The following is a 502,960-nucleotide window of genomic DNA, read 5'->3' on the forward strand; positions in this document are numbered from 1 at the left end:
GCGCCAGGAGGCGCTCGGTGAGTGGGGGGGTACTGTCATGTATTGTCATGTTGTGTCTTGTTTCTGTCCTTTCCCTTCACCCTGTCTCCCTCTGCTGGTCGTTATTAGGTTACCTTTTCTCCCCCTCTTTCCCCCAGCTGTTCCTTGTCTCCTCCTAACTACCTCGTCACCCCTTTTCCCACCTGTTCCCTTTTTCCCTCTGATTAGTCCTCTATATCTCTCTCTGTTTTTGCTCCTGTCTGTGTCGGATTCTTGTTTGTGTTATTCATGCCTGAACCAGACTATCGTCATGTTTGCTGCAACCTTGTCCTGTCCTGTCGGAATCTGCCGGTCCATCTGAGCCTACCTATGTTTTGTCATTAAAGAAGCTCTGTTTACGTTAATTCGCTTTTGGGTCCTCATTCACGCACCGTAACAGTTGTAAATATTATCATGGTGGCCACTAAAATCCATTGACGCAAATGCCAATTATACTGTAGTTTAAAAAGTGTATCATGTATGAAAAAGCTGGACATTAGGTCTATCATGAAGTTGATGTTCCTAGCTTCAACAGGGTAAAAACAGTGGGGTTCTAAGAATCGCAAAGAGCCTGTGGTATCAGTGGAGTTAGAGAGAAGTCTTCAATCTACAATAAGTAAATAAACCTTTACCCAACGTTAATCGTAATTTGTTGTTGTTAAATAAAGAAAAAGGTGACAAAAATATTTGTTTTTAAACTATATGATCAATTATTTTGGCACAGGCAGGATTTGAATCCTGGCATGTAGGGGTGAAAACCATTGTCACTAGCATTAAACCATGGAGTGTTGGCTGTTTAAAATGGCGGATTTAAACAGCACCAGGCGAAATGCTGTGTTACAATACAAATGTCACTTAAGTTAGACCTCTGCACGCTATACTGTAAAGTTGAAATGTTTTGTTTCGCATAAAAGCTGAAGGAGGAGTAGTGGTGGAAATAATAATAATAAGTAATTGAAGTATGACGAATAATAGTTACTTCGCAATCACACTAATTATTTATCCTGGGGACCTCATCAACATGGCTGTGTATGTCTGTCCTATCATAGGCAATACATAGTGATCCCTCTGTTGCACTGTTTTGCCAAGTAAAATCAGATCTATTGGAATAGTTTGGAGTAGTTATAGCTTACGTTATATTGTCTAATAATGTCTATTTCCCCAGGTTGCAATCTCAGAGAATGTGGGCCAGAACCGTGTGGATGGAAAATAAAAATGAAGTAGAGTGTTATTCCTGAGCACTGGATCCAAGACCAAACTAAATGGTGGTCCCCAAATAAATATGACAAAGCAATAAATGATATGTCCACACCCTCTCTGAAATGTAAGTAATTTCAGCGTCTGAGGTTTAACCTGATATCCGGTAAATAGTAGATACATTATACTTGAAAATACAATAACTAAGAACTGCTAGTTGATAAAAAAATGACTGTTAAATTGTTTGAACCTTCACCCCACCATTCAGAATCAAAACAGAAATGTGAAAATGTCGAAATCACCGAAGCCAGTGAAGTGGAGGAGATCTCCAAGATAAACTGAAAGAAAACTACATACAAAGAATGTACAGTATAACTGGTATGTTTAAACGCATATTTGTGTACATTCAATTTACTTGGGATGGTTTTTATTCTGTATATTGTTGTGTGTTTACAAATGCATGAAGAATGTCATCTCCCAAGTTCTGTAAGTATGGTAGCCTGCGATGCTGATTACCAATAGACCCCTTGACCCCAAACACTAGCCACTGAACAACCCCTTTGCCTTTTGATAGACTGTGAGGACCTTTAACCGTATTACTCTCACGGATCCTTTACATACCATGTACACGCGTGTGGCTAGTGGGAAGGTAGCCTCAACCCAGATGGAGTCATGTTGCACTACTATTCACTGAATGTATCTGGATTTCCTGGGTAGGGGCTTGGAAGGTTAACTTTTACAAATGTGTGCTGAAAAAGGGGAGGATGTTATTTTTATACTCACATGTTCATTTTCAGGCAAAGGTCTACCAAAACCCCCAACAAAATAGGCCCTCGAAGCACCAGAAAACCTGTGCTACTGTTACCAAGAAGCTAAAGGCCAAAACGCAGCACAAGCCACCAAGTAATGATGGTGAGAATGACCCATCACAATGTTATTGTTGTTGTTGTTGATCATCATATTTGACAAAGGTATTCTAATTGTAAAAAATAATGACATGATATTGTCCAATATTTTATTGCAGAGAATCCTTTTGGTCTCTCACATTGCTTAACCCTGGAACACGAGTGCTCGAGCTCTCCGTTTCCAGAATCTGCCGTTTCCAGCTATAATAGTAATTTACAACATAAACAATGTCTACACTGTTTTTCTGATCAATTTTATGTTATTTTAATCGACAAAAAATGTCCTTTCTTTCAAAAACAAGAACATTTCTAACTGACCCCAAACCTTTGAATATTACTGTATTTGGGAAAGTAATTCTACTTATACCAGGAATTGCCATGATGTTGTCTTATATTTTACTGCAGAGATAGGTCATGCTCTAGGGATAGGTCCTTTTTTCTCTTCAGATGAGAGATCCCCCTCACCAAAGCGCTGCAAAGTCTCAGACCCTTTTCCTATGCAAGTATGACACATTTATTGTTTTTAATGATATTGAAATTAGGCTATTATATTTGGAAGTGAACAAATATTAAACTACTTTGTTTCAGAATTTCAAATATTATCTATTTTGAAAGATCCGTGACCTTTTTTTTTGTCTCTTTGGTCCAAACAACTAACAAATCAGACCACGGTCATTCACTGCTACATCCCAAGCTTGGATAATTCCAAGGGTTTGCTCTGAGATCTAAAATGGGGAAATAGGTTGCATATCTGTGGTTGCCATGACGCCATGAGGAAGCCTAGGCAGATAGCTCCTGTACATTGCTAAATATTTTATTGCTTTTTTAAAATAAACTTTTGGTTTTTGATAACTTGTTAAGTGTTACTGAGCTAAAATATCTGGTCGTCTTGACCCACGGAGTTGCTGGACTAAAGGCAAGTCTGTTTGTTTGACTTGCTATCATTTGAATAATGCATCAATAGCCTACAGCACTGGAAGGCTTCTACGCCTGCTTTTTGTTCCATTTGCCCCAGTTTCTGGAAGGATGTGGACTGCTGTGTTTACTCCTCTGCAATGCAGAGGCTCACCTTGTAGGGGACTGTACCGGACATACCGCAAACATGCAGTGTTCTTTTTGGTGCTGAGCTCAGCCTTGAGGCCCTGAAGCACCACCAATGTGGGTGCTACACTTTTGGTAGGTGAGGATCCAGCCTACCTACGGAGGAGGATGATACGATAAGGTGCCCGATGAAGAGTTCTGGGGCTGTCTCTATCTGACTGACCCTTCTCACTCCCTCCCTCCCTGTACCTTCAACACTCTCTTTGATCAAGCTACTGCCTTTCTGAACTGCATCAACACCTGATCAGCTGTGATTGACAATCGACTACACCTGCCAGAACGCTATATTTGTTTTTGTTTTGTTTTAAAGTGACTTTGAGATGCTCATTCTAATGAAAAGCATTATATAAAATAAATGCATTATTATAATTATAATTATTATATCAAGCATGAGCATGACTATATTAAACAGGGAAGTTACAAACAGACCAGGGCAACTACAGCCTTAAAAACACCCTTCACTGCATACAGTGAGAAAGGGAACACCAATCTCAATAAGACAACATACTTAAAAGGCAAAAGGCAAAATCGATGGAACATACTGTAGATAAAATGCCTGAGGATAAGAGAATTGTGTGACAAAAATTGCAGTGGAATGGGTTGTACCACAGCATTGAAAGTTCTCAAATGGGAATCATTTGAGTTTGAAGAGGTCTGCCTGTGGGTTCATTAAGATATTCTCCAGAACTTCTTGAATTTACTTCCTGTGTAATTTACAACTCTGCCACTGCTCATTTCCCCCTCTGCCACAGTCGCCCTACTCTGACTGTTGCCAAGGCAGCCTGTCATAGTGACAATAAGCCTGAAAAAGCTCAATCAAACAGAAAAGGAAGGTTGCCTCAATTGCACACTTCTTAGACAGGTGTTCCCACTGTGGCTGCACACTGTGCTCAACACCAAATCAAGATCCCACACTTCTTAAAATATGCCTCTTGTTCATATGTGGTTGATTGGTTCAGTGTTGTGTAAGACATGTGTACATCCCTCTATGGTGCTATAACAGTACATCTCAAACATAGCCAGTCCTCAGGTATACCCTTTCACTCTTGCGCTCACTCAATGATGAATGGGGAATAAGTACGTTTAAGTGATTTATCTATTACCTAATGTGGAAGGTGTGACACATGTCGGCAATAGTCGACTGTGAGCTCCCAGTTGTGACCTGGCATAAATTCTGGGACACGTCATCAGTAAGTATCTGAGAGCATGATTCATCTCCCAATGAAACACCGCAAACATCCTCTGTGGGACTTTTCTCCTCACCTGGAGCGAAGCTCATTTCACTAGAAAATTGGCTCTACTTCTCAGCTCCTAGCTCCTCCGTTCTCTCGCTTCCTCTGTGTCTCTAAATTCAACGGTTATTGTAGTGCCTTGAGCAGTAATCCAATTAGCTAGGAAGCAAATGGAGCAATCTCTCATTTAGGCTCCAGTCATCTGCGATGGGGGACAAGAGACAGGGAGGCAAGGGGTGTTATGACGTATTGTGACTTAGGAGCAGTGTTTGTACCAAACAGTACGCTGGGGAATTTGTAATGGCCATCTAAAATGTGGTAGTGGTATATAATCTATGCCAATATACAATGTGGGGGAAAAAAGCAGGCACTTATATGAGCTACTGGAGTTATATGCACTTAAAATTTAAATCCTTGTAAATTGAAATCTGGAACATCACTCTCTTGTGGGATCTCATCCCTAACATGCAAAAAAGGCAAACTTGGTTTAAATGTGGATAGCTTGTGGTTTGCTTGTGGTCTGCTCAGCGATTACTGTACATGGTTGCCTGGTTGCCCTTGAACCTACCACTGGTCATCATGTAAATCTCAACATCTCACTCCTTCACACCTCATTTGACCCATGTTTGTAGCCTCAGGTGGTGTGTCAGGTCCTTGGCTCCACACCAATCCATTATATACTGCAAACATGTCTTGGACTGAGAAACATTTGCCCCCGGTTGCTCTTGGCAGTCTAAAATCTATGTGGCTGCCTTCTTTCTTGGAATGCACCAGTTCCTGCCAGATGGTACCAACAATATTGGCTATTGGCAGCCTCTAACAATAGTGAGAGAGTCGGTAAGGTCTACTTGCATTGGCATCCTGCTATGCAAACCAGTAGTTCACACTTTAAATTGACCAAAGGTCAAATTACTCCAACACACTTTAAAAGGAGTGCACTTGAGTTTCGAAAAGTTTGACCCATGTGTAAGCAGCACCCTCCTCATCCACCACCCACTGTCTTTCCCTGCAGGAACTATATATTTGTCACGGTGAAGTGCTGCATGATGAGGTAGACAGGGAAAACATACAGCTCTCAAGTACAGCAGCCCTCGGGTGTGTGTGTGTGTGTGTGTGTGTGTGTGTGTGTGTGTGTGTGTGTGTGTGTGTGTGTGAGAGAGGTTAAAGGGGCAATTGCTACATACATTTTCGGACTTATAAATTAATATATACCCATTGATTCTTGAAAAATAAAACCTAAAAGTGGTGGGAAGAACGCTTTGTTATTTTTTTCAACTCCGGATTGACCCTTCAAAACCTCTTGAATGACATGGCAAAATGTAGATTTCGGACAAAATAGACATACCGAAACGTAATTATTTTTCTTAAGATGGCCATAAACAATCATTTGTAATGTTGCATAGTTTTAGAAAGGTCTGGAACTCACATTTATGTTAAAAATAGTTATAAATTGCTGGATTGTATTCACTTTTGAGGTACATAGTACAAATATTATAAAATATGAAAAATCATAGATTATATTTATCTTATTCAACGAAAGTGGGGTAATTGGGCTTGAACTGACTGAAATGATTTCTAAATATAAGTAAGTTGGTAAATAAGTAAGTAAGTAGCCTTGTACAAGCCTTGGTTTGTACGAGCCGGGAATGGCTCATAGGGCAGGAGCCTATTTCCTGTTTCAGTTTTCGTGAGACAGCTTGATGTACAAGTACAAAACCTGGACAAGACACTAGTCTAGTCAAATTATAAATGACATACTATAAGATTTAACCCTAAAATAAATACATTCATACTTAGTAACATAACAATATTTGCAATATTTCATTTAACTGACTACAGAGAGTGTTCTCCTAAACGTTCACTGAGCGGTGCAGAGACACCATTCAAATGTGTGAAGACTCGTTACAATTTCAGCTTTAAGCACAACGTGATTCCGTCGGTCTGTGACCAAGACAAGGTGGTCTTGTTTCAATTCTATGAAATGATGTAGTATTTTTTCATGTTGAGAGCTCTAAATCTGTCTGAGAATATCACAGTGAGATGAAACTACTATTGTTGCATCTGTTAGACTCCCCCGTTTCATATGCACTATTGCAAGCACAGCTGTGACTTTCACAGGCACAGGAAATCCTTCCTTTGTCTGGATAGGCCAGATAATGTGACACGTCACTCCCTGTGAAAATGTCTGCTCTGAAACCTGACACTTCAAGTCAGCTCCACTGAGACAGTGGGAGTGGAGAGCATGCAAATGGGGCTTTCTGGTACTATAAGGCACTGGACCCTACGATGTTCACAGAGCGCTTTGTACAACAAATGTCAGTAGGAACCGGTCCAGAACCCCTCAAAATCCCCCATTCAGGGGACTTAACATCTAAAAGGTTAAGGCTCAAACTAGATTCTGCATTAATGGGGAAAAAAACTGGAAAAAAACGTTGATGACAAAAATAACAAATTATGTTGAATTACTTATCAAAAGCTGTCAGCTATCAACCTCTACGACCAAAAAGCCAACTTTCATGGGAGACTGCCAGATGTTTTCTGATTTTCCAAATCAAAAGGCTTCTATTCCTTTGCGCAACACACATCAAGAGTAACACTCTGTCATCGCTTCAAAGAGCATCTCTGACTTCAAAGACGACTGCTCTTTTCAGCTTTTTGTAATGACTTCCCTTCAGTGCTGTTTCAAGGACAGGACATACCCACCAGCTGTGTTTTGCTGGGACAGACTTCCTTCTCTGTGCCATTGAAGTGTGTTTGGAGTGAGGCTGATAAAACCGAGCATACTAATTGAGACTGCGTGCTTTGCCCTTCGATTGGCTGAAGACACTTTGGTAATTACAGCTGCCAGAGAGCGCCAATCATTCAAACTAATGTGCAATCACAGGTTGAAGCCTGACATTAAGGGGAATTCGAGGATATTTTGTTCACATTAGCAACCCTGTAAATATATCCCTCATGATTTAGCACACTTGTCATAGTGTCCTTGCTGCTACCTCTCTCGTTCTAATTATCACGTTGACCAGAAGGCTGTGTGATTGTTCAGGATCATCTTGAATCCCAGTTTCGCTAGGATATCAATTCAGCTGAAGGAAAGAGAAAAGATTCCTTGTTTCATGAGGGAATTTTTCGTGGCTTATGCAAAGTACCATTTGCATGTTCTGATCTAGACTTTGACCAATCTGAGCAATTATATTGGATGTTCACAGTGTTCAACCTTGTATACGTCACAAAATGTACATTGCATAGGCTCTATAACATGAAAAAAACTATTCTTTACTAGACCTAATCCTCATCACTCCCATCCATTGCATTTCCACAGTACACTCTTAGAAAAAAAGGTTCCAAAAGGGTTCTTCGGCTGCCCCCATAGGAGAACGCTTTTTAATTCCAGGTAGAACCCTTGTGGGTTCAATGTAGAACCCTCTGTGAAAATGGTTCTACATGGAACCCAAAAGGGTTCTACCTGAAACCAAAAAGAGCTCTCCAAAAGGTTTTCCTATAGGGACAGCCGAATGATCCGTTCAGGTTCTAGATAGCACCTTTTCTTTCTAAGAGTGTGGTGTTTGTAATGCACAAAACACAAATGAAGGCTCCTCAATATTTGATGGCTGCCCTACCGTGTATGAATCTTTCAGCAAAGGTATATTCACGTCTGCTGCCTGTTGCATAATTAAAGGCTATGGAAAAACTGTATGGTGAGAATGATGAGGATATGGCTAAATCAGACAGGGTTGATGTCATGCAAAATACATCATTCAAAACATATTTTTGTCCCACCTGTCACACAAAGTATGTCATTCAAAAACATTTCTCCGTCCTTTATTACTGTTTTCCCGCTCTCAGTTTAAAATCAAATATGCTGCAGTCGATGACTAGCCTAATTACCTGTTAATGTACAGTAGTGGACAGGTAGATTAATCAGCTGTGATTGGTGGACAGACAGACAGGACAGACAGGGACATTTGAGAAGGTTCTGGATGTTCCCAAGTAGAACCAAGAGGCAACCTCCATGGGTACCCAGAGCTCTTAAATTGCCATAGCTGGTTCATGGAGGGTAGTGGCCTGTTTTATTGCTCTGGAATTTTCTACCTTTAACTAGTGAATTTCACACTGTAATGCCTACTCACGTAAGAGGACTGGTTTAAAGTCTAAGAAATTCACTCACTTTAGATACAAATTGATTCTACTTATACACCATAAGGATAGGAAGCAGACAAACACATACAGACATATAATCACCTCTGACGTTAACCTAAGTGTGCCTGACATCCTATCAACAATTATGTCAATATTAAAGGACTTCACCGCTTCATAGGTTTGGAAAAAGCTCAAATCTGACATAGCAAATCAGCGTCTTTATTTTTCTTCACATGACTAATTATAATTTTCAACATGACTAATTTAATTGAACATAAATTGCTGTGCAGCTCCTCAGGCATAAAACCACCAAATCCTCCCATGTCTTCAGCTTCACATAGCAAGAGAGGAATGTTGTGGGATTAGGAGAAACTCAATGTGTGTAAACGGTACAAAATAATACAACATTTTTTACGCTAATTGAAATCAGAATACAGCAGCATACTGTCATTTTGTAGGAATTACACCTTCAAGTTATTGTATATACTTTAGGCAAAGTGAAGAAAACAATTATTGGCATTATAGGTATAGCCATTATGTCCACAGACCTGGTGGTGCAGGAACTTCAGGTATCTTGCAAAGAGGTTGTGAGTTCAAATCTCAAGTAAGGTTGACTTCCAAGTAATCCGGGGTACCATGGCACAATGTTAGTGGAATAAACCAGGAACTAGACACAACCTGCAGAGGTTCATGACTGTTTAAATTGAAGTAATATCAATGCAATTCTCAAAGACATTTGATCCTGGGATTTCAAACTTTGTCATGTGTAGTTTTAGGTTTTCACATTAACTTCACATAAAATCACATGTGATCACGTGAAATTCATGTGGTTTTTCCCTTAAGGGTATGATTGAGATAGAAATGTATGGTTATGTAAAAGGACAAGAGGAATCAGATTTGCACTTGAGTAACTACCATACACTTCCATATCCTAACAAGGCATCTACCACTGATATCACAACATCTTCAACACAGGGGCCCATCAGGAGTGCGTGCTTAGTCCCCTCATGTACTCCTTGTTCACTCATGACTACACGGCAAGGCACGACTCCAACACCATCATTAAGTTTGCCGATGACACAACAGTGGTAGGCCTCATCACCGACAACGTCGAGACAGCCTATAGGGAGGAGGTCAGAGTCCTGGCCGTGTGGTAGCAGGAAAACAAGCTCTCCCTTAACGTGATCAAGACAAAGGAGATGATTGTGGACTACAGGAAAAAGAGGACCAAGCACACCCCCATTCTCATCAAAGGGGCTGTAGTGGAGCAGGTTGAGAGCTTCAAGTTCCTTGGTGTCCACATAATCAACAAACTAACATGGTCCAAGCACACCAAGACAGTCGTGAAGAGGGCACGACAAAACCTATTCCCCCTCAGGAGACTTAAAAGATTTGGCATGGGTACTCAGAACCTCAAAAGGTTCTACAGCTTCACCACTGAGAGCATTCTGACTGGTTGCATCACTGTCTGTTATGGCAACTGCTCAGCCTCCGACAGCAAGGCACTACAGTGGAAGGCCCAGTACATCACTCCACGGCAAGTGGTACTGGAGTGTCAAGTCTAGGTCCAAGAGGATTCTAAACAGCTTCTACTCCCAAGCCATAAGACTCCTGAACAGCTAATCAAATGGCTAACCAGACTATTTGCATTGCCCCCCCCCCCCTCTTTTACACTGCTGCTACTGATGTTATCAAATTTGCATAGTCACTTTAATAACTCTACCTACATGTACATATTACCTCTACTAACCGGTGCCCCTCAAATTGACTCTGTACAGGTACCCCCCTGTATATAGTCTCGCTATTGTTACTTTACTACTGCTCTTTAATTACTTGTTACTTTTATTTCTCATTCTTATCTGTATTTTTTTAACTGCATTGTTGGTTAGGGGCTCATAAGTAAGCATTTCACTGTAAGGTTGTATTCGGTGCATGTGACTAATACAATTTGATTTGATTTGATCTCTGCCCCACAATAAAAACAGTGTTGAACACATTCAGGCACTAGCCGCGATTATTCAGCTACGTAACATTTTTTTCAAAAGGAGAGGTAGAAGAGGTGAAATAAATGTGAACCACAGTGTTATATCAGCAATCTCTGTCCAAATGTCAGCCTGGCTGTTTTGGAGCAGAAACTTGACAAAGCAACAGAGTTATCAAACCATTTCCTTTTCCTGCTGCTGCTGTTGCTTTAGTGACAGGAATGTCTTGGAGGGGTGAGTTAGAGCCAGGGGATAAAGCTTAACTTGAGGAGGAATGTTCCCACTTCTGCATTCACCCTTCAGCACAATAATCGTATTAACCTACTGCTCTACAGCTAACCATCTGTAATGCATACAAACCCTAAAATAATCGACATAAATACTATCTGCTTCCAAATGTGTTTATGAGTAGGTGGTTCATTTACCTGGAATTGGTCTGTGTTGCAGCAAGCAGACAAAAACAAATCAATGTTTAGACGACATTGTTTTACTCAAGAAATGTAAACAATGCATACTTTAGTCAATTAGAATTGAAATGAATGCAATAGAAACAGTTGGCACTTTAATGAACTCTACTAACCTTACAAATACAGAGGTTAAATGATAAACATTAGCCGTGTCCGAATACCCATATATACATCCTAAATAGTAGGCCATTTGAGTATGCAAAATAATTACGTTTAAAAGTATGTGAAAATGTAGTATACCTTAAATGCCCGGGTGTCAGACTCATTTCAGATTTGACAGCTGCTGTTCAATTAGATATGGTGATGTGCTATCGAAATCAACGAATAGTGGGAAACAACACAAGGATGACGCATTCTCAGTCATTCGAAAATAGAATGTTTTCTAGTACGTGAATTTTCACAAATCTAGTATACTTTAGGCTTTTCATCCAGTAGAATTTGCTGAACACTTTTGGAATTTCACAGCCACAATGCATTGGAAGAGGGGGGCTGTGTGTTTTGATAGCTAGCTAGATCTCTTCAGGTAAACAACAAAACACCTTGAAAGATGATGAATAACGAAGCTTCTGCGGAGGTTGATACCTTTATTTCTTATTTGTTTAGGTGATTTTCTTAAAACTGCATTGTTGGTTAATGGTTAATGGTTACAGCATTTCACTGTAAGGTCTACTACACCTGTTGTATTCAGCACATGTGACCAATGAAATTTGATTTGATTTGAAATGTAAGTAGTTTTGTTCTCCATAAAAGGACCTCTACGAGGCTAATGTTAAATATGATGTCACTCAACAGCAAGCAAGTAACCCTGTAGCTAATTTTACTGTTGGAACAGATATATTTTCTAGTCCTTCTAAACCACGCCTTTAGCATGGCCAGATTTCGGACATGGCCAGTGACACAATTTGAAATACGGAATCGGAGGGGTGGATGGTTACACTGTTCCAAAGAGACGGAATTACTACCAAAATCCGTACACTCATTCACACTGTGAATTTAAATAATGAAGTTTGTTTTGATCTGGAGTGGTGATCAACATTGGCAATATTTGAACAGTTGAATGTAATTAACTGTTTAACACTGCAACTGCGTAGAGCTTGTCCTAAGGTACACTGGTGTTGACATGTGTTTTTCAGTTCAAACACTCATAATAAAGATTTTTCTCCACTACCAAAACAAGATTAATTTGCTGCAGTGAATTGCTATGACATCTCCTCTAGTCAAAAAATATATTTGTGTTTCAAAGCCATATTATATTGCGGATGTCGACACACAATATCCTCTCAGTAATTGTATTTTCCTGCGTCTGGTTACCTAGGAGTAGATATTTTGTTCAGATCGGCAACCTAGATGCACTTACCTATGAGAACATTTAAAAGTGTTGTTCATTTGAAGAGATTCTTCTGCTGCTGTTTGTATGTTTGTTTCTATAGTTGTTTTTAATTATATGATTCATACTCCAGCATTAAGTAGGTACCCTATAATCAATCTTTACCGAAGGCTGAACTTGTGGATTTGCATCAAATTAATATGAGACAAACAAACGCACGCACGCGCACGCGCACACACACACCCACACCCACACCCACACACACACACACACACACACACACACACACACACACACACACACACACACACACACACACACACACACACACACACACACACACACACACCCCAACTCGCCTAACAGAGTGCAAGAGGATTATTTGGATGCTCTCATCATATCAAACCCAATGATATTTATGACAGGGCTGCAGGCAGCTTAGTGTTTACTATTCCCTATCTCTCTGTGGAACGTGGGGGAACTCTGGCCATGGCTGAGACTTTTCTCTTTCCATCTCTTTATTTATCTGTCTGTAAAATCCAGCTCACAATGCGATGGTAGAATAATAGAAATATTCCCACTGTGCTCAAATGCTAATGGACAGTTCAAGAATTTGGAGTTAATGCCAGTGCTTGACCCTAACCTTAAAAATTCGGAGCTAATGCCTAAACTTAACCTTAAAACTTTAAAATGTGACATTTGGAACAACTTCAAAATTTGCCATTTGAGAAACATGGATGAATGTATGATTCTGATGTGAGACTGAGAGCTGGTAGATGATATACTGTATATGGCTGTCATTGTTACACCATAGAAAACACTTTACAAGCCATGTTCATTTGTCAGGCTTTCAAACTGAGTTCTGACTCTCAAATTGAGCTTCACAGCTCCATATAGCTTTTATAAAGTTCCGTACACATTTGTTCAACATTTTGTAACAAGTCACCACCCACTGGGCACACTGGTTGAATCAACATTGTTTCCACATAATTTATATTAAATTACGTTGAACCAACGTGGAATAGACATTGGAATTTACTTCTGTGCCCAGTGGATATTCTGTCTCTTTCTTCCTCCTCTTCTTCAAAGGTGATATTTGATTCCAATGTGTGTTTCTCCTGGAGTAACAACGTGTCCTAAAGAGCACCAGGCCAATTAGGACCAGGCCAATTTATTTGTTTGTGTAGGTTGTGATGTGACAGAGCCAACACATTCATGAAAGAAGTCTTGCCACTGGGCATCAACAGGAGAGGACTGATTAGGCAGCTCTATCCTTGGTCTATCCTCTATCCTGATGAAGGCCAGATTGATGCCCGGTAATGAATGTATTAACAACTAACGCACAAGTCTCCACAGAACTCCATCATTCAGTATGCAGAAGACATGTAAAGACTTTCTCCTGTAATTAATGACTCTCTCTGGAGCTTATTTATGAAAGGAGATTGTCTGGAACAGACAGAGGAGATGAAGGAGAGGAAGCGAGGGATAAAGTTCAGCTTTGGTGTGAAATGAAATGGCCCTTTAGAACAATGAGGATAAAAGCAACACAAATAGAACATATTTTTAGGCTTCATGAATAATACTTAAAAGGCTCTATGGAAATTGATGTTAGATTTTAATTTGAATTCAAACTTTCATGTTCAGTTTCAATTCATTTTCAGTTTCAAGTTGTATTAGTCGTATCTATAGGATACACATGGTATACAACGTCCTACAAAATGCTTTCTAGCAGTTTCCTTCTCGACAATGCAATAAGAAATGAATAAAGATAAGAATATAAATATAAAGTAAATGGCTCAGTTGAATAGTATAAACATTTTATCATAAGTATAATACAGGAAGGCACAGTATAGTACAATATTTACACATGTACTATATCAGGGAAGGCGGGATTGAGGTGCAAGTCTTTAAAGGGATGTTAGCATGTTATACCTAATTTTCCACTTTTAGTATCAGACATTTGTTTTGGTCAAAGTTCTATTTCTGAGATTTCGTTGGCTGGCTTAGTTGACATATATTGGCAGTGGCCAGACTCACCCAAAATTGTGCTTCAAAACGTCTCCACATAAAATCCTAAAGATGATCATGTTTTCGTGGGGCCTGTAAAAAAAAGTACGTATATATTTTTTCTGCAAACAAAAAGTTGCGCTTTTGAAGAAAACGGACTAGCTACTTCAGCCGAAGTACGTTGCCAGTGTTGTTCTGCTCAAGTCTGCTGCTCTGGAGTAGGCATGTCATCTCTCTAGTCAACAGAGTGCGTGGCTACAAATAGGTAAAGACAGATAAGGAAAACAAGCAGCACTTCACTAGCTAGGACCGGGATCGGGATAAGCATACGGATAGCCTAGATGTGGAAGAAGAAGAAGCTATATAGGCAGTTGGATTGCTAAAAAAGTAGGGTAGAATATGTTTATGTGTTCATTTACTCATTCAAAGGGGAATTTTGTCAATGATTTGTACGAGTGTTTACTTTTAGAACCTTTAATACAAATTGATTGTCTACAACACATATTTGCAGAGGCTTGTCTTTATTCGGGAACATGTGCATGTGTCATAAAATCAAGCTTTCTTAATTCGGGAACATGTTGAAGAACAAGTAACTTTAATGTTGTTCACATACTCCTGGCCAGTTATACGCGGTTATACAGTCAAAGACATGTCATGTAATAAATAAAACCTGATGTCATTGCGTGTTCAGTCTTTATACATTCTTGAGAATCAACTGTTTCAGAGAAGCAGGTGTGCCTCCTCAGACTACTTGAATCCAACGTATACTCCTGAAGGTGAAGGAGACGTTCTACAGATGGCCTCAACGACGCAGGACGGGCGTTACCTGTCTGTTACCTTTTCCAAGCTTCTCCCTAAAGTTCCCATTCCATCACAATGTGAAACGCAACAAGACAATATTGACTATGGAACCGTGAAAAATTTCAAGAAGGGAACAGATAACGCATTCAAATTGATATGCATACATTATTAATAACTTAAATTCCAAGTGTTTACTTACTCTATGGACAGCTGCCCGTTCGTCCCCGCTAGACGTGGTCTCTTCTTGTCAGTTGATCTTAGGGACATGGAAAAACGTTTCAATTACTCCTGGGTTGATAAGGCCTGGGAAATTAGCATGATCTGTCACACAGAATGTTGTTGTGTGACCGACGTTATTACTGTCTTCGGCAGACAAATTTAGATCTTCAAGTGTTGGCATTTTCAAGTCCCATCGGAAACAGCACTGACACTCAATTTCAGTCAGCATTGCCTTGCATTTTTCTTTGATTTTTCACATTTACACCACCAGTTCCGTGACTCTCTCTCTGGGCCCTGCTGCTGGTCTGCTGGATCACCTGTTGCCATTTATCCCCGTGTTGTCTCGACTTCTATCTGTCGAACCATAAATATGGTTCTGCAAAGTATGCATCCTCTTCAGACTCGTAGCTGTCTGACTCAGACATGTTTTGATTTGGATGGAATAATTTTGGGCGGTGTAGCGCTTGAAAGCCGTAACCTCGAGAACCAGGCTCCGTGTAATTTGGAGGTGTGGCTACACGAGACTAGCAGTGCGCGGATGTAGTAGTGACGTAGAAGTTAGATCCAAGACAAGGGCAAGACAGGAAGTAAACACAATTTTGAGTTATACACATTTATGCTCGTAATACTGGAAATAGCCAAGTGTTTTGGTATTGACCTGCGTGTATAGCCTACAAAGACATGAGATGGCTGTAGAGTTTCTTGTGGGAACATTTTGAAGCAAGTATTTTTCGGTGAGTCTGGCCACTACCACTATATGGCCCATGCATGCAACTAAGCCAGCCAAAGAAATCTCAGGAATGGAACCCTGAACAAAACAACTGTCTGGATTTTTTCCCCTCCTTTATCTAACTAGGCAAGTCAGTTAAGAACACATTTTATGTACAATGACGGCCTGCTCCAGCCAAACCCAAACAACGCTGGGCCAATTGTGCGCCGCCCTATGGGACTCCCAATTACAGCCGGTTGTGATACAGCCTGGAATCAAATCAGGGTCTGTAGTGATGCCTCTAGCACTGAGATGCAGTGCTTTAGACCACTGCACCACTCAGGAGCCCGATGATGCTTTAACACTAAAATTAAGTGGAAAATGAGGTCTAACATGCTAAAAACTTCAATATCCCTTTAAATTGAGCAGTATTAGCAATAGTAAATAAGAGTCTGGTAGCAGAAATTGTAATGTGTAAGTGTGCGTGTGCGTGTGTGCGTGTGTGCGTGTGTGTGCGTGCTAAGGTGCGGCGAGTCAGTGCAGGTGGTCAGTCCACATCAAATGTTCAGCAGTCTGCTGTTCTTTGAGTAACAAATGAAATGCAGTGTTTGAGGATTGTCAGTTAGACAATACCGGTGTTGGACCGTTCTATGATCAAGTTTTAGAGCTGTCAGGTTGGGGTGTAAGAAATCTATTTTCAATTTCAGGTTGTGGTGTAGGAAATCTCTTCTCAAATTCAAGTTTTGTAACTAGTGTTTTAAATAAGAGAGGAGCTCTGTTCTCTCAGAATACCAACGTCTCTGGATCCCCCAATCTCTGAAGGATAGATGTATGTGTCCGTACTGCCAGCTTTTTTTACCTACACTATTGTCTTAGAATAGATGGAATAGATCTTATTTACATGCTGAAATCACAGGTTGGTACTGTGACAGTCTGATTGGTCATCGCCTGATTCACCAACTACTTCTCAGATAGAGTTCAGTGAGTCAAATCGGAGGGCATGTGGTCCGGAACTCTGGCAGTCTCTATGGGGATACCACAGGGTTCAATTCTCAGGCCAACTTTGTTCTCTGTATATATCAACGATGTCGCTCTTGCTGCGAGTGAATCCTTGTTCAACCTCTATGCACACGACACCATTCTGTATACATCTGTCCCTTCTTTGGACACTGTGTTAACAAACCTCCAAACGAGCTTTAATGCCATACAACACTCCTTCCGTGGCCTCCAACAGCTTTTCAACGCTAGTAAATCTAAATGCATGCTTTTCAACCGATTGCTGCTGGCACCCGCCCGCCCGACTAGCATCACTACTCTGGACGGTTCTGACTTGTGGACAACTACAAATAACTAGGTGTCTGGCTAGACTGTAAACTCTCCTCCAGACTCATATTAAATCTCTCCAATCCAAAATGAAATCTAGAATCGGCTTCCTATTTTGCAACGAAGCCTCCTTCACTCACTCCGCCAAACATACCCTCGTAAAACTGACTATCCTACCGATCCTCGACTTCAGCAATGTCATTTTACAAAATTGCATCCAACACTCTACTCAGCAAACTGGATGCAGTCTATCACAGTGCCATCCGTTTTGTCACCAAAGCCCCATATACCACCCACCACTACGACCTGTATGCTCTCACCGGCTGGCCCTCGCTAAATTTTCGACGCCAGACCCACTGGCTCCAGGTCATCTATAAGTCTTTGCTAGGTAAAGCTCCACCTTATCTCAGCTCACTGGTCACCATAACAACACCCACCCTTAGCACGTGCTCCAACAGGTATATCTCACTGGTCATCCCCAAATTCAACATTTCCTTTGGCCGCCTTTCCTTCCAGTTCTCTGCTGCCAATGACTGGTACGAATTGCAAAAATCGCTGAAGTTGGAGACTTATATCTCCCTCGCTAACTTTAAACATCAGCTATCTGAGGAGCTTACCGATCGCTGCTGCTGTACACAGCCGATCTGTAAATTGCCCATCCAATCTACCTACCTCATCCCCATATTGTTTTTATTTACTTTTTTTGCTTTTTTGCACACCAGTATTTCTACTTGCACATCATCATCTGCACATCTATCACTCCAGTGTTAATTTACTAAATTGTAATTACTTCACTACTGTGGCCAATATATTGCTTTACCTCCTCACGCCATTTACACGCACTGTATATAGACTTTTTTTGATTGTGTTATTGACTGTACTTTTGTTTATTCCATGTGTAACTCTGTGTTGTTGTTGTTTGTGTCGCACTGCTTTGCTTTGTAAATGAGAACGTGTTCTCAATTGGCCTACCTGGTTAAATAAAAAGTAAAACATTTAAATGATTTGGAAAGGTAAAAAATGTCAACCTGTGTGGTGAAGACATGGGCCCATAGCCTACCCTTTCTCTATATTCTAGTGTAGCAGTCTGTTGGATCAATAAGTGTTGAGGTGTATCACTGTTGGACATTTTGCAGTGCCTGCTGGGTAGTGGAGCACAGACAATATTGGAATTTCAGATTCACTCCATATGGCATGTCTCGATTGCCAGTGTTCCGCCTCCCACATGCCGGCATATGAATATCAATAGATCAGTCCCAAAGCCCTTACATACCAGTGTTGTAGGCGGAATGCCTTTATGTCAAGAAATTAAATAAAATTATATAGAACAACACAGACATGTTTTTATGAAATCCATTGAGATTGTCAGGTCATTTTGAGACTCTCCAGTCTCCACAGACTAGTTTTCATGACAGATCAATACTGATGCAAAGCTCGAGAAATTACACATTCACAGTCACTTCTACACAATCACACTGTCTCTCAAAAATGAAATATGGACCTGGGCAGAGTGCAGACTGTGTGATTATAATCCTACTCACACAGACACAGAAGAACACAATGGGTCCAATCAAACGATGAGAGGCCCTCACTTCAGCTGAGCCACCAGGTGACCACTTGTCTGTCAGACTACTCCACTAAAGTCTGCTTTATGGGGCTAACCTTTCCAGTGTGACGCCTCAAACCCAACAAAGTCAATCTGCCCCTGCTTATTTAATCAGCGCTCTGGAGTCTAAAAATAAACATGTTGTGAGTTTTGCCTCACACCCAGTACAGAGGCCGCTGAAGCAGAATCCTGTCAACAAGATTGTACTGGCTAGAGATAAACAACATGATACTTTGGTATGACCATAGAATTAGGAATTAGAATACTAGAATGGACATTAACCTTCTAATGATGGTCTAAAGGTCAGCTGAAGTATTGTACTGACTAGAGATAGCACATCTTGATACTGTACGTCTGGTATGACACCAGGGAACACAGATATTAACATCATGATGGTGCAAAACCCATTTAAAACATTTAATGGCCTGTTCTATTTTCAGGTGGTCTTCACTTGTCATTTGGGTGCTCTTCTTCTATTCAGCACTCTACTGTCTTGTTAAATAAGAGTCAGTCAGTCAGTATCACTATAGCCCTCAGAGATGTAATCCCCCAATCCAGCTGAACCTCAAAACATAATTCAATTAAAGGACCATTCCACCCACTTTATATCCACACATCTGGGGTAAACTGATCCCCACCTGGTCATTTTGAACCCTTTAGCCTACATTTTTCATGGCCACGCGGAAATCTAATTAAACATAACACAAAAAATCCCCATCAAAATCCATCTGTTTAAGCTAATCCTTTTTTTGCATGGTTTGCATCTCAAACCACCACATCCGTCGATATCGCCCTTCCGCATCTGTGGTGAAAGGTGGCAGAGCTAGTGCGGTGTTTGTCGGACCGTGAGACATCCAGACATCCATTCTCACGTCTGTAGCGTCCGAACGGTTTGGCCTAATATTATGACAACTCTATTATGACCACTCTTAGAGGAGACTTTCACGAACAAGATGGCGTTCTCCATTTAACTCTAGGACGCCCACAAGCCTCATCTGAAGGTCACCGGTACCAATTAAAAAATAATTATGGAAGTACAGTATATATAGAGATAGTTTAGTGAATAAGGGGATAAATACATGTAAAAAAAATGTAATTAAATTAGTTTCCTGATCTTTCTTATATGTCTCAGATATAGGACAGACACTTGGGTCCATACGTTGTTCCATGTAGTGATCTGTTACTCAATGCATTTCTAAGGCCAAATTCAATTTTTCATTCAATAATTTTATATATATATATATATATATATATATACAGTATATACTTGGGATATCTTGGGGGTCTTAAATTCTACATCAAATAGCTAAATGATCCTTGGTATGACCATCTTAAAAAATGCCATATGTTAGCTTAGAACTCCCCCTCCCCTGGCTAGGCTCTAGAGGGTTTTAAAGCAGGAAGCCAGTCATTTTCCTATCAAAGCTTTCTGTTCTCACTCTACTCCCACTATCCTGATAACTAAGAAGCATGCCTGAATAGTGACTATCGAACCAGTATGGAACCAATCCTCTCTCACACTCTTTTCAAGTAAAACACAAAAATCTCTACGGATGAAATAAAAATAGGCAATTCCTCCATGATATACTTTGAGAGTCTGTTTCAGTACAAATTGTATGGCAAGGCCGAACAAGAACATAGTGCAGTTGAAAAACAGTACAGACAATGTTCTATTTATTTTAAAATCAATTAATGGATTCAAGACTCCACTGCTGTTAATTAAGGACACTCTTCTATTATGAAGTGTATCCTTCAAGTTATGAAAATGGTTGAATCTCCGAAGGACAAAACACAGTCCAGGTGAGTTTAAATAAACCAATCAAAATATATTTGATCTGTGGAATTAAGATTTGTCTGTATTCCTGATTTGAAACATTATTTCACTGACAACTTTCAGTGGTGAAGAACTTCTGCCTGAGTGACTTTGAGACTATAAAAGACTTAAAATAAAGTTTGATGAATAACTTATGATTATCTGATTTTCACAATTATTTGTGGAAATTCTAATCATCTGATAACTTTGAACATTTTCAGGCATTCCATTAAATTAAATATATTCTCTGGATGACAACATTTCCACAAGAGCAATATCATTAACACTGATTACAAATGCACTACTTTAATATACATTGCAGAACTCCATTGTTGAGCTACATTAGCTACTGTGGAACTGGTCTCACGACAGTGCTCATCAAATGCACCAGAGACCTTAAAAACTGGCATTAGCAAATCCATTAGCAATTGTCCTTCGATGTTAAGGGGGGAAATGAAACTAAGTTTAAAAAAATGTTGTCTGTAATACACAGAGGATAAAGAAAATATAAAGCACGGCAATGGAAATGGTTTGTCCCTTTTTCTTATTGTTCAGGCATTCTCCCTCCTCCCTCTGTACCTCTAACCTCAGTTTACCCCACTAGCCCCTCTCCAATTCTCTCTCTCTGGGATGCCAGCACTTTCCAAGCTGACCAATGTCAGTATCATCTGTGGTATCATCTGCATTCTCTCAATCAACGAGCCTAAATATTTAACCAGAGCTCAAGTAGCTCAAGAAGTAATAGCTGTGACTTCCTGATTCTTCCCCCTCCCTCAGTTTCTGGGGTATGGTCTGGTGCCAGGTCACGTCTCAGTGCGACCCTATTGTGCTGATGTGGTATGACCCGTTCTACTTATCTGGGCACCCAAACATCATTCTTGGCCTCAATCTGTTTGTTTATTATAAACCTGTCCTCTCAACGGGCACTGGATACAGCTGTGAATCTCTTGGATGGGCAACGGGAGAAAAAAACTTGGCACAGAGCCAAGTCAGCTACGGAGCTAGTCAAGGCTGCAGTCACAGCTGAGCTACAGCTCTACGTGGACAAGAATATTTAAACTGGAGCTCTCCTACAGAGGCAGTTCATCACAAGGCCAGAGAGCTCCAGTGAAACCACTTGGGGCTAACTTACACTCTCCTGCCTGCATTTATTTCATTCTCACACACGAATGCTGGTACACATGAATACATGTTCACACAAGCGTATAGCTACTTTTTACACCTCTATGGCTATTTGGAATAAGGCCATTATTTCCCGTCCATTCAATATCAACGATGATTGCTACCTTTTGTATGATTGCAGTCTGTCATTATAGGCATTTGATTGATGACAGGTCCATCTTCACTAAGGTCTGCCAGTTGACACTTCGGATCTGAGAGATCAACCCGTTCAAACCACTAAGTCACTCCAATTCAACATAAATCCTTTTACACAAAGCAGCTGTTCTCAGAGGTTATTACTAAAATACCTTGTCCACTTCCATTTCCACAGAGAATACACAGAAGTCTGTTATATAAAACACCTGTGTCCAGATTACATCTGTAAACTAAGGCAGCCATGGCATCTGTGACAGAGAGGGAGAAGCGTCCATCCATGTATACAGGTAAGATAGTCTAGCTAGCTACATTTTCAGATATTACGTTTCTAATTTTGTCAAGAAAGTCCTTTTCATTTCAAGTTAAGTTAAAGCATACTGCTAGCTAGCTAGCTAATGTTAGCTGGCTGGCTTGCTAGCTAATGTTACGTGTATGATCTGTTTAGTAATAGTATTTGTATCTCAGAGCCATTTTCATTGCTAGTTACAGCCTGACCTCAGCGAGCTAGCTAACATTGAACCTGGTTGGTTAGCTACCTACAGATTCATGCGGGGTAGTAATGTCATGAGTTGGGATTATGGATCATTGTTTAGCTAGCTAGCTAGCTACATGTCTAAACAAAAGACTCCACTATGCAAGTAATACTTTCAATAGAAACTGTCGATAGACATAGCTAGTAAATTTGCTCTGGCAAATTAAATGAATAACTGACAAATTTACAAACGCTCAACACTCATTGAATATGGCCGGTGTCAGCAAATGTTTGCAGTAAAGGTAATACAATTCTTGTCAGCAGCACTCGTTGCAGTCACCAACGCTCTGGATAACATAAAAACAGCCTAAGAAGCTCTGCTAGGGCAAGTAAAATGGTGAGAGTGAGCTGTTCTCTCATTTGTGTCTGGAAGTAGCTAGCAAGCTAGCCAACATTAGCCAGTTAGCTTGGGTGCTAGACTGCAGTTGTTAGGTCAGAACACTCAGATCAACCTTGCTCCTCGGCCAGAGCATACAGTGTGCGCTCTGAACGCTCCCAGAGCGAAATGCTCTGAATTTATGAACGGCCAATCTGACAACGCTCTGAGTTTATGAACGCCCAGAGCACACTCTGAACACACTCTGGCACTCCAGGTGGAATTTACGAACACACCAGTAGTATAAACCTGCTTTTAGTCTTGAAATCTTTGGTTGTTTAGTACATGGCCTCATGGGAATCCTTAAAGAGCTGGGTGGGGTTAAAGCTTAACGATGCTGAATGGTTGTAGACAAAGAAGAGCTCTCCAGTAGATGTACCTTAACAGGGCCATTTTCTCAAAAGTGAGGTTACAAGTTTATCAACGTTCAAAGCAGAATTACTTTCCTATTGTTCCTCAACTCTAGTGTATGATATACCATTTTCTGTCTCTGAGTCTCTACATTTTTCCAATGTAAAAACATAACGGTCGGTCACATATTTTCTTTATTAAAGTCTCCAGCTACAATAAATGCAGCCTCCGGATATGTGGTTTCCAGTTTGCACAAAGTCCAGTGTAGTTACTTGAGGGCCTTCGTGGTATCGACTTGAGGGGTAATATACACGGCTGTGTATTTTTTTGGAGGTAATACAGTCGGCATTTGATTGTGAGGTATTCTAGGTCGGGTGAGCAAAAGGACTTGAGTTCCTGTAAGTTATAATAATCACACCACAAGTAGTTAATCATGAAACATACACCATCGCCTTTTTTCTTCCCGGAGAGTTATTTATTCCTGTCTTTGCAAAGTACAGAGAACCCAGCTGGCTGTATGGATGGGGACAGTATATACGGAGGGAGCCGTGATTCCGTGAAAGACTATTTTACAGTCTGATGTCTCTCTGGAACGAGATCGAAGTTATTGTCCAGGACTGAACATTAGCGAGTAATATACTTGGAAGAGGTGGATGGTGTGCGCATGCCTCCTGAGTCGGACTAGAAGTCTTCTCCACCGGTGGCATCTTGGAGCAGCCTCTGGGATCATTTCAATTGCATTAGAAACAAAGGATCCAATTCTGGAAAGCCATATTCTGGAAAGCCATATTTCTGTTCGGAATGCTGGTGCATGTAATAATACAAAAAAAGGTTCTGGGCTAATAATGTAAGAAATAACACACACAAAAAATAATACTGCAAAGTTGCTTAGGAGCTAGAAGCAGATCTGCCTTGTCTGTCGGCGCCATCTATCCAGATCTACCCAGCGGTTCAGATCAAATCAAATCAAATTTTATTTGTCACATACACATGGTTAGCAGATGTTAATGCTTGTGTTAATGAATTAATGTGTGTAGCGAAATGCTTGTGCTTCTAGTTCCGACAATGCAGTAATAACCAACGAGTAATCTAACCTAACAATTTCACAACAGCTACCTTATACACACAAGTGTAAAGGTATGAAGAATATGTACATAAAGATATAAGAATGAGTGATGATACAGAACTGCATAGGCAAGATGCAGTAGATGGTATCAAGTACAGTATATACATATGAGATGAGTAATGTATGGTATGTAAACATTATATTAAGTGGTATTGTTTAAAGTGGCTAGTGATACATTTTTTACATGTATGGCAGCAGGCACTCAATGGTGGCTGTTTAACAGTCTGATGGCATTGATGGCATTGCGATAGAAGCTGTTTTTCAGTCTCTCGGTCCTTGCTTTCATGCACCTGTACTGACCTCGCCTTCTGGATGATAGCGGGGTGAACAGGCAGTGGCTCGGGTTGTTGTTGTCATTGATGATCTTTATGGCCTTCCTGTGACATCAGATGGTGCAGGTGTCCTAGAGGGCAGGTAGTTTGCCCCCGGTGATGCGTTGTGCAGACCTCACTACCCTCTGGAGAGCCTTACGGTTGTGTGCGAAGCAGTTGCCGTACCAGGCGGTGATACAGCCTTGCTTTTGGTGACAAGCCAAATTTCTTCAGCCTCCTGAGGTTGAAGAGGCGCTGCTGCGCCTTCTTCACCATGCTGTCTGTGTGGGTGGGCCAATTCAGTTTGTCCGTGATGTGTACGCCGAGGAACTTAAAACTTTCTACCCTCTCCACTACTGTCCCGTCGATGTGGATAGGGGGGTGCTCCCTCTGCTGTTTCCTGAAGTCCACGATCATCTCCTTTGTTTTGTTGACGTTGAGTGTGAGGTTATTTTCCTGACACCACACTCCGAGGGCCCTCACTTCCTCCCTGTAAGCCGTCTCATCGTTTTTGGTAATCAAGCCTACCAGCCTACCGTCTGCAAACATCATGATTGAGTTGGAGGTGTGCATGGCCACGCGGTCGTGGGTGAACAGGGAGTACAGGAGAGGGCTCAGAACGCACCCTTGTGGGGCCCCAGTGTTGAGGATCAGCGGCGTGGAGATGTTGTTACCTACCCTCGCCACCTGGAGGTGGCCCGTCAGGAAGTCCAGTACCCAGTTGCACAAGATGGGGTCGAGACCCAGGGTCTCGAGCTTGATGACGGGTTTGGAGGGTACTATGGTTGTTAAATGCTGAGCTGTAGTCAATGAACAGCATTCTCACGTAGGTATTCCTCTTTTCCAGATGGGTTAGGGCAGTGTGCAGTGTGGTTGCGATTGCGTCGTCTGGACCTATTGGGGCGGTAAGCAAATTGGAGTGGGTCTAGGGTGTCAGGCAGGGTGGAGGTGATATGGTCCTTGACTAGTCTCTCAAAGCACTTCATGATGATGGAAGTGAGTGCTACGGGGAGGTAGTCGTTAAGCTCAGTTATCTTAGCTTTCTTGGGAACAGGAACAATGGTTGCCCTCTTGAAGCATATGGGAACAGCAGACTGGGATATAGATTGATTGAATATGTCCGTAAACACACCAGCCAGCTGTTCTGCGCATGCTCTGGGGACGTGGCTGGAGATGCCGTCTGGGCCTGTAGCCTTGCGAGTGTTAACACGTTTAAATGTTTGACTCACGTCGGCTGCAGTGAAGGAGAGTCCGCAGGTTTTGGTAGCGGGCCATGTCAGTGGCACTGTATTGTCCTGAAAGTGAGCAAAGAAGTTGTTTAGTCTGTCTGCGAGCAAGATATCCTGGTCCGCGACGGCGCTGGTTTTCTTTTTGTAATCCGTGATTGACTGTAGATCCTGCCACATACCTCTTGTGTCTGAGCCTTTGAATTGTGTCTCTACTTTGTCTCTATACTGACGCTTAGCTTGTTTGATTGCCTTGCGGAGGGAATAGCTACACTGTTTGTATTCGGTCATGTCTCCGGTCACCTTGCCCTGGTTAAAAGCAATGGTTCGCGCTTTCAGTTTCGCGCGAATGCTGCCATCAATCCACGGTTTCTGGTTGGGGAATGTTTTAATAGTTGCTGTGGGTACGACATTGCCAATGCACTTGCTAATGAACTTGCTCACCGAATCTGTGTATTCGTCAATGTTGTTGATTGACGCAATGCGGAACATATCCCAATCAACGTGATCGAAGCAATCTTGAAGCGTGGAATCAGATTGGTCGGACCTGAGAGTGGAAGCTTCCTGTTTTAGTTTCTGTCTATAGGCTGGAAGCAACAAATTGGAGTCGTGGTCTGCTTTTCCGAGGGCGGGGGAGGGCCTTATATGCATCACGGAAGTTAGAATAACAATGATCCAGGGTTTTACCAGCCCTGGTCGCACAATCGTTATGCCGATAGAATTTAGGGAGTCTTGTTTTCAGATTAGCCTTGTTAAAATCCCCATTTTTCAATGAATGCTGCCTCAGGATATGTAGTTTCCAGTTTACATAGAGTCAAATAAAGTTCGTTCAGGGCTGGGATCTGATCCATTGTCCCGGGTGGTGGGCAAAACACAGGATCCGCTTCGGGAAAGTCGTATTCCTGGTCGTAATGATGGTGAGTTGACGTTGCTCTTATATCCAGTAGTTCCGACTGTATGTAATGAAACCTAAAATGACCTGGGGTGACAGGTAATCTGCATAGTTTCCTAGGAACGCGAAGCGAGGCGGCCATCTCTGTCGGCGCCGGAAGTACAGAAGACTGGAGGCATAGTTTAGTAGGAGCGTGGCTTTAAGATAGTTAATTTTAGCCACTCGTGAGAGTAAATGTAATTTGTGTTCATCTGTTACGTTATCACATGTTATGGTTGAACATTGACATTTTTGTAGTTTCAATGAGTTCCCTAAAAGCCTATTCAAATACCATTGTTGGAATAGATACCACTTTATTATAGTACGTACTAAATAATTGTCATATTCTAGAAGGATGTGTAAAATACAAAACTTTTCAAAAAATAATATAATGCGTAGTATGTAAAAACGATTAACAGGAATGAAATTTACTCTCATGGGTGGCCAATAAGATCTAGCCGAAAGCCACACCCCTAATAAGCCAATCCTCTTGAAAAAACCCTGAACCCAACCGATAGTTTCATTAACCCATTTTTGGGTAATCCCAACAACCCAACATGTTGGGTTATTCAAGCAACTCAACTTGCTGTGTCAAAATAAAGTGTGTGTTCTGTGCAATATCTACCTAGGTTAGCAAAGAGTCCAAATTGGGTTGTTTTTAACCCAATTAACCCATTCTTTGTGTGTAATTGCCACCAAGCAGAGATTCTTATCTTTCCCTGAATATTTTCAGTCTGACTTTCCTTACACACAGAACAGCACTCCACTCTCCTGTGTGACACTTGATGTTATCACCATAGAAGGCTGATACTCATAAACACGTTTCGATAGAAGCCACCTTTGCTTTAATGCTCTGTACTTGTGGAACTAAAGGGTTGCATGCCACAGACGACAAGATTGGACCCTCGACAAGTCCCTTATTCTGTCCCTAACTCTGATTCCTCTGAGCCGCTATCCACCCATCAACTTAATCACACCTCAGGAACTCTGCATATTGTCTTAGTAAAACTTGTCACACTGTCAATCACTGTCACACATGCACTAACTCACGCACTCGCACGCACGCACCCTTATCGCCGTAATTACAAAAGGTTGCAATTCTCACATGGTTGGCCAAGCTGCTTCTATTTGTTTGTCTGCTTATGTAGGAATAGATAGTGCTATTAGAGTGGGCTCTGTTCCTGCTTAGCCCATCTGCAACAACAGCTGGTGTATGGCGGATCAAACCATAATTACAAATAAATTTATAAATAAATGCACACATAAATAAATAAATATATGAACAAATCAATGAATACACATATACATAAATTGTTGAATGAATGCATACATGAATAGATACATAATTGTTTCAATAATGAATCACACTTTCATTAATTAATATTATTTCTTCATTTGTTTATTTCTGTATATCTTCCTCCAGTATGATAATGAGGCAGTGTCAAGCAAATGTATGTGGGGGGTATCTAACCCAATCCTCTCTGTATACCTGTCGCAAGACCCACTGGTTGATGCTTATTTATAAAACCCTCTTAGGCCTCACTCCAATCTGTCTGAGATACCAACTGCAGCCCTACATCCTCCACATACAACACCCGTTCTGCCAGTCACATTCTATTAAAGGTCCCTAAAGCACACACATCCCTGGGTCGCTCCTCTTTTCAGTTCGCTGCAGCCTTCGACTGCAACGAGCTGCAAAAAACACACAAACTGGACAGTTTTATCTCCATCTCGTCATTCAAAGACTCAATCATGGAAACTCCTACTGACAGTTGTGGCTGCTTCGTGTGAAGTATTGTTGTCTCTACCTTCTTGTCTTTGTGCTGTTGTCTGTGCCCAATAATACTTGTACCATGTTTTGTGCTGCTACCATGTTGTGCTGCTGCCATGTTGTGTTGCTACCATGTTCTTGTCATGTTGTGTTGCTACCATGCTGTGTTGTCATATGTTGCTGCCTTGCTATGTTGTCGTCTTAGGTCTCTCGTCATGTAGTGTTGTGTTGTCTCTCTTGTCGTGATTTGTGTTTTGTCCTAAATATTTGTTTTAAATCACAGCCCCCGTCCCTGCAGGAGGTCTTTTGCCTTTTGGTAGGTCGTCATTGCAAATAAGAATTTGTTCTTAACTGACCTGCCTAGTTAAATAAAAATTGCCTAGTTAAATAAAATAAAATAACAGAATAAAAAAATATGTAGAGAAAAATGAATGATTTTTGGTCAGTATTTTTGTATTGCCCTGCTCATTTATTTATATATACTGTATGTCTATTAATGCATTTATTAATGTATTTATCTATTTATGTGTGTATTTACAGTGCCTTGCGAAAGTATTCGGCCCCCTTGAACTTTGCGACCTTTTGCCACATTTCAGGCTTCAAACATAAAGATATAAAACTGTATCTTTTTGTGAAGAATCAACAACAAGTGGGACACAATCATGAAGTGGAACGACATTTATTGGATATTTCAAACTTTTTTAACAAATCAAAAACTGAAAAATTGGGCGTGCAAAATTATTCAGCCCCCTTAAGTTAATACTTTGTAGCGCCACCTTTTGCTGCGATTACAGCTGTAAGTCGCTTGGGGTATGTCTCTATCAGTTTTGCACATCGAGAGACTGAACATTTTTCCCATTCCTCCTTGCAAAACAGCTCGAGCTCAGTGAGGTTGGATGGAGAGCATTTGTGAACAGCAGTTTTCAGTTCTTTCCACAGATTCTCGATTGGATTCAGGTCTGGACTCTGACTTGACCATTCTAACACCTGGATATGTTTATTTTTGAACCATTCCATTGTAGATTTTGCTTTATGTTTTGGATCATTGTCTTGTTGGAAGACAAATCTCCGTCCCAGTCTCAGGTCTTTTGCAGACTCCATCAGGTTTTCTTCCAGAATGGTCCTGTATTTGGCTCCATCCATCTTCCCATCAATTTTAACCATCTTCCCTGTCCCTGCTGAAGAAAAGCAGGCCCAAACCATGATGCTGCCACCACCATGTTTGACAGTGGGGATGGTGTGTTCAGCTGTGTTGCTTTTACGCCAAACATAACGTTTTGCATTGTTGCCAAAAAGTTCAATTTCGGTTTCATCTGACCAGAGCACCTTCTTCCACATGTTTGGTGTGTCTCCCAGGTGTCTTGTGGCAAACTTTAAACAACACTTTTTATGGATATCTTTAAGAAATGGCTTTCTTCTTGCCACTCTTCCATAAAGGCCAGATTTGTGCAATATACGACTGATTGTTGTCATATGGACAGAGTCTCCCACCTCAGCTGTAGATCTCTGCAGTTCATCCAGAGTGATCATGGGCCTCTTGGCTGCATCTCTGATCAGTCTTCTCCTTATATGAGCTGAAAGTTTAGAGGGACGGCCAGGTCTTGGTAGATTTGAAGTGGTCTGATACTCCTTCCATTTCAATATTATCGCTTGCTCAGTGCTCCTTGGGATGTTTAAAGCTTGGGAAATCTTTTTGTATCCAAATCCGGCTTTAAACTTCTTCACAACAGTATCTCGGACCTGCCTGGTGTGTTCCTTGTTCTTCATGATGCTCTCTGCGCTTTTAACGGACCTCTGAGACTATCACAGTGCAGGTGCATTTATACGGAGACTTGATTACACACAGGTGGATTGTATTTATCATCATTAGTCATTTAGGTCAACATTGGATCATTCAGAGATCCTCACTGAACTTCTGGAGAGAGTTTGCTGCACTGAAAGTAAAGGGGCTGAATAATTTTGCACGCTCAATTTTTCAGTTTTTGATTTGTTAAAAAAGTTTGAAATATCCAATAAATGTCGTTCCACTTCATGATTGTGTCCCACTTGTTGTTGATTCTTCACAAAAAAATACAGTTTTATATCTTTATGTTTGAAGCCTGAAATGTTGCAAAAGGTCGCAAAGTTCAAGGGGGCCGAATACTTTCGCAAGGCACTGTATATATTCATTTATTTCTAATTCTGGAAAGTTTGGTCCTCCATATTGGTGAGGCTCAAGGAGAAAATGAGCAAAGGAAAAGAAAGAGGGATGTCACAGCTGTATGGAGGAGGGTGTATTCTGTGATTACCACAGGGGCTTTTATTGAACATACCTTGGGACATACTTGGAGAGGAGCATGAGAGGGCTTATTATAATTTTTTTGATCTCCTCACTTCACCTCCTCTGTCCTCCCCTCTTCTCTACTCTCCCCCCTTTCCACTACATCTAACCCAAACCTGACAGGCTTGTCATATAGCTTTGGGAGTCTCATTCTAAGACACACTAATAGAATGGTAATTACAGGTATGGATGTAGGTATGGAAAGGTAAAGGGAATTCGCTACTTGGATATGTGAATATCAACCATTGTTTGTTTACTAGATCCAATTTCATGTGTAAGAAGTAAAAATGAAAGGGTGTTATTTACCCCACGCACGCACTCATTCACTGAACAGACAGTCCCCTCTAAAAGTATTTTAAACCATATTCATTCAATGTTCTTGGTGAGACGGTCTCATTCAGAGGATCCACTACTGTACAGGTTGTCTGAATTGTAGTCACATTTTGAGGGTTGGCTCTCAAAGACAGGAGAGAGGAGAGAGAACGCTAAATTACCAAAGCTGCACAGGCAACAGAGCAACAACAGAGCAATCAATTACAGATTGAATGGACAAGGCATCTGCGTTTTCAAGGGCCCAGAGTCACATATGGGGGAGAAAGGGACTGAAAGTACTGTAGCATGCCCCGCCACCCGAGGATCTGTCTTTTTCAGCCGTCTATGTTCTGGGTTTGAGGGTGCAAAATCCACTTGTCACAAACAGTTGAGGTCGGAAGATTACATACACTTAGGTTGGAGTAATTAAAACTAGTTTTTCAACCACTACACAAATTTCATGTTAACAAACTATAGTTTTGGCAAGTCAGTTAGGACATCTACCCTGTGCATGACACAGATACTTTTTCCAACAATTGTTTACAGACAGATCATTTCACTTATAATTCACTGTATCACAATTCCAGTGGGTCAGAAGTTTACATACACTAAGTTGACTGTCACTTTAAACAGCTTGGAAAATTCCAGAAAATGATGTAATGGCTTTAGAAGCTTCTGATAGGCTAATTGACATCATTTGAGTCAATTGAAGGTGTACCAGTGGATGTATTTCAAGGACTACCTTCAAACTCAGTGCCTCTTTGCTTGACATAATGGGAAAATCAAAAGAAATCAGCCAAGAACTCAGGAAAAATGTGTAGACATCCACAAGTCTGGTTCATCCTTGGGAGCAATTTCCAAATGCCTGAAGGTACCACGTTTATCTGTACAAACAATAGTACGCAAGTATAAACACCATGGGACCATGCACCCATCATACCGCTCAGGAAGGAGACGCGTTCTGGCTCCTAGAAATGAACGTACTTTGGTGTGAAAAGTGCAAATCAATCCCAGAACAACAGCAAAGGACTTTGTGAAGATGCTGGAGGAAACAAGTACAAAAATATCTATATGCACAGTTAAACACGTCCTATATCGAAATGACCTGAAAGGCCGCTCAGCAAGGAAGAAGCCAATGCTCCAAAACCATCATTAAAAAAAACAGACTACGGTTTGCAACTGCACATAGGGACAAAGATTGTACTTTTTGGAGAAATGTCCTCTGGTCTGATGAAACAAAAATAGAACTGTTTGGTCATAATGACCATCGTTGTGTTTGGAGGAAAAAGGGGGAGGCTTGCAAGCCGAAGAACACCATCCCAACCGTGAAGCACGGTGGTGGCAGCATCATGTTGTGGCGGTGCTTTGCTGCAGGAGGGACTGGTGCACTTCACAAAATTGATGGCATCATGAGGACGGAAAATTACGTGGATATATTGAAGCAATGTCTCAAGACATCAGTTAAACCTTGGTTGCTTATGAGTCTTCCAAATGGACAATGACCCCAAGCATACTTCCAATGTTGTGGCAAAATGGCTTAAGGACAACAAAGTCAAGGTATTGGAGTGGCCATCACAAAGCCCTGACCTCAATCCTTTAGAACATTTGTGGGCAGAACTGAAAAAGCTTGTGCGAGCAAGGAGGCATACAAACCTGACTCAGTTACACCAGCTCTGTCAGGAGGAATGGGCCAAAATTCACCCAACTTATTGTGGGATGTTTGTGGAAGGCTACTTGAAACATTTGACCCAAGTTTAACAATTTAAAGGCAATGGTACCAAATACTAATTGAGTGAATGTAAACTTCTGACCCACTGGGAATGTGATGAAAGAAACAAAAGCTGAAAGAAATATTTCTCTCTACTATTATTCTGGCATTTCACATTCTTAAAATAAAGTGGTGATCCTAACTGACCTAAGACAGGGAATGTTTACTCGGATTAAATGTCAGGAATTGTGAAAAACTGAGATTAATTGTGTTTGGCTAAGGTGTATGTAAACTTTCGACTTCAACTGTAATCTCTCTGGATTGATTGCTTTCATTTTACTCCTGTCACTTTTATACTCTTGCTTGTGCCTGTAGTTTTTTCCTGTTACGTTACGATCGCGGAAATGTTTGTAATGACATGTCAAACACAACCCAGTGATGTCTGAAAGGGGCTCGATGCAATACATTGTCTTTCCATTGCATCTATAAGAATGTTAAAGCTTCATCTGGGATTTAATGCCTCGTCTCGACACTAACATCAAAGGAAAGAGAAGAACGAGAACTTTATTTTAATGGGTGCTCATATTTTTGTGGAATTGAAAAAAGTAATCATTGAGTACAACGGACATTTTTTTAACATGAAAGCAACTTTAAAAAATGAACACTCGGTTTATAGTGATATTATGTCTGATCTTGCAAACAGTGTATAGTATGTATCGATATGTGTAATCTATAGCCAAGCGTGTTGGTTTTTTATCCAAGGGTATCCTGGTATTGACGTACTTGTTGAATTATGCAACAGAACATGACAACAGCAGTAATTAATGAGGCAGTCTAGACAGCTCAGATGAGTGCAGGTAGGCCTAGATAGTGCAGGTAGGCCTAGAGAGAGCAGGTGAGTGCAGGTAGGTCTAGATAGAGCAGGTGAGTGCAGGTAGGCCTAGCTAGAGCAGGTTTTCGGAAGTTGCAGACCTGTTCCACTCCTTTATGGTAATGTATTCATATATGCAAATACACCCAGTGTATTTATGCGAATAAGGCACATATAATTGTATTTATTTTAACACAAAATGTATTTTAAAAATATCTGTTACCATTACAAAATGTATACATAAGTGCATTCTAAGAAATAATTGTTCAATAAATTGAATACCAGAATTCCCACAAAAATCCCTGCACTTTTGAGTATCTTCATCCATTCTTCAAATGTTGCATTTATTAGAATTGTTTATAAAGTATTTTAACAATTTTGATGAACATTGCTACACTCTTAGAAAAACAGGGTTCCTTGGTTTGTACGGGAACCTTTTTTTGGTGCTGGGTAGAACCTTTTGCAGAGGGTTCTACCTAGAACCCTAAACAGTATGTAGTGTTCTTCAAATAACCCCCTGTACATGGTTTTGCCAAAAAACCTCCATGAACGGTTCCACCAGCCTTACTAGCTTTTAAAATTGTATTATTGATGACAATATGTTACATATGTTATAAGGCCTTTCTTTGAGGGCCTAGTTATACCCTACCACAGTGGCATTAGGAATATCCTGGTTTACAGGCCACATCAGGCCTGCAAGTCACATTATGCTAGCTTACAAAGTGATGTGTAATTCCTATTGGAATCCAGACAGAGTAGCATTGTTAATCACCCACAACTTTAATTCAGAATGACCGCCAGGGTAGGAATGACTGAGACTACCTCAATCATCTAAACTGGAACAACCATCTCAGTATTGGGTGCAGTAAATTAAATTCTAACAGAATGGATTTGTTTAGAAAACTCTGTTATTTATCTTTGTGTAGCATAAAATGTATCAACCAATCAATGTACATGCAAAAACACAACCGCATTCTCCCCAATTTCGCAGTATTCAATTGGTAGTTACAGTCTTGTCCCATCACTGCAACTCCCATAGAGACTCGTGAGAGGCGAAGGTCAAGAGCCGTGCATCCTCCGAAACACTACCCAGCCAAGCCGCACTGCTTCTTAACACAATGCCCGTTTAACCCGGAAGCCAGCAGCACCAATGTGTCGGAGAAAACAGCATTCATTTGGCGACCGTGTTAGCGTGCATGCGCCTGGCCCGCCACATTAGCTGCTAGAGCGCGATGAGACAAGGAAATCTCGGCCTGCCAAACCCTCTCCTAACCCAGACAACGCTGGGCCAATTGTGTGCCGCCTCATAGGTCTCCCAGTCACAGCCAGCTGTGACACAGCCTGGGATCGAACCCGGGTCTGTAGTGACGCCTCAAGCACTGCAGTGCAGTGCTACTCGGAAGGCCCCCGTAAATTGATTTTAACAAACAATTGGTCCTCCAAAAACTGCGTACATCCGTTGAATTTCAAAATCCTGATGTTGCCCATGAGCCAAAAAGTTTGCCCACCCCTGTTCTAGGTCGAACCCTTTGCCTTACAAATAACCCTTGTCTTCCAAAAAGGGTTATTCTGATCAAAACTGTTCTAGGTAGAACCCTATCCCTCCCCAAGAGCCCTTTTGGAAACCTTTTTCTAAGACAGCGAGAGTGGAGTTTTTGAGAGAAATGAGAGAAAGGATGAACGGTGTAGAGGGGCCCATATAAAAAAAGTGCAATGTCTTCCCATATCAGTTTCTTGTTAAAAATGTGACTTTTAAGCATCAAACTTCAGAGAAAAGCCTTGGAACTAGGAAGGTTTGCATTTCATTAGTGAGATGCTGTGTAGCTTTCATCTGACAATGTACTAGTACCCGGTTGCCCTTGAGATACTCCCAAAAACGGTTTCAGCGTAGATCTCAGAGCAAAAAAAAAGACTTAGTCATCAAATAAACTCTCAAGATTATTATTAATTTGTGTAAACTCAGTTGAAGGTGAAATACTTTCCATGACATTAAGCGCTCGGCAAGCTGTTGTCTCCGCAGATGTGCTAAGTGTGGATGTAGAGGAAACGGCCTCATTATATTAAATTCAACATTAATCCATGTTTTCTTATCTGTATTCAAATGTGAAAATAAAAGCTCTCTTTTAGGGGTAGTTACCCACACACCCATTGGAAAGTTGCCGGTCTAATGCATTTTTACTGCGTCACGTATGTTAGCTCCACATACTGTACATCAGAAGAGAACATACACAAGCACATGCACACACACAGCCTCACTGAATCACGCTAACACATCCCTTCCACCCACAAACCTCCCCAGAATGTGTCAGGGCAATGTGGGAGGCTGACTGACTAAGCGCTGATAGATGAACACCCCTGAAAGTACCTTCAGTCTGTCAATCACCCAGCCTGCTGTATTCAGACAGTCTTCTGTAATGAGATCTCTGGGCATACTGATTGAATTATTCTGTTGGAATTCAGGGGGCTAGTGCTTAGGGCACTGACACCCCTCAACGAAAAGCCCTGGAAATGGAATAGGCCTGCAAAGAGACTGCACGTACAGAACAATGTGAGGATGGTGTACTTGCTCAGGAGCTAACAGGTCCCGAAGATGATGGCTAGGTCCAGATTGGATTAAAGTGGGGAAAGGTTCTGTTTCAAGTCCAACACTTTGTTCCGTTACTCCAACTTTATCACACAGTTTGAATGCTGGTATCACAACGCTTAGTCTTTCTCCCATAATGCCATCACCAGTACTAGCATAACTAATACAGTTGAAGTTGGAAGTTTACATACATTTCAACTCAGTTTTTCACAATTCCTGACACTTAATCCTAGTAACAATTCCATGTCTTAGGTCAGTTAGGATCACCACTTTATTTTAAGAATGTGAAATGCCAGAATAACAGTAGAGCAAATTATTTATTTCAGCTTTTATTTCTTTCATCACATTCCCAGTGGGTCAGAAGTTTACATACACTCAATTCGTATTTGGTAGCATTGCCTTTAAACCGTTTAACTTGGGTCAAACATTTCGGGTAGCCTTCCATAAGCTTCCCACAATAAGTTGGGTGAATTTTGTCCCATTCCTCCTGACAGAGCTGGTGTAACTGAGTCAGGTTTGTAGTTTCTAGGCCTACCTGCACTCACCTGCTCTATCTAGGCCTACCTGCACTCACCTGCTCTATCTAGGCCTACCTGCACTCATCTGAGCTGTCTAGACTGCCTCGTTAATTACTGATGTTGTCATGTTCTGTTGCATAATTCAACAATTATGTCAATAGCAGGACACCCTTGGATTAAAAAAAACTACACGCTTGGCTCTAGATTACACATATCGATATTTACAGTACTTTACACTGTTTGCAAGATCAGACATAATATCACTGAGTGTTCATTTTTGAAAGTTGCTTTCATGTTAAAAAAAAGTGTCCGTTGTACTCAATGATGACTTTTTTCAATTCCACAAAAATATGAACACCGATTAAAATAAAGTTCTCGTTCTTCTCTTTCTTTTGATGTTAGTGTCGAGACGAGGCATTAAATCCCAGATGAAGCTTTAACATTCTTATAGATGCAATGGAAAGACAATGTATTGCATCGAGCCCCTTTCAGACATCACTGGGTTGTGTTTGACATGTCATTACAAACATTTCCGCGATCGTAAAGTAACAGGAAAAAACTACAGACACAAGCAAGAGTATAAAAGTGACAGGAGTAAAATGAAAGCAATCAATCCAGAGAGATTACAGTTGAAGTCGAAAGTTTACATATACCTTAGCCAAACACAATTAAACTCAGTTTTTCACAATTCCTGACATTTAATCCGAGTAAACATTCCCTGTCTTAGGTCAGTTAGGATCACCACTTTATTTTAAGAATGTGAAATGCCAGAATAATAGTAGAGCGAATTATTTATTTCAGGTTTTATTTCTTTCATCACATACCCAGTGGGTCAGAAGTTTACATACACTCAATTAGTGTTTGGTAGCATTGCCTTTAAATTGCTTAACTTGGGTCAAATGTTTCAAGTAGCCTTCCACAAACTTCCCACAATAAATTGGGTGAATTTTGGCCCATTCCTCCTGACAGAGCTGGTGTAACTAAGTCAGGTTTGTAGGCCTCCTTGCTTGCACACGCTTTTTCAGTTCTTCCCACAAATGTTCTAAAGGATTGAGGTCAGGGCTTTGTGATGGCCACTCCAATACCTTGACTTTGTTGTCCTTAAGCCATTTTGCCACAACTTTGGAAGTATGCTTGGGGTCATTGTCCATTTGGAAGGCCCATTTGCGACCAAGCTTTAACTTCCTGACTGATGTCTTGAGATGTTGCTTCAATATATCCACATCATTTTCCTTCCGAATGATGCCATCTATTTTGTGAAGTGCACCAGTCCTTCCTGCAGCAAAGCACCCCCACAACATGATGCTGCCACCCCCATGCTTCATGGTTGGGATGGTGTTCTTTGGCTTGCAAGCCTCCCCCTTTTTCCTCCAAGCATAACGATGGTCATTATGACCAAACAGTTCTATTCTTGTTTCATCAGACCAGAGGACATTTCTCCAAAAATTTCAATCTTTGTCCCCAAGTGCAGTTGCAAACCGTAGTCTGGCTTTTTTATGGAGGTTTTGGAGCAGTGGCTTCTTCCTTACTGAGCGGCCTATCAGGTCGATATTCAGGTCGATATGTTGATATAGGACTCGTTTTACTGTAGATATAGATAAGTTTGTACTTGTTTCCTCCAGCATCTTCACAAGGTCCTTTGCTGTTGTTCTGGGATTGATTTGCACTTTTCGCACCAAAGTACGATCATTTCTAGGAGCCAGAACGCGTCTCCTTCCTGAGTGGTATGACGGCTGCGTTGTCCCATGTTGTTTATACTTGTGTACTATTGTTTGTACAGATGAATGTGGTACCTTCAGGCATTTGGAAATTGTTTTCAAGGATGAACCAGACTTGTGGAGGTCTACAATTTCTTTTCTGAGACTGATTTCTTTTGATTTTCCAATGATGTCAAGCAAAGAGGCACTGAGTTTGAAGATAGGCCTTGAAATACATCCACAGGTACACCTCCAATTGACTCAAATGATGTCAATGATGTCAACTTAGTGTATGTAAACTTCTGACCCATTGGAATTGTTATACAGTGAATTATTAGTGATATAATCTGTCTGTAAACAATTGTTGGAAAAATCTATTGTGTCATGTACAAAGTAGATGTCCTATCCGACTTGCAAGAAATGTGTGGAGTGGTTGAAAAACGGGTTTTAATGACTCCAACCTAAGTGTATGTTAACTTCTGACTTGAACTGTAAGTCTTTGAAGAACAGAACAAAAGTCATAATTCAAGCTAATGATTTGGTGATGAACCTTGAATGAAAGTCATGCACTCAGACTCATTGGTGACACATAAGACTACATGTACATTGAAAAGTATGAGGACACTAGAAAATGCTAATTAATATCTGCTCACAGAGAGCATTAATCACGGACAAATAAACCAGCTGTCTCAGACACTAAGCAGCAGCACTAGAAATAGGGTTTGGTTCTTACATTTGAGTAAATGAATGATTTAAGCATAAGCTTACTCAAATCACCCACCACATCTAATCTTCATCAAGCCAAGCGCTGTTGGATGCAAAAATGAAAGCAAATTAATGAACTAATCTAAAACTTCAATGCGCATTTGGAGGTGGATGCATTTCTACATTTAGCTCTGGTCTATCTGATTGTTTCTAATCTGGCATGATTTACGACATTGCGTGTACAGCTTGCTGGGTACTGTACAATGGGGCTTTGGCCTAATTGAAAGAGTTATAAATCAGTATCTATATGCAGACACGGCAATGCTGGGAAAAGACACTCCTTCATGCAGAGAGGCACATAGTGATTCAAAAATGATTAATTCATTGGATTTACACATTCTGATATACACCAATATCATTCAAGAACTAAATAGAAAATGTAATTGCTTTTGAAATAGTCTCTTTGTGCACTGAGTGACCATATTACTTCTATGTATTCATCAGAGTATAAGTGTGTAATTGTTGTGACAAACTCATATGGAAATGTAAAAGTCACATTGGCAGTTAACACATTTGAATTTATAATAAATTCTTAAAATTCTTAAATTTTGTTTGTAATGTGAAATAATGACATTGTCAGGTTTCGTTCACTATATAGCACATTCAGTAGGATGGATAGTAGATAGTGACACTTTCTGTTTCAGTCTGCTGCTACACCGACAAAGCAATCAATTACTGACAAATAATGGCCTTCCTCTACCTTTGTTGGGCACAGTTTAAATCAATGGACACAGCTTGAGGGTTCGCTGAATGAAAACGGAAATGAAATTGCACTGAAGGCAAGGAATTGTGAATAGCCCATACACTCACGCACATTGGCCTCCAAAACATGTGCACGGGGGTGAATACACACACACACGCACATACACACACGCGCGCGTGCACGCACACACACACACACGCATTATTTTTCTGTTGCATTGGGTGAACATCCATTCACAGTAATACATTGTCCCAGTCATATTCATCATCATCATCATATAGAGACAAATCAATTTGCATATGAACCCATTTGAGTTTATGGCTTAGATATTCATTAGTGAACACGGAAAAAAAGAACAATAAAAGGCCAAAATGGTCACTTTCAACACACACCACTAGGCGTCTCAGCAAATCAATAAGGAGAGTGGAGTCTTGTATACACATGACACCTGATGGAATATGGCACACTGCAAGTGGTCAACAAGCTATCAATACCCCAGAGAATGACGGTTGTGGTAGCAAAATGGGAGAAAATAATGGCATTTTACAAATTGCCAGATCGAGACCACACATAGACCACTTGGATGCTGCACTCGAGGCTTCTTTCTCCGCACTCCACAGACCTCAGAAACACAGTTATCAACATCACTTGGTGTGAAATAAAATCACACCACCCCAGAGTGACCCTAGAAAGAAAAGGTTCATAGAGGAGTTGCTTTGTGGACATGAATTTGCCCTCAGGAGTAAAACAATACTAACTCACCACCTTCCTCTCTCTCCATGGAAGAACCTCTGTTTTCCCGCAAGTGGTAGACACTGGAAATTGAGGTCACGCTCCTCGTGAGTAGATAAATCAAGATTCACACATCTTACTCTGGGAACAGCACTCTTTTGTTTATGTGTCCAGAAACAGCTTGCATAGCTTGGTAGGGGAATGTAGTGGTAAAGTACATTGTTTTGGTTCAATGGAGATTGTATTTGGTAGTACTTCAGGTCAATGTGGGAACAGAGTAGTGTCTATTTTCCTGTGTACATACATTTTGTGAGTCTCCTCAATGGTATTGTGTAGATCTGTGAGTGATAGCACATCGTGTTTCAGCAGAAAGATTAAGTTAAGGGGTTATCCATGCATTGTGACTTATTTAGGAGTTAAAGTGACGCAGCAGTTTATGAGCAACACATGCAATCTGATAAAAATGGAGGCAGATAGTGAACATTGATACAGCTGGGCGACAACCTGCATGATCCACCATAATACTGTGTGACACCCACCCACCGTAGCACATTGTGTGGCAACATCCCCTAGACAGAAACACATGGATAAACCAGAACTGATGCACCATGAAAAATCTCTCTCACCCTCTTAACAGCTCTTTAACTCGCCTCCTTTCACTCAAATGCTAACAAACACATTTAGATGTAAAGTCAAAATGTGAAATTAAAAATGGATAAGTTATGAAATTGTGATAAACACTGAGGAAAACTCTTCAATAGTAGTGATGTTAAAGGTAATGGGGTGAGCTCTTGAAAAGGATGACAAATAGTCACTCAACACAACTCAAACCTACGCGAGAGTGAACTTTACTTCAGTATTGTATTTGTGGACACATGCCAATTATTAAAGTTTGTGTAACATGCTTTCCAGTCACTGAAAATAGTCGAGGGTAAATTAAAACTACATCGAAACTATGCAAATGTAGGGCCCCAAGGTCATCTACGGAGCCAGGCAGGGCATTATCTACTTCAGTGTATCTCTGCAGCATCTGTAGGCCTTCACCACCGGCTCTGCAGGGCCACAGACCGCTCATCTGCCTCCTTGTTGGTTTGTTTGTTGTTCTTTGTTGTCACTTAGCCATGTCAGGTACGGTATGTGCTTGAGGACATGGATCAAGTTCGTAATTCTGACAGGAATTATACTTCCTCTTGTCCTACAAGTTCCAATTCTGAAATATTGTGCTTGTTAAATCTCTAAATATAATCTCTGAATATGAAGAGCAAAAGTTCACCCAACAATTTCCCTCAAAGTTGCTTTCAATCATTGAATAAAGCTGATTGCACTACTGATTTACAGGAAATGCATCTGAAAGTTTGAGTGGTTTACAGGATGAGCACTAATAATCAATCACCTCTGACAGCATTTTAATCATGGTGAAGAAATATTGAGACTGAAAAGCTTCCAGAACAACCAGTCTAGTTTAGGTATGAAGGCACAAGATGGCCAAAAGGCCAGTATCAAAGTGACAGACAGAGAGGTAGAGAAAGGCAGAAAAAAATGAGGACAGCACATCTGCAACATACTGCGTCGCTATTATCGATGCTTAGAGCACTCACATGCGATAAACAATCTGCGTGAAGTGGCCATCTCATTTCACTACACTCTCAGAAAAAAAGGTTTCGAATTTTACTTAAGGGGCACCAACGCTTGTCATGTAGTCATACATTGTAAGGTACGTCCTTTGCACCTTTAGTTATAGGTAAATAATTTAAAGGAGACAATAATGTACATTAGGGGACAATATAGTACCATTTTCCACAGTGTCATAACTCTCCTGTGAAGATCTGAAGGATCAGGTTACAATAAGTCTGCTCTACAGCACCCTCTCTCTCCCACAGAGGTGGAGGGGGGGGGGGGGGGGGGGGGACTTTACTGCAGTCGTAAAAATACTCTGCTTCTGGGCTCTGTAGTATCGAGATTGGAATGTGACTGGAACACAGAGAGATACTTGGACATCAAAAGGTTGAATAATTTAACAGTAGTTCTGTATTCCAAGCAGTTGGAGTGGTCCGTGGACACTTAAGGAACAGTCATGTCGAGTTTGTTTCATTTGGTGACCTCATGAGGGACAGGAGAATCACATTACTGTTTCTTTGTTTGTATAGACTTCTCAATTATGGGGTTTGTATCTGAATGTTGTATAAAATAAATTATTGAGTATAGGAATACTTTTAGAAAGATAACAATGTGATCTTAGTCTTCTAAATGAGAATTGTTCATCATAGTAACTTAGGATCAGTCAGTGGCCATGCCCCCGTGAGCACAGATATTACACGGGGTCACGGAACGCCCCCCTTTTTTTACTAAAAGTATAAAAGCCATTTCTGACTAAATGTACATGCACAATGTACCAGAAAACATGGAAGCTGTCGCTACATGTTGAAATGGTTGGTAACTCTACCAAAGGACACGACCAGAGAACGTGGAGATCATTCCCATGTTGAAATGGCTAAGAAATCTACTAACTAATCTACAGATTATAACAAGCTACAACCACAAAAGAACTTGGGACTTCTGGGGAACGCAACCAGAGACTCTCTGATGAACTATTATCCAGCAGACGGACCGGAGCTGTCCCCACCCCTTTCCTTTGTCTACCAAGCCGTCATATCCGTTTCGTACACTAGGGACTTTTCTTTGTGTCATGTTAGTGACCAAAGTATGACATATTGTGTGTGTTTATGTAATTCTGTGATTGATTAGTTAGTTAGTAAATACAGAATTAAGCCAATTTGTATATCGCTGATTTATGATGCTATGGTTCATGTAGGTATCCAAGGGTTTGCGACATTCAGGAATGAGATTGATTAGGTAATAATACATTAATTGAAGACTGTAATCGATGTGATACTAAAATATCTGAAGAGTTATATTCGGGAAATTGCAACTCCATAAACAACATTTTCCCGTGGTGCCCTGACTTCCTAGTTAATTACTACTAATTACACATACAGAATTGATTTGATCATATAACAACAGATACACAAGCATACCTTTAGAAAAAGGGTACCACCACAGTGACAAAACAGTTTGTTCCCTTTTAAGTGGCAAAAATGTATTTATAAAATGTTATTTTAACACTGTGGGTGTAAAACCTTTCTCAGTTTGCCTTTCGAGTGAATTTTAAAGTTACCATTACCATTACCACTCACTCCTGTAACCTTCACCAAGTGGGTGCCTAAGTGAATATTTTAGCATTGAATTTAAACTCTTTATTACGTGACATATATCATAAGTAGGGTCCTGTGTTTTTGTTAATCATATCACAGGGCCTGTATTTTAACCTTTATTTAAAGCTTTTTCATCAAACTGTGTCCTTTTTTATTTTGTCAGACAATACCTTTCATTTTTGGTTTAATTCTCATTTCTGGAAAAGTCATAAAATAAAAGGTTAAAATCCAGGTTGTGACAAATTCACAAGGCCATTCTTTGACAACCTAGTTTGACTCTAACACAGTGGTCTGAAACTCCTGGTTTGCAGGAAACATCGGGCAAGTCACATTATGCTGGCGTACATATTGATATGTAATTCCTATTGGAATCCAGCCAGAGTTAGGATACATGATGGGACTTTGATAAATGGAGGAAATCACTAATAAAAATAAGCATTCTATCAAAACGACCATAGTATTTTTGGGAGGCTAATTTAATTCTGAGTTCAGACATTTGAAGTTTGTATGTGAAAATTATAAGATGCACACTTAAACATTTTCCGAACTCATTTCACTCTCTCAAAAGAGAGAAGCTGCTCATGCTAGCACATGCACAGATCAAATACACAACTGGAATTTCGATTAAGGTATTTGCATGTCCTAATAAGATTACTCAATAATCTAGTTTTTTTAACCAGTGTATGCTTACTCTGACTATGACCTTACATCAATTAACATAATCAGAGTAAGTTGTTTACATTACCCATGCCATACTCAGCCTATTCACCATAATCAGTTTAATATTTAATTATAAGTGTGCATTTAAACATACTCACTGTCTACTTTTTCTTGACACGTAAGTGTAAGTCTTTCATACTAATCAAGATGTTCTGCAAGCAGTTATGATGAATTGAGAAAGGTAGGCCTAAATACATTAGAAAAGCTTGTGCACCCGAAGCGAGACAAATCCTTCTCTAAAATGACATTCAGCCTGATCTTGGAGGGGATGCTGTAGAAATAGGCTGTGAAATTGATTCCATGAAGTGAATCACAATATTACCTGGCAGACAAGAAGGTAGAACTGTTCCAAGATAAAAAGATCCAAACACAAACAGATAAACACACATTTAAATATATGTCATCCAGTCATTCTTCTAAGTGGTATGCTAGCTTAAATTAGCTATGAGCTGCATATCATTATATAAAAACAGAATAACTGATTTATTTCCCAGGCACTACTACACTATCCAAAGGCAGCATATGAAGCACTCCATGGTTCTGAAACTACTGCAGCACTATCATCACGCCACTGTCAACGGTTCTGAAACTATCATTGCCACTGAACCACTGTCCAAGGTTTTTAAAACAATACACTACTTCTGTAAACAATGTGCTTGCTTACTCCACATGAAAACTCAAACAGAAAAAGGATGAAGTCGATAGTTGGCAAAAAAACCACAATTCCATCTGCAACTTTGCACACACATAATGAAGCCTCCCTTTATCATGGAGAAGGGCTCATATTTTTAAGTGGAAAAGCATAACTCAAATGGTTCCGCATAATTGGCACTGAAAAGTTGTTCAGACCAGTCCAATTCTTCATATTTAATTGTCTAGAACATGATTACTAAGTGAGAGATCCTTTCACTTATCAAATTAACAGCTCAGAAGTGGACCTCCAGGTACTTAAAAGTTATAAAAGCGGAATGGGTCATGCCAAAGGTAAGCTGTTTATCTCTTCAAAAGGGGAATGGAACGGAGAACGAAACTGAACACCTCATTAAGAGACAAAAGGTTAAAAAAAAATGTATTCCTGACATAATCCAACCAGTCATTAAGATATTAGAAAGGGGAAATAGAGTCCTATTAGAAAATAATACTGGAGTTTGATTCAGTCAGAATTCAAAATTGCATTATGAGAAATACATTTACATTCTGAGAAAACACAATTATCCAGAGCAACATTTCAATACTTTATTGCTCTGCTCCCCTGTAGGAATCAAACCCACAACCCTAGCATTGCAAGTGCAATGCTCTACGAACTGAGCCACACTGGACCAATGACAATGGTGACACATAGACAATGTAGCTCTAAGATAAATAAGAGTGACAGTGTGCGTGAGTGATGCAAACATGCGTATGAGCTTCCATATATCAAACACTCACAATGACAATCTCTGTGAATCTGAAGTGACATGGAACTAAATGAACTAGTATATATACAGTTGAAGTCGAAAGTTTACATACACCTTAGCCAAATACATTTAAATTTAGATTTCACAATTCCTGATATTTAATCAGAGTAAAAATTCCCTATCTTTCGCCAGTTAGGATCAACACTTTATTTTAAGAATGTGAAATGTCAGAATAATAGAAGAGAGAATGATTTATTTCAGCTTTTAGTTATTTCATCACATTCCGAAGTGGGTCAGAAGTTTACATACACTCAATTAGTATTTGGTAGCATTGCTTTTAAATTGTTTAACTTGGGTCAAACGTTTCGGGTAGCCTTCCACAAGCTTCACACAATAAGTTGGGTGAATTTTGGCCCATTTCTCCTGACAGAGCTGCTGTAACTGAGTCAGGTTTGTAGGTTTGTAGGTTTGTAGGCTCGCACACGCTTTTTCAGTTCTGCCCACACATTTTCTATGGGATTGAGGTCAGGGCTTGTGATGGCCACTCTAATACCTTCTGCAGCAAAGCACCCCCATAACATGGTGCTGCCACCCCCGTGCTTCTGCGTTGGGATGGTGTTCTTCGGCTTGCAAGCCTCCCCCTTTTTCCTCCAAAACACAACAATGGTCCTTATGGCCAAACAGTTCTATTTTTGTTTCATCAGACCAGAGGACATTTCACCAAAAAGTACGATATTTGTCCCCATGTGCAGTTGCAAACCGTAGTCTGGCTTTTTTTATGGAGGTTTTGGAGCATTGGCTTCTTCCTTGCTGAGCAGCCTTTCAGGTTATGTCAATATAGGACTCATTTTACTGTGGATATTGTACCTGTTTCCTCCAGCATCTTCACAAGGTCCTTTGCTGTTGTTCTGGAATTGATTTGCACTTTTCACACCAAAGTACGTTAATCTCTAGGAGACAGAAAGCGTCTCCTTCCTGAGCGGTATAACGGCTGCACGGTCCCAAGGTGTTTATACTTGCGTACCTTTGTTTGTACAGATGAACGTGGTACCTTCAGGCGTTTGGAAATTGCTCCCAAGGATGAACCAGATTTGTGGAGGTCTACACATTTTTCCCGAGGTCTTGGCTGATTTCCTTTGATTTTCCCATGATGTCAAGCAAAGAGGCACTGAGTTTGAAGGTAGGCCTTGAAATAAATGTACACCTCCAATTGACTCAAATGATGTCAATTAGCCTATCAGAAGCTTCTAAAGCCATTACATAATTTTCTGGAATTTTCCAAGCTGTTTGAAGTCACAGTCAACTTAGTGTATGTAAACTTCTGACCAACTGGAATTGTGATACAGTGAATTATGAGTGAAATAATCTGTCTGTAAACAATTGTTGGAAATATTACTTGTGTCATGCACAAAGTAGATGTCCTAACCGAATTGCCAAAACTATAGTTTATTAACAAGAAATTTGTGGAGTGGTTGAAAAACGGAGTGGTATGTAAACTTCCGACTTCAAATGTAGTAAAATAGTCAAATGGAATCTCATAGCCAATCCAAAAGGCAAGCAAAACATTGTGTCAATGACTCCAGTGCACTGAAATTCCTAAAGTATCAATCTTGCACTCAAACATTATGTTCATTCTGACATGAAAAAAAGATGCCCTAAGTTCCTTTTCATGGACTCCGATATTGGTTACTTGTGGCCAATCCTCTAAGAGATCAGACAGTTCTGTTGAAAGACTCTTTGATTCCTGTCCCACACACCCAGCAGCTTTGATGACATGGGGATCTGAGGAAGGAACATTGTCACAGGTCCACCATACAGTGACGGAATTTGATAAATATATTTTTTTATTATGTTGTAATCCAGTGATATATAGATGTACATGTGTACCTTATCCTACTAATATACACAATACTTGGCTTTAGTATTGCTGTGTGTGGACCTCATTAAATATGTATCCATCTTTATTTAGTTTTTGTTTAAAGGGGTAGGTTGAGATGTTGGCAATGAAGCCCTTTATCTACCAGTCATTGGGCTAACGCTAGTTGTCATTGGCTCACGAAACTACCCCCAACTTCCTTCATACTAGACACAGAGACATACAAATGTTATTTATGAGTTCATCTGACTTCATTGCCAAAATCTCAAACTATCCCTTTATCAAATCAAATTGTATTGGTCACATACACATACAGTATGTGTGACGGGGTGTATAGACATGAACAGTATGTGGATAGAATATTTAGTATATATAGAATACTTAGGATAGAATAGTATACAGTGTATTCGGAAAGTATTCACACCCCAGATTTTGTTACGTGACAGCTTTTCTCTAAAATGGATAAAATTAAAAATTTCCTCATCAATCTACACACAATACACTATAATGACAACATTTTCAAAATGTAAAATAAAAAATACTTTATTTACATAAGAATTCAGACCCTTTGCTATGAGACTTGAAATTGAGCTCAGCGGCATCCTGTTTCCATTGATCATCCTTGAGATGCTTCTACATCTTGATTGGAGTCCACCTGTGGTAAATTCAATTGATTCGACATGATTTGAGAATGCACACATCTGTCTACAGTACCGGTCAAAGTTTGAGAACATCTACTCATTCAAGGGTTTTTCTATATTTGTACTATTTTCTACGTTGCAGAATAATAGTGAAGACATCAAAACTATAAACACAAATGGAATCATGTAGTAACCAAAAAAGTGTTGGAATGCTTTTCTTGAAGGAGTTCCCACATATGTTGAGCACTTGTTGTCTGCTTTTCCTTCACTCTGCGGTCCAACTTATCCCAAACTGTCTCAATTTTGTTGAGGTTGGGGGATTTTGGAGGCCCGGTCATCTGTTCATTTAAATGCATTCCAGGTGACTACTCATGAAGCTGGTTGAGAGAATGCCAAGAGTGTGAAAAGCTGCCTTCAAGGCAAAGAGTGACTATTTGAAGAATCTCAAATATAAAATATATTTTGATTTGTTAAACACTTTTTTGGTTATTACATGATTCCATATGTGTTATTCATAGTTTTATTGTTTTCACTATTATTCTACAATGTAGAAAATAGTAAAAATAAAGAAAAACCCTTGAATGAGTAGGTGTTCTAAAACTTTTGACTGGTAGTGTATATAAGGTCCCACAGTTCAGTGTATGTCAGAGCAGAAAACAAGCCATGAGGTCGAAGGATTGTGTCGAGGCAAAGATCTGGGGAAGGGTACCAAAAAATGTCTGCAGCATTGAAAGTCCCCAAGAACACAGCGGTCTCCATCATTCTTAAATGGAAGAAGTTTGGAACCACCAAGAGTCTTCCTAGAGTTGGCCACCCGGCCAAACTGAGCAATCGGGGGAGAAGGGCCTTGGTCAGAGAGGTGATCAAGAACCCGATGGTCACTCTAACAGAGCTCAAGAGTTCCTCTGTGGAGATGGGAGAACCTTCCAGAATGACAACCATCTCTGCAGCAATCCACCAATCAGGCCATCATGGTAGAGTGGCCAGACCGAAACCACTCCTCGGGTAAAAGGCACATGACAGCCCGCTTGGAGTTTGCCAAAAGGCACCAGACCTACAGTGAAGCATGGTGATGGCAGCAGCATCATGCTGTGGGGATGTTTTTCAGCGGCAGGGACTGGGAGACTAGTCAGGATTGAGGTAAAGATGTAAAGGTAAAGATGAACGAGGTAAAGATGATCAAGAGATTCTTGATGAAAACCTGCTACAGAGCGCTCAGGACCTCAGACTGGGGCGAAGGTTCACCTTCCAACAGGACAACAACCCTAAGCACAAAGCCAAGACAATGCAGGAGTGGCTTTGGGACAAGTCTCTGAATGTCCTTGAGTTGCCCAACCAGACCCCGGACTTGAACCCAATTGAACATCTCTGGAGAGACATGAAAATAGCTGTGTAGCGAAGCTCCCCATCCAACCTAACAGAGCTTGAGAGCATATGAAAGAAAAATGTGAGAAACTCCCCAAATATAGGTGTGCCAAGCTTGTAGCGTTATACCCAAGAAGACTCAAGGCTGCTATTGCTGCCAAAGGTCCTTCAAAAAAGTACAGAGTAAAGGGTCTGAATAATCATGTAAATGTGATATTTCAGTTTTGTATTTTTTATACATTTGTTAAAATTTCCAAAAACTTGTTTTCGCTTTGTCATTATGGGGTATAATGTGTGTAGAAATATGAGGACATTTTTATAATGAATCCATTTTAGTATAATGCTGCAACGTAAAAAAATGTCGAAGGGAAGGCGTCTGAATAGTTTCCGAATGCACTGTAACGTATATAATAAACAAGACAGTGCGTTCAAACACATACGCTCACAGTCACATACACACACGCACAATTGCACAGAGGCACTGACTCTTAGAAAGGCCAACACATGCATTCTAAGTGTGAACAGAGTCTACCAGCTGCTGATGTTTTATTCATGTCATGAGAGCCAAGGTATCTTCACACATGAGCTATCATATTTCTGTGTTCATTTATAGCTCTCCTGTGTGAGGCTGGCTGGGCCCAGATAATAGGGGATCTGCCTAGAGGGCAGACACGACACCACAGGAAGTAATGCAGCCTATCATAACGCCCAGCAGGAGACGTGTCCGATAGGTAGACTTCTTCTATAAACAAAGTGCTCGGGAACACCATTCTACACAGAGACACCAGGTACATGGTTTTGTTTTGAGATAAAAATTAAATTGTCTTCAGAGCTATAGTGCCACCTTGAAGAACTTCCTAGTATCAACCAATTTTAATACATTCCCTATTATCCTACTCACATTTGTAAACATAAACAAATGTGGTTCTACCAATAGTTTTATTGGGCCACGTTTTTGGACCTGGGTCTTCTTTATTATAGCCTATAAATCCTTATAGTCACATAGAATAGAATGTGCACTTTTGCCAATGCTACAGTATAGAACATTTGCATATGCTGTCCATGGGCCTGAACAACATATCCTTCCCATGCTGGCACACACCAACTGTCATCAATACATTTTGAGGCAAACAACTTATATCCCCTGAGCGGAGGCCAGCTTTGCCAAGAAAACCCACACTCATGGTGTGTTGATTAATAAACAATATGGACTGAATTAATTTTCGGCCAGTGTTACAGCAAGTGATTTCCATTCTCTAAATGACCATTGTATGGTGGACACATCAGAAATGTGTAAAAAAAATAATAATATGGACATTTCACTAATTTAGAAGCATATGGTCTGCAGGACATTATGATTTATGACCCATTACTGGAAATTAATGTAGTGTTTGTTAGGAGAAAGGGAAATTCATTCCCCTCTTCACTTCACTCACTTCTCTCTTCACTCACATTTGTGTAATTTTTTTAGTAAGGTACCCGAATATTAAATAATTTATCACAAAAACTCAAGCATCTGTGCCATCCTGCCCACCTATGTCAAACCGTTAAAGCTATTGTGCACTGCTCTCACAAACAACATGGCATTGTGTGAATAACCCCAGGCGTGTCCCTGGATACTGCACACACTCAAAGCAGGAGTTGGCTAAGCTTCTGTTTATCCACACAGGACCATGCCAGAGACAGACGTAGGCAAACGGAGAGACAGGTTTGGGTAGGAGTCAGATAGAGAGAACCAACTGACATGGATGCGGTGTCGCGGGAATACCGTACCCCCTTTAACATGAACACTCTATCCTCTGAGCCATCTGTGGAGCTCACTAATCTATATTAAACACACGTCATGTTGGATCTTCACTGCAGCTGAACACACAGGAGAGATGTGCGTCAAGATGGAAACAGTGTGTCCAGCCATGCCTGCCTGGCCAAATGGGTTTATCTATGAAATATGAATATGATGCTAGGGTAGTCAGGCTAGAATGTCAGACTAGAATAGGCATGCATGTTTTTGGAGATCACTGAAGAAAGCATGGCCCCTCTCTAGTAGGAAGTCACTCCTGTGAATGGATGTAGTACTGTCTGCTGTCCTAAGTCCTGCTCCAATTTCACAGACCAAGCAACAAATGTTGAGTGTTTAATGAAGGTTTTACGGTAGGCCAATCTGTGTTGGTTGGATTCAACTTCCTTCCACAGGTTCCAGACTATTCCCTTGTAATATGCGTTACTACGAAAGCAATAATAACGTTGCCTCAAAAAGAAGAAATTAAGAATCTATAAAAAATAATGTGTTAATATATGTACTTGGCCAAGACTATGTCAACATACTGTATTGTGATAATAATGGCCTATTGGGCGGTAGACCTTTAAGGCTTCAGGTGTGGGTGTGGTTGAATGCGTATCCAATCCACACATTACATTTTGAAAAAGGGGAATCAGGCTAAAGGCGGGAGAGCCTATGGACACTCCTGGTCAACAAATCGATGACGTATGTCACCCAGCTGAGAGCCGAGTGAACGGAATCACACAGACCAACTCTCCAACAATAAAATAAAACCTTGCGCTCCTTTTTTAAATTTGTTTTGGCCTTTTTGCGGTAGGTGCACTTGATTCAGCAGTCCTAGCACCAGGAATGCAAAATGTGCCAATTTGAATCCCCTTCATGTGTCTGAAAGTAGAACTCCGCCTATCTGGCAGGCACAGAGAGCAAATCAAGTGCACCTATAGGCCTACCGCTGGCCAATCAGATAACTCAGATCACCGTGTCTGCACCATTTCCTTGCGCGGTAGACTGTAAAAAGAAACCTAGAGTGCACAGCAAAGTTGATACTGTGAGATTTAAAAACTTTTAATATTATGACTAGAGAGACTCAACGAATACAAAGAGCTGCTATTTTTTTGAGTACGCTCATGTTTAAGTTGTTCTTCTGTCAACACTTTGATAAGCCATAAAACATGCGTTCTCCGTACTTCAACTCATGCTACAACTAGCACTGCCGCTGCATTATGAGTAAATAATTAGTTTAAATTATTGTATCTATAATTTTGTGTAACCGATGTGAAATGGCTAGAGACCTTGAAGTAGTGGTTCCCCTTGCTCTGCAAGGGCCGCAGCTTTTGTGGAGCGATGGGTAACGATGCTTCGTGGGTGTCAGTTGTTGATGTGTGCAGAGGGTCCCTGGTTCGAGCCCGGGTGTGGGCGAGGGGATGGACTAAAGTTATACTGTTACACTTGCATTGTTATGAATAGCGGTTTGTGTCTTTTTTAATATCTAGTAATATTTCACTTTATCTGGTCATAGGAGTAACAACATGAATTGGTATATGAGGCAGAAGTAATGCAGTGCAACTTGAGTTTTGCCGTCAGTTGGAAGACTGTTTTCCTTTTTCTCAGTGGAGGGAAGGAGGGCGGATGGACGGTGAGTCGGGTGAGAGGCAGACTCACCGCTAGCTTTGATGCAACCAAAGAGTTTTTACACAGCACAATGTAAAAACTCTGTAAAAACTCTTGGTTGCATCGAAGCTAAACCCAGACATTTTTCCAGCCAAAGAGAGGAGTCACAAAAAGCGCAAATAGAGATAAAATTCATCACTAACCTTTGATGATCTTCATAGGACTTCATGTTACACAATACATGTATGTTTTGTTCGATAGTGTGCATATTTATATCCAAAAATCTAATTTTATATTGGTGTGTTATGTTCAGTTGTTCAAAAATGCTGTGATTTTGCAGAGAGCCACATGAATTCACAGAAATATTCATTATAAATGTTGAAAAATTTATGAAAATTCAAGTGTTATGCATGGAACTTTAGATACACTTCTCCTTAATGCAACCGCTGTGTCAGATTTAAAAAAAAACTTTACGGAAAAAACATACTGAGTACGACACTCAAAGCACAAACCAGCCAAAATAAATATCCGCCATGTTGCGCAATCAACATTAGTCATAAATAGCATTATAAATATTCACTTACCTTTGATGATCTTCATCAGAATGCACTCCCAGGAATCGCAGTTCCACAATAAATGTTTTTTTTTCAATAATGTCCATCATTTATGTCCAAATTGTTTCTTTTGTTAGGGCGTTTAGTAAACAAATCCAAACGCATGTTCAGGTCCAGCCGAACATTGGACGAAAAGTTCAAAAAGTTCTATTACAGGTCGAAGAAACTTGTCAAACTAAGTATAGTGCTTCTGTTTGGGGTTTTAGGCTGGGTTTCTGTACAGCACTTTGAGATATCATCTGATGTACGAAGGGCTATATAAATACATTTGATTTTATTTGATTTATAGAATCAATCTTTAGGATGTTTTTATTCCATTGTCTGTAGAAAAGCAAAGGAACGAGAGGTGTGAACGCGCGTGACTGAGAACGAGGCTGCTGCCAGACCCCTTAGTCAAACAGCTCTCATTCGCTCCCGCTATTCATCCAAAAGTGAAAATGCTGGGCCCTATCCCAAAGTAATGTTGCATAGCCTTAAGTTTTATAAGTCATGTTTGTAAAAAATCTTAGTGGTAGATCTTGGCTTGCAATTTGACTCAGAAAGTGATCTTGCCTCAGAAAAGGTTGGTGACCACTAATCTAGAAGGAGGAGACAGTACAGGTGCCTCAAAGCTGGGACCGAGAGTCTGATAAACAACTGGAAAGTTTACTGACAAATTTGCACTTTCCATCATCACCGACATGTACTTTACTTGCATAAAAAGGTTAGATGAAAACCTAGTTAGAGATATATCACCATTCATATTCATTTCATTAGAATTGAATAATACCTAGGGTCCTGTGGTGAAACGACTGCTGTGCAAGGTATTGGGCAACAGCTTTTGTCCAGGACGGGTCAGCAGCATGTTACTTTCTGTGATCCAACTCCCTCGCCACCTGAAATGCAACAACAATAAAAACATAAATACGAATTATGCCAGTCACTCAGTAAGTTAGCTAACTAATGAAACACTCAGGTAAATGTACACAAGCCTAATCGGCCAAATTATATCAAAACAACACAGCAGTGAAATCTCGAGGGGCATTTATACGCAGAATTTAGAACATGTACATGAAAATCTGCTCGCCAATTGGATGGAAACCCAGCCAATGACACTAAAAAAAGGGTTGGATTTTCAGCAACATGTGCAGTAAATTCGAACACAATGTATTTAATGTCATCTCTCTATCAGGCCACTGCATGGTCCTGGATGGTGACACACATATTTTATAAGCTTCCTGATTGAATACTAGGGCTTTCAGTGCTACCGGAAGCAAGTTACTTAGCGAAGGAGGTTTACAGTACACAGTGCATCAAGTACTGTATACTATTATGAGTGGAGCTTACTTTTCTGTGCTCTGGGGAGATTACAGGTAGATGGTCAGAAGGCTCTGGGAGCCATTGGACCATTCTGTCTCTGTAGCACTTGGACAGAGATGGATAGGGGAAGAATGGCGCTGGAGGGGATGGCTGCCGTTTTACGGGCTCCTAACCAACTGTGCTATGTTGTTAGTTTTTTTTATTTTTAACTTATTTTGTACATAATTTTGCTGCTATCGTCTCTTATGACTGAAAAGAGCTTCTGGACATCAGAACAGCTATGACTCACCTCAAACTGGACAAAGCTTTTTCTTTAACAAGTCCGACGCGAAGGATATACTGCTATCTCTAGAACAAGCCCAAATCCAGGTCATTTGCGTGAAGCCTTCTAAGAATTTGTAGGCAAGTGAGTAAACCGCCACTGCAATCCGTTTAATTGGCCAAAGTGCAATCATTGGAAAATAAAATGGATGATCAACTATTAAGACTATCCTACCAACGGGATTTTAAAAACTGTAATATATTATGTTTCCCCGAGTCATTGATGAACAACGACACAGATAATATAGAGTTGGCTGGGTTTACTGTGCATCGGCAGGACAGAGAAGCTACGTCTGGTAAGACGAAGGGCGGGGTTGTGTGTCTATTTGTCAATAACTGGTGCACAAATGTCTAATATTAAAGAAGTCTCAAGGTATTGCCCACCTGGTGTAGAGTAACTCATTATATGCTGTAGACCACAATATATACCAAGAGAGTTGTTATCTATATTATTTGTAGCTGTCTATATATCACCACAAGCGGATGCGGGCGCTAAGACCGCGCTCAACGAGCTGTATAAGGCCGTAAGCAAACAGGAAAATGCTCATCCAGAAGAGGCGCTCCTAGTGGCCGGGGACTTTAATGCAGGCAAACTTATTTTTTAAATGACCTTATTTCTACCAGCATGTCACATGTGCCACCAGAGGGGGAACAAATCTAGACCACCTTTACTCCACATACTGAGACGCATACAATGCACTCCCTCACACTCCATTTGGCAAATCTGACCATAATTCTATCCTCCTGATTCCAGCTTACAAGCAAAAACTAAAGCAGGGAGTACCAGTGACTCGCTCAATACAGCAGTGGTCAGATGACGCGGATGCTACGGTATAGGACCGTTTTGCTAGCAGAGACTGGAACATGTTCAGGGATTCATCCAATGTCATTGAGGAGTACACTACCTCAGTCACAGGCTTCATCAATAAGTGCATCGATGACATTGTCCCAACAGTGACCGTACGTACACATCCCAACCAGAAACCATGGATTACAGGCAACATCCGCATCGAGCTTTCATGGAGCGGGACACTAATCCGGACACTTACGAGAAATACCGCAACGCCCTAAAACGAACAATAAAACAGGCAAATTGTCAATACAGAATTCAAATGTAATCCTACTACACTGGCTCTGGAGCTCAGCAGATGTGGCAGGACTTGAAAACTATTACAGACTACAAAGGGAAACCCAGCTGCGAGCTGCCCGGTGGCGCGAGCCTACCAGATAAGCTAAATGCCTTTTATGCTCACTTTGAGGCAAGCACCACTGAGGCAAGCAACACTGAAGCATGCATGAGAGCACCAGCTGGACCGGACAACTGTGTGATCAAGCTCTCTGTAGCTGATGTGAGCAAGACCTTTAAGCAGGTCAACATTCACAAGGCAACGGGGCCAGATGGATTACCAGAACATGTACAAAAGGCATGCGCATGCGCATTTTCAACCTCTCCCTCACACAGTCTGTAATACCTTAATGTTTCAAGCAGACCACAATAGCCCCTGTGCCCAAGGAAGCGAAGGTAACCTGCTTAAATGATTACTGCCCCGTAGCACTCACTTCGGTAGCCATGAAGTACTTTGAAAGGCTCACATGAACACGATCATGCTGGAAACCCTAGACCCACTCCAATTCGCATAACAGGTAACAACACATCTGCCATGCTGATCCTCAACACTGGGGCCCCTCAGGGGTGCGTGCTCAGTCCCCTACTGTATTCCCTGTTCACTCATGACTGCCTGGCCAAACATGACTCCAACACCATCATTAAATCTACTGACGACACAACAGTGGTAGGCCTGATCACTGTCAACGATGAGACAGCCTATAGGGAGGTCAGAGACCTGGCAGTGTAGTGCCAGGACAACAACTACTCCCTCAATGTGAGCAAGACAAAGGAGCTGATTGTGGACTACAGGAAAAGGCGGGCCGAACAGGCTACCTTAACATCGACGGGGCTGTAGTGGAGCGGTTCGAGAGTTTCAAGTTCCTTGGTGTCGACATCACCAAGAAACTATCATGGTCCAAACATACCAGACAGTCGTGAAAAGGGCAGAACAACACATTTTCCCTCTCAGGAGACAGAAAAGATTTGGCATGGGTCCCCAGATCCTCAAAAAGTTCTACAGCTGCACCATCGTTTGCATTGTTGCCTGGTATGGAAACTGCTCAGCATCTGACCTTAAGGCATCACTAGGGCCAAGCTTCCTGCCATCCAGGACCTATATACTAGGAGGTGTCAGAGGAAGGCCCAAAAAATTGTCAAAGACTCCAGTCACCCAAGTCATAGAATGTTCTCTCTGCTACCGCACAGCAAGCGGCACCAGAGCGCCAGGTCTAGGACCAAAAGGCTCCTTACATCTTCTACCCCCAAGCCATAAGACTGCTGAGCAATTAATAAAATGGCCACTCTGACTATTTACATTGACACCCCTCCCCTCCATTTGTTTTTTAATTGCTGCTCCGCGATGTCTTATCTATGCATAGTCACTTTACCAATACCTACAAATTACCTTGACTAACCTGTACCACCGCACATTGACTCGGTACCGGTACCCCCTGCACATAGTCTCATTATTGTTATTTTGTGTTACTTCTTGAATCAAATGTTTTACTTTAGTTCAGTTAGTAAATATTTTCTTAACTCTATTTTATTAAAACTGCATTGTTGGTTATTGTTGTAAGTAAGCATTTCACGGTAAGGTCTATCCCAAGTGAGGTGACTCCTAAGTAATCAGAATTTTGCTGGTCTGCAAAACCATGCTCATCGTTATCATTCTCATCCCAGCATACTCTATTGCAGTTAGATTTTTAGAATAGCTTGTTTCAATATTTGTTTTTGCATGTACAGTGCCTTTAGAAATTGACTTATTCCACAATTTGTTGTGCCAGAATTCAAAATGGAGTACAGCTCAGCTTTCAACTCTGCTCTGACTGTATCGAGTGAAGCTGTATTTCTTGATTAATTTGCTCCATAATTTCACCAGATCATTTTTCCTCTCATATTTTCAGTCTGATCCTTTAAATGGCTTCTGTCTGCTACTATGATACATCACATGGTGAGGATGTTTGATTTCAAGCTATCAATGTGCATAATATCAAACAAGCTGCTCAAGTGTAGGGAAAAAAATATGAAACGTTGATGCGCATTTTGACTGAGTGATAGCAAACTTGGCTGCAAACGCTGCAACTTGAAGACACACACACACACCTCGCCGTGCACTGCTTCTAATCTGCAGCTTTTTTTTGCAGTGAGAACTTGCAAGGAGGTATTTTGGCAACATGTACTTAGGCATATTAAAACACTTGTTTTCTGATCACAAGTATCATCCGATCCGACTATCAATTTACGGATACGATTACGAATATGAATGTGGCCATGGCGGCACACCCCTAATATACAGGTGTATGGTGTATAGGGCCTCTTCACTCCCTATATGAGTGGTATGTAAGTACTCTTGATACTTTTGAAATAGTATCATGCAATGTCAAGGAAAACAATAATATCATGACTTACTGACACAGAGTGATCCATGTTTCTGCTTGGTAGGAAGCCTCAACCTGGATGCAGAGAAATGTCCTGCCTTGTAGTAAGTAATCTCCGCCAGACTCCAAGAAATCAGATGATTTCCGTAGTTAACCGTAGAGATTAACAAAAGATGTTTCCTGGATTTAGGATTCCTGTATCAGTTGACCTATTTCATGATTAATGTCTGTAAATGACAACAATAGAGCTGATTAAAATTATGAAATGCAATCCAATTGAATTCAATTATGGCACCATTATTCCACCATGCTCCTCCTTATTTGACTGTAGATGTGTTTTAATTGCTAAAATTGTATTTACTTCGCCACCATGGCCTATCTATTGCCTTTACCTCCCTTATCTCACCTCATTTGCTCACATTGTATATAGACTTATTTTCCTACTGTATTATTGACTGTATGTTTGTTTTACTCCATGTGTAACTCTGTGTTGTTATGTGTCGAACTGCTTTGCTTTATCTTGGCCAGGTCGCAGTTGTAAATGAGAACATGTTCTCAACTTGCCTACCTGGTTAAATGAATGTGAAATAAAAAAATAAAAAATAAAAATAAATAGTTTCTAGCTTAGATGCCTGTGATTGTTGAGAGCTAATTTTAAAGCCAAAATTCTTCAAAGATGGTGATGTCTAAAATTTTGCCTCGGCTGCTAGATAAATGACAATCCCCTTAATTCTAGAAGTATCGACTATATTGCTTAAGTAGGCTACACCTTTGAGTTACATCTGTAAGCTATAAATGAGATAGTTTGCTAATGTGATCTAGCTAACTTGAGGTAGCTAGTCAACATCACATGCGTCGAATACAACAAGTGTAGATCTTACCGTAAAATGTTTACTTACAAGCCCTTAACCAACAGTGCAGTTCAAGAAGAGTTTAGAAAATATTTAGCAAATAAACTAAAGTAAAAAATAATAAAAAGTAACACAACAGCAAGTAGCAGCAGTGTACAAAACCAATGTCATGTTTGGCCACGCAGTCGTGGATGAACAGGGAGTACAGGTGGGGACTACGTACACACCCCCGAGGGGCCCCAGTGTTGAGGATCACTGTGGCAGATGTGTTGTTGCCTACCCTTACCACCTGGGGGTGGCCCATCAGGAAGTCCAGGATCCAGTTGCAGAGGGAGGTGTTTAGTACCAGTGTCCTTAGCTTAGTGATAAGCTTTGTGAGCACTATGGTGTTGAAAGCTGAGCTGTACTCCATTTTGAATTCTGTCTGTAACAACAAATTGTGGAATACGTCCATTTCTAAAGGCACTGTACATGCAAAAACAAATATTGAAACAAGCTATTCTAAAAATCAAACTGCAATAGAGTATGCTGGGATGAGAATGATAATGATGAGCATGGTTTTGCAGACCAGCAAAATTCTGATTACTTGGGAGTCACCTCACTTGGGATTTGATCTCACAACCTCTATGTTGCCAGAATCCTGAATTTCCTGCTACACCACTGAATCTGTGGGTATCATTATGATTGTTAAAAGATTAGAACCAATAGACATTCTGTAATTTGTCCCTATAGGGGAACTATTTTGGGCGCCACGTAGAACCCTTTGATTTGTCCCTGTAGGGCTGCCCATCCCGGAGTTAGACCATACTGGTCAGACCAGCTTGACCAACTAGCTCAGGGTTCCCCAACTGGCGGTCCGAATTTGGCCCGCAGGTGATTTTATTTTGCCCACCAAGTTCTTTATTTTATTGTTGGACATAAAAGACTGTAAAAACACCAGAAAATCAGGTTGAAGTGAGTTTAATTTTGGAAATCTGTTCAAAATTATTTCCATGCGTAATAGAGATATAAATGTGATTGTATAAAAATGTAAGCAAGGTTGGAAATTATTGTGTTTTAGTCAAATATTTGTTTTGTCTTCTTCTGATCAATTTCCAGTCTACAAATGGTTTGTAATTATGTTCCGGCCCCCTGACCATCCGCTCAAGAAAAAAATCAGCCGGCGGCTGAATCTAGTTCATGATCCCTGAGCTAAACCCTGCTGGTCAGACCAGCTTGACCAGCATCCGACCGGCATAGACCATCATGGAGTAGCATAGACCAGCTTGAAATGTATGCTGTTTTTTTTACAGCAGGGTAAGGTTTTCATTTACATTGCAGATTTGCCCTTTGGTTTGTTGGCTCTGACAGGACTATTAATTTGTTGACGTTTGAAGCAATCCTTTGTTGTTTATGTTGAACCACTATGATTTCCCTATCAACAGGGTTGGGTAGGTTACTTTTAGATTACTTTCCCCTTAAGACGCATTAAAAGACAAAAATGTATTTTACCAATTCAACGACATCTATTGCAGGATAAATCAATGTTAAGGTTTACATACTGTAGCTGGTCATATATGGATGTTAAATTTTACTTTATGTGTTGGTTATGTAGGCTTCATCTAACCCATCGCTTTCTACTACATATAACAATATGATTAAATGATATCTTTACGTTAAGATTTATCATTTATAAGTCCAAAAATAGATGTAGCAACTACAGATTACCCCTTTAAGTCTATCAAATGAGGAGAGTTTAAACATGTTTCCATTAGTCCTATGGATTATTTTTTTTTATCGTAATGAATTAGCACCACTTTTATTCCATAGGCTATGATCCGCACTATGCAGCTGTTGCAAGAGCGCATTTTTCACTGGCTGTGAGCTGGTTTCAAAAACAATGACTTCCTATATAGGCAGTTTTAACTTCTTGAATTCAACCATTTTTGGGTTCAAATACACATTTAGATTTGTGAACAGCCATCCACAACAACCACAATCCGCAAAGCGCAAATAGCCAAATGAGAGAGCAGCAGTTTGATTCAGAACAATGCACTACGTAGATATCAATAATAAGTGATATCCGTATCTCCGTAGACTACACCACTGCTGTCATTCTTACCTCCACACTTTCAAGTTGGATAATCTTTGGCCGACAGCAGTCGCACCATTGGAAGACATAGCTTGGACTGTAGCCTACAAAAGCATATTCCTGCTCTTTTCCTGCTATCGATCAAACACATTTGGTGTGTCATCATAGTGGTCTCTGACTTGTGGTCAGACCTGCTCAGGTAGAACAAACAAACCTTTTTCCAATGCTGATTTTAATGTCATTGAGAAAACAGAGAAGTGTCAAATACTTTTTTTGTTGCAAAAATCCTTTCTGAACTTAAAAGTAATCCTCAAGTAATCATCTAGTTTTTAAAAGTATCTGTAATGAGATTACAATATTTTTGCTGGTGCCGTAACAGATTACAGTTACCGTTTTTTGCAATTACATGTAATCCGTTACTCCCCATCCCTGCCTATCAGTACACTATTATTGCACTGACAAAGTTCTCCAATGTTTTATTTCTGAAAAGTGTGTGGTTCATGCAATTTTCTAACACCTTTTATGTTAGAAATTTGAAACCATTGCTATATTTACATTGAGAACATGTAAGTATTTTTGTACCATACATTTTCTGAGCTGGGTTACATTGCCAGGTATGGATAGGCTGAACTTTAGATAGTGTAAAGCCCTGCAGAGATAGGATGACACAGGAGTGAGATATGAATAAGACAAAGGGGAGAGGTGGCGCGATTATCCAATCAGCAGCTTGGGAGTTCAGAAAATCTATTATCTGAGCAGACAGGGAAATGGACCCACACCAGTTTCTCTCTTTTTCTTTTCTCTCGCTGTTCAGGGTTGTGTATGGTCGGCTGATTCGGTAGTTATTCCTCTGCACTTTGTCAAACCGACGGCGCAAGGAAGCACGTTGTTAATTGAGTGAGTTGACGGCATATTGAGGAGAATAATTTGGCGGAATTAATCTTTCATGCTTCTGACCCGAGCTGAGTGAATGGCTGGATCCCAAATGGCACCCTATTCCCTATATAGTGCACTATTTTTGACTGGAGCTCTCTGGGTACTAGTAGTGTATTATGAAGGGAATAGGGTGACATTTGGCATGCAGGCATTGTGTGTGTGGAAGGTCTTACTCAGCAAGCCGGTCCTATCACACAGAGAGATAAACACACTGCAGTGCCAAAGATTAGTCTGACTTACATCTGCTTATATGAACAAGACATATATTGTAAGAAGGTATTTGACCTGCTTCAGGGACGGTGAGAATAAAAGAGATTACAAGTAATGTTTATTTGCGAGTAGTATCACAATTTCCACTACAGCTACTACATGCTTTTTATGTGCAGTATATCTATTAATACAGGCCTTTTATGGATTGTAGGAAAGTTATGTAAAGAGTGTACTGTGTGTGTGTTTGTTTATTGCTTAAATAGAAAGGTCACAGGAAGCCACTTTTGTACATTCACTGTAAAGCACATGGGCATGTCCATGTAAAAGGATCCATGATCACTAACACGTGAAGTTCATAGCAGCATGTGAATCTGGTGTCAAATGAAAGCTAAGAGTCTGGTTGAAAATTTTTATTAAGGCATATTTGCATTTTTAACCATTTTCTATCCTATTAAGAATCGGCAAAGGCTTTGATTTCTGGTTAAACAGATAGAAAAATGGTCTTAAAAAACATCTAACCAAAAAAGGTCACAATAATTAAGGTCCCGTCGTCCTATTTCCCAAGTCAACATAGCATGTAAATGACCAAAACATGACCAATAATATTTTTGTGCTTGACTATCAGGAAGCCTGAAGGAACAGGCTGGGTGGCTCGCCTTGACTGACAGCTCTTTGAAACGCCCTTGCGGTTGTTGCCAGGTAACAAGGTAAACAATGGGCCACTTCATTCCGAGCCTAAATATTATGCCTCAACCAATTTTCTCTGCAAAATGCTATCATGGTCAACAGAGCTGAACATGGACTGTTGTACGTCAGACAAACCGCAGCAATAAACAATTGCACTTCTAATGTTTTGTAAATAATTGCAGAATACAGTTCACTCATACACTTCTCCACCATAATTAGTAAAGCCTGAGTCACCTTAGAAGCTTAGACAATAGGAAATGTACAGCACACAGAATTGTCATTTATTTCATCATTTACAATAGGCCAGCGTAGACAAAATATTGATCAACATGAACACTCAAGAGAAATAAAGGTGAGAAATAATGGTGAGACATCATTTGACATAAAAACATAATTACCGCCTAATAGTATAATATAGGAACCCGGTTGCCCTACAGTGTGCTGGACCCATTAATTGGTGCAATTTGTAACACTCATCTCCTGTCCGAAGGCTTAAAAAATACAACACAAATTAATAAAATCTGATATTATATCACGTAAAAGTGAATTACTTGCAACCAACTACAGAGATTTATGTGTAGGGAAGTGGGAGAGGAGGGGGACCCATGTACCCCGCTTCAATCAAGCAGGCTTCTATCACCCACTTGGCTTCAGTCACCCCCAAGATTGAAGCAGGAGACAAATCCAGCTATGGCCTCCCTTGTCAGGTCTCTCACACTGGGCACACAGGAGTCCTGGGATAGACAGCTTGCACAGCTTCCCCACATATGGCACTGGATCAATGGTGACCTCATTGAACAGGAGATCCAGGAGCTTGTCTACATGTATTTTTTTTTTAAAAGGGAAATGTTTGTTAAATGGGTAGTAATTGTGATTTCATTTTATTTACTGTTCTGAGTTATGATGCTATCAATTTGTTAATGTGATGATCTACTCATTCTACCATGTGTTTTCTGGTGCTTTTGAAGTACTCAATTTGAAATATGCAATATTTGGTTGTGTGCCTGAAATGCTCAATTGATGCAGATTTGAAATGAATAAATATGACTTACAATATGTCGGGTCTGTCTTCACAGGCGTTCCAGCATATTCCCCCTTATTTGCCTTGGGAAATTGGGAAAATTCCTGCTGTGGTGTTTGCCTGGGAAGCTATGCAAACAGAGTAGATGCCTGCCCACGTGTAACATGATCATAAGTTTTGGTGAAGCCTGTCCACCCGAAATGAAAATAATATAATGTTAAATTTACGCTATGGCATCCATTCACAACACAGTGTACTTTTGCCGGCATGCTGGTAAGTAGCTTGCTAGCTAACAATCACAACACAGATGGAAGGTTACTGGTGTCTTTCGTCGCATCTTTGGTTGTACGCCATACTAGTAGCTAGCTCACGGTTTGTAAACCAAGACAATGCAATGCGTAGGCGCACCTGTGATGACGGTTTTAAGGCAGTACATATTTAAATTAGATAAGATAAGACGCTAACCTTGGTGTATTACATTTCCAACTTTATGTGAGGTTGCGTAAATCCTTGGTAATGCCTGCCTCCTAAATCCAGGTGTTTGATAACGGGGGAAAGGAACAAGTAACTTTATGATCAAGTTTAATCAATGTACCAGCTAAAGTCATTTTTCATAATTGGGTCACCCTACTTCCAATTTGTTGAAAAAGACGATTTTCACCGTTCGGAACCTTTAAGAGAAATCTGTTAAGATAGTTACGCTGGTGGCGCTGAGGAGGGCACGCATCAGTTCCTGGTCGACTTTTGTATTGCTATTTTTGCGTGAATTATTACATTTGTTTGCTCAGAATGTTCGTGCAATAATGTCCTATGACCGTCAAACACTTCTGGATCATGAATCAGAGGCTACACACTTCTCTCAGCCTCCCAGATCTGAAATAATACATTCACTCCTTTATTCCCCGAATAGCAGGCTGACCTGTTGCAATGCCAGTGACAAAGAAGAGGAAGGAGAGGGGGACTCCAAGCTAGACTGACTACACTGCCTCCTCTTCCTAGTATCCTGATGGCTATTGTCCAATCACTGGAAAATACACTTTGTGAACTGAGAGCAAGGTTACAATTGCAGAGGGACATCAGGGAATGCTGTGACTTTGTTTTTACAGAGACACGGTTTACGGACAATTCACTTGACTCTGCTATTCAACCAGACAGCTCAATTTTCCATGTGGATCATACGGTTGCTTCTGGTAAGAGTAGGGGGAAGGTGTATGCTTTCTCATCAACATTTCCTAGTCTACCGTAGAGGAAAGCACCTCAAGCTCCTATTCACCGGACGTGGAGTTTCTGATGCTAAAATGCCAACCTCACTATATGCCGAGGGAATTCACGTGTGTTATTATCACAGCTGTGTACATACAAAGCAAACACAAGCAAACATCAAGGTTGATATATACAAAAATCAATATCTATGTTTTTGCATCTACATTAATTGATTAATCTTATGCTACTCAAATATAAATAGCTTACATTTTTCTAAGTGAATCCAATCTGTTACTTGTACTTATTGCACCTATTACTGAAATGGCTGTTCCAGTTTGGATGGTTTAGGTAGTCTCCAATCTTTGTCTTCCCAACCTGACAGTCATTCTGAATGTAGGTTACGGGTGAATAAAAATGATGAGTGTTGGATATCCACACTCCAATAGGAATTTTACATCACTTTACAAGCCATCTTAATGTGACTTGATGGCCTGTTGTGGCCACTGTATTAGGTTTAAACTAGGCCCTCAAAATAAGGCCTTATAAAATGTGTTTTGTACTAAACCATTTAATGACAACGTATTTTCTCAGGATCTCACTTGGTGAAGGTGAAATGGATGAATGCAAAAACCATGTCTCTGTCACTAACAAATATGGTCATGGGTGGTAACTCAACAAGGCAAATAAGGTTTTACACTAAGTAGTGTGTAAATTTAACACTGAAAAGTGTGGACCTGTATAGACAATGGACCAGTGTTAAATGTAACACTCTGAGTGGTGATTTAACACTAGAGAAATGTATGTGTACTAATTAGTAATAGTGTTTTACTGATATCTATTTGGTTTATGAAGTACTAAGTGATTAAAACAAAAAATGATGTTACCAAATTGGTAACAGAATTTCAGACATCAGTAAAGGAATTACTGCAATTTAGTTGGCTACAATGGGAAATCATAGTAGTCACCAGCTAAAGTCCTCCCTTCCACTAGTTTACTCTTTCCGTCGTCTGGTGGTCAAAGCAAGTGTGAAAACAGTATGGACAATCCATCCCCTTCTCTCTCATTCTCCATCTCTCATTCTTCCTCTCTCTCTCGTTCTCCCGGCTCTTCCTGACACCTACCCATGAGCCTCCTCACTTACCATACTGTAACCAGCATCCTTACTCACTGAGCACCGACCTACACCAGACGTCCATGGATGAAAAGTAGGTCAGATCTGGTCAGTAGGTCAGTCCACCCTTGTCTTGATTTCAGTTTCTACAGATGTCGTTTCTTGGTCCAGTCTGGACCCGGTTTAATTTCAGTGTTCACAGATGACCGGGCCTTGATTTTGCCGAAACACAGACATCCATGAATAGATTGTGTTCTTAACTGGTTTGCCTAGTCTGGTCCCACCTGCTTTCCGGTCACAACTTGTTTACGTGTTGCTGTGCGTTTTGTGCGTTTTGCTGCCAACCTTACTTTGCTACCTGACAACTTTACGTTTTTTTTTTGTTGCTTTTTCCCTCACTCGACTTTCACTCTGGACGCTTTATCTGGACGTGGTTCGTCAGGACCTCCAACAGCCGAAGCTAAGTAGTAACATTAACATGATGCCTTCTAATTGCAGTCGCTGTACTCATAATATTCAAGAGAACGATCGCCTTACGGCGAAGATAGCTGTGTTGCAAGCTCAGCTTCAGACGCAATCGTTAGGCAAGTAGGAGTGTAGGAAAGGATGAAACGTCTGTGTCTGTGCCACCAGTAAGTACAGCTAGTAACATTAGTATAAATCCCCTCGCACGGTCCCCGCAGCCGGACAACTTTCTCATGGTTTCTGGAGGGAAATGCTGTAGGAATGCTCAACCGGTGTCGCTCATTCAGCCGAAACTTTCAACTGGTTTTCCCCATTAAGCAGCAAGTAGGAGTCTGACGCTGAGCCTTCTCTTGTCTCTACTCCTCCCGTTACGTTGTCTGAGACGCCGAAGCTTCCCACCATTAGCTCTGACAAACTGAAAACCCTAGTCATTGGCGACTCCATTACCCGCAGTATTAGACTTAAAACAAATCATCCAGCGATTATACACTGTTTACCAGGGGGCAGGGCTGCCGACGTTAAGGCTAATCTGAAGATGGTGCTGGCTAAAGCTAAAACTGGCGAGTGTAGAGAGTATAGAGATATTGTTATCCACGTCAGCACCAACGATGTTAGGATGAAACAGTCAAGAGGTCACCAAGTGCAACATAGCTTCAGTGTGTAAATCAGCTAGAAAGATGTGTCGGCATCGAGTCATTGTCTCTGGCCCCCTCCTAGTTAGGGGGAGTGATGAGCTCCCAGTGACCATATCCCCCGTGCATCCCGCAAAGGCTGAGGTGTTGCTAACATTTACGATAGCAAATTTACATTTACAAAGAAAAAAATGACGTTTTCATCTATTGAGCTTCTAGTCATGAAATCTATGCAGCCTACTCAATCACTTTTTATAGCTACTGTTTACAGGCCTCCTGGGCCATATACAGTGTTCCTCATTGAGTTCCCTGAATTCCTTTCGGACCTTGTAGCAGATAATATTCAAATTTTTGGTGACTTTAATATTCACATGGAAAAGTCCACAGACCTACTCCAAAAGGTTTTCGGAGCCATCATCGACTCAGTGGGTTTTCTACAACATGTCTCTGGACCTACTCACTGTCACAGTCATACTCTGGACCTAGTTTTGTCCCATGGAATAAATGTTGTGGATCTTAATGTTTTTCCTCATAATCCTGGACTATCGGACCACCATTTTATTACGTTTGCAATTGCAACAAATAATCCGCTCAGACCCCAACCAAGGAGCATCAAAAGTCGTGCTATAAATTCACAGACAACACAAAGATTCCTTGGTGCCCTTCCAGACTCCTTCTGCCTACCCAAGGACGTCAGAGGACAAAAATCAGTTAGCCACCTAACTGAGGAACTCAATTTAACCATGTGCAATACCTAGATGCAGTTGCACCCCTAAAAACTAAAAACATTTCTCATAAGAAACTAGCTCCCTGGTATACAGAAAATACCCGAGCTCTGAAGCAAGCTTCCAGAAAATTGGAACGGAAATGGCGCCACACCAAACTGGAAGTCTTCTGACTTGGAAAGACAGTACCGTGCAGTTCCGAAGAGCCCTTACTGCTGCTCGATCATCCTATTTTTCCAACTTAATTGAGGAAAATAAGAACAATCCGAAATGTCTTTTTGATACTGTCGCAAAGCTAACTAAAAAGCAGCATTCCCCAAGTGAGGATGGCTTTCACTTCAGCAGTAATAAATTCATGAACTTCTTTGAGGAAAAGATCATGATTGTTAGAAAGCAAATTACGGACTCCTCTTTACATCTGCGCATTCCTTCAAAGCTCAGGTGTCCTGAGTCTGCACGACTCTGCCAGGACCTGGGATCAAGAGAGACACTCAAGTGTTTTAGTACTATATTTCTTGACGCAATGATGAAAATAATCATGGCCACTAAACCTTCAAGCTGCATACTGGACCCTATTCCAACTAAACTACTGAAAAAGCTGCTTCCTGTGCTTGGCCCTCCTATGTTGAACATAATAAATGGCTCTCTATCCACCGGATGTGTACCAAACTCACTAAAAGTGGCAGTAATAAAGCCTCTCTTGAAAAAGACAAACCATGACCCAGAAAATATAAAAACTATCTGCCTATATCAAATCTTCCATTCCTCTCAAAATGTTTTGAAAAGGTTGTTGCGCAGCAACTCACTGCCTTCCTGAAGACAAACAATGTATACGAAATGCTTCAGTCTGGTTTTAGACCCCATCATAGCACTGAGCCTGCACTTGTGAATGTGGTAAATGACCTTTTAACCGTTTGCGTGTAGGGGGCAGTATTTTAGTTTTTGGCTAAAAAACTATGCATGCCTATCCTCCATTTAAAGGGATATCAACCAGATTCCTTTTTCTATGGCTTCCCTAAGGTGTCACCAGTCTTTAGACATAGTTTCAGGCTTTTATTTTGAAAAATTTGCGTGAAGGATCACATTGCGTGAGTGGATAGTTGGGGGCTCTCAGAGTTGGTTTTGCACAACTGAGTAAAGCCGCCATTGTTCCTCCCGCTGTTGTTGAAATACCTCCACACTCGGTTGATATATTATCAAATATATATTTTAAAAACAACATGAGGAATGATTATAAAAATCGTTTGACATGTTTCTGCGGACATCATGGATATTAACATAACGCTACAAACAAACGTCGGTATTTTGGGTATAAAAATTATCTTTATGGAACACAAGGAAACTTTGTTGCGTAACTGGGAGTCTCGTGAGTGAAAACATCCGAAGATCATCAAAGGTAAACCATTTTTTTGATTGCTTTACTGATTTTCATGACCTAGCTACTTAATGCTTAGTGTACATAATGTTATGTTATGCTATCGATAAATTTACACAAACGCTTGGATTGCTTTCGCTGTAAAGCATAATTTCTAAATCTGAGATGACAGGTGGATTAACAAAAGGCTAAACTGTGTTTACCTATATGGCACTTGTGATTTCATGAATGTGAACATTTTTATGTAATATTATTTGACTGTTGCGCTATGCTATTCAGCGGTTGCTGATGACAATTATCCCGCTACCGGGATGGGTAGCGTCAACAAGTTAATAGCATCAGACTGAGGCTCTGCATCTGTCCTCGTGCTCCTAGACCTTAGTGCTGCTTTTGATACCATTGATCACCACATTCTTTTGGAGAGATTGGAAACTCAAATTGGTCTACACGGACAAGTTCTGGCCTGGTTTAGATCTTATCTGTCGGAAAGATATCAGTTTGTCTCTGTGAATGTTTTGTCTTCTGACAAATCAACTGTAAATTTCGGTGTTCCTCAAGGTTCTGTTTTAGGACCACTATTGTTTTCACTATATATTTTACCTCTTGGGGATGTCATTCTAAGCATCCACTGGGATTCTCTTTCTAAGAATCCACTGGGATTCTCTTTCTCTAACCCGATTACAGGGGCTGAGTCACTGGCTTACTGGTGCTCTTTCATGCCGTCCCTAGGAGGGGTGCGTCACTTGAGTGGGTTGAGTTACTGATGTGATCTTCCTGTCTGGGTTGCCCCCCCCCCTCCCTTGAGTTGTGCCGTGGCAGAGATCTTTGTGGGCTATACTCGGCCTTGTCTCAGGATGGTAAGTTGGTGGTTGAAGATATCCCTCTAGTGGTGTGGGGGCTGTGCTTTGGCAAAGTGGGTGGGGTTATATCCTTCCTGTTTGGCCCTGTCCGGAGGTTTCATCAGATGGGGCCACAGTGTCTCCTGACCCCTCCTGTCTCAGCCTCCAGTATTTATGTTGCAGTAGTTTATGTGTCAGGGGGTTAGGGTCCTGTGTGAATTGAAGTATGCTCTCTCTAATTCTCTCTTTCTCTATATATTTCTCTCTCTCTGAGGACCTGAGCCCTAGGACCATGCCTCAGGACTACCTGGCATGATGACTCCTTGTTGTCCCCAGTCCACCTGGCCATGCTGCTGCTCCAGTTTCAACTGTTTTGCCTGCGGCTGTGGAATCCTGACCTGTTCACCAGACATGTTACCTGTCCCAGACCTATTATTTGACCATGCTGGTAATTTATGAACATTTGGACATCTTGGCCATATTCTGTTATAATATCCACCCGGCACAGCCAGAAGAGGACTGGCCACCCCTAATAGCCTGGTTCCTCTCTAGGTTTTGGCCCTTCTAGGGAGTTTTTCCTAGCCAACATGCTTCAATGCCTGCATTGCTTGCTGTTTAGGGTTTTAGGCTGGGTTTCTGTTCAGCACTTTGAGACATCAGCTGATGTACGAAGGGCTATATAAATACATTTGATTTGATTTTATTTGTTCAGATCTGGTCCATTCCGGACCAGACCAGATCTGAACCAATCAAAATAGTCTGTTTCACAAGTTTAGAGAGCACAGTACACTACAGTAGAACACAGTAGAGTTCAGTGCAGTAAAGTAAAACAAGTTCAGTATAGTTCAGTACAGTAAAGTACAGTCCTGTACTGTACAGTAAAGCACACTAGAGTTGAGTATATTATAATGTATTGTTTTCTACTACTCTACTGCACTTAACCCTTGTGTAGTCTTAACATTCTATATACGCAAACAGCGCAAACACAGGCCAAATCTCCTGGACTGATTTTTTTTATTGATTTAGGGTAAAAAATGACTCTCCTTCACTAAACCCCTAAAATAAAGCAGCTTAATTTAATTTTAAACCCCAAACATATTTTGCATAAAGAAACAACCTGCCATTCATCACAAACTTTGTGAATATCTGGATTTTCTCTCTTCACAATGCAGAAAGACTGCATTTAACCAATGGACCCAACGCGTTTTTATTACAACACACCTGTCATAACGGTTTTCTTTACTAAAGTAGTGGTTTGTTATTATTATTAGTAGTCGCAGTATTGCTAAAGGTACTGCATAAGTGTAAACATACATTTTTTAGCAAGAAATAGTACTAAAGCCTAAGAAAGTAGCAGAAATTTGCATTTTATTTTTGAATCCATTTTATTGAAAGGAAACAATAAGTCTTGAACTTTTTTGGCAACATAGTGATATATTCTTATATACTGTACAATGGCAAATTCAACTGCAAAATACTAGTCTTCTCCCATTTTTAACCATTGCCCGTCCCACAAGGTGTATAAACAACAACAATAAATAAGATTTGAATAAGATAATAGATACAAAACAAAAACGTGAAGAACATGAATCAATCAACTGTAATTAGCACATGTAGGATTATATGCAGGTGTGTGTGCATGGTCTTTGTAGATGTATTTCTCACATGTGCAGCACATAGTATTTTCTGCCCCAGCTGCAGCCTCTGGTGGATCAGGACAAGATTCAGCCCCCTGAACAGCTTTCACAAGCGCTGCAGAGGCTGCTGTGCGGGGGAGATGCTTCCTTCTTTGAATGTGTGGGGTTACAAGTGCCTTTCCCAGCTGCTCCAGGAACACCCTCCTCTTGTTCCGCTTCTCAGGCATCCAGGTAGGGCTGATCTTGTTCCATATCATGAAGGCATTGTATGAGGACACATCAATGATATTATGGAAGATGACCAGGGGTCAGCGGGCAGTCATCCTCCTCCAGCTGTAAGTTCCAATCACCTGGTCCAGGTTGTCCACACCTCCTTTGTTGTGGTTTTAGTTCAGGATGATGACTGGTTTCCTGTCCTCACAATCACTGGTCGCAGCCGTTTTGTGCAGTGTGCTCAGGAGGACCACATTCTTGTTCCTCTTTGGGAGGTAAGAAACTAGAGTGGTGGTGGGGGTGAAGGCAAACTTTGATGAGAAGACCTTGTTGTGAGGAGTGCAGGGTGGAGTTCAGGCTTGTACTTCCTAACTGTGCCAACTATGGTGATCTTTCTCTTCAGGAGCAGTTGGCTGAGTTCAATCAGTAGTACACATAATCTCAATTTCTCATTTTGTGTGTGTGTCTTTCTGTGTTTTTTTTGTGATGTGTAAATGATTTTATGACTGCCGGGTCAAAAATGACCCTAAGACAATGTTTGTACCCTGGGGGGTACAGCTTTCATGGAAATATGAACAAAGGATTTGTTTTAATTTTTTCTAATGTTGGGGTCACTCTAGGAAAAGTCATCAAATTTGGCTAAGGTGTACAGTATGTAAACTTCCGACTTCAACTGTATCACTTACCTACTGATAGAGTTAATTCAAGGGTCTCTATAATCAAACCCTTAAAACATCTTCAGGCTAGGGTCTATTTTTCTCAATTTCCACAAGACTGATGTGCCCAAAGTAAACTTCCTGTTGCTCAGTCCCTGAAGCCAGGATATGCATATAATCGGTACCATTAGAAAGAAAACACTTTGACGTTTGTAGAACTGTTAAAGTAATGTAGGAGACTATAACACAATAGATATGGTAGGTGAAAATCCAACGAAAAACCAACCAGAATATATATTTTTTTGAGCACGTTCCATGCTCTTCCAATGGAACCTATTAAATCTAGCTGTCACGGCCGTCGAAAGAAGTGGACCAAAGTGCAGCGTTGTGAGCATATATTACTTTATTTCTAATGTCACCAACAAAACAATAAACAATACAAACCGACCGTGAAGCTTAACCTCTTTGGGGTACCTCCTTCTTCTCAATTTCTTCCTAAAGACATACCCTAATCTAACTGCCTGTAGCTCAGGCCCAGAGGCAAGGATATGCATATTCTTTGTATCATTTGAAAGGAAACACTCTGCATTTTGTGGAAATGTGAATTGAATGTAGGAGAATATAACACAATCGATCTGGTAGAAGAAAATACAAGGAAATAAACATACGTTTTCTGTTTTTTATTGTTGCTGCATTATCTTTCAAATGACCAAGAACAGCCAGACATAACGATATGATGCTGGGGATGGTTTGAATGAAGATCATAAGATGGCAACAATAGCTGAGCAAAGTTTTAGACAGATAACTTCAAAAATGAGCGAGCTACATGACATTGAGCATGAAGTCACCCAGGTGTCCCACACAAATGTGCCTAAGTGGCCAAATTGGTACAGTGATACATTTTGAAGGAAATAACTATATACAAAATACATAAATGTTATTCTAACACACACACAAAAAAGTATATATATATATATATATATATATATATATATATATATATATATGAAAAAAATAATTTAATAAATAAATAATAATAATAAACAAACAAATAACAAGGGTAACTATTTACACATTTTCTACTTACAATATTGTGAAGACCCTCAGTCCTCTACACAATATTGTGCTGCTGGTGCCATGGCCCATAGCAGTCTCTTTCTGCTGTAAAGCAGAGGCTTACTGAACAGGTGGTGCAGGTGATGGGGCATTTCCTGTGACAAAGGGCACAACGACGTCTCCCTACTGTGCCCTTTTTGCCCTGTGGCACATACATGCCTGTAGAGATTAATCTGGGCAGGTGAACACCACTGGTTGGAGCAGAAGGTTCTGCAGTGGACTTGCTGTAGCTAGCAAGCTCCTGGATAAGCAGCTCCCTGAAGGCTAGCTGTGAGATGGGGGGCTGTCCACAGCTCTTGGCCATTTCCTTCTGGAGGATGAAGGAATTCACCACAGCAATGTCAATGAAATGATAGAAAACTGTTTTGTACCATTTCATGGTCTTGTGAAGAACATTGTAGTATCCTATCAGCACATCTGACAGGTCCACACCTCCCATGCTCTTGTTGTAGTCCTTCACAGCAGCTGGACTGGGGACATTTTTTTGTGGTCCATATCCCGGCACCATCCTTCACACGCCTGACAACGTGATCTCCACTGAAGGACTGGTGGATACTGGAGCACATGACCACCTCTCTCCATCCACTTCACAAACAGCAGGCCATCTTCACGGATCCATCGCATGGTACCCCGCTCAGCCCGCTTAGGCATGTCGTTCACCTTGGTCTTTGGAAATCCCACCCTGTTGGTACGAATGGTGCCACAAGCCGACACCTCCCGCTTCCTCAGCTCTGTAAACAGGGTAGGGTTTGTGTAGAAGTTGTCCACAAACAGTTTGTAGCCCTTCCACAGCAGTTGAAAATACAATAATTCCATAACGGAATCATAACTCAGTCCATTACCGGTAGCAAAACTGTTTTTCCCATCATAAACAAAAAAATGGCAAATGTAGGCACACACAGAATCAGCCAAAACAAACAGCTTGTAACCCCATTTGGTTGGTTTGTTACGCATGTATTGATTGAGGCTGATTCTGGCCTTTGAGGCTACCATCCTCTCATCGATTGACAGGTTCTGGGCGGGCTGAAAATAAGTCTTGCAGGCATCAAAGATGCTGGGGTAGAGAGGTTTTATTTTACAGAGCCTATCAAACCTTGGTGTGCCTCTCTTCTTGTCATTCTCCCCATCAACTTCTGGGTCATTGATGTGAAGCGCCCGTGAGATAGTCAGAAACCTTTTACAAGACATGACAGTCACGGGGAAAGGCAGTTGATAGAGAGCTGACGTTTTCCAGTAGTCCCTTAGAGTTTTCAACTTCACCAGCCCCATGTAAATGACCATTGAAAAGTAGCAGAAAAGGTCTTTCATGCCTCTTTCTTTCCTGCCTGCTTCTTAGCCCCGTACTTATTGGTGTTCGCCACCAGGGAATCAACAACTGACGAGGTGAAAAACAGTTGAAAAAGTTGAAGGGGGCTGTACTTTGCAGTCATGTCTAGTTGAGGTCCTGGCTGCCTTTTGGGTCTAAAAACTGGTGGATTTGGTTCTACATCATCTTCTAACACAGAGTGCCAACGACATTCTGGCCCTCTGTCTGCAGGTTTCTCTCTTCTTCACCTCCTCTTCTTTGTCACTGACTTCACAACTCAAGATGGCCGGGTAGGTGTGGAGCCGGAGACAGCGGGGGTCCGGCTGGATGAACCAGCTTCAGAGGGAGATGGACACCTAGACATTGGCGGCTCATAATCAGAATCACTGCCACTGTGAAATATTTAAATAATCAGTAACAATACTTTCACGTATGAGCCCTGTATCAACACGAAAAATAAACAGATATACATATAGAGTACAGAGAACGTAATCACTATGGTGAAGTGCTGTTCCTTTCCAAGTTTATGTAAAATGAATTTTAAAAATATATAACACACACACACTATTGCGGATGATATTTTTATGAATAATATTTCATATTAATTTCAAACAATGACATTAGCATTAGAATTTACCAATCCAGCATGGCATCCTCGCCATGCAGAAACATTACTTCCGCCTGGGAGTCAATATTCATCTTCCTGAAGAAACTCTGTCTCGCTGTCTCGATCAATTTCCTCTATAATTTGGGTTAAATCTGTATACCTAGACTTTGTTTTAGCTTTTCCTGATTTATTCGCCACAATTTAAATATATAAACTTGTTGAAAATGCTGTTGAATATGTACTGCTATGCGTAACCCTTGGCTCCGTCAAGTAGGATTTGCAATGGTGAATGAACCTCTTTTACACCAGCGTTTACGACAAAGGCTGGTCTTCGAACCTATAACCATTACATATTGCCGTTTACCTCAGCTCATTGGCTATCTTCCAAGCTAGATTTCAAGATGATCAGTGGTCATTGGGCCAAAATACAGTCAATCAACGATAGACCGGTCCTACCATTGGTGCTCAATGAGGTCATTGATTGGGGTCTTCAAATCGGTTTGTTTCGGTCAATACGTCCCGGGAAAAGAACCATCATATATGGTTGTGTTAGTAACAACCAGAGGATTGCAATGAAACCAACCATGACTGGATAAACGTTTGTTTAGTGTGTGTAATTACCACGAACGCTTCGTCCAAAGTTGAATGAGACGGAAATCACGACGCAACCGGTTAACAAATGTTTCATGTTAGGCTATAAAAAAACAAAACGAACATTCACTGTGTAGTTAGGACGCTTGGCATTGCCACCAGAGGAAGATCTTCAATGGTAAGCTATTTATTTTCTTGTTATTTCTGACTTTCGTGACGCCAAGGCTTGGTTGGAAAATGCTAGTAATACTTATGTGTGTGTGGGGCGCCGTCCTCAGAAAATCGCATGTTTGCTTTTGCAGTAAACCTTTTTGAAATCTGACACAGCGGCTGGATTAATAAGACATTCATCTTTTAAATGATGTAAGATACATGTATTTACAAGAATGTTTAATACAACGAATGGTGTACTTAAAATGTTAGCTCTCTGCAGTTTCACCGGATGTTGGCTTGGTGGGACGTGAGCGTCGCCCATACCATAGAGAGGTTAAGAGGGCTATAGTGCCACTAACAAAGTCAACTACCCACATTGAAAGGAGGGGAAAGGGCTACCTAAGTATGATTCCCAATCAGAGACAACGATAGACAGCTGTCCCTGATTGAGAACCATACCTGGCCAAAACTTAGAAATAAAGAAACGTATGAAACAAAACATAGAATGCCCACCCCACATCACACCCTGACCTAACCAAATAGAGAAATAAAACGGCTCTCTAAGGTCAGGGCATGACAGTAGCTCCCAGATTGCAATTCCTATGGCTTCCACTGGGTGTCAGTAGTCTTTGTTCAAGGTTTCAGGCTTGTTTCTTCCAAAAAGATGAAGAATAATGAGCTTTAGTACAGGGACACAGACTTGGAAATTTGTGTATGTGTGCGGGACGAAGAGGACACGCACCTGCTGATATCGTTTTCCTATTGAACATACTTCTTTCCGTATCAAATATTATAGTTTAGTTACATTTTAGGGTATCTGAGGATTAAACTTGACTTGTTGTAACAAAGTTTTATGAAACCTGTGCTGGTGGAAAAATAATCACATGGCATGCTTTCCCTGCAAAGCCTACTGTAAATCGGATAGTTTAGTTAGGTTAACAAGAATTCAAGCTTTTAACCTATATAAGACACTTGTATGTATCTAAATGTTTAATATCCAGAATTTTTATGATTAATTATTTGAATTGCGCGCCCTCCAGTTTCACCAGAAGTCCAGCGGGACACCAAGCCTTAAATTAATGTTGCCCCTCTTAGATAAATTTGGATAGCATAATTAATTATTCCAGTAATAAATCAGTAAATTATGTTAACCTTTTCATACGTGAGTTCCAAATATCTCTAACTGTAACCCCAGCGTGAGTTGTTTTATGCCAGAATGCACTCACTGTTTCAAAATGTGATTATTACGCAACAGGACAGTTGACACGCGCTGCCTGCTAATTATCAATAGGCTCAACTTGTCAATTTAAAAATATTTTCTAAAAAGGTGTATTTTCTAATAACAGTTTGAATTGTGGTATGTTCCGCCTCCTCATTAATTCACATAGAAGTAGCCCATTCCAGTTTATGTTTGAGGCTTTACTGAGCGGGACAAACTTCTCTCTTCGAAGAGAGCCCACGCACAATGTGCAGATCAAGTATTTGCACAGTCTTGCACAAATTGGTTAATTTTCTGTCTGGCGCTCACTTTACCTTGTTGTTTTCCTTACTTTGGACATGTGTGCATTCCTATCAAACTAAGTTCCTTATTTTCTGTACTGTATATCGTGTTGTCGTTTCTACTGTAGGCACGTATGTATGTACAGTATATAACAAAAGTGAGTACACCCCTCACATTTTTGTAAATATTTGAGTATATATTTTCATACGACAACGATTAATGTCTAAACCGCAGGCAACAAAAGTGAGTACACCCCTAAGTGAAAATGTCCAAATTGGGCCCAAAGTATCAATATTTTGTGTGGCCACCATCATTTTCCAGCACTGCCTTAACCCACTTGGGCATGGAGTTCACCAGGTTGCCACTGGAGTCCTCTTCCACTTCTCCATGACGACTTCACGGAGCTGGTGGATGTTAGAGACCTTGCATTCCTCCACCTTCTATTTGAGGATGCTCCACAGATGCTCAATAGGTTTTAGGTCTGGAGACATGCTTGGCCAGTCCATCGCCTTTACCCTCAGCTTCTTTAGCAAGGCAGTGGTCGTCTTAGAGGTGTGTTTGGGGTCGTCATCATGTTGGAATACTGCCCTGCGGCCCAGTCTCCGAAGTGAGGGGATCATGCTCTGCTTCAGTATTTCACAGTACATGTTGGCATTCATGGTTCCCTCAATGAACTGTAGCTCCCCAGTGCCGGCAGCACTCATGCAGCCCCAGACCATGACACTCCCACCACCATGCTTGACTGTAGGCAAGACACACTTGTCTTTGTACTCCTCACCTGGTTGCCGCCACACACGCTTGACACCATCTGAACCAAATAACTTTATCTTGGTCTCATCAGACCACAGGACATGGTTCCAGTAATCCATGTCCTTAGTCTGCTTGTCTTCAGCAAACTGTTTGCGGGCTTTCTTGTGTATCATCTTTAGAAGAGGCTTCCTTCTGGGACGACAGCCATGCATACCAATTTGATGCAGTGTACGGCGTATGGTCTGAGCACTGACAGGCTGACCCCCCACCCCTTCAACCTCTGCAGCAATGCTGGCAGCACTCATACGTCTATTTCCCAAAGACAACCTCTGGATATGACGCTGAGCACGTGCACTCAACTTCTTTGGTCGACCATGGCGAGGCCTGTTCTGAGTGGAACCTGTCCAGTTAAACCGCTGTATGGTCTTGGCCACCGTGCTGCAGCTCAGTTTCGGGGTCTTGGTAATCTTCTTATACCCCAGGCCATCTTTATGTAGAGCAACAATTATTTTGTTCAGATCCTCAGAGAGTTCTTTGCAATGAGGTGCCATGTTGAACTTCCAGTGACCAGTCAGCATGAGGGAGATGACACCAAATTTAACACACCTGCTCCCCATTCACACCTGAGACCTTGTAACACTAACGAGTCACATGACACCAGGGAGGGAAAATGGCTAATTGGGCCCAATTTGGACATTTGCACTCGGGGTGTACTCACTTTTTTTGCCAGCGGTTTAGACATTAAAGGCTGTGTGTTGAGTTATTTAGGGGGGACAGCAAATGTACACTGTTATACAAGCTGTACACTCACTACTTTACATTGTAGCAAAGTGTCATTTCTTCAGTGTTGCCACATGAAAAGAAACTACCCATCGTCAGATTACTTTCCTGCAGTCAGCATGCCAAAACTTGAGACATCTGTGGCATTGTGTTGTGTGACAAAACTGCACATTTTAGAATGGCCTTTTATTGTCCCACGCCAGAGTATGTGAGCGGAGCGAGTGAGGTTCCCAAAGGCTGGAGTGTTGGCCTTCTCACCTGCTCCAATTTTGGCTCCAGTAACTCTCCAGTGCTCATTTCATGAGCTCACGGCGTGCCCGGTCCAGCATGCATTTGTAGTCTACTTGTGTGTTGCTATAGCTCCTTGCTCTAGCTACTGTCATGGAGTTCGCTAAATATTTTCATAAAGAAACTGATAAAACACACAGGTGCAAAATCAAGGTGACTTACAAAGATGGACCAATAGCAAGAGAGGGAGTGCCGTGATGTAGTGTCCATAATAAAATAAAAACATTCTGATCAAATCAAACTTTATTTGTCACATGCACCGAGTACAACAAGCGTAGATCTTACCGTGAAATGCTAACTTACTCAATCATTGTGGAATCTGAAAAGATACTTATCCCGGAAGCATGATTGTGTATTTACTGCATGCACATGCTAAAAGAAAGGAAGGAGATGGGTAGATAACTAAGTGTGTCATTGTAGCAAAGTATTTATAAACAAAAAACCTGATCTCTTAAACATTTCCTTAATTTTTGTTATATTATCTATACAATAGGACTTCACTTATTTTGGCACAATGGGCCTGGCATATTACCATGTTCAAGAAGCTTTCTTTAGGCCTGAAATAATAGAAATAATATAGCCTCAATTATTTATTTTAGGCTCCATGTCTAGCTCCTGACCTATTTAGAGTATTTATATGCTGTTTAACATGACATGTTAATGTCATCTGCAATGATATGTGTTTCTTACATTCACTTTTTCATGTTAAAACTTTTCATTTGAATTATATGGTTTGGTTTCAATAATTCAAAGTCAAATGGTAGGTCCAGGTAGTCACAAAAATAGATGGGGGTTGTTTAAATTGTGATTTTAATGAATGGAGTGAATTTTGAGCTGCAGTTATTTTTCCTGTGAGCACTTGGTGGTTTTTGGGCAAAAGTGCGCAAGCGCCACTCCATGAGTGATGAGCGAGATTTCCAAACACTCTTCTCACATACTCAGTCTCCGGCACAAGGTGCACCTGTGTAATGATCACACTGTTTAATCAGCTTCTTGATATGCCACACCTGTCTGGTGGCTGGATTATCTTGGCAAAGGAGAAATGCTCACTAACAGGGATATAAACAAATTTGTTCACAAAATTTGAGGTATAAGCTTTTTGTGCATATGGAACATTTCTGTCATTTTTTATTTCAGCTCATGAAACATGGGACCAACACTTTACATGTTGCATTTATATTTTTGTTCAGAGTAGGTAGCTTGCCACACACACTCATGCATCTCAGGGCATGTATGTTTGGATACAGGGCTCGCGCAATCTCCATGGGCAGAATACGGGAAACAGGCTCAACTGATCATGTGCGAGCTCCAGGGCAGACCAACAGGCGCAACCTGACGAACTTAACGACGACTAGCGGGCAGTGAGTTCAGAACAACAAAATCTGTTTACAAAAATATATATTTTAACACCACACTTGGAAAGTGGAAGGGCAAAGGGGCCGTTGCTCAGGCACAGGTAGACCTCTATCTGTACACGTGTACAGCCCGGTTCTAAAACTAATGCAATCAACTCTAACTTTCCTCACCCAGGGGCATGCCCCGGGCCTTAATAGAACTGCCTCATACATTTAGATTTGGTCCAGTCCGCCCAAAATTGGTCTTGTTTGGGGGTGGAATTTATGAAAATAATAGTCAGTGTGTAGAATAATACCCAAGGAGGATATTGCATATTTCTACCTTTGTGAACCTATTTAGAATACATCACCATGAAGAGAATGACATTCCTATCCATAATCATTCATTTCTGTGTAGTACAGGGTTTAAATACAATTTACTTGCTGTAGTACAATAATCAAAATAGATTTTTATTCAGTCAAGGTGTCATGTCATAGCTGACACCGCAGTCTTTCTGCAGACATATTTTAATCTTAATTCAGAGCAGATATTAAACAGAGTTCTTGGAAAGTCTTTTAACAGACTTTGCCTATGCACAATTTTCTGTGTAAATTGTTAAAAGTAGTCATTGTGCATAGAGTTGTATGGATTGTTAACCTTTGAAATCACTGGTTTCTGTTTGCCATTCATTGCCATACAAATGGCTGCTATTCCATTACCGTGGAGTTACATACATGTCATGCCATAAGACTGCTGAACAATTAATCAAATGGCCACTGGACAATTTACATTGACACTTCCACCCGCATTTGTTTTGTACACTGCTGATACTTGCTGTTTATTATCTACGAATAGTCACTTCACCTCTACCTAAATGTACAAATGACCTTGACTAACCTGTACCCCCACACATTGACTCAGTACCGGTACCCCCTGTAAATATAGCTTCGTTATTGTTATTTTATTGTGTTATGTTTTATTATTCTTTACTTTAGTTTATTTGGTAAATATTTTCTTAACTCTTCTTGAACTGCACTGTTGGTTAAGGGCTTGTAAGTAGGCATTTCATGGTAAGCTCTACACTTGTTGTATTCGGCGCTTGTGACAAATAAAGTTTGATTTAATTTAAAAGGCAATTATCATTCACATATTTGTAAGGGTGTTTTTACCTGCGTCAAGGCTTCTTCTCAAGTTTAGAGAAAGAAAAGGCTTAGCTGTGAAGATTTCTCAAAGCACATCGCTCACAATTTCTGCAGTTTCGTAACTGTCTTACCTCATCTGTTATGTAAACGATACATACAGACAGACTTTATGACCTTTTCCTATATTCTCCTGACTTCAATAGAATGTTGAAAACTGCAATCATGGGTCATAACTCTCCTGTGACAATCTGAAGGATCAGGTTACAGTGGGTCCGCTCTAGAGCGTGCTTTCTCTGGTAGAGGGGGAGAGCGGGAAGCCGGCTGTTTTATGGTCGGTCATAAAATACGCTGCCCCTATGCTCTGTGGTGTTCAAGATTGGAATGTAAACTGTGGAACACAGAGAGACACTTGAACATCAAAAGTTTAAATAGTTAAACAATGTTTCTATCTTTTTTAATGTGGGAGTGGTCTGTGGACAATTAAGGGACAGTCATGACGAGTGTGTTTCATTTGGTGATATTATGAAGGACATGAAACACACGTATCTCTTAAAGTGTACAGTTTCCAGCTGTCAGGAAACTTATGTGATTAAACATGAAATTATTTGTAAAAAGATGTAATGTGATGTTAACCTTCTAAATGAGAAAATATGGGTTTTCATCTAAAGTTAACCAAATCAATGGCCATGCCCACGTGAGCATAGACATTACGTTGGCGTCATGGACCGCCCTTTCCTCAGAAGTGTATAAAACCCACTCCTGATGAAAATTACATTAGACCAGAAAATATGGAGCTGACGCTACATGTTGAAATACAGCTGTAGTTTTGGCTACACAGCTGGAAATGGTTCAACTCTGAGACTATCGATCACAACAGAATAAGAGCAAATCCTAGACGTATAATTACTAGTCTACAGCTGGAAATTACGTAAGTCTACTACAAGAATACCAACAACCGCGGAAGCATCTATTCTATGCAACGACCATCTGTAGGCCTGACGTATCCATTACAACAGACATTATCCAGAGCCGCGGAGAAAGCTACAACCACGAAGGACATTGTGACTTCTGGGGAAGTTAACCAGAGACTCTCTGATGAACTGACTCTCCAGCAAACGGACCGGCGATTCCAACAGAGAAGACAACAATGACATACGGTGTAAATATATGCATTGCAATTATTCGCGAATGAGCGGCCGTTCATGTGCAAAGGATTATCATTTCACTGAATATAATTATCAACTGTGTGTGGTGAATCCATTTTGTCTTTCCCGTTCTTTCTCAGTCCCCACCCCTTTCCTTTGTCTACTGAGCCGTCATATCGGCCTCATCCGCTACAGACCTTTTCTTTGTATCATGTAGTAACCCAAATATCTACTGATTGTTTGTTATGTATTTCTGTGATTATTTAGTTCTATAATTTAGCCAATTTTTATATTGCTGATTCATGATTTAGGCTAGGGTTTGTGCAGACATCCAAGGGTTTGCGACGTTCAGTAATGAGAACTGATGACGTAATAATAACTCATTAATAAGCGGCTGTTTTGATAAGATATTAAAATATCTTATCAATTTGGGAAATAGAGACTCAAACATTTTCCTGTGGTGCCCCATCTTCCTAGTTAATTCAAGTTTACAGGATTAGTTTAATTACATAATAATAATCACACATAGAGAATTGATTTGATAAAATAAGTCTTCACATTTAATGATAGTCCAGGCACGACACATGCAACCAATCTATAGTATGTTCCAACACAACAGCTTCATACTATCTCATCCAAAGTGAACAATAATGATGTTGTGAGATGTTGCATTACAGTAGGTACAGGGCCTGGGAAAACTAAGATATACAGGAAATGACAGTAATTGAGTGTGTTTATTGCTATGGAGAGGAAGTCCACAGTAACCTCTAGCGAGATATTGGTCTTTAATACATTCCAATGTACTCATCTATTTCAACCCCAGTAATTACTTGAGCACTACTCACGGTCTCTCCTCTACCCCTCTGACTGTGAGAAAGTAATGAGAACTGGGTATTTTTCTGGTGCGTACTATTTACTCTAGTTTCAGTAGGATGAATATGTTTCCTTTAGTAGTGGACTTCTCCCGTTATCACCAGGCTGAGTCTGTCCCCTCACTGAGCAGGTTGTCTGACCTCACGGATGCCCCGGTGCCCCATCATCTGAACTGCACTGAAGGGAAAGAGGAGTTTGGAAATTGAGCCTTGGGGATGGATAGGTGGGTGGGGAGACCAGAATTTGAGAGACAAACATTTTTGGGAGACGTTGTATGTGGAGACAAGGAGCCTGTCATAAAGTCTGAGGGTTTATTAACCCTTTCACTTCTGTACCGTACCCTCTGAAAGTGACAATTCATTGTCTTGTCAGCAATATGTTCTATCTAATATTATGAGAATGGGGAAATCTAAAACCTATGATAGCGTACATGCTCAACACAGTTTAATGGTCATTTAGAAATATATACCGAAGCCTTTTCAATCGACTTTCAGCATACATTCATTCGTATGTGGTAATTGGCTACATAGCTCTCATCCCTAACCTCATAGAGCAGGCTCTTTTTATAGATAGTCGTGGTTCTGAATAGAACATCTGGAACGTCTGCATTAGTGTCCTTTAATCTCCTGCCGACTGGCTCTGCTGGAAGCTGCAGCAAATAGGAGGACATGTCATTCTGCAGGAACCACTCTTCCCTTCAGAGGACAGACAGGTGAAAACACAGAACATGACAGCCAGTCATATGCTGCTGACAGGTCTAAATGAAGCTCTCCTGATGCTCTTCCCTAATGCTCATATTAATAACTGCTGTTGACCTATTAAATGAGAGAACTTTGAATCAGTCTTGGCAGTTTTGAGATGGCATAATCAGAGTCAGTTTACTTTTACTTTTCAAATGTCAGGGTTTTGAGTTAGTTCACCGTACCAGCAAAGTTATAGATCAACTCAGATGACTCTAAAGCCTTTTTCACACTGCAAGCCTTAATACTCAAATCAGTTTGTTATAACCATGTTTTAATATGTCATAACAGCTGATATAACTGGTCATAACCTGTCAAAATATGGTCATAACACTGTCATGACCAATATATTTACACCTGTTGAGACATATTTTGTTTTTGTTTTTATTTCATCTTTATTTAACCAGGTAGGCCAGTTGAGAACAAGTTCTCATTTACAACTGCGACCTGGCCAAGATTTTATTTTTTATTTATTTTATTTTACCTTTATTTAACCAGGTAGGCAAGTTGAGAACAAGTTATCATTTACAATTGCGACCTGGCCAAGATAAAGCAAAGCAGTTCGACAGATACAACGACACAGAGTTACATATGGAGTAAAACAAACATACAGTCAATAATACAGTATAAACAAGTCTATATACAATGTGAGCAAATGAGGTGAGAATGGAGGTAAAGGCAAAAAAAGGCCATGGTGGCAAGGTAAATACAATATAGCAAGTAAAACACTGGAATGGTAGTTTTGCAATGGAAGAATGTGCAAAGTAGAAATAAAAATAATGGGGTGCAAAGGAGCAAAATAAATTAATGAATTAAATACAGTTGGGAAAGAGGTAGTTGTTTGGGCTAAATTATAGGTGGGCTATGTACAGGTGCAGTAATCTGTGAGCGGCTCTGACAGTTGGTGCTTAAAGCTAGTGAGGGAGATAAGTGTTTCCAGTTTCAGAGATTTTTGTAGCTCGTTCCAGTCATTGGCAGCAGAGAACTGGAAAGAGAGGCGGCCAAAGAAAGAATTGGTAGATTCTAAAGCAAAGCAGTGCGACAAAAACAACAACACAGAGTTACACATGGGATAAACAAAAGTAGTCAATAACACAATAGAAAAATCTCAAATGTAGTAAGATTAGGGATGTAAATAGGCCATAGTGGCGAAATAATTACAATTTAGCATTAACACTGGAGTGATAGATGTGCAGATGATGATGTGCAAGTAGAGATACCTCATCCCCATATATAACAATATGGGGATGAGGTAGTTGGGTGTGCTATTTACAGATGGGCTGGGTACAGGTACAGTGATTGGTAAGCTGCTCTGACAGCTGATGCTTAAAGTTAGAGAGGGAGATATAAGTCTCCAGCTTCAGTGATTTTTGCAATTCTTTCCAGTCATTGGCAGCAGAGAACTGGAAGGAAAGGCGGCCAAAAGGGGTGTTGGCTTTGGGGGTGACGAGTGAAATATACCTGCTGGAGTGGTGTTGTTATGGTGACCAGTGAGTTGGGATGAGGCGGGGCTTTACCTAGCAAAGACTTATAGATAACCTGGAGCCAGTGGGTTTGGCGACGAATATGTAGCGATGGCCAGCCAACAAGAGCATACAGGTCGCAGTGATGGGTAGTATATGGGGCTTTGGTGACAAAATTGATGGCACTGTGATACACTACATCCAATTTGCTGAGTAGAATCTTGGAGGCTATTATGTAAATTACATCACCGAAGTCAAGGATCGGTAGAATAGCAGTTTTACGAGGTTATGTTTGGCAGCATGAGTGAAGGAGGCTTGTTGCGAAAAAGGAAGCCAATTCTAGATTTCATTTTGTATTGGAGACGCTTAATGTAAGTCAGAACCGTCCAGAGTAGTGATGCTAGTCGGGTGGGCGGGTGCGGACAGTAATCGGTTGAAGAGGATGCATTTAGTTTTACTAGCGTTTAAAGACAGTTGGAGGCCACAGAAGGAGTGTTGTATGGCATTGAAGCTTCTTTGGAGATTTTTTATAAGAAGAGCCAGATGTATACAGAATGGTGTCGTCTGCATAGAGGGAGTCACCAGCAGCAAGAGCGATATTTGATGTATACAGAGAAAATAGTCAAAAAATTGAACCCTGTGGCACCCCCAGAGACTGCCAGAAGTACGGATAACAGGCCCTCCGATTTGACACACTGAACTCTGAGAAGTAGTTGGTGTACCAGTCGAGGCAGTCATTTGAGAAACCAAGGCTATTGAGTCTGCCGATAAGAATACAGTGATTGACAGAGTCGAAAGCCTTGGCCAGGTCGATGAAAACGGCTGCACAGTACTGTCTTTTATCGATGGTGGTTATGATATCGTTTAGAACAGCGCAAACTGGCCCTAACCAGAATATAAAGAGGACTGGGAGGCCCCGGTGCACAACTGAGCAAGAGGACAAGTACATTAGAGTGTCTAGTTTGAGAAACAGACGTCTCACAAGTCCTCAACTGGCAGCTTCATTAAGGATCCACCCCTTTTTTTCAATTTTCGCCTAAAATAACATACCCAAATCTAACTGCCTGTTGCTCAGGCCCTGAAGCAAGGACATGCATATTATTGGTACCATTTGAAAGGAAACCCTTTGAAGTTTGTGGAAATGTGAAATGAATATAGGAGAATATAACAAAAGATCTGGTAAAAGATCATATTTTTTATTTTTTTTGTACCAACATCTTTGAAATGCAAGAGAAAGGCCATAATGTATTATTCCAGCCCACATGCAATTTATATTTTGTGCTCTAGATGGTAACAGTGTAGCTTTAGACTGATCCAATGAACCATTGCATTTATGTTCAGAATTTTGTATCAAGACTGCCCAATCTGACTAATTTGTTTATAAATGACTTTTCATGTTCAAAATTGTGCACTCTCCTCAAACAATAGCATGGTATTCTTTCACTGTAATAGCTACTGTACATTGGAAAGTGCAGTTAGATTAACAAGAGCTTTCAAGCTTTCTGCCAATACGTCCTGGGAAATTTTCTTCTTAATTACAACCTCATGCTAATCGAATTAGCCTATGTTAGCTCAACTGTCCAGTGGAACGGACACCGATTCCGAAGAAATTAGATAGTACCCGCAAAACCCCAGTCTCAACATCAGCAGTGAAGAGGTGACTCTCTGATGCTGGTCTTCTAGGCAGAGTTGCAAAGAAAAAGCCATATCTCAGACTGGCCAATAAAAAGAAAGGACTAAGATGGGCAAAATAACATAGACACTGGACAGAGGAAGATTGGAATAAAGTGTTATGGACAGACAAATCTAAGTTTGAGGTGTTCGGATCACAAAGAAGAACATTTGTGAGAGGCAGAAAAACACATTCACCTGTTTTGGGTATGGTACGTACAAAGTGTCCATCAAGCCAAACCAACTTGTGGGAGGTGCTTCAGGAAGCATGGCGTGAAATCTCTTCAAATTTCCTCTACAAATTGAAAACTAGAATGCCAAAGGTCTGCAAGGCTGTAATTGCTGCAAATGGAGGATTTTTTGACAAAAAACAAAGTTTGAAGGACACAATTATTATTTAAATGTCTTGACTATATTTCCTATTCATTTTGCAACTCATTTCCTGTATGGAAAACAAGGACATTTCTAAGTACCCCCAAACTTTTGAACGGTTATGTATGTCACAACAGGTCGAAATATGTCTCATGACAGTTATGTCAGCTGTTATGACATAATATGACATGGGCGTTCACCAGTTGCTTTGAATGTTCAAAATCATAATGTAAAAACACTTTTAAAGCCTCAAAGGATAAGATGATCCAACTTTCAAACAAATAATTTTTGTCTAGCGACAGCAGTCAACTAGCTAGCTAGGTAGCTGATTAGCATTCTAGCACATTCACAAGCAAGTTAGCTACCACATGTTCTTGTCAAACTGTCAACAGAGTAGTTAGCAAGCAACAAGATATGCCAAATAACAGTCTAAAACCATTGAGGGCAAATAAATCAGATTTAACTGTTCAGGTGGTTTAAAATGAGGTTTGAAACATCTGATTCCATGTGATTTTTGACTGTTCAGACCGCATGAAAAAATAACCGATTCGAATCGGATATGCAAAAACATAGGATTTCAGTCACCTCAAACTGCCAATGTGAACTAGGGTAAAGGGCATTGAAAAGTAAAAAATCTTGGATGTCTTGAAGTTGTAAGACCCCGTCAATTCGGTCTCTAAATTGAAAATTGTGTTTTTTACATTGGATAAAAGTAGAGACTCAGAGCTACAAGATTGTATGGTAAACTGCAGTTGAGGAACAATGGGAAAGTTATTATTCTTTGAAAGTTGATAAACTTTTGAGACAATGGACCTTTAATGTTTTGGTACACCTCCTGGAGAGCTCTTCTTTGTCTACACCCATTCAGCATCGTTCACACCCTCCTAAGCCTTAGCCCCACCCATCTCTTTAAGGATTCACATGTGAGGCCATGTGGTAAAAACATACTAAATCAAATTAAATCTAAGTTTATCTGTCACATGCACAGGATACAGAAGGTGTAAACGCTACAGTGAAGAGTTTACTTGCAATAGTAGCAATATCAAAAACAGAAAATGTCCAGATAAAAATATTTGATAAAAATTTGATCATTGTTTTGATTACGCTTACCCGACACACTTTTCTAAATTGATGGGTCATGTGATGGAAATGCTATAACCACACCGCAGCCACATCTAGCTAAGCGGAAATTGTCACCATTGTCTAGACATGTACACATGTTCTTGAAATACAATAGATGGCTGTAATCACCCCCAGACATACCTGGCTAATGTGATGGGTCATTGATATAATCCAGCCGAAGTGGAGTCTTTTGTTTAGACATGTAGTTAGCTAGCTAGCTTTCTAGATAGCTAAACAATGAACCGGGATAATCCAAACTCATACTACCACCAATACAAACATTTTCATAGCTGTAATATGAATCTGCAGGTAGCTAAAGCTAACAAACTAGGTGCAATGTTAGCTAGCTAACATTAGGCTATAACTGGCAATGCAAATGGATTTCTGATTCAAATAATATTACTACACAGATCATACACATAACGTTTGCTAGCTAACTAACAATACGCTTTAAAACTTCTTTGGGATAGGGGGCAGCATTTTCGCTTTTGGATGAATAGCGTGCCCAGAGTGAACTGCCTCCTACTCAGTCCCAGATGCTAATATATGCATATTATTATTAGTATTGGATAGAAAAAACTCTGAAGTATCTAAAACTGTTTGAATGATGTCTGTGAGTATAACATAACTCAAATGGCAGGTAAAAACTTGAGAAAAAATCCAAACATGAAGTGGGAAATCTGAGATTTGTAGTTTTTGAACTAAGCCCCTATCAAATTCACAGTGGGATATGGGTTATTTTGCACTTCCTAAGGCTTCCACTAGATGGCAACCATCTTTAGAACATTGTTTCAGGCTTCTCGTGTGAAGGGGGCCGGATGGGAGCTGTTTAACTGAGGGGTCTGCCAGCAGTCTCATTCTCAGTCACGCGCATTTCACATGAGCGGTATCTCTCGTTCCATTGCTTTTCTACAGACAATGGAATTCTCCGGTTGGAACATTATTGAACATTTATGATAAAAACAGCCTAAAGATTAATTCTATACTTAGGTTGACAAGTTTCTTCGACCTGTAATACAACTTTTTGAACTTTCCGTCCGACTGGACCTGAACGCGATTTTGGATTTGTTTACCAAACGCCCTAACAAAAGAAGCTATTTGGACATAAATGGACATAAATGATGGACATTATCAAACAAAACAAGGATTTATTGTTGAACTGCGATTCCTGGGAGTGCATTCTGATGAAGATCATCATCTGTAAGTGAATATTTATAATGCTATTTATGACAAATGTTGACTGCACAACATGGTGGATATTTATTTTGGCTGGTTTGGGCTCTGAGCGCAGTTCTCAGATTTAGCTTTTCCGTAAAGTGTTTTTGAAATCTGACACAGAGGTTGTATTAAGGAGAGGTGTATCTGAAGTTCCATGCATAACACTTGAATTTTCATCAACATTTATAATGAGTATTTCTGTGAATTCATGTGGCTCTCTGCAATATCACTGCATGTTTTGGAACTACTGAACATAACACGGCAATGTAAAATACGATTTTTGGATATAAATATGAACTTTACCGAACAAAACATACATGTATTGTGTAACATGAAGTCCTATGAGTGTCTTCTGATGAAGATCATCAAAGGTTAGTGATTAATTTTATCTCTATTTGTGCTTTTTGTGACTCCTGTCTTTGGCTGGAAAAATGGCTGCGTATTTCTGTGAGTTGGTGGTGACCTAACATAATCATTTGTGGAGCTTTTGCTGTAAATCATTTTTGAAATCAGATATTGTGGCTGGATTAACGAGAATTGTATCTTTAAAATGGTGCCTAATACTTGTTTGTTTGAGAATTTGATTTGTGAGATTTTTGTTGATTTGTATTTGTCGCCCTGCAATTTCATTGGCTGTTGGCGAGGGGTTCCTAGACAGGTTAACTTGCAACAAAATGTACTTTCTGACAAATTTGAAACTTATATCTGCAAGTGTATCTACACTCTTACCCGTAAACATGGATGAACGCTTCACGGCAGATTGGAACTATTTAACTCTGTTTTGTTTGTAGTTACATCTTGTTTGGCCAGTGTTGTGTCACGTCACTCTGGTTCACCCTGAGTGTGGCGTGTGCAGAAAGAAGCCCATCACTTTTTCCAGCTGATCTGTTGATAGCGCCTGCTACATTCATGGCTTCAATGTTTTGAGAAAAGTAGCAAAACTTTTGTTGTTCTCGATGGCTAATGTTATATATATCAAAAATGGCGAGGTAGAAAGAAATGTCTACACATACTGAACAGCTCACGTTATAGAGAGAAGCATGCTACATAGCAGACCAATCCAAACGTATCTCCTGGTATGTCCAGCCCAGCCATTATCTCAGCCAATCATGGCTATCGGTAAGGTTCCTTTCTTTTTCTATGGCTAAACCAACTAGGCTCGTAATTTAACCATTTTATTCTAATTTATTAATGCAATACAAGTTTGTTATTAAGGCATATGAAAGTTCACATGTTGATAAAAAAATACATGTTTACGTTCGAATGTGAAGTGGTGACATGCGACATAAGGCTAGTTTCCTGAAACGAGTCACATATATTTTAAAATGCTTATACAAGCAGTAAAACTGATTGCTACATACGACTGATGCATTGGGTAATAAATGTTGAATTGTTTTGCCACTAGAAAAGGTCAAGCTATTACAGGTATTCTTATGTGATGAAAACCACTATGTTTTCAAGCTTGCACTGTCATAAAACATGAAGTGAGTATTCAATCCCCAGGTTTCTCTCCTTTCTATCTGTTGGCTTGATGAATACACACACCACGCTGATTCCCACGCTCTAAGACTTTGAATTATTAGAGAAGGTGAATACACTCTAGGTCCTGTTGATTGGAATACATTCATACTAAATGTAAACAAAGTAAATCATAGGAGATACTGTTGAATATGTTATCATTGACGAAATCAGCTACACAGGTATAACATGCTGCCTAAATCCATACATTTTTCTACTTACTTCTGGGGATGAGGAGCTTGATGGTAGAAATAAACTGTTAGCTCTGCTGTTAAAATGTTTAATTCCCTTAGCAGTTATCAAGTAAACTGTGATGAAGGATGATGGGGTCCTTGTGTCTTTATCTTGATTGGAGTTGTATCATTATCTGGACACAGCAGCGTTTTTAACAGAAAACAAAATAAATCGTAGTTAGGGTTAAGGGTCTTCAATCCATAGAAACTCATGTACTCGTAAACAGCCATAATGTGGAGGATTTTTTTAACAGCCCAAAGAGTAATCTAACAAAACCTCCCAGCATCTGTATCCTCAAAAGCAAACCAAAGAGCCCACAAATAATTTATTTGTCACAGCTGCAAATTATTCTCCTTTCATATCAGGCACTCAACACCTGGTAGGGGTGGGTGTGTATAAACCCAGCCACTTAATCTGTGAAGACAGAGAGTGAGGAAATGAATAACGTATGGCAAAGTTGCTAAGGAACCATAGCATGCATTGAATCCAGGGTAATTAACACTGATTAACAATGCTGGATATTGATTAATATTTTAACGAAGAGCTGGGTTTAGAACAGGAAAGCCAAGATATTGTCTGACTAGGCTCTTCATCTTATTGACAACACCCTTCATGTTATTTAATTGAGAATGCTGAGAAGCCGGAGTTTGGAGGATACATTGGTACGGGTGTTTTTAGGCCCGAGATGATGCCGAGGATCCGGCAATCAGCACCAACATATCCTCCAAACACCGTCTTTGAGGGAATTATCACATACAACAGTTTACCAAAATATTAAAATAGTGATTGACATATTTTCATTTTTATTTTGAGAAATTTATCCATACTATTTCATCCTCCACGAGATATAGTCCCGACACAAATCTAGGGTTGCTACCCAAGCCGGCTGGTCGTTTGTTCTATTGGTTCTGTTGCCAAAGACGCGACCCTGTTGTCCAGTCGTTTGTTCTAAATGTTCCATTGCCATGATGGCTGGCAACTTTCTTATCCCTTGCTTGCTAGCTAGCCAACTTTGGCTAACACTGTCACATCAAACAATGCAGTCAGAATAACAGTAAAGTAGCTGTATTTGCATATGTTCAAGCTGTTTTCTAGTCATTTTTTGGGGATACATCCAGAACAATGAGCTAATGATGAGCGATTTCGCCTGGCATAGAACATTTGCTCTCTTGCCAGGCCACTGTTCAGAAAGGATAGCCAACTACACAGCTAACACAATCACTTCAAACTGAGGCTGGAATGACAGCAAACTAGCTGCATTTCGTTTTTCTATTGACATTTCTTTGTATATATCCATAAGAAATGCCGATTCATGATTTCGACTGGCTGAGAAAACCTGCCAGCCTGTCTGTCTCGTCCCGAGTCGTTCATTACCAAGGTTATGACATATCTCCGCTGTAAAATGTCTGTGGTATTTCCAACACATAAAAACAAGAAGTGATGCAGTCAGTGTTTCGTCAACTCTTAGCCAAGAGAGACTGGCATGCATAGTAATAACATTAGCACATCTATTACAATGAAGAGCAGGACGTGCCACTCTTTTCTGGGCCAGTTGCATCTTAACTAGGTCTCTCTTTGCAGCACTTGACCATATGACTGGACATTAATCAAGATAAGGTAAAACTATAGCCTGCAGGTCTTGCTTTGTGGAGTCTGGTGTCAAAAAAAGCAGAGAACCTCTTTATTACGGCGGACAGACCTCTCCCCAGCTTTACATCCATTGAATCTATATGTTTACAACCAAATCAAATTGTATTTGTCACATACACATGTTTAGCAGATATTATTGCGGTGTGGCAAAATGCTTGTGTTTCTAGCTCCAACAGTGCAAAAATATCTAACAATTCACAACAATACGCACAATACACACAACCAACAGGTAAAATAATAATTAAGGAATATATAAATATTAGAATGTGCAATGTCGGAGTGGCATAGACTAAAATACAGTAGAATAGAATACAGTAAAAACATATAAGATGAGTAAAGCTAAAATATGTAAATAATATTAAAGTGACTAGTTTTCCATTATTAGTGGGCAGTGATTTCAAGTCCACAGTATGTGTACAGGGCAGCAGCCTCTATTGGTGCAGGGTTATGTAACCGGGTGGAATCGCCTAGTAATGGCTATTTAATAGTCTGATGGCCTTGAGATAGAAGCTGTTTTTTCAGTCTCTCTGTCCCAGCTTTGATGCACCTGTACTGACCTCGCCTTTTGGATGATAGTAGGATGAACAGGCAGTGGCTCGTGTGGTTGTTGTCCTTGATTATCTTTTTGGCCTTCCTGTGACATCGGGTGCTGTAGGTGTCCTGGAGGCCGGGTAGTTTGCCCCCGGTGATGTATTGGGCAGACTGCACCACCCTCTGGAGATCCCTATGGTTGCGGGAGGTGCAGTAGCCGTACCAAGCGGTGATACAGCATGAAAGGATGCTCTCAATTGTGCATCTGTAAAAGTTTGTGAGGGTTTTAAGTACCAAGCAACATTTCTTCAGCCTCCTGAGGTTGAAGAGGCGCTGTTGTGCCTTCTTCACCACACTGTTTAGGTGGGGGCTGAGCACCCATCCTTGTGGAGCCCTTGTGTTGAGGATCGGTGAAGTGGAGGCGTTGTTTCCTACCTATATGTAATAACACATATATCCTGGCCTAATAATGTATTAAATAACACACTAAAAAAACAACATATTGCAAAGTTAGTAGCTAGAAGCAGAGCTGCCCTATCTGCCGGCGCCAATAATTTAGAATCCCTAACTTCTTCAAAGCCACTCTATTTATTACCAGATTCAGCTTAGGTATACAACTTAGGGAATGATTTGTACCAAATAGAATGCTCTCAGTTTTAGAGATGTTCAGGACCAGTTTATTACTGGCCACCAATTCTAAATTTGACTGCAACTTAAGGTTTTAGTGACTTCATTAGCTGTGGTTGCTGACACGTATATGGTTGAATCATCAGCATACATGGACACTACTTCTTTGTTTAATGCCACTGGCAGGTCATTTGAAAGAGTACAGGGCTTAGAGAGCTGCCCTGCGGTACACCACACGTTTCATGTTCGACATTAGAGAAGCTTCCATCAAAGAAGACACGCTGAGCTCTATTAGATAGAGAGCTCTTAACCTGTTAGAGCTCTAGGGGCGCTATTTCATTTTTGGATAAAAAACGTTCCCGTTTTAAGCGCGATATTTTGTCACGAAAAGATGCTCGACTATGCATATTCTATTCATATTCAAAGATTTTGTCTGTAAGTGCCCCAGAACTCATTCTACAGGCGAAACCAAGATGATGCATCACCCAGGAATTAGCAGAATTTCTGAAGCTCTGTTTTCCATTCTCTCCTTATATGGCTGTGATTGCGCAACGAATGAGCCTACACTTTCTGTCGTTCGCCCAAGGTCTTAGCAGCATTGTGACGTATTTGTAGGCATATCATTGGAAGATTGACCATAAGAGACTACATTTTCCAAGTGTCCGCCTGGTGTCCTGCGTCGAATTCGGTGCGCAATTGCCAGCTGCTTCTACTTTACCATTTGATTCAGGGGAGAAAGCATGTGTCCAAGAACGATGTATCAATGAAGAGATATGTGAAAAACACCTTGATGATTGATTCTAAACAACGTTTGCCATGTTTTCAGTCGATATTATGGAGTTAATTTGGAAAAAAGTTCGCGTTTTGAGGACTGAATTTTCGGATTTTTTTTGGTAGCCAAATGTGATGTATAAAACGGAGCTATTTCTAATACACAAGGAATCTTTTTGGAAAAACTGAGCATCTGCTATCTAACTGAGAGTATCCTCATTGAAAACATCAGAAGTTCTTCAAAGGTAAATGATTTTATTTGAAGGCTTTTATGTTTTTGTTAATGTTGCGTGCTGGATGCTAACGCTAATGCTAACGCTAAATGCTAACGCGAAATGCTAACGCTAGCTAGCTACTTTTACACAAATTATTGTTTTCCTATGGTTGAGAAGCATATTTTGAAAATCTGAGATGACAGTGTTGTTTACAAAAGGCTAAGCTTGAGAGATGGCATATTTATTTCATTTCATTTGCGATTTTCATAAATAGTTAACGTTGTGTTATGCTAATGAGCTTGCTGATAGATTTACACAATCCTGGATACAGGGGTTTTTTCATAGCTAAACGTGACGCAGAAAACGGAGCGATTTGTCCTAAACAAATAATCTTTCAGGAAAAACTGAACATTTGCTATCTGAGAGTCTCCTCATTGAAAACATCTGAAGTTCTTCAAAGGTAAATGATTTTATTTGAATGCTTTTCTGTTTTTTTGTGTAAATGTTGCCAGCTGAATGCTAATGCTAAATGCTACGTTAGCCATCAATACTGTTACACAAATGCTTGTTTTGCAATGGTTGAGAAGCATATTTTGAAAATCTGAGATGACAGTGTTGTTAACAAAAGGCTAAGCTTGAGAGCTAGCATATTTATTTCATTTCATTTGCGATTTTCATGAATAGTTAACGTTGCGTTATGGTAATGAGCTTGAGTCTGTATTCACGATCCCGGATCCGGGATGGGGAGATCAGAAAGGTTAATTCACCATATGGGAGAGGTTGAAAAGCCATAACAGATGCAGTACCAGTCAAAGGTTTGGACAACCCTAATCATTGAAGGATTTTTCTTTATTTTTACAATTTTCTACATTTCCAAAACAATGAAATAACACAAATGGAACCGTGAAGTAAAAAAAAAAGGGTTAAACATGTCTAAAAAATATGCGACATTTTAGATTCTCCACCCTTTGCCTTGATGACAGCTTTGCACAATCTTGGCATTCTCTCAAACAGCTTCATGAGGAAAGCCTTTCCAACAGTCTTGAAGGAGTTCCCACATATGCCAAGCACTTGTTGGCTGCTTTTCCTTCAATCTGCAGTCCAACTCATCCCAAACCATCTCAATTGGGTTGAGGTCGGGATCCAGGTGATCTGACGCAGTAGTCCATCAGTCTCCTCGGTCAAATAGCCATTACACAGCCTGGAGGTGTGTTTTGGGTCATTGTCCGGTTGAAAAACTATTTTTTGTCCCACTAAGCACTAACCAGATGGGATGGAGTATCACTGCAGAATGCTGTGGTAGCCATGCTGGTTCAGTGTGCCTTGAATTTAAATAAATCACCAGAAAAGCACCCCCATACCATCACACCTCCATGCTTCACAGTGGGAACCTCACATGCGGAGATCATCGGTTCACCTACTCTGCGTCTCAAAAGACACAGCAGTTGGAACCAAAAATCAGATTTGGACTCATCAGACCAAAGGACAGATTTCCACCGGTCTAATGTCCATTGCTCGTGTTTCTTGACCCAAGAAAGTCTTTCCTTCTTATTGGTGTCTTTTAGTAGTGGTTTCTTTGCAGCAATTCGGCCATGAAGGCCTGATTCACACAGTCTCCTCTGAACAGTTTATGTTGAGATGTGTCTGTTACTTCAACTCTGTGAGGCATTTATTTGGACTGCAATCTGAGGTGTAGTTAACTCTAATGAACTCATCCTCTGCAGCAGAGGTAACTCTGGGTCTTCCTTGCCTGTGGCCGTCCTCATGAGAGCCAGTTTCATCATAGCGATGATGGTGTTTGCGATTGCACTTTAAGAAACTTTAAAAGTTCTTGACATTTTCCGTATTGTCTTAAAGTAATGATGGACTGTCACTTCTCTTTTCTTATTTGAGCTGTTCTTGCCATAATATGGACTTGGTCTTTTACCAAATAGGGCCATCTTCTGTATACCACCCCTACCTTGTCACAACACAACTGATTGGCTCAAATGCATTAAGAAGGAAAGAAATTCCACAAATGAACTTTTAACTTCTTGTTAAAAGATCCCGGATCCGGGAGCGTAATCATAGCCTCAAACGAATTAGCATAACACAGCGGACATAAATACCCCTAGAAAATGTTCCTGTTCATGAAATTCACAAATTAAATATATTGAGACACAGCTTAGCCTTTGTTAATCACACTGTCATCTCAGATTTCCAAAATATGCGTTACAGCCAACGCTAGACAAGCATTTGTGTAAGTTTATCATGGCATAATGCTATGCTAGGCTCTGCTGGCAGCAGGCAACATTTTCACGAAAATAAGAAAAGCAATCAAATTAAATCCTTTACCTTTGAAGAACTTCGGATGTTTACACTCAGGAGACTCCCAGTTAGATAGCAAATGTTCCTTTTTTCCCAAAATATTATTTTTGTAGGCGAAATAGCTCCCGTTTGTTCATCATGCTTGGCTGAGAAATCAACCTTTTTTCCAAATTAGCTCCATAATATCGACAGAAACATGGCAAACGTTGTTTAGAATCAATCCTCAAGGTGTTTTTAACATATATATTCGATAATATATCCGTCGAGGCAATTGGTTCCTCATAAGAAGCGATTGGAAAAATGGCTACCTCAGTATTTTACGCAAGATTTTCTGCGGGAGACATCAGGTGACCACTTGCTAAGTGTGGTCCCTTACGGCTATTCTTCAACAGAAATGCGTAAAAAGACGTCACAATTCTGTAGACACCTTGGGGAATACGTAGAAATTGTAAGCTCATTCGTAGCTCATTCACAGCCATATAAGGAGTAATTGGCATGAGGCGGTTTCAAAAAATGCGGCACTTCCTGATTGGATTTTTATCTGGGTTTCGCCTGTAACATCAGTTCTGTGGCACTCACAGACAATATCTTTGCAGTTTTGGAAACGTCAGTGTTTTCTATCCAAAGCTGTCAATTATATGCATGGCATATAATGGCATATTATATGCATATGCATCGAGCATCTTTTCGTGACAAAATATCTTGTTTAAAATGGGAACGTTTTTCATCCAAAAGTGTAAATATCGCCCCCTAGTCGTAAAAGGTTTTAACAAGGCACAGGTGTTAATTGAAATGCATTCCAGGTGACTGCCTTATGAAGCGGGTTGAGGGAATGACAAGAGTGTGTAAAGCTGTTATCAAGGCAAAGGGTGGCTACTTTGAAGAATCTCAAATATAACACACATTTTGATTTGTTTAATACGTTTTTTTGGTTACTACATGATTCCATATGTGTTTTTTCATAGTTATGTCCTCACTATTATTCTACAATGTAGAAAATAGTAAAAAATAAACAAAAACCCTGGAATGAGTAGGTGTCTAAACTTTTGACTGGTACTGTACATTTTCTCAACAACAGATCATGGTTAATAATATCAAAGGCTGCACTGTACTAACAGTACATCTCCCACAATCTTCTTATTGTAAATTTCTTTCAACCAATCATCAGACATTTGTGTCAGTGAAGTACATATTGAGTGCCCTTCTCTATAAGCATGCTGAAAGTTTGTTGTTAATTTGTTTACTGAGAAATAGCATTGTATTTGGTCAAACACCATTTTTTCCAACAGTTTCCTAAGAGCTGGCAGCAAGCTGATAGGTCTGCTGTTAGAATCCGTAAAGGCCACTTTACCACTCTAGCGAAATGACTTTGGCTCCAATCCAGCGTTGACAAATACTTTCCTCTAGGCTCAGATTAAAGATATGACAGATAGGAGTGGCTGTAGAGTCAGATACCATCATCAGTAGCTTTCCATCTAAGTTGTCAATGCCAGGAGGTTTGTCCTATTTTTTCCACCTCTCCCACACTAACTTCAAAATTTGAATTTACAATGCTTTTCTTTCATTATTTTCTTCCGTATGCATGAATATGATGGCTTACTGTTTGTTGTCGGCATTTCTTGCCTAAGTTTGCCTAAATGATAACATCAAATGGTTTTGTGATGAATAAGCCATCTGATTCGATGAAAGATCAAGTTGAATTGTTCTTTCTGCTCATAAAAAAAGTACTCAAGTCTTTTTCATTCATTCTTTATATCATTGATCTTGGCTTCATAATACAGTTCATTACTTTTTTGTTGTTGAGTTTAGTCACATAATTTCTCAATTTGCAGTAAATCAGCCAGTCCAATGTGCAGTCAGATTTCTTAGCCACTCCTTTTGCCTGATCTCTTTCAACCATACAGTTTTTCAATTCCTCATCAGTTCATGGATTCTTAACAGTTCTTACAGTCAGTTTCTTAATAATTTAGCCACAGACATTACATGCATAGAAAGTCCGGCACACAGAGTATATAAAGGCCCATTGTTTTATGTGATTAATGATTAATAACAGTGGTGTGATGGGCTAGATCCTCATCAAGGACATCTGAGCGCAGAAGGCGACCTCTTGAAGAGTGATGTGATGGGTGAGATCTGCAGTGAAGACAATCAGCAAAAAAAAAGGACATTCTTGAATAAACTTTGTGGACTCAGCTGGCAAAAAGTATTTCCATGGCACAAGTTGAAGAATTTCGTGGCAGTTATTTAGATGTCTTCAAAAAAGAGCAACTTGCTCATATATGTACTGAACAAAAATATAAATGCAACATGCAAAAATGTATTAGAACCTAATTTATGGATTTCACATGACTGGGCGGGGGCGCAGCCATGGGTGGGCCTGGGAGCCACGCCCTGCCAATCAGAATGAATTTTTCATCACAAAAGGGCTTTATTACAGACAGAAATACTCTTCAGGACTTTCCAGAGGGCCCACAACACATCAACCTCCAATGTTTTCCAGATTTTTCATCCTACTGTAAGCATAAAAAGAGAAGAAACAGGGAAACAGGGGACAAAGGGCTGTGAGACATAAGTTTAACTCTAGACACATGAAAGTTAGGATGTATACGAAGGGTACGGGGCAACAGAAGACGTACAGCAGAGGGGCTAACAATTTTGGAGATGAGAAACGGGATTCCACCCGGAGTGGCAGATCCCAGATGGACAGCAATACCTTCTGCCTGAGATGATACCGGGGAGCCGGGGTCCAATGGCGATCCGCTTGTCATCGATACTTGAAGGTGGTCTTGAGGAGGGCCGACCGGGTTCTCCTTCAGGTACGATGACAATGGTGGACAAACATCCGGGCAGAAGGTATGCCGACCTCTTCTTCCTTCTCAGGGAAGAGCAAGGGCTGATACACCAGGGAACACTCAAAAAGAGATAGAATGTGGACATTATCGGGGACCATGGTAGGCCACCAAAAGCGCTGTAGCACAAAGGCCAGGGTTCGATGGGAGCCCGGGTGGCAGGCAAGCCCTAATGAGTGGGCCCACTCCAGGACCGAGGAGCGGACAAAGTCCGGAACGAACATCCGGTTATCAGGGCCCTCCCCCCCCCGGGGTGTGGCTCGGAACGCTGTGCCTCACGCACCTGCTGCCCTATGCCCCAGCTGAGTGCTGTCACCAGGCACGAAGTGGGAAGGATGGTCTCAGGTTCCTGGGTCATAGTCGTGGTACTATAGCGACGGGACAGTGCATCTGTCTTGACATTCTTGGATCCCGGCAGGTACGAGATGGAGAAGTTGAACCGTGTGAACAGCAGGGCCCATCTGGCTTTCCTGGAGTTGAGGCGCTTGGCAGTGCAGACATACACCAGGTTCTTCTGGTCGGTCCACACAATGAACGCATGTTCCGCCCCCTCCAGCTAGTGCCTCCATTCCTCCAATGCCATCTTTACCGTGAGAAGCTCACGATTCCCCATATCATAATTCTTCTCCGTGGCATTGAGGCAATGGGAGAAGAAGGCGTAGGGATGGAGCTTGAAGTCCAGGGCAGAACTCTGGGACAGGACAGTCCCCAATCCGACATCCCAAGTATCGGCCTCCACCACGAACTGATGGGATGGGTCAGGATTAACCAAGATGAGAGCTGTGCTGAAGTGATGTTTGAGGTCCCGGAATGTCCAGTCAGCAGCTGAAGACCACGTGAACGGAACCTTGGGCGAGGTGAGTGCTGACACGGGGGAAGCCAGGGTGCTGTAACCCCAGATATAGCAGCGATAGACGTTGGCAAACCCCAGGAAATGTTGCAGCTGCACCCTGTAGGCTGGGGCCAATCCACCACCGCTCTCACCTTTCCGGGATCCATTTTTACACTCCCTGCAGCGATGATGTAACCCAGAAAAGGAATGGTGGTGCGATGGAATTCGCACTTCTCTGCTTTTACAAACAGTTGGTTCTCTAGGAGGCTTTGGAGAACCTGTCGGGTGTGGAGCACATGTTCTTGGTTGGAGCGGGAGAAGATGAGGATGTCATTGAGGTAGACAAAGACGAACCGGTTCAACATGTCGCAGAGAACATCATTGACTGGAGCCTGGAACACAGCAGGGGCGTTGGTAATGCCAAATGGCACGACCAGATACTAGTCGTGACCACTGGCCGTGTTGAAGGCGGTCTTCCACTCATCCCCTTCCCGCATTCGCACCAGGTGGTAGGCGTTCCATAGATCCAGCTTGGAAAAGACGGTGGCCCCCTGGAACGGCTCAAAGGCCGAGGAGATGAGGGGTAGCGGGTAGCGGTTCTTCAATGTTATGTCATTGAGACCCTGGTAGTCGATGCACAGGTGCAGGGTCTTGTCCTTCTTCTCCACAAAGAAGAACCTGCGCCGGCGGGAGAAAAAGAAGGTTGGATATATCCTGAAGCTACCCCAATGTAGGTCTCTATCTCCTTGGTCTCTGGTACTGACAGAGAGTACAGTCGTCCCCGTGGCAGTGTCATGCTAGGGAGAAGGTCAATCCCGCAGTCATAAGGTCGGTGTGAGGGAAGCGAAGTTGTCCGGACCTTGGTGAACACCTCCCGGAAGTCCTGGTACTCTGTGGAAATGACGGCGAGGTCCAGGGCAACTTCTGAGCCCCCAGGAAGACATCCCAGTGCAGGTTGTGCTGACATACCTTAAGGGAACATTTCGGCATTTCGTGTATGATCAGTGAGAAAGTCCATATTGCAAATGTACGGTCCCTTACCCGACGTCCGAAATCGTTTGTAAAATTCGCGGTCGGCGTCGGGCCGTGCGGTAGGGCCGGACCTACCGGGAAGTCGTCGAATGAACTTTGTCGGACTTTCGGTTTCCGTTTAAAAAAAAAAACAAGTTTCGGACCGTTTTTCCGCCGTCCCGGACACTCCCACCAGATGGCATACGGAATCATATGGCAATTTGGCAAAACATCACGAATCGCGACGGGGCCTTATCTCAAAAACTGAAAATATTTCGAAGCCGAAACTTGGCGAGCGTAGGTTTGGCTCAAGGGGCAGTTGGCCCCGAACGGGATGGCGTCTAGGCCTCGACGGTTTTTGAGCTACGGCCATTTTTCTGGGATTAAAGGCTTAAAATGGAAGTAGAGAAATTATTTTTCCACTTCAGGTCAAAGCCAAGGAGCCTCCGGTGTCAATAAAAAAAGAACCAGCCATTTATCTATCGTCATTTAAGAGAAACGGAACAATGACAAATTGGTGATGGTCACAAATAGGCGTTTTTTTTTTTCAACGGTTACAGATCCAGTTGCAGGGTGTTCATACGAATCTTTTTAAAGTGTGCTGCGGAGCTCTGCGACATTTCTGTGATTTTCTATGATTTTCTGAAATAACACAATAACCGACCATTAGAATAGTAGGCCCAAAATGAAGCCTGCCCCACAATGTCATTTGCTTTTGAGTGACAGTGAGAGAACCGTTAGGGTGAGAAGAAAAATTCCACCACATGAATGTTCCTAAGGTCCTCCCGATCTCAACAAGCCTAACCTTGACCGTGTGGCATTAACCCTTCACAGTAAAACAGGTTTTTTTGATCTCACAGATTACAGTGTCATCTCTCCCCATAGGAATACATTGCCTGCACCCCTAATTTCAACCTGAGGCCTATGTGGGTTATGAATGCCGTATGAACCTGTCTTCGGTACCAGTCCATCAGGCCACTATGAGGTCTACCTGTGTCGATTCTAAGCTTCCTGGACCAACCGGAAGTGGTTCAAATGCCCCTAAAAGTGTTTACCCATACACTGCATGCAGTTTGATAGACATAGTGCATTCAACCCTGTGTAGATCAGTCAATTCTTAACGTAAGGACTTAAAACTCAGGATTCTGTAACAGCATACCCCAATGAGGATATGTGGTGACTTATAGCTTCCTGTGCCAACCGGAAGTGCCATAATTGGTGTCTCAGGGGCTGTTTCGAAGGGTTAAAAAATTCAGATCTGTCCAAAACTTCATATATGTGATTAGGCAACCCCCATGAACTGTAAATCAGTCATTTTTCCCAAAAAAAATCAAAGGAAAAAAAAATTGCACTAAAACACAACTTGGATGGAGGGACGTATTGGGGTGCGTAGAGACAGACAGTGGCCGCAATAGTTAGCTTTGTTCGAGCTAAAAAAGAACGGTCGGACCTAGAGTTCCGAAACTTTAGAAACCTGTTCTAGACCTCCGGGCCATGGTGCGTGGCGAGTTACGTGGCTCTAGATGGTTCTCGGACCGAGAAACAGCCTCGTACATTCGCAATAACTTCAATTCATTTTTGCATCACGAAAATGACGACGTTTAGAAAAGTCTCAGAGACGCAAGGCTAGGTGCGTTGAAACCGGCTCGGCCCATAGAGACGGACCCCAAAGTTTCTGTCCGATAGCTCGTTCAAGGACCCCGTAGCAAGTCATGGAAAATAGTGGATTTTCAGCACCAATTAGGGTTTTTCTCGGACACCAAATGACCTATCGAGCCGAAACTCGGGATTCGGGGTCGCCTCACATAGGACTTCACATAATGTCCGAACTGGACCCGCAGCTAGAACGTAACTATGTGTTTTACCTTTTTATTATGTTTTAAACTAGAGGCGCTGTGAATTATGGGACTGCTCTGACATATATGATAGTTGGCATCTAAATGAGTAGGAAACAGTGGGTTTGGTGTCATAATGACATCTAATTGACTGATGGACACTGACTTGCTAGTTGACTTTTGTACATTTGCAATATGTTTAAACAGAGAGGGACCATCACCAAAATGGCATTCTGAAATCAACACAAAAAATGGCATCACCATAGTCTCCAGACTGTGCTGAGTTCAACGAGCTATCCCGCTTGACCGTAGCTCGCTCGGTCTAGGCGCAGCAACCATTAGAATATTAGGCCCAAAATGAAGCCTGCCCCACAATGTCATTTGCTTTTGAGTGACAGTGAGAGAACCGTTAGGGTGAGAAGAAAAATTCCACCATAGGAATGTTCCTAAGGTCCTCCCGATCTGAACAAGCCTAACCTTGACCGTGTGGCATTAACCCTTCACAGTAAAACAGTGTTTTTTGATCTCACAGATTACAGTGTCATCTCTCCCCATAGGAATACATTGCCTGCACCACAAAATTCAACCTGAGGCCTATGTGGGTTATGAATGCCGTATGAACCTGTCTTCGGTACCAGTCCATCAGGCCACTATGAGGTCTACCTGTGTTGATTCTAAGCTTCCTGGACCAACCGGAAGTGGTTCAAATCACCCTAAAAGTGTTTACCCATACACTGCCTGCAGTTTGATAGACATGGTGCATTCAACCCTGTGTAGATCAGTCAATTCTTAACGTAAGGACTTAAAACTCAGGATTCTGTAAGTGGCCATGTCAATCAAGACATGTGGTGATTTATAGCTTCCTGTGCCAACCGGAAGTGCCATAATTGGTGTCTCAGTTGCTGTTTCGAAGGGTTAAAAAAGTCAGATCTGTCCAAAACTTCATATATGTGATTAGGCAACCCCCATGAACTGTAAATCAGTCATTTTTCCCAAAAAAAATCAAAGGAAAAAAAAATTGCACTAAAACACAACTTGGATGGAGGGACGTATTGGGGTGCGTAGAGACAGACATTGGCCCCAATAGTTAGCTTTGTTCGAGCTAAAAAAGAACGGTCGGACCTAGAGTTCCGAAACTTTAGAAACCTGTTCTAGACCTCCGGGCCATGGTGCGTGGCGAGTTACGTGGCTCTAGACGGTTCTCGGACCGAGAAACAGCCTCGTACATTTGAAATAACTTCAATTCATTTTTGCATCACGAAAATGACGACATTTAGAAATGTCCCAGAGTCGCAAGACTAGGTGCATTGCGAACGTCTCGGCCCATATAGACAGACCCCAACGTTTCTGTCCGATAGCTCATTCAAGGACCCCGTAGCAAGTCATGGAAAATAGTGGATTTTCAGCACCAATTAGGGTTTTTCTCGGACACCAAATGACCTATCGAGCCGAAACTCGGGATTCGGGGTCGCCTCACATAGGACTTCACATAATGTCCGAACTGGACCCGCAGCTAGAACGTAACTATGTGTTTTACCTTTTTATTATGTTTTCAACTAGAGGCGCTGTGAATTATGGGCCTGCTCTGACATATGTGATAGTTGGCTACTAAATGAGTAGGAAAAAGTGGGTTTGGTGTCAATTGATATCCATTTGGTGTCATAATGACATCTAATTGACTGATGGACACTGACTTGCTAGTTGACTTTTGTACATTTGCAATATGTTTAAACGGAGAGGGACCATCACCAAAATGGCATTCTGAAATCAACACAAAAAATGGCATCACCATAGTCTCCAGACTGTTCTGAGTTCAACGAGCTATCCCGCTTGACCGTAGCTCGCTCGGTCTAGGCGCAGCAACCATTAGAATAGAAGGCCCAAAATGAAGCCTGCACCACAATGTCATTTGCTTTTGAGTGACAGTGAGAGAACCGTTAGGGTGAGAAGAAAAATTCCACCACTTGAATGTTCCTAAGGTCCTCCCGATCTCAACAAGCCTAACCTTGACCGTGTGGCATTAACCCTTCACAGTAAAACAGTGTTTTTTGATCTCACAGATTACAGTGTCATCTCTCCCCATAGGAATACATTGCCTGCACCCCTAATTTCAACCTGAGGCCTATGTGGGTTATGAATGCCGTATGAACCTGTCTTCGGTACCAGTCCATCAGGCCACTATGAGGTCTACCTGTGTTGATTCTAAGCTTCCTGGACCAACCGGAAGTGGTTAAAATGCCCCTAAAAGTGTTTACCCATACAATGCATGCAGTTTGATAGACATAGTGCATTCAACCCTGTGTAGATCAGTCAATTCTTAACGTAAGGACTTAAAACTCAGGATTCTGTAACAGCATACCCCAATGAGGATATGTGTTGATTTATAACTTCCTGTGCCAACCGGAAGTGCCATAATTGGTGTCTCAGGGGCTGTTTCGAAGGGTTAAAAAAGTCTGATCTTTCCAAAACTTCATATGTGTGATTAGGCAACCCCCATGAACTGTAAATCAGTCATTTTTCCCCAAAAAAATCAAAGGAAAAAAAAATTGCACTAAAACACAACTTGGATGGAGGGACGTATTGGGGTGCGTAGAGACAGACAGTGGCTCCAATAGTTAGCTTTGTTGGAGCTAAAAAAGAACCGTCGGACCAAGAGTTCCGAAACTTTAGAAACCTGTTCTAGACCTCCCGTAGATGGTGCGTGGTGAGTTACGTGGCTCTAGAAGGTTCTCGGACCGAGAAACAGCCTCGTACATTTGAAATAACTTCAATTCATTTTTGCATCACGAAAATGACGACATTTAGAAATGTCCCAGAGTCGCAAGACTAGGTGCATTGCGAACGTCTCGGCCCATATAGACAGACCCCAACGTTTCTGTCCGATAGCTCATTCAAGGACCCCGTAGCAAGTCATGGAAAATAGTGGATTTTCAGCACCAATTAGGGTTTTTCTCGGACACCAAATGACCTATCGAGCCGAAACTTGGGATTCGGGGTCGCCTCAGCTAGGCCAACACATAACATAAGAAATGGACCCGCAGCTAGAACGTAACTACGTGTTTTATGGTTTTTTTATGGTTTGAACCGAAGGCGTTGTGAATTTTGGGCCAGCTCTGAAGTATGTAATAGTTGGCTACTAAACGAGTTGGAAAAAGTGGGTTTGGTGTCAGTTTGTATCAGTTTGGTGGTCAGAATGATATCTAATTGACTGATGGACTCTTGTCCACTTGACTCTTGTACATTTGCAATATGATCCTATAGTGAAAAAACATCACCAAAAGCGACATTCTGAAATCAACCCAAACGAGCGATTGAGATGACCCAGAATCACTGCAAAGCCATCCCGAGTTCATCGGGCCAGTCAATTTCACATTCCTGCAAGATTTTTATAGCATGACAAATTCGTGATGGTACCTGCCCATTGAAACATATTGCAAATGCACAGTGACTTTGAAAAAGTAAGGAAACATAAACAAATTCGATAAACAAATTCGTGATGGTACCTGCCCATTAAAACATATTCCAAATGCACAGTGACTTTGAAAAAGTAAGAAACAAAAAAAAATACATCTAAAAAATTTTGAGCATGACAAATTCGTGATGGTACCTGCCCATTGAAACATATTGCAAATGCACAGTGACTTTGAAAAAGTAAGGAAACATAAACAAATTCGATAAACAAATTCGTGATGGTACCTGCCCATTAAAACATATTACAAATGCACAGTGACTTTGAAAAAGTAAGGAAACATAAACAAATTCGATAAACAAATTCGTGATGGTACCTGCCCATTAAAACATATTCCAAATGCACAGTGACTTTGAAAAAGTAAGAAACAAAAAAAAATACATCTAAAATTTTTTGAGCATGACAAATTCGTGATGGTACCTGCCCATTGAAACATATTGCAAATGCACAGTGACTTTGAAAAAGTAAGGAAACATAAACAAATTCGTGATGGTACCTGCCCATTAAAACATATTCCAAATGCACAGTGACTTTGAAAAAGTAAGAAACAAAAAAAATACATCTAAAAAATTTTGAGCATGACAAATTCGTGATGGTACCTGCCCATTGAAACATATTGCAAATGCACAGTGACTTTGAAAAAGTAAGGAAACATAAACAAATTCGATAAACAAATTCGTGATGGTACCTGCCCATTGAAACATATTGCAAATGCACAGTGACTTTGAAAAAGTAAGGAAACATAAACAAATTCGATAAACAAATTCGTGATGGTACCTGCCCATTAAAACATATTCCAAATGCACAGTGACTTTGAAAAAGTAAGGAAACAAAAAAAAATACATCTAAAAAATTTTGAGCATGACAAATTCGTGATGGTACCTGCCCATTGAAACATATTGCAAATGCACAGTGACTTTGAAAAAGTAAGAAAACATAAACAAATTCGATAAACAAATTCGTGATGGTACCTGCCCATTAAAACATATTCCAAATGCACAGTGACTTTGAAAAAGTAAGAAACAAAAAAAAATACATCTAAAATTTTTTGAGCATGACAAATTCGTGATGGTACCTGCCCATTGAAACATATTGCAAATGCACAGTGACTTTGAAAAAGTAAGGAAACATAAACAAATTCGATAAACAAATTTGTGATGGTACCTGCCCATTAAAACATATTCCAAATGCACAGTGACTTTGAAAAAGTAAGGAAACAAAAAAAAATACATCTAAAAAATTTTGAGCATGACAAATTCGTGATGGTACCTGCCCATTGAAACATATTGCAAATGCACAGTGACTTTGAAAAAGTAAGGAAACATAAACAAATTCGATAAACAAATTCGTGATGGTACCTGCCCATTAAAACATATTCCAAATGCACAGTGACTTTGAAAAAGTAAGAAACAAAAAAAAATACATCTAAAATTTTTTGAGCATGACAAATTCGTGATGGTACCTGCCCATTGAAACATATTGCAAATGCACAGTGACTTTGAAAAAGTAAGGAAACATAAACAAAATCGATAAACAAATTCGTGATGGTACCTGCCCATTAAAACATATTCCAAATGCACAGTGACTTTGAAAAAGTAAGGAAACAAAAAAAAATACATCTAAAAAATTTTGAGCATGACAAATTCGTGATGGTACCTGCCCATTGAAACATATTGCAAATGCACAGTGACTTTGAAAAAGTAAGGAAACATAAACAAATTCGATAAACAAATTCGTGATGGTACCTGCCCATTAAAACATATTCCAAATGCACAGTGACTTTGAAAAAGTAAGAAACAAAAAAAAATACATCTAAAATTTTTTGAGCATGACAAATTCGTGATGGTACCTGCCCATTGAAACATATTGCAAATGCACAGTGACTTTGAAAAAGTAAGGAAACATAAACAAAATCGATAAACAAATTCGTGATGGTACCTGCCCATTAAAACATATTCCAAATGCACAGTGACTTTGAAAAAGTAAGAAACAAAAAAAAATACATCTAAAAAATTTTGAGCATAACAAATTCGTGATGGTACCTGCCCATTGAAACATATTGCAAATGCACAGTGACTTTGAAAAAGTAAGGAAACATAAACAAATTCGATAAACAAATTCGTGATGGTACCTGCCCATTAAAACATATTCCAAATGCACAGTGACTTTGAAAAAGTAAGGAAACAAAAAAAAATACATCTAAAAAATTTTGAGCATGACAAATTCGTGATGGTACCTGCCCATTGAAACATATTGCAAATGCACAGTGACTTTGAAAAAGTAAGGAAACATAAACAAAATCGATAAACAAATTCGTGATGGTACCTGCCCATTAAAACATATTCCAAATGCACAGTGACTTTGAAAAAGTAAGGAAACAAAAAAAAATACATCTAAAAAATTTTGAGCATGACAAATTCGTGATGGTACCTGCCCATTGAAACATATTGCAAATGCACAGTGACTTTGAAAAAGTAAGGAAACATAAACAAATTCGATAAACAAATTCGTGATGGTACCTGCCCATTAAAACATATTCCAAATGCACAGTGACTTTGAAAAAGTAAGAAACAAAAAAAAATACATCTAAAATTTTTTGAGCATGACAAATTCGTGATGGTACCTGCCCATTGAAACATATTGCAAATGCACAGTGACTTTGAAAAAGTAAGGAAACATAAACAAAATCGATAAACAAATTCGTGATGGTACCTGCCCATTAAAACATATTCCAAATGCACAGTGACTTTGAAAAAGTAAGAAACAAAAAAAAATACATCTAAAAAATTTTGAGCATGACAAATTCGTGATGGTACCTGCCCATTGAAACATATTGCAAATGCACAGTGACTTTGAAAAAGTAAGGAAACATAAACAAATTCGATAAACAAATTCGTGATGGTACCTGCCCATTGAAACATATTGCAAATGCACAGTGACTTTGAAAAAGTAAGGAAACATAAACAAATTCGATAAACAAATTCGTGATGGTACCTGCCCATTAAAACATATTCCAAATGCACAGTGACTTTGAAAAAGTAAGGAAACAAAAAAAAATACATCTAAAAAATTTTGAGCATGACAAATTCGTGATGGTACCTGCCCATTGAAACATATTGCAAATGCACAGTGACTTTGAAAAAGTAAGGAAACATAAACAAATTCGATAAACAAATTCGTGATGGTACCTGCCCATTAAAACATATTTCAAATGCACAGTGACTTTGAAAAAGTAAGAAACAAAAAAAAATACATCTAAAATTTTTTGAGCATGACAAATTCGTGATGGTACCTGCCCATTGAAACATATTGCAAATGCACAGTGACTTTGAAAAAGTAAGGAAACATAAACAAATTCGATAAACAAATTCGTGATGGTACCTGCCCATTGAAACATATTGCAAATGCACAGTGACTTTGAAAAAGTAAGGAAACATAAACAAATTCGATAAACAAATTCGTGATGGTACCTGCCCATTAAAACATATTCCAAATGCACAGTGACTTTGAAAAAGTAAGGAAACAAAAAAAAATACATCTAAAAAATTTTGAGCATGACAAATTCGTGATGGTACCTGCCCATTGAAACATATTGCAAATGCACAGTGACTTTGAAAAAGTAAGGAAACATAAACAAATTCGATAAACAAATTCGTGATGGTACCTGCCCATTAAAACATATTCCAAATGCACAGTGACTTTGAAAAAGTAAGAAACAAAAAAAAATACATCTAAAATTTTTTGAGCATGACAAATTCGTGATGGTACCTGCCCATTGAAACATATTGCAAATGCACAGTGACTTTGAAAAAGTAAGGAAACATAAACAAATTCGATAAACAAATTCGTGATGGTACCTGCCCATTAAAACATATTCCAAATGCACAGTGACTTTGAAAAAGTAAGAAACAAAAAAAAATACATCTAAAAAATTTTGAGCATGACAAATTCGTGATGGTACCTGCCCATTGAAACATATTGCAAATGCACAGTGACTTTGAAAAAGTAAGGAAACATAAACAAATTCGATAAACAAATTCGTGATGGTACCTGCCCATTGAAACATATTGCAAATGCACAGTGACTTTGAAAAAGTAAGGAAACATAAACAAATTCGATAAACAAATTCGTGATGGTACCTGCCCATTAAAACATATTCCAAATGCACAGTGACTTTGAAAAAGTAAGGAAACAAAAAAAAATACATCTAAAAAATTTTGAGCATGACAAATTCGTGATGGTACCTGCCCATTGAAACATATTGCAAATGCACAGTGACTTTGAAAAAGTAAGGAAACATAAACAAATTCGATAAACAAATTCGTGATGGTACCTGCCCATTAAAACATATTCCAAATGCACAGTGACTTTGAAAAAGTAAGAAACAAAAAAAAATACATCTAAAATTTTTTGAGCATGACAAATTCGTGATGGTACCTGCCCATTGAAACATATTGCAAATGCACAGTGACTTTGAAAAAGTAAGGAAACATAAACAAATTCGATAAACAAATTCGTGATGGTACCTGCCCATTAAAACATATTCCAAATGCACAGTGACTTTGAAAAAGTAAGAAACAAAAAAAAATACATCTAAAAAATTTTTTGAGCATGACAAATTCGTGATGGTACCTGCCCATTGAAACATATTGCAAATGCACAGTGACTTTGAAAAAGTAAGGAAACATAAACAAATTCGATAAACAAATTCGTGATGGTACCTGCCCATTGAAACATATTGCAAATGCACAGTGACTTTGAAAAAGTAAGGAAACATAAACAAATTCGATAAACAAATTCGTGATGGTACCTGCCCATTAAAACATATTCCAAATGCACAGTGACTTTGAAAAAGTAAGGAAACAAAAAAAAATACATCTAAAAAATTTTGAGCATGACAAATTCGTGATGGTACCTGCCCATTGAAACATATTGCAAATGCACAGTGACTTTGAAAAAGTAAGGAAACATAAACAAATTCGATAAACAAATTCGTGATGGTACCTGCCCATTAAAACATATTCCAAATGCACAGTGACTTTGAAAAAGTAAGAAACAAAAAAAAATACATCTAAAATGTTTTGAGCATGACAAATTCGTGATGGTACCTGCCCATTGAAACATATTGCAAATGCACAGTGACTTTGAAAAAGTAAGGAAACATAAACAAATTCGATAAACAAATTCGTGATGGTACCTGCCCATTAAAACATATTCCAAATGCACAGTGACTTTGAAAAAGTAAGAAACAAAAAAAAATACATCTAAAAAATTTTGAGCATGACAAATTCGTGATGGTACCTGCCCATTGAAACATATTGCAAATGCACAGTGACTTTGAAAAAGTAAGGAAACATAAACAAATTCGATAAACAAATTCGTGATGGTACCTGCCCATTGAAACATATTGCAAATGCACAGTGACTTTGAAAAAGTAAGGAAACATAAACAAATTCGATAAACAAATTCGTGATGGTACCTGCCCATTAAAACATATTCCAAATGCACAGTGACTTTGAAAAAGTAAGGAAACAAAAAAAAATACATCTAAAAAATTTTGAGCATGACAAATTCGTGATGGTACCTGCCCATTGAAACATATTGCAAATGCACAGTGACTTTGAAAAAGTAAGGAAACATAAACAAATTCGATAAACAAATTCGTGATGGTACCTGCCCATTAAAACATATTCCAAATGCACAGTGACTTTGAAAAAGTAAGAAACAAAAAAAAATACATCTAAAATTTTTTGAGCATGACAAATTCGTGATGGTACCTGCCCATTGAAACATATTGCAAATGCACAGTGACTTTGAAAAAGTAAGGAAACATAAACAAATTCGATAAACAAATTCGTGATGGTACCTGCCCATTAAAACATATTCCAAATGCACAGTGACTTTGAAAAAGTAAGAAACAAAAAAAAATACATCTAAAAAATTTTGAGCATGACAAATTCGTGATGGTACCTGCCCATTGAAACATATTGCAAATGCACAGTGACTTTGAAAAAGTAAGGAAACATAAACAAATTCGATAAACAAATTCGTGATGGTACCTGCCCATTGAAACATATTGCAAATGCACAGTGACTTTGAAAAAGTAAGGAAACATAAACAAATTCGATAAACAAATTCGTGATGGTACCTGCCCATTAAAACATATTCCAAATGCACAGTGACTTTGAAAAAGTAAGGAAACAAAAAAAAATACATCTAAAAAATTTTGAGCATGACAAATTCGTGATGGTACCTGCCCATTGAAACATATTGCAAATGCACAGTGACTTTGAAAAAGTAAGGAAACATAAACAAATTCGATAAACAAATTCGTGATGGTACCTACCTGCCCATTAAAACATATTCCAAATGCACAGTGACTTTGAAAAAGTAAGAAACAAAAAAAAATACATCTAAAATTTTTTGAGCATGACAAATTCGTGATGGTACCTGCCCATTGAAACATATTGCAAATGCACAGTGACTTTGAAAAAGTAAGGAAACATAAACAAATTCGATAAACAAATTCGTGATGGTACCTGCCCATTAAAACATATTCCAAATGCACAGTGACTTTGAAAAAGTAAGAAACAAAAAAAAATACATCTAAAAAATTTTGAGCATGACAAATTCGTGATGGTACCTGCCCATTGAAACATATTGCAAATGCACAGTGACTTTGAAAAAGTAAGGAAACATAAACAAATTCGATAAACAAATTCGTGATGGTACCTGCCCATTGAAACATATTGCAAATGCACAGTGACTTTGAAAAAGTAAGGAAACATAAACAAATTCGATAAACAAATTCGTGATGGTACCTGCCCATTAAAACATATTCCAAATGCACAGTGACTTTGAAAAAGTAAGGAAACAAAAAAAAATACATCTAAAAAATTTTGAGCATGACAAATTCGTGATGGTACCTGCCCATTGAAACATATTGCAAATGCACAGTGACTTTGAAAAAGTAAGGAAACATAAACAAATTCGATAAACAAATTCGTGATGGTACCTGCCCATTAAAACATATTCCAAATGCACAGTGACTTTGAAAAAGTAAGAAACAAAAAAAAATACATCTAAAATGTTTTGAGCATGACAAATTCGTGATGGTACCTGCCCATTGAAACATATTGCAAATGCACAGTGACTTTGAAAAAGTAAGGAAACATAAACAAATTCGATAAACAAATTCGTGATGGTACCTGCCCATTAAAACATATTCCAAATGCACAGTGACTTTGAAAAAGTAAGAAACAAAAAAAAATACATCTAAAAAATTTTGAGCATGACAAATTCGTGATGGTACCTGCCCATTGAAACATATTGCAAATGCACAGTGACTTTGAAAAAGTAAGGAAACATAAACAAATTCGATAAACAAATTCGTGATGGTACCTGCCCATTGAAACATATTGCAAATGCACAGTGACTTTGAAAAAGTAAGGAAACATAAACAAATTCGATAAACAAATTCGTGATGGTACCTGCCCATTAAAACATATTCCAAATGCACAGTGACTTTGAAAAAGTAAGGAAACAAAAAAAAATACATCTAAAAAATTTTGAGCATGACAAATTCGTGATGGTACCTGCCCATTGAAACATATTGCAAATGCACAGTGACTTTGAAAAAGTAAGGAAACATAAACAAATTCGATAAACAAATTCGTGATGGTACCTGCCCATTAAAACATATTCCAAATGCACAGTGACTTTGAAAAAGTAAGAAACAAAAAAAAATACATCTAAAATTTTTTGAGCATGACAAATTCGTGATGGTACCTGCCCATTGAAACATATTGCAAATGCACAGTGACTTTGAAAAAGTAAGAAACAAAAAAAAATACATCTAAAATTTTTTGAGCATGACAAATTCGTGATGGTACCTGCCCATTGAAACATATTGCAAATGCACAGTGACTTTGAAAAAGTAAGGAAACATAAACAAATTCGATAAACAAATTCGTGATGGTACCTGCCCATTGAAACATATTGCAAATGCACAGTGACTTTGAAAAAGTAAGGAAACATAAACAAATTCGATAAACAAATTCGTGATGGTACCTGCCCATTAAAACATATTCCAAATGCACAGTGACTTTGAAAAAGTAAGGAAACAAAAAAAAATACATCTAAAAAATTTTGAGCATGACAAATTCGTGATGGTACCTGCCCATTGAAACATATTGCAAATGCACAGTGACTTTGAAAAAGTAAGGAAACATAAACAAATTCGATAAACAAATTCGTGATGGTACCTGCCCATTAAAACATATTCCAAATGCACAGTGACTTTGAAAAAGTAAGAAACAAAAAAAAATACATCTAAAATTTTTTGAGCATGACAAATTCGTGATGGTACCTGCCCATTGAAACATATTGCAAATGCACAGTGACTTTGAAAAAGTAAGGAAACATAAACAAATTCGATAAACAAATTCGTGATGGTACCTGCCCATTAAAACATATTCCAAATGCACAGTGACTTTGAAAAAGTAAGAAACAAAAAAAAATACATCTAAAAAATTTTTTGAGCATGACAAATTCGTGATGGTACCTGCCCATTGAAACATATTGCAAATGCACAGTGACTTTGAAAAAGTAAGGAAACATAAACAAATTCGATAAACAAATTCGTGATGGTACCTGCCCATTGAAACATATTGCAAATGCACAGTGACTTTGAAAAAGTAAGGAAACATAAACAAATTCGATAAACAAATTCGTGATGGTACCTGCCCATTAAAACATATTCCAAATGCACAGTGACTTTGAAAAAGTAAGGAAACAAAAAAAAATACATCTAAAAAATTTTGAGCATGACAAATTCGTGATGGTACCTGCCCATTGAAACATATTGCAAATGCACAGTGACTTTGAAAAAGTAAGGAAACATAAACAAATTCGATAAACAAATTCGTGATGGTACCTGCCCATTAAAACATATTCCAAATGCACAGTGACTTTGAAAAAGTAAGAAACAAAAAAAAATACATCTAAAATGTTTTGAGCATGACAAATTCGTGATGGTACCTGCCCATTGAAACATATTGCAAATGCACAGTGACTTTGAAAAAGTAAGGAAACATAAACAAATTCGATAAACAAATTCGTGATGGTACCTGCCCATTAAAACATATTCCAAATGCACAGTGACTTTGAAAAAGTAAGAAACAAAAAAAAATACATCTAAAAAATTTTGAGCATGACAAATTCGTGATGGTACCTGCCCATTGAAACATATTGCAAATGCACAGTGACTTTGAAAAAGTAAGGAAACATAAACAAATTCGATAAACAAATTCGTGATGGTACCTGCCCATTGAAACATATTGCAAATGCACAGTGACTTTGAAAAAGTAAGGAAACATAAACAAATTCGATAAACAAATTCGTGATGGTACCTGCCCATTAAAACATATTCCAAATGCACAGTGACTTTGAAAAAGTAAGGAAACAAAAAAAAATACATCTAAAAAATTTTGAGCATGACAAATTCGTGATGGTACCTGCCCATTGAAACATATTGCAAATGCACAGTGACTTTGAAAAAGTAAGGAAACATAAACAAATTCGATAAACAAATTCGTGATGGTACCTGCCCATTAAAACATATTCCAAATGCACAGTGACTTTGAAAAAGTAAGAAACAAAAAAAAATACATCTAAAATTTTTTGAGCATGACAAATTCGTGATGGTACCTGCCCATTGAAACATATTGCAAATGCACAGTGACTTTGAAAAAGTAAGGAAACATAAACAAATTCGATAAACAAATTCGTGATGGTACCTGCCCATTAAAACATATTCCAAATGCACAGTGACTTTGAAAAAGTAAGAAACAAAAAAAAATACATCTAAAAAATTTTGAGCATGACAAATTCGTGATGGTACCTGCCCATTGAAACATATTGCAAATGCACAGTGACTTTGAAAAAGTAAGGAAACATAAACAAATTCGATAAACAAATTCGTGATGGTACCTGCCCATTGAAACATATTGCAAATGCACAGTGACTTTGAAAAAGTAAGGAAACATAAACAAATTCGATAAACAAATTCGTGATGGTACCTGCCCATTAAAACATATTCCAAATGCACAGTGACTTTGAAAAAGTAAGGAAACAAAAAAAAATACATCTAAAAAATTTTGAGCATGACAAATTCGTGATGGTACCTGCCCATTGAAACATATTGCAAATGCACAGTGACTTTGAAAAAGTAAGGAAACATAAACAAATTCGATAAACAAATTCGTGATGGTACCTACCTGCCCATTAAAACATATTCCAAATGCACAGTGACTTTGAAAAAGTAAGAAACAAAAAAAAATACATCTAAAATTTTTTGAGCATGACAAATTCGTGATGGTACCTGCCCATTGAAACATATTGCAAATGCACAGTGACTTTGAAAAAGTAAGGAAACATAAACAAATTCGATAAACAAATTCGTGATGGTACCTGCCCATTAAAACATATTCCAAATGCACAGTGACTTTGAAAAAGTAAGAAACAAAAAAAAATACATCTAAAAAATTTTGAGCATGACAAATTCGTGATGGTACCTGCCCATTGAAACATATTGCAAATGCACAGTGACTTTGAAAAAGTAAGGAAACATAAACAAATTCGATAAACAAATTCGTGATGGTACCTGCCCATTGAAACATATTGCAAATGCACAGTGACTTTGAAAAAGTAAGGAAACATAAACAAATTCGATAAACAAATTCGTGATGGTACCTGCCCATTAAAACATATTCCAAATGCACAGTGACTTTGAAAAAGTAAGGAAACAAAAAAAAATACATCTAAAAAATTTTGAGCATGACAAATTCGTGATGGTACCTGCCCATTGAAACATATTGCAAATGCACAGTGACTTTGAAAAAGTAAGGAAACATAAACAAATTCGATAAACAAATTCGTGATGGTACCTGCCCATTAAAACATATTCCAAATGCACAGTGACTTTGAAAAAGTAAGAAACAAAAAAAAATACATCTAAAATGTTTTGAGCATGACAAATTCGTGATGGTACCTGCCCATTGAAACATATTGCAAATGCACAGTGACTTTGAAAAAGTAAGGAAACATAAACAAATTCGATAAACAAATTCGTGATGGTACCTGCCCATTAAAACATATTCCAAATGCACAGTGACTTTGAAAAAGTAAGAAACAAAAAAAAATACATCTAAAAAATTTTGAGCATGACAAATTCGTGATGGTACCTGCCCATTGAAACATATTGCAAATGCACAGTGACTTTGAAAAAGTAAGGAAACATAAACAAATTCGATAAACAAATTCGTGATGGTACCTGCCCATTGAAACATATTGCAAATGCACAGTGACTTTGAAAAAGTAAGGAAACATAAACAAATTCGATAAACAAATTCGTGATGGTACCTGCCCATTAAAACATATTCCAAATGCACAGTGACTTTGAAAAAGTAAGGAAACAAAAAAAAATACATCTAAAAAATTTTGAGCATGACAAATTCGTGATGGTACCTGCCCATTGAAACATATTGCAAATGCACAGTGACTTTGAAAAAGTAAGGAAACATAAACAAATTCGATAAACAAATTCGTGATGGTACCTGCCCATTAAAACATATTCCAAATGCACAGTGACTTTGAAAAAGTAAGAAACAAAAAAAAATACATCTAAAATTTTTTGAGCATGACAAATTCGTGATGGTACCTGCCCATTGAAACATATTGCAAATGCACAGTGACTTTGAAAAAGTAAGGAAACATAAACAAATTCGATAAACAAATTCGTGATGGTACCTGCCCATTAAAACATATTCCAAATGCACAGTGACTTTGAAAAAGTAAGGAAACAAAAAAAAATACATCTAAAAAATTTTGAGCATGACAAATTCGTGATGGTACCTGCCCATTGAAACATATTGCAAATGCACAGTGACTTTGAAAAAGTAAGGAAACATAAACAAATTCGATAAACAAATTCGTGATGGTACCTGCCCATTAAAACATATTCCAAATGCACAGTGACTTTGAAAAAGTAAGAAACAAAAAAAAATACATCTAAAAAATTTTGAGCATGACAAATTCGTGATGGTACCTGCCCATTGAAACATATTGCAAATGCACAGAGACTTTGAAAAAGTAAGGAAACATAAACAAAAAAACATCCCAAAAAATGTTGGGTAACCAGCTGCATATTTTAGATCACAAGCTTGAATTTTGAGCATGACAAATTCGTGATGGTACCTGCCCATTAAAACATATTGCAAATGCACAGTGACTTTGAAAAAGTAAGGAAACATAAACAAAAAAACATCCCAAAAATTTTTTTTTGGGTTACCAGTTGCATATTTTAGATCACCAGGTGCACATTTCAGGTCACCAGGTGCACATTTCAGATCACCAGGTGCACGGAGGAAAATATTTACTTTTGACTTTGACTTTTGACTTCCTATGACATCATATTGCAAATGGAGAAAACATATGCCTTATGCACAAGTAAAACAAAAAGAAATATGTAATACAAGTTGACCAAGGTATAGTTTGAGCAAAGTAAAGTTTGAATTTTGAGCATGACAAATTCGTGATGGTACCTGCCCATTAAAACATATTGCAAATGCACAGTGACTTTGAAAAAGTAAGGAAACATAAACAAAAAAACATCCCAAAAATTTTTTTTTGGGTTACCAGTTGCATATTTTAGATCACCAGGTGCACATTTCAGGTCACCAGGTGCACATTTCAGATCACCAGGTGCACGGAGGAAAATATTTACTTTTGACTTTGACTTTTGACTTCCTATGACATCATATTGCAAATGGAGAAAACATATGCCTTATGCACAAGTAAAACAAAAAGAAATATGTAATACAAGTTGACCAAGGTATAGTTTGAGCAAAGTAAAGTTTGAATTTTGAGCATGACAAATTCGTGATGGTACCTGCCCATTAAAACATATTGCAAATGCACAGTGACTTTGAAAAAGTAAGGAAACATAAACAAAAAAAATCAAAAACATTTCGTTGCACATTTTAGATCATCAGTTGCACGGAGGAAAATCGTTTACTTTTGACTTTGACTTTTGACTTCCTATGACATCATATTGCAAATGGAGAAAACATATGCCTTATGCACAAGTAAAAAAAATATGATAATAAAGCATGACTAAAGTATGTTGATAAAGTTCTTATACATGTGTTATTGACACAAAAATCGAAAGAATTTTGAAAAAAGGTCCAGAAAGCACTTTTTTAAGGATGTATGAAGTTTTTTACCAAATTTTGACATTTTTGACTTTTGACTTTTGACTTCCTATGAAATCATATTCCAAATGGAGAAAACATATGCCTTATGCACAAGTTAAAAAAAATATATATATATGATAATAAAGTATGACTAAAGTATGTTGATAAAGTTCTTATACATGTGTAATTGACACAAAAATCGAAAGAATTTTGAAAAAAGGTCCAGAAAGCACTTTTTTAAGGATGTGTGAAGTTTTTTACCAAATTTTGACATTTTTGACTTTTGACTTTTGACTTCCTATGAAATCATATTGCAAATGGACAAAACATATGCCTTATGCGCATGTACTTAAAAATATATATATATATGATGACAAAAGTATACTCATACAGTTCTTACACATGTGTAATTGACAAAAAACTCGAAAGAATTTCGAAAAAAGGTCCAGAAAGCACTTTTTTAAGGGTTTTTAAGTTTTTTTTAAAAAATGTCATTTTTCAAAATTTGGCTTTTGGATGTTGACTTGGGTGCCATTTGCAATATGAAATGCCCCGGTGGAACGCACACGCCCCCTATTGGAATTTTGAAGTGTTACAATTGGCAATTGCCATATGGCATTTGCAATATACTTTGCATGAATCAACGCCAAATTGGGTGGTATTGACCATCGTGTATATGGTTTGTCCAATGCCAATATACTGCCATTTGTTTTTGTCCAAATCAGGGGGGTATTCCCTTACTTCAGGCAATGAGCGTGACAGAACAGGCTCCAGCCCATGATGGCACAGGTAGACTAGTTAATGAGGGGACGGTGTCACTGGAGCTAGGAGAATCCCAATACCACGGGAATCTGAGGAGACTTAATGAGCAGGAACTGGATAGTCTCGCTGTGGTTCCCTGACACACGTAAGTTGATGGGAGTGGTGTTGTGGTTGACCCAGCCTATAGAGCGCCCGTCCAGCGCTCTAACATCCATGGGAATGAAGAGGGGCTGAGTGGGGATGCCCAGCTCGGAAGCCAGGGTAGAGTCCAAAAGCTCTCATCGGCCCCAGAGGACATGGAGCGATCTCGACTGGTTCCCCCACAGGAAAATGGCATGAAAAGGGGTGTGAGTAAGGGAAGAAGAAATGTTCCCCATATGAGAGTACTCATCAAGGACAACAACCACGCTCCTGCCGGTGAGCCTGGTTTTGGTGGACAGGTGGACACAAAATGACCACGAATCCCGCAATATAGGCAACTCTTGGTTTGGAGCCTGTATAGCCTTTCAGCTGGAGACAACCCAGCTCTGCCTAGTTGCATAGGCGCGGGAAGAGGTGGATCAGCAGTCTTCGGCGACTCTCGGGGGAACTCGAGTAGCCTCTGGTTCTCTAGGCAATAGGGCTGTCGGGGACTTCCAGGATGCCTAGGAGGCGAGGTGGAATCCTTGGACAGGTGAGTGCAATCGAATCTCCTCTCCCTCCTTCGTTTCCGTAGTCGCCCATCGATCCTGATGGTCAAGACGATGAGGGAATCAAAATCCGTCGGTAGATTCCGGGCTGCAAGCTCGTCCTTTACTTCCTCCGAAACTACGGGCCGGAACATGCAAACAGCGCTTCCGTGTTCCAGACACTCTCTACTGCCAACGTGCGGAAATCCACCGCATAATCTGCAACACGACAAGCTTCCAGGCAGCCTCTCTCTCGGACAATGGGGCATCGAAACCCTTCTTGACCTCCACCACGAACTCCTCCAGACTGAAGCATACAGTGCCTTGCGAAAGTATTCGGCCCCCTTGAACTTTGCAACCTTTTGCCACATTTCAGGCTTCAAACATAAAGATATAAAACTGTATTTTTTTGTGAAGAATCAACAACAAGTGGGACACAATCATGAAGTGGAACGACATTTATTGGATATTTCAAACTTTTTTAACAAATCAAAAACTGAAAGATTGGGCGTGCAAAATTATTCAGCCCCCTTTGTAGCGCCACCTTTTGCTGCGATTACAGCTGTATGTCGCTTGGGGTATGTCTCTATCAGTTTTGCATATCGAGAGACTGACATTTTTTCCCATTCCTCCTTGCAAAACAGCTCGAGCTCAGTGAGGTTGGATGGAGAGCATTTGTGAAGAGCAGTTTTCAGTTCTTTCCACAGATTCTCGATTGGATTCAGGTCTGGACTTTGACTTGGCCATTCTAACACCTGGATATGTTTATTTTTGAACCATTCCATTGTAGATTTTGCTTTATGTTTTGGATCATTGTCTTGTTGGAAGACAAATCTCCGTCCCAGTCTCAGGTCTTTTGCAGACTCCATCAGGTTTTCTTCCAGAATGGTCCTGTATTTGGCTCCATTCATCTTCCCATCAATTTTAACCATCTTCCCTGTCCCTGCTGAAGAAAAGCAGGCCCAAACCATGATGCTGCCACCACCATGTTTGACAGTGGGGATGGTGTGTTCAGCTGTGTTGCTTTTACGCCAAACATAACGTTTTGCATTGTTGCCAAAAAGTTCAATTTTGGTTTCATCTGACCAGAGCACCTTCTTCCACATGTTTGGTGTGTCTCCTAGGTGGCTTGTGGCAAACTTTAAACGACACTTTTAATGGATATCTTTAAGAAATGGCTTTCTTCTTGCCACTCTTCCATAAAGGCCAGATTTGTGCAATATACGACTGATTGTTGTCCTATGGACAGAGTCTCCCACCTCAGCTGTAGATCTCTGCAGTTCATCCAGAGTGATCATGGGCCTCTTGGCTGCATCTCTGATCAGTCTTCTCCTTGTATGAGCTGAAAGTTTAGCGGGAAGGCCAGGTCTTGGTAGATTTGCAGTGGTCTGATACTCCTTCCATTTCAATATTATCGCTTGCACAGTGCTCCTTGGGATGTTTAAAGCTTGGGAAATATTTTTGTATCCAAATCCGGCTTTAAACTTCTTCACAACAGTATCTCGGACCTGCCTGGTGTGTTCCTTGTTCTTCATGATGCTCTCTGCGCTTTTGACGGATCTCTGCGACTATCACAGTGCAGGTGCATTTATACGGAGACTTGATTACACACAGGTGGATTGTATTTATCATCATTAGTCATTTAGGTCAACATTGGATCATTCAGAGATCCTCACTGAACTTCTGGAGAGAGTTTGCTGCACTGAAAGTAAAGGGGCTGTATAATTTTGCATTTTGAGATTACCGTCGTGGTAGGCTGCCTCCTAGACAACCTGCGGAATTGCTCCAGGAATGAGTTCAACGCTTGATCATGGTGTTCGGCCAAGGTCTGGACCCCTTCCACAATGCCACGAAGCAACTCCTCATGCCTACCAATGGTGGCTCCTTGGGAAGAGATGGCGTTGCGAAGCTGGTCCGAATCTGCGAATCTACTATTACGTTTAAGGTAAGACCCAGGTAAAGACAGTGTCGAAATTACAAAAGTTTATTATTCGAACAGGGGCAGTCAAAATGACAGTTCAAGGGCAGGCAGAGGTCAGTAATCCAGATAGGTTGGGCAAAGGTACAGGGTGGTAGGAAGGCTCAGGGTCAGGGCAGGCAGGAATAGTCAAAAAGGTGAGTTAAAATAGGATTTTATTTGCTTTACAAACTTATATTATTAGAAGCTGTGCTATTTCAATTGGATCTACTTACACTACACTCTTATAAAAAAGGGTTCCAAAGGGTTATTCGGATGTCCCCATAGGAGAACCCTTTTTGGTTGCAGGTAGAACCATTTTTGGTTCCATGTAGAACCCTCTCTGGAAAGGGTTCTACATGAAACCCAAAATAGTTCTACCCGGCCCCAAAAAAGGTTATTCAAAGGCTTCTCTTATGCTCCTATGGGGACAGCCAATTAACCCTTTTAGGTAGTAGAACCCACTTTTGTTTTTAAGAGTGTAAGATCAGGCAATCATGGGCAGCTGATTAGCATGTCTCTTGAGGAATCTAGTCTCAGTGAGACCTGATGCAGAGAAAAAAACATTAATGATCATCAGCAAAGCTAGTACAAACCTAGCTCTTACAAAACTGATTAGTAGGAATCAATACACATTGAAGATCAGAGTTTCAAACAGAAGAAAAAAACTGTCAATGACTATGGATTCAAGGAGGGGTGGTTCTGCTCCCTCCTTTCCCTGGAATGGCAGAATAGATCACTGGTAACTAAGTGGGTGGCGAATCACCCGATGTCACAGGAAGGACAACAACCACAAGAGCCACTGCCTGTTCACCCTGTTATCATCCAGAAGGTGAGGTCAGTACAGGTGCATCAAAGCTGGGACCGAAAGAATGAAAAACAGCTTCTATCTCAAAGCCGTCAGACTGTTAAACAGCCATCACTAACATAGCGAGGCTGCAGCCAGCATACAGACTTAAATCACTGGCCACTTTAATAAATTGATTTAATAAAAGGTATCAATAGTCACTTTAAATAATGCCACTTTAATAATGTTCACATATCCTACATTACTCATCTCATATCTATATACTGTATTTTATAACATATATTGCATCTTGCCTATGCCGCACAGCCATGGCGCATCCATGTATTTATATGTACATATTCTTATTCCATCACCTTACATTGTGTGTATAAGGTAGTCGTCGTTAATTTGATAGATTACAGTGGCTTGCATAGTATTCACCCCCTTTGGCATTTGGCAATTTTTTTTGTGGGTTTGTATCATTTGATTTACACAACATGCCTACCACTTTGAAGATGCAACATATTTTTTATTGTGAAACAAGCAAGAAATAAGACAAAAAAACGGAAAACTTGAGCATGCACTATTGAGATTGAACTATTCACCCCCCCCCCCCCCCCCCCCCAAAGTCAATACTTTGTAGAGCCACCTTTTGCAGCAATTACAGCTGCAAGTTTTTGGGGTATGTCTCTATAAGCTTGGCACATCTAGCCACTGGGATTTTTGCCCAATCTTCAGGGCAAAACTGCTCCAGCTCCTTCAAGTTGGATGGGTTCCACTGGTGTACAGTAATCTTTAAGTCATACCACAGATTCTCAATTGGATTGAGGTCTGGGCTTTGACCAGGCCATTCCAAGACATTTAAATGTTTCCTCTTAAACCACTTGAGTGTTGCTTTCGCAGTATGCTTAGGGTCATTGTCCTGCTGGAAGGTGAACCTCCGTCCCAATCTCAAATCTCTGGAAGACTGAAACAGGTTTCCCGCAAGAATTTCCCTGTATGTAGCGCCATCCATCATTCCTTCAATTCTGATGAGTTTCCCAGTTCCTGCCGATGAAAAACATCCCACAGCATGATGCTGCCACCACCATGCTTCACTGTGGGGATGGTATTCTTTGGGTGATGTGCGGTGTTGGGTTTGTGCCAGACATAGCGTTTCCCTTGATGGCCAAAAAACGACATTTTAGTCTCATCTGACCAGAGTACCTTCTTCCATATGTTTGGGGAGTCTCCCACATGCCTTTTGGCAAACACCAAACGTGTTTACTTATTTTTTTCTTTAACCTCTCTAGGGTATGTGGGACGCTAGGCCAACATCCAGTGAGATTGCAGAGCGCCAAATTCTAATACAGAAATACTCATTATAAAAATTCAGAAAAGATACAACTATTTTATATAGGTTTACAGATTAACTTCTTGTGAATCCAACCACGGTGTCAGATTTAAAAAATGCTTTACGGCGAAAGCATACCTTACAATTATTTGAGAACATAGCCCAGCAGACAAATCATTACAAACAGTAACCAGCCAAGTAGAAGAGTTACAAGTCAGAAATAGAGATAAAATGAATCACTTTGATGATCTTCATATGTTTGCACTTATTCAATAAATGTTCCTTTTGTTCGATAAAGTCTCTCTTTATATCCGAAAACCTCCGTTTTGTTTGCACATTTTCTTCAGTAATCCACAGGCTCAAATCCAAATTGTATCCGTAAAGTTCATAGAAACATGTTAAACGATGTTTATATTCAATCCTCAGGTTGTTTTTAGCCTAAATAATCGATAATATTTAAACCGGACAATAACGTTGTCAATATAAAAGGTAAACAAGAAAGCCCCTCTCTCTGGTCGCGCCTGAAACAAGCCTGAAACATTTTCTAAAGACTGATGACATCTAGTGGAAGGCATGGGAACTGCAAATTGAGTCCTAAGTCAATGGATACTGTAATGGCATTGAATAGAAAACGACAACAACAACAAAAATCCTACTTCCTGACTGGATTTTTCTCAGGTTTTCGCCTGACAAATCAGTTCTGTTATCTTTTTATGGCTGCAGGGGCAGTATTGAGTAGCTTGGATGAAAAGGTGCCCATTGTAAACGGCCAGCTCCTCAGTCTCAGTTGCTTGTATATGCATATTATTATTAGTATTGGATAGAAAACACTCTAAAGTTTCCAAAACTGTCAAAATATTGTCTGTGAGTATAACAGAACTAATATTGCAGGCGAAACCCTGAGGAAAATCCAAACAGGAAGTGGCTTCTATTTTGAAAACTCCATGTTCCATAGCCTCCCTTTGCTCCATTTAAAGGGATATGAACCAGATTCCTTTTCCTATCGCTTCCTCAAGGTGTCAACCGTCTTCAGACATGGTTTCAGGCTTTCATTTTGAAAAATTAGCCAGAACGATAACATTGCGTCAAGTGGTCACATGAGTTTTGCCCGCGCAACCAAGTTTGGATAGGTATTGCCTTTCCCTCTCCTACTGTGAAAGACATTTGCGGTTGATATATTATCGAAATATATATTTTAAAAACAACCTGGGGATTGATTATAAAAAACGTTAGACATGTTTCTGTGGACATTATGGAAACTATTTGGAATTTTCGTCTGCGTTCCTGTGGATTTCTGAACATAACGCGACAAACAAACAGAGGTATTTTGGATCTAAAAAATAATCTTTATGGAACAAAAGGAACATTTGTTGTGTAACTGGGAGTCTCGTGAGTGAAAACATCCGAAGATCATCAAAGGTAAATTATTAATTTGATTGCTTTTCTGATTTTCGTGACCGAGCTACCTGATGCTAAGTGTACTTAATGTTTTATTGTGCGATCGATAAACTTACACAAATGCTTGGATTGCTTTCACTGTAAAGCATAATTTCAAAATCTGACACGACAGTTGGATTAACAAAAGGCTAAACTGTGTTTTCCTATATTGTACTTGTGATTTCATGAATAGAAATATTTATAGTAATATTTATTGTATGTAGCGCTATGCTATTCAGTGGTTGTTGATGACACTTATCCCGATATCGGGATAGCAGCTATAACAAGTTATACTCACAGACATTATTTTAACAGTTTTGGAAACTTTAGAGTGTTTTCTTACTAATTATATGCATATCCTATATTCTGGGCCTAAGTAGAAGGCAGTTTAATTTGGGCATGCTTTTTATCCAAAATTCAAAAAGCTGCCCCATACCCTAGAGAAGTTAACAGAAGGGTATGGTTAGGGTGCAGTGTTGTTCCCTGGGGTACAATAAGATCAAATGTACACTTCACAGCTGTACATATAAACTCACTTGGTACACCTCGGTACCTTGTAGGTATGGGAGATTATTCTACCCAGTATTTTGAAAATAAGGTATGATCATCACTGCACTTTAAAATATAGGTGGGGCAATGTAGTGGTTGAAGCTCATTAGCATATTTGGGTGTGAGGTAAGAAATGTGTATTTGTGCCAACCGTCAGTGGAAGTGTTGGAGCAGTTTAAGCATTTAATGGTAATGCCTATGCAATTGGTGCAACTCCCTTGACAGTGTTCTGCAACTTCTGCAATAGAATGTGCTAGTAATGAGTTACACTTTAAGGAGGTTATTGTACATTTTCCAGAAACTTAATTACAACTTGTTGCCAGACGTTGCTGTGAATTTGTCATTTCTTACTAGAAAGTAATTGACAGTTGATACTGGATCTCTGAGGCATAAATTGAAATCAAGGAACAGCTAACTTCGAAGCAGTGTGCCGATGCGTGTATCACTTTATCAGAAGTACGCCATCAATGACGTCCAAAGCTTTGTTTGGTCACATGCTTTTTCAAACCATGTGTTGCAAAATGCGAGATCCCACTGATTTAGCTGTGGTTCCAGCGCTTTCTTCAATTAACCTCTCTGGGATATGTGGGATTGTAGCGTCCCACCTCACCAACAGCCAGTGAAATTGCAGGGCGCCAAATTCAAAACAACAGAAATCCCATATTCATCCAAGCTACTCAATACTGCCTCCAGCCATAACAAGTTTTAAGGGGACAAGGTGACAACTCTCATTTTAATACACCAATTGTAACATGATATTCTCTTACCTCATTTAAATAAGTACCGCCTTGTAACCAACATCCAAGAAGGCGTGTTTTAAGAGGGGCGTGGTTTATTTAGCTACTCTACTGATGCCAAAATTGGTGTCAGCAAATATAATAAAAAGTTAAGCCAATCCATATATGTCAAAGATTATTATACAGTATGTTTCCCATTTCATCTGTGTCTGGTTACTGGCGTGCTAGGTCTTCAGCCAGCATGGAACAAAAGGGGGAGGGTTGTTTAAAATCCAGACACAGTTGTCAAGTCTACATATCTGTCACTGCTGCTGTGCACTGTATCAAAAGAGATATGACAAACGGGTGATGTATAAAAAAAATAGAAATGCATATCACTGATGCAATTTTAGTGTTTGAGTTGCTTTGTGTATCACCAAATTTGTTAGCAGGTAGTTTATTCTGGGAACCTTATTCATCCAAGCTACTCAATAATGCCCCCCAGTCCCAAATAAGTTAAGCTGCTTTCAGAAACTGACCTCTACTGGATATCGTACTTATACATCTAGTTAGGATTTTGTACATGTAATTACACCTGAAAACTAGCTTAGAAGGTAGAGAAGGGAACTTTGGAACATTCAGAGACATGAGGTTGAAGGCACGCAGTCTTGAAAATAGTTTTACGTAAAACCACATTTTTGCAATGTTGTTACGATAATTTGTTGTATTTAGTATTTTGTATATTTAGTATATTATAAGCTTCGGTCTTCAGCTTCGGTATTTGAAATACAGTGCAGAAAATGTAGTTTCACATCAAACTATTTTCTAAATAGTTTGCCTTCAACAGAATTTGACCTCACGCCCATGAATGTTGCATAGCTCCCTACTCTATCTGCTAAGCTAGCTGTCAGGTGAATTTACGAGTATAAATCCTTACTATATTTGTAAGTACAGTGTCCAGTAGAGGTCAGCGTTTGAAAGCAGTTTGGCATCCAAAAGCACCCGAACCACAGCAAAATCAGTGAGATCTCGCATTTTGCAACAAAAAAAAAACGGTTTGAAAAAGCACATAATCAAACTAAGCTTCGGACTTCATTGATGACTTACTTCTGATAAAGTGATACACTTTTTTAAAGTTAGCTGCTTAGTGATTTTGACGCATGCCTCAGAGCTCCAGTATCAAACGTAACAATACTGGCTGCAGTAAGTTACTGTGAAATTTGACAAAAATCCACTTGCAACTACCGTAATTGCTGGACTATTAAGCTCACCTGAATATAAACCGCACCCACAGAATTATTAAAAAATATGTATTTTGTACATAAATAAGCCGCACATGTCTAAAAGCCGCAGGTGCCTACCGGTACATTGAAACAAATGAACTTTACACAGCCTTAAAACAAAACACGGCTTGTAACAAAAATAAATAGGCTTTAACGAAACACGGATTGTAACAAAAATAAATAGGCTTTAACGAAACACGGCTTGTAACAAAAATTAAACAGTAGCCTACCAAGAAAATCATTCATCACTATCTTCCTCCTCCTGTGCACTGAAACCACTGAAGTCATCTCCTTCGGTGTCGGAGTTGAATAGCCTCAGAATTGCTTCATCCGATGTTGGATCGCTGCCCTCTTCAACACGCAGCAGTCCAGCCTTTCGAAACCTGTTGATGATAGTGGATTTTTTGACAATGCTCCACACTGTCAGCAGCTCTATTTCATTTCCCAACAGCCAGATCGATTGCCTTCAACTTGAAAGCTGCATCATATGCATTTCTCCGTGTCTTTGCCATGATGAGGGTGACAAAATGACTACCGTAATCAGAATGATGGGAAGTTTGAGCGCGCTCGATTTACGTCACATTATGTGACGGTGCTCAGTTTTTTGGCGGCATGAATCTTGTGAAAGCGGGAAAAATCCATAAATTAGCCGTGTCATTGTATAAACCGCAAGGTTCAACGCGCGGGAAAAAAGTAGCGGCTTATAGTTCGGAAATTACGGTAGTTGATAGCAAGTTATTGAAAATTTAACATGAACTTCCTTTGAACCAGCTGACATTAAGCTTTTGGAAGAAACACAGTAACCTTCTAACAGTGCAGCTCTTGATTGTCACAAGTTCTTACAAAGATTTCAGAACTGACAATCCTCTACTTCTTTGGGATTTGGTTGGTGGATCGCATCCAACTTTTAGCACACACCTACTTTATTGGAATGTGAGGCCAGTCACAACCTACCAACATCAAATTATCTTAATTAGTCCTGTTCCTCTAAACAAGTGAAATATAGTCCTAGACATCACCACCTACACTCATTAAAAACCCACTAACCCTTTCCACTACTTTGACCCCATCTGTTCCTGCACCCTGTCAACGGCCTCGGAGGTCAGGACACCACCCCTCAACACACTCTGTAGCTCTGTAAGTCAAATCTCACAAACCCAAATACATCTCTGCAGCTGCCACCACTACATCTATTTTCTGTGATTTGCGTTCCATTTTGGCGGTACAGTTGATAACCATTGCTATAAACGTTAAGAAGCCAACGTTACTTATTTGTTGCCCTATTCCTCTGTGTTGGCACTAATCTACTCCTCACTGGAATCCTCTCAGGATCCCTCAACCTTGACCCATCCTCACCTACCTTCTTTACTGTCTCAGGATGACACCTTCTGCACTACTCTGACTCTGGCCACTTCAACCTGCCTCTCTCACACCGGATACTTCCGCTCACCAGCAACATGGGCACCCCTACAATTACCACACACAACTTTATCAACCGAAACTACACAATCCTCTGTCCCATGTCCCCCTGCACACGTTGCACATCTTGGAATCTCCTTCCTACACACTCCTGCGACATGAACATAAATGTTGCACCTGAAACGACACAGTGGATTCGGCACAAAAGCTCTAACAGGATAACTGATATATCCTAACATGACTTTGTTGGGTAGAGACTCAAAAGGACTGGGAGTGATTTCTCTGTTTCACCATGCTCCCCAGCGGGTCTGCGATGCACCAAATGACGGGGTCACAAATACCAGGAATCTTCAACTTCAATCTTCCACACTTATCGCTACCCCAGAAATCACTTCTTTCAATGGTTCCCTGTTTCTAAGAGCAAAGCAAGAAACAGATCTTGACCCAAATTGGGTGACATGGAGCACCTGCCCCCTTTGATCAGAAGAGACACAAACAAATATCACAAGTCCACTACAGGTTACCTTCACTGATTCAACTGCACCAAACTCCTTCCTTTCTCACCTACCCTGAAACTACAAATGGATCCCCCAAAAATCAAGGGTCTACTTTCTCCAAAAATGTCTCTCCTACTGGACCAGATTCTTCTTTATCATGTCCAAACTTGGCGGGCCTCATCGCACGTACTTCATCCTCACTCTCGTCAGGTTCCATCTCTGAGCTACTGGAGCATGTATCCCTCTTTTTGCACTTGACGCCAACCTTCCCTACCACACCACTTCCCCCTACACTCAGCTCCTTTTCAGCGGTCATCACTGCACCTGCCACCGCAGTTAATTCACCCTCACACTCTTTACGTTCAACTTCCTTCTGTAGCTCTTCCGAAAGTTCTGTGTTGTCCTTCATTCCATATTCACTCAAAACATATTCCACCTTGTTTGTTGTTGTCTGCCATCAGATATTCCAGAAGGCTTGTGCAATCCCGCACTCCATATTTTCACATAATATCTTCCACTTTCGTCCTGTCCTGTCCACCATCTTACCATCTGATAATACTCTTGGCAAAAGTTCCTTAGACCTTCATCAATATAATTATGAACCACTTTATCTGGTACAACATTTCGACTGCCAGTTGGCACAAATACAACATATTTTAGACCATGCCCCTAAATGTGCTAATGAAAATGCGATGGAGGCCCGTTTAACTCGGTACATGGGAATTAAACGTTAAATTAGCCTTTTATGCGCAAAAAGTTAGTTTGATAAAAACATTGCTAGTGGGAAAATGTGCATATAGTTTTATGCAGATCTTAGAATATTCACATAAAAATATGTTGCAAATTTAAAGAGTTATGGCCCCTGCAGGTATTGTCTAGTTCCAAGTTAATTTCAGGGACGTCCCCAACAAAAATGTTAGAACATTGTGTCATGGTCCCCTGGATTACTTAAAACTCAACCTCATTGAACTCACAACCTCTTGGTTGCTAGGTACCTGAATGTATTGCTGCACCACCAGGTCTGTGGACATAAGAGATTGGCTGTACATATAATACCAATAATACATTATTGCACTTTGCCTACACCAAAAAAAGAACGTTTCTCAAATGGTTATACCTAAACTCTTAAGGTTCCTTAACTCTTGCCCAATAAAGAATCTTTGAGTTAAGTGTGGGGTTCTTGACATGGCATCTACGGTTCTACAGAATTCTAAAAGTTTCTTGAAATGTATGGAAGCCTGCAGATGTGTCCCTTTCATAGCACACAGCAAATTGGCCAGTTTTAGTGTAGATCTTTCAGAGCAACATTTTAGTGTTGATTCAATAGTTACATTAGCACTGTAAAGAGTTAAATTAACACTCTGGTGTAAAAGAACCACCGTGTTGGTCAACACCAGAGTTGAACCAAAATAACACACATCATTATCATATTTACCAGCATGCTCTTTAGCAGGTTGTCAGCGCCGTGTGTATAGGTGGCAAGGAAGTCAGGCGCAGGAGAGTCGAAATAGAGTGTAAATGGAGTCTTTTAATAACTGTCCACAGAACATGCTCCATAACACTAAATAGTACAGACATGAAAAAACATGGGTACTAGGACCCGTCGCGCACCAATACAACAAATAAACAACACTGACAATAAAACAATCTCTGACAAAGACATGAGGGGAAACAGAGGGTTAAATACACAACAGTTAATGAATGGGATTGAAAACAGGTGTGTGGGAAGACAAGACAAAAATGAAAAATAGATCAATGATGGCTAGAAGACCGGTGACGTCGAACGCCGAGCACCGCCCGAACAAGGAGAGGCAACGACTTCGGCAGAAGTCGTGACACAGGTAGATTTTTTTAAATTGTTTGTTTCAATATCAATGTTTTTGAATGTACATTGATTTATTCATTAATCTCATGCTACTCAAATATAAATAAAATACATGTTTCTAAACTATTCCAATCTGTTACTTGGATTTATTTCACCCATTACTGAAATGGTTGTTCTAGTTTAGATGTTTAAGGTAGTCTCATATCTTTTGTATGCCTAACTCTGGTGTCCTTTTCAATGCAGGTTGTGGATGTATAAAAATTCCACGTTGCATATTCACACTCCAACAGGGATTATGCATCACTTTGCAAACCAGCAAACATGTGACTTAAAGGCCTGATGTCGCCTGTAAATTATAAGTTTCAGGCCACGGTATTCAGGTAAAACTAGACCCTCAATAGAAGGCTTTATGAAATATGTATTATATTGCCTTGCAAAATAAAAAATGTATGGCAACATATTCACTTAGGAGCTCACTTGATGAAGAAAATGAATGAGTGAAACAACCATTTCTATGTCACGTGCAAACAGTCATTGGTGGTATTGATAACTGTACAATTCACTCGCTAAGGCACCCTGAGAAATATGCAAATAAGGGTAAAATCCCCACAGCAGGGCTATTCAATTCCTGTCCTGGAGGGCCAAAACATGTCTGGCTTTGGATTTTTGTATGGTTCTTCAAAGAACCATCCCATTTAAGGTTCTTTAGAGACCCTAAAATGGTTCCGCTATGGCATCAGTCTCAAGAACCTTATTTGGTTCCAACTTGCAGCTGTATGTATAGTGTGTATAAACAACACATTGAAGAGAGTGTATAAACAAGTGTGTATAAACAACACATTGAAGGTCTTAGTTCTATAAAAGGGCAGTATGCTGCTGTATTCTGATTACAATGAGTAAAAAATCAAATGTACTGTGACCACACTTGGGACTGAGCCTTAGCTAGGTTTAGAACTTAAAACAACCTGACATTTCCTGCTTAGGGCTGTTATGGTGACCATATTACCGCCACACCGGTGGTCACAAGTCATGACTGCAGTCAAATTCCAAATATTCAAGGCCTATCTAAGCTCTGATACTGCTGATGGTCATTAGTAGTCTACCAAACTTTCTAACTGCCTGGTACTCAGCACTCAACTGTCCCTTTAATCATTTTGACATCACTGCAAATATTTTCTAAAATCTAATCAAACATTTCATGAGAGCCCATGAGCTCATGTTGTACAACATTTTTATAGGCTATGCAATTGCGTGAGAAAACAGAGTTTTGATGGCCTCTATTAAAAATAGGAGGATCCCATCAGCTTTCTATAGGCCTAGTATATTTATTTATCAACTTTCCTATTAAGCACATTGCTTTGCTTTACAACAGGAGTACAGCCTATCTGGCTTGCATGAAAATTAACCCACGGGAAAGTATCCTGCATTCGCTATTTAAGTGCATAGATTTTTTTTTAAATCCACGCGTCCCTGTTCTAAGACAGTTGCATGATAATAGTTAATTCTAAATCAAAACTAATTTCATACATATATTATTTAGTACACAGTGCATTTGGAAAGTATTCAAACCCCTTCACTTTTCAAAATGTTGTTACGTTACAGCCTTATTCTAAAATTGATTAAATAAATACAAATTCTCATCAATCTATACATAATACCCCATAATGACAAATGGAAAACAGGTTGTTTTTTTTGTGCAAATGTACAAAAACATAAGACTTGCTATGAGACTTCAAATTTAGCCTAGGCGCATCCTTTATCCATTGATCCTCCTTGAGATGTTTCTACAGCGTGATTAGAGTCCACCTGTGGTAAATTCAATTGATTGGACATTATTTGGAAAGGCACACACCTGTCTCTATAAGGTCCAACAGTTGACAGTACATGCCAGAGAAAAAACCAAGCAATGATGACGAAGGAATTGTCCGTAGAGCTTTGAGACATGATTGTGTCGAGGGACAGATCTGGGGAAGGGTACCACAAAACGGCCACCCGGCCAAACTGAGCAATCGGGGGAGAAGGGCATTGGTCGGAGAGGTGACCAAGACCCAGATGGTCACTCTGACTGAGCTCCAGAGTTCCTCTGTGGAGATGGGAGAACCATCCCGAAGGAAAACCATCTCTGCAGCACTCCACCAATCAGGCCTTTATGGTAGAGTGGCCAGACGGAAGTCAATCCTCAGTAAAAGGCACATGACAGCCCACTTGGAGATGGCCAAAAGGCATCTAAAGGACTCTCTGACAATGAGTAACAAGATTCTCTGGTCTAAATGACAAGTGTCACGTCTGGAAGAAACCTGGCACCATCCCTACAGTGAAGTATGGTGGTGGCAGCATCATGCTGTGGGAATGATGATTGAGGGAAAGATGAACGGAGCAAAGTACAGAGTGGTTCTTGATGAAAACCTGGTACAGAGCGCTCAGGACCTCAGACTGGGGAGAAGGTTCACCTTCCAACAGGACATCGACCTTGAGCACACAGCCAAGACAATGCAGGAGTGGCTTTGGGACATGTCTCTGAATGTCCTTGAGTGGCCCAGACAAGAGCCCAGACATGAACCCGATCTGACATCTTTGGAGAGACCTGAAAATAGCTGTGCCGCAATGTTCCCCATCCAACCTGAAAGAGCTTGAGAGGATCTGCAGAGAAGAATGTGAGAAACACCCCAAATACAGGTGTGTCAAGTTTGTAGCGTCACACCCAAGAAGACTCGAAGCTGTAGTCGATGCCAAAGGTGCTTCAACAAAGTACTGAGTAAAGGGTATGAATATTTATGTAAATGTGATACTTCAGTTTTTTATATTTAATACATTTTCAAAAATGTCTAAAAATATGTTTTTGCTTTGTCATTATGGGTTATTGTGTCTAGATTTTTGAGGTAAAAAAAAAGCAATTTAATACATTTTAGAATAAGGCTGTAACGTAACAAAATCTTTCCGAAAGCACTGTACATACCCCACCAGACTTGTCACCAGGGAACACTTCACAGTCCCCAAGTCCAAAGTTAAGGCAACACACTGTATTGTATAGAGACATAGTCACATTGAACACTCTTCCATCTCAAATTACCCAAGCAAACTGTAAAACCAGCTTTTAAAAAAACAAAACACTACTTCACAGCACATCGCCTATCCCATAGCTGACCTAAATAACGGTATATGTCTATGTAAAGTAATATGTTTCTCCTAAGTGTTTTGTCACCACAGGGACTTTTGTACTTCGATACGTATTTTTAATGTATGTAGCTGTCCTTGAGCTGTTCTTGTCTATTATTGTTCTGTATTATTTTGACCCCAGCAAGAGTAACTTCTCCTTTTGCAACAGCTAATGGGGATCCAAATAAGATCCTATGAAAGGGACACATCTGCAGGCTTCCATACATTTCAAGAACCTTTAAGAATTCTGAAGAACCGTAGATGCCACGTCAAGAACCCCACACTTAACTCAAAGGTCCTTTATCGGACAAGAATTCTCTAAGGAAGCTTAAGAGCTGTGGAATAACCGTTTAGAACCTTCATATTTTTCAGTATATAGAGAAGATGCTGCACTGAATCAAATGAGAAGATGAGCTGGCTGGCCTGAATTCCTGGTTCCAGCACACAGTATACTCTGGGCACATTGTGTCAATCTGTTAGGGAGCAGTGGTACCCCCCTGCCACCATCACCAGGTGTGTGGCACACCATTTTCTGAAGCAACATGTCATGCACATCATATTATATTGCATCACAAGGCACTAGACAGCTAAACCTTAAAATGTGTCATTTTTCACAAAAATATTTAACAAGGGTTGCCGTGTCATTGAAAAAGTAGATTGCAATCTTTTGATTTGGAATGGGCATCTCGCCTGGTGAAATTCGTATTTGTCCTTTTGAGCAAGGAGTGTCTGTCATCACCAATTTCAATCATTCCAAGAGAATGCATTTGACAGAGGGAGCAGGTTTGGAGAAATAGACTTAACGTTGACCTCTATACCTGACTGAAAATAATAAGGATATAGAACTTGTCTTGATTGACAGGGCTAGTGTTGAACAAAAAAAATATTGTATACAAAGGTCATGTTGGTTCAATTCAGATTTCAAATGACTGTCGCTATGTGTTTTGTGTTTTAAAGAGCTTTCATGGCTCAATACTGTCTGGTATAATATCTCACACTGGGTTGTCATGGTGCACTAGCTGGTTTCTCAGAAAATATCTCCTGTTTGCAATCTTGCTCAGTGGGCAATATTACATTGGCTGTCACATTGACTATACCTGATAAACAGACATGCAAAACACAATCTGAAGGGTTAGAGCAATTGTTTGTAACCATGGGTTACAATTTCATCAAAGCTGCAAGAATACAATTGAGAATACCATTTGTCTGTCATAAGTCCAGGTTGTTACCGTTTTCTGATAAAGTTTTTTTTAGAGTAAGTTGACGATTTAGTCATAACCATCTCTCACACAAATATGTGTGTATGACAAAGTCAGAAAATCAACATATACCAATTGTCTCTCTTGCATGAACTCTAACCCAAATCTGGTCTCTCAACTGTCATAGACTGCCATAAGAGGTTAAGACATGTCATGTCTTGTTCAAGCAGCATTATGTAGACTGTTTGACACATAGTTCCAGAGCTTAATTCCCCTCCCCCTTATGCTATGCTGTTGAACGATTCCTTCCCCTAGGCTCACAAATGACTGTGGAAGCTTCCCTGCTGGTGCCATAACGACAGCTGGCACCCGTGCACTCTGCCACAGCAACAGAGGTCATCTGAGCAGACAGTTCCCTTACCTCACACTTCATTGGGCTGCCATAGTTACATAAGGACGACGGCAGAGATGTTTGAGCAGATCACTTTTGTCAGCATTTCAAAGTGTGTTGCATTAGGGTTATTGTCCCACTTGCGACTACATGTCAACTGCATGAACTTTACACAAATCACGTGATCAAAGGTCATGCAGTTTTGATGCTTCTTACCAACTGCACCATGCTGGCATCACCTGCATCGTGGGAGGCACAATTTGTCAACCAATCATTAGGGTGTTTTTGTTTTACCAACGTGAATGTGGCCAAAGACATGACTGAAACAGGAAACAACGTTGCTGCATTTCTAAAGCTACAGGGGATGCAAATGAAAATTATATTTGAGACCTCTTTCTAACCAATTATTGTACACATTCCATTTTCAGTGTGTGATATGGGGGTATAGAATAGTTTATTTCAACATTTATATTGAAAAACGTTTATGTACAATAGAAGATGTGTTGACACTGCCATGTTGATCTGAGCCTTGCTACAGTGTTTGACTTTCGGCTGTTGCAGATGCACCTCCCCGACTTCACACGCCGACTTTGGTTTACAATCGGCTTCTTTAGGCTTACTGCTCGAACACACCCGGACTCCCATCCCTGAGCTGTCCCAGCATACACTGCACATCTCCGTGTGTTGGCCCAGCGCAGTGTTCAATGCACAACGAGAGGAACTCCAGGAGTCTCCTGGGGAGGAGCACAGCACACTATGTTTCACCTATCCAAGTCATCCAACCCCAATCTAGAAATTCTAATGCATTGACATACTAAGGACTCATTCTCATTCTAACAGAACAAAAAAAAATTGAGGAAGCGTACACATGTATTATTCATCAAACCTTGATCAAAGCCCTCATTTTGTATATCTATGGAGTTTGCATAATTTTATTTTAGGTCTTGTGATTTTCTTTCTCCATAAATACATCCATGAATCGACCAGTAGGATTCTCAGCTTATTATCTGGGTTTGTTTACCTCGTGTTGTTTTCTGAGCCACAGCCACTGTTGGATTAGCTCAGACCTCCAAATGGGTGTGTGTACTGTATTCCCTATGCTGGTCCAATGCAAAATGCATCGTAATAAACACATTGTCAGGCGAATGTGAAATGAGAACTGTGTGAGTCTGTTTAATTTTGCATGATATTGCTCCGGTTGCTGACTAGGTGAATTTGGCTGGTGTTTCCCTCTGGACTACAACACACACTGCATAACCAAAAGTGTGTGGACACCTGCTCGTCGAAGATCTCATTCCAAAATCACGGGCATTAATATGGTGTTGGTCCCCCCCTTTGCTGCTATAACAGTCTCCACTCATCTGGGAAGGCTTTCCACTAGACGTTCGAACATTGCTGCCGGGACTTGCTTCCATTCAGCCACAAGAACATTAGTGAGGACGGGCGCTGACGTTGGACGATTAGGCCTGGCTCGCAGTTGGTGTTCCAATTCATCCCAAAGGTGTTTGATGGGGTTGAGGTCAGGGCTATGTGCAGGCCAGTCAAGTTATTCCACACCGATCTCAACAAACCATTTCTTTATGGACCTCGATTTGTGCTTAGTGTGTTGCATTAGGGTTATTGTCCCACTTGCGACTTGCGACATGTCAACTGCATGAACTTTACACAAATCACGTGAGGGGAATTGTCATGCTGAATTAGGAAAGGGCCTTCCCCAAACTGTTGCCACAAAGTTGGAAGCACAGAATCATTTAAAATGTAATTGTATGCTGTAGCGTTAAGATTTCCCTTCACTAGAACTAAGGGGCCCAGCCCAAACCATGAAAAACAGCCCCAGACCTTTATTCCTCCTCCACCAAACTTTACAGTTGGCACTATGCATTGTGGCAGGTGGAGTTACCCTGGCTTCCGCCAAACCCAGATTTGTCTGTCGGACTGCCAGTTGGTGAAGTATTATTCATTGCTCAAGAGAATGCGTTTCCACTGCTCCAGAGTACAATGGTGCAAGCTTTACACAACTCCAGCCAATACTTGGCATTGTGTATGGTGATGTTAAGGTTGTGTCCGGCTGCTCGGTCATGGAAATCAATTTCATGAAACTCCCGACAAACAGTTATTGTGCTGACGTTGCTTACAGAGGCAGTTTGGAACTCTGTAGTGAGTTTTGCAACCAAGGACAGATGACTTCTATGCGCTACAGCACTCAGCTGTTCTGTTCTGTGAGCTTGTGTGGCCTACCACTTCGCGGCTGAGCCCATGTTGATCCTAGACTTTTCCAATTCACAATAACAGGCTGGCTATGCCGCTAGCGTCGCGTGCACGGGCATTGCAAAATAAATGTTGAAATCTATATTATTAAATTATTGCAATCACATTGCTCGCACGCACCAACGAGCGTCTGCGTTGCCAAGGGCTAAAATAGAAGTCAGTTCTATTTCTGATGCAGATCGTACTGTAAGTCCTGCCTCTCCCATCTCCTCATTGGTTTATAGAAGCAGATACCCACGTGCCATCTCCTCATTGGTTATACCCACATGGGTGACTGAAGACGAACGAGGTCAGTGGCAGTAATGCACCTAATTTCTGAAAGTTGCCAATCGCAATATAAAGTCAAGAGAAGAAAAAGCCTGGAAGGAAGAGAGATGACTAGAAACGATTCGGTTGACCGTTTTATGTGTGGATTAATTGGTTGAGTAGAGGACCTTGTGCATTTCAGGTAAAATAACAACTCAATGTTTATATCCCAGGACAAATTAGCTAGCAAGTGCAAGATAGCTAGCTAAATTGCCATAAATGTTTAATGCTTTTCGAAATTAATATAATTGGTTCAGAGTTTGTTATGATATCTTAACCTGCGTGTTGTGATCGCATTTGGTGTTGGCAGACAAAATGCATTTATGCACGATGGTGCACGCGCACAGCCGGTTTGGGTTCCGTGTAACTGACTTGTTGGAAAGGTGGCATCCTATGAAGGTGCCACGTTGAAAGTCACTGAGCTCTTTAGTAAGGCCATTATACTGCCAATGTTTGTCTATGGAGATTGCATGGCGGTGTGCTCGATTTTATACACCTGTCAGCAACGGGTGTAGCTGAAATAACCAAATCCACTAATTTGAATTGGTGTCCACATACACTATATATACAAAATTATCTCTGTCTCCTGCTCTCCCCCTATTTTCCCCTACTGGAAGGGTGAGATAATTGTATGCCTCAAATAGTGACATCCTGCATCTCCTGTTATATATAAAGCAACAGGAAGTCACATTTCTTAATACACTCTTAGAAAAGATGGTTTAAAAAGGATTCTTCAGCTTTCCGCTAAGTTCTAGATAAAACCTTTTTCGGTTCCATGTAGAACCCTCTGTGAAAAGGGTTCTACATGGAACCAAAAAGCATTCTTCAATGGGTTCTCTTTCTTCAATGGGAACCTTTTAGGTTCTAGATCGCAAAAAATGCCTAAGATTGTATAACTCAAAGTCCAAGAGAACACACAGGAAACTTGAGGTCATTCCACCTGGACTCTGTAATAGAAAGTACTTCCAAAACATTACATATATTAATGACCAATGTGAAGGATGAGAGATGGATCACTTATCACTGTGTCTCATAATGGCAGTCGGGGGAATAACAAAGTAATTTAGATGATCCTAAGCGGATTACAGTGGCAGCGACTGTGCAATTAATCGTAATTTTGGGACAACATATGGCATAGAAAGTACAAACAGAAAATAACCAATGAGAATAGAGGGAGGGAGGAAGCAAGAAAGAATTACTCTACAGCTCTCTTCTTCTCTCTCTCTGTCTTTCCTTCTTTTCTTTCTCATATCTCTCCCTCCCATTTATTTTTCTTACTAACAATCCCTCCCTTATGATCTCCGTCCCGCTCTCCCACCAGCCTGTGCAACATTATTACTTTAGACCACAAAGGAAAGGTCACAGCATTAATGCACAAAATGGCAGGGAATCCATCTCCTCAATTTCACTAGGGCCAGGACAATACTAGTATCACGATACTCGTTAGTATCACGATACTCGTTAGTATCGTAGCAAGGAAATCAAACATGAAGCGGATTTAACTTCTTTAGGAAAACAGCTGCAATGTTGGAAACAAACACCATTATGTTGTCATCCTGTCACATGTCTATATTTTCCAAGCTATAGCACAATATTTTACATACAGCAGGTTTATAAAGGACCAAAGAGTTTGGTCTGCTTCGTGTTTTCATTTATATATTGTGATTATGGCATCGTCACAGCCCTAAATTTCACTACTACAACTTTGGGAAAGTCTCACATGTTCTAAACATGACAACTATTTTGTTGAACAAGAAAAAACTTAAGCTAACACGAGGATTTTGAATGATTTGATATTAATCAGGATTTTACAACCCTTTCCCTCACTCACACACTCGCGCACACGCACACAAACACCAGCAAATAAGTAGGCTGTAGCCTGAATATGTCCTCATCAGAAGACTACCTATTTATAAAGTTGGTAATAATTTGAAATGCAGAACAATGTCTTTTCAGATGTTTTCTTACTCCATTGCAGGCTCATTAATAAAATATGTCTCTCCAGGCAATGTGTGCAAGCTTTACTTTGATCAGTTGTATATACACAGTCACGCACAAACACCTCAAAACAAACACATGCACACGCATATTTCACTGCAGGATTTACTTTGTTGACCAATTTGAATCCAGGCAATACCTCAAACGAGACATATTTGTGCCCAGCAGATGTTGTTTGGAAAGAGCACAGAGAGACAACACAACACCACGCTGACTAGAAGAGCACCGCATTAGTGTGGCATAACTTTGGTGATTTATGACAGGCAGAAGTGCTGACCACAGACTCTAAAGGGGGTGATAAAGCTAGAGCACAAGGTATGGATCATAAACAAGGTGTCTTATTGACTTATTGACCATCTGACACCTTCGAGTTATTTTGTCCCTGGACCTCAGATAAATGTTGATCATTGACCTGAAGTGAATTTGTATAGGGAAGCCCTTTTTAGATCAGAGGACAATTAGTATATCTCGAAAGCAGTACCTTTATCTGGATGATGCGATGACCTGACACCCAACACAAGTGAACATAACATTGGAGCATAGTATGTTTGGGTGTGATAACACAATTTCTCAGAAATCTAATTATTCCCTTAAGGAAAAACCACATGAATTTCACGTGATTTAATGTTAAGTTAATGTGATGATGTGAAAACATGTGAAGCAACATGTGATAATTTAAAACTACATGTGAGAAGATGTGAGAACATGATCTCATGTTCAATTAATGTGAAAACATGGGGATGCAAAATTTAAATGCGATAACATGAAACTACATGTGACATGAGCACGTGAAAACACAATCTCATGTGAAATAAATGTGACAACATAGGTATTGAACATTTCAACATGAGATACCATGACACTACACATGTGGCAACATTTGAGCATATGTGCAAATACAGGTGTCAAATGTCATTTAGAATATTTTACTTTGAAAGGCATAATTGGCATTACTTAAAATGTAACAGTAATGGTCCACTGCAGGTTTTTTCTAGTTCCCGGTTTGTTCGTCCCCAAGGATGTTTTTCCGACATTCTGTTTCATGGTCCCCTGGAGGTTTTTGTCTAGTTGCTGTGAAAATACGATAAATCTACAACTAGTTACTATATTTTTACAGCTACATGCAGGTGTTAACGTTAAAGGACAGTATTCTGATTATTCGGACTCAACCTCACTACCTCAAAGTTGCTAGCTACCTGAAGTTCCTGCTGCGCCACTAGGTCTGTGGACATAGCCAAATGGATATTCGCAAGAAAACATTTATGCACTTAGCCTAAAGTTGCAGTAATAATAAAGTAAATATACAGTTGAAGTCAGAAGTTTACATAAAGTCATTAAAACTCGTTTTTCAACCACTCCACAAATTTCTTGTTCACAAACTATAGTTTTGGAAAGTCGGTTAGGACATCTACTTTGTGCATGACACAAGTAATTTTTCCAACAATTGTTTACAGACAGATTATTTCACTCACAATTCACTGTATCACAATTCCAGTGTGTCAGAAGTTTACATACACTAAGTTGACTGTGCCTTCAAGCAACTTGGAAAATTCCAGAACATGATGTCATGGCTTCAGAAGCTTCTGATAGGCTAATTGACATCATTTGAGATAATTGGAGGTGTACCTGTGGATGTATTTCAAGGCCTACCTTCAAACTCAGTTCCTTTCGCTTGACATCATGAAAAAATCTAAAGAAATCAGCCAAGACCTCAGAAAAAAATTGGATATCTCCACAAGTCTGGTTCATCATTGGGAGCAATTTCCAAACACCTGAAGGTACCACGTTCATCTGTACAAACAATAGTACGTAAGTATAAACACCATGGGACCATACTGCCGTCATACCACTCAGGAAGGAGATGTCTCCTAGAAATGAACATACTTTGGTGCGAAAAGTGCAAATCAAATCCAAATCAAAATCAAATCAAATGTATTTATATAGCCCTTCGTACATCAGCTGATATCTCAAAGTGCTGTACAGAAACCCAGCCTAAAACCCCAAACAGCAAGCAATGCAGGTGTAGAAGCACGGTGGCTAGGAAAAACTCCCTAGAAAGGCCAAAACCTAGGAAGAAACCTAGAGAGGAACCAGGCTATGTGGGGTGGCCAGTCCTCTTCTGGCTGTGCCGGGTGGAGATTATAACAGAACATGGCCAAGATGTTCAAATGTTCATAAATGACCAGCATGGTCGAATAATAATAAGGCAGAACAGTTGAAACTGGAGCAGCAGCACAGTCAGGTGGACTGGGGACAGCAAGGAGTCATCATGTTAGGTATTCCTGGGGCGTGGTCCTAGGGCTCAGGTCCTCCGAGAGAGAGAAAGAAAGAGAGAATTAGAGAGAGCATATGAGGTATGGCCAGTACCCTTCTGGCTGTGCCGGGTGGAGATTATAACAGAACATGGCCAAGATGTTCAAATGTTCATAAATGACCAGCATGGTCGAATAATAATAAGGCAGAACAGTTGAAACTGGAGCAGCAGCACAGTCAGGTGGACTGGGGACAGCAAGGAGTCATCATGTTAGGTATTCCTGGGGCATGGTCCTAGGGCTCAGGTCCTCCGAGAGAGAGAAAGAAAGAGAGAATTAGAGAGAGCATATGAGGTATGGCCAGTACCCTTCTGGCTGTGCCGGGTGGAGATTATAACAGAACATGGCCAAGATGTTCAAATGTTCATAAATGACCAGCATGGTCGAATAATAATAAGGCAGAACAGTTGAAACTGGAGCAGCAGCACGGCCAGGTGGACTGGGGACAGCAAGGAGTCATCATGTCAGGTAGTCCTGGGGCATGGTCCTAGGGCTCAGGTCCTCCGAGAGAGAGAAAGAGAGAAGGAGAGAATTAGAGAACGCACACTTAGATTCACACAGGACACCGAATAGGACAGGAGAAGTACTCCAGATATAACAAACTGACCCTAGCCCCCCGACACATAAACTACTGCAGCATAAATACTGGAGGCTGAGACAGGAGGGGTCAGGAGACACTGTGGCCCCATCCGAGGACACCCCCGGACAGGGCCAAACAGGAAGGATATAACCCCACCCACTTTGCCAAAGCACAGCCCCCACACCACTAGAGGGATATCTTCAACGACCAACTTACCATCCTGAGACAAGGCTGAGTATAGCCCACAAAGACCTCCGCCACGGCACAACCCAAGGGGGGGGCAACCCAGACAGGATGACCACATCAGTGAATCAACCCACTCAGGTGACGCACCCCCTCCAGGGACGGCATGAGAGAGCCCCAGTAAGCCAGTGACTCAGCCCCTGTAATAGGGTTAGAGGCAGAGAATCCCAGTGGAAAGAGGGGAACCGGCCAGGCAGAGACAGCAAGTGCGGTTCGTTGCTCCAGAGCCTTTCCGTTCACCCTCCCACTCCTGGGCCAGACTACACTCAATCATATGACCCACTGAAGAGATGAGTCTTCAGTAGAGACTTAAAGGTTGAGACCGAGTTTGCGTCTCTGACATGGGTAGGCAGACCGTTCCATAAAAATGGAGCTCTATAGGAGAAAGCCCTGCCTCCAGCTGTTTGCTTAGAAATTCTAGGGACAATTAGGAGGCCTGCGTCTTGTGACCGTAGCGTATGTGTAGGTATGTACGGCAGGACCAAATCAGAGAGATAGGTAGGAGCAAGCCCATGTAATGCTTTGTAGGTTAGCAGTAAAACCTTGAAATCAGCCCTTGCTTTGACAGGAAGCCAGTGTAGAGAGGCTAGCACTGGAGTAATATGATCAAATTTTTTGGTTCTAGTCAGGATTCTAGCAGCCGTATTTAGCACTAACTGAAGTTTATTTAGTGCTTTATCCGGGTAGCCGGAAAGTAGAGCATTGCAGTAGTCTAACCTAGAAGTGACAAAAGCATGGATTAATTTTTCTGCATCATTTTTGGACAGAAAGTTTCTGATTTTTGCAATGTTACGTAGATGGAAAAAAGCTGTCCTTGAAATGGTCTTGATATGTTCTTCAAAAGAGAGATCAGGGTCCAGAGTAACGCCGAGGTCCTTCACAGTTTTATTTGAGACGACTGTACAACCATTAAGATTAATTGTCAGATTCAACAGAAGATCTCTTTGTTTCTTGGGACCTAGAACAAGCATCTCTGTTTTGTCCGAGTTTAAAAGTAGAAAGTTTGCAGCCATCCACTTCCTTATGTCTGAAACACATTCTTCTAGCAAGGGCAATTTTGGGGCTTCACCATGTTTCATTGAAGTGTACAGCTGTGTGTCATCCGCATAGCAGTGAAAGTTAACATTATGTTTTCGAATAACATCCCCAAGAGGTAAAATATATAGTGAAAACAATAGTGGTCCTAAAACGGAACCTTGAGGAACACCGAAATGTACAGTTGATTTGTCAGAGGACAAACCATTCACAGAGACAAACTGATATCTTACCCACAGATAAGATCTAAACCAGGCCAGAACTTGTCCGTGTAGACCAATTTGGGTTTCCAATCTCTCCAAAAGAATGTGGTGATCAATGGTATCAAAAGCAGCACTAAGGTCTAGGAGCACGAGGACAGATGCAGAGCCTCGGTCTGATACCATTAAAATGTCATTTACCACCTTCACAAGTGCCGTCTCAGTGCTATGATGGGGTCTAAAACCAGACTGAAGCATTTCGTATACATTGTTTGTCTTCAGGAAGGCAGTGAGTTGTTGCGCAACAGCCTTTTCTAAAATTTTTGAGAGGAATGGAAGATTCGATATAGGCCGATAGTTTTTATATTTTCTGGGTCAAGGTTTGGCTTTTTCAAGAGAGGCTTTATTACTGCCACTTTTAGTGAGTTTGGTACACATCCGGTGGATAGAGAGCCGTTTATTATGTTCAACATAGGAGGGCCAAGCTCGGGAAGCAGCTCTTTCAGTAGTTTAGTTGGAATAGGGCCCAGTATGCAGCTTGAAGGTTTAGAGGCCATGATTATTTTCATCATTGTGTCAAGAGATATAGTACTGAAACACAACAGCGTCTCTCTTGATCCTAGGTCCTGGCAGAGTTGTGCAGACTCAGCAGCACAACTCTGCAGCAAAGGACCTTGTGAAGATGATGGAGGAAACAGGTACAAAAGTATCTATATCCACAGTGAAACGAGTCCTATATCAACATAACGTGAAAGGCCGATCAGCAAAGATGAAGCCACTACTCCAAAACCACCATAAAAAAAAGCCAGACTACGGTTTGCAACTGCACATGGGGACAAAGTCCGTACTTTTTGGAGAAATGTCCTCGGGTCTGATGAAACAAAAATAGAAATGTTTGGCCAGAATGACCATTGTTATGTTTGGAGGAAAAGGGGGTAAGCTTGGAAGCCGAAGAACACCATCCCAACCGTGAAGCACAGGGGTGGCAGCATCATGTTGTGGGGGTGCTTTGCTGCAGGAGGGACGGGTGCACTTCACAAAATTGATGGCATCATAAGGGAGGACAATTATGTGGATATATTAAAGCAATGTCTCAAGACATCAGTCAGGAAGTTAAAGCTTGGCCGCAAATGGTTCTTCCAAATGGACAATGACCCCAAGCAAAGTTGTGGCAAAATAGCTTAAGGACAACAAAGTCAAGGTATTGGAGTGGCCATCACAAAGCCCTGACCTCAAACCCATGGAAAATGTGTGGGCAGAACTGAAAAAGCGTTTGCGAGCAAGGAGGCCTACAATCCTGACTCAGTTACACCAGCTCTGTCAGGAGGAATGGGACAAAATTCACTCAACTTATTGTGGGAAGTTTGTGGAAGGCTACCCGAAACGTTTGACCCAAGTTAGACAAGGCAAAGCTACCAAATACTAATTGAGTGTATGTAAACTTCTGACCCGATGGGAATTTGATGAAATAAATTCAAGCTGAAATAAATTGTTCTCTCTGCTATTATTCTGACATTTCACATTCTTAAAATAAAGTGGTGATCCTAATTGACCTAAAACAGGGAGTTTTTACTATGATTAAATGTCAGGAATTGTGATAAACTGAGTTTGATTGTATTTGGCTAAGGTGTATGTAAATTCCGACTTCAACTGTATACATCAACTTAACGGTGTTATTTCTATAAAATGACAGTATGCTACAGTATTCTGATTTTAATTCCTGTACAATCTTGCACTGTGGCCACAATTGTGACTTAGCCTGAAAAGGGATTTAAACTCATAACCTCTTTACAGCTAGCAACCTGAAATGTCCTGCTACAGTGCAGCTACACCACCAGATCGGCAAGTGTGAAAGAGATATGGCCACACACTTATTGGCAAGAATGCATTTCTGTACTTTGCTAAAAGCTGCCCAGAATCAAAGTACATCATTGTCCAATTATCACCACCAAGGTAACATCAACGTAAAACTAGAAGTGCTCAAGGACGCTTGACGTATAGCAGGGCTCTCCAACACTGTTCCTTGAGAGCTACCGTCCTTTAGGTTTTCAGTTCAACCCCAATCTAGCGCATTCTAATAAATAGCTGGTTGATGAACTGAATCAGGTTAGTTATAACTAGTGATGTTAAGTTTGATACTGGACCTCTGAGGCATGCGTCGAAATCGATTATTATTATTAAAATTAATTATTATTATTATTCTTCTGGGCTCTAAATTCTTTTGACCAGCAGGTTCCACTAGTGTACATTGTGTTGATCGAAGCCTCGAGTAATTAACCTATTGTCAACACAATTGGTAGGAAAGCATCAATGCTTCACAAAGCTTTGTTTCCCCATCACTAGTTATAACTGGGGTTGGAGTGAAAACCTACGGGAGGGTAGCTCCGCAGGAACTGGGTTGAAAAGCTCTAAAGTAGAGTATTCATGAATTCTTTGTGGATTTGAACTTGCAATTGTTTGGTTGATGTTTCTGAAGTGCCACCAGGTTCATACTAATTGCTTGGAACATATATTAACACACTCAAAAAACAAGGGTATGGTTAGGGTACACTACAGTGTTTTTATCTGGGGTACAACAACAAGGTCAAAGGTACATTTCACAGGTACACATATGAACTCACATGGTACAATTGGACATTTTTCTACCCAATATTTGGAATATAAAGTATGATCATGACTGCTCGTGGTGGCTCATTAGCATATGCGGGCGTGTTCAGATATATGTGTATTTGTGCCAACCGTCAGTTGAAGTGTTGTAGCTGTTTAAGTGTTTGATGGTTATGCATGCATAGGTAGAGCACCTCCTTTGACACAGCCTATTTTGTAGAGAAATTGTATGAGAATGTGTCAGTAATGTGTTCACTGGGAAGAGATTATTGTTCATTTCCTGTAACTTAATGGCAAGCTGTTGCTGTGAATTTCTTATTTCTTAACTGGAAACTAATTATCAGTAAGCTATACTAAGCTACATGGAATGGTTTTAAGAAGGTCATACTAAGAATAATTTTGTTATTTGAATTTTGACCACTTGAAGAATATAAAAGATATACATAAAAAAAAGATTTGATAAAAAAAATGTTTTGGCGTAATGCTATTAGCCCAAACAAAGGCATTAAATAACAGATTCACACTACATGGAACAGATAGTCCCCCCCAAAAAATATGCAGTGTCTGTTCTGTATCTGAGAGATACAAGAAATATCTATATTTTTTACATGTATTTAATCCCTTATTTTTGGCACTAAACTGTCTCCATATATACTTTCCATTAATTACCAGTTGGAAATGTTTCCGTCATCCCTGAGCTCTGACCTCTCGCACATGCTGACCTCTGACATCACCTACTAAGGACATTACCTCGCCAACAGCATTTTTCGACAGTTAAATGTAACATCAAAACATTTATTCATAAAAAGCAACCTATTAATATGTTTTTAAACTCTATAATTAGTTTACAAGCATGATAGCTGTACGTTTAGTTTATGGTTGAAGCAGCTTGTTGGGCATTAGTCAATTGGCATTTTTCCCAACAATTTCAAACCACGTGAATACATCCAACTGTTATTTACGAATCCACAACTGGTAAATTCCCACCTCATACATGGTTACGAATGTAGCTTTATATTTAATATATTGGGTAGAAAATTGTATCATTATACTAGATTATCTGCACATGTACCCTAACCGACCATTACCATGTGAGAACCTATGTGTACCTCTGAAGGTACCTTATGTTGACCTTTTTGTACGCCAGGGAATAATACTGTAATGTAACTGCAACTGACAGTGTGTGGCCATATGTTCTTGGTAACAAACAACCATCTGGTGGCACTACTGAGACATTAATGCACACCAGACCAAAAGGTTGCAAGTAAAAATCCCAAGATAATAGGGCTAGATTCAAGTCCTTAGGAAACTGTCCAGTTTTTTGTTTGTATTATTTCATACATTGTTTGCCCAGAAAACCTTAAATGTTATTACATACAGCCGGGATGAACTATTGGATATCATTGAGATGTCAACTTACCAGCACAACCAGCACTGCGACCAGGAATACAACTTTTCCAAAGCGGATCCTTTTTCTGCACCTCCCAGGGCATTTGATCTGATTCCAGAGGCCGACCCTAAACAACGCTGTCTGAGGAGAGGGTGCCGGAGCGGTCTTCTAGTGAGGCTTCGGATGCGCCCACACCACCCACCGCTTCCGAGTATACTACTCACTAATGTCCAGTCCCTAGTTAACAAAGTCGATGAAATTAGGGCAAGAATTGCTTTCCAAAAGATATATCTGGGATTGTAACATACTCTGTTTCACAGAGACATGGCTAGCTGGGGACATGCTGTTGGAGTCCATACAGCCAATGGGATTTTCAATGCATCGCGCCGACAGGAAGAAACATCTCTCTGGTAAGAAGAAGGGCGGGGTGTATGTTTCATGATTAACGACTCGTGTAATTGTAACAACATACAAGAACTCAAGTCCTTTTGTTCACCTGACCTAGAATTCCTCACAATCAAATGCCGACCGTATTATCACCCAAGAGAACTCTCCTCGGTTATCGTCACAGCCATGTATATCCCCCCGCAAGCAGATACCAAGACAGCCATCAAGGAACTTCACTGGAATTCATGCAAACTGGAAACCATATATCCTGAGGCTGCATTTATTGTAGCTGGGGATTTTAATAAAGCCAATCTGAGAAAAAGGTTACCTAAATTCTAGCAGCATATCGATTGCAGTACACAAGCGATTAACACACGCGACTACTGCTACTCTAACTTCCGCAATGCATACAAGGCCCTCCCCCGCCCTCCTTTTGACAAATCTGACCATGACTCCATCTTGTTGCTCCCTTCCTATAGGCAGAAACTAAAACAGGAATCGCCCATGCTTAGGTCTATCCAATGCTGGTCTGACCAATCGGATGCCACGCTTCAAGATTGCTTCAGTCACGGGGACTGGGATATGTTCCGGGCCTCACACAATAACATTGCTGTATACACTGACTCGGTGAGCGAGATTATAAGAAAGTGTATAGGAGATGTTATACCCACTGTGACTTTTAAAACCTTCCCTAACCAGAACCGTGGACTGATGGCAGCATTCGTGCAAAACTGAAAGCACATATCACCGCATTTAATCATGGCAAGGCGACTGGAAACTTGATCGAATACAAACAGTGTAGTTATTCCCTCCGTAAGGCAATCTAACAAGCAAAGCGTCAGTATAGAGACAAAGTGGAGTCGTAATTCAGCGGCTCAAACACGAGACGTATGTGGCAGGGTCTACAGACAATCACGGATGACAAAAATAAAACCATCCCCGTCGCGGACATCGACGTCTTGCTCCCAGACAAATGTAAAAACTAATTTGCACGTTTGAGGACAATACAGTGCCACCGACACAGCACGCTACCAAAGATTGTGGCCTCTCCTTCTCTGTGGCCGACATGAGTAAAGCATTTAAAAGTGTTAGCCCTCGCAAGGCTGCCACGTCCTCAGAGCATGCGCAGACCAGTTGGCTGGTGTGTTTACGGACATACTCAATCAATCCCTATCACAGTCTGCTGTCCCCACATGCTTCAAGATGGCCACCATTGTTCCTTTTCCCAAGAAAGCTAAGGTAACTGAACTAAATGACGATGGCCCCGTAGCACTCACTTCTGTCATCAGGAAGTGCTTGAGAGACGAGTCAAGGATCATATCACCTCCACCCAACCTGTTACCCTAGATCCACTCCAATTTGCTTACCGCCCCATTAGGTCCACAGACGACGCAATCTCCATCACACTGCACACTGCCCTATCCCATCTGGACAAGATGAATACCTATAGTAGTACCTATAGTACCCTCCAAACCATCATTAAGCTTGAGACCCTGGGTCTCGACCCCACACTGTGCAACTGGGTCCTGGACTTCCTGAAGGGCAGCCCCCAGGTGGTGAAGGTAGGAAACATCTCCACTCCGCTGATCCTCAACACTGGGGCCCCATGAGGGTGCGTTCTCAGCCTCCCCTGTACTCCCTGTTCACCCACCACTGCGTGGCCTTGCACGCCTCCAACTCAATCATCAAGTTTGCAGACGACACTACAGTGGTAGGCTTGATTACCAACAACGACGAGACAGCCTACAGAGAGGAGGTGAGGGCCCTCGGGGTGTGGTGTCAACAATTGAGAGCATCCTGTTGGGCTGTATCACAGCCTGGTACGACAACTGCTCCGCCCACAACCGCAGGGCTTTCCAGAGGGTGGAGAGCCCTACAATAACCACCCGAACCACTACCTGCTCACCCCGCTTCCAACCAGAAGGCGAGGTCAGTACAGGTGCATCAGAGAGATTGAAAAACAGCTTATATCTCAAGGCTATCAGATTGTTAAACAGCCACCACTAGCACAGACAGGTGGGTGCCTACCTACAGACTTGATATCATTAGCCACTTTAATAAATAGAACTCTAGTCACTTTAATAATGCCAATTTAAGATTGTTTACATATCTCGCATTACTCATCTCATATGTATATACTGTATACTGTATCCTTCACTATCTATTCTTTATGATCTTTTGCATCTTAGCCGCTCTGTCACTGCTCATCCATATATTTTATACTTATATATTCTCATCAAATTCCTTTACTAGATTGTGTGTATTAGTTTTGTTGGACAATTTGTTAGATATTAGGTTTTGTTGTGGAATTGTTAGATATTACCTGTTAGATACTGCTACACTGTCGTATCTAGAAGCATTTCGCTACACTAGCAACAACATGTGTATGTGACCAATACAATTTGATTTGATTTTGATCTAAATTATCCTATAAATATCCTATAAAATATATCCTATAAATTTAAATGCAATTGCAAGTGAGGCAAGCCAAGTTAATTTGCAGGACGTGCCAAAATGTACCCAAGTGCATTCGGACTGACAGTAAATACAAATCAAAACACTATTTTATTGTATTTTATTTAAACCTTATTTTACCAGGTAAGTTGACTGAGAACACATTCTCATTAATGTAGAATGTACCAAAAATGACTAACATTAATCAGCAATGGCTAACAGTGTAGTTTCATATCATCACATGTTTTCACATGGAAAATCCCATTATCTCACATGTGAAACAGGTTTTTGGAACACTTCACATGATCATGTTTTCAAATGTGCAATTCCATGTATAAATCACTATTCAGCTCAAATATGACCTCACATGGGATTTGAACTCGCAATCTCTGAATTTGAGGTGCGCTAATGTTTCTGCTGCACCACAAAGTCTGTAGCATTTTTTGAACATTCATTACCTATAATACATCTCTGCACTTAGCAAAAGAGTGCCATCTGCACTGCTATTTTAGTCATCAGTTATTCTGACTATTCTTTCATCATTGATTTAATTGACTTATTTCAGCAATTTGAGGGTTTTCTATATTAGATGTCTGTTGGTGTGCCATATTAAGCTGTTTTAATGTTACTCCTGAATCACTATGATAAGTATAATTGTATTTTTTAACAGGGCTGAGATTTACCTTGAAGTCCAAAGTATAGAAATATAGGTCAAATCAATTACTGACGCAGACATGGTGTGATTGCAGAATGATCGGAATGCTGTGAGCCAAGAGGTTGAGTTGAAAACACTATGTTAAAAGCACTGTGTGTGTGTGTATCATAACAACACATTTTTGTTTGCGGGTCATTATCTTGAATCCACATGTGAAAGGTTATGTGATCACAAGTGAAAGTCCACATGTGAAACTTCATGTAAAATAAAATAAAATGTCATTTATCACATACACATGTTTAGCAGATGCGAAATGCTTGTGTTTCTAGCTCCAACAGTTCAGTAATGTCTAACAATTCACAACAATACACACAATACACACAACCTAAAAGTAAAATCATGGAATTAAGGAATATATAAGTATTAGGATGAGCAATGTCAGAAAGGCATAGCCTAAATATAAAGTAGAATAGGCGACAGTATATACATATAAGATGAGTAAAGCAAAAATATGTAAACATTACTAAAGTGACTAGTGTTCCATTATTAAAGTGGCCAGTGATTTCAAGTCTATGTATTTGGGATAGCAGCCTCTAAGGTGCAGGGTATCGTAACCGGGTGGAAGCCAACTAGTGATAGCTATTTAACATTCTGATGAACTTTTCAGATCGTCAGTGATGTGTATGCCGAGGAACTTGAAGCTTTCCATCTGCTCCACTGCGGTCCTGTCGATGTGGATAGGGGTGTTCTCCCTCTGCTTTCCTGTTTCCTGAAGTCCACAATCAGCTCCTTTGTTTTGTCGACATTGAGTGAGAGGTTATTTTCCTGGCACCACAATCCCAGGGCCCTCACCTCCTCTCTGTAGGCTGTCTCGACCTTGTTGGTAATCAGGCCTACTACTGTTGTGTCGTCTACAAACTTTGATTGAGTTGGAGGCGTGACTGGCCACGCAGTTATGGGTGAACAGGGAGTACAGGAGGAAGCGGAGCATGCACCCTTTTGGGGCTCCAGTGTTGAGGATCAGCGAAGTGGAGGTGTTGTTTCCTACCTTCACCACCTGTGGGCGGCCCGTCAAGAAGTCCAGGACCCAGTTACACAGGGTGGGGTTCAGACCCAGGGCCCCAAGCTTAATGATGAACTTGTAGGATACTATGGTGTTGAATGCTGAGCTATAGTCAATGAACAGCTTTCTTACATAGGTAATCCTCTTGCCCAGATGGGATAGGGCAGTGTGCAGTATGATGGCGATTGCATCGTCTATGGATCTATTGGGGAGGTAAGCAAATTTAAGTGGGTCTAGGGTGTCAGGTAAGGTAGAGGTGATATGATCCTTAACTAGCCTCTCAAACCACATCACAATGACAGAAGTGAGTGCTACGGGGCGATAGAAATTTAGTTCAGTTACCTTTGCTTTCTTGGGTACAGGAACAATGGTAGCTATCTTGAAGCATGTGGGGACAGCAGACTGGGATAGGGAGAGATTGAATATGTCTGTAAACCCTCCAGCCAGCTGGTCGGTGCATACTCTGAGGACGCGGCTACTCACGTTGGCCACGGAGAAGGAAAGCCCACAGTCCTTGGTAGCAGTCCGCATCAGTAGTCCTGTGTTATCCTCAAAGCAAGCAAAGATGTTGTTTAGCTTGTCCGGAAGCAAGACGTCATTGTCCGCGACGTCGCTGGTTTTCCCTTAGAAGACCGTGATTGTCTATAGACCCTGCCACATACGTCTCGTGTCTGAGCTGTTGAATTGTGACTCCACGTTGTCTCTATACTGACGTTTTGCCTGTCACTGTGCCATGGTTAAATGCAGTGGTTTGCGCTTTCAGATTTTTGCGCGAATGCTGCCATCTATCCACGGTTTCTGGTTAGGGTAGGTTTTAATAGTCACAGTGGGTAAAACATCTCCTATACACTTTATGATAAACTCAGTCAGCGTGTCCGTGAATCCGTCTATGTTATTCTCAGAGGCTACCGGAACATATCCCAGTCCACATGATCAAAACAATCGTGAAGCGTGGATTCCGATTGGTCAGACCAGCATTTAATCATCCTTAGGTACTTCATGTTTGAGTTTCTGCCTATAGAAAGGGAGGAGCAAAATGGAGTCATGATCAGATTCGCCGAAGTGAGGGCGGGGGAGGGCCTTGTAGGAGTAGAGCAGTGTAGCAGTGGATGAGTGTTTTAGTAGTGCGAGTACTACATTCAATGTGTTGATAGAACTTCGGTAGCGTTTTCCTCAAATTTGCTTTGTTAAAATCCCCAGCTACAATAAATGCAGCCTCAGGATATGTGGTTTCCAGTTTGCATAAAGTCCAGTGAAGTTCTTTGAGGGCCGTTGTGATATCGACTTGAGGGGGAATATACACGGCTGTGACTATACATGTGAAAATTCACATCATCACATTTAAAGTGTTCCAAAAACACATGGTGCATAACATGTGGAAATGTTACATGAAATAATTTGGGTTTTCCATAAGGGTTGTGTACCATTACTGTAAATATAATACACAAAGTGTAATATAGAATAAAGAGCACAAGTGGAATGTGAGAGTTTAAATTTCACAAACATTCAGAGCTTTCATTTCATGTAAATGAAAATAATTTTGAACAGACACAAAAGGTCTGGTTATCTGTCAACAACAGGTGTTGCCTTTTAAGGAGACAGATGTGTGGGTTTTCTCAGTAAATATACAGTGCCTTGCGAAAGTATTCGGCCCCCTTGAATGTTGCAACCTTTTGCCACATTTCAGGCTTCAAACATAAAGATATAAAACTGTATTTTTTTGTGAAGAATCAACAACAAGTGGGACACAATCATGAAGTGGAACGACATTTATTGGATATTTCAAACTTTTTTAACAAATCAAAAACTGAAAAATTGGGCGTGCAAAATAATTCAGCCCCCTTAAGTTAATACTTTGTAGCGCCACCTTTTGCTGCGATTACAGCTGTAAGTCACTTGGGGTATGTCTCTATCAGTTTTGCACATCGAGAGACTGACATTTTTTCCCATTCCTCCTTGCAAAACAGCTCGAGCTCAGTGAGGTTGGATGGAGAGCATTTGTGAACAGCAGTTTTCAGTTCTTTCCACAGATTCTCGATTGGATTCAGGTCTGGACTTTGACTTGGCCATTCTAACACCTGGATATGTTTATTTTTGAACCATTCCATTGTAGATTTTGCTTTATGTTTTGGATCATTGTCTTGTTGGAAGACAAATCTCCGTCCCAGTCTCAGGTCTTTTGCAGACTTCATCAGGTTCATCAGGTTCATCAGATTCTTCCAGAATGGTCCTGTATTTGGCTCCATCCATCTTCCCATCAATTTTAACCATCAGGCCCAAACCATGATGCTGCCACCACCATGTTTGACAGTGGGGATGGTGTGTTCAGCTGTGTTGCTTTTACGCCAAACATAACGTTTTGCATTGTTGCCAAAAAGTTCAATTTTGGTTTCATTAAACAACACTTTTAATGGATATCTTTAAGAAATGGCTTTCTTCTTGCCACTCTTCCATAAAGGCCAGATTTGTGCAATATACGACTGATTGTTGTCCTATGGACAGAGTCTCCCACCTCAGCTGAAGATCTCTGCAGTTCATCCAGAGTGATCATGGGCCTCTTGGCTGCATCTCTGATCAGTCTTCTCCTTGTATGAGCTGAAAGTTTAGAGAGACAGCCAGGTCCTGGTAGATTTGCAGTGGTCTGATACTCCTTCCATTTCAATATTATCGCTTGTACAGTGCTCCTTGGGATGTTTAAAGCTTGGGAAATATTTTTGTATCCAAATCCGGCTTTAACTTCTTCACAACAGTATCTCGGACCTGCCTGGTGTGTTCCTTGTTCTTCATGATGCTCTCTGCGCTTTTAACGGACCTCTGAGACTATCACAGTGCAGGTGCTTTAATACAGAGACTTGATTACACACAGGTGGATTGTATTTATCCTCATTAGTCATTTAGGTCAACATTGGATCATTCAGAGATCCTCACTGAACTTCTGGAGAGAGTTTGATGTACTGAAAGTAAAGGGGCTGAATAATTTTGCACGCCCAATTTTTCTGTTTTTGATTTGTTAAAAAAGTTTGAAATATCCAATAAATGTCGTTCCACTTCATGATTGTGTCCCACTTGTTGTTGATTCTTCACAAAAAATACAGTTTTATATCTTTATGTTTGAAGCCTGAAATGTGGCAAAAGGTCGCAAAGTTCAAGGGGGCCGAATACTTTCGCAAGGCACTGTAGATACAATAACACACACACATACACACACACAATGTAGATCTACACAGCAATCTGCTTCCTTTTCCCCCATATCATTATACAGTATTTCGCAGTGAGTCTCTTGAATGCAATTCGTACATTTCACGGTTGATTTCATATTCCTATCTACATTTATAGATATGCTTTTGTTTTTTTGTTGTTGTTTTTTTTTCGCAATCAACTTTAATGGCCCTGAAGATTGTTTTGTTATGGCTTAAAACAGTTACAATGTGTGGTTAGACACAATATATTTGTATTAAAACACCATTGTGTAAGTTGTTATTGGTCTTGTGGCACATCCAACTAATCTTTCAACTTGAGTGTAATTTTTATGCATTGTCTAATAAAACAGAGGCTACAACCCACACCATATACTCAATTTGACATATTAATTGCAATTAGTAACTAAGATCACACTAAAGCTGTCAACAGTATCCATATCACAACATAATCATACTCCAATAGCTGCTCTTGTTTTGCAAAACCCTTCAAGCTTATTTCCTCATTTTTTTCTGCTTTTTGTTTTTACAGTATTTTTTATATCTACTTTTCACAATATGTTCTCAACATGTTCTCTTGTGGTGTATCTTTCAACTGACTGGTCTTTACAAGCCACCCAGGACGGCTGAGGTTAAAGTTATTCCCTTTAGGGCTCTATTTTAACAAACCTAACGCAATAGTAAATCTTAGCGCTGGTGGTAGTGCTATAATTCCAGGATGTGTCAGAAATATTTCTGCTATTTTCACAGCAAGAATTATGGGCGCCAAAGCTAGCGGTGGCGTGACTGGGCTGGGTTTTGATGAATAACTAAGTTGTAGGTGTGACGAGGGCTTGTCCACTTACTGGCCAATCAACCTTTGGAGCGTTGGCAGTCAACATTGTTTTAATTGTCTTCAACGAATATAGGCATATGTATGGTCCAATGCAGCCATTTTTTATCTCAATATCAGATCATTTCTGGGTAACAATTTAGTATCTTACAGTGATAGTTTAATTCAAATATTAAAAAAATAAACAAAAATAGCTTTTTAGTAAAGAGCCATTTCTCTAGCAAGAATGTTGGTAGGACTGTTTGGGAGTTGTCTGAGTGGCAAGGGGAAAACTAGCTGTTATGGGCTATTAACTAATTTACCGCCTGGTGATGTCAGCAGGCAGGCCAAAACTCCATCCCACCACAACAGGCTGAAATTTCAGGCAGTCTTTTCAAACAGCTCTTACACTAAAAGGGCATTATCATAATTTTCACAATTTCACAGTATTATTCCAACCTCATAGTGTGGAAATATATATAAAATACAGGAAATCACAGTTTTGACTGCACTGGGCCTTTAAAGCATCCCACTTCCCACTGAAATAAAAAATACTAAGCTCGAGTAAAATCTATTGTATATCTGAATCACTTCTCAATGAGCAAGATATAGGCCTATCTACTTTTGGTATGGCATTATAGGACTGAATCATTTAAAGGCCCAATAACAGCTCGTTTTCAGTTTTCCCCTCCCCACTCAGACCACACCCATACAGTCCTAGAAAAATCCTTCCTTGAGAAATAGTTTTTTGCTAAGAAGCTATTTTTGTTCATTTTTGACCATTTTAATTGAAAACAATCACAATAAGGTACTTAAAAATGACGGTATTGACGGTATTTGGAGGAGCTTCTCTTTGGTAACCGGGTGAGAGACACTCTTTGGAAATGGGGATGCATACAAGCAAAATTCATATGCAGGAAGGCCGATGTGAATTGTGAATCATGAAAAAGCATGACGGCAAAGTCATGATAAGGGCAAGGGTAAGGGTAGCCTATTGAGGGCTTGGTTTTTAATAGATTGAAATGGAAAACAAGCAAATGTTCCAGAAAAATAACTTAATGATGGGCATATGGACACATGTACATGGAGGGGGTTTTGTGCACATCCAAAATAACAACGGGAGCTGGATAAAATAATGTAGCCTACAATACATACATACACATGCATACATACATACATACATACATACATACATAAAAAGGGGATGTCCGCTCACTGTTTTGCAGCTCCCAAACTTGATCTTTTAATAAAGCTTTGGTGACTAAGATTTATTTCAAAGCGGTCTCACAAGCCAAACCATATATTTATAGGGTGGAAAATGTCAGCGCACCAGTTTTTACATGCCGACTAACGTGTGTTTGACACTTCCGACCGCCTTAGCGCCAGCCGAGAATAGAGCCCTTAGCGTTACATTATGCAGTAAACAGCACACAGAATATCTGTCCACTCTAAAACTGACTGGGAGAGTGTGACACGAAGGATCAGCTGATAGCCCAACAAGCAAAGCTCTCTTCCAGGGACACTCATTACAATTCTCCCCGGGCTGCATTGTAGAACACAAACAGCTCTGCTCTCCAATGCCAACATTGGCACAATGGAGTGGGTGCTGTGTGAAGACTGCAGACGTGCTGAGTGGGAGTTTCATCAGGTCAAATAAGGTCAGCAGTGCAGTTTTTTGGGGCGGTGTAAGTTTGATCAAATGTGCCCTAGTTCAAAAGGCCAGGAGTTTTTAAAAATTGTTGAATTCCAGTAGCTTTCCCAAAATTCCCAGGTTTTCCATAAATACTGGTTGGAATATTCTGTATGTCTTGCTTATTCGATCCTGATTCCAGAAATCTTCCAACCTGGATTCCTAGAGAATCTGGGAATTTTAGGAACGTTACCAGAATTTTACAACCGTAGTTTACCACATCTACAGTACAAGGCTGAAGACAGGGTTGATGCTCACAGAGGCTCTAGATCAAGACGTGTGTTTTCACAAAGTTGTTTGAGAACATACTAGAGACTCTAGGAACTCCAGGAACAGGTCCAGGACTCCAGGAACAGGTCCCTGGACACTGCATTTGATCAAGACTTCTAAGAGTACATTATGTAATGGATTGGATGACCATGGCCTGTCTTCATGGTTAAGGCTAGTAGAGGTGTGTGTGTGTGTGTATGTGTGTGTGTGTGTGTGTGTGTGTGTGTGTGTGTGTGTGTGTGTGTGTGTGTATTACAACTGGGGGGCAGACACCAGCGCTGCATGACCTTTAAACAGAGTGGCCCTTTATAGCAGAACAGACAGACCTTTAAGGGCCTGACATGGACACCTGAAATGAAAAAGTTGCCCCATCAGGATTGATAGGTATGCCATGCCTTGCTCCTTATTCATGCCATAATCATTGACTGGTTGTACCTGAGAGCTCATTAAACTGAGATTCTGACCTGTTCAGTTGTTAGTCTGTGTAATAATCCAAAGGAAAGTAGTCGACAGAAGAAAATCCCCAAATATATAAGTAGGCCTTAGGTTGTTAGAAGCAATCATCCTCCCTTTCGTATGATGTTACATCCTGAAAGAATAAAATAGAAATATAAAAAATCCTGCATTTCAAAATTGTACACAATGTTACAAATTTGTAAGTGCCTGAGATCCTGTTCAATCTCTATAAAAGCATTGGATTGGTGTTGGCATGGGCTAGAGGGAGTTTGCATATATGAGTCATGTCCTTTCAAATCCATAAAGGGAAGTGAACAAGTGCACACTTAGGGAGAAAGGAAAAGTAATTGGGACATACAGTGCATTCGGATAGTATTCAGACCCCTTGACTTTTTCCACATTTTGTTACGTTACAGCCTTATTCTAAAATTGATTAAATTTGATTTTTAGCCTGTACCCCCGCACACTGAATCGGTACCGGTGCCCCCTGTATATAGCCTCCTTATTGTTATTCTTATTGTGTTACTTTTATTCTTAGTTTTTATTTTAGTCTACTTGGTAAATATTTTCTTCTTCTTGAACTGCACTGTTGGTTAATGGCGTGTAAGTAAGCATTTCATGGTAAAGTCTACACTTGTTGTATTCGGCGCATGTGACAAATAACATTTTATTTTATTTGACCCCTTGAAAAGGTCAAGGGGTCTGAATACTTTCCGAATGCACTGGACCATGAGTGTGGCTAGTGCAGGGCTCTCCAACCCTGTTCCTGGACAGCTACCCTCTTATAGGTTTTCAATCCAACCCGTTGTAACTAATCTGATTCAGGTTATCCACCAGCTAATTACCTACAGGACGGTAGCTCTCCAGGAACAGGGTTGGAGAGCCATGGGCTAGGGAGTGACCACAGCCCACAGCCTATACACATCTCAAAGAACCATGGAACCTTTTGGGTTACAAAGCTAATGACTCATGTTTTCTACTATTACCATGACTATGTGTAGTAGATGGCGATCTGTGAAACTCTCCCTTCAGCCTGAAGTGTCGCCCAATGCACCATTAAAGAATGGTAGTGCAATGGGTTGAAACGCTTCAGGAGGGCGATCAAATGTGTTTGATAGGCAGAGGTCCCGAGTTTGAGCCTTGGTATGAGCTGGATCATGGGAAAGCTGTACTTGCTAAGCAAACAGCCTGATGTAATTTACATATGTGGTGTATTGATGTGGGGCTTTGTGTTAAATTATCAAATAGTCAATCAACCCATGTAGGTATTATTTCTGCTTATATACTGTGGAATTGCTGTACATTACCTATTTTAACAGAATCTCATGAGAAAAGTGCTCTGAAAGAAAAAAATACCAAACAAAAGATCATCCAAAAATTGTCACCTAAAGCACCCCTCGAAGCACAAGTAGGTGAGCATGAGCACACAACCAAACAATTTGTGGCTAAGCCATTAGTTGTTGCTGAGTCACTGGCCTTGAATGCTGACTCACATATTGAAGTAACACTGCAGATCCACAAAAGGTCACATCAAGCATACTTCACTTAACACTCCATCTCAAACACTTAATATCACCACTCGCATGTTTCATTTTTACCCTAAAGTTTATCAGTGGACACATTTTTGGGGTGAACAGAGCTGTCCTTGAATGCCATTCCTTGAGCACTACAAGCTATTTTTGCATGTGATAATGTCATGGGATGTTCTTGTTTATGTCTGTTACTTTGATGGTATTCACATCTTACAGAGTGTGGCTTTAAAGAGAGAGCACACACCTAGAACAGACACAGTCCCGTGAGCCCACTGAGTGTACTGCATGTGAGACCTCTAAAGTCCTCTTAAGTGTGTCATCTCTCCTGGACCTACCTGTGTGACAGCATCATTCATGGCCTGTAAGGGAGAGTGGGGTAAATTGAGCCACTCTTGTTTCTAGGAAAACATACACAAAATGTATAATTTCACCAAATATTTAGAAAGAGGCCATCATTTCATGGAGTCTGTGAAGGAAGTAAGCACATGGGAAAAAGTGGTAAGCAATTTATGTCCCAAAACAGATTTTCACCAAGTCAAATGAATCTATTGAGTTAGAGGTTTGATGATGCTTGTATCTAAACCAAAGTAGATGATCTAAAGATTGTTCTATGGATCAGTTGGGGTCTCTATAACCTTTAATATGAGGTCCTAAACCTAGCATGAAAGTGCATACTTGTAGCTGTGTGGGCTAATATAATCAAAATGTTTGCCTTGGGGTAATATGAGCCAACGGTTGAGCCAATGGTTGAACCAATGGCAAGTGGAGTAAACTGAAAGTGTTCTTTCCAGATATAATGCAAGGCATTATCGCTGGGATAGGAGGTAACAACAGGGCCTGACCTACGTTAAAATATTTTTTTTTAAGTACAAAGCGTTTGTTTGGTGTTAAGCCTGTGTTAAAAGGTGCTTAAAATTGTTAAAATACAAAAAAAGTGATTGTGAAAGTGTTGAATTGTGAGTGGGAAATCAAGATAGACATGGTTTGAAAACGGTAGTGGTAATATTTAATTCAGAACAGAAATGTGTAGGCGGCTCAATGTACAGTGGCTTGCGAAAGTATTCACCCCCATTGGCATTTTTCCTATTATGTTGCCTTACAACCTGGAATTTACATTTATTTTGGGGAGGTTTGTATCATTTGATGTACACAATATGCCTACCACCAAATATATTTTATTGTGAAACAAACAAGAAATAACTTGAGCGAGCATAACTACCCCCCCCCCCCCCCCCCCCCCCAAAGTCAATACTTTGTAGAGCAACATTTTGCAGCAATTACAGCTGCACATCTTTTAGGGTATGTGTCTATAAGCTTGGCACATCTAGCCACTGAGACTTTTGCCCATTCTTCAAGGAAAAACGGATCTAGCTCCAAGTTGGATGGGTTCGCTGGTATACAGCAATCTTTAAGTCAATTGGATTGAGGTCTGGGCTTTGATTAGGCCGTTCTAAGACATTTAAATGTTTCCGCTTAAACCACTTGAGTGTTGCTTTAGCAGTATGCTTAGGGTCATTGTCCTTCTGGAAGTTGAACCTCCGTCCCAGTCTCAAATCTCTGGAAGACAAACAGGTTTCCCTCAAGAATTTCCCTGTATTTAGCGCCATTCATCATCCCTTAAATTCTGACCAGTTTCCCAGTCCCTGCCGATGAAAAACATCCCATGGGATGGTGTCTCGGGGTGATGAGCGGTGTTGGGTTAGTGCCAGACAGCATTTTCCTTGATGGCCAAAAAGCTAAATTTTAATCTCATCCATATGTTTGGGGAGTCTCCCACATGCCTTTTGGCGAACACCAAATGTGTTTGCTTATTTCTTTCTTTAAGCAATGGCTTTTTTCTGGCCACTCTTCCGTAAAGCCCAGCTCTGTGGCGTGTACGGCTTAAAGTGGTCCTATGGACAGATACTCCAATCTCAGCTGTGGAGCTTTGCAGCTCCTTCAGGGTTATCTTTGATCTCTTTGTTGCCTCGTCTCTTGGCAAGTTTGTTGTGGTGCCATATTCTTTCCATTTTTTTATAATGGATTTAATGGTGCTCCGTGGGATGTTCAAAGTTTCTGATATTGTTTTATAACCAACACTGATCTGTACTTCTCCACAACTTTGTCACTGATCTGTTTGGAGAGCTCCTTGGTATTCATGGTGCTGCTTGCTTGGTGGTGCCCCTTGCTTAGTGGTGTTGCACACCCGGGGGCCTTTCAGAACAGGTGTACAAATACTGAGATCATGTAACAGATCATGTGACACATAGATTGCACACAGGTGGACTTTATTTAACTGATTATGTTACTTCTGAAGGTAATTGGTTGATCTTATTTAGGGGCTTTATAGCAAAGGGGGTGAATACATAAGTATGCACCACTTTTCAGTTTTTTATATTTTTTAAAAAAGTAACATTTTTTTATTTCACTTCACCAATTTGTACTATTTTGTGTATGTCCATTACATGAAATCCAAATAAAAATCTATTTAAATTACAGTTTGTAATTCAACAAAATAGGAAAAACGCCAAGGAATACTTTTGCAAGGCACTGTACCTCATACCCAGGGTAAGTTGTGCCAAGAGTTATGCTTTCCATACTGTAATGTTTACATTTATTCTGATTATTTTGAGGGATACACAACATCCTGAAATATATGTAGATATATTTGTTAGAAAGAATTCTATATTTCCCTTGATGGAGTGATGTGAATGTAAAAAAAAAAATGCTTAACTTACCCCACTCTTCCCTACCTGTTTTTATGTACCTCATATTCCTGGTAGAAGATGAGTGGAACTTTTAAGAACATTAATTAACTTTTTAATGCATGAACATGGCTGAGTTTCTGTACTGAGAAAGCAGAACAAATTCCAGGCATGTAGTCTAGCCAGATTGATAGGCATGCCTTTGAGTTTGGTAGCAAAGTGATTCTATTCCCCTGCCTTGCTGGTCTTTGGACGCCACACTGTGGCTGATAATGGTACTACATCAATAAGTGTTGTTTTAACCTTTAGCATGTTTATCACCCTCTTTCTGATAATCCTATTCTTCAACTTCTGAGAGAGAGAGAGATAATTCAACAACTTACTGATCACCAGGGTATAATGTGACAAAAGATTCCTCTTTATCACTCTATTCCTTTATGTCTTGAACATCCTAATTCAAGGCATCTTACTTCAGGACCATTTCCCATTCTCCTCCACACACTATTATGTACTCAGTTTGAATCCCATCCAAACTCCTTTATTGAGAAATATGAAGCTGCCAATCCAAGTGAAGCTCTAGCCACCCCCATCCATCATCCATGCTGTATTAATTTGAGACTGGCTGCCATTAAGCTGAGCAGCAGCTCTGACCAATAGGAGATAATATCATGTTCATTACTAGCCCATATTGGGTGATAAATGCATATTCTAGTGGGATGGATAAAATACGAGGGTGCGTGAAGACGATTTATTTCTGCAATACAGTGTGAAATAAGCCTGAAATGTATGCTTTTCTTTTCTCTCTCTCTCTCTGTCTAAATACAATTCCACGGGTGCTGCGGCTGCCATTAGAAGCTCCATTATTTTGAGGAGACATTATGTTGCGTGGGGCAGGTTTCTCTAACCCCGCTGGCCTGTGTGGTTTGAATTATCTCTGCTGGCTGGATGAGTGACTGTGAGAGTGATAGCGTCTGAGGCGTATTAGATTAGTCAGCTTCTAATGCCTGTCTGAATAGCAATCGACAACATTTGAATATTTCTTAATGTGATGCTTTGCACTCTGACGCCCCTGACAGGAACCAGAGGAAGGAAGAGAGAGGAGAAGAAGGAAGAAATACAGGAAGGACTGTTTGTTTTGACAGTTCCCTGGTATGTGAATAGGGGTTCAATTGAGAAAGTGACCCGACCAGTCTCAATAATTTGGACATGGTTTTGATCATTGTTGTGTTTGTAGATACCGTACATGCATAACTCTCAGGGTACATGGCAGAAATGATAATAGTACGTACAAGTCAGTCACTGTAACGAGGTAAAACAATTATCACAGTTTGAGTTCATCAGTAGTATCAGCCCCAGTGAAAGAACCTCATTAGAATCTGTTTTTATGATATAATAACTGCCCCAGGGGTAGCAACTTCAAAAGAATCTGCCCTTCTACTTTAGTAACCACCCCAGATACAGCAACATCAAAAGCATTTGCCCTGGGGGCAGCAACGTCGATAGAATCTGCCCCAAAGTCAGCAACAGCAATATTATCTGCCCTTATATCCTTATACTATAGTCAGGTCACTGCCCCAAGGGCAGCAATTACAATAGAATATACCCTTACACTCTCTGAGAAAAGGGTACGGATAGGGTGCAGTATTGTTCCCTGGGGTACAAACATGGTACTGTTCATGCAGATAATCTAGAATAATGGTACATTTCTGTACCCAATATTTTGAATAGCAATAATAATTTGGTGGGTGCTTCTATTTTTCCTATTTCACACATGTTCGAGGGTGTATTAATACACATGTCTATCTAAGGCCTAGATTCGATCAGATCAAGCATTAACCAACGATAGCTGACACCCGCATTGCTGATGTTTTGGCAGTGTCGTAAGTGTAAATGCATTGGATCTGTCAAATCGGGTAGAAGATGAGCTTGATTATTGTCATGAAGCCACACCTATCTCACTCCCATGAGAAGTTCAGAATGAGAAAGTGTAGGCTATATAGAAATAATTAGGCTCAAATGTAAATCATTTAAATAAATGAGGATTTCTATCAGCTTAATCGAAGTGTAGATTACATTCCAGTGTTCGAACTTGTAAAAACGCCTGCATGGCATTTCTCTTAATGAGACGACATGTAGTCAATGGAAATATCTGCTTTAGGTATAATTCCAGGAGTCGCTTGTGGATTTGACAGCTCTAACACAGTTCCACCTCCGACACCACTAAAAAAACAACTGCTATGCAGATGTAGGTTAAAGCGGATCTGACTGAATAGAGCCCTGAGTCCATGGGTATGGCACATCATCCCTGCATGTGTTGCAACTGCAATCCGGGAATTTTCCCAGAGGCGAGTGGCAGGTAGCATAGTGGTTAAGAGCGTTGGGCTACTAATTGAAAGGTTGATGGTTTGAATCCCTGAGCTGACTACATAAAAAATCTGTCGAAATGGTCTTGAGCAAGGCACTTAACACTAGTTGCTCTGGATAAGTGTCTGCTAAATGTAGCTACAATGGTTATTGTAGTGTAATTAGCGTTTTACAAATTGATGAATCTGTACATCATGTAGTCCATTGAAACAGCCCTACAAATATTTTTTCTCAATTTATGTAGCTATGCAACCTGGACTCAGGGGTAGATGTAACATTGACACTAAAATCAGTATATGTTACGTTTCATATGGTATGTATTAATTTGTGGATGTCCATCATCCCCTTTATATGATATATTACGAACTATGATATGTTACGAATTCTGACATACTGTATTGATATAACAGTACTAGTCAACAGTTAGGACACACCTACTCATTCAATATTTTTTTTACATTTATGCAATATTCTACATTGTAGAATTATAGTGAAGACAACAAAACTATGAAATAACACATAAAGAATTATGTAGTAACCAAAAAAGTGTTAAACAAATGTTTAAAAAAACACTCTTGGCATTCTCTCAACCAGCTTCATGAGGTAGTCAACTGGAATGCATTTCAATTAAGAGCTGTGCCTTGTTAAAGGTTAATTTGTTCTTAATGTGTTTGAGCCGGTCAGTTGTGTTGTGACAAGGTAGGGGTGGTATACAGAAGATAGCCCTATTTGGTAAAATACCAAGTCCATATTATGGCAAGAACAGTTCAAATAAGCAAAGAGAAACGACAGTAAATCATTACTTTAAGACATGAAGGTCAGTCAATATGGAACATTTCAAGATCTTGGAAAGTTTCTTCAAGTGCAGTCGCAAAAACCATCAAGCACTATGATGACACTGGCTCTCATGAGGACCGCCACAGGAAAGGAAGACCCAGCGCCACCTCTGCTGCAGAGGACAAGTTCACTAGAGTTACCAGCCTCAGAAATTACAGCCCAAATAAATGCTTCACAGAGTTCAAGTAACAGACACATCTCAACATCAACTGTTCAGTCGAGACTGCGTGAATCAGGCCTTCATGGTCGAATTGCTGCAAAGAAACCACTACTAAAGGACACCAATAAGAAGAAGAGACTTGTTTGGGCCAAGAAATACGAGCAATGGACATTAAGACCGTTGGAAATCTGTCCTTTGGTCTGATGAGTCCAAATTTTAGATTTTTGGTTCCAACCGACATGTCTTTGTGAGACGCAGAGTAGGTGAACGGATGATCTCCGCATGTGTCGTTCCCACCATGAAACATGGAGAAGGAGGTGTGATGGTGTGAGGGTGCTTTGCTGGTGATACAGCCGGTGATTGATTCCGAATTCAAGGCACACTTAACCAGCAAGGCTACCACAGCATTCTGCGGTGAAACACCATCCCATCTGGTTTACGTTTAGTGGGAATATCATTTTTTTTTTCAACAGGACAATCAAATCAAATGTATTTATATAGCCCTTCGTACATCAGCTGATATCTCAAAGTGTTGTACAGAAACCCAGCCTAAAACCCCAAACAGCAAGCAATGCAGGTGTAGAAGCACAATGGCTAGGAAAAACTCCCTAGAAAGGCCAAAACCTAGGAAGAAACCTAGAGAGGAACCAGGCTATGTGGGGTGGCCAGTCCTCTTCTGGCTGTGCCGGGTGGAGATTATAACAGAACATGGCCAAGATGTTCAAATGTTCATAAATGACCAGCATGGTCAAATACTAATAATCACAGGCAGAACAATGACCCAACAAACCAAGAAGGAGAGTTTTAAAGTCCTGCATCAGATGACCTGGCCTCCACAATCACCTGACCTCAAGCCAATTGAGATGGTTTGGGATAAGTTGGACCGCAGAGTGAAGGAAAAGCAGCCAACAAGTACTCAGCATGTGTGGGAACTCCTTCATGACAGTTGGAAAAGTATTCTAGGTGATGCTGGTTGAGAAAATGTCAAGAGTGTGCAAAGCTGTCATCAAGGCAAAGGGTAGCTACTTTGAAGAATCTATATTCTAAAGTCTATTTTGATTTGTTTAACAACTTTTTGTTTACTTCATGATTCCATGTATTTTTTCATAGTTTTGATTCATGTACTCATGTAGTTTTGATGTCTTCACTATTATTATTTTCTACAATGTAGAAAATAGTAAAAAAAAAAAAATAATAATAATTTGAAGGAGTAGGTGTGTCCAAACTTTTGACTGGTACTGTATATAATATACTGTATTACGAATTCTAACTTGTTGTGGCTATTGTTAGCTAGGTAGCTAGGTGGCTAACACCAGTTGGCAAATGTTAGCTAGGCTATGGGTTAAGGTAAGAGTTAGGTTAAAGGGTTAGGGCGAGGGGAATGGTTAGCTAACATGCTAAGTAGTTGCAAAGTTACTAATTAGCTAAAGTTGTCCATGATGAGAGTCAAACACTTTGGGTTGCTAGATATTTGCGTTATACGCCTGCCCATCCAGCCTGACCAGCCACCCTACTTTCATTGTTTCCCTTAATAAGTACCCTTCTGTCTTATGCAACCATATCAAATGTAACATATGACACTAATTTGAGTGTTACAGATTACGTTCACCATGTTAAAGATGCACTATGCAGAAATCGCTCTGCCATTTCCTGGTTGCGACAAAACAAGCAAATATAGTGTAGAGACTCATTGTACCATCTTAACTTCTGTGAAATATATTTTCCATAACCAAAATATTGTATTTTCAGCTGTTTGTAGCTGGTGTACCAAACAGAAGGTAAATGGTGCAAAAACTTAACTTTTGAACGGGAAGCATAGAAAAGCACACAAAGTGGCACAGTAGATCTGTTCTTATACTTGCATTCAATGAGAATGACAAATCTATAAGACATTTTTCTATGTGAATTTGGTCAGGTCGCCCAAAATGTTACAGTACATATGTCAGCTTTAAAGACGCACTATGCAGAAATTGCTCCACCATTTCCTGGTTGTTAAACTGAAATTATGTGAACAATTAGAATTTTATGTGACAAAACAAGCAAGTATAGTGTAGAGAATCATTGTACCATCTAAACCGCTGTGAAATATATTTTCCATAACCAAAAATATTGTATTTTCAGATGTTTGAAGCTGGTGTACAAAACTGAAAGTAAAAGACAGAACTCAGCTTAAATATGGGAGCTATTGCTATCAGCTTCATGTTATGATGCCAGGGATATCATTAATGCAAACAGTAGTGTCACGGATTCCCTGGTACTGCTGCTCATTCCATGCACCAGTTTCAGAGGTCTACGTCACCGGCCTCTAGGCTTCACTGAACTCTCATTGCGCACACCTGATTCCAATTCCCTTGATTAGTAATTGTATATATGTGCCCTCTGTTCACCATTGTCTTGTTATTGTTCCCATGTTCGTTGGTTTTGTGAGTGCCTGTGCTTTGTTGTGTTGGCGTTCATGCTGCGTGTATTGCGTACTCGTTACTACGGGTCTCGTCCCGTGTATTGTTATTATGGGTTTTGTCCCATGTATGTATTAGAGGTTTAACCTCGCTCTTTAGTTTGGGCTACATCCTTGTGTTTTTGTATACGTGTTTGTTTTGAGCTTTGTCCCCCTGCCTGCATGACATATTGTAATTTTGGGTGGAGTATTAAAACTCCCTATTATGTATTCCTGCGCCTGTCTCCAATAATTTATACAAAGTGATAAGTAGCTAAATGTTTTCCAACCGGGATATGTTTTATAACAAAAAACAATGTTTCTTATTGGACAAGTTAAATAAGAAATGTTCAATAAATCCCCTCCCAGTTTCAGCCCGTTTCCTGCTGTTTTGTTCTAGTGAATACCTCCCAGAGGTACAGGAATAAAGTGGATGTTTACATAACTTGTGGTAAACTAAAGCTAATGCTGACACTTATGGAGACACCGTGTTCATGTTGTGCACAGCATGTTCATGTTGTGCATATCATTACAACAATAACTACAAAAGTGCACACAAGCTACTGATACACAAGTAATACTGCCCATAAGTATTTTAAACCCCAGTTTGAGAAATGACAGTGATGAAACATGCATAAGTTGAGGCCCTGTCTTTATTTGGCATATGAATTCACAAGTATGTTGTACATTGTTAAATCTCTGAACACAAATTATCCCAAGATTTACATGTAAATTCACTCACGAGACAAAGAAGTAGAAGCATCATGTTCTCCCTTTGTGCGCCAACCACAGCGCACAAAAATAACACTACGGAGAGGCGGGACAGACATCAGACTGACAAAACAGCAATTTTCCTGTCATTGCTTGCTTTGTGATTGATTCTCTAGGCACCTGCCCTATCTATAAATCACTAGAAAGAAGATGCATATCATTCGTTCTAGCGGGAGAAAGCTTGACATAATTTTCTAACGAGAGAATTGAAACTTTTAAATGAAAAGAAGCTTAGATAATTTATGAAGTGGAAAAACACTGATTGCCTTTGGTACAGCTGTATACTATTCCAAACCGGTGTTGTGCCGAAAAGCTCCCCCCTGCCACAATCCCCCCCCCCCCCTTTCGCGTGAACGCGCACACACTCAATTCTTCATTGCTGCGACTTGCTTGCTTGTTGAGAATTCTGATCACATTAGGCTGCGTTTCATTTTATTTTACATGATGGTTTGATCACAGGGAGGCACTAGTAATGTCTGCAGTTTTCGGTTTCGCTATTTGTTTCAAGTGTATTAGTCTATTAAAAGTGTATTTTAGTTGCCTATCCTGATGTGAAGTTTGTTCTATAGAAAGTATTTGACTCTGATGTGGGCCACATAAATTATTTGACTCTAGCCACAAAATTAAGGAAATTAAAAGCAGGGGGAGTCTATTTTCTTGCCTGCCGAAATCCCCCCGAATCAGTTACACCAGCTTTCTGTTTTAGTTTTTAAGAATGTAGGTACAGTAGTAATAATAAAATGATAGTAACAATAATACATAAAAAAATTGTACTCTGGGCGAAAAATAAAGTTAACATGAGTGCAGAGGAAAGGGGGCAAACTAGATCCCAACTATCTAGGCCCATATATGATTTGAGGTCTCGAAGGGAAAAGTGCGGACTTGGAAGATGACAAGGGGGTTATCTTCTCTAAAATAAGCGTGGATCACCTGAGGCCTCGTCGGATCCCTCATAAAATAAATTCAGCAGCCTCCAGAACCACCACACCAGCAGCAGCAGCTGCTACTGATATAAACAAATGTATGTCTGTATGTAATCTTGCCAGGTTGATCCATCTTATATATCTCAGTACCCTTGCAGGTACATTTTTCAAGGTGTTGCAGAGGCTTGGGGAGGAAAATATAAATATGTGCTGTTGTCTAAAATCGGCTCATATAAAATATTTTATCAGGATCTCCACAGAACTGGTCCAAATATGGAGCTGGAAAGTGTGGTAAGACTTGTGTTGCACATACAGTATATGTAAACAGTGTATGTGTGTGATTAATCTGCGTATTTATAAGGAAAACTTAAATAGTTGTTTTTCCAAGTAACAGATTTACCTTCACTGTCTTTTCATTTTTTCTGTCAGACCATCATGTTCCATCTGGTGTGGAATTTTAATAGGCAGTCTACCGAGCAAGCTTTCTACATTAACACCTTTGAAATGACCGGCATTTGGAGGGGCAAGAAATCAAAACTTAAGGTTGGTTGGATTATTCTCATAATAGTATATGTTGCATTTGACAGATGTTAAACTCCAGCAAATGTATCCTTGCTCTTTTTTTTAATTTCAGATTGATCCAATGATGTACAAGTACAATGAACACAACCACTGGACTGTGACGGTAATAGCCGCTAAGGCAGTACTAAGAAATACATACATAATACAGAATATACATGTGAACACATACAGTCGTGGCCAAAAGTGTTGAGAATGACACAAATATTAATTTTCACAAAGTCTAATGCGTCGGTTTGTATGATGGCAATTTGCATATACTCTGTTATGTTATGAAGAGTGATCAGATGAATTGCAATTACTTGCAAAGTCCCTCTTTGCCATGCAAATGAACTGAATCCCCCCAAAAAATGTCCACTTAATTTCAGCCCTGCCACAAAAGGACCAGCTGACATCATGTCAGTGATTCTCTCGTTAACACAGGTGTGAGTGTTGACGAGGACAAGGCTGGAGATCACTCTATCAGGCTGATTGAGTTCGAATAACAGACTGGAATCTTCAAAAGGAGGGTGGTGCTTGGAATCATTTTTCTTCCCTCTGTCAATTATGGTTTCCTGCAAGGAAACACGTGCCGTCATCATTGCTTTGCACAAAAAGGGCTTCACGGGCAAGGATATTGCTGCCAGTAAGAGTGCACCTAAATCAACCATTTATCGGGTCATCAAGAATTTCAAGGAGAGCGGTTCAATTGTTGTGAAGAAGGCTTCAGGGCACCCAAGAAAGTCCAGCAAGCGCCAGGACCGTCTCCTAAAGTTGATTCAGCTGCGGGATCAGGGCACCACCAGTACAGAGCTTGCTCAGGCGAAGACTTTTGGAGGATGGCCTGGTGTCAAGAAGGGCAGCAAAGAAGCCACTTCTCTCCAGGAAAAACATCAGGGACAGACTAATATTCTGCTAAAGGTACAAGGATTGGACTGCTGAGGACTGGGGTAAAGTAATTTTCTCTGATGAATCCCCTTTCCGATTGGGGCATCCGGAAAAAAGCTTGTCCGGAGAAGACAAGGTGAGCGCTACCATCAGTCCTGTGTCATGCCAACAGTAAAGCATCCTGAGAGCATTCATGTGTGGGGTTGCTTCTCAGCCAAGGGAGTGGGCTCACTCACAATTTTGCCTAAGAACACAGCCATGAATAAAGAATAGTACCAACACATCCTCCGAGAGCAACTTCTCCCAACCATCCAGGAACAGTTTGTTGATGAACAATGTATTTTCCAGCATGATGGAGCACCTTGCAATAAGGCAAAAGTGATAACTAATTGGCTCGGGGAACAAAACATCGATATTTTGGGTCCATGGCCAGGAAACTCCCCAGACCTTAATCCCATTGAGAACTTGTGGACAAACAAAAACCCACAAATTCTGACTAACGCCAAGCATTGATTATGCAAGAATGGGCTGCCATCAGTCAGGATGTGGCCCAGAAGTTAATTGACAGCATGCCAGGGCGGATTCCAGAGATCTTGAAAAAAAGGGTCAACACTGCAAATATTGACTCTTTGCATCAACTTCATATAATTGGCACTTATGAAATGCTTGGAATTATACTTCAGTATTCCATAGTAACATCTGACAAACATATCTAAAGACACTGAAGCAGCAAACTTTGTGAAAATTAATATTTGTGTCATTCTCAACTTTTGGCCACAACTGTACACGTGTGTAACATGTGTGTGTGCCATATGTGTGTGTAATATGTGTGAATGTAATACAGTACATCCACAGTAAAAACGAGTCCTATATCGACATAACCTGAAAAGCTGCTCAGCAGGGAAGAAGCCACTGCTCCAAAACCGCCATAAAAAAAAGCCAGATTACGGTTTGCAACTGCACATGGGGACAAAGATCGTACTTTTTGTAGAAATGTCCTCTGGTCTGATGAAACAAAAATAGAAGTGTTTGGCCATAATGACCATCGTTATGTTTGGAGGAAAAAGGGGGAGGCTTACAAGCAGAAGAACACCATCCCAACCGTGAAGCACGGGGGTGGCTGCATCATGTTGTGGGGGTGCTTTGCTGCAGGAGGGACTGGTGCACTTCACAAAATTGATGGCATCATGAGGTAGGAAAATTATGTGGATATATTGAAGCAACGTCTCAAGACATCAGTCAGGAAGTTAAAGCTTGGTTGCAAATGGACAATTTTACCTTTATTTTACTAGGCAAGTCAGTTAAGAACAAATTCTTATTTTCAATGACGAACAGTGGGTTAACTGCCTGTTCAGGGGCAGAACGACAGATTTGTACGTTGTCAGCTCTGGGATTTGAACTTGCAACCTTTTGGTTACTAGTCCAACGCTCTAACCGCCCGGCTACCCTGCCGCTACCCTGACCGAAAGCATACTTCTAAAGTTGTGGCAAAAGGGCTTAAGGTCTACACCCAAATTGGTCTACACGGACAAGTTCTGGCCTGGTTTAGATCTTATCTGTCGGAAAGATATCAGTTTGTCTCTGTGAATGGTCTGTCCTCTGACAAATCAACTGTACATTTCGGTGTTCCTCAAGGTTCCGTTTTAGGACCACTATTGTTTTCACTATATATTTTACCTCTTGGGGATGTTATTCGAAAACATAATGTTAACTTTCACTGCTATGCAGATGACACACAGCTGTACATTTCAATTAAACATGGTGAAGCCCAAAATTGCCCTTGCTAGAAGAATGTGTTTCAGACATAAGGAAGTGGATGGCTGCAAACTTTCTACTTTTAAACTCGGACAAAACAGAGATGCTTGTTCTAGGTCCCAAGAAACAAAGAGATCTTCTGTTGAATCTGACAATTAATCTTAATGGTTGTACAGTCGTCTCAAATAAAACTGTGAAGGACCTCGGCGTTACTCTGGACCCTGATCTCTCTTTTGAAGAACATATCAAGACCATTTCAAGGACAGCTTTTTTCCATCTACGTAACATTGCAAAAATCAGGAACTTTCTGTCCAAAAATGATGCAGAAAAATTAATCCATGCTTTTGTCACTTCCAGGTTAGACTACTGCAATGCTCTACTTTCCGGCTACCCAGATAAAGCACTAAATAAACTTCAGTTAGTGCTAAATACGGCTGCTAGAATCCTGACTAGAACCAAAAAATTTGATCATATTACTCCAGTGCTAGCCTCTCTACACTGGCTTCCTGTCAAAGCAAGGGCTGATTTCAAGGTTTTACTGCTAACCTACAAAGCATTACATGGGCTTGCTCCTATCTATCTCTCTGATTTGGTCCTGCCGTACATACCTACACGTACGCTACGGTCACAAGACGCAGGCCTCCTAATTGTCCCTAGAATTTTTAAGCAAACAGCTGGAGGCAGGGCTTTCTCCTATAGAGCTCCATTTTTATGGAACGGTCTGCCTACCCATGTCAGAGACGCAAACTCGGTCTCAACCTTTAAGTCTCTACTGAAGACTCATCTCTTCAGTGGGTCATATGATTGAGTGTAGTCTGGCCCAGGAGTGGGAGGGTGAACGGAAAGGCTCTGGAGCAACGAACCACCCTTGCTGTCTCTGCCTGGCCGGTTCCCCTCTTTCCACTGGGATTCTCTGCCTCTAACCCTATTACAGGGGCTGAGTCACTGGCTTTACTGGGGCTCTCTCATGCCGTCCCTGGAGGAGGTGCGTCACCTGAGTGGGTTGAGTCACTGATGTGGTCATCCTGTCTGGGTTGGCGCCCCCCCCCCCCTTAAGTTGTGCCGTGGCGGAGGTCTTTGTGGGCTATACTCAGCCTTGTCTCAGGATGGTAAGTTGGTGGTTGAAGATATCCCTCTAGTGGTGTGGGGGCTGTGCTTTGGCAAAGTGGGTGGGGTTATATCCTTCCTGTTTGGCCCTGTCCGGGGGTGTCCTCGGAGTGGGCCACAGTGTCTCCTGACCCCTCCTGTCTCAGCCTCCAGTATTTATGCTGCAGTAGTTTATGTGTCGGGGGGCTAGGGTCAGTTTGTTATATCTGGAGTACTTCTCCTGTCCTATTCGGTGTCCTGTGTGAATCTAAGTGTGCGTTCTCTAATTCTCTCCTTCTCTCTTTCTCTTTCTCGGAGGACCTGAGCCCTAGGACCATGCCCCAGGACTACCTGACATGATGACTCCTTGCTGTCCCCAGTCCACCTGGCTGTGCTGCTGCTCCAGTTTCAACTGTTCTGCCTTATTATTATTCGACCATGCTGATCATTTATGAACATTTGAACATCTTGGCCATGTTCTGTTATAATCTCCACCCGGCACAGCCAGAAGAGGACTGGCCATCCCACATATGCTCTCTCTAATTCTCTCTTTCTTTCTCTCTCTCGGAGGACCTGAGCCCTAGGACCATGCCCCAGGAATACCTGACATGATGACTCCTTGCTGTCCCCAGTCCACCTGACTGTGCTGCTGCTCCAGTTTCAACTATTCTGCCTTATTATTATTCGACCATGCTGGTCATTTATGAACATTTGAACATCTTGACCATGTTTTGTTATAATCTCCACCCGGCACAGCCAGAAGAGGACTGGCCACCCCACATAGCCTGGTTCCTCTCTAGGTTTCTTCCTAGGTTTTGGCCTTTCTAGGGAGTTTTTCCTAGCCACCGTGCTTCTTCACCTGCATTGCTTGCTGTTTGGGGTTTTAGGCTGGGTTTCTGTACAGCACTTTGAGATATCAGCTGATGTACGAAGGGCTATATAAAATAAATTTGATTGATTAAGGACATCAAAGTCAAGATATTGGAGTGGCCATCACAAAGCCCTGACCTCAATCCTATAGAAAATGTGTGGGCAGAACTGAAAAAGCATGTGCGAGCAAGGAGGCCTACAAACCTGAATCAGTTACACCAGCTCTGTCAGGAGGAATGGGACAAAATTCACCCAACTTATTGTGGGAAGCTTGTGGATGGCTACCCGAAACATTTGACCCAAGTTAAACCATTTTAAAGGCAATGCTACCAAATACTAATTGAGTGTATGTAAACTTCTGACCCACTGGGAATGTGATGAAAGAAATAAAAGCTGAAATAAATCATCCTCTCTACTATTATTCTGACATTTCACATTCTGAAAATAAAGTGGTGATCCTAACTGACCAAAGACAGGGAATTTTGACTAGGGTTAAATGTCAGGAATTGTGGAAAAAAAATGAGTTTAAATGTATTTGGCTATGGTGTATGTAAACTTCCGACTTCAACTGTATAGTCTGTTACAAGTCATGTAGTGATGAACTGGCTATTGAATCATAATGTATAATAAATAATTTATTCATGCCTCCTCTCAGTCAGCAACAAGCTTCATGGAACATGGTCTCCTCAATTGACTCCACACTGAAATACTGAAATGAAAGTAACAATTATCTGTCAGGCTGGGTCTGTAGCTCTATTTGGCATATAATACAAAACAATGTTAATTTGAAAGAGTTAGCTGGCTAGCTTGTAAAGTGGCAAATTAAAGTACCCTAGCTTTTTCTGTTTTGCTAGCTAGCTTACAAAGGTGCTCAAATTAGTTTCAACTTTAATTATCTAACCTATTGTTAGTATAATTTAATTATGCCAATGTGCTTTCATCAATTGAAAGCCCTTCATCTATTTTATGAGAATTTGTAAGATTTCTTGTTTGCATAAAATAGACGCAGACCAGTCTTTAAATAATAGGTAATAGAATTTATTCTCGGAGCGCGCTACCACTCAAACACATGCATCGTTTAAATACAGATCATGACGTCATTTCACTGCCTTAACCGAACCCCCTCCTGTCGACCGGGACAAAGTAAGGTGAAAAGTTCATTCTAACTTACTAACACACTCCCAGATAACTTTTGACCCCTCAACATTATCGATCACCACTGAACTGACAGTTTTAATTAACAGAAACCCTAGGAATGCACTCACTGCCTAATCTAAAAACCCCAGAGCTAAGTTTCAGGTTGGGTCAACCATAGGCTAACGACCTTATGTGTTTACAGTCCACAACCCATTTGTTCCTGCCCAGTTGGAATGGTGTTCTTTAACATTTTATTACTCCTTTCTCCTGTCACACAATTTCTTCTTATGAACTCATATTGTCTATTAAACATAATATAACAGAGTATAAGTTTACTTACAGTTCCATTTAAAATGATTTGTTCAGTCATATTAATCATAATTTCCTAACACCTATAGTTTATCGTATGACTTTGGTTTCACATAGTTGAATATAAAAATATTATTTGCTTACCTTAATGCATTGAAAAATAACGTGCTTATTTGTAGGCTACTTGCAAGTTGGTTCAACCACCATCCTCTTGCATCATCATGCTGGAATGGCAGTTTTAAGAGTGTATGCATTTATTAAACACATGATTTCCTCTTGCTACCATTTAGTTTGCAACAGCACAGGTTTGTATGAACCTTACTGTTTTCCACTCAGACCTAGGCAACAATGTTGCAAAATCTGAATTTGATCTTTGCCCTGCCATAGAGAGCTAACATGTCAGACGTCATCTAGTCATTTTTCTGACCAGGTAAAATCATGCAGCAGCATCATTAATATGGATATACATGTCAATACAAAACAGCTGGAACACTTGTGTTTGATTTGACTGGGTTAGCGTTTGTTAGCTGTTGCTTTCTGAAATCCCCATTACACCCTGGGGTATGGATAGAACCCTCATGCTTCTTTACCTTCACTGGGTAAATACACTGAGTGCACAAAACATTAAACACCTTCCTAAATTTTGAGTTGCAACCCCTTTTGCCCTCAACAGCCTCAATTCATCGGGGAATGGACTACGAGGTGACAAAAGCGTTCAATAGGGATGCTGGCCCATGTTGATTCATGCTTCCCACAGTTGTGTCAAATTGGCTGAATGTCCTTTGGTGGACCATTCCTGATACACACAGGGAACTGTTGAGCGTGAAAAACCCTGCAGCGGTGCAGTTCTTGACACTCAAACCGGTGCGCCTGGCATCTAATCTCATACCCCGTTCAAAGGTACTAAAATCTTTTGTCTTGCCCATTCACCCTCTGAATGGCACACATACACAATCCATGTCTCAATTGTCTCAAGGCTTAAAAATCCATATTTAAACTGTATCCTTCCCTTCATCTACACTGAAGTGGAATTTAACAGGTGACATCAATAAGGGATCATAGCTTTCACTTGGATTCACCTGGTCACTCTATGTTTTGTACATTCATTGTATATAGACCCTTTTTTAGTAAAGGTTTCTTTAATCTCGCCAAAATAACCAAAATGTTGTATATGGAACCCCAAAGAAGCCTTTTGTGTATGGTATCTCACCTTATACTATGGTCAGGTTGCTGCCCTTGGGGCAGTAACATCAACAGAATCTGCCATTATGATATACCGTTGTGGCCAAATATATTGGCAGCCTTGCACTTTTCTTAAATAATTCCCTATTTCTTCCAAAACAAGTTCAAATTGGAAAAAAAAAATGTTGGTGTCCACACATTATTGGATGTTCAACATTGCAGAACCAATTTAGATTTTTGAAACGTAAGTTTAGAATTTTTATTTAGAAAAGAAAAACAAAATACCCAAGAGGTCATATTTGGTTGCGCAGCCTTTGGCCTAGATAACTGCTGACAAATTATTTTTTAGCCATCAATGAGCTTGATGCACCTTTCTACTGGAGGTTTGGCCCAATCTTAAACTACAAACCACTCCAATTCTGCAATGTTTGAGGGGTACCTTCTACCAACTGGTGTTTTTAGATATCTCCGTTTTTGATGGCATTCAGATCTGGACTCAATGCTGGCCACTCCAGAACAGTCTAACATTTCTTGTCAAATCCTGATCTATGTTTCCCAAGTGCTGGGTGTTTGAAAATGTCCTTGCTATAACAATTCATTAATCAAAATCACCCAACCTTCAAGAAAAATAAACAGGTGGTATTTATGCCTACTAGTTGAAGATCCTTTTCATCATCTTACTCTGCATTGACCGAATATGATGCGTTTATGACTTGTGAGTCCCCTCTACCATCTCTGCCTAGTATGTGCACAATACTAAAATGTAAAAAATGATATGTGAGGCCTGGAACATTTTAATATCCAATGCTTATTTGTATGACTTATTCAAATTCTGTCTGTGAATGACTGCAAAAATACATAGCCTCATATCATTCATTTTGAAAGACGCAAGTAGGCATATCAGATTTCAAATATGTGATTACACTGGCAAAATTGTGAAGAAGCCGAACAATAAAATAAGTGTGGGAATAATAGTGTTCTTGATGACAAGTACACTAATTACCCTATAATTGTTAGATTACATGTTAGATATTTCTGCCCTGCCGGGACTAGAAGCAAAAGCATTTCGCTACACTCGCAATAACATCTGCTAACCATGTGTACTGTATGTGAGCAATAACATTTGATTTGATATGATTTTATCCCATTGTTAAGAAAGAGAATTGTTCCAATGATCAGGTAATAGATAGATAATAAAATGTTGTGAAGACAAGACGACCCTACACCCTAACCAAATTATTTTTCTATTTATTTCTCCTCTAGAATCAGGTCATCCTACCTTCCCTGCTAAAACATAGTGTAGGTCTGTCTGCTGCCTTCTCCTTGTCACAGCCTAAATGTCAATCACCAAACAAGGGGACTAATGCAAGTGTGGATTAAATCGACTTTAGTACAAGCTGTCAAAAGGGACGGGAGTAACAGCTACATAATTGTGTTGACATTGTACATAAAACAGCACTACCTTGCTGCTCTTTTTTACAAGTTTTTAGAGAACGTTCTCTCTCTATTCAGCTCCACTCTAATCTAGAGGGGCTTTTCTTTAAAATGCCCATCCAATCACCTTGATCCCTTACATAACTAGACCTAACCTTGCATCTAAGGAGCATGAATGAATCCTATGATTTCTGATTAGTTCTTCAATGTGGCAGATAGTGTGGTCCAAAAGGGTTACTTCACTAGAATTCTTTAACATACTGTGAATAGTCAATGTCTACCTCGGAACTGCAGCTCAATTTCTTTCTCTCTCTCACACACACAGTACTGTCGTCACACTGGAGAGACTTGGGTCACTCTGTTTTCATGAATATATAATCTGGGTCTGTAAGTGTTGAACATCCAAAATATTTTCAGAAAATAAAGCTCAAGCACCAAGGAGATAAGATGCATTTGTGTGTTACATAAATTGCATAGTTTATTTACAAAAAAGTACATTTACAAAAAAACACTGCAATTTGACATACCAGGTATCAAGAAATTGACTTTTTGTCGCCCATCGATATTAAACTTACAGTATCATATTTATGCTAAAATATATTATGTTAACTAATAGCAAAGAAAAGTTTGGGAATTGGCCTAATCAATACCAAATTAAATCTGTGTGACATGATACCCCTTGGATGTATCATTTTAGAATGTCAGTATACTAGCTAGTACACACAGTGTAGGTTTTAATCCTGACCAGAGGGACTGCTGCTGTGGATACAGCTCTTTCTGAACTGCAAGCCACTTGAGATGAACGTACAAGCCAGATACAAAGGTAGAACTTTTTTGCTCTCCTGCAGAAGCTTTAACTGCCTCAGGCACTGATTTTACAGCATCCACAAGAACCAAATTCAAACAATTTATTTTTATTTATTTATTTTACCTTTATTTAACCAGGTAGGCAAGTTGAGAACAAGTTCTCATTTACAATTGCGACCTGGCCAAGATAAAGCAAAGCAGTTCGACAGATACAACGACACAGAGTTACACATGGAGTAAAACAAACATACAGTCAATAATACAGTATAAACAAGTCTATATACAATGTGAGCAAATGAGGTGAGAAGGGAGGTAAAGGCAAAAAAGGCCATGGTGGCAAGGTAAATACAATATAGCAAGTAAACACTGGAATGGTAGTTTTGCAATGGAAGAATGTGCAAAGTAGAAATAAAAATAATGGGGTGCAAAGGAGCAAAATAAATAAATACATTAAATACAGTTGGGAAAGAGGTAGTTGTTTGGGCTAAATTATAGGTGGGCTATGTACAGGTGCAGTAATCTGTGAGCTGCTCTGACAGTTGGTGCTTAAAGCTAGTGAAGGAGATAAGTGTTTCCAGTTTCAGAGATTTTTGTAGTGCCATTACAGTGCACATAAAATGCAAATCTTGCACTGTTTTTAATCCGTGCAGACACACCAGAATACTTTCCGCTCATGACGGATGCACCGTCGTAGCCTTGCCCCACAAGATTATTTCTGTAGTCCAGAACATGTTTTTCAAGCCAATCAATTATTATTTTTGTGAGACCTGCTGCATCTAAGCTTTCAGCTGACTGAAAGTGTAACAAGCTTTTGTGGATGGCCCCACTTGTAATAGTACATCACAACTAAAGACATTTGTGATTGTTTCTTTAAATCTTTGGTTTCATCTGCAATTACACTAAAAACTTCACTTTCTTTTAATTATCTTATTACTTCACTTTGTACCATCTCAGCTAAGCCCTCAAGAACTTTGTTCTGGATTTCGTGGCTTGTGTACTTAGCATTGCCACACGCATTCATCCTTTTCTCTGAGTGTCATGCTTTGCTATTTCTTCTAAGACTGTCAAAAAATGTCCCTTGTTGTGAGTCATTAGACTCTCGATGAACTCTGTGCCATATTTTGAGTGGCAGTTAATAGGAGCACATCTGCAATAGTTTTAATGTAAGTACAGTTTTTCTCCACTTTCTTTTACGGTCCTCATTTATGACATCTAACATTGATGATTTTCTGTCAATAGCCCTGTTATGCTGATTCCAAGCATACATAGCATTGATATGATGCTCTGCCTTCGAATGGAGCTTAAACCCAGAATCTTTAAACAGACCCTTTTTTTTCCCCAGTTACAACTGACTGTGATGTGAAGGCAGATTCAGGTGTATTGAGCAGAGAAAAATGTCTACAGGAGAAACAATAAGTCAAATCTTGATTTACAGAATATTCAAGCCATGAATTGTCCTTATACCAGGAGCTGTTGAAAGCCCTGTTCCTAGTACCATGCTGAGTACTGGGAAATGTTTTCAAACACAGCTGTACAGGACCTTCTCTGGATCTTGAAATATCTGAAATACACATTAAATAATGTGTCCTCTTTCTATGGAAATGTATAATTAAATACTAGATAATATTAGATACTAACAGCTGCTAACTAAAATGTGTAGTTTAAAGTTGGGTCATTTTGGAACAGCATATCTGGTGCTCGATGACATCTCCAGGCAGCTCTGGCTCACTGTCTTGCTCAGAGCCAGAGGTCTCTGTGTCAACCCTTGACACATCTATGACATTAAAATAACACAAGGACCATTATACACTAATCACAATAAAAATGCCACAGCCATCAACAAGAACACACATGAACCACAACCAACATTTTAAAGTGAGGCTTAATCTAACAAAATCATCCATTACAAGCTGAAGCTAAATTTAAATTCTGAACTGGGCATGTGACTGACTGCCTGGTAGATGCTCTGACCTGGTGGTGGTAGACTGGGTCCTTGTGAAGTCTGACCACACTGACTGGACTAGCCTCATCAAATTGCTGAACACTGACAGCTGTAGCCTACTAGTTACCCCATATTAGCTAAACATTCGTATACTGTAACTTACGACACTGCACTGTATATGCGTGTATTACTAGCACAGATGTAAACATAATGTTAGGCTAAATTGGGAACCGATCTCTCTTATATAATCGATTAACTGTCTGTTAATGGAACCAAAGGTCTAACGTTAACTTACATAGCAACTCAACTTTCGTAAAAAGTTTTCAGGAAATCTAAACCCGATGCTAAAACTTAAAATTTACTTCAAATAACATGCTTTTGCCAACCGCGAAAAGAGCTCGTGGAGCTGTAGAAATATTCTCTCTTCTTCTGTATGTTCTTATTCTTCTATATCTCGCAACCAACCAATATTCTCTCTTCCTTGATTTTAAAAAAATGCGCCGCCGAACGTCAAAATAAATGCTTATTTCAACTAGAGGTGAAATGAGATGGCAATCAGCATCAAACTGCCAGTAGAGAATAAAATGTTGGGGTGGCTCCCAGGGTGGCCAATCAGATGTCAGGAGTGTCCAGTGCCACCCCGGACACACCTCTGGCTCCGCCCCTAGGTGCAGATGCTCCGATTTCAAAACGAATTGAACACATGAAAAGTTAAAGCACTGAATATACACTAGATTAATCAGTCAAATAAAATCAGTGCTTTTAGATGCGTGAGATATAAGAGGTGTGGTGTGTGAGCGTGAGAACTGGATGCGTGTGTCTCACGGACAATGCGTGAGAGTTGGCCGCTGTATCCCACTTAAGGTCTTATCCCGAATAAACTGTTTACATGCACCTTTGATATCCCATTCAGGAGTATCCCTGTATCCGTGAATAAACAGAATATTCCTGATTGAAGTTCATATGGGTTAAATGGAATAGTAACTGAAATATGGACACTCGCTGTAGGCCTATAACCTCTCACATGTAATTTAATATTAACTCCGGCAGAATTATACATTTCTTGGAGTAAAATGATACAACAAATGTTCATTTTGTCTCAGGAACAGAAGTGGAGAAATATGATTTCTTTCTTTCAGCATCTCTTGAGAAAATGCGAAGGCGTGTGTAACGTGTTATCTTTGACACTGTTATGCAAGCGGACTAGTTCAAGCACATAAAATATGCGCCCAAGATGAACTGAAGTCTTATAAACGTGCTTAATCATTTTCTCAGCTTTTAATTACCTTAACACTGGTCAAACTGATGACATTGGACATTTTGCACATGACCAATCTTCCCACTGTTTTGGAGCTATTGCATTTTATCCCGGTCTCTAAACCAAACAGACAACTTTACCAGTGTTAACTATCGATGTAAGACATCATTCTGGTGAGCACTACTTTATTTAGTCTTCTAGGTCAACGATTTATGACAGAAGAGTAGTTGCATGTATTTAACTATAGTTGACAAATGGCCTACCAAATGTGCAAAATTATAATATGGCCTACCAAATGTTGGAACTTATAAGTAGAAACGTGTCTAAATTAGGAGTGAAAGTACCCACTATGTTATGTGGTTCAGTATGGAGTATCAGCCAAATAAATTGTTATTGAATTATTATGGTGGATTGAACTGCGCAGGTAGCCTACTTTTTGAAGTGATTTGTTTGACAACCAGATGAACACATAATTACAAAACACCACACTGCACAACACATATGATATGTGCAACTGAGCGCGTGCAGGTCGCAAAAAAAGAACAGTAAACAAGATAAGATGTTTACATGCCACAATATCCCATCTAAGATATGCATATCCCAGGCATATTATCCTGGTTTCACATACGTAGGATACAAGCTTAATCAGGTTATTGTAAACGGGATATGATGTTTATATGCGTCAACTCAAAAACAGAATACTTGTGTATCCCGAATAATAAAGGATATTGGTGTGCATGTACATGTAGTCAATGAAAGGGGGAAGCATTGAGCTAGCCTGCAACTTCACTTCCTGGAGTAGCTCAAACTGCGCATGTTATGTCTCCATTTGGCTTCAATGCTCTTCACGTAGGGAATGAATGGTGTCACGTGATCGATGGCTTTGATCATTCATATACAGTCATTGTGGTGAAAGCAGGTTTTTGACTGAAAGCAAAGACTATCTATTTATATTGAAGATAATGTTGAGTGACAGCTCTAACAACGGAAATATATGTCCTCAAAGATGGAAGGCAAGCGAGAGGAGGCAAGACAGGGGGGGGGGGGGGGGGCATTCTAGCCAATGAGAGGGCAGATACGCTTGGAAACAACAGGCACAACTCCGTTATAACGTTTTTTTTTTTAAGTTACCGAAATGCCAATGATCATGCTGATGATCATGCTGTTTAATCAGCTTCGTGATATGCCACACCTGTCAGGTGGATGGATTATCTTGGCAAAGGAGAAATGCTCACTAACAAGGATGTAAACAAATGTGTGAACAAAATTTGATACGTTTTTTGAGCGTATGGAACATTTCTGGGATCTTTTATTTCAGCTCATGAAACCAACACTTTACATGTTGCGTTTATATATATTTGTTTGTGTTTACTAGTGCATTCGTAACATTTGTTCAAATAAACCTCACATAGCAAATGAGCAATTACATTCTCGTCTTGTAAATAGAGCCGCGTCTATGTACTAGTGGCAACTAGGAATCTCTGAAATTTCCGACTGCTAAATCGTTGTAGAAAGATGACCCAGAGTTTCCCACTTGGGAAGTATCATAATTAGCCAATAGGAAACTCTACGCAAATAACTTGCGTTATTTTAAACTGAGGTTCCTAGTTCTGACGAGCACATGAACAAGTATAGGACAAGTATGAGTACATTTAAAATGGTAAGGGTTAGGGATGGTAAGAGTTATGGGCAAGGCTAAGGTTTAGGGTAGGGACTTCCCAAGGATCGTGCATAGCAATCCGTAACTGCATATGTGGTGTGTCTGAAAGTGGGCTTTGCGAAATAAATGGAAAGATCAACATAAGTGGGTGTATGGAAACGTACCAGCTAATTGGGCAGATTGGATGCCACTCAAGACAATTTTGCATGACTGCTTATTGCTTCCTTGTAGCATTTTAGCTAAACCGGTAAGGATAATTCACCAGGCAGGTTAGGATAACTAACCTAGAATGTTAGGATAATTAGGTTAAGGTTAGGGAAAGGGTTGGGCTTAGCTAAAAATACTACTAGAAACAGCAAGCTTCCGCGTAAAACGGTATTGCGTGTTAACCAACCTGCTCAAATAGCTATTAGGTTTCCATAACCCACTTATGTGGATCCTCCCACTTATTTCGCAACGCTCACTTTCAGAAACACTCCACGTATGCGAATAGGATGCTGAGCTGCCGAACAAGAAGCTCAGCCTAGCTGGCAATTTTTACATAGATATGATTTCAAATTAAATTTAGTCCAGATAGGTCTATTTCGACTCTTTTCAATTGAAATAAGCTCTTAGACTAATGCTCAAACAAAGCAGCATATAAAACACACATTTCACCACTAAATGGTGTTAACTAAATGTTCTCTATTATCACAAAATAGACTAGGCTCTATTGCTTCCTCCTTGATCTCAAAAGTAGAACATTATTCTGTCAAAGGCAAAGAGAAAATGGAAGTAGCCCATGCATCTGAAGTTAAAATTTCTAAGTTGTTTTGGAACGAGACACATAAAACAATGTTCACTGGTGGTGGGTACCAAAATCGATATGACCAAAGCTTATCATGATATCGGGTAAAAGAGCATACATGAATGTTCCTGCAGGCACAAAACTACCTCACAGCCTACTACGGGTTTCCCATTGTATTCAAACTTTTGGGGTAGGTTAGGCCCCAATAACATTCACACATGCCCTACTGGGTGGGACTCTGTTGAAGGTTGTGGTTCTTACAGACGGAAAACGACCACAAACACATATCAAAAAGTACTCAGGAATTTTCCAAGAAATGCTGGACTGGCCAGTGTCGAGTCCATATATGAATCCCATTGAAAACCTATGCCGAGATCTGAAAACAGCAGGCCAAACTTCCAGTAGAAAGGTGCAGCAAACACATTGACAGCTTCAAGAAGCATTTGTCAGCAGATATCTTGGCCAAAGCCTGTGCAACCAAGTATTACTCTTGGGTGTAGGCAGAAACATCAATTTAATCTACCCTTATGCTATAGTAACTACCCAGAAATAGATGTAGCAATATCAACAGCATCTGAAGAAATAGATTTCATCGTATTCATTTATTCAGTTTGAAATGTGTAGTTGTAGATTACTTTAGTGGAGTATGGCTGAAGTCAGCTGTGTTTTAATGCCTATTTATCCCTCACAGGCCATCAGCCTAGCATTTGTAGACATTTCTACCAGAGTAATGACTTACACAGCTCTTAGATGAGCAAAGGGCCTTAACGGTGCATCTCCAGCAAACTCTTATTCTGGGTGCTTTTCTTGACTTCCTTTCAGGTGGTTCCTGCCTTCGTCATCCATGTCTTCTTTTGGCAGCCAACCTTCCAACCAAAAATAGTATTGCATTGAAAAATAAAAACATTATGTCCTTCATTAGTTGATCTTCTCTAGTATGCTATCAATTTACAAATGTTTTACATCAGCAAATAGCAGTTCAGTAGTTTGTTGACTTGCACTGGTTAGTGTGTTCTACATGTTCAGGTATGATTCTTTGATGATCGACAGTCAAAGACACAAATAAAAACATTGTTGGCATTTCTTTAATAAACATATGACCCCCCCCCCCCCCCCCCCCAGAAAAGAAAAAAAAACATTTTAGTACAAAAATTATTTTTTGAAGTTGGGTTACATGTCTCCTTTTGTTTTACAATGGCTATTGGCAAAGGGCTTGTGGAAATTAAAGTGAACATGGCCTTCCTCCATCAAGTCAATCAGTAGCTATCAGTTTAACTGCAGTCACCCATGTGCCACCAGTCTTTCAGGAGCCAATCCTCTTCAAAAACAAACCACCTTCAAGTCAGGAGCCCGATCAACTGAGCCCTCCTGGTTTCAACATATGCTTGGCCCAAAATAAAAAAAAACTTAGGTCATTTTCTAAAAGTTGTGCAGATATAGCACTTAATTTCATACCTAAATCGTTCTCGCCTACTTTAGTCAGTAGTGCAAAACAGTTTGCTCGGTAGCAATTAAAAGAAAGGCTTGGGTACATATTTAAAAGCAATACCTAGCCTGGTAAATGTACACTCAAAAAAGGTAAAAGCTTAATTTAAAAGACAGTAGTAGAATACAAACAAAAAAACAATATGAAACAGTATGAGCAAAAAAAGACCCCCCTATACAACAACCCCCCTTCTGCAACATACCCCACATTCCAGATACAGGAGGAATAAAATGCTTTACACAGATTTTTGTATTTTTTATTACAAATCAAGTGTGCATTTCCAGATCCCTCTGGTCTAGCCTGAGAGGGTTTGGGCTCAGTTTCTTTTGAGTCCACAAGTCTGAGGTGTCCATCATACCCGCCCATTCACTATGCCACAGCCAATCAGAAGGGGAGGTGTCGTCCTCGCATGGCTGCTGAGTTCACATGTGGGTTGAAGCCAAGGGGCATAGGTGGGGCCACAGCCTGGGAAGGGGAGCTCCAGGACTGGCCCGGAGGAGGGATGGGCGGGGGAGGGGTAGCATGGTTATAGAGGTGGATGCTGGTGGGGTTGGGCTTCCCTTCCACAGGCAAGGAGGGGCTGTGATTGTACTCAAAGCGATGGTCTTTGTCACCGCTGAACACCATGCTGCTAACACCTCCACCTCTGCCTGAAGGGAAGGGCTCCTGGAGTGAGGTGGCCAGGGACCCGGTAGCCGAGGACTGCTGAGTGCTGCTGCTGAACACTTCCCTCAGGTTGTGGGGGGGAAGGCCACCCCCCAACATGTGGCCCATGTAGCAGTCGCCAAAACCTACAGGAGGGAAGGGTGGAGGGGGTGGGCGGCTGTAGTCACCGCCATAGCTGGGTCCTTCTGTGCCGGGGTGGGGTGGGTAGTCTGGCTCCGGGAGCCTTCCTCCCTCACCAGCTCCACCTGAGGTTGGCATAGGCAGCAGGTGGCCCATCTTACGCGCCATCTTCTGCCGGTAGTCCAAGTCCTCACAGCGGGGAGGGGGCTCGGGTGGTTCAGGGGGTCTCTGGTCGGGGGGGAGGATGGGTCTGGATGAAACTCCGCTCCCCTCGGACACTAAGGGGGAAAACACAAGACATGATGTTAGTTCAAAGCAAAGGGATAGTTCTCGTCCTACTTTGGAAGTTCGTATTCTACCATAGGGATTTCCAAAATGAAAACCATTGTGTACAGAATTTGAGACAGATAATCCTACTGGATAGTCACAGCAGTGGAATACAAGTCTACATACATTATTTCTGCTTGCAAAAAATTAGGTAAAAAATATGTCACAATATTCTCTATGAGTAGTTACCTGGCGAGACAGGGATAGGCTCTGGGGGCAGCTTTGGCTCAGAGGGTGGCGGAGGAGGTCCTCCCGCTGGTGCGTTTGTGCCGTCTGTATCGCCAGCTTCCTGCCTCTGCTGGGCCTGGAGTAGCTGGGCCAGTAGCATGGTGACTGCCGTCTGGGTGGCTGCCGACGCCTCCCCATCAGGCTTACCCTGCGATGCCGACGAGGGATGTGGCGATGGGGGCTTGGGCATGGGGGGCGTGCGGGGTGCTCCACCTGACTGAGGGAGCTTGTGGGGCTTGAGTGGAGGGTGTGGCTCTGGAGGCCGGTCGGAGTCAGAGTGTTCTGGTGGCAGGACCTTGGAGAGCTGCTGTAGAGTCTCGGGGTTGACCTTGGCAATCTGGGCCGGGTTGACAGCGCTCTTGGACTGGCCGAGCAGGTTGAGGAGAACCGCCAGCTGTTCCTGGGTCAGCTGGGAGTTGGGAGCTTTTGAGTCTACGGGAGACAAAAATATATATATTTAAGCAATTTACTAAAAAGTACCTCTTAATTCACTCCAAGTTGTTATTAGTCGTTGCAATATAAGCCATTAAAGTGAGTGTGTAACTGATAAGGTGTGAGGCCAGTAAGGAGGGGTGACTTTGCGGTACTAGACTAAAGGCCCATTCACTCACCCAGTAGGGCTGAGGCAGCCACAGATTGGCCTTTGAGTCCCCCAGGCGGAGGGAAGCCCTGGGGGGTGTTGCTACGACTGTCGTCTCCCAGCCCCAGCTCCTTACGGGGAGCCTTGGAGGCTGACAGCTCCTCTGGCATCTGCTTCTGCCTCCGCCGCTTCTTACTCCACAACTCATGGCAGTCCTGCCACAGGGGGAGACTGGAGGAGAAAGATGGGAAGAGGACAGGAGACAAAATGGAAATAGGGAGATCAAAGGGTGGGTCATCACAAAAATGATATTCTACAGTAATGAATCACAGACTATGAAGTAAAACGTCTTTGGCCAAACGTACTCTGGTGGGGGCATCTTGGTTGGGTCCACGTCTTTGAGGAACTCACTGCTTAGTGCCGCCTCGGCAGCGCAGCGCTTACTGGGGTCCAGCGCCAGCATGTGGTCAAACAGGTCCAGGGCAGAGGGTGGTATACTAACCAAAGAGAAAGATGAAGTGGTTAGTCAAACACAGCCAAAGGATAACAACATTCTTTTCATGCACCAATGATGAGCCCAATTACTGAATTCAAACAAGCAGATCGACTCACAAAGCAAACTCTTCTCGCAACCGCCGCCTGTACTGTTTCTTTGGTTTCATGGTGTTGAAGTAGGGCAGCTTGATGACATCTGGCCACACAGCGGGGCAGGGGCTGCCACAGATTCGACTGGAAGGGAGAAAAGCCAAAGGCCAGAGTAAAATATGCCCTAACAAGAAGACTGTCCAATGAGATAGCTGAAGGTCTTTCAGACCGTTAAAAGGGATGCTGATTATAAGAAATTGAGGGATTTATAGTACCCTTCTCCTCGGACCACAACGTACCTGATCAGCTCTAACTGGGCAAGCTCCTGATTGGCTTGGAAAATGGGCTTCTTTGTGAAAAGCTCCCCCAGAATGCACCTGATTTAAGACAAAAACAGGGTGAATGCATGATTCTCTTTATAGAACCATCTGTCCTCGGTTTAAGAATCATGAATATCAGCCAGTGAAACACCACACCTAATCAACTAAATGTAGGTGTCTCTCTTACCCGCAGCTCCACACATCAATGGCAGGTGTGTACCTCTCCTCCCCCAGTAAAAGCTCTGGGGGTCTGTACCACAGGGTGATCACCTTGTTGGTGTACGGTCGGCTACAAGACAGGGACAGAAAAATGCATAAGTATCAATAATATCATCATCATCCACAACAAAACACATTTGAGACCAATATGCTTGATGAAGCAAAACAGTCATAACTATTGGCAGCAATCAACTCTAAGCCATATCGGGACACTTACCTCTCCTCAGAGTTATAAAGTCGAGCTAGTCCAAAATCTGCCAGCTTTATTTGACCCCTGGCGTAGAGAACAGAACACAGCATTAACGTGACTTCCGACTCCTTTCTGTCAGACAATTCAACTGATTCCGCAGCGGATATAAATTGTTTTTCATTTTTGACTATCCTGGTCCCAGATCTGCTTGTGCTTTGGTGTGATAATGACCATAGGAGTTGACAAGACAGCACCGACAGACCTGGGACCAGCAGGCTAGCTATCCTGAGCAGCACTCACTTGTTGTTAAGCAAGATGTTGGAGCACTTGATGTCCCTGTGCAGGAAATTCTTCTTGTGGCAGTAGTCGAGGCCCTCCAGCAGCTGCCTCATGAAGGACTTGATGTGGCTCTCGTTGAAGTGGACCAGGCCAGACTCCAGCAGCCCCATCAGGTCGTGGTCCATGTATTCAAACACCAGGTAGAACGCACCTGTAAAAGGAGAACAAATGCATGGAGAAACAATGTAGACACATGGTCTGTATCCCAAATGGCACCCTATTCCCTACATAGGGCACTACTTTTGACCAGGGGTTCTCAAAGTGGGGTACCGCATCTAAAAAATATTAAAACAATTCAAAATGATATATCAATATATATTTTTGTACATTTTGGCCAAGAGATCCATGGGATAAGTTTAGGGGGTGTAATACAATGTAATATTATTAATCTACAATGTGTTCTTAATCCTGGGCAACATGGGCCTAGGAGGTTCACAGGGATATTTTCAATTTTTGTATATAAAATGTGCAACTCAAATCATAAAACTTCTATTCCCCCAAAATGTTATTTTAAAACACATTGCAATTTAAGCTTTAAAACTGAATTGGAGGATATTAGCTTGAACAACTGCAAAATTATCTCCCAATGCCAAGAGGTGGGCCGTTAAAATATTCCTTCCTAGGGGCCCGAGACTTTGTTAATTTCCCAGTGCACTGCCAAAGACATAAAACTCCTTGTATGCTATTTTTATCTCACTACCTTCTTGCCCTTTGTGCTGTTGTCTGTGCCCAATAATGTTTGTACCATGTTTTTTTACTGCTACCATGTTGCTGTCGTGTGTTGCTGCCATGCTATGTTGTTGTCTTAGGTCTCTATGTAGTGTTGTGTCGTCTCTTGTTGTGATGTGTGTTTTGTCCTAGATTATTTTATTTTTAATCCCAGGCCCCCACAGGAGGCCTTTTGCCTTTTAGTAGGCCGTCATTGTAAATAAGAATTTGTTCTTAACTGACTTGCCTAAATAAAGGTTAAAAAGATGATTCATCTGATTGCTATCACAAAAGGGGTCCCCGGCCCTAAAAAGTTATAGAACCTCTGCCATAGGGCTCTGGTCAAAAGTAGTGCACTATGTAGGGAATGGAGTGCCATTTAGGATGCAGAATGATAATTCAGTGGGTTTGTTATATGGACCTTTGTCGTTCTTGAAGTCCAGGGCGTCCTCCTTGTCAGTGACTATCTCCTTCATGTTGATGATGCTCTTGTGGTTGAGTTGGCGGAGGATCTTGATCTCCCTGATGGCGGTGATAGGGAAGCCCTCCTTCTCATTGTCGAGGCGCACCTTCTTCAAGGCCACCATCTCAGCTACACCACAGGGATATAGATATAAGTAAAGGGCAGAGGATATTAGAAGATAACTTTTCATACATAATAGTTACCTTGGGCATAGAAAGACTCAAATGTTAATTTAAGAGTTTGACAAACAGATTATTCTGTTTGGTTAAAACGTTGATGGTAAAATAATACAGCGTAAGCATTTAGTCGTCCTCACCTGTATCTTTGTCTTTTGCCTTGTACACCTGGCCGTAGGTGCCTTCTCCTGTGATGCCGATGATCTCAAACTTGTCCACGCACCGTTTCCCCCAATCGATCTCAGTCTCCTTGATCTCCCCAAAGCGTGGGCCGCAGATCCTGGGAGAAAGACAAACCAACCAACAAGAGATTAGGTCAAGCAGTGGTTCTCAACCCCAGGCAGTAGAGCTTATTGAGGAGCATAGGCCATTGACGTGGTAGGGTGAGACATGGAAAGTCAAGGGGTCCAGACATACTTGGGCCTGCGGCGAAGCGTGGTCTTCTTCTCGTCATATGGGCTGTGAGGGGAGGAGGCGCCTGTGGGTAGCTCGGGAGGAAGGGGCAGGTCGCTCAGGAGGTGGCGGGCCTTCTGACGCTCTGCTGGATTCTTCCCTGATAGCGATGGTAAGACGTCCTTCAAGCTGCACAGGGGAGGAAAATAAGATGAAAAGTTAGGCTATGGAAAGAGGGGGAGGCATGTATGAGTGTGAAAAAATGTATGAGTTCTCTTAATTATAAAAAAACTCTTTATTATGTTCGATTACCTGTCTGCTCCAGCTAAGTGCTCGAGGATGTTCGGGGGCAGGTGTAGAGATGTCAGTGTAGAGGCAGTTGGGGCAGTGACTCGTTCCTTCTCTTTGCCCTGTCCAGGTGCTGGTACTTTCCTCTTGTCTCGTTGCACCGAGGGGACATCCTTTCCCTTCACATCTCTATCCTTGCTGGGCTTGGGGGGCTCTGTGCTCCTCTTGGAGGTCCTGTCTGCGGGGGACTGGGGCTGGCTCGACACAGGGGTCCTGGGGCCCTTCTTAGTGGCATGGTTGGTCTTGGGGCTGGGTTGGTGGGAGCCTGCAGAGGGAACCTTGGTGGGAGTTGAGGTGCTACTGGAGCTCTTGGCCCGGGCAGCTGCCTCGGCAGCTTTGGCCTTCTTCTGCTTGCTGAGCTCGGCCGCCAGGCTGCTCTTGAAGGTCAGTGTGCTGGGGGAGAGGCTGGAGGGTCGGCTGCGGGAGCGAGAGTGGCGGTGGCGGCTGCGTGAGCGGGAGTGCCTCGAGGGGGAATACGGACTCCTGCTTCGAGACTTGCCAGATCGCCTGGAGAAAGGAGAGACATGAATCTCTCATAGAGGAAAAGTTCCCTTTAAAGAGTGACTGCCTTTAAAAAGCAACAAATCCCTTTGAAAATGGTCTGTGTGGCATCGATTAGTCAGAAACAGTTATTCTAGTGTCGAAATTGACTACAACGTGTAAGTAGGATTATTTGTCATAAAGTCAGTATCCTCAACAACAATAATAAAAAAGTTTGGAATATCCATGCATTACAACAGGTAAATGAAGGCTGGATTTAGATTGAACAATGTCCATTTCTCCTCCAACATGGGGTGAATAGCAGCTGTGATTGCTTTCTATCCAATAGCATAAACAGTGAGACAGACCTGCCCAGCAGCTCTGTCTTTTGTTTACATAAGATAACACGTCACACATTTTCTTTACTTGAGAAATACTGCAAACACCTTAGATGTCAAATTACACAACAAACATCCTCGGCAAAAACAACAAAATTACAGATTTCTTGAGTTCTTAGATTCATTATGGTTATTTTGAGGAAGTAAAATAGGCTTCCGCGTCTAGTGTCTCATGGTTGACAAATCTCATTAACCAAATGCAGAGTCAGTCAGGAAACACACCAAGGATGAAATCAAATGGTTCTAATAAGCAACAGAAAAACACGTGGCAATGTTCATACTGTCTAATAAGTGCTGTTTTAGCAGACTACTGGAATGGCAAATAAACACTTTCAGTGGCATTGAAGGCATCATTACAATCTGAATCACAATCTGGTAAAATAGTTGTACTAAATGAGTTTCACAAAGCTTTGCTCACTTGGGTGATCCAGATTCTGCCCTCAAATTTACATCAATGTCTCTCAGTATCACTAAATTCAACAAAAAAATATACATTCATACCATTATTTTCTCCAAGAGATGTCATAAGGTGGAGAGTAACACCTATTAATAATTCGCTTTCAGCCAGTACAGTAACCTCTGATAAATTGCTTACCTTACGTCTGGACTTGGGCTCAGTGACTTTCGGTATGGACTTCGTGATCGCCGACGGGTACCGTAGGGACTTGAAGCAAGTTCTCCCTGTTCGAATGGACTATGTCGGCCATAACTTGGAGACCTGCGCCAATTGAATGGGCTCGTTGGAGACCGCTTTCTTTTGTTGCTCGAGTATGAACTGGGCGACTTTGAAATGTTGTAGGCACCATAGACCTCAGAATCTCGGCTGTAGTATGTTGAAGTAGGGGACAGCCTTTTGTTCCCATAACTGGGACTTCTTCTAGATATAAACTGGTTATTATAACTACCACTGGGAGACTGATATCCATAGGAATACGATTTCCCATGTGGGCTGTCTGCCTTGAAACCAGGACTTCTTCTGTAGGCCCCGAGTTCTTCACGGTCATCTCGGTATGATTGTGGTGCATCCCTGTATGCAGACGGGGGCTCCTTTTCAGAACGTGTCTTACTTTTGTGCCGTTTAGATTCCTTTTTGTCCAAAGACATGGGGGCCAAGGTTGTAGACGTCTTCTTGCCGTTACTGTCAATGTTTCTCGCACCGTCTCGGTTGTTTTTGGTGGCGCTCAGGCTACTACCACGAGATTTCGAAGTATCCCTCTCACGGCTCTGGCGTTCCTTTCTTTTCGGTTCCTTCTCTTGTCTATTCCTCTCGGACGAACCACTGATTTGTTCATCCTTCCTGAGATGCAATACAGCCCTGTCTCTTCGAGACCTTCTCTCTGGGGATGTCGGTCCGTTCATGCCTGTGAACTCAACTTCGCTAAGTCGGTCGACCAAAATAGTAGCATGCGGTTCTGGTTTCGGCGAAGGGCTCCCAGAAAAGCGTTCTGACTGGGAACTCACATCGTCATATTCCACTAAAGTCCGAAGTTCACCTCTTTCAAGAGTGCCTCTCCGTTCACTGTCTGGTTCATCTGGCGTATGCCATTGTGTTTTCCCCCTAGCGTGACTGTGTTTCTTTCGGATAGATGACGACCGCCTCTTCTCCCGGTGTTTCTCTCGGTGCGGAGTAGCACCGCTTCCAGGTTTAACGTTACTGCGCCGCTCCTGTCTGGCACTTCTCTGTGTCGATGGGCTTCTTCCCCGACCCTCGCGAAACACCTCCGGGTTAGGCATTTATCAAAAATATGTGATATATACTTTTGGTAATATTAGTTGTCTTTAGTGTTATGTTGCCACACAAAACATTTGCTACAAATTAGCTAGCAAGCTAAAAGCTAACTAGCTAGTCACTAACTGGTAGTGAGCTATTCCAAGCGATAATCCATCGGAATCATCAACCAAGTCCATCCAATGTTTACCTCGATATTAATTTCTGATAATACGAGAAAAATAAATCATTAGAATCTTGGTCTGCAATTCCAAAGATTTGCTAGCTGGCTAGCCAGAGCTAACTAGCTAGCAACTGTAGCTAACTAGCTAGCAACTGTAGCTAGCTAGGCAGTGTCTCGTAATTGCATTCCATTCCATGCTTAGTGTAGCAGGCCCAATGTCTCCTGCTCGAAAGGAAATGTTTCTTTAGGAATATCGCAGCTCACATCGGCTTTAAAAATGTATTCCCAAAGTGCTGAAAATAAGGAAAAACCATTCGCTTTTTAGGACAAACTTCTTTACGCTTGCCATCACACTCCAGTTTGGACTAACAAGGAAGTAGGTAGCTAACTAGCACGCAAACCGTAGCTTTCAAACTGAAGGCCTACTATTCCGCTGTTACGTCCAATGATGTGCAGATCTGTGTTTACGTCACTACCAAAGGAAAACTCCTGACACACAAGTTTCTCCACATTGGGAATGAAAATAGTCAATCTAACATTAAGTAATTTTTCATTCCAAATATCATACTGCGTTACTTTGTATTACCTATAGCCAGGCCAAAATATACAACCCCTAGGATGCGCCAAGAAGTGGTCACAGAGCGAGAGCCAATAACACTGAATGTGTGATTTTGGTTGGAGGGAGGGGGGGGGGGGGGGTATAGCCTACATGTCATATGGGACAAACAACATAAACTATACTGAAAATATAAAACGCAAAATGCAACAATTAAATATTTTTCTGAGTTAAAGTTCATAAGGAAATCAGTCAATTTAAATGAAATAATTAGGCCCAGATTTATCCTTTCACATGACTGGGCATGGGTGCAGCCATGTGTGGGCATAGGCTCACCCACTTGGGAGCCAGGCCCAGCCAATCGGAATGAGTTTGGAACATTTCTAGGATTTCAGCTCATGAAACCAGCACATTACATGTTGCATTCATATTTTTGTTCAGTATAGGTATATTAAAGATTTTCGCCCCGCGTCACCTAGAAAGGCTAGAAAGGCTACAATTATTATTCCTCACTAGTCAAGATTATGCAACTAAACACTGCATGAGTTGACTTTGTAATTAAGCATTTCACTAGGTCTACACCTGTTGTATTCGGCACATGTGCCTAATACAATTTGATTCCGCCAAAACGAATGTTGGAAAGAGAACATATCCCATTAATGGGTCATTTTAGTTTGCAATGTCTACTATGAATATTACATTTAAACAAAATATTAAAGTAGTCAATTTACAGCTGTGTTGCACTGATTGTTCTGTTACTGCAATGTAAGTCTCAGAATAAAAAGGGGTGGATTTGTTTGTAAAAAAATTATAATCACTTTATTTGTCTATCCAATAGCTCACAAAACATGAACTGAAAGGTACACAGCATTTCAATTATCGTACCCAGTAACAGTAAGATACATTAGTGTTTTTGTTAAGGATGTGAGTAAACAGACAACATAATAACTACACAATACAGGTATAACCAACATCCATATTGAGATTGATCTTCAGTTTGATAAAGCAAATCAAAGATAAATATTACAAATTGAAAGTAAAAGGATATTAAAAACATAAGGCATGTGTACAGTAAAAAAATAAATAAATAAAAAAAACTCACATTAAAAGTTTCCTGTAGAGAAAATTGACCTGCATTCACATTAATGCAACAAAATGTAATACAAAGTCCTACATAAGTCTCACGAACCAGACCTGGCCTTGCTCAATTTGACCTGGCCCAGTCCATTGTGATTACGCCGAACAATAGGAAAATAAGTTAATAAAAACATTTGTCATTTGAGACAGAGTTACCAAGTAGGGACCAAGTAGTTGGACCCCCGCACGTGCATACACACAAACAAACAGAACTTGATCTAGGTCAGTCAGAAAGCAAGGTAGCACCATGGAAGTAGATAATGGTATGCTACAGAATTCTACAAGAGCGGGGGGGGGGGGGGTCTAAGATGACATGGAATTGTTTTAAGGTCATACAATGGATCATTTAGCTATTTGATTTGAAATTTTAGGAGCCTTTTAGGTATCCCCAAAAAATAAATAAAGCATGACAAAATATTACACTTGGCCTTTACTACTATAGCCCATATAAACACATAAATGCAATGAATTATACATTCATAAACGGCAAGACAGTACAAAAATAAATCATAAGGAATAAAGTTTTGAAGTGTCTGTCCTATATCAAGGAGATAAGAAAGCTCAGGAATTAAACACATTTAACCCCTTATTTTTGTTGGCACAAAACTACCTCCATTCATTTGTATGGGTTACCTTTAGGACTGGTCCAGCGACACTTCTGGATGTCTCCTGGTTTGACAAACAGCTCTGCAGCTCCGCCACTTTCCACTGCAGATGCGGAAGGGCGACATAGGCGGATAAAGTGGATTGAGACATAGCCCATGCTAGATCTCTCTAGCTCAAACTGACAGATTTTGATGGGATTTTTTAATTATGTTATTTAGATAACACACCGGTGCATCAATAGACTTTAGGGGGTTATAACATCAAGTTATGTAAGACTGAAAAGTTCAAACTATCATGGGGTGAGTTTCCCAAAAACAATCTCCAGTATTTCCAGATTTATATTAAAGTAGCATTCCAGTGTTTCCAGATAATTGATTACAAAACGAGTGAAGTTTTTCTACCAATTCTTAAAAAAATATGTTAAAAAACAGCTTTAAGCAGGAATGGAGTGGGCGAAAACCAACAAAAAAATAATGAGTAGACAGCTGATTGGCCAGCTCATCATCCTTTATGCGGAAATATATATATATATATATTTTTTAACTGTCAGAAACACAATTGTGGTGGTTTTGAAGCGTTTATTCTCCAATTCATGCTTTGGCCAAAAATACGAGTATAGGCTGAGTCACGACATTATACGGGTATGAGTTATCAGAATTTAACTTTTAAAATAGATCCACTGGACAATTACTTTAAGGCTGTGTTTACACAGGCAGCCCAATTCCGATCTTTTCCCACTAATTTGACCAATCAGATGAAGCTCTTTTGCCAAATCAGAATTGGACTGCCTGTCTAAGGCTGTCTTCACTTGACATTTACATGCGACTTCGCCCATCAGAATATGAATATCGCATTGAAAAAGACCGGTATAGATGCAAAAGTCGCATTGTGGTCGGATCCGTCTCACCACTTCAAGAGGTGGTCAGAAATGCATGCATGTGTGAATTTCTTCTCATTCTGGACCCAATCAGGCTACCGAAGGTGCAAGCAGTGGGCCACATCAGCACTCCGCCCACAAGTTTCCAGAAAACTTGTGTTTTGGGAGAGAAGCACCTTTTTTTTCATGAAATGTTGAAGGAAATACGTTCCTAGCGTGTAAGAAAGGCGTTTGCTAGCTTCAATTAGCTAGTTGGCCAGCGTTTATTAGAAAAACAATGTTTTGTTTGGCTAGAGTTAAGCTAACCTGTAAGAAATCCCTTTAGCATCGCTAGCTACAGTACCAGCCAAACGTTTGGACACCTACTCATTCAATGGTTTTTATTTTTACTATTTTCTACATTGTATAATAGTGAAGACTGTGGAATCTGTGGACTGTGGAAATAGTGAAAACTGTGGAATCATGTAGTATCTAAAAAAGTGCTAAATCAAAATGTATTTTAATATTTGACATTCTTCAAAGTAGCCATTCTTTGCCTTGACAGCTTTGCACACTTGGCATTCTCTCAACCAGCTTCACCTGGAATGTTTTTTCAACAGTCTTGAAGGAGTTCCCACATATGCGGAGCACTTATTGGCTGCTATTCCTTCACTCTGTGGTCCAACTCATCCCAAACCATCTCAATTGGGTTGAGGTCGGGTGATTATGGAGGCCAGGTCAGCACTCCATCACTCTCCAGCCTGGAGGTGTGTTGGGTCAGTGTCCTGTTGAAAAACAAATGATAGTGGGACTAAGTGCAAACCAGATGGGATGGCGTATCTCTGCAGAATACTGTGTTAGCTATGCTGGTTAAGTGTACCTTTAATTCTAAATAAATCACTGACAGTTTCACCAGCAAAGCATCCCCACACCATCACATCTCCTCCTCCATGCTTCACGGTGGGAACTACACATGCCGAGATCATCCGCTCACCTACTCTGCGTCTCACAAAGACATGGTAGTTGGAACCAAAAAACACAAATTTGGGCTCATCAGACCAAAGGAAAGAGTTCTACCTGTAATGTTCATTGCTTGTGTTTCTTGGCCCAAGCAAGTCTCTTATTGGTGTCCTTTAGTGGTTTATTTGCAGTAATTCGACCATGAAGGCCTGATTCATACAGTCTTCTCTGAACAGTTGATGTTTCATCATAGCGCGTGATGGTTTTTGTAACTGCACTTGAAGAAACGTTCAAAGTTCTTTGTTTCTCTTTGCTTATTTGAGCTGTTGTTGCCATAATATGGACTTCTGTATACCACCCCTACCTTGTCACAACACAACTGATTGGCTCAAACGCATTAAGGAATGAAATTCCACAAATGAACTTTTAACAAGGCACACCTGTCAATTGAAATGCATTCCAGGTGACTACCTCATTAAGGTGGTTGAGAGAATGCAAAGAGTGTGCAAAGCTGTCATCAATGCAAAGGGTGGCTACTTTGAAGAATCTCAAATATATGTTGATTTGTTTAACACTTTTTTGGTTAGTACATGATTCCATTTTATAGTTTTGATATCTTCACTATTATTCTACAATGTAGAAAATAGTAAAAATAAAGTAAAACCCTGGAATGAGGTGGTGTGTCCTGTAGCTTGCTGGCTAGTTAGAGGTTAGCTGGCTAATAGGCTACAGCCATCAAGTTGTGTCAGATTTATCCTGTTCCACCGTTTGCAGAATGCATACTGGCATTTGAATATAGCATGGGAAAAGGGAAACTGAACACAATGTGGACACATTTAAATGTAGTTTTAGATGCATGACGTTCTTAATTGCATGATCAGAACTCCATGGTCAAAATACAAAAGCTGAATGAACTGTCAAGTCTAGACATGGCGGGTAAGAGTTAAAAATTGAAGTAGTCCAATGTAATGTCTGAAATGTAATGTCTATGATGAAATTCCAATAACAAGGAATTCAGTCAAAAGGAAAACATAATTTGAGGCAAAAAAAAAGGAGGTACTCCAAACATTGCATATAACTGTTAATCTAGGTGTGGGGATAGTCTACTTCAGGGTTTTCCCAAACTCTGTCCCCGGGACCCAAAGGGGCACACGTTTTGGCTTTTGCCCTAGCACTGTAGCGTTAATGCAAAAACCAAAACGTACACCCCTTGGGGTACCGCAGAATGAGTTTTGGAAACGCTGGTCTACTTGTTCCCAATCACAATGGACATCAAGGCATCAATGTTAATGACAGTGTGATGACTAGAGAGGAAGAGGTGAAGTGAGAGGGTCCCCTCCCGTCAATTCCTCCATGCGGGAATACAGTGATAAGCAGTCTGCCTGCCTTCCCGCTTTTGGAACAACGGCTACCATTGTTAGGGGCGCAGACAAGACCATCTCGTCATTATGTACAGTACCTCCTTATATATTATGTACAGTACCTCGCAACATCACCTTGCCAACCAGGGAAGGTAGAGGAGAAGAGATCGAATCAAATGCTCGCTGTGGTAAACATGAACTTCTGGCGGTTACTGAAGCCAATGTGGCATGTTGAATACATTTTCTCCACACGAGTTTGGCTCTAACATTTGAACCGCTTTGGCTATAAGCTATTATTATTCCCCTCTATGATGATCACAAGCCAAGTTAGAAGGGAATGTCACAAAAAACAAAATTTGGCCCCATAAGAATATAGTTGAATAGCAATGTCATAGGAGTGGAAAGGCTGTCCTTATGGCTATGGAGTGGAAAGGCTATCCTTAGAAGGGCTCTGATAAGCCAGATGGTTCTGCTTCGGTTTGCCACAGTGTCGTGCAGTACGCCTGAATTAAAACCCAGACAGTTATATTGGTGCCATAATCTCAGAGTATGAGGTCTAAAGGGGATAAAATGCAACTGAGGTGGTTTGATGAACCATACTCTTCAAGTAACCTTGCTGGAGACTTGACTTGTGTTAGCTTCCTGAATTCATCCCAATGTGCCTTAGCTAAGTGGGCTAACAGTCTTCTGACATGCAGGAGACCTGGTTCGAACCAAGTCAGTCACAAGAGCAAGATTAAATAGGGAGTGGAAAGGCTCGACAGGGCTATTGAACTACACTGCTCAAAAAAATAAAGGGAATACTAAAATAACACATCCTAGATCTGAATGAATGAAATATTCTTATTAAATACTTTTTTCTTTACATAGTTGAATGTGCTGACAACAAAAATCACAAAAATGTATCAATGGAAATCAAATTTATCAACGCATGGAGGTCTGGATTTGGAGTCACACTCAAAATTAAAGTGGAAAACCACACTACAGGCTGATCCAACTTTGATGTAATGTCCTTAAAAAAAGTCAAAATGAGGCTCAGTAGTGTGTGTGGCCTCCACGTGCCTGTATGACCTCCCTACAACACCTGGGCATGCTCCTGATGAGGTGGCGGATGGTCTCCTGAGGGATCTCCTCCCAGACCTGGACTAAAGCATCCACCAACTCCTGGACAGTCTGTGGTGCAACGTGGTGTTGGTGGATGGAGCGAGATGTGCTCAGTTGGATTCAGGTCTGGGGAACGGACGGGCCAGTCCATAGCATCAATGCCTTCCTCTTGCAGGAACTGCTGACACACTCCAGCCACATGAGGTCTAGCATCGTCTTGCATTAGGAGGAACCCAGGGCCAACCCGCACCAGCATATGGTCTCATAAGGGGTCTGAGGATCTCATCTCGGTACCTAATGGCAGTCAGGCTACCTCTGGCGAGCACATGGAGGGGCTCTGCAGGGCTCTGCAGGGCTCTGGCAGTGCTGGGTTGTTGCCCTCCTACGGCCTCCTCCACGTCTCCTATGCTCTGGACACTACGCTGACAGACACAGAAAACCTTGTCGTCACAGCTCGCATTGATGGTCCATCCTGGATGAGCTGCACTACCTGAGCCACTTGTGTTGGTTGTAGACTCCGTCTCATGCTACCACTAGAGTGAAAGCACCGCCAGCATTCAAAAGTGACCAAAACATCAGCCAGGAAGCATAGGAACTGAGAAGTGGTCTGTGGTTATCACCTGCAGAACCACTCCTTTATTGGGGGTGTCTTGCTAATTGCCTATAATTTCCACCTGTTGCCTATTCCATTTGCACAACAGCATGTGAAATTTATTGTCAATCAGTGTTGCTTCAATCAGTGGACAGTTTGATTTCAAAGAAGTGTGATTGACTTGGAGTTACATTGTGTTGTTTAAGTGTTCCCTTTATTTCTTTGAGCAGTGGCAAAAAGAACGTTTTTTTTGTGACCTTCCCTTCTAACGTGGCGTATGAGCATCAGAGGGGAACAGAAAGCCAGAACCTTCTGTTTACTACTTTCCTGGCTGGGCAAAGAACCAGGATGTTGTCCCCGTTTTTGAATCAATTGAGAGAACTGAATCTGAGAAATTGAATACATGAAACATTGATTAACTACACCCACAAATGGAGCAAATGTACCTCTGTGTTCAATAATGTTTTTGGGAAACGTGTCGTTCAGTACAAACCGTCATGCAACGTAACAAAAGTTGAAACAAATTGAACACACGCCGTCAGTAAAAGATGCCTGGTTATTCTTTAAAAGTGCTTTCCTCGCAATATTAAATAAGCATGCCCCATTCAAAACAAATGTAGAACCAGGAACAGATATAGCCTGTGGTTCACTCCAGACCTGACTGTCCTTGACCAGCACAAAAACATCCTGTGGCGTACAGCATTCGCATCAAATAGCCCCCGCGATGCGCAAATATATAGGAACAAATATATACAGGCAGTTAGGAAAGCAAAGGCTAGCTTTTTCAAACAGAAATGTGCATCCTGCAGCACAAACTCCCCAAAATTCTGGGACACTAAAGTCCATGGGAAATAAGAGCACCTCCTCCCAGCTGCCCACTGCACTGAGGCTAGGAAACACTGTCACCACCGATAAATCAAGAATAATTGAGAATATCAATAAGCATTTTTCTACAGATGGCCATGCTTTCCACCCAGCCACCCCTACCCTGGTCAATAGCCCTGCACCCCCCACGGCAACTTGTCCAAGCCTCCCCCATTTCTCCGTTACACAAATCCAGATGGCTGATGTTCTAAGAGAGCTGCAAAATTTGGACCCCTACAAATTAGCAGGGCTAGACAGTCTGGACCCTTGCTTTCTAAAATGATCAACCGAAATTGTTGCAACCCCTATTACTAGCCTGTTCAACCTCTCTTTTGTATCGTCTGAGATCCCCAAAGATTAGAAAGGTGCCGCGGTCATCCCCCTCTTCAGAGGGGGAGACACTCTAGACAAAAACTGCTACAGACATATATATATATATATCCTACCCTGAATTCCACCGTACCTTCTCCGCTATGCAATCTGGTTTCCGAGCTGGTCATGGGTGCAGCTCAGTCACGCTCAAGGTCCAAAATGATATCATAACCGCCATCGATAAGAGACAATACTGTGCAGCTGTATTCATCGACCTGGCCAAGGCTTTCAACTGTCAATCACCACATTCTTATCAGCAGACTCAACAGCCCTGGTTTCTCAAATGACTGCCTCGCCTGGTTCACCAACTACTTCTCAGACAGAGTTCAGTGTGTCAAATCGGAGGGCTTGTTTTCCGGACCTCTGGCAGTCTCTATGGGACTGCCAAAGGGTTCAATTCTCAGGCTGACTCTTTTCTCTGTATACATCAATGATGTCGCTCTTGCTGCTCTCTGATCGCAGACGACACCATCCTGTATACATTTGGCCCTTCTTTGGACACAACCTCCAATGCCATACAACTCTCCTTCCGTGGCCTCCTATTGCTCTTAAATGCAGGTCAAACTAAATGCATGCTCCTCAACCGATCGCTGCCCGCACCTGCACGCCCATCCAGCATCACTAGCCTGGACGGTTCTGACTTAAAATATGTGGACAACTACAAATACCTAGGTGTCTGGTTAGACTGTAAGCTCTCCTTCCAGTCTCACATTAAGCATCTCCAATCCTACCAATCCTTGACTTTGGCAATGTTATTTACTAAATAGCCTCCAACACTCTACTCAGCAAATTGGATGCAGTCCACCACAGTGCCATCCGTTTTGTCACCAAAGCCCCATATACCACCCACCACTGCGACCTGTTGGCTCTCGTTGGCTGGCCCTCGCTTCAAACTCGTCGCCAAACCCACTGGCTCCAGGTCATCTATAAAAGTCTTTGCTAGGTAAAGCCCCGCCTCAGCTCACTGGTCACCATAGCAGCAACATAGCACGCGCTCCAGCAGGTATATTTCACTGGTCACCCCCAAAGCCAACACTTCCTTTGGCCGCCTTTCCTTACAGTTCTCTGCTGCCAATGACTGGAACGAATTGCAAAAATCAGTGAAGCTGGAGATCCATATCTGCCTCACTAACTTTAAGCACCAGCTGCCAGAGCAGCTCACAGATCACTGCACCTGTACATAGCCCATCCAACTACCTCATCCCCATACTGTTTCTTTTTGCTCCTTTGCGCCCCAGTATCTCTACTTGCACATTCATCTTCTGCACATCTATCACTCCAGTGTCTAATTGCTAAATTGTAATTATTTCACCACTATGGCCTATTTATTGCCTTACCTCCCTTATCTTACCTCATTTGCACACACTGTATATATACTTTTTTTTCTCTATTGTGTTATTGACTAGATTTATTCCATGTGTAACTCTGTTTTTTGTGTCGCACTACTTTGCTTGATCTTGGCCAGGTTGCAGTTGTGAATGAGAACTTGTTCTCAACTAGCCTACCTGATTAAATTAAGGTGAAATAAAAATACAATAAAACACCCTGGGTTGCATTAAAGTCACTCAATAGTTGCATGATAAGCCTTGCAGAGTAAACGGTCTATGGAAAATGTAGTTGCAGATGGTGTGCTCTAACTATGGTGGCAGAGATGGTCATCTTTGGTGCATAGCCACAAGTCACCACCCTGTTGTGACATGAATCAGAATCATGTTCAGAGAAACCTTTGGAGGTACTACACAAACTAAATATTCAGGTTTCAAAATGTTCTGTTTCCCTGCCTATTGAACACAACCTAGCTCGCCAAAAAACGTGCACTATTTAAGAAAAAAGTTAATGGAGGACCTTAAAGAGCGACTGACCCTAAAAGCAACTTCTTCTGGGAGTCCCATATGGCTGCGCACAATTGGCCCAGCGTCGTCTGGGTTAGAGGAGGCTTTAGTTGGCTCATCGCGCTCTAGCAACTTCTTGTGGCAGGCCAGGCGCCTGCAAGCTGACTTCGGTCGTCAGTTGAACAGTGTTTCCTCCGACACGGCTGGCTTCTGGGATAAGCGGGCAGGTGTTAAGGAGCGTGGTTTGGCGTTCCATGTTTTGGAGGACGCATGACTCGATCATCGCCTTTCCCCGAGCCTGTTGCAGCGATGAGACAAGATCGCAATTGGATATGACTGAATTGGGGAGAAATTGGGGGGTAAAAAAAAATATGGCCTAGGTAGCATCGATATGAGTCAAACATTTATTCTAGTGTCAAAATATACTTCTAAGTGTATTGGTCCAAAACTGATATTTGCAAGACGATAAAAAATAAATAAAAATGACATGTGTTAATCTTTATTCCGTGACAACAGTTTTCCGTGGGTTGGGTTTATTTTAATGCTGTCCACAAGCCAGCACCCAAGTAATCATCAATTCGGAGCACAGCTCCACACTACCTGATCATAATGCCTATGGGGCTAGTCAGGGACATTTACATTTATTTAACTAGGCAAGTCAGTTAAGAACAAATTCTTATTTACAATGACGGCCTACCCCGGCCAAACCCGGACGACGCTGGGCCAATTGTGTACCGCCCTATGGGACTCCCAATCACAGCCGTATGCGATACAGGATGTGTACATGGGACAATCTCTAATTTTCAATGATTTAAAAACTTCAACTTCTTTTAACTAGGCAAGTCAGTTAAGAATACATTATTTTCAATGACAGCCTAGGAACGGTGGGTTAACTGCCTTGTTCAGGGGCAGAACGACAGATTTTCACCGTGTCAGCTCTGGGGATCCAATTTTGCAACCTTACAGTTAACTAGTTCAACGCAATAACGATCTGCCTCTCTCGTTGCACTCCACAAGGAGACTGCCTGTTACGCGAATGCAGTAAGCCAAGGTAAGTTGCTAGCTAGCATTAAACTGATCTTATAAAAAACAAATCACTAGTTAACTACACATGGTTGATATTACTAAATATTATCTAGCGTGTCCTGCGTTGCATATAATCTGACTGAGCATACAAGTATCTGACTGAGCGGTGGTAGACAGAAGCAGGCGCGTAAACATTCATTCAAACAGCACTTTTGTGCGTTTTGCCAGCAACTCTTCGTTGTGCGTCAAGCATTACACTGTTTATGACTTCAAGCCTATCAACTCCCGAGATGAGGCTGGTGTAACCGAAGTGAATTGGCTAGCTAGTTAGCGCGCGCTAATAGCATTTCAAACGTCACTCGCTATGAGCCTTCTAGTAGTTGTTCCCCTTGCTCTGCATGGGTAACGATGCTTCGATGGTGGCTGTTGTCGTTGTGTTGCTGGTTCAAGCCCAGGGAGGAGCGAGGAGAGGGACGGAAGCTATACTGTTACACTGGCAATACTAAAGTGCCTATAAGAACATCTAATAGTCAAAGGTTAATGAAATACAAATGGTGGAGGGAAATAGTCCTATAATTCCTATAATAACTACAACCTAAAACGTCTTACCTGGGAATATTGAAGACTCATGTTAAAAGGAACCACCAGCTTTCATGTTCTCATGTTCTGAGCAAGGAACTGAAACGTTCGCTTTCTTACATAGCACATATTGCACTTTTATTTTCTTCTCCAACACTTTGTTTTTGCATTATTTAAACCAAATTGAACATGTTTCATTATTTACTTGAGGCTAAATTGATTGTATTTATTGATATTAAGTTAAAATAAGTGTTCGTTCAGTATTGTTGTAATTGTCATTATTACAAATTATTATTATTTTTTTTAAATTATTTTTTAAATGTTTTTATTTTTTTTATTATTATTATTTTTTAAATCGGCCGATTAAATCGGTATCGACTTTTTTGGTCCTCCAATAATCGGTATCGGCGTTGAAAAATCATAATCCGTCGATATCTAGTCCTTACTATTTCCAGTGATAGGCTATCCAAAGTCAAACCAACTTTGCCAAGGTAGCACACCAGCCGGCTGAAGCTAATTGGTGTAAATAATGAAACTGATTCCCCTCACAACAGAGGAGAACAAAGCTTGTTAGTGTGCTTATGTACACGATTTTGAAGTTTTGAAAACTTAAGAGTGTATGCATCAATAGTACACCTGGATTTTTGGTTTCTTTTTAAAATAATTCAGTGCCTAACTAGTCCTGGGCCTAGAAAGAAAATACAATAGTGATGAAGGACATGCTCCTACAGAAAGTATGATCAGCTTAGCCTATAATAATAGACTAAACGAGATTTGGCACATCTTACAGTAGCCTACAATTAGAAAAATATAACTCAATTGATTAAACAATTTCAATATGACTGAAATATGTATTCTAATATCTCTCTTACAATATAGTAATCTCGGTTTTCATTTGAAACCTGTTTTGTCATTGCTTCGCTTGTTTGTAGCATTGCACATTTTGTAGACTATTTTTATTCAACTATGAAGTTAACGGCAGTCAGAGAAACACTTTGTGTTTATCTGAGATGGTGTGTAACGTTATGCGGGAGGGCAAAAGATATTCTGACACTTTAGCTGTTCTACAAGTGGTCTGAAGCAGTAGTTAGATACAAGTGTTTTCAAATGGAAGTTAGTAATGATGGTTTTGTGAAACAGCTCTGAGATTTAACGATGCTCCTACGAAATTTCTAACGAACTTAGCCTTAAGATGCTTTTGGGAAACCCAACCCTGGAGGCATGCAGGCTTTTCCCCTCTCATTCAATCAGGTTAATTGGTGTCAAATCATTTCAATTGGAAATGGTCCCTCAGAAGTAGGAAAATGTTCTGGGTTTGGGGCTGTCCAAGATCTCAGTCATAAAATGACCATGGTCTTGTTGGGTATGCTTACATTTAAGTTCTATTCACGTTGAAAAAAAACATTTATAAAAAAAAAAAAAGAAATCAGCCTACAAAGAGCCAAGCCCAATGTTTTCACCACATTAAGTCTGTGCCATCTCTAACATGTGATCCAGAAGAACTAAAGAGGACGCAGGTTTGAGGAGTGTCAGAGCATAGAGAATCGATTGAGCAACAAGGATTATGGGACTGCCAAATCTGTCCATGAACCACTTGCCACAGTCAGTGCCACTCACCTTTTGTTAAACCAACCAGTTACTTCTGATCCAAGACTAGAATCCCTGGGTACCAGAACCAGGAGTAAGGGGCTTCTATGGGCACAAATAAAATGCAAAAATAGGTGAAATATTTATATACACAAAGCAGTCATCACTGACCCCCTTGTCACTATAAAATGCAGCATCTCTCTCTAATCCTCTTGGCCAAACTTTTCCTTTTCTTCTTGCCGTTTTTCTCTTTACTGTCCTCCATCTTCCTCGCTCGGATCTCTCTCATCAGGTCAAAGAATACCTGCAAAGACGAGAATAAACACAGTCCATCTACAGATATGACACCATGTTACTATGTAACATCCAAGACAACCTTCTCGGCAGTTTGTGACTGCAGAGGAGCTGAGCCCTGGTTGATAGGTGCAACCCATCTGGCTCACCTTGTCGACATTGGCACGGGTTTTGGCAGAGGTCTCCACGTAGCACACGCCCCACTGTTCAGCACGCGCCTTGGCCTCTTCTGCACTGACCTGCCTCCGGTCCTCCAAGTCAGACTTGTTCCCCACCAGGAGGAAGGGTGCACTCTCATCCTCCTTCACCCGCAAGATCTGCTCCCTGCAGAGCAGAGCCATTAGATGACAGTGGAGCTATGACATGTAACAACTATGGGACTATGATATGTAACTACATGGAGTTGTTATGCTGCTCAACCTGAAGTCTGCTGTAGCTGCAAACGACTCTGCCTCAGTGATGGAAAAGACACAGAGGAAGCCCTCCCCACTGCGGAAGTAGTTGTCCCGGATGGCAGCATAGTCCTCTTGTCCCGCAGTGTCCAGGATGTCTATCTGGACCTCCTCCCCATCCAGAACTACCTTTTTCCTATAGCTGTCCGCTTTGGTTGGTTCATAGTCCTCAACAAACTAAGGGGGTAGCATCAGACAATAAATTACTACCAAGTGAGGTCATGCACACAATTGCAAAATTGGGGATATGAGATCAGCCTAGATCAAGGCCGGCCAAAATTATGTTTGGTTTAGACCACCAGAAGGTTCCAGGAATGTATAGATTTTCTTGTCAACTGAATGTGCCGCTTAGTTCATGGAGGTTGCTCATGTAACTGGTTCTGATATCCACCAAAGAGGTTCGTACAAAGAGCGGTTCCTGTTCTTTTCATACAAATTTGGCTTTAACTTTTGAATGGTTGAGACGCTCAGGAACATGCATGTCTCTTTTGGAGGGGGGTCTCTACAGCACTCACCGATGGCGTAGGAGACATAAGGAACTTGAGTCCTGAACATCCCAAAACATTTCACTTACCAATGAAAATAGTTACAGCATTACCATATTCAAGTCATTTGCCATTTTCTAATTAGCCTTAAGAACGTAGAAATATGGCTGCAGTTTGTGCTAAAGTAGTTAAAGGCAATAAAAAGAAAAATGTAATTGTGCGTATATCAGCCTAGAATTTCCACATCGGTGCATCGCTAATGCAAACATTTATAAAATCAGAGAATGTAGAAATGATAATGGACCAATTAAGTCAAAAGTTTAGACAACTCTTTAGGGTTTGTATTTTTACTATTTTCTACATTGTAGAATAAACCTCTGACGAAGGCCGTGAGGCCGATACGTAAGCTTATTAAAGATCAGTGATACTATCAAGAGCAGTGTGCGGTTTCCCATTTCTTTCAGAATAATAGTAAAGACATCAAAATTATGAAATAAAGTGTTAAACAAATCTAAATATACAGTTTAGTTGGAAGTTTACCTTAGCCAAATACAGTTAAACTCAGTTCCACAATTCCTGACAATAGTAGTAAAAATTCCCTGTCTTAGGATCACCACTTTAATTTAAGAACGTGATGTCAGAATAAGATCAAAGATAATAATTTATTTCAGCTTTTATTTATTTCATCACATTCCCAGTGGGTCAGAAGTTTACATACTAATTGAGTCTATTTGGTAGCATTGCCTTTAAATTGTTTAACTTGGGTCAAACGTTTCGGGTAGCCTTCCACAAGCTTCCCACAATAAGTTGGGTGAATTTTGGCCCATTCCTCCTGACAGAGCTGGTGTAACTGAGTCAGGTTTGTAGGCCTCCTTGCTAACAAAAGCTTTTTCAGTTCTGCCCACAAATGTTCTATAGGATTGAGGTCAGGGCTTTGTGATGGCCACTCAAATACCTCAACTTTGTTGTCCTTAAGCCATTGTGCCACGACTTTGGAAGTATGCTTGGGGGTCATTGTCCATTTGGAAGACCCATTTGCAGCCAAGCTTTAACTTCCTGACTGATGTCTTGAGATGTTGCTTCAATATATCCACGTAATTTTCCGTCCTCATGATGCCATCAATTTTGTGAAGTGCACCAGTCCCTCCTGCAGCAAAGCACCCCCACAACATGATGCTGCCACCCCCGTGCTTCCCGGTTGGAATGGTGTTCTTCGGCTTGCAAGCATCCCCTTTTTCCTCCAAACATAACGATGGTCATTATGACCAAACAGTTCTATTTTTGTTTCATCAGACCAGAGGACATTTCTTCAAAAAGTACGATCTTTGTCCCCATGTGCAGTTGCAAACCGCAGCCTGGCTTTTTTATAATCGTTTTGGAGCAGTGGTTTCTTCCTTACTGAGCGGCCTTTCAGGTTATGTAGATTTACTCTGGATATAGATACATTTGTACCGGTTCCTCCAGAATCTTCAAAGTCCTTTGCTGTTCTGGGATTGATTTGCACATTTCGCACCAAAGTACGTTCATCTCTAGGAGACAGAACGTGAATTCTTCCTGAGTGGTATGACGGCTGCGTGGTCCCATGGTGTTTATACTTGCGTACTATTGTTTGTACAGATGAATGTGGTACCTTCAGGCGTTTGCAAATTGCTCCCAAGGATGAACCAGACTTGTAGAAGTCCACTTTTTTCCCCCTGAGGTCTTGGTTGATTTCTTTCGATTTTCCCATGATGGCAAGCAAAGAGGCACCGAGTTTGACGGTAGGCCTTGAAATACATCCACAGGTACACCTCAAATTGACTCAAATGATGTCAATTAGCTGATCAGAAGCTTCTAAAGTCATGACATTCTGGGATTTTCCGAGCTGTTTGAAAGGCAGTCAACTTAGTGAAACTTCTGACCCACTTGAATTGTGATAGTGAATTATAAGTGAAATAATCTGTTTACAATTGTTGGAAAAATTACTTGTGTCATGCACAAAGTAGAAGTCCTAACCGACTTGCCAAAACTATAGTTTGTTAACAAGAAATTTGTGGAGTGGTTGAAAATTGAATTAATGACTCCAACCTAAGTGTATGTAAACTTCCGACTTCAACTGTGTATTTGAGATTCTTCAAAGTAGCCACCCTTTGCCTTGATGACAGCTTTGCACACTCTTGGTATTCTCTCAACCAGCTTCACCTGAAATGCATTTCAGTTAACAGGTGTGCCTCGTTAAAAGTTAATATATTTGAGCCAATCAGTTGTGTTGGTAGGGTTGGTATACAGAAGATAACCCTATTTGGTAAAAGACCAAGTCCATATTATGGCAAGAACAGCTCAAATAAGCAAAGAGAAACGACAGTCCATTACTAAGACATGAAGGCCAGTCAATACGGAACATTAAGAACTTTGCCACTGTATTTGAAGACTTTCAAAAACCATTAAGCGCTATGATGAAACTAGCTCTCATGGGGACCACCACAGGAAAGGAAGAACGAGTTACTTCTAAAGCAGAGTATAACTTCAATAGAGTTACCAGCCTCAGAAAAAGCAGACCAACTCAAATGCTTCATAGGACCGGCCTCCTGGTTAGAATTTCGGAGGTGTGCACACCACCCACCGCTTCAAAGTATATTACTCGCCAATGTCCAGTCTCTAGACAACAAGGTAGACAAAATTAGGGCAAATGTTGCTTTCCAGAGACATCCTGGATTGTAACATACTGTTTCACGGAAACATGGTTCTCTCAGGAAATGTTGTCAGAGTTGGTACAGCCACCGGGATACTTTATGCATCACACCAATAGAAATAAACATCTTTGGGAAGGAGGGCGGGGGTGTATGCTTCATTATTAATGAGTCATGGTGTAATCGTAACATACAGAAACTTGAGTCCTTTTGTTCACATGACCTAGAACTCCTCAAATGCCTACCATATAATCTCCCAAGAGAATTCTCGTCGTTTGTCATAGCCATGTATATCCCCCCCCCCCCTCAAGCAGATACCACAACGGCCCTCAAGAAACTTCACTGGACTTTATGCAAACTGGAAACCATATCTCCTGAAGCTGCATTTATTGTAGCTGGGTATTTTAACAAAGCAAATTTGACAACAAGGCACTCGTGCAGGCAATAAACTAGATCATTGCTACTGTAACTACCGTGATGCATACAAGGCCCTTCGGCAAATCTGACCACTACTCCATTTTGATCCTCACATCCTATAAGCAGAAACTCAAAACAGGATGTACCCATGACGAGAACTATTCAACACTGGTCTGCCCAATAGGAATCCACACTTCAAGACTGTTTTTGATCACGCGGACTGGGAAATGTTCCGGGCAGCCTCAGAGACTAATATCGATTTATACGCTGATTTGGTGAGTGAGTTTAAGGAAATGCATTGGAGATGTTGTACCCACTGTCACTATTAAAACCTACCCTAACCTGAAACTGGATAGATGGCAGAATTCCAGCAAAACTGAAAGCACAAACCACCACATTTAAATCAGGGAAAGATGACTGTGAATATGGTTGAATACAAAGTGTAGTGTTCCCCTCTGCAAGGCAATCAAACAAGCGAAACATCAGTATAGAGACAACGTGGAGTTGCAATTAAAATGGCTCAAACATGAGACGTATGTGGCAGAGTCTACAGGCAATCACGGCCTACAAAACAAAAAAAAACAGCCAGGTCCTGGACACTGACATCTGGCTTCTAAACTAACACCTTCTTTGAGGATAACAGTGCCACCGACGAGGGCCGCCACCAAGGACTGCGGGCCCTCCCTCACCATGGCCCGAAGCGAGTAAGACATTAAACGCGTTAACCCTCACAAAGCTGCCGGCCCAGATGGCATCCCTAGCCGCGTCCTCAGAGTAAGCGCAGGCCAACTGGCTGATGTGTTTACGGACATATTCAATCTCCCTATCCCAGTGTGCTGTCCCCACATGATTCAACATGGCCACCATTGTTTCTGTACCCAAGAAGGCAAAGGTAATTGAACTAAATTACTATTGCCCCATAGCACTCGCTTCGGTCTTAATGAAGTGCTTTGAGAGACTAGTCAAGGATCATATAGCGCCACCTTACCTGCCACCCACTTCAAATTTCATACCGCCCCAATATGTCCACAGACGATGCAATCGCTATCACACTGCCCTATACCATCTGGACAAGAGGAATACCTATGTAAGAATGCGGTTCATTGACTACAGCTCAGCATTCAACACAATAGTACCCTCCAAGCTGATCATTAAGCTTGAAGTCCTGGGTCTCAACCCCGCCCTGTGCAATTGGGTCCTGGACTTAGGTAGGAAACATCTCCACTTCGCTGATCCTCAACACTGGGGCCACACAAGGGTGCGTGCTCAGCCCCCTATTGTACTCCCTGTTCACCCACGACTGCGTGGCAATGCACGCCTACAACTCAATCATCAAGTTTGCAGACGACACTACAGTGGTAATAACAACGAGAGCCTACAGGGAGGAGGTGAGGGCACTCGGAGTGTGGTGTCAGGAAAACAACCTCATCAACAAAACTAAAAAGGAGATGATCGTGGACTTCAGGAAAGAGTAGAGGGAGCACCCCCATTTCCACATCGATGGGACAGCAGTGGAAAAACGTGGAAAGTTCCTCGGTGTACACATCAGGGACGAACTGAAATGGTCCACCCACACAGACAGTGTGGTAGAGATGAAACAGTATGAAAATTTCTCATCACGATTATAGTGACCAAAATTATCACAGTTATTAGTATTTTTATTTTCACCTTTATTTAACCAGGTAGGCCAGTTGAGAACAAGTTCTCATTTACAACTGCGACCTGGCCAAGATTGAGCAAAGCAGTGCGACACAAACAGTTACATGGAATAAACAAACAGTCAATAACAATAGAAAAATAAGTTTATATACAACGTGTGCAAATGGCTTGAGGTAGTAAGGCAATAAATAGGCCATAGCAGCGAAGTAATTACAATTGAGCAAATTAACACTGGAGTGATAGATGTGCAGATGATGAAGTGCAAGTAGAAATACAAAAGAGCAAAAAAGTTAAAAACAATATAGGGATGAGGTAGGTAAATTGGATGGGCTTTTTACAGATGGGCTGTATACAGCCACAGCGATCAGTTAGCTAATGTTTAAGGTTAGTGAGGGAGATAGAAGTCTCCAACTTCAGTGATTTTTGCAATTCGTTCCAGTCATTGGCAGCAGAGAACTGGAAGGAAAAGGTGGCCAAAGTAGGTGTTGACTTTGGGGATGACCAGTGAGATATACCCGCTGGAGCACGTGCTACGGGTGGGTGTTGTGATCGTGACCAGTGAGCTGAGATAAGGCGGAGCTTTACCTAGCAAAGACTTATAGATGACCTGGAGCCAGTGGGTCTGGCGACGAATATGCAGCGAGGGCCAGCCGACGAGAGCATACAGGTCGCAATGGTGGGTAGTATATGGGGCTGTTAGGAATATTATGAATAAATAACTTAACAATATTCTCATTTTAAATGGAACTGTAACTAAGTAAACTTATACTCTGTTTTATTATATCTGATTAACAATATGAGTTCATAAGAAGGGATTGTGTGACACAGACAAGGAGTAATTAAATATAACGAACACCATTCCATACTAGTCTGGAGAGGAGTGGGTTAAGTAAGCAGATAGGGTCGTTAACCTATGGTTGAACCGACGAAACTGAACTCTGGGGTGTTTTAGATAAGGCAGTGAGTGCATTCCTGGGTTCTCTGTTAATTAGAACTGTCGTCTAAGTGGTGATCGATAATGGTGAGGGGTCAAAAGTTAATTCAGTTATGTTGTGTGACCTGTGAGTGTGTTAGTGAGTTGGAATGAACTTTTAAACTCACTTAATTCTAGGTCGGGAGGAGGAGATTCATTCTAGAAGCAATGAAATGTTATTGTATATAAACTGTTGCTCGTGGTAACGCGCTCCGAGAAGAAATTATGTTACCTATTATTGATAAGACTGGTCTCCGTCTATTTTATGCAAACAAGAATCTTACAAATTCTCATAAAATAGATTAAGGGAATTCAATTAATGAAAACATATTGGAATAATTAAATTACAGTAACAGGGGCTTTGGTGACAAAACGGATGGCACTGATACAGACTACATCCAATTTGCTGAGTAGAGTGTTGGAGGCTATTTTGTAAATGACATCGAAGTCGAAGATATGTTTGGCGGCTTGAGTGGAGGCGGCTTTGTTACGAAATAGGAAGCCGATTCTAGATTTCATTTTGGATGGAGATGTTTAATAGAGTCTGAAAGGAGAGTTTACACTAGCCAGACACCTAGGTATTTGTAGTTGTCCACATATTCTAAGTAAGAACCGTCCAGAGTAGCAATGCTAGTCGGGCGGGCGGGTGCGGGCAGCAATTGGTTGAAAAGCATGAATTGAGTTTTAGTAGCGTTTAAGAGCAGTTGGAGGCCACGGAAGGAGTGTTGTATGGCATTGAAGCTTGTTTGTTGGTTTGTTACAGTGTCCAAAGAAGGGCCAGATGTATACAGAATGGTGCCGTCTGCATAGAGGTGGATCAGGGAACCTCCCGCAGCAAGAGCGACATCATTGAGGCTGAAGAAATTTGGCTTGCCATCTAAAACCCACAAACTTTTACAGATGAACAATTGAGAGCATACTGTCGGGCTGTATCACCGCCTGGCACGGCAACTGCACCTCCCACAACCGCCAGGCTCTCCAGAGGGTGGTGCGGTCTGCATAACGCATCACCGGGGGCAAACTACCTGCCCTCCATGACACCTACAGCACCCAATTACAAGGAAGGCCAAAAAGATCAAGGAAAACAACCACCCAAGCCACTGCCTGTTCACCCCGCTACCATCCAGAAGGCGAGGTCAGTACGGGAGCATCAAAGCTGGGACTGAGAGACTAACAGCCATCACTAACAGAGAGGCTGCTGCCTACAGACTTGAAATCATGACCACTTTACTAAATGGATTTCTAGTCACTTTAATAATGCCGCTTTAATAATGTTTACACATCTTGTATTACTCATATCATATGTAAACTACCATTTTTTTAAAATGCTTCTTTAAAAAACAAGGACATTTAAATGACCCCAAACCTTCGCCCATTAAAATAACACCAAATTGATAATAAATACAGTGTAGTCATTGCTAAGGTTTAAATGACTACAGTAGCTGGAAATGGCAGATTTATGGAATATCTACATATGCGTACCGAGGCCCATTATCAGCTACCATCACTCCTGTGTCACAATGGCATGTTGTATTAGCTAATCCAAGTTTATCATTTTAAAAGGCTTATTGATCATTAGAAAGCCCTTTTGCAATTATGTTAGCACAGCTGAAAACTGTTGTTCTGATTAAAGAAGCAATAAAACTGGCCTTTAGACTAGTTGAGCATCTGGAGCATCAGCATTTGTGGGTTCGATGACAGGCTCAAAATGGCCAGAAACAAAGTCCTTTCTTCTGAAACTCGTCAGCCTATTCCAAGTGAGAAATTGCCAAGAAACTGAAGATCGGGTACAACGCTGTGTACTACTCCATTTCAGAGAACAGCGCAAACTGGCTCTAACCAGAATAGAAAGAGTGGAAGGCCCCTGAGCACAACTGAGCAAGAGGACAAGTACATGAGCGTGTCTAGTTTGAGAAACAAACACCTCACAAGTAATCAACTGACAGCTTTATTAAATAGTACCAGCAAAACCCCAGTCTCAAGGTCAACAGTGAAGAGACAACTCTGGGATGGATGCTGGCCTTCTAGGCAGAGTTGCAAAGAAAAAGCCATCTCTCAGACTGGCCAATAAAAAGAAAAGACTAAGATGGGCAAAAGAACAGACACTGGACAGAGGAAGATTGGAAAAAAGTGTTATGGACAGACTAATCTAAGTTTGAGATGTTCAGGTCAAAGAAAAAATAAAGATGCTGAAGTGCTTGACGCCATCTGTCAAGCATGGTGGAGGCAATGTGATGGTCTGGGGGTGCTTTGGTGGTGGTAAAGTGGGAGATTTGTACAGGGTAAAAGGGATCTTAAAGGAGGAAGACCATCACCCACTTTGCAATGCCATACACTACGGACGGCACATAATTGGAGCCAATTTCCTGCTACAACACGACAATTACCCAAAGCACAGCTCCAAACTATGCAAGAACTATTTAGGGAAGAAGCAGTCAGCTGGTATTCTGTCTATAATGTAAAGGCAAGCACAGTCACCTGATCTCAACCCTATTGAGCTGTTGTGGGAGCAGCTTGACCATATGGTCTGGAAGAAGTGCCCATCAAGCCAATCCAACTTGTGGGAGGCGATTCAGGATGCATGGGGTGAAATCTCTTCAGATTGCCTCATCAAATTGACAACTAGAATGCCAAAGGTCTGCAAAGCTGTAATTGCTGCAAATGGAGGATTCTTTGACAAAAGCAAAGTTTGGAGACAATTATTTCAATTAAAAATCATTATTTATAACCTTGTCAACATCTTGACTATATTCCCTACTCATTTCATCTGTTTTCATGGAAAACCAGGACATTGCTATGTGACCCCAAACTTTTGTACCATCTTAAGATAAAATACAGTATATACACTACCGTTCAAAACACTACCGTAAATATACACACACATACTTATTCAATCCCTTTACTTAGATGTGTATATTAGGTGGTTGGAATTGTTAGATATTACTGTACTGTCGGAACTAGAAGCACAAGCATTTCACTACACTCGTAATAACATCTGCTAACCATGTGTATGTGACCAATAACATTTGATTTGAAGTAACAAGCACATCAACTGTTCAGAGGAGACTGCATGAATCAGGCCTTCATGGAATGCTGTTGTAGCTAGCTGGTTGAGTCTACCTTGAATTTTGAATAAAATCACAGCGTGTCACCAGAAAAGCACCCCCACACCATCACAGCTCCATGTTTCACAGAGGGAAACACACATGCAGAGATCATCCGTTCACCTACTCTGCGCCTCACAAAGACACGGCGGTTGGAACCAAAAATCACAAATTTGTACTCATCAGACCCAAAACATTTCCACTGGTCTAAATGTCCATTGCTCGTGTTTCTTGGCCCAAGCAAGTCTCTTCTTATTGGTGTCCTTTAGTAGTGGTTTCTTTGCAGAAATCCAACCATAAAGGCCTAATTCATGCAGTCTCCTCTGAAAAGTTGATGTTGAGATGATGTCTGTTACTTGAACTCTGTGAAGCATTTATTTGAGCTGCAATCTGAGGTGCAGTTAATAAAATTTACTTAACCTCTGCAGCAGAGGTAACTCTGGGTCTTCGTTTCCTGTGGCAGTCCTCATAAGAGCCAGTTTCATCATGGAGCTTGATGGTTTTTGCGACTGCACTTGAAGAAACTTTAAGTGATTGAAATTTACCAGATTGACTGACCTTCATGTCTTAAAGTAATGATGGACTGTCATTTCTCTTTGCTTATTTGAGTTGTTCTTGTCATATTGGTATTTTACCAAATAGGGCTATCTTCTGTATACACCCCCTCTATATACATCTTGTCACAACAACTGATTGGCTCAAACGCATTAAGGAAAGAAAATCCACAAATGAACTAGGCACACCTGTTAATTGAAATACATTGAATGAAGGTGAATAACTCATGAAGCTGGTTGAGAGAATGCCAAGTGTGTGCAAAGATGTCATCAATGCAAAGGCTGGCTACTTTGAAGAAAAATATATTTTGATTTGTTTAACACGTTTTTGGTTACTACATGAATCCATATGTGTTATTTCATAGATTTGATGTCTTCATTAGTATTCTACAATGTAGAAAATAGAAAAATAAAAAACCCTTGAACGAGAAGGTGTGTCCAAACCTTTGACTGGTAGTGTGTATGTATTTTCAATTTTTTTGGCCCTCGAGCCAAAACGTTTAGCCATCTCTGGCCTCGAAAGTAGGATGTAGGCCATAAACATCTGGTACCCAGAAGAAAAGTAGGCCTTCCAAAACAGCCAACACAACTTCTGACAAATATTGTTTCTTACCTCGTCATACATGAACTGCAGAGTGAGGGCTGACTTCCCCACTCCACCACTGCCCACCATGATCACTTTGTGGAGGGCCAGAGAGTTCTGCCCTTTGGGCTTTGCTGTTGCCATGGTGGTTCACTTCAAGTAAAGAGGGTTTAAGGAGAGCAAGAGGTTCGGGAAGAAACCAGGAGGGGAAAAGGGAGGATCTGAGGGTAAGCCAGATAGATAGGACAGCAACCTCCAACTGCAACTTGAGGCAGATTGAGCTTGTCCCCTAAAATGACAAAATAAATAAAAACAAGACATAACATGATTTGCAGTACATCAAATACATTATTCACACTGCTGCATTGTACACTACCGCCACAAGGGAGTGCTCCCACAAGGAAGTGCTCCCTCACAGCAGTTTAAACAACTTGGCTGGATCAGTGAAACTGAGAATTTAGAAATGACTTAAGAGAAATACAGTGCATTCGATAAGTATTCAGACCGTTTTTCCACACGTTGTTACGTTACAGCCTTTCTAAAATTGCTTAAACATTTTTGTCCCTTCAATCTACACACAATACCCCATAATAACAATGCAAAACCAGGTTTTTATTATTTGCACATTTATAAAAATGAAACAGAAATACCTTATTTACATATGAATTCAGACCCGTTGCTATGAGACTAGAAATTGAGCAACGGTGCATCCTGTTTCCATTGATCATCCTTGAGATGTTTCTACAACTTCATTGGAGTCCACCTGTGGTAAATTCAATTGATTGGACATGATTTGGAAAGGCACACACCTGTCTATATAAAAAGGTCCCACAGTTGACAGTGCATGTCAGAGCAAAAACCAAGCCATGGGGTTTGAAGGAATTGTGCGTAGAGCTCTGAGACAGGATTGTGTCGAGGCACAGATCTGTGGAAGTGTACCAAAACATTTCTACAGTATTGAAGGTCCCAAACACAGTGGCCTCCATCATTCTTAAACAGAAGTTTGGAACCACCAAGACTCTTCCTAGAGCTGGCTGCCGGGTCAAACTGAGCAATTGAGGGAGAAGGGCCTTGGTCAGGGAGGTGACCAAGAACCTGATGGTCACTGACAGAACTCATGAGTTCCTCTGTGGAGATGAGAGCATTTCAGAAGGACAACCATCTCTGCACCAATCAAGCCTTTATGGTAGAGTGGCCAGAAGTTAGCCACTCCTCAGTAAAAAGGCACATGACAGCCCACTTGGAGTTTGTCAAAAAGGCACCTAAAGGACTCTCAGACCTTGAGAAACAACATTCTCTGGTCTGATGAAACCAAGATTGAACTCATTGGCCTCAATGCCAAGCATCACGTCTGGAGGAAACCTGGCACCATCCCTACGGTGAAGCATGGTTGTGGCAGCATCATGCTGTGGGGAAGTTTTTCGAGGGCTGGGAGACTAGTCCGGATTGAGGGAAAGATGAACGGAGCCAAGTAAAGAGAGTTCCTTGATGAAAACCTGCTCCAGAGCACTCAGGACCTCAGACTGGGGTGAAGGTTCTCCTTCCAACTGGACAATGCAGGAGTGACTTCAGGACAAGTCTCTGAATGTCCTTGAGTGGCCCAGCCTGAACCCGGACTTGAACCCGATTGAACATCTCTGGGAAGACCTGAAAATAGCTGTGCAGTGACACTCCCCATCCAACCTGAGCTTGAGTGGATCTGCAGAGACTTATGGGAGAAACTCCCCAAATACAGGTGTGCCAAGCTGGTAGCATCATACCCAAGACGAGTCGAGGCTGTAACCTCTGCTAAAGGTGCTTTAAAGTACTGAGTAAAGGGTCCAAATATTTATGTAAAATGTCCTACCTCGTACATTTTTGGTGCAAATGTATTAAAATTATCTAAAAACCTGTTTTTGCTTTGTCATTATGAGGTATTGTGTGTAGATTTGGGGGGGGGGGGGGGTACTATTTAATCAATTGTAAAATAACGCTGTAACGTAACAAAATGTGGTAAGTCAAGAGGTCTGAATACATCCCGAATTCACTGTATGTCCTAATTCCAAACAAGGATTGGTTAGCATTCAGTCCATTCAAAATAAGAAATCGGACGCTGTAAGGGAAGCGAGGGAGAGACAATGTGTCAGGGAAATAAGGGTATTAGCTAGGCTACAGTGGAATTGTAAGTGAAATGAAGTGCTGTATGGTGTTTTTGACTAGGAAACCATCGTAGCTAGCCAGTTCATGTTAGCTAGTTTTGCTGACGCTAAGCAAGCTAGCGTTACCTGGCTAAGCTAGTTACTGTAGTTAGCTACATAAAACTAGCTAGTTTCACATACTAAAACAACGAGGTGTACTGTAGCTAACTAGCTAACGTGATGTGCAAAACGACAAACTCAAGCTAGCTGGCTAGCTACTTAAGCCAGATGACTAACGTCAGTTAACTTGTTCTTCGAAGTGCGGTAGAAGGTTGGGCTTAGCTAGCATGTATTGGAAATAACCTTACCTTGGGACACTATGGGCGATACAGGCTACAAAAATGACAGCTGCAAGCTGGTTTGAAGAAATCGTTTACTTCCCCTCTTCTCGCGATCCTAGCAACAAGAGAAGAGCTTGTCAAGTCTTCTTTGTTACCTACTTCTTCTTCTATGATATCATGGCGGTCCGCAATCAATCGTTTAAGTCATGCCGCCACCTACTGTGCTGGAATGTAAGATTAATCATGAGCTGCCCAATTCTGTACAACCATGAAAATAAAAATAAAAACCAAATAATTCCTTAACTTCTACCACACCCTCCCACCTCCCATTAAACACTCCACCCGTAGGATTGTAAAGCATGTCAACAACCATTTCAACAGGAACATCTGTTACTCCCAATATTTATTTAGCTGTGTCTGCAATAACCTTCAACCTGGAATTTCTGCTTTCCAAAACCCAAATCGTATTGATAACCTTACCAATAAAAGCTATGAACTCAACTTTATTCATTATCAAAGTGTCCTTTGACACTGCACATTCATGAGCACAAGATTTCTGAACAAGCCTCGGAGCTCCATAAACCCACACTGTAGTTCTACCAATCTGTTTTACGGCCTCTGCATACGATACCTCATGACTGATCTTATATCTCTGAGCCTCTCTCTGTACCTGGCATCCACCAAATGCCAAGTGTTCTCCCCCACAATTACAGCACTGAACCTTCACATTGCTTCCACAGTCACCGTAATCATGTTCCCCTCCACACTTGGCACATCTGTTCCATCTGTTCCATCTGTTACATTGAGCAGCTACATGTCCCATTCTTTGGCATTTAAAACACTGCAGTGCATATGGGACAAATTCTCTAACATTGAAACCAAGGAGTCCTATCTGTACTTTTCTCAGCAAGACTTTCTCAAACCTCAGCATCACTGATAAGCTTTCACATCTTTGACCCTCTTTCCTACTGATCAACCTTTTGGCCTCAATCACTCTGCCGCAGTGATGGCTCCCCTCAATCTAGCATAAGCACCAGGGACATGGCTTTTAAACGTCGTCCAATTAAGTGTTTCCATCTCTAAAATATTCTCTTGCTGAGCTTGGCTACCAATGAACCAAGCTAATTTCACTTCACCTACCTCTTTCTCTACGGCATTAGTTAGATGGACAGAGTGTGAGCCCCTGTGGTCTCATCAAACACCATGACAACTTTCCACTCCGACACTTCATTAATCTTGCTTCCTACCTTGGCCCTCTTTATGCTTTTTTAACTAGACGCTCAACTGCTTTCTGTATCTTGATCCCTCTTCTTCCTGGCTTTCCACTTTGGACCATTCCGGTCCTTGACCCTCATCCTCCTGCTCCATACCATCCGTACTGACACCCATATTTTTCGCATTCCAGAACAGCTGTTGCTTCACCACCTTTTCCTCCATTCCATCCGTGCTACTCGCCACCATTTCCCATTCCCCGAACTATGGTTCAACTCTACACGCTTCACCAATCCGACCACCTCTTCTTTGGTATAATAGCGTACGCCACAATTATAGGTGCATTCCGCCACCTACTGTACAAGTGGATAATAAAGATCCCAAAAAGGAAACAATGCAGGGTAAAGATAAATATATAACAATTCCATACAATATGAATCTGCTTGCTTTTCTGTTATAATCAAGTCCATACACAGGCTCAGAAGGATCCTGTGAGGGCGGGACATTTTCTGGCGACAGTAGTCCTTGCAGTGCTTCTGCCGGGAAGTCTTGGAGGCCCAAAAACTTCTTAGCTGCAGCTATAATGATGTCCAGCTGCTCGGGCTTCTTGGACATTTGTGCAGTACGATTAATAACTGAGGCTATAAATGCTACAAAATCCACCTTCTTCACACTAAATGTATCCAGATAACTTGACTGAGGTATACCATTTGCAACTGGTTGCGGTGCATCCACTGCCATATCTTCTTCAGAATTGTGGCCTCTTGCCCCTTCGACTCTCTTCACCGCCTCCACATAGGAGATGTGCTTTACAGCCACGATCCTTGACATACCAACGTCTTTCACAGCACTCAGGGAATTCGGGAATATGATCCCCACCACAGTTGCAACATTTTACATTCACAGACCGTTCAATAACATATTCCTTCCTGCCTGCAAACATTTGACACGTGGCCAAACTTTGTACATTTCTTGTACTGCACAAACGCTCTTACGGCGTATCTTATATATCCCAGCTTTACATAGGATGGTAGATACTCTTCATCAAACATCAATAATAGAGATACACTTTGCTCCTTTTTAGAATTATCCATACGGCTCAATCAACGTGCATTAACTACTCCTGTAATTCTTTGCCTAAGATATCGATTGTCAATATCCAACGGGACACCAGAGATAACACCTTTTACCTGTGCCCTGCTCCGAAAATCAAAGCTGTTCACTTCATGCACCGATAACGTTGCGAGCCATAATGCACGTTACTTTTGCTCTTTAGATACACACAACATCAACACCACACCACTCTTGGTTACTTTGACTGCGTCCACGTTTCCCCAATGCCTTCTTCACCATCCTTGTGTCTTCAAAAGGGTTTCCTCAAATGAACAGTCTTATCCAAAATACATACTCCAACAAGCAACGATTCACCAGACTCATTTTCCACGACAATTGTATCCCTTTTTGTTCCATTCTTGGACTTCACTGTTGTCCACTCATCGTTCTCACTAACTGTCCTCAACGAATTAAATCTTCAAAAAAACACTTCTGCTTCCACCATCTCAACTCCAAACTCACTACACCAGTTTGAGCTTGGGACATTTTCGAATTGGCTCTACACACTAGACGCGTGGGTGTATTTGAACGTTGAGGAGGAACACTGTCAAAATAACAAATAGATTATCTAAATAGCCTATTCACTACACGCCTATAAGGACAGTGTCAATAATTCCTAACACAACTGAGTTTAGAGAGCCTTGGCACAACATGTCACTCCAGCATAATCTCTGCTGAAAATGAGCGACCAGGGCCACGTTCAGTAGCCAAACGTTGTCGAACATTACAGATAGAAATTACATGAATAGAGCCAACATTAGGGTCGGCTCCAGGAATAAGTGACAAAGCAGTTACTTATGTCCCCAGGCCGCTAGGAACTCATTCCGGGTTTCAACTTACTGTTGCGAGTTAGAGTAGTAGAATGCACAAGGTGCACCTTCGACATTTGGTTGTGCATCAGCAATTTTTATATTGGTATGTCGGTCACTGACATCACTCAATTAGCAATGTCAGCAAACAATTTCAAGATTGGTAAATTAGTCTAGCGGTACTGACAGCGGCACAGAGGTCACGCTCACTCATCAATCTTGAACATGGCATAAATCCTGGCAAAATGTGTAGAATTGCAGGAAATTAGATTTAAAATTGTTAAAATTATCTCTGCCCCATGGCAAAATGTCTAGAATTGCAGGAAATTAACTTTTAAACCTAAATGTCTCTCCAGCATCAAGAGGGAGGCCACTAAAAGACCAATTAGCTAAAAAAATAAAAAATAATTGGGCTGTCTGTGTCAACACAGCCTAAATGGTCTGTGAGGCATGTTTGTTCTAGCTTACATAACATATTTATATCTGGAAGTTACAAACCGTTGTTTCCTGCTGAACGCACCCAAAGTATCGACCAGAACAGGCTAGAGGGATACTTCGGGATTTTGGCATTGAGGCCTTTTCTCTACCTCCCCAGAGTCAGACGAACTAGTGGAGGACATTTTTATGTCTCTGTGTCCAGCATGAGGGAAGCTAGAGGTAGGTTCGCGAGCAAACGCTAACATACTGGACACAGAGACATAAAAATGGTATCCATGAGTTCGTCTGACTCTGGGGAAGTAGATAAAGGACATCTTTACAAAAATTCCAAAGTATTAAAGCCTAACACTGTGATAATCCAAAATGCACATAAACTGTAATCATCATTTAACATTAATATCTCACTAATTAATCAATACTTCTCAATAGTTGTGTCAATGCAAAGGCTATTACATTTCACAATATCAGGACATAATATCACATAAACATTTAATGCTGTAATATGTAACTTTCTGGGCAACCCACTAAATTCACATAGAAATCTGTGCTGTAGATCTGTCATTCACATTGAAAGCAAGTTTAGGAAGTGGTAGAACTGTTAAATTACATTTCATTTGCTTGTACAGCAGCTTCAAACAGCTGAAAATACAATATTTTTGGTTATGGAAAATATTTTTCACAGCGGTTTAGAAGGTACAATGATTTTGTAAACTATACTTGCTTGTTTTGTCACGTAAATTGAAATTAGGGAAACTATTACAATTTTAGCAACCAGGAAAAGGCGGAGCGATTTCTACCTAGCACATCTTTACGGGATATAGATATTAGGAAACACACCGCTCAACATAAAACAGGCCTAATGAAGATAACTTAATATGGGTAGGCCGTGACTAACCTCACCTAAAAGTTGGATGCGATCTGCCAATTCCAAAGAAAAGCATTATTAAGTGCCTGCACCTGCTGGATAACTATGTGGGTGTGACCAGTATGTGAGCAATCTGCAGCAAATCAGTCCAATCTACAAACAATCCACAGTGAGTGAGCTACAGTTTGGCGATATCAAATTTATACTCTAATTTAGAGTATAATTAATAATGACTAATCATTTAATTTAGAGTCTCTAAATAGTGTTACAATTGGAATGTGATTGAAATCGTTAGACAAATGAACAAACAGTCTGTGTTTGGCGCTAAAATAAGGAATGGGGTGATGCAATAATGTATATAAACCCTGGATGTGAATAATATGTATTGGCCAATGAGAGTCTGAAGCCACTGGTAGGCCATATTGGCACTCCCCAGATGAGGAAGTTCTCCACAGGTTTGAATGAATTATTTAAATGTTTCAAGGACAAAATTACATATACCGGGTATTTCATTTTTTTTTACTGGGGACAGTAACATTAAATATATATTTTTAAATGTACTTGTTTTAGATTTTTTTCCCCATTTTGGTTAAGCTCAAATTAAATATAATTGAAACATTAAGGTGTCTGTAAAATAATTACTGAACTTTTCTTCTTTTTTTTTTTACATTAATGCATTTCTATTTATCCAGTAGCATACCACCCTGCATACCACTGCTGGCTTGCTTCTGAAGCTAAGCAGGTTTGGTCCTGGTCAGTTCCTGGATGGGAGACCAGATGCTACTGGAAGTGGTGTTGGAGGGCCAGTTGGAGGCACTCTTTCCTCTGGTCTAAAAAAATATCCCAATGCCCCAGGGCAGTGACACTGCCCTGTGTAGGGTGCCGTCTTTCGGATGGGACGTTAAACGGGTGTCCTGACTCTGAGGTCATTAAAGATAAAATCACATGTATTTAGATATAGCCCTTCGTACATCAGCTGATATCTCAAAGTGCTGTACAGAAACCCAGCCTAAAACCCCAAACAGCAAGAAATGCAGGTGTAGAAGCACGGTGGCTAGGAAAAACTCCCTAGAAAGGCCAAAACCTAGGAAGAAACCTAGAGAGGAACCAGGCTATGTGAGGTGGCCAGTCCTCTTCTGGCTGTGCTGGGTGGAGATTATAACAGAACATGGCCAAGATGTTCAAAATGTTCATAAATGACCAGCATGGTCAAATAATAATAATCACAGGCAGAACAGTTGAAACTGGAGCAGCAGCAGGGCCAGGTGGACTGGGGACAGCAAGGAGTCATCATGTAAGGTAGTCCTGAGGCATGGTCCTAGGGCTCAGGTCCTCCGAGAGAGAGAACAAAAGAGAGAATTAGAGAGAGCATACTTAAATTCACACAGGACACCGGATAGGACAGGAGAAGTACTCCAGATATAACAAACTGACCCTAGCCCCCCGACACATAAACTACTGCAGCATAAATACTGGAGGATGAGACAGGAGGGGTCAGGACACTGTGGCCCCATCCGATGACATCCCCCGGACAGGGCCAAACAGGAAGGATATAACCCCACCCACTTTGCCAAAGCACAGCCCCCACACCACTAGAGGGATATCTTCAACCACCAATTTACCATCCTGAGACAAGGCCGAGTATAGCCCACAAAGATCTCCGCCACGGCACAACCCAAGGGGGGGCGCCAACCTAGATCCCATGGCACTTATCGTAAGAGTAGGGGTGTTAACCCCAGTGTCCTGGCTAAATACCCAATCTGGCCCTCAAACCATCACGGTCACCAAATAATCCCCAGTTTACGATTGGCTCATTAATCCCCCTCCTCTCCCCTGTAACTATTCCCCAGGTCGTTGCTGCAAATGAGAACGTGTTCTCAGTCAACTTACCTGATAAAATAACGGATAAATAAATAAAAATATAGTTTCCAAAATATATTTCACAACGTGGGGAAGTGCCAAGATGGAGGATCAGTGGCTTCAAAACAGCTCCCCCTGATCGTCACCTACTGTGGGTATTTAAATCATTAGTGTCATGTCCCACTTGGTGGAGCTCTTCCTGTGCGTATCATCACATACACTTTTTTTTTGTTTGTTGTTGACCTGTTTCAGAGTAGGCCTATTTTAGAGGAAACACAACAGTTTATTTCATTCCGAAACCGCATGGGCACCAACTTCTGGTTCAATATATAATTGAAGATGGCAGGTGAGAGATGTGCTTGGCTATTCTGGTAAATTAATTGATACAGCCTGAAACTAATGACTGCAACATCGTGTGAACGTTCCTCACGAGCCAGTGTTTAATTAAATTAAATTTGAACTTTTTCTACTGGTTGTCCGTGGTGGTGGACCTTCAGTTTTTAGAGCGCTGGTACTGAAGTAGAAATGTCTACGATCATCTGGCACATGCGTAAAAACCATGTCAACACCTGCAGACTTCAGTTAGTATGCGTGCATGTAGGCTACTTCCGTCTTTTGCACCTGCCTTTGGTCATGAGCAAACACGTGTGTACGTGTTGCATGCATACTAACGGAAATCGGCAGTTAATTACATGGTTTTACGCATGTGCCAAGTGATAGAAATGTAAACTTCAACACTGCACAAAAAAAATTGTAATCCATACTTTCCTGCGGATATGTCTCAAATTGGGAGCGGCTGAAGGACAAACTGTATAGCCAACTGCTAGAGTAAGCTCAAATATAATTTTATTCAACATTCTGGCTTTTAAAGAACAGTTTTTCAGTCATTAGTTTTGGGTGTATACCAACTAATTGTACATTACAGCCTGATTTAGTCAGACTAGTGCTTGGCGAACTAATGTAATTCAGAGAGGGCAATACCAAGGTAAATATTAAAAATATTGTAATTGAGGGAAGCAATTGAACGCAGATATATAGCCAATAGAGGCTCAGCCTTGTTTTTGACTCCATTCGCACAATGGCAATTGTTATTTCCAGTCTGCTCTCTTGTTTGATGTCGCCATCCAATGTATTTGTATCTTAAGTACTTAATCTTCTGCCCATCAGTGGTTGGGAGTAAGTCCATCATTTCTGACCTGCACTCAAAATATGCAGAAAAGACATGGAATGAGACCTTTAAACTGGTTCGTAGGTGTATGGTAAGTATTAGTGAAATATTTCTGAAACGTTCCTCCAATGTCATATGTTTCCCCTAGCCCAGGTTCAAGACTGAGTTTCTCAGTCTAGCAGTATAACACTAACTTATTTACCAATCTGTTTCTGTGCCTGTTTGGCAACACTTTTTCCCACGTCAGAGGGTATGTCAGTGAATTGGTAATGCATCATTTGCTGAGCAGTGCCCGTGTAAAAAATGATTGAATCCAATTGTTAGACGTCTTTGCCTGACAAGGTCAAGTTAGGATGTGTCAGTTATCCTGTTAAAGCTTTAGTTCTGAAAATATTTGTTTTGTTTTAGGTGCCAAGCTTAAGTTATGTTTCAGCCATTGTGTAGGAGGGAGATCCCTAGATGTGTGCAGGAGGGCATGAGACAAAGGGATGCGTAGTATCGGTGGAGGAAGCTGTGGGGGTGCCCATGGGGCTGGAGATCTGAGGTGTCCGGTGAGAGAAAAGCAGGTTGCGGGTTCCAGGGTCAGAGTAGCACAGAAAGTGTTGTATGCTGAAGCAGTGTAGCGCGTGTTAGAGGAAGATGGGTGAGAGTGAGGGATCCTGAGAGGGTTCCTCTTGAGTACGCAGAGAGGAATGGGAATAATGTGGGTTTCTTAGCATTCATTGCTGTTGTTGTCAACTGTACTGCAGAAATGGGACTGTAAGTCACAGAAAATGGAGGTTGTGGTGGCAGCTGCAAAGAAGTACTTGTTATTGTTAGGTTTTACTGCAAAATAGTTGCAAGGGGGGGGGGGGGGTTGAGTGGTAAAGTTCTGTCCTCCCAGACCATTGGCCTGGAGTAGGATTAGAAAGGATTAAATCGTGGAATGGGGTGTTTTTGGGCTAGTAGTTGGCAGGGAAATGATCCTTTTCCCCAATTTTGTATTACCGGAATTGAATGTAGGTAGGCCATGGCTGACCTCACACTCCAGTACAGTAGGTGGCAGCGTATGCACCTAAAAGTTGGATGTGAGCCACCAACCCAATCCTGAAGAAGGTGTGCTCCCAAGGCAATAACACAACATGGAATCCATGTTTGGCTTTGATTTGGTGGTGGGGTGTTAGCATCTAACAATTGGATTGAATTATTTCCTGGGCACAGCTTGTCGACGCATTCCCTACCGTCCACTGACCACAGATATACCCTCCGACATGGGAAAAGCGTCGCCAAACAGGGAGACGCAGGTAGATAAGTTAAACATTGGTTTATTGTTTTTCTGCTAGACCGAGATACAAACTCGATCCAGAACATGGACTAATCTTGGTTCTCAGTTGAAGCTCTTTTAATGGCACTGCCAATGTGTGTAACAGTCCTCACGCTCTGTCTACACGTTAATCAGTGTGAACAGAAGCTTCAGCATTGCTTGCTGTTTGGGGTTTTAGTCTGGGTTTCTGTATAGCATTTTGTGATATCGGCTGACGTAAAAAAGTCATTTAAATTTACACCACTCCCAATAGTATGGTAAATAAATCAATATGCACTACCGTTCAAAAGTTTGGGGTCACTTAGAAATGTCCTTGTTTTTGAAAGAAAAGCAATGTTTGTCCATTAAAATAACATTGATCAGAAATACAGTGTAGACCTTGTTAAAGTTGTAAATGACTATGGTAGCTAGAAATGTTCTTTATTAAAAAAAAATATTTAATGGAATATCTACATAGGTGTACAGAGGCCCATTATCAGCAGCCATCACTCGTGTTCCAATGGTACGTTGTGTGTGCTAATCCAAGTTGTATCATTTTAAAAGGCTAATTTATCATTATAAAAACATTTTGCTATTATGTTAAACTGTTGTGCTGATTTAAAGAAGCAATAAAACTGGCCTTTAGACTAGTTCAGTATTTGGAGCATCAACATTTGTGCATTTGATTACAGGCTGAACATGTCAAGGAACTTTCTTCTGAAACTCATCAGTCTATTCTTGTTCTGATAAATGAAGGCTATTCCATGCGAGAAATTTCCAAGAAACTGAAGATCTCATACAACGCTATGTACTACTCCATTTCACAGAACAGCACAAACTGGCTCTAACCAGAATAGAAAGAGGAGTTGGAGGTCCTGGTGCACAACTGAGCAAGAGGACAAGTACTTTAGTGTCTGGTTTGAGAAACGGACACCTCACAAGTCCTCAACTGGCAGCTTCATTAAATAGTACCCGCAAAACACCAGTCTCAACGTTTACAGTGAAGAGGTGACTCCGGGATGCTGGCCATCTTGGCGGCGTTCCTCTCTGTGTTCTTTTGGCCATCTTAATCTTTTCTTTTTATTGGCCAGTCTGAGATATGGCTTTTTCTTTGCAACTGCCTAGAAGGCCAACATCCCAGAGTAGTCTCTTCATTGTTGACGTTGAGACTAGTGTTTTGCGGGTACTATTTAATGAAGCTGCCAGTTGAGGACTTGCTCCAGATACTCAACTAGTCTAAAGAATGCCAGTTTTATTGCTTCTTTAATCAGAACAGTTTTTGTCTGTGCTAACATAATTGCAAAATAGTTTTCTAATGATCAATTAGCATTTTTAAAATAGTAAACTTGGATTAGCTAACACAATGTGCCTTTGGAACACAGGAGTGATGGTTGATGATAATGGGCCTATGTAGATATTCCATAAATCAGCCGTTTCAAGCTACAATAGTAATTTACAACATTAACAATGTCTACACTGTATGTCTGCTCAATTGTTATTTTAATGGGGGAAAAAATGATTTTCTTTCAAAAACAAGGACATTTCTAAGTGACCCCAAACTTTAGAATGTTATATAAACTCAGCAAAAAAAAAGTCCTCTCACTGTCAACTGCGTTTATTTTCAGCAAACTTATCATGTGTATATATTTGTATGTACATAACAAGATACAACAACTGAGACGAACTGAACACGTTTCACAGACATGATGATTAACATAAATGGAATAATGTGTCCCTGAACAAAGAGGGGGGGGCACAATCAAAAGTAACAGTCAGTATCTGGTGTATCTGGCCACCAGCTGCATGAAGTACTGCTGTGCATCTCCTCCTTATGGACTGCACCAGCTTTGCCAGTTCTTGCTGTGAAATGTTACCCCACTCTTCCACCAAGGTACCTGCAAGTTCCTGGACATTTCTGGGGGGAATGGCCCTAGCCCTCACCCTCTGATCCAACAGGTCCCAGATGTGCTAAATGGGATTGATATCCGGGCTCTTCACTGGCCATGGCGTAACACTGACATTCCTGTCTTGCAGGAAGTCACGCACAGAATGAGCAGTATGGCTGGAGGGTCATGTCAGGATGAGCCTGCAGGAAGGGTACCACATGAGGGAGGATGTCTTCCCTGTAACGCACAGCGTTGAGATTGCCTGCAATGACAACAAGCTCAGTCCGATGATGCTGTTACACACCGTCCCAGACCATGACGGACCCTCCACCTCCAAATTGATCCCCTTCCAGAGTACAGACCTCGGTGTAACTCTCATTACTTTGACGATAAACGCGAATCCGACCATTACCCCTGGTGAGACAAAACTGCAAATTGTCAGAGGAGCACTTTTTGCCAGTCCTGTATGGTCTAGCAACTGTGGGTTTGTGCCCATAGGCGACGTTGTTGCCGGTGGTGTCTGTTGAGGACCTGCCTTACAACAGGCCTACAAGCCCTCAGTCCAGCCTCTCTCAGCCGATTGCGGAAAGTCTGAGCACTGATGGCGGGATTGTGTGTTCCTGGTGTAACTTGGGAAGTTGTTGTTGCCATTCTGTACCTGTCCTGCAGGTGTGATGTTCGGATGTATCGATCCTGTGCAGGTGTTACACGTGGTCTGCCACTGTGAGGACGATCCTGTAGCTCTGTCTTAGGCATCTCACAGTATGGCCACGATCACACAGGCACCACTTGCTCCTCATCTCCCTGCAGTGGCTCTCATCAGTTATATCTTTGATATTGTCAACATAATTACATTTTCATACATTTTGGAGTAGAATGTCTGACCTCAGTCATTCTACCAAAAAAATATCCTGGGGGTTATGCCCCGGACACATTTTGCTGCGGGGGTTAAAGCGACCATATATTGGAGTTCTTTTTCATTTGAAAGTAGAGGGCCTTATGTTTCCAGAACCGTATTGCGATTAAGAATCGATTCACGTTTAGATGGCGTAGTTGGCTGCCAGAACCAGTTTACCTCTGAACATTACATATAAGGAAGGGTCTTGGATGTTAATGGAGTAGGCTAGCCTTCACTCCTTAACAGTACATCTTGGACTAATGTTTCACCAAACTTGTCTTGAGGGCAAACATCCGTGACCGTTCAGCCACAAGACTTGAAATTCCTTCCAGATGTTGGCATTCCAAGATGATTTTTAGCCAGATTAGTATAACTCTACATAAACGACTGGTCCCTTATTTGACTGAGTAACTGGTATGATCTGTCACCAAAAGGAATCATTTCCAGTATTAAGTGCCACCCCCTTCCCAACACATTACCCAGATCTATCATTGTTTAGATTCAACGTCAGTGGGGGTACAATTTAAAAGCTCTTGTTTGTCGTTTTAGAATGGGCTGAAAGGTTTTTGGAATTGTGTCAGTTGGACACTGCTTTCTGGACTCTGACGAATCTATCTTGATCCATCCATGGCCATTGTCCAGTTGCACTCCATGACTGGGGATGGTTGTGTGGCCTCTGAAATAAGTTCAGCTTGGCAGCAGTCAGTCTCCAGGGCCTGTTGGGCGTGGGGTTGAGTGGTTGTTGGGCGGACAGGGATGTGCGGTCCGAGGGGATAAGGCAGCTGGAGTTGGGCCGGGGCCATCTAGATGTCTGCCCTCAACAATGCTGCTCAGTCTTAAGCCCTAAGTTCATTCAGTTCCTAAAGACTCTCAATAGATGCACTTTCTAAAACTCTGTCATAGTATGTAGTAAGTGCTTTCTATCAGGATATTTGAGTTGCTCAAAAATGTCTTCATCTGTATTTTATAGGACAAATCGAGAGGCGACACCAAACCCTGTGAACCACTGATTAGGTGTCTGAAAATACTCCATGAAGCACTGAATGGTAAACAAAACATAAGCTATTTGTATTCACAACATCAGCTAAGTTCAATCTTCTGCATAGACTAGTGTCAGATGCAATGCACTCCATTCCAGTTGAAGGTCATCATGCAGAATTATGGTGTCTGCCATTTGTTGTATGGTCACTTCACTCAAATTAGAACTTTTTATGAAACATTTCCCAAACCGTTTTCTGTTCCAGTGTCGTCTTTGAGCGCCATGGTATCACGGTTGGAGATAATGGCCAAACAGAGAGGGTAATATGATAATTTTGTCATCTGTTTTCATTCTGTAATATAATGCCTAGACTTTGTGTCCCTCTACTGGATAATCCAGGGACCTCTACCCATTTTGAATGCTCCAAATCAGTGCAGCATCTTTTGAGTTTCCAGATTTTTGGATCGAAAGATTCTTAGGCCTGTACAGTATGGAATTAATTTGATGCTATACACTAAATTACCTCCATTGCACTCTTGGTGTTTTGCAATGGCGTTTCTCATTATTGAGCCTTGACCTCTGTTTTGTACAGGATGGGGTCCCACCTGAGCCCCACTGAGACAACCTGTTACCTCACAGCTGACATGTTCTACCTAGAGGTCCTACTGCTGCCTGGGGGAGAGGTGGAGGATGTGAAGTTGGCCCAACATGGAGAAGCCCCTGTGGTATTAGACTGATATTGTTTCATTCCTATATAGGTAAACATTTTGTAATGTTTCAAATTACTCATGTCACTCAAGCCAATGTTTTTTGTGTGTTACAGTCAAGCGAGTCACTTCTTCAACTGCTAAAGTAAGATGTAATACATATGGTCTGACTAATACAATTTGTCAACTGAGGTCACCTGACATTTATTTTACCAAGTTCTAACAAAGTATACATTGTTGGCACTTCAGATTACCCCCATCTGTTTATTACTGCACAGGTCAAAGAAGTTTGAAGAATTCTCAGTGAAACTGAAAGGCCTTTTTTCCCTGTACAGCATCCCTGGAGAGAAGTACTGCCTTTTTACCACTAGTTGATATTCAATGTCATTGGTTAAGCGGCATGATAACAGGACAGTCTAATATCTTTTAGTGAGACCAAGATCAAGGTCTACACAGCCCTTCAGTTCTTGGGGAAAGATCTACAGAAGATATCCCATTTGCCAAGGTTAGTGAAATGTAATAAGAATGGCCGAAGTTGAATAGAGGGAATTGTGACTCCTGCATTTTGCTGTGAGAATTAAATAACCTAGAGGTTGTCTTGAATGAAATCCTATATCATTGTGTTGAAATATTCACATGTTTTTTATCCTCTCAGAGCATTAAGGGAGTGCAATCTTCAAGTGGACATGATTCTCAATGGCAGGATTGGCTATCTTACGGCAGGGAGCGAAGGTAGGTTACTAATAAAGGGAGCAAGACCATTAGCCAGAAAGCCCCTAGTCGTTCCTTTAGCTGCTCGATCACCCTCAATGACTAACAGAAATATGCTTTTTTTTGTGTGTCTGTCCTATTCAGGTATCCCAATGACTATCCAATACTACATCAGCCCTTCTGACATTCTGTTGGAGATGTCCGATTCAGGTATGTTTTGGAACATTCGCAACTGCATTTGAATGCTGTTTCTTAAAGTGTATATATATATATAATTAAGTACTGTTGTGTTCTGCTATGGGGTTGCAGAAAGGGGCAGTGTTGGCCAGTTGGCCTTGGTGACAGTGGGGCCAACTGACTCTACACACAAGCTCCAGATGGCATCTGTCATCCCACAGCCACCTCAGCTTGACGTCCAGGGGTAACTATCTCAATGTCATTATATTACTATTTTCAAATGATGCATTGATATCTGAGGTTTTCTAAGTGCAGACATGGAATTCCCCATATTAGGATGAAATCCCACATTAAGACAGCTATGCTAATAAAGAGCTTGAGTTTGATGTGTTTTTTGTTGTTGCAGTCTACCATTGTTCAGTCCTCTCTGTGAGGTGCTCTCTGAAATGATGCCAGCCTGCTTCCAGCTCAAACTGCAGCCTCCCCTACCAATGCTCTCTTCCTTTGTTGAGAAGCTCAGCCAAATTACAGGTTTGTATGCTTTGATACTCCTTTTTAGCAAGATTAAATTGTGCTTATAGTCTTATCTGTGAATAAATGGGTCTTCTTGCACTGTAATTCACATTGGGATGATACCAGACACATTTCAATTGAACACATTGTTGTACAACTTCCTTTCTTGTGATCAAACTGCTACTGTTTCCTAGATGTTGCCATAGCTGATGCTGACCTGCAGTGGGCACCTTTTCCCCAGTTGATGATGACCTTATTAGGGGAGAATGGTGGCAATAAAACATGGGATGGCCAAGATGCCCACTTTCTAGTGGTTTGTGTGTATATATGCTTAAACCAAAACAGATTTTGAATGCTTACGGACTTATAATTTTGCTCTACAACGTATACTGGCACTACCGGTATATCATTGACAGCTGTGCACAGTGAGACCTACACCACTTTCTTCTACTCAGCATTCCATCAAAGGTAATCATTTTGACACACCATCCAGCCCCTCCCAGGTAAAGAGATACACAGCTATGTGCTGCCGGGGGCTGCATGGGAAGAAGCTGCTCTGAGGGGGGCGCTGGTGAGTACCATTCCCTTTACCCACCCCGCCCATGTCCCTGCCCTACTGGAGCTGCTCCGCCACCAGTGTGCAATTAACACTCTACTGGCCAGCTGCATTACCTCTCTCAGGCCTAGCCCAGGTAAGTGAGCAACTGAGCATACATCAGGGTTCTAATCCTACAATCCCCAAATGTCACAGAATAATATTTAGTTATTACATGGATGGTATCTAATGTGTCATAAGGATGCAACCATTCATCAGATTACTTATGTCAAACTGTTCATACGAGTGAACATTGTTGACTTGGCTATAACCAAACCCCCTTTTCTAGGTCCAGTGTGTGACCTATACTGCGAAGTCCTCCCTGAGTCAGGTTCCAGCCTCTCTGTGACCTTTCACCTATCTGACAGTGACTCTCTATCTGTTTGTGAGTATTTGTTATCTCTACTCTGCAGGGGTCAGTTTAGCGGAATCACAATACAGTATGTTACACTCCATTTCTCTACTCAGGGTTTAGTGTGGTGTATTGTTGTCTTGCAGTGCTGGTGAATGTGGCAGACTCCCGGAAGCTCACCTGCAGTCTGTTTGCAGTGGGGTCAGAGTCAGAATCCATGGATGAATACGTCTCCAGAGTCCTAAAGAGGTTTGAGTTTGTATTCTCCCACTAGGTCCATCATTTCTCAGTCATACTGCTTAATTTTGTCTCTAGGCAGAGACCACATTCTTACACTGAGAATTTACTCAATGAGTTGTTGGTTACATGTCTTCGATATTCATCGTCTTGCTCTTCTGATTCAGATGTATGTCTATTCCTGTGACCATGCGTGCCTTGAATCGGAGGCTGTCCAAGAGGACCTGTGGAGAAGCTCTACCTGCATGCTCCGCCACCATATCCACTGCAGATGTCAGCCCTGCTTCTCCTCTCCCCATGTCCTGTGAGGCTGACGGCTCTTCTGGCTCTGGCCTGGAGTCCATTGGCATCCCTACTACCTCCTCTACCGCTGCCGTGTTCTCCCAGGATGCAATGGGGCCGGATACCACCGCAACGGCGGCAGAGTCTGCCTTCTGTCTGTCTGTTGCTGAAGTCAATACAAACCCTACTGCCAACCCTTACCCCTGTGCCTCGGTGTGTGTGTGTATTCACATTGGATGCACAACAACCATCTCCCAGAACTTATCTAGTCAGTTTAATGCGTGACCCTCAAAGGGGCTAAATTTTTTAAGTGATATTTTTATTGAATGGTTCTAAAAAATAAAGTCTTTTGACCTATTGGTTGTTTTGAGGTAGCCTTCACATCAGCATAATAGGCTTTTAAGCGATAATTACTTGAATATAAAGTAATTGTACTGCTTATAACTGTCCCTGCCAAAAACATATTTTAGAAAATAAGCAAGCCCTTAGCACTGTTTCACTTTGTTAGTGGGCTTCAGACGTCAGCGTGTTAAACTTCACATATTACTCTAATTTATGACATGTAAACCTTAGACCGTAGCATACACTGTGCATGCATTTGTAATTGCTTTAAACCACAATATGAATAGTGTGTATTTCTAAAAACTCCTCTCTCTATCATTGTGTGCGGCGGTATCAATTCTCAGACCAGAGAACCGGTTAGTTACAACTGTTTTTATGGTCTTGGCTGCAGTTTCCTTTTATTTGTTTTATGTACCTCTCACGCTCGCCTGCACGTGTCAGTAAAACTCTCTTAAATGAAGGATGTAGAACACATTCTTGGTGTAGATTCCAGTGTGGCAGCAATGGTTTGCTGTAAAAGGTTTGGGGGCTTGGCATTTGATCCCTTCAGAGACAGACAAAAATCAAGTAGATTAAAAAGAAATCGCCATTAGCAAATGGCAACAGCTAATCTTCCTGTGGTCCGACACAAAACATTAGACCAAACAATTTAGTAACTTAGACATTACAGACTTGAATGCATACATTACTATACACACAAACTTACTAGACAGTTCATTAGGTACACAACCCCGTTCATGAAAATAGATCACGCCTACAGACGTGAGTCACGTGGCAGTGGCTTGCTATATAAAATAGGCATCGAGGCATTCAGTTACTGCTCGATTGAATGTAAGAATGGGCTAAAATTAGTTACCTAAGCGACTTTGAGCTTGGTATGATCGTTGTTGCCAGGCGTGCCGGATCCAGTACATCAGAAACGGCCGCCATCCTGGGCTTTTCATGCACAATAGTGGCTAGAGTTTACCGAGAATGGTGCGACAAAGCTAACAGGCGGACCACAAACAGCGCAGTACAACACTAGTGTGCAGAAAGGTGTCTTGGAACCTACAACTGGATGGACTATTGCAACAGATGAGCGCACTCCTCAGATGAGTTCCACTCCTATCAGGTAAAAACAAGAAGCAGCTCCAGTGAGCGAGCCCTATCGTGCATACATTTATTTTGTCCCAACACCTTACCGCTACACCTGGCTATCAGTGGAGCCTTGTCTGGCAGCGAAACAGTTTACTGCATTTAAAAAAACAGCTGATATGGCTGACTTGCTTAATAATCAAATTTGGTTTCTACTTACGATTGAAATGTACAAACCATGGCATAATGGGACGAAGAGTGGTTGAGGCAATCCGTAATTTTGATTAAGACACTGAGCGAGCTAGGACGAACGTAGTCAATATAACTATTTGTTCAGCACCTTTGAAATGTACAGCGACAGAATTCAGAACATGGGCCATTCTTACACTATTCTACCTGTCCACCAAGTCAGATTCGTAGGATAAATAAGGGGGGCATATAAGCAGACAAGTAAAGCTCTTACAATATTTGATGATGACATTTCTCTAAAACAGGCTATATGCTACAGGTGCACCACCAAGTCATAACAGTAGGCTAAGTTATAAGGGGAAAGGCACATGGGCTACTAACAGCTTACTACACAACATACAGTTAGTATTAGCTAATTAGCTAGTAATATCTCCCTTGCATATTAAATCATTTATGAAGCAGCATACAATACATTTTTGAACTCACCTTGTTGTGCTGTGCTCACTTTAACAGGCTTCATGAGCAAATTTCTGTCATCGAACTTTGTCATCAAAGTCTCGCATTCTCTGGATCTATGGTGCTCTCAAAACAACTGGGAAATAACAAGGTTGAATCATGATGACGTCAGGGATCTTCAGATCGAAGCTCTAGAAATAGGCATGAGTTCCTGACTTCCAATTCTGAGTTGGATGACCATTCAAAACATTTTTTCCCGGTCGGAGCTCTTTTTTTTTTAGAGTCCCCAGTTGTTTTGGATTCTGAGCACAGCAGACGTCATGCTGGATTGACAGCATGGCCCACTTTGAATGTTTATCCTTTTAAGCTTGGAAAAGAGATCCTTAGACCTAGACTTGGACAACACACCCACTCCACTGAATAGGCTAGTGATTGCAATGCTTACAGTTAGCCACTGATTCCATCCAAACCACTAATTGATGAATATGCGATTTCCAAATTGTTGTGTAATGTTTGTTGCGTAATGGCGGCAGGTAGCCTAGTGGTTAAAGTTGTAACTGAAAGGTTGCAAGATCGAATCCCCGAGCTGACAAGGTAAAAAGCTATCGTTCTGCACCTGAACAAGCATATGTGACAGACGTGACAGTCTGGAGACGCCGTGGAGAACGATCTGCTGCCTGCAACATCCTCCAGCATGACCGGTTTGGCAGTGGGTCAGTCATGGTGTGGGGTGGCATTTCTTTGGGGGGCTGCACAGCCCTCATGTGCTCGCCAGAGGTAGCCTGACTGCCATTAGGTACCGAGATTAGATCCTCAGACCCCTTGTGAGACCATATGCTGGTGTGGTTGGCCCTGGGTTCCTCCTAATGCAAGGCAATGCTAGACCTTATGTGGCTGGAGTGTGTCAGCAGTTCCTGCAAGAGGAAGGAATTGATGCTATGGACTGGCCCGCCCATTCCCCAGACCTGAATCCAAATGAGCACATCTGGGACATCATGTCTCGCTCCATCCACCAACGCCACGTTGCACCACAGACTGTCCAGGAGTTGGCGGATGCTTTAGTCCAGGTCTGGGAGGACATACCTCAGGAGACCATCCGCCACCTCATCAGGAGCATGCCCTGGTGTTGTAGGGAGGTCATACAGGCACGTGGAGGCCACACACACTACTGAGCCTCATTTTGACTTGTTTTAAGGACATTACATCAAAGTTGGATCAGCCTGTAGTGTGGTTTTCCACTTTAAGACCTCCATGGGTTGATAAATTTGATTTCCATTGATAATTTTTGTGTGATTTTGTTGTCAGCACATTCAACTATGTAAAGAAAAAAGTATTTAATAAGAATATTTAATTCATTCAGATCTAGGATGTGTTATTTTAGTGTTCCCTTTATTTTTTTGAGCAGTGTATATATGTTTATGTTCAATGGCCCATGAGCACCGATGCGTTTTATCCATTATTTCTATTCACATGACAAGGAGTGAAAAGGATTTTCCAGTAGATTGTCGACTTGATTCATGATGATGACTACTAGCTTGCTAGTTAAGATTTTGAAAGTGTAATGTTGACATGATCAGTCCAATCAAAGCTAAGGTAATGAATGACCTTGAGCCTTCTTGGATGGGCACTTCTAATGTAACTATTGCAGCACCCAAGGGGCTTGAATTTTCAAGCTCTACCTGTTAATTTTGCGGCGATGTAGTGTCCCTATGAGTGACAGAACACTGAGCCAATCACGGCGCAACTAGAGAACTTTACCAACCCTTACGCTCCGTATTTTCCCGTTGGCTGCCTCACCACCACAGCAAGCACTGAGCTAGGCTGAAACCATGTTCAGGTTTTATTCTAATGCAGGCGTCATAACAAGCCATACAATTACGCAATATATGTCACAACAGCTGTAAAAATGTGGGTCATGACAGTGTTATGACCCATATTATAACAGATTATGTCAGCTGTTAAGACATATTATGGCATGGTTATGACCGTGTCATAACGTGTAATGACGCTGGGTATCAAGTAAAGTGTTACCAATTATTTTCCTTATTTCCTTTAAATTATGTCTTGGGAACAATTGAACAGACACGCACTTCAGTATTTCCGTGATAAGTGTATAAACATGGATTGTGCAATTCAGCAAACTTTTTCCCATGGTCAGTACAACACAAAGGCCACAGGGTGTGATACCTAAAGGAAGTTCAATGAACGTTTTGGATGATAGAAATATCCTAGATATTTATATATCATTGATATTTCCTATTCCTGTTTAAACTTATTAACAATGGAACGTTTCCAATAATATATTTTTATCACTTGTTATCTGCTCAGGAAAGTCATTCCCATTAAATACTGACACTTGAATAGTGTCCATGTCCACGTATAGTAAAAGAGCCTGGTCATGCGGGAAATTGGTGGTAGTACTACCAGAGTAGTGAATTGTCACAAACGTAGACAGAGGTCGTGTCTGAATAGCCATACTAGCATACTACATACTTAAACTGCACACTAATTTCAGGGTTTGATCTACTAAAATTCACTAATCTTTTCCGACTCACGTGTTTGACAACAGCTGATAATAAGATAAATTGACCGGCTGTACAAAAATGAACGAATGGCGGAAATCAACGCAATTGCCCATTTATATAACGCATGTCACATACTATACATTTTTATTTTTTGCAAACTATTTAGAAGCTAGTATGAGTATTCAAACACAACCAGTTATAGATATGTACATATATAGCACGTCCTTCAAATCACATAGTGCATGTCCAAAAGCTAATATGTGCTCATCATAGCCTATCATGCTGTGCAATGCCAATGTTGTATCATTTGCTTCATGTAAAATTTTGCCTAGGTTATTGTATACTGAAGGGGTTCCCTCTGATTTATTTCATCATCTCCCTTTAATAAGGTGCACTGTCTCTTTAAATCTAGACTAGCGGAGTGCGTTTTCCCTTCATTGCCAAAAGTTATTGGGTATGGTTCTGGACGCCTCCATGACTGCACGCAACCCGCAACAGCTGGTTGCATTTAGGGGGTTTCATTTAAAACGTATATTTGATATTATTCTGATGCTGGATTTATTCGAACAATGCAGACCCAAAGTTATGGAGTTAAACAAACTATTTTGATAGAGAAGTTACGCTTCCCGTACCGTCTTGGAAACTCTAATCTGGATTGGCTTGCGTAAAAATCGAAACGTCTTCTATCCCCGTTATTCTGTCAACATCTGGATTAACCATTCGATGACAAATATTATTTTAGAATTTCCTTAGTTCTGTGTGATCATTTCCTTTTTCATATATGATAGTGTGTGGACGCTTATCCTGGATTTGTGCTTTTTTGGATACCAATGAGTTCTGCTTGTAGATTATGCATTCTTTAGGATGGGTGCGAACAATGGGAAACAGTATGGAAGTGAGGGTGAGTATTTGGAATGCCCAAACTTTGAAGGAAATATTCGCCAGGTTAACCAACTACTGAGAACGAACTTATCTTTTATGAATTCAACATTGATGGGTTTGTATTAGAATATAATGGAATCTTCTGTGCTGTTCCACAACTGAATTAATTAGTCTGATTTCAGAAGGCCTTTATCCATCCTTGCTTATTTAACAGCAAATATTTTGTTGCATAGAGCTTTCCTGTACCAAAAAGGCATGTCAGGGTGTTTACTCTTAAAGTGAAGTGGGTTATAACCAGTTATATGGCAGACATATTTTATGCACATGATCATTCCATCTAGTCTATAGCCCAATAGGCCTTCTGTACCAGGTGAGGGGACTTTACTGTATGGGAAGTAAACATCAGACCTCATTGCATAATAATGACAACCTATATAATGGGACATAAAAAAGATGAGATAGAAGGATTGTTAATTGTGATAATAGCCTATGTTGTCTTGAAAAGTTACAAGATACCAATTTTGTGGAAGGACCTATGGGCTCCTGAGTGGCACAGTGGTTTAAGGCACTGCATCTCAGTGCTAGCTAGAGGTGTCACGACAGACATCCTGGTTCAAATCCAGGCTGTATCACAGCTGGCTGTGATTGGGAGTCCCATAGGGCAGCGCACAATTGGCCGAGCATCGTCTGGGTTTGGCCAATGAAGGCCGTCATTGTAAATAAGAATTTGTTCTTAACTGACTTGCCTAGTAAAATAAAAGATGACCCTTACATCCAAATAGCCTAATTTCTGACTGAGACACATACCATACACAGCAGTTTAAAGTACTTAAGTTAAGTTGTTTTGGGGGTATCTGTACTTCACTATTTATATTTTTGACAACTTTTACTTCACTACATTCCTTTTACTTCCTACACTCCATACATTTTCCCTAATACCCAACAGTACTCATTACATTTTGAATGTTTAGTAGAACAAGGAAAATGGTCCAATTCACGCAGTCATCAAGAGAACATCCCTGGTCATTCATACTGCCTCTGATCTGGCGGACTCACTAAAGAAATGCTTTGTTTGTAAATGATGTCTGAGTGTTGGAGTGTGCCCCTGGCTATCTGTACATTTCAAAAAATGCAAGAACATTGTACCAACTGGTTTGCTAAATATAAGGAATTTGAAATGATTTAGACTTTTACTTTTGATACATAATTATATTTAAAACCCAATAGTTTAGACTTTTACTCAAGTAGTATTTTACTGGGTGACCTCATTTTCTATTAAGGTATCATTACTTTCACTCAAGTATGACAATTGGGTACTTTTTCCATCACTGACCATACACATACCATAATTTCTCTACCAAGGTCAAAATATAGAAATCTACAAAGTATGACTATTTGGGATATTAATTTACAGTACTTAATTACGTGTTCAATTGTTACTGTGTTCTAGATTGGCATATCTCATCAACTCTTGCCGAGTTCAGCACCTCAGACCTCAAGTCTTCTCCCTCAGATTTTAACAGACCCGTTTATTAGACCATTTGTGGTTCACTCCTTATGTAAATACATATTTTTGTGTTACAACAGAAATCATTTGGGAGAGAGAATCATCTTAAACACTACTTGGGTGGCTTAGGATTCATACCTGTTCATTTTGCTCCACAGGAGATGACTGAACTAGCCTATGTTTACCGAAGGGATGTAGCCTGTTGCACAATAAGTTGCATGCAGCTCCGCTGAAAACCTTCAAACAAGTTATGCAGTAAAGCATTAATATTAACATTAATATTAAGGCTGTCAAACAGAATTGTATTAATGTGTTTTATAGAGTGTATTTCGGTCCATTTACACATCTGTTTCCAAGTGTCCCCCACAATAAATCACACTTCAGTAACTAAAACTGAGCAATGCTCTCCCAACACATTATATAAGCACAAGACAGGAAAGGACGTTTTTTTCCCAGAAATGTCAACAAGCATTTCTCAGGTGCCTTTCACAGGTCCACTTCCTCTGAATGTGTCAACTACGTACTGATATTTCCCTCCAAGGACAGGAATCACGAGGTCGGCACAATTTGTAAAACTCTTATATTGCTCACCTTCTGCGTCCTCTCTCCTCCGACCTCTCTTGCCTCCTTTTGAAAAAGGTCAAAGTTAATCGAGGAGAGTCGACGAAGAGAGTGAACATGGATGGAAATGCACTTGCTTGAAATGAGACGTTCCTTCTCCACTCACGCGCCATTAGGCAAATTACGTTTACAGGGGTGGATCCCAAAACAAATGTGTAAAGTGATCAAAACTAATTAAGTTAGTTTTATAGATAAAACAATCCATAGAATATTGTTTTTAAACATCTGCATGTTTTTCTCCTTTGACAAAACAAAAGCTCATTCAAAGGGGGTGTGGCAGATTTCAAAACTCTTAAGCATTAGGATAAAAAAAAAAAACTCAAACTTGTATCTCAAACATGGTTGCTACATTACAGAACATGATGTTATGTTGGCTCATTGGTTGAGCTGACCAATCAGCTGTCTACTTAAATTAATATTTTTTTACGATTGGTGTATGCCGTCACCAACACAGAAAATATGATTTTAACATACTTTATTAAATAAAAAATTGGAAGGAAAACTATTTCACTCGTATTGTAATTAATTATAGGTCATATTTCATAGAAATCTGGAAACACTGGAGAGTTACTTTAACATCTATATGGTTCTCTATCATGATGATGTGACTCAATTTGGTGGAAACCATAGCAGATGTGCTGTCTCTATGATGTCACCACAATATGTTGCCGATATCATACAGCAGTTTGAACGTGAAAGACATATTAGTTGCATTGTGTGCGTGTGTGTGTGTGTGTGGGGGCATTCGTGTGTGTGTAGACTTTATGTGGGAGGGGGAAGTTGCACTTGAAAATTACTAGCCTGGTGAGGTAGGTTTTAGTATAGTCATTACAGATGAGGTGTTAAGACATCTTTGCCTTTTTCAACGGCTAAGCTGAACTGTGTCCTGGGGGCAGCTTTTTTTTTGTTGCACTTGCCATCTTCCAGCGCTCTTACTTTCCTCTCACAGCGTTCATGCATGTTAACCACATTTCTCTGGCGTTGTCTAGTCCATGTCCATGAGTGGCCTTGATGTGCGCATAAGTATGTGTACATAGGCGTGTGTTGTGTGGGTGTAACTGTTTGGGAAGACCTAGGAGGCTCTCACGCTGGGTGAAGGCACTGACCTCGCTTCAGCTCGGCAAAGCCACAAGGCTGCATTTATGATCTGACGGAGGTGCAGTAAAAAAAAATATGTCCACTAACAGCCTCTTGGCCCTCAGAGAGGAGTGAGAGGAGATCATGTCATCAGCAGCTTTTCATGGAGAAGAAAACAGCTAGAAACCAACCATCTAGACTAAACTCACAGCATATACAGTGCCTTGCGAAAGTATTCGGCCCCCTTGAACATTGCGACCTTTTGCCACATTTCAGGCTTCAAACATAAAGATATAAAACTGTTTTTTTGTGAAGAATCAACAACAAGTGGGACACAATCATGAAGTGGAACGACATTTATTGGATATTTCAAACTTTTTTAACAAATCAAAAACTGAAAAATTGGGCGTGCAAAATTATTCAGCCCCCTTAAGTTAATACTTTGTAGCGCCACCTTTTGCTGCGATTACAGCTGTAAGTCGCTTGGGGTATGTCTCTATCAGTTTTGCACATCGAGAGACTGAAATTTTTTCACATTCCTCCTTGCAAAACAGCTCGAGCTCAGTGAGGTTGGATGGAGAGCATTTGTGAACAGCAGTTTTCAGTTCTTTCCACAGATTCTCGATTGGATTCCGGTCTGGACTTTGACTTGGCCATTCTAACACCTGGATATGTTTATTTTTGAACCATTCCATTGTAGATTTTGCTTTATGTTTTGGATCATTGTCTTGTTGGAAGACAAATCTCCGTCCCAGTCTCAGGTCTTTTGCAGACTCCATCAGGTTTTCTTCCAGAATGGTCCTGTATTTGGCTCCATCCATCTTCCCATCAATTTTAACCATCTTCCCTGTCCCTGCTGAAGAAAAGCAGGCCCAAACCATGATGCTGCCACCACCATGTTTGACAGTGGGGATGGTGTGTTCAGCTGTGTTGCTTTTACGCCAAACATAACGTTTTGCATTGTTGCCAAAAAGTTCAATTTTGGTTTCATCTGACCAGAGCACCTTCTTCCACATGTTTGGTGTGTCTCCCAGGTGGCTTGTGGCAAACTTTAAACAACACTTTTTATGGATATCTTTAAGAAATGGCTTTCTTCTTGCCACTCTTCCATAAAGGCCAGATTTGTGCAATATACGACTGATTGTTGTCCTATGGACAGAGTCTCCCACCTCAGCTGTAGATATCTGCAGTTCATCCAGAGTGATCATGGGCCTCTTGGCTGCATCTCTGATCAGTCTTCTCCTTGTATGAGCTGAAAGTTCAGAGGGACGGCCAGGTCTTGGTAGATTTGCAGTGGTCTGATACTCCTTCCATTTCAATATTATCACTTGCACAGTGCTCCTTGAGATGTTTAAAGCTTGGGAAATCTTTTTGTATCCAAATCCGGCTTTAAACTTCTTCACAACAGTATCTCGGACCTGCCTGGTGTGTTCCTTGTTCTTCATGATGCTCTCTGCGCTTTTAACGGACCTCTGAGACTATCACAGTGCAGGTGCATTTATACGGAGACTTGATTACACACAGGTGGATTGTATTTATCATCATTAGTCATTTAGGTCAACATTGGATCATTCAGAGATCCTCACTGAACTTCTGGAGAGAGTTTGCTGCACTGAAAGTAAAGGGGCTGAATAATTTTGCACGCCCAATTTTTCAGTTTTAGATTTGTTAAAGAAGTTTGAAATATCCAATAAATGTCGTTCCACTTCATGATTGTGTCCCACTTGTTGTTGATTCTTCACAAAAAAATACAGTTTTATATCTTTATGTTTGAAGCCTGAAATGTGGCAAAAGGTCGCAAAGTTCAAGGGGGCCGAATACTTTCGCAAGGCACTGTAGTTAAGCTGTGGACTACTGAGTACGGACCATACATCTAGTTATTCTACATACAGAATACTGCTTACAGCTGGGACCACTACGCTGCATGCCCCAAGAGGACCCATGAAGCTGCAATCGCGGATCGTATGTGATTACTCATTTCCCTCTCTGACAGGACAGCCTTTCCCTTCTGTCTTTTCCGTTTTCATGGAAGCAGGGGTTAAAGGAGAAACGTGATTCCTATTCCAAATGGAAGAGGGGACACACTATCATAGGAAGCAACCAACAAAAATGTTGAACACATGCCAAGGTGAAATGTCCAACTGAAACTGAGGGAGGCAGAAGTCTTAAAGGACAGTAGAGATGGCTCTCCATGTTTCCATAGTATGCTATTCTTCTGTTGGTTAAACCCTTTCAGATATCTCACCCTATCAATATCAATTGACAATCTTTCATGAGTGTAACATCTATGTATGTTTTCTTTGTCCACAGGTAAAGGTAGCTCCAGCATCTCCTCTGACATTAGTTCGAGTACAGATCACACACCGACCAAAGCTCCAAAGAATGTGGCTACCACCGAAGGTAAGGCATCTGGTGCTCATTATTCAACCCCCCCTCCCCCATCCCCTTTCTGTAATACTGCCTATTTTTGGAGAAACTTGTGTGTTCCTGGGATAACCCTAAATTGAAAACAAACTCACGGCTCTCATCAGAGCTAAGGAGCCGGAGGCTTTTCTATTGCTTTGTTTCAAAACTCCTGCCCCCTCGAAGAGGAAGAATGCTTGTCCAAACTGGTAATATCAGGGTTGAGTGTTGTCAGTGAGCATGCTCTTTACCTCTGTGTGTGCGTGTGTGTGTGTGTGTGTGTGTGTGTGTGTGTGTGTGTGTGTGTGTGTGTGTGTGTGTGTGTGTGTGTGTGTGTGTCTGCCGGTGCGAGAGAGAAAAGGAGAGAGAGAGGAAGAGAGAAAGAAGACCAATGGGAAATGCTGAAGAGAACATATAATACTGTGATGTATTACATTGTCTAGCAATAGCAGGACTAGCTAAACGATGCCAATTTTCTGCTCTGTGTTTGGTCTGGAATGCATGGCCATCTAGCTGATCCATTAGGTTGTATCATCGGTGTAGTGGTTAGCTCTGTGCCTCTCACAAATAGACCATCTCCTTCCAAGCAGACATTGTTCCATGGTGGCTCTCCTTTTCCTTCCTCCAACCCCAGTTCCCAGTGAGTATGCCCAGGCAATGTGCCAACCTGGCTACATCAGGGGCCTGCTCTTCATTGTGCTAGTGTGTTTGTAACTCCTGTCGATTTTGTGGTTGTCAAACATCAAATAAAATCTCCAGGATATTAAGACAGTTGCATATATCCAAGCAACGCTCTGGCTTTGGTAAAAAAGTACTCTCCAATATGTGTAACATATGTCTTTCTTGAGGGTATGTCAATCTGTTTGACAGTTCGTCAATCAAAGGAGCTGACTGACTGCTTGCATTTATGGAATGAAACCCTAAATGTCTCCTTTTCTATCAGCTGTTTAGAATGTGTTTCATATAACTCTACTTAGCGCCTGCTGAGCTTCAATCTCCTCAAACCCATCATAGACAAAGGTCAGGCAGTTTTCCTTTTAAGAGAAAAAATGGCATAGGCTTCTTAATCATCTTTAGACAAACACACACACGCACGCACGCACGCACGCACACACACACACAGACACACACACACACACACACACACTCACACACACACACACACACACACACACACACACACACACACACACACACACACACACACACACACACACACACACACACACACACACACACACACACACTCCATTGTATGGACACCAATCTTTTTATATTTGCTTTGAAAGAGAGGAATGAGGTATTCTTGTGGAGCCTCCCACAAGAAAACAAACACATAGGCTACCCAGTACTTCTGGCTGTCAGTCATACATTTCAAGGTGTTGCTGAGAGAAGAGAATATAAATAAGACTATTATGCTGTGAAACTTCATATTATATCAGATGCAATTTTTGTTTCGTACAAAAATGTGCATGTATGTGCGTATTAGTGATGCGTGGGTCAGCTGTTTGTCGCTCGCCTGCAATTGCTAATAACACATCCTCCATTTCCTTGACTATATGTGATAAAGTGGAAATCTGATGCCCGCACTAACCGCAAATACAGAGAAAATGTGCTGTACAGTCAGAGACGGCAAAATACTTTTTTAGATAGGCTTATGTTTCTGCTTATATTTTCCAACAATTTGGTAGGCTATTTGTCAACTTGTCTATAATTAGATACATTCAGCTTCCCTTCTGTCATTACTTGTTGCCCTAGAAGACTACAGTAAATAAACCCTTGCTCACCAGAATGTCATAAATCGATAGAATGAATGCTTCAATGCAGTTGACATTGGTAAAGTTTGTTTTTGCTTTCCTCTTCCATCTCCACGTCTCTCTTGCAGCAAAGACATTTAGGGACCGGGTAGAAAATAAAATAATTCCAAAAATACAGGAAAGATTTTCCATGCAAAATTTCCAAATGAGATCAGTTTGGCCGGTTTTAAGGAAATTAAAAGCTGTTAAAACGACCCAACAGGTTTTTATAAGATTTCAGACAGCTTGAATTAATATTTTATGTGGTTGAAATACTATCAGCTTTTATGATATTGATAAAGATAGCACCTTTACAGACGTTCCCTAACCGCATCAACTGCTAGCAACTGTTCCAGCAAGATGAAAGGCGTTGGAATGAAGACATTGAAAAGACGGACAGTTGTCTTTACTCTACTGCAGGAACTGATTCACATCCCATTTAAATATATGAAGAAATCCAGAGATTTGGCATGGCCAAATTCTCTCAAGATGCTAAAATAAATAAAGAATATTTCAAAAAGAGTCAAAATGTATATTTGGTATATCATTTTACTGCAATAACTGCTTAATTCTGCAGGAGTAAATATTATATTTGGCTATGTGAGAGGTTATGGGCCTACAGTCAGTGTCCATATTTCATTTAGGGTACTATTCCATTTAACCCATCTGAACAGCACAATTCCCTTGAAGTCCCAATCTTGTGATTGTCGAATTTGTATCCCGCCTCACAATCATCACACATAACATAGCCATATAGCCGTCACTGCTATCATCCTCTTTTAACACTTCACCAAATCTTTCCCAAACATTAGACTGCTGTTCTGGCCCTCCCTTCTATATATTTTCAACTCTCCATTTCGCAGATTTTATGTTATTGAGTTATTCTTTTTGCCTCAGTGGATCGACGTTAACTTTTTCTTCCCAAGTTTCCAAAAGCATTTGGCATGTATTTGGCGCACTACGACTCTAAAGTTAAGGCCTAGGTTGCGCATTAACGCCAGATACAAATAATGAAAGCAAAACCTCAATGTAGCCTATAGAAATGAATTCCACAAAAATTATACATTTATGGACTTTTAATGGATAGTTTTCTCTTTTTTCATGACCCTAAACATGCCAACCCCGTGGATATAATCGCGGGACTGTGGGTTATGAGTCAACCCACGCATCACTAGTGCATATGTATTGGTCTTAAGGTCTTTCAATGACTGGTTCCATAATGAACCACTCAGTAGCTAATGTAATTAACATTAATGTTCATTAATGTTAATGAATAATCCAATTAACCATTTGTGAACTGTAACAAGTCAATTCAGGAGGTTTGGTCTACCACTCTCAGCTTGGGTTCAAACAAGGCAGAGTATTGTTCCTCTCCAGACTACATTAGGCTCAGAGGGAAACGTTGACTCACCAGTATCTCTCCATCGAGGAGCTGCTGGAACCTTCACTGGGGTATTATGGGAAATTACTAATTGTGCCTTGTGTGTCTGCTAGCTAGGAGAACAACCTGTACGGGAGAGTGGGCCGCGGTCGGTGGCTGCCCAACCATAATTCCGCTCCTGTGTTATGACAGAAATTGTTATTTTTTTTCTTCCTGCTAAGTGGGAGTAATTACATGGTCTGGAACCACCACAACCACAGCCAGTTTGCTTTCGTGACTCCAAAGCCCCCCCCCCCCCACACACACACACACTCCACCCAGCCCCACGGCCCTCTAAACTAATCAGGATGCAGGCTGCTCCTGCACAAAATCACACATTGGCTCAGAGCTCAGATCTGGAGGCATGGTCCATCACATTTCCTGGCCTTGTGAGCTTGGGAGTCACGAAAGCAAACTGGCTTTGCCAAACTTGCTGATTGGGAGAGGATCCTCTCTCTAGGCTATTTGAACTAGCTAAGGTTTGCATTCAGTAGCAGCACGGGTAATTTCATGATGACGCATCACTTGGATTATGTGAAGTCATCTGGGTGGCCTTATTTAATTGTGTACCTTCATAAGAAGAACAATAATATTGCATCAGTCTTGGCTTGGAAAGTTGTCAACCCTCACTGCACATATGGATGTGAAATCATGATTAAAGTGTTTGATGATACCAGACTTAGGACATACAGTGCCTTGCGAAAGTATTCGGCCCCCTTGGACTTTGCGACCTTTTGCCACATTTCAGGCTTCAAACATAAAGATATAAAACTGTATTTTTTTGTGAAGAATCAACAACAAGTGGGACACAATCATGAAGTGGAACGACATTTATTGGATATTTCAAACTTTTTTAACAAATCAAAAACTGAAAAATTGGGCGTGCAAAATGATTCAGCCCCCTTAAGTTAATACTTTGTAGCGCCACCTTTTGCTGCGATTACAGCTGTAAGTCGCTTGGGGTATGTCTCTATCAGTTTTGCACATCGAGAGACTGAAATTTTTCCCCATTCCTCCTTGCAAAACAGCTCGAGCTCAGTGAGGTTGGATGGAGAGCATTTGTGAACAGCAGTTTTCAGTTCTTTCCACAGATTCTCGATTGGATTCAGGTCTGGACTTTGACTTGACCATTCTAACACCTGGATATGTTTATTTTTGAACCATTCCATTGTAGATTTTGCTTTATGTTTTGGATCATTGTCTTGTTGGAAGACAAATCTCCGTCCCAGTCTCAGGTCTTTTGCAGACTCCATCAGGTTTTCTTCCAGAATGGTCCTGTATTTGGCTCCATCCATCTTCCCATCAATTTTAACCATCTTCCCTGTCCCTGCTGAAGAAAAGCAGGCCCAAACCATGATGCTGCCACCACCATGTTTGACAGTGGGGATGGTGTGTTCAGCTGTGTTGCTTTTACGCCAAACATAACGTTTTGTATTGTTGCCAAAAAGTTCAATTTTGGTTTCATCTGACCAGAGCACCTTCTTCCACATGTTTGGTGTGTCTCCCAGGTGGCTTGTGGCAAACTTTAAACAACACTTTTTATGGATATCTTTAAGAAATGGCTTTCTTCTTGCCACTCTTCCATAAAGGCCAGATTTGTGCAATATACGACTGATTGTTGTCCTATGGACAGAGTCTCCCACCTCAGCTGTAGATCTCTGCAGTTCATCCAGAGTGATAATGGGCCTCTTGGCTGCATCTCTGATCAGTCTTCTCCTTGTATGAGCTGAAAGTTTAGAGGGACGGCCAGGTCTTGGTAGATTTGCAGTGGTCTGATACTCCTTCCATTTCAATATTATCGCTTGCACAGTGCTCCTTGGGATGTTTAAAGCTTGGGAAATCCTTTTGTATCCAAATCCGGCTTTAAACTTCTTCACAACAGTATCTCGGACCTGCCTGGTGTGTTCCTTGTTCTTCATGATGCTCTCTGCGCTTTTGACGGACCTCTGAGACTATCACAGTGCAGGTGCATTTATACGGAGACTTGATTACACACAGGTGGATTGTATTTATCATCATTAGTCATTTAGGTCATTCAGAGATCCTCACTGAACTTCTGGAGAGAGTTTGCTGCACTGAAAGTAAATGGGGCTGAATAATTTTGCACGCCCAATTTTTCAGTTTTTGATTTGTTAAAAAAGTTTGAAATATCCAATAAATGTCGTTCCACTTCATGATTGTGTCCCACTTGTTGTTGATTCTTCACAAAAAAATACAGTTTTATATCTTTATGTTTGAAGCCTGAAATGTGGTAAAAGGTCGCAAAGTTCAAGGGGGCCTAAGACTTTCGCAAGGCACTGTATATTGCCATCATGCAGTAGACTATTGCAGAGCTTATTTGAGGGTTTGGGAATTTGTTCATTCCATTGGCTTGCCGTGCACCTGCATCAAGTCACTCTTTGGGATTTAGCTCCCTCGTGTTTTCCCAGAACCTTCTTGTGGTTCAGCAATACTTCTTCATGCCTTTTTTCCACATGAAGAAGATGAAGAGTTATACCCCTCGTCTCCATCACAGCGGATCTAAGCAAGTGGAAAATACCTTTTGATGAAGTCATCCAATATCATTCTGTGATATGTGTTTTTTATGGCTATTTAGGAGAGCTTGTGGGCTCAAACAGCTGACCTGCTTATTAGCTTCAGACTGTACATTCCTCCCCTGGGATGGATGAGGTTGAAGACTCCCAGCATGGGTTAAACCATTGCCCTGCAGTCTGGGCCTGCCTGGAGGGTTTTCTTTGGCACGGTTCTACTCTGGGGTGGAATGTGGTTCAGCCATAGAAATAGGATGTGTAGAACTCCTATAGTATTTAGTCATCTCATCACCCAGAACCTATAGTATGTAGCAACAGTGGCTGTTTTAGATATTGCATATGTAGTTGATAGTGAGCAATTATAATATGAAAAATCCCACTTGGCATAGTAGTATCAGGCTTCTTCAGTCACAGATAAGAGAGTGATTCATTGGAAAGTTGACCATGTCAAAGCCATGCACCTTCTGTGTTGACATCCCCCTCCCCAAACCAACCAGCAATTTGTTCTGGCACCAGGAAGGCAACTTAGAAACAGTGAATGGTGGGGAAAATACACATGCCCGCTTCCTTCCTGTCTGACCAGGAACAAAAGAAAAGTGAAACAGTGTGTAGGGAAAAGTAGCCATTAGTCTTCTACTCGTGAACATGATAAAATAATATGAGGTGGAATTTAGCCATTTTAATGTAAAAGTGTGATAAGGAATCAGGCTCTGTTGGCCATTGGAATCAAACTAATTATTCTTCCAGTTAATTTCATACCCAATATCAAATCCAATTTCCCCAGCCTAATACATTTCTTATTGGATTATCGCAAGATCCATAGTAGCCTCTCAATTAGCAATGGCATTGTCATTCATCAACCCACACAGGATATGGAGCCATATATTCAAATCCAATAATCCACATGTATTGTCCTCTGTACAATAATCAGCCTCTGGCCAGTCTGAAGTGTGTTTCCACTTGGCTACTCTGAAGTCAGTGAGGGTCAGCAGTGCAGTCTAAACAGTGCAAAGTAGAAAACTCTGCTGTCTCCAAAATGTTAACATTTTGATCCTCCAAAGGACGATAAATCCCTTGAATTCCAGCTGTTTGTAAACTACTCGCCCCATAGACCCATGATCCATTTATTTTGTATGCTCAAGTAAATACACTACACAGTCAAAAGTATGTGGACACCTGCTCATTGAACATCTCATTCCCAAATCATGGGCATTAATATGGAGTTTGCACTCTTATGGGAAGGCTTTCCACTAGCTGTTGGAACTTTGCTGCGGGGACTTGAACCACAAGAGCATTAGTGAGGTCGGGCGATTAGGCCTTGCTTGCAGTCGGTGTTCCAATTCATGCCAAAGGTGTTCGATGGGGTTGAGGTCAGGGCTCTGTGCAGGCCAGTCAAGTTCTTCCACATCAATCTCGACAAACCATTTCTGTATGGACCTCGCTTTGTGCACAGTTGCATCACTCCAGAGAACATGTTTTCACTGCTCCAGAGTCCAATGGCAGGGAACTTTACACCACTGCAGTCAACACTTGGCATCATGCGGCCGCTCAGCCATGGAAACCCATTTCATGAAGCTCTCGACAAACAGTTCTGGTGCCTACATTTACATTTTAGTCATTTAGCAGACACTCTTATCCAGAGTGACTTATAGTGGTGAGTGCTTACATTTTCATTCTTTTTTGCATACTGGTCCCCCATGGGACTCAAACCCACAGCACCATTCTCTACCAACTGAACTACACAGGACTGTGCAGATGTTTATTCTCGGCGGTCCCATTCTGTGAGCTTGTGTGGCCTATCACTTCGTTGCTAAGCCGTTGTTGCTCCTAGATGTATCCACGTCACAATAACAGCACTTACAGTTGACTAGGGCAGCTCTAGCGGGGCAGAAATTTGATGAACTGAATTGTTGGAAAGATGGCATCCTGTAACGGTGCCACAGTGAAAGTCCCTGAACTCTTCAGTAAGGCTGTTCTACTGCCAATGTTTGTCTATGGAGATTACATGGCTGTGTGCTCGATTTTATACACCTGTCAGCAACGGGTGTGGCTAAAATAGCTGAATCCACTAATTTGAAGGGGTGCCCACATACTTTTGTATATACAGTATAGTGCATATATGATGTATGTTCATGTAGATTTTTCATTGTCAGATATGAAATGGTCTGAGGAGATGTTGGTCTGTTATGATGAACAGCACGACACAGGATATTCCATAGTGTTACTATAAGCTACAAAACCTTACCAGTGGGTACTAGTAAGATTCCTCAAGACAGTATTTTTTATTTTTTTTAACAGCTATCATCAAAACCTTCTGTGTTTTCAGTGCACTGATCATAAATAACACAGTTAATTTATTAGTGATTGAGCGGGTTGTTCCCTAACCAAACAATAACACAGGCCCCTGGCAAACGTCACACTTTTGCGGCAGCGCTGTGTTTTCCGAGCATTAGCAGAACGTTTTTGCTACACCGAGAGAGGCGGTCTACCCATCATTTGTCCTCCAGCCTGACAGCTGTGTTGAAAGGTGCTCAAACAGGCATGGCGGTTTGTTTAGAGGAGGAAGCTGTTTCTATATGGAAATGTCTTGCAGGTGCTAGACTGCCAGCGTTGTAGACCCTGACCCCATGTTTGACTTCTAGTGGCAGACCAAGCAGAGCTGTGTTTGAGGTCTGCTTGAAATAAGTTACATGTAGGTCTACGCTATGACAACTCCTCTACAAGGGATAATATACATAATATACAGTAAAGAAATAGCAAGGATCTGTCAATGTAGGCCACACAGTGTTCCAATGTTAAATCATCGCAATATGGAGGGTAGATGGATTATTAAACTATAGTTGCCCTATTTTAGTTTGATTTAGATACTTTACTCCCTCCAACATGCTATTTACCGATAATCAAGCTCATGTTTCACAAAGAAAACATTGAAAAAAAATAGCTGTCTTGAGGTGGTTTGTATGCGAGTCTGAGATATATTTGTTGTAATTGCACCTCCTTTCTGTCTACTATCTCAGCCCCTCCCCCATTCTCTCCCTCACTTCCAGAGTGAGGAAATGTGAGCGTCAGGCACAGAAAATAACTGTTGAGATTGCAAGAGAAAAAGAAAAACAACAAGTAAAAGTCATTTCCTCAAGGAGGAGGGGAAGGGAGCACAGTTTGCCTCAGTCTTTCATCTTATAATTCTTCTCTGATTTACTGCTTAGTCTTTTCATGATCTATCTCTGGAAGGCAGGACATAGACCCACTTGTTTGAATGCAGTTGCAGTGTTGGTTTCTTTCACTCTGAATCCCACTTTTCAGTATTATAACTGGAGCATGTTCGACAGGAGTTGGGAAAGACGCCATGTGGTCCCGCTAGTCAGGTTTTGGCTATACAACACCTGGATCTGTGTGAGTCTGTGTGCCAATATGACATCAGATGTGGATATAGGGCTTTACCTTGCTCTGGTTTATCTCTTCCTTTTGCTCTGAGGGTTTGCTCTGAGGGTTGTGTCACTACTCAGTAGAGAAAGTGACAGCTGTGGTGGAAGCAACCATGCCATATGGATGAAAATTACAGCCCTATATCCAGGGGTTTTAAAGCCAGAGCAGAAGACATGTAGCAAAGCATCTGGGATGTTCTCTACATTTCCTCCAATCATAACGCAATGGTTTGGGGAATTCTTTCCTCACTGGCTGCGATCTACTGTGCATCTGTTGCAAATGGCTAAGGAACAGATCAACATTTACTGGGGGGAGGGATGGCCCAAAATAGGGGAGGGTTGCCAAACTTACATTTTTTGGGGAGGGTTCTGTTTTTTTTATCCAGCACCGGGGAAAGTTGTGTCTTTTTTCCCTGGTTTACATTCTCTATTCTAATCATATTTTCCCTATAAACAATAGCTTGACTTACTTTTGATATTACCTTAATACAGTTTAGAAATGTTTGTGAAGGTTTGGTGTGGCTATTATTAAGATTTAGCTACTGGAGGCCTATGATATGAAGGCAGTGTGCCCCGGCGCTCCAATTTACTCTGACAGTTTAACTTGAGTTGAGGAAGACTGTTTCAGTTACTCCTATAATCTAACAGTATCATGCTTATCTTTATACAACATCTTTGTATATTTGTATGAAAATGTATGAATTACCCTCCTCCTGTACGTCTATATCTCTCTGAACAGCAGACGCAGTAGCCATCTGACATAAAGAAATGTATATATCTATGGGGTTTGGCCTAAGCTTCTCTTCCATTATGCAGACGAATATATACAGTTGAAGTCAGAAGTTTACATACACCATAGCCAAATACATTTAAACTCAGTTTTTCACAATTCCTGACAATTAATCCTTGTAAAAATTACGTGTCTTAGGTCAGTTTGGATCACCACTTTATTTTAAGAATGTGAAATGTCAGAATAATAGTAGAGAGAACAATTTATTTCAGCTTTTATTTCTTTCATATTCCAAGTGGGTCAGAAGTTTACGTACGCTCAATTAGTATTTGGTAGCATTGCCTTTTAAATTGTTTAACTTGGGCCAAACGTTTCGGGTAGCCTTCCAAAAGCTTCCCACAATAAATTGGGTGAATGTTGGCCCATTCCTCCTGACAGAGCTGGAGTAACTGAGTCAGGTTTGTAGGCCTCCTTGCTCGCATACGCTTTTTCAGTTCTGCCCACAAATTTTCTATGGGATTGAGGTCAGGGCTTTGTGATGGCCACTCCAATACCTTGACTTTGTTGTCCTCAAGCCATTTTGCCACAACTTTGGAAGTATGCTTGGGGTCATTGTCTATTTGGAAGACCCATTTGCGACCAAGCTTTAACTTCCTGACTGATGTCTTGAGATGCTTCAATATATCCACATAATTTTCCTACCTCATGAGGCCATCAATTTTGTGAAGTGCACCAGTCCTTCCTGCAGCAAAGCACCCAACAACATGATGCTGCCACCCCTGTGCTTCATGGTTAGGAACTTGGGAGGGTGTTCTTCGGCTTGCAAGCATCCCCCTTTTTCGATGGTCATTATATGGCCAAGCAGTTATATTTCTGTTTCATCAGACCAGAGGACATTTGTTCAAAACGTATGATCTTTGTCCCCATGTGCAGTTGCAAACCGTAGTCTGGCTTTTTATGACGGTTTGGAGCAGTGGCTTCTTCCTTGCTGAGCGGCCTTTCAGGTTATGTCGATATAGGACTCGTTTTACTGTGGATATATAGATACTTTTGTACCTGTTTCCTCTAGCATCTTCACAAGGTCCTTTGCTGTTGTTCTGGGATTGATTTGCACTCTTCGCACCAAAATACATTCATCTCGAATGGTATGACGGCTGCGTGGTCCCATGGTGTTTATACTTGTTTGTACAGATGAACGTGGTACCTTCAGGATGAACCAGACTTGTGGAGGTCTACAATTTTTTTTTTCTGAGGTCTTGGCTGATTTCTTTTGATTTTCCCATGATGTCAAACAAAGAGGCACTTGAGATTGAAGGTAGGCCTTGAAATACATCCACAGCTACACCTCCAATTGACTCAAATTATGTCAATTAGCCTATCAGAGGCTTCCAAAGCCATGAAATCAGTTGTTTACAGGCACAGTCAACTTGGTGTCTGAATACTTAGATCTGAATGCATATGGGTGTCTGTAATTTTTTTTTTTTTTATATATATCTGTTAAATTCAAATCTTTCCTGTCATGTTGTCTGGTGCAAAACATTTTGTAAAGGAAAATGGCATATTGAAGATTTTTGAATATCCACATGAAATACTGTCAGCAATTGAATGGAAGCATAGCTATGGACACCCTAAAGACTCTGGCAAGTGCACTAGTCCAGTGTCACTTTGATTATGCCTGCACATCATGGGTCACCAGCAGCCCCAAACAATAAAGAATATTGCTACCAGCAAAACAAGCTTGTAAGAAGTGTACTTAAACTCCCCTCTCATACTCATCTGGAGGTTGAGCAATTTTTCTTCTCTATCTCTGTAATGTGTCTGTATCTATGTAATTGTATATGTATTTACATAAAATCTCGGGACCACAATGGAATACGTTTATTGTGCAATCCCCGCCCCAATCCCCGTCCCGTTCGGCCCCCTTGAACTTTGCAAACTTTTGCCACATTTCAGGCTTCAAACATAAAGATATAAAAGTCTCCGTATAAATGCACCTGCACTGTGATAGTCTCAGAGGTCCGTCAAAAGCGCAGAGAGCATCTTGAAGAACAAGGAACACACCAGGCAGGTCCGAGATACTGTTGTGAAGAAGTTTAAAGCCGGATTTGGATACAAAAAGATTTCCCAAGCTTTAAACATCCCAAGGAGCACTGTGCAAGCGATAATATTGAAATGGAAGGAGTATCAGACCACTGCAAATCTACCAAGACCTGGCCGTCCCTCTAAACTTTCAGCTCATACAAGGAGAAGACTGATCAGAGATGCAGCCAAGAGGCCCATGATCACTCTGTATGAACTGCAGAGATCTACAGCTGAGGTGGGAGACTCTGTCCATAGGACAACAATCAGTCGTATATTGCACAAATCTGGCCTTTATGGAAGAGTGGCAAGAAGAAAGCCATTTCTTAAAGATATCCATAAAAAGTGTCGTTTAAAGTTTGCCACAAGCCACCTGGGAGACACACCAAACATGTGGAAGAAGGTGCTCTGGTCAGATGAAACCAAAATTGAACTTTTTGGCAACAATGCAAAACGTTATGTTTGGCGTAAAAGCAACACAGCTCATCACCCTGAACACACCATGCCCACTGTCAAACATGGTGGTGGCAGCATCAAGGTTTGGGCCTGCTTTTGTTCAGCAGGGACAGGGAAGATGGTTAAAATTGATGGGAAGATGGATGGAGCCAAATACAGGACCATTCTGGAAGAAAACCTGATGGAGTCTGCAAAAGACCTGAGACTGGGACGGAGATTTGTCTTCCAACAAGACAATGATCCAAAACATACAGCAAAATCTACAATGGAATGGTTCAAAAATTAACATATCCAGGTGTTAGAAAGGCCAAGTCAAAGTCCAGACCTGAATCCAATCGAGAATCTGTGGAAAGAACTGAAAACTGCTGTTCACAAATGCTCTCCATCCAACCTCACTGAGCTCGAGCTGTTTTGCAAGGAGGAATGGGAAAAAAATTCAGTCTCTCGATGTGCAAAACTGATAGAGACATACCCCAAGCGACTTACAGCTATAATCGCAGCAAAAGGTGGCGCTACAAAGTATTAACTTAAGGGGGCTGAATAATTTTGCACGCCCAATTTTTCAGTTTTTGATTTGTTAAAAAAGTTTGAAATATCCAATAAATGTTGTTCTACTTCATGATTGTGTCACACTTGTTGTTTATTCTTCACAAAAAAATACAGTTTTATATCTTTATGTTTGAAGCCTGAAATGTGGCAAAAGGTCGCAAAGTTCAAGGGGGCCGAATACTTTCGCAAGGCACTGTATTTTCTGTTTTTTGTTGATATTGACATAGTCTATTTATTGGTGTTGAAAACGCAAACCATGATATTGAAGTGCCTGAAATCTGTGTGCTTTGTTTATTGGTTGTGTGGTGCATATTCGTTGCATATAATTAATTATATATATATAATTTCTCCCTAGCTGATCATTGCCTGCAGCCGGCTTTGATTGCAATGTACAGGCAGGGAGAGTGGTCAGTGCACTGTCAATCATCTGGCCAGGAGCCCTGCGTGGCATTAACTGTGCCACAAAAGCATGCCGAAGTGACAAAGACGATTTCCACGTTTATAAACACATGGTCGTTAACATTATTTTGAGTTAATTATATGAGGGGGGAGGGTGTTCCGTTTATTTTACAGTACAAGGGAAGGGTCATGTGAAAATATGTTTTACATTGGGAGGGTTGTCATTTTTTGAGTTGGACCAGCCCCCAGCTCTAGCTATGTATCGTGGCCATCATTCCACACCTGCTGTCCACACTGTCACTAAACTAAACATTGCTAAATCTACATGTATAGTACACTACCTCAAGCACGCTCTATGTCCAGGAGCAGCAGTTGGTTAGAAGACATTAAGCACTTCCTGCTTTTCCCTCTTGATACCCTGCTTTAGCAACCTGTAAATGTTGCATCAGCTTCTAATGTTTCTACAGTCAGCGCTTTGCAAGAGGCTGGATCAGTTCTACCCTGACGCCAAATTACTTTTAGAGCCTCAGAATGTCATCTCCGTTCAGGGAAATTAGTGCTGTGATACATAGACACACAATGGCCTCTCTCTGAGCTGAGAAAGTTGGAGCAGATCAGGCCTGGGTTTGGCTGTCGTATATCTGAGGGTCTGCAGTCCTCCTCAGCGAAGATTTACGAAGTGAGGAGAGGCGAGGGGGAGGGATTGTGTGTCCTTGGAGCAGACACTGAGGCCTTTTTTTTCGAGGCCCTGAGGATATTAGTGTTGTTTTGGGGGTATGTGTCAGAGGGGCCAGAGGACACGTGGTGCTGCTCATGCTCAGTGAGGAGCAGGCTGTTTGGGAGAGAAAAGTCATGCTGGTCGTTCTAAAACTCCCACAGTTTCCTGCCCTAGTATGCACATTGTAAGCGAAGCGCCAGGCTCCATTGTACTCGGGCTTGTCTGGTGACGTAGCTGCTTCCTGTAGTGAAGGCCTTGGTGACAGGCAAGCTTCTGCACTGCACTGAAATCTCAGCATCCACTTATTCAACTCAAGGTGGGAGAGACTTAGTATTCTCCCACAAATCCCATGAAACTTTCTCTGCCCTTATTAGGACTCAGTCTTCCAAAAATGAGATATAAAGGCCATATGGTTTTATAGAGCCATTGTAACCCAATACTGGCCTAGATTCTGACAGCAGGTTCTGTCTCTCTATTTTGGATCGTTTTACTGTCCTTATCAATTACGTTAGAGCCCCTACAGACAGTACACAAAAGCCTGGCCACTGGTTTCGACATCTGAAACCATGGAGCATTTCTTATTACAGTGCCTTCAGAAAGTATTCATATACCCTTGTCTTATTCCACATTTTGTTTTGCTACAGCTTGAATTCACCCATTTATACGCAATACCCAGTAATGACAAAGTGAAAACATGTTTTTAGAAATGTTTGCAAATTTATTGAAAATGAAATACAGAAATATCAAATTTACGTTAGTATTCACACCCCTGAGTCAATACATGTTAGAATCATCTTTGACAGCGATTACAGCTGTGAGTCTCTAAGTGCTTTGCACACTTGGATTGTACAATATTTGCACATTATTCATTTTTGAATTCTTCAAGCTCTGTCAAGTTGGTTCTTGATTCCATAGATTTTCAAGACGATTTAATTCAAAACTGCAACTAGTCCACTCAGGAACATTCAATGTCGTCTTGGTAATAGTGCTGAGCGGTTAAGCGAAAGTCAGGTTATTTTTTTGTTTTTTAAACAACTAAATCAGATCCAGCCTGAACTGTGCAATGTAGTAGGGAGTTGTAGTTTCCAACAGGCCAATATTCTACATAGTTTAGCACAGAAAACGTAGTACAGTAATTAACTTTAATTCCCATAATCCATTGCGCCGGTCTGCTTGTCCAGTATGTGTGGAGCACTGAGATATAATAAGAATGGTGTAGAATGGAGACAGAGAAGAGAGAAAGAGGGATCGAAAGAGGGATCGAAAGCAGTTGTTACGCGAGGTATCTCTACCTGAAAATACATGATCTAAGTGATTGATAGTTGGTATTCAGCAATCATAAAAGTTTGTCTTATTTACTTTGAAGAACTACTAAAATAATGACAGCATTTTAACACACTGAAAACAAACTTAAAGATTCCCCAAATAATTTAGCCAAATCAATGTTTGTAAATAACATGTGGCTTACCGTGTGTGTGTGTGTGTGTGTGTGTGTGTGTACGTGCATGCGTTTTTTACTCACCCTACGTGTAGACTAGTTGAATGCCAATGCCATCCTCCTCTCTTTCATGTTGGCTCTGTCATACAGTACACTTTTAGTTGTTGTCATAAGCTACCTAGCTAAAATGCTTGCTAGTCAAACTTCCTCGCATGGGCAACAATGAACAACAGAACCAACTGTTAGCTAGCTAATTAACGTGAGCCTACTTGGCTACATATTGGCCTCAGGCCAGTGGCACAACATATTCATTTATGGTTAGACCGTAATCATTGGCCTGTACAGAGTCCAAATCCCCATCTCCATCCATTGGAAATGGCCGATTTAGCAAGCTAGCTACTGAAGGACATCAACACAGACCAGAAACAGACACATTTATCCTGAAAGTTAAATTTTGCTTGATTTGATTGGTCTGAAGCCAAATCCAAACTGGCCTCCCTTGAGGGGTTTGTTTTGCTGCACCAGGACAACTCACAGTTGAGCTCAGCTCAACACTGATTGGCTAATGATGTTTAAAAAAAATTATGAAGGGAGGCCAAATGCTTGCTGGCATCAATCAGTCAAATGCTACAGCGGCAACAGGTTATACAATAAAAAATATATTAATACTAGTAGGAAAGGTTTTCATCTTTAGCTCACAACCTGTGGATACTATACGATCAGAAAGGTTCAAAATGTATGCAAAACATCACAGCACAATTGAAAAATATATGGCACATGGAAACCAAACGAGGTTGGTCTATGGTGATAGGTGGGATGGGCTGAGAGTGGCTGGGGGTTGGGATTAAAGAGCTTATGTTTGGTAATGTATTATTGTTATATGACTGCTTTATATAAAAGTACCATGTATGTAAAATGTGTATGCTAAATGTTTATGTAAAATGTATGTGTAAAATATATATGTAGCAGAAAAACTGTAAAAAACTAAATAAATATGTGTCCTCGGAAGAGGGGGGAGTGGTGGGTGGGCTAATAAATTATATTTTGGTCCAGACAGCATCAGATACATGGGCTACACATAATGAGACAGAGGGGACACTGTTTCCCTCATTCTGATGATTTCTCTGGTGAGATTCAGCCACTTGCAAATTGATGGGAAATTTTGAAAACACAAAGACAGATGAAAGATATATTCATTTTTTTATTGGTCAAATATTTGGGGAAGCCTGGCTTCCCTTGGCATCCATGGATACATGCCATTGCTCAGCATTACTTGCTAAGCAACTCCCGTGTATTTTTGGCCTTGTGTTTTAGGTTATTGTCCATTTTTTAAATTTTATTTTACCTTTATTTAACTAGGCAAGTCAGTTAAGAACAAATTCTTATTTTCAATGACGGCCTACTGAAAGGTGAATTTATCTTCGAGTGTCTGTTGGAAAGCAGACAACCAGGTTTAGGATTTTGCCTGTGCTTAGCTCTATTCTTTTTATTTTTATCCTAAAAAAAACTCCCATGTACTTGCAGATGACAACCATACCCATAACATGATGCAGCCATGCTGGAAAATATGAAAGGTGGTACTCATTGATGTATTGTGTTGGATTCGCCCCAAACATAACACATTATATTCAGGATATAAAGTACATTTCTTTGCCACATTTTTAGCAGTTTTAATTTAGTGCCAAATTGCATGTTTTGTAATATGTTTTATTCTGTACAGGTTTCCTTCTTTTCACTCTGTCATTTAGTTTAGTATTATGAAGTCACTACAATGTTGTTGATCCATCCTCAGTTTTCGCTTATCAAAGCCATTAAACTCTGTAACTGTTTTAAAGTCACCATTGGCCTCATGGTGAAATCCCTGAGCGGTTTCCTTACTCTCCGGCAACTGAGTTAGAAAGGACACCTGTATATTTGTAGTGACTACAGTAGGTGTATTGATATGCCATCCTAAGTGTAATTAATAACCTTACCATGCTCAAAGGGATATTCCATGTCTGCTTTTTAGTTTTTACCCATGTATCAATAGGGTAAAATTCCCTGGTCTTTGTGTTTGAATTCACTGCACGATCGAGGGACTTTACAGATAGTTGTATTTCCGTTTTTCATACAAATGTCTAAAAACGTCATTCCACTTTGTCATTATGGTGTATTGTATGTAGGCCAGTGAAACAAAGTCTCAATTCAATAAGTGTTTTACTCAGGCTGTAACACAACAAAATGTGGAAAAGGACAGCGTGTGAATTCTTTCTGAAGGCACTGTATGTGCTGGTTTCTTTGTGATACGGTTTTTCCTAGGTTGATTTGGAAAAGGGACTTGACGATGTCCTAGTCACTGTCAGTTGGGATTTAGAAATGAGTGTCACTGACTTTCTCACATACCCCACCCCCTTTTCTTGGCAAAACAACCACAGTGGAAAAGACCGATGGGAAAGAACTTGTCACAGGAGTAATGGCACTGAGGTAATGAATTGGACTGTCTTGCCAGACACTGTAGCATTAGCCCACTGGCAAGAGTCATGGAAGCCCTTTGCAGTGTTCTTGAAAGGAGCTCTTTGGTGTACTACTGGACTGCGTTGAGGTCTGGATTGACCCAGCCTGAACACTTCTCTCAGGCTTCGGTTAAATCTGTGACTTCTTTTGCCAATTTATCTTTCTCCCTCTCTCTTTTTTCTTCCTGTATCTCTGCTCTGACGTTTATTAGGATGAATCTTGACCGAGAGACAGAGCTGAGGGATTTCCACTAGATGGGCCAGCTGCAAAGTCAAAAACAAAAATGTGCTTTTCGGTCTTAATTTAAGATTAGAGTTAGGCATAAGAACATAAGTGGGGTTAAGGTTAGGGTTAGGTTTAAAATCAGATTGTATTTCTTTGTGGCTGTCCCAGCTAGTGACTACCCCGCAGAGCTGCTTCCAGTACATGAGTCATTCCAATAAATTCCCACCTGCTTCTCCTTGTTGTTGTCCTCGTAGTTGTCTTCTCTCCTCTCCCTCTCATTCTTCACTATACTTTTTTTCAACATCTGTTGAGTTTATAATGCACAAAACGACTATGTGATCATCTTTATTATTATGGCTGAGGACTACAGTGTATGGATCATTTTATATGGATCATCATTGGTTTGGGTATCAGTGGGGAATTATTTTAGCCCAAAATGCCTTGCTGTGGTTGCACACTTAAAATACATGAGTTTCTCTTTCATTTTTCCCCCCCGTCTGAAATTGTTTGTGCATGTTAGATACCAGATGTTTGACTACTTTCTCTCTGATGTCTCAAACTAAAGGAGTCTTGCACCATCTGTAACCCTTGTAAATTCATGTCTAGCGTAATCAGCTGGGTGAGATATGTCCTTTTAATGACAGGTTTGCAAGTAATACAGAGACATCAAATGTGATTACACTGTCGTGTTGAACTACCATGATTGATGAAACATATGGTAGGAAGGAGTTCATTCAAAAGGGGAGAAAGGATAGTTCTTTCGACCAATAGCACTTTCACACATCACACAAAAGAGTCATCAATACTTTTCCAGTTTGTTTATTTCTTTTACATTTTCTTTACCCGATGAACTTGGGTGTTTTATATTTCAGGTCATTTGTTTTGGCTGGATCTTTGTGTTATGTCTGTCTGTTGTTTGTCTGCATATTTGTGTATGTCTAAAATCTAACTTGTTTTATTAGCCCTAGCATGCTGGTTTCCATTAGAATGATACTGAACTTGGACTGGCAAAAGCAGTGTCTGCGTGTTTTTTAATGGCAGTACGTGTTTGTCTCACCATTGCGATGGAAGTGAAGGGCTTTGAAGACACTTCCAGGATCTATTCCTTCCGATGCATAGAACCGCCGATGAAAGTTCAACTTTTATGAGTCATGCTCTGGCTACCGAGGCTTGACTGATGCTGTGGTTGGACTCAACAGTTTCTCGTAAAACTCTTGTTTTCAATCGAAGTTACAAAATGATCAAGACGGCTAAGGTTTTTATTTCCTCAGCAAACAGTAAAAGTAGAGAGGGTTTCAAAACCGTTCAGTTTTGAAAAGAACAGATAGCAAAGATTGTTTTCCCACTGTACTTGCAGTTGGCTCAATCAACTAGTTGACATGAGCCTTAGTTGACACCTTTTGTCTCTTACAGAGAGCAAAGAGACTTAGCTGTGTATCCTCCAAAAGAAACCCAGGTGCTCAAACTCAAAATAGAGTGAATCAAAAGAAAAGAAAAGCTGTCTTCATTTAACTTTTCCCACCAGCTGCATGAAAGTGTGGATAGGAGCTATGGGGGAAATGTAGCCTAATTAGGAGCACTGTGATTCTCTGGGTTTGGAATGCTCTTATGATCAGTGAGTGACATGTAATTACGGAACTTGGATATTGCTCCTTGTCCAGTGGCAGCTGGCCATGTCTCCTGCATGCAAAATCCATAGTATCAGTTAGGATTTGGATGCTGAAACTAAGGCTTGTTCATTCATCAAAATGAATGGCATATGTACAGTTGAAGTCGAATGTTTACATACACTTAGGTTGGAGTCATTAAAACTTGTTTTTCAACCACTCCACAAATGTCTTGTTCACAAACTATAGTTTTGGCAAGTCGGTTAGGACTTTCTGCATGACACAAGTAATTTTTCCAACAATTGTTTACAGACAAATTATTTCACTTATAATTCACTGTATCACAATTCCAGTGGGTCAGAAGTTTACATACACTAAGTTGACTGTGCCTTTAAACAGCTTGGAAAACTCCAGAAAATTATGTAATGGCTTTAGAAGCCTCTTATAGGCTAATTGACATCATTTTAGTCAATTGGAGGTGTACCTGTGGATGTATTTGGAGGCCTACCTTCAAACTCAGTGCCTCTTTGCTTGACATCATGGGAAAATCAAAAGAAATCAGCCAAGACCTCAGAAAATTGTAGACCTCCATAAGTCTGGTTCATCCTTGGGAGCAATTTCCAAACGCCTGAAGATACCACATTCATCTGTACAAACAATAGTACGCAAATATAAACACCATGGGACCACGCAGCCATCATACCACTCAGGAAGGAGACGCCTTCTGTCTCCTAGAGATGAGCGTACTATGGGTGCCAAAAGTGCAAGTCAATCCAAGAACAACTGCAAAGGACCTTGTGAAGATGCTGGAGGAAACAGGTACAAAAGTGTCTATTTCCATAGTAAAACAAGTCCTATATAGACATAACCTGAAAGGCCGTTCAGCAAGGAAGAAGCCACTGCTCCAAAACCACTATAAGAAAGCCAGACTACGGTTTGCAACTGCACATGGGGACAAAGATTGTACTTTTTGGAGAAATGTCCTCTGGTCCGATGAAACAAAAATAGAACTGTTTTGCCATAATGACCATCATTATGTTTGGAGGAAAAAGGGGGATGCTTGCAAGCCAAATAACACCATTCCAACCGTGAAGCATGGTGGTGGCAGCATCATGTTGTGGGGGTGCTTTGCTGCAGGAGGGACTGGTGCACTTCACAAAATTGATGGCATCATGAGGCTGGAAAATTATGTGGATATATTGAAGCAACATCTCAAGACATCAGTCAAGAAGTTAAAGCTTGGTTGCAAATGGGTCTTCCAAATGGACAATGGACCCCAAGCATACTTCCAAAGTTGTGGCAAAATGGCTTGAGGACAACAAAGTCAAGGTATTGGAGTGGCCATCACAAAGCCCTGAACTTAATCCCATAAAAAAATTGTGGGCAGAACTGAAAGAACGTGTGTGAGCAAGGAGGCCTACAAACTTGATTCAGTTAATCCAGCCCTGTCAGGAGGAATGGGCCAAAATTCACCCAATTTATTGTGGGAAGCTTGTGGAAGGCTACCCAAAACGTTTGACCCAAGTTAAACAATTTAAAGGCAATGCTACCAAGTACTAATTGAGTGTATGTAAACTTCTGACCCACTGTGAATGTGATGAAAGAAATAAAAGCTGAAATAAATGATTCTTTCTATTATTATTGACATTTCACATTCTTAAAATAAAGTGGTGATCCTAACTGACCAAAGACAGGGAAATTCTACAAGGATTGAATGTCAGGAATTGTGAAAAACTGAGTTTCAATGTATTTGGCTAAGGTGTATATAAACGTCCGACTTCAACTCTACTTATATGTACATATTCTCATTCGCCCCTTTATATTTGTGTGTATTCGGTAGTTGTTGGGGAATTGTTAGATTATTTGTTAGATTTGTGTGTATTCGGTAGTTGTTTGGGAATTGTTAGATTACTTGTTAGATATTACTGCACTGTTGGAATGAGTGACCAATAAAGTTTGATTTGATTTGATTTGCTGTTTCAGCATGACAATGCCCCTGTGCACAAAGCGAGGTCTATACAAAAATGGTTTGTCGAGATCGGTGTGGAATAACTTGACTGGCCTGCACAGAGCCCTGACCTCAACCCCATCGAACACCTTTGGGATGAATTGGAACGCCGACTGCGAGCCAGACCTAATTGCCCAACATCAGTGCCCGACCTCACTAATGTTCTTGTTGTTGAATGGAAGCAAGTCCCTGCTGCAATGTTCCAATATCTCGTGGAAAGCCTTCCCAGAAGAGGGGAGGTTGTTATAGCAGCTAATGGGGGAACAACTCCATATTAATGCCCATGATATTAATGCCCACATACTTTTGGTCATGTAGTGTATCAAGTGGAACCCACTATGAATGGACCACCCAGTATGAGAATGGGCAAAGCATTTAAATGCAGACCAAGGCCAGCGCTAGTTCTTGAGAACCCCCAACCCGCAACCCGAAAGCTCCAACACTGAATGGGACCGCATGCATGATGTATTCGTACTAATCTAAAATAAATAATGGAATAAGACTAAGGATTTTTGTAAGCATTTCCACAACTAGTGTTCTCCCTAGTCCTCCAAGCCGTGTTATTTTCTATACACATTTTTACATTTTCTCTAAGCCATTCTATATGGCAGAGATTATGTTTTTTTAGTTGTTTTCTGAAGCCTCTGTGAGTGTTGAGTCAACATATTTTTTCACTTTGTGTTGTAGTCTTGTATCATGTTCCCCAGAGGGCCTGAGTCTGGGTATGTCATCACAACCTGGTCAGGAGGAGTCTGATCTCAGGTCAGGTCTGGAATACAAATCTACGGGACAAACTTTAGGAGGGTCGCTATCTGTCTGTCCGCCTGTCTGTGCTCTGCTCGCACACAAATCTAACTAACAGGCATTAGCGGGGTCAATGTTCGTTTGTCACGCAGCAACAGACATACATTATGTAGAAACAGTGTGCTCTGTCTCTGAAAATCTATAAATCTACATAAATAAATCTACATAACTGACAGACATTATCTGTCTACCTGTCTGTTCCCATTTTCTCTCTAAATCCCCTCCAATTTTGGACATACCCAATGCCTATAATCTATTTGTATACCTGCATGAAATATTACACTGTAGAGACTTTTCTTGAATGCAGTAGGCTGTAAACTTCATTTTAGACATCCCATTACATCGTGTAACGAGCCGCAGCTTTTTATCAGGGTTGTTCCCCCTCATAAAGAACCAAAGTCTAGCCATAACCCCTATATGCCCCATATAGGTGGATCATCCAAAACGCATCATTTGTTGGACTTTCGGGAAACCGTTTATAATCGTGGGGTATCAAATGGTTAAAATGTTTCCCACACTCTCCAGTTTTTTAAAATTATTTGTGTAGGAGATGAGATTTATACACTGTCGTATTTCCCCCTGCTCACTTGTATCACGCAATTGTGTCTGTGTCCCAGTCAGAGGATTCATATTAAGGGAATATCTCAATTGCATACTGCTCGCTTCATCTTTCCTCTCTCCTTGTCTCCCTCTCAAAACCCACTGGATGAGAAAGCCAGAGGTCCCTCCCCTCTGACCTTCTCCTCCATTGGATTTTTGAGAAGGAGGTGAGGAGAGAGGATGCAAGAAGTGTGCAATTTTGATTCTTTCTGTTTTTAGCCGATAACGATTCCACTCTCCCACACCGGGACGGCGAGGTGACTTCTTTCAATGATTACAACCACTCTGTACAAAACCTTTGAGAAGGGACGGGCCGCTTTGAGGGGTGATGAGATGGTGATCGCATCGGAGGAGAGCACTCCGTGTCCCAGTGTGATGGGTCGCTCTCAGGAATCAGATCCAGCTCCAGGGCCAAAAAAAGAGATGGGGGAATCCTACTCTCTCACGCCACGGTGATGGGATCCAGCTTGCAGCTTCTCACGACTCCCTCCTTCCCTCGCCACGGCGGCACTCAGCACACATCTGCAGTCTGGAGGGGCCTCAGTGTTTACATATGGCCAACCATACAACGCCGACCACAGCACCAAACTCCCTAACCGCCGCCTTTGAACAGAGCAAGTTTATCTGATGAAGAGGCCCTGTGACCATTGTACAAGTGCATGCAAGATAAACTTGACACTTCATCTTCACACAAACATCCCAAAACAAGATAATGAGATCCATGGTAACCCTATAGTTTGTGTTAGTCATTGATGATAGAACCCTGCATGGCACCATCTGTGCCGAAAGCTTTAATAAAAGCCAGTTGATAGGTACCACATTTGATGCCGTTCTCTCATGGCTGGAACTTTGAACAATATCAAATGGACTGCACCATTTTCAAAGTGTAAATATGGTAATACAAAGTGTTCGACAACAATGGACATATGTTTCTTGACAATGAGATTATGGGGAAGAGAGGAAAAATGGCTATTGACTTGTGTGTGGGATTTTTATCCATATTTAAAAAAATATATTTCTCAGGCTGCATTATGTCTCTGACGTGACATATCTCTATGGTAGTATGAACTATGCTTCTGATTGTTTTCTCTCTATTTATATATCTCTCTCTCTCTTTCTCTCAGACTCAGACCGCAGCACACGGACATTGAGCACCCCCAGCCCTGGCCTCATCCTGCCCACAAAGTCCCCTTCCCTCTCCTCCCCAGCCCTATCCATCAATGGCCATGAGTCCACCTCCCCCTCTGGCTCTGCAGAGACCGTCGCCATGGTACACCCCCAGCCAGGCACCCAGACCCGCTCCCGCCAATCTAAAGGTCAACACTACTCCCCCATCGACCTCCTCCCTGATCATGCTCTTCTGCAGATCTTCTCTCACCTTCCCACCAATCAGCTGTGCTGCTGTGCACGGGTGTGCCGTCGCTGGTACAACCTGGCATGGGACCCGCGCCTGTGGAGCACCGTGCGTCTGACAGGCGAGCTGCTCCATGCCGACCGTGCCCTGAGGGTGCTGACCCACCGGCTGTGTCAGGACACCCCCAACGTGTGTCTGACCCTGGAGACAGTAGTGGCCAGCGGCTGCCGGAGGCTCACTGACCGGGGGCTGCATGCAGTGGCTCAGTGTTGCCCGGAGCTGCGCCGCCTAGAGGTGACCGGCTGCTACAACATCTCCAATGAGGCCGTGTTCGAGGTGGTTTCCTGTTGCCCCAACCTGGAGCACCTCAATGTCTCAGGTAACCATGGGAGGTTGGGGACCAGTTCAGTTCAGAAGTGGTTGGAGACTCTGAATGAGTGAAGAATCAGCTTTTATGCAAATGCTTCACACATGTTCACATCGTATATCAGAGGAATGCCCAGTTTCCTGCGGTTATTATAGGGGTCGTTATTGATTTGCATTGGCATTTGTGTCCCTTGCCGTTGCAACCATGAAAAACACTTGAACATGACAAATAGTTACACATCATACATGTTGTTGTTTTATTGAACTGTTTATGAATGATAAAACATAATGCACGTCCTTTATACTGAAAAACTTTGTTTATGCATTGTTTAAAGTACTAAGGGTAAGCAAATTGCTCCAAAATGTCACTTGGTGTTACTCAATTTAAATGAAGGGAAATAACATTGTGAGCAAATTAATTCTCAATGAATGACCTTAGTTTTGAGCACATGTGGCCTGCGTTTCAGAAAATCCTGTTTTATCTAAAATGTCTCATTAGTGTTACTTCTTTTATTTAGTCAGTTATATATCAGTTAAGAACAAATTCTTATTTACAGTGACAGCCTATCAGGGAATAGTGGCTTGTTCTGCCTTGTTCAGGGGTAGAACAACAGATTTCTACCTTGTCAGCTCGGGGAATCGATCCAGCAACCTTTAGATTACTGGCCCAACGCTCTAACCACTAGGCTACCTGCTGCCCAAATTGAACTACTTCTACTGGGGTCACAATGTTATGATAATGCAATTTAAAAAAAAATAAAGTCATTGTCGGCCCGCAATGGAATTTTAGGAATGCCCATCCGTAAAACAGGCAGTTGCATTTGCTTTATTAGTCCTGATTCCTGTGACTGTTCAGTTTGGCTGATTAAGCTCTACATCAGCTACCAAACTTTATCAGGAGTCATCCTAAGCCTATTTGCAATGAGAATCCATGTGTTTACACAGCAGAAATGCAGAAGTATTTTTTTTTCTTCCCTATGACGCAGCTCGTCAAAAATGTACAAATACCACTGATTATCATGACAATTTAGCCCACGGTGTGAAACTCCCGGGCAGCAGTTCTGAGGAGCTTGATTTTCCATTGCATATTGTCCATTTTACTTTGACCTGTCTTGTTTTAGGACATATTGTCTGTTAACACGTCATATACAAATCAAAGCACATTTTTCATTTGATTGGGCACCAGGTTAAGCTGTTTTAGTGGTCACCAACCGGTCGATTGCGATCACACTGGGTAGGCCGTGTTCCCATTTTGAAGCATTTCATTTTTCTGTAAATACAAACTCCCCCTACCGGACGGACCAGGAGATCTGTGGCTAAATTGAATGTGCTTACTGCTCTGGCAATTCGAATAGGTCACATCACTGTGCCTCGAGCTTCAATGACCCCGGGCCACAGCAAAGTTTGATACTAGCCTATGTAAGATTTAATAACTTTTTAAACAATGACCAGAGAGAGACGGTCAAAGAGTACAGCAAAGAGCTGCTGTTTTGAGTGAGGTCATGCGCTTTTATTCAGCACTGTCAACACTGTTTTTATTCAGCACTATTACAAAACATAAAACGCGCTTCTCCAAACTTCCACTAGCGCTGCAGCTGCAGTGAATGAGTAGCTGTCGATAGCCCTGTGTTTTTATTTTTATTAGCATTTCGTTGTCTCTATTTTAATATCGAGGAATATTTCACCGTCTCTGGTCATATGCAGGTAGCATTAGTCCAGTAAAATAAAAACAAATGATTTCAATTAATGCTCAGCTGTGCCTCGTAAGTGCTACACCAACTGATCTATTTTGTTATCAAAGCTTGAGTTTTGAAAGATAATATGGTCTGAGAAGAACAACATTGGCAGGCCAGGCATATAGCAAATATGCTGTGATAATGTATTAGGCCTAATGCACAAACCGTATTCCTACATAACTGTTTTTATTAGGTTAATGTTACGTTTTTTAAGTCATGTTTTAATGAAGCGGTAGATCTCGGCTTGCTTTTTGACTGCGAAAGGGATCTTGTCTCAGAAAAGGTTGGTGACCACTTGGCTATTTGATCTGAGAAATGTGCATGATGTAAAAAGTGTCTGTCTCATGAGATTTTCATAAATGTAATTGCCAGACTGTAGGCTACAGAAAATGCCACATACTCTTTGTACCGTAGGCTTTAGGCTACATGCTTTGTTAGACCATTTCTTTTTTTTAAATATATTTTTTACAAAGCGGGCACTGCTTATCATGGGGCGGCATCAGCGCTCACCTAAATAGCCCATATGCCACTGGGTGAGATTAATGATCACTGTTTTTTAGCAGAATTATGGGATGTATTATGTTGTTGGAGGTGCATCTTGGTCAGTTTAGCTCGGAAAATGCCTCCCCTGTCAATCTGCAGCCCTAGGCTGCTGCCTAATCTTGCCTAATGTGCGGGCCGGCCCTGCATCACACACATCTGTGAACTTTCCTTAAAGAGAAATTCATTTCAGTCCTGGTTTTCTCCCAAAGCTGGGAAAAACATTAAAGGAGCATGGAAGCTCTTCCAGCCATTGGGTCCCTAGTGGGAGAGGAAAGACCTACTCAGCTTTGAAAGCAGGACTCCTTTACCTAACAGGAGTAAGAGGGCTAGTCTGTTGCTTTCATTAAGGAAGTGGCACAAAAAAAAAAACATTTACTTTGACTAGGCTTTGGTGACAAAGCAAAGTCAGTGCCATGAGGAAGTAAAGTCCTTTGTTGTAAAAAATAGACTTGAATGGTCGTGGTTGTAGAAATAATGAAATGAAGATGTATTTATTTTGCTGGAAAATGTTGGTCCCCTGATGTATTATTTGTATTCTGAATTTGGTCATGTCTTTCAAGAAGTATGGTTAGGCAATATAGCAGGTTCTACTTTGGCACCCTCAAGTGGTCTTTTCTCACATAGCTGCAACATTAGTACAAATTATAAGGAAATTGCGTATGCTATACTAAGAGAGAATGGTCAGACAACAAAATATGTAAATTGCTTGAAGTTATAGACCAAGACCAGTTACGATTACATGGCTGTCTTTGTAATAAGCCATACCCCTTCTGTTCCTCCAGGCTGTTCCAAGGTGACCTGCATCAGCCTCACCCAGGAGGCTTCAGTCCAGCTCTCTCCACTGCATGGCCAGCAGATCTCCATCCACTACCTGGACATGTCTGACTGTTTTTCCCTGGAGGACCAGGGCCTCCGCACCATTGCCTCCCACTGCCCCCGCCTCACACACCTCTACCTACGGCGCTGCACGCGCCTCACTGACGAAGCCCTGCGCCACCTGGCTCTGCACTGCCCCTCTGTCAGGGAGCTCAGCCTCAGTGACTGCCGCCTGGTGGGGGATTTCGGGCTGCGCGAGGTGGCCCGCCTGGAGGGCTGCCTTCGCTACCTGAGTGTGGCCCACTGCGGCCGCATCACAGACGTTGGGGTGCGCTACGTGGCTCGCTACTGCCCGCGGCTCCGGTACCTGAATGCGCGGGGCTGCGAGGGCCTCACGGACCACGGCCTGGGACACTTGGCCAGGAGCTGCCCCAAACTCAAGTCCCTGGATGTAGGCAAGTGCCCGTTGGTGTCAGACAGCGGGCTGGAGCAGCTGGCACTGTATTGCCAGGGCCTGAGGAGGCTGAGCCTGAGGGCGTGCGAGAGCGTGACGGGTCGAGGGCTACGGGCCATAGCCGCGAACTGCTGCGACCTGCAGCTGCTCAACGTACAGGACTGCGAGGTGTCGCCGGAGGCACTGCGATTCGTTAGGCGCCACTGCAGACGCTGCGTCATAGAGCACACGAACCCCGGGTTCTTCTGAGAGAGGGATCACTGGATTCACCTTCTGACAAATGGATATGTTTCAATTCCTGCTCTGGGGTTGACCAAGAAGAGGGCTGAGTTGTCAGGACTAGTTGGAAAGGGTGTGCAATATCCACTTGTGTCTTTTTTTAAGGTTATTTGCATGGTTAATAATGCTGTTCTTTGCGTACACTCACATGGAATGTATTTAACATATTTATCTGTATAAAGGGAGGCAAATGTTTCAATGTATTAGACCTTGTTTGGTATTCCTCTCACATGACACATTTCAGATGTGACGTTTGCTATGCAATAACATTGAGCACTGGGTACAGATTCATTTCGAATGCCTTCTCTTTACCTTTGTCCATCTTTTGTGCTTCATTTCATCAACATTAAGGAGACAGATATTCACCATTACATTGTACACATTCCTTTTTGCGCAGGAAGTTATTCCACACCAAACCACTATGAATGTATCACTAGTAAGCTAACCCAATAACCAGCATATCTGGTGACTTCTTAACCCTGTGTTCAAATCCAGTAGGAAGAAAGGTGTATCTTTGTCAGTCTTAAGTGCTTATAATGTTTCTTTTTTTTGTATTTTGTGTGCATATGTACTTTATCAAATCTAATAGACAATCACTTCAATTGAGCTCAATGGTGTCATGCGTCTTGACTATTTTATCTTGCAAAGTACAGTGTATAGAATTAATGTATGGACTCAATGTATGGACTCAGTGTACAACTACGTTTTTAAACACAATGATTGATGTTCTTTTGACCAGGAACACGTTGCTGCTACAATTATTCTAATAAACAGCTTTGTAATAAACAATTCTTCGACCATCAGGACATATTTTTCACACAAAATGAAGTGAATATAGCCACGAGACGTAACGCCCTTGTGGACATGAGTATGCATGAAGTTCATTTGTAGTAGCACTCGCTATTTAGGGCCATTCAGGTGCTTGAAAAAGCATATTGCCTAATAAATATATGGCTTGCTACCATATACGGTATTGTACACTATATACGGTAACTTAACTGACAGAGAGCTGCAGAGAGAGTGCTAGAGATAATCCGTTGAGTTGTTAACCAAAGGTCATTGTTCTGTGTGTGTCTGCGCATGTGTGACACAACACGCTTCCTGTTTATTCATTCCATTGCTGTACCATGTTACCTCATATGGTAAGGACTGTGTGTCACCGCAACTTTGGCCACCATCCTCTAGGGTTGTGTTCCTGTTAAACACACTGACAAAGAAGAGTAGAATAACATTTGAGTACCTGAGTGTTAAACAGTTGTCATTTTCACTGTCTTGTATTGTAGCTTACATGTCTTCTTCTCTGTTCTTCTGTTATGTTTAAGTAGAAATTGGAATTTCAAATCACTGACTGACAACCAATGACAGTTAACACTGATAGTCACTGGTTTGTGTGTATGTGAGTGTGTGCGTGTTTAGGATTGATTTGAATGCCTATGTAATGTATGTGTTTTCATCAGTCTGAATTACTCTTTCTCTCTGAAAGTAACAGCCATGATGAAACAGTTTCTGCTGAGTTTTTGCCTGGCCGTAGGCCTTTTCAGCACTTTGTTAGCTCAGACAGGTACATATTGCATTACATATTTTGTCCTTATTTAACCTACAACCTGATCCTACTCCCCTCCTTTTTACCTATTGGACAATATGACTTCAAGTCTTACTGACAGACACGTCTGTACTTGCACCAAACTACCCCTTACTCGGGTTATGGTTTGGATCCATGGGCAGGCTTAGCTGTGGGTGGAACCTTCCAATATGATGGATAGGCCCTGGTGGCCTATCAGAATGTGGTTGTGGTTGTCATTCAGTATCGCCTTAGCATCCTGGGTTTCTTAAGGTATGACCTTGACAACATTTCACCAATGTTACTCTACATTTACTCCAATTCGCATTAAGTGCCTTAAACTCTAACTGAACTATAGTATGTTTTACAATGGTGCCTTGAATGTTCATTTGATGTGCCAGGTGTGCCAAAACAATTGCAACCTTAGACATTACAACACCAGGTGTATTGTTTATTTGCTTCAAGTACAGGAGACAAACATGCAGGTGGTAACTAGGGCTTCTTGGACCAGATTGCCAGCCTTCAGTGGGTTCGTGATAATATCATGGATTTTGGGGGAGACCCAGACTCAGTCACCATCTTCGGACAATCTACATGGGGCATTAGTGCATCCATGCTGGTAGGTATGAGAAAGACAATGTGACACAGCAGTGAGATGGTCAGGTACAAAAGAAGAGGTGTGGTTGAATTTATACCTGACAGTGTAAACCATCAAAACCAAAGAGAGTAGCACTGTTTGACCCATTGGCTCTGTCTATCACCTGACAGGTGTTGTGTCCATTAGCTGAGGGCCTGTTTCCCAGAACCATCCCTATGAGTGGAGTGGCACCACTGGAGGCCCATTACTACCAACAACCCACTGGCCAATGCCAAGGTACTCATGAATACCTATGTAACACAGCATCCAGGTCCACACCCACCCTGCCCCCATTAATGCTGGTACAAAACAAACCATTGGTTACAATATGAATAACTTGATGGCCCTGACTATGACCTAAAATAGTAACCAGTCTTCTCTGAGAGGGTTTGTTAATGGCAGGTGAATTCCTCTCCCATTCCAGATGATGTCCAATCTGTCAGAGTGTGATGACAGCACTACTGAGAAGATTGTGCAGTGCGTCAGAGGGACATACTCACACCATCAAAAAAGTATGAGGTCATTCAGTTCTGTTTGATGTGGCTTATTGGCATGTTGGTCTATTATCATATGCATGGAAGCTGACAAAAATATCTGTATTTTAGGTTCAGGCATTCATGGGCCCTGCATTGATGGTGTGTTCCTGAAAGGGCCTCCTGAAGAGGTTTTGAAGAACAAGGAGTTCCTGAAGGTTCCTATGGTTATAGAGGTGGTCAACCATGAATTTGGATGGATTATGCCTCAGGCAAGCTCATTGGCTTTTATATCTTGTTGTGAGATGTTCTTTAAGACAACATTATTGTGATCATCGGATCAGATCAGATTACTGTACCTGTATCACATTTCAGATATCTTCACCTCTGTTGCAGTCTAACTGTTGTTTCTGATGCCATAGTTTTATGCATCTTTAGGTTGGGTTGATGGCATGGAGAAGCAGTCTGTGGAATCCGTGATGGACATTTTCTTCTTATGTAAGTTCTCCTTATTCATCCACTTATATACTTCTCTTGCTTAACCCTTTGAACTCACGAGAATTGGCCTACAGTGCATTTGGAAATTATTCAGACTCCTTGAATTTTTCCACATTTTGTTACGTTACAGACGTATTCTAAAATGAATGAATCGTTTTTTCTCTCATCAATCCACACACAATACCCCATAAAAACAGGTTTTTAGAAATGTTTCTAAAGTTATATAAAAAAAACTTAAATATTATATTTACATAAGTATTCAGACCCTTTACACAGTACTTTGTTGAAGCACCTTTGGCAGCGATTACAGTCTTGAGTCTTGTGTATGACGCTACATGCTTGACACACTTGTACTTGGGGAGTTTCTCCCATTCTTCACTGGAGATCCTCTCAAGTTCTGTCAGGTTGGATGGGGAGCATCGCTGTACAGCTATTTTCAGGTCTTTCCAGAGATGTTTGATCAGGTTTATGTCCGGGCTCTGGCTGGGCTACTCAAGGACATTCAGAGACTTGTCCCGTAGCCACTCCTGTGTTGTTTTGGCTGTGTGTTTAGGGTGGTTGTCCTCTTGGAAGGTGAACCTTCGCGCCAGTCTGAGGTCCTGAGCGCTCTGGAGCAGGTTTTCATCAAGGATCTCTCTGTACTTTGTTCCGTTCATCTTTCCCTCAATCCTGACTGGTCTCCTAGTCCTTGTCGCTCCAAAAAATTCCCACCGCATGATGCTGCCACCATCATGCTTCACCGTAGGGATGGTGCCAGGTTTCCTCCAGATGTGACGCTTGGCATTCAGGCCAAAGAGTTCAATCTTGGTTTCATCAGACCAGAGAATCTTGTTTCTCATGGTCTGAGAGTCTTTAGATGCCTTTTGGAAAACTTGAAGGGGGCTGTCATGTGCCTTTTACTGAGGAGTGGCTTCCGTCTGGCCTGATTGATGGAGTGCTGCAGAGATGGTTGTCCTGGAAGTGTCTCCCATCTCCACAGAGGAACTCTGGAGCTCTAACAGAGTGACCATCGGGTTCTTGGTCACCTCCCTGACCAAGGCCCTTCTCTCCCGATTGCTAAGTTTGGCCGGGCGTTCAGCCCTAGGCAGAGTCTTGATGATTCCAAACTTCTACCATTTAAGAATGATGGAGGCTACTGTGGTCTTGAGGACCTTCAATGCTGCAGAAATGTTTACGTACCCTTCCCCAGATCTGTGCCTTGATACAATCCTGTCTCGGCGCTCTACTGACAATCCCTTCGACCTCCTGGTTTGTTTTTTGCTCTGGCATGCACTGTCAACTGTGGGACCTTTTATAGACAGGTGTGTGCCTTTCTAAATCCTGTCCAATCAATTTAATTTACCACAGGTGTACTCTAATCAAGCTGTAGAAACATCTCAAGGATCAATGGAAACAGGATGCACCTGAGCTCAATTTTGAGTATCATAGAAAAGGTTCTGAATACTTATGTAAATAAGTATTCTGTTGTTTTTTTTTTATACATTTGCAAAACATTTTAAAAACCTGTTTTCGCTTTGTCATTATGGGCTACTGTGTGTAGATTGATGAGGAAAAACACTTAATTTAATCAATTTAGACTAAGGCTGTAACATAACAAAATGTGTAAAAAGTCAATGCACTGTATATTGGTAGGACTAAATTGAAATGTTTCTTACAGAATAAATATTAAATGCATAAGCATGGTAGCAATTGAAAGGGACTAGTTTGGAGTATTAGACAAAGGTTGAGGATACAACAGTTCACCTGACACAAGACTGAATCCAAACATTACACTGTTGATTTTACGTGCATTTTACATTTACTGTACTTTTCGCCGCATTTGTTGATAACGAAATCAGAAAATACTCTGGATGAATTCAGTAACATGATAAGAATTGTCCTGGAAAAGTGGGGTAGGTGCAACATAAGACAAGGGTTTGAGTGGTGTCGCCAAGTGACCAGACAAGTCATTTCAATGCACTTTTATGACTCAAAGAAGGGTTTTCAACTATAAAGTGCTTTTTTTGAGCTCTCCTAGCTGTGCAGTTGAGGAACTAGAGCAAGCACACTTGACGTTGTTTTGTTTGGAACACAACCCTGCAATCACACAATTATTGTTGTTTCCGCAATCCAAAAACTGACCATTCATGAATCGCATCCTGAGTCAGGTGGGCATCATTTGAAAGCTTGTTCTATTGCCGACATGAGCTAGCTAAGTTTTAAAATAAGATCCTATAGTGTTAGGCTTTCACAAGGCAATGCAGAGAAACAGATCATCATTTTGGTGCACATAGAAAGTGGTTCCGCAGCAAATTGTGTTACAATAGGCAAACGTCTCATTCTATTCAGAACAACCCACAGTATGACGCCATGTCATATTGTAACTGAACATCAAACATAGGGATCATAAACATTGACACCGTATATGACATGAGTTTTATGATATGGAAATGGGAAGTGCACATTTAGACTCAAGTGGGGTTTGGTTTGCTTGTTTGACATCAAAGCGAAATGTATTATAATCCTCATTGAATACATTGAGTCCTCTTAATTTACAGCATTTCCCTCATTTCCTTCACTCAGTCAACAAAAAAATAGCAAAAGTACCCCAATTAGAGGGAGCGACGGGGGCAACGTCTTGTCACGTACAGTGCTCAAGTTCAGAACAGCTGTCAGTCAAAACCCATACAGTGCTGTGAAGCGCAGAACCTGAGCTCCGATGTCGTTTATAGCATACCGTACAGCCACTGAGTTCCAATTTAGGTGCTTATCAGTCCCCAAATCTGTATACGGGTACAAGTGTAAAGGGATACACCAATAGTTCATTCCACTGGTTGTTAGATTGCAATAGGTGGACAAAAAGTCAACATTTTATAGCTAGAATCCTTCATTGCTACATACATTTTTGGAATTATAAATGAATGATATACTGCATACCCATTGATTCTTGAAGAACGTAGCCTATAAATTCCTATTGAGTTTAGTTTAACTGTTCCACCTCAGCTGTAGATCTCTGCAGTTCATCCAGAGTGATCATGGGCCTCTTGGCTGCATCTCTGATCAGTCTTCTCCTTGTATGAGCTGAAAGTTTAGAGGAACGGCCAGGTCTTGGTAGATTTGCAGTGGTCTGATACTCCTTCCATTTCAATATTATCGCTTGCACAGTGCTCCTTGGGATGTTTAAAGCTTGGGAAATCTTTTTGTATCCAAATCCGGCTTTAAACTTCTTCACAACAGTATCTCGGACCTGCCTGGTGTGTTCCTTGTTCTTCATGATGCTCTCTGCGCTTTTAACGGACCTCTGAGACTATCACAGTGCAGGTGCATTTATACGGAGACTTGATTACACACAGGTGGATTGTATTTATCATCATTAGTCATTTAGGTCAACATTGGATCATTCAGAGATCCTCACTGAACTTCTGGAGAGAGTTTGCTGCACTGAAAGTAAAGGGGCTGAATAATTTTGCACGCCCAATTTTTCAGTTTTTGATTTGTTAAAAAAGTTTGAAATATCCAATAAATGTCGTTCCACTTCATGATTGTGTCCCACTTGTTGTTGATTCTTCACAAAAAAATACAGTTTTATATCTTTATGTTTGAAGCCTGAAATGTGGCAAAAGGTCGCAAAGTTCAAGGGGGCCGAATACTTTCGCAAGGCACTGTATTATTTCAATTATTGTTATTATTTCAATTATTTCAAAAAGGATTATAGCTTTAAAGGATGCAATCTTATCAGTTTGAAATCATGACTGGGCTTATTGTAGAGGAATACCTCCAGCATGCGAAAAACCCAGAGGACATACATGCATTCAGTGCAGCCTCAGTCTCACGATGTAACTTACAACATCCCTGTGTCATCACTGTGTTAACTCTCCATCCAGAGATGATATACATACTATGTGTGTCCCCTGATGGACCAATCAGTGAAGAGGACGAAGAGTTAAGCAGGATAGCGATGGCATACATGGCCAGCTTCGCACGCACTGGGTGTAATCTTTAATTTCCTTTCATGGCTTTTTTGCCCATTCCCTAAGAGTATCATGAGATATTTCTTAAATGTTGTCTCTTTCTCTCAGGTCTCCCAATGGGCTGTGGTTGGTGGAGTGGACTTCCCTTTGACCACACCGAGAGTTAACTGAACCTGGGCTTGGAGCAGACAGTATGGCCTGGGACTGAAGCAGAACAGGTCCCACTTCCTGAATGTAGTCCTGCCTCAGAAACTCTCAATCCACCAGACAGCCAATGAGGAGCTCTAAAACTCTGGGCTTTACCATATATGGACCCTTCAATTAACACATGATCAACAATTAATTTGGTAACACTTTGGCTACAGTACATTCTGAAATCAATTGGAATATTGAATACATCATGTTGTATAAACATGCTTTTTAAATACTGTGGCTGGAAAAATACACATGTATGTTGTACAATTGATTAATAAAGATGTAAAAGATTACACTCCTGGTAAATGATGTTGAATAAATGTGTTATGACGGTTGCTATGATTGATACTGCAACACTCTTATAGTGTTGCATTTTAAGGCCCCCTGGTGTTGACACTGAAGAGTTAACTTCCTTTAATAAAAGTCTTCTCCAGCATTTGTTCACTTACAAACACACAAATATGTAGGTAAGACAGGATAACTCCACACAGGCAGAAAGCACCATTAAAACCAGCGGAGCGAGAAAGACATTCCAAACACCCACGTCTAGTGCATTTTAGGAAAGCAGATTAATACATAAAGCAAACAGTAGGCTACAAATCTCATGAACACAAAAGTGCTTCTCCTTGCACCTTTTGATATTTAAAATTTCTGTAGCTACAAAATCAAGTGAATTCAGATTATGATAACTTCTTATGGGTTGAGAAATACATTTCAGATTGCCAGCTACATAACTAACCAATAAAACCCCAATAGAAATAAATCATCAACATTGCAGGTCCACTTTAGTATATGTTAGCTGTATTAGCTATAACATGGTGAAATATAACCCCCATATTCCATTTACAAAAGGTTGACAAAGTTTGATATGACTGACAAATTTAATTCACAAGGTTATTTATGTAATTTAAATAGGCTGTCCATTTGTAGGGTAATACAAACCCTAGTTACATTTTTAACCTAATTTTCCTTATCTCCAGTACCATACCAGAGTCTACATATGTGAAAACGTTTCTATGACATTTAAAAAAAAATGTTTAAACTAGGCAAGTCAGTTAAGAACAAATTCTTATTTACAATGACAGCCTAGGAACAGTAGGTTAACTGCCTTGTTCAGGGGTAGAATGACAGATTCTTACCATGTCAGCTTGGGGATTCGATCTAGCAACCCTTCGGTTACGAGCCCAACGCTCTAACCACTAGGCTACCTAAGAAGAAAGGTCCTAAAAATTGCTTGTCTGTTACACCAGGGTAGGATTAAAAGTACACTGAAAGAAAGAAATGTTCTTAAATGGTTCTTCCTCAGCTCTTAAGGTTCCTTGGAGAACGCTTGACCGATAAAGAACATTTGGGTTAAGTATGGGATACTCGACGTGGCCTCTAGGGTTCTTCAGAATTCAAAAAGGTATTTAAGCCTGCAGATGTGTCCCTTACATAGAACACAGAAAATTGACCAGTGTTAACTAATGTTGATTTTCCAGTGTAACATTTCTAGTGTTGATTCAAGAGTTAAATTAACCCTATAAAGTGTTAAATTAACATAGAAAAGAACCCCAGTGTTGGTGTTAATAACCAGAGTTGAACCAAAATCACACCCATCATTATCATATTTCCTAGCATTCTCTATTGCAGGTAGATTTTTTACATTTTCTTGTAACAACCTCTATGTTTTTCATTTACATTGATCGATGAATTAATCTTTTGCTACTCAAAAATAAATAATATGTTTTTTCTAAACTATTCCAGTCTGTTACTTGGATTTGGTTGTTCCACTTTACAGTAGATGTAAAAGGTAGTCTCATAGCTTAGTCTTTCCAAACCTGGCAGTCAATCTGAATGCAGGTTGAAGTTGAATGATAAAAAAAAGGTTGGATATCCCTACTGGAATCCAATAGGAATTAAATATCACTTTGCAAGCCAGCATAATGTGAGGCCTAATGTGGCCTGTAAACTATGAGTTTCAGGCCACTGAATTAGGGTAACACTAGGCTCTCAAAAGAAGGCACTATGAAATACGTATTGTCTTAAAGAATAAAACATGTATTTAACATATTGACTTAGGACAGTGGTCACCTACCTTTTCTGAGTCAAGATCACTTTGAGTCAAAATGCAAGCTTAGATCTACCGCTCAGATTTTTTTTAACATGACTTAAAAAAACATAAGCCTATGCAACATTAACCTATTAAAAATAGCACTGGAGCAATGAGGTTTGTGCAATAATTGTTTTTTAAATCAGAAGAGTGAAAATAACTAATAATTCTCCCTTCAGTGTTGGGGTAGCTACACTAAAATAGTTTACCAAGTTACCAATTACTTTGCACTGGAAGAAAATAAGCTACACGTATAGCTTACTTAACTAAAGTTATTTTGAAAAATGTGTTCACTACATCCAGACTACTATGTGAAAAATTCTTATATCTAAATCTGAAATGGCCCAATACAATATCATTGCATATTGGCTTTGCTTGAAATTCCCTGCCAATTCATTGTTGTTCAAACCATAAAAAAAATATATATATTTCAACATTTTAGGTAGGATATTTGATCACACCGGTAATAGATCAGTTGTACATTTTTGAATTTGTATTTTACCCCCCTTTTTCTCCCCAATTCGTCCTATCCAATTACGATCTTGTCTCATAGCTGCAACTACCAAAAAGGCTCGGTCGAGTCATGCGTCCTCCAAAACATGACCCGCCAAACTGCGCTCCTGAACACCATTTCATCCACTGACACTGATCAAAAAGGGGCACCGTCTTCCAGCTGATGATGAAACTCCAGTTGGACCGCATTATTTCAGCCTCATGCACAAATTCATGCTGTTACTCCTACGAACAGAGAAAGTGAAATATTCCTCAATATTAAAAAAGACCCAAAACCCTAATAACCCTAATAATAACGACGCAAGCCTGTCGATACACTTTCCTACTCATTTATTACAGCTGCAGTGCTGGTTGTAGCACAAGTGGAAGTAAGAAGAACAAGCATTTTATAGCTTATATAGCCAAAGTGTTGAATAAAAAGTGTTGACAGTGCGGAGTAAGAACTTAAACATGAACTACAGCTGAAGTCAGAAGTTTACATACACCAAATACATTTAAACTCAGTTTTTCACAATTCCTGACATTTAATCCTAGTAAAAAATTCCCTGTCTTATGTCAGTTAGGATCACCACTTTATTTTAAGAATGTGAAATATCAGATTAATAGCAGAGAGAATGATTTATTTCTGCTTTTATTTCTTTCCTCACATTCACAGTGGGTCAGAAGTTTACATACACTCAATTAGGATTTGTTAGCATTGCCTTTAAATTGTTTACCTTGGGTCAAACTTTTCAGGTAGCCTTCCACAAGCTTCCCACAATAAGTTGGGTGAATTTTGGCCCATTCCTCCTGACAGAGCAGCTGTAACTGAGTCAGGTTTGTAGGCCTCCTTGCTCGCACACACTTTTTCTGTTCTGCCCACAAATTTTCCATAGGATTGAGGTCAGGGCTTTGTGATGGCCACTCCAATACCTTGACTTTGTTGTCCTTAAGCCATTTGCCACAGCTTTGGAAGTATGCTTGGGGTCATTGTCCATTTGGAAGGCCCATTTGCGACCAAGCATTAACTTCCTGACTGATGTCTTGAGATGTTGCTTCAATATATCCACATCATTTTCTTTCCTCATGATGCCATCAATTTTGTGAAGTGCACCAGTCCCCCCTGCAGCAAAGCACCCCCACAACATGATGCTGCCACCCCTGTGCTACCCGGTTGGGATGGTGTTCTTTGGCTTGCAAGCCTCCCCCTTTCACCTCCAAACATAACGATGGTCATTATGGCCAACATTTCAATTTTGGTTCATCAGACCAGAGAACATTTCTCCAAAAAGTACAATCTTTGTTCCCATGTGCAGTTGCAAACTGTAGTCTGGCTTTTTATGGCGGTTTTGGAACAGTGGCTTCTTCCTTGCTGAGCGGCCTTTCAGGTTATGTCGATATAGGACTTGTTTTACTGTGGATATAGATACTTTTGTACCTGTTTCCTCCAGCATCTTCACAATGTCCTTTGCTGTTGTTCTGGGATTGATTTGCACTTTTCGCACCAAATTACGCTCATCTCTAGGAGACAGAACGCATCTCCTTCCTGAGCGGTATGACGGCTGCATGGTCCCATGGTGTTTATACTTGCGTACTATTGTTTAGACAGATGTGCATAGTACCTTCAGGCATTTGGAAATTGCTCCCAAGGATGAAGCAGACTTGTGGAGGTCTACAATAAAAAAAAGGTATTGGCTGATATCTTTTGATTTTCCCATGATGTCAAGCAAAGAGGCACTGAGTATGAAGGTTGGCCTTGAAATACATCCACAGGTACACCTCCAATTGACTCAAATTATGTCAATTAGCCTATCAGAAGCTTCTAAAGCCATGACATCATTTTCTGGAATTTTCCAAGCTGTTTAAAGGCACATTCAACTTAGTGTATGTACACTTCTGACCCACTGGAATTGTGATACAGTGAATTATAAGTGAAATAATATGTCTGTAAACAATTGTTGGAAAAATCACTTGTGTCATGCACAAAGTAGATGTCCTAACCGACTGCCAAAACTATAGATTGTTAACAAGAAATTTGTGGAGTGGTTGAAAAACAAGTTTTAATGACTCCAACCTAAGTGGATGTAAACTTCCGACTTCAACTGTATTTGCTGTATTCGATGACAGTCTCTCTCTAGTCATGGTTTTAAAAGTTTTGAAATCTCACAGTATCAACTTCGCTGTAGCATTTATTTTATTTTTTTACACCTGCTATGAGAAATACGATTGGCCAGCGTTAGGCTTATAGTGCACTTCATTTGCTCTCTGGGCCCGCCGGGAAGGCGGATTTGTACCTTTGGACACATTAAATGGTGATCAATTGGAACACTCCGCCTACCCGGCACACTTGGGATTTTTTTTAAATGTGAAAGGCACCCTGGGAAATATGCAAATAAGGCTTAAAAACCTACAGAAGGGCTTTTAAATTCTGGTCCTGGAGTGCCGAATTTTTGTATGGTTCTTCAAAGAACCATCCCATGAAAATGGTTCCCCTATGGTATCGCTCTCAAGAACCATATTTGGTTCCAACTTGCAGCTTTATTTTTTAATTAGTAAGAAAAACAGTGATTTTCAAAACCTGCAATGAGAGTGTTTTCTTTCTCTCCACGTCACCACAAATCTCATCAGTTCTATTGTGCTGGAGATAATGAAAATTAGGTTGCTAAAGGGTGCAATTGTCATTTAAGATAAAAGGAGGTACTATGGAAATGATTAAATTGTAAGAACTTCTGTAAAGAATGGAAGCTATGCCGATCAGGGTAGGCCTGGGGCTGCTTGATGACAGCTCAAATATTAGTTCATGGTTCCATGATGGAATAATATCCATTTATACTCTTGACGACCACGCCTTGGTCACTGCTGATTGGACAGTATTACCAGCAGGCGCCACAAGCTGTGTCTGGGTGGGAAATGCAGTCCTGGATCTTAGACCTGAGGAGAGTGAGAGGTGTCTTTAATGTTGCTTCAAATCTGCATACATAAACACACACGTATGCACACACACACACAGCAAATGCTCCAGTGTTAACAAAAACTAAATTAACACTGAGTCTGTGGACCCCTATAGACAACGGAACAGTGTTAAATGAACACACTGCTTAGTGTAAAGTCGTATTCAAATAATTCCAAGAGTGCTTTGCATTTTCAAGTAAATTGTAGAGTTACCACCCATGGCTGCTTCATTCATCCATTTTCTGTCCTACGGAGTTCACCAAGTGAGACCTAAAGAAATATGTTGTCATCTTTTTTTTTTTTTTTTTACGATCACAGTACCTACCATACGGCTTGATTTTGAGAGCCTAGTTTTCCTCTAATACAGGGGCCTGAAACTCATACACATCCCTTTGTGGTAAAAAGGATGACCTTAAAGGGTACAACTATAGTGACAAGTGTTTGTACCCCTTTAGGAACAAATCAAAATCTTTTTTTCTCAAGTAATATAATGGTTTTCTGGCCTGGAAGTTTTGTTGTACTGTCTTGCAAGGTGATGTGTAACTCCTGTTGGAATCCAACCAGTGTGGGGATATCCAACTTTGGAAATATTTTATCACCCGCAACCTGTATTCAGAATGACTACCAGGATTGGGAAAACTAAGCTATGAGTACCTAAAGCACCTAAACTACACAGAACAAAAATATAAACGCAACATGTAAAGTGTTGGTGCCATGTTTCATGAGCTGAAAACTAATTTTCCAGATGCACAAAAAGCGTATTTCTCCCAATTGTTTTGCACAAATTTGTTTACATCACTGTTAGTGAGCATTTCTCCTTTGCCAAGGTAATCCATTGACCTGACAGGTGTGGAATATCAAGAAGCTGATCAAACAACATATTACACTGGGGACAATAAAAGGCCACTCTAAATGTGCAGTTTTGTCACAACACATGGCTACAGATGTCAGAAGTTTTGAGGGAGCGTGCAATTGGCATGCTGACTGCAGGAATGTCCACCAGAGATGTTGCTAAAGAAATACATGTTAATTTCCCCTAACATAGAAATCCGAATGTTTCAGATTAAAATAACGTACTAACAATATGTGTTATTAAATGTACTAACTATAAGCTTCTGCTGCTCTGTACTACAATTGTGCAGATTCTAGGTTCCACCTTCATCCTTTGCCTATATTAACAGTATTGCAAACAATTTTGGTTCCTAATGTTAACAAAACCTGTCTGTGTCATGTTTTTTGTTTAATGCTTTATTATACATAACTACACATTTGGTGACTTATTTTTTAATATATGGTATTGTAGTCCGTTTTAATTTAAAATTTACCAATGATCCATGTTTCAGATTAAATATTTATTACCAATTATTATAAACAAGGCTAACCCTCTTTTGCCCTATGCATAATTTCTAAATATATGCCTAAATAACATACCCCACATTAAAAAATGTTCCTGAACTATGTGGACTGCAGGCATAAATGTGGTACCTACGGAGAACAAGCATCTGTGAAACTACAACTGTAGCGTGGGTACCTTATGTGGGTATTCCTGAGTAACTTCAACAGGAGATTTACCATAGCAAAAAATACTCTGAAACAGTATTTTGACCATCCCCGGGCAGGCTTGGGTAGAACATGTTAAGGCATTTGTCCTTGTGTTTGTTCCCTGTAAACAAAACTCAGAGGTTACACTGCACCAAGAGCCCCAGCGTCAAGCCTTCTTGTGGGCAAACTCATTTATAATGTCTTTAAAGTTTCATTTTCTAGCTAACTGGTTTTCAATTGAAAGGATGGCAAGGCTGTTCAACCTGTCTTGGCACATTGTAGCGCTTTATGAGTTTCAGCTTACTGAAGGCACGTTCACCTCAAGCAACTGTTACAGGTCATTGTACAGAAGATTCACAGTACAATGCACACCTCTCCAAAAATGCTCTGTAGCTGCATCTTGTGGATGGCATTTAGGAGCTTTACAGGAGAAAGACCATCTGAAAAAGTAGCACCATATCCTCTTTAGATGTCGCCCTTGTTTCTCAATTTGTGGTAAGATACACAAATGTGGTTTTCAGTCATTTTCCTAAATGTAAGTATTAGTGAAAACTCGCATATAGCTGCAATTGTGTGCAATCGTGTCCAAATGACTGATTATACTATCCAGAGCCACATAAAACATTGTGTTGCGAAATCCAGTGTCTGACTTCTTTTCATTTGCTATGTCATCTTCAGTCTTATCAGGGAAACGTTTTCTTTTTTTTCTGGTGGCTCCTCTGTTCACTGTGAAGCTGAGTAGTTACACCCATTTCATTTGCCACCATGGAGGCTTCTGCCAGAAGAGTGTCCCATTGTTTACGTAGAGCCTCTATTTCTTCCTGTAGTGCCTTAATGTGAGCTGATTCAGTGTCTAGAGAAATATTTCCTGACTGAAGAATTAGGCTTCTATTCTCAATAAACCCAGAAAGTGAGCAAGAAGATTGCCTTGAAAGACATGAAGTAGCTTTTCAGACCTTTTGCCTCAGATTTGGCTTCGTTTGTCAGGCTGCAGGTAGCAAGAAGCATGTCTAGGGCCTTGATGATAGAAGGTAAATGAGTTGCCACTGGTTGGACAGCAGCAATATGCGCACACCATCGTGTGTCTGAAAGGCGGTTAAGACAGCAGCCAGTCTTTTCCTTGAGAATGGTCCATCGCTCTGGGCTGGAACTGAACGGATTGTAAAGAGGATTCACACAGCCAAAAAAGGTTGATACTTCTGGACACGACTGAGCTGCACGTACACCCACAAGATTAAGAGTATGGGAGGCACACTGTGAGTATGTGGCCAGTGGATTATTTTGCAGTGTGTTTGCTTGAACTCCCTTCACTTCCCCTGACATACAGCATTTGCACCATTATAATAGCCTTGACCATGGCAATCTGCGGTGTCAATACCATGCTCTTCCAATGCACTCAAAATCATTTCAGAAATTTCACTGCCTGTCTTTCTAGCAGTCCTTAAATTCAATCAAATGTTCAATTATTTCCCATTCAACTGATCCTTGGACTTGTATCTTTGTGTACATATCTCACCAATAATACATTTTGCTCAGAATGGGAAATGTCTGGAGTTGCTTCACATTTCACAGAGGAATAGATTGCATCTTCTCTTTCATAAAGTATTGTTTTCAAAACCCTTTGACCATATATTCCTATGAACTCGTTTTGGCTCTCAGCGCTGAGGTAAAGAGTCAGTCGTGCTCCTTTCTTTTTGTCCCTGACTTTCTGTAAGTGCTCATGTAATAGCGGGTCATAATTTGATAACAGTTCAAGTAAGCCTAGGTAATGTCCAGTATGCACATCATCAAGATTGCTTGTTCAATCTCTTCTGTCACAACAATAGCCCCGGAATGGCTGATTCCTAGATGCTAAGTACAGTGTCACATCCAAATTCCTTTCTAGAAGTGCTCTGTTTTTATACATTTCTGACTGAATTAGTTTCTGCAGCTGACTGTCTATACATGTAGGTGTTGTAATGGTATGCTACAGATTTTTCCATTTCCAGTAACAGTTCTTGTGAGACACACCATCCTTATGCTCTGGTAGTTGTCATACATTCTCCACCATTTCACTGATGATATCTTATAGCCATCCTTACTATTCAGAGAACTGGGTGATGGTTTACTTTGCTCATGAGAAAAAAAGAACACATGAAATGCAATATGCCTTTACACTCTTACTATAAATAAGCCAGTCTCTCTGCACCTTTTCTCTTCCGTTTGCTGACTTACTGTACTGTAAATAACTGGGGAATGGCTTGCCTTCCGAGTCTGGGGGCATGATTTTATACAGTTCTGTCTCCTCACCACACCTGTTGGCTAGTCTGCAAACAATAGCTTATCTTTCATGGTATTGTACCTTCTCTGGCCACAGTGCTGGATCATCTAAAACCTCATCTTCCTCACTTTGAATCTGTTCATACATATATTTCCCTTATTTCTTGCTTGTTCAATCTCTTCTGTCACTCCTTCACTGGCACTGCTGCTACTCTGCAACTCCTCTTCCTCCTCCCTGCTCTCCTCTGCATCAGAGTCTGTCTGACAGCTTTCTGCTGAGATCCTGCCTACCTGGGGTTCTGTAGGCACTAGGAAGTGAGTAAACAAAGGGAATTTTAGGTTGAATGTTCACTCCTACAAAAGGTTAGCATCCTAAAAATCCACTACTGAAAGAAAAAACATTTTAATAGTATGCATATCAAATAGAGTACGTATTTAATTGTGTCCAAGTCATCATGTGCCTAACTTTACAATTTAAAAATGGTCTAGTTATGCTGCTGCTACAAAACTGCCTCACCTCCAAGGTCCGCTGTTCAACGTCATGTAGTAGACACACGTTGGGATCTTTGTCTACAGCGGTAGTAGTATCTACCGTATGGCTAGGTAGGCTACATGTTAGGTTTTAATTTGAGCAAATATTGGGGAATACAGTCATAATAATAGCTAAATAATAGCTAATTAGCTAGCCATAGCCGGTAGTGGTAGCTCATCATCCTCATGTTAATAATTACTGCTCTGACCGAGCCGAGTGAGTACATGGCTACCTGTAGCTACTGTACACTACTGTTCAAAAGTTTGGGGTCACTTAGAAATGTCCTTGTTTTTGAAAGAAAAGCAAATTGTTTGTCCATTAAAATAACATCAAGATAGCCCTATTTGGTAAAAGACCAAGTCCATATTATGGCAAGAACAGCTCAAATAAGCAAAGACAAATGACAGTCCATCTTTACTTTAAGACATGAAGGTCAGTCAATATGGAAAATGTAAAGAACTTTGAAAGTTTCTTCTAGTGCAGTCACAAAAACCATCAAGCGCTATGATAAACTGGCTCTCATGAAGACCGTCACAGGAATGGAAGACCCAGAGTTACTTCTGCTGCAGAGGACACGTTCATTAGAGTTACCAGCCTCAGGAAAAGCAGCCCAAATAAATGCTTTACAGAGTTAAAGTAACAGACACAGAGGAGACTGTGTGAATCAGGCCTTCATAGTCGAATTGCTGCAAAGAAACCACTACTAAAGGACAACAATAATAATAAGATACTTGCATGGGCAAAGAACCATGAGCAATGGACATTAGACCGGTGGAAAATTGTCCTTGGTCTGGAGTCCAAATTTGAGATTTTTGGTTCCAACCGCCATGTCTTTGAGAGCCGGTGTGGGTGAACGGATGATCTCCGCATGTGTATTTTCCACCGTAAATCATGGAGAAGAAGGTGTTATGGTGTGGGGGTGCTTTGCTGGTGACACTGTCAGTGATTTATTTAGATTTCAAGGCACACTTAACCAGCATGGCTACCACAGCATTCTGCAGTGATACGCCATCCCATCTGGCTTGGGCTTAGTGGGACTATGATTTGTTTTTCAACAGGACAATGACCCAACACACCTCCAGGCTGTGTAAGGGATATTTGACCAAGAAGGAGAGGGATGGAGTGCTGCATTAGATGACCTGGCCTTCACAATTCCCCTACCTCAACCAAATTGAGATGTTTTGGCATGAGTCGGACCGCAGAGTGAAGGAAAAGCAGCCAACAAGTGCTCAGCAGATGTGGGAACTCCTTCAAGACTGTTGGAAAAGCATTCCAGGTGAAGCTGGTTGAGAGAATGCCAAGAGTGTGCAAAGCTGCCATCAAGCCAAAGGGTGGCTATTTGAAGAATCTAAAATCTAAATTTGTTTAACACTTTTTTGGTTACTACATGATTCCATGTGTTATTTCATAGTTTTGATGTCTTCACTATTATTCTATATTGTAGAAAATAGTAAAAATAAATAAAAACCCTTGAATGAGTAGATGTTTTAAAACTTACGACCTGTAGTGTATGGTATTTTGTTAAATAAAAAATTACAATAACATAGGATCGAAAATGGATGAATTCAACAACCATGTCTCTATCACTAACAAATACAGCCATGGGTGTTAACTACAATTTATTCGAAAGGCACTCTATGGAATATCTGAATAAGGCGTTACACTAATCAGTGTGTTCATTTAACACTGTTACAGTGTATATATGGGTCCACAGACAACACTTTCAGTGTTGATTTAACACTCTCAGTGTTCATTTCACATTTTTTAACACTGGAGAAATTTCTGTGTACACACTCACACAATATATTTGTTGTAATCAATAGAGTTATATTGTAACCTCCTCACTTACTCAGGAACCGCCTTGCAATTATACTTGAGTTTTGGCTCTATCTCTTTCTGTAGGTCCTGTAAGGAGGGATCATCACAGGTTGTCCTTTAGCAGAGAAAAACATGAAACAATTATAATATGTCATAATATCCCATGAAACATAAAGCCTACATATATCTTATATAGAAACAGACATTTGTGCAGTGATTATGAAAGACATACAAATCAATCAGACACGCACACACACACGCACACACACGCACACACGTCAGTTTGTCTGGACAAAAAGCTTACCCCTTATTCTCCTTGGTCACCAGGACAACACTCAGGCTCTTCACTTTGGCAGCTTTGAACCTTTTCACCTCGATGGTGGCAAAAATACTTCACATAAAAGACAAACATAGAAATGTGTAAAGGTCTGAATTTACATGAAATCAATCAACTACGCAGGTGCACTATTGCTTAAGCAAACAAAAATATAACAGTCTACTAATAACATGCGTAGTGTTGTGGCAATAGAGGGGTTCTACATTTTGGTGGAAATGGCAGCTGTGGTAAAATTATGTTTTGGCTTGGTTGTCTGTGAGTACGGCTGTTAGGGTGACGGTATTCCTGCTCCACCGGCGTTCACAAGTCATGAATGCAGTCAAATTCCACGTGACCGTTTAGTCATGGTATTTAAGCTTCTCCAAGCTCTGATGCTGCTGATGGTCCTTAGTAGCCTACCAAACGTGCTTTACAGCGGGTTACAGTTTAACTGGCATACATATGCAGCGTGTGAGTTTCAAGTTTGGGCAAGATCGTTTTCACCATAAAAATGCACCTTTATAATAAAAGCGTTACATGCATAATTTGCAGTCACTTTTGAGAATGGTGTTTTCCTGCTAATGGAACATTCACGCTTATAGCCTACTGCCGTGTGTGTGCATTGCTGTGCTTATAATGTGCTATAAATAGCATAATAGTTCATCAACATTTTTAGCTAAACGTTATGATCTGTTGCGACAGCCTACTTAAAACATGTTTTTTGATGCCAGTGGTTGTATTAATTTGGGATCTATCGAATCCCACAACTATCCCAGACTATGTTTGGAATATGTATTTCTCACACAGAATAGAATAGGATAACTTTTGTACCATGGGGGATAGTAGATTGACATAGGCTGGTGCTTTTGCTGTTCGTTAGGCCTACTCATCTTGTTGGCTGGCGAAAAGTAAATGTGAACAGTTCTTCCAATATCTTCAATACGTGCCTCGGAATAGGATAAGGACTCGCGCAATTGCGTCCCCGATGTGTCTGTCTTCACTTGTCGCCTGTGAGAAAGACCTGATCAAGTGACGGAGAGCCATGTGAGTGCGAGATACTTTGGTGCGCCCAGCCGGGAGAAGGGAATTATTATATTCAGCCCAAGGGCGCAACGGCCACCGTCCGCAAAAGGCATGATTTAACGGCCACACAAAGGGGATGCCGCAGGGAAATTCGAGACATTATCAAGCGCTTGACAAATTGTGAATGAGAGACTGATGAAGTACATAAAAAAATTAAGCAAAGCTCATGCCTTTCATGCAACTTTTTTCAAATCATCATTAGTCTCATCTGTAGATGTAGTTTCTGTAGATGGCGCCAGAGGGGATGGCTGCCGTTTCATGGGCTCTTAACCAACCATACTATTTTTTTGTTTTGTTTTGTTTTTTTGTAACTTATCTTGTGCATAATGTTCCTGCTACCGTCTCTTATGACCGAAAAGAGCTTCTGGAAATCATAACAACGATTACTCACCTTGAACTGGATGAAGAATTTCTCTTTAATGAGTTAGACGAGAGGTATTTACTCCAGACACCCGAACAGGACCTCATCCCCGTCATTCGCAGGAGTAAAAGACGGAAGAGGTATCACGGAAAGAGATCGAGGTACCTTGTGAGGATCCGCAGACGATCTGCCTTTGCCATCCGTACTATTGGCCAACGTACAATCATTGGATAATAAATTGGACAAACTAAAAGCACGTATATCCTACCAACGGGACATTAAAAACTGTAATATTGTCACGACTTCCCCCGAAGTCGGTTCCTCTCCTTGTTTCGGGCGGCGTTCGGCGTAACCGGTCTTCTAGCCATTGCCGATCCAGCTTTCATTTTCCATTTGTTTTGTCTTGTTTTCCTGCACACATGGTTTGCTTTCCCTCATTACTCGTCTTGCATATAAACCTCTGTTTCCCCACATGTCTGTGTGTGGAATTGTTATGTGTAAATGTATGTGTACTCCAGGCTGGTTTGCGCCGGGTTATTGTAACCCGTGTGTGTTTAGTTTTCTGAGTGCCGTGTGTTGTTAGCCTCAATCAAGGGCTCCGTTTGCTACGCATTTCTGCTCTCCTAGCCTGACTTCCCTGCAGCCAAATACACACTCCTTTACAAATATCTTATGTTTCACCGAGTCGTGGCTAAACGAAGACATGAATAACATACAGCTGGCGGGTTATACACTGTATCGACAGGATAGAACAGCAGCATCTGGTAAGACAAGGGGTGGCGGGCCTATGTATATTTGTAAACAACATTTGGTGCACGATATCTAAGGAAGTCTTGAGGTTTTGCTCGCCTGAGGTAGAGTATCTCATGATAAGCTGGAGACCACAGTATCTACCTAGAAAAAAAATGTATCTGTATTTTTCATAGCTGTCTACATACCAACACAGACCAAGGCTGGCACTAAAACCGCACTCAATGAGCTGTATACCGCCATGAGAAAATAGGAAAATGCGCATCCAGAGGCGGCGCTCCTAGTGGCCGGGGACTTTAATACAGGGAAACTTAAATCTGTTTTACCTCCTTTCTACCAGCATGTTAAATGTGCAAACTCTAGACCACTTTTACTCCACACACAGAGACGCGTACAAAGCTCTCCCTCGCCCTCCATTTGGCAACTCTGACCACAATTCTATCCTCCTGATTCCTGCTTACAAGCAAACATTAAAGCAGAAAGCACAAGTAAATAAAGAAGTGGTTAGATGAAGCAGATCCTAAGCTATAGAACTATTTTGCTAGCACAGACTGGAATATGTTCCGGGATTCCTCTGATGGCATTGAAGAGTACACCACATCAGTCACTGGCTTCATCAATAAGTGCATCGATGACGTCGTCGCCACAGTGATTGTACGTACATACCCCAACCAGAAGCCATGGAGCTGCCGCTTTCAAGGAGCGGGACTCTAACCCAGAAGCTTATAAGAAATCCAGCTATGCCCTCCGACGAACCATCAAACAGGCAAAGCATCAATACAGGACTAAGATCAAATCGTACTACACCAGCTCCGACGTTCGTTGGATGTGGCAGGGCTTGCAAACTATTACAGACTACAAAGGGAAGCACAGCCGAGAGCTGCCCAGTGATTACTTCCATGCTCACTTCGAGGCAAGTAACACTGAAGCATGCATGAGAGCATCAGCTGTTCTGGATGACTGTGTGATCACGCTCTCCGTAGCCGATGGGAGTAGGTCAACATTCACAATGCCGCAGTGCCAGACGGATTACCAGGACGTGTACTGCGAGCACGCGCTGATCAACTGGCAAGTGTCTTCACTGACATTTTCAACCTCTCCCTGTCTGAGTCTGTAATACCAACATGTTCCAAGCAGACCACCATAGTTCCTGTGCCCAAGAACACTGAGGTAACCTGCCTAAATGACTACCGACCATGAAGTGGTTTGAAAGGCTGGTCATGCCTCACATCAACACCATTATCCCAGAAACCCTAAACCCACTCCAATTTGCATACCGCCCCAACAGATCCACAGATGATGCAATCTCTATTGCACTCCACACTGCCCTTTCAAACCTGGACAAAAGGAACACCTAGGTGAGAATGCTATTCACGGACTAGAGCTCAGCATTCAACACCATAGTGCCATCAGAGCTCATCACTAAGCTAAGGACCCAGGAACTAAACACCTCCCTCTACAACTGAATCCTGGACTTCTTTACAGGCTGCCCTCAGGTGGTAAGGGTAGGTAACAACACATCCGCCACGCTGATCCTACACATAGGGGGGGCCACTCAGGGGTGCGTGCTCAGTCCCCTCCTATACACCCTGTTCACTCATGACTGCACGGCCAGGCACGACTACAACACCATCATTAAGTTTGCCGATGACACAACAGTGGTAGGTCTGATCACCGACAACAACGAGACAGCATATAGGGAGGAGGTCAGAGACCTGGCAGTGTGGTGCCAGGACAACAACCTCTCCCTCAACGTGATCAAGTCTAAGGATATGATTGTGGACTACAGGAAAAGGAGGACTGAGCATGCCCCCATTCTCATCAACGGGGCTGTAGTGGAGCAGGTTGAGAGCTTCAAGTTTTTGGTGTCCATATCGCCAACAAAAGTACATGGTTCAAGCACACCAAGACAGTCATGAAGCGGGCATGACAAAACCTATTCCCCCTCAGGAGACTGAAAAGATTTGGCATGGGTCCTCAGATCCTCAAAATGTTCTTCAGCTGCACCATCGAGATCATCCTGACTGGTTGCATCACTGCCTGGTATGGCAACTGCTCAGCCTCCGACCGCAAGGCATTATAGAGGGTAGTGTGTTCAGCCCAGTACGTCACTAGGGCCAAGCTTCCTGCCATCCAGGACCTCTATACCAGGTGGTGTCAGAGGAAGGCCCTAAAAATTGTTAAAGACTCCAGCCACCCTAGTCATAGACTGTTCTCTCTGCTACCTGCACGGCAAGCGGTACCGGAGTGCCAAGTCTAGGTCCAAGAGGCTTCTAAACAGCTTCTACCCCCAAGCCATAAGACTCCTGAACATCTATTAAAATGGCTACCCAGACTATTTGCATTGCCCCCCCCCCCTCTTACGCTGCTGCTACTCTCTGTTATTATCAATGCATAAGTCACTTTAATAATTCTAGCCACATGTATATATTACCTCAATTACCCTGACTAACCGGTGCCCCCGCACATTGACTCTGTACCGGTACCCCTTGTATATAGCCTCGCTATTGTTATTTTACTGCTGCAGTTGAATTATTTGTTACTTTTTTTTAATTGTATTTTTCTTAAAACTGCATTGTTGGTTAAGGGCTGTATAAGTAAGCATTTCACTGTAAGGTACACCTGTTGTATTCGGTGCATGTGACAAATACAATTTGATTTGATTTGATCATGCAGCCTTAAAATGTATTAAAAATGTAAACATATAGCCCAAAGTTTGTATCACAGCTAAAGTTACATAAGTACCTCTAAATTAAGCATATATGAGTACCTGCTTTTTTGTTAACCGCTCAAAAAACATTAACCGGATGTGCGCACTCCCTCAAATACTTTGGAGAAAATATCCTTTCTATTTTATTCAGCTATGTTCAATTGTATTCTTCATACTATAAAATAATGCCACGAAATTCTAAGCAAATCTTGCCTGCTAAATGAACTAGTGTAGCGCACAGCCATACGGCATTACCAGATCAGGGCCTAACTCAGAGTATGCTATTCTGTTCTTCTGAAACAGACTACATTTATTCTTCTAAAATAAATAATGGATTCATTGTGATGGTTTTTTATTAGACTTTTTAAAATGTAGATGTTCCAAAGGTCTGCATCAGTGGCTTTGAAGGCTATGCATGGAAGCCAGGAGATGGTAAATGTGTTCATGTTCATTAAAGGTAAATTACTGTGACACCGGCAGTTATTTGCTTGACTATCACCGGCTGCCAAAATGTCATGACCGCCATATCTGTGAGTATTTGTATTTTTCCAGAGCAGAGAATATCACTACACGAATCAGTTGAAATAACACATACCATTGCACAGTGAAACTTCTTGATAAGACTATCACATTTTTGTGCTGAGGTGTTATTATTGGAGACGGGCCAGGCCAAACACATGAATGTGTCTCAAATGACACCCTATTCCCTATATAGTACACTACTTTTGAACAGAGCCCATACAGTAGGTCTTCGGTCAAAAGTTGTTCACTTTATAGAGAATAGGTTGCCATTTAGGACCCAGTCATTGCACCTTACCTGGTGGGGCTGAAAGGAGTGGCAATAGATCCATTCAGCATGGCTGTGACATCACCACATGCGGCATCTGCAAACTAACAGGGAAAGACTAATATAATGTCCATGCAAGGGAAGTAACACCCACAGCGAAGGAAAAAAACACTTGAATTGCAAAATCAGTTTGAAACAACAAGCTTAGATTTCCAGCAAATTTCCAGCGAAATTCCAGTGAATCCTACTCATTTTTAACAGGTCACTCACTCCGACTGCTGACCCATATTCTGCAACCCTCATAACTCACAGATTTAGAAAAACAACGAATTCTCCCCCACACCTACACTAATCTATTCAGACATTATATCGTGAACTTCACTGTCTATGAATAGAAAATTCAACACAAACATGTGTTGTGCTGTCCTGAATTCCGCAGTGTAACTGCATGAAAGTGTGTAGCCTATATCCCATCGCCATGTAGGACATTGTCCAATCAGGGGAGAGCTAAGAAATGTGTTTCCATGGAGACAGACACAAAGGCCAATTGATGAACAGTTAAGACAGTGAAACCCTTTCCTCTGCTCCCCATCACAATCACAGACTGAATTTGGATTGGTTTGTGGCTATCTAATTCATATCAGTATATTTTGATCCATGCATTTTGTATTCATGGCTGGTAGGTGTAAGATTTCAAAGCACCTTGGCCATAGCTGGCTCACTAACAATCTGAAAAGAACTTACTGCTGCTGAGGCCCGATTCCAGAATGAACGAACTGTGTTGTTGACACAGTCTGTCCAGCCTGGGCACCCTGTGGTGAACGTTTCTGAGGAAAGAAACAGACAGACAGACAGACAGACAGAGATACACACACACACACACACACACACACACACTTTAATATCCTAAGGGAATTTGCCCAAATACTTATGACTTCTTCAAATGAGGGGCCCAGGTAAAACAGAAATGTATGAAAATACCCTCAAATAAAAGGTAACATTCTGTACTTTCACCTCATATGAAACATTTAATCTCAAATCCAAAAAGCTGTAGTATAGAGCCAAATTTAAAACGTTTGCTTCACTGTCCAAATACATACAGAGGGGAGTGGAGCTCTGCACTATATATGGAAGAGATTGCCATTTGGGATGCATTCTAAAAACAACCAGTACATTAGTGGTTTATACTGTACATTTATGGTCTATTAGCTGTCATTTTTTTAGATTAGACATAGATCTGACATAGCACACTGTACTTGACATGTTTATGGCTATCACTGTGTTATGTGGGTGTGACACCTACTCCAGTTGCCTGCTGCACTGCTGCTTGGATTCCACCTGGCGATCTGATCACCATCTGCCCTGGCCTGTCTCCCCCTGTCTGGTACAGGTACCCCCACCACACTCCCCCCTCTCTCCCGAGCTTTCGCTCACCTCCAGCACACATGCACTGTTGGGGCGAGTGACTCTGAACTTACAATGGCTAGCCCCAAGTCGTTATACATTATATTATTTTCTTGTGCATTTTGCTATTTGCGTCATGACTCCTGCATGCTTTGTTGACTATGAACTTTTTTGTTTACCCAACCTTGGGACAGAGTATGTTTGTTCCCACAATCGGGACTCTGACTCTCTATTGGTTACACAGACTTTTGGTCTCCCATCCTATTCTAACCACCTCTCGCAGGCTTTTATTCATGTTACCTGATTAAATTGCTGATCATGTTGCCATCTAATGCACATTCAAATGTCATAAATCAACACTGTAGAGATCTCCCTGTCCTCTGCCGTGCCTTGATTGTATTCTTGATGTTTATATCTGGAAATGTGCATGTACACCCTGGGCCATCTACTGTTGCTAGCCCCAATTCTGACTTGTGCTCTGATATCTGCTTCACTGATTTCTGCTCTCGTAAGAGCCTGGGTTTTCTTCACGTTAACACTAGAAGCTTATTACCTAAAATGGATCAATTGAAACTGTGGGTTCACAGCTCCAATCCAGATGTGTTGGTCATTACTGAGAGTGTTTTGAATACTTATGTTAACCTTTCTGGTTATAACTTTTTTTGGCAAGACAGATCTTCTGAATTTGGATGAATGGCAATCTTTACCAACGATCACCTTCAGTGCTTGGTTGTCTCCACCAAGTCTGTCCCCAAACAATTTGATTTGCTGGTTTTAAGCATTAAACTTTCAAATTGCTCTTTGTTGACTGTTGCTGGGTGATATCGTCCTCCATCAGCACCGGCCTGGCCCCTTACACTAAGTCTGAATTTGTCCTGCTAGGTCACCTAAACTGGGACATGCTTAAACCACCTGACCAAATCCTAAAGCAATGGGACTCCCTAAATCTCTCTCCGATTATTACCAATCCCACAAGGTATGACTCCAAACACCCAGAAAAGGCTACTCTCCTTGATGTTATCCTCACAAATTATCCTGATAGGTATCAGACTGATGGTTTCTGTAATGACCTAAGTGATCACTATATCACAGCCTGTGTTCATAATGGCTGCTCAGTGAAACGACCTGTCCTGATTTGTCGTAGACACTTGCTAAATAAATTTAATGAGAAAGCCTTCCTTCAAGAACTGGCCTCTGTAAAATGGTATAGAATCAGCTTGGTCCCCTCTGTCGTAGACGCTTGTACCTCCTTTTAAAAAATATTTTCAATGGTATTGTTAACAAACATGCCCCATAAATAAAATTAGAATTAAAAACAGGTTCAGCCCCTGGTTTGACCATGATCTTGCAGAGTTACTCCACCTCAAGAATTGCATTTGGCTGGCGAAAGGCTCGGCACACGCATACTCAGGCTGACTGACTCTCATTCAGGCAAATGAGAAATAAGTGCACTCAGGCTATCCGGAAAGCACATTTAATTACTTTAAGGAGCAGTTCTCTCTCTGTGGGTCTACCCCAATAAGTTCTGGAAAAAAGTTAAAGACCTGGAGAATATACCCTCCTCCTCAAAGCTGCCCATGTCCCTTAATGTTGATGATCTGGTTGTTACTGACAAGAAGCACATGGCTGAGCTCTTTAATCACCACTTCATTAAGTCAGGATTCCTATCTGACTCAGCCATGCCTCCTTGCCCGTACAACATTTCCTCATCTCTCACCCCTTCTAATGTGACTAGCCCCAACACTCCTCCCTATTTTTCGCCTGCCCTGCTACAAAGTTTCTCCCTGCAGGTGGTCACTGAGTCCGAGGTACTAAAGGAGCTCTTTAAACTTGACCACAAAAAAACATCTGGATCAGATGATTTAGACCCTTTACTCTTTAAAGTTGCTACCCCTATCATTGCCAAGCCTGTCTCTCCTCTCTGTGGAGGTTCCCATTGCTTGGAAGGCAGCCACGGTTCGTCCTTTATTTAAAGGGGGAGATCAAGCTAATCCTAGGCCTATTTCTATTTTGCCCTGTTGATTAAAAGTGTTGGAAAAACTTCAACTGACTGGCTTTCTTGATGTCTATAGTATTCTCTCTGGTATGCAATCTGGTTTCCACTCAGGTTATGGATGTGTCACTGCAACCTTAAAGGTCCTCAATAATGTCACCCTTGCCCTTGATTCTAAGCAATGTTGTGCTGCTATTTTTATTGATTTGGCCAAAGCTTTTGATATGGTAGATCATTCCATTCTTGTGGCCCGGCTAAGGAGTATTGGTGTCTCTGAGGGGTCTTTAGCCTAGTTTGCTAACTACCTCTCTCAAAGAGTGCAGTGTACAAAGTCAGAACATCTGCTGTCTCAGCCACTGCCTGTCACCAAGGGAGTACCCCAAGGCTCAATCCTAGGCCCCACGCTCTTCTCAATTTACATCAACAATATAGATCAGGCAGTAGGAATCTCTATCATCCATTTATATGGAGATGATACAGTCTTATACTCAGCTGGCCCCTCCCTGGATTTTGTGTAAAACACTTTACATCAAAGCTTTCTTAGTTTTCAACAAGCTTTCTCTGCCCTTAACCTTGTTCTGAACACCTCCAAAACAAAGGTCATGTGGTTTGGTAAGAAGAACGCCCCTCTCCCCATAGGTGTGATTACTACCTCTGAGGGTTTAGAGTTACTCATACAAGTACTTGGGAGTATGGCTAGATGGTACACTGTCCTTCTCTCAGCAAATATCAAAGCTGCAGGCTAAAGTTAAATCTAGACTTGGTTTCCTCTATCGTAATCACTCCTCTTTCACCACAGCTGCCAAACTAACCCTGATTGAGATGACCATCCTACCCATGCTAGATTATGGAGACGTAATTTATAGATAAGCAGGTAAGGGTGCTCTCAAGCAGCTAGATGTTCTTTACCATTCGGCCATAAGATTTGCCACCAATGCGCCTTATAGGATACATCACTGCACTCTATACTCCTCTGTAAATTGGTCATCTCTGTATACCCGTCGCAAGAATCATTTGTTGATGCTTATTTATAAAACCCTTTTAGGACTCACTCCCCCCTATCCGACATATCTACTGCAGCCCTCATCCTCTGCTTACAACACCCATTCTGCCAGTCACATTCTGTTAAAGGTCCCCAAAGCACACACATCCCTGGGTTGCTCATCTTTTCAGTTCACTGCAGCTAGCGACTGGAACGAGCTGCAACAAACACTCAAACTGGACAGTTTCACCTCAATCTCTTCATCTAAAGACTCAATAATGGACACTCTTACTGACAATTATGGCTGCTTTGCATGATATACTGTTGTCTCTACCTTCTTGCCGTTTGTGCTGTTGTCTGTGCCCAATAATGTTTTGTGCTGCTGCCATGTTGTGTTGCTACCATGTTGTTGTCATGTTGTGTTACTACCATGCTGTATGTGTTGCAGCCTTGCTCTGTGGTTGTCTTAGGTCTATCTTTATGTAGTGTTCTCTCTGTTGTCGTATGTGTGTTTTGTCCTATTTATTATTATTATTATATTATTATTATTTTTTATCCCAGCCCCAGTCCCCGTAGGCCTTTTGCCTTTTGGTAGGCCGTCATTGTAAATAAGAATTTGTTCTTAACTGACTTGCCTAGTTAAATAAAGGTTAAATAAAAAATAAAATGAATGGAAATGTACAGACTGATGGTGTGTAGCTCCATTTGAGTCTTACCATTGCTCTCCTCCTTGCCACACCAGGTCAGTCCATTCATGATGAAGCCGACTAGTGTGTCCTCGAGGGTCAAGAAGCAATCTCGCTTCTCTGTGAAGTCATGCACTATTTTCTTTGTTTTGCTCCAAAACAACATCTGGTGGTGCAATGAAATGTAAAAAAATAAATAGATATATATTTACTTGCAGCTGTCAATAAAACAAAACATATGAATATATTTGAGTGGTGTGTGAGAGAGCGTGTGTGGGTATCTCACCCTGTTACAGACAGGATCCTGGATCACAGTATGGATAAGGGGGTCATAGGCCTCCATCGGTACATTACATGGGTCCCTCCCCACGAATGCTTGCTGAAATGCACTCCATATCTTTTGACAGTTGTTTGCACTGGAACAATCACAGGAATGACAAAGAATAGTATTACTGCATTATCATACAAATACAAATATGGCCAATCATTGATTGAGGAAGGAATAGCTCCCTGAGAAATGGTTACTGAATAGGAGAAAACTAAACTGTTTTAACTGTTCACTCATTGTGTTAAGCTGTCTTGACTGTATTATAGCCAGATGGGGAACAGTGAGAGAGTATCAGAGCCGAGCTTGAACAAGCTAGCCAACCTGTTGTTACAAGGCAAATCCACGACCACCTGTGCCATAAAACAATGCAGGTTCACATACAGACAGGGAGGCAAAATCATAAATACACTTGAGTCTACATGTAATTCTATTCAACTATGGCAATGGCAATGGAATAAGCTGCTGCAAAAAATGAGTTAACCTGAAGTTTGAGTTACTTTTAACAATAAGCTAAAAATGTCAATTATATGTGCAAAATAAATATAATAAAAGTGTCTCACCTTGAAGATTTGTTGTTCTGTATAAATGCTTCGCATTTGTCAATAATCGTTTTTTTTAGGCTTTCACTCGATGGGCTGGAACTAGACAGTGCGTGACTATGCACTACTCCCAGAGAAATAGCGAGGATAACGACAAGTGAAAGTACTGCACAGAGACCCATGATTAGCCAGAGGCGAGTCCTTCGCTTTTTCCTTGCAAAACGGTGCGATCCTTCATGCTCCATGGCTACTCCTTGTTAAGACTGTGAAATCGGCGCTCAAAGGTGGTTTGTTTTTGTTTGTGTTGTGCCAGTGGTATAACCTATTGCCTTCAACACCGTCGGTGCTCTGAGTTCTATTTTCGGAGTTGGCCTTAGGGACAGTATGCTACGACGTTACCACGCGAATACCTCTACTGCGACGCACCGTACTGCATCTCAGTGATTGAGGCGTCACTACAGACGCCCTGGATCAAATCCAAGCTGTATCACAACCTCCTCTACATTACTAAAGAAAATATGTACTTTTTACTCCCATACATTTTCCCTGACACACAAAAGTACTCGTTACATTTCGAATGCTCAGGCAGGACAGCAATATGGTTCAATTCAAGCGCCTATCAATATTCCCTACTGCCTCTGATCTGGCAGACTCACTAAAACACAAATACTGAATTTGTTGATTATGTTTCAGTGTGGGAGTGTGCCCATCTGTCCATAAATAAAACAAAAAACTATAAAATTGTGGCATCTGGTTTTCTTAATATAAGGAATTATATGTATAGAATTTTATTGTACGTTTTACTTTTACTCAAGTATTACAATGCAGTACTTTTTCCACCACTATACATTTAAACCAGATACTTTAAGACTTTTACTCAAGTAGTATTTTACTGGGTGACTCACTTTTACTTGAGTCATTTTCTATTAAGGTATCTTTACTTTTACTCAAGTCTGACAATTGAGTACTTTTTCCCGCCGTTGTTAAACGGAACGTGCATGATAGAAATGACATTCTGAATCAGCCGGTGATGGAGAACAAGTTACAACCCTTGATTTGCCATTCGGTGACTGCCATACATTTGTTGTCAGTTTGGATATTGGTTTGATATTCGGTGTTTGCTCGTAAATACCTCTTTGATGGAAGGAAGGTCCGAGCATGATTAGAGTGATATGTCTAGAATCAGATGACAATAGAGAGCGAGGTAAAGCCTTCGTTTTCTTTGTTTCGTTTTGTTTTCAAAAAGTGACTTTACCTTGGTTTCAATTGTGGAATAATATGCACTTGAAGCCAAGGGACTGTCTTAAAAGTACATTCAGCAGAACACTGTGTTAACAGAAAATGTGTTTTTGTCTTAATTAAATTATATAGAGATCTTCAACCAATTTTGTTTTTTTTACCCACAACAATTACATTAAAACGTGATGTTGTTCATTTCTTATGGTTTTATGTAAAACTACAAGGTCAAAAAACATAAATAGCCAATGATCTTTCTCACACCTTTCTTACACAATCTATAATAACTTACTAACATGGGCTAGAGAGCTAAAATCACTTGTAAGTCACTGATTCATGATACACCCATTAGAATTCCCATTTTAAAGTTCCCTGACCATTAATTAATATTTCCGTCATAATCATCATTTTAATAGCTTCCGATCCACATGTGCTAGAGATCTACAGATACGTGCTGTGTGTTTCCTGACCTCTATTATCAAAGCTATTTACTTTCAAAAAATCCTCCCCTTTGATTTTCTACAAATATTTATCATATTATATATATATATAATATTTGTAGAAAATCAAAGGGGAGGATTTATATACATATATATTATATATTCACGTACAGTTCAAGCTTCCAGTCCAATTGACACATACATCTAAAATCACTAGATTTGAGGTCACTTACCTTCCTCCTCCATAGTACACCCATTAGAATTGCCATTTTTCATTTGAATGATTCTACATGAATATCTAAAACCACATAGGGTAATGTCACTGATGGCGCGTTCATGATAGGTTGGAAACACAGTTTTACATGACAGTGATCCTTTTTTCACTATTTCTTGCACAGACTGCAATTGAATAATACTGTACGCAGGAAGCAGAGAGTTCAGGGGAGTGCTATTTTAATGCACTGATAAACGCTGAACATAAGCCAACCCTCACAAAAACACAGGGCGTACTGAACAAACAAATGCCCCAAACAGGGGGACTTAAACTGTCCAGGGAAAAACCCACAAAATGGGAAAACACAAAACCCAATAGACGTGCACACAAGTACACCAAACAGACGATCACAATAATTAATCCCGCACAAGGAACCCTGCGGGCCGGCTGACTAATAAAGCCTACTACCTAACTCAAAACAGGTGCACACAATCAACACATAAGGAGGGGGAGGAAATAATCAGTAGCAGCTAGTAGGCCGGCAACGACAACCGCCGAGCGCCACCCGAACGGGAAGGGGAGTGTCCTTCGGTCGGAGTCGTGACACTATCTTCCAATATTTCCAATGTGCAAAACCAAGTATAGGGCTACAATGAATATGCACATACAATGATTACATTTCTGGGCGGGTTCAAGTCAATCCTTCAGGGGGAGGGGTTAATAAGTATTTGCCCCAGTGAAGAATGACAATAACACAAGAGTTGTGTCACACCCTGATCTGTTTCACCGGTCTTTGTGATTGTCTCCACCCCCCTCCAGGTGTCGCCCATCAATATAAATATTTAATACGCAATTTTAAGTTTAATAAACATATGCACAGGTTGTACAACCTTGTCTCTATAGGCTACCTTTGAATTGTCTAATTACCTGTTAAGTCATCGTTTACCGAATTGTGGGGTGCGACCCCCGAGGGGGACGGGGGACCCCGGGGGGACGGGGGCAGTAACTGAACCAGATTGTAACACCTACAATAGCAAATCAACTTGATTCTTGATCACAATTAAAGCTGGTACTTTTTTTATTTTAACGCTTGAGCCGCCAGTTGTGGCTCTCGACAACATAATTGGTGGCTCCAATTATGTTGTCCTGGGTGACCCTATCGATGACAACCTCACTCAGCAGGTGATCTTCCTACTCTCTTCCCTTCCTCTCTCCCAATTAGCATACCTTGAAACCTGTGAGCTAACTTGTAGGCTAAGTCATCGAAGTCAATGGAGTCAATTTGAAAAGGTTATATTTGTAAATTAAGCACGAATAACACTTTCACAGAAAATATATTTTTCAGTAATGGAAAGTTTCTAGTGCGAAGTGTGGCGATGCGCCTCATGCATGACTACTATTTCTCAAAACGTGACAGTTCTCTTCAGATTATGTTTGTGATTTGAAAGACAACTTTGGCAGCATTACACACTTTCAAATCTAATTCTAGTATATTCTACAGAATTAGAGACACATCTCTGACGATATCAGTTCAATTCTGTTTCCGACAACAGCAGCAACCTATCCTTAATGTGTAGTTCTATAGAAAACACATTTGAAGGCCAACATTGTGGAAAAAACATTGTGGAAAAAACACCAATCATGTAGCCTATATTCAACCTTAGAATCATAATATCCTTAGAATACTTCAAAAACCACATTTATTTTGTATTTCAACAGAAATTAGGCCACCCTTGTTATGTCATCATTGATATGGTTTTGACATTATATTATAGGCTTATGAATGAGAATAATCTATTTTTAGTGGCCAAAACAGGTTTTAGTTGCATAGGGCAAATAGAGTGGAATAAGGAGCTAATTACTTATCAAGGGAATGATTACATTTATTTTGTATTTTATTTATTTAAGCTTTATTTAACTAGGCAAGTCAGTTAACAAAAAAATCGTATTTACAATGACGGCCTACTACGGCCAAACCCTAACAACGCTGGGCCAATTGTGCGCCGCCCTATGGGACTCCCAATCACGGCCGGTTGTGATACAGCCTGGAATCGAACCAGGGTCTGTAGTGATGCCTCTAGCACAAAGATGCAGTGCCTTAGAACGCAGCGCCATTCGGGAGCCCATTATGGGTCCATATTCGGGAGCCCATTATGGGTCCATATTCGGGAGCCCATTATGGGTCCATATTCGGGAGCCCATTATGGGTCCATATTCGGGAGCCCATTATGGGCCCATATTCGGGAGCCCATTATGGGTCCATATTCGGAAGCCCATTATGGGTCCATATTCGGGAGCCCATTATGGGTCCATATTCGGGAGCCCATTATGGGTCCATATTCGGGAGCCCATTATGGGTCCATATTCGGAAGCCCATTATGGGTCCATATTCGGGAGCCCATTATGGGTCCATATTCAGGAGCCCATTATGGGTCCAAATTGGGAATGGGTCTAAATTAGTCAGGACAATGGGACAAGCACCTCTTCTCTTACGAGAAGTAGGCATATCATGTTAAGCTATCTTCAATGAATAGAGAGTCAAGACACCTGTTTAAAGCCCCTTCCGAAAGACAGCATCTTCCAGAGGACAATGTCAGAATCTATTCCCTAATGTAGATCAGAAAGGAGTTGGTTGTACGGTGAAACTTCCACCTAGCCTATCAGAGGGCAAGTTGGAGCTATTGACATATTGATTTTCACCTGTCAAATCCACTCAGACCTCCACACTAAAAATAAAAGGTTCTTAGAGTATCTTTTAGGGGTTCTTCAAATTGAAACTCTAGGGAACAAATATATGTTTTTCGAAGAACCCTTTAAAATGATTCTTCAAAGAAGCCCTTTTAATGGATCCTCAAAGAACCTTTTGAAGAACCTTTTGGGGTGCATTTTTTAACTACCCCCCCACCCCTTTTATTATTATTATTAATAATAATACTATGCATATAAAAAACAACAATAACACAATATTTTAGTTGTCAGTGTTTATGATTTTTAGTGGCAAAGCAGAATAAAAACATCTAAATATGAGGCAAACTCCCAGCAGAGCCCCAAGTCCAATGGGTATATCCTCTGTCGTGTTGATGTTAATGTGTTGATGTTCTCCTTATCCATAGCCAGAATGATTTTGCAGTGTATGGTGATCGAACAGGTTTCCTGTTATATTCATCAGAGGTGTAGGGAGGGTGAAGTCTGTGAATCCAAAAAATAGCAATTATACAATGTTTAATAAAACAGTATTCATACCTTGGTTTTTCTGGTGAATGTGAATGAAAAAAACTGTTTCAATAATGGTTGTCATACACGTACCTTGTCCATAATGTAGAGGCCCATGTGATTTTCATTGAAGAGGTAGGGGAGGAGGATGGTACATTTGATCTGCATAACATACCAATACCAATTGACATACCTTTGTATGCCTCCTCGTCTATATACCTGCAGACACAGACACAAAAGTGAGCAGTTCAGTCATCTGCACCCAGTACAGCTAGCCTGACCTCTTTGTTGATTGATAACCATTGAATTGTGTCCATTTTCACAAATATGAAAAGGTAGATGGTATCATCATGAAACAATATCAATTTAGATCAAACAAGGGACAAACCTTACCTTAAATGTCGGAGATTTAAAAAAATAAAAAATGAAGTTAATTGCCTGCAACTGCTGTCCATTCATATTCAAATCCAAATGTTTCAGTTCGGCAAGAACGGTAGGCTCCTGCAAGAAACCTCACCAACTAAGGAGGTTCCAAGATGAACTCTGAAAGGAAAGGGTTAACGCCGCTCACCATTATATTTGTTTTTCTTTTATTTAAACAACTACGAAAAGCAGGGGTTGGAACCAACATTATTTTTCAAACTTTCCAAACAAATCCAAACTTTTAGTTCTGAACAGAAGCACTAATTTTTTCGTTCAGTTGCCACTGTTCCAACCAGCAAGATAAAGTTCTGAACCAATTCGAAACAAAACAAAGTACTAGCTTATAGCTTTTCCTTTTTAACCTTTCAAATCAACCGTTTTTTCTGAATTTTAGCTAATTAAATTAGGATACTTAACCAATCAGTGCAGATAGAGTAGGCAAGATATTGGTTTACATGCACAATGGACAGACAAGTGTAGCCTATGGCACCAGATGCAACTGAAATTTTGCGGGTGGGGAGAGAGTGAGAGAGGGTTGAGGAGAAGTCTTGAAGCACTAGACATCTTGTTATGACATGCATTATCTGAATTAGGTCCACAGAATTACAGTGCATTTGGATAGTATTCAGACCGCTTCACTTTTTCCACATTTTGTTATGTTACAGCCTTATTCTAAAATGGATTAAATCCTTTTCCCCTCGTCAATCAACACACAATTATACAATCCCTGCTGCTGAAAAACATCCCCACAGCATGATTCTGCCACCACCATGCTTCACCGTAGGGATGGTTCCAGGTTTCCTCCAGACATGACGCTTGGCATTCAGGACAAAGAGTTCAATCTTGGTTTTATCAGACCAGATAATCTTGTTTTTCATGGTCTGAGAGTCTTTAGGTGCCATTCGGCAAACTCGAAGGGGGCTGTCATGTGCCTTTTACTGAGGAGTGGCTTCCATCTGGCCACTCTACCATAAAGGCCTGATTGGTGGAGTGCTGCAGAGATGGTTGTTCTTCTGGAAGGTTCTACCATCTCCACAGAGGAACTCTAGAGCTCTGTCAGAATGACAATTGGGTTCTTGGTCACCTGCCTGACCAAGGCCCTTCTCCCCCAATTGCTCAGTTTGGCCGGGCGGCAAGCATTAGGAAGAGTCTTTGTGGTTCCAAACTTCTTCCATTTAAGAATGATGGAGGCCACCGTGTTCTTGGGAACCTTCAATGCTGCAGAAAGTTTTTGGTACCCTTCCCCAGATCTGTGCCTCGACACAGTCCTGTCTCGGAGCTCTATGGATAATTCCTTCGACCTCATTACTTGTTTTTTCCTCTGACATGCACTGTCAACTGTAGGACCTTGTATAGACAAGTGTGTGCCTTCCAAAATAATGTCCAATCAATTTAATTTACCACAGGTGGACTCCAATCAAGTTATAGAAACATCTCAAGGATGATCAATGGAAACAGGATGCACCTGATCTCAATGTCGAGTCTCATAGCAAAGGGTCTGAATACTTATGTAAATAAGGTATTTCTGTTTTTAATTGTAATAAATGTGTAACATTTTCAAAAAACCTCTTCTCGCTTCGTAATAATGGGGTATTGTGGGTAGATTGCTGAGGATAAAATTAAAAAATAAATTAGAATAAGGCTGTAACACAAAATGTGGAAAAAGTCAAGGGGTCTGTCTGGATACTTTCTGAAGGCACTGTATAATAATGAATATGATCAAATCCATATCAATGATAACACAACTTGGGAGGCCTAATTTCTGTTGCAGATTTTCTGAAATTGAAATGCAAAATTATTGTGGTTCTTGAAGTATTCTTAGGATATTATGATTCTATGGTTTTTTTGGTTGAATATAGGCTACACGATTGATGATTTTTTCCACAATGTCTTTTTTCACAATGTTGGCCTTCAAATGTGTTTTCTATAGACCCACACAGTAATTGTCGGATTGTCGGAAACAGATTTGAACTTAAATCGCCAAAGATGTCTAATTCTGTAGCATGTACAGTGCCTTGCGAAAGTATTCGGCCCCCTTGAACTTTGCGACCTTTTGCCACATTTCAGGCTTCAAACATAAAGATATAAAACTGTATTTTTTTGTGAAGAATCAACAACAAGTGGGACACAATCATGAAGTGGAACGACATTTATTGGATATTTCAAACTTTTTTAACAAATCAAAAACTGAAAAATTGGGCGTGCAAAATTATTCAGCCCCTTTACTTTCAGTGCAGCAAACTCTCTCCAGAAGTTCAGTGAGGATCTCTGAATGATCCAATGTTGACCTAAATGACTAATGATGATAAATACAATCCACCTGTGTGTAATCAAGTCTCCGTATAAATGCACCTCCACTGTGATAGTCTCAGAGGTCCGTCAAAAGCGCAGAGAGAATCTTGAAGAACAAGGAACACACCAGGCAGGTCCGAGATACTGTTGTGAAGAAGTTTAAAGCCGGATTTGGATACAAAAAGATTTCCCAAGCTTTAAACATCCCAAGGAGCACTGTGCAAGCGATAATATTGAAATGGAAGGAGTATCAGACCACTGCAAATCTACCAAGACCTGGCCGTCCCTCTAAACTTTCAGCTAACACAAGGAGAAGACTGATCAGAGATGCAGCCAAGAGGCCCATGATCACTCTGGATGAACTGCAGAGATCTACAGCTGAGGTGGGAGACTCTGTCCATAGGACAACAATCAGTCGTATATTGCACAAATCTGGCCTTTATGGAAGAGTGGCAAGAAGAAAGCCATTTCTTAAAGATATCCATAAAAAGTGTCGTTTAAAGTTTGCCACAAGCCACCTGGGAGACACACCAAACATGTGGAAGAAGGTGCTCTGGTCAGATGAAACCAAAATTGAACTTTTTGGCAACAATACAAAACGTTATGTTTGGCGTAAAAGCAACACAGCTCATCACCCTGAACACACCATCCCCACTGTCAAACATGGTGGTGGCAGCATCATGGTTTGGGCCTGCTTTTCTTCAGCAGGGACAGGGAAGATGGTTAAAATTGATGGGAAGATGGATGGAGCTAATACAGGACCATTCTGGAAGAAAACCTGATGGAGTCTGCAAAAGACCTGAGACTGGGACGGAGATTTGTCTTCCAACAAGACAATGATCCAAAACATAAAGCAAAATCTACAATGCAATGGTTCAAAAATAAACACATCCAGGTGTTAGAATGGCCAAGTCAAAGTCCAGACCTGAATCCAATCGAGAATCTGTGGAAAGAACTGAAAACTGCTGTTCACAAATGCTCTCCATCCAACCTCACTGAGCTCGAGCTGTTTTGCAAGGAGGAATGGGAAAAAATTTCAGTCTCTCGATGTGCAAAACTGATAGAGACATACCCCAAGCGACTTACAGCTGTAATCGCAGCAAACGGTGGCGCTACAAAGTATTAACTTAAGGGTAATGAATAATTTTGCACGCCCAATTTTTCCGTTTTCGATTTGTTAAAAAAGTTTTAAATATCCAATAAATGTCGTTCCACTTCATGATTGTGTCCTACTTGTTGTTGATTCTTCACAAAAAAATAAGGTTTAAATCTTTATGTTTGAAGCCTGAAATGTTTCAAAAGGTCGCAAAGTTCAAGGGGGCCGAATACTTTCGCAAGGCACTGTACTAGAAGAACATTTCAAAGTATGTAATACAGCCACAATTGTCTTTCTAATCTCAAACTTGAGCGGAATACAACTATTACGTTTTGAGAAATAGTACTCATGCAAGAGGCGCATCTCCACACTTCGCACTAGAAACTTTTTCCATGACTAAAAACATATTTTTTCTGTATCAATCTATCAAATTGACTCCACTGTTCGACTACTTAGCCTAAAAGTTTGCTCACAGGTTTCAGGGTATGTTAATGGGAGAGAAGAAGGGAAGAAGGCAGGAGCAGCAGCATGCCGCATGAGGTGAGTGTTGACAGGGTCACCAGCTACAACCCAGGACAACATAATTGGAGCCGACAATGAATTACCTCGTACACCTGCACATCGACTCGGTACTGGTAGCACTTGTATATAGCCAAGTTATCGTTACTCATTATTGTATTTATTATAACTTTTATTTTGACATGTTTTACTTTTCTATAATTTTTCTATTTTCTTTCTCTCTGCATTAATGGTAAGGGAAGAGGTCCCTGAACCAATAGTTGGTTGTATTAACGAAAGTAATATGGGGTGGAAGCTATTGGAGTTTTAAGGAAGAATTTTGTATTTAAAGCCCATTTGCATTCATAGAAAATAACCAAAATCATAAAATATTAACTAATTGCCGTAGATTGTACAGAGGACGCCCCTGAATCAATAACAGTTGGCAGTATTCAGGCCAAAAAGACCATCAAGGACATCAACCACCCGAGCCATGGCCTGTTCACCCCGTTATCATCCAGAAGGCGAGGTCAGTACAGGTACAACAAAGCTGGCTTCTATATCAAGGCCATCACACTGTTAAATAGCCATCACTAGCCGGCTTCCACTAAGTACCCTGACCTTGTTTTTTACGAAAATGAACAGCAAAAACAAGGGGTGTAACTTGTTCGCTATCGTCAGCTGATTTAGAATATGATATTTCTATCATTTTGGCATGTTCCTCGAAGAGGTATTTGTCAAGAAAAGTCTGAATCTTTAATATTGTGGTGGTGTGTATTCATGGATGCCAAGGGAAGCCAGGCTTCCCCCAAAAATGTTTCAATAATTAAAAAATAAATCATATAAAATGTATCATTCGTGTCTGTTTCATAAAAACAACACCCCTCTCTGTATGTGTAGCCCATCTATCTGATGCTGTCTGGTGAAAAATAGTATGACATTGTTGACACCTGTAGCATTGAATGCAAGGGGAGCCAGCAGCATTTGGCATTCCTTGATAAAAAAAAAGTGTAATAGCCAATCAGCGTTGACCTAACCCAGAGAGTAAGAGGAAGCGAGAGGCCCAACTCGGAGGAAAATCTTTGTCTGTCCCACGTTTAGCAACCAACTGTACAATCTAATCCGACTGTAAAATAGCCTTGTGGTCATTTTCACGCAAAGATGTGTATTTATCAATGTGAATGTGATCGTTTGGTGTGCACAAATCCCAAGTCTGCCCTGAGCTGGGTGTACACAGTTTTACAGGTGAACAAGTGGTTTTGGAATACATGATAAAATAGAACTTGATTGTCAAAGTACATAGACTAATAACTGGGTTTGATAAGTAAACAAGATTAGGGACCAATCAGAGAGCAGGGCTATGATGATGTCAATATGAAAGGACCAATCACAGAGCAGTTTTGATGATGTCATTATCACATAAATATAATGAATCTGTCTTTATTTCAGTTAAAATCAACAGACATGGTAAACAAACAGCAAAATGTGTGTATATCTAAAGACAACTTGGATAGAGTATAATGCACTGAAAAGTGACAGCCTACTATGGGGGTAATATTTTTAGGGTGGATGTAACCCATCTATAGATGTGGCCTCTGTCTGTGCAGTAGGCTGTTAGCACAGGGCAGGCAGGAGAACTGTTGAGGGTTCTGGATGCACTGGAGGATCATCAGAGTTCTGTGAGGAGACATGAAGATTCAAAATAACAATGTGCACTCTACCGTGTTTAGGGTTCTGTTCACTTTCCCAAAATTCCCAAGTTTTCCAGAAACTCTGTTACTCTGTCGATCCCGCAGAGGCACGGGAGCATGGCGACCTAAAGCACTGGAGAGAGCATACGTGACATTACCCCCACCCCGGCGTGAGGCTCTAGCCGCAGGACGCCAACCACAGGGACGATCCCAGGGATCAGGAGCGGACCGGTCGCCTCTTCTGAGGCGCAAGAAACCTGATGAGCCGGCAGAGGCCTCCCTGGCTGCCTTCGTCGAGGCACGGGAACCTGTTCACCTAGCTGAGGCATGGGAGCCTATCGAGCCCGCTGAGGCATAGGAGTCTATCGAACCCGCTGAGGCACCACAGCCTGTCGATCCCACTGGGGTATGGAAACCCGTCGAGCCAGCAAAGGCAGGGGAACCCGTCGAACCCGCCGAGTTATGGGAATCCTACAAACCGGCTGAGGCCTCCCAGGTAACGCCGGTTCTGACTCCCGGACCAGACATCACCTCAACACAAAAACTAAAAAAACTCTCTGATGCTTCCCTTTGGTGAGGCGTCATTCTGTAACGTGGGCGCTGGGAGTCGGAAAGCAAGTTCAGGGAGTGAACAATTTAATAAACGAACGAAACATAATACAAAACAAGAAACACAAACAACGCACAGACATGAAACTGAAACAGAAACAACGACACCTGGGGAAGGAGCCAAAGGGAGTGACATATATAGAGCAGGTAATCAGGGAAGTGATTGAGTCCAGGTGAGTGTCATTATGTGCTGATGCGCGTGACAGGTGTGGCCATAATGAGCAGCCTGGTGACCTAGAGGCCAGACAGGGAGCACACATGACAATCGGTGGTAGTCTGGACGTTTAAAATTGCTTTGGTGTTGGTAGCTTTTACGGTTTTGGCGCTAGAGGTTCCAGCAGATGGCAAATAATAATAATAATAAGTATGAACAGTGTCAAAAGTTTGCTTTGCTTTCAGCAAGAATTCTAGTTTTCAGCAAGCATACCGAAAACTAGAAAGTTACTGAAATGTTCAAAACAAATTGTGTTTTAGTGAAGGAAGAAGTGATGTATAGGTGATGTGACTTACAGGTCACTGTCTGTGCAGGTCCAGCGGAACCCTCTGGTCTGTAGGACATTGATCAAATCCACAATGGAACCCTGAGTGCAGGATTCTCTAAAGGAGGAGAGAACGAGGATACATAAAGTACATAACATACAGTATTTCTAAAGGTTGGTGTATTGTAGACAAACCGTTTGTATCTGATGCAACTTGACAATAACATAATTTGCATGACATTTGCATAGATAAACTTATTTTGTGTTGATATTGAAAGATATGCCCAGTTCGTAACTTGGGTGTTTACCTAGGGTTCGTTCCAAATGGCACCCTATTCCCAATGTGGTGCATTACTCTTGACCAGGGCCCAACGGGCTCTATGTAGGGAATAGAGTGCTATTTGGGACGCATTCCCAGTCATTCTCACATGAAGGGTCCCTCCAGGTTGGCCACCACCTTGATGTTGACATGATCCACCATTCTGGGGTTCAGGCTGTCCAGCTCCACACCCCCAAACATGCTAGAACAAGATGAAAAGGACCAGAGTGAAACAATCACTACCCCTGTTAGACCACTATGTACTGTCAGTGGCTGTCATGTCTTTGCCTTACCTTTTCCTGTTGAAAGCATTCTCTATGGATCCATTGAGCAGCACTGTGATGTTGCCACATGCCGCTGCAGCAAACTGGCAAAAATACAGAGATGAGGCCATCATAGCCAGACATAGTCCACAATATACAGTAGACATGTCATGCAGTCACCCAGTATCACAAAATCACAAGGCATATCCCTACTACAAAAATATTGCCGTGAGATTAGTGGCATTCATGTCATTTAGGCTACCATTTTGTGAGTGAGCTTACGTTTTGTGAGGCTTGTCTCCACAAGGAATAGACAGGATGGTGAACACACGTTGACCAGTCTGGGCAAGAGTTGAAATCAAAGCCTAACAAAGAGAAACACATGAAGGAGCTTCATAAGAGAGAGACAGCCATTTTTTACATAGAACAACCACCACAGAGACAAAGTCAATGACATCTGCTGTGAAGATTACATTATCCTTAAAAAAAAAAAAGCAAAGTCATTCTCCTTGTTTGATTCATGTGCAGAGCAGGGGGGGGGGGGGTCTCTCCGGTGCAAAATTGGAAGAGTTTACCACAAAGATGGGGGTGTAACACATGGTGTTGTGGTACAGCTGCGCCACATAACACCCTATGTGTGCGATATCCCCCACTCTGTTAAACTTCCTGTAAGCACTGACCCAAACATTACATCTGTGGTCAACCACAGAGCCCCAGCCTGTCATAATTGTGACCTCTCTCCAAATCAGGAGCTTTGGAGTGATGGCTTGGCGCCCACTGGAACAACTGTTCCTTCAGTTCTTTTGGGAACAATGTGAAGAGGGGAATCATAACTCTCTCTCTCTCTCTCTCTCTCTCTCTCTCTCTCTCTCTCTCGCTCTTGCTCTCTCAGATCATGATGAATCCTACCTCTGTCTTTCTCTTCCTGTCCGCACCAGATGAGGTCATTGAACATGTATCCCACCAGCGTGTCCTCCAGGGTCCAAAAACGACGTGTTGCAGCTGCATAGCTGTGTATCAGCTCCCTGGTCTTACTCCAGAACAGCAACTACAAAAACCACGAGGGCAACAAGCACAAACCAGATACTAGATCTCAGAGGAATCATACATTAGATACTCAAGAAATCAAAGATACTCAAAAACACAACACAGTCAGTTACATCCTCACACGATTCAGGGCCCGTACTCATAAATTGTCACAGGGTAGGAATGCTGATCTAGGATCAAGTCCCACCTGTCTCGGATAAGAATCCAGAGCTGCCATGGTGATACTCACCTTACCACATGTCAGAGTCTGTGGTGTGGCATGGAACATCCTTTTGTAGTCCTTAACCTTCACGTTACAGCGAGACTTCCTCATTACAGCCTCCTCAAACTCCCTCCAGATCTCCTCACAGTCATATCTACAGTAACACACACAGCACTTTTACCTACAGTGCCAGTCAAAAGTTTGGACACACCTACTCATTCCAGGGTTTTCCTTTATTTTTACTATTTTCTACATTGTAGAATAATAGCGAAGACATCAAAACTATGAAATAACACATATGGAATCATGTACCATGAAATAACACATATGAAATCATGTAGTAACCAAAAAAGTGTTAAACAAATCAAAATATATTTAATATTTGAGAGTCTTCAAAGTAGCCACCCTTTGCCTTGATGACAACTTTGCACACTCATGGAATTCTCTCAACCAGCTTCATGAGGTAATCACCTGGAATGCATTTCAATTAACAGATCTGCCTTGTTAAAAGTTAATTTGTGGAATTTATTTCCTTTTGAATGCTTTTGAGCTGAGTTGTGTTGTGACAAGGTAGGGGTGGTATACAGAATATAGCCCTATTTGGTAAAAGACCAAGTTCATATTATGGCAAGAACAGCTCAAATAATCAATGTGAAATGACAGCCAATCATTACTTAAGACATGAAGGTCAGTCAAGCCATAAAATTCCAGGATCTTTAAAGTTTCTTCAAGTGCAGTCACAAAAAACATCAAGCTCAATGATGAAACTGACTCGCATGAGGACCGCCACAGGAAAGGAAGACCCAGAATTACCTCTGCTGCAGAGGATAAGTTTGTTTGAGTTAACTGCACCTTAGATTGCAGCCCAAATAAATGCTTCACAGAGTTCAAGTAACAGACACCTCTCGACATCAACTGTTCCGAGGAGACTGCATCAATCAGGCCCTCGTGGTCGAATTGATGCAAAGAAACCACTGCTAAAGGATACCAATAATAAGAAGAGACTTGCTTGGGCCAAGAAACACGAGCAATGGACATTAGACCGGTGGAAATCTGTCCTTCGGTCTGATGAGTCCAAATTTGAGATTTTTGGTTCCAACTGCCTTGTCTTTCTGAGACACGGAGTAGGTGAACGGATTATCTCTGCATGTGAGGTTCCCACCGTGAAGCATGGAATAGGAAGTGTGATGGTGTGGAGGTTCTTTGCTGGTGACACTGTCAGTGATATATTTACAATTAAAGCACACAGTGTTCTGCAGTGATATGCCATCCCATCTGGTTGGCACTTAGTGGGACTATCATTTGTTTTTCAACAGGACAATGACTCAAAATACCTCCAGGCTGTGTAAGGGCTAATTGACCAAGAAGGATTGTGATGGAGTGCTGCATCAGATGACCTGGCCTCCACAATCACCTGACCTCAACCCAATTGAGAAGGTTTGGGATGAGTTGGACCGCAGAGTGAAGGAAAAGCAGCTCAGCATATGTTGGAACTCCTTCAAGACTATTGGAAAAGCATTCCAGGTGAAGCTGGTTGAGAAGAATCTAGGTGAAGCTGGTACTTTGAATAATCTAAAATTGATTTGTTTGGATACTACATGATTCCATATGTGTTTTTATAGTTTTGATGTCTTCAATATTATTCTACCATGTAGAAAATAGTACAAATAAAGAAAACCCTTGAATGAGTAGGTGTGTCCAAACTTCTGCATATCTAATCATAGATAACATTTTTTAAAAATATGTCATGTTGAGAGCATGTTGCATATAATGAAATAAGATCCCTTACAAAAAAAACACACGAAATTCACGTAATCACATGATCTCATGTGATTTTATGTGACTTTAATGTGATAACATGTCACAACATGATCTCATGTGAAATAAATGGACAACATGGGGATGCAAAAAACATGTGATGACATGAAACTACACATGACATTTGAACACATGTGATAACCCAGGTGTTAAATGCCATTGAGAATATTTTACTTTAAAATGCTTAATTTCCATTAATTCAATTAAACAGTCATAGTCCCGTGCAGGTTTTAGTTAGATCCTGGTTTGTTCCTGGGCCATCCCCAAGAACATTTTTAAAACATACGTGTCATGGTCCTCTTGATTACTTGGGACTTAACTGCACAACTTTTTGGTTGCAACCTGAAGTACCTGCTGCGTCACCAGGTCTGTGGACATAATGGAGATTGGCTGTACATATGGCCTAGAATAAATAAATTTTTTCCAAAAGTATGTACAATATTTTGAATGTCTAATTTCTATAAAATTACATTATGCTGCTCTATTCTGATTTCAATTAGTGTAAAAAACATTGTTTTATTTTGAACTGTGACCACACTTGGGACACAGCCTTAACTAGGATTTGAACTTAATTAAAACCTCTTGGTCGCTAGCAACCTGAAATGTCCTGCTGCATGTCCTTCCATTCCACCAATATTTGCAAATGTGTGTGTGTATATATATATATATATATATATATATATATATATATATATATATATATACATATATATATACACATTTTTTTTTAAATATCACATTTACATAAGTTTTCAGACCATTTACTCCACACTTTTTAAAGCACATGTGGCAGAGATTACAGCCAGACAGGATTGGGTTGAGGCACAGATCTGGGGAAGGGTACCAAAACATTTCTGCAGCATTGAAGGTCCCCAAGAACACAGTGTCCTCCATCATTCTTAAATGGAAGAAGTTTGTAATCACCAAGACTCCTCCTGGAGCTGGCCACCTGGCCAAAGTGAGCAACCGAGGGAGAAGGGCCTTGGTCAGGGAGGTGAGCAAGAACCCGGTGGTCACTCTGACAGAGCTCCAGAGTTCCTATGTGGATATGGGAGAACCTTCCAGAAGGACAATCTTTTCTGCAGTACCTTTTTCTCGGTACAGTTCACTACCTTGTAAGTACAATGGGAGGGCAAACTGTAAACGGGGGGACCGAGGGTCCTTTAAAAAAAAAAAAAAGACATTTCCTGCAATTCTACCCTTATTATGCCTTTGTTGATTGGTATTTTGAGGGGTATATGAAGGGGTATTTTGAAAATAAGTGGAAGGATAAGTGGAAGACCCCCAACCACAGAAAGATAAATTTTCCGTTTTAAAATGTTATTCTAAAAATGTTATGAGTGAAAGAGAAATGTGCAGTGTTTAAGCTAATTCCATGCAATTCTACACATTTTGACAATGGGCAGAGATTGAAATTTGCTGTTTTAATGCGGATCTCATATTATTCTTCACATTTTGCCATGAGGATGAGAAAATATTGCAGTTTTAAAGTGACTGTCCAGTGAAAATCTAACTTTTAAAAGTTAATATTCTGTTAACTCACACCCAAATAATGACTTACCCTTTTTTCGCATTTGTGGCCAAAGCATACATTCGAGATAAAAAAAAACATCTCAAACAGACCATTTAAAAACTGCTTGCTATTTCCTCATAGAGGATGATGTCATCCTCCTGAGGAGGATGAGCTGGCCTATCAGTGGTCTACTTGCATTAATATATTTAATGACCGGTATACACCCTCACCATTCTGTTGTTGTGGTATGCCCACAGCATTCCAACACAGAAAAGTTACTTTTTAACATACATAATTAAAAAAATGTGGAGGTAAAACAATTTCACTTATATTAAGGATTAATTAATTGTAGGTCAAATTTAATAGAAATCGGGAAACACTGGACAGTTACTTTAAAGGTCTACTTTTGCCCCCCCAAAAATAAGAATGGCTTTAAACTGTATAACTGATCAATGCACCATCATACCAGGTCATTTAATGCTTAAAAAAGGTATGAATAAGATATTTGGCTACAGAAGTGCAATTTCTTACCGATCTCTCAAGCTTTCATCTTCATCCAAAACCAAATCCTGTGAAATGACCTCAACACAGACTGGAGGAGAAACTGGCTAGCTACAAGTAGCTATCTTAGCTAACGAACTACCTACGTCGGTCGTGGCGTGCATGAGGACTGTTTTTTGTGCCCAAAAAGCGACCATTAAAGCTAATTTCCTTCAATTCTACACATTTTGCCATTGCTTATGACTTGTTCATATGCTATCTGGGGTGACCCTGACCTCCAGCGCCCCCCTATCCAATTATACAGGTAATGGAGGTGCTGCACAAATCCCTGGTTGTGATGGACAAAGTGGAAGAATTTGTGTTGTTGCAATAAAAAACTATTAAAACATTTTTCAATATTGATTTATATGATAATGTGATTGAGGTAGGGGAGAGAAAAAAACATGAGATATTTATAAACGGCTCCCACTCTGCATGGAGAGAGCTCAGCTCTGTTTTGTAAGCAGTGCGCCCATGATATGCTCTTATCTATTCAGTTGGGGGGGGGGGGGGGTGACTTTCCCCCTCCACACCTCTCTGATTCAGACACATTTTATTTGAATACATTCAGTTGTACAACTGACTAACCTGTCAATATACAGTCATAACACTGTCGTGACACATATTTAGGCCTGTTGTGACATGTATTATTTTAAGGCTGGTTATGACACCTACATAAGAGTGTCAAATCCCACAAGACCTACCACACAAGGCGAAGCATTGCAGATTACACCATAGCCTACTTGAAAACTTCATGTGTATGTTATATAACATTTTCTGAAATGTACCATATTAAATTATTGTAATTGTGCACACATTGATGTCAGACATGTACCTACTGTACCCCAATGCTCTGTTGCTGATGACTGGGATGAATGCAGGAGCAAATTTCAGGAGCAGGACAAGACACTATCTTTGAGTGATGACTGACATATGGCCATGCTCGTGATAGGCCTATCTGGCTTATATGATTATGGTGGTCATAATTCTTGACAGAATCAAGTAAAACGACACAGGATGGTCATAATACTTCATGACAGTGTCATAAAGTGTATTTTCTACAAGTTATTTAAGCAATAAGGCCCAAGGGCGCGCACGCACAGTCCAACTCCCAGAGAAAGGGAGTATAATGTGGGATTATCTGTCACAGGAAGTCGTGCAGAGCCCAAAGCTTTATGATGCACTACCAATTACACTGCCTCCTTTAAACTTTTATGATCGAAGACATCGGTTACCTCTGTTTTCACGCCCTGATTAGATTTATGATTCGAGGAAATGGATGGATCGCAGTGTCCAAAAGGGTGCTAGATGTAGCAGTGTTGTAATTCCTCATTAAGTCTCACGCATTATGTTGCTAACCCATCACTCTCTAACAGGAGGGAGTGCATTCATCTTAGCTGTGACATATTCGTTCTCAACAAGTACAGAGACATCACTCACGCTTCTCCAATACAGCCCTCTCTCTCTGCCTGTGAGGCTATGACAGACATGGTGGGCCATTAAAACTAGTTTTTCAACCACTCCACAAATGTATTTTTAACAAACTATAATTTTGGCAAGTCGGTTAGGACATCTACTTACAGAAGTAATTATTCCAAAAATTGTTCACAGACGGATTATTTCAATTATAATTCACTGTATCACAATTCCAGTGGGTCATAAGTTTACATACACTAAGTTGACTGTGCCTTTAAACAGCTTGGAAAATTCCAGAAAAGGATGTCATGGCTTTAGAAGCTTCTGATAGGCTAATTGACATCATTTGAGTCATTTGAGTCAATTGGAGGTGTACCTGTATTTCAAGGCCTACCTTCAAACTCGGTTTCTCTTTGCTTGACATCATGGTAAAATCAAAAGAAATCAGCCAAACCTCAGAAAAAAAATTGTAGACTTCCACAAGTCTGGTTCATCCTTGGGAGCAATTTTCAAACGCCTGAAGGTACCATGTTCATCTGTACAAACAATAGTATGCAAGAATAAACACCATGGGACCACGCAGCCATCATACCGCTCAGAAAGGAGACATGTTCGGTCTCCTAGAGATGAACGTACTTTGGAGCAAAAAGTGCAAATCAATCCCAGAACAACAGCAAAGGACCTTGTGAGGATGCTGGAAGAAACAGGTACAAAAGTATCTATATCTGTTACACCTATTGTTGGAATGATACCAAGGTGCAACGTGGTTGGCGAACAACTGTATTTTTGTTTAAAATGAACACCAAAAATCCAACAAAATACAAAAACGAGGGTAAAGTTCTGCTGAGCAACTAACAAAATCAAGATCCCACAACTGAAGGGGGGAAAGGGCTGCCTAAGTATGATCCCCAATCAGAGACAACGATAAACAGCTGCCTCTGATTGGGATCCATACTAGGCCAACAAAGAAATAGAAACATATATTTGCCCACCCAAGTCACACCCTGACCTAACCAAATAGAGAATAAAAAAGGCTCTCTAAGGTCAGGGCGTGACAATATCAACAGTGAAACGAGTACAATATTGACATAACCTGAAAGGCCGCTCAGCAAGGACGAAGCCACTGCTCCAATAAAAAGCCAGACTATGGTTTGCAACTGCACATGGGGACAAAGATTGTACTTCTTGGGAAAATGTCCTCTGGTCTGATGAAGCAAAAATAGAACTGTTTGGCCCTAATGACCACTGTTATTTTTGGAGGTAAAAGGGGGAAGCTTGCGAACCAAAGAACATCATCCCAACAGGGAAGCACGGGGTTGGCAGCATCATGTGTGGGGGTGCTTTGCTGCAGGAGGGACTGGTGCACTTCACAAAATAGATGGCATCATGAGGAAAGAAAATTATGTGGATATATTGAAGCAACATCTCAAGACTTCAGTCAGGAAGTTAAAGCTTGGTCGCAAGTGGGTCTTCCAAATGGACAATGACCCCAAACATACTTCCAAAGTTGTGGCAAAATGACTTAAGGACAACAAAGTCAAGGTATTGGAGTGGCCATCACAAAGCCCTGACCTCAATCCTATAGAAAATGTGTGGGCAGAACTGAAAAAGCGTGTGTGAGCAAGAAGACCTACAAATCTGACTCAGTTACACCAGCTCTGTCAGAAGGAATGGGCCAAAATTCACCCAACTTATTGTGGGAAGCTTGTGGAAGGCTACCCGAAACATTTGACCCAGGTTAAACAATTTAAAGGCAATGCTACCAAATACTAATTGGGTGTATGTGAACTTCTGACCCACTGGGAATGTGATGAAAGAAATAAAAGCTGAAATAAATCAATCTCTCTGCTATTATTCTGACGTTTCACATTCTTAAAATAAAGTGATGATCTTAACTGACCTAAGACAGGCAATTTTTACTCGGATTAAATGTCAAGAATTGTGAAACCCTGACTTTATATGCATTTGGCTAAACTGTATGTAAACTTCCGACTTCAACTGTATATATGCCTTCGTGAAATGGTAGGTGCTTTGTGTTTGTTTTGTATGGCCACTGATGTGATTGATTCGCGGTATAATTACATCGGAGTGGAAGGTGGCGAGATGACATGTCCTTTTAACAAATTGACGTCTGGTTTGAGGTTGAGGTTATTGTCATTCATTGTACGTTTGTACGTATTGCGCACTTCTTTTAGCTACTGTAACCATGTTTTCAGACTTGCTTCAAAGTTTGCCTGCTTTGATAGAGTCATAAGAGTAAAAATTAACCACCATAACTCCGTACCGAAACAGGAAGTACTTTGAAGGCTCATTGCTAGAGGTTGACGAAAACCCACACGCGAAGGATGTATTGACTGTGACTGTGAACCCCATTTCTTACTCAGTAATGGAGGTACAGTGAAACTTTTATGTTTTATGAGCACTTGCATTGCACCGTTGTGATCATTTCAATGAAAATGAAGGGTCAATTAAATGAATATACTGAAGCAGTTTGCACTCAGCGTTCATGACACAGGCAAACACACATACACACACACACACAGAGTGCCTGGACACAGCCCGTAGCTGTGTGATATTGGCCATATATCACACACCCCAAGGTGCCTTATTGCTATTATAAACTGCCCACCAACGTAATTAGAGCAGTAAAAATACATGTTTTGTAATACCAGTGGTATACGATCTGATATACTATGGCTGTCAGCCAATCAACATTCAGAGCTCGAACCACTCAGTGTATAATTAAGCAATTAGGCACAAGGGGGTGTGGTATGGGCTGTTCTTATGCACGACGCAACGCGGAGTGCCTGGATACAGCCCTTAGCCATGGTATATTGGCCATATACCACAAACCCCCAAGGTGCCATATTGCTATTATAAAATGGTAACCAATGTAATTAGAGCAGTAAAAATAAATGTTTTGTCATACCCATGGTATGCGGTCTGATATACCATGGCTGTCAGCCAATCAGCATCCAGGGCTCGAACCACCCAGTTTATAATGAAACATACCACAGCATTATTGAATACTCGTTTCTGATTGGTTAAAAGGGAATTCTAGAATGGACATTAAAACCAGATACAGTGCCTTGCGAAAGTATTCGGCCCCCTTGAACTTTGCGACCTTTTGCCACATTTCAGGCTTCAAACATAAAGATATGAAACTGTATTTTTTTGTGAAGAATCAACAACAAGTGGGACACAATCATGAAGTGGAACGACATTTATTGGATATTTCAAACTTTTTTAACAAATCAAAAACTGAAAAATTGGGCGTGCAAAATTATTCAGCCCCTTTACTTTCAGTGCAGCAAACTCTCTCCAGAAGTTCAGTGAGGATCTCTGAATGATCCAATGTTGACCTAAATGACTAATGATGATAAATACAATCCACCTGTGTGTAATCAAGTATCCACCTGTGTGTAATCAAGTCTCCGTATAAATGCACCTGCACTGTGATAGTCTCAGAGGTCCGTCAAAAGCGCAGAGAGCATCATGAAGAACAAGGAACACACCAGGCAGGTCCGAGATACGGTTGTGAAGAAGTTTAAAGCCGGATTTGGATACAAAAAGATTTCCCAAGCTTTAAACATCCCAAGGAGCACTGTGCAAGCGATAATATTGAAATGGAAGGAGTATCAGACCACTGCAAATCTACCAAGACCTGGCCGTCCCTCTAAACTTTCAGCTCATACAAGGAGAAGACTGATCAGAGATGCAGCCAAGAGGCCCATGATCACTCTGGATGAACTGCAGAGATCTACAGCTGAGGTGGGAGACTCTGTCCATAGGACAACAATCAGTCGTATATTGCACAAATCTGGCCTTTATGGAAGAGTGGCAAGAAGAAAGCCATTTCTTAAAGATATCCATAAAAAGTGTTGTTTAAAGTTTGCCACAAGCCACCTGGGAGACACACCAAACATGTGGAAGAAGGTGCTCTGGTCAGATGAAACCAAAATTGAACTTTTTGGCAACAATGCAAAACGTTATGTTTGGCGTAAAAGCAACACAGCTCATCACCCTGAACACACCATCTCCACTGTCAAACATGGTGGTGGCAGCATCATGGTTTGGGCCTGCTTTTCTTCAGCAGGGACAGGGAAGATGGTTAAAATTGATGGGAAGATGGATGGAGCTAATACAGGACCATTCTGGAAGAAAACCTGATGGAGTCTGCAAAAGACCTGAGACTGGGACGGAGATTTGTCTTCCAACAAGACAATGATCCAAAACATAAAGCAAAATCTACAATGGAATGGTTAAAAAATAAACATATCCAGGTGTTAGAATGGCCAAGTCAAAGTCCAGACCTGAATCCAATCGAGAATCTGTGGAAAGAACTGAAAACTGCTGTTCACAAATGCTCTCCATCCAACCTCACTGAGCTCGAGCTGTTTTGCAAGGAGGAATGGGAAAAAATGTCAGTCTCTCGATGTGCAAAACTGATAGAGACATACCCCAAGCGACTTACAGCTGTAATCGCAGCAAAAGGTGGCGCTACAAAGTATTAACTTAAGGGGGCTGAATAATTTTGCACGCCCAATTTTTCAGTTTTTGATTTGTTAAAAAAGTTTGAAATATCCAATAAATGTCGTTCCACTTCATGATTGTGTCCCACTTGTTGTTGATTCTTCACAAAAAAAATACTGTTTTATATCTTTATGTTTGAAGCCTGAAATGTGGCAAAAGGTCGCAAAGTTCAAGGGGGCCGAATACTTTCGCAAGGCACTGTACCTGGAAAGTTCGAAAATATATCGGGGTACCTTGCAATCATGATGCAATAAGCGCCTACACATGCAGACCGTACTTGCTACAAAGTTACAGAATGCTAAACCAACAACCACAGAAAACGGAATAAGATACATTGTAAATGCAGGTCCTACGAGGAACAAACTTTGCTAGGAGACTTTCATTGATTTGTTTTTGCAGAGACATATTTTTTTTGGGGGGGAGCGTCTGATGACTTAACGTGGTGAGTGATGAACAAGAATGTATCTGGTCCCTACTGTTGCAGTCATGACGCAAGTGGCGCTATGCTGTAAAGTACTTCCATGTTTCTAGTTTGATCAGCTGTTATCAGCAACTGCTATTTTTTAATTTGGCTGTCATATAGGCAGGTTTGCTAGCAACAAACAATTGTTAACATTTCTAGCCTAGTGTTGGATATACAATGTGATCTCCTCATTATGAAGTGTTGAGTGTTCTGACGAGAAGGAAAACTTTTCTACCTATGCCTGGCAAAATCAGCCATTGTTATCATTGTTATGGATGTACCCAAATGAATGTCAACAGAAAACAGCTACTTTGCTGTTACTCTACCTGCAAAGGTTGTGACTGTGTTAGCCGTAGCTAGCTGGCTAGCTAACAAGCAAGGGATAAGAACGTTGCCATGGAACATAAAAAACGAATGGCTGGGTCGCGTCCATAAATATCAAACTAAGCGAACGAATGACTGGGTCCAAAAGATGAGAAAGTATGAATTCACTTAAAGCTGAAAATATCAACAACAACAAAAAGTATTTCTACTGGTAAAGTAAGTGTGTGCTTTCAAATTGTTTTCTTTCTTTCTCTCTCTCTCGGAGGACCTGAGCCCTAGGACCATGCCTCAGGACAACCTGGCATGATGACTCCTTGCTGTCCCCAGTCCACCTGGCCGTGCTGCTGCTCCAGTTTCAACTGTTCTGCCTGCGGCTATGGAACACTGACCTGTTCACCGGACGTGCTACCTGTCCCAGACCTGCTGTTTTCAACTCTCTAGAGACAGCAGGAGCGGTAGAGATACTCTTAATGATTGGCTATGAAAAGCCAACTGACATTTACTCCTGAGGTGCTGACTTGTTGCACCCTCGACAACTACTGTGATTATTATTATTTGACCATGCTGGTCATTTATGAACATTTTAACATCTTGGCCACATTCTGTTATAATCTCCACCCGGCACTGCCAGAAGAGGACTGGCCCCCCCTCACAGCCTGGTTCCTCTCTAGGTTTCTTCCTAGATTTTGGCCTTTCTATGGAGTTTTCCCTAGCCACCGTGCTTCTACACCTGCATTGCTTGCTGTTTGGGGTTTTAGGCTGGGTTTCTGTACAGCACTTTGCGATATCAGCTGATGTAAGAAGGGCTATATAAATACATTTGATTTGATTTTTCTTTGGCAACTGTAAGCAATTGTATTTTATTGTTAGCCTGCAATACTTTATTATAAAAGGTGGCAATTTTGCCTATGTTCCACAAACACTTTTTCACATGTGAAATCATGTTATTTTCCACATGTGAAATCAGGTTATTTTCCACATGTGAAATCATGTGGTTTTCCGTAAGGGATTCTATGTTAGAAATACATTTGATTTGTCAAGACACTAAGTCGGTCAAACTGCCTACTTTTTCATGTCTTACCCACACTTTACCTGGAATTAGGCCAAACTAGTGTTATGTAGCTGTAACATCGACCAATCACAATGTGTTTCAGGTTAGGTGTCGTCCCCATCCCAGCTGTCAAACCATCAGTGCAAAACAGGACAATGACAAACCCTGATGAAAGAAAATAACACAAGTACAATACCTCTTTGAATGTATTCATCAATGTCTACAAAGGTGTTCTTTCACTCAGGTTATGGAGGTACTATTGAAAATAACTCACATAATATGAGCATGTGGAATATGCTAGAGGTTGACGAAGACTTCTGAAAGGTCATGGTGTTCAGAGCTCATGGATGGAGCTCTCCAAGGTACGCCCCAGACCCCTCTCACTTTCAGAGTTAGGCCCTGTCACTGTCAATAGAGAAAGAAATAGTGAGTGAGAGTAACGACGTGTGTGTATGTGTGTGCACGTGCTTGGTGACATCAATTGACATCACGAGTGTGAAGTCAATGAAGAGACCAAATCAAATCAAACTTTATTTGAGACATGCCCTGAATACAACAAGTGTAGACTTTACCATGAAATGCTTACTTACACGCCCTTAACCAACAGTGCAGTTCAAGAAGAAGAAAATATTTACCAAGTAGGCTAAAATAAAAAGTAATAATAAAAAGTAACACAATAAGAATAACGAGGCTATATACAGGGGGCACCGGTACCGAATCAGTGTGCAGGGGTACAGGCTAGTTGAGGTAATCTGCACATGTAGGTGGGGGCGAAGTGACTATGCATAGGTAACTAACAAACAGCGAATAGCAGCAGTGTGCAAGAGGGGGGACACTGTTATTATAATTTCATGCTCTCTCTCTCTCTCTCTCTGTGTGTGGGTGTTTGCATGCTTGGTGACCTCAAGTGTGAGGTAAAGGAAGAGACAACCCATGTGTTATCCCAAATGTGACTCTAATTATAATTTCACACTATACTACTAGGAAGCACATTTGTGCAATGGGAGAGAGGTCAACCACTAGAAGTTTGCAGAAAGACATACAAACAGGCCATACATAGTGTCAGGTTAACATTTTTTGGTAGGTAGTGTAAGATTCTGGTCAGTGTGTGTAATAGTGAGGAGTTGGTGTTGGTAGGGTATGTCGGAGGGTATGACTTTAGTTAGAGATAGGGTTTATGAGTTGGGTTAGTAGAGTAACAGTGTTTACAAGTGGCTGGCAGAGCTCCTTGCGTCTCTCACTACTCTCAAGAGAACACACACTGGGTTTGTTGCCTGTTAAATCTAATCAGCTAAGGGAATGTGGCTGTCTCTTCCCACTGTCTTTGTGTCCTGTCATAAAGGTGGTTGTCTTTCAGCTGTTTACAGTAGATGTAAGGGTAAACAGTCCATCAAGCACACACACTCAAAATAAGGCAGGCATTACTGATGAATGATATTTTTTGTTTTGGTCATTTTTTTTGTTAAAAGCCAATCATCCATTTTCTTATCACTCATGAAGTAAAGTACAGTTCAAACTCACCAACTCAACACAAATACCTTACCTACGATTAGAATAAATCAACAGGAAACAATAACATGGTAATAAATCAGTAATCATGTCAAACATATTCAATAGAAACACTCAGTCCAAAAACGAATACATAAAAACCAGCCAAAGACCAAGAAGTGCTTACCACTACATAAGAAGGGACACAAACATTGATGAGTTGATGAACAGTTAGCTCCACAACATCTGGATGTCCGTAGGAGTGGTGTTCATGTCCCTCCCTGCACAGTAGCAGTGTCCTGGGGTTGTGCAGTGGACATTACCCTCCTCCCTTGGCAACTAAGAAACCTGAGGGGCTGGGCTCCCAAGACAGACACAGCCCTATCCCAACCCATAGAGCTGGTCTGAGGGAATAAACTAGGCCTTTTCTTGCCACAGACAGATGGCCCGCATGACTCTCATTACTGTCTCCACACAGAGGGCAGGAAAAGGACTCTGGGGAAGGACACTTACCATATGCAGGGACAGGGGCGAGCACACATATATCATATGAATACATAAAGATAAGATTTTTGAATTTACTTATATTTATTTTAAGGCTGGAAAAGGGGTGGATTGCCAATCAACATACGGTGTGTGCAGTATCACTTAGTGGCCAGGAGATGGTGTTAATTGTCTTGTTTGTATGCGAGTTATGGTTTCAATCCCCATCCCAGCCTTGTACTCTGTTTCAATCATACAGTCGTGGCCAAAAGTTTTGAGAAAGACACAAAAATGAGTTTTCACAAAGTCTGCTACCTCAGTTTGTATGATGGAAATTTGCATACACTCCAGAATGTTATGAAGAGTGATCAGATGAATTGCAATTACTTGCCGTGCAAATGAACTGAATCCCCAAATAACATTTCCACTACATTTCAGCCCTGCCACATAAGGACCAGATGACATCATGTCAGTGATTCTCTCGTTAACACATGTGTGAGTGTTGACGAGGACAAGGCTGGAGATCACTCTGTCATGTTGATTAAGTTCAAATAACAGACTTGAAGCTTCAAAAGGAGGGTGGTGCTTGGAATCATTGTTCTTCCTCTGTCAAACATGGTTACCTGCAAGGAAACGCATGCCATCATCATTGCTTTGCACAAAAAGGGCTTCACAGGCAAGGATATTGCTGCCAGTAAGATTGCACCTAAATCAACCATTTTTCGGATCATCAAGAATTTCAAGGAGAGCGGTTCAATTGTTGTGAAGAAGGCTTCAGGGTGCCCAAGAAAGTCCAGCAAGCGCCAGGACCACCTCCTGGGGTGGCAGGGTAGCTTAGTGGTTAGAGCGTTGGACTAGTAACCGGAAGGTTGCAAGTTCAAACCCTCGAGCTGACAAGGTACAAATCTGTCATTCTGCCCCTGAACAGGCAGTTATTGAACAGGCCGTCATTGAAAATAAGAATTTGTTCTTAACTGACTTGCCTAGTTAAATAAAGGTAAAATTAATTTTAAAAAGTTGATTCATTGCGGGATCGGGGAACCACCAGTACAGAGCTTGCTCAGGAATGGCAGCAGGCAGGTGTGAGTGCACGCACTGTGAGGTGAAGACTTTTGGAGGATGGCCTGGTGTCAAGAAGGAGCCACTTCTCTCCAGGAAAAACATCAGGGACAGACTGATATTCTACAAAAGGTACAGGGATTGGACTGCTGAGGACTGGGGTAAAGTCATTTTCTCTGATGAATCCTCTTTCCGATTGTTTGGGGCATCCGGAAAAAAGCTTGTCTGGAGAAGACAAGGTGAGTGCTACCATCAGTCCTATGTCATGCCAACAGTAAAGCATCCTGAGACCATTCATGTGTGGGGTTGCTTCTTAGCCAAGGGAGTGGGCTCACTCACAATTTTGCCTAAGAACACAGCCATGAATTAAGAATGGTACTAACACATCCTCCGAGAGCAACTTCTCCCAACCATTCAGGAACAGTTTGGTGACAAACAATGCCTTTTCCAGCATGATGAAGCACCTTGCCATAAGGCAAAAGCAAAACATCGATATTTTGGGTCCATGGCCAGGAAACTCCCCAGACCTTAATCCCATTGAGAACTTGTGGACAATCCTCAATAGCCGGGTGGACAAACAAAAACCCACAAATTCTGACAAACTCCAAGCACTGATTATGCAAGAATGGGCTGCCATCAGTCAGGATGTGGCCCAGAACTTAATTGATAGCATGCCAGGGCAGATTGCAGAGGTCTTGAAAAAGAAGGGTCAACACTGCAAATATTGACTCTTTGCATCAACTTCATGTAATTGTCAATAAAAGCCTTTGACACTTATGAAATTCTTGTAATTATACTTCAGTATTCCATAGTCACATCTGACAAAAATATCTAAAGACACTGACGCAGCAAACTTTGTGAAAATTAATATTTGTGTCACTCTCAAAACTTTTGGCCACGACTGTACATCACCAGGAAGTTGATCCTTCCATCACATACAGTATAATAAAAATTGCATGATTATAATTATAATTTGTAGATTATAACCCCTCTCATCTCCCCTAGAACTCTCCCCCCGTGTTATTGCTGTAAAATAGACTGTGGTTTCTCTCAGCCAATTTACCTGGTCAAATGAACACATATATTAATGTCTGTTTCATGCAAATCATTATTTCTGCTGATATATTGGTAAACCAGGTTACACAGAACTCTGATATAGAACTACAGACACTTTCGGGTAATATACATATTGTAGGGAATACATGTTTAATTTCAGTTTAATTGTATAGATCAACAGCAAATAGTCTTACATTATCATATTTAATTTCACAAATAATTATATCCAATACATGTATTCACTCTTATAACATATTGATGTGTGTGTGTGTGTGTGTTTCCATCTTGTCCTGTGCACATGTTCTCCCCTACTACAGATGAAGCTAGAGACCAGAAAACATACATACAGAGAGAAACATTACATCACTCTTGTCATCACGCAATACAATAATTGAAGGACTGCAATTCCTACAATTGATGCATACAAACTGTACTATGGCTTGCTATTTTTTTGCAAGACAAATAGGCGAGCAAACAACATTTTTTAATGTAGACGTTAAACGAGGTTGAGGGATTACTGGTCATACCTTTCGGAGGTCCAGCACATCCTGCAGCATATAGCGGATTCTGGGGGAGGTTGTCTTATTCTTCACAATCGTCACAATCGCGTTGTAGTACTGATCCACTCTGGGCTGTGGAAGTATAGACAGGCCAAGTGAATGTAGTTGACAGATTTGTAGATCTGAATCTATTGGATTGATCTATCCAATCATTTGGAATTAAAATGCACTGTACTGTACTCATAGAAATATAACAGATCACATCAATAAATCAATACAGCGCTGTACCCTGAACTTCTCTGAGCCCTTGCCGATGGTGGGGAGCATTATGCACAGACACTCCAGAGAGTTATCGTCGCCGTCCTTTGCAAGCTTTACGATGCAATTGTGCATAATGGCTTCTGTAAGCATCTTCAACTGGAACAACTCGCAAATGAATCTGATGTTGCCTAGAGACCGTCTGCACCACATGGCCTTGGCCTCCTCTGGCTCCTCCTCCAGTCGCTGGCTGACCTCCCCCTGGAAGGTTTGGACAAGCTTCACAAGCTGCATCAGAGTTTTTTTAAGCACTTTATGGGAATTTAATTGGGAATAACACAATTTATTTCCACTGCAATGTAAGGAGCAAGTTCCGATGTCATATACTGTATGTCAAATATGTGTTCAGTGTGTTCTGTCTATGGAGTAACCAAGGAACATTTGTTTTAATGACACACATATTGTAGGGAAACCAGGGGGTAATCACAACCAGGGCTAGGAACTAGCAACTGTCAATCCAACCCCTTAGTTGTTAAACCAAGAGATCCAGACCTCTTTCGAAGGTCACAAGATGTCAGTTTAAGCTACTCCCTAAAATATGTTATTGTACCTTGGTGGTGGTGTCCAGCTCCTTCTGCTTTCCTCCAAAGAGCTCAGATGTATTATTCTCAAACTCAGACTGGCATCGATTCAGCAGTAATTTACGGAAATTCAAAGTCACTCTCGGATTACATGACGTTGGCACTTTGAGCTGAAGAGTAAAAAGGATGTTACAAAAGTCAAAATGCCCGTGAATCAGTGTTTTAAGTGGTCCTTGGCAAACAAGAGCTAAGACAACGGGAGACGGGCACAAACACAGTTGCAGACTTACCCCCATTAGGCAGCGGCACAAGTTGGCGTAGACCACAGAGCAGGCAGGGTGTGCAATGGCCCTCTCATATATGAGGTCAATGATGCCCTTCAGCTTGTCTTCTGTGTCAATGGTGAGCTCAGTCACTACCACCATCAACTCCCTGAAGTTCTTAGGAGTCAGCCTGTCCAGGACGTGACCCATAGGGACAAACAGCTTCTGCATCTGTGGATCTTCAGCTTGCATGGTTTCCTTCAAGCCCTTTAGGAGAGATATGGGTGACATGGCAAAATATCACTGTCAATATTCCTTTTAGAAGGTACTACAACACAACTACAGTAGGCACTTACCAGGTTCTGTTCTACTGAATCCTCGCTGCCAAGATTGCCAGTTATATCTAGACCAGATCCAAAGATTAGAGAGAGAGAGAGATAAGTAGAGAGAGACAGAGAGCAGAAAAACAAATACATCAATGTTTCCTAGTGGAGACTGTAGACAATGTACATTTTCACTGTCTGAGCTTTGCTACCTATAGAATATACTGTACACATCCTCAGCTGTCTAGATGAAGACATAAGGAAAAAGATAATGGAATTATCTTCTACACAGAACAATCCATTAAGAGGCACATTGAGTCATATTTAATAAGTACCTGCTTCAGAGACCTTCCCCAGTTCCTCTGAGCAGACATCCTCTAGTTGTTCTTTCAGTGTAGAGGTGGACATCTTAACTTTCTGAAAATATACTTCATGACCAACAGGAATCCTAGGTATGTCTTCAAATCCAATGGGGGCGAACAGAGACTTGCAGCTCTAGATTCAAACAGAAATAAAAGAGAGATGCAGGATGGTACATAGAGAGAAAACATAAATATTTCTGTGTACATGAAAATTACAGAGGAGCATAGTTACCAGAACCATATATTTCTACTATGGTTCTGAGAGTTACTAATGCTGCAGTACCTGGAGGAAATGGATGTGATCCTCTGTCTGTGTCAGCAGTATAATGTTGGCATCAATCTTCCTCAGTTCAACATTGTCCTTCTCCAGTGTATCTAGAAGTCCTTCAGTCTCGCTCACTATATCCCTCTCCTTAGCTTTGATCATCTCTCTCACCTCAGAGCTTCTTCTCTCAATGAAGCGGATCAGCTCAGTGAAGGTCCTCTCACTGTCCACCACAGCTTCCTGTGCAGAGCACTGATAGGGAATTTAGAAAGTAGAAATGTAATTGAAACCGCTAATGTAATGTACTTGTTTACAACCTACATTGTTGCGGTTCACAACTTATCTGGTTGTAAATTTGAATAATTCCTGAAAACATTCTGTGGTTTTATTTTAGCATTGAAAATATGGCTCTACTTGAGCTCCATGAACCTGTTGCCCACAGTGAGAAACAGGTTGAGTGACTCATTTCTCTGCTAATCTAACTACAGGAGAGCCACCCGGAAATGAGCCAAGAAATGCCCCTGACATGTTTACCGACAACAGCCTGTGCTGACGAACAGTTCATTAAAAGCTTTGACTAGTACATTAGAATTCATTACATGATTTTCTGTTGATATCCTGACACACTGCAGCCACCCTCTGCTTTTAGACGTTTCTCTTTGCGATGTGTTTTGTCCTTTAATGTTTCCATATTTTCCAGGTCAAAACTTACCTTGACAGAACTCATCATGTTTTGCAGGTCCAGCATCACAGTTTCCCTCTTCTTGATTTTCTGCTGACATTCCCTTTGTACCTTCCTCACCTGTTCCTGTGAATATACATATTAAACCCTATTTGATAGTGTTAATGCTGTGACGACAACAACAACAACAAGATTACACTGAAAGACAAAAGCTTTCTGGCAGTTGGGCATACCTGTTTCTTTGCCCTTTCAGCAGGAGCTACAACAGTTTCATGACCTCTGTGTTGATCTATAGCACACTGATAACAAATGCATTGTTGATCAGTGCAGCAGTAGACCTCCAACAGTTTGCCATGGTGAGGGCAGATCCTCTCCTTTAGTTGCGTGGAGGCTTTACACAGACTATGTTTCTTCAACGCTGTTGACTCATAGTGGAGCTGAACGTGAGTCTCGCAGTACGAGGCCAGACACACCAAACAGGACTTCACTGCTCTGTGTTGTTTACCAGTACAGATGTCACATGGCACATCTCCAGGTCCAGCATACGGCAGAGAAGGGGAAACTTCTTGTCCTGTTTTCTTCAGTTTCCCCACTAGTTCATTTAGCATGTTGTTTCTGCTCAGGACAGGCCTTGGGGTAAAGGTCTGTCTGCATTGAGGGCAGCTGTAGATAAGCTTTTGATCATCCTGATCCCAGTGACCCTTAATACAAACTTTACAGTAGCTGTGTCCACATGGAATAGTCACCGGATCATTCAGTAAATCCAGACAGATTGAGCAACTAAACTCATCCAGGGACACTGAAATACAGGCCTCTGCCATGGTCACTGTCCTTAAAAACACTGAGAATAGTCACATTCAGTTTCACTTCTCTGAAACAGTTCTTCTTCACAACAAACTGGCAGGTGCATACACCGCCACCTACTGTACTGGAGTGTGAGTTCAGTCACAACCTATCTTTTATTTATTTAACCTTTATTTAACTAGGCAAGTCAGTTTCTTATTTACAATGACGGCCTTCCCCGGCGAAACCCTAACCCAGACGATACTGGGCCAATTGTGCACCGCCCTATGGGACTCCCAGTCATAGCCAGTTGTGATACAGCCTGGAATCGAACCAGGGTCTGTAGTGACGCCTCTAGCACTGAGATGCAGTGTCTTTGACCGCTACGTCACTCGGGAGCTCTTTGTAACTATAACATTATATTCTCTTAACTAACCCTACATTTCTAATAAAATAAAATTCCCAACAAACCTCATCACTCCCATCACCCCCACACAAAATACCAGCCACTCCCCATGTCCGTCCAACCTCTCTTTATATATATTTTTATTTAACCTTTATTTAACCTCTCTAACCCTTTCAAACAACATCTCACTTTCTACGTCATACATTTCAAAAAATAATAATACATGTTCAACCGTTTCCTCTACCATACAGCCATTACACATTCCAGTACCATGATTCCATCAATTTCAAAGATGAATTAAATCCCGTAAACCCTAATCTCACCTACACAACATCAATTCCTCCCTTTCATCTCCATTATATGACACTATATCCCGTACAGATTTCCTTGTACTATACATTTTTTTGCCCATTCTACTTTCATCTCATTGTCTATGCCAGCAATCTAACCCATTTTTCAGAATCAATGTTTTTATTTCCCCTCTACCCAACTGCACCTGTATATCCACAATATTATTTTTCACTAATCGTTTTGATATTATATCCACTATATCATTTCCATACACTCCTGTATGAGCCCTAATCCAACATAACTGGATTTCAATACCAATTCCAATAACCCCAACAACAGCAGCATTATTTATAATCCTAAATTCTCATGTTCTGACTTTATAGATCTTAAACTACATCAAATTGATGCAGTCCCAACATATTACTACTCTTCTTGGTTGCACCTCCTCTATCCATGGCAATCCAACAATTATCACAACCACTTCTATCGCATAGACAGATAAATCATGTTAGTCTCTTCCATTAATTAAAGTCAGGAATTAATACACCTGCTCCTGTGGGATCCTTTGAATCATCTGTAAACACTGCAAGACAATAATAATACAACTGATTACTAATATATTGATCCAGTACTGTTCCTACATTATCTTCTTCACACCACTGTTTCCTTTCTTCAATCAGGCTAAGATCAACATGGGGTATTGAGTAAAACCACGCTGGCACATTTCTGAAAATTTCCCAATGAGTCAGTGGGAGAGCGGCCTTTACCTGCAAGTGTAGAACATAGTTGGATAGAGGGTACACCTTTGCCATTATGGCTTCTGTGACAGCATGGGCAGCACCATTGAGGCTTATCTCCATGTTAAAGTAGTACATTTTTTTGTCTTCTATTTCTATTAGTTAATTGACACTCGCTAAACAAACTGAAAGGGTGCATACTGCCACCTGGATTGTGTTGTTTGAACAGGCATTAAGCCAAGGTTGGTGATTCACTGGCACCTTCATTTTTTGGAACGTTTGCTCATAGGCTGATACTTCCTGCTGATCTGGATGTTATTTTCTGTGTGATCCTTCCTTAACCTAGGGTTTCCCAAACTTGGTCCTGGGGCCCGACTTGGGTCACATTTTGGTTTTTGCCCTAGCAGTAGACAGCTGATTCAAATAACCCTGCCTTAACCCATGTCAAGTGTTAACAGTGTTTGGCCACCAAGTGCTAAAAGTCAGTATCTAAATAATGTGTGTGAAATGCTAGATGGTGTACGTGATGTAAACAGAGAGGTCTACTTTCTTTTGGACCTGAATATTGAATGGTTTTCATCAAGCTGTCCACTCAAGAGGTAGCTTCTCACTGTAACCAGTGCCTGTAATCTAGTTCAGGTTAAACCTACCAGGGTGTTTACAAACACTACAGGAACAAGATCATCCACATGTATAGGTCACATTTTTACAAATACTGTAGAACTCTGTTCTAAAGCTGTACCCATATCCATTGGATGCAGTGATCACAATATAGTGGCTATATCTAGGAGAACCAAAGTTCCAACCGCTGGGCCTAAAATAGTGTACAAGAGATCATATAAAGTATGTTGCTGTGACCCTTATGTAGATGATGTAAAAAATATTTGTTGATCTGATGTGATCAATAAGGTGCATCCAGGCACTGCATTTCATGAATTTATGAAATAGCTTCTTCCAATTATTGATAAACATGCACCTGTTAAAATACTGTAAGGCTCCATGGATCGATGAGGAATTGAAAAACGGTATGGTTGAAAGAGATGGGGCAAAAGGAGTGGCTAATAAGTCTGGCTGCACATCTGACTAGCTGACATTGTAAATTGAGAAATTATGTGACAGAGCTATTTATCTAATAGAACTCAGAGGGTTTTCTTTAATGGAAGCTTCTCTAAATGTCAAACATGTGGTGTACCCAGGGCAGTTCTCTAGGCCCTCTACTTTTTTTTATATTTTTACCAATGACATGCCACATCTCTAAAATTAAGAGAATTGTATTTGGTACAAATCATTCCCTAAGCTTTATTTTATTTGTGATACAGCCTGGATTCGAACCAGGGTGTCTGTAGTGATGCCTCTAGCACAGAGATGCAGTGCCAAAGACCGCTGCGCCACTCGGGAGACCTCAGTTGAATCTGATAATTGTCATGACTTTCCAGTCCTGAGATGGAGATCGGGGGTGCCAGCTAGGCAACAATATTTACATTTTTGAGAATGTGGAAATGTTCAGTGGATACTAGAAGAAACCTCATGTCAAATAAATTTTTGATGTTGTGACATCATGAAAGACGGTAGAACCAGATGTAGACTGTACCTCTGTCTACACTTCTCAATTATGAGGTATGCATCTGAATGTTGTTTAAAATGAATGACTAAGTATCTTAATACCTTTTAAAAGATAGAAATGTGATTTAAGTCTTCTAAATGAGAAAATGTTTTTTCATGTCAAGTTTACCAAGTCAGTAACCACACCCACGTGAGCACAGAGATTATGCAAAATGTAATGGAACGCCCTTTTTCCCCAAGTGTTTAAAAGGACGAGCTGAAGAATTAACATATTAGACCAGTTACGTGCAGCACCAGCTGAATACATTACAAATGGTTGAGAAATCTACCACTCTATAGACCAAGCAGACTAAAGGCCGAACCAGAGTCGTACACTCAACATCTCCGTGACCAAAGGATTTGGACGATCAAGGACAGCTCAATCGTAAATACATAAATTGCATACTCTTTTTCCAAATGAGCGGTTATTAGAGTGCTTCAGATTTTGTATTTCGTGAGCGTAGCTTCCCAACGTCCGATAGAGTAACTACTTTGTCTCCCTTCCTCCCCTCTCTGAATTCGCCACTGTGTTATAACCAAACTGTCCTGCTTTGTTAGACTTCTAGGGACTATTTACTGTATAATGATATTGTATGTTTGTGTATTCTGTAATTGTTTAATTAGTTAGTAAATAAATAATTGAGCCAACTTGTGTATCGCTGATTCATCAATAAAGTAGGGTTCATGCAGACTAGAAGAAATTAGGACATTCAGAATGGCTGATGAGGTAATAGTACATTAATAAGTGACTGTAATCGCTAAGATATGAAAATATCTGAACAGAGTTAAATTAGGGAAATAGTAACTCTTCAAACAACATTTTCCCGTGGTGCCCCGACTTCTTAGTTAATTAATGTTACATTAGTTTAATCACGTAATAATAATAATTACAAAGAGAATTGATTTGATATAAGTCTTCACATTAATGAATAGTCACGTCACGACATAATGAATGGTTTGGATGTTGAACAAGTTGAGGAGACTAAATTACTTTGTGTTACCTTAGATTGTAAACGGTCATGGTCAAAACATATAGATTCAATGGTTGTAAAGATGGGGAAAGGTATGTCTGCAATAAAGACATGTTCTGCTTTTTTTGCACCACACTCCACAAAGCAAGTCCTGCAGGCTTTAGTTTTGTCTTAATCTTGATTATTGTCCAATCGTGTGGTCATGTAGTTAAGCTGCAGCTGGCCCAGAACAGAGAGGCACATCTTGCTCTTAATTGTAATCAGAGGGCTAATATAAATACTATGCATGCCAGTCCCTCTTGGCTAAGAGTTGAGGAGAGACTGACTGCATCGTTTCTTTTTATAAGAAAACTTACGCACAGCTCTGACACACTTACACAACCAAACATGCCACCAGGGGTCATTTCATAGTCCCCAAATCCAGAACAAATTCAAGAAAGCTTACAGTATTATTATAAAGAGATATTATTGCATGGAACAGATAAAGCAACACCTCACGGCACAACACCTCTACCTATTTGATCTAGATATTTTGTGTGTATGTGTTGACATGTAGGTTGTGTGTGCCATTTTTAAATGTATGTAAATCTGTTCTTGAACTGTTCATGTCCTGGGGCCGGATTCACAAAACATTACTTACGAAAAAAATTAAGAAGCTGCTTAAGAAAGATAATAAGAAGTTCATAAGATACAGTTGAAGTCGGAAGTTTACATACAGCTTAGCCAAATACATTTAAACTCAGAATAAATGTCAGAAATTGTGAAAAACTGAGTAAAAATTCCCTGTCTTAGGTCAGTTACAATCACCACTTTATTTTAAGAATGTGAAATGTTAGAATAATAGTAGAGATATATTTCAGATTAGATTTTTTTCTTCACATTCCCAGTGGGTCAGAAGTTTACATACACAAATTAGTATTTGGTAGCATTGCCTTTCAATTGTTTAACTTGGGTCAAACGTTTCGGGTAGCCTTTCACAAGCTTCCCACAATAAGTCAGGTTTGTAGGCCTCCTTGCTCACACACGCTTTTTCAGTTCTGCCCACACATTTTTTATAGGATTGAGGACAGGGCTTTGTGATGGCCACTCTAATACCTTGACTTTGTTGTCCTTAATCCATGTTGCCACAACTTTGGAAGTATGCCTGGGGTCATTGTCCATTTGAAAGACCCATTTGCGACCAAGCTTCAACTTCCTGACTGATGTCTTGAGAGGTTTCTTCAATATATCCACATAATTTTCCAACCTCATGATGCCATCTATTATGTGAAGTGCACCAGTCCCTCCTGCAGCAAAGCACCCCCACAAAATGATGCTGCCACCTCCGTGCTTCACGGTTGGGATGGTGTCTTCAGCTTGCAAGCGTCCCCCCTTTTCCTCTAAAAATAATGATAGTCATTAGGGCCAAACAGTTCTATTTTTGTTTCATCAGACCAGAGGACATTTCTCCAAAAAGTATGATCTTTGTCCCCATGTGCAGTTGCAAACCGTAGTCTGGCTTTTTATGTCGGTTTTGGAGCAGTGTCTTCTTCCTTGCTGAGCGGCCTTTAAGGTTATGTCAATATAGGACTCGTTTTACTGTTGATATATATACTTTTGTACCTCTTTCCTCCAGCATCTTCACAAGGTCCTTTGCTATTGTTCTGGGTTTGATTTGCACTTTTCGCACCCAAGTACATTCATCTCTAGGAGACAGAATGTGTCTCCTTCCTGAGCGGTATGAGGCTGCGTGGTCCCATGGTGTTTATAGTTGCGTACTATTGTTTGTACAGATGAACGTGGTACCTTCAGGCATTTGGAAATTATTTCCAAGGATGAACCATACTTGTGGAGGTCTAAAACTTTTTTTCTGAGGTCTTAGCTGGTTTCTTTTGATTTTCCCATGATGTCAAGCAAAGAGAGGCGCTGAGTTTGAAGGTATGTTTTGAAATACATCCACAGGTGCACCTCCAATTGACTTAAATTATGTCAATTAGCCCATCAGGAGCTTCGAAAGCCATGACATAATTTTCTGAAATTCTTCAAGCTGTTCAAAGGGACAGTCAATTTTGTGTATGTAAACTTCCCCCACTGCAATTGTGATAAGTTAAATAAACTTTAAACAATTGTTGGTAAACATTTCTTGTGTCATGCAGAAAGTAGATGTCCTAACTGACTTGCCAAAACTATAGTTTGTAGTTGAAAAACGAGTTTTAATGACTCCATCCTAAGTGTAAGCAAACTTCCGACTTCAACTGTAGTTCGAAAATGTAATTCCTCAAACTGTTCTTTGAAATGTGTAGTTTTCTTAGGAACTTCGTAAATATATTTCTTAAGAACTTCGTAAATATCTTCTCATGTGGCATTGACATTAGTGACGTGCTTGAAACCAATAAATACGCCTATGTGACAGGGATGATAGGATTTGGCCCACTATAATAAAGTGTTGATATTTCAATTTTATTAAATGTATTTTTTTGCTTTATGTCTCAAGAATAAAATGTTTTAGTTGGCTCGCGAACCCTTCACACACAAACAAAAAAACATTTTTCACACATAGCCATCCGACTAACGTTAGCTACTGTACATCAAAACCAAACATGTGTAACCAAGGAAAGCGCAATAAAATCTTCAGTAAACAAGAGCTTTAAGTGATGGTGGAGGAAATAGCAGGCAGGAAATGGTTGCTGTTGGGGAGACTTGATAACTGCAGGTTCACTGCAGAGACCAAAAAGAGAGGATGGGCGAGTGACCGAGTCTGTCTCTGCCATCAGGGGTATGGCAAGGGACAGTGATGCAGTAAAAAAAATAAGTGTTCCGACATCAAGTCGGTTGCTAAGAAGGGAGCTGAGAGACCATTCATGTGGACCAGCTGGAGGAGAAGGTGTCATCCATCATAGAGATGGTGGTAGAGGGACTGCGTGATCGTTAAATTCGTTAGCTAGCTAACGTGTAAAGACATTATAGCCAACATAGCTAACGTTAACATCGTTAGCTAAGTTCTTCTTTGCAAATTGACGAGATAGCGCCAGCTATTTAACACTTAGAGGATTGTAATATATTGTTAATATCTAGCTAGCCAGATAATGCGTGTTTAATTTGTATTATTGCTGTATTTAAATATCCTGAAGCCAACTGTTTCTGTGGCGCAAGAAAACATGAATGGTTACAAAAGTACCCATTCGTCTCAAGACAAGGGTTTAGCTGTCCTAAAGTTAAGTACATTTCAAAAGAAGAAATCATAAAGCATTATTTTCAAGAATACCATTTCTTCTGAACTTTTTTCTTAGGGAGAAACTTAGGTAAAACTTTAAGAACATTTCTAACAATTTTATTGAGGAATAGCAACTTTGCTTAACTTTCTTCTTCAGTCCGAAGGGGGGAAAAAATGACAGTTAAGAAACGTATTCTTAAAGTTTTGTTAATCCGGCCCCTGGACCCCACAACAGATAATGGGGATACTAATAAGATACAAAAAAATACCATAGGAAGTCCCACCCAATTGACCAGTCCATGCTAAAACAAACTTTGGGGGCAAGTTTGCCCTCTATCCAATTCTACTATGTAGAGGTGTTGCCAAAATAGGTTAAAGGGAAATACTACTGTTTTATCAGATGGTCTTACCTGGCAAATCATTTTTAAAGGATGGAACTAGAAAGTTCATTCTGGAACCGATGCCTGTAATTAATCTGTATAAACGCTGATGTCACCCCTGTAAATGACTACACAGTATCCACTTTGCTTATATCATCAGGTACTTTATTTGTAAGCATATTAAAGTAGAAATAAGTCATATTACAACACAAGCTAGGTTTCCACTCAATTGGCGACAGATTTTCATGCAAATATTCTAATATTTGCATTTTCCCACCAGAGATTTTTCCTCAAATTGACTTGTTGCCGATAAAAGGCTGTGGGTGATGACATAGTGCACATAAATACAACTTTTGCAGTTAAATTCCTGCATGTACCAAATGAAAAATACAAGCTTTCATTTAGCAAGACCTGATGAGAAGTTTGATATGTGCCCTAGCCAACCACACAAAGGCACAATGGATTCATTTTCCCAGGTTGACACAGACATGCTCAGGAAAGTGATATCACAACTTAAGCCATGAGCTGGCCTGGCAACATCTGCCTTCTCGATCCTATTCCCACCACCTTCAAAATAGTTTTTTAATTGCATATCTAAAGTACAATCTATAGTTAATCAATTTTTTTCATTTTTGAAAAAATCAAAATCTGGTTTTCGGGCCCACCACAGCACAGAGACAGCCTTAGTTAAAGTGGTAAATTATCTTAGAGCCAACACAGATGCCAATCACCTCTGTACTTGTACTCTTATATTTAAGTGCATAAGTGAATTTCTTGCATAGCAGTCAGTGCAAACTTGTAGCATATTCAAGGTTTAAAAAGCTTTCTAAAGTTTGTAATTTCCACTTTAAAATGTCAGACTTGATTTGCCCTAACGTAAAATGCAGCAACTCCAACAAAAAACATCCACTATAATCCACATTTACTGTTGCTGCAGGATTATCTTTCCGCTATAACAAACTGCCTCAAATTAAGATCCTACATTTGTATTTTTATTTATTTAACTAGGCAAGTCAGTTAACAACAAATTCTTATTTAGAATGACGGCCTACCCCGGCCAAACTCTAACCCGGACAACGCTGGGCCAATTGTGCGCACTGCCCTATGGAACAACCAATCACGGCCAGTTGTGAAACGCCTAGAATCGAACCAGGGTCTGTAGTAACTCATTTAGCACTGATATGCAGTGCCTTAGACCGCTGCGACCCTCGGGAGTTACATCTGTACTATACTTGCATAAAAAGGTTGAATTGAAACCTGGTAACCCACAAGAAACATGCATTTCAATGCAAAACGGCAAGGACAAAGATACCAGTCGCTCATTCCAACAGAGTAGGAGTGTACCTCAGGCTATGTTCAGTTCTTGTGATTGGACTCTATACACTACCGTTCAAAAGTTTGGGGTCACTTAAAAATGTCCTTGTTTTTGAAAGAAAAGCAATTTTTTTTGTCCATTGAAATAACATAAAATTGATCAGAAATACAGTAAAGACATTGTTAATATTGTAAATTACTATTGTAGCTGGAAAGGGCTGATTTTGTATGGAATTTCTTCATAGGCGTACAGAGGCCCATTATATGCAACCATCACTCCTGTGTTCCATTGACACGTTGTGTTAGCTAATCCAAGTTCATCATTTTAAAAGGCAAATTGATCATTAGAAAACCCTTTTGCAATTACGTTAGCACAGCTGAAAACTGTGGTGCAGATTAAGGAGGCAATAAAACTGGCCTTCTTTAGACTAGTTGAGTATCTGGAGCATCAGACACGCTGTGTTCTACTCCCTTCACAGAACAGTGAAAACTGTCTCTAACCAGAATATAAAGAGGAGTGGGAGGCCCCGGTGCACAACTGAGCAAGAGGACAAGTACATTAGAGTGTCTAGTTTGAGAAACAGGCGCCTCACAAGTCCTCAACTGGCAGCTTCAATAAATAGTACCCGCAAAACACCAGTCTCAACATCAGAGAAGAGGCAACTCAGGGATGCTGGCCTTCTAGGCAGAGTTGCAATGAAAAAGCCATATCTCAGACTGGCCAATTAAAAGAAAACAGATTAAGATGGGCAAAAGAACACAGACACAGGACAGAGGAATTGTAAAAACACATGGTCCTGGTCTTCAATGGTCTTCCTTTTGGCCCTTGTACAAATGGAGCTGGAGAGAGAAAGTGGAATTGTGAGTGAAACATTACATCAGACTTGAACAAGAATCTAATATCAGTGCTTTAAAATATTAGAGAATAGGTGAGAGGGAGGGGGAGAAATAGAGAGAGAGAGACAGACAGACAACCAAAGACACAGAACAAACATAACAGGTAGTGGAGGTTGTGGGGTAGCTGGTCATACCGTTCTGCGGTCCAGCACATCTTGAAGCATATAGCGGATTCTGGGGGAGGTCCTCCTTCTCTTCTGTATCAGATTAATCTGGGTGTAGTGTTCATCCATTCTGGGCTGTGGAAGTATAGACCGGCTAAGTGAATGCTATTGACTTAAACAGACGCACCTCAATAAATCCATACAGACAGACAGACCTGGTTCTTCTCAGAGTCCAAGTCTTTCCCAATGGTGAAGAGTATTGTGCACAGACCCTCTAGCGAATCATCATCTCCATCCTTTATTAGCTTTACGATGCAGTAGTCTATGAGGCCCTCGGTCATCATCTTCAACTTGAACAAATGGCAGATGAATGTGATGTTGCCTAGCAACTCCCGCTGCCCCTCTGCCTTAGCCTCCTCCAGCTCCTCCCTCAGTCGCTGACGGTCCTCCTCCTGGAAGGAAATCAGGATGTCTGTTCAGCCTGCCTTGTACTAATACAAATTGCATTGGACTAAACAAGGTACAAGTGTTACAATGATCAGTTGAAGGGAATACTTTAAATGTAATATCAATGTAAAGTTAATCAATTACAATTGTTTATAAAATAATAAGGTATTATGAAGAGAAATAAAGTTGATGTAATGTGGATTTTGACATCTCAAAGATGAAATGTTGCTGTATGATGTGCTACCTCAGTGGTGGTGTCGAGTTCCCTCTGCTTTTCTTTTAAGATCCTTCTATTATCCTTCTCAAAGCCCTTCTGGCAGTGGTTCAGCAGCAGCTTGCGGAAATTTACTGTCACTCCAGGTATTTTGAGCTGAAAGGGCAGGATATGTAGGAGACAAAAACTAATTAACGGGTTATCCGATTATGGAGCGAGAGAGACAGAGAGTTAGATTTGAATTATTTCGGATTAGATTCTGAACATTGACCACTATTACATTACTGTATTGGATACTTATTTGGTAGATATACAGTCACTAGTGAAGGTCTACACCCCTTGCACACAGTCTTCACATTTTTGCTGCCTTCAAATAACAGAAGGGTTTAAAAAATCTGGATTTCTTCCTACAGATCTACACAAACTAATTCCCATTTTCAAAATGAAAGACAAATTAATAAAAATTGTAATGTGAAGAAATATTGATTGCGTATGTCTTCACACCGCAGAGTTAGCCCAATACTTGGTGGGAGCACCTTTTGCAGCCATTACAGCTGTGAATCATTTTGAATAAGATTCTACAAACATTACATAACTCTTAGGGCATTGTTTTTAGTCAAAATTGCTAAGCTCAGTAAATTTGGTTGAGAATCATTGATGGACAGCAATATTCAAACCTTGTCTATATATTTTTCAAGCAGATTTAAGTCAGGGGGTTGATACTGTACCACTCAGAAACACTCAATACCTATTGGAAAGCCATTGGTGTGTTTTTTGCATTAAAATGTGCTTAACTGTCCCACTAAAAGGGAACTCTATCCCATGGTTAAGTTTGTAGAAGACTATGGCGGGTTTTCCTTAAACCTTTCAAATGCATTTTGATCTTGACAAACTCCCCAGTTGCTGCCGGTGACAAGCACACCCATAACATGTTGCCACCACAATACTTGAAAATGTTGACTCCAATGCTTCCCACAGTTGTGTCATGTTGGCTGGATGTCCATTGGGTGGTGGACTATTCTCAATACACAGGAAACAGTTGAGCGTGAAAAACCCAGCAGTGTTGCAGTTCTTGACACATTCAAACCGGTGCGCCTGGCACCTACTACCATATCCCGTTCAAAAGCATTTAAATGTTTTGTCTCACATACACAATTCACATCTCAATTGTCTCAAGGCTTAAAAATCCTTCCCTCTCCTTCATCTACACTGATTGAAGTGGATTTAACAAGTAAAAAGATTGTAGCTTTTACCAGGTCAGTCTGTCATGGAAAAAGTGTTCCTAATATTTTGTACACTCAGTGTATGTTGCCCTAAGAGCTGGTAAAATTGTATTAAAAACAATAAACAGCTATTGGTGACAGGCAAACACAAATACACACATGGAGACTTGTACAGATGCATACGTACCCCCTTGAGTTGGTTGCACACCTTTGCATAGACCTCAGCGCTGGTAGGGTTTAAGATGGCCCTCTCATATATAGAGTCAATGATGCTCTGGAGTTTGTCCTCTGTGTCAATGGTGAATGCACTCACTACCTTCATTGACTGATGGAAGTTCTTGGGAGTCAGGCTGGTCAGGATGTTATCCATTTGTTCATACATTTCCTCTGTCTTCACTGTCTCTAGGTCCACAAGGTCCTGCTTCAAGTAATAAGTTAAGGGGGCAGAAGAGGGAGTAAGCAGAGTTAAATAATAAAGGGGCAGCATCACCAACAGATATTATCTCCATCGTTATTCAACCAGGAGCGTATTACACATGTACATATTAATCTGACCAGATCTTACCAAGTCCTTTTCTTCCACTGCCTGTCTGCTAGTGCTAAGTGAACTGATAGCTGAGGGAGAAGAGAGAGAAAGAGAGAGAGGAAATTAAAACAAGAAGAAAGAGGAGGTTGTATGTCAGTCCTGTATGTTAGGTCCTTCACTTTATTCCAGTAATTGTGCTGTGATGGTACTACCCAACTAGCACATTTGGTTCCTTGGAAGTTGTGGGAACGTACGTTTTTGGCTTCCCACTGGTAAAACTGAACGTTTTTAAAAATTCTCCACACTTCTCCCAAAGTATTGAATGGAAGTGAAAACGTAGCCTGTTCAGGGAACGTACATACATTTTTTCAAGGAGGTTCTGAGAGCGTTTTACTATGTTTCCCTGAAAGTTTTCCTGGGAGGTGGTATTAACATTCTGAGAACTAAAATTATAGGTAATTAAATAACGTTCTGAGAATGTTTCAACACTGCTAATTTTATTTAACTGATTTTAATTCCAAGCATAGATAGGACACATGGACATTATTTTGCTTAAGCTTTAATCATGCAAACACATTTTTAATTGTGGTATGCCGTCAGTGAGACTTGAACCTATGATCTTGGAATTAGTCCACATTGCCACCACGACGGAGCTATCACGCCATGTTTTTTTTACTCACACAAAACTGTTCATTTTAGTTTATTTAAACAGACCACATTCAAAGGGAACAAGCACTCATCAAAATCAGGTGTGGCCAATTAGTGGGTGCGGCCAACACACATGAACGCACTTAACAAGATAGGAAATATGTTTTTAAATAAAATTCTTAGAAACTTTTTTAAATGTTACTAATGTTTTCTTGTGTTTTTTTTTTATAGAAAGTTTTCTTAATGTTCTGAGAACATGACTTTAAATAGAACATTGAGGAAACCTGTAGAAAACTTTATCATGAAGTACTGAAATTCCCACAGAAAAACGTTGTTTCTTAAAACATTCTCTGAACAATTTGAGAACATTATTTGAAATAGAACCATGAGGAAACCTGTAGGAAATGTTAAGATGAAGTACTGAAATTCTCACCAAAGAAACATATGGTTTTCAGAACATTATGTGCTAGTTGGGTAATCTGCACCATTCCCAGAACGTGGTGGGAAGGTTGTACGCAAACTAACCATAGGACAACCACGCTCTCACCACGATCTAAGAAACATATGGTTCTCAGAACGTTGTGCTAGCTGGGTACTTACTGTATGGTCCCAGACTTTCTTCAACTGTTGAAAGAAATAGAGAAAAAAAAGTGTTAATGTATGAAGGAATTTGGCTTGTGCACAGAAATAGTAGGCCTTGGGTTGCAAAAATCCCAGAAATGTAACCAATATTCCCAGGTTGGAAGATTCCCTGTATAAGGAAGGAATAAGCAGGGAATCTAAATTCCTCTAACCAGGATTTCTGGAGAATATGGGCATGTTGGGAAAAATACTGGAATTTTGCAGACCTAAAATAAGCACCTGATTTAGAAAACTCCACAAATTGCAACTTGGAGGAATCTTCAAATTTCTGTTGCATTTCAGAGGCACATGTCCTCACTTCTTCAAAAGCCTCAGTGATGCTGGGCAATTTCTACAAACAGACAAGGAAACATGCAGGACATCAGATATACCACAAACCCATTTCAGAAAAACTTCTTAATACACCGCAACATGGTAAAGGTCAACATATAAGGTGTTCATATAAATAGTTATATGTAGTGAGCAGAGATAGAAGTTTACTATATTATTGTTTAAATATATATTTATAATACCTTTTCAAAAAAGTTCATCAAAAACAGATCAAAACAATGAACTAAAGGTTCACAAGATATTAATTAATCAAGTCTTCCTGGTTTGTGAATGATATCAATTTCTCCCAGTTAATTTCAAATAAAGGATTTTGGAGTCTTAAGGTATATGTATGTCAAGCTTTCCATATTAAAGATATCTTGGATTATAATTTTGGGGCTTCTACTTTATACCAGTTCCTGGTAATGGCTTTTTTACTTGGAGCAAGGTGCCTTTAACAAGTATTTGTGACTGCCCATCACATTCTCTGGGACAAAAAAAAATGGTTGGGGTTGGCATCTACATAGCCACACAGCTGCCAGCATGGCTGTTGTATAGTTAGCTGTTGACTTTTGATTCTAGGAGTGATAATAAACGACTTGTTTCTCCAACAGAACTCTCCATGTTCTTGAGTTTGAAGAGGTACAGTGCATTCAGAAAGTATTCAGACCCCTTTCTTTTTCTACATTTTGTTACATTATAGCCTTATTCTAAAATATATTAAATTAATAAAACATCTTCAATCTACACACAATACCCCATAATAACAAGGCAAAAACAGGTTTAAATTTTTCTTAGCAAATATTCAGACCCTTTGCTATGAGATTCGAAATTGAGCTCAGGTGCATCCTGTTTCCATTGATCAACCTTGAGATGTTTGAAAACCTCATTAGGGTCCACCTTTGGTGAAATCAATTGATTGGACACCTGTCTATATAAGGTCCCACAGTTGACTGTGCATGTCAGAGAAAAAACCAAGCCAAGAGGTCGAAGGAAATATTCATAAAGCTCCGAGACAGGATTGTGTCGGGGCAAGAATACAAAAAAAATATCTGCAGCATTGAAGGTCCCCAAGAACACAGTGGCCTTCATCATTCTTAAATGGAAGAAGTTAGGAACCACCAAGACTCTTCCTAGAGCTGGCCGCCTGGCCAAACTGACCAATCGGGAGAGAAGGGCCTTGGTCAGGGAGGTGACCAAGAACCCGACGGTCACTGACAGAGCTCCAGAGTTACTCTGTGGAGATGAGAGCATTCCAGAAGGACAACAATCTCTGCACCAATCAGGCCTTTATGGTAGAGTGGCCAGACAGAAGCCACTTCTCAGTAAAAGGCACGATAGCCCACTTGGAGTTTGTCAAAAGGCACCTAAAGGACTCTCAGACCATGAGAAACAAGATTCTCAGAGGCAGGGACTGGGAGACTAGTCAGAACCGAGGGACAGATTAACAGAGCAAAGTCATCAAGAGATCCTTGATGAAGAGCGCTCAGGACCTCAGACTGGGGTGAAGGTTCACCTTCCAACAGGACAACAACCCTAAGCACACAGCCAAGACAACGCATGAGTGGCTTCGGGACATGAACCCGATCTAACATCAAAGGAGAGACCTGACAATAGCTGTGCAGTGACACTCCCCATCCAGCCTGACAGAGCTTGAGAGGGTCTTTAGAGAAGAATGGGGGAAACTCCCCAAATACAGGTATGTCAAGCTTGTAGCGTCATACCCAAGAAGACTTGAGGCTGTAATCGCTGCTATAGGTGCCTCAACAAAGTACTGGGTAGTGGGTCTGAATAGTTATGTAAATGTGATCTGTTTTTTATGTTTAATACATTTGAAAAAAATGCCTAAAAAGCTGTTTTTGCTTTGTCATTATGGGGTATTGTGTGTAGATTGATGAGGGAAAAAACAGTAATCAATTTTAGTATAAGGCTGTAAATGTACCTAATGTGGAAAGTCAAGGGGTCTGAATACTTTCTGAATGCACTGTATGTTGGGTACTGCATATATTGTCCCAGTCTTCCTCTGAGATGTCCTTATTCAGTTCCTTTCCCCATTTTTCTTTAATATAACGAGTTGAGTGTATCAGATCATGACACAGTGAAGAGGTTGTCTTCGACATTGCCTGTTTATATGCATTTCGAATCACATGGATAGTCATACGTGGTATGAAAGAAGGCTCTGTCATTTTTTTTCTCTTTTTCAAAATAGTCCATTAACTGTAAGTATCTGAAGAAATCTTGGTTTTCCATCCCACATTTCTCCTTGGAATGAAAACAGAGTTCTCCATACTCAATACTCCATACTCACAATGGCACACAATGCTGTCATGCCGCTCTCAGCGCATTCCTTAAATGTTTTATCGTAGATACCTGGTTTAAATTTTGAATCAAACGCAAACCATTTCAACATTCTGATTTCCTTTTCCAGGTTGTGTTCTACAATCCAAAACAAGAGGTCTAGTGTAAATTATGATATAGGGTTAAGTATTCCTGTATTCCCAAATGGGTGTTTATCCCCAGCTGAAGTTGTCTATAGTATAAGTGCTGAATGATATTGACTGACCAATACAGAGAAAATAAATACCTTTGTTCAAAACTGATCCAAACATTTCCCCTTATAAATGTCAGTGTTCAAACTTTACACACTTCAAATGTGCTTGTAAACATATGTAGCACTTTATTCGAGCGCTATTGATTTTACCTGTAGGAAATGGGGGTAGACCTCTATGTGTGGAAGCTGTCTACCCTCTGTTTCGGTTCTCTTCAGCTCATCAAGCTCCTGCTCCAGTGTTTGTAGGAGTCCCTCAGCCTCACTCACCATCTCCTTCTCTTTAGCTTGGATCACCTCTCTCACCTCTGAGCACCTTGTCTCAATCAGCTTGGTGAAGAACCTCTCACTGTCCTCCATTGTAGCCTGTGATAAGCACTATCAAAAGACAGAGAGAGAAAGAGGCATCTTGTTGAGACATTTGGCTCAGAAACTTTGGTAAGCATTGTCTGTGTCCCGAATACTCAGCACTTCCCCCAAAGTATTGACTTGCATACTCCCCGTCATGATTGATGGGCTGCGGGGGATAGCTGACGTTTTACAGGTTCCTAACAAATACTGATAATTTGTGTTTTTTAATGCTGATCTTAACTTTTTGTTACATAATGTCTCCGCCATAATTTCCTATGATCGAAAACGGCTTCTGGACATCAGAACATCGATCACTAACCTCAATTTGGATGAAGATTTCTACTTCAACGAGTCAGCAGCTCTAGACATTCTTCTTACTTTGTACCAGGCCCTAATCCCTGGGACTTGAAAGAGGAAGCAGCGGCTAAAAAGAGACAGGCGAGGCGGCATGCTAATGAGATTACGTCGGCGAACAAATAGACTGCCATTTCCCTCTGTTCTGATGGCGAATGTGCAGTCACTGGAGAACAAACTGGATGAACTCCGTTCGAGACTATCCTTTCAACGAGACCTAAAGAACTGTAATATCCTATGTTTCTCGGAGTCTTGGCTGGACATGGATAAGAGATATCTCGTGGGTTTCTCCATGCATCATCTAGACAGGACGGCAGCCTCGGGTAAGACTAGCGGATGGGGGTGTGTCTCTTTGTTAACAGCAGCTGGTGCGTGATCTCTATTGTTTAGCAAGTCTCTAGTTTTTGCTCCTCTAAGTTGTATACCTCGTAGCTGTCTATTTACCACCACAAACCAATGCTGGCACTAAGACTGCACTCAACAAGCTGTATAGAGCAATAAGCAAACAAAAAAATGCACATCCAGAAGCAGCGCTTCTTGTGGTCAGTGATTTTTGTGTTTATTATTGGTACTTTTTACCCCTTTTTCTCCCCAATTTCGTACTATCAAATTGGTAGTTACAGTCTTGTCCCATCGCTGCAACACCCGTTATCTGATAACATTGAGGTGTTTACCACATCGGTCACCAGCCTGACAGCACTTGAGTGGATCTGCAGAGAAGAATGGGAGAAACTCCCCAAATACAGGTGTGCCAAGCTTGTAGCATGATACCCAAGATGACTTAAGGATGCAATCGCTTCCAAAGGTGCTTCAACAAAGTACTGAGTAAAGGGTTTGATATTTCCAGTTTACTTTTTTAGATATGTAAGCGTTTTTTTCTTTGTCATTATAGGGTGGTGGAAAAAACTCTCATCAATTTTAGAATAAGTTTGTAACGTAACAAAAAGTGGAAAATGTCAAGAGGTCTGGAAACTTTCCGAATGCACTGCATGTTGGTTACCAGAAATAAATGCAAATAAAAAAAGCAAACACAATTGAGATTCACCCATAGACGAGCCCTAAAACAGCTCATCACACAGTGTGGGTGACTGCATACTTGGGAGTGTATCTGAAAGTGGGCGTTGCAAAAGAAGTGTGTGGACCAACTGCGATGGGTCTAACATTAGTGCTCCACTATCCGTTAGACCAGCTTAATGTTTACATAGCAGGTGAAGAGAACTAATGTAGCAGATTAGGAATAAAGTGTCAGGTTGGGAGAATGAGGATAAGGTTAGGAAAAGGGTTAGGGTTAGCTAAAATGCGTGGCAGGTTAGAATAATTAACGTGGCAGGTTAGGAGAATGAGGTTAAGGTTAGGAACAGGTTTAGGCTTAGCCAAAATGCTACAGTTGTCATCAATCGACTCATCGTGCAGCCCAATCAGCCACGCAAAATGGTATTGAGTGGCTACAAATCTGCCCAATTAGATGATTCACTTTCCATACAACCACTTCTGTTGATCCTCCCACTTCTGTTGACATGACCACTTTCAGACACACTACATGTGTGCAGTTATCCATGACTCCATCAGTCAGCTAATGTCTCACCTTTAGAGACTCCACTTCCTGTCTCAGTTTCTGTAGTTCCTCCTCTCTCTCCTGGATTATCTGTTGGCATGTCAACTGCACATTCACCTTTTTCTGTGGATAAACATACAGATAGTTGTAATTGACATCACACAATGGATCAAACCACATCCCTTTCTGATAGATAAAGTACCAGTCAAAGGTTTGGACACACCTACTCATTCCAGTGTTTTTCTTAATTTGGACTATTTTCTAAAATGTAGAATAATAGTGAAGACATCAAAACTATGAAATAACATACATGGAATCATGTAGTAACCAAAAAAAGTGTTAAACAAATCAAAATATATTTTATATTTGAGAATCTTCAAAGCAGCCACCCTTTGCCTTGATGATAGCTTTCTACACTTTTGGCATTCTCTCAACCAGCTTCATGAGGTAGTCATGAATGCATTTCAATTAACAGCCTGCCACATATCTATGTACCTCTTATACTAAGCCTATAATGGTATCCCATCCACACCTTTTTGGTAGCCCCCCGAGCAGCAGCTGAGTCTTCAGCTTTCAGCTTATCATCATGATGAGGACATGTGTTCTCCTGTAGTGGTATAGATGTGCTGATCAGCTTCTGATTCTTCATGGCTAATGATTTATAGTGAGGACGCAAAACAGGTTCTGTGTCTCCAGGTCCCGTGTGTTTCTCAGCATCATTGTCAGCTTGCAGCCCGGTCTTCTCCATCTTTTCCACCAACTCACCAAGCTGGGCCGTTTCTTTCTGGAGAGAAAAATACACACACAACAGAAACATTACATCACTCATCTAAAACATTAAATTTTGGCAATGCAATAATCTGTAATATTATAGAATTGATAGAACTGTAATTCCTACAATTGATGCATATAAACTACATAATATGGGTTTAATAGGCTAAAACAAGAAAATTAAACAACTAAGAGGGTAGATATGGGTGTTTAAAGAGGTAGACAAATAAATGGTCATACCTTTCGGAGGTCCAGCACATCCTGCAGCATGCTTGTGATTCTCGGGGAGGTTGTCCTATTCTTCATAATCTTCACAATCATGTTGTAGTACTGATCCATTCTGGGCTGTGGAAGTATAGACAGGCCAAGTGAATGTAGTTGACTGATTTATAGATCTGAATCTATTGGATTGATCAATCCCAAAATGTGGAATAAAAATGCCATTGATGCAATGCCATTAATTTTGCTGTCATGGATAAAAAATGTAATGTTTTTATTTTGTTCAAAAACAGACAGACAGATGGACAGAAAAAAAATGCTGTACCCTGGCCTTCTTAAAGTCCAAGTCCTTGCCGATGGTGTAGAGTAATGTGCAGAGACCCTCCAGAGAGTTATCATCTTGGTTCTTCAGCAGCTGTACGATGACGTCATGCATGACGTGCTCAGTCAGCATCTTCAACTTGAACAACTCACACATTAACTTGATATTGCCTAGCGACTGCCTCCGCTCCTCGGTCTTGGCCTCCTCCAGCTTCTCCCACACTCGCTGGCGCTCCTCCTCCTGGAAGGAATAAGGAAAGTTAACAAGTTAAACTATACAAATTGTTACTAGTTAGATAACAAACCATGTTCCAATTATCAATTGAAGGGACTAGCACCACAATATACACTGCTCAAAAAAATAAAGGGAACACTAAAATAACACATCCTAGATCTGAATGATTGAAATATTCTTATTAAATACTTTTTTCTTTACATAGTTGAATGTGCTGACAACAAAATCACACAAAAATTATCAATGGAAATCAAATTTATCAACCCATCGAGGTCTGGATTTGGAGTCACACTCAAAATTAAAGTGGAAAACCACACTACAGGCTGATCCAACTTTGATGTAATGTCCTTAAAACAAGTTGAAATGAGGCTCAGTAGTGTGTGTGGCCTCCACGTGCCTGTATGACCTCCCTACAACGCCTGGGCATGCTCCTGATGAGGTGGCGGATGGTCTCCTGAGGGATCTCCTCCCAGACCTGGACTAAAGCATCCGCCAACTCCTGGACAGTCTGTGGTGCAACGTGGTGTTGGTGGATGGAGCGAGATGTGCTCAATTGGATTCAGGTCTGGGGAACGGGCGGGCCAGTCCATAGCATCAATGCCTTCCTCTTGCAGGAACTGCTGACACACTCCAGCCACATGAGGTCTAGCATTGTCTTGCATTAGGAGGAACCCAGGGCCAACCGCACCAGCATATGGTCTCACAAGGGGTCTGAGGATCTAATCTCGGTACCTAATGGCAGTCAGGCTACCTCTGGCGAGCACATGAGGGCTGTGCAGCCCCCCAAAGAAATGCCACCCCACACCATGACTGACCCACCGCCAAACCGGTCATGCTGGAGGATGTTGCAGGCAGCAGAACGTTCTCCACGGCGTCTCCAGACTGTCACGTCTGTCATATGTGCTCAGTGTGAACCTGCTTTCATCTGTGAAGAGCACAGGACGCCAGTGGCGAATTTGCCAATCTTGGTATTCTCTGGCAAATGCCAAACGTCCTGCATGGTGTTGGGCTGTAAGCACAACCCCCACCTGTGGACGTCGGGCCCTCATACCACCCTCATGGAGTCTGTTTCTGACTGTTTGAGCAGAGACATGCACATTTCTGGCCTGCTGGAGGTCATTTTGCAGGGCTCTGCAGGGCTCTGGCAGTGCTGGGTTGTTGCCCTCCTACGGCCTCCTCCACGTCTCCATGCTCTGGACACTACGCTGACAGACACAGAAAACCTTCTTGTCACAGCTCGCATTGATGGTCCATCCTGGATGAGCTGCACTACCTGAGCCACTTGTGTGGGTTGTAGACTCCGTCTCATGCTACCACGAGAGTGAAAGCACCGCCAGCATTCAAAAGTGACCAAAACATCAGCCAGGAAGCATAGGAACTGAGAAGTGGTCTGTGGTTATCACCTGCAGAACCACTCCTTTATTGGGGGTGTCTTGCTAATTGCCTATAATTTCCACCTGTTGCCTATTCCATTTGCACAACAGCATGTGAAATGTATTGTCAATCAGTGTTGCTTCAATCAGTGGACAGTTTGATTTCACAGAAGTGTTATTGACTTGGAGTTACATTGTGTTGTTTAAGTGTTCCCTTTATTTTTTTGAGCAGTGTATTACCAATGCACAGTTAGGGCAACATAATCAATCGCACATCAAAGCATTAAAATCATACAGAAAAATGAATATCATTTAGATCAGATTAGAATATCTCAAAAAGATGTTTCAAAATGTTGGTCTATAATGTAGTCGACAGTGTGTCTGAAGGGATGGATGTGCTACCTTGGTGATGGCATCCACCATTTCCTGTTTTTGACGGAAGATTTCGCAACCGTTTCTCGCCATGTTCTCAAAGTTTGCTTGGACTCGGTTCAGAAACAGCTTGCGGAAATTTACTGTCACTCCTGGTTTGGCAGCGGTGGGTACTCTAAGCTGAGGAGGAAGATATGCAGAAGGGAGAAAAAAAACGCAGGTTAAAAGCACAATATGTATGATTTCCTGCTGTTCTTGGTGTGTGGTCACTGGCATTTGACAAAAAATAGCAATCACCTCTGAGAAACAGACAAAATAAAAAAAGACGGAGAATTGTATAGACTTACCCCCATGAGGCAGTGGCAGATGTTGGCATAGGTCGCAGACCTGGTAGGATGTGCCAGGGCCCTCTCATATATGAGGTGAATGATGCCCTTCAGTCTGGCCTCTGTGTTAATGGTGAACTCAGTAATTGCCAACATCGATTGCTGGAAGTTGTTTTGATTTACCCTATCCAGGATGTAATCCATTTGAGCATACAGTTCCTGTGTCTTCTCTAGCTCTGGATCCTGAAACTCCTTCTTCAAGTTATAAATTGGGGGACAGGTGAGGCAGTGACAGACATCAAAGTTAAAGAGGGTAAGGAGGTCAGAGAAACAATTAGGGGGCAGTATGATATCACCAACAATTTAATCAGCAGGGAATCACTGAACACACTCTGGACTTACCAATTTCTGATTTTCCACAGCCTGTCCACTGGAAGAGTGAGCTGGTGACTGGGTTTCTTGTTTGCATGTCTTCTTGGTCCCACTCATCTTCATCTGTGGACAAACACGCACTGGTATTGAGGCAATAACTACCGTGGTATTACAACATACACTCTTCCTGAATGTTATATTGTGATAGATAGAAATGTGTATTTGCCTTCTCTGGTAGATGGGAGGGGCCTGTGTAATTCACTGAACTCACATGACATGTAAAGTACAATGTACACGTAGGCTAATTTCATACTGTGAAACATTCAATGATACTCCATGTAGTTTAGTCACTGCAGACAGGAAAACGTTATTATCCATACCTATTTCTTGTTAACCAGGTGCTGATTTCTCAGCATATGTTTGCTGAGTATTTCCTCAGTATGTTTCCTCAGTATATGACTTGGAGTATATGACTATGTTTCCAGATCCAGTGTCATCCGTTTGCAATCCAGTCTTCTTTATTTTTTCAATTTCATCAAACTTGGTGATTGTGTTTAGTACAGGTATTGGGGTGTAGGTCTCTCTGCACTGGAAGCATATCTGGTCAGGATTACCTTGGTCATCTTGATCCCAGTTACCAATACATAATTTGCAGTAACTCTGTACACAGGGAATTCTCACCGGATTCAGTAAACCCACACAGATTAGACAATTTAATTTTTTTCTGATTCAAAATATCAATAGTTTGAGCCACAGTAGTTGAGTCACTGCAGGTTACTAACGAACGATATTTCCGGTGCATTCTTAATAAAACACGTCACTGTACTGCTACAGCGCAGTTGTTGGTTTTGTTTCTTGTACTGCTAGCGTACCAAAATATAGACCACTGTCTGTAGTTTCCAACGTCAGGGTAGAACAAACAACGAGGTGGGCGGAGCCAAACACGAGCTAGCGAGAGCCTATTGGCGCGTTCTAGCATATGTTTCCGTATTTCCGTTAGTAAACGACTCTGAAGTGAACGTGTACAATAACTCAATTCGCACTTGCACTCCTTCTAAAGAACGCCATTTTAGAAACGTTGGCAAAGGGTAAAGTCTACAACAAAAAAATCTACTCAGTTCGTAACATATTTTAGTTTTGGAAACAGTGAAAAAAGGAGGAACCCGCACACAGTTCCTGATAGTATCACTGCTCTTTATTAAGCATTTCGATACACTCGCAATAACATCGGCTAACCATGTGTATTTGAGTTTACGTATCTGCCTCACGGTTTTCGTCAGAGCGTTTGTGAGTTTCTTCTTCTATGATGTTTAACGGTGGTTGGCATCCAATTTGTTGCATTACCGCCACCTACTAGACTGGAGTACAACTCCATTACATTTAATGTTTTCCTACCTCATGCCATCATCCTGAAAAGATGGGACATCACCACTTAACACACCCTGTAACTCTTCTGCTGTCAAGTCTTGCACACCTAAATACCGCTATGCAGCTGCCACCACAACCTCAATTTTCTGAGACTTCCGATCCATCCCTGCAGTACAATTAATAACCATTGCAATAAATGCTAAAAATCCCATTTTACTGAAACTTATATCACCTTTTGGCCACCTTCATACCACCTTCTGTACTGGTATATCTCTACTACTCTCACCACTCCTCCCCCTTAACCCCTTCCTCTACTTTCTTCAATGCCTCAGTATATGACAACTTCTGCACTACTGTAACCCTGGAAACTACAACCTGCTTCTCTGGCATGGGACATTTCTGATCCCCAGCTCCATAGGCACCCCTACAATTAACACATTCCACTACTTTCCCCAATACTACACATTCCCTTGTCTCATGCCCTTCTGCACATTTCTCACCCCTTGGACCCTCCTTTATACACGCTGCTGCCACATGCCCATAAGCTTGACACCTGTAACATTTTAATGTATTCGGAACATACGCTCATAACTTATATATCCTAACTTCACTTTGTCAGGGAAAGACTCAACTTCAAAACTCAAAAGAACAGACAAAGAATCTTCTGTTTCCCCAACTCTCGCCACCCTGTCCACGTTGCATCAAATGACGAGCATCACATACACCGGAAATCTTTGCACTCAGCTAGGCAACTTTTATATCTATTGCCACCCTGGTTAACACTCCTTTCATTGGTGCCCTTTTCTTGAGAACAAAACTATTATTTTTTCTTACCCCAATTCATTTTACTTTGAGCGCATTCTTCCTCTGCCCAATAGAAACATAAACAATTAGCACTAGACCACTTCTAGTTAACCTCACCGATTCCACATGACCCAACACTTTTTTCACCCACTGTGAAACCACAAATGGATCAGCCAAAAGGCAAGAGTCCACTTTTTCCATAAACTTCACTCCTACTGTCAGACTCTTCTTCATCCTGATCCTCAGTGCATACCTCGGTCTAACTTTACTGCAAATACCACCTCTGATACTTCACCTTAATTCACTTCCCTTTCTCCTCCTGTCTTCAGCTCCCTCTGTGTACACCTTCTACCATTCTTCTTTGACAAACCATATTTTTTCCATAATTTTTATCTGACTCAAGCTTACCCGCTTCTTCCCTCTCTCTCTTAGGGCTCTTCTACACCTACATTGCTTGCTGTTTGGGGTTTTAGGCTGGGTTTCTGTACAGCACTTTGAGATATCAGCTGATGTACGAAGGGCTATATAAATACATTTGATTTGATTTGATCTTCTCCCTCTCTTTTTCCCTCTACTCCTCCTCCGTTTTCCAAGTACACGTCTTCTTATGATAATACTGCTGCTCCATTCCTGACACCCATCTTGTTCTTGCTTTCCCTAGGGACTCCATTTTCCCTTTCTTTCTCGACACTTCATGACCCTCGACTCAATACTATCTCCTTTTGTACGTTTTTTAAATTAGCACCCTTATGTAGACCTTATGTAGACCTAGCCCCACCCACATCCGTTCCACGCATCGAATGACATTACTCAATGACATGGATCCCAATCTCAAATTCACTATTGAATGTGACACTAAACGTGTTCATTACCTTGATATGTGGACTGAGAAATCGACTAGAACCCTGTTTACAACTCTGTATAGAAAAGTAACGGACAGAAACACTCTATTACATGGGGACAGCTTCCACCCTGACTTACAAGAAGCCAGTTTTTCAGACTGCACAATACAGTATATGCCACTCCACAGAGGACTATCTAGAAAAAGCAGCGGAGATGCGCAATAGGTTTCTAAGAAGAGGCTATTCTCCACAATGTGTGGATGAAGCTCTTAATTTGGCATTGGGGAAAACACAAGATGAACTGCTACAAAAAAGACCCACTAGCGCTAACGAACACTCTGTAATGTTCACAACCACATATACTTTGAACTCGCGGAAAGTGGGAGAGGCTGTCAAGAAACACTTGCATGTTTTATCATCGGACCCAGCTCTGCAGGCTGAATTTAAGAATCCACCACTTATTGTATATAGGAGAGGTCACAATGTACACAATAAATTGGTCCATGCCAACTGCCAGCCGCAAAAGAAAATCAGCCAGGCTCTATTAAGCCCTCTTCCGAATGGTAGCTATAAATGCGGAGGTTCTGCACAGTGCAACAATATGATGAAGTGTGAATATTTCTGCCATCCACATACAGGAAAACGTTTCCAAATAAATTAAATTATTACGTGCTCCACCACCCATGTTATCTACATTATTAAATGTCCATGTGGGCTGTGCTATGTACAGTTGAAGTTGGAAGTTTACATACACTTAGGTTGGAGTCATTAAAACTTCACAAATTTCTTGTTAACAAACTATAGTTTTGGCAAGTCGGATAAGACTTTCTGCATGACACAAGTCATTTTTACAACAATTGTTTACAGACAGATTATTTCACTTACAAATCACTGCATCACAATTCCAGTGGGTCAGAAGTTTACATACACTAAGTTGACTGTGCCTTTAAACAGCTTGGAAAATTCCAAAAAAGGATGTCATGGCTTTAGAAGCTCCTGATAGGCTAATTGACCCCATTTGAGTCAATTGGAGGTGTACCTGTGGATGTATTTCAAGGCCCACCTTCAAACTCAGTGCCTCTTTGCTTGATATCATGGGGAAATCAAAAGAAATCAGCCAAGACCTCAGAATTTGTTTTGTAGACCTCTATAAGTCTGGTTCATCCTTGGGAGCAATTTCCAAACGCCTGCAGGTACCACGTTCATCTATACAAACAATAGTTCGCATGTATAAACACAATGGGACCACGCAGCCTTCACACCGCTCAGGAGGGAGATGAGTTCTGTCTCCTAGAGATTAATGTACTTTGGTCCGAAAAGTGCAAATCAATCCCAGAACAACAGCAAAGGACCTTGTGAAGATGCTGGAGGAAACAGGTACAAAAGTTTCTATATCCACAGTAAAACGAGTCCTCTATCGACATAACCTGAAAGGCCGCTCAGCAAGGAAGAAGCCACTGCTCCAAAACCGCGATAAATAAAGCCAGACTACTGCTCCAAAACTGCCATAAAAAGCCAGACTACGGTTTGCAACTGCACATGGGGACAAAGATCGTACTTTTCGGAAAAATGTCCTCTGGTCTGATGAAACAAAAATAGAACTGTTTGGCCCTAATGACCATCATTATGTTTGGAGGAAAAAGGGGGAGGCTTGCAAGCTGAAGAAAATCATCTCAACCTTGAAGCACGGGGGTGGCAGCATCATGTTGTGGGGGTGCTTTGCTGCAGGAAGGACTGGTGCACTTCACAAAATAGATGGCTACATGAGGGGAACAGTTATGTGGATATATTGACGCAACATGTCAAGCCATCAGTCAGGAAGTTAAAGCTTGGTTGCAAATGAGTCTTCCAATTGAACAATCACCCCAAGCATACTTCCAAAGTTGTGGAGAAATGGCTTAAGGACAACAAAGTCAAGGTAATGGAGTGGCCATCACAAAGCCCTGACCTCAATCCTATAGAAAATGTGTGGGCAGAACTGAAAAAGCGTGTGTGTGAGCAAGGAGGCCTACAAACCTGACTCAGTTACTCCAGCTCTGTCAGGAGGAATGGTCCAAAATTCACCCAACTTATTATGGGAAGCTTGTGGAAGGCTACCCGAAACGTTTGATCCAAGTTAAACAATTTAAAGGCAATGCTACCATATACTAATTGAGTGTATGTACACTTTTGACCTATTGGGAATGTGATGAAAGAAATAAAAGCTTAAATAAATACTTCACTCTACTATTATTCTGACATTTCACATTCTTAAAATAAATTGGTGATCCTAACTGACCTAAGACAGGGAATTTTTACTAGGATTAAATGTCAAGAATTGTGAAAAACTGAGTTTAAATGTACACTGCTCAAAAAAATAAAGGGAACACTTAAACAACACAATGTAACTCCAAGTCAATAACACTTCTGGGAAATCAAACTGTCCACTTAGGAAGCAACACTGATTGACAATACATTTCACATGCTGTTGTGCAAATGGAATAGACAACAGGTGGAAATTATAGGCAATTAGCAAGACACCCCCAATAAAGGAGTGGTTCTGCAGGTGGTGACCACAGACCACTTCTCAGTTCCTATTCTTCCTGGCTGATGTTTTGGTCACTTTTGAATGCTGGCGGTGCTTTCACTCTAGTGGTAGCATGAGACGGAGTCTTCAACCCACACAAGTGGCTCAGGTAGTGCAGCTCATCCAGGATGGAAAATCAATGCGAGTTGTGGCAAGAAGGTTTGCTGTGTCTGTCAGCGTAGTGTCCAGAGCATAGGAGGCGCTACCAGGAGACAGGCCAGTACATCAGGAGACGTGGAGGAGGCCGTAGGAGGGAAACAACCCAGCAGCAGGACCGCTACCTCCGCCTTTGTGCAAGGAGGAGCAGGAGGAGCACTGCCAGAGCCCTGCAAAATGACCTCCAGCAGGCCACAAATGTGCATGTGTCTGCTCAAACGGTCAGAAACAGACTCCATGACGGTGGTATGAGGGCCCGACGTCCACAGGTGGGGGTTGTGCTTACAGCCCAACACCGTGCAGGACGTTTGGCATTTGCCAGAGAACACCAAGATTGGCAAATTCGCCACGGGCGCCCTGTGCTCTTCACAGATGAAAGCAGGTTCACACTGAGCACATGTGACAGACGTGACAGAGTCTGGAGACGCCGTGGAGAACGTTCTGTTGCCTGCAACATGCTCCAGCATGACCGGTTTGGCGGTGGGTCAGTCATGGTGTGGGGTGGCATTTCTTTGGGGGGCCGCACAGCCCTCCATGTGCTCGCAAGAGGTAACCTGACTGCCATTAGGTACCGAGATGAGATCCTCAGACCCCTTGTGAGACCATATGCTGGTGTGGTTGGCCCTGGGTTTCTCCTAATGCAAGACAATGCTAGACCTTATGTGGCTGGAGTGTGTCAGCAGTTCCTGCAAGAGGAAGGCATTGATGCTATGGACTGGCCCACCCGTTCCCCAGACCTGAATCCAATTGAGCACATCTGGGACATCATGTCTCGCTCCATCCACCAACGCCACATTGCACCACAGACTGTCCAGGAGTTGGCGGATGCGTTAGTCCAGATCTGGGAGGAGATCCCTCAGGAGACCATCCGCCACCTCATCAGGAGCTTGCCCAGGCGTTGTAGGGAGGTCATACAGGCATGTGTAGGCCACACACATCATTGAGCCTCATTTCAACTTGTTTTAAGGACATTACATCAAAGTTGGATCAGCCTGTAGTGTGGTTTTCCACTTTAATTTTGAGTGTGAATCCAAATCCAGACCTCGATGGGTTGAGAAATGTGATTTCCATTGATAATTTTTGTGTGATTTTGTTGTCAGCACATTCAACTATGTAAAGAAAAAAGTATTTAATAATAATATTTCATTCATTCAGATCTAGAATGTGTTATTTTAGTGTTCCCTTTATTACTTTGAGCAGTGTATTTCTTCCAACTTCAACTCTAGGTAAAACCTTTCGTTCTCTCAAACAGAGAATCATTGAACAGAAAAGTTAAATTAGGAGAAACGAGAGGTATTATCCAGTCGCAGTACATTTTAAAGCTTCTTTTGGATCGGTGTCCCTTCCATGGGACGATTGAGCTAACATAGGCTAATGCGATTAGCATGAGGTTGTAAGTAAGGCAATTTCTCTGGACATAGACATATTTGATATTGTCAGAAAGCTTAAATTCTTGTTAATCTAACTGCACTGTCCAATTTACAGTAGCTATTATAGTGAAAGAATACTGTTGCGTCAAAAAACAGAACACTCAAAACATCCTTCCTTTAAAGAACTCCAGGCCTCAAGAGGGCAGATAACCCAAAAACACAGGTGGAACTCAAAAATTGATCCAGGATTTCTGGAGGGACTACTTTTACATGCGCACCTGGCAGATAAGCATGGGTATAAAATGTTTGGGCTTAGCTTTGCTTGGGTCCTCAACATACAAACAGCTCATTGTTCAACCCTAAAGACGCAACTGGTATGTAATGTTTGGAGTTATTTATTATGTTGCATCCAGTGCTTAGCACAATTTACATGTACACTGGTAGGAGTGGTGACTTCTTTTTTGTGGATATTTTCTGACTGCAGAAGTAATTGCTTGAAGTGCTAGATTAAATTGTTTAAACGTTTACTTTTTTCAAAGCCATGCTTTGTTGCTGTGTCATGCATTGTTTATTGTGTAAAATAATGCATGTTTATTCTCTGTTCAAGGTTATCAACCTATTCCCTATTCCTCTGTCATTCAACTACTTTATTCAACAAATCAACTGTTTCAACAATGGCATCAAAACCATAATAAAACACTAAAAAGGAATTGAGTTGTCCCTTTGCATCCTTCACGTGTTGAGCAAGCCGTTTTCAAGTTTGGGCAGAGCTAAAATAATTATAACACCTAGACAACTTAACAAATACCATGCTATTGTTTGAGGAGAGTGCACAATTTTGAACATAAAGTTATTATTAAACATATTAGGCACATTTGGGCAGTCTTGCTACAACATTTTGAAGAGAAAAGCAATGGTTCATTGGATCAGTCTAAAACGTTGCCCATACACTGCCATCTAGTGGCCAAAATCTAAATGGCATCTGGGTTGGAATAATACATTATGGCATTTCTCCTGCATTTTAAAGATAATGATACAAAAGAACGGTTGTTTTTTTCTTTATCTTTTACCATATCTATTATATTTACTACATTCCTTTAACATTTCCATAAACTTCAAAGTGTTTCCTTTCAAATGGTACCAATATGCATATCCTTGCTTCAGTGCCTGAGCTACAGGCAGTTAGATTTGGGTATGTCATTTTAGGCGCAATTGAAAGATAGGGGCTAATCCTTCTGAGGATGCATGTCCTAAAACATTACATTTCTACCTTTTTAGATTTTGTGGCATAGAGAAAGTTAAGATATCAGACAGGTGAGGTGATATCATTAATACGCTGAGCAAAAGATAATGTTTTTGGATTTTCACCCTCCAGACATGATTTCCTAAAGGTCTTTTATTGGTGAAATGCCTATGTATGTTATGTTAATTTCAAAATGAATTATGCCCCTATTTCAGATTATTCTGATGTTTTTCTTGTGTTGTACCCAATGATTTATGAAAACTTGCTTGGTAGGTCGATGTCCACATTGTGGTTTTACTGACGTGTTTAATACGTCTTATGTAGACACTTTATTAGAATATTTATGAAATGCATATTGTTATATTTGGTAGTACTTATTTTTTTCCCTTCGACTCCAACCCCATTCGATGAGTGGAACGGATGTGGGTGGGGCAAGGTCTACATAAGGGTGCTAATTTAAAAAACTCACAAAAGCTCTGAAGGCCGTGAGGCCGATACGTAAAGCTTATTAAAGAGCAGTGTGCAGGTTCCTTCTTTTTTCTAATTTTATTCAACTGTTACCATGCCCCAGCAAAATAGATTGCTCAGATGTGCGAGTGCCTTTTGAGTTTTGGAAACCGAAAACTGTATTGAGATCAAATGTTTCATCAATAAGAGAATTAACAAATTAAAATTTCGGCACAAAAATCCTTCTCGCTCCATCTACTCCCACTGCTGGTCACTGGGCTTCCTCTCACCATTATATTTGGTAGTGATTGGAAACGCCAACCGGAAGCTTCACATTTATATATTCAGTAAAATATCTGTCTCAATGTTCCAATGTTCCTTTCTATGTGCTGTTGGTTTAGTTTCTTCAGAAAGAACTGTGTGTGAGAGACAGGCATGGGCTCAATAGCATGTCAAATGTAAATCGCAATCCACAAATGCAATTCGCTATCCACAAACACCTTTTCATTTTATTTATAAATCAATATATTGCATTATAATTTTTTATAACTGCAGATATTCAGGTCATTTCCAGGGGTCTTAAGTAAAATGACTGCCATAAAGACTGAGTTATCACACGTAGAAAGCGATTTGTAGTCATGTAAAAAAAAAGTTGATCACATAAAAGTTGATCCCATTGATGCCGTTAACCCTGATCACTGGTTGCTGCGGAAAAGGAGGTTGTCAAAGGGGGTGAGTGTAACGGGTGTGAAATGGTTAGCTAGTTAGCGGTGCACGCTAATAGCATTTCAATCGGTGACGTCACTCGCTCTGAGACCTTGAAGTAGTTGTTTCCCTTGCTCTGCAAGGGCTGTGGCTTTTGCAGAGCGATGGTTAACGATGCTTTGAGGGTTACTGTTGATGTGTGCAGATGGTCCCTGATTCAAGCCCAAGTTGGGGTGAGGAGAGGGACTGAAGCAATGTTACAATGTCTGATCCCATTTCCTACACCTCCCCTCTACCTTTTGCATGCCTCTGGAGAAATGGTTAGAAGCCTCAGAAATACCTGTCTCCTTGATGCTCATCGTCTGTGCAACATGAGACAGCGGATGGATTACAATCACTTACAGTGTATGCCATACAGTATCCTTCACATTTAGTGGTACTATCACACTGGCCAGCCAATTCAACTATTTGGTTGATGAACGGGTGTACACCGCAATAGTGTTGCAAATAGAGTAATCTAGGGCTAGGGTTATTTACATTGGTCAACATATTATGGTTACCATAATATAATTTTTGCAGCGTTGAAAGGCAGACATCAACATGGCCGAACGAGAGGCTGCCAGCGATTTATATAAATAGTTTACTATGGTTACGAGCCTTTTCTACGACTACAAATTGCTTTCACGCATGATAATTTTTTTACCGTAAACTTTCTTTCTATGTCTGAGAACTTTGTCTTTTTCTTGTTGTCAAATGTTTGCGCATATCTCTCCTACAGTGGCTTGCGAAACTTTTCACCCGCTTGGCATTTTTCTATTATGGTTGCCTTACAACCTGGAATTAACATGGATTTTTGGAGGGTTTGTATCATTTGATTTACACAACACGCCTACCACTTTGAAGATGAAAAATATTTTTTTGTGACACAAACCAGAAATAAGACAAAAAAACAGAACATTTGAGCGTGCATAACTAATCACCCCCCCCCCCCCCCAAAGTCAATACTTTGTAGAGCCACCTTTTGCAGCAATTACAGCTGCAAATCTGAAATGCAAAAGGTCCTCTACTCTGACAATTAATCCACAGATAAAAGGGTCAACCGAGTTTGCTTCTAGTAATCTCTCCTCCTTCAGGCTTCATCTTTTTTGGACTTTATATGGCAGTTGGCAACCAACCTTAAGGTGGAAACAGGAGTCAAAGGGCTGTGAGATATACAGTGCCTTGCGAAAGTATTCGGCCCCCTTGAACTTTGCGACCTTTTGACACATTTCAGGCTTCAAACATAAAGATATAAAACTGTATTTTTTTGTGACGAATCAACAACAAGTGGGACACAATCATGAAGTGGAACGACATTTATTGGATATTTCAAACTTTTTTAACCAATCAAAAACTGAAAAATTGGGCGTGCAAAATTATTCAGCCCCTTTCAGTGCAGCAAACTCTCTCCAGAAGTTCAGTGAGGATCTCTGAATGATCCAATGTTGACCTAAATGACTAATGATGATAAATACAATCCACCTGTGTGTAATCAAGTCTCCGTATAAATGCACCTGCACTGTGATAGTCTCAGAGGTCCGTTAAAAGCGCAGAGAGCATCATGAAGAACAAGGAACACACCAGGCAGGCCTGAGATACTGTTGTGAAGAAGTTTAAAGCCGGATTTGGATACAAAAATATTTCCCAAGCTTTAAACATCCCAAGGAGCACTGTGCAAGCGATAATATTGAAATGGAAGGAGTATCAGACCACTGCAAATCTACCAAGACCTGGCCGTTCCTCTAAACTTTCAGCTCATACAAGGAGAAGACTGATCAGAGATGCAGCCAAGAGGCCCTTGATCACTCTGGATGAACTGCAGAGATCTACAGCTGAGGTGGGAGACTCTGTCCATAGGACAACAATCAGTCGTATATTGCACAAATCTGGCCTTTATGGAAGAGTGGCAAGAAAGCCATTTCTTAAAGATATCCATAAAAAGTGTTGTTTAAAGTTTGCCACAAGCCACCTGGGAGACACACCAAACATGTGGAAGAATGTGCTCTGGTCAGATGAAACCAAAATTGAACTTTTTGGCAACAATGCAAAACGTTATGTTTGGCGTAAAAGCAACACAGCTGAACACACCATCCCCACTGTCAAACATGGTGGTGGCAGCATCATGGTTTGGGCCTGCTTTTCTTCAGCAGGGACAGGGAAGATGGTTAAGATGGATGGAGCCAAATACAGGACCATTCTGGAAGAACCTGATGGAGTCTGCAAAAGACCTGAGACTGGGACGGAGATTTGTCTTCCAACAAGACAATGATCCAAAACATAAAGCAAAATCTACAATGGAATGGTTCAAAAATAAACATATCCAGGTGTTAGAATGGCCAAATCAAAGTCCAGACCTGAATCCAATCGAGAATCTGTGGAAAGAACTGAAAACTGCTGTTCACAAATGCTCTCCATCCAACCTCACTGAGCTCGAGCTGTTTTGCAAGGAGGAATGGGAAAAAAATTCAGTCTCTCGATGTGCAAAACTGATAGACATACCCCAAGCGACTTACAGCTGTAATCGCAGCAAAAGGTGGCGCTACAAAGTATTAACTTAAGGGGGCTGAATAATTTTGCACGCCCAATTTTTCAGTTTTTGATTTGTTAAAAAAGTTTGAAATATCCAATAAATGTCGTTCCACTTCATGATTGTGTCCCACTTGTTGTTGATTCTTCACAAAAAAATATAGTTTTATATCTTTGTTTTGAAGCCTGAAATGTGGCAAAAGGTCGCAAAGTTCAAGGGGGCCGAATACTTTCGCAAGGCACTGTATATAGGGTGGTTCCTGGTCACTAGCTAGCTGTTGTGAGTCCTTGTTGATTTTGCCAGTGCAGTACTGGGAAGACCTTATACTGTAGCATGCTTGTTGTTGGCGCTAACATTAGCAAGCTAGCTAGGTTATGTCTAAAATGTTTGACATTGATCCATTTCTATTTAGAACAATTTTGTTAACACCTTGCAAATTATTCATAATAGAAAAGGAGAAATAGGAGCTTACATGTAGCAATGTTCCTTAGGTTTTATGTCATTCCCATGTGGCTTGTTACACTAAAACTTTTCTGTCATTTCAATCATTAAACAATAGAATGCACAGTACAATGCCGTAAATGTGTTTTACTGCACATGTTAAGTATTTTCTGAAATTTCAACAGTTAAACACTGTAGAATGTGGCAGGTAGCTGAGCAGTTAAGACGGAAAAGGTGAAAGAAATATTCCATTCTTCCCATGAGCAAGACAGTTAACCCATTCAACTGCTCCCCGGGTACCGTGGACATCGATTAAGGCAGCCCCCAGCACTTCTCCGATTCAGAGGGGTTAGGTTAAATGCAGAAAACACATTTGGGTTGAATGCATTCCTCTCTGCAGACCCAGCACCAATCCAGATCCCGGTTTCCAGCAACAGACCACCAGACAAGGCAGAGGGACCAAACACCAGACCTTCACCCGGAGCGAGCAGTCCACAGGGGAGTGCCACAATTGACCTCCGGTTCTAGGTCTCCCTTGCAGGTCTGCTTGCTCCTCAGGTTGTCCTTCCTCCCATCTGCAGACCCAGCACCAACCCCTGGTTTGCCAGCCCTGGTATCAGCATGATCTCTAACCCAGGTTATCCCAGTACCAGTCCCAACACCAGCACCAACCCTGGACACAGCCCAGACCAACCACAACTGCCACCTTCATCCAGCAACTGCCAGCTCAGACCCCACCCCTCCCCCTACCTCACACAAAGTCACAAACACACCATCAACCACTCCACCAGAACAAACCTGACTGACTGACAAATGGACAGACTGATGATTGTTATTTGTACAAATGCATTTGTTTGTTTATTAGTAATCGTTTGTTTTTCTTTTGATTTGATTAATTTAAGTTGGCTTGATTATTTATTGGTTGAATTGATTTGTATTTTTTAAGTTGAATTACATTTGATTAGAGACCTTGCCCAGGAGTGTGAAGGTGAACGGAAAAGCACTGGAGCAATGAACCACCCTTGCTCTCTCTGCCTGGCCGGTTCACCTGTCGCCGCTGGGATTCTCTGCCTCAAACCCTATTACATGGGCTGAGTCACTGGCTTACTGGTGCTCTTCCATGCCATCCCTAGGAGGGGTGCGTCACTTGAGTGGGTTGAGTCACTGAGGTGATCTTCCTGTCCAGGTTTTATTAATAAAAAAATACAATTTTCCTACCACTTTGACATGACATAATATTTTGGGTTACAAAAAATGACAAATCAATTTTGATCCTCCTCTACAATAAAAACATGAAGAAAACCAAGGGGTCTGAATTATTTTGCTAGGCATTGTAGTCTTGCATACGATGAAAGCATCTGATGTCCTCATAACCAGAGCAGCTATAGCCTTCCTGGAGTGACCTCAAGGGTTGGAGGAAAATTAGAATTTAGTAGAAATTGGAATTCTCATGTGCTTACTTCCTATAGGAGTTCACTTATTTGATGCCTTAACACATTTAGGATTTTCTTTCAAATCAAATCAAATTGTAGTAATTACTTAAAAATCATACAATGTGATTTTCTGGATTTTTGTTTTAGATGCTGTCTTTCACAGTTGAAGTGTACCTATGATAAAAATTACAGACCTCTACATGCTTTGTAAGTTGGAAAACCTGCAAAATTGTCAGTGTATCAAATACTTGTTCTCCCCACTGTACATATGAGATGAGAAATGTAGGGTATGTAAACATAAGAAGTGGCATTGTTTAAAGTGGCTAGTGATACATTTATTACATCATTTTTTCCATTATTAAAGTAGCTGGAGTTGAGTCAGTATGTTGGCAGCAACCACTCAGTGTTAGTTATGGCTGTTTAACAGTCTAATGGCCTTGAGATAGAAGCTGTTTTTCAGTCTCTCAGTCCCTGCTTTCATGCACCTGTATTGACCTCGCCTTCTGGACGATAGTGGGGTGAACAGGCAGTGGCTCGGGTGGTTGTTGTCCTTGATGATCTTTATGGCCTTCCTGTGACATCGGGTGGTGTAGGTGTCCTGGAGAGCAGGTAGTTTGCCCCCGGTGATGCGTTGTGCAGACCTCACTACCCTCCAGAGAGCCTTACGGTTATGGGCGGAGCAGTTGCCGTACCAGGCGGTGATACAACCCGACAGGATGCTCTTGATTGTGCATCTGTAAAGGTCTGTGAGTGTTTTTGGTGACAAGCTGAATTTTTTTCAGCCTCCTGAGGTTGAAGAGGAGCTGCTGCGCCTTCTTCACCACGCTGTCTGTGTGGTTGGACCATTTCAGTTTGTCCGCAATGTTAAGACTTTCTACCCTCTCCACTACTGTCCCGTCGATGTGGATAGGGGGGTGCTCCCTCTGCTTCCTGAAGTCTACGATCATCTCCTTTGTTTTGTTGACGTTGAGTGTGAGGATATTTTCCTGACACCACACTCAGAGGGCCCTCACTTCCTCCCTGTAGGCCGTCTCGTAGTTGTTGGTAATCAAGCCTACCACTGTAGTGTCGTCTGCAAACTTGATGATCGAGTTGGAGGCATGCATGGCCACGCAGTCGTGGGTGAACAGGGAGTACAGAAGAGGGCTGAGAATGCACCATTGTGGGGCCCCAGTGTTGAGGATCAGCGGGGAGGAGATGTTGTTACCTACCCTCACCACCTGGGGGCGGCCCGTCAGGAAGTCCAGGACACAGTTGCACTGGGCGGGGTCGAGACCCAGGGTCTCGAGCTTGATGACGATTTTGGAGGGTACTAGGTACTATGGTGTTAAATGCTAAGCTGTATTCGATGAACAACGTTCTCACATAGGTATTCCTCTTGTCCAGGGCATTGTGCAGTGTGATTGCGATTGCGTCATCCGTGGACCTATTGGGGCGGGAAGCAAATTGGAGTGGGTCTAGGGTGTCAGGTAGGGTGGAGGTGATATGGTCCTTGACTAGTCTCTCAAAGCACTTCATGATGACGGAAGTAGTCATTTTGCTCAGTTACCTTAGCTTTCTTGGGAACAGGAACAATGGTGGCCCTCTTGAAGCATGTGGGGACAGCAGACTGGGATAAGGATTGATTGAATATGTCGTAAACACATCAGCCAGCTGGTCTGCACATGCTCTGAGGACGCGGCTGGGGATGCCGTCTGGGCCTGCAGCTTTGCGAGGGTTGACACGTTTAAATGTTTTGCTCACGTCGGCTGCAGAGAAAGAGAGCCCGCAGGTTTTGGTAGCGGGCCGTGTCAGTGGCACTGTATTGTCCTGAAAGCGAGCAAAGAATTTGTTTAGTCTGTCTGGGAACAAGACATCCTGGTCCACGACGGGGCTGGTTTTCCTTTTATAGTCCGTGATTGACTGTAGACCCTGCCACATACCTCTCGTGTCTGAGCCGTTGAATTGCGACTCTACTTTGTCTCCATACTGACGCTTAGCTTGTTTGATTGCCTTGCGGAGGGAATGGCTACACTGTTTGTATTCGGTCATGTTTCCATGTCACCTTGCCCTGATTAAAAGCAGTGGTTCGCGTTTTCAGTTTTGTGCGAATGAGATTCCGTCTGTGTCAATTCGTTTTGGTGTGATGTAAAGTTTTGCTGTGTTTGAGAACATCATGAGATTTATAACACAATAATAACACAGTATTAAATCTGTAGCAGGAGTTCAACAGGCTTTGTTGGCTTATTTCTGTAGTAGAAACTTTGACTTTGTAGAAAATGAAAATTTGCACTTCAAGTCAACCTCTCCATGCTATGTATTTAACTGGGATAGAGTTTGGCATTGTCTACAGCTGCCAGCAAACAATAATCTTTATTAACTACACCGTTTCATAAAACAGTGTGCATGCAATGCTAGGCGACCTAGTAAATACCTGCAATCTCTGTAACCCAATCAGAAGTGCTGCATTGAACTGAAGAAGGTGTAAGGCACACAGGCTATTAAGTGCAACAACGCCCTTAAAGGTGACACTACAGACTAGTGAAGTATATGGCTAAGGAGAACTGAACATCCAAGGTTCTACTACTACTTCACTGCAAACCAGGCCTAACCCAATGAAAAGCAATTGTACAAACATGCAAATTCACCGCACACGGTCCCAAGACCCACACCTGATAATAGAGTCATAGAACCCACCCCCGCCACCCTCCACTGAGCTAGAAAGTCTGCAATCCCCGTTCTGTTCTACCCACATAACCCACACTGTATTTCTTTTTTAACTACACACTAAAAACATTTAACAAGACTAGGCCAACGAAAGAGGACATAGACATCTGGGCATGTGCACCACTTTTGGGAAGGTCAGAATGGCTAGTGGCAGAGAGACAGTGGATACATATCCACACTATACTGAACTGGACAGGAACGACAACTAGGCTATACTCGGATTCAGGTTGATCACCGTAGGTTTTACCCTGATTAATTATGTAGAAATGAGGAGTGCACTACACTCACAGTGCGCTCTGTTTACCAACACATGCAGCTTAGATAAATCATTTGCATGTCCAAGAGCATGCTACAACATGGAACATGGTCTGTTCCCAAAAGCCGGGGAGATGGTTCGCACTCCTAGCACTATCTTATCTGGATCCCCAAATTCCCCCTCACTACCTGTCTTCGTCGCCGGCTGCCCTACCCAGCAGCGAACAACAACATCCCCGTTAAATTGAGTGCAATGCAGATAGTAGCAAAGGCTACAAGCCCAATGTTCATCAAAGCACAACTACCCCACCAAGACCTGCCTGTGCTCTCGGCTCTGCCTTATATCAGTTTCTCAGGGTCCCGGGCAGAGTCTTGCAAGCAGGCACGGGTGTGAGAAATTAGTTTTTTAACGTCATCCCTTACAAGCTGTCCCACAGCTACACTACACTACCATAGCATCCGCTCGCCAGTCAACATATGCCTGGTGGCGTGCGGGGCGGCTGATGCCTACTCCCACATGAGCATCCACTGCTGGGACATGGCTGGAGGAGCTGCCATCATTAGAGAAACCGGGGGTACCATTATGGACACCTCAGGTGAGTCATGTCATAGACATCTGAGGTGAGTCACTATGCACTGCGACTATGATAGTACATATTGGACATTGAGTTGTAACTAGGAAGTGGCGGGCCTCTGTGAAGAAGTGTGGACTGTAGATGGTACATGATCAAGGCCTCCAGTGAGTAAATAATTTTATTGATCTTAGTAATATTTCCACCATCTTAAAGTTCTCCCAAGTGAGTAAAACACTGTTGCACTTGCTTTACTTGCAGACCACTTGCTATAACATCTTTATATTTTGTTGTTCTCCTACCCTGGAGGACCATTTGACCTGATGTCCAGGATGCTGATCATAGCCATCAGTAAAACCACTGCAGAGCACATCTCCTAGGTGATTCAAATAATCCCCTGTAGGAAGGGAAGGGAATACACCAAGGACTTCACCATCACACACAGCCCAGCAAACAACAAATGTTACCACAACATAAGAGAACGTTCCCTTAAGTCTCACTAACGTTTTCATAGGAATGTTCCAGTGCTGTGCAACGACTGTTTCCAAGAGGCCATTCCTTTACAGGAAAACTCCACCTAAAAAACTATGTTTTGGTAGTTGTTTCATTAGTCCGCAATCAGGTTTTCAAGATATGTGACTTTCAAAATACAGAAATCATCCCTGTATGATGCATTTTGCATCATATGATGCTACACTTCTGTTTTTTGACGGTTAGGAGAATATTCCATCAACGTACCACCAAACATACGCAGAACATTGTTGCCATGTTCTCAGAATATAAGATATTAATGTTCTAGACACGCTTCATAGGAACGTTGCAAGAACATTCATGTTTTCAGCTTTCTGTGGGTTAGGAAAATGCCTTGTTTCTGTCGCCAAGCAAATCAAGGCCCTGATTGGTGAATAAACTGATCCATTCATAGCTCTTTGTCTGTGTTAAGGGCAGACACACAGTGCTTTTAACATACATATTTCACACACTTTGACATGTATAATTTCATTGTGCATGTTCATTTATACAGTCATTATTATTCAACATGTCCTCACGTGGGATTTGAACCTCTTGGTTCACGATACTCTGATGTTCCTGCTACACCACCAGGTATCAGTTAATCTGACTATACTCTCATCATTGATTTGATTTACTTAATTCAGCAATTTAAGTGCTTTCTGTATAGTTGTCTAATGTTGGTGGGGCATATTAACCTGTTTTAATGATATTTCTGAATCACTATGACCAATATGTGTATTATGTTGTATTTATATGCTGTGTGTATGCAGGGCTGCCTTGTAAATGACATCTACATCTCAATGGGACTATTGCTTCCACAGATCAAGTTGTTTTTGATCAACACACATTGGTATGGTTAATCTGTAGTGTGCATTGGCCGTGCAGCATTTACAGTGATTCAGCCTCTGCAGAAGTCAGGGCATTTATACTTCTTGTGCTTTACGGAGCTGATCAGAGCTGTTGTCAAGGAAGTTGTCAAGGAAGTGAGTTGGTGTTTATACAGAACCTCCCGCCCTCACCTACCGTCAACCAATCATGCCGATAAGGAGCTATATGGAGCCCTTCGCATTGTTACAATATTTGAGAGGTGCACGGTGATGCAGTACGGAGCTCAGTTTGGCCTTTGTGTGCCTCCAGAGGCTTTGCAATTGCATCACACCATCCATACGGTGCCTCCGACCGCAACATTTGTCGGATCAAGCATAAATTGGCTCTTACAAAAGCCGTTGTAATCACTGCCAAAGGGGTTTCTAACATGTATTAACTCAGGGGGTTTAATACTTATGCAACGACCATATTTTCATTATTTAAATTTCTATCAATCTTTTCAAAACCATTTATAGAAATCTTCCACTTTGACATTAGAGCATTTTGTGTAGATTGTTCCAACTTTGTAACAATAAAATGTGAACAAATTCCAGGGGAATGAATACTTTTGCAAGGCAAAGTAGTTTGAGTTCAAACAATATGTTTTGAAGTACTTTCTCAATTCCTGTTCAGAAGAGTGCAGAAAAAGTTGACAATGTTTGTTTATTCCACATAAGGAGTCAACATGCTTCCTTGAGAGTATATTATTTAATATCTTAAGAAAATAGACTTCAGTATATTATCAAAAAGTATCTAACTTAGTTTTTTTTTTTTTTTTTACAATCGCTTACACACTAAAAGTGGTACTTGAGGCACACTCAGTGAAACCATTAACTCATGTACTTGATCTTCAGACCAAGTCTGCAAAACTGCAAGAACCATTATCTGCTTTACACTCAGTTTGCAATTGTAAAACACAGTTCTCTACATAGACACATCAATCAAAACTAACAGGTCTTGTGTTTTGTTTGGAAAACACTGCCATTCCAAATGCCACACTCATTTACCGATTACCTGCACCCAGTGCTCACGTGTAAAAACACTTATAGCTAATTTCTTCACTTAGAAATCAGGGCTTGAGCACTATAAATAGGCTTCAGTTGGCTTTCTTGGTTTGGACAACAATGGAGGCCAATTTTGGAGAGCGAGTTAGAGGAAGAGGAGTGAGAGTAAGAGGAGGAAGAGGACAAGGGGGAAGAGGAGCCTATTTATTTATCTTCTAACTGTATTTGTTTTGTCTGTTACTATTCATCCAGGATTCAGGATGAAAATACAATGTTTTGAGAAAGAAATGCATTAGATTTTTTCCCCCCCTTGCATTTCTGTTTATAGTGTAAATATATACTTAATATGCATACGTAATGTATATATTTGTGCACATACATGTACAAACTGCTGAGGACTCCACTGCACATGCAAAAAACACAAGATGGTAGTGTTTTACATTTGTCACATCTGTGTGTAGTTGGCGTGTAGAAGAGCTAATCATTTGATGGTTTGTCTGTAGAGTTTTGATGCAAAAACTAAATTTTGAGTAGAGTTAAAATAGTTTTGAATGAAGTGTTTGGTTTTGCATGTTGTGTGTGTGTGTTGGGGTTTTGTGTGTAGAGTCTAGAGAAAAGGAGCCATAGTTTCAGAAATCATGTGTAGGCAATTGTAAAAAACTGTAAATGCCCAAGAAGTATATTTTCAAAAGCGAATGAGCACAAACATTTGCATATTACCCAGCAACTTTCTGCAGCTGAGGTTTTGATTTATAATATATTGTTCCTGTCACACCCTGACCTTAGTATTCTTTGTTTTCCTTGTTAATTTGGTTAGGTCAGGGTGTGACATGGTTGATGTATGTGTTTGTCTTGTCTAGGGTTTTTTGTATGTTTATGGGGCTGGGCCCATTCTAGGTAAATTGTATGTCTATGGTTGCCTAGATTGGTTCTCAATTAGAGGCAGCTGTCTATCGTTGTCTCTGATTGGGAACCATATTTAGGCAGCCGTATTCTGTGGGTATTTTGTGGGTGATTGTCTATGTTAGTTGCTTGTGTCAGCACAGTTCTTATTATAGCTTCACGGTTGTTATTAGTTTATTGTTTTGTATTCAGTGTTCAGTGCTTTCTTTAATTAAAACATCATCATAAACACATACCATGCTGCGCTTTGGTCTACTCCATACGACGATCGTGACAGTTCCTCATATTTAGCTTAGTCAAATGTTTTGATGTTAATTTTCAAACTGAATAATGTACTTTTAATTACAAATGTTATTTAAATGTTAATTTAATACCATAATGTGAACAACTAAAGTGTGAAATACCAATGGTGCACAGTTCTCAAATGTGTTAATTGCAAATTACTGCCCTGGGGTCAACTGCTTTGTAAACAGCATGTTAATGTTGATTGAGAAAATGCCTTTGTCAATAAATTTAACCTTTTACATGGCTAATTACAACAGCTGATGTGGTTAATTAGTAGAAGTGTATTTGTAAAAGTATACTGAAAACACAATGTAAATACACTTTTTATTGCAAAGAAAAATACAGACATTCTCATTCAAATACCATTTTAGTGTAATTCTAAGTATATTCATTTTGCTCTTTATCTAAAAAAACTAAGAATATACTTAAATACAAAAGTTTCCCAATTTAGATAATTATAAGTGTATTTTAATTACTAATCAAAATACAAATAAAATTGACATTACATGTATTTAAAAATTCAATTGAGAGAATTCTAAATATATTAAAATGTGTTAATAAAGTATGATTTAAGTATATAATTTTTTTAAAATATTTTTTTTCACTTGGGTACATAGCCTTCTGAACATGTGATACAGTATGTAAATTCCTCCAAGACCACTTCAAAACCCAAAAAAGCACAACATGATAAGTACATGTTACGGTGCGTGAATGAGGACCCAAAAGCGAATCAACTTAAACAGAGCTTCTTTAATTACCAAACATAGGTAGGCTCAGATGGACCGGCAGATTCTGACAGGACAGGACAAGGTTACAGCAAACATGATGACAGTCTGGTTCAGGCATGAATGACACAAACACGAATCCGACAAGGACAGGAGCAGAAACAGAGAGAGATATAGGGACCTAATCAGAGGGAAAAAGGGAACAGGTGGGGAACGGGGTGAATGGGTAGTTAGAGGAGACAAGGGACAGCTGGGGGAAAGCGGGGGAGAAAAGGTAACCTAACACGACCAGCAGAGGGAGACAGGGTGAAGGGAAAGGACAGAGACAAGACAACATGACAGTACATGACAGTACCCCCCCACTCACCGAGCGCCTCCTGGCGCACTCGAGGAGGAAACCTGGCGGCAACGGAGGAAATCATCAATCAGCGCACGGTCCAGCACGTCCCGAGAGGGAACCCAACTCCTCTCCTCAGGACCGTACCCCTCCCAGTCAACTAGGTACTGATGACCACGGCCCCGAGGACGCATGTCCAAGATTTTACGGACCCTGTAGATAGGTGCGCCCTCGACAAGGATGGGGGGGGGGGGGGGAAGACGAGCGGGGGCGCGAAGAACGGGCTTAACACAGGAGACATGGAAGACCGGGTGGACGCGACGAAGATATCGCGGAAGAAGAAGTCGCACTGCGACAGGATTAATGACCTGAGAGATACGGAATGGACCAATGAACCGCGGGGTCAACTTGCGAGAAGCCGTCTTAAGGGGAAGGTTCTGAGTGGAGAGCCAAACTCTCTGACCGCGACAATATCTAGGGCTCTTCGTTCTACGCTTATTAGCAGCTCTCACAGTCTGCGCCCTATAACGGCAAAGTGCAGACCTGACCCTCTTCCAGGTGCGCTCGCAACGTTGGACAAAAGCCTGAGCGGAGGGGACGCTGGACTCGGCGAACTGAGATGAGAACAACGGAGGCTGGTACCCGAGGCTACTCTGAAAAGGAGATAGCCCGGTCGCAGACGAAGGAAGCGAGTTGTGGGCGTATTCTGCCCAGGGGAGCTGTTCTGACCAAGACGCAGGGTTGCGAAAAGAAAGACTGCGTAAGATGCGACCAATAGTCTGATTGGCCCGTTCTGCTTGACCGTTAGACTGGGGGTGAAAGCCGGAAGAGAGACTGACGGAAGCCCCAATCAAACGGCAAAACTCCCTCCAAAATTGAGACGTGAATTGCGGACCTCTGTCCGAAACGACGTCTGACGGAAGGCCATGAATTCTGAAAACATTCTCGATGATGATTTGTGCCGTCTCTTTAGCAGAAGGAAGCTTAGCAAGGGGAATGAAATGAGCCGCCTTAGAGAACCTATCGACAACCGTAAGAATAACAGTCTTCCCCGCTGACGAAGGCAGTCCGGTGACAAAATCTAAGGCGATGTGAGACCACGGTCGAGAGGGAATAGGAAGCGGCCTGAGACGGCCGGCAGGAGGAGAGTTACCGGACTTAGTCTGCGCGCAGACCGAACAAGCAGCCACGAAACGACGCGTGTCATGCTCCCGGGTGGGCCACCAGAAACGCTGGCGAATGGAAGCAAGCGTACCCCGAACGCCAGGGTGGCCGGCTAACTTGGCAGAGTGAGCCCACTGAAGAACGGCCAGACGAGTAGGAACGGGAACGAAAAGAAGGTTCCTAGGACAAGCGCGCGGCGACGGAGTTTGAGAGAGTGCTTGCTTTACCTGCCTCTCAATTCCCCAGACAGTCAACCCGACAACACGCCCCTCAGGAAGAATCCCCTCGGGGTCAGTGGAGGCTACTGAAGAACTGAAGAGACGAGACAAAGCATCAGGCTTGGTGTTCTTAGAGCCCGGACGATAAGAAATCACGAACTCGAAACGAGCGAAAAACAGCGCCCAACGCGCCTGACGCGCATTAAGTCGTTTGGCAGAACGGATGTACTCAAGGTTCCTATGGTCAGTCCAAACGACAAAAGGAACGGTCGCCCCCTCCAACCACTGTCGCCATTCGCCTAGGGCTAACCGGATGGCGAGCAGTTCGCGGTTACCCACATCATAGTTACGTTCCGACGGCGACAGGCGATGAGAAAAATACGCGCATGGGTGGACCTTGTCGTCAGAGAGGGAGCGCTGAGAAAGGATGGCTCCCACTCCCACCTCTGACGCGTCAACCTCGACAACGAACTGTCTAGAGACGTCAGGTGTAACAAGGATAGGAGCGGATGTAAAACGATTCTTGAGGAGATCAAAAGCTCCCTGGGCGGAAACGGACCACTTAAAGCACGTCTTGACAGAAGTAAGGGCTGTGAGAGGAGCTGCCACCTGACCGAAATTACGGATGAAACGACGATAGAAGTTCGCGAAGCCGAGAAAGCGCTGCAGCTCGACGCGTGACTTAGGGACGGGCCAATCAATGACAGCTTGGACCTTAGCGGGATCCATCTTAATGCCTTCAGCGGAAATAACAGAACCGAGAAATGTGACGGAGGAGGCATGAAACGTGCACTTCTCAGCCTTCACAAAAAGACAATTCTCTAAAAGGCGCTGGAGGACACGTCGAACGTGCTGAACATGAATCTGGAGTGACGGTGAAAAAATCAGGATATCGTCAAGGTAAACGAAAACAAAGATGTTCAGCATGTCTCTCAGGACATCATTGACTAATGCCTGAAAGACAGCTGGAGCGTTAGCGAGGCCGAAAGGAAGAACCCGGTATTCAAAGTGCCCTAACGGAGTGTTAAACGCCGTCTTCCACTCGTCCCCCTCCCTGATGCGCACGAGATGGTAAGCGTTACGAAGGTCCAACTTAGTGAAAAACCTGGCTCCCTGCAGGATCTCGAAGGCTGAAGACATAAGAGGAAGCGGATAACGATTCTTCACTGTTATGTCATTCAGCCCTCGATAATCTATGCAGGGGCGCAGAGACCCGTCCTTCTTCTTGACAAAAAAAAACCCCGCTCCGGCGGGAGAGGAGGAGGGGACTATGGTACCGGCGTCAAGAGCTACAGACAAATAATCTTCGAGAGCCTTACGTTCGGGAGCCGACAGAGAGTATAGTCTACCCCGGGGGGGGGTGGTTCCCGGAAGGAGATCAATACTACAATCATACGACCGGTGTGGAGGAAGAGAGGTGGCCCTGGACCGACTGAACACCGTGCGCAGATCGTGATATTCCTCCGGCACCCCTGTCAAATCACCAGGCTCCTCCTGTGAAGAAGAGACAGAGGAAACAGGAGGGATAGCAGACATTAAACATTTCACATGACAAGAGACGTTCCAGGAGAGGATAGAATTACTAGACCAATTAATGGAAGGATTATGACAAACTAGCCAGGGATGGCCCAAAACAACAGGTGTAAAAGGTGAACGAAAAATTAAAAAAGAAATGGTTTCACTATGATTACCAGAAACAGTGAGGGTTAAAGGTAGCGTCTCACGCTGAATCCTGGGGAGAGGACTACCATCCAGGGCGAACAAGGCCGTGGGCTCCTTTAACTGTCTGAGAGGAATGTCATGTTCCCGAGCCCAGGTCTCGTCCATAAAACAGCCCTCCGCCCCAGAGTCTATTAAGGCACTGCAGGAAGCTGACGAACCGGTCCAGCGTAGATGGACCGACAAGGTAGTGCAGGATCTTGAAGGAGAGACAGGAGTAGTAGCGCTCACCAGTAGCCCTCCGCTTACTGATGAGCTCTGGCCTTTTACTGGACATGAAGTGACAAAATGACCAGCGGAACCGCAATAGAGACAGAGGCGGTTGGTGATTCTCCGTTCCCTCTCCTTAGTCGAGATGCGGATACCTCCCAGCTGCATGGGCTCAGCACCCGAGCCGGCAGAGGAAGATGGTAGTGATGCGGAGAGGGAGGCGACGGAGAGCGCGAGCTCCTTTCCACGAGCTCGGTGACGAAGATCAACCCGTCGCTCAATGCGAATAGCGAGTTCAATCAAGGAATCCACGCTGGAAGGAACCTCCCGGGAGAGAATCTCATCCTTTACCTCTGCGCGGAAACCCTCCAGAAGACGAGCGAGCAAGGCCGGCTCGTTCCAGCCACTGGAGACAGCAAGAGTGCGAAACTCAATAGAGTAGTCTGTTATGGATCGATTGCCTTGACATAGGGAAGACAGGGCCCTGGAAGCCTCCTCCCCAAAAACAGATCGATCAAAAACCCGTATCATCTCCTCCTTAAAGTCTTGATACTGGTTAATACACTCAGCCCTTGCCTCCCAGATTGCCGTGCCCCACTCACGAGCCCGTCCAATAAGGAGAGATATGACGTAGGCGACACGAGCAGTGCTCCTGGAGTAAGTGTTGGGCTGGAGAGAAAACACAATATCACACTGGGTGAGGAACGAGCGGCATTCAGTGGGCTCCCCAGAGTAACACGGCGGGTTATTGATTCTGGGCTCCGGAGATTCGAAAGCCCTGGAAGTGGCCGGTGGATCGAGGCGGAGATGGTGAACCTGTTCTGTGAGGTTGGAGACTTGGGTGGCCAGGGTCTCAACGGCATGTCGAGCAGCAGACAATTCCTGCTTGTGTCTGCCTAGCATCGCTCCCTGGATCTCGACGGCTGAGTGGAGAGGATCCGAAGTCGCTGGGTCCATTCTTGGTCGGATTCTTCTGTTACGGTGCGTGAATGAGGACCCAAAAGCGAATCAACTTAAACAGAGCTTCTTTAATTACCAAACATAGGTAGGCTCAGATGGACCGGCAGATTCTGACAGGACAGGACAAGGTTACAGCAAACATGATGACAGTCTGGTTCAGGCATGAATGACACAAACAAACACGAATCCGACAAGGACAGGAGCAGAAACAGAGAGAGATATAGGGACCTAATCAGAGGGAAAAAGGGAACAGGTGGGGAACGGGGTGAATGGGTAGTTAGAGGAGACAAGGGACAGCTGGGGGAAAGCGGGGGAGAAAAGGTAACCTAACACGACCAGCAGAGGGAGACAGGGTGAAGGGAAAGGACAGAGACAAGACAACATGACAGTACATGACAGTACAATCATTGGTGGTATAGTTTCCTTTGTGGTCCTCAAGGGAAATCTGCAACCTCATACCAATTAACATAGGTTGGCTAGAAGCTCAAAGTTATAAGCTTATGTCTAAATAGCACCCTAGTCTCCTGATCAAAAGTAATGCTCTAAATAGGGAATAGGGTGCCATTTGGGACATAACCAAATGGAGACATGGGATAGCCAAGACTACCATGTTGAGTGTGTAGTGGTACCTGTATTTATGTTGAGTGTTTAGTGATGTGCTGACAGGGTTCTAAATTGGAATTGTTCATAGATAGCACTGGTGCTCCCAACTTAAAAAAGTTAGTATCACAATCTCAAATTCAGGAGCACCAGAAAAGCAGATAAAAAAAAAAATGGATTTAGATCAAATTAAATGTTATTCTTCACATGCTTTGTAAACAACAGGTGCTTACTTATGGGTCCTTCCCAACAATACAGAGATAAAAAAATAGAGAAATAATAGAAAAGTAAAAAACATAATAATAAAAGTATTAACCCTGAGGGGCCCCCGTGTTGAGCGTCAGCTTGGCGGATGTGTTATTGCCTACCCTCACCACCTGAGGGCGTCCCTTTAGGAAGTCCAGGATCCATTTGCAGAGGTAGATGTTTAGTCCCAGGGACCTTACTTTAGCAAAGATCAAGGAACATTCTCTCAGCATTCTGGTTCAGTGTTGCTTGTCTTGAAGCAAGCAAAGAAGGCATTTAGCTCATCTGGTAGGCTTGCATTACTGGGTAGCTCTCGGTTGGGTTTCCTTTTGTAATTCGAGAGAGTTTGCAAGCCCCGCCACATCTACAAAGCAGAGCCGGTGTAGTAGGATTCAATCTTAGTCCTGCATTGACGCTTTGCCTGTTTGATGGTTCGTCGAAGAGCGTAGCGGGATTTCTTATCAGCATCAGGGTAAGTGTCCTGCTCCTTGACAGTGGCAGCTCAAGCCTTTAACTCAGTGGGGATGTTCCCTCTAATTCATGGCCTCTGGTTGGGATATGTACAGTTGAAGTCGGAAGTTTACATACACCTTAGCCAAATACATTTAAACTCCGTTTTTCACAATTCCTGACATTTAATCCTAGTAAAAGCCCCTGTTTTAGGTCAGTTAGGATCACCACTTTATTTTAAGAATGTGAAATGTCAGAATAATAGTAGAGAGAATGATTTATTTCAGCTTTTATTTCTTTCATCACATTCCCAGTGGGTCAGAAGTTTACATACACTCAATTAGTATTTGGTAGCATTGCCTTTAAATTGTTTAACTTGGGTCAAACATTTCAGTTAGCCTTCCACAAGCTTCCCACAATAAGTTGGGTGAATTTTGTCCCATTCCTCCTGACAGAGCTGGTGTAACTGAGTCAGGTTTGTAGGCCTCCTTGCTAGCACAAGCTTTTTCAGTTCTTCCAAATTATATAGGCTTGAGGTCAGGGCTTTGTGATGGCCACTCCAATACCTTGACTTTGTTGTCCTTAAGCCATTTTGCCACAATTTTGGAAGTATGCTTGGGGTCATTGTCCATTTGGAAGACCAATTTACAACCAAGCTTTAATAACTTCCTTGCTGATATCTTGAGATTTTGCTTCAATATATCCACGTCATTTTCCTACCTCATGATACTATCTATTTTGTAAAGTGCACCAGTCCCTCCTGCAGCAAAGCCCCCCCACAACATGATGCTGCCACCCCTGTGCTTCATGGTTGGATGGTGTTCATGGCATGCAAGCCTCCCCCTTTTTCCTCCAAACATAACGATGGTCATTATGGCCAAACAGTTTTATTTTTGTTTCATCAGACCAGAGGAAATTTCTCCAAAAAGTACAATCTTTGTCCCCATGTGCAGTTGCAAACCGTAGTCTGGCTTTTTTATTGCGGTTTTGGAGCAGTGGCTTCTTCCTTGCTGAGCGGCCTTTCAGGTTGTGTCGATATAGGACTCGTTTCACTGTGGATATGTATACTTTGTACATGTTTCCTCTAGCATCTTCACAGGGTCCTTTGCTGTTGTTCTGGGATTGATTTGCACTTTTCGCAACAAAGTACATTCATGTCGAGGTGACAGAATGCGTCTCCTTCCTGAGCGGTATGAAGGCTGCATGGTCCCATGGTGTTTATACTTGCGTACTATTGTTTGTACAGATTAACGTGGTATCTTCAGGCATTTGGAAATTGCTCTCAAGGATGAACCAGACTTGGGGGCAGACTGCGATTTGTTTCTGAGGTCTTTGCTGATTTCTTTTGATTTTCCCATGATGTCAAGCAGAGGCACTGAGTTTGACGGTAGGCCTTGAAGTACATCCACAGGTACACCCATAATCCATGATTATCGAAAACTTCAACAAGCATTTCTCAACGGCTGGCCATGCCTTCCGCCTGGCTACTCCAACCTCGGACAACAGCTCCCCCCCCCCCCGCAGCTACTCGCCCAAGCATCTCCAGGTTCTCCTTTACCCAAATCCAGATAGCAGATGTCCTGAAAGAGCTGCAAAACCTGGACCCGTACAAATCAGCTGGGCTGGACAATCTGGACCCTCTATTCCTGAAACTATCCGCCGCCATTGTCGCAACCCCTATTACCAGCCTGTTCAACCTCTCTTTCATATCGTCTGAGATCCCCAAGGATTGGAAAGCTGCCGCAGTCATCCCCCTCTTCAAAGGGGGCGACACCCTGGACCCAAACTGTTACAGACCTATATCCATCCTGCCCTGCCTATCTAAGGTCTTCGAAAGCCAAGTCAACAAACAGGTCACTGACCATCTTGAATCCCACCGTACCTTCTCCGCTGTGCAATCTGGTTTCCGAGCCGGTCACGGGTGTACCTCAGCCACGCTCAAGGTACTAAACGATATCATAACCGCCATCGATAAAAGACAGTACTGTGCAGCCGTCTTCATAGACCTTGCCAAGGCTTTCGACTCTGTCAATCACCGTATTCTTATCGGCAGACTCAGTAGCCTCGGTTTTTCGGATGACTGCCTTGCCTGGTTCACCAATTACTTTGCAGACAGAGTTCAGTGTGTCAAATCGGAGGGCATGCTGTCCGGTCCTCTGGCAGTCTCTATGGGGGTGCCACAGGGTTCAATTCTCGGGCCGACTCTTTTCTCTGTATATATCAATGATGTTTCTCATGCTGCGGGCGATTCCCTGATCCACCTCTACGCAGACGACACCATTCTATATACTTCCGGCCCGTCCTTGGACACTGTGCTATCTAACCTCCAAACGAGCTTCAATGCCATACAGCACTCCTTCCGTGGCCTCCAACTGCTCTTAAACGCTAGTAAAACCAAATGCATGCTTTTCAACCGTTCGCTGCCTGCACCCGCACGCCTGACCAGCATCACCACCCTGGATGGTTCCGACCTTGAATATGTGGACATCTATAAGTACCTAGGTGTCTGGCTAGACTCTAAACTCTCCTTCCAGACCCATATCAAACATCTCCAATCGAAAATCAAATCAAGAGTCGGCTTTCTATTCCGCAACAAAGCCTCCTTCACTCACGCCGCCAAACTTACCCTAGTAAAACTGACTATCCTACCGATCCTCGACTTCGGCGATGTCATCTACAAAATTGCTTCCAACACTCTACTCAGCAAACTGGATGCAGTTTATCACAGTGCCATCCGTTTTGTCACTAAAGCACCTCATACCACCCACCACTGCGACTTGTATGCTCTAGTCGGCTGGCCCTCGCTACATATTCGTCGCCAGACCCACTGGCTCCAGGTCATCTACAAGTCCATGCTAGGTAAAGCTCCGCCTTATCTCAGTTCACTGGTTACGATGGCAACACCCATCCGTAGCACGCGCTCCAGCAGGTGTATCTCACTGATCATCCCTAAAGCCAACACCTCATTTGGCCGCCTTTCGTTCCAGTTCTCTGCTGCCTGTGACTGGAACGAATTGCAAAAATCGCTGAAGTTGGAGACTTTTATCTCCCTCACCAACTTCAAACATCTGCTATCTGAGCAGCTAACCGATCGCTGCAGCTGTACATAGTCTATTGGTAAATAGCCCACCCATTTTCACCTACCTCATCCCCATACTGTTTTTATTTATTTATTTTTATTTTTCTGCTCTTTTGCACACCAATATCTCTACCTGTACATAACCATCTGATCATTTATCACTCCAGTGTTAATCTGCATAATTGTAATTATTTGCCTACCTTCTCATGCCTTTTGCACACAATGTATATATAGACTCCCCTTTTTTCTACTGTGTTATTGACTTGTTAATTGTTTACTCCATGTGTAACTCTGTGTTGTCTGTTCACACTGCTATGCCTTATCTTGGCCAGGTCGCAGTTGCAAATGAGAACTTGTTCTCAACTAGCCTACCTGGTTAAATAAAGGTGAAATAAAAAAAATAAAAATTGACTCAAATGATGTCAATTAGTCAGAAGCTTCTAAAGCCATGACATAATTTTCTGGATTTTTCAAAGCTGTTTAAAGGCATAGTGAACTTAGTGTATGTACATTTCTGACCCACTGGAATTGTGATACAGTGAATTATAAGTGAAATAATCTGTCTGTAAACAATTGTTGGAAAAATTACTTGCGTCATGCACAAAGTAGATGTCCTAACCGACTTGCCAAAACTATAGTTTGTTAACAAGAAATTTGTGGAGTGGTTAGAAAACGAGTTTTAATGACTCCAACCTAAGTATTTGAACTTCACTGTGGGGATGACGTCGTCGATGCACTTATTAATGAAGGCAGTGACTGATGTGATATGCTCCTCAATGCCAACAGATGAGTCCTGGAACATATTCCATTATGTGCTAGTGAAACAGTCCTGTAGTTTAGCATCCACTTAATTGGACCACTTCTGTATTGCGCACGTCAATGGTACATCCTGTTTGAGTTTTTGCTGGTAAGCAAAAATCAGGAAGATAGTTATGGTCAGATTTGCATGCATGGGAGAGCTTTGTATGCGTCTCTGTGTGTGGAGTAAAGCTGATCTAGAGTTTTGTCGCTTCTAGTTGCACAGGTGACATGCTGGTAGAAATTAGATAAGACAGATTTCAGTTTTCCTGTATTACAGTTTTTCTCAATTGCTAAAACACAATTTCTGAAACCTTGCTCCATTTCCTGAAAACATTAAACACAAAACCTCATCTTCAAGCAGTATTTACATAACCTCTGACTCCTCTTGCAAAATGAAACATTCGCCTCAAAACAGTTTTACCTGTGTTTAAAATCAAACACTGCTCTCAAATCATAAACACGTAATCAAAATGATATACACTCTCAAATAGTCAGTAAACAATATCCCCCGAAAAATAGAAAACACATTGTTCAAAACATTCAATTCTTAGGGAGAAGTACATTTTGAATTAAAAACAATATTCATATTTTCCGTCATTGTCCTTGTCACGTTCTGACCTCAGTTCCTTTTTTATGTCTTTGTATTAGGTTGGTCAGGGGTGAGTGGGGTGGGTAGTCTATGTTCTTTTTTCTAGGTTGTTATATTTCTATGTGTTTGGCCTAGTATGGTTCTCAATCAGAGGCAGGTGTCGTTCGTTGTCTGATTGACAATCATACTTAGGTAGCCTGTTTTCCCCATTTTGGTTGTGGGTGTTCATTTTCTGTTTAGTGTCGGTTCACCTGGCAGAACTGTTTTGTTTTTTCTTCGTTATTATTTTGTGTAGTGTTCAGTTTGTTCTATTAAAACATGACTAACACTTACCATGCTGCATTTTGGTCCTCCTCTCCTTCCACCAACGAAAAGCGTCACAGTCTTTTGATGAACGAAAACATGTTCTATCATAGTAGCTCAAAATTGATCAGAAATTACTACTCTGCTTTGCTCTTTGCAATTTTGTTTTTTGTTCTTCCTCCTCCTTGTACCCCTATTTTTACAGTACTGTACCCTGCATCTCACAAACTTGTCCTTTGTCTCTGTGATACTGTAATTCTTGTTCTTTGTTGATATGAACCTGCAACCAGTCAAAATCTATTGAGCAGTCAGTATTGTTAATAAATGGAAAGCACAATGTTCAGGGCCATACAATTTGTCCATTGCACAGTATACAGCCTACAATGCACTGTACTACAGTATACAATACTAAAAGGGACAAAAATCAAAGGAACATGTGATCAATGTGCTTCTTCTTGTCTTTGAGCTGGGTCAGGCCAGAGCACTTCGTCGACATCACAAGCAATATTGTCCCTCCTGAGGCAACGGGGGAAGGAGCCTCTTGTGTGCCGTTTCCAGCCCTGACATGAGTCTTCACCTATCTCACCACAGGCTAAATCCATGGCTTGCAGCAGATTTACTCTGGTGTAGGGTTGTCTATCATACACTTTCCATCTCCAAGAGGAGAAAAACTCCTCAATCGGATTCAGGAAAGGAGAGTATGTAGGGAGGTACAAGTTCATAAACTGCCCATTGATGTTAAACCATTCCCTTACCTGAGCAGCTCGGTGGAAACTGACATTGTCCCACACTATCACATAGGTGGGAATGGGATTCTCATTTAGCTCTTGATCCTGCTGCTCTTGAACCTGCTGCTCAAATAAAATATCTCTTAGATTGGCAATAAATCTTAGAAGGTGCTGGGTGTTATATGGCCCGAGTGTAACATGGTGGTGTGAAACACCATGGTTGCTGATAGCACCACAGATTGTGACATTGCCACCTCGTTGACCAGGGACTTCAACAATGGCCCGCTGTCCAATCATGTTTCGGCCTCTCCTTCTCCTCTTTGTTAGATTAAAGCCTGCTTCATCGACAAAGATGAACTCATGGGGTCTGTCCAAGGATTCCAAGTCAAATATTGTCTGTGTAGAAATACACTATACTGTATGTAGGATTTTGTGAGTCGTACAGATACAGTGCTATACTGTAGAGTACAATTAGGCTTCTGATTCACATACATTGTATGTACTGAAGAGTAATGTAATTCACATAGTATGTGTTAGTACTGTAGACAATCTGGATTACAGTAAATGTTTCTGAATGTACACTTACTTGCACATACTGAGCTCGCAATTCTTTCACCCTTGGTGAGTTGCGCTCAAAAGGTACTCTGTATACTTGTTCCATTCGCATCCTTTAACGATGGAGGACACGGTCAATTGTGTTAATGCTCACACTGTCGATTCCCTGGAAGTGTGTGTTGTCATTTATCACTATTTCCTGGATTTCACTTAGTCGTATTGCATTATCTTGAAGGACCATGCCAACTATAACGGCCTCTTGCTCCCGAGTGAATATAGCTGTCCTTCCACCTGCATGTGGCAGCCTTGCAATTCTACAAAAAGTAGTTGTGTAGTTACAACACATATTCATGCAGTACAATACATACAGTGATTAACTTTACAAATGTCTATTGAAACAGCTGCATATAGTGTAGTACAGTAAATTTGCAATTGCAAAAATACAGTAGTATCCTGTACCTGTTCTCTTCTCTGAATGTCCTTACTATGGTGGACACAGAAAATCAGCTCAAATTGGGTTGCACTCTAAGTCCTGCCTCCCTCATTGTCAGTCCATGGACAAGAACATGGTCTATAACGGTTGCTTGAATTTCATCAGATATTTCCACTCTTTGTCTTCCTCTTCGTCCTCCTCTTCCCCTTTCTTGCCCTCCTCCTCCTCGTCGCCCACCTTGCTTCTTCTATCCATTCTCAGACTTTCTCATTCCCACCTTCAACAACCTGTTTGCTCTCTGAACTGGCTTATATTGGTCGTGTCGCATCATTTGAAACAGGTTAAATCAATTTTGAGTGGTTGTGTTCAATCAATTACATGTGTTCTCTATTTGTATTCGATTGTTGCCACTTGTGTTTACCAGTATGGATGACATGTGCATTAGAGTGACGAATGTGTTTTGAGAATGAGAATGTGTTTAGAGTTTTGCTGAAATGTCTAAGTGAGATCTCCAAATTGTGTTTTACCATGTGAAATGGTTTAAGGTATTGACAACAGACTGCATAATTAGCTAAATGAGTCCAGGCAACTGAGAACTTTGCTCAGCCAATGGGTTTTTAGTGTTTTAGCAATTGAGAAAAACTGTGAAATCACCGGTCACCAAGAGCGTCGCTTTTGGATGAGCATTTCTTATTTTCTTTTCTTCTTTGCTTATGGCCCTGTACAGCTCGTTGAGTGGGGTTTGTGGTGGTAAATAGGCAGCTATGAAAAATATAAATAGTATGGTCTACAACTTATCATGAGGTATTCTAACTCATGTGAGCAGCACCTTGAGACTTCCTTAATAACAACGAGCTGTTAACAAAGAGTAAAACACCCCGCCCCTTGATGTTACCCGATACTGCAGTTCTGTCCTGCCGATATGTAGAAAAAACAGCTAGATGTGCATTATCCATGTCCTTGTTCAGCCAAGTTTCAGAGAATCATAGGATATTACAATTCTTCAGGTCCCGTTGATAGGATAGTCTCGAACGGAGCTTGTCCAGTTTGTTCTCTAGTGATTGTTTATTCACCAACAGAACAGAGGACATTGGGGGTTTATTTACTTGGCGCCGTAGTTTCAACAGGGTGCCTGCACGTCAGCTTCTTTATCGCTGTCTCTTTCTCTTCCAGTTGTTGGTCATTAGGGTCTAGTCCGGGGTGAGCAGTATGTCCTGCGCAGTCGACTCATTGAAGTAGAAATCTTCATCCAAATCGCGGTTAGTGATCGCTGTTCTGATGTCCCGAAGCTCTTTTCAGTTAAATGAAAACGGTGGCAGAAACGTTATGTTTTAAGAAAAAGTTAAGATCAGCAACAACAACAAAAAACACAACATAGAAGAATTTGTCAGGAGCCCGTAAAACGACCGCTATACATTCCAGCGCCATTCTGTTAGATAAAGCCTACATGAATTCTATCTACTTTTGAAACACATGCTGTGCCCTAGAATCTTATAATCCTTTAAAGACACTGCTTATTTAAAAATCTAAAAGGTTGATTGAAGTTACAAACTCCTTTGTGGAATATTATGATTCTACATTGTGTAAAAACACTATTTTCAGTTTGCACTAGAAACAATCTGTTTTCTTTCTACTAATTAAGGCTGGAAATGGCCAGGGACTGAATGGTATGTATTGTGATTCGAACAATTCTATATGCATTGCGATTCGATGCTGACATTTTATTGCGATTTGATGTTCCAAACAAATTGTTCACCAAATTGCTCAAAATGCTCATATGCTGCAGAGGGACAAGAGAGAGCCATGATAAAACGTGTTTTGATCAGTCATGGTAATAAAAGTCCAGACAAATGTTGGCTTACCATTGTTAAAATTCAAAAGGCACTCGCACAAATATTTAGGAGCAGATGAGACCAAAATGGTCTCACTTTAGAGCCCTGTGTGCTGATGATTCTCTGTGTCAGGTTATCAAGGGTGCTCTACAGAACAAGGTGAAGATCATGACGAAGAGCTCCTCTATAGATCTCGTCACCCAGACAGACCATAAGGTGGAGAAAATCATCATCCTTTCTGTCAAGGAGAAGTTCCCCACACACCGTTATGTTAGTTTTTTTTATGTATTATTTCCCCGTCTTTCTGTGGATCATCTATATTGGAGAGGAGTCAGTAGCAGCTGGAGTGGCCTTTGTGTATACAAACAACTGCAAATGGATCATCAACCCTGTGGATGGCACCACAAACTTTGCACATTGGTAAGATCTCTCTATAGCCACTACTATCTTTTAGAACTTTGTAACATATCATACTGTAGCTACTGGTCAGATATTAGTTGTCATTAGATATTGTGTTGATGGTTCACTATGAATGTTAAGGTTTCCATTTGTAGCGGTGTCCATTGGCTTTGCTGTCAATAAACAGGTAAGTTGTTGGGGAATAATCAGAATTAGTTGGTAACATAGGTAAGATGTTTTATATTCATCATATGTTTTTAAGTTACTTCTCAACTTCTCAACTTCTCATCAGAATGTATGATACTGTGGCGGGGTTGCAGTATCTATTCTATGTCAAGACTAAGTTACTTGGGCCGGAGAAAGGGGAGAGGTCAAGCGTGTATCTCTTGGCTCCACAATGTCTGTGAGCCAGTCAGTGTGTCTCTGTGATCTTGTCAAGATAGGATGGATTTGATATATGGCTCTGTATATGGAGGATTTGTTTATGGTTCTGAGTTTGAGAAAAGAACATAGTTTAGGAGACAGAGCTGAACGATAAATTATGCCTATGCTGTCTGGCTCTGTGTGTCTCTGCTATAAAGGATCTCAGTTGCAATGTGTAAGGGACTCTCAGAGAATGCATTGATAGACACTGAATTGATCTGAGAGTCACAGGGTTGTGATAGAGCTCATATAATTAAAGATGGACTTTGATAACTAAGTCTGACTTGTGTGTGGTTTGCTCTCATGATTTGGTAAATAGAGGAAATTTCCACGACAAAGTTCACACCTATAACTGATGCAATTAAATTAATATGCAATTCATTAAGTGAACAATTCTAAAACCATTCCTGCTTGTTACTAATGGTAAGCCCAATCACTGATAGCAGTTGCAACAGTGCTTATTGTAACAGGGTGGATATTGCCTGTTAATAGTCAACCCTTTGTGCCCTATCTTTCTCAACATTTTCATAGTGAAAAGAGCTGTTCAAAGTGCAACATTTACCATAAACCCTACATAATCTGGCATCATGATTTAATTTGAAACGTTTCTTCAAAGAGTGGTGCAGTGGTCTAAGGCACTGCCTCTCCATGCTAGAGGCGTCACTACAGACCCTGGTTTAATTCCAGGATGTATCTCAACCGGCCGTGATTGGGAGTCCCATAGGGCGGTGCACAATTGGCCCAGCGTAGTCCGGGGTAGGCCGTCATTGTAAATAAGAATTTGTTCTTAACCGACTTGCTTAGGTAAATAAAGGTTACATTTCAAAAAATAATGAGGCAACTATTTATGTATTGCTCAGTTTACTATACTCGTGCTAAATTATTGTCCCTTTATAATGCACATTGTTGAAGGAAATGTTCACATTTTTTAAAATCATGCTGAATGATTATCCCCCTAGAGTCAATTGACTCACCGATTCATCTATCTAAGTAACATAATAAAATAATCTCCATCAAAATCTGTCAGTTTAAAATAGAGATGTCTGTTTTTTTGCATTGGCTGCGTCTCAATTCGCCTATGGCAACCTTCCGCATCTGTTGTGGGTGGTGGCCGAGCTACAGCTGTGTTTGTCAGACCATGAGACATCCCAAATATCGGTCTTCTCATGGACACATCTGTAGCGTCTGAACGGTTTGGCCTATTATGACCACTCTATGGAAAGGGGAGATTCAACCCCCAAAAGTGTCACGGGGTTCATCTGAAAAAAATAAATGGAAGTATGGACGTAGCATTGTGCGTACCCAAAAAGGGGTTATATATCTGTAAAACATTTTTTTCTTCCATTTTCTACATTATAGAATAATAGTGAAGACATGAAATAACTATGAAATAACACATATGGAATAATGTAGTAACCAATTTTTTATATATATTTTTTTTTACAAATTTGAGATTCTTCAAAGTAGCCAACCTTTAACTTGATGACAGCTTTGCACACTTGGCATTCTCTCAAACAGCTTCATGAGGCAGTCACCTGGAATGCATTTCAATTAACAGGTGTGCCTTGTTGCAATCCTGTTAACGGGATGATATGACAACAGCCAGTGAAAGTGCAGGGCGCCAAATTCAAAAACAACAGAAATCTCATAATTAAAATTCCTCAAACATACATGTATTTTATACCATTTTAAAGGTAGTCTTGTTGTTAATCCCACCACAGTGTCCGATTTCAAATAGGCTTTACGGCGAAAGCACCACAAACGATTATGTTAGGTCACCACCAAACCACAATAAAAACAGCAATATTCCCAGCCAAAGAGAGGAGTCACAAAAAGCACAAATAAAGATAAAATGAATCACTAACCTTTGATGATCTTCATCAGATGACACTCACATGACTTCATGTTACACAATACATATGTATGTTTTGTTTGATAAAGTTCATATTTATATAAAAAAATCTGAGTTTACATTGGCGCGTTACATTCACTAGTTCCAAAAACATCCAGTGATTTTGGATAGCCACATGGATTCAACAGAAATACTCATCATAAATGTAGATGATAATACAAGATATACACATGGAATTATAGATATACCTGTCCTTAATGCAACCGCTGTGTCAGATTTCAAGGAAACTTTACGGAAAAAGAAAACCTGAGATGGCGCTCAGAACAATAGTCAAATTAGCCGCCATGTTGGAGTCAACAGAAACCAGAAATGACATGATAAATGTTCCCTTACCTTTGACGATCTTCACCAGAATGCACTCCCAGGAATCCCAGGTCCACAATAAATGTTTGTTTTGTTCGATAATGTCCGTTATTTATGTCCAAATACCTTCTTTTGTTTGCGTGTTTGGTATACATATCCAAACGCTCGTTCTGGTCGAGCGTTACTTCGGACAAAAACTTTAAAAAGTTATAAACCCAGGTTGAAGAAACGTTTAAAACTAAGTACAGAATCAATCATTAGGATGTTTTTATCATATATCTTCAATAAAGTTCCAACCGGAGAATTCTTTTGTGTCTTGAGGAGCAACGGAATGCAAGTGGATATCATCTGGAATGCGCATGACCAGAAAATGGCTGACTGCCAGACACCTGTTCATTCTGTTCTTATTCAGTCCCACAACACAGTAGAAGCCTCATTCATATTTATATAGACGGTTGACATCTAGTGGAAGCCCTAGGAAGTGCAACTTAATTCATATCTCAAGGGGATTTCAATGGGAACTGTGTTGAAAACCTACCAACCTCAGATTTCTCACTTCCTGTTTTGATTTCTCCTCAGGTTTTTGCCTGCCATATGAGTTATGTTATACTCACAGACATCATTCAAACAGTTTTAGAAACTTCAGAGTGTTTTCTATTCAATGCTAATAATAATATGCTTATATTCGTAACAGGGACTGAGGAGCGGGCCGTTTACTCTGGGCACCTTTCATCCAAGCTACTCAATACTGCCCCTGCAGCCATAAGAAGTTAAAGTTAATTTGTGGAATTTCTTTCCTTCTTAATGCGTTTGAGCCAATCAGTTTTGCCGTGACAAGGTATGGGTGGTATACAGAAGACAGCCCTATTTGGTAAAAGACAGAGTCCATATTATGGCAAAAACAGCTCAAAAAAGCAAAGAGAAACAACAGTCCATCATTACTTTATTAAGACATGAAGGTCATTCAATCTGGAAAATGTAAAGAACTTTGAAAGTTTCTTCAAGTGCAGTCGCAAAAACCATCAAGTGCTATGAAGAATGCCACAGGAAAGGAAGACCCAGAGTTATCTCTGCTGCATAGGATAAGTTCATTTGAGGTACCAGCCTCAGAAATTGCTGCCCAAATAAATGCAGACACATCTCAGCATCAACTGTTCAGAGGAGACCACGTGAATCAGGCCTTCATGGTCGAATTGCTGAAAAGAAACCACTACTAAGAGACCAATAAGACCAATAAGACCAATAAGAAGAAGAGACTTGCTTGGGCCAAGAAATACGAGCACGAGCATCAGACCAGTGGAAATCTGTCCTTTGGACTGATGAGTCCAAATTTGATATTTTTGGTTCCAACTGGTGTGTCGTTGTGAGATTCAGAGTAGGTGAACGGATGATCTCGGCATGTGTGATTTCTACCGTGAAGCATGGAGGAGGAGGTGTGATGGCGTGGGGTGTTTTTCCGGTGACACTGTCTGTGATTTATTTAGATGTCACACCCATATCCGTTTCACCTGTCCTTGTGCTTGTCTCCACCCCCTCCAGGTGTTGCCCATCTTCCCTACTTATCCTTTGGGTATTTATACCTGTGTTTTCTGTCTGTCTGTGCCAGTTTGTCTTGTTTGTAAAGCTTACCAGTGTTTGTCCTGTCAGCTTCTGTCTTTTCCAAGCTTCTCTTTTTCTTGTCCTCCTGATTTTTGACCCTTGCCTGTCCTGACCCTGTACCCGCCGCCTGACCACTCTGCCTGTCCTTGACCCTGAGCCTGACTGCTGTCCTGTACCTTTGCTTCTACTCTGGATTATCGACCCCTGCCTGCCTTGACCTGTCGTTTGCCTGCCCCTGTTGTTACAACAAACATTGCTACTTCACACAGTCTGCACTTGGGTCTTGCCTTGATACCTGATATTAGAATTCAAGGCAAACTTAACCAACATGGCTACCACAGCATTCTGCAGCAATACACCATCCCATCGGGTTTGTGCTTAGTGGGACTATCATTTGTTTTTCAACAGAACAATCATCAAACACACCTCCAGGCTGTGTAAGGGCTATTTGACCAAGAAGGAGAGTGATGGAGTGCTGCATCAGATGACTTTGCCTCCACAATCACCCGACCTTAACCCAATTGAGATGGTTTGGGATGAGTTGGACCGCAGAGTGAAGGAAAAGCAGCCAAGTGCTCAGAATATGTTGGAACTCCTTCAAGAGTGTTGGAAAAACACTCCAGGTGAAGCTGGTTGAGAGAATGCTAAGAGTGTGCAAAATTGTCATCAAGGCAAAGGGTTGCTACTAAGAATCTAAAATATATGTTGATTTGTTTAACACTGTCACACCCTGACCATAGTTTGCTTTGTATGCTTCTATGTTTTGTTTGGTCAGGGTGTAAACTGAGTGGGCATTCTATGTTGTGTGTCTAGTTTGTCTGTTTCTGTGTTTGGCCTGATATGGTTCTCAATCAGAGGCAGGTGTTAGTCCTTGTCTCTGATTGGGAACCATATTTAGGTAGCCTGTTTGGTGTTGGGGTTTGTGGGTGATTGTTCCTGTCTTTGCACCAGATAGGGCTGTGTTGGTTTTTCACATTTCTTGTTTTGTTAGTCTATTCATGTATAGTTTCTTTATTAAAGAACCATGAATAATAACCACGCTGCGTTTTGGTCCACCTCTCCTTCGACACAAGAAAACCGTTACAAAACACTTTCTTTTTTACTGCATGATTCCATGTCTTTTTTTCAGAGTTTTGATGTCTTCACTATTATTGTACAATGTAGAACATGGTAAATGATTCAATATGTTTCTATGGGCTATAGTTGTAAAAGCCAAATTCAACATTTATGCAAATATTTTTTATATATATATATTTTTCTCCTAAAATTCAAAATCAAATGAGGTTTACAGTATTTACTGCACTAAAATGTCACTCTGTAAGTGTTACATTTATTACAGTGTCTTATCACGGTGGCGATTCCCTTTCCACCAGTCAACGTCAGTACATCATACTATGGGAAGTCACACTCTCGCAACTTCAGTTAAAGGATCTACAATCACGCCTGACAGGCTTGGATTCATTCCTTAAATTATTCCTCTCTTCATCTTGTTGTGAACAGGAACGATTCACGCCACTAAAATAAACAATTGGAACGCAAGACTGTCAAACATGGCGCCAACTAAACTATCCCTAAGAGTGGTAGAGCGTGCTCACCGCCTGAATGTTGTGTACGGAAGTTTGTATGGCTCTCATAAGTTTCCGTATCACAAACAATTTGTTATTCTTAGAATGTCTTGGCCTGGCTATACCAAAAAGTAAGATGGCCAATGCGACCGAAACAATGAAGGCTAACCAGGTTCAGGTTCGCGGCAATGCCCCAATTAATTAAAATTGTTGTCTTGTATGTCTCGGCTCGGTGCCCTTGGTCGAATCACTTTGTGAGACTAGCGGACAGCTGGCATTGTTCCCCTACTAATCCACGGCACAGGTTCTGTTGGCAATTGTGTGGCATTCTTTTGGGGCTTGGTGGTTCCGATTCCGACTATCTCTCCTGGATGCCCATACCACGGCTGAGTCTGAGTTGCGGGTAGCGGAGATGGTTTGAGTCATTGGACGCATTCCGTGGTGTTCACATTGTCAATCTTCCCAGGGTATGAGTAATACATTGGGCCATTCACTCTCTGTCCACAGGGGAACCCTCCCCATAGGTGGCGCATTACTGGGATACATTTCTGATTCCTGCCTGTAGCTCACCAATCCCTATAAAGTAGGTGTCTAGTGATACAGGTTATGGACCCTGTAGGCGATTTGTCGTCGGTAGCAGAGTCGAGGGAACTAGCAGGGTTGGACACGACCCTGTTGTTTTCCCATACACAGTCTCTGTGGTTCATATGAACCCCGAAATGAGCTGTCTTCCTCCAGCTCTGCGCTTTTTATTCCTTGGAATTAGAGTTGATTACGAATTGCCCCTGTCTGTTACCACAGAAGGGGTCTATTTTTCAGATCTGTCTGTCCCATTCCCAGCTAGATTACAAGGCACTTTGTCGCCAGTAGGCTGCCTATGGCTGGTCAGTAGGGTAACCTCCATGATAACATTGTGACAACAGGCTAGTTGTTACAACAGTACCCCCAGGTGGCACATAAACACAGTTTTTTCAAGATGAAAAGTGTCGCTTCTCCACGGTTGTCAAGAATGATGGTTATTTTTCCATTTCCAATCTCTCTGTCCACAAGGTGGCGTCCCGCCTCTTCAGATGGCATTACATGGGAGGCTCACGCTCCGCTCCGACCAATGGCGCGCATGCGCAGTGTGGCCCTGGATTATGCGAACAGTGACTTTGGGATACACGCAACAACTCAGCGCATTCCGCTTCTGGGTCTCGAGCTAGACACTCGCTTATAAAGCTTTTTTATCCATATGGAGAGTGTTCGGGTTCCGGCTCTGCTTAGCCAAATTTCGTCTTGGTCACACAATGTGTTTTCAACAGTGCCTACTCCTACTGGGGGTGATGGCTTCTGTGATAGAAGTCGTTCCCTGGGGCTAATGTTGATGCGGCCCTTCCAGCACTGAGGGCTAGCCACTCACCTTGACTCATCGCGCAGCCTAAGCCGGTTGCTTTGTGTGGGCCATGGCCCATCGATGGGACCCTCTTCTATTGTGAGGGGGCTCCCATGGGTTGAGATGTATCACGACAGACGCTTTTGTAATAACTTGTCTTGGTTGGGTTCATGTGAGTGACTGATTGCTTGCACAAAGGAGGAAACCACAATAGCACTCCCAAGCAATTTGGCATTATGCCCAGAATATTGTTTTGGGACTAGATAAGTGATACAAGGTCTCAGCTTTGAGGGAAGAAGCCTTGTGAGGTATCAGTCAGTCACATGCAGGAACCAACGTCAATAATGAATAATGTAAATCATGCTTATAACTTGTTTGTGTAGCAGTATAAAAGGACTGATAGGGAACGCCCCCTTTCCGAGTTTTCATCATGCTTGTACTGAGTTTGTGAACCTCTCTGCATGTTAAATAAAGATTGCTTCGTTTACTTTGACTTTGAGTCCTTAGTGTTGAATTTCAACGACAGGCTCGAGACTGTCTGAGTAGGTGGGGCGGGGCTGAGTGTGGGTGTATTTTTCCAAATTCAACAGACATGCATCGTATTAACCAGACTTATAGTAGCTAATTTCCAATTTGTTTAATTTCTTTGAACATTAAATAGAATAGGAATGGAGTTTTAGGCCTACTCAGGATGGTTATAGGCAGACTATCACATTGGCCCTATACCGTAGACCAGTGGCTCTCAACTGGTTTTGCATGGGGACCCAAATTTGGGTCGTCAAACCCAAATTTGACGACCCAATATTATGGACTATTGTTGATTACATTTTATAATGTTGTATTGCAGTTGCCTTCTTGGGCAGGTTTCACTTGCAAAATAGACTCTGTCTCAATTATGGTGTTAATGAAGTCATTACACAGCCATGTCACCTGGGGTGGCATTGGATTAGTAACCAAAATGTTGTAAGATCAAATCCCTGAGCTCACAAGGTAAACATCTGTCATTCTACCCCTGAATAAGGCAGTTAAACCACTGTTCCTAGGCCGTCATTGTAAATAAGAATTTTTCTTTACTGACTTTCCTAGTTAAATAAAGGTTTAAAAAAATTCACTGAGAAAACATTTATTATCAATTCAAGAGAAGAAGCCATTAAATTAGGCGACCAGTTCAGGAGTGGGGTGTAATAAATTATCAGACTCAGAACATGAAATCAAAACCAGCCCAATAATGTTAATGAACAGTAACACATACCAGTCCAATTATGTTAATGAACAGTAACACATACCAGTCCAATAATGTTAATAAACAGTAACACATCCCAGTCCAATAATGTTAATGAACAGTAACACATACCAGTCCAATAATGTTAATGAACTGTAACACATACCAGTCCAATTATGTTAATGAACAGTAACACATACCAGTCCAATAATGTTAATAAACAGTAACACATCCCAGTCCAATAATGTTAATGAACAGTAACACATACCAGTCCAATAATGTTAATGAACTGTAACACATACCAGTCCAATTATGTTAATGAACTGTAACACATACCTGTTTAAAATTGAAAAAACAACTATCATTAGGAATTCTTAATTCTTACGCCCGTTATTGTATTGGTCAAAGTGCAGCGCGAAAACCCTCTGTCCGAATTTAGCTAGACATTTCACAACTGCCGACGCACTGCACGTGGAAAGTCAACAACAATAAGGGGTACTTGCGGTATCCTTTCAAAATATAGTATCGGTGCTACGGTTACCTTTCAAAATAATATTGATTTGATTTGATTTTTCATGCACAAGTCCCTCAACCCCTTAAAATCCTCCCGCGACACCTATGTGGGTTGCGACCCCCCCAGTTCAGAATAACGGCCTTAGACCATCTAGCCCATCTATCCTATTTAAAAAGAACTGAAACAGAAACAGATAATTTGCTTCCATTTAAACATATTTATTAGTGAAACCAAAGTGCTGTAACATATACAGTACAAAATAAATCAGATAACCTAGTACACAGACCAAAACTTTTCAAATGTTCAAATTAAAAGCATATTGCACTGAAAAACATGGACAGTTGGTTACATCACAAATTCTATACAATTGACAGCAACATAATAAACTAAAGCACTGAACATTAGGAATTTGATCAGAGTTACTGCTAAGGCTTGAGCCATACATTCAATAATAAAATAGCTAGGTATTCTAGCCTAAAAAACTAAAACAATCCATATGTTCAAATAAAAAGACCTGATTAACATGACATCAATAACATAGCCACATCCCGAGTCCCCCGTACCGACACATTCCGAGTCCCCGGTACCGACACATCCCGAGTCCCCCGTACCGACACATTCCGAGTCCCCGGTACCGACACAATCAGAAATCAAAAGATGGTTTAGTATTTAGTTTAAAAGCTCTGACTAAGGCCAAGAAAACAATAAACACTTTTTAATGAGAAAACAGTAATCCATTTTGGGTTAAAAAAAACCAAACATGTAGCCTGTGATGCAATACTTGTGATCATTTTACGGAGAACAAAAACTACTTAGCCTACATTTGAACACCACTGCATCTTCCCAATTAAGTAGCCTAGCTTAGTTGTCTAAAATGTTAATTTTTGTAACACAACACAATGCCAAAGATGTGTCAAGTTGAGGGAGCGTGCAATTGGCATGCCTACTGCAGGAATGTCCAGAGCTATCACCAGAGAATTGGATGTTAATTTCTTCACCATGAGCAGCCGCCAACGTTGTTTTACAGAATTTGGCAGTACGTCCAACCGGTCTCACAACTGCAGACCTAGCGGGCATCATGTGGGTGAGTGTCATGTGGGTGAGCGGTTTGCTGATGTCAACGTTGTGAATGGTGGCGGTGGGGTTATGACAGTGGAGACTCCTCAGAGGAGGAAGGGGAGGACCATCCTCCTCAGTGATTTACATTAAAATAAATATAGTGAAACATTAAAAATATGATCCTTTTTAGGTAAAACTGTACAAAATACATTCACATGTCACCAAATAATTTATTAAAACACACTGTTTTACAGGTCTAAAGTAGCCTCAACAGCACTCTGTAGGGTAGCACCATGGTTTAGCCAGAGGACAGCTAGCTTCCATCCCGCTCTGGGTACATTGACTTCAATATAAAGCCTAGGAGGTTCATGGTTCTCACCCTCTTCCGTAGACTTCCACAGTAATTATGACAACTTCCAGAGGACATCCTCCAACCTATCAGAGCTCTTGCAGAATGAACTGACATGAACTGACATGTTGTCCCTCCAATCAAAGGATCAGAGAATGAATCTAGTACTGAAAGCATAAACTACAGCTAGCTAGCACTGCATATCATGTGATGAGTTGTTGACTCCAAGAGAAAGACAATAGTTGAACAGTTTTGAACAGATTAATTTCTTCAAAAATGAAGGAAGAGCAAGAGGGAGAGAGAGAGCTAGCTATATTTCTTGCATTTGTTTCACTTACTTAGCTAGCAAATGCAGCTAGCTAGTTTAGCCTACTCAAACACCCGCCTCAAACAGAGGGATGCTATGTTAGCTAGCTGGCTATGACTATCTAACACTTGAACTCTCCAAGTCAAGGTTTTACAAATGTAATGCCACCAGGGCCTGCCGGTGTAACAGTTAAACTGCCTACTAAACTGTACTGCAGGATTGTAGCGGGTTTACTAATGCTTTAGTTATATACGCTATGTTGACTATTGAGTTGCTTTAACTAATATGGTGTCACAGCATCATCGGATTGAGCTTGTTGTCATTGCAGGAAATCTCAACGCTGTGTGTTACAGTGAAGACATCCTCCTCTCTCATGTGGTACCCTTCCTGCAGGCTCATCCTGACATGACCCTCCAGCATGACATTGCCACCAGCCATACTGCTCGTTCTGGGCATGATTTCCTGCCAGACAGGAATGTCAGTGTTCTGCCATGGCCAGCGAAGAGCCCGGATCTCAATCCCATTGAGCACGTCTGGGACCTGTTGGATCGGAGGGTGAATGCTAGGACCATTCCCCCCAGAAGTGTCCGGGAACTTGCAGGTGCCTTGGTGGAAGAGTGGGGTAACATCTCACAGCAAGAACTGGCAAATCTGGTGCAGTCCATGAGGAGGAGATGCACTGCAGTACTTAATGCAGCTGGGGGCCACACCAGATACTGACTGTTATTTTTGATTTTGACCCCCTTTGTTCCTTGACACATTATTCCATTTCTGTTAGTCACATATCTGTGAAACTTGTTCAGTTTTTGTCTCAGTTGTTGAATCTTGTTATGCTCATACAAATATTTACACGTTAAGTTTGCTGAAAATAAACGCAGTTGACAGTGCAAGGACGTTTCTATTTTTGTTGAGTTTATGACCAGCAGATGCATATCTGTATACCACTCCTAATTAATTAATTCAAATTGTCTTATATGAACTGTAACACAATAACATTTCTGAAATTGTTACATGTTGCTTTTGTATTTTTGTTCAGCACATTTCTTCATACTGAGAATGCGTTATGCGCAATTGCGTTGTTTCGCGTTATTGGTTAATTCCGCTAGCACATCCCCATATCTAATTGATCAGCTGTTGTCAAAACCGAAATTAGATTAGTATGACGTCATGGCATTTAATGTATACTACATTTTCGAAATGTCACATACTATAACACTTTTTTTTTGTTGCATGGGTAGTATGGGTATTTGGATACTTCGTCTTGCTCCCTCCTAACCTCGGCTAGCTCCCTATTGCTGGGGAGCAGTGCGCACATGCTCTCGCTTTGGGCTACACATGTCCCCAGTTGACTCAACTCGGGTGCAGATATTTAATCCAGGTGGGACCCTCTCTCTCAGGAGTGGAGACTACACCCAGGTATGGGACATTTTTTGGGGGGCAAACATAGATCTTTATTGCATTGCGAGAAAAATTGCAGTGTCGTATATATTTCTCGATGAGGGACCAGAGTGCCCGCTCTGGCGGGAAACCAATGGCCTCAAACCCTCCTTTATGTGTTAACACCAGTGATTCTGATTTAGCTCACATTGGGAGAGGGAGCGCCTGGAGGGCTTTTAGGCAGGAATCCTTCGCAACTCCCGTTGCGCAGGTTTAGCAAGCGAGGCCGGCCAGAGATTTTGGTTTTGGAGGCCCACTTTGAGCCTCTGGAGGAGGTGGAGTCGGTAGATCTGAAGATCCTCTCCTACTAAACCTACCCGTTAAACATCCCTGCGCATTGCTTTGCCCTTGGCTAAACGTGTTGGATCCTACCTGTACACCCTTCCTGTGCTCAGTTCGCCCCTGAGTGACTAAGGTGAAGTTGTGTCCATATTCGTCTTTCACCCTGAAATTCATGGCTATGTCCTTCAGGCACTTCGCTTTTGAGGTATTTATCTTTTCGCCTCCTCCTTTTGCTTCTCCTTTTGCTTCTCCTTTTGCTTCTGAAGAGCAACAGAGGTTACATGCCCTGTGTCTGGTGCAAGATTTAATAACGTATATTGAACGGATTATCCAGTTATGTAACCATCCTTTTGTCTGTTTCGCTAATCCAGCTCCTGGCAGGGTGCTCTTTAAACATCGTCTCTCCCACTGGATAGTGGAGGCTATCCCTCTGGCATATATCAGCAAGGGGCAAGGGTTACCTAGCGGTGTGTGTTCCCACTCCACCAACGGTCTGGCAGCGTCTTGAGCGTTGTTTAAAGCAGGTTTCCCAAACTCGGTCCTGCCCCCCCCCCCCCCTGGGTGCAAGTTTTGGTTTTTGCCCTATCACTACCACTCCACGGCTAGTTCAAATAGCCAACTCATCATCAGGCTTTGATTATTTGAATCAGCTGTATAGTACTAAGACTAAGACTTGCGCCCAGCGGGGGCCGCAGGACCAAGATTGTGAAGCCCTGGTTTAAAAGGTTGACTATAGGAGATGTTTTTTCTGCGGCGAGTTGGGCATCACCACACACTTTTGTGATGTTTTATCACTTGGATGTCACTGCTCCCAGTGTGCCTACAGCTGGGACAGGAGAAAGTCCCTAGGCAGGCGCCTTATGCGTAATACCCAGACTGCAGCAGTATTCGAAAACAGAACATAATTTTATCATTATTCTTAGGTATAGCATCTAACAGATATTGCACAAGCTAATACAAACATAGACAATGTGTGTTTCATTTCTTTGTTGCAGAGATAAAGAAGTTGATGATCATCAGTGAGCTGGGTTCTAACAGCCAGAGACGGTGATCAAGATCTTCTCCGCTATGCAGAAGATTCTGTGCATGGGTGAGTGCTGCTGAGGCACCAGTCTCCCTCTACACTCATCATCCTTTGGATTCCCTAACCTTGCCAACCTACACTGCCGTCCAATCATGAGGCCAAACATACAGGAACTGTTCTCCCTAGTTGTTGAGGTCAAAGTAAAAAAAAAAGAAAAAGGTATATCTCATAAAGTCATGATTTGTACACCACAAGTGAATATTGTTTGCAGATGTTCTTAACCAGAGTGACTTAACTGCTAGACTACCTGAATAGTCTGGAATATGTTAGTAATTAAGGTCTTAATTAACACCCAATCCTCCTCCTTTCTTTGTCAGTGATACAGACAATCAACCGTAATAACTACTGAGTGTGAGGAATTGGCAATAAAATATTGTTGATTACATTTGTTGATAACATTTGCCGATCTTTGTCCATTTACACAATTTTGACAGTGTATTTATGCCCTTTTAATTGTTTACCATATATTTGCTGTCTTTGAGTAGAAAACCTGTAATTCTGTGTAGTATTTAAACGCTGAGTAGAAAACCTGTAATTCTGTGTAGTACTTAAACGCTGTAAATATGTGTGAATATGTGTATTGTCCATCCAGGAAGAAGAATGCTTTCAGCCAACAACAAACCATCGCCGACCGTATCATTCAGAAGATAGGACATCGCTCCAGCGAAAATGGGATGACGCTCCAAAGGAGAAGAAGTCACAATGCTCTATCTTGATCTTTTTCAGATATTTGCTTATGCCGGTAAAGGTCCACATTCCAATGGTTAAAAGTCAGTATCACTTCATACCTAGCCTGATCCCAGATCTGTTTGTGCTCTTGACAAACCCATTGCTCATTGGCGTGACAATGTGACAAGGAGTTGGCATGACAGCACAAACAGACTGGCACTCAGGCTACTTCAAACCCATTGTGAACCAACAGTCTTGTGTTGATGTCAGAGTTTACAATGCCAAGCAGCCTCATGTCTTCAATCCACAAGGGGCATTATATAAAAACTTGAATTGTGTGTTTCCATACTAAATGTTCATGGTTTTCCCATGTGTATTAATGTGTAGGCCTACTGGTATGTCACGTTCTGACCTTAGTTCCTTTATTATGTCTTTGTTTTAGTTTGGTCAGGGCGTGAGTTGGGGTGGGTAGTCTATGTTCTTTTTTCTATGTTGTGGTTTTGTGTTTGGCCTGGTATGGTATGGTTCTCAATCAGAGGCAGGTGTCGTTCGTTGTCTCTGATTGAGAATCATACCTAGGTAGCCTTTTCCCACCTGTGTTTTGTGGGTGATTATTTTCTGTTTAGTGTTTCTGTTTTAGTTTTCGTTTATTTCACGTTGTTATTTTGTATTTTCAGTGTTCAGTAAAATAAACATCATGAACACATACCACGCTGCACATTGGTCCGACATTTCATAATCCTCGTCAGAGGAGGACGAAGAATTCCGTTACATGGTACTTCTCACAGAAAGACCTGAATGAAGATAGCATATCACAGTGACCATAGGAACACTGTTCCTTTTTTTTCGCAAGATAAAAAAATGGATTGCATTATAACTTACTTAACTTTGCAGAAGGCTTATTCATCATAATTTAAATTGTCAAATGTATCTCACTTTATCCGCCACCAATTTATATCAACTACCTGGAAGTTTAGAATTGGGTTGTTACTTTATCTTTCCAATTGTTAAATTGGCCAAGTTCAGGGAAATGTATTTAATTAAAAGTTGACAAAGTTATATAGACTCAGGTGTGTTTTGGAGGCAGTCATACACGGTTAAATATTGATGAGTGTGCTGCCAATCCTCAGGAAATGTCTGGAACAAAGTTAGTGTAATGCTCAAGCTGTTGGCCAAGGAGGTTGATTATTTCTTGGAACAGCAGACAGATACAGTATACCAACCGAGATGGAATCTTTTGAGATAGAGGCTCAATTTATTGAAGACTCCCCAAAAGCAGATTGAATAAACAGTGGCCTACAGTACTTCCCAGGGTTATTGTTGAAATTGTATTTTTTACCTATAAGTACCATCAATGTTTACGAGAAAGTAGACATTTTTCTATCAACAAGTCATCTGACCTTCATCCACCCCAGGCCATGTTATGACAAGTATTTCTACTTTGAATAAGAGGGACATTTTTTAATCTCAATGTAATAGTTATTGTAATTTATCATTTAAACAGTGCATCTGTTTGCTCAATGTTTTCTATCTTACTTAAATGTTATTATCTGATGTCATCGAAATCCTCATGAGTGTAATACCCTGACGACACCGCTCGCGTCGCATGTGCGAGCGTTGCAAAATAAATGTAGGAATCTATGTTATTCAATTATTGCACCCACACTGCTCGTGCGCGCCAACGAGTGTTTGTGTTGCCAAGGGCTAAAATAGAAGTCATTCCTATTTCTGACGCAGATCACGCTGCAAGTTCTGCCTCTCCCGTCTCCTCATTGGTTTATAGAAGCAGGTACCCACGTGCCATCTTCTCATTGGTTATACCCACATGGGTGATTGATAGACTAACTGTTTTGCCGGTTGTCGTGGTAATACTATGAAAGTGTAGATGCCAATCACCATATAAGTTCAAAGATGAAAAAGCATGGAAGGAGGAGAGATGACTAGAAACTATTTAGTTGACTGTTTTATGTGTGAATTAATTGTCGGAGTAGAGGACCTTGTGCATTTGAGGTAAAATAACAACTCAATGTTTATATCCCAGGACAAATTTACTAGCAACAGCAAGCTAGCTAAATAGGACAAATTAGCTAGCAAGTGCAAGTTAACTAGCTAAATTGCCGTACATGTTTAATGCTTTTCGACCTGTCCTCAAATTAATGTCATTGGTTCAGAGTTTGTTTTGATATTTTAACCTGTGTGTCGTGATCACGTTTGGTGTAGGGGGACAAAATACATTTATGCACGATAGCGCACGATGGCGCACGCGCGCAGCCGCTTTGGGTTCCGTGTAAGTACCTTCATCAAGAAGAAAGCAATTATTTTCACAAAGTGTACTAAATGTTCAATACAACCTCTATGCGTTAGAGCATTTGGTCTGCAGAGAGATAATTGAGATTGATTACATTTGAAAATATAAAGTCAGCATTGCCGTTGGAGCTCTGCTATTTTTGCCAGTGCTCTCATCCTTGGCACGGTCACTAATATTAGTATTTTTAGTCTTTCAAATCTCAGATATTTGCTTATTTGACTCGCACAGTGAGCTTCCAACCACTAGAGGACAGTAGTATATCAGCCATTTTGAATGGTACCAAAAAGCTGACGTTACATTAGTAATTTAGCTTGCAGTATTTTTTTAGGAATAATTAAATTATTATGAATTATCCTTGTGGAGTTATCATTAGTTTCAGTCATAATCATTAGGTATAAATGACATTGCATCTTCTGAAGTTCTTCAAAGCTGCTGAGTCGACTGGTTTTCTGCCCTGAGGTTGAAACTGAGAGGACAGAGAGAGAGAGAGAGAGAGAGAGAGAGAGACAGAGAGAGAGAGAGAGAGAGAGAGATAGAAAGAGAGGGGGAGGGAAGCTCTTATGAAATTAAACTATACTGAACAAAAATATAAATGCAATACGTAAGGTGTTGGTCCCATGTTTCATGAGCTGAATAAAAGATCCCAGAAATGTTCCATATACAAAAAGCTTATTTCTCTCAAATTGTGTGCACAAATTAGTTTACATCCCTGTAGGTGAATATTTTTTCTTTGCCAAGATAATCCATCCACCTGACAGGTATGGCATATCAAGAAGATGATTAAACAGCATGCTCATTACACAGGTACACCTTGTGTTGTGGAAAATAAAAGCCCACTTTAAAATGTGCCGTTTTGTCATACAACACAATGCCACAGATGTCTCAAGTTTTGAGGGATCATGTAATTGGCATGCTGACTGCAGAGCTGTTGCCAGAGAATGTAATGTTCATTTCTCTACCATAAGCCGACTCCAACATCGTTTTAGAGAATTTGGCAGTACGTCCAACTGGCCTCGCAACCGCAAGAACACCTGTAAGCACCCCAGCCCAGGACTTCCACATCCGATAACTTCACCTGTGGACTCATACGAGACCAGCCACCCGAAAAGCTGATGAAACTGTAGGTTTGCACAACCAAATAATTTCTGCGCAAACGGTCAGAAACCGTCTCAGTGATGCTCATCTGCATGCTCATCATCCTCACCAGGTTCTTGACCTGACTGCAGTTTGGCATCGGAACCGACAGTGTTGCAAATGGTCACCTTTGATGGCCACTGGCATGCAGGAGAATGGATGAATCCCGGTTTCACCTGTACTGTGCAGATGGCAGACAAAGTGTATGGCGCTGTGTGGGTTAGCGGTTTACTGATGTCAGTGTTGTGAACAGAGTGCCCCACTATGGTAGTGGGGTTATGGTATGGGCAGGAATAAGCTACGGACAATGAACACAATTGCATTTTATTAATGCCAATTTGAATATACAGAGATACCGTGACGAGATCCTGAGGCCCATTGTCACTCCATTCATCGGTCACCATCATCTCATGTTTCAGCATGATAATGCATGGCCCCATGTCGCAAGGATCTGTACACAATTCCTGGAAGCTGAAAATGTCTCATGTCACCCATTGAGCATGTTCGGGATGCTCAGGATCGACGTGTACAACAGCTTTTTCCAGTCCCGGCCAATATCCTGCAACTTCGCACAGCCATTGAAGAGGAGTCGGGCGAACATTCCATAGCGAAACAAATAATAAATAATGAAATATAGAAGGGCTCCCAAATTGATAGACATATGTTCACTTACTCATTACAAGCAAAGCAAACTTAATTGTAACACACAACAACAAAGCAGACTGCCCTTGGCCATAAAACTCTGGACAAATCTGCAACTGCACATTTGTATTAAAATATGCTTTGAATGAGGAGATTGATGGACATGGTAAGTAATAGTTTAGAAATCTAAATTAGTTAACTGCAGCATGCTCACTATTCCTTGCCCTTGATTTTAATATATGAATGTTTTCACGTTTGAGTCTATCTACCAGTTGTTGATGTCTCTCTGTAGTGCAGATGAAGTCTATGATGCCGCAACAGAGATGTTGCATGTCTTTCAAATGACAAATCCAATTTCATTGATCAGAGAAATTCCAACCCCAAAACTCAGCAGTGGTTTATCAAGAGAGTCAGATGACTGCTATAGTTAATCACTTCAAGATGTGATGCAGGTGTTTTCTATTCAGTGTTTTATAATAAAATGGAAATGGTGTTTTAGTAAAGACAATATTTATTTAATTGAGGCAATCGGGTTGTGGTAAATGTGTTATATTGAATACCTGTGTATTGGTGGAGTTGGTAATTGCTTGATGATAAAGCATAACATTTCCTCAGTGTCTCTAATCTACCCATTTAATGCAGATGTTGCACACACAAATACAACAGAAAAATGACTAACAGGTCAAAGCAGTTAAGGATCTTCTTACAATTAACTCCCGATCAATGACGCTGTAAGAAGCAGCAAAAAAAACACCTGCCGAAAAAGACGAGAAAAGAAAAGAAGAAAAAACAATGGGATTAGAAGCAAAAACAGTCAGTCAGAGGACGAGGAGAAAGCGCCCAGCAAAGTCCAATGCAGGGAATGTGCTAAGAGCCCATCTTTCTGCTTCAGTGGACCCCAAAAACAAAGCGGGCAGGCCGTGGCAGACTTTAGGTCCTAGTGGGCATGCAGTAGAAAAAACAGAGTTAGCACCAACTCACAAATAATCGAGAGAGAGGAGAAAGGCAATTAACAATGTTATACCTCTTCTCATTATCCGAGATCAGCCCAACTGATTCTCAGTTGCTTACGATGTCCTTCAGATCACACAATTAAACAAAAACCACAGTGCTACAGTAGACTCCTCATTTTGGTGACTTACTGGAGCGAATGAAGGCTATGTACTGGACTTGAACCCTGTGACCCTATTTTTTCCATTACCTTACTTTGTTAGTCACTTGCTTTGGCCAATCTGTTTTTTTGTTGTTGGCAGGGTCATTGATATGCTAAGTATCTAACCACTGAGACCAAGCCAAATGAATTAGCTTGTCCTGGCTACCAGCCAGCCAGGCTTGGGGCTCACATAGTCCCCTTTGTATTTGGTTCTACATTTTTGTTTGTTTGAAATCTGGTTGAAAAGTTGAAAGGGCTATTGATTTGTCCCTATAGTGCTTTACGATAGGATGAGTTGATATATAACTATCTTTGAGTGTCAGTAAATGATTCATCATCTCATTGTAATCAAGTCCAGTTCAATTAATCATGTTCCTTCAGTGCATAGAGCATCAAGTCTTTAACCCTAAAGAGATACATATTGTTTTTCTAGATTGATGTGAGTTTAGTCATTGATATGACAAACCCCCAAACATTCATACATACTAAAGTAGTACATAGAAAAAATGCAATAACTACCGCCTTGGTAGTCGTCCTTGTCGTTATGTGGATTGTCATGCCTACGTCTTTGGTCTCAGTGCAATTCCTTTGATGTGTTAATGCATGGCGTGTTTGCTTAAGTGGTCCATCTTGCCTCCATGTTGATGAATCATTCTCCTTTGTCTCGTCAATCCGCCATTATCGATTCCTTTAAACAAATGCTGCCTTTGCTTTTTAAACCTGAGATTTAATTACATCTATTGGAGCTGTTTTTTTTTCTTCAAAGTGAACACACTTTTGGCACGATTGAACTTTTGCTCCTCTTCTAATCGACCAACCAATTTCCCCCTTGTCACCACCTCACTAGATAAGAGGCAGCATCAGAAGAGACGTCCCAGCACCTCTGGAAGAGTACAGTATGACATCAGAAAGGGGCTCACCACCACAGTTAGCCACCATACTACAGGAAGACAGGGGTACTGTGTTACCCTCTAATGCAACACACCATCTCCATCGAATTTCCACGTGTGATTCAAGTTGTTTGAAATGTTAGGAGGAGGAATCAATAGGATCCACTGGCACTAGCTAGCAATTAGCCGTTAGAGCTGTCACGTTTGTTTGGCCGGGGGTGGCAGACAGACCAAACAAAAATTAAGTCGGAAGTGAATGCTTCCTATATACGAAAGTCATTTCATTATTAATAACTGAGCAAAGAAAACTCACATCACTCTGATCCAGCTCCCATCGCAGCCCAATGTGCTGCACACTCCATTGCCAATTTTTTAATAGGATGGGATTGTGTTCATGAAACTAGAGCAGAGGTAAGACTACACAAGAGTTTAGAATAGGGCTCTTTCCTCTTAATTAGAAAAAGTAAGGGGAGGAGGGGATATTCCCGTTGAACAATGCTTGAGTTGATACCCATTTTGTTCAAGCTGGGCTGAAGCCTGTTTGGGTGCAACTTTTTAACGCGTGAGTTGTATTTGTCTCACAGATATTGTCCTACATCTGCTGTTCTACTCACAGATGAGCTTTTACCTTCTGCATTTTACTCCCTGTTGTGGTAACTGTGCTGAATTGTGAAATATATTTGTGTAAAATGAGTGCTATTCAAAAGAGAAAATATAGAATCATGCCAGAAGGTATTTGTTCCAAGCTTTGTCAGCGGTGAGTTAGACCTCTCCGGACAATAAGTAGTCACCCATAAACTCAGCCCTTGTGTGGGTGGACTGTAAGCCCATGGGCAACCATGTCACCTTGTTTTACCCAGGAGTGTGTGAGAGCAGCCAGTACTCACCCACCCTAAGCACTCCCCAGGGAGTCATTAAATATGGGGAATGACCACAGCCCTTAAACAGGGCGTCCCCAGAGGCAAAGCGGCCCCTCATTTGCATTAGCTAGGTCTCTACACCAATGCATATTATTTGTATTTTCCGAGGCAGTGCGTTGTACATTGTGTGTGCATCTCTGGCAAAGATATTTGTACACAGAACCTAAATTCATGTTGCTTTTGAATCACCACATTCACAAATTATATTCAAATTATATTCTGGCCATAAAAATAGTTGGTGTGTTTTGTTGATAATGCATCTGTAGATTACTTCACACAGAAAAGAGGAATCAATATCCGTTAACCCACGATAATATCCCATAGTTTTAATCAGAGATTATGCTCAACCATAAAGATGTTGGTATAAATAACAACATTTTATTACATGTTTATCTCATTTATAGCAGGTGCTAAATGTAACAATAACTTAGTGTGCTAGTTTGTTAGTGTGTTGTGCAATGAAGCAGCTCTTTCATGGCCTCTGCGTCCTGCTTACCTCCCATAGATCTGGTAATGGATACAGCCTCTATAGGATTTAGGGATGGGCGGCTTGCTCACCTGTTAAATAGGGCTAGCTCGTAAGTCCATCCTCTAGCAAGGCTTGACGAAGCATGGCCATCCCACTGCCAGAAAGCCAGCAACAGAGGGTTTGTTATTTGTCTCTCCTCTCTTGTTAGAAAGATTTTTTGAACATTTGAAGCGTTCAAGGTAATTAGGCCTCTTTTTCAACCGCTTCCAAAATACTTTGGTCACGTTCAGTCAACAGATACAGTGCCAGCGAACAATTACTGTGCAATCGATGGGAAACATGTTTTAATGAATACGGTTTGTTTGAGCATAACCGCGTCCACCAGTGCTCTGTTTTGAATCTCCACAAAGAGGGAACACAATGGAAATGAACCTTTGCATTTTCCATTGATATTACTCGGGCTGCTCCAAGGGAACAGGCACCGCAGAAGGCGACAGCCATAAAAGATGTTTCGTCTGCCAGTCTGTCACAAAAGCAGCATGTTACTATGTGATTGACAGAGCGTTGCTAGCTCCAGGTCCTTGGAGACTTCACTGGGTGGTGGTGGTGTTACAGAGTCACATCTCTGGAAACCTCTCATTTTCGGAGGCAGACAGAATGAGTAGAGCAACCGGCATGGTCTCTCAGAGCAGATCATACCAAGGTCTTGTTAGCCGGTTATGAGGGAAACGCTTTACGGTTGATGTCGAACAGAAAGTCTGTCCAAGAGGAAACGTTCTGAAATGAAAACAAAAGAGTTGGAATGATGTATTGTAACTGGCAATGAAGTCCCGCAGCATTGAGGCTTGAAGAGAAGGTCCTGCCAAAGGCCCACACCAGAGTCAAGAAGAGTAGCCGGGAGCTTCGCCAAAGCACTAAGAGGCCATTCTCATTGACAAACATAAGGAGAGGCAGCGCAACGAGATTTCAATTTACATACAGTACCATGTTCATAAACTTTTCAATTGACATTACATTCTTGTCTTACCTTTCGTTGTGGCTGGCAATGTGACATTCTTGCCCTGCAGCACCACATTTACTGTAAATATAAGTATCATAGTAGCCAGTAGGCATTGACTAGCCATTACGCTTGTAAACTATTAAACAATGCGAGCAAGATTTCCTCTAAAACATATTGGTTAGCGAGCTACACCTATTGAATAATGTACCCAAACCATATTACACTCTTGAGTAATGCAACAACTCACACGCAAGTACAGTTTTAGCTTATTAAAGTTACCTTAGAACAAACCAGGCATTTTATGAATATCATGGAAGTCATTATATGAGGTAAATGATAAATTGTGACTGAAAATGTTGATTCCTTGGTGAGTTGATCAGCTTCTTGCTGCATGCTTCTTGCCTTGATGATGGCAGTTGAGCTTCCCTAAAGCTAAGGTGACAATTTCAGAAAGCCCAGGACCGAGTTTGGGAAACCGTAGCCTAACCAATGGCTGTGCTGTTTAAGTCTACGGTGGCAGTTCAGGGAGTCAAGAGAGTCAAAGGCTTCTTCAGTGAAAGGCTGTTAAGTTAAAACCAAGACTTAAATTGAGGGGATATGAGAGGGTATGCCATAGGCCTACCTTTTATTAAAGAAAATGGCAAAAAGCACAGGCCCTTGTTAACTTAACATTTTAAAGAAAAGAAAATGGATTATATAAGGTGATCTATAACAGCGCTTTGGTCCGAGGTGGTTAATGCTAGAAACAAGCTGTAAAATATGACGTGACTCCAATGCATATGGAGACATCATTGTCTATAGCCGAGGAGACAAAAAATTGACTTTGCTTGGGAAGTAATCTAATTCTGTCACTAACAATTGAATAAGCTATTCACTTTCTGTACAATAGAACATGTTTAAACCCAGACAGCTTTTAGGGAAACACTTGTGACCTTCTCTCATTGGGTTAAGAAGAAGAGTAGCCAGCAGTTAAAGCTTACATTTCTCTGTGTCTGTAGGGCTACTCTGTCTGGGGTGGACAGGCAGGCCTAACTTTTGGAAGTACCATGTTCAGATTCCCAGATGTAATTATTTGCAAACAGGGACCGTTTCGTTGCAAACAAGACACACTCATTTGGCATTAGAGAAATATGATAAGATGAACACATAGATCTATCTCTCTCCATTCTTTGTTATCCTCACAAATAATCATGATAGGTATCAGTCTGGTGTTTTCTGTAATGACCTTAGTGATCACTGTTTTACAGCCTGTGTTCGTAATGGCTGCTCTGTGGAACGACCTGTCCTGATTTGTCAAAAAAATGTAATGAGCATGCCTTCCTTCATGAACTGGCCTCTGTAAAATGGTATAGAATCATCTTGAAAAATGTCCCTCTCCCCACAGGTGTGATTACTACCTCTGAGGGTTGATAGCTTGAGGTAGTCACCTCATACAAGTACTTGGGAGTATGGCTAGAGGATACACTGTCCGTCTCTCAGCACATATCAACGCTGCAGGCTAAAGTTAAATCTAGACTTGGTTTCCTCTATCATAATCTCTCCTCTTTCACCCCAGCTGCCAAACTAACCCTGGTTCAGATCACCATCCTACCCATGCTAGATTACGGAGACGTCATTTGTAGATTGGCAGGTAAGGGTGCTCTCGAGCAGCTAGATGTTCTTTACCATTCGGCCATCAGATTTGCCACCAACGGTCCTTATAGGACACATCACTGCACTCTATACTCCTCTGTAAACTGGTCATCTCTGTATACCCGTCGCAAGACCCACTGGTTGATGATTATTTATAAAAACCCTCTTTGGCCTCACTCCCTGCTATCTAAGATATCTACTGCAGCCCTCATCCTCCACATACAACACCTGCCAGTCACATTCTGTTAAAGGTCCTCAAAGCACACACATCCCTGGGTCGCTCGTCTTTTCAGTTCGCTGCAGCTAGCGACTGGAACGAGCTGCAACAAACACTCAAACTGGACAGTTTTATCTCAATCTCAAAGACTCAATCATGGATACTCTTACTGACAGTTGTGGCTGCTTTGTGTGATGTATTGTTGTCTCTACCTTCTTGCCCTTTGTGCTGTTGTCTGTGCCCAATAATGTTTGTACCATGTTTTGTGCTGCTACAATGTTTTTCTGCTGCCATGTTGTGTTGCTATCATGTTGTTTTAATGTTGTGTTGCTTCTGTACCATGCTGTGTTGTCATGTGTTGCTGCCTTGCTATGTTGTTGTCTTTAGGTCTCTCTTTATGTAGTGTTGTCTCTCTTGTTGTGATGTGTGTTTTGTCCTATATATTCCTTTTTTTTTTGTCCCAGCCCCCGCAGGAGGCCTTTTGCCTTTTGGTAGGCCGTCAATGTAAATAAGAATTTGTTCTTAACTGACTTGCCTGGTTAAATGAAGGTTAAAAACATTTTAAAAACGTGGAATTCTTAGCCTGTAATTTTGGTCATTTGTGTGTCATAAAAAAATGATTGCATAAAATATTTATAAAAGGCCATTTGTTTCGGACCCGCAAATACTATGATAGATTAGTACAATGCTTTTACTATAAAGGAGCTCTTTCCGCCCCTACTCTTGTCCAAGGTGGTCTGCGAACCCATAACCTTCTGACCCTCAGCCCTTTCAAAATTCCCATGTTGCCATGTAGTCATTACTAGATAAAGAATAGTTTCTAAAACTGCATATCTAAGGCTCTGCTCTGTCCAAGAAGTGATGGTAAACGAAAGACTTGTTCTCTGCTATCCACTGTGTTTTAATTATTATTTTTGGTATAGTATCACTTGTTTTGGAAGTGTTCAGGCAGGGTTTCTCCATATAATTATAAATAATGTTCACTCCCTAAAGTCTGAAATATAATAGAAAATGTCTATATATTTCAGCTGTTTCAAAAACATTACTCTGCTATTAGTATTTTTACTGTATGAATTTTGGGCTCAACAAGTTTACTTTGGGTCCTGCTGCCGTTGCTTAGAAACAAATCAAGCTCTCCACATTTTAATGAGCAATTTTGTAATTCACACACTCAAAGTTGCCATTCCAAGGATGCTAAATCAGGTGCAGTCATTGTTTGTTGTGATACTTGTTTGATTGGAGCCAAAATTCTATATATTCTACCCCACCCTTAACCAGACGATATTTGCTCATGCAGTTTGTGGGTGGATTAGAACTAAAAGGTCAGACTCACGAACTCTGTTGATTACAGTCCCCAGGGCAAAGCTTGTTATGTTCCATATTATATCACCACATAATTATATATGTAGAAATCACTACTTTGCATTGGTATACTAGACGTCCTTTAACAAACATTAGTAAAACTCCATAGCTTTCTTGAAAGCTTCAATCGCACCCCTGGGACTGTGGTTCTTCCAGTGATTAGAGTAGCTGAACTCTCAAGGAGTCTGCTCTTTCAATGTGGTCTCAGGGCAATTTCGTATTATTCTGTACGTAAATCGTGATACACCATTTAGTATGATATATTAGCCTGGATTGCTAGACCGTCGCGCATTACGCCCACCCGTCCTCTCCGACCAACCTCCATACTTTCATTTCTGTCTAAAGTAACTAGACCATTAGTAGGTATGACACATCTTGGAGGTGCTCATAAATACATAAAGTGTGTTTCGTATGACTCTGAGGCCAGGCTGGCTCTTTGAATTAAGTCCCCCTCCCCCTTCTGATACACAGCTAGCTGGGCTGATCTGGAGGCTAATTGGCCCCTGGGTCGGGCGAGCAGTGTTTACCAGTGTTCCTCTGAGAGCCAGATGAACCGTGGGGGGAGAGGGAGGGTGCTGTGGAGGCTCCCCTTAAGATACAAGTCCCCTTTAACTCCCCCAAATTACCTTCAAAATCCATGCCCATGCCTGACTCTGCTCATCAGCCATGGAAGACAACCTTGAACTTCACTTTTATGCAGCAGGTAGCCTAGTGGTTAAAGTGTTGGGCTTGTAGCCGAAAGGTGGCTGGATCAAATCTCTGAGCCTCTAAGAATTTGTCCTTAACTGACTTGCCTAGTTAAATAAATAAAAATAAATAAAAAAATGTGACGTGTCTGTCAAAGCTAGTATTTGAAGATCAACCTTTTATATTTTCTACAGCAAAGCAATTTTATAGGTAAAGGGTACCTAAGGCTTGTTTTTTGTTTTTCGTAGACAGGTCATGCTATAATTTAGACTGTATTGGGAAGACATATAGGCTCAACGTGATTTGGTATGTTGTGATATGCAAATCAGGGGTGGAAAAATGTTGCTCTTTCCACAAATGAATTGGGTCCACATCTGCTGTACATTAGCCAGACAGCATTCCTTGGAAACGGGACATTCATTTCAATTATGGAGAAGAGGATGAGTGTGAAGCTGTGGACATTTTAGCTTGTCTTGCATTTTTTCAGAATTGGATAGGGAGGTAGGTGGGAGACACAGGAACACAGTAGCAACGTGCTCCAGGCGCATGGCATTCACACCCAATGAAAGACAAATCTATTAGAAGTAAATGCCATGAACGCCAACAGAATACTAAAATATTTCAGAAAGAAGGTTTCAGTGTGGAAGTCAATCTAGTCCGCACTGCTGGAGAAATAACAATGTCAAAGTGTAGGGGGGAAAAAATAGTTTTGTTTTGCATATGCATCCACATTGTCGAAGTAGCTCCGCTATTACAAAACCATTCATCTTAGAGATAAGAACGTCTGTTTACTGAAGTGTGTCAAAACAACCTCACCTAGTCCCTTGTTCAATAGAAAACCTTTTTTTTGCAAAGGAAATTTAACCAAACAGTACACTGCCAAAAAAAAACAACCACAGAACAAAACTCTAGGTATTACAAAAAACACTGCAAAAATCACAAACAATGTGTGTAATCATCAGATTTGGACCATTAATATTGTTCCAAGATCGTTTTTGCATTTCATATTTGAGGTAAAACAAAATCAGCACACTCTTCACCAACACGAAACCTCAATTTACATCACAAGCAAAACAAGTGTTGGCTGGTAATGGACCAAACCTTGGCAGTCTTGTCCAGTTGATACTTCTGGGCTTTCTTTGTTTATTTATGTGGCGGGTGAGTCCACTTCCCTGTTGCTAATACCCAATTAGGGAGATGATTATTGATCATAGTGTTGAAAGTCTCCCCTCTCTCAGGATGGGCTCGGTCAATAGGTGAACGTAATGAGCAATCCTGCTTGTTTACAGATAATACAATAGAATACGAGTAGGAGGGGATCAGTGGAGGCTGGTGGGAGGAGCTATTGAAGGACGGGCTCATTGTAATGTCTGGAATGGGAATTAATGGAAGAGTCCAACATGTGGTTTCCATGTGTTTGATACCGTACCATATATTTTATTCCAGGCAATTACAATTAGCCCATCCTCCTATAGCTCCTCCCACCAGTCTCATCTGGAGGGGATACATATGTATAAAATTATTATATTAAAGGACACGGACATCTCTCTAAAAACAGATAAAAAGTTGTTTTTGTGCTGCAAATAGAAACATTAAAGTGTACACAGACACACAGGGATGGACGTATTAGATACATGTTATACTGCAGCATGTCAGTAAATCATAATATCTGCCACAACATAGACAGCAAATGTAGTGAGGTGAAAGTGTCTCAATCCTTTACACCACACAACATGGTAGTAGATGCTCTCAGTCACCACTGCCCTGACCCATAACTCTGTAGCTTACAGTTAAACAGCAGTGAGCTTGGCCTTGACAATACCCATAGAAACCACTAGTAGCCTCAGTACATCACTGAGACCAACAGTGCTAAGTTTTGCAAACAGAGCTACCTCCCAATGCTAGAGGTTGTGGTCACAGATTCCTGTTCAGCCCCATGGGGGTTTCATATGCAAACGGTAATTAGGAGCGAATGCCACCAATGTTCACGAAACAGCGTGAGTGTCACTAATTACCCACTGAAGGCAATTATCTCTGTACTCTTATTTATTTTCCTGCACCAAACTTGGTTATGACCAGAAACTGCCTTACAAACAAACTGCTGTGAGCTAGATTAGCCTGTTGCACGGGACTCAAAGCTGCCTGGCCCATCAAAGACAGCTGCACCACAGTCTGGTTTTGAAGTTTGGTGAAAGGCGTGAAATGGCTCCCTGGTCCGATGCCTGAGGAGCTAAGCGGGGTAATGATATAATGATAGCCAATCGTGTGCAATTGTGTGCTTCTGAATGAGTGCTTTGTCCAAGTCAGTGTGATGAGGGAGTGTGATAGAGAATCCTATCTCTGATAGGCTACATGTACGTTTACAAACATGACCCATTTAAAGACAGGCATCCCTTGTGTGTTTTAATTTCAACTAGGCTATATGCCCCAGAATAAGCACAACAGCTTGAGTATCAACACAACATCTGTGCTATTACAGTACTTAAAGAAGCTTTGAAACCACAAAAAGATGGCCGAAACACTTTATTTATTGCAGTAACTTCACCTCACCTCTCCCTTAGAAAGTGAAGGCCTCACTCTGCAACGGCCCCCAAAGAGAAACCTCAAGCAAACAAACAAACTTTTCTTGTGCTAATTTACATAGCTAGGTTAAGCTTATGTAAAAGAGATGCATTATGAGTGCTTTGGAGGCCCGGAAACAAACACTTTCACCTCCCTCCTCCCCTTTGACAGGCGAGTGACAGCTATTTAAATGCAAACTGTCATTAACAAACACAACCCTGCGCGACACCTGCTTTAATCACAGCAACAAAGGCGCAGCGAGTGGCCGGGCAGGAGCCCCCTCTCTGTGTGATATTCAAATGATGGGGAGGTGCAGCGCACAAAAACAACAACATCAAAGAATAGGGAGTGCAGAGAGGGAGATGCTGCACTGTGCGCCTCCAAGCACCCGAGTGTTAATCAGCCTAATTTTCAAAGTGATTAAAAGAAAAAGGAATCACACGAAAAGTTATTGCATCACCACTAATGCGAAATGTCCTCCTCCAGTCCAGCAGCAACAAACTTTACCTCATGCCAAAGGCCTGCCATTCAATGTCTGTGCAGTCAAAATGGCTGCCATGTTGACCATGTTTTAGGTAACATTTTGGGTGCCTGTATGGGTGCACTTATGTGGCCTACACTTTTCCTCCTCTTTTGATTTATTCAAGTCTTTCTGTAAAATAAATCAATTAAACATTCCTATGGAAATTCCACCACCAAGATAATAAAACGTTTGTCGGATCTACCATATGCAATAAACTTGATGTGGATACATGTGTTTGATTCCGATCTTTATCTCTGTGTAATTTCTCAGCAGCAACAGAGGGTGTGTGTGTGTGTGTTACTATAACTTTGGGACCAATGTAACCGCAGTTATTAGACATCTGCTGCCATCCCCGGAGAGAATAAATCAACAGCCACTCGGAGTAATCAAATTGAATCACCAAGTCACCAGTCTTCTGGATATCATTCATTGACAGAGGACATAACATGTATCTGTGAGAGACTGCCATGAATCTCAACCCATAAATAAAGCAATAAATTGTCACCTTATGTTTGTAGGTTGTGCTTTGACTTCCACAAGCCATAAAATAGAATTTGTCCTCAAGCCATAGGTAGACCTATTTCAAACCCTGAAAATAATGATAATGGTAGGAGCGTCCCACATTTGACAGTAGAGACTAGAAGAGTTGGGGGGGCTATAGTAATTAACTGCGTCATAAAATGCAGCTTGAGAGATGGAATCTTATGGCTTTGTGTAAGCAAATACCTAATTTCGTGTGTTCAATAGCCTATAGTGAAAGTATTTCTCTAGCGAACAGCTACTGATGGTATAATTTTTTAAAGTAAAATAATTGCTGCATACTTAACCCTTAACCTCTTTAAATGTTTGTTTCAAGGCTATTGTGCTGGTCCCATAGTAGTCTATTTCCCCTCTCAACTGTTCCCTGTCTCCAACTCAACTGCCTACAGAATGGCTAGGCCTAAACACTTTCTTTTGTGCCAGCCTCCAGCATGTACCTCACCTTTAGTTCTTATACAATAGATTTTAAGTGGAATAAGCATAAGGAGAAAATAACATGGTCCTTGTTTGTAAGGAAAAGTAATTTGGCCCCAAGGAGTTGAGTTTGTGTTTTATCTATTCTCTCCCTTCTCCACCCCACTGGGAACTACAGTATGTATTCAACTCCGGCTCAGACCTCGTAATGCCACACAAATATGCTCCTTATGATCTGAGTCATCTCGCTGAATCATGGGAATTTTGTTAAATCTCTATATTGACTGTGCTAAAATAAGAGAATGCATACATGCAATGGCTTCTAATGCACATCTTCTTACACCATTTTACTTACACATCTTTCATGTCTTTTACTTCCTGGTTAATGAGATTTCCTCAGGCGTTGCTACAGATGTTAAAGGGATAGTTCAATGATGGTTTCCTTACCCTGTAATACCCAATTCTATGGACAAGGTATGACAGAAATCCATGCTTTCAATTCATTTCCCTGGCACTGTTTCCACATGCTAATAAGGTTTTGGCATTTGTGGTACAAATTCCATTCAAGTTATGGGACCAACATTTGCATTGTTCACAGATCATGTCCAAATCATCTGAAAGTATGTACAATTGATGGTGAAGCTCAACAAAGTCCATTATAGATGATTTTTAACATGATACATGAAAAATGCTAACATCATTCTCATGACTTGAATGGGATTTGTGGCACAAAGCAAAAGCATTTAATGTTAGCATGTGGAAACAGTGCCAAGGAAACAAAACCAAAGCATGGATTGCTGTCATACCTTATCCATAGACTGCTTACAGAGTAAGGAAACCAATAAGTCATTTTTTTTATTTGGGTGAACTATCCCTTTAAGCTCTGAAAGCGTGTGCAGGTAACATTTGAATAGACACAAAACCAACCTGGTCCTTTCCTGTTCCACTAACAAGTTCTCGAGCTCTTACCTTGGCACACAAAGACCATAGGCTTTCATCAGATAAGGATTTGCGGGTTTTCCTTGCAGCGGATGTGGAGAAATCCCCAAAGCCCTGAACAAGACAATCCAGATGACATTTATAAAAGGGTCTGAGGGAACATGTTCTAATAGAATAGGAACAATACCAGGAAGTCTCTTTCCTTAAAAGCCATGCCATGAAAGTGGTTTAGTTTAGCAGTTAAACAGACAGCTTAAATCAAAAGTTAGTTGTTCCGGCACCTTAGACCCACTAGAATTTGCCTACTGCCCCAACAGATCCATGGATGACGTAATCGCCTGCACACTGTCCTTTCCCATCTGGACAAGAGGAATACCTATTTAAGAGTTCTCTTCATCGACTACAGTTCAGCCTTTAACACCATAGTACCCTCCAAGCTCATCACTAAGCTCAGACCCTGGGTCTGAACCCCGACCTGTGCAACTGGTAACTGGTTTCTAGACTTTCTGACGGGCCGTCGCCAGGTGGGAAAGGTAGGCAACGATACCTCCGCTATGCTGATCTTCAACATGGGGGCCCCACAACGTTGCGTGCTCAGCCCCCATCTGTACTCCCTGTTCACCCATGACTGCTTTGCCACGCATGTCTCCAGCTCAATCATCAAATTTGAAGACGACACAACAGTGTCGTAGGCCTGATTACCAATAACGATGAGACAGCCTACAGGGAGGAGGTGAGGGCCCCGACGGAGAGGTGCCAGGAAAATATCCTCTCCCTCAACATCAACAAAACGAAGGAGCTGATCGAGGACTTCAAGAGAGAGCAGAGAGATCACGCCCCCATCCACATTGATGGGGCCGCAGTGGAAAGGGTGAAAAGCTTCAAGTTCTTTGGCATGCACATCTCTGACATCAGGAGGTTGAAGAAATCCAGCTTGTCCTCTAACACCCTAACAAACTTCTACAAATGCACCATTGAAAGCATCCAGTCGGGCTGTATCACCTCCTGGTACGGCAACTATCAGCCCAATGCATCAATGAATGCACAGGACATCGACAGCATGTGGCGTCACAGGAAGGCCAAAAGGATTATAAATACTTCAGCCACCCAAGCCACAGCCTGTTCACTCCTCTACCATCTAGAGGGTGGAGACGGTACAGGTGCATCAAAGCTGGGACGGAGAGACTGAAAAACAGCTTGTATCTCCAGGCCATCAGACTGCTAAACAGTCACCACTAGCCGACCTCCACCCAGTACCCTGCCCTGAACTTTAGTCAATGTTACGAGCTGGCTACCAACTGGTACTGAACCTTGCACTATGTAACACTGGTCACTTTAATAATGTTTACATACTGTTTTACACACTTCATATGTATATACTGCATTCTAGCCAAGGCTCATCCTATATAACTACTGCAGTACACACCTTTTGTATTCATATACTGGCCAAAATGTCTACATACATCATCATATACATATATATTTATATTCCAGTCTCTGACATTGCTCATTCTAATATTTCTATATTTCTTAATTCCTTTGGATTTGCGTGTATTGTTTTGTATTGTCAGGTATTACTGCACTGTTGGAGTTAGGAACACAACCATTTCTCTAAACTCGCGATAACATCTGCTAAATGTTAGCGTGTACAGTACACGATCAAAACAATTTTATTTGATATGATTTATAGGCTGTGGGGCTCTGCCCCCATTACTCCCATATCCAAATCCATAATCACTTCCTGGTTTGAGTGAAATAAGGAGTGGGAAGTGTTTATAGTTTAGATGCCCCATTTTTTTTACTCCTTACAAGAAATAACTTTCTCAAAGATAAAGATACATTTTCTTTGTGTGGACTGTAGGAATTGACTTGGCTAATTTCCAAGAACCAAAATGTGGAAGGCTATTTCTAGGGCCTACTTATAGTATATTCGGGGAAAATAGTCCACCTTTGGATTATTACACAAATGAACAACTGATGGGTACACTATGATGCTAGCTAAATCTATTCAAGATTTTCTAAAGCTAGCCAGCTTAATTTTTCTTCACATTCCAACTCAGGCTTCAACCATGCTATGAAGGTGGATATTGATCATGCACCTACCGCTAACTCAAGCCAGGTTTGTAACAGGCTTGTAACTATGCGTGTATGTCGCACATGGATTGCCCAATGAATCAAACGCCCGAACTCTTGACTGAGAAAATGCTGAAACAGCAATCCGTGGGCGAGTCATTACAACAATTTAGTTTTTACCGATATCAAAATGAATGAAAAATGATCCTGCAAATTCAGCCCCCCCCCCCCCCCACTCTTATCAATAAAAATATAATTATTTAAGTCATACAAACATTTTACTGTGCATTAAGTTTCAAATGAATCCTGTCGTTACTAAAAAACACAAAATAACATTTGATTAATAAAATATTTAATCAGTCGTCTTCCTCAAATTAAGGGGATGTTGTTACAATCTTTGCAAGAGGGAGGGAATCGGATTTCATTGGTCCTCAGCTCGCAATTCAGACATTCGTGACAAAGGGTAGTTAGCCTGCCCTGGAGCTGGTTAGAGCTGAAGGATTCGCTACCATAAAAATGTATCTGGTTAAAACGTGTCAACGGTTATCCCGAGTTGAACTCAGAATTGACCAAAGTCAATTCACATTTGTGTAAATCTAAGTGCAATACGTGCTGCTCTGTTCTGGACCAACTGCAATTTGCTTATGTCCTTCTTTGCCCCTCACATGACCACACAACTGGGCAATAGTCCAGGTGCAAAAAATGAGGGCCTGTACGGCCTGTCTGGTTGATTGAGATGTCAAAATAGCAGAGCAAGCATTTTCATAGAAAGACCTCTTCCCATTTTAGCAACCATTCAGTTTGTATGTTTTGATCATGACAGCTTCCTATCTAGGGTTACACCCAGCAGTTTAGTCTCCTCAACTTGATCAGTCGCCACATTATTCAATAATAGATTGAGTGATTTGTCCCAAAAATGATGCTTTTAATGTTTGAAATATTTAGCACCAGCCTATTGCTAGTTACCCATTCTAAAACTGACTAGAGATCAATGTTTGTCACGCCCTGATCTGTTTCACCTGTCCTTGTGCTTGTCTCCACCCCCATCCAGATGTCGCCCATCTTCCCCATTATCCACTGTGTACTTATACCTGTGTTTTCTGTTTGTCTTTTGCCAGTTCGTCTTGTTTGTCAAGATTACCAGCATTTGTTCCTGTTAGCTCCTGTCTTGTCCCAGCCTCTATTTTCCTCGCCCTCCTGGTTTGTGACCCCTGACTGTCCTGACCCTGTACCCACCTGCTTGACCACTCTGCCCATCCCTGAGCCTGCCTGCCATCCTGTACTTTTGCTCCACCTCGAGATTACTGAACTCTGCCTGAACCTGAGCGTGCCTGCCGTCCTGTACTTCTCAGGATTATCGACCCCTGCCTGCCTTGACCTGTCGTTGCCAGCCCTGGTGGTTACAATAAACATTGTTACTTCACACAGTCTGCACTTGGGTCTTACCTTGATTCCTGATATGCATTATGCATTAGGGGGCGCTATTAACATTTTTGGATGAAAAACGTTCCCGTTTTAAACAAGATATTTTGTCACGAAAAGATGCTCGACTATGCATATAATTGATAGCTTTGGAAAGCTCTGACGTTTCCAAAACTGCAAAGATATTGTCTGTGAGTGCCACAGAACTGATGTTACAGGCGAAACCCAGACAAAAATCCAAACAGGAAGTGCCGCATTTTTTGAAACCGCCTCATGCCAATGACTCCTTATATGGCTGTGAATGAGCTACGAATGAGCTTACGTTTTCCACATATTCCCCAAGGTGTCTACAGCATTATGACGTCTTTTTACGCATTTCCATTGAAGAATAGCCGTAAGGGACCATATATAGCAAGTGGTCACATGCTCCTGCAGAAAATCTTGCGTAAAATACTGAGGTAGCCATTTTTCCAATCGCTTCTTATGAGAAACCAATTGCCTCGATGGATATATTATTGAATATATATGTTAAAAACACCTTGAGGATGGATCCTAAACAACGTTTGCCGTGTTTCTGTCGATATTATGGAGTTAATTTTGAAAAAAAGTTTGGCGTTGTATAGGTAGCATTTTCCGGTCGATTTCTCAGCCAAGCACGATGAACAAACGGGAGCTATTTCGCCTACAAAAATAATATTTTTGGAAAAAAGGAACATTTGCTATCTAACTGGGAATCTCCCGAGTGAAAGCATCCGAAGTTCTTCAAAGGTAAATGATTTAATTTGGTTGCTTTTCTTATTTTCGTGAAAATGTTGCCTGCTGCCAGCAGAGCCTAGCATAGCATTATGCCATGATAAACTTACACAAATGCTTGTCTAGCATTGGCTGTAACGCATATTTTGAAAATCTGAGATGACAGTGTTGTTAACAAAAGGCTAAGCTTGTGTTTGAATATATTTATTTCATTTCATTTGGATTTTTTCATGAATAGGAAAAGTTTCTAGGGGTATTTATGTCCGATGCGTTATGCTAATTCGTTTGAGGCTATGATTACGATCCGGGATTGCTCGTCGCAAGACTTATTAAGGGTGTCAATTATTTATTTTACTGCCGTAGCCGATGAATATATTGTTAAATTGTCAGCGTACATACAGTGCCTTCAGAAAGTATTCACACCACTTGACTTATTCCACATTTTGTTACAGCCTGAATTCAAAATGGATTAGATATTCACCCATCTACACACAATACCCCATAATGATGAAGTGAAAACATGTTTTTAGACATTTTGCAAATGTATTGAAAATTAAATACAGAAATAATAAATGTACATAAGTATTCACACCCCTGAGTCAATACTTTGTAGAAGCACCTTTGGCAGAGTCTTTCTGGGTAAATCTCTAAGAACTTTCCATACCTGGATTATGCAACATTTTTCAAATTATTATTTTCAAAATTCTTCAAGCTCTGTCATTGTTTGATGATCATTGCTAGACAACCATTTTCAGGTTAATCTGGTTTTCATCTACGATTTGACCTGTGCTTAGCTTAATTTCATTTATTTTTTAACCCAAAAAACTCCTAAGTCCTTAACGATTACAAGCATACCCATAACATGATGCAGCCGCCACTATGCTTGCAAATACAGAGAGTCGTACTTATTAATGTGTTGGATCAGATTTGCCCCTAACATAACACTTTGCATCCAGGACAAAAAGTACATTTTTTGCAGTATTATTTTAGTGCCTTGTTGCAAACAGGATGCTTGTGTCAATTATGTCAATTAGGTTAGTATTGTGGAGTAACTACAAGGTTGTTGATCCATCCTCAGTTTTCTCCTATCACAGCCATTAAACTCTGTAACTGTTTTAAAGTCACCATTGGCCTCATGGTGAAATACCTGAGCGGTTTATTCATTTCTCTTCAGCAACTGAGTTAGAAAGGACGCCTGTATCTTTGTAGTGACTGTAGTGGTATACCATCCAAAGTGTAATTAATAACTTCACCATGCACAAAGGGATATTCAATGTCTGCTCTTCTTTTTTTACCCATCTACCAATAGGTAGTTGAATCTGTGTTTGAAATTCACTGCTCAACTGAGGGACCTTACAGATAATTGTATGTGTGGGATACAGCAATGAGGTAGTCATTCAAAAATCATGTTAAACACTTTTATTGCACACAGAGTGAGTCCATGCAATTTATTAGGTTATTTGTTCAGAACATTTTTACTCCTCAACTTATTTAGGCTTGCCATAACAAAGGGGTTGAATACTTATTGACTCAAGACATTTCAGCTTTTTATGTTTTATTAATTTGTAAGAATCTTGAAAACGTGATTCCACTTTGACATTATGCGGTACTGTGTGTAGGCCAGTGACCCCAAAAATTCAGGCTATAACACAACAAAATGTGGAAAAAGTTGAGGGATGTGAATAGTTTCTGAAGGCACTGTAGACACACAGGATTTATTTACGGTCAGTGGAAGGTCATTAGTAAAATCAAGAAATAATAATGGCCCAAGCCGGCTGCCCTGCTGTACACCACACTCAACCGAATTTGCATTAGAGAGGCTTAACATCAAAGAAAAGCCTTGGTTTTCTAATAGATAGTAGGTAACTCTCTACCCATGATAAGGGAGCGGATGTAAATCCATAATATCAAAATTTGCACTGAAATCTAACAAAACAGCTCCCAAATCATATTATTATCAATTTCTTTGTATTTGTATTTGGTCAAACACAATTTTTCCAAAGGTTTGCTGAGCACAGGCTGATTTATCAGCAGTTTGAACCATTAAAGGGTGCTTTGCCATTCTTGGGCAGCAGAATGACCTCTGCCTCCCTTCAGGCCTGAGGGCACACACCATCTTCTAGGCTTAAATTGAAGATGTGTCATACAGGAGCCGCAGCCTCCGTAATTTGCCATCCAGGTTGTCGGTACCAGGTGGCATGTCCTTATTTATAGATAGCAACAGTTTTTTTTACCTCTTCCACACCATCTTTGCAGAACTCAAAAGTACAGTGGTTGTCTTTCATTATTTGGTCCGATATGTTTGAATATGAAGGCTCAGCGTGTTGTTTGCATGTCATGCCTAAATTTGCTAATCTTGTCAACAAAAATGTTGTTAAAGTGGTTGGCAATATCAAAGGGTTTTGTTATGAACAAGCCATCTGCCTCAATGATTGATGGAGCTGAGTTCGCTTTTTTTGCCTAGAATTTCATTTAAAGTACTCCAGAGCTTTTACCAAGGGTGCAACTTTGGTTTTAGAAGTGAGGGGGTGCATAACTTATTATTATTTATTTTTTTAAACACTCTAAATAGCCTCCCCGACCACTCGGAGGAGTCCGCGTGGTCCTAAAGCCTACCTTTGCCTCATTTTGTATAACATTCCAATGATTAAACTGGGGGGGACAAAAATGCAATTTCAGAATGTGGGGTTCTCCCCCCGTCACCAGTGAAAGTTGCACCCCTGCTTTTTACTATCATTCATTATATAGTTTATATTTGTTTCATTGTATAGTTTCTTCTTTTTGTTTAGTTTAGTTACCTGATTTCTCAATTTACTGTATGTTTGCAAACTGATGTGGTCAGACTTCCCTTTGCCTCTTCCCTCTTAGCCATGCAGTTCTTCAATTCATCATCTGTCCATGTGAATTTGGCAGTTCTAACAGTCAGTTTCTTGGTGGGCACATCAGTAACCGGAAGAGGCAATTTCATAAATGCTTCAAGCACGGCGCCAGGTTGTTCCTCATTACACATATCAGACCAATAAATATTTTTCACATCTTCGACATAGAAATCATTGCAAAACCTCTTGTATGATCTTATACACAATTTTAGGTGCGGTCTTTGGCACTTAGATTTTTCTAGATATGGCTATTATATTATGTTCACTACATCCGATGGGTGTGGATACTGCTTTAAAGCAGATTTCTGCAGCATTAGTCAAATGTGGTCAATACACATGGATGATTTAGTTCTGTGTAAATACCCTGGTTGTTTGACTGATAACCTGAACCAGATTGCAGGCATCAGTTAAAACTTCAAGCTTCTTTTTGAGTGGAAAGCTTGATGACAACCAGACAATATTTAAGTCACTGAGAAGTCACTCTGTTGATATCACATACATTACTGAGCATTTCACAAGGCATTTGGTGAGACAGAGGAAGGCCCTAAAAATTGTCAAAGACCCCAGCCACCCCAGTCATAGACTGTTCTCTCTACTACCGCATGGAAAGCGGTACCGGAGTACCAAGTCTAGGACAAAAAGGCTTCTCAACAGTTTTTACCCCCAAGCCATAAGTCTCCTGAACAGGTAATCAAATGGCTACCCAGACTATTTTCATTGCATCCCGGACCACCCCAACCCCTCTTTTTACGCTGCTGCTACACTCTGATTATCATATACAGTATGCATAGTCACTTTAACTATACATTCATGTACATACTACCTCAATTGGGCTGACCAACCAGTGTCTATATGTAGCCTCGCTACTTTTATAGCCTCGCTACTGTATATTCCCAATCTGGCCCTCAAACCATCACGGTCACCTAATAATCCCCAGTTTACAATTGGCTCATTCATCCCCCTCCTCTCCCCTGTAACTATTCCCCAGGTCGTTGCTGCAAATGAGAACGTGTTCTCAGTCAACTTACCTGGTAAAATAACGGATAAATAAAAAATATATATAGCCTGCCCTTTTACTGTTGTTTTATTTATTTACCTAACTATTGTTCACCAATACCTTTTTTGCACTATTGGTTAGAGCCTGTAATTAAGCGTTTCACTGTAAGGTCTATCTACACCTCTTGTATTCAGAGCACGTGACAAATAAACGTTGATTTGATTAGATTTTTAATGTCCCGTTGGTAGGATATTCGTGATTGTGCCTCGTCTAATTTATTGTCCAACGATTATACGTTGGCAAGTAATACTGACGGAAAAGGCAGCTTTCCCTTCCGCCGTCTGCTGATCCTTACGAGGGAACCTTCTCTGTGTCTTCTGTACCTGTGTCTCTTTCTCTTGCCAATGACGGGGATGTCGGCCTTGGCGGGTGTCTGAAGCACATCCTGTGCGTCCTGCTTGTTGAAGAAAAATCTTTGTCTAATCCGAGGTGAGTGATCGCTGTCCTGATATCCAGAAGCTCTTTATTGTAATAAGATACGGTGGCAGAAACACTATGTACAAAATAAGTTACAAATAACGTGCAAAAAAATCAAAACACATAATAGCACAATTAGTTAGGCGCCTGTAAAACTGCTACCATTTCTTACGCCGCCTGTTAGAAAAGCCTTAATTATAATAAGATCCATTTTAGAAATCTAACTTCTGACATTTATATGAATCATTCCAAGGCCGCAGATGTGGGATTTCAGATAAGACAGATTCTTTAACACAAACATGTTACGATCAGTAGGTAACCCTCTATATGAAATAGCCATGTGGTTGCATACACCGCTACCGATTGTACTGGAGTGTGAGGCCAGTCAAGGCCTACCTACATTAAATTATCTACATTAGTCCTATTCCTCTAAGGAAGTGAAATATAGCCCCAGACACAACCACCTACTCTCATTAAAAACCCACTACCCAATTCCACTACTTTAATTCTATCTGCTCCTGCTCCTGCACAATGCCAATGGCCTGGGAGGACGGGACTCCACCCCTCAACACACCCTGTAACTCTTCTGAAGTAAAATCTTGTATACCTAAAAACATCTCTGCAGCTGCCACCACAACATCTATTATCTGTGATTTATGTTCGATTTGTGCTGTACAATTGATACTCATTGCTATGCAAGCTAAGAAGCCAACCTTATAAATCACTCGTTGGCCTATCCCTCTGTGCTGGCACAAATCTACTGCTTACTGGAATCCTCTCAGGATCCCTCACCCTTGACCCATCCTTCTCTACTTTCTTCACTGCCTCAGCATACGACACCTTTTGCACTACTCTGACTCTGGCCACTTCAACCTGCCTCTCTCTCACCAGACACATTTCCGATCCCCAGCAACATGGGCACCCCTACAGTTAACACACACAACTTTATCCACCGAAACGACACAATCCTCTGTCCCATGTCCCCCTGCACACTTTCCACATCTTGGAATCTCCTTCCTACACACTCCTGCGACATGAACAAAAACGTTGCACCTGTAACACTGCAGTGGATTTGGCACAAAAGCTCTAACAGGATAACTGATATATCATAACATGACTTTGTCTGTCGGGTAGAGACTGACTCGAAACTCAAAAGGACTGACAGTTACTCCTCTGTTTCACCACGTTCCCTACCGGGTCTGCGACACAAATACATTGTTGCTTAATTAACTAAAACAGATTTTGTATAACCTTTGTTGTACTGCAGCAACCTGTATAGTCTGCTCTCGTAATTGACATATTCCAAAGACCTAGGGCGTGTTCCTCTGCCCAGGCATTGCCAGATGCCGAAACATGCCAGATCTTACAATGCCTGGATAGATATTTTACGTATCAGCTAACCACATCACATGTTATAGCAATCTGGTGCCAGACTGCAGAGTCGATGACGTGGCACGCGACCATTGGATGATCCATGCAACATCCGAGGGGAACGCGACCCTAAGGTTTAATTGAATGGTGTCAGCCATGTCATATGGGTCCGTAAACAACAATAACTTGGTAAAAGGTGTGTGTTTGTGTGATTGTATGCACTATGCATCAAGCTTGTGGGTGTGAATAGGAATGCTCTCAGACTTGAATCTACTAATGTCTATGGGGGGGTCGGTGGGCTGGAGTAGGCCCACATTTGAGAATTCATTTCTCCCAACCACATACAGTACATGTTCTGCCACAGGGAGACATATCTGGGTCCATATGATTTAAAAAAATATATATAAATATTAATGGGTTGAGGTGGTAGAAGTCAAAGTCAAATAACTAACCAGTCTGTATGCATGAGTAACACTGGCGTCTGACAACAGCGGTGAAATAGGCTTGGACGAGGAAAAGCTTCCCAACGTCTCCCCCAGTCAAGACACAGGAGGATGACGCCTCAAGACAGAATCACATAAAATATGGAGAGAGATTAATTAGAAAGGAGGTGCGCCATTTCAGCCATACATCATAGCTCAGTCGCCAACACCAGCAGACACTCTGTCTGAGATGCTAGTGTGTGTGGGTTGTTCTATGTCTACTACAATTGTGGTAACATATTTAGATGTATCACTACTACTTTTGTGTATCATAGCCCACATATGTGTAATTGTCTTTCTCCCACTCCCTCACTCTATTTCCCTTCTTCCCTGCTCTCTCTGTCCTTGGCTCCTGGAGTCCTTCACCTTGACTGCATATGAATTGTGGGAGTGTGGTTGTTAAAATGTATTTAGCCGGACACGGGGTACGCAGCTGTTGATGAGGTGACTGGGCAGCACAGGTTCACCACCTCTCTCATTAGCTCAATAGAGACTTCACCATTAGTATCTATGAGGCTGTATGATAGAGCGATGAACTGACAGTGCCCATTCCACTACCCATTCCACCTTACTCAAGCTGTTGGTTCACTTCAGCCCGTGCTTGCAACATTGCAGGTGTGCGCATTCAACTAGAAAACGTTTAAGTATACAGTAGCTCACTGTACTTACTGTACAGTATGTTTACATACACCTTGTATGCCGGGTTGATATTAGTTAATTATTGCTCCAATATGGTATGTAGTTAATGTGACAATAGCACCTCCCCTCTCTCCAAGTCCTCCTAGAAAGTACTGACGTAAGGCTTTTTTTGGAGAAAAAGTTGTTCTACAATGCTCTCTCCTGGGCTTCTATTTTTAATTATTCTCAACATATATTATTATTATGCATCAAAGGGTTTCGTCAGCAATTTTATCATTGTTATTTCATTATTTTTATTTGGAATTGCATTACCTTACTTCACATAGTGGAAGTGGAATGAGAGGACTCTCTTCTGCAACACAAAATAACATATATTCATAATTGTACAGCTATGGGTCACTTTGCACAACATTGTGTCACTCTCTATAAAGTCCCCACGGATGTCCAATGCAGCCAAATGCAGTGGTAAGCAGAACAAACCACCATTCCCGAGATGTAATTGTATTACCCTTCCCCAGCGCTCGCTCTACCCAAGTAATGTGGATGACAGTCATTTTACTTTAGTTTTCCTTTTCTGTGATTGATCAGACAGAATAAATTATGATTAATGGATAAAGTAAATGGAGACCATTCAATGTGTTGCTATGAATCCTCCCATCCATCTCCGGGCCTCTCCATTGTTTGTACTGTGGGCAGCAGGCATTAGGAATCTCAGGAAAGCAATCAATTTCTCGCTGCATATTAGCTTTATCCACGTCCTCCTCCATATCCCACAGCCATGAAGAGGAAATTGTCGGAATGACAATGGATTAGCCACAGGCACTTTGAATGACTCAGCTAAGGAGGGGACAAGAGTATCTTGGTACCTTAAGGGAACTTTAAAGGATCCTGGATACAAATTCCACTGTCTTAAAAAATGTAACTTAACCTTCTTCTCTGTCTCCTGTCCCTTGTTGCAGGATATGCTCTAACTCTGGATCAAAAGGAATTGCAGCATAGGCTACTGTAATCATATATTTGGCCATGAAAAATTGGTCAATAACCTAGTTCAATAACCTAAAGGTAGGGAAATTACCAGTGAAGGAATAAGCCGGCTACCATTGTGAGAGGACTTCGCTTAGGACTTCCAGTTAAGATTTATGTGAAATGACTCCGGAGATAAAACTGAGCCTTGCGGGGTTCCTGTATGTACTAGCCCATTCATGTAATTAACTCTGAGTGTTCCTCATTAGCTACGTCAGTTAATAAGTTCCAACTGGTAACATGGGGAGGCAGGCGGACCTCTGGCCCTGGAGATGTTCAACACAGATGAGGTAGAGAACGGAACTGAGCCTTGCCTTAGGAGCTCAAAACGGGCTAAATGGAATTGTCTCTCATGGTCATTGGGAACTAGTAATCTCCACTACTGCAGATAAGATAACCTTTTGTATGAATCACACCACTACATCCCAAAGATCTTTTCTTTCTTACATGCAGTACAGTGCCAATCTGTCTTTCAAAGCTCTACTGAGGAAGGGTTAGGGGGAATGTACATGTAGGTTGCTGGTCAGGGAACATGGTCTTGTTTGTAGTTCACAAATTAACTCTGTTGTCAAGATTGTGTTAGCCTACTGGACTAAAGCCTGGATTGTACAGTAGCTCTGGGATCTAGCAGAGGTCTTCATTATTCATCATGTGAGCGTACAGTACCCTGTAAAACATTATTTTATTTTCTGAGTAAATTACTGTAATCAACAGCATCATACTGTATGAACTGAATACAGTAGATTACCATAAATTACATTGTATTGTGGGAAAATATTAAACGTCCAGAAAATATTTTAGGTATTTTGGACATTACTGTAATATTTGAAGTATTCTCTACATTACGTTAAATATGCTATGTAAAATACAGAAGCAGTTCACTTACTGTATTTGTAAGTGTTCAATCAAATCACATCCTTTAAAACCTTTCTGGCGCAGGTGTTCCTGCTAGCGACCCACCTCGACAACATCCGGTGAAATTGAAGAGCGTGAAATTCAAATGACAGAAATATAAATATTTAACATTCATGAAAATAGAAGCGTCATACATCAAAATCAAGCTTAACTTCTTGTTAACCCAGTCGCTGTGTCAGATTTCAAAAAGGCTTTACGGCGAAAGCACACCATGCGATTATCTGAGGACAGTGCACCGCATACAAAAGCATGAAAAACATTTTTCATCCAGGCAGGTGCGCCTGGAAGTAAGAAATAGCGATATAATAAATGCCTTAACTTTGAAGATCTTCTTCTTTCGGCACTCCAAAAGGTCCCAGATACATCACAAATGATCCTTTTGTTCGATAAAGTAGTTCTTTACATCCCCAAAAACTCAGTTTAGCTGGCGGACTTCATTCAATAATCCACCGGTTTCCCTCCTTCAAAATGCATACAAAATTAATCCCAAACATTACCAATAAACTTCTACAAACAAGTCAATCAACGTTTAGAATCAAACCTCAGGTACCCTAATACGTAAATAAACTATACAATTTAAGACGGAGAATCGTTATTGTCTTTACCGGACATAAACAACAAAGAACGCGCTCTCATCCACTCGCATGAAAACACTACAGCCAAAACGGGAGCCATTTAGAAAAACTACAAATTCTAGCTCATTTTTTCCAAAAACAAACCTGAAACTCTTTCTAAAGACTGTTGAAACTTTAGTGTTTTCGCGCCAAATCCACCAATTATATACATATCCTAGCTTCTGGGCCTGAGTAACAGGCAGTTTACTTTGGGCATGCTTTTCATCCAGACGCCAAAATACTGCCCCCTAGCCCAAAGAGGTTTAAAGCTGGGGTATTCAGCTCTTACCCTTGAGGTTCCCAAGCCTGCTGGTTTTATGTTCTACCTGATATGTAATTGCACCCACTAAGTCAGTCCCTGATTTGAGGGGAACAATGCAAGTGGAACTAGCTTCGAGGTCCAGAGTTGAGTTTGAGTGCTCTAAAGAGAGAAATCAGTTTTGCTGTATTGGAATGGATGCTAATTCCACCCCGCAGAATACAACACCGTACCGTATGAATGGTATTGTGAATGGTATTGTTGTATTGGCTCATTAACATATTTTGAGGCATACCTTGTTGGAGGCTACATTTGTTGCACTTATTAGTGTGCAGTGCTGTACCAATTTAACTTCTATGTGGATATATTGACCCATCAAAATCAAAATCTATAGGGGATAGAGTGGAGTGACATTTAGTCTAGAAGGTCTGCATCCTGGAGTGTCACCTCTTCGCTGTTGATATTGAGACTGGTGTTTTGATGGGTACTATATAATGAAGCTGCCAGTTGAGGACTTGTGAGGTGTCTGTTTCTCAGACTGGTCACTCTAATTTACTTGTCCTCTTTCTCAGTTGTGCACCGGGGCCTCCCACTCCTCTTTCTATTCTGGTTAGAGCCAGTTTGCGATGTTCTGTGAAGGGAGTAGTACACAGCGTTGTACAAGATCTTCAGTTGCTATGCAGTTTCTTGCATGGAATAGCCTTCATTTCTCAGAACAAGAATAGACTGACGAGTTTCAGAAGAAAGTCTTTGTTTCTAGCCATTTTGAGCCTGTCATCGAAGCCACAAATGCTGATGCTCCACATACTCAACTAGTCTAAAGAAGGCCAGTTTTATTGCTTCTTTAATTAGAACAACAGTTTTCAGCTGTGCTAACGTAATTGCAAAAGGGTTTTCTAATGATAAATTAGCCCTTTAAAAGGAAAAACTTGGATTAGCTAACACACTGTGCCATTGGAACACAGGAGTGATGGTTACTGATAATGGGCCTCTGTATGCCTATGTAGATATTCCATTTTAAAAAATCAGCTGTTTCCAGCTACAATGGTCACTTACATCATTAACAATGTCTACACTGTATTTCTGATCAATTTGATGTTATTTTAATGGACAAAAAAGTTGCTTTTCTTTCAAAAGCAAGAACATTTCTAAGTGACCCCAAAACCTTTGAACGGTAGTGTATATATATACATTGTGTCATTACACAGTGATTGCTTTGATACTGTATTTAGATTACAGTATGTACAGCATACTGCACCATAAAATACAGTGACCTACTTGCCAGTTAGCTGCCTGTAAATTACTGGAAAATTCCCGGCAACCCCTTTACAGTGTATTCACCAAACCACAACTGCTACACATGCAGAGACAGAAAGTATATCAAAGTAGCTGGATTTTTTGGCAGATCATACTGACCTGCTCCCATCTTCATGTGTTAGGTGAGACATCGAGCATTCCAGACAGATATAATTTTTTGTTGTAAATTTCATGAGTTTTGGTGGTGTTTTTGTACAATGACTCATTCATGCTTCTCTTCTTTGTCTTTTCTCTCTTTGATCTAAATAATGAAAATGTTACGTGTTGCCTTTTAGCATTCCTCTTGTATGTCAGAGTTACAAGGCAGAAAGCCTGGGTCGCCGATGGCAGTAAAGATTGACATCAAGGTACAGGAGAGGGGTGGGGATGGTGCTGGGGTGGGGGGTAATGGAAAAGCTGTAAGCCTTTTACTGACTCTCGTGAATATGGTGTGTATTAGTGAAATACTGTAGATGCTATACAATGTGCTATTCTGTCTCAATCAGATTCTGTAGAATATTGAGAATATGCTCACCTCTATTCCTGCAGACAGCCAAGTTAAATCTTTGAGTCAGTGATTGTATTTAATCTTGATATTTCCCAATCCAGCCTGAGTGAAAGAATGTGTAGTTATTGAAGAAGAAAAGTCTTATTTTATGGAGAAAACAGACAAACACAACAAACAAAAGCATTCAACCACTTTCCTTTGAACCTCTACCAAGGTTTACCTTTGAGAGAATAAGAATAAGGCTGAACCCACCATACCAATATTTACACAATTCACAGTCTTTGTTTACCATATCCTCATATCCTCATATCATGAGAACTGGAAAGATCTACTGAAATCACTCTGTGGTGTTATTCATCCATGGGAAAAAGAGCTATTCAATCAATCAAAACAAGCGCCATAAGAGCCAATGAAAATCCTAGCAGCATTGTCAACGCATGGGTCTGTAAGGAAGGGTTGGGCGGGTGGCCAGTTGTTTCTCTAGATCTCCTCCTCCTATAGTTCCCAACCCTCTGCCTCTCATCCCGTCCTTCAGACTTATCTTCTCCGAGCTCTGGCTGTGGCAGTAATTAAGCACCAAGCAGCGTTATATCTGGGGAGATACTGCAACGAGCTACCATGGAAAATTAGGCTGCATAATAATGAGGGGTAAGGGACACAGCACTGCTACTCGTCTACTGCCATATTAAGATGAAAGGACTTTCACAGCTAATTGGAGATGTGTTAAACTGCTGGGCGGCCCCTCCCCCATCCCTAACCCCCCGTTTCTCTACTCACCCCCAGGAAATGTCTATTTCGTTTTTTTACTGAAGTTCTATGTGCCATTGCCATGCAATATCATAATTTTTCACATAGAAAAGGATCTGCGGTGAATAATTTAAACAACTGAGTTAGAATTTAAACTGAACAAGTTATAGGTCCTACTAGCAATTACCTCTTGCAAAGCTGTTGCTCTGGGCCAAGGTGGGCAGATTTTTGGATTGGTCAGCAATTTACTTGTACCACCTTCTAATTGAGCATAACATGGATATAACACTGATCAATGGTGATTGATGATTGATCTTTGATTGCACCTAGCTGTCACCAAACATTAAGGATGTTGTCCTCCATAAGGAGGTTTTTATCTGGCTGTGCAGCAACAATGGCATCAGCAGCATGTCAGAGAATAATTTGAGTAGATCTGGTACTTTGCCCTGCAGCGTAAAGAGATACTATTGTAGTTGTGCTGGAGCTATGGCAAAATACCCCTATGTGTCATATATAGATACCTGTGTTCGCTAAAGCTAATTACATGACAGCCGACTAATGTTCAGTAATAGACATAATGTAGAGATATTGTACATCAGAACCTGAAAATACCCTTTTGATATGCTAAGACTGTCATTGTAAACTACTTTGTACTTTGATTTAACTTTGAACAAAAATCCACATCATATCACTTTGCACATTGTCCCTCAGCACAAATTCCACAAATTTGAACTCAATTCTCGAATGTGATATTGAAAATGTTCATATCTTGGGCCTTCTTGTTGCTATTTATACGGAACAAAAATATAAAATGTGTCATGTGTGGATTGGAAGCAGGGCACCTATCAAGGGTTTTATCTTAGGTGTGGTGCTAGAAGTCAAAGCAAAGGATATATGTGAAAAATTGGATCAAGTGGTTGGTGCACACCGACTGACCCTCATGGTGGATGGAGTGAGGAAGACCACTCCATTAATTCTATTGTTTTTTGATGAAGAGTCTTTCCCTTCTCACGTGTATTTGTGTTTTATGCGATACCCTGTCAGAGCCTTCATGCCCAAACCCATGCAGTGTGATGAATGCGTCAGGTGTATGTTGACGGGATGGAAATTGTATGCCAGCTGAGCCTAAATGCTGCAATTGTGATGGTGAACATGCACCCAAATTCCTGTGTCACCCTCCTTTTGTTTTTTTGCCTTAATGGAAAATATGTTTTGGTATTTGCTTCATTATTCCATTGTAGACATAGTCCAAACATGTTTTGCTTGTCAGCAATCAAGTTTTCAAGATATGTAACTTTCAAAATACAAAAGTCATCCTTCCCGTATGATTGTCAAGCTGGAATAAATCATTCGGGAGACAGGCGCAGGAATGCGTAATATTTTTGTTGATATTAAGCCCCAAATTATGGCGTGCCGTGTAAAGGTATGGGGACGAAGACGAAACAAACACGTAACAAAAACACAGGGTAGAAACCCAAACAAAAGAGCGAGGAGTACATTGAATAAATACACACGCATAATGTTTAACCCACGGGACTAGACCCGTAATCATCTGCGCATTACACAAGGGCACGAAAGCCCAAAACACACAGCACAGGTACACGCACCAACAGACAATGTAACAATAATCGAACAAGACCATGGAAACCAAAGGGCCCATATATACAAATACTAATCAGTGGGAATAGGGGACAGGTGTGCGTGATGAAAGTTCCAGAGGGATCGGTGACAATGATGCATCATACATACTATACTGCATGATGTATCATACAGGAATAATTTCTGCATTTTGAATATTATGCAAAACAAATTTCAAGATACACTTGAAGTCGGAAGTTTACATACACCATATGCCAAATACATTTAAACTCAGTTTTTCACAATTCCTGACATTTAATCCTAGTACAAATGCCCTGTCTTAGGTCTGTTAGGATCACCACTTTATTTCAAGATTGTGAAATAGTACTACTATTAATAGTAGAGAAAAATAGAATAATAGTAGAGAAAAATTTATCAGCTTTGATTTCCTTCATCACTTTACCAGTGGGTTAGAAGTTTACATGCACTCAATTAGTACTTGGTAGCATTGCCTTTAAATTGTTTAACTTGGGTCAAACGTTTCAGGTAGCCTTCCATAAATTAACCACAATAAGTTGGATGAATTTTGGCCCATTCCTCCTGACAAAGCTGGTGTAACTGGAGTCAGGTTTGTAGGCCTCCTTGCTCGCACATGCTGTTTTTTTTTTTCTGCCCACAAATTTTCTATAGGATTGATAGGACATTTTCTATAGGACTGTTTCCCCCAGCTTCTTCACGATGTCCTTTGTTGTTGTTCTGGGATTGACTTGCACTTTTCGCACCAAAGTATGTTCATCTCTAGGCAACAGAACGCGTCTCCTTCCTGAGCAGTATGATGGCTGCGTGGTCCCATGGTTTTTATACTTGCGTACTATATTTTGTACAGATGAATGTGTGTAATTTCAGGCATTTGGCACTGAGTTTGAAGGTAGGCCTTGAAATACATCCACAGGTACACCTCCAGTTGACTTTTATTATGTCTAAAGGCACAGTCAACTTAGTGTATGTAAACTTCTGACCCACTGGAATTGCGATACAATGAATTTTAGGTGTAATAATCTGTCTGTAAACAATTGTTGGAAAAATGACTTGTGTCATGCAGAAAGTAGATGTCCTAACCTACTTGCCAAAACTATAGTTTGTTAACTTAACCCTTTTAGCTAACCTTTCCACTAACCCTAACCCTAACCTTAACCCTTTAATCTAACTCCTAAACTTAACCATAACACCTAACCCCTAGGCTCGCTTACATTAGCGATCTAGCTAACGTTAGCCATCTACAGTGCCTTGCGAAAGTATTCGGCCCCCTTGAACTTTGCGACCTTTTGCCACATTTCAGGCTTCAAACATAAAGATATAAAACTGTATTTTTTTGTGAAGAATCAACAACAAGTGGGACACAATCATGAAGTGGAACGACATGTATTGGATATTTCAAACGTTTTTAACAAATCAAAAACTGAAAAATTGGGCGTGCAAAATTATTCAGCCCCCTTAAGTTAATACTTTGTAGCGCCACTTTTTGCTGCGATTACAGCTGTAAGTCGCTTGGGGTATGTCTCTATCAGTTTTGCACATCGAGAGACTGAATTATTTTCCCATTCCTCCTTGCAAAACAGCTCGAGCTCAGTGAGGTTGGATGGAGAGCATTTGTGAACAGCAGTTTTCAGTTCTTTCCACAGATTCTCGATTGGATTCAGGTCTGGACTTTGACTTGGCCATTCTAACCTGGATATGTTTATTTTTGAACCATTCCATTGTAGATTTTGCTTTATGTTTTGGATCATTGTCTTGTTGGAAGACAAATCTCCGTCCCAGTCTCAGGTCTTTTGCAGACTCCATCAGGTTTTCTTCCAGAATGGTCCTGTATTTGGCTCCATCCATCTTCCCATCAATTTTAACCATCTTCCCTGTCCCTGCTGAAGAAAAGCAGGCCCAAACCATGATGCTGCCACCACCATGTTTGACAGTGGGGATGGTGTGTACAGGGTGATGAGCTGTGTTGCTTTTACGCCAAACATTACGTTTTGCATTGTTGCCAAAAAGTTCAATGTTGGTTTCATCTGACCAGAGCACCTTCTTCCACATGTTTGGTGTGTCTCCCAGGTGGCTTGTGGCAAACTTTAAACAACACTTTTTATGGATATCTTTAAGAAATGGCTTTCTTCTTGCCACTCTTCCATAAAGGCCAGATTTGTGCAATATACGACTGATTGTTGTCCTATGGACAGAGTCTCCCACCTCAGCTGTAGATCTCTGCAGTTCATCCAGAGTGATCATGGGCCTCTTGGCTGCATCTCTGATCAGTCTTCTCCTTGTATGAGCTGAAAGTTTAGAGGGACGGCCAGGTCTTGGTAGATTTGCAGTGGTCTGATACTCCTTCCATTTCAATATTATCGCTTGCACAGTGCTCCTTGGGATGTTTAAAGCTTGGGAAATCTTTTTGTATCCAAATCCGGCTTTAAACTTCTTCACAACAGTATCTCAGACCTGCCTGGTGTGTTCCTTGTTCTTCATGATGCTCTCTGCGCTTTTAACGGACCTCTGAGACTATCACAGTGCAGGTGCATTTATACGGAGACTTGATTACACACAGGTGGATTGTATTTATCATCATTAGTCATTTAGGTCAACATTGGATCATTCAGAGATCCTCACTGAACTTCTGGAGAGAGTTTGCTGCACTGAAAGTAAAGGGGCTGAATAATTTTGCACGCCCAATTTTTCAGTTTTGGATTTGTTAAAAAAGTTTGAAATATCCAATAAATGTCGTTCCACTTCATGATTGTGTCCCACTTGTTGTTGATTGTTCACAAAAAAATACAGTTTAAATCTTTATGTTTGAAGCCTGAAATGTGGCAAAAGGTTGCAAAGTTCAAGGGGGCCGAATTCTTTCGCAAGGCACTGTAGCTTCGTAACATATCATACGTTTGCAAATTCATTACATATTGTACATTTTTCACATTTGTAACATATAATAAGAATTGTAATTCATAACTAAATTGGTGGGTTCTACAACAAGGACGACATACCAGACATCCTCCAAACACCCCACAGGGCCAACATCGCCTTTATTTGCAAGAGGAAGCGAAGAAGGTACAGAGGACAAAGAGGCAGATGCCTGGTCAGGACCTGGAGAAGGCGACTGGAAAAGATGCCGTTGCCGTCAATACTACTCGCCAACATGCAATCATTGGACAATCAATTAGACAAGGTGCGATCACGAATATCCTACCGGGACATCAAGATCTGCAATATCCTATGTTTCGCGGAATCGTGGCTGAATGACGACATGGATATTCAGCTAGCGGGTATACGCTAAACCGGCAAGATAGACGAGGGGGGGGTGGACTGTGCATATTTGTAAACAACAGCTGGTGCACGAAATCTAAGGAAGTCTCTAGATTTTGCTCGTGTGAAATAGAGTATATTGTGATAAATTGCAGGCCACACTACTTGCCTAGAGAGTTTTACTATACTATACGGCTATACTTTTCGTGGCCGCGCTCAGTCAGCTGTATAAGGAAATAAGCAAACAGGAAGCCACTTACCCAGAGGCGGCGCTCCTTGTGGCCGGAGACTTTAATGCAGGGAAACTTAAATCAGTTCGACCCAATTTCCATTAACATGTTAAATGTGCAACCAGAGGGAAAATAAATCTAGATCACCTGTCCTCCTCACACAGAGATGTGTACAAAGCTCTCCCTCGCCCTCCATTTGGTAAATCTTACCATAACTCTATCCTCCTGATTCCTGATGACAAGCGAAAATTAAAGCAGGAAGCACCAGTGACTCGGTCTATAAAAAAGTGGTCAGATGAAGCAGATGCTAAACTACAGGGCTGTGTTGCTATCACAGACTGGAACATGTTCCGGGATTCTTCCGATGGCATTGTACACCACATCAGTCACTGGCTTTATCAATAAGTGCATCGAGGACGTCGTCCCCACAGTGACTGAACGTACATTCCCCAACCAGAAGCCATGGATTACAGGCAACATTCTCACTGAGCTACAAGGTAGAGCTGCTGCTTTCAAGGTGCGGGACTCTAACCCGGAAGGTTACAAGAAATCCTGCTATGTCCTGCGACGAACCATCAAACACAAAGCGTCAATACAGGGCTAAGATTGAATTATACTAAACCGGCTCCGATGTTTGTCTTATGTGGCAGGGCTTGCAAACTATTACAGACTACAAAGGGAAGCACAGCCGCAAGCTGCCTAGTCACACGAGCCTACCAGACGAGCTAAATCACTTCCATGCTCGCTTCGAGGCAAGCAACACGGAGGCATGCATGAGAGCAGTTATTCCGGATGACTTTGTGATCACGCTCTCCGTAGCCTATGTGAGTAAGACCTTTAAACAGGTCAAGATACACAAGGCTGCGGGGCCAGATGGATTACCATGAGGGCCAGATGGATTACCATAACGTGTGCTCCGGGCATGTGCTGACTAACTGGCAGGTGTCTTCACTGACATTTTCAAAATGTCCCTTATTGAGTCTGTAATACCAACATGCTTCAAGCAAACGAACATAGTCCCTGTGCCCAAGAACACAAAGGCAACCTGCCTAAATGACGACAGACCCATAGCACTCACATCCGTAGCCATGAAGTGCTTTGAAAGGTTGGTAATGGCTCACATCATCACCATTATCCCAGAGACCCTAGACCCACTCCAATTTGCATACCGCCCAAACAGATCCACAGACGCAATGCAATCTCTATTGCATTCCACACTGCCCTTTCCCACCTGGACAAAAGGAACACTTATGTGAGAATGCTATTCATTGACTACAGCTCAGCATTCAACACCATTGTACCCTCAAAGCTCATCACTAAGCTAAGGATCCTGGGACTAAACCCCTCCCTCTGCAACTGGATCCTGGACTTCCTGACGGGCCGCCCCCCAGGGGGTGAGGGTAGGTAGCAACACATCTGCCACGCTGATCCTCAACACTGGAACTCCCCAGGGGTGCGTGCTCAGTCCCCTCCTGTACTCCCGGTTCACCCTCGACTGCATGGCCAGGCACGACTCCAACACCATCATTAAGTTTGCAGATTACACAACAGTGGTAGGCCTGATCAATGACAATGACCTGACAGCCTATAGGGAGGAGGTCAGAGTCCTGGCCGGGTGATGCAAGAATAACAACCTATCCCTTAACATATCCAAGAATAAGGAGATGATTGTGGACTACATGAAAAGAAGGACCGAGCAGGCCCCCATTCTCATCGACGGGGCTGTAGTGGAGCAGGTTGAGAGCTTCAAGTTCCTTGGTGTCCACATCAACAACAAACTAGAATGGTCCAAAACACACCAAGACTGCCGTGAAGAGGGCACGACAAAGCTTATTCCCCCTCAGGAAACGAAAAAGATTTGGCATGGGTCCTGAGATCCTCAAAAGGTTCAACAGCAACAACAACTGGTTGCATCACTGCCTGGTACGGCAATTGCTCAACCTCTGACCGCAAGGCACTGCAGAGGGTAGTGCGTATGGCCCAGTGCATCACTGGGGCAAAGCTGCCTGCCATCCACGACATCTACACCAGGCGGTGTCAGAGGAAGGCCCTAGAAATTGTCAAAGACCCCAGCCACCCCGGTCATAGACTGTTCTCTCTCTGTCCGGGGGTATCCTGTCCGGGGGTATCCTCGGATGGGGCTACAGTGTCTCCTGACCCCTCCTGTCTCAGCCTCCAGTATTTATGCTGCAGTAGTTTTAGTGTCGGGGGGCTAGGGTCAGTCTGTTATATCTGGAGTGTTTCTCCTGTCTTATCCAGTGTCCTGTGTGAATTTAAGTATGCTCTCTCTAATTCTCTCTTTCTCTCATTCTTTTGTTCTCTCTCTCGAAGGACCTGAGCCCTAGGACCATGCCTCAGGACTACCTGGCATGATGACTCCTCATTGTCCCCAGTCCCACCTGGCCGTGCTGCTGCTCCAGTTTCAACTGTTCCGCTTGCGGCTATGGAACCCTGACCTGTTCACTGTGATTACTATTATTTGACCATGCTGTCCATTTATGAACATTTGAACATCTTGGCCATGTTCTGTTATAATCTCCACCCGGCACAGCCAGAAGAGGACTGGCCACCCCTCATAGCCCTGTTCCTCTCTAGGTTTCTTCCTAGGTTTTGGCCTTTCTTGGGAGTTTTTCCTAGCCACCGTGTTTTTATACCTGTATTGCTTGTTGTTTTGGGGTTTTAGGCTGGGTTTCTGTACAGCACTTTGATATATCAGCGGATGTAAGAAGGGCTATATAAATACATTTGATTTGATTTGATTTACTACTGCATGGCAAGCGGTACTGGAGTGCCAAGACTAGGACCAAAAGGCTTCTCAACAGTTTTTACCCCCAAGCCATATGACTCCTGAACAGGTAATCAAATGGCTACCCAGACTATTTGCATTGTGTGACCACCCCAACCTCCCCAACTCCTCTTTTTACGCTGCTGCTACTCTCTATTGATCATATATGCATAGTCACTTTAACTATACATTCACGTACATACTACCTCAATTGGGCCGACCAACAAGTGCTAACTTGGCATTAGCTAACCAGGCTATTTGCATTGTGTCCCGCCACCCACCACACGCCAACCCCTCTTTTACGCTACTGCTTCTCTCTGTTCATCATATATGCATAGTCACTTGAACCATATCTACACGCACATACTACCTCAACCAGCCTGACTAACCGGTGTCTGTATGTAGCCTCGCTACTTTTATAGCCTCGCTACTGTATATAGCCTGTCTTTTTACTGTTGTTTTATTTCTTTACTTACCTATTGTTCACCTAACACATTTTTTGCACTATTGGTTAGAGCCTGTAAGGATGCATTTCACTGTAAGGTCTTCCTACACCTGTTGTATTCGGCCATGTGACAAATAAACTTTTATTTGATTTGATGGACATCCACAAATTAATACACACCATGCGAAACATAACATATCATACTTAATGGAGTATCTCAGATTTACATGCAGAATACGAAATGCTCTGAGACCAGGTTGAGTGTGTATGTCATCCCACTTTTTTAGCATGGATTTAAAGCTGAAATTTGTAACTTTTGTGGTGATCATTCATTCTCATTGAAAGCAAGTCCAAGACGCGGTAGATCTGTTCTATGTGCACTATTTCTATGCTTCCTGTTCTTCAGTAACCTTTTTGTGTCTTTTACTTTTGGTTTTGTCCACCAGCTTCAAACAGCTGAAAATACAATATTTTGCGTGATGGAAAGATATTTCACAGCGGTTTAGATGGTACAATGATTCTCTACACTATACTTGCTTGTTTTGTCACATAAACTGAAATTATGTTCTAGTGTGTATTTGGCCCCCTTATTCAGTGTTGATTTACACTGGAGAATTTGCTGTGTGAAAAGGAAAATGCTTCTCCACTCTCTGTGATAGCAAAGGTATGACCTCTCTCTCATGTCAGCGAACCCTTCCGCCTGAGACCTGAATATAATGAAACAACAGGGTTGGGGGGGGGGGGGGGGGGGGGGGGGTAAAGTTTTTGTTTGAAAAGGAAAATGATAAATTAATGATAGCAGTTACTTTTTTATCATTGTTGTTGAGGAAAGAGAATCTAATTGATTGATTAGTCACTTTAAAGCACATGCTGTTTTAGGTTTGCTATTTTTTATGGTCGTGATTTTGTGTATCATTGAAGCTAATTTAACACCATTTGTTGTTAAAGAAAATGCTCTACATGTGATGCTGGTTAGTGACTTGCACTGTTTTTTCAACATGTTATCCATCATGTCTGTATCCTGTCGAAAAGCATTAAGCAAAGTATTATAACTGTCAAAATATTTTTGCACCCTACAGAAGTCTGAATTACCGTGCAGAACTGAGAAATATCCCACAGTTCATTTTCCACAGCTTCATGAAGACCTTGAAGTGTGAATAACTTTGAGGGAGGAAGGTAGCCTTACAAAGAAATAAAGAAAGGTAGGCTAACTGTATTATTGGCTTTGTTCATTTATTTAACTGTCTCAGACACGTTTGAGGCGTTAGCCGGGTTTGCAATGTAAGATGCTGATTCTGAAATACTGCCGGCCTCCTGATCAACTCATTTTTTTTTATGATTAAAATGTTATTCCTGCATTAGTTGGATCCTTTCATCTGTCAGGCCTCATTGTGGCATTTGGCTAATTACTGACAGTGATGGCAACTGTAGACGGAAGCTGAGGGCTGCACAGAATTCGCTCAGATGAAATCTCTTCAACAGTAGGAGATGGAAGAAGTTTCATTAAGAAGAAATTAATTGAACAAAAATATAAACACAATACGTAAAATGTTGATCCCATGTTCCATGAGCTGAAATAAAAGATCCCAGAAATGTCCCATACGCACAAAAAGCTTATTTCCCTCACATTTTGTGCACAAATTTGTTCATCCCTGTTAGAGAGCAATTATCCTTTGCCAAGAGAATCCATCCACCTGACAGGTGTGGCATATCAAGACGCTGATTAAACAGCATAATCATTACACAGGTACACCTTGTGCTGGGGACAATAAAATGCCACTCTAAAATTTGACATTTTGTCACCCAACAGAATGTCACAGATGTCTCAACTTTTGAGGGAGCGTGCAATTGGCATGCTGACTGCAGGCATATCCACCAGAGCTGTTGCTAGATAATTGAATGTTAATTTCTCTACCTTCTCCACTGCCTCTAACGTTGTTTTAGAGAATTTGGCAGTACATCCTACCGGCCTCACAACTGCAGACCACATGTATGGTGTCGTGTGGGTCAGCGATTTGCTGATGTCAACTTTGTGAACAGAGTTTCCCATGGTGGGGTTGGGGTTATGGTATGGGCAGGCATAAGCTACAGACAACGAACACAATTGCATTTTATCAATAGCAATTTTAATGCACAGAGATACCGTGACGAGATCCTGAGGCACATCGTCGTGCCATTTATCTGACGCCATCACCTCATGTTTCACAAGGATCTGTACACAATTCCTGGAAGCTGAAAGTGTCCAAGTTCTTCCATACTCACCAGACATGTTGCGTTTATATTTTGTTCAGTACAGATAACTTGATCAGTGTATTCTACTTTATCACATCAATATATCCTTAATAGCCAAACACGCAATAATCTGAAAATCAATAGCATTCCTGCAACAAGAGACTGATTCAAAGAATACCTCTCCTAACAAACACAAGTGATTAAACATGGTTTGTTTGCAATTTGAGTTTATAATACAGAACAATGTGGGGTCAATGCAACCATGTATTCATTATAATAGAGTGACCTGGTCATAGGAGCTCTCTGAGGCTTCTTATCCATGCTAATGACTCATTTTGCATCATGCCCAGAGGAGAGCTAAACCAAAGTATCTCCTTTTGACCCAGAGCATAATGAAATGTCTCTTTGTCATGCTCTCTGACAGAGCTGATGCTACTGTATATTGATGTTGGCTTCTTTGCATGCACTTCGGAGGGAATGAGAGATGAAATTATAGTTCAAAACTAGGAAGAGGAAAAAAAGGGCAGCAGTGCCTACCTCGTCCTCGACTCAACTCCCATCAGCTGCATTGTCTCAAGTAATTACATTTACGAGAGAGTCAGTAAGAGAAAGAGAAGCCTCGTGAAGACGAGGGATTCAACTCTGCCAACAGATGTTTGTGAAATTAAAAGACTAGCTACAAAGAGAAAGAGGCGATTGGGGAGAATGAGGGGTACGAAAACAGCTAATTGCAATCTTGAGACGAGTGCGAGTGAAAGGGGTTTGAATGCATTCTCTATTTGCGCCCAGGGCTAGAGGGGGCAATGGATAAGCCTGATTTGTACATTCTATAGACGAATGCTGCCTCAGGATCAAGAGTGAAACATTTTTGCGGTGCCTTTATCTCTGTGCCACACTCCAAAGGGCCCTAGTGGAAATTACTTGGAATGAGGGATCCCCAAAAGAGAAAATCACAAACGGCTCCCTTCATTGAAGTGCTAAAGTACACTGAAAAAAGGAAGGTTCTTAAATTATTCTTCCTCAGCTCTTAAGGTTCCTTGGAGAACTCTTGTACGATGAAGAACCTTTGAGTTAAGTGTGGGGTTCTTGATGTGTCATCTACAGTTCTTCAGAATTCTAAAGAGTTATTGAAATGTATTGCTGCCTGCAGATGTGTCCCTTTCATAACACATAGCAAATGGTCCAGTGTTAACTAGTGTTGCTTTTACAGTGTGACATTTCTAGTGTTGATTCAGGCATTACATTTTCACTGTAATGAGTTAAATTAACACTCAGAGGTGTAAAAAACGGTGTTGGTGTTAATAACCAGTTGAACCAAAACTTCACCCGTAATTATCATATGTCCCAGCATGCTCTAATGCAGGTTGATTTTTAGATGTATATTTTTTTAATTAACAAAAAAACAAACATTTCTTGATTAGATAAGTATTCAACCTCATGAGTCAGTACATGTTCTCAGCGATTACAGCTGTGAGTCTTTTGGGGTAAGACTCTAAGACCTTTGCACACCTGGATTGTAAAAATCTGTCTTGCCTAGTTAAATAAACGTAAAATAAAAAATGAAAACATGAGAATGATACTCAGCGATGTGTTGGATTTGTCCCGAACATAACACTTTGTATTCACGATTTCTTTGCACTATTGCCTTATCGGAAACAGAAAATATTTGTATTATGTACAACCTTCCTTCTTTTCACTCTGTCATGTAGGTTAGTATTAGTTAGTAGGTTAGTAACGTCAATGTTGTTCATCCATCCTCATATCACATCCATTAAACTCTGTAACTGTTTTAAAATCACCATTGGCCTCATGGTGAGATCTCTGAGCAGCTTCCTTCCTCTCCAGCAACTTGTTTTTATTTTCTGTTTAACTAGGCAAGTTAGTTAAGAACAAATTCTTATTTACAATGACAGCCTACCCCAGCCAAACCTGGACAATGCTGGGCCAATTGTGCACCGCCCTATGGGACGCCCTAATCACCGGCAGATGTGATTGAGCCTGGATTTGAACCAGGGACTGTAGTGATGAATCTTGCACTGAGATGCAGTGCCTTAGACCACTGCGCCACTTGGGAGTACCCAACAAGGAAGCCTGTATCTTTGTAGTGATTGGGTGTATCGAAACACCAAGCGTTATTAATAACTTCACCTCTCTGAAAGGGATATTCAGCATCTGATTTTTGTGGTTGAATCTGTGCAAAGAACTATCTCATCTAAGGTTCTTCAGAGAATTTGAAATGGTTCCCCTATGGTGTCACTCTGAATAACCTTATTTGGTTCCAAATGGAACCTTTAATTTAATTGTTGTTGGACCAGGAAAAACTCCTTACACTCTACACTCTTAAAAATAAAGTGTACAGTGTGCTCCAGTGAGTGTAGTGATTGCTGGGGTGTGTCAAGACATTACTTTTGATCTAATACTCTAGGGACATCCCCAACTCATCATCACCTATCCCTCCAAAAAGCAATGCTAAAATGCATCACCAGCAGTACTTACCCCTGATACTTTAGACACTACATTTAGTATCTTGTATTTTAAGGCCTGCCTAGAAGACAGCGATGCCTGTCCAGTCAGGTGTGATGATAAAACAGCAGCAGGCAAAGGACTATATGAAATAAATTGCCTCAGGATGGGGATCCATTCTTTGTATCTCCCCTCAGATTCCCTTAAATGACCTTGGTTAAAGACCATCACTTTGTTGGGCCAAACCTGTCACATTTCATCAATCTCACTGCTGAAACTGAGCTGCTCCCCACACGGGATGGCAGTCAGGAAAACAGGAAGATTGGCAATGCCACACCTGTGTGAAATGAACCTAGAGCACAAGCTATCATAGAGCATAACCAACATTCGATTGGTGCAACTCAAATCACAAACGTTTGCATTGTTAGTTACAAAGTTTTGAAAGCAAACACAGGCAGCACACATTTTTTTCCCTTACCGCTAATATGTGACTGCACTACTTGCTATTTGCAAGATTAATTGCCAATTGTTCATTCTAGAAACTAACCTAGGCTACACTCTACCATAAAACGTGAAACTCAGCAAGTCATGAACGTTTGCTTTTGAAAGTAAATGCAAACACAGGCAGCATAACATGTTTTGTACCGCTAATATGTGGCTGTAGCCTACTACTTGTTAATTACCAGTTATGTTGACAGTTAGATTACACTGCAATCTGTGGGGAAAGCTGCTTGGGATGTTTGACATGTGCAAGATGGCTTTATGAAATGGGAAGGAACACATTGAAGTTGAATGACCCCTATGAAAGGCGGAAGAAAGCACAACAGTAACGTTTCACGGTAGAATTTGGAACGAATACATTAGTCCAGTCTGACAGATGAGTCTTAATTGTTACCTCTGGCAAAGGGACTTCACACAAGAGAACAAAAGCTGGCCTCTCGGCGCCGTGCTTGATGCAATGTGACGATGACCTTGCTGCACCGTCCCCTCTGCAGAGATCTTTACAAGTTTACGCTGACATACTCCCACGTGGCTCTTTTTCAGGTATATCTTGCTGACAGACTGATTTAGTTAACTCTGTCTGGATTTCATGGTTTAGAGTACTGTAGTTATGTCGCTTGCTTAAGATACATTCCTCTTGTTCATCTGTCCCTTTTGATTGTTCTTTCTCTGCACTGTATATGGTTTATCCTCGAATGCATTTGAACTAGGTCAGTTACCCTGTCCGTTGCCTCATCAAAGTCAGTTTGGTTTCTTTGAACGTTTGTTCCATGTCTGCAGGACTAATATTACACGTTTTGTGTGCACTGCGTTTGGATTGTCTGCATTGGTTTTGTCCTATGTTGATACTTGATTCATGGCATGTTAGTACATCAGGCAGTCGTTCTTTGAGGTTAGCATGATGCTAACACATTGCAGCATGATAACGCCATCAGATCGGGGTGACGTCACTTGAAACGCTTTCCCTATCTTGATCTACCACCCTCTCCACGGTTGCCTTGTCTATTCTCATGCTTTTGTGATTGATGTCTCAATCCATGTTCACCTGAATGGTGGAACCAACCAAACATGCTGAATCAAGGGAACAATCAGCATGCTTCCCTCTTCACTTGAAATGTTACTTAAGCTGCTATCTTTATTTCATTGGTCAACATATCGATGTTCTCTCCTCTGCTTTAAGGGATGTGTGAGAGAGGTTAGAGCACTATCTATGTTGTCAGGGGAGAGGAATAGAATCAGTGGGGAGTCTAAACATCATTCACTTGGTCAAGATTCCCCCCCCACCCCCCACATGATCGACAGTAAACAACAGAGTGCATCTCACAATGCAGGATGTACACTCCCCTACGTATTTATTTGGACAATGAAGCTAAAATATTTAATGAGTTGTCTCTGTACTCCAGCAAATGTTTTCTATGAGGCGAGAGTACAGACCTTTTATCTGAGGGTGTTTTTATACATTTCTCTTTTACTGTTTAGAAATGAAAGTACTTCATCTATCTAGTCCCGCCATTTGAAGGTGTCATAAAGTATTTGGACAATTTCACTTATAGCGTAGTACATTTTGTCAAAAGTTTAGTAATTGGTCCCATATTCCTAATTTGCAATGACTACATCAAGCTTGTGACTCTACAAACTTGTTGGATGCAATTCCAGTTTGTTTTGGTTGTGTTTCGGATTATGTTTTTGCCCAATAGAAATTAATGGTAAATAATGTATTGTGACATTTTGGAGTAATTTGTGTTGTAAATGCGATTAGAAAAAGTTTTACATTGATGTGGATGCTACCATGATTACAGATAATCATGAATGAAATAGTGCATGATGATGAGTGAGAAAGTTACAGATGAACAAAGTTCATGCCCCCAAAACGTGCTAACCTCTCACTATTACCAATAACAGGAGAGTAGGATATTTGTAACTTTCTCACTCATCATTATTCACAATACACTCATGGTTATCCGTAATCATGGTAGCATTTACATTAATGTAGAAGTGTTCAGAAATACTATTCTTATTTACAATAAAAGTCACCCCGAAATGACACAATACATTTTTGACCAATCATTTCTTTAGCGCACATCCAAAATGCTGTAGAGCCAAATTAAATCCAAACAAAATACGTAGGGGAATGTACATACTGGTCCATAAGGTCACTTGCTAGATTTTTGTGCATACCTTTATTGGGACTCTAAGTGTAAGATAGAATTTGCTCAATAATGCAGATACTGTCAATGCCTCTACTACTACTGCCAATAGTAATACATATTTAATTCAGAATTGAATAGGACAACAATTTACGTTTTTCTTGCACCTTGATCCTGATTCTATCCTGTAAATGTCCATGTCCAAATCACATGTGGAGGTCATCTATAGATGTACACAGATCAGCCAAGCAGCTGGATATCTTCCTGGCAGAGAGGGAAGTGTGTGTGTGTGAGTGGTGGTGTGGTAGTGGTGTAAGTGGGTCTTGGCTGTGCGGTGCAGTGCAGTGGTTCAGTGGTGGGCATCATGGGGGTGTTAGATGAGCCATTGATCCGTCCCAGCGTGCCGTCCCAGCGGGCGTTGCCTTCTCTCACACCACTCTCCCCTCCTCCTCACCATTGACTTCCTGCCAGGACGCACGCTGTCACGGCAGGACCTGACATTTAATGATCCTCAGATGGAGTAATGTCACATTTATCACTCGCGGCCAAACGTGACGGAGCAGAATCTGAGGGGTGAACACAGGCAGAGAAACCAAACAATAAACCGCGGAAGAGAGAAGCCCGGCCACTCATTGGGGTTCAGTAGAAAAATAATACTACTGTAGTGGCAGTACAACACGTTTGCCGTGTATAAGCTCTGAACATGACTCATTGAGTCAGAGGAGCGTTTTGCTGCGAAATAAAGCTAGCATAGCAACAAATTCGCCCTTAATCTTAAACCCTCGAGGCCAAGTGTACTCCACATTATACCACATTTAGAATACAGCACTCCATATTTGACCTGCATTAGTGGGACAAATATTTACGCCAGAGGAAGAACTAATAATGTCCTCATAATGTACATTGCTCACTTGACCCTGTCAATACTGTATTTTCACCTCTGGTTCTTACATATAGAGTACCATATCCTTTATGGGTGGCTGGCAATTACAATGGACATAACATGATTGGCACAAAGGTCTTATTAGTTGATAATACACCTGTTTAATGGGGATGTCACACCAATGATTAAGAAGAGTGGCTAAGTGAATACACTGAGGACAGGGGTAATGTCAGTATGCATGCCTTCACCGATCTTACCTCACCTGGGTGATGTCTTTGTAAATCTAAAGGGAAAGAGATGAATAATAGATGAATACTTTTTTTCCGAAAACATAGTAGGGAAACCTGATAAAGGGGATAGGGTGGGCTTAGTTTGGATACTAGCACCTACATGGGTCTGACTAGTTTGTGACAGGCTTTTGAAAATGTCACCTTTCACCTTGATATCATTCAACATACAGCTCAGGCACCGGGCCCGTTTGCTGATCTCGACTTGAGCATTAAGAGAGCGAGAACAGTTCATTACCAAGCTATAAGGCTGAAACCCATAGTGCAAAATAGTACAAAGGAATCCCAAACACACTTCTTTTGCCCGGCGACTCAGAGGTTGGGTAATTATGCATCCCTCCCAGTGACATATCGCAGCATAGAGAAACTGCTTAACTAATTCTCAGCCTCCCTCTACAGAAGAAACTGAACGTAAAGGGGACTTTGGAAGAGATGTGTTAATTTACAAATGGCTTCAGGAAGACTTCATTAAGACGGCTGCAGGAGTGGAGAAAGTGCTGAGTCCTGGAGACACAAAATATTTATTCATCGGCACATTAATGTTTAATTCCTTTTTTCCTATTTTTAAATGGAGGGAGAATGGAGATAGCTTTGAAATTTGACCCTATATGTAAAAGTATAGGGTGACTATGGAGTGCCTCGGGGAAGTGTCATCATAGTCATAAAAAGTACATTAAGATCTGGCAGGGAAGAGATGCACCTATGAATAGTTAGAATTATTCTAACCATATTCTCCTCGCCTACCTATGCACTACTCTGTCTGTTGGAGAAGGCTCAATCTGTTTGCTAATTCAGAAAAACACAAGAACTACCCAGGGATGATGTGGGTATGCCTGTGTACTGTATTTGTCTGTGTGTTTGTGTGCGCGTGCATTGCACGTTTAGTATGTGTGTGTGTGCGTGCATGTGTGTCCATGTGTGTGGTGATGTAGCTTTGCCATATCACAGATTACTAATGAGCACCAATAAACCTGAGCACCTGACATTGGCCATGAATCAATTCCTTTAATTACTCTTTGACAGTATGAACAGGTAATCACTCTACAACCTGTAGATGACTATTGATACATGGCGGATAGATGACGCTAATGTGGGACTTTTAATACGTAGCAATTCAAATGTATTGTCAGGTCACTATATCATCACTCTCATATGATCCTAGATATTCCTAGTATCTCAAAAAAAATCGAAAGAAAGCCTGCCTGCTTGCCTGCCTGATAAAAGACTTCGTTGTTCGTTGTTAGACAACATTGGTGTGTTTGGTAGAGCTCCAGTCTAATTACAGAGCAACAAATGAGTTGCCAATCATGAGAATGTATTGTCGGCTCTTATCTGAGGAACCCATCAAGTCCACCCAATTAAAAGCTGCGACAAGAGAGAGACAGCGGCAATGAACGGGCCTCTCATTCAGTTAATTCATGATTGCCAATTAAAACAGAATACAGCACAAAGTTGTAAAGCTGTCAGAAGGGGCGGGCTAAATTACCCTTTTCCACTTTGAATGATGGATGCTTTCATTTTTTCTCTCCCTTATCTTATTTATGCTCAAGGCAGAAGGGGGAGAACAAAAGTGGGAACAGTTTAAAGTGTGTGTCGCTAATGACGAAGGTGCCGTGTCTTCTTCGACAACACACGACAAAAAAAAGTGTGACTTGTGTCGCCATCGGTGAAGGTTTGTTTAGTTTGTTTTCCCTCTCAAAACAGTGTAGCTTGCTTAATTAATTCATAGATATCTGTGAGACTTAAACAGACAGAGGACAGGATGCCATAAATGACTTCACTGTTACTTTCACTAACACCATGTAAAAGAGCTAGCTCTGAAAGCCAAATAACTCATCATCGAGCTGTTGTTGGTATTCCAGACCAATGTATTCCAATGTCCTAGAAGATCTGCTTATGACATAAACCATGATCGAATTGTCATATAACATTTCCCGTGTCAGTTTCCCAGACACCGATTAAGCTTACTTCTGGACTAAAAAGCACTTTACGTGGAGATTTTCCATTTAATTGAACATGCTTTTATGTCCAGAACTAGGATTAATCTGTGTCTGGGAAACCAGCCCTTTGTGTCTTTGTAAGAATCACAATATCAGAAGAATCAGCAAAAAAATATCAGGATAGGTCTAACAATAAATCACTAGTATATTGTAATTTGTCAAAAGCATTCATCCAACAGGTTAGATCACATCTCTGGTGTGTGATGTTAGGCCGTAAGTGCCAGCATTAAATGTAATTGTGTGCACAACAGTAGAATAGAAGATGAAAGGGTACCTTATCCTGGCTGAGAGAAACGCCTTGGCGGTGTCTGCTGCACCATTAGCCACTGTTGCCATACTATTGATGGTTTAATTAAAACATGTCAGCCTAAAATATGTCACATTTTTTAAGGGCTTAAATTGATAGCTAACATTAATATCCACTTTCTCAAAATGACTTTTAATTTCACAGGCCAAATTTGAGCTTGTGTCTACACTGGTTTGCCCTCCCTGTTCTTGCTCCTTAAACAATGTGTCAAACCTGGGTGACAATGACACTGATGCTCTGCACTGCGCCGCCGACTACGGCAAGTATGAACGACAAGTGTGCCTAAGAATATCAGTAAACACAACACCAAATTGTGTTCATTACTGAATAATCATCATATAACCATTAATGTACCGAACATAATAGAGAAGGGAAAAGTAACATGACGTTTAATTACAACCTCCAAACAAAGTGGCTCTAATGCACATCATATCCATTGAAGTACTCAGACTGACCATTACCTGCTAAAGATAATGTTGAGAGTGCTGCTGATGTCCTCTATGAAGTCTGTCTGCCTAGGTATACTCCATTGGGGCCTTTTGTTTCGCCCACTCTTCACTAATCAATATTCTTACGAATGTGATGTCCTGCCTGACCTGGTCTTACAAGGTGTTACCAGCCCCTTGGAGCACTCATGTCACATGACACCTCCACAGTGGTGGAACAAATAGCCAATTAACATACTTAGGTAAAAGTAATGATACCTTAATAGAAAATGAATCAAGTACGTGCTTCTAAACCTGCATTGCTTGCTGTTTGGGGTTATAGGCTGGGTTTCTGTACAGCACTTTGAGATATCAGCTGATGTATGAAGGGCTATATAAATACATTTGATTTGAAGTTAAAGTAAAAGTCACCCAGTAAAATCCTACTTGAGCAGAAGTGTTGAAATATACTTAAGTATCAAAGTAAGTGTAATTGCTCAAATATACTCATGTATCAAAAGTAAAAGTATAATTCATTTCAAATTCCTTATATTAAGCAAACCAGAGGCCACCATTCTTGATTTTTTTATTTATTTACAGATAGCCAGGGGCACACTCCAACACTACAAACAAAGCATTTTTGTTTAGTGAGTCCGCCAGGTCAGAGGGAGTAGGGATGACCAGGGATGTTCTCTTGATAAGTACATGAATTGGACCATTATCCTTTCCTGCTAAGCATTCAAAATATAATGAGTACTTTAGGTGCCAGGAAAAAGATATGGAGTAAAAAGTACATTATTTTCTTTAGGAATGTAGTGAAGTAAAAGTAAAAGTTGTCAAAAAGACAAATAGTGAATTAAAGTACAGAATACTCCCCAAAAAACAACTTAAGCAGTACTTTAAAGTATTTTTACTTAAGTACTTTAAGTCACTGCTCCTCCCCCCATCAGTGTTAAGACACAGCACTGATGTATTTTCTCAAGCTATCAAAGATCTATTGTGAAATACAATGATTCCCCCGTCACCCCAAATTTCTATAAGTCTACAACATATCCAGAAGATGAGAATAAACTACTCTCATGCATAGAAATTCATAGCCAAACATACAAATAACTGCCAAAATAAAGGAAACACTTGAGTGAATGAGGAATACAAAGTTTATTGAAAGCAGGTGCTTCCACACGTGTGGTTCCTGAGATAATTAGGCAATCACATCATACTTACACGGAACCCAAACTGACTGTGCGCGTGTGCCATTGTGCCCCACCGTGCGCATTGTGCATTAATTTATTTTGTCACCCCACACCAAACGTGATCACGACATGCAGGTTAAAATATTAAAACAAACTCTGAACCATTCATTTGGGACAGGTCGAAAAGCGTTAAACATTTATGGCAATTTAGCTAGCTGGCTTGCACTTCCTAGCTAATTTGTCCTATTTAGCTAGCTTGCTGTTGCTGGCAAATTTTTCCTGGGATATAAACATTGAGTTGTTATTTTACCTGAAATGCACAAGGACCCCTACTCCAACAATTAATCCACACATAAAACGGTCAACCGAATCGTTTCTAGTCATCTCTCCTTCTTCCAGGCTTTTTCTTCTCTGGACTTTATATTGCGATTGGCAACTTTCATAAATTAGGTACATTACCACCACTGACCTTGTTCGTCTTTCAGTCACCCACGTGGATATAACCAATAAGGAGATGGCACATGGGTACCTGCTTCTATAAACCATTGAGGAGATGGGAGAGGCAGGACTTGCAGCGCGATCTGCGTCAGAAATAGGAATGACTTCTATTTTAGTCCTTGGTAACGCACATGCTCGTTGGAGCACGCGAGCAGTGTGGGTGCAATAATTGAACAATATAGATTTCTACATTTATTTTGCAACGCTCGCGCATGCGATGTTGTCAGGGTATTAGGGTCACGTATAAAAATGCCCAGTCGCCCATTATTTTGGCTATCATGGCTAGAAGAGATCTTTGAAAGAGGGATCTCAAAGGAGCATACAGGTGTAGGATCTACATTTGGTAACTATTTTGATGCTGAGAACATGTAGTGTATTTACTGTTTAAAAAGTCTTAGAACATTTTTTATTTCCACTTTAAAATGTCAGACTTGATTTGCCCTTACAAAAAATGCATCAACCCCTGCAAAAAAAATTCCATTCATTTCAATCCACATAATAATTCACATTTTCTGTTGCTGCAGGATTATTTTCCTGCTGTAGCAAACTGGCTCAAATTAAGATCCTACATCTGTCAAGGGTTTAAAGTGTGTGTGTGTGTGTGTGTGTATGTGTGTGTGTGTGTGTGTGTGTGTGTGTGTGTGTGTGTGTGTGTGTGTGTGTGTGTGTGTGTGTGCGTGCACATGTGTGTGTCAGTCTCCAGTGGCGCAACTACATATTACGTTTTTGTATCCTTTATATACTTTATTCCAACTATTATGTTGGTGTTTCCTTTATTTTGACTGTTACCTGTGGCTTCCGAGGTATCTTGTTCGAAGTCCTCTTATAGCTTCACCATTATTACCCCCAGAAGAGATTCTCATGGTGCGAATGCAAGAGATAAAGCTATCTTACCTAGACTCCATTGGTGAGATAGTGATTATTCCCATTGTAAGATGTGAAAATCCTTAGACAACGGAGTGAGGATTACCGTGACTGTGTTCTAGTGAAACAGCCAGGAAGGAGAATGGAGAAAATTATATTTTCAATTTCGGCTCCAGTGGCCAGCCATGTATGGATCCACAGGGGAGGAGCTCGGCAGGTCAAGCTCTTTGTAACAGATTAAAAGGGGGTCTCACTAATGTCACCTACCCTGGGAATCAATGATGTGGCCCAGGAAACGAAAGCGGTGACGGACCGACACTAGACAGCCACATCACATCAGGCCCCTGTCACTGTGTCTCACAGTGTCCACCCTGGGCCCTTCGTTTGATCCTGGAGGCTCAGCCAACCCCCAGGGGCCCCGTGTCAGTCTGAGTCAGCGTGGACCCCGTCTGCACACTCCAGAGGCGTGGGAGCCCCAAGGGCTCTCTCTGACAGGCTTAGGGCCATATAACACCCGGTCCCTGGCTCAATCAACTCCTTCCACTCTGGACTGCACACTGCTGCACCCCTGGACAAATAAACCTCTCTGCTGTGGATAGAAAAAGAGAGAGCGAGAAGAAAGTGTTGTAAATGGACTTCTTCTTGAATGTAATCACACCTGTGACCTCTTGAGAAATGTAAAGACTTGCGTTTGAAATAGGAGAGAATAAACTGGGATAAAAATAATGGATTAATACTGAGGGGTTACTCATAGTACTTCAAGTGGTTACTATGAAATATGAGACATGTTTGTCCTTGAGGGAGAATGCACTATTATTCACATTGACAAGCAGCAATGCTAATCTTTTCTGCAATCTTGTTTTTATGCTCTGATTGCCTCCATTCATCAAGGAATGTGCACTAATGATTTGTTGTCACGATCCTCCTTCAGAATATTCTTCAGAGTTGTAACTCTATGTAACTTTATGTAACTTTTTGGCGCACACACACACACAAACACATGCACACATACATACATACAAACACACACACGCGCTAACTAATGTGTGAATCTGATATCCAGTACATGAAGCACACATGTTGTGTTTTTTTACTTCCCTGCAATACCATCATTCCGTTTGAACTAATTTGGTAGTGGAATGTATATATCAGTATTTTACCTCACCCATTCCATCATTGAACAAAATTACATTTATTAAATGAATATGGCAAATGGTCCAAAGAGCAAAAGTAATTGAAAATAATCATATTTTTTCAACAATCTTTTCCCATCAAGATGAATACGTTTTTTAAATCCATTATATTACCTCTGAACAATCATGAAATGACCAACGAGGCATAATTATAATATAAAGAAATCATCTAGATAATGAAAAATGTATCATATATAAACCTGGCCATTATTCCGATTTTGTCCATTTATCTAATCGCTTAGCTTTAATATCTAGGCAAATGATCAATCACTTTCAGGGCATTCTTTGTTGTCTTGCTGATTACTACTTTTGGAAATTGTGATCATATAACCCTTTAAGATGACTAGCTAACCTGGCTAAGTAAACAATAAAAAAATACTGTATATTGGTCAGTCCCCCCCCCCCCCCCTCTCTCTCTCTCTCTCTCTCTCTCTCTCTCTCTCTCTCTCTCTCTCTCTCTCTCTCTCTCTCTCTCTCTCTCTCTCTCTCTCTCTCTCTCTCTCTCTCTCTCTCTCTCTCTCTCTCTCTCTCTCTCTCTCTCTCTCTCTCTCTCTGATTGACTCAGCAAGCACACTCCCCATTCTAAGAAAAAAACGTGTCGATGAAACCAGAAGACCTCAGAGTTAATCAGCAGCCATGCTTCATTTGGACGGGCAGAGTGGGACCTAATCTAATGAGTGTGTGTATGTGTGTGTATGTGTGTGTTAATTCCTGGTAATTCCTGAAGACCCTATGTTCTCATCCCCGTTTGTTCAAGTTTTTGAATTGGTTAATTGAGCCTACCAGAGTGATATCCCAAACACCTATTCACTTCCGTTCTCCTCTTATTTCAGGGGGTGCTGATTATATCATGACACCCATCCATGGTGCTGGATCCACGGGTACCACAGGAGGGCATGACTCCTTTTTGACTGTGCCAAATCCCAATTCAGACAGGGCTTTTGCATGAACAACTCCAACTGCGTTGTTAGTAGATGTATTTGCTTTGCTCCTTGTCTCACAGGAAGAACGAGAGGCCTTGTTTTCCTGCTGCATGGTGGCTAGAAACACTCCAATGTGTTCAAGCAAACAGAGCACAGATGCTGGGGAAGCTTTGGGATGAGGAAGGAGGAGCGAGAGGAGAGAAGAGAGGGGTTGAGGTAAATGAGAGGATGAGGGGGGTAACATGCTCTTTGCCAAGCAGGCAACCACCAGGACCATCCCATGTGAGAGTGAATGCAACAGGCCTCAGCAGTGTTTTCAGCCTGATCACTGGAGCATGTGAACACACACAACTCTTCCCCGTGGTAGAAAAGTCTTTCATTTCAAAGCCAATGCTTCTCTCGAACTGTCTTTCCGTCACTCTCTCTTTTTTTCTCGCTCTCATACACACACACGCACACGTACACACGCACAGTAATACACAAACATGGAGACACTCTTTCTGTCTGGTTGACAATGGGAGAGAAAAACTCCTGGAGATGACACAGCCAAGAGGTGCTGTCACAATCTTTTGGAGCATCTGTTACCTTTCTAAGGAATCCTGATTGAGAACCCAATCGCTACATTGACAATGAAAGTCAGACAAAACACAATGGAAGAGAGAATAACACATGATTGTATACTGTTAAATGGAGTCCAACATGCTGATCCACACATTCATCCCAGGTTACACTTTTGTGCCTCAATGTGTACAATATCACAGATCAAAGTGGCCACTAAGCGTGCAGGCTTTTGCTGTGGCCCTCCTCTAACACACCTGATTCTACAAATCAGCTGCTCACCATGCAGGACTTTGATTAGCTGAATCACTTGTGTTAAACGATGGCTAGAGCAGAAGCCTGTACACCCAGTAGCCCTCCGGGAGGAGGGTTGGCCACCCCCGTATTATGCTGCATACTCTCTCCCTCTGCAGACTTCATTTCCTTTTTCAAGACAATCACTGTAATTGAGGCAGCTGTGGAACATAGGCTAATACAATATTTGCCCTGGCCCTTACTTTTCCCCCCACTGTACTGTAACCGACATATCAAGTTACACAAGCTGTCATGGCACTTTCTCTCCCTCTGTGTGACACACAGAACAAAGACACTGGTGATCTGGGCTGTCATTAGGATTCGGGTCTCCCCGACACAAACAGAGGTGAATGAACATGTCTGTCTTGTCTTTGTCTTTCTCTGGCCGGCAGCGCCCTGTCTGGAAGAAGGCAATTGTCGAGAATGACCCATGCGCCTGTCCACTATTTCAACACACTTGAATCCGAAAATGCCCGTTTATCAAGTATTACGTTCTGTCTGTCTTGTTTTTTGTTGTATATGGAGAGAGAGGTGGTTACCACCAGTCACATGAGGGACTGACTCAGCCGTTTCTTCACAGTCATCTACAAGTCATGTCATCTAGCTGTATGTCCAACATTGATGATGTCACAGAGTAGCAATTCAGGTTGCACAACAATGGTCTTTGGGTGCCTCCAGTCTGATGCAGCTCATCTAAAAAGTAGGTTTAATTTTAAGTTGGGGGAAATCAAGTATTCACATTCGTCTCTATGACCAGCCAACCAGGGCTTACAAAAAATCTTAGCCCCAGGGAACAGGAGAGAGGGAGATTAAATTAGTGTAATCTGAATGAGGATTGCCTGAATATGGTGGTTCAGGGAGTGAGTGATTGTATCCCCCTGTAGCTACTGTCCACAGAAGGTTGGTGGCACCTTAATTGGGGAGAACGGGTTTGTGGTAATGGCTGGAGCAGAATCAGTGAAACTGTATCAAATACATCAAACACAAGGTTTGATGCCATTCCATTCACTCCCTTCCTGCAATTATTATAAGTCGTCCTCCCCTCAGCAGCCTCAACTGCTATTGTCTGTGCTCCCATAGAAAATGAGTATATGACCATCCTAATCAATACCCTGAATCCACAGTGATTAGGTTGTTTCTAAGTTTGGGATAATGTAACGCAATTTAATTTCAATCAGTTTGCTGTCTATTTTTGTCACAGCGGCGCATATCTTCTAAAAGGGCGAAGAGTCGCTGGCCTCATCTCTAGAACATCAAGGCCCCGGTTCATTTATGCCTATGAGCTCTGTGCAATTAGAGACGCTAGCGCGCTCAGATAGAGTAACATGAAGTCACAGTGGGCAAGGCCCCTCTGCCGCCTTATTAGCCAGACACAAAGTCTCCTCTGATGTGGCTCTTTCTCAATAAGAAAACAATTAGGCTCATCTGTGCACTGGCCTCTGTGCAATTACAAGAGAGAAGGAATTCTTAATGATAACCATGAGATGGCCTTGAGTTGGTGCAGTCAATCACTAGCATGGTGGATGGGAAATGTAATGTTCCCTTTCAGGCAGTACTCTTGGTACAACACAACTATGGGGTGTCGCAGTCTCGCTACTTCGACTGAAGAACTAAAATCAGGTCTGACAAGGCCAATGAAATCTGTGCCTCGCTGGAAGCCCCGCATCCCACAGGCGATAAGACAGAGACTTGGATTAATTCCTTAAATTCTTCCGACAAAGGTTAAGGTTAACAAGCCGGGTTCAAGGTCACGACCATACCTAAATGAATAAAAATGGTCTAGTTGTCTGGCTCCAATCAGTTTGTTTGCGGAACTGACACTGACACAGCTGACACTGTTTCTCTAGTCCACGGCACAGGTTCTCTTGACTGTCGTGTAGCATTCTTGAGTTTTCGAAAGTGACTTCCTCTCCTCTCCCAGGTGCCCATACCTCAGCTGAGTCTGAGTTGCGGTACGTGAAGATGAATTGGGTCTTTGGTAAGAGCTAATGTCTTGTCTGCCAGGGCATGTTGTATGCTCTAGCTGCCTGTTTTCAACCCGGCTCCTTTGCGCTCTGTTGCCGGTAATGGAAGGCTACTCAAAGAGAGATGTCTGCCAGGTTCGGTGGGTACCCCCCGCCACCTGTTTCTCCTCGGTCAAGCACCGCTTGCCTCTTGTCCCAGACTGGTCAGTGAAGGGTCTGGTCCCACCTCGGTGATCCAGTCCTACGTAGACTTTCGAGACCAGGCTAGCTAAACAAGCGCTGCATAGCGTGCTAGCCAGATTAGATAACACACCGGGACGAGCTAGCTACTACTAGCTATTCCTGCCTCCCCATAGTGGAGTTGCTTGGGTAGCTCTCTTGTTTAGTAAATGGAACATGTTGCGATCAAAGAGGCTAGCTAGCATAGACTAAAAATACTCCTGCTAATGTTGTCTAGCATGCTTAACTTCCGGCAAAGGGAACTTACTAGCTTTCCTCTGCCGTTATGGCAACCCCATTCCTATTTCCAATTACTGGAGTTGGAGGGAGTGGAGGAAGCGGGGCTTGTGTGCACCTCTGATGAGGACGCAACCCCCGGAGTGTGGGTCCTTAGCACAGGTCTGAGCGACGGACCAATGGCAAGCATCAATGGGGTTTTCAAGCTTATGAAACTGGCAGGTAAATGCTGCCAGGAGATGGCAATGTTTCAAATAGGCCTAGCTTGTGCATCAGTATCACTAAATATCTAGTATCTCTACCAGGGCTCTTCAATGTCGGACCTGGAGAGCCAAAATACTTTTTGTTCTTCACCCTCTCCTTCTAAATAAGGGACTAATTCAGACCTCGGACATCAGGTGAGTGCAATTAACTGCCAGATAGAATAAAAAAAAACAGAAGTTGTTCTGCCCTCCAGGACAGAAATTGAACAGCACTGCTCTAGACAGATAGGTTGCCTCCAACAATATACAGATGTTCCAGCATACACGTCTGTACAAGTACCCGAGTCACCGCCTTATACACTTGCTGCCATTGTGTCAACATCCAAGCCGGACACAAAGTATTAGCAAGCCAGCGCGATTAAGAATGCGCAGGTTATTTAACAGAGTGATCTGCTGTTCCAGATTTTGTCTCAGTAGTGTTGCAGTTCTACTCTTTTTACTGACTCAGGTCTTTTCAACTCGTTCAGTCAAAAGAGCAAATCTTTCAACGCATTTCGTTCATTTGATTCAGTAATGCCAAGAGCACGCAATACCTTCTACTGGCAAACAATTAACAAAAAAATCCAATTAATTATTATTCTACAAGCCTCTCATTCACCAAAGGGGGCTTATTGTAAATGTAATTTGTGACTGAGACTTATGTGTGCTTCAAACAATGTAAATTTGTGATTACCAGGTACACAAATACGCATATTTATTGGTAGCTTTGAAATAAGGTCTCGTTGCGGCCACAACCGGACTAGACTTAGAACGACTCTTGGCGGAATGCCCTTGGCTTGACTGCCTCAAAGAAGATTAGCACAATACCGTTTGCGAACTGCAGCAGCCCCCCCAAACTATTTGTTCTCGAGTTCGAGTGTTTGTGTTTGTTTTGGTTCTACAAAGCTGTGTACCATCGATAACATTCGATAAATAAAGTAATTGCATTAATTATTGCACCATGTGCTTAATTATGAGTTCTAAGCATATATTGTTCTTGGTCGACGTGTTCAAACTATTGCATTTAATGCCTTAGAAAGCTATTAAGATTAAGTGCTATTTCATGTCATTTTTTAAAGAGGGGAGTTAGGCTACATGCGCCTATGTATATGTTGTACACAAATAACATGATCGACATGTTCGTAAAAAATGTGTTGCCTGTTTTAACAGTATTGCAAACATGAACACGACACAGACAGGCAAGGCAGTCTAGCGATGTCATGTTTGGCATAGCTGATGAGTTATATGCAGCTATTTAGGCAGGGCAGATCCAACACAAGCAAGACACAGACAAGCTGTCAAAATAGCAGTTTAATGTTATTTTCTCATCATCGTTGCAAACATTGGCTAAGCAGGAGGTAGACAGGCAGTCAAAGTATTAGTGTTCTTTTTTCAGGAAATCTGGCTAGTGGCTACTACATGGCAAAAACTACAATTACATTTTTTTTCAGCGGGGACTCCATTTTTTCAAACACAATTTCTGTGGACAAAATGTTTTTCTCCATACTTTCTCGTGTCACCATCCCAAATATAATGGCACAACCTTAAAATCCCTACATTACAATTTTTACATGAACAAATAACATTCACTACATTACATGTTCATCTCTTATCACCATGAAAAGAAATCAATAAATATATTTACTAAATTTAAAAATGTATATTATTATCTTTCTCAAAAAAAAATGGTATATTGTCGCATGCAATAATCTGTACTCTACATTTTTTGATCCAAAATCAAACAAAACATTTTGTTGAGTGCATTTCGCGTGGCTAGTTTGCATCATCTACCTTCAACATTTTGTTTAGAATCGCTATGTTCGGAAATGTCTGCCTTCAGGCTAGGGAAATAGTTACATTTTTCAGGCTTGACCCTCTTGCCCAAACTCGTGATTTGTTGGGAGAGTTATCGTTTCGGAAGAGGACATTGACCGGAAAAAAATTGTTCCTATGAAATTCCCAAGACAATCCGACATCCTCCCCAGACTGAGTGCTGTTGCTCTAGTCTGGGATTTCCGAGACTATGAGCTATCACTAGCTAACAGGGAAAAACTACAACATACAACATGGCTCCTAGCCTCCCATGCATAGGCTACTTTCTGTCTCTTATACTAAAACTAAAACTAAATCATATAAAAAAACGAAATAGAAATGATTTTATCAAACTGAAGCTGAATAAAAACGAGTAAATCAAGTCGAAAAACTAATTGTAATGAAACCTTAATATAAACCCTGAAATGAGCTGTCTGTCTCCAGCACAACACTTTTCATTCCTGAGAATTAGATTCAATTACGAATTGATTTTTATCTGTTACACAGAAGGGGTCGGTTTTTCAAAGCTGTGTGTCCCATTCCCAGCTAGGTTTCAAGGTGTGCGGTCATCAGTACCTATGGACTGGTTGGTAGCGTAACCTACATAATACAATTTTTTTCCATGGGTCTTTTTTTAATGCATGTGGTCCAGCTCTGGTTGCCAGCCAGTTACCGGAATGCATCTTACTGCCTAAACTGAGTGAGGCTCGTTGTGACAACAATACCCGCAAGTGACACTGCCAATCGGGGAACGTTACTGATCGCCGGAGCCCTTGTACCCAAAGTGGGCCAGGCTTTAGGCAAACTTTGGCACATGAACACAGTTTTTCAACCAAAGTTATACAGTGTTCATGGGTGTCAAAAGTGTTGTGTTTCCCACATGTGAGTTCAATGAAAAGTGTCCCTTCTCCAAATTCAGACACACAGTTGTTAAGAGTGGTAGAAATGGAACCAGTCTCTCCCAGTCCACAAGGTGGCTTCTCGCCCCTTCAGATGGCACTTCACGGGAGGCTGGATTATGCGAACAGTGACATCAGGGTACAGTCTGCAATTTGTTGTGCGTCCCACGCGCCTCTGCGGTGTCATCACCTCAACTGTTCCCAAGGCAGTTGTTATGTATACATTGTTGTTTTAAGTGTAAGATGTAAATATTGTGTGTTTTATTGTTCCTGGAGCCTGTTGCCATAGCGATAACCAAAAGATACCCGTGTTGCCTCACTCCCTTCTCCAAAAGCAGGCAATCCGAGTGATTCCTATGTCGGAGAACCAGGATGGGTGGTGCAGATGGCATTTCCTGGTTCCGAAAAGGGTCGCGACTTCGAGTCCAATTCTAGACCTACAGTGCATGTCCTCAACAGGCACATCAGAATCTAAACATTCAGAATACTCACGAGCCACCGCTATTACAGTGGATTGGCTGGTGGCAGCAGAGTCGAGGGAACAAGCAGTGTTATACGCATCCATGCTATTGACCCGTATTCAGTCTCTGGGCTTCATAAGAAAACAGAAAAAGAGCTGTCTGACACCATCTTAGTGCCTTCCACTTCTCGGTCTTGAGCTAGACTCAAGCCTGTATCACACTTTTCTTTCCCTATAGAGGGTGTCTGGGCTCTGCTCAGCCAAATTTTTACTGGGTCTTACGATGCATTTTCACCAGTGTCTGCGCTTACTGGGGGTGATGGCTTCTGTGATAGAAGTCGTTCCCCTGAGGCTATTATTGATGCAGCACTGAGGGCTAGCCAGTCTGAATGTGTCTCGCCTTAACCGGTCGCATCGGGTGTCCCTCTGCTATTGTCACTGGCTCCCATGGGCTTATTTGTATCCTGCAAGATGATCAGGACAGACGCATCCCCCTAGGGTGGACAGTGGTGCGGAGCGAACTGCATGTTGATTACCTGGAGCTCCTAACATTGTACCTGGCGCTCAGGCACTTCTTCCTGCTTTTGTCATGGCAACTTGTGTTGGTCAGAACCGACAGTGCGTCAGTAGTAGCGTACATAACCTTGGCTCGCTCCCTATTCCTGGGAAGCAGTGCACACATACACTCGCTCCGGGCCACGCATGTCCCCGGTTGCCTCAAATGGGCCTGGCCCCCGAGAGGGCCAATCTGATGGTTAGAGGTTTACTTCTGAACGTTATTGCTACTATTCAGTACACAAGAGTGCCCTCCATAAAAGGGCTGTATCAGTGGCAAGTGTTTGAGCTTTTGTGCCAAAATAAAGGATGTGTTCCTTTTCAGTGCTCTGTAAGGGACATCTTAATGTTCCTAATGGGGGTTTCGAGCAGAGTCGGGCATTCACCACTATAAAAGTGTACATGGCCACTATCTCAGCATCTCATGTGGGAATTGACGGAGCCGTTGTGCGGTTCCTGAAAGGTGCGCACTGTCTCAGACCAGTCTTTAAACCTATTGCGCCCAAGTGGGATTTGACTCTGGTTTGGAGGTATTGTGTGCAGCCCCTTTTGAACCTCTGGGGACAGGAGATCTGAATATCTTCTCCTAGTGTTCATGGCTTTGGCCTCGGCTAAACGTGTTTGGGAACTCCACGTGTTATCCGTACCTTCAGGGCGAAGGCCACTGTCCTACAGGTTCTAAGCTTTGGAGCTATTTCCCTTTGCCTCCTCCTTTTGCTTCTGAAGAGAAACAGAGCTTACATGCCTTGTGTCCAGTATGAACTTCACGCATGTACATTGAACGGACCCGAAGTTATGTGACCAGATTTTTGTCTGTTTTACAAATTCAGCTCACAGCAGGGCATCCTTCAACCTCTCTGGGATATGTGGGACGGTAGCGTCCCACTTGGCCAAAAGCCAGAGAAAATGCAGAGCTCCAAATTCAAATAAATTCCTATAAAAATCAAACTTTCATGAAATCACACATGTAAGAAACCAAATGAAAGCTACACATGTTGTGAATCCAACCAATATGTCAGATTTCAAAAAGGCTTTTCGGCGAAAGCAAACGGTGCTATTATCTGAGGGTAGCACCTCCGTAAACAAAGAGAGAAAACATATTTCAACCCTGCAGACGTGACACAAAACTCATAAATAAATATATAAATCATGCCTTACCTTTGACGAGCTTCTTTTGTTGGCACTCCAATATGTCCCATAAACATCACAAATTGTCCTTTTGTTCGATTAATTCCGTCCATATATATCCAAATTGTCAATTTATTTGGCGCGTTAGATCCAGAAAAACACCGGTTCCAACTTATGCGACCGACTACAAAATATCTCAAAAGTTACCTGTAAACTTTGCCAAAACATTTCAAACTACTTTTGTAATACAACTTTAGGTATTTTGTAAAGTAAATAATCGATAAAATTGAAGACGGGATGATCTGTGTTCAGTACAGGAAGAAAACAAACTGACGCTAGCTTTCTGGTCATGCGCCTCTATCAAACAGTGCACATGAAGTGACACTCGTTCAAGTACTTCTTCATTACACAAAGGAATAACCTCAACCAATTTCTAAAGACTGGTGACATCCAGTGGAAGCGGTAGGAACTGCAAGCAAGTCCCTTAGAAATCTGGATTCCCAATGAAACCTAATTTAAAAGAGAGTGACCTCAACAACAAAAAATCTGAATGGTTTGTCCTTGGGGTTTCTCCTGCTACATAAGTGCTGTTATACTCACAGACATGATTCAAACAATTTTAGAAACTTCAGAGTGTTTTCCATGCAAATATACTAATACTATGCATATCTTATCTTCTGGGGATGCAAAGCAGGCAGTTGAATTTGGGCATGCTTTTCATCCAAAATTCCAAATGCTGCCCCCTATCCTAGAGAAGTTAAGCATCGTCTCTCCCACTGGGTTGTGCCATATGGCAGCAAGGTTCAAGGGTTACCTACTGGTGTATGTGTCCACTCCAACAGGGTTCTGGCACCATCTTGGGCAGAATTTAAAAGGTTGACTGTAGGGGATATTTGTGCTACAGAAAGAAGGGCATCACACCACCACTTTTGTGAGGTTTTATCGCTTAGATGTCACTTCTCCCAGTGTACAGTTAGCTTACAATGAGACAGGAGAGGGTCAGGAGAGGGTCATTAGGCAGCACTCCGTGTGCACAATACCCAGACTACCACATCTTGCCATGAGCCATTTCATTTGGTGTCCATTGGGGCCGGCTTTGGGAGGGATATCAATTCCCTATATTTGTATTGGTCAGAGAGTACCAAATAAAAGGGAACGTAACGTTACGACTACAGATACTGTTTCCAGAAGGAGGAAAATTAGGTACAATACCTGGGCTACGTTCAGTAAGTTTTTACGTTCTGGAACATTCAATTGACATCCGGGATTGTAACATACCCTGTTTCACTGAAACATGGCTCTCTGGGTACATGGTGTCGGAGTCAGTACAGCCACTGCGATTCTTTGTGCGTCGCACCGACAGGAATAAACATCTCTCAGGGAAGAAGAAGGGCGGGGGTGTATGTTTTATGACTAACGACTCATGGTGTAATTGTACCAACATACAGGAACTCAAGTCCTTCTGTTCACTCAAGTCATAGAATTCCTCACAATCAAATTCCGCCCATATTATCTCTCAAAAGAATTATCTTCGGTTATTATTACCCCCCCCCCCCCTCCAAGCCGACACCACGACGGCCCTCAAGGAACTCCACTGGACCTTGTGCAAACTGGAAACCATATACAGTATCCGGAGGCTGCATTTATTGTAGCTGGGGATTTGAACAAAGCAAATTTGAGAACAAGGCTACCTAAATTCTATCAGCATATTGATTGTAGTACCCGGGTTGGCAAAACACTGGATCACAGCTACTCGAACTTCCGCGATGCATACAAGACCATCCCCCACCCTCCATTTTGCTTCTCCCCTGCTATAGGCAGCAACTCAAACAGGATGTTCCCGTGACTAGGACCATTCAATGCTGGTCTGACCAATTGGAATCCACGCTTCAAGATGGTTTTGATCACGCGGACTGGGACATGTTCTGGCTAGCCTCAGATAATAACATAGACTTATACGCTGATTCAGTGAGTGAGTTAATAAAGAAGTGCATAGGAGATGTTGTTCCCACTGTGACTATTAAAACCTACCCTAACCAGAAACCTTGGATAGATGGCGGCATTCAAGCAAAACTGAAATCGCGAACCACCGCATTTAACCATGGAAAGATGACCAGGAATATGGCCGAATACAAACAGTGTAGTTATTCCCTCTGTAAGGCAATCAAACAAGCGAAACGTCAGTATAAGGACAAAGTGGAGTCACAATTCAACGGATCAGACACAAGATGTTGTTTTGTCTACAGGCAATCACGGACTACAAAAAGAAAACCAGCAACATCGTGGACACCGGCATCTTGCTTCCAAACAAACTAAAGCATTCTTTGTCCGCTTTGAGGATAATACAGTGTTACCGACGTAACAGACCAGCTGGCTGGTGTGTTTACGGACATATTCAATCTCTTCCTATTCCAGTCTACTGTCTCCACATGCTTCAAGTTGGCCACCATTGTTCCTATACCCAAGAAGGCAAAAGTAACTGAAATGAATGATTATCGCCCCGTAGTACTGACTTCTGTCATCATGAGGTGCTTTGAGAGACTAGTCAAGGATCATATCACCTCCACCTTACCTGTCACCCTAGATCCACTGCAATTTGCAACCCGCCCCGATAGGTCCACAGACGATGCAATCACCATCACAACACACACTGCCCTATCCTATCTGGACAAGAGGAATACTGTAAGAATGATGTTCATTGACTACAGCTCAGCATTCAACACCATAGTACCCTCCAAGCTCATCATTAAGCTTGAGGCCCTGGGTCTCAACACCGCCATGTGCGATTGGGTCCTGGACTTCCTTACGGGTTGCCTCCAGGTGGTAAAGGTAGGAAACAACATCTCCACTTCGCTGATTCTCAACACTGGGGCCCCACAAGGCAGGAGAAGACATGGGCGGTTGGAGGCTGCAGGATCCAGGGGGAGCCAATCTGGATGGGAGTGCCGCATCGCCTCTGGTGCCTCCTGACCATTTCTGATTGATTAGGGAGAGCGGACTAGCAGAGCTCCCAGTGTCACTCTCCAATTAAATAACTCTCACCACTGAACTGCTGCCGCCTCCTTTCCTGATCAATCTCTCGCGCTCTTCCTCTCTTTCCGACTTGGATTCTCTCTTACTATCAGTACATCCTCCCTCTCTTGCTCTAGCTAACACCTAATTTAACTTTTTAAACATCTGTCTATCCATAATATCTCCCTCAACTATTCCTTCCCATCCCTCTCTTCCACTCAACCTTATTTTCCTGCCTTCCCCTCCCTAATTTCTCTTTTTCCACCACTCGGACCCATACATCCACCCATCCTCTCTCATTTAAAGGTCAAAATCAGGTTTTTCATGAAATTGGATGATATTTGGATGAAACCAGATCAAAGTATGATGACTAAAGTATGAAAAATGACTGTTGTGTCTACATTGATAAAGCTTGGTCATAAAGTTACTGGTCCCCTCCCCCATGTCAAACACTTGGATTCAGGAGCAGGATTATTAAAGGGTAGTTAGCTATGTGAGAAAAATAAATGTTTCTTAGATTTTCAGCATTTCTATCCCCCCAAAATTATTATGAGTGATATTTTAATCACTCAAAAGGCTATTTTAGATGGGAATCAGAATGACTGTTAGGGACATTTATGCTCTCTCACCTGGTTTTCCAGATCTGGCAGAAAGAGGCTGCTCTTTCTATTGGTTTGGGTAACTTCTTCAGCTCTGTGCACTATGGTACATCAAAGAGGAGACAAGGATGGAGAGAATACCTAGATTCTACCATGACAATTAAAAAAGAAGCATGCTTGTCAAATTATGCAAGAGGTAAAGAACAGTAAGCACAAAACAAAAGACACAATAACATAACTATCTAAAACGTCCTCTTTCTCAGGTTTCTCTCTCTCAGGATTCTGTCTTCAACTGTTTTTTTTTATTTCACCTTTATTTAACCAGGTAGGCTAGTTGAGAACAAGTTCTCATTTGCAACTGTGACCTGGCCAAGATAAAGCGTAGCAATTCGACACATACGACAACACAGAGTTACACATGGAATAAACAAAACATACAGTCAATAATACAGTAGAACAAAAGAAAACAAAAAGTCTATATACAGTGAGTGCAAATGAGGTAAGTTAAGGAAATAAATAGGCCATGGTGGCGAAGTAATTACAATATAGCTATTAAACACTGGAATGGTAGATCGGCAGAGGGGAACCATCTTGTTGTGCAAGTACATATAACTTTCCATATTCCTTATTAACTTCCTCTCAGTTACAGTATTAGTCTCTAGTTTGGCACTACCAATCCCTAACATGAACATGCTCAGTCCTCCCCTCCCTTAATTGGACATGGCATGTGCGCATATATACATTAGCTGCCCTCTCTGAGAAAGAACAATGTTCTGGTTTTACCCAGCTAATGACATTGTGATATGAAATAACCACCAACCCTGATACACAGACACCATCATGTTGGACTATTAGTTTACATCTGTGGCTTTGATAAGGGTGGTCTCCTATTGTGTGCAAATTGTGTTATTAAACACAGCTTTAATTAGAGTCACTGGGCTACGTCCCAAATGGCACATTGTTCCCTATATAGCACATTGCTTTGACCAGAGCCCTATATAAGGAACAGGGTGCCATTTGGGATGCAACCATATTGTAGCTAAAAAGCTGTGGAACAAATGGGTAATAGCATATTGGTTTGATCCCAAGGTCTGTCAACATAGCATAGACAAGCAGCATGACTGTATTGGGTCAGTCTTTTACTGCACTCTTTGTTGCCTAAGGAGCCCAGTTAGTGGCTAATTGGATGAAAAACCTAACTTTCTCTAGATGGGAACCGAAATATGTATAGGTTGTCGCGAAAAATGTGGAGGAACGGTAGAACTATCAATTTAAAAAATGTGGAACTTGCACTGCAGGCCAAATTGGAGCAGCAATTAAGGCAAATATTTAAATAATGTAAAAACATATTGCACTGTTATGATTTTTTGGGGCTTACACATTACTGGCAGACAATTCAATATTTCAAGACCATAATTAAAATTCAGATTGAATGGACTATTCTAAATATGATTCCCTTTCCAGTCCAATTATTTATTCATCTTCTGAAACAAACCGAAACCAAATGCTCAATAGCGGGTTCAAAGTAAACCACAAGACTTCTGAAAGCTCATTTAAAAAAAGCATAGACAGAAACATCTAAAAACATAGGCCTCAAAAAAGTACTGACAGACAATCAATGTGAATAGCTACTGTACTGAAGTTTATTAAAAGCTTAAAAGCTATTTGCAAGTTTAGGCCACCTGGATGGCTTGAAATGACATGAATTCCATGAGTCATCATAGCCCTATCTCCCTGTATGTATTTATTTTAAGTTAGCTCAGAGTCCCATCAAAACCACAAACATTTTTAAAACACTTTAGATGGTGCCATCTGCCGCCACTATAAAACTCAACGTCAACAAAACAAAGGAGATGATTGTGGACTTCAGGAAACAGCAGAGGGAGCACCCCCCTATCCACATCGATGGGACAGTGGTGGAGAGGGTAGTAAGTTTTAAGTTCCTCGGCGTACACATCACGGACAAACTTAATTGGTCCACCCTCACAGACAGCGTCGTGAAGAAGGCGCAGCAGCGCCTCTTCAACCTCAGGAGGCTTGAAGAAATTCGGCTTGTCACCAAAAGCACTCACAAACTTCTACAGATGCACAATCGAGAGCATCCTGTCGGGCTGTATCACCGCCTGGTACGGCAACTGCTCCGCCCACAACCGTAAGGCTCTCCAGAGGGTAGTGAGGTCTGCACAACGCATCCCCGAGGGCGAACTACCTGCCCTCCAGGACACCTACACCACCCGATGTCACAGGAAGGCCATAAAGATCATCAAGGACAACAACCACCCGAGCCACTGCCTGTTCACCCCACTATCATCCAGAAGGCGAGGTCAGTACAGGTGCATTAAAGCAGGGACCGAGAGACTGAAAAACAGCTTCTATCTCAAGGCCATCAGACTGTTAAACAGCCACCACTAACATTGAGTGGCTACTGCTAACACACTGACTCAACTCCAGCCACTTTAATAATGAGAATTGATGGAAATTGATGTAAAATATATCACTAGCCACTTTAAACAATGCTACTTAATATAATGTTTACACACCCTACATTACTCATCTCATATTTATATGTATATACTGTACTCTACATCATCTACTGCATGTTTATGTAATACATGTATCACTAGCCACTTTAAACTATGCCACTTTTGTTTACATACCCTACATTACTCATCTCATATGTATATACTGTACTCGATACCATCTACTGCATCTTGCCTATGCCGTTCTGTACCATCACTCATTCATATATCTTTGTGTGCATAGTCTTTATCCCTTTACACTTGTGTGTATAAGGTAGTAGTTTTGGAATTGTTAGGTTAGATTACTCGTTGGTTATTACTGCATTGTCGGAACTAGAAGCACAAGCATTTCGCTACACTCGCATTAACATCTGCTGACCATGTGTATGTGACAAATACATTTGATTTGATTTTGATTTGAGTTAGCAGCACTGTAAGACTTTTCTGTAATTTCAACAGTAAAACACTGTAGAATGGACAGAGGTCAAGAACAATTCAAATCAGGTTTTTCATTAAATGAGATGATATTTGGAAGAAACCAAATCAAAGTATGATGACCAAAGTGTAACAAATGACTGTTGCATCTACATTGATAAAGTTTAAAGTTACTGGTCCTTTCCCCCATGTCAAACACTTACATTTAGTATGCAGGATTATTAAGCGGATATGATAACATCATCCTAACTCTCATTTTAATACACCAATGGTAACATGATATTCTCTTCCCTAATTTAAATAAGTACCACGTTGTAACCAACAGTGATAGACAACAAAGGCGTGCTTGCGGAGGGCCTACTCTACTAGTGCCACAGTTTGACAGTAGGGTGTCAGCAAATACAATTAAAAGTTTACACTTGTCGTGTCTTTGGCTATGCCGGATTAAGTGATATGGCATGCAATAAAATAATTTCTCCGTAATTAATATTACCCGATTGAGCTAATCATGTAAATGTAATTAACTAGAGACTCGGGGCACCACGAAATAATATTTATAGAGCTGTTATCTTCCGAATAAACTCTTAAAGACCTGGTAATATTTTACATCAATAGCAGTCAATATTAATCGTCACCTTAATTCAGTCTCATCTGAAAGTTGTAAATTCTTGGTTATCTTCACGAACCCTGGCTACAAGTTGAATCAGCAATACAAAATTGAGTTTAATTATTTATTTACTAAATACCTAACTAATCACACAGAATTACACATACACATATTTAATCATAACTTGATTACAAATTACGTCATAAATGAAAACGTCCCTAGCGGCCGGAACAGATATGACAAAGAAAAGGGGCTGGGTTTGAGTGAAAGAGCGGGAAGAATGAGTAACAAATGAAGAAGCTGTGCTATCGTAAATACAGTATCTTATGCATTCTAAATTTTGGAAAAGGAAAATGCAATAAATATTTACTCTGATCTGCGCTTCAGTAGGCTGGTGGTAGATGGAAGGCCGTGTTGCCAAACCGAGTCCTTTGTCCTTTGAAGAATGTCTCTGGTGGTCAATTGAATACGTTGTATTAACGTCGTTGTGTGATAGACGGGATACTCTGTCTGTTCCTTCCGAACCCTTGTTTGCAGCTGCTGTTGCTAACTCAAGGGCTAGGAGGTATCACTTCTGTAGTGAATAAGAGTTCAAAGTTCATACCATTCGCAACCAAAGCTCACGCTGTTGTTGGCTTCGTTCTGTAGTTATTATCTGAACCATTCTGACATCGGACCGTCGTCCTCACATCCTCAGAACAGGAGGTTATATTGTCGTCAAGGGTTTATATAGGAAGGGAGAGGAGGGCGTGTTTGAAAAGTTTTATAACCCATGTCCCTTCACAGGGGCGGGCCACTGATTGAGCAGAGCCCTAACCTCATGAAAACCCAAATCTCACATTTTAGAAGCTCACATTTCATCCCATCACAAATAATTTCATTTCCAAACATTTAAATTGAACAACAATTCCATGTGAATCCGATAACTCTGATGTGTAGACTTTCCACTGTAGAGTTTATGTAATCTTACCAATGATGAGAATGTCTCAGATGACAACCGAACTGACATCATATTCATTAAGTACCACCGCATATGTTCAATTGGTCGGCTTACCAGAATATAGTTTGTTTCCCCCCACCTTCTGATGTTCCCAGAATCTCTATGTTAACCAAGGGGTTTGCAAATGTAACATCAGTAGGGTAGAGAGAGGAAAAGGGGGGGAAGAGGTATTTATGACTGTCATAAACCTACCCCCAGGCCAATGTCATGACACACTATTCATCCAAGGCAAAGATACTCATATGTCTCCCCTTTCCTCTGTCTGGTGTTAGCTAGTTACTGGTTAGCTAGGTGTTCAGCCAGCATGAAAGAAAAGGGGGGTAAATGGTCATTTAAAACTCTGAAGCAGCTGTCAAGTCAACATATCTGTCAGTACTACTGTCAACTGCATCACAAGAGAAATGCCAAATGAGAACTGCATTAAAAAAGGGACACCACTAGCTAAGTTTCAATCCAATTTGTGACAGATTTTAACGTGAATATTCTAAAATCTGCAAAAAACAACATGCACATTTTCCCACCGAAGATGTTTCCATCAAACAGACTTATTTGGGATAAAAGTCCAAAATATGAATGAAAAATACAAATGAATGGGTTTCCATTGTATTTTCAATTATGCTGATGGTTTTGCCACAAAAACTGTTGCATTATATAGCACATGTACCCACTCTGGTCTTGGCACCATAGCCAGGGGGATGTAGTTTGGGGATGGGGGTGGGGATGGGGGTGCTCTAGCCAAAAGCTTAGTGGCATTTCCCCAGTATCTACTTGTAAAGCCTCAACCGGTGTGGTTTTAAATGCACCATCACACATCCTGAGTGCCCACGCTTGCATCCTATCAAGGCGCAACAGTGATGTAAAAGCCGCAGAACCATTTACAAAGCACCCATAATCTATGGACAATCTCATCAAAGTACAATAAATATTCAGTAAAGATTGACTATCTGCCCCCTAATCATGCCCAAATATTGTCCTCATAAGATTAAATACTTTCTTACATTTAGTGTCAACACATGTAATATTGCATCTCCATATTTCATCAAACCATAGCCCCAAATACATACATTTTGTTACCCTTTCCATTTGTTCTCCATATAATTGATCACTGACATCTTCCTTAAAAACTTATTGCGTCTAGCAATCCCGTATCCGGGAGCGTAATCATAGCCTCAAGCGCATTACCATAACACAACTTTTCCTATTCATGAAAATCGCAAATGAAATAAATATATTCAAACACAAGCTTAGCCTTTTCTTAACAACACTGTCATCTCAGATTTTCAAAATATGCGTTACAGCCAACGCTAGACAAGCATTTGTGTAAGTTTATCATGGCATAATCCTATGCTAGGCTCTGCTGGCAGCAGGCAACATTTTCACGAAAATAAGAAAAGCAACCAAATTAAATCATTTACCTTTGAAGAACTTCAGATTCTTTCACTCAGGAGACTCCCAGTTAGATAGCAAATGTTCCTTTTTTCCAAAAATATTATTTTTGTAGGCGAAATAGCTCCCGTTTGTTCATCCTGCTTGGCTGAGAAATCGAACGAAAAATACTTCAACTATAACGCCGAACTTTTTTCAAAATTTGCTCCATAATATTGACAGAAACACGGCAAACGTTGTCCTCAAGGTGTTTTTAACATATGTATTTGATAATATATCCGTCAAGGCAGTTGGTATCTCATAAGAAGCGATTGGAAAAATGGCTACCTCAGTATTTTACGCAAGATTTTCTGCGGGAGACAACATGCCATATATGGTCCCTTACAGCCATTCTTCAAGGGAAATGCCTAAAAAGATGTCACAATGCTGTAGACACCTTGGGGGAAACGTGGAAAACGTAAGCTCATTCGTAGCTAATTCACAGCCATATAAGGAGTCATTGGCATGAGGCGGTTTCCTTCCTGATTTGATTTTTTTCTGGGTTTTGCCTGTAACATCAGTTCTGTGGCACTCACAGAAAATATATTTGCAGTTTTGGAAACGTCAGAGTGTGTTCTTTCCAAAGCTGTATATCATATGCATAGTCAAGCATCTTTTCGTGACATAATATCTTGTTTAAAACGGGAACGTTTTTCATCCAAAAATTAAAATAGTGCCCCCTATATCGAAGAGGTTTTAATCTTTTTGTTCGTGAACAACATGTGGCAAGATTTAGATACAGATAACTTGAAACACCATGATGAGGACCATTCCTCTACTGCTACAACAACACCTTTCATTTTCTCTATTACATAAGGAATACTCCTTCCCCTTTTCCAAATGGCACCTTCATCTGGATTTAAGGCTACATCTATACCCTTCTGATATCCCCAAAGATATCATCAACATGAATAGGATAGGACTAATAGTACTACCCTGTGGAGTTCCATTTTCCACCTCATTCGCTTGATAACTCCATTCCCACCCTGACCTGGAAGGTTTGGTCAAACAAGAAATCCACAATCAAGTTGTACATTCTCCCACTAATATCCATTCCATTCGTATCAATTCAATTACGTTTAATCAGTAGACCTTTCCTTCACATTCTATTATATGCTTTATTGGCGTGTCGCTTGGTTCACAGCAGCACCGTTGAAATGATAACTTTGTCAGAGTTTTGAATGACTCTTCCCACCTTTTGGTTCCATGTTGGCTGAAGACCTACCTAACCAGTAACTAGCTAATACCAGATAGAGATGAAAAGGGAGACATATAAGTATCTTTGCCATAGATGAATAGTGTAAACTTTTAATAATATTTGCTGACACCCTACAGTCAACTTTTGACACCAGTAGAATAACTATGTAATTATTCATGGGTTGAATGTTTCCTCACAATATTGTTTTGAACATTTGTTTTGTACTGATGCCCAAATGAGCATTCTACTCAATGCATCGTCAATGAGCACTGATGAAGATTCAATCAAAAGTGCAGTACAGTGGCTTGGAAATACAATGACTTTCAAAGGGAGGCGGCCGGTAGTATAGTGGTTAGCGTTGGGCCACCAAAAGGTTGCTGGTTCGAATTCCCGAGCCAACTGGGTGAAAAATAGGTTGATGTTCCCTTGAGCAAAGCACTTAACCCTAATTGCTCTGGGAAAGAGCATCTGCAAAATATAAAAGGAGGAAAATAATTTGTTGGAAAACCTTTTGTCATCATTTTGATGTATCCAGATTGACTTTAGATGCAGTACAAAGTTAGCTAGTTAGCTAAGATTGAGGGCAGGTCATCTGATATTAGCTAGCTAACTTTAGCATTGCTAGCTATTTTTGATTAACTTTGCTAGCTAATTACAACATTGCCATCTGACATGATGATGACATGATAATGCTGGCAAAGTTGATTCCTACTAAACATTTGACTGCTTTAGCAATGTCATTGTATCTCTAGGCACTATAGTATAATTTACACTAAACAGTCGTTAGCCTCTGTCCAGAATGACTGGGCTTATCATGACTTTAGGGTACCACTATTGCGCCACCGGTAGAGTGCGGCTTGAGAACATTCATAACAATGACATGACACAACCGAGTGACGGAGGTGCAACCGATGAATATAAACCACGCCCCTCCGCAAGCACATCTTCTCCGATGTTGGTTACAAGGTGGTAATTATTTAAATAAGGTAAGAGAATATAATGTTACCATTGGTGTATTCAAATGATTGTTAGGGTGATGTCACCCTAGCCCCTTAAATGACCCGACACTATGTTTAACAGCAGAGAAAAACCCCAAATTGTATTTTTTCAACTTGAAATTTGATGACTTTTCCTAGAGTGACAACAACATTAGAAAAAGTGAAACATCACCTTTGTTCATATTTACATGAAAAATGTACACCACCAGGGTACAAAGATTGCCGTAGGGTCATTTTTGACCTGGAAGTTATAAAATAATTTACACACCACAAAAAACACAAAGACACATAAGCGCACACACACACACACACACACACACACACACACACACACACACACACACACACACACACACACACACACACACACACACACACACACACACACACACACATACACACACACACAATGAGAAATTTAGATTATGTGTGCTACTGATTGAACTCAGCCAGTTGCTCCTGAAGAGGAAGATCACCATGGTTGGCACAGTTAGAAAGAACAAGCCTGAGCTCCCCCCAGCACTCCTCACAAAAGGAAGAGAGAGGCCTTCTCATCAAAGTTTGCCTTCACCCCCACCACCACTCTAGTTTGTTACCTCCCAAATAGGAACAGGAATGTGGTCGTCCTGAGCACACTGCACAAAACGGCTGAGGTCAGTGATCGTGAGGAGAGAAAGTCAGCCATCATCCTAGACTATAATCACAACAAAGGAGGCGTGGACAACCTGGACAAGGTGATTGGAACTTACAGCTGCAGGAGGATGACTGCCCGCTGGCCCCTGGTCATCTTCCATAACATCATTGATGTGTCCTCATACAATGCCTTTGTGATATGGAACAAGATCAATATCATTTTACGGGTTTAGTGAAGGCGGGTCATTTTTTACCCTGAGGACAAGGGGAGTATACAGAATGTTAAGACTACACAAGGGTTAATAATCCCACATCTTGAATCCAAGTGTTTGACTTGGGAGAGGGGACCAGTAACTTTATGATCAAACTGTATCAATGTAGAAGCAATCGTAATTTTTCATACTTTGTTCATCATAATTTGATCTGGTTTCATCCAAATATCATCAAATTGAATGAAAAACCAGATTTCGACTGTTCATGACCTTTAACTGATATGTGGTAGTGGTTCCCTAACAATTTAATGTATATAGAGTGCAGATCAGAGTGGCAGCAAGTCCCAAACCTTTATTGGTTGAGTGGCTAGCCATGTCTTTTTTATCTGTTTTCCCCTGGAGTCACTGTCAGTTTTAGAAGCCTTTGTTAAGGCCTAAAATGGAAGTGATATAA

General features: G+C 41.2%; 8 protein-coding genes, 4 long non-coding RNA genes and 1 pseudogene across 33 annotated transcripts; 5 read left to right on the forward strand and 8 right to left on the reverse strand.

Annotated features, from left to right (window-relative positions):
• Window positions 1-14,877: 14,877 nt before the first annotated feature.
• LOC149977425 (uncharacterized) lies at window positions 14,878-55,088 on the reverse strand. 2 transcript variants are annotated; one of them, XR_016486614.1, is made up of 3 exons: window positions 54,981-55,088; window positions 15,374-15,430; window positions 14,878-15,227 (listed from the first exon to the last, which is right to left on the reverse strand). It is a non-coding gene; the product is annotated as an uncharacterized LOC149977425 (long non-coding RNA). The 2 variants fall into 2 exon arrangements; XR_016486613.1 differs by lacking the exon at window positions 54,981-55,088 and having other exon boundaries at window positions 15,374-15,882.
• A 42,482-nt stretch (window positions 55,089-97,570) lies between these two features.
• Window positions 97,571-341,461, forward strand: LOC149977426 (uncharacterized). 6 transcript variants are annotated; one of them, XR_016486620.1, is made up of 4 exons: window positions 97,571-97,698; window positions 98,067-98,128; window positions 141,128-141,207; window positions 141,765-141,876. It is a non-coding gene; the product is annotated as an uncharacterized LOC149977426 (long non-coding RNA). The 6 variants fall into 6 exon arrangements; XR_016486617.1 differs by lacking the exons at window positions 141,128-141,207; window positions 141,765-141,876 and adding an exon at window positions 341,325-341,461; XR_016486619.1 differs by lacking the exons at window positions 141,128-141,207; window positions 141,765-141,876 and adding an exon at window positions 330,096-330,231.
• cdk13 (cyclin dependent kinase 13) lies at window positions 193,574-203,779 on the reverse strand. The gene is made up of 14 exons (XM_021562823.3): window positions 201,128-203,779; window positions 199,619-200,161; window positions 199,331-199,495; window positions 199,054-199,193; window positions 198,696-198,866; window positions 197,528-197,717; window positions 197,255-197,311; window positions 197,006-197,107; window positions 196,798-196,875; window positions 196,526-196,642; window positions 196,279-196,410; window positions 195,945-196,144; window positions 195,295-195,765; window positions 193,574-195,056 (listed from the first exon to the last, which is right to left on the reverse strand). The coding sequence occupies exons 1-14, from the start codon at window positions 202,264-202,266 to the stop codon at window positions 194,377-194,379; spliced, it is 4,185 nt and encodes a 1,394-aa protein (XP_021418498.2). The 5' UTR covers window positions 202,267-203,779; the 3' UTR covers window positions 193,574-194,376.
• On the reverse strand, window positions 203,773-229,683 carry ralaa (RAS like proto-oncogene Aa). Of its 5 annotated transcripts, XM_090199695.1 has the most exons (8): window positions 229,532-229,683; window positions 227,077-227,335; window positions 216,571-216,779; window positions 216,300-216,474; window positions 216,097-216,160; window positions 215,887-215,961; window positions 204,751-204,825; window positions 203,773-204,655 (listed from the first exon to the last, which is right to left on the reverse strand). In XM_090199695.1, exons 2-6 carry the CDS (start codon window positions 227,188-227,190, stop codon window positions 215,906-215,908), a joined length of 618 nt encoding a protein of 205 aa, XP_090055821.1. In that variant the 5' UTR covers window positions 227,191-227,335; window positions 229,532-229,683; the 3' UTR covers window positions 203,773-204,655; window positions 204,751-204,825; window positions 215,887-215,905. The 5 variants fall into 5 exon arrangements, with proteins under 5 accessions (XP_090055821.1, XP_021418501.1, XP_021418500.1 ...); XM_021562826.3 differs by having other exon boundaries at window positions 203,773-204,825; XM_021562825.3 differs by having other exon boundaries at window positions 203,773-206,364.
• Window positions 235,971-245,945, forward strand: med1l (mediator complex subunit 1-like). Its single transcript, XM_021562827.3, is given in 18 exon segments — window positions 235,971-236,147; window positions 236,969-237,060; window positions 242,006-242,081; window positions 242,280-242,334; window positions 242,607-242,739; window positions 242,838-242,866; window positions 243,000-243,071; window positions 243,152-243,226; window positions 243,377-243,453; window positions 243,577-243,642; window positions 243,742-243,853; window positions 244,016-244,140; window positions 244,317-244,435; window positions 244,616-244,814; window positions 245,007-245,102; window positions 245,216-245,318; window positions 245,474-245,789; window positions 245,792-245,945. Coding segments are annotated over 18 exon segments (1,818 nt in total). The 5' UTR covers window positions 235,971-236,140; the 3' UTR covers window positions 245,858-245,945.
• Window positions 250,600-286,279, forward strand: LOC110489875 (F-box/LRR-repeat protein 7). The gene is made up of 4 exons (XM_021562831.3): window positions 250,600-251,075; window positions 256,572-256,661; window positions 281,067-281,675; window positions 284,724-286,279. The coding sequence occupies exons 1-4, from the start codon at window positions 251,039-251,041 to the stop codon at window positions 285,458-285,460; spliced, it is 1,473 nt and encodes a 490-aa protein (XP_021418506.1). The 5' UTR covers window positions 250,600-251,038; the 3' UTR covers window positions 285,461-286,279.
• On the forward strand, window positions 288,534-293,095 carry LOC149977427 (uncharacterized). Its single transcript, XR_016486622.1, has 2 exons — window positions 288,534-288,659; window positions 292,718-293,095. It is a non-coding gene; the product is annotated as an uncharacterized LOC149977427 (long non-coding RNA).
• On the reverse strand, window positions 295,725-317,683 carry LOC110489876 (ADP-ribosyl cyclase/cyclic ADP-ribose hydrolase 1). Its single transcript, XM_021562832.3, has 8 exons — window positions 316,452-317,683; window positions 315,850-315,979; window positions 315,594-315,729; window positions 311,243-311,325; window positions 310,529-310,602; window positions 304,796-304,882; window positions 304,523-304,606; window positions 295,725-298,319 (listed from the first exon to the last, which is right to left on the reverse strand). Exons 1-8 carry the CDS (start codon window positions 316,673-316,675, stop codon window positions 298,262-298,264), a joined length of 876 nt encoding a protein of 291 aa, XP_021418507.2. The 5' UTR covers window positions 316,676-317,683; the 3' UTR covers window positions 295,725-298,261.
• Window positions 321,340-342,515, reverse strand: LOC110489879 (ADP-ribosyl cyclase/cyclic ADP-ribose hydrolase 1). Of its 4 annotated transcripts, XM_036944146.2 has the most exons (9): window positions 342,385-342,515; window positions 342,152-342,275; window positions 330,480-330,606; window positions 330,113-330,251; window positions 329,486-329,568; window positions 329,234-329,307; window positions 329,050-329,142; window positions 328,653-328,739; window positions 327,241-327,519 (listed from the first exon to the last, which is right to left on the reverse strand). In XM_036944146.2, exons 1-9 carry the CDS (start codon window positions 342,437-342,439, stop codon window positions 327,423-327,425), a joined length of 879 nt encoding a protein of 292 aa, XP_036800041.1. In that variant the 5' UTR covers window positions 342,440-342,515; the 3' UTR covers window positions 327,241-327,422. The 4 variants fall into 4 exon arrangements, 3 of the variants coding, with proteins under 3 accessions (XP_090055818.1, XP_036800041.1, XP_090055819.1); XM_090199692.1 differs by lacking the exons at window positions 327,241-327,519; window positions 342,152-342,275 and adding an exon at window positions 321,340-321,509 and having other exon boundaries at window positions 342,385-342,509; XR_016486615.1 differs by lacking the exon at window positions 342,152-342,275 and having other exon boundaries at window positions 328,930-329,142; window positions 342,385-342,509.
• Window positions 342,304-350,329, reverse strand: LOC110489878 (eukaryotic translation initiation factor 4 gamma 1). Of its 6 annotated transcripts, none has more exons than XM_090199689.1 (10): window positions 349,664-350,319; window positions 349,461-349,556; window positions 348,767-349,000; window positions 348,457-348,616; window positions 348,155-348,201; window positions 347,826-348,065; window positions 347,565-347,705; window positions 346,985-347,242; window positions 346,724-346,828; window positions 342,304-342,515 (listed from the first exon to the last, which is right to left on the reverse strand). In XM_090199689.1, the coding sequence occupies exons 1-10, from the start codon at window positions 350,249-350,251 to the stop codon at window positions 342,513-342,515; spliced, it is 1,872 nt and encodes a 623-aa protein (XP_090055815.1). In that variant the 5' UTR covers window positions 350,252-350,319; the 3' UTR covers window positions 342,304-342,512. The 6 variants fall into 6 exon arrangements, with proteins under 6 accessions (XP_090055815.1, XP_036800040.2, XP_090055816.1 ...); XM_036944145.2 differs by lacking the exon at window positions 342,304-342,515 and adding an exon at window positions 346,319-346,519 and having other exon boundaries at window positions 346,985-347,215; window positions 349,664-350,329; XM_090199690.1 differs by lacking the exon at window positions 342,304-342,515 and adding an exon at window positions 346,319-346,519 and having other exon boundaries at window positions 346,985-347,215; window positions 349,461-349,550; window positions 349,664-350,325.
• A 7,607-nt stretch (window positions 350,330-357,936) lies between these two features.
• Window positions 357,937-374,219, reverse strand: LOC110489880 (uncharacterized). 4 transcript variants are annotated; one of them, XM_021562837.3, is made up of 17 exons: window positions 373,295-374,219; window positions 372,945-373,037; window positions 372,564-372,797; window positions 372,247-372,396; window positions 370,241-370,477; window positions 369,937-370,041; window positions 369,458-369,709; window positions 368,956-369,048; window positions 366,819-367,043; window positions 364,028-364,139; window positions 363,767-363,790; window positions 362,558-362,607; window positions 362,180-362,410; window positions 360,800-360,925; window positions 360,324-360,560; window positions 360,139-360,243; window positions 357,937-359,947 (listed from the first exon to the last, which is right to left on the reverse strand). In XM_021562837.3, exons 2-17 carry the CDS (start codon window positions 373,035-373,037, stop codon window positions 359,912-359,914), a joined length of 2,310 nt encoding a protein of 769 aa, XP_021418512.2. In that variant the 5' UTR covers window positions 373,295-374,219; the 3' UTR covers window positions 357,937-359,911. The 4 variants fall into 4 exon arrangements, with proteins under 4 accessions (XP_021418512.2, XP_021418510.2, XP_090055824.1 ...); XM_021562835.3 differs by having other exon boundaries at window positions 362,180-362,413; XM_090199698.1 differs by having other exon boundaries at window positions 372,564-372,794; window positions 373,295-374,171.
• Window positions 374,220-405,801: 31,582 nt separating this feature from the next.
• On the reverse strand, window positions 405,802-415,545 carry LOC149977428 (uncharacterized; annotated as a pseudogene).
• A 7,103-nt stretch (window positions 415,546-422,648) lies between these two features.
• LOC118938913 (uncharacterized) lies at window positions 422,649-424,114 on the forward strand. The gene is made up of 2 exons (XR_005036308.2): window positions 422,649-422,745; window positions 423,332-424,114. It is a non-coding gene; the product is annotated as an uncharacterized LOC118938913 (long non-coding RNA).
• Window positions 424,115-502,960: the final 78,846 nt, after the last annotated feature.

Source organism: Oncorhynchus mykiss, chromosome 15 (genome assembly GCF_057628025.1).
Source record: "Oncorhynchus mykiss isolate SJ-2025 chromosome 15, ASM5762802v1, whole genome shotgun sequence".
In the NCBI taxonomy this organism is placed as follows: Eukaryota; Metazoa; Chordata; class Actinopteri; order Salmoniformes; family Salmonidae; genus Oncorhynchus; species Oncorhynchus mykiss.

Coding starts and splice junctions, on each gene's coding strand:
- cdk13 (XM_021562823.3), bottom strand. CDS start 202,266: ATGCCTAACCCGGAGGTGTTTCGCGAGGGTCGGGGAAGAAGCCCATCG. Junction 200,162..201,127: donor AGCCCAAGTCCAGACGTAAG/GTAAGCAATTTA, acceptor TCCTTTCTCCAG/GCGATCTGGCAAGTCTCGAA. Junction 198,867..199,053: donor GGCAAAAGACAAAGATACAG/GTGAGGACGACT, acceptor CCTGTGGTGTAG/CTGAGATGGTGGCCTTGAAG.
- LOC110489880 (XM_021562835.3), bottom strand. CDS start 373,037: ATGAAGATGAGTGGGACCAAGAAGACATGCAAACAAGAAACCCAGTCA. Junction 369,710..369,936: donor ATGTGCTGGACCTCCGAAAG/GTATGACCATTT, acceptor TTTTCTCTCCAG/AAAGAAACGGCCCAGCTTGG. Junction 359,948..360,138: donor ATGTGCTGGACCGCAGAACG/GTATGACCAGCT, acceptor TTCTCTCTCCAG/CTCCATTTGTACAAGGGCCA.
- LOC110489879 (XM_036944146.2), bottom strand. CDS start 342,439: ATGACCTTTCAGAAGTCTTCGTCAACCTCTAGCATATTCCACATGCTC. Junction 330,252..330,479: donor AGACTCTGACATGTGGTAAG/GTGAGTATCACC, acceptor TGGTTTTTGTAG/TTGCTGTTCTGGAGTAAGAC. Junction 329,308..329,485: donor GGAGACAAGCCTCACAAAAC/GTAAGCTCACTC, acceptor TATTTTTGCCAG/TTTGCTGCAGCGGCATGTGG.
- LOC110489878 (XM_021562833.3), bottom strand. CDS start 350,251: ATGGCAGAGGCCTGTATTTCAGTGTCCCTGGATGAGTTTAGTTGCTCA. Junction 348,202..348,456: donor GGGGAAGGTCTCTGAAGCAG/GTACTTATTAAA, acceptor GATCTGGTCTAG/ATATAACTGGCAATCTTGGC. Junction 346,829..346,984: donor AGGGCTCAGAGAAGTTCAGG/GTACAGCGCTGT, acceptor ATACTTCCACAG/CCCAGAGTGGATCAGTACTA.
- ralaa (XM_090199694.1), bottom strand. CDS start 227,190: ATGGCAACAGCAAAGCCCAAAGGGCAGAACTCTCTGGCCCTCCACAAA. Junction 216,475..216,570: donor GCAGCTACAGCAGACTTCAG/GTTGAGCAGCAT, acceptor TCTGCTCTGCAG/GGAGCAGATCTTGCGGGTGA. Junction 216,161..216,299: donor CCCGTGCCAATGTCGACAAG/GTGAGCCAGATG, acceptor TCGTCTTTGCAG/GTATTCTTTGACCTGATGAG.
- LOC110489875 (XM_021562831.3), top strand. CDS start 251,039: ATGGGTGCGAACAATGGGAAACAGTATGGAAGTGAGG. Junction 251,076..256,571: donor GAAACAGTATGGAAGTGAGG/GTGAGTATTTGG, acceptor CTTTGTCCACAG/GTAAAGGTAGCTCCAGCATC. Junction 281,676..284,723: donor GGAGCACCTCAATGTCTCAG/GTAACCATGGGA, acceptor CTGTTCCTCCAG/GCTGTTCCAAGGTGACCTGC.
- LOC110489876 (XM_021562832.3), bottom strand. CDS start 316,675: ATGGAGCATGAAGGATCGCACCGTTTTGCAAGGAAAAAGCGAAGGACT. Junction 311,326..315,593: donor TGGCAAGGAGGAGAGCAATG/GTAAGACTCAAA, acceptor TTCTTTCCTCAG/AAACGTTCACCACAGGGTGC. Junction 298,320..304,522: donor AATTGCAAGGCGGTTCCTGA/GTAAGTGAGGAG, acceptor CACTCTCCTCAG/GTCTAAGATCCAGGACTGCA.